This window comes from Carcharhinus amblyrhynchos, chromosome 10 (assembly GCF_965287045.1).
Source record: "Carcharhinus amblyrhynchos chromosome 10, sCarAmb.v2.hapA, whole genome shotgun sequence".
NCBI classification, from domain to species: domain Eukaryota; kingdom Metazoa; phylum Chordata; class Chondrichthyes; order Carcharhiniformes; family Carcharhinidae; genus Carcharhinus; species Carcharhinus amblyrhynchos.
In genome coordinates this window covers 27,438,837-27,930,668 of record NC_137333.1, presented here as the reverse complement: position 1 = coordinate 27,930,668, position 491,832 = coordinate 27,438,837, and the positions used below count along the sequence as shown (strand labels likewise).

Here is a 491,832-nt window from a genome sequence, read left to right as displayed (position 1 = left end):
CACCCAAAAGTCAGCCAGGCCTCTCCAGATCCGAGGATGCCTACCAAGGGCATCATTGGCCAGAAGGAGGCGTCACCAGCAATCCATCTACATTTCAGATATACAATCTGGGGACACATGTAGAAGGAGTGGGAGGGAATGCAAGAAGAGGAAGATAGAAGACAACCAAGTACGCATGGATGAAGCTTCACACTTGTAGTAAGGGGGAAAGGGAACACCACTTGTACACTGTCAGTAGTGAACACATGTAACCTCCATACCAAGTGACTTATGCATGGAACCAGGCCCTTCCACAGAACTCATCCATGCCGCCTTTTTTTTAACCACTCAGCTAGTCCTAATTGCCCGCATTTGGTCCATATCCCTCTATACCCATTTTACCCAATGTAAGTGTCTAAATGCTTTTTAAAAGACAAAATTGTACCTGTCTCGACTGCTACCTCTGGCAGCTTGTTCCAGACACTCACCATCCTCTGTGTGAAAAAAGTTACCCCTCTGGACCCTTTTGTATCTCTCTCTTCTCACTTTAAACGTATGCCCTCTAGTTTTAAACTCCCCTAACTTTGGGAAAAGATGTTAACTATCTAGCTGATCTATGCCCCTCATTATTTGATAGACCTCTGTAAGATCACCCCTAAGTCTCCTATCCTTCAAGGAAAAAAGTCCCAGTTTATCCAGCCTCCTTGTAACTCAAACCAGCAAGTCATGATAGCATCCTAGTAAATATTTTCTGCATCTTTTCTAGTTTAATAAAATCCTTTCTAAAATAGGATGACCAGAGCTGTACACAGTATTCCAGTTGTGGCCTTATCAATGTCTTGTACAATTTCGACAAGATGTCCCAACTCCTGTTTTCAATCTTCTGACCAATAAAACCAAGTATGCCGAATGCCTTCTTTGCCATTCTGTCCACCTATGACTGTACTTTCAAGGAGCGAGGAACCTGTACCCCTAGATCTCTTTGTTCTATAACTCTCCCCAATGCCTTACCATTAATTGGGTAGGTTATGTCCTGATTCGATCAACCAACATGCATTATCTCACATTTATCTAAATTAATCTGCATCTGCCATTTATTGGCCTACTGGCCCAACTGATCAAGATCCCATTGCAATCCTTCATTAATAGGAAGGGATACCATTCCATGAACATGTAGTTGGTGCGCAACTACCTCCTGAGCAATATACATGTCTATGCATGCTAACCTAAACAGCTTAGACCGCTAATCTTCCCAAAAGCCTCTGCACTCATTCCCAATTGGGGGGTCTTTGAGAGCAACAATGTTCAACATTGCCTTTGACAGCATCTCCAGTCCAAGACCCCACCCCCAAACGCTTACTGTTAGGTGGAATCAAGTTAACTCCTCACTCTAACAATGATGAGCCAGGAGGTGAATGGAGTCAAACTTCAGATTCTGAGGAGAACCAGAGTTTTCCTCACAGTGTGTCATCATCATCCTCCAACCTTGCAACGAGACCTGTTTGCACGGCCAACTCAGGCTTATCACTCTGGTGTTATCCCAGGCTGACCTTGGAGGAGAGGAGTGGGAGGAATGTTTAGGAGCGGGGGAGAGGGAGATGAAACACAAGGGGCTGTAAAAAATTGGGAGAGGATGAGTGGGAAGGAGACCAGTATCATGCAATTTGGGGAACAAGGGACCTTGTAAGGCAGGGTATGAGGATCGGGGAATGATGGGATTATTCTGCCAGATGTTGACAGTGGGGAATCAATGATGGTAACACCATTGAATGTCAAGGGGCACTGGTTAGAGCGTCTCCTTTTGGTGATAGTCATTGTCTGACATTTGTGTGGTGCCTAAACTTGTCAGCCCAAGCATGAATATTGTCCAGATCTTGTAGCATTTGAACATAGACTGCTTCAGTATCTGAGGGGTTGTGAATGGTGCTGAACATTGTGCTGTCATCAGTGAATATCCCCACTTCTAACCTTATGATGGAGAGAAGGTGATTAATGAAGAAGCTGAAGATAGTTGGGCCTAGGAATTACCCTGAAGGACTCCTGCAGAGATGTCCTGAAGCTGTGGATGACGTTAGCATAATCAGCAGATCTCTTCTTCCACCTCAGTGATATTTGCCACGGAGATTCTAAATTGTGACTTTAATCATTCTTCCATCAGAGACAGATTGAAGACAATGGCAGAAATGCAGCCCCATCTCCCTGACTGTATTGACCTGAAACATTAATCTGGTTTCTCTCTTCACAGATGCTGCCAGACCTGATTTTGTTTTTATTTCGGATTTCCAGAATCCTCAGTATTTAGCTGATATTTTTTCCTGACACTGACTGGGTACCTGACATCGCCCTGGAATCGGTCTCATTTTCTTGGTGAATACATACATTCAAAACCATCCTCAACTAATGTCTGTAGGCAGTCTACTTAGGCTAACTGGATAATGTCAGCATCACTGATGTGGCTGAGTTACCCTGATACATCCCCTAGCCAAATGGAAGATGATCCCTGAGTTCCAGCTTGTTCTTTTGGAGATGGTGTGATCACACTCTGGGCCAGGGTGATTATCAGCTGGCTTCCAGTTTGCTGTGGTCGATAGGGAGGCCTATCAGTTACAAGCAGAGTTATCAGCTGCTGAGAGGACTTGGAACAATCACTTCCTGAATTTTTGAAATTTTTCTTGTATATTGCCACAGTTTTGGAGCTATATGTGTAAGCGATGGTGTTTGCCTAAATAATTATAATCCAATTCAGCTGATCCATGGCAGCTGCACATTCACAGTTCACTTCCCCAACGGCAGTCTTCAGCAAATTTGATTCACTCCATATGCTATCAAGAAATGGCTGAAGGCACTGATATTGCAAAGGCAATGGGCCTTGACAATATTCCAGCAATAGTACTTAAGTTTTCCAGAACTTGCCACACCCCTAGCAAGCTCTTCCAGTACAGCTGAATATATCTGCATCCAAATGCCTGGAAAAAGTGTGGGCAGTACAGTGGCATAGTGGTTAGCACTGCTCCCTCAAAGCGCCAGGGACCCGGGTTCAGTTCCAGCCTTGGGTGACTATCTGTGTAAAGTTTGCATGTTCTCCCCGTGTCTGCGTGGGTTTCCTCCAAGAGCTCCGGTTTCCTCCCACAGTCCGAAGATGTGCAGAAAAGGTGGATTGGCTATGCTAAGTTCTCTCTTAGTGTCCGAGAATGTGTAGGTTAGGAGGATTAGCAGGGTAAATATTTGAGGTTACAGCAATGGAGCAGGGACGGGTCATTCTAAGACGCTCTGTCAGAAAGTTGGAGCATCCTTGATGTGCTGAATGGCCACTGTAGGGATTCTTTGATTCAATGAGATAGATACCATTTCTGGAGCTGACCCAGATTTGGCCAATTTGCAAAGAACAAAGAGTAAAATAAAGGAAAGAAAATATCAAATTCAAACAGACTTGGTGAGCAACATCAGGATACGGCTACATGTTCTTTCTATTCTTATCTGAATCAGGAAGCACAACAAATGATCATAATCTTTGCTTGCATTCATGTGGGTAAGTGTATGAAGTAAAAGTTCTCATGTAGTCATACTCTGTATTTAAAATGCTACCCTACACCGGAACTGAAGAATGTAGACTGGGGGCAGATGCTTCAGGGCAAATCCACATCTGTCATGTGGGAGGCTTTCAAGTGTAAGTTGATAGGGATTCAAGACTGACACATTCCTGCAAGAATAAAGGATAAGTATGGCAAGTTTTGGAAACCTTGGATAATGAGAGATATTGTGAGCCTAGTCAGAGAGAAAAAGGAAGCATTTGTCAAAGCTAGGAGGCTGAGAACACATGAAGTAAATATGGAATACAAGTAGAAAAAAACTTAAGCAAGGAGTAAGGAGAGCTAAAAGGGTTCATGAAAAGTCATTGGCCAGCAGGATTAAAAAAAATCTCAAGGCTTTTTATACATATATAAGGAGCAAGAGGATAGCCAGGGAGAGCGTTGGACCACTCAATGACAGTGGAGGGAATCTATGCGTGGAGCCAGAGGAAATGGGCGCGGTATTAGAACAAAGAACAAAACAAAAACAGCCCGGGAAACAGGCCCTTCGGCCCAACGAGCCCACGTCGCCATTTTAACATTACCAGTCCCCCTCCTCCACCCATGACCCTTATCTATTGTTTCATGGCAATCCACATTGAGGGAAACTAATTTAGGGACAATTTATTTCTTCCAATCAGCCTAATAGCACATCTTTGGGGTGTGGGAGGAAACCGGAGTACCCAGAGAAAACCCACGCAAGCACGGGGAGAATGCGCAAACTCCCACAGGCACTGGCAAACAGTGATAGTCACTGAGCTATCGTGTTGCCCAGCATCTGGTCCAGTTTAAGCACACACTAACGACATGAAGCACTAGGCCAATCTCGAACATTCAAGAGCAGCCCTAGTACGATCCATCGCGTGTATGCCCCTCGTTGGACAACAAGGCAGACCGACTTAAAACCTGGGAATTAAAAGATAAAAAACATTATTATCATACTATATCCATTTACATTATCAGGGACGTCCCAATGCTGATGAACCCTATTTAAATCAATCTCCTATATCCTCCCATCACCAACCCACTCATGTGGCTGTCTAAGTTACTCTTAAACAACTCTAGTGTGCCTGCCTCCACCACCTTACTTGGCAGAGCATTCCATACCCCCACTACCCTCTGTGTGAAAAACCTCCCCCTAATATCCATGTCATACCTCTCCCCCCTCACCTTAAGCCCATGGCTCCTCGTATTGTGTGTCTCTAACACAGGAAATAGCTTACCTCTGTTTACTCTATCTATACTCTTCATAATCTTATATATCTCTATTAGATCCCCCCTCAGTCAGCGTCTTTCAAGGGAAAAGAGCCGCAATTTGTTCCATCTTTCCTCATTGTGGTGCACAAAAAAAGTTGATTTGTTGGTTAGGAAGAAGAAGGAGGCTTATGTTTGGATGAGGCTTGAGGGCTCGGGTAGTGCAGTAGAAAGCTTTAGATTGGCTAGGAGGGAGTTGAAGAGGGAGTTAAGAAGGGCTAGAAGAGGGCATGAGATGACTTTGGCTGATAGGATTAAGGAGAATCCTAAGGCGTTCTATAGGTATGTCAAGAACAGAAGGTTGGTTAGGGCAAGATTAGGGCCAGTTACAGACAGTAGGGGGAAGTTGTGTGTGGAACCGGAAGAGATTGGAGAGGCATTGAACCATTATTTCTCTTCGGTGTTCACGCAGGACGATATGAATGTAGCTGAGGAGGTCACTGGGGTGAAGGGGTGTAAAATAGAAAGTATTGTAGTTGATACAGAGGATGTGTTGGATATTCTAGATGGGTTGAAAATAGATAAGTCCCCTGGTCCAGACGGGATTTACCCTAGGATTCTATGGGAGGCAAGAGAGGTGATTGCAGAGCCACTGGCTCTGATCTTCAGGTCGTCGTTGGTCTCTGGTATAGTACCGGAAGATTGGAGGACAGCGAATGTTGTCCCATTGTTTAAGAAGGGGAGCAGAGACTTCCCTGGGAATTATAGACCAGTGAGTCTTACTTCTGTAGTGGGCAAGGTTTTAGAAAGAATTATTAGGGATAGGATTTATAGTTATTTGGAGAGTAATGAATTGATTAGAGATAGTCAGCATGGTTTTGTAGCGGGAAGGTCGTGCCTTACTAACCTTATTGAGTTCTTTGAGAAGGTGACCAAAGAGGTGGATAGGGGTAAGGCAGTAGATGTGGTATATATGGATTTTAGTAAGGCGTTTGATAAGGTTCACCATGGTATGCTTCTGCAGAAAATGCAGATGTATGGGATTGGTGGTAATTTAGGTACTTGGATCAGGAATTGGTTAGCAGATAGGAGACAGAGGGTGGTGGTTGATGGTAATTATTCATCATGGAGTTCGGTTACGAGTGGTGTGCCTCAGGGATCTGTTTTGGGGCCACTGCTGTTTGTAATCTTTATTAATGATCTGGATGAGGGTATAGTTGGGTGGATTAGTAAGTTTGCTGATGACACCAAAGTCGGAGGTGTGGTAGATTGTGAGGAAGGGTGTCGAAGTTTGCAGGGTGACTTGGACAGGTTGCAGAGCTGGGCCGCGAGGTGGCGGATGGAGTTTAATGCGGAGAAGTGTGAGGTAATCCATTTCGGTAGGAATAACAGATGTGTTGAGTATAGGGCTAACGGGAGGACTTTGAATAGAGTGGAGGAGCAGAGGGATCTAGGTGTATGTGTACATAGATCCCTGAAAGTTGGGAATCAAGTAGATAAGGTTGTTAAGAAGGCGTACGGTGTCTTGGCGTTTATTGGTAGGGGGATTGAATTTAGGAGTCGCAGCGTCATGTTGCAACCGTACACAACTCTGGTGCGGCCGCACTTGGAGTACTGTGTGCAGTTCTGGTCCCCACATTACAGGAAGGATGTGGAGGCTTTGGAGAGGGTGCAGAGGAGGTTTACCAGGATGTTGCCTGGTATGCAGGGGAGGTCCTATGAGGAGAGACTGAGGGATTTGGGGTTGTTTTCACTGGAAAGAAGGCGGCTAAGAGGGGATCTTATAGAAACATATAAGATGATTAGAGGTTTAGACAGGGTGGATGGTGATAGCCTGTTTCCTCGGATGGAGAAATCTAGCACGAGGGGGCATGGCTTTAAATTAAGGGGGGGTAGTTATAGGACGGATGTCAGGGGCAGGTTCTTTACCCAGAGGGTGGTGAGGGACTGGAATGCCCTGCCTGCTGCAGTTGTAAATGCGCCTAGTTTGGGGGCGTTTAAGAGATTGGTGGATAGGTTTATGGACGATAAGGGATTGGTTTTAGATTAGTGGGTCAATGTTTTTTTTTAAAAATAAGACTGGTCGGCGCAACATTGTGGGCCGAAGGGCCTGTTCCGCGCTGTAATGTCCTATGTTCTATGTTCTATAACCCAGTCCTTCCATACCAGGCAACATCCTGGTAAACCTCCTCTGCACTCTCTCCAGAGTCTCCACGTCCTTCCGGTAGTGAGGCGACCAGAACTGGACGCAGTACTCTAAATGCGGCCTAACCAACGTTCTATACAACTGCAACATTAGACTCCAGCTCTTATATTCTATACCCCTTCCTATAAAGGCTAACATACCATAGGCTTTCTTCACAACCTTCTCCACTTGTACTGCCACCTTCAAAGATTTTTGGACTTGCACCCCCAGGTCTCGCTGTGTTTCTATACTCTTTATGGGCTTACGCTTTATCATATAACTCCCCCCTACATTATTCTGGCCAAAATGCATCACCTCACATTTATCCGGATTAAACTCCATTTGCCATATATCTGCCCAATATACCAGACTATCAATATCCTGTTGTATTGCCAGACACTGCTCCTCACTGCCTGCCAATCCAGCCATCTTGGTGTCATCAGCAAATTTGCTGATCACACCACTTACTCCCTCTTCCAAGTTATTTATATACACTACAAAGAGAAGAGGTCCCAGTACTGAGCCCTGCAGCACACCACTAGTGACAGACCTCCAGCTAGAAAAGGACCCCTCCACTACTACTCTCTGTCTCCTCTTAGCAAGCCAGTTCTCAACCCATCTAGATACCTGGCCACGTATCCCGTGAGCCTTAATCTTTTCTACCAACCTACCATGAGGGACTTTGTCAAACACCTTACTGAGTACTTTGTGCCAATATTTACCAAAGAAGGACGTGGTGGATGATGAATCTGAGAAAGGGTGTGTAGATAGTTTGAGTCATGTTGAGTTCAAAAAGGAGAAGGTATTGGGGTTCTTGAGAAACATTAGGGTAGACAAGTCCCCAGAGCCTGTGGGATATACCCCAGAATATTGAAAGAAGCAAGAGAGGAATTTGTTGGGGCCTTGAGAGAAATCTTTGTATCCTCACTGGCTACAGGGGAGGTCCAGAGGATTGGAGAATAGTCAATGTTGTCCCTTTGTTTAAGAAAGGTAGCAAGAAAAATCCAGGTAATTACAGGCCAGTGAGCCTGACATCGGTGGTGGGGCAATAATTGGAGAAGATTCTTCAAGGCAGGATTTACTCCCACTTGGAAATAAGTAGACGTATTAACGAGAGACAACATGGTTTTGTGAAGGGGAGGTCGTGCCTCACTAACTTGACCGAATTTTTTGAGGAAGTGACAAAGATGATTGATGAGGGTAGGGCAGCGGATGTTGTCTATATGGACTTCAATAAGGCCTTTGATAAGGTCCCTCATGGCAGACTGGTGCAGAAGATGAAGTCACTTGAGCTCAGAGGTGAACTGGCAAGGTGGATGCAGAACTGGCTTGGTCAAAGAAGACAGAGGGTAGCAGTGGAAGGGTGCCTTTCTGAATGGAGGGCTGTGACAAGCGGCGTTCCTCAGGGATCAGTGCTAGGACCTTTGCCATTATGTAATATATATAAATGATTTGGAGGAAAATGTAAGTGGTTTGATTAGTTGGTGGATTTGCAAACAGTGATGAGGACAATCAGAGGATACAGCAGGCCATAGATCAGTTGAAGACTTGGGTGGAGAGATGGCAGATGGAGTTTAATCCGGACAAATGTGAGGTAATGCATTTTAGAAGGTCTAATATAGATAGGAAATATACAGTAAATGGCAGAACCCTTAAGAGTATTGACAGGCAGAGGGATCGGGGTATGCAAGTACTCAGGTCACTGAAAGTGGTAATGCAGGTGGAGAAGGTAGTCAAGACGGCACCTGCTGCGGCGCTGAGTTTAAAAATTGGCAAGTCACGTTGCAGCTTTAAAGAGCCTTAGTTAGGCCGCACTTGGAATATAGGGTTCAATTCTGGTTGCCATACTACCAGAAGGATGTGGAGGCTTTGGAGATGGTACAGAAAAGATTTACCAGGAGGTTGCCTGGTATGGAGTGCATTAGTATGAGGAGAGGTTGGAGAAACATGGTTTGTCCTCACTGGAATGACGGTGATTAAGGTGATTGATAGAAGTCTACCATTATAAGGGCACAGACAGAGTGGATAGTCAGAAGCTTTTTCCCAGGAAGAGTCAATTACTAGGGGGCATAGGTTTAAGGTGCGAGGGCTAAGGCTTAAAAGGCAAATTTTTACACAGAGGGTGGTGGGCACCTGGAACTCGCTGCCAGGGGAGGTAGTGGAAGCAGATATGAGGGGCGTCTTGACAAATAATGAATAGGATGGGAATAGAGAGATACGGTCCTGTAAGGATTGGGAGTTTTAGTTCAGTCTGGCAGCATGATCGGTGTAGGTTTGGAGGCCTGTTCCTGTGCTGTAATTTTCTTTGTCCTTTGCTCTTGTACAGGTATTGGTTGTGTTACACTGTACTGTAGAGATATCAGCTCTGTGTATTGTGCTACACTGCACCCTATAGATATTGGCTCTGGGTGTTTTATCAGAAGTAAGTCTTCAAATGCAAAGAATAAAAATTGAACAAAACTTACTCCAACTTAGAAATCAAAGAAAGGGTTTAATAAAGAAACTCCATTACTCCAAACTTGGGGCCTTTCCCTGGCTAATCCAAGCTCCCCACAATTCCCAACAGGCTCTTATTTATAGTGAGTCAGCTGGTCAGCTGACCATCACATCATTTTGTAATTGGTTCCATGAATTACTGGGTTAGCTGACCCTTACATCCAATACAATTGTGTCACATTACATCCAATACAAAGCTGCCACCAATTACATTCTAAAAGATTGTCTTTATTTTCAATCTTTTTTCCAAAATAATTTAAGACAACCATTCTCCAGTATTCTTAATAACTTTCCAACACCTGCAACCCTTTCTGTAAAAGAGTCAGATACCTGTAGATTTGCGCCAACCAGTGAAATTTGAAAACGTCCTTGTTTTCCAGCATTTGTTTAATGCTGGCCAAATCAATCCTTCGTCGCTTTTCTGTTACACTTTTTGTTGAGTGAACATTGTCCACATAACACTCAATTGGTACTTTCTTATCTGATGTGCCCATAAAGAATAATTCTGTTAATGTGTCAGATCCAATGCTTCCATTAACGCAAGGGTTTCAGCTGTCAGTGTGCTTTTTATTTTCTTTGATTCCCAGGCCAAGAGGCAACACTTTTCTTCCTTCCCTACCAGGAATATTATGAATCTGGCACCGTTTGAATGGCCATCTGGTAGGTTGGCACATGAAGCATCACAAAACAAAACTAACTTTATATCTTCCGGTTCTCCTGGTGCTGGGAATTTAATTACACATTTCTCTAATTTTAGCTTTTTTAATGTTTTATTCACCTACAAGATCGCTTTGATTGTGGCGCGCCTCAACATATTACTGAACTCTAGAACATTATAGCCCCTATCTGGTCTTGTCTGTGTGCGTAGCCAATTTAGCTGTCCTATCATACTCCGCAACAAAGCTGATTCTTTTTCTTTGGCCCATTCCTTTTTTCCCATCGACCTTTCTCTGGAGATGGGAGTGGAATCAATACTGTTTAGATATTCCTGTTGATTCACGTTACAACAGATGTACTTTGTTGAATGTCAAGACCAAGATATCAAAAAGCACCCGCTGCTTGACTCCCTACTTTAAATTCTGTTTTCAGCTTCTCAATTATCCTTTTTCCAAATTCTTCTGTGCCACCCCACAGGAAATCATCCACATGCATCACAAAAATCCCAGCTAATTTTCCATTAGCCTTCCAGTAAAACATTGGTGGATCTGCTTTTAACTGGACACAGCCAGTCTTCAGCAATACAGATCATACAGAGAAATATCAAACCCATGATGCATCACTTAACCCATATACACATTGGTTCAATTTCCACAAATGTCCCTGTGTATTATCTGCTTTTTTGGGTGGCCACAAAAAATCATTTTTCTGAAATGTTTCATCCTGCAGAAATGCTGCTTTGATATCTATTGATTTGGGCCAATGGGCTGATGAATGGCAGATGGAGTTTAGACAAATGCGAGGTGATGCATTTTAGTAGATTGAACGAAGGCAGGACTTACTCTTGGTAGGGCACTGGGGAGAGTTACAGAATAAAGAGATCTAGGGGTACGTGTTCATAGCTCCTTGAAAGCGGAGTCACAGGTGGACAGAATGGGGAAGAAGGCATTCGGCATGCTTGCTTTCATCAGTCAGAACATCGAATACAGGAGTGGGGATGTCTTATTGAAGTTGTACAAGACATTGGTAAGGCCACACTTGGAGTACTGTGTACAGTTCTGGTCACCTCATTATAGAAAGGATATTATTCAACTAGAAAGAGTGCAGAAAAGATTTACTAGGATGCTACCGAGACTTGATGGATTGCGTTATAAGGAGAGACTGGATAGACTGGGACTTCTTTCTCTAGAGCGTAGGAGGCTGAGAGATCTTCTTGAGGTCTTTAAAATAATGAGGGGCATAGATCAGCTAGATAGTCAATGTCTTTTCCCAAAGGTTGGAGAGTCTAAAACTAGAGGGCATAGATTTAAAGTGAGAGAGGAGAGATACGAAAGTGTCCAGAGGGGCAATTTTTTCACAAAGAGGGTGGTGAGTGTCTGGAACAAGCTGCCAAAGGTAGTAATAGAGCCGGGTACAATTTTGTCATTTAAAAAGCATTTAGATAGCTACATGGGTACAATGGGTATAGAGGGATATGGGCTATATCTGGGCAATTGGGATTAACTTGAGTTTTAAAAATAAAAGTGCAGCACGGACAAGTTGGGCTGAAGGGTCTGTTTCTTTGCTGTAAACCTCTATGTCTCATTTATACATCTGTTCATAGAATCACAGAATCCCTGCAGTGCAGAAGGAGACCATTCAGCCTATCAAGCCTGTACTGACCACAATCCCACCCAGCCCCTAGCCCGGTAGCCCCACGTATTTATCTTGCTAGTCCCCTGACACTAAGTAGCAATTTAGCGTGGCCAATCAACCTGACTCACACAGCTTTGGATTGTCGGAGGGCTGTGGAGGATGTTTAAAGGACCTATACGAGGCAGATTTTTTACACAGAGAGTAGTGAGTGCCTGTAACTCGTTGCTGGGGTGGGTAGTGGAAGTGGATACAGTAGTGACTTTTAAGGGACATCTTGACAAGTACATGAATAGGATGGGAATAGAGGGATATGGTCCCTGAAAGGTAGGGGCTTTTAGTTAAGTTGGGCAGCATGGTTAGTGCAGTCTTGGAGGGCTGAAGGGCCTGTTCCTGTGCTGTAATTTTCTTTGTTCTTTGAAACCTGAATCCAGAGGAAACCCACGCAGACATGGTGAAAATGTACAAACAGACAGTGACAGTGATAGTGAATCTGGGTCCCTGATGTTGTGAGGCTGCAGTGTTAACCACTGTGCCACCATGCTGCCCACGGGTGTCTTTCTTAGATGCACCTTTCTTCTAAATTTCATCCACAACCAAAGGATCAGACCTCAATTCTGCCGTCCTTTTACATGCAGTTGTGAATAATGCTGACAATTGAACAACTCACTGGAGGAGGAGGCACCACAAATATCCCATCCTCAATGATGGAGGAGCCCATCTTCCATCATAAGGTCAGAAGTGGGGGTGTTTGCTGATGACTGCATAATAATCAGCATCATCCCAACCCTTCCGATACTGACACAGACAATGTCCAAATACAGAAACACCTGGACAGTTCCCAGGTTTGGGCTGACAAGTGGCAAGTAACATTTGCACCATGTAAGTGCCAGCAATGACCATCTCCAACAAAGAGAATCTAACTATCACTTCTTGACATTCAATGGTATCACCATCACTGAATCTCTCACTATCAAAATCCAGAGACTGAACTGGAATAATCACATAAATACTCTAGCTACAGAGCAGGTCAGAGACTAGGCATCCTGTGGGGAGTAACTCGCCATCTGACTTCCCAAAGCCTGTCCACAATCTAAAAGACAAAAATCAGAGGGACGACCTTACCAAAACAATTCTAAGTGATGAACTAGCATGAAAACAGGACAGAATCGCATCATTTTTTTGGACGAGTTACAAATTAAATCTTACCTCACATCCTTAAAAGTGGCAGTACAGGTAGAAAAGGCGGCAAAGAAAGCATTTGGCTTCATTGGCTGGAGCATTGAGTATAAAAGTTGGCAAATTATTTTGGTTAGGACACATTTGGAATACTGTGTTCAATTCTGGTTGCCACACTGCCAGAAGGACATGGAGACTTTGGAGGGAGTACAAAAAAGGCTTACCAGGTTGTTGCCTGGTATGGAGGGTATTAGCTATGAGGAGAGATTAAATAAACTAAGATTGTTCTTCCTGAAAAGATGGAGGCTGAGGGGTGCCCTGAGGCGCATAGATAAGGTGAACAGTTAGAAAATTTTTTCCAGGGCAGAAATGACAACTACAAGGGAGCACAAGTTCAAGGCAAGGGGGGAAAGATTCAGTAGAGATGTGCAGGGGAAGCTTTTTATAGAGGGTGGTGGTAGTGGCCTGGAATGCACTGCCAAATGATGTGGTTGAGGCAGACATGTTAGTGACATTTAAGACTTACCTGGATAGACACATGAGGAGGCAGGGAATAGAGAGTTACAGACGGTTGGTCTAGATAGGACAACATGATCGGCGCCAGCTTGGTAAGCTGAAGGATGTGTTCTTGTGCTGTACTATCATTTGTTCTTTGTTCTGAGGAAAAAATTAAGCAAGATATGTTTCCTGTCACCAGGGGCAGGGGGTCGGGACCTAAGCTTGCTGAAAGCCGGCAGGTGGCAGCACAGTCTGGCCCATAGTCCACCTTCCAAAGCCCCTCCCACCCCTGCATAGACCAGCCAATCACTGGTTGCAGAGTGTGCAGCATCTCCCTCCAACCACACCCCCCCCAACTCCCCTACCCCTACCCCTATCCCCCCCACCACAGTCCTAATTACAGAGTGTACAGTGTCCCACTGCCCACCTCTGCCTTAGCTCATCCCCTTCATGCCTACTCTCTCACAGTAGGCCCCACCTCTTTGGCACTGCCTGTGTGCACCCTACTGCTGCTGACCTCCTAGCGGTTGGGAGGGCTCAAGGGCCTCTGACTCTACTGGCAAGGCCATCATTACAGGTTCCCATTGATGAGGACTATACATGATCCTCACTGGTGAGAACATTCAAAGGTGAGGCAGCTAAAACAAGTAAGCCCAGACAATAGCATTCTATAATAGAATTTAAATATTACAATCGGCCTCAGACCCTCTTCAGTTGCAAGGCTGATCTTGCTAGATATCCTGTGCTGGTAAGTTCGCGAGAGGTGAGAAATTGGGCGTGAATCTGATTTTTTGGCTCTTTCGTGATCTTACCGGCTGGCCCCGCCCATTGGTGGATGGGTCAAAATCCTGGAACTCCCTCCCAAACTGCACTGTGGGTGTACTTACATCACATGATTACAGCAGTTCAAGAAGATAGATCACCATCTCAAGGGCAATTAGGGATGGGTTCAACGGTACCCACATCCCATGCATGAATTTTTAAAACTGGAAAATCCAAACTTCTTCAGTGTTAAATTGATAAAAATAGCCAGTCACAAGGCATTTTGCTTGTGATTTTACTTTACTGAGGTTTTTTTTCTTCAAAAAGGTCCTTAGTATGTGGTATTCCCTTCCCCAGAAAGCAGTGCCGGCTGAATTACTGAATTTATTCAAGGCAGAGTTAGACAGATTTTTGACAGACAAGGGAGTGAAAGATTATGGGGGGCAGATGGCAAAATGAATTGAGGCTGTATTCAATGGCAGAACAGATTCAAAGGATTGAGTGGCCTACTTCTGCTCCTAAGTGCCTCATTTGGTAAGGACAAAACATATGTCCGGACATCCACTTCACTTTTCCAACCGTCATACAGTTTGGATTCAGAGAACATCATTGGGTCATCATACCCTGATAATTTACACTTGCTTTCAACCATTCTTCACAAAGGGTGCTCCAATTGCAAAGTTAGTTTCCAATCTTCACCTTATAGGGATTTAAAAACAAGGATCAGAATCTTAAAATGGCAGCATTGCTTAATTGGGAATGGATGTTGCTGAGTGAGCACAAAGGTCATAGGAGAACATGACTTGGTGCAAGTATGGACATAAAGGACACTGCAGTGGATGTGTGGAATTGTTGCTTATTTAGCAGAATATATATTAACCCAGAATATATTAACATTGATGCATAAGCACTGTGTTAATTAATGTTTTAAAAATATGTAACTAATGGAAAGTTAATCTGTTTTCTAACAGCAAAAATGTCAATGTTCTCAGGGAAGGTCCATTGAGCAATTTCGATTCATGCAGTGCAATGTTAAGTAGGTTTGAAATGAAGTTAATAATTCACACTGGATGACTTTGCTAACAAAGTGAAAGAAGATGGCCCAAATTTTGCTTCACAAATAAGGGGAAAAGCAGCTCATCTTAGTTCAGTTTGTTTATAGAGTCATCCATATAAAAGTATGAACTTTTCAGCAAAACTAGGAAAAAATTAAGTTGAAGCCTTGAGCTACATTCTCTCCCAGACCTCAATTTATTTCTCTCAATAGAAAGGCAGCCAGCTGCCTCTTCCCCTTATGTAAATGCTAGTGGACCATATTTCAGTGGGGACGAGCCAAGTTTCCTCCTTATGTTCATTTTCTTCATTGTGTCCATTGTTGTGAGGGACCATTGGAAGAAATATGGCCATAAGGCCTGGGACAATAACAATTAATCAATCAATGGAGGGAGAGAATTGTAAAAATAAAGGTGGAGTTTTACCAAAAATTTCTGGGCGCAATCATTCCGGCCTGCTGCACCAGTCGATCAGCATAGTGAGCCAGAAAGATAGCATGCAAAGTTTTAGCATCAGGCATGAGTCAGCCTCACATCAAAAGCTATTCTCACGGCCCTGTTTTGCCAGCAAGATCAGCTTTATGCCCAAAAAGAGTATGAAGTCAATTTAAATATGTCAAGATTTGCTCGACATTAATACATCCAGGCATTTCCAGTCTCCCAGATGTTTCTTCCCTCATCGGTGAGAGGTCTCACCAATGAGAATCACTCATGGTCCCCACTAGATGTGATGGACACATTTGGTGGAGGCCATTGAAGCCCCTGGGTGGTCAGGAGCAGAGCTGGGCAGTGCCCATTATGCAGTGCCAACCTGGCACTGTCTACCAGGCACCTAGCACTGCCAACCGAGTAGCCTGGCACTGCCTACCAGACACCATAACAGTGCCGGGGCAGTGCCAAGCAAACGATGCCTGAGTGGGTTTGGAGCCTGAGTAGGGGAGGAGCTATGACAGAGGTAGCCGTGGGGTGAACTCTGCAGACTGGGGGCAATAGGGGAGGTACTGCAACGGAGGCAAGGGGAGAGCTCTGCAGGGGAGCTAGGGGGATAATCAGCAAAAGGAAGACTGCCGAGTGGGTCGTGACAGAATCTCACTGGAAAGGTCCCGATGGCCCAAAGCCGGTGATCTGTGTTGCGACAAGGGAGGGGTATGGGAGAGAAGGGGGGTTACAGTGCAGCCAATGATGGGGGTGGGGTGGATATATCTGTGGAGTGGAAATTGCATGAGATTTCTATCCCAGTCTATATTTAAGTAACTTAAGTCCTCTATTATAAGTACTCCACGTTTGTATCTCTTTGTGATTTCACAGCAGATTTGTTCCTCTACATCCTTCCCACTAGTTGATGGTTTATTGATGACACTGAGCCATGTGACTTCACTCTTTTTGTTCCTTAGCTCTAGTCAAATTGGTTCTGACCTTGAACCTCTGGGATATCTCTTTCCCCAGCACTGCAATGCTCTCCTTAATCAAGACCACCACCCCTTCTCCTTCGCTATCTTTTCTGAACACCTTGTATTCAAGCCTATTTAAAACCCAGTCCTGCTCTTCTTGGGCCAGGTCTGCATTATCACTATAAAATCATAATTTCACATGTTTGTTTGCTCCTATAATAGAGACTGGGGAAAGCCTATAAAAAAATGGTGATCACTTCCACATGCCTGACTGCTTCACCAGACACACCATTATTGGCATCTGGTACACTGGCCTGCGGATGAGAAATCCCACCCACAAAAAGCCCAAGAGAAGTCTACAAAGACTCAGACTTAGAAGTAGAGATGGATTCAGCAGAATTGCAGTCAGATCAGCAGTGAAGACAAGCCCCCTGCAGTGGCTCTTCAATCTTCCACAAAGAGACATTTTCCCACTCAACATACCATAAAACCATAAGCCATAGGAGCAGAATTAGCTCACTCAGCCCATCAAGTCTGCTCCACCATTCAATCATGGTTGATATTTTTCTCAACTCCCAAACCTACAAACCTCCTGCCCTCCCCCCACCCCCAAGACCGAACCATGCAAATGACAGAAAATGAGGTGGGGCCAACCAACAAAAATGGCCCCATCACCACAGAAGTGAGAGGGTACCCTCGGAATCAAGACTGAGGTGGTGGTATGATAACCCTCATCAGTTCCATGGGAAATCAGTAATTGATCTCCCTGTGGGCCTTGAATTCCCTTGGTAACAGCCTGGCCTGGCCAGGTGGAACAATGACACAATGGTTAGCATTGCTGCCTCACAGCACTGGGGACCCTGGTTCAATTCCAGCCATGGGAGACTGTCTGTCTGCATGGGTTTCCTCCGGGTGCTCCATTTCCTCCCATAGTCCAAAAGTGTGCTATTAGGAGGATTGGCCATGGTAAATTGCCCCATAGTATCCCAAAATGTGTCAGTTCGATAGATTAGCCGTGGTAAATGTTGGGGATTACAAAGATAGGACAGAGGAAAGAGCTTGGGTAAGATGCTCTGTCAGAGTCGGTGCAGATTCGATGGACCAAATAGCCTCCTTCTGCACAGAAGGTATTCTATAGAACTCATCACCTGAGCCCTTAAGGCTAACACTTGGAAGGGTCAGCAGAACTTCCTGGCTGAATGGCAGGTGGAGTTTAATTTAATCTAGGTGATGCATTTTGGTAGATCGAATTGGGCAGGACCTACTCAGTTAATGGTTGGGCATGGGGGAGAGTTATAGAACAAAGAGGTCTAGGAGTACAGATTTATAGCTCCTTGAAAGTGGAGTCACAGGTGGACAGGGTAGTGAAGGAGGCATTCGGCATGCTTGGTTTAATGGTCAGAGCATTGAATACAGGAGTTGGGACATCTTGTTGAAGTTGTACAAGACATTGGTAAGGCCACACTTGGAATACTGTGTACAGTTCTGGTCACCCTATATTAAAGGAATATTATTAAACTAAAAAGAATGCAGAAAAGATTTATTAGGGTACTACTGGGACTTGATGGTTTGAGTTAAAAGGAGAGGCTGGATAGACTGGGACTTTTTCCCCTGGAATGTAGGAGGCTAGGAATGATCTTATAGCGGTCTATAAAATAATGAACGGCATAGATAAGGTAGATAATCAACATCTTTCTCCAAAGGTGGGGGAGTCCAAAACTAGAGGGCATAGGTTTAAGGTGAGAGGAGAGAGATACAAAAGGGTCCAGAGGGGCAATTTTTTCACTCAGAGGTGGTGAGTATCCAGAATGAGCTACCAGAGGCAGTACTAGAGGCAGGTACAATTTTGTCTTTTAAAAAGCATTTAGACAGTTACTTAGGTGTGGAGAGATATGGGCCAAATGCAGGCAGCACCCCCCCCCCACCCCCCCATGATCAAATCCCCCTTGGGAAGCAGGCCCCCTCAGCAGAGCACATCCTCAACCTACCTCCAACGCTGCTCTCCCTCCACCATCCTTCTGACCTGGACAGCTTCCAGCACCTTCTGGCCTTCCACTGGCATCTGCCGGAGGAGGGGGGGCAGGCTCAGATGGATCTCTAGTTGTGGGGGGGTGGTGGAGGATGGGGGGTGGAGCATGGACTTGGGATAATCTTCACCACCACCCCCCCCCCCCAGCCAGATTTCCATCTGCACCTGCCCCCCTCATCCGGCAGATGCCAGTGGAAGGCCAGGAAGGTGCTGGAGGCTGTCCAACAACTGCAGGTCAGAAGGATGGTGGAGGGAGAGCAGCAATGGAGGTAGGTTGGGGGTGTGCTCTGCCGGGGGGGCCTGCATCCCAGGGGGGATTTGATCACGGGCGGGTGGTTGCCTCCCAGGGGGGTCTGATTGTTGGGGCGGGGGGGGGGGTGCTGCCTGCCTGGGGTGTCTGATCGCGGCTCATCCCCTCCCCCCACCACCGGCTCTCTCTGTTTTGTCTTTCGTGCCTGGGCGCGTTGTTTCAGATTTTTTCCAAACTGCGTATACGCAGTTCAGAGCTCCGATTGCTCCGGCAGCGCTAAGCCCTGCTCACAACACGGACCAGACCGGAGCAAGCAAAAAGCGTATGGGCGCGCTGGAACAAGGATTCCAGGCTCGGATCCATCTTACGTCCGGATCCGGCCTGTAGCCTCTGACTGGTAAAATCAGGTCCAATTTGGTGGCAGCAGGTGTCTGAGTAAAACCCATACACTAAAAACAAAATAATCGCTGAATTAGATTGAGAAAAATCAAGTGAAGTGAGAACCAGAGATACTCAGTGAATCAAGGAAAATGAGATGGTTATTGCCAGAACAATAAACACGTAATGGTAGAACAAGGAACAAAGAACAATACAGCAAAGGAACAGGCCCTTCGGCCCTTCAATCCTGCACTGATCATGTGGTCCTAACTAGACCATCTGTTTGTATCCCTCTATTCCCAGTCTGTTCATGTGGCTATCTAGATAATTTTTAAATGATCCTAGCATGTCTGCCTCAACCACCTTGCTTGGTACTGCATTCCAGGCCCCCACCACCCTCTATGTAATAAACATCCTCTGCATATCTGTATTGAGTCTTGCTCCTGCTTACCTTGAACTTGTGACCCCTTGTGTTTATCATTTCTGACCTGGACATAATGACCCATAACTTCCAATCTCCGGGATGTTGTACCTATGGTGGTGGTGCTGCTTCTGCTGTTGGTGGTGGTGAGGGTAGGGGAAATCAGGTTAACCCTGAAGATCTGCTCAGGCTCCCACCCACCACCAATCCCACCCCCCCCCCCCCCCCCCCCCCCCCCCCGCCACAGACCACAATCAGTAAGGATAGGCTGCAACATCTCCTCCATGATCATCCTCAACACTGGTGCCCCACAAGGCTGTGTTCTCAGTATTGCTTATACACTTATGACTGTGTGGCCAAATTCCCCTCCCATTCGATTTTCAATTCTGCTGATGACACCACTATAGTGGGTTGGATCTCAAACAATGATGAGACAGAGTATAGGAATGAGATAGAGAATCTGGTGAACTCATGTGATGACAATAATCTCTCCCTCAATGTCAACAAAACGACGGAGATGGTCATTGACTTCAGGAAGCATAATGGAGAATCTGCCCCTGTTGACATCAACGGGGACAAAGTAGAAATGGTTGAAACCTTCAAGTTTTATAAACTTGAAGGTTTCAACCATTGTCCAGATCACCAACAACCTGTCCTGGTTATCCCCATGTTGACACTATAGTTAAGAAAGTTCACCAATGTCTCAACTTTCTCAGAAGACTAAGGAAATTTGACATGTCAGCTACAACTCTCACCAACTTTTAAGATGCACCTCAGAAAGCATTCTTTCTGGTTTTATCACAGCTTGGTATGGCTCCTGCTCTGACCAAGACTGCAAGAAACTACAAAACATAGAACATAGAACACTACAGCGCAGTACAGGCCCTTCGGCCCTCGTGAATGTAGCCTAATCCATCACGCAAACCATCCTCCCATCCATTGACTGTGTCTACATTTCCCTGTGCCTCGCTAAAGCAGTCAGCATAATTAAGGACCCCACGCATCCCCAACATTCTCTCTTCCACCTTCTTCCGTCAGGAAAAAGATACAAAAGTCTGAGGTCATGTACCAACTGAATCAAGAACAGCTTCTTTCCTGCTGCCATCAGACTTTTGAATGGACTTACCTCGTATTAAGTTGATCTTTCTCTACAACCTAGCTATGACTGTAACTCTACACTCTGTACTCTCTCTTTTCCTTCTCTATGAACAGTATGCTGTGTCTGTATAGTGCACAAGAAACAACACACTGTGTACTAATACATGTGATAATAATAAATCAAATAAAATCAAATCAAAATCAAACCCCGGAAGTCCCTACACAAGGATTGCATGGTGGTAGTTGCCTCAGAAGTTCAAACTTCTGGTGATTATCTTGCATCTTCCTCCCACTGACCACGCAACACCTCCCAGCCTGTATACATTATCTAGAATTTTCTCTACTGCAGTGGTATGTGCTTAATTGGACCAGCTCAGAGAAGTTCCACCAGGTTGATTCTTGTGCAAAAAGATTGAGAAGGTTGGACCTGGACTTATTGGCATTTAGGAAAATGAGATGTGAACTTATTGAAACATGTAAGGTTCTGAGGGGGTTTCACAGATGTTGAGAGGATGTTCCCCTGGGGTGGGACTAGAACTAGAAGGCAGGTTCAAAATAAATAATTTCCCATTAAAAAAATGAGGAGGAATTTCTTATTCCAGAGGGTTGTTAAATGGTGGAGCTGGCTTGAGGGGTCAAATACTCCTATTGTTGTTTGTTGTTTATTGTTCTTGTGCACGTAGAAGTATGACATTTCATTTTGGCAGAAGGCAAAGGAAGAGGTATTATAGACTTAATGTTAGTTCTAAAGAGTGTGCAAAGCCTCCACATGAGTTTGTGTGCACAGATTTTTGAAGGAGGCAGGACATATTATGAGTATAATGGGATTTTGGGTTTGTTAAATTGAGTTACTGAAATTAAGATAGGTAGATTATACCAAAATGTTACAAAGTTCTGGCTAAACCACAACTAGAGTAATGCATCCAGTTCTGGTCACCACAATTTAGGGATGATGTGAGGGTCCTTTAGAGAGCGCAGAAGCGATTTACGAGAATAGTTCCAGGAATGAAGGATTTTAGCTTCAAAGTTAGTTTGGAGAAACTTTCTCCTTGGAGCAAAGGAGATTGCCTACTGGTTTTAGGTAAAGTAGCCAAGTGCTGTTCCCTTAGCTGATGGCACAAAGACCAGGGAAATGCAGATTACTGGTTTTGAACAAGAAGTGCAGAAGGGATATAAGGAAGATCATCTTTATGTAATGAGTAGCAACGACCTGCAGTTTGCAGCTTGAGAGGGTCATGGAAACAGAGCTTATCCATGATTTCAGAAGGAAATCGGGTGGGCTCAAGGGAATTAAACATGAAGTGCCCGGGGAATAGGACCATGGAGATTGTTTTAATGAGAACCAGGGTGGGCACAATGAGCCAAATAGCCTCCTTCTGTGCCATAATGATTCTATGACTTTTGGACGAATAGTAAGGTGATCTTCTTCACAAAGGAGTTATCTGCATTTGGAATGAGCTTCATGGCTGAGTGGGAGAGATGTAAACCCTGGAAGCATTTCAGAAATAACCAGATACAGCAATCCAGGAAGTACAAGGTCATTCTGGATAATGTCTTGTAATCTTGGACAATAACAGTTGCTATCAACCAAACGATAAGATTATGTAACTAACACACAAATGATTTTGAATTACTTTCAGTGTCAGTGCCAGACAATCTTGAAGCGTATCCTCATTATTGTTAGTTTGTTGTAACTAGTAAACTACTAATTGTTACTGTTGTATCTTATATAAAATAAACTATATACAGCAGACATTTTAAAACAAGTTGATAGCTATTCTGAGAGAAACCATTAATAAGCCTTCAACTTGTACTTAGTTCAATAAGCAACGGGAAGAATTCTTCTGATCAGTTTGAGGGTGATTTTATCTGTACCATCTCTGTGCAAACTGTCAATTAAAATTGACTTGGTCACACATGGATCCCACGATCTATAACTTTGATTGTTATTCTGAGCAGATGGCATGTGCCTGAAGCCAGCAGATCAAATCAGATATGAAGTCATTGAGGACCAACTACATATTTAATTGTGAGTTGACAATCCCCTTCACTATCTGCAACTCCACCAATTTTTGTGTCGTCTGCGAACTTACTCATTAAACCAGCTACATTTTCCTCCAAATCATTTATATATACTATGAACAACAAAGTTCCCTGAACTGATCCCTATGGAACACTGCTAGCCACAGCCTTCCATTCAGAAAAGCACCCCTCTACTGCTACCCTCTGTCTTCTATGGCCAAGGTGTAGAGATGCTGGCGTTGGACTGGGGTAAGCACAGTAAGAAGTCTCACAACACCAGGTTAGAGTCCAACCAGTTTATTTGATAGTAATCTCACAAGCTTTCGGAAACGGTATTCCTTCGTCAGGTGTGCAGAAGGTTCTTGGTGTGATTGCGATGTGGGACAGCAATTTTGTACACAATTTACTGGGAGATTGGGGCCCACATGCAATAGCACCCTCTGATAGCCAGTTTCCTGGAGTGAATAGACTCCATCCACTGCCCTGACTGGCCAGAGTCACACTTCATCTCATTTGTTTTTCTGAATCCATAAGATAGTGCCTGGATAGAGCCTGTCCAAAGAATGGATGCAAGTCTCTCTCATTTGCACGCTTGTTTGGCACTTAGAATTTTTTTCGGTAAGATCACCCCTCTGAGTATATGACTGCATCATGATTGGAATTTTTCTTCAATAAGATTGCCCCTCTGAGCCTATGAATGCATCATCAGTGCTGACAGACATGTTGAAAAGGATCAGCTCCAAGTTCTGCACAAAACATATGTCAAGTTGGTGCCGGATTCTCCCATGCTTCTTGACATTGAAACCAAACTTTATGATAAGCTTTCCAATGCACCAAGAATTCATCAATCTAGCTTCTTACTCTTCCTGCACTGCCTGGATAGGTTGCTGTTCTTGGGTAACTGAAAGGAAATAGAGCCAATGATGGTCAGGGGACAGCAGAAAATGAGCCGCACATGCTTACACCATCAGCAGCTTCTCACTCAGAAGAGATTGTGAACACTGGGAAGAGATAGCTGAGAAAAGAAGGATTAGGTATCCTCACCTTCAGACATTTGAGCCCCGCTACTGACTATGGCCTCCGCAATGGCCGTTCATGTAATAGTCAACACTATTTCCTCAATTGCAAGTCGCTCCCCCTCCAGTTAGTTCCTGCTGCATCTGGTTGTGTTTCTTAAGATGTAAGAGAGAGAGGTGTGTGGATGTGTTTGTGTTTATGTATATTTATGTGAGACTCTCACCTCACTCTCTCACACACTCTCACCTCACTCTCATATACTCACCTCATTCTCACCTCACTCTCTCATACACCCTCATTTTCACACGCTGTCATTTCGTTCTCATTCTTATCTTTCTCTTACACTCTTACCTTGCTGTCTCATATAAAATCATTAAACACTTTCCTTCACAAATAATGTTAGCAATGACCTTCATTGCCACTGCTTTCTAAATAAGAGCCCCTTTGAGGACATTACTTTGTACACATAACCATCAGAAATTGTTTCTTGTACTAGTGTTTGCCCTGATGTTAAACACGACTTTGATACAATATGCTTTGTATTCTAAAATATACTCTAACGTATAAAAGATTTTTCCAAAGTACTAGAGTTAACGAATCACACTAATTAGCACTCATGATAAATCAAATCATTTACCAGAACAGACTAATTAACTTAATTGTATAGTCATTTTTTCTATTCATTCCTTTATTGTAAATGCCCTATTCTCAAAGATAGTTCCTACAATTCCAATGTAGCTCAGGAAACAATGTTAAATCTGCAGATAAAAATGCTCTTTGAGACTTGTTTGTCACTGAAACTCCAAAGATTACTAAACATCACAATAGAAAACTAGGCTGGGTAAAAATTAATTTGGACACTTGCACTTTGATATCCAGTACTTACATTTCCTTTTTATTTTAACACCCCATTCTCTTTGCATCTACACATGAAATGTTTTGTTTTAATATTTTTTACAACATGCACTTTGCTGTTGAACTATTGTAAGCACTATTGAACCCAATTCATAAACCAAAGGACAAAAGCAAGGGTTCAATAATCTGTTACAGTGGTTTGACAGTTAATCTTTAACAATTATAATGTTGTTAGAAAGGGTTTCCCAAACTCTTTCAGCCATGGAAACCTTTTGAACTCCCAAGAGTACTGGCAGGACACCAAACAAACATTATGATTAAGTTGAAGAGGTAAACCACACAAAAAAAAATTGTTGTTGCGCAATTGGTAGAAACGTACAAATTTATAAAAGTTTGGTGGCATGGTGGCACAGTGGTTAGCACTGCTGCCTCAAAGCACCAGGGACTCGGATTCAATTCCTGCCTCGGGTCACTGACTGTGCGAAGTTTGCATATTCTCCCCATGTCTGCGTGGGTTTCCTCCAGATACTCTGGTTTCCTCCCATTGTCCAAATATGTATGAGTTAGGTTTGATTGGCCATGCTAAATTGACCCTAGTGTCAGGGGGACTAGGTAAATTTGTGGAGTTATGGGAATTGGGCCTGGGTGGGATTGTGGTTGATGCATTCTTGATTGGCCAAATGGCCTCCTTCTGCACTGTAGGGATTCTATGAATTCTAAAGTACTTTCTATTTTTTATGTTTAGATTTATTATAATTTAAAAGTGCTCTTCTTACCTTCTTTTTGTAATTTTAAATGGGAGGAGTGATGCTGCTCACAAATTTGTTTAATATTAGGGATGGTGCTTAAGAAATGGATTCTCATATCAGACATGCACACACAGACTAAAGAAGCACATGCATGCATTCTCTCACACAAAACATTTACACACACTGACACATCTCCCACATAAACCCACGTCTCTCTCATAGTCACCTCTCTCTCCCTCACACATATACACACACTTCTCTCTCATACGCACACACTCACTCTCCACACGCACATTCTCAGCTCTCAAACATACAGACCTCTCTCACACACACACACTTTGCTCTCTCTTGTACATACAGACCACACTCTCACATACACTTTGCTCTCTCCCATTCACACACACTCTCAGCTCCCTCTCGCAATACACATCTCTCATTCTCTCCTACACTCTCTTCTGGTCTGTCACACACACCCTTGTCTCTCTCACACACTCACCTTTCCCTCATATGCTCATCCCTCCCTCACACACATTCACTACACACCCACTCGCTCTTTCTCATACACAGTCATCTCTCACTGTTACACACTCACCACTCTCTCCCTCGTGCACTTTCTCTATCTCTCATGCACTCACGACCCTCTCTCTCTCCCTCATAAAGTCACCACTTTATCTCACACAGACTTACCACTCTCTCTCTTGCACACTCACCTCTCTCTCATGTATACATTCAATAGAACAATAGAAAAGTTACAGCACATAAAGGAAGCCATTTAGCCCACCTTGTCCACGTCAGCCCGAGGACACCAAATTACTCTTTCTAATCCCTCCTTCCTGCACTGGCCCATTGCCCTGTAGTTTACTTAGGTGCAGTATTTTTTAAAAGAGTTTAAGGTCTCTGCCTCCATCACCAACTCAGGCAGACACCCCACTACTCTTCGTGTAAAAAAGTAATTCCTCATGTCTACACCTTCTGCTACTTATCTTGGTTCTAGAATTCTCCACCAAATGAAACAATTTTATCCTGTCCACTCTATCTCTCCCCCTCTTAATTTTGAACACCTCAATCAAGTCACCCCCCAGCCTCCTCTGTTCCAAGGAAAATAATTCCAACCATCCAATCTATCTTTGTAGCTATATTTTTCTAGCCCTGGCAACATTTTTGTAAACTTCCTTAGCAATCTCTCCAGAGCAATTACGTCCTTCCTGTAATGTGGTGACCAGAACTTCACACAATATTCCAGCTGTGGCCTCACCACAGTTTTATACAATTCGAACATTATGGGCCTAATTTTAGCATCAAGTTGCGCCCGTTTTCGGGTGCAGAAACTTGGTTGCGTTGGGTGTGAGGCGAGTAGTGTTATCCGCGACTGCCTCTGCACCCGTTCCCCCTTTACCAAGCGCCTAAAATGGCCACGATCAAGACTGTGCCTGAAAAGGGCATTTGCATGCATTTAAATTAAATTAATTGGCTGGATGCCCAAAGTTACCAGCATTTCCCCCTTTATCACTGCATTCGCCCATCCAGATTCAACAAGAAACAGACATAGAACATAGAACATAGAACATTACAGCGCAGAACAGGCCCTTCGGCCCACGATGTTGCGCCGACCAGTTTTTTAAAAAAAACACTGACCCACTAATCTAAACCAATCCCTTTTCGTCCATAAACCTATCCACAGATCTCTTAAACGCCCCCAAACTAGGCGCATCTACAACTGCAGCAGGCAGGGCATTCCAATCCCTCACCACCCTCTGGGTAAAGAACTTACCCCTGACATCCGTCCTATAACTACCCCCCCTTAATTTAAAGCCATGCCCCCTCGTGCTAGCTTTCTCCATCCGAGGAAAAAGGCTATCACTATCCACCCTATCTAAACCTCTAATCATCTTATATGTTTCAATAAGATCCCCTCTTAGCCTCCTTCTTTCCAGCGAAAACAACTCCAAATCCCTCAGTCTCTCCTCATAGGACCTCCCCTCCATACCAGGCAACATCCTGGTAAACCTCCTCTGCACCCTCTCCAAAGCCTCCACGTCCTTCCTGTAATGTGGGGACCAGAACTGCACACAGTACTCCAAGTGCGGCCGCACCAGAGTTATGTACAGTTGCAACATGACGCTGCGACTCCTAAATTCAATCCCCCTACCAATAAACGCCAAGACACCGTATGCCTTCTTAACAACCTTATCTACTTGATTCCCAACTTTCAGGGATCTATGTACACATACACCTAGATCCCTCTGCTCCTCCACACTATTCAAAGTCCTCCCGTTAGCCCTATACTCAACACATCTGTTACTCCTACCGAAATGAATTACCTCACACTTCTCTGCATTAAACTCCATCTGCCACCTCGCGGCCCAGCTCTGCAACCTGTCTAAGTCACCCTGCAAACTATGACACCCTTCATCACAATCTACCACACCTCCGACTTTGGTGTCATCAGCAAACTTACTAATCCACCCAACTATACCCTCATCCAGATCATTAATAAAAATTACAAACAGCAGTGGCCCCAAAACAGATCCCTGAGGCACACCACTCGTAACTGAACTCCATGACGAATATTCACCATCAACCACCACCCTCTGTCTCCTATCTGCTAGCCAATTCCTGATCCAAGTACCTAGATTACCCCCAATCCCATACATCTGCATTTTCTGCAGAAGCCTACCATGGTGAACCTTATCAAACGCCTTACTAAAATCCATATATACCACGTCAACTGCCTTACCCCTATCCACCTCTTTGGTCACATTCTCAAAGAACTCAATAAGGTTAGTAAGGCACGACCTACCTGCTACAAAACCATGCTGACTGTCTCTAATCAATTCATTACTCTCCAAATAACTATAAATCCTATCCCTAATAATTCTTTCTAAAACCTTGCCCACAACAGAAGTAAGACTCACCGGTCTATAATTCCCAGGGAAGTCTCTGTTCCCCTTCTTAAACAATGGGACAACATTCGCTGTCCTCCAATCTTCCGGTACTATACCAGAGACCAACGATGACCTGAAGATCAGAGCCAGAGGCTCTGCAATCACCTCTCTAGCCTCCCAGAGAATCCTAGGGTAAATCCCGTCCGGACCAGGGGACTTATCTATTTTCAAGCCCTCTAGAATATCCAGCACATCCCCGGTATCAACTGCAATACTTTCTATTTTACACCCCTGCACCCCAGTGTCCTCCTCAGCTACATTCATGTCCCCCTTCGTGAACACCGAAGAGAAATATTGGTTCAATGCCTCTCCAATCTCTTCCGGTTCCACACACAACTTCCCTCTACTGTCTGTAACTGGCCCTAATCTTGCCCTAACCAACCTTCTGTTCTTGACATACCTATAGAACGCCTTAGGATTCTCCTTAATCCTATCAGCCAAAGTCATCTCATGTCCTCTTTTAGCCCTTCTTAACTCCCTCTTCAACTCCCTCCTAGCCAATCTAAAGCTTCCTAATGCACTACCTGAGCCCTCAAGCCTCAACCGAACATAAGCCTCCTTTTTCTTCCTAACCAACGAATCAACTTCTTTAGTACACCACGGTTCCCTAGCCCTACCAAATCCTCCTTGCCTGACAGGGACATACCCATCACAGACCCGCAGTAGCTGCTCCTTGAAAAAATTCCACATTTCGGACGTTCCCAGTCCCTGTAATCTCCTAGTCCAACCTATGCTTCCTAATTCTCTCCTAATAGCTTCATAATTACCCTTCCCCCAGCTAAAACTACTGACCCGAGGTTCATAGTCCACAAAAGTCCGATTTGGGCACTCCAGCTTCTGAGGAGGTAGGTTCAGAGCTTCCAGTGGCTCTCTGACTCAGATCAGTGGTGGTGCTGGTGGCCGTGGGGAGGAGTCTGATCATTCTCTGGTAGGGGGTGGAGGAAAGAGGCAGGTCAGATGGCTCTCTGGTTAGGGGATGAGAGAGACAGGTCAGATGGCTCTCTGATGGGGGGAGGGAGGATCCATGATCAGTGGAGGGGGGGGAAGGGGGCTGAGGGCTGTGATCAGCCAGGGTATCAGGAGGGTGGGGCGATAAGGGGGACAGTTATGTTGGGGGGGTGGGGCATTGTCTGTGGGGGCCAGGAGATGGCTTTATTGGGCCCAAAAGCGAAGTGGCAGGGGGGCATTCTTCTATTTTGTTTTACTGTGCATCCGCAGTTGAAGGCTCAAATCGGAGATGCAGTATTTTGGATAAATTAAGCCCCGCTCACAAGTTTCTGCAGCACAATTCAGAATCACTGCTTTTTTTTCAGGCAGAAAGCATGAGAACAAATCTAAAAGTCGGATCTGAAATACTCCCAGATTCAGCACTTAGAATCAAGATGGTAAAAGCGGGCCTTATGTCTTTACTTTTATATTCTACACCTCTGCTCATGAAGGAGAGCATTCCATATGCCTTTATTGCAATCTCATCTGCTTGAACTGCTGCCTTTAGGGATCTGTGTACTTGTGCGCCGAGATTTCTCATTTCATCTACTGCTCTTAGTAGATTCCCATTTATTGTGCACTCCCTACAAGTTTGGCTTCCCTACATGCATGACTTCACTGTTAAAATCCAGCTGTCACTGTACCACCCACTACAACAATCCATTTATATTGTTTTGGAGATTATAGCTCACCTCTACACTATCCACTCCCCAAGCAATCTTTGTGTTAGCTGCAAGGTTTCTAATCATGCCCCCCAACTTCACGTCCAAATGTCAATATATAACACAAACAACAAGGATCCCAACATCGAGCCATGGGGGACACAACATGAAAACATCTTTCCATTTGTAAGGGCATCCATCAACCATTACCCTTTGTTTCCTGTCACTATGTCAACTTTTTATCTAGTTTGCCATATCACCCTTTATCCTAAGGACTTTTACTTTTTGACCAATCTACCATGTGGGACCTTGTCAAACACCTTGCTAAGATCCATGTACACAACATCCATCGCACTACACTTATCAAGCTTTCTTGTCACTTCCTTAAAGGAGTCAATCAAATTTGTGAGGCAAGACCTTCCTTCAACAAATCCATGCTGACCAATCCTGACTAGTCCATGCCTTACTATGTGACAATGAACTCTATCTCTTGGGATTGATTATACTAATTTGCCCACCACTGATGTCAGACTAACTGGCCTATAATTGTTTGGCATTTCCTTCAACCCCTTTTTAAACAATAAAACTATGTTTGCATTTTCCCAGTCCCCTGCTACCTCCTCTGTATCTAAGGAGGATTGCAAAATTATCATCGTCAGAGCATTTGCTATCTCCTCCTTGATGTCCTTCAGCTGTCATATCACTCTCTCTCGTACACCACTCTCTCTCTCATGTACATTTGCCACTTTCTCTCTCATACACACTCGCCATTCTCTCTTTCTCTTAAACACTCACCACTCACTCTCTCTTTCTTAAGCACTCACTACTCACTCTCTTTCTCATACCCACTCAGCATTCTCTCTCATTTGTTATGGACCAGATCAGAAACTCCAAGGTATTGTATGAAGTTAGCCTGGACCATAACATTTACATTTGATTTTGGCATAAGGTGTTTCACACCAAGTGATCCACTCAGGTTCTGCCATTTACTGCATACTTCCTATTTAGATGCAGATGTGGTCAAATGACCAACAGCGATGGTAACCGTGACATTGAGAATGGTCAAGCTCTTTTTTTTAAGATCTACAGTAAGCCATGCTGACAGTTCTAGTCAAGTTGTATTAATGCAGATTACTGATGCAGGTCAGAGAAAGGCCGCCAGAAATCATGACCTGTTCTGGGAGATGTGACCTGACACTTCCTGTGTTGACCAAATAAGGATGGTTATTTGGACTGGTGCTACACATCTTGGAGCCATTGATTCCATATATGGTGAGGCTATGTAACTTAAATGCAACTTGGTATAAACATTTGGGAGTTGTTTACGAGTAAACAGACCACAGAGTAGAGACCATCCTGGGAATTATAGACCAGTGAGCGTTACTTCTGTTGTGGGCAAAGTTTTGGAAAGAATTATAAGGGATAGGATTTATAATCATCTAGAGAGAAATAAGTTGATTAGGGATAGTCAACACGGTTTTGTGAAGGGTAGGTCGTGTCTCACAAACCTTATCGAGTTTTTTGAAAAGGTGACCAAAGAGGTGGATAAGGGTAAGGCAGTTGACGTGGTGTATATGGATTTTAGCAAAGCATTTGATAAGGTTCCCCATGGTAGGCTATTGCAGAAACTGCAGGTGCTTGGGATTGAGGGCGATTTAGCAGTTTGGATCAGGAATTGGCTAGCTGATAGAAGACAGAGGGTAGTGGTTGATGGGAAATATTCAACCTGGAGTTCAGTTACAAGTGGTGTACCTCAAGGATCTGTTTTGGGGCCACTGCTGTTTGTCATTTTCATAAATGACCTAGATGAGGGTGTAGAAGGATGGATTAGTAAATTTGCTGATGACACCAAAGTTGGAAGAGTTGTAGACAGTGAGGGTGGATGTTACAGTTTGCAGAGGGACATAGATAAGCTGCAGAGTTGGGCCGAGAGGTGGCAGATGGAGTTTAATGTGAAAAAGTGTGAGGTGATTCACTAAGAGTAACAGGAGTACAGAATATAGGGCTAATGGAAGGACTCTTGGTAGTGTCGACGAGCAGAGAGATCTCAGGGTACATGTACATAGATCCCTGAAAGTTGGCACCCAGGTTGATAAGGTTGTTAAGAAGGCGTAAGGTGTGTTAGCTTTTATTGGTAGAGGGATTGAATTTCAGAGCCGTGAGATCATGTTGCAACTGTACAAAACTCTGGTGCGGCCGCACTTGGAGTATTGCATACAGTTCTGGTCGCCGCATTATAAGAAGGATGTGGAGGCATTGGAAAGGGTGCAGAGGAGGTTTACCAGGATGTTGCCTGGTATGGTGGGAAGGTCTTATGAGGAAAGACTGCGGGACTTGAGGTTGTTTTTGTTAGAAAGAAGAAGGTTGAGAGGTGACCTAATTGAGGCACACAAGATGATCAGAGAGTTAGATAGGGTGGATAGTGATAGCCTTTTTCATTGGATGGTGATGGCTAACACGAGGGGACATAGCTTTAAATTAAGGGGTGGTAATTATAGGACGGATGTCAGAGGTAGGTTCTTTACTCAGAGGGTAGTAAGGGCGTGGAATGCCCTGCCTGCAGCAGTTGTGGACTCGCCAACTTTAAGGGCGTTCAAATGGTCAGTGGATAGGCATATGGTTAACATTGGAATAGTTTAGGTTAGAGGGTCATTAGATTGGTTCCACTGGTCGGCGCAACATCGAGGGCCGAAGGGCCTGTACTGCGCTGTAATGTTCTATAAACATTGCAACTTTGTAGATTTATGCTGTGTATTGGTATCTGAAGTATTAAATAAAGAGAAAGGTTTTGTTTAAGTGAAATTTGAGTTGACTCTCTGTTCTTTTGTTGGTCACACAAGGGGAAAATATCTGGAGAAAAGGTTTAAGTATTCCGGTTGGATAACACAGATCCGGTACTTTTTAAATGAGTTGAGAGTTTCAGCCTCAACCATCGACTTAGGCACTGAATTCAAAATGCCCACAACCCTTTCGCTGAAAAGATTTTCTCTTATGTCTCTGCTAATCCTTCTAACAATCAATGCTCCTTGGAATTTGTTAAAAATTTGGTCTTAAGTCTCGCTTCGGAAAACCACACCTGTGCGGATTTATTCTGAGAAGGCATTGCTCCAGCTATGGGGAACACGTCTTTCTGCCTACCCTATCTAGCCCCCTTATAAGTTTGTACACCTCAATTAGATCGCTCCTTAGCCTATTCTATCCTAAGGACAATATCCCTATCCTATCCAATACCAACTTGATAGCACCAAACTTCTTTGTGGATTTGACTCCTCCTCATCATCATTTGGGATTTCTTGGTTGCTTTTGTTCCTTAGGATTCAGCGACAGATCCTTCTTCTCCCCACTTTCATCAAAGTTATCAAGAAGACCGCACTGCCTGTAGTCTGCATTCTCAACTCCTCCTCATTTCTGCGAAGATATAATTGATCAATCAGTGTTAGTTTCCTTTGATTTATCTTCCTCCATGTAGCTCTGCATTCTCTAGTTATTGAATTTCCCTTAGTTTGCACATTGCATACCAAGGCTACTCCTTTCAGGAAGATATCATCAAGGAGGGTGGCACATGGCTGAACTATCCCTTCTCAGGCATGAATATACATTCACAATAAGTGTGTTCATTAGGGGCAAAAGACCTAGTTCCCAGTTCATTATCTTCCATAAGAACATAAGAAATAGGAGCAGGAGTGGGCCATCTAGCCCTTCGAGCCTGCCCCGCCATTCAATAAGATCATGGCTGATCTGTCGTGGCTCAGTTCCACTTTCCCGCCCTCTCCCCATAACCCTTAATCCCCTCTCTTATCAAGAACCCATTAACCCGCTTCTTAAAAATATTTAGCGAGGCAGCCTCCACCACTTCAACGGGCAGAGAATTCCAGAGATTCACCACCCTTTGAGTGAAGAAGTTCCTCCTCAACTCCGTTCTAAACCGCCTCCCCCTTATCTTGAGGCTGTGCCCCCTAGTCCTACTGTCTTTTTTGAGCGGGAAGAGTCTCTCCACCTCTATCCTATCCATCCCATTCATCATCTTATACGTCTCAATGAGATCTCCCCTCATTCTTCTAAACTCTAACGAGTACAAGCCTAGTTTATTCAGCCTCTCCTCATAGCTCAATCCCCTCAACTCCGGTATCAGCCTAGTAAACCTCCTCTGCACTCCCTCCAGGGCCAAAATATCCTTGCGCAGGTGCGGCGCCCAAAACTGCACACAGTACTCCAGCTGCGGCCTCACCAATGCCCTATACAGCTGCAGCAAGACCTCCCTACTTTTATATTCAATCCCCCTCGCTATGAAGGCCAGCATCCCATTTGCCTTCCTGACCACCTGCTGCACCTGCAAGCTGGGTTTTTGCGACTCATGCACAAGGACCCCGAGGTCCCTCTGCACCATCGCCTGCTGCAGTTTTTCGCCACGTAAGTAATAGTCCTTCCTACCATTCTTCCTACCAAAGTGGACCACCTCACACTTGCCAACATTAAATTCCATTTGCCATTTCCTGGCCCATTCGCCCAGCCTATCTTGATCCTTCTGCAGACTCTCCACACCCTCCGCACAATTTGCCTTTCCCCCAATCTTGGTGTCATCAGCAAATTTCGACACCCTGCACTCGGTTCCCTCCTCCAGATCATCTATATAAATGGTAAATAGCTGAGGCCCCAGCACCGACCCCCAGTGGTCTTTACAACAACTATGGATGTCATTGAACTTTTGTCCTGACTGGGAACACCGTGACTTGAATGCCATGACCAAAGCATTGGGAACATGGAGGCTTATGTGACCTACATTGCCACTGCATCATAAATATGGCCATTGATTGTCAAGTGTGCAGCCATTCTGAAATGTCAATAAATAACTCATGCACCACAGCATCTGAACCTAATGGATTCTCACCTAAATGTGCACTTTTAGAAACTGAGCCAAAAGTTTACAGTTCATTCATTGTGGATTAGACATTCGAATCTAGCACTAAGCCAAGTTTTCCATAGTTTGAGAAAGACAGTTATAGGGTGCCCCTTCAATGAGACAATATTTGCACACTAAACTCCCCCCACACTGCAAGACTGCTCCCCCACGAACTTTTGCCTGCTTTCATTTTGAACAGCTTCATTGCAAGTTAAAGTTGAAAACGGTGCTGCAAACCTTTATGTGGGAGACCAGTTTCCAACATTCCCTTAACACCCAATAAGTCCCTCCCACCCATCTCCACGCTGCCACCTAATTCCCTTTCCTCCTATCACTATCCAGCATCTCTCATTGTCTTTGACCTCTGTCATTATCCATGTAGATATTCCTGTTTTCCCTCCAGAGCCCTTAAATGTTGATGTCCCCATGCGCTTTGTCAATATGATGTCTCTTCTTCTCAAGGCCACATGAACCACCACTTTCCCGGACACCTCCATCATCCACCCTGCCCCCTTAACCTGCCTTTCTGCCTTTCAGCTACTAAATTACAGAATGCAGATACATCACCTGACCCTGACTGTGCTATGTATCCTACAATAACATGCTTCAAATCCTTCGGACCAAATTCCTTAAATGACTCACCATGCCTTGCATGCCATGCTGTGTACGACTATCATTGCCCTGGGAGACCTTTCCCCTCCCAAGATTGGAACCAAGGCATGTGTGCCATGCATAGCCTTCTAATGTGGTTCACGCAGCCCCAGGATAGTCTCTTCAATTTGTCCCTGAGAACAAGGCTTCAGTTCCAGGTCAATTTTGCCCAACAGCGTGGTGTCAGCTCCAGGATAGATTAGTCAATACATGCCCGACAGCATGGTCTCAACCCCAGGATAGTTTCTTCAATGTGAGCCCGACAGTATGACTTTAGCCCCAGGACAGTCTCTTCAGTATAGAACATAGAACATTACAGCGCAGAACAGGCCCTTCGGCCCACGATGTTGTGCCGACCAGTTAAAAAACAATGACCCTCTAACCTAAACCAAACCCTTTTCATCCATAAACCTATCCACGGATCTCTTAAACGCCCCCAAACTAGGCGCATTTACAACTGCAGCAGGCAGGGCATTCCAATCCCTCACCACCCTCTGGGTAAAGAACCTACCCCTGACATCCGTCCTATAACTACCACCCCTTAATTTAAAGCTATGCCCCCTCGTGCTAGCTTTCTCCATCCGAGGAAAAAGGCTATCACTGTCCACCCTATCTAAACCTCTAATCATCTTATATGTTTCAATAAGGTCCCCTCGTAGCCGCCTTCTTTCTAACGAAAACAACCCCAAATCCCTCAGCCTCTCCTCATAGGACCTCCCCTCCACACCAGGCAACATCCTGGTAAACCTCCTCTGCGCCCTCTCCAAAGCCTCCACATCCTTCCTATAATGTGGGGACCAGAACTGCACACAATACTCCAAGTGCGGCCGCACCAGAGTTTTGTACAGTTGCAACATGACGCTGCGGCTCCTAAATTCAATCCCCCTACCAATAAACGCCAAGACACCGTATGCCTTCCTAACAACCCTATCTACTTGATTCCCAACTTTCAGGGATCTATGTACACATACACCTAGATCCCTCTGTTCATCCACACTATTCAGAGTCCTACCGTTAGCCCTATACTCTACACATCCGTTATTCCTGCCAAAGTGAATTACCTCACACTTTTCCGCATTAAACTCCATCCTCCACCTCTCGGCCCAGCTCTGCAACTTGACCAAGTCTCCCTGTAGACTAAGACACCCTTCCTCACTATCTACCACACTTCCGACTTTGGTGTCATCAGCAAATTTACTAATCCACCCAACTATACCCTCATCCAGATCATTAATAAAAATTACAAACAGCAGTGGCCCCAAAACAGATCCCTGAGGCACACCACTCGTAACTGAACTCCATGTATGATCCAACAGTGCTGCCTGAGCCTCAATACGTGCCCAATAGTGTGGCCTCAGCTCTGGAACAACCTAACTGATTCTTGGACAATTTTTAACTCTTAGCCGAGGGCAGTCTTTCAGTACTCCACTCTGTTCCTTAACCATCCATAGTCCTACTCCACAGTTCTGCCACTGTTTTCCCCTTTTTCCCCTATGCTCCACCATATATTTGGGAAGATGCGATAAACCAAGGAGTGTAGACAAGAGAGATAGGTACTTATATGGTAAATGATAAACAGACCATGGCTGGAAGGGATAGAAAGTACAAACTGAAGCGTAAACAAGCAAATAAAGCTGAATGTACAAAAGTATTAAAAGGCTACAGTTTAAGGCTCTGTATCTATATGCACATGGCATTCAAAACAAAACAGTTAAACTGATAACACAAATGGAAATGAATAAATACAATCTGATAGCCATTACAGAGACATGGCTACAGGATGTCATAGGTTGGAACCTGAATGTGTGACATTTAGGAAGGACAGGAAGTTGAAAATATGGATCATAGAACATTACAGCGCAGTACAGGCCCTTCAGCCCTCGATGTTGCGCCGACCTGTGAAACCAATCTAAAGCCCACCTAACCTACAGTATTCCAATATCATCCATATGCTCATCCAATGACCATTTAAATGCCCTTAATGTTGGCGAGTCCACTACTGTTGCAGGCAGGGCATTCCACGCCTTTACTACTCTCTGAGTAAAGAACCCATCTGTCTGATATCTATTACAAAAACAGGTGAAGGAGTGGCTCTGTAAATAAATGATGGCATTAGTACATTAGAATGAGATAGTCTAAGTTCAGGAAATCGATATGTTGAAGCAGTTGGGTTGAGTTAAGGAATGATGAAGGTAAAAAGTTATTTGTGGCAGTGGTGAACAGGCTCCCTCATTATAACTACATGGTAGGACAGAGTATAAAATAAGTGATAATGGGAACTTGTCAGAAAGATACTGCAATAATCATGGGGGATTTAAATCTTCATATAGATTAAAAAGACCAGATGGGCAAAAGTAATTCATTGAATGTTTCCACAATAGTTTCTTAAGACATTCTGGAACGAACCAGGGGACATGCTGGTATTGTGACTTGGTGTTGAGCAATGAGATAGGATTAATTGACAACCCCATTGTGAAGACATCCCGAGGTAGCAGCAATCATAAGATGATTGAATTTTCCATTTAGTTTGAGGGGGAGAAGAGTGTATTCAACATTAATATTTTAAGCTTAAACAAGGGCAACTATGAGGGCATGAAAGTGAAGTTAGCTAAAGTAAACTGCCAAATATGCTTAAGTGATAGACCAACAGATGTTCAATGGCAAACATTTCAAGGAATATTTCAGATTATACAGATTATTGGAATTGTCATTCCAATGAGAATTACCCATTCCAAGACGGCACGGCAGCACAGTGGTTAGCACTGCTGCCTCACAGCGCCAAGGACCCGGTTTCAATTCTGGCCTCTGTCAGTGTGGAATTTGTATGTTCTCCTCATGCTTGCGTGGGTTTCGTCTAGGCGCTCCAGTTTCCTCCCACAGTACAAAGATACCCAGTTAGGTGGATTGATTGGCTTTGCTAAATTGAGCCTTAGTGTCAGGGGATTAGCTAGGTAAATACGTGAGGTTACGGGAGTAGGGCCTGGGTGAGATAGTGGTCAGTGTCGACGCGATGGGCTGAATGGCCTCCTTCTGCACTGTAGGGATTCTATGATTCTAAGGGTAAGGCTCATCATCAGTAGTTAGCTAAAAAAACAAGCAAATGCAACTCCTTTGTTAAGAAGGGAGGGAGGCTGAAAACAGGAAACTACTACGTTCTTTTGAAGTGTCAGTGCAGACTCAATGGGCTGAATGATCTGATTTTGCATTGTCGGGATCCTATGATACAGGGCATTGGTGAGACCACATCTGGAGTACTGTGCATAATTTTGGTCTCCTTGGTTCCAGAATGACATACATGCATTAGAAGCAGTTCAGAGAAGCTAGCCTGATGCCAGGAAGGGACAATCTGTCTAATGAGGAAAGATTGGAGAGGTTAGGTTTGTATCCACTAAAGTTCAGAAGGGGTGACTTGATCGAAATCTTAAAGATCCTGAGGGGTATGGTAGGGTGAATATGGAAAGGATGTTTTCCCCCATTGGAGTATCTAGAACTAGGGAGGTCGCTGTTTAAAAATAAGAATTTCTCATTTAAGATGGAGATGAGGAGAATTTGTTTTCTCTGAAGTCTCTGAAACTCTTCCTGAGAAAGTGAAAGCAGAATCTTTGAATATTTTTAAGATCGAGCTAGACAGATTCTTGATTAACAAAGGGGTGAAAAGTTATCGGGGATAAGCAAGATTGCGGGGTTGAGGATCAGCCATGATCTTACTGAATGGCAGAGCAGACTTGAGGGGCCAAATGGCCTACTCCTCCTCCTAACTTATGTGTTCGTAAGTATGTATGTTCGTATGTAACTTCCATGCTCAGCCTTGGCACAACTTAGCACCCAAAATCACGCATCAATACTCTTAAAGGTAGGGCGGCACGGTAGCACAGTGGTTAGCACTGCTGCTTCACAGCCCCAGGGACCTGGGCTTGATCCTGGCTTGGGTCACTGTCTGTGTGGAGTTTGCATGTTCTCCCCGTGTCAGCATGGGCTTCCTCTGGGTTCGTCCCACACTTTAGAAGACGTGCTAATTAGGTGCTTTCACTCAAATAGGCACCAGACTGTGGCGAATAGGGGAAATTCACAGTAACTTCATTGCAGGCTTAATGTAAGCCTTATTTGTGACTAATAAATAAATAAACTTTAAACATTAAAAGCAGTATCTGTGTACCTCAAAAACCACTGATGAAGTGAAGCTTGTCAGGTGCACCCCATTCTTAAATAGTTGGGAGACAGACTTAAATTATCTTCTAGTTGGGCACTGTGTTTGGAGGGAGGGGACATAATTCCAGCGAGTTGGCTTTTTGATGAATATTGATGAAATGTAAATGAACACAAATTTGGTTCCCAACATAAATTAGTGGGAAACTCGACCCACTTTTAACTTTCCATCAATGCTGGGAGAAGAAAATTTCAAACTAATCTCATGCTGGTGAGAAACTAACTTTTTCCATCATGCAAAATTTATAACCCAGCCTGCCACTACCACTGCCAGTGGGGGGAGCAAGAAATTCCACAGTTTGTTTTGTTCTATCAGTAAAATATTTTTTTGCAAAAAAAAACTGCTAAACATTTGACAAAATTTATTCCATTTTTGTCATTACTTTTCTGGTCCATTAAATAATTAATTGTGCGCAGTTCTAAACAAAATGTAATTTAGACAAATATTTCGGCGAAGTGTAACATGAACATAACGTAAAGTCATTTCATATTGTTGAAACTCTTTCAGATTGATGCTTTAATAAGTTTCCTCATATAACTGACCATGACATGTTGCATGACTATCCAGACAAAAGAATTTCTGTGGAAAGATCACATGGACTGGAAATGTTGGGCCCCCTTTTACCATTTTCATTCTAAGTGCTGAATCTGGGCACAATTCAGACCTGACTTGGAAATCTGCTTTCAGGTGCCCCCATTTGCACTCAGCCTGAAAAAAATATCAAGGGTCTGAATTGCACTGTGGGCAGAACTTAGCATGGCTGAAACAACTGGAGTTCTGAACTGCGCATGCGCAGTTAAAAAAAAATTTGAAAAAAACGTGCCCGTGTCAGATCGCATCAGGCTGCAGAAAGTGGAGAAAGCGGCTCGGGAGCCAAAAAGGGGAGCAATGGCCCCCAGAGGCATCATTGTTCCCCTTTTCCACCCACCTCTCCCGCTACCCAGACTGATCATGACCCCCTGCCCCACACACCCCCCCCAACCAATCACCTGCAAAGTGGCAGCAGACCCCCCCGGCCCCTCCACCAGATATCCATCTGGCCTCCCCCGCCTCACCAGAGATCCATCTGCCCACCGCCCCCCCCCGCTCCCAGAGATCCATCTGACCTCCTTCTCCTCCCCCCCTCCACCATAGATATATCGTACCTGCCTCTTTCTTCCCCCTCCCCCCCAGCCAGAAAATAATCCAGTCTCCCTCCCCTCCCCCTCCACCAGAGGTACATTTGACCCGCCTCCTCCTCCCTCCCCACCCCTTTACCAGAGAAGGATCTGGCCCACTTCCCTCCCTGTCCCAACCAGACAATGATCTGACCTACCTCACTTCCCCACCCCCACCACCGATCTGAATCAGAGAGCCATTGGAAGGTCTGAACTTACGCCTTCAGCAGCTGGAGTGCCCGAAACAGACTTTTATTTAGCATGTCCATTTCGGTCTGATTCTGGATTGGCGAACGTGGTAGTAAAAGGGAAAATGCCACTAAAGTTGGGCGGGCAGTTCATTAATTCAATTTAAATGCATGTAAATGCATTCAAATTGCCATTGCGCCCATTTCGGGTGCGAGTCAGATCGCAGCCATTCTTGGGCCTCAGTAAAGTGGCCATCTGCGCGGACACGGGTGTGGATCGGGTTAATGGCTTCACCCCCGACTTTACCATGTTTCAGCACCTGAATACAGGCGGGATGCAATGGTAAAATCGGGCCAATTAACTCTGCTTCTCTTTCAACAGATGCTGACCTGCTGACTTTATCCAGCATTTTGTTTTCATTTCAAAAGGATTTCATGTTTGTCTTGAATCATACCTGATCAGCTGGGGTGGTGAGGGATGGGAATAGGAGAACATAACAACATAAGAAATAGGAGTAGGAGTAGGCCATCTAGCCCTTTGAGCCTGCCCCGCCATTCAATAAGATCATGGCTGATCTGTTGTGGCTCAGTTCCACATTCCCGCCCTCTCCCCATAACCCTTAATCCCCTCTCTTACCAAAAACCCATCAACCCGCGTCTTAAAAATATTTAGCGAGGTAGCCTCCACCACTTCAACGGGTAGAGAATTCCAGAGATTCACCACCCTTTGAGTGAAGAAGTTCCTCCTCAACTCCGTTCTAAACCGCCCCCCCTTTATCTTGAGGCTGTGCCCCCTTGTCCTACTATCCTTTCTGAGCGGGAAGAGTCTCTCCACCTCTATCCTATCCATCCCATTCATCATCTTATACATCTCAATGAGATCTTCCCTCATTCTTCTAAACTCTAATGAGTACAAGCCTAGTTTATTCAGCCTCTCCTCATAGCTCAACCCCCTCAACTCCGGTATCAGCCTAGTAAACCTCCTCTGCACTCCCTCCAAGGCCAAAATATCCTTGCGTAAGTACGGCGTCCAAAACTGCACACAGTACTCCATCTGCGGCCTCACCAATGCCCTATACAGCCGCAGCAAGACCTCCCTACTTTTATATTCAATCCCCCTCGCTATGAAGGCCAGCATCCCATTCGCCTTCCTGACCACCTGCTGCACCTGCAAGCTGGGTTTTTGCGACTCATGCACAAGGACCCCAAGGTCCCTCTGCACTGTCGCCTGCTGCAGTTTTTCGCCACGTAAGTAATAATCCTTCCTACCATTATTCCTACCAAAGTGGACCACCTCACACTTACCAACATTAAATTCCATTTGCCATTTCCTGGCCCATTCGCCCAGCCTATCTAGATCCTTCTGTAGACTCTCCACACCCCCCGCACAATTTGCCGTTCCACCAATCTTGGTGTCATCAGCAAATTTCGACACCCTACACTCGGTTCCCTCCTCCAGATCATCTATATAAATGGTAAATAGCTGAGGCCCCAGCACCGACCCCTGGGGCACTCCACTAGTCACCATCCGCCAATCCGAATAGCACCCATTGACCCCCACTCTCTGCCTCCTATTTGACAACCAATCCTCTATCCACGCTAACACCCTACCCCCAACTCCATGTCCCCTGACCTTCTGCAATAACCTCTTGTGAGGTACCTTGTCAAACGCCTTCTGAAAATCAAGAAAGACCACATCCACCGGCTCTCCTCTATCCACCTCCCTAGACACATCCTCACAGAACTCCAGTAAATTTGTCAGACACGACTTCCCTTTAAGGAAACCGTGCTGCGTCTGCTCTATCAAGCAATTCCTCTCAAGATGCCTCGCTATTTCCTCCTTGATGACGGATTCTAACATTTTACCTACAACAGGGGATCTTCTATTATCTTTCAACTAGACAAGATCACTGTTGCACTTCATACATGAAAAAAAGAATTATTAGGGTGATGTGCAGGCTAGCATTAATTGAAAGTTAACCAAGAGTAAAGTCAAGACTTCCAGGAGGAGGGGAGGGAAGGAAATTGTCCAGGAAGTATAAGCAGCAAGCAAAGAAGTGTAGGTACATACACCTTGGGCAAGTGTCAGCTTTAGAATTTACATTCACCAAGGGACAGAGTACAAATTAAAATAAACTGTGTTATTGATATAAAAGTAATTAATCAGAATTTGTATGCAGGAATGTGAAGCTCCAGTCCCCTAATCATAGGATGCATATTTCTGATTACTGTGAGTGGACTAAGCCTTTGGATTAGTAGTAATAATCCTACCTCTGAATCAGCAGTTTTATGATCTGAGATAATTAAATTTCATTGTTTCTTTCTACCTTCCTGCCTTTTTGCTCAATTTATTTTGTAATCTCATTTGTCAAGCTTTCTCCTGTTGCCCATGAACTTAGTGTACATTTCTTTTGTTATCTTCAATTTTTCCCTAGCAGAATGGGAAGATAAGTGGCAACTGAAATTAAACACTGAGAACAGTAAGGTGATGAATTTTGGCAGAAGGGGCAAGGAGAGGTAATGTATAATTGGTGGCAAATTTGAAAGAGTATGTGTGGCTGGGGAGGGACCTGGGGGTTGATATGCATAGGTCTTTGAAGGTACCAGGACATATGGAGAGTACTTAGCAAAGCATATGCAATGATAAACATGGTGGAAAACTCAGCATGTTTGGCAGCACCTGTTGAAAGAGAAACAGAGTTAATGTTTCGAGTCTAATTACTCTTTTTTGGAATTAGCTTTTTTTGTTAACAAGTCAGGGTTGGACCTAAGGAACGGAGTGCAGCAAGTTAAGAGCAAGGTCATAGAGGTTTATAGCGTTGAAACAGGCCCTTTGGCCCAGTTTGTCCATGCCACCCTTTTTTTAATGACTAAGCTAGTTCCAATTGCCCACGTTTGGCACATATCCCTCTTGGTCCTTATCTGATCTGGCTTTCATGTGACTTCAGAGCCACAACAATGTGGTTGACTCTCAACTGTCCTTGGGCAACTATGGTTGGGTAATAAATGCTGAACAGCAGGCAATGTCCATATCCCTTGAATGAATGAAAAAAAGTAAAATTCTAAATTGGGCCAAGGCCAATTTTGATGGTATTAGACAGGAACTTTCAAAAGGTAACTGGGGTATTCTGATGGTAGGCAAAGAGATGACTGGTAAGTAGGAGGCTTTCAAAAATGTGTTAACCAGTATTCAGGGGAAGCACTTTCCTTTCAGAGTGAAGGGCAAGGCTAGTAGAAGTGGGGAACCCTGGACGACTTTCAAAGCTTGTAGAGGGATTTGAACCAACTAGAAAAATGGGCTGAAACATGGCAAATGGAATTTAACGCCGACAAGTGTGACGCATTGCACTTTGGAAGGACAAACCAAAGTAGAATGTACAGGATAAATGGTAGGACTCTGAAGAGTGCAGTTGAACAGAGGGATCTGGGAATACAGGTACTGAATTCCGTAAAAGTGACGTCACAGCTGGATAGGGTTGTAAAGAGTGCTTTTGGTACATTGGCCTTTATAAATCGGAGTATTGAGTATAAAAGTTGGAGTGTTATGGTAAGGTTGTAGAAGGCATTGGTGAGGCCAACTTTAGAGTATTGTGTACAGTTTTGGTCATCTAGTTACAGGAAGGACGTAAATAAGGTTGAAAGAGCGCAGAGAAGGTTCACTAGGATGTTGCCGGGACTTGAGAAGCTGAGTTACAGAGGGAGATTGAATTTATTCCCTGGAGCGTAGAAGAATGAGGGGAGAATTGATAGAGGTGTAAAAGATTTTGATGGGTATAGATAGAGTGAATGCAAGCAGGCTTTTTCCACTGAGGCTAGGGGAGAAAAAAACCAGAGGGCATGAGTTAAGGGTGAAAGGAGAAACGTTTAAATATTGTGGGGGGCTTCTTCACACGGAGAGTGGTGGGAGTGTGTAATGAGCTGCTGGATAAAGTGGTAAATGCGGGGTCACTTTTAACATTTAAGAAAAACTTGGCCGGGTTCACGGATGAGAGGGGTGTGGAGGGATGTGGTCCAAGTGCAGGTTAATGGGGCTAAGCAAAAAACTTGGTTCACTAATGTCCTTCAGGGAAGGAAATCTGCTGTTCTGTTTGATGTTGTGGCCATTTCAGAGACATGGATAGAGCAGGGTCAGGTCGTCGTTGGTCTCAGGTATAGTGCCGGAAGATTGGAGGATAGCGAATGTTGTCCCATTGTTTAAGAAGGGGAACAGAGACTTCCCCGGGAATTATAGACCGGAGAGTCTTACTTCTGTTGTGGGCAAGGTTTCAGAAAAAATTATTAGGGATAGGATTTATAGTTATTTGGAGAGTAATGAATTGATTGGAGATAGTCAGCATGGTTTTGTAGCGGGTAGGTCATGCCTTACTAACCTTATTGAGTTTTTTGAGAAAGTGACCAAAGAGGTGGATGGGGGTAAGGCAGTTGACGTTGTATATATGGATTTTAGTAAGGCGTTTGATAAGGTTCACCATGGAAGGCTTCTGCAGAAAATGCAGATGTATGGGATTGGGGGTAATCTAGGTAATTGGATCAGGAATTGGCTAGCAGATAGGAGACAGAGGGTGGTGGTTGATGGTAAGTATTCGTCATGGAGTTCAGTTACAAGTGGTGTGCCTCAGGGATCTGTTTTGGGGCCACTGCTGTTTGTAATTTTTATTAATGATCTGGATGAGGGTATAGTTGGGTGGATTAGTAAATTTGCTGATGACACCAAAGTCGGAGGTGTGGTAGATAGTGAGGAAGGGTGTCATAGTTTGCAGGGAGACTTGGACAGGTTGCAGAGCTGGGCTGAGGGGTGGCGGATGGAGTTTAATGCGGAGAAGTGTGAGGTAATTCACTTTGGTAGGAATAACAGATGTGTCGAGTATAGGGCTAACGGGAGTACTCTGAATAGTGTGGATGAACAGAGGGATCTAGGTGTATGTGTACATAGATCCCTGAAAGTTGGGAATCAAGTAGATAAGGTTGTTAAGAAGGCATACGGTGTCTTGGCGTTTATTGGTAGGGGGATTGAATTTAGGAGTCGCAGCGTCATGTTGCAACTGTACATAACTCTGGTGTGGCCGCACTTGGAGTATTGTGTGCAGTTCTGGTCCCCACATTATAGGAAGGATGTGGAGGCTATGGAGAGGGTGCAGAGGAGGTTTACCAGGATGTTGCCTGGTATGGAGGGGAAGTCCTATGAGGAGAGACTGAGGGATTTGGGGTTGTTTTCGTTAGAAAGAAGGCGGCTAAGAGGGGATCTTATTGAAACATATAAGATGATGAGGTTTAGATAGGGTGGACAGTGATAGCCTTTTTCCTCGGATGGAGAAAGCTAGCACGAGGGGGCATGGCTTGAAATTAAGGGGGGGGTAGTTATAGGACGGATGTCAGGGGTAGGTTCTTTACCCAGAGGGTGGTGAGGGATTGGAATGCCCTGCCTGCTGCAGTTGTAAATGCGCCTAGTTTGGGGGCGTTTAAGAGATCCGTGGATAGGTTTATGGATGGAAAGGGAATGGTTTAGGTTAGAGGGTCATTGTTTTTTAACTGGTCGGCGCAACATCGTGGGCCGAAGGGCCTGTTCTGCACTGTTCTATGTTCTACGTTCTTACCTGGTCTGCCTGCATGTGACTTCAGAGCCACAGCAATGTGGTTAGCTCTCAAGTGCCCCCTGAAATGGCCTAGCAAGTCACTCAGTTCAAGGGAAACTAGGGATGGGCAAGAAATGCTGGCCAGCCAGCAACACCTACATCCCATGAATGAATAAAAAAAATCAAGTTGTACTGAATTAACATACATAGGGATCATAGAATCCCTACAGTGCAGAAGGAGGCCATTTGGCCCGTTGAGTCTGCACTGACCACAATCTCACACAGGCCTCGTCCTGTAAGCCCTCATATTTACCCTGCTAATCCCCATGACATTAGGGTTAATTTAGCATAACCAATCAACTTAACATATACATCTTTTGGCTGTAGGAGGGATGTGGGAGGGGGGAATCAGGGTGTGCAGGTCCACAGTTCCTTAAAAGTGGCATCACAGGCGGTCAAGGTGATTAAGAAGTCATATGACATGCTTGCATTGAGAACACACGTTGCAAATCATGTTGCAGCTAGATAAAGCGTTGGTTGGGCCGCATTTGGAGTATTGTGTGCAGTTCTGCTCACCACACTGCCAGAAGGACGTGGAAGCTTTAGAGAGAGCGCAAAAAAGGTTCACTAGGATGTTGCCTGGTCTCAAGGGCATTGATTACGTGGAGACGTTAAATAAATTAGGATTGTTTTCATTGGAAAGACAGCAGCTGAGGGGAGACCTGATACAGGTTTACAAAATTATGAGAGGCATAGACAGGATGGACAGTTAGAGGCTTTTTCCTAGGGTGGAAGTGTCAATTACATGACAGCACAGGTTCAAGATGAGATGGGATAAAGATTAAGGAAGATGTGCAGGAGAAGTTTTTCACACAGAGCAGTGAATGCCTGGAACATGCTGGAGATGGTCATGGAAGCAGGAACATTAGCAACATTTGAGAGACATCTTGATAGGTACATGTATTGGGAGGGAATAGAGGGAAACGGACCAAGTAAGGGCAGAAGGTTTTTATTTAGTTTAATTAGGGCATCATGATTGGCATGGTGCCCTAACAGGCCGAAGGGCCTGTTCCTCTGCTGTTCCTCCTTTGTTCATAAGGAGTTATAGAAATTGCTTAATCATTCATATATTAATAGAAGTCATCAACTTCAATGGTAAATAGAAAATAGATATTGATGCTTTTCTTACTGAAAGTGCAAAAGTAACATAATGAAGGAGAACCTTCCACATCCACTCGCGTTGTAACAGGACAGTCTCCTGTCAGAGTAATTTTATGAACTGCGCTTGCGTACGTAGGATTTGTGGAACATGCTGATTGAACGATGCGGATGCTTCGATTGGATGCAGAGGGAATGCATGGTTCACTTCACATGTTCTTGCTTTATGTGTTTATCAATTTAGTAATACTGGTTGGAAAAAAAATTACATGAAACAAAACCAGCAGATTCTGGCAACCTTACATGTGGGCAACGACCAACAAAATGTCTCACAGGAGGCACTCAAGCTTGACAGGGCACACGCAGCCTGTGGCTTGCAGGTTGCTCACCACTACTCGAGAACATGTTGCTCTAAGATACTGAAAAAAGAAGGAATTAGATATTGGGGTTAAAGAGATCAAGGAATATGTATTTAATTTGATGGTCAGGCATGATCATAATAAATTGTGGAGCCGGCTTTAAGGGCCAATGGCTTGCACCTGTTTCTATTTTTTATGTATGTCTCTAACTCATCATCAGGTTACCTTTGCCATTCTGATTCGTCCAATCTATATATGCAGGTAAAAATCACAAAGATTATCAATGTACCTTTCTCACAAGCCCCATTTCTTCCTTTATACTGTGTCCTCAACTGTTCGGGGGCCTCCTATCTACTCCTGCAAGTGACTTCTTACATCTATTGTTTCATATCTTTACGCAAACTGATGCTATGTCTTGATATTTAGAACTAAGGTCATCTTCCTCTAGTACAAATTGCTTTTATATTACAAAATTACAACATTTAGTTACAGATCCTTTTGGCAATTCTTGCGACCTTTAGCCTTATCAGCTGGCGTACTCTTATGGGTACACTTCGTCCCTTCCTGTCAGGCTTTGATGATCATTTTCATTATTGCTACCATGTTCTCTTGCCTTGTTCTCTCTCCTTAATTTACAACATCTTCCCTCACTTGATCTTTCATCCCTACTATTTAGTTCAAAGCCCCCTAGTTATTGACCTATCAGAACACTGGCCCCAGTGTAATTCAGGTGAAGACCATCCCAACACTACAGCTCCCACTTTCTACAGTACTGGTGCCAGTGTCCTTGAATCAAATTCCATTTCTGCCACACCAATCTTTGAGCAATGCATTTACTTTTCCAATCTGATTTATCCTATGCCAGTAGGGTACATAATCAGGTAATAATCCAGAGATTATTATCTTCCAGGTTCTGCTTTTAACTTAGCTCCTAGATGCCCATACTCTCTAAGCAGATCTCTTTTCTAGTCCTTTGTTGTTAGTACCTACGTGGACCAACTGGATCCTCCCCCTCCTACTGCAAGTTCATCTCCAGCCCCGAGCGAATATCCAGAATCCTGGCACCAAGCAGCAACACCACCTTCTGGACTCTTGCTTGTGGCTGCAGAGAACTTTGTTAATCCCCCCCCCCCCCCCCCCAATTACTATTACATTTCTATTAAATCGTCCCACTTGAATGGCCTTCTCCACCATTTTGCCTTGGTCAGTTCACTTATCCAATGTACTACTAAAGGGCATCACAGGATTAAAGGATTTGATTGGATGGGTGGAGAGAATTTATTTGCTCTAAGGGGACCCCCAGGACAGAGAGGCATAACTTTAAAATTAATTTGAGGAAGGCCATTCAGGGATAATGTCAGAGAGCATGTTTTAATACAAGAAGCTGTGAGTCACTTTGAAATGTCAAACCTGAGGTTAACAGACTTTTGTTAGTCAGATATTAATAGTTATGGAACCAAAGTGGGTAAATAAAGATCAAGTCATGATCCAGTTGAATCACAGAACAGGCTTGCAGGGCTGAATGGCTAACTCCTGCTCAAATGAGCTTTAAGTACTTATCCAATTACTTTGAGAAGTTATGATTCTGCTTCCACCATAAGGGGAAAAAAAGTAAATTGTTTTACCTTTTGCACTGTAGGTCAAAACAATTTGCCTTCTTCCCCCTTATGTTACTTCTCATCCATTCGGCGATCACCTTAAGTCTACACCATCTGGTTACCAATGCTTGCATCACTGGAAGCAGCTCTTAATTTACTCTACCAAAACTCTGAATGATTCTTAGCACCTCTGTCAAATCTTCACTAACTTTGTCTGCTCCACAGAGAATAACTGCAGTCTCCACATAACTGAATTCTTTCATCTCTGTTATCGTTCTAGTAATCTGCATTCTCTCCACAACATTGACATCCATTCTAAAGAGTGCTGTCCAAAATTAGAGACAATTAGCACTGATATTAGCTTAAAAGTGACAAAGACAGGAAAGGAGGGGTAGTTAGGGTCAGGGTGAGGTTGGAATTGTGTGGGTATATTCTGGAAGCCCACTCAAAGGATACAGAATCAGTGATAGCAACTCATTTGGAATGACTAATTGTGACTTCTAGGTTTTGTATGTCCAAGTCTCTATCATGCAATCTCAGCTCTAGTGAAAGGAACAATTGGAATTTGGAGATATTTATGATGGATGGTGCACTTTGAGCAAAGGCTATCCAGATTCAATGATGAATCACTGGAATTACTGCGAAGCATAGTCAGGAGTCAGCCTCTTCCCCAGTGATAGAAACTGGAGGTTCTCATGAAGGCACGAACGGGGTTGGCTGAGGACGCGAACAGCAGGAGCTTTATTCCCAGGAAGCAACTTAACGCCGGGGCAGATTTACAATGAAACATGCTATGTCCTGGCAGAGGACCTCCAAATGACAGGGGGCCCCAAAATTATGAATGAATTTCTCACAGCCAAACAGAGACAGAGCTACTCTGAATTCCCTTCCAGAATGTACATGTTAATCATAGAGGAAGGGGCAGCTCTTTCCTGATCACCAGTCAGATCCACGTTACCCACGTAGCTTGTGGCGCTGTACACAAAGAACAAAGAACAACCCAGCACGGGAAACAGGCCCTTCGGCTCAACGAGCCCGCGCCGCCGCATCTTCCTACACCTACCCTGCCCTGTGTGTATGTGAGTGGAACCCCTAATGTAGCCAGATTTAGGGGAGAATAGTGTCAATTTGGTACACCAATCAGCCTAAGAGCACATCTTTGGGGCACACCTATGCAGTGAGGAGCATCAGAATGAAATCAGCAGGGGACACCTGTAAATTGCAGCCCTGAGCAGCAGGAATTTGGATCACAGTCATTTAACTATCGTTACCCCATCCCCCTCATTCTCCCATCCTCCCTTTACCCCCCTCCATTCCCCTCTCCTTCAGCCATTCTCCCTTTGCCCTCCACTCCCCCCCTTCATCCCTGATTACCTCCCTCCTTCCCCTGTTCACATCCCCATATCCTCCCTATTTCACCCCCCCAACCCTCCCTCACTCACAATCCTCTGTCCTTCACCTCCATGCCCTCATCCCTCAATCCATGATCTTCCCCCCTTCATCTCCATACTCCACCCCTTTCAACAATCATCCACCGTCTTTCATCATCATCCCTCTCCTTCGCCCCCAATTTAACCACCTTCATCCCAATTGCCCTGTGCTTCACCCACCATCCCCCGCTTTACCCCAACCCCATCTTTAAGCCATTTACGCAGTTGGAAAATGTTGATTGCCATCTGTGTGTGTGGGAGACCTATTTGCATCCAAGAAATGGGCCCACTCCTTCACTCCTGATAATGGCCTTCTCCAAGGGCATTCTGATGCAGTTCCAGTTCACTACTGGAAGTGCTCAAAGGGAAAGGATATGGTGTACAGGAGTGTGCCAAAAGCTCACTGAGATAGAAAAGGAGAGAAGGGGGACTAGGCTTCCCAACCTAATAAATGTTTTAGAATGATCAAGACTTGGGTCATTCAAAAACAAATTCTTCAGGAATAGAAGTTTCTTTAGACTCCAGAAGATTCGTAAGTCATTTCATTTATCCTATTTGAAGCATGACCATAATACCACATGTTGTCTACATGGACTTTAGCAAGGCCTTTGACAAGGTACTGCATGGTAGGTTGTTGCATAAGGTTAAATCTCCGGGATCCAGGGTGAGGTATCTAAATGGATACAAAATTGGCTTCTGTGATAGTTGTAGAGAATGTTTTTCAAACTGGAGGCCTGTGACCAGCGGTGTGCCTCAGAGATTAGTGCAGGGTCCACTGTTATTTGTCATTTATGTTAATGATCTGGATGAGAATATAGGAGGCATGGTTAGTAAGTTTGCAGATGACAATAAGATTGGTGGCACAGTGGACAGTGAAGAAAGTTATCTCCAATTGCAATGGTAAGTTGATCAATCCGGCCAGTGGGCTGACGAATGGCAAATGGAGTTTAGACAAATGCGAGGTGATGCATTTTGGTAGACTGAACCAGGGCAGGACTTACCCAGTTAATGGTAGGGCGTTGGGGAGAGTTACAAAGAGATCTAGGGGTGCATGTTCATAGCTCCTTGAAAGTGGAGTCACAGGTGGACAGAGTGGTGAAGAAGGCACTTGGCATGTTTGGTTTCATTGGTCAGAACACTGACCAATGGAGTTGGAATGTCTTGTTGAAGTTGTACAAGACATTGGTAAGGCCACACTTGAAATACTGCATGCAATTTTGGTCACCCTATTATAGAAAGGATATTATTAAATGAGAAAGAGTGCAGAGAAGATTTACTAAGATGCTACTGGAACTTGATGGATTGAGCTATAAGGAGAGGCTGGATAAACTGGGACTTTTTTCTCTGGAGCATGGGAGGCTGAGGAGTGATCTTATAGAGGTCCATAAAATAATGAGGAGCGTAGATCAGCTAGGTAGTCAATATCTTTTCCCAAAGGTAGGGAAGTCTAAAACTAGAGGGTATAGGTTTAAGGTGAGAGGGGAGAGATAAATAAGTGACCAGAGGGGCAATGTTTTCATACAGAGGATGGTGAGTGTCTGGAACAAGATGCCAGAGGTAGAAGTAGAGGCAGATACAATTTTGTATCTTAAAAAGCATTTAGGTGAATATGATGGGTATACAGGGATATGGACCAAATATAGGCAATTAGGATTAGCTTAGGGGTTTAAAAAAATGGCGGCAGGGACAAGTTGGGCCGAAGGGCTTGTTTCTGTGCTGTATACCTCTATGACTCTATGACCTAAAATTATGAAACAATGATAATTGGTCAGAAGTTAGGGTGTGTTACCTTATTCAACAGATAATATGACAGGAAAAAGATCGTTGAGGGTGCAGGCACAAATTTCTTCCTCAACAGGCTGGTAGTGGAGTTAATCAGTAGCAGCATTCCTAAATTGATATCCGATTTCCACATGCGGACTGTAGAATTTCACTGCGCAGAAGGAAACTACTCAGAAAGAACTATCCAAGTTATCTTATTCCCCATACTTCTCTATTTTCTATTCTATCAACTGTTTCTCGTGGAACATTCCATGTCCTAATAATCGTTGAGGGGAAAGCACGGTGGCTAGCACTGCTGCTTCACAACGCCAGGGACCCGAATTCAGTTCTAATCTTGGTTGACTTGTTCTGTATGGGTTTCCTCTGGGTGCTCCGGTTGCCTCCCACAGTTGAGAGATGTGCAGGTTAGTTGGATTGGCTATGCTAAATTACCCTGTAGTTCCCAGATGTGTAGGCTAGGGGGAATTAGTGGTAAACACATGGTGTTACAGGGGTAGGACCTTGGTCAGATGCTCTATTGGAGAGTCTGTGCAGTTTCGATGGACCAAATGGCCTCCTTCTGCACTGTAGGAATTCTATGATTCATATCAATAGTCATTGTATCATCATATTTTATTTGGTTCAGTAAAGTACTGCTGCAGACAATTGGTTACCTGCTGTTAAGAATTGATTCTATTTTCAGGTATAAAGGTTTCAAAATGGAGACTGGGGCGTGTTGGCTGATGGAAATAAGTTATAAGGAACAATAAAGATAATTGCATATATAGCCCAACTGTAAATTCATTTCTGATGTAATTATCAAACCAAAATTGCTGAATGAAGCAAGATCGGCGGTAATAAAGAATGTAATGTTCCTCAAAAAACGGATTAAACTGCTGGAACCTCATGGAATAAAATAAGAATTTTAATACTACTGCCCAGGTTTGATTTTGGAGCCACGGTGGAAAGCAGAAGTAGGTTTTCGGTTTGATGTTAATTCCGGCTAATTTTTATTTGCTGATAAACGAACACAGCGGGAGGCAAGACGGCCGGTGTTTTTGAAATACCTGAAGAAAGATTGTGACGAAAAGCTGAAACGTTTAAGTTGCCACAAGAACACCGGAGCCCCAGCCGCCGAGTTTCTTCAACATCGTCCCCCGGGCGTTGGAGGAGAAGGAGGTGGGGGACAGGGGCTGGCTTTCTTTCGGAAGTGATTGGTTGACAAGAGTTAGCACTAAGCCTGTCGCTGCCGGCACAGAGAGAGAGAGAGAGAGCGCGGCGGCGGCGCGAGCTCCAGGGCCAGGATTCGGCGCTGGAACGTTGTGTGATCTCCGGGCTGGAGCCTCCCCCCGCCCGCGGGGCCGGGCTACACGCGCAGAGAACTCCCGCTGCCGGCTCACTCACTGCTGCTCCACACAAGGCGCTACACAAACTAACATGGAGCCTGTCCACAGGGAGGATAAACCAAACCCGCTAGCGACCGCTAATATCTTTTCCAGTGTGTTTTTCTGGTAAGTTCTGCCAATAGGATTGTTTTGTCCGCTGACCTCCTCCAAGTAATTCAAGATGAACCATTTATTTCAAACAAAACAGAAAATGCTACTATATCGCCCTGACAGCGTCTGAGGGGAGAGAAGAGAACCAACGTTTTGCCTCGAGGTGACCCCCCCCCGGCATCTCAGAATTTTCTCATTAACTGAGGATTGAACTTGAAAGTTGTCTCGAGGCTCGGTTGGCTGTAATATTGTGTGCAACCGTTCTCTGATCCCGATAACTCGTCTTGGTTTTTCAGTGACAGGCCCCAGATCGTTCCTGTTGTACACTGGCAAAGTGTTAACCAGTACCGGCTGCCCCAGCAGCTTTCTGTTAGGTGCTCTGTTGTGTACCTTCAACCTGTCAGTAAATGTCGCAGATAGTAAATGAATAATGTCTTTTCTAATGGTGAAGGAGGGTGGCTTTCTCAGGGCAACCTTCAGATGCTCCTACAACACGTGTCAGAAACGAACATTATCATATCTTTATATTCATTTTTTTCCTCGTCCATTGCGTTATAGCGATGAACAGGAACTGAATGAATAGATGTCGGTTTCTTTTTGTGACCGGGGGCGTAAAATGGGTGAACAAATTTTGAAATTCATAATTTTTCGCAGCAAGTTTTAAAAGGTCGGTGAAACATAAACTGCAAAGCAAGATGTTATTTCCAGGAGGACTGGCCAGACTGTCGTCCGTAGGGTAGGGGATTAACGGACAACTAACGCATTTCGAGGACTTTAATTGAGTGAATGAGTTTTTTTCAGTACCAAAAGTACCAGTATTGCAAAATAGATGTTACAGATTTAAAATAATTTGGCAAAAGAACCAGCAGGGAATTGAGCCTTTATCCCTAACATGACCTGGTATTGGCTAAAAAGACGTGGAAGCAGATTCTGCCATAACAATGGATACATACTTCAAGGAAAAGGTGTATAGGCCTGTGGGGAATCAGCCAGATACTGGGAAGAATTGGTTAGCTCTTTCAAAGAGCAGACCTGAGAGATTAAGTGTGCTGGCTGATTTTTTTTTTTATCCATTCAAGGGATGTGGGCTTTGCTGGCTAGGCCAACATTTATTGCCCATCCCAAATTCCCCTTGAGAAATTGGTGGTGAGCTGCCTTTTTGTGGTGGAGGCACGTTCAAGGGTAGAGAATGCTTCTATAATCCACTCTTCAAAATTGTGAATCAAATCCTTAGGAGAATAAACAAAAAAGACTAATTCTGTACATTTCTACACATTTAGCACATAAGTAGCACAGAGTCCACTTTTGTACTGTTTCTGCAGAGTGCTTAACTCAGGGAATTTGGCTATTGAGGGTTAGTTCCTTGTTAAAATTGTTATTTTTGCCTTTAGCATCTAGCTTAATTTTAATCTTAATTTAAGGTGTTTTTCAAGACACTAGTTAGGTCTAATTAGGAAATGACGAAATACTTAGTCATGGCAGCATCTGAGAGGAGAGAAAAACGGAGTTAATAGATGGGATTTTATGGCTTCGTGTAGGCTAGACCGGAAATTCCTGCTTGAAGTCAATGGAGATTTTGTTGTCAGATTCTCACCTGCAGCAATTCCTTGACAAGTGAGGAGGTAGAGTTCCAGCCAATGTTTTTGGTTCATGACCTTTCATTTCATTTAACTAATTCTTATACTTTTAACTCAATTTCTCTTTCTGCACATGTTGCTAGACTTGCTAAATATTTATCGATTGTTTCTATTTCTGATTTACAGCATCTGCTGATTCTTTTGTTAGTCAACCAACTGCTTGTTAGTGGCCGTTACAGAATTTGTTAAGACTATTTAATTATGATTTGATTTATTATTGTGACATGTATTGGGATAGAGTGAAAAATATTGTTTCTTGCGCGCTATACAGACAAAACATACTGTTCATTGAGTACATGGGGGAAAAGGCAAGGATAGGATGCGGAATATAGTGTTGTAGTTACAGATAGGATGAAGAGAAAAATCAGTTAAATGTATGATAGGTTTATTCAAAAGTCTGATGGCAGCAGGGAAGAAGCTGTTCTTGAGTCACTTCATATGTGTTCTCAGACTTTTGTATTCATTTTCCCAGTGGAAGATGGTGAAAAAGAGTATGTCTGGCGTGCATGGAGTCCTTGATTATGCCGGTTGCTTTTCTGAGGCAGCAGGAAGTGGAGCATTTCCTGCACATGTGCAGCTGTACACAAGCATTTTGGAAAGCAAATGAAGGATATTATATAACAGGAAGGGAAGCCTTGTTTCAATTATTATATTGGTGGATCTTGGTGAGACTGTGTCTAGAGCACCCTCTGTACAGTTCTGATCTTACCTATATGTATCGCTTCTTGGCTTTTTGGCTAAGATGCAAATGAGATCAAGCCTTGGAAGAAGAGCAATACCAACTCCAATCAGCTTGGATCATGTAGATTAAGCCCTGTCTTGTCAACTTGGATTGGGAATGTCTCAACTTGTTGAGACTGGAAAAAAAAGGATATATTTACCTTTTTAAAGGAAGTCCACAAAAAGGTTGACTAATGCGATAAGAGTACTGTGCTGTAAGGAGAGATTAAGTAGAATGAGCCAGTGTTCACTAAGAGCCTAGAAGAATAACAGGAGATTTCATTTAAAAATCTGAGGCTTGAGATGGTCAATGCTGAAAGGCTGCTTTCCTTGGTTGGAAACTCTTGAAATAGGGGACATAGTCACAGGATAAGTGCTTTGTTATTTTGGATTTGGTTGAGGAGAAATCACTGTGCAAAGAATTGTGGAGCTTCTGGAATTTTCAATTTTAGGTACATGTATAGTTTTTGTGGGACTGAAGGAACAAAGAATGTGCGAGTAGCATAAAAAAATGGTGTTGACATAGAAGGTCAGCCATGATATTGAATGGTGAACCAAGATCAAGAAACACTATGGACTGTCGCTGATATTTCTTATGTTTTGTTAAAATATTTGAAGGAAACCTGCTCTAGAATGCATCCTTTTCTTTTAGCCAGGAAGATCATTTGTGAATTCTTAGTAATGTGACTGTTATGGGAGACCAAACTATTTGTTTGTGAAGGTGTCTTGTATTGATACAGTACTTGTTGTAAACAATTACACACATCCATGAAAAGGTTGTGCTACCTGGGATTTTGCAGTTCTCTATTTTCCAGGAAAGTTCCTGGAGTTGAAAGTATGGTTTGAAAGCATCTTTCATTTTTGGTCTTGAGAAACATTTGTTGGGGCGGATAGCAAATGCCTCTAGCTGCCAAAAGAACATGATTCACCTTAAATGACTGAGTAGGAAGAGAAAAGTTTAAACAGGCAGTATTTAACTGGTAACAGGTCATAGATACTTTATCCATCTATGTGGCAAATTCACCAGGATCTTTAGAAATTTCATCTATAATTTAACTGTAGCATTTGCTTGAACAAGGATCTTCAAGTTTGCAGTTCTGATTTGTCCTGAAAGTGGGCGAATTGCTTGCGTTTAGCACAGAAGAGGCTGCCATGTTAATATAGAAAAACTACAGCACAATACAGGCCTTTCAGCCCACAAAGTTGTGCTGAAATTGTCCCTACCTTAGAGATTACTAGGCTTGCATATAACCCTCTATCTTACTAAGTTCCATGTACTTATCTCAAAGTCTCTTAAAAGACCCTATCGAATCCGCTTCCACCACCATTGACGGCAGCCCATTCCACGCACCCACCAGTCTGTGAAAAACTTACCCCTGACATCTCCTCTGTACCTGTTAAATCTGTGTCCTCTTGTGGCAACCATTTCAACCCTGGGAAAAAGCCCATGACTATCCACTTGGTCAATATCTCTCAACATCTTATACACCCCTATCAGGTCACCCCTCATCCTTCATCTCTCCAAGGAGAGCAGGCTAAGCTCCCTTAACCTATCCTCATAAGGCATGCTCCCCAATCCAGGCAACAGCCTTGTAAATTTCCTCTGAACCCTTTCTATGGCTTCCACATCCTTCCTGTAACGAGGCAACCAGAACTGAGCACAGTACTCCAAGTGGTGTCTGACCAGGGTCCTATATAGCTGCAACATTATCTCTCGACTCCTAAACTCAATTCCTTGATTGATGAAGGCCAGTACGCCATACGCCTTCTTAACCACAGCTTCAACCTGCGCAGCTGCTTTGAGCATCCGATGAACTTGGACCCCAAGAAACTTCTGATCTTCCACACTGCCAAGAGTCCTACCATTAATATTATATTCTGCCGTCCTATTTGACCTGCCAAAATGAACCACTTCACACTTATCTGGGTTGAACTCCATCTGCCACTTCTCCACCCAGTCTTGCATCCTATCAATGTCTCGCTGCAACTTCTGACATCCCTCCACACTATCCACAACACCTCCAACCTTTGTATCGTCAGCAAACTTACCAACCCATCCCTCCACTTTCTCATCCAGGTCATCTATAAAAATCACAGAGTAAGGGTCCCAGAACAGATCCCTGGGGCACTCTACTGGTGACTGATCTCCATGCAGAAGATGACCCATCTATGACCACTCTTTGCCTTCTGTGGGCAAGCCAGTTCTGGATCCACAAAGCAATGTCCCCTTGGATCCCATGCCCCCTCACTTACTCAATAAGCCTTGCATGGGGCACCTTATCAAATGCTGTGCTGAAGTCCATATATACCACATCTTCCTTCATCAATGTGTTTAGTCACATCTTCAAAAAATTCAATCAGGCTGGTAAGGCATGATCTGCCTTTGACAAAGCCATGCTGATTATTCTTAATCATGCTATACCTCTCCAAATGTTCGTAAATCCTGCCTCCCAGGATCTTCTCCATCAACTTACCAACCACTGAGGTTGGACCCACTGGTCTATAATTTCCAGGGCTATCTCTACTCCCTTTTTTGAATAAAGGAACAACATCCGCAATCCTTCGGAACTTCTCCCATCTCCATTGATGATGCAAAGATTATCGCCAGAGGCTCAGCAATCTCTTCCTTCACCACCTGCAGTAGCCTGGGGTAGATCCTATCCAACCCTGGCGACCTATCTAGCTTGATGTTTTTCAAAAGCTCCAACACATCCTCTTTCTTAATGTCTATGTATTCAAGCTTTTCAGTCCGCTGCAAGTCTACATTACAACCACCAAGATCCTCCTTCATAGTGAATACTGAAGTAAAATATTCATTAAGTACCTCTGCTGTTTCTTCTGGTTCCATACAAATGTTCCCACCGTCACACTTGATCAGTCCTATTCTTTCATGTCTTATCGTCTTGCTCTTCACATACTTGTAGAATGCCTTGGTGTTTTCCTTAATCCTGCCTGCCAAGGCCTTCTCATGACCCCTTCTGGCTCTCCTTATTTCCTTCTTAAGATCCTTCCTATTAACCGTATACTCTTCTAGATCTCTAACATTACCTAGCTCTCTGAACCTTTTGTAAGCTTTTCTTTTTACATGTGAAAAGACCAACAATTTTTTTATTCAGTTGTGGGACATGGACATCACTGGCTGGCCATCAGTTATTGTCTATCCTTAGTTGTCCTTGTAGGGCACTTGGGAGTCAACCACTTTGCTGTGGCTCTGGAGTCACATGTAGATCAGACCAGGTAAGGACGGCAGATTTCCTTCCCTAAAGGACTTTAGTGAACCAGATGGGTTTTTCCAACAATCGATAATTGTTACATGATCATCAGTAGATTCTTAATTCCAGATATTTTTTATTAAATTCAAATTCCACCACTTGCTTTGTGCTTTGTTCTTTGTTCTTGCTGGCAGGACTCAAACCTGAGTCACCAAAACATTAGCCGAGTTTCTGGATTAATAGTCTAGCGATAATACCATCGCCTCCCAATACAATTGATGAGTATATTATTATAACAAATGTAATAGATTGACATTAATTAGTATTTAGGATATCCCATTTTGTATTCAGAGTGGTTATAACATGGAAGAAGTTCATGTGATCCATTGTGGCTGTACTGGCTGTCTGAATGAGCCAGTTCCTACTTTGCATATTGCCATTCTCTTCAGAGCTCTGCACATTCTTCCCCTTTCAGTTAATGATTCAATTCCCTCTTGAATGCCTTGATTAAACCTACCACTCGATATGTGAAAAGATTTTTCTGATTTTGCCTTTGTGTCTTTTGCTATTTCCTTACACCAATGTTTCTTGGTTCTCAATCCTTCTACCAAATGGGAACAGTTTCTCCCTGTCTATTCTACCTCATGATTTTGAATTCCTCCATCAATTCTCCTCTCAACCTTCTCTTCAAAGGCAACAGTCTCAACTTTTCCAGTATATCTATGTAACTGAAGCTCTTCATCCCTTAGGACAATACTAGTAAATCTTTACTGCATTTTCTCATGCCTTCACATACTTGGCAAAATGTGATGGCACCCAGAACTAGATACAGTACTTCAGTTGAGACCAAACTCATGTTTTATACAACTTTCCTTAATGGGTAATGATATTGCTGCTGCTAATCTCAGTTCTAAGTAATTGATTCTGTATCATGAGGTAGTCTATCCCCCTCCCCATCCCAAAAAATGTACTACATTTTCTAAGCCAGAAGAAACAGTCATTCAGTGTCTGTTTTGTCAAGCTGCTGTGTTTAGGTGAGATAACCATTCCATTCTTAAACACCAGGAAATATAGACCCTGGCCAATTCACTTAGCTTCTCATCATATCACGATTCTCTCAACCCAGGAGCCAGTGTAGTGTACCTTTGCTGTACTGCTTCTAATGCAAGTTATTCTTTCTTGGCTATGGAGACCAAAACTGCACACCTTACTCCAACTGTGGGCTCACCAAAGCCCTGTACGATTTTGGCCTGACTTCTTTATTCTTGTACTCCAATGTCCTGGTAATAAAGGTCAAAAATGTCATTTGCTGAATTGTTTGTTGTTCCCGCATACTATCTTTGTGTTCCATATATCAGTAAACCTAAATGTCTGAATGTTTAGAACATTTAGAAATTTCTTGCTTAAAAAAATCATTCTGCTTTTCTATTCTTATCCTTACCCTTTCCCATGTTATAATTCACCTGTCACCTTGTTGCTCAGTTTTTTAATCTATCTATATCTTTTTACAAAATCTATGTGTTCTCCTCACAGCTTACATTCCCATCCAGCTTGTACTGTCAATAAATGTAGTTATGTTACTCTGTCACAACCTCCTCTCTTGAAAATACTGTTTATTCCAACTCTTTGCTTCATGTCCGTTGACCAGTCTTCATCTGTGTAATACCTCCAACATATTTTGTGTTCTAACTTTTCCACGGCACCTTGTCAAATGCCTTTGGAAATCCAAATAAAGTACATCCCCTTTATCAACCCTACTAGCTAGAACATAGAACATTACAGCGCAGAACAGGCCCTTCGGCCCTCAATGTTGCGCCGACCAGTGGAACCAATCTAATGACCCTCTAACCTAAACTATTCCAATGTTATCCATATGCCTATCCACTGACCATTTGAATGCCCTTAAAGTTGGCAAGTCCACAACTGCTGCAGGCAGGGCATTCCACTCCCTTACTACACTCTGAGTAAAGAAACTACCTCTGACATCCGTCCTATAACTACCACCCCTTAATTTAAAGCTATGTCTCCTAGTGTTAGCCATCACCATACGAGGAAAAAGGCTCTCACTGTCCACCCTATCCAACCCTCTGATCATCTTGTATGCCTCAATTAGGTCACCTCGTAACCTTCTCTCTAACAAAAATAACCTCAAGTCCCTCAGCCTTTCCTCATAAGACCACCATACCAGGCAACATCCTAGTAAACCTCCTCTGCACCCTTTCCAATGCCTCCACATCTTCCTTATAATGCGGCGACCAGAACTGTACGCAATACTCCAAGTGTGGCCGCACCAGAGTTTTGTACAGTTGCAACATGACCTCACGGCTCCGAAATTCAATCCCTCTACCAATAAAAGCTAACACACCGTATGCCTTAACAACCTTATCAACCTGGGTGCCAACTTTCAGGGAGCTATGCACGTGTACACTGAGATCTCTCTGTTCGTCAACACTACTAACAGTCCTTCCATTAGCCCTATATTCTGTACTCCTGTTACTCTTACCAAAGTGAATCACCCCACGCTTTTCCATATTGAACTCCATTTGCCACCTCTCGGCCCAGCTCTGCAGCTTATCTATGTTCTTCTGCAAACTGTAACATCCATCCCCACTGCAAACAACTCCTCCGACTTTGGTGTTGTCAGCAAATTTACCAACCCGTCCTTCTGCACCCTCATCTAGGTCATTTATAAAAATGACAAACAGCAATGGCCCCAAAACAGATCCTTGAGGTACACCACTTGTAACTGAACTCCAGGTTGAATATTTCCCATCGACCACCACTCTCTGTCTTCTATCAGCTAGCCAATTCCTGATCCAAACTGCTAAATCACCCTCAATCCCATGCATCTGCATTTTCTGCAGTAGCCTACCATGGAGAACCTTATCAAACGCTTTGCTAAAATCCATATACACCACGTCAACTGCCTTATCCACCTTATCCCTTATCCACCTCTTTGGTCACCTTTTCAAAAAAAACTCGATAAGGTTTGTTAAGCACGACCTACCCTTCACAAAACCATGTTGACTATCCCTAAATTTATTTCTCTCTAGCTGATTATAAATCCTATCCCTTATAATTCTTTCCAAAACTTTGCCCACAACAGAAGTAAGGCTCACTGTCTATAATTCCCAGGATGGTCTCTACTCCCCTTCTTGAACAAGGGGACAACATTTGCTATCCTCCAGTCTTCTGGCACTATATCTATAGCCAATGACGACATGAAGATCAAAGCTCTGCAATCGCCTCCCTAGCCTCCCAGGGAAACCTAGGGTAAATCCCATCCGGCTCAGGGGACTTATCTATTTTCATACTCATGAAAATACAGCTGCATCCTCAAAAAACTGTTCTAAATTTGACAAAATTTTTTCTTTTTTTGACTTTTATTTGATCAGACTGATTTTCTAAGTGCATTGCTGAGACTTTCTGAATAGTTCATACCGGCATATTTCTGCTAACTGATCTCAGACTATTGGCCTGCAGTTCCCTGTTTTCTCTTTCCACCCTGTTCTTGAATAGCAGATTTACATTTTTTAACTTCCAATCTTCTGGAACCATTCTTGAATCTAGGGAATTTAGGATACTATAACTTGTGCATTTATCAGTGCTTTTAGAACTTCAGGCTATCGGATTTGTCAGATTTTAGACCTTTAAGCTTCTCTAATACTTTCCTGTTTATATGAAATACTTTTTCATTCTTATTAACCTCTTATTTTCCCTCTATTTCTGGTATGTAAATTTTGTCTTGTATCTGAAATGTGTTTAATATCTCTGCCATTTCCTCATTCACTGTGATAATTTCTGCTATCACTTGCCTATGTTTACTGCAGCTATTTTTTAAAATATAATTGCAGAGATATATATTGTTTTTATTTTCCTGTCTCGTCTACTCATATTATTTTCCCTTTGCTGCTGTCAAAAACTCCTCAGCCTCAGTAGTACTATTCTTCTCAATATTACATGCCCCTTTTTTAACTTCCCTCCTAAGTCATCTTTCTTGCTGAGCTTTTTTTTTTGAATGTATTTTTGATGTCCATTTTGAATTATTTTCTTTAAATCTTTCCCAGTGCATTTACCGCCAAAGCTTTTAATCGGTTTACCCAATTGTTCTTGCCATCTTCCCTTCCCATACTTGTTTTTGTTTTAAAATTCTTGTTCTGGCTGGAGTATGCCACTTGCAAATTCTGTTGTATTATTATGATTACAGTTGTTTTACTGTAAGGCTGCTAATAGAGCCTGTCTCATTGCACAAAACAAGATCTAAAGTAACTTCACCTGTACTTGGTTCCAATGATGCTTGGTTCCAATTGTTCTGGAAACTTTCGTGAAAACATTCTGCAAATTTACCTTCTGCGTTTTTATTGTTAATTTAGTTGGTCCACATGGAGATTAAGGGCTCCACAACTAATTAATTGCCTTTATTAAGAGCTCTGTCTCTGTAATAGTGGATAGATCTATACTTTGCAAATGCTTCATGTATTCAGATAAACTGCCTTGATTTTTTTTTGCTACATTCTACTTCATGGACCTTATTTCACAATATGCCATTCATGCTAAACCTCTGATCCTTGTCTTGACCCAAACTGGGAGGAGTTGGTGTTGTGTTTTGTAGCTGGATTAGAGTCCAGAGCCCCAGGGCATGATTTGATCACCCAGGTTCAGATTTGAATTCAGTAAAAATATGGAATTAAAAGTCGAATGATGACTGACAATCCATTATTGATTGTTGGAAAAACCCATCTGGTGGTTAGCACTGCTACCTCACAGTGCCAGGGACCTGGATTTGATATCTGGCTTGGGTCAATGTCTGCGGAGTCTGCACATTCTCCCTGTGTCTGCGTGAGTTTCATCCAGGTACTCTGGTTTCCTCCCACAGTCCGAAAAACATGCTGGTAAGGTACATTGACTATGTTAAATCCTCCCTCAGTGTTCCTGTGTGGACAATGAGACTGGATCATTTTCCACCTGTCCAGTCCCAAAGAGATTGGCATTGTACAGGCAGCTTCACCTTTGGAATTTTCCATCATGGCCACAGAGACCATGCTGTCTGCTGTACCACATCCATTTTCACTCTGTCCACTTGAATGGCTTACTTCGTCATGGGTGCCATGACCTGTTTGGTCATCACCTTTATGGTCCTTGTTATCATCTCTACAGTAAGTGCCTTATATCTGTTCAAGGTCAAGGAATGAGACCTCCATCATTACATTGTGGATCCTCGTGCCTGTTTTACATGCAGTCCCAATCTCTTGTTTCTGATCACTGATCATCTGTATAAAATATTACTAAACCTAAGGAGTATGTCTGCCTTGTAGAAAAAGTGTATAGATAACTCTTGCCCTCCCTGATGCCCCATAACGTTTGCAGCTCTGCCTCCAGCACAACTTTGAACCAGATTTGCTCAAGCTACAAACACTTATTACAGCAATGGGGTTGCCTGGGATCACTGTGCCCTCCACAGGTTGAAGTTGCAGTACACCATCTGCCCTCCTATCTCTGTGTATACTTATTTATTCATTTAGTTAGTTAACCAGTTACCAATATATTGCAATCTCAAAGTCAAAAATGACTTTCCTCCCAGTCTGAACCAAATTGCTGTTTGCGTCAAGCTTCTAGCTTTAGAACTTGGTTCACACAACACTCTGTTTCCCTTATCATTCTGTATTCCATTAAAGTTGAAAGTCTTTGTTCAGGAATTTCTGACTAAACTATTTTTTGCATGTGCTAGCATGGATGGGTGTTTTATGAGTGTTTAATCTGTATAAAGCTTGTTATAAAGTCCAAAGATTCATAGGTTTATCACGTGGAAACAGGCCCTTTGGCCCAACTTGTCCATGCCGCCCCTTTTTTTTTTAAAAGTCGATAAGCTAGTCCCAATTGCCTGCATTTGGTCCACATCCCTCTATACCCTTCTTACCCCTGTAACTGTTTAAATGCCTTTTAAAAGACAAAGTTGTACCCGCCTCTATCAGTACCTCCTGGCAGCTTGTTCCAGACACTCACCACCCTCTGTGTGAAAAAATTGCCCCTCTGGACTCTTTTGTATCTCTCCCCTCTCATCTCAAACTTATGTTTTAGACTCTAGTTTTAGACTCCCCTACCTTTGGGAAAAGATATTGACTATCTAGCTGATCTATGCCCTTCATTATTTTATAGACCTCTATACAGTCAACCTTCAGCCTTCTACATTCCAGAGAAAAATGTCCCAGTCTATCCAACCTCTCCTTATAACTCAAACCATCAAGCCCTGGTAGCATCCTAGTAAATCCCTTCTGCACTCTTTCTAGTTTAATAATATCCTTTCTATAAAAGGCTGACCAGAACTGTACATAGTTTTCCAAGTGTGGCCTTACCAATGTCTTGTACAACTTCAACAAGATGTCCCAACTCCTGTATTCAGTGTTCTAACCAATGAAACCAAGCATGCTGAATGCCGCCTTCACCACTCTGTCCACCTGTGACTCCACTTTCAAGGAGCTATGAACCTGTATCTCTAGATCTCTTTATCCTGTAACTCTCCCCAACCCTCTTACCATTAACTGAATAAGTCCTGCCGTGGTTCAATGTACCAAAATGCATCACCTCGCATTTCTCTAATTTAAACTCCGTGATTATGTTACATTCAAATTGTTTAAAGCATTGGTAGGGAAAACAAATATTTTCCCACTTATGCATTTCACACGCCTTGGTTTTCAGCCTGTTTCCTAAGCTAGATGCATGTGGTGGAGGTAAGGTTTGTCAAAAAATGAGGTTTGAAATTGTTTTTGAGCCTGATGAGAAAAAAGAACAAAGGTGGGAATTTACGGCTTGCTTGGACGAGACTGGAAATTCCCGCCCAAGGTCAACAGAAATTTCTGTTGCTAGACCTTTGCCTGCTCCAATTCCATGGCGGGTAAGGTGCTAGAGTTCCGGTCCAAGTGTTTAAAGAAGTGATTCCTGGTGTGCGGTAAGTTAGTTGTTTGATCTGGCTGAATCACACTGTTGGGTTTTGCTCTTCCCTGTCAAAATTATTTGCATATTCTTGGATCACCTTGGAATGCAAAGATAATTGTATAGGTCTCTCTTCTCCAACATTGCCTTTAACCAAGTTTTTATTCTGCGTTTTAATATGTCCTTTGGTGCCTCAAGATCAAATTTTAATACAAAGTGTTTGATGACTCCCATGAAGCTCCTTAGGATGATGTATGTTGCTAAAGATGGTATATAAATGCAAATTATCTCTTAAACCCCTCAATCTGCCCCCTCAACTCTCACCTCCAACAACAAATACAAGGAGCTGCTGGACTTCTTGACCATTAAGATTTAGACCATCTGGTTGCAGTCAGAAAGTGCCAATGTAAATGATTTTAAAAAATATATTTTTGGATGCACGGAGCAGGAAGTGAAGATGGAAGGAGTTATTACTGAATCTTGTGGCAAAAAAGGAGACCAAGAAACTAGAAGCAAGAGTAGGCCATTCGGCCCTTCAAGTTGTTCTGTCATTCATTTTGATCATGGCTGATCACCAGATTCAATATCCTGATCCCTCTTCCTCCCATATTCCTTGATCCCTTTAGCCTCAAGAGCTGTATCTAATTTCTCCTTGAAACCAGACAATGTTTTGGTCTCAACTACTTTCTGTGTTAATGAATTCCACACATTCACCACCCTCTGGATGAAGAAATTCCTCCTCGTCTCAGTCCTAAAAGACTTACCCATTATCCGCAAGCTATTACCCCGAGTTCTGGACTTCCTCTCCATTGGGAGCATTCTTTCTGAGTCTACCTGTCTAACTTTGTTAGAATGTTATAAGTTTCTATGAGATCCCCTTTTACTCTTCTAGACTCCAGTGAATATAATTCTAACTGACTTGGTTTCTCCTTATATGACAGACCTGTCATCCCAGGAATCAGCTTGATAAACCTTCACAGTACTCCCTCTATGGCACGTTGTCACTGTGTTGTCTCTTTTGAAAGAGCTTTTCCAACTAATCGCACACCAGAATTTATGAAATTGTAGAATCATTTTGGGGATATAATGAAGGAAAAAAGAAAGTTTTCAGTGAAGGTGTGATCACTGATTCATGCAGTGGTAGTTGGGATGACATGGGAACCAAAATTAAGTAATAGTTTTTGTTACAAAGTAAAGTTTTTAAGAATCTGAATTGCGTATTCTAGTTCATTTGGGTAATTTGTGATGATGATTAATGTCTTGGAAGGAGCTTCCAGATGTTGGTGTTTCCATGTACCTGCTGCCCTTGTTCTTCTAGTGGTAGTGGTCATGGGTTTGGAAAATGTTGCCTAAAGAGCCTTGGTGAATTTTTGCAATGCATCTTGTAGATTGTACACACAGCTGCCATAGTGCATTGGTGATGGAGGGAATGAATGTTTGTGGATGGGATGTCAAGCAAGTTGGCTGTTTTGATCTGGATGATAGCAAGCTTCTTGTGCTGTTGGAGCTGCACTCATCTAGGTAAATGGAGAGTATCCTGTTATACTCCTGGCTTATGTGTCTGTAGATTGTGGACAGACTTTGGGAAATCAGGAGGTGAACTACAGAAATGGCAATTACAGTGGGTATATGCAGCATCTTTTTGCTCCATTTTGCGTTGTGAAGCAGTTTGCATTTGTCCACTGCCGTGACACTGAGAAGCTAGAACAACAAAGAAATATGCAGCAAAGGAACTGGCCCTTCAGCTCTTGAAGCCTGCGCTGATTATGATGCCCAAACTAAATTATAAAAAAACCTTCTGCCCTTGCTTGGTCGGTATCCTTCCATTCTCTCTCTCTCTCTCTCCCTCTCCCCCCCTCTCTCTACATAGAACATAGAACATTACAGCGCAGAACAGGCCCTTCGGCCCACGATGTTGCGCCGACCAGTTAAAAAGCAATGACCCACTAACCTAAACCAATCCCTTTTCGTCCATAAACCTATCCACGGATCTCTTTAACGCCCCCAAACTAGGTGCATTTACAACCTCAGCAGGCAGGGCATTCTCTCTCTCTCTCCCTCTCTCTCTCTCTCTCTCTTTCCCCCCCCCACCCACCGTTTTCATGCACCCATCCAGATATCTCTTAAATGTTGCTAATGTGCCCGTTTCCAGCACCACCTCTGACAGCATGTTCCAGGCACTTACCACTCTCTGCATGAAAAATTTTCCCCCCTTGTAATTGACACTTCCACTCTGGGAAGAAGTCTCTGACTATCCATCCCATCTAAGCCTCATAATTTTATAGACCTCTATCAGGTCTCCCCTCAACCTCTGTTTTACCAGTGAAAACAATTCCAGTTTTTTAAACTCTCTTCGTAGTTAGCACACTTGAGACCAGGCAACATCCTGGTGAACCTCCTTTGCACTCGCTCCAAAGCTTTAATGTTCCTCTGGTAGTGTGGTGACCAGAATTGCATGCAATACTCTAAATACGATGTAACTAAGGTTTTGTACAATTGTAACATGATTTCCTAACTCTTGTACTCAATGCCCCGGCTGATGAAGGCAAACATGCCATATGCCATTTTCTTGTAGAGTTACCGGCGTTGGACTGAGGTGGACACAGTAAGAAGTTTCACAATGCCAGGTTAAAGTCCAACAGGTTTATTTGGAATCACGAGCTTTCGGAGTGCTATTCCTCTATCACTCATCTGATGAAGGAGCAGCACTCCGAAAGCTCATGATTCCAAATAAACCTATTGGACTTTAACCTGGTATTGTGAGACTTCTAATATGCTTTCTTAATCACTTTGGTTGGCTGTGTTGCCACTTTTAGGGAACTGTGGACCTGCATGCCCAAGATCCTTCTATGTTAATGTTCCTAAGAGTTCTGCCATTTAGACTATAATTCGCACCTAAATTAGATCCCCCAAAATGCATCACCTCGTGTTTGTCCAGATTAAACTCCACCAGCCATTTCTGTGCCCAATCTACCTATATTCTGTTGTATCCTCTGACAATCCCCAACACTACTCGCAACTCCACCAATCTTCATATTATCTGCAAGCTTATTAATCAGATCAGCTACATTTTCCTCCAGATCATTTCTATATGCTACAAGCAACAGAGGTCCTAGAACTGATCCTGTGGAACACCACTAGCTACAGATCTTCATTCTGAGAAACACCTTTCCACCATTCTGCCTTCTATAACAAGCCAGTTCTGTATCCATATAGCCAGCCCACTCCAAATCCCATCTGATTTTAGTTTTTGTACCAGAATGTCATTGGGACCTTGTTAGATGCCTTACTGAAGCCCACATAAACTATATACACAGCCCTTCCCTCATTAATTACCTCTATCACCTCTTCAAAAAACTCAATCAAGTTGGTGAGACATGATCTTCCCCATACAAAATCATGCTGCTTGTCACTAACTAGTGCATTTTCTTCCAACTATGCATATATCCTGTCCCTCAGTATCTTCTCCAAAGAGCCTCCTCACCGTTGATGTCAAACTCACCTGTCTTTCTTAAATAAGGGGACAACATTGGCTCTTCTACAGTCCACTGGAACCTCGTATGTGGTCAAAGATGATGTGAAGATATCTATTAAGATTCCAGCTATTTCTTCCCTTGCCTCCTGCAGTAACCTGGGATAGATCCCATCCTGTACCGGGGACTGGTCTACCTTAATGCAATTTAGGATATTCAACACCCCCTTCTTCAATGTGTTTACATTCTCTAGAGCATTCATGAATCTATCCTTAACCTCAACATCCACCATGTCCTTCTGCTTGGTGAATACTGGTACAAAGTAATCATTAAGGATCTCACCCACTTTCTGGCTCGATGCATAACTTCCCCCTATTGTCCTTAAGTGGGCTTGCCTCTTTGCTCCTAATATCTGCATAAAAAACCCTCCTAATTCCATGTTTAAGTTTTTTTCCTATTTTCACTGTACTTCTCATGGGCTTCGTTGGTTTTGAGATGCCTAGACCTATTGTATGCTTCCTTTTTCCTTTTGACTAAGCTGACAATTTCCCTTGTTATCCATGGTTCTTGAATCCTGCCATTTCTATCCTTCGTTTTTGTGGGGACATGCCTGTCCTGCACTTCAATCAACTGTTTTTTAAAAGCCTCCTACATACCAGATGTGGATTTGCCCTCAAATAGCTACTCCCAATTCAATTTCCCAGTTTCTGTCCATTTGGATATAATTGGCCCTTGCCCAATTAAGCACCTTCACCCGTGACTACCTGAAATCATACAGAATTATGCTCACTAATCCCAAAATGTTCCCCTGCTGAAACATTGATCACCTGGCCAGGCACATTCCTCAGTACCAAGTCTAGTATGGCCCCCCCCTCCCTGTTTGAATTGCCAACACACTATCAAAAAGCCCATACTGTATCAAAAAAGCTAATGTCATCTTCAGTGACACAATGGGGTACCTACCAGAGGTTAAATATTTGCTACTGGAAGGAGTTAAACTTACGCTATTCACTGGCGTGGGAAAGATGATTCCTTTTTGGATTTTTTAGAGTTTCTTAGAGCTCTTATCTTCCTTGTTTAAAGTTGTTGGATCCACTTTAAGTGTCACATTGACCCAAACTGAACCATGGACATGTTGTTACATAGTCTGTGGATGAGCATTCAGGTGTTTATGACCTTGAAATGTCAGCTTTAACATTCCAGTAGATATGCCAAATGCCTGAACTTGTGATATTCAAACTCTGCTCTTGTGTTGAAATATATACCAACTCTTATTGCCCCATATCTCCTAACTGATGTTACTTGTGACAATATAGGATACATATATAATTGTTCTGGGATCAGTTTAGCTCAGTTGTGATGATAACTGGTTCATGATACAGAGTAAAGCCAAAAGCCTGGATTGAGTTCCTGTACCAGCTGAGGTTGTTGTTGAAGGCCTTTTTAACCTTTTCCATTGCTGAGGTGTGGTGATCCTCTGGTTAAGTGGCCACCAGTCAGCTCTCTCCTCTTTGAGCCTATGGTCATCTGAGACTATAGTGACTTTATCGTTTATACAACTTGTGTAACTTGTAAGGATAATTGTTCACAGTAGAAAATGGAATTTGTGATTTTTGAACAATTTTGAGAAAGCATCAGGATTTTTATATGGTAAAATTTCTGTTTTGGATTGACTGTTGTAATTTAACCTTTCTCTTGCTCTCATTTGTAAAATCCCTAAAGTGCAGAAAAGGCCATTCGGCCCATTGCATCTGTACCAACTCTGTGGTGGAGTATCCTACTCAGATCGTCTCCCTCGCCCTATCTCTATAACCCCACACAAATTAGCATAGCTAAGCCATCTAACGGACACATCTTGGAACACTAAAGGGAAATTTAGCATGGCCAATCCATCTAACTTTGCGTATCTTTAGACTGCAATGTAGGGGCATAATCAGTAAAGTGAGTTCAACGTGAGGCAAGGAGATGGACCCTGTCCACTATGCAATAGCTTTGTAACTTTAAGAATGGAATAAAAATTTTAAAAATTCTATTTTTTAATGATGTATTGAATGAGTCAGTTTGAAGTCGGTGTGAATTTTAAATACAGTAAAAGTGATTATGATGGCAGTAAAATGTGGGTTGAGGAGAAAGTGTTTGTATGTTGGATGTTTCTTCCTTGTACTTTGTTACTCTTTTACTCAGGAAGGTGGAAACCATAACTTCAGCTGTTTTTCCTTGCTCGGTAAACTATTGATACCCTAGGATGAAGTCTTTCATTCCGCAATTTGTAAACATAAAATGGGACTTCAAAGTTGTTGATTCAGTCAGAGTTTCCGGGTATTTTAAGTGCATTTCTACAATGTGGGAACAGATTATCATTGTATTTTTAGTTTGCAGATTGAAAGGAACTACCCAGGCTTTCTCATTGCTGTGAAGAATAGTGACAGCTTTGTGTAAACAGTAATTCATTGCTATATTTAAAGATTTTTAAACTTTTAAAGATAAACTTTCTACATTTCAAATGAAACAGAGTGATTAGCTCTCAAGCATTTGAGAGGCTCAATTTAACTTGTCAAGAGTTAAGTGAGATCTATGTATTATATATAGATGACTTGTCAATTAACTTTCCTTGTGCCATAGATGTTTACTATCCCCACAATGATGCTCAGAGTTAAAAGGAACCTTAAGGATGGTTCGCTCCTAGCTCTACCACCTGTGTACCTTGTAACTGTAACAAGTAGCAGTATCATAATGATTAGATATTAGAGTCAGCAGCAGTGATGTTGGAATGGCATCAAGGCTGTTAATGCAGTTACCTCCACTCCAACTGTACCTGTAGCTTGTCCTCATTCTTCCACTTGTAAAAGCCCCCCTGAATTAAATAAATTGGCCACATTCCTCAGCCCAAACTTAACTTTAAAAAAGTACATTCCCTTAACTGCAATCCTGGAAAATTTCCCTTGGGGATCTGATTACAAGGTGAGAAGAAGCAAGGGCAAATTTCTTACTTGCAATGCATAAAGTTGATAATTATTGGGATAAACATTCTTTTTGGAATGGGTGAACAAAAGTGAAATTTGAGAAAATAAAGCCCAAGCAAAGCTAATATTGGTAAACTGCCATGACTACTTTGTTCCGTCAGCAGCGTAGAATTAAGGCAGGATATTTGGTCAGATGCCATATGTTTTATGTTGTTTGCAGCTAATCTTGGGCAATAATTTGTATTCAAGGGAGTTCAAATCTAGCTTATTGGGCTATCATAATTTAGTACTTTTTAATGCTGGTACCATTATGATGGATCATCTTGCATTACATGATCTCCATGGTTTTCAAAATCCTTCCTGAGATGTGTTGCCCAGAAGCAAGCATAGTACTACAGAAAAGGCCTAATGGAGCTTTTTAGAACTGTAGCCTTTTCATCGCTTTGTATTTCAATCTCTTTAAGATAAAGCGGAATATTCCACTTGCTTTTTAAATCATATTTTGCTCTTGTCCACTATTTTTAGTGATTATTGTACATGTGCTGACATTTCTTTGCAGTTTCTAGCTTCTCAATGTTTTGAAAACCCTCTGATCTATCTTTCTTGGGTCCAAAGTCTGAACTTCACTTTCCCACATTGGACTGATCCCTGCATTGGTTCAATGTGTGGAACCTCGGTGTTCCATGAGAGGTGCTGAGCAGCCCACAGAAGTTCTGATAACCATGTGTCAAAAAGGCAGTTTTAAAAGAAAACTGAAAAAAAAGTGCGGGAACTAAAATATATGCGCAAGTCAGCTGACGAAAGACATGTAAGAGAGAGCAATTGCCACAATTCAAGCTGACCAATCTGAGCCTGCCCTCTGAACAATTGCGACTGATGGCCAATATTCTAAGAGCTAGGGCTGTAATTGGTTCATTTGATTTCTTGTATTTTTGTTGCTGGGCAGAAAATCTGTTGAACCAGTGGAGCAGTGGTCAATATGGTGAAGGAGTGGCTGCTGTTGTGGAGTAAAGTACTCTCTCTCAGGAATAGCGATTGTACCTTAATAGAACATTTCAGCACAGTGCAGGCCCTTCGGCCCTCAATGTTGTGCCGAGCTATGTCCAATCCCAAGATCAAGCTATCCCACTCCCTGTCATTCTGGTGTGCTCCATGTGCCTATCCAATAACTGCTTGAAAGTTCCTGAAGTGTCTGACTCCACTATCACAGCAGGCAGTCTATTCCACATCCCAACCACTCTGAGTGAAGAATCTGCCTTGGGCATCCCTCCTATATCTCCCACCATGAACCTTATAGTTATGCCCCCTAGTAACAGCTACATCCACCCGAGGAAATAGTCTCTGCACGTCCACTCTATCAATCCCTCTCAACATCTTATAAACCTCTATTAAGTCCCCTCTCATCCTCCTCCACTCTAAAGGAAAAGCCCCAGCTCCCTCAACCTTTCCGCAAAGACCTACCCTCCAAACCAGGCAGCATCCTGGTAAATGTCCTCTGCACTCTCTCCAATGCTTCCACATCCTTCTTATAGTGAAGTGCCCAGAACTGAACACAATATTCCAAATGTGGTGTCACCAACGTCCGGTATAGTTGCAGCATAACCCCACGGCTCTTAAACTCAAACCCCCTGTTAATAAACGCTAACACACTATAAACCTTCTTCACGGCTCTATCCGTTTGAGTGGCAACCTTCAGAGATCTGTGGATATGAACCCCAAGATCTCTCTGTTCCTCCACATTCCTTAGAACCCTGCTGTTGACGCTGTAATCTGCATTCAAGTTTGTCCTACCAGAATGAATCACCTCATACTTACCAGGGTTAAACTCCATCTGCCACTTTTCGTCCCAGCTCTGCATCCTTTCAATGTCTCTTTGCAGCCTGCAAGAGCCCTCCACCTCATCCATTACTCCACCAATCTTGGTGTCATCAGCAAATTTACTAACTCACCCTTCAGCCCCCCCCACTTCCACATCATTGATAAAAATCACAAATAGCAGAGGACCCAGCACTGACCCTTGTGGTACACCACTGGTAACTGGCCCCCATTCTGAAAATTTTCCTTCCACCACCACCACCCTCTGTCTTCTATGATGCAGCCAGTTACTTATCCAATCGGCCAAATTTCCTTCTATCCCACATATCCTTATCTCCTTCATGAGCCTACCAATGGGGAACCTTATCAAACGCCTTACTAACTGCTATATCAACTGCTCTACCTTTGTCCACACACTTAGTTACCTCCTCAAAGAATTCAGTCAAATTTGTGAAGCAGGACTTACCCCTCATGAAACCATGCTGACTATCCCGGATTAAACTGAATCTTTCCAAATGGTCATAAACCCTATCTCTCAGGACCCTTTCCATTAACTTACCGACCACCGAAGTAAGACTAACTGGCCTATAATTACCAGGTTCATTCCTATTTCCTTTCTTGAAAAGAGGAACAACAATTGCCACTCTCCAGTCCTCTGGCACTATCCCCGTGATGTAGAGATGCTGCCGTTGGACTGGGGTAAACACAGTGAGAAGTCTCACAACACCAGGTTTAAGTGGTGGGATAAGGAACCTTGGTTCTCAAGGGAGATTGTAACACTGATTAAGAGGAAGAGAGAGTTGTATGAAATGTACAGGCAGCAAGGAACAGATCAGATGCTCGAGGAGTATAAAAAATGCAAGAAGCTACTTAAGAGAGAAATCAGGAGGGCTAAAAGAAAGCATGAGGTTGCTTTGGCAGACAGAGTGAAGGAAAATCCAAAGAGCTTCTTTAGGTATGTTAGGAGCAAAAGGATAGTGAAGGATAAAATTGGTCCTCTTGAAGACCAGAGTGGTAGACTGTGTATGGAACCAAAAGAGATGGGGGGAACTAAATGGTTTTTTTTTGCATCCATATTTACTGAGGAAATAGGCATGGAGTCTACAGAAATTGGGCAAACAGTTAGGGAGGTCTTGGAACCTTTACAGATTAAAGAGGTGGAGGTGCTGGCTGTCTTGAGGCAAATCAGAGTGGATAAATCCCCAGGTCCGGACAGGGTATTCCCACGGACCTTGAGGGAGGCTAGTAGTGAACTTGCAGGGGCTCTGGCAGACATATTTAAAATGCCAGTATGCACATGGAGGTGTCAGAGGATGGGAGGATGGCTCGTGGTGTTCCGTTGTTTAAAAAAGGTTCCAAAAGAAATCTGGGAAATTACAGGCCAGTAAGTTTGACGTCGGTGGTTGGCAAGTTATTGGAAGGTGTGATAAGGGATAGGATCTACAACTATTTGGATAGACAGGGACTTATTAGGGAGAGTCAACATGGCTTTGAGTGTGGTAGGTCGTGTTTGACCAATCTATTAGAGTTTTTTGAGGAGGTCACCAGGAAAGTGGATGAAGGGAAGGCGGTGGATGTTGTCTACCTGGATTTCAGCAAGGCTTTTGACAAGGTCCCTCATAAGAGGTTAGTTTGGAAGGTTCAGTTGCTAGGTATAGATGGGGAGGTTGTAAATTGGATTAGACACTGGCTCAATGGAGGAAGCCAGAGAGTGGTTGTGGAGGATTGCTTCTCTGAGCGGAGGCCTGTGACTAGTGGAGTGCTGATGATGTGGATGTGCCGGCGTTGGACTGGGGTAAACACAGTAAAAAGTCTGACAACACCAGGTTTAAGTCCAACTGATTTATTTGATAGTACACTCACTAGCTTTCGGGTTAGTCCATTCCTCAGGTGAATGGAGAGTTCTGGCCTCAGACAGTAATCTGTAAACTGTCTGTGCTTTATATGCTCTGTCTGAGACCAGAACTCTGCATTCACCTGACGAAGGGACTAACCCGAAAGCTAGTGAGTGTACTATCAAATAAATCGGTTGGACTTAAATCTGGTGTTGTCAGACTTTACTAGTGGAGTGCCGCAGGGATCGGTGTTGGGTCCATTGTTGTTTGTCATCTATATCAATGATCTGGATGATAATGTGGTAAATTGGATCAGCAAATTTGCTGATGATACAAAGATTGGAGGTGTAGAGGATAGTGAGGAAGGTTTTCAAAGCTTGCAGAGGGACTTGGACCAACTAGAAAAATGGGCTAAAAAATGGCAAATGGAATTTAACGCAGACAAGTGTGAGGTATTGCACTTTGGAAGGACAAACCAAAGTAGAACATACAAGCTAAATGGTAGGAATCTGAAGAGTGCAGTTGAACAGAGGGATCTGGGAATACAGGTACAGAATTCCCTAAAAGTGACGTCACAGCTGGATAGGGTTGTAAAGAGTGATTTTGGTACATTGGCCTTTATAAATCGGAGTATCGAGTATAAAAGTTGAAGTGTTATGGTAAGGTTATATAATAAAAAGTCTGACAACACCAGGTTTTAGTCCAACCTATTTATTTGATAATAGACTCACAAGCTTTCGGGGTTAGCCCCTTCGTCAGGTGAATGGAGAAATCAAGGTTATATAAGGCATTGGTGAGGCCGAATTTGGAGTATTGTGTACAGTTTTGGTCACCTAGTTACAGGAAGGATGTAAATAAGGTTGAAAGAGTGCAGAGAAGGTTCACAAGGATGTTGGGACTTGAGAAGCTGAGTTACAGAGGGAGATTGAATAGGTTAGGACTTTATTCCCTGGAGTGTAGAAGAATGAGTGGAAATTTGATAGAGGTGTATGAGATTTTGATGGATATAGATAGAGTGAATGCAAGCAGGCTTTTTCCACTGAGGCTAGGGGAGAAAAAAAAACCAGAGGGCATGGGTTAAGGGTGAAAGGAGAAAAGTTTAAAGGGAGTATTGGGGGGACTTCTTCACGCAGAGAGTGGTGGGAGTGTGTAATGAGCTGCCGGATAAAGTGGTAAATGCGGGGTCACTTTTAACATTTAAGAAAAACTTGGCTGGGTTCACGGATGAGAGGGGTGTGGAGGGATATGGTCCAAGTGCAGGTCAATGGGGCTCAGCAAAAAATGGTTCGGCAGACAAGAAGGGCCAAAAGGCCTGTTTCTCAGCTGTAATTTTCTTTGGTTTCTATGACTCTAAGTCCAACTAGTTTATTTGATAGTAATCCCACAAGCTTTTGGAAACAGTGTTTCTTTGTCAGGTGTGTGGAAGGTTCTGGTCAGAGAAAGGCATATAAAGACACACACAGCTTACAGAATACTGATTAGAATGCAAGTCTTTGCAGCTAACCTGCTGTTCAAGTCTTAAAGACACAGACAGTGTGAGTGGAGATAGTATTAGCATATGTTAAGGAGACGTGTATTGTCTCCAGAAAGGACAGTAAGTGAGATTTTACAAGCCCAAGCAAGTCATGGGAGTTACTTGTCTGTAACTTCTCATGTCCTCTCCTAGCTCTCCTAAGCCCTTTCTTTAACTCATTCCTAGCTACCTTGTAACACTTAAGCAACCCAAATGAACCTGTTTTTTTCGTCCTTACATATGCTTCCTTTTTCCTCTTGACAAGACATTGAACCACCTTTGTGAACCATGGTTCCCTCACTTGGCCATTTCCTCCCTGCCTGCCAGGGACACACCTATCAAGGACTCGCAGTATTTGTGCCTTGAAAAAGCTCCACTTTTTGTTTGTGCCCAAACCTGACAGTTTCTGCTCCCATCTTAAGTGTACCTTGGCAGTGTCAATCACATTGTGAGAATATGCTTTAAAGTAATGTAAATCCTGGCAAATAGTATCAGTGTTATGATTTATGGAGGTAGCTTCAGCGGGGGATTCTTTTGATTGGGCTAAAATGTGTCATTGATGTGAAAACATTTGGGGTTCCCCAATTCTCCTGCGAGATCACAAGGGGTTCCATGGTTGGAGAAGTTTGGGAAACCTTGTATTGTCTTTTGTAACTTTTTGTAGCCACCGCTACTACTTATTATAATGCCTAACTTAATGTAATTTGAAAATTGGATTTGGCTCTGGGCTTCTTCAGTTAAGTCATTGTTAAATGTAGTGAAAATCTAACAGATCATTGAGGGACACCATTACATAAACCTAACTTTATCTCTAATCTGTCTCCCACACAAATCCCTACTCAACAAATCTAATTCTGTGTTTTAACTTCCCTTATTGCTTCTTATATTTAAGAAAGGTCATGAGCTACACCAACCAACTACAGACTATGTCAGTGCTAGGGAAACTATTAGAGAAAATTCTGAAGGAGGGCATTTATCTCCACTTGGAGCGAAGCAAGGTTTGATCAGGGATCGTCAGCATAGCTTTGTCAGAGGGAGGCCATGCCTAACAATTTTGATTGAATTTTTTGAGGAGATGACCAGGTGTGCAGATGAGGGTGATTCCAGTGGGTTGGTCAGATGGGCAGAGCAATGGCAAATGGTATTTAACCTTGAGGAAGTGTAAGGTGATGCACTTTGGAAGAAGTAACAGGACAAGCAAATATTTAACGAATAGCAGGACACTAGGAAGCTCAGGAGAACAGATGGATCTTAGGGCACTTATTCACAGGTCCCAGAAGGTGGCAGAGCAGGTGAATAGGATAGTTAAGAAGGCATTTGAGACGCTTGCTTTTATCAGTCATGGCATAGAGTTTACATTTTATTATATAACGATCAAGGAGAAAATGTTGAAGCTGTACAGAATGTTGGTTAGGCCACAACTAGAGCACTGTGAGCAGTATAGGAAGGAAGTGATAGCACTGGAGGGGATAGAGGGACGATTCTCTGGGCTGGAGCATTTGAGACTGAATAGGCATGGATTGTTTTTTCTAGAGTTGCGAAAGCTAAGGGGGACATGATTGAGGTGTATAAGATTGAATGGCATGGACAGGGTGAACAGGAAGCAGTTGTTACCCTTGTTGAGGGAGTCAATCATGAGGGGGCATAGTTTCAGAGTAAGGGGCAGGAGATTTAGAGGGATTTGCAAAGAAACATTTTCACTCAAGGGTCATGGGAATCTGGAATGCACTGCCTAGGAAAATAGTAGAGGCTGCAAATCTTACAATCTTAAAGTATTTGGATGAGCACTTGAAGCATCATAACGTTCAAGGATATGGGGCAAATGTTGGAAAATAGTTATTGTCGGTGCAGACTCAATGGGATGAAGGGCTTTTTCTGTGCTGTGCGACTCGTGACTCCATGACTTTGACATGGGTGACCTCTTATAAAGAAGGGAAATGCACATGGGCTACAGGGTTATTACAAGGTGGATTCAAAATTGGCTCAGTTATAGGTATCAGGGTGGGATGACAGAAGACTGCTTTAGTGACTGGAAGCAGGTGTCCAGTGGCGCATAAAGAATAAAAAAAATTACAACATGGGAGCAGGTCGTTTGGCTGTCTAAGACTGTAATGATCATGCTTCCCAACTGAATTGAAACTCCATACTCTTGAGGGACCATATCCCTCTTCTCCTCCTATTCATGTAGTTGTCAAGATGCCCCTTAGAAGTCACTATTGTATCTGCCCCCACTACCTCCTCCGGCAGCAAGTTTCCTATCCCCTGTGTTTAAAATAAACTTGCCTCATACATCTCCTTTAAACCTTGCTCCTCCAACCTTAAACCTATGCCCTCTAGTAATTGACTCTTCCACCTCAGAAAAAGCTTCTGACTATCCACTCTGTCCATGCCCCTTAACACCTATCAGGTCACCCTTCAACGTCCGTCATTCCAGTGAGAACAAACTAAATTTCTCCAACCTCTCCTCATAGCTAATACCCTCCATACCAGGCAGCATCCTGGTACGTCTTTTCTGTAGCCTCTCCAAAGCCTCCACATCCTTCTGGTAGTGTGGCGACCAGGATTGAACATTATATTCCAAGTGCGGCCTAGCTGTAACATTACTTGCCAGTTTTTAAATTCAGTGCCTTGGTGATGAAAGCAAGCATGCCATACGCCTTCTTGACTACCTTCTCTACTTGCATTACCACTTTCAGTGACCTGTGTTCCTGTACACCCAGATCCCTCTGTCTTTCAATACTCTGAAGGGTTCTGCCATTTACTATATTTTTCCCATATGTATTAGACCTTCCAAAATGCATTACCTCACGTTTGTTTGGATTAAACTGCATCTGCCATCTCTTTGCCCAAGTCTGCAACTGATCTATATCCTGCTGAATGCTCTGATGGTCTCATCACTATCCGCAATTCCACCAATCTTTGTGTCGTCCGCAAACCTACTAATCAAACCAGTTACGTTTTCCTCCCCATCATTTGTATATATTACAAACAGGAAAGGTTCCAGTACTGATCCCTGAGGACTGCCACTTGATGTGAAGATGCCGGTGTGGGACCGGGGTAAACACAGGAAGAAGTCTCACAACACCAGGTTAAAGTCCAATAGGTTTATTTGGCAGCAAATGCCACTAGCTTTTGGAGCACTGCTCCTTCATCAGGTGGGTGGGAGTTCTGTTCACAAACAGGGCATGTAAAGACACAAACTCAATTTACAAAATAATGATTGGAATGCAAGTCTTTATAGCTAATCAAGTCTTAAAGGTACAGACAATGTGAGTGCATTTGTTGCAGCCCTCCATTCAGCAATGCATCCTTCTACTGATACCTTCTGTCTTCTGTGACCGAGCCAGTTCTGTATCCACTGTGCCAGCTCACCTCTGATCCCGTGTGACTTCACCTTCTGTACCAGCCTGCCATGCGGGACCTTGTAGACAACATCCACAGCCTTACCGTCATCAATCATCTTTGTCGCTTCCTTGAAAAATTTAGTCAAGTTAATGAGATATGACTTCCCCCTTCACAAGGTCATGTACACGTGGATCTGTGGTGGGTCCTATAATATTCGTCATTTCTACAGATAACATAGATGACTGTGGGGGGTTAGGATTAATAAGTTTGAGGATGACACCAGGATTGACCAGATGGTTAATAGTAATGCTAAGTGTCTTGGGCTACAAGAAGATGTAGACAAGTTGGTCAAATGGGCAGTTAAGTGGCAGATGGAATGTAACCTTGAAAAGTGAGGTTATACACTTTGAATACTTTCTTGTCAAATTAATTCAATGAATGGCATAGGCAGTCCTGAGGAATAAAGGGACGATGGCATATTTATCCTTAGATAAACCATTCATAGAAGGCAGAAGGACATGTTAGTGGGGTGCAGAGAAAAGCATGTGAGGTACTTGTGGCACTGCGATTAGCACTCCCTTAGGTGACTGTTGGTGTTGAGTTTGCATGCTCTCCCCTTGCCTGTGTGGGTTTCCTCCGGGTGCTCTGGTTTTACAAAGAACAGCACAGCACGGGAAACAGGCCCTTCGGCCCAACGAGCCCGCGCTGCCATTTTAACATTGAGTCCCCTCTCCACCCATGCCCTTATCTATGCTTATGGCATTCCACATTGAGGGAAGACTAATTTAGGGACAATTTGTTACACCAGTCAGCCTAAGAGCACACCTTTGGAGTGTGGGAGGAAACTGGAGCACCTGGAGAAAACCCACACAAGCATGGGAGAATGCGCAAACTCCCGTAGACACTGGCCCAAATCCATGTACCTGCACAGCAAACAGTGATAGTCACTGAGCTGTCGTGTTGCCCAGCATCTGGTCCAGTTTAAGTGTACACTAACAAGGTGAAGCACTAGGCTACTCTCGAAACATCCAAGAGCAGCTCTCGTAGGACCCATCACGTGTATGCCTCTTGTTGGACATCAAGGCGGACCGAAGCACCTGTGGATTAAGAGAAAAACATCAATACCATGCGCATCCTTATACAAACATTCAAGGGAATCCCCAGAAGCTCAAAAGTAAAACAAGTGAGCCAGAAAATATGTTGGAAGGTCCACAGGAATCAGTTGATTCCCAGAGATGTCCCAAGGCTCCTGAACCTTATTTAAAACAGTCTCCTACATTCCTCCATCTCCATCCTGCTCATGTGCCTATCTAAGTAACTCTTAAACAACTCCAACGTGCCTGCCTCCACCACCTTGCTTGGCAGAGCATTCCGTACCCCCACTGCCGTCTGTGTGAAAAATCTCCCTCTAACATCCGAATTATACCTCACCCCCTCACCCTAAGCCTGTGGCCCCTCGTAATGTGCGTTTCCAATCTAGGAAAAAGCTTACCAGTGATTACTCTATCTATACCCTTCATAATCTTATATACCTCTATTAGATCTCCCCTCAGTCTCTGTCTTTCTAGGGAAAAGAGCCCCAATTTGCCCAACCTTTCCTCATAACCCAGTGCTTCTGTACGAGGCAGCATCCTGGTAAACCTCCTCTGCACTCTCTCCAGGGTCTCCACGTCTTTCTGGTAGTAAGCCGACCAGAACTGGATGCAGTACTCCAAACCAATGTTCTATACAACTGCAACATTAGACTCCAGCTCTTGTACTCTATACCCCTTCCTTAAATGATAACATACCATAAGCTTTCTTCACAACCTTCTCCACCTGTACTGCCACCTTCAAAGACTTGTGCACTTGCACCCCCAGGTCCCTCTGCGTTTCTATACTCTTTATAGGTCTACCCTTTATCATATAACTCCCCCCTACATTATTTCTCCCAAAATGCATCACCTCACATTTATCAGGATTAAATTCCATCTGCCATTTATCTGCCCAATATACCACCTATCTATATCCTGTTGTATTGCCTGACACTGCTGCTCAGTGTCTGCCAGTCCAGCCATCTTAGTGTCATCTGCAAACTTGCTGATCACGCCACATACTCCCTGTTGTATATTACAAAAAAAAGAGGTCCCAGTACTGAGCCCTGAGACACACCACTAGTGACAGACCTCCAGCTAGAAAAAGACCCTTCCACTACTACTCTCTGTCTCCTATTACCGTTCTCAATCCATCTAGATACCTGTCCTTGCATTCCATGAGCCTTAACCTTTTCAACCAACCTACCATGAGGGACTTTGTCAAACGCCTTACTGAAATCCATATAGACGACATCAACGGCTCATTCATCAACTGTTTTTGTCACCTCCTGAAAAAATTCTACCAGATTCGTAAGGCAAGACTTCCCCTTAACAAAGCCATGCTGCGTATCCCTAATCAGATTGCAATGCTCTAAATGCGCATACATCCTATCCCTAAGAATCTTCTGCAACAACTTCCGTACCACTGACGTCAAATTCACCGGCCCATAATTGCCAGGGCTATCCCTACTACCCTTTTTAAACAACGGTACCATGTTCGCTATCCTCCAGTCCTCTGGGAGCTCACCTGTGTCCAAAGAAGAGACAAAGATTTGCGTCAGAGGCCCAGCAATTTCATCTGTCGCCTCCCTAAGCAGCCTCGGATAAATGCCATCAGGCCCTGGAGATATATCAGTTTTAATGCTACCTAAAAGCCCTAACACTTCTGCCCTCGTAATGGATAGTTCCTCCAACTGGTCTACAGCTCCCTCCAAGACAGTACCGGACATCAAGACCCTCTCCTTCGTGAATACCGACACACAGTATTCATTCAGGATCTCCCCCATTCCCTCGGACTCTAAGCACAGTTCCCCTCTGTCCCTAAGAGGACTGATTTTTTTTTTCCTCGAACCACCCTTTTAGAACATAGAACACTACAGCACAAACAGGCCCTTCGGCCCATGAGTTGCGCCGATCACATCAACACCTATCTATAACCCCCAATCCCATAAAACCCCATATACTCATCCAGAAGCCTTTTAAAAGACCCCAGCGAGTTCGCCTCCACCACCACTGACGGCAGCCGATTCCACTCACTCACCACCCTCTGAGTGAAAAACTTACCCCTAACATCACTTATGTACTTTCCTCCCCGCACCTTAAATCTGTGTCCTCTCGTAGAGACCATTTCAACCCGGGGAAATAGCCTCTGAGAATCCACCCTATCCATTCCTCTCAACATTTTATAAACTTCTATCAGGTCGCCTCTCAACCTTCGTCTCTCCAGGGAAAAGAGACCCAGCTCCCTCAACCTAACTTCATAAGGCATGCCTCCCAGTCCAGGCAACATCCTTGTAAATCTCCTCTGTACCCTTTCAATAGCTTCTACGTCTTTCCTATAGTGAGGCGACCAGAACTGCGCACAGTACTCCAAATGAGGCCTGACAAGGGTCTTATAAAGTTGCAGCATTACCTCCCGACTCCTAAACTCAATCCCTCGATTAATGAAGGCCAGTACACCATACGCCTTCTTGACCACATCTTCCACCTGTGAGGCCGATTTAAGAGTCCTGTGGACCCGGACCCCAAGATCCTTCTGCTCTTCAACACTACTAAGACCCCTGCCCTTGATAGTGTACTCGTTTATCCCGTTGGTTCTGCCAAAATGGACGACTACGCATTTATCCGCGTTGAAGTCCATCTGCCACTTCTCCGCCCAGTCCTGCATCCTATTTATGTCCTGCTGCAACTTTTGACATCCTTCCAGACCATCCACAACACCACCGACCTTTGTGTCATCAGCGAACTTACTTACCCATCCCTCCACTTCCTCATCCAGGTCATTTATGAAAATGACAAACAGCAAGGGTCCTAGAACAGATCCCTGGGGCACTCCACTGGTGACTGACCTCCATTCAGAAAAAGACCCATCCACAACCACTCTCTGCCTTCTGCAGGCAAGCCAGTTCTGGATCCACAAGGCCAAAGGCCCTTGGATCCCATGCCCTCTCACCTTCTCAAGAAGTCTTGCATGGGGGACCTTATCAAACGCCTTGCTGAAGTCCATGTACACCACGTCCACGGCACTTCCTTCGTCAATGTGTTCAGTCACATTATCGAAGAACTCAACTAGGCTCGTAAGGCACGACCTGCCCTTGACAAATCCATGCTGACTATTCCTGATCATGTCAAACCTCTCCTGACATAAGAGTAAAATGCCTTTGTATTTACCTTAATCCTGTCTGCCAAAGCCATTTCATGCCTCCTTTTTGCCCTTCTAACTCCCTGTTTGAGCTCCCTCCTACTCTCTCTGTATTCTTCCAATACTCTCTCTGTTCCCAGTTGCTTAGACCTAACGTACGCCTCTTGTTTCTACCTGACCAAGTCCTCAATATCCCTAGTAATCTCCCATAGTTCAAAAACGTGCGGGTTGGGTGGATTGGCCATTGCAAAATTACCCGTTATCGTCCCAAAATTTGCGGGAGGAGTGGCGTTTGTAGGGTTACGATAAAAGGGATGCTCTGTTGGTGAGTCAGTGCAAGCTTGAATGGCCTCCTGCAATGTGTTGTTTCTATGATTCTTCTCTGATCCATCAAGGCATAGATCACAAAAGTAATGAGGCCATGTTGGACTTGTTGTGGCTACTTTGTGAGGCCATAGTTAGAGTACTGTATGCCATTTGTGTCATCAGATTATAAGAAGATGTGATTGCACTGGAGAGGAGATTCACTGGGGCTGCTACCTGGGATGAACATTTTGAGTTGTGAAGAGAGGTTGGATAGGCTTGTTGTTTTTTGTTGGAGAAAGAAGACTGAGGGCTGACCTGATCAAGATGTACAAAATTATGAGGGGCATGGACAGAGTGTATAAGGAGCAGCTGTTCCCCTTGCAGTCAAAGAACTCATTTTTTCTGAAGGCCTTCATAATCTGGAATCATATATCATTGCTAACCTATTCTTCCTTGTGAAATAAAATTGCAAAAGTTGCAGATCAGAAACTTCACGGTATTTTATGGTGTTAGCTGAGACCTGAACTGTTTTTGATTTTTGGCATTATTGCGAGAATAAGATATGATTCTATTGACCCACTTGGAAGCTTATATTAAAATAATGGATTTAATTTAACGATACAGTTTAATTGTATCAAAAAAGAATTAATGTAACTTTTACCTGTTGAAATACTTAAACATGCTAAGATACAGTTCCTGACTGCTAGACTATGTCTATTAGTTCCAATCTAAGCAATATTTCTCACATGTAAACTCCTCTTCAAAATCAGTTATAAAAACACACAGGTTTACATGGGTTGAGGGTGGCACAGTAACACAGTGGTTAGCGCTGCTGCTTTACCGTGTCAGGGTCCTGGGTTCGATCCCCAACTTGGGCCACTGTGTGGAGTTTGCATGTTCTCCCGTGCCTGCGTGGGTTTCTTCCACGTGATCCGGTTTCCTCCCCCATTCTGAAAGATGTGCTGGTTAGGTGCATTGACCTGAACAGATGCCGGACTGTGGCAACTAGAGGAATTTCACAGTAACTTTATTGCAGTGTTAATGTAAGCCTTATTTGTGAATAATAAATAAACTTCAAAAAAAATATATTTTTATGGACAACATGGTGGCACAGTGGTCAGCAGTTTTGCCTCAGCGCTAGGGTCCCAGGTTCAATTCCGGCCTGTCTGTGTGGAGTTTGCACGTTCTCCCCGTCCCTGTGGGTTTCCTCCAGGTTCTCCAGTTTCCTCCCACAGTCCAAAGATGTGCAGGTTAGGTGGATTGGCCATGCAAAATTGACCCTAATTTCAGGGGGATTAGCAGGGTAAATGTGTGGGGTTATGGGAAAAGGGCCTCGATGGAATTGTGGTCGATATGGATTCAAAGGGCTGAATGGCCTCTTACTGCAGGGATTCTATGGGTGCCAGTCCCCGAGCTTTTTAACACCTCTAGAGAGAAAGAGAGACACCTATTTTCTAGCAGGTCTCAGACTTCAGTGAGTAGCACGGTCGGATAATTTTTGGATTACAGTTGTCCCACGCTCAGTCGCTTTTTAGGGTCAGTGGTGAGATGGTATTGCTTCTGCTGGGTGGGGGACGTACAAAGTGATCGGCCACTGTTTTGGAAGAAAACCATGATGTCTGTGCACCAGGAGACCACCACAACCAACCCCACCCCAGTGGACATTGGGACACCCCCTTCCCGACATGGATTGCTTGTATTGGGGCCCTCCGTCTCAATGGATCCCCTTTCATGCCACTTAATGTCCCACTCCTTCACAGCCTCCCTGCATAGCACTGCCCCACATCATAGCCCATTTGGGGCACTGGATGGTTCGGTACAGGATTGGGCAGTGCTATTCTGCAACTGACAGCCTGGCATTGACAGTTTCTGCCTGTCTCTCTGCCACTACCCACCAGGCACTGGACAGTGCCAAGGGATGGGGCCTAAGGGGTGGGCCCATGATGGGGGCGGGACCATGACAGGGAGGTGGAGGTGTCCTCTGCAATGGCAGTTAGCTGGAGGAATGGGAATTGACAGTTCTCCCAGTGCATTGGGAGATTAGGATGTATGTGCAATAGCACCCTTACAGCTCAGCCACTGACTTCCCAGTGTGAATAGGCTCTGCTCACTCCCCCTACTGGTGAGAATCAGATTTTGCCTCTCTTTTTTCCCCTCAGTGCCATAAGATAACATCTGAGAGCTTGCCCAAAAAAATGGATGTGATTCTCTCCATTTTTCACATTTGTCCGACGCTAAGAATTTTAAGTTTGAATTTTGGTAAGATCAGCCCCGCAATCCTTCATCCAGACACTGCCTGAAAATCTCCTGAATTGCTGCCCCAGGAATCGTAGCAGACGCAGCCAAAAAATTCAGCGGACTGTTTAAGCTCCGTTGAGTTTGGGCATATATCCCACCCACCATCTCCTTACTCTTCAGGCTGCAAGTTAGCTCTTGTTTCAAAGGTTGACCGTAAAGACATTCCTCAACTCACCTCCAACACATTCACTGAAAGAAACGAGTTTGTTTTTGTTAATGCTTCAGCCAGTTCGCATAAGGATATTTCTGAGAGAAAACAGCAGCTTTTTAAGAGATATTGCTTTCTTTATCCTGATCCCCTTGGCCTGCATGCTTTTAACTGAGTGTTGTGATATTATGTGAATTGAGGTTACCTTGTATTTATGGCCTGAGTGAGCTCAGCTTACTGAAGGGAATGACAAATGGTATCTGAGCAGTAACAATTCCCACCATATTGAATCATGTAATCGACCAACTGCACTTTTCTTTATTTAAAAAACCTAAGGTGCAACTTCACCCCCAAAACTCGAGAAACTTATAATTCCAAGAAAACTGGAGCAGCCTGTGCCAGTCATCAGGCATGCTCCCCACCACACTCAGTCTCGTTTTGAGAGAGTGGTGCATTGCATGTTGATACTGCCCGGCAAGGGTGGGTACAAGAATGGAGAGGGGTCTAACACACACCAGTGAGCCTGGCTGCAGAGTGCTTGGGCACCGTTTTGCGACAGTGCCCTGATCTCCGTGAGACAATTTTATCCCCACCCCCTCCCTCCCCTACTCCTCCCTGACGTGGGTTTCTGTCATTGGGGCATTCCTGATGGAACTCCCTGCCTGACCCCCAATATGCCATCCCCAACATGCCCCCCTCATCCTGCATAGCCCCCCCTGCCCTGTATAGCTCCACCCCCTTGACACTGCACCTGGCACACTTGCTTTGCCCATCTGTTGCTGTCAGGTGGGCAGTGGTGGGTGCCTGGGCACAGCCAGGGCATCTGAGCACCCAGTGGGTGCTGCCCAAAGGGCACAGTCTGGCCAGGCCCCTGACAGTCTGGGAGTTTCAATGGTCTCTGAGCCCCCTGTGGCGTGGCCATCATGCCTGGTCTCTGCCCGTGAAGACTAGTAGCGATTCTCACCTTTCCCACATTGTACCCAAAGACAGAAGATCCAGGAGATGGGAGAATCCAGTGTTAAATAGGCTATGCATATTTTAATGCTGTTTTAAAGAGGCTAATTGCTTTGCATTCTTTCTGGGTGCGATCTGGTCAGTTCCATTTGAAAGGGACTGGAATGATTGCAAACTGTTTGGTTCCAGGCGTGAAACCAAATTTTAGGCCTGCACGTTATTATCCTGGATCAGCGTGGTGAGGTTGGAACCTCGTCCCCTTAATTTTTAATGGGTTAACTTTAATTTAAGCTTGATACTTTATGTATGGTTATATTTGCAGAAAAGCATTGATTTTTAAAATAATTCTGTTTATAGATCAGATTTCTAAGTTCTTCGTACTAGTGCTTTAGAAGCTTATGGCCTGGTTGCCTGCCTATCATTGTTTAATTAATGTGTCTTTTTATAAGATTTCAAAGTTCCAGCCGAAGAACCTTTGTGTTGGTAATGTCAATTTTGTGCGTTGGGAAAAGAACGTTAAATCCATGCTTTTAAAAAGATCCTTTATAAAGGGGAATTGTTTGAGCTCAGAATCTAATCCAAATGACTGAGTTAGTTCACAGTTTCTGACTCTATTAATAAGTGCTGCCTAGCAGCAGTTACAAAACAAACATCCCTCAGCAGGTAAAGATGTTATTGAGAACATGGTGTAAATCAAATCCTCTTTTTCTCCCTACTGTGCCCAAGCAGCTGGCAACTGGTCCAAGCCTAGTTTTTCTACTCTAAAACCCAGTTACTAAGAATTGAGAAGATATGTCTCCACTCCAGTTATTAATAATTGACCTCAATATTTGCTGCAGCACCTTGCTTACAGTACTACCTCATTTGCCTTCATCGTTGCCAAATGCAGTTGCTTCCCCAGCTCCTACAGATCGTGCCTCATTGAATTTTTTTTCACTTTGTTATCACCACTTTCTCTGCCTTCCTCTGGTGCCTGACATTGTGGGATGCCTGGGACTAAATCTTGTAATTTTTTTGAGCATTGAGTATTTGTCAAGTAATCGTTATCCTCACAGAATAACGGCAGTATAGAAGCCGATCAAAATTAGCTCGGGATTGCAATCAGTGTGAGAAAGCTCCAAGTTGCCCTTCGTATGCAGTGATACTAGTAACAGTAAATACTCAAGCAGTTCTTTATAAGTTTTTGCAGCAAGTCTATCCTCACAAATGCGTCTAGATTATACAGTGAGGTGGACCCCCCACACTCCAATGTAAAAATCAGGAGCAAATCCACCTTCAGCTTGCCTAGCTTTAATTTTCCAGTTGAGGGCCTTTCATTCTTATAAGCGAGGCTTCCAATGCACTTCCAGAGGAAGTCACACCTCATAGAGCTGCTGATCACTCTGAGGCTGACAGCTTTACAGTACGAGCAGAAATGTATCATGACTTACCGGCAAGCCCAGGATCTCTTTGGGACAGGTCTTGACAAGGGGGTGTGATGGAGTATGTTGTGCAGGAGAACCAGGAGAGAGAGAGGAAAGCAGGGGAAGGATGGGGGGGACTGGCTGACGATTGGCATTGAGGAGCAGAAAGGAGACACTCCCCCTTTCACTGGCTAGCAGTTTGCTGGGTCAAACCTGTCGGGCTGCACGTTGATGTACTGACCTGCCCTGCAGCATGTGATGTCTGAGCAACACTGGGATGAGGCGATTGTCCACTTTAAGTCCAAAGATGTGCAGGTTAAGTGGAATGGCCACGCTAAATTGCCCCTTCGTGCCACAAAGATGAGTAGATTAGGTGGATTAGCCATAGCTAATTCGTAGGGCTTCAAGGATGATGTAGGGGGCCTGGGTAAGATGCTCTTTTGGAGAGGTGGTGCGGACTCGAGGGACCTGATGGCCTCTTTCTGCTCTGTAGGGATTCAGTCATTGTAAGGTCCTCAAATAGGCCATGGGCAGACGGCCAACCCAATGCCTTTTCCATTGCTTTTAAAATTGTGGCAAGGACCGGTGGTCTAGTGGCAGACAGGCCAGTAGTGAGCATGCCACTGGCACAATGCTTTATCTACTTTAGGAGTCCACATGCATACTTCCCCGCCTGTGGGTGGGCAGAATATCCAGCCCATGAACCAATTGCACTTCTTCGGTATTGGCAATCCTTAGTGTACAGAAGAATCTTCTAAAATCTATTCTGTACTTGCTTGCCTTAAATGCATAGCCCCTTAACTGATTTAATATAAATCCTGGTAGCCAAAATGAAGTGGATGCTAGACATATGAAAAGCATAAAATGTTGAAACACTAAGACAGCCTTTTAAACATTCAGTGAAAAACAGAGTAATGCAAATGCTGGAAATCTGAAATAAAAACAGAAAATGCTGGGGAAAACATTCATCGAGTTAGGCCAGCACAGAGTGTTAAACGTTTCAGGTTTGTGACCTTCCATCAGAACATTTCTATTTTTCTTCTCTCTGATGTTACCTGACTAGTGTTTCGAACATGTTCTACTTTTTACTACAGATGGTGCCCACACCAACGTAGTGTCAGCCCTTAATTTAAATACTTAAAATGATTAAAGTCTCCCTGAAACGTATGTCTGTGTAAAAAGACTCAGTTCTCAGCTATAATGATAACCAAGGACTTTTAAACTAGTTCATTTGACTGAATCTTTTCCAGAGCTTATAGTTACTAAGCATGTGAACCAAAACTGGAATGTATTCTAAGTAAGGCCTAACCAGGATTTTATACAAATACACTGGCATTCTGTTTGCTTTATATTGGATATGTCTCAGCTGACTGACTGGTGTCTCTCTTATCACACATTCAGAAGTTCAAGCTTCGGCCCAAATTAGAAGGTTGACACTCACATTCAATACTGATTTATGACCTGCCTTGTCACAAGTGTTGCGATTTCAAACCATCTGCCTGTTCAGCTGAACATGAACAATTCATGGCATATTTCAAAGGAATTATGGGGAAATATCCTAGTGTTCTAGTCACTATTTATTCCTCAGCCGCAGTCAACTAAAGAGATTCATTGTTAACTTGTAATTTATGGGAATCATGTTGTGCAAAGTTTCCTCTCAAAGTCTGCCTATATACCTGCAATTATTACACCTCAAAGTAATTCATGGCTGATGGATGTTGTGAGAACATGATGGAATGCTAAACAAGTATAGTTATGTTCGTTGAATTGTTTACTTACATAGATTAACTCAGTGTGAAAAGAGCACATGCATGATTAAGACAGACACAATTCAATTGTGATCATTGTAAATGGAATCATCTTTTTATTTTTCACTTTGCAGTTGGCTAAATCCACTGTTTCGAATTGGAAACAAAAGGAAACTAGAGGAAAATGATTTGTACAAAGTTCTTCCAGAAGATGGATCAGAGAGGTTAGGAGAAGAACTCCAGAGGTATTCCTATTTTGTGCTCTACTGTTGAATTGCTGACGTGTATCCAACATGTGGATATGTCCAACATACTACTTAAACTAGGGATGCATGTGTCACACAACAACCAATGAAGTTAGTGTGTATTTGTAAGCTTGGATAATAAAATATGTACACTCTGGTCAAACTCATTGGGCCATAATTTACCAAGCTCCAGAGCAGTGTAACTGAGGGACAGACAAAGATGCATTGAGGCACCCCTCATTTTCCACCCCCCCAACTCCATTCTATCCCACCCCACCCTTGGAGGTTCCAGGTAAGGCTTGCACAGCCTGGGAACTTCTGGGCAATTACCCTGCACAGAGCCATCTGAAAATACAATTTTAAATCACAATCTGATACATCAATCAATACCCAGAAAATGTTAGAAGAATTAAAGCCACATCTAACTTCTAGGTAACGATTTCACAGACTTCAACTGACCCCCAGGGAACTCCCCAAAACTCCCAACCCCACACCTCCAAAATTCTACTCATTTAGCGACAAGGTGGCACAGTGGTACTGTGTACTGGGAATCGAACCTGAGTTCCTGGCACTGCAGCTTCTCAGCGCCAAGGACCCGGGTTCAATTTTGGCCTCAGGTCACTGTGGAATTTGCACAGTCTCCAGTATCTGCATGGGTGTCCTCCCACAGTCCAAAGAACATAGAACATTACAGCGCAGAACAGGCCCTTCAGCCCACGATGTTGCGCCGACCAGTTAAAAAACAATGACCCTCTAACCTAAACCAATCCCTTTCCATCCATAAACCTATCCACGGATCTCTTAAACGCCCCCAAACTAGGCGCATTTACAACTGCAGCAGGCAGGGCATTCCAATCCCTCACCACCCTCTGGGTAAAGAACCTACCCCTGACATCCGTCCTATAACTACCCCCCCTTAATTTAAAGCCATGCCCCCTCGTGCTAGCTTTCTCCATCCGAGGAAAAAGGCTATCACTGTCCACCCTATCTAAACCTCTAATCATCTTATCTGTTTCAATAAGATCCCCTCTTAGCCGCCTTCTTTCTAACGAAAACAACCCCAAATCCCTCAGTCTCTCCTCCATAGGACCTCCCCTCCATATCAGGCAACACCCTGGTAAACCTCCTCTGCACCCTCTCCAAAGCCTCCACATCCTTCCTATAATGTGGGGACCAGAACTGCGGCCGCACCAGAGTTATGTACAGTTGCAACGTGACGCTGCGACTCCCAAATTCAATCCACCTACCAATAAACGCCAAGACACCATATGCCTTCTTACCAACCTTATCTACTTGATTCCCAACTTTCAGGGATCTATGTACACATACATCTAGATCCCTCTGTTCATCCACACTATTCAGAGTCCTCCCGTTAGCCCTATACTCGACACATCTGTTATTCCTGCCAAAGTGAATTACCTCACACTTCTCCGCATTAAACTCCATCCGCCACCTCTCGGCCCAGCTCTGCAACCTGTCCAAGTCTCCCTGCAAACTATGACACCCTTCCTCACTATCTACCACACCTCCGACTTTGTGATGTGCGGGTTAGGTGGATTGACCATGCTAAATTGACCCTAGTATTAGGAGGATTAGCAGGGTAAATCTGTGGGGTGACAGAAACAGGGCCTGGATGGGATTGTGGTTGGTGCTGACACGTTGGGCTGAATGGCCTCCTTCTGCACAGTAGGGATTCAATGATACATGGTTCTTGGCTGTCAAAGATCGTTAAACCTGACTGGATGCTTAATTTACCTGGTTTACAGCAGCTAATGCCATAAAAATGGGGCATAGCCTTGTTGAATCCAACTAGGTGCCCTTGACATTAGACCCCGGAGAAACGCTATACTGCCTGAATCTTGCCTGGTTAAAATCAAAGGTGGGACAAGATAGGATTGAAATAATTTTCAGGCATGCCAGTAGGAATGGAGTGGGAATCTGACCCTCTGCCATTTTGCAGAATTCCAGCCCATAGTAATATTGGTCATGTCCTGACACTGGTTTGGCATTGAGCTGAATGTAGTACTGAGTCTCAGCGCTGTCAGACACTGTTAGTGAAGTGTTTGGTTCAACTGTGTTATGAACTTGGATCAGGAGTTGACTCTGAAATTTAAAAAAAAAACTATTTATTAGTCACAAGTAAGGCTTACATTAACACTGCAATGAAGTTACTGTGAAATTCCCCTAGTTGCTACAGTCCGTCGCCTGTTTGGGTCAATGCACTTAACCAGCACGTCTTTCAAAACGTGGGAGGAAACCCATGCAGACATGGGGAGAATGTGCAAACTCCACATAGACAGTGACCCAAGGCAGGAATTGAACCCAAGTCCCTGGCGCTGTGAAGCAGCAATGCTAACCAGTGTGCTACCATGCTGCCCAGATTTCCCACAACACATTCTTTTAACTTGTGTTTGAAATTCTGGGCATGTTGCCGTCAAATTTCCATGTGCTGGAGATGTTGTATGGTGATTAGTCACTTAGTTTGACAAGATTTACAAAAATAGTAGAAACACCGCAGATTGCATGACATTTCCTGCACTTCAGTCATTAACTTAAAATTATTAGTGTAAATAACATAAATAACACCTTTTTAGCCATTCTGACTGCATATGGGCCATGTTCATAGTGATGCATGTTTTACGCTGACCTTGACTAAGTTGTTATTGTTACAGAAGTGACAGACTGATTTTATTATAGTATTTTCCATTTGCATTGGCAAGGCCTCTAGCTGTGGCACATTGCCATTAGAAGTGGTCAGTGCCAGATCCATTTGTCTGCTGAACAGAACATTAACAAGTTAACCCCCTGAACTGAGATCAACTGTCCAACGCAGAGCAGAAATACTAAGAGGAGAATCTCAGCAGGTCTGGCAACATCTGTAAGAAGGGAAAAGAGCTGACGTTTTGACTCCAGAAGTCCCTATGTCTAAGCTAAAATGCATTGAAAGTGGGAGATATAATGAAAGGTGAATCACAGCCATGAAAACAAAGGGAAGCGCTAACAGATGCTAATGGCAGTCAGTAGAGAGAATAGAAGGTGTGAATGGCCAAACAGCAGAGAAGCTGAAATCAGAATAAACTGTGACAGATGAAGATATGGAGAGATGGGTGGGAGAGAGGTAAAAGGGAAGCAAAGCGGGGGATAAAATAGGGGGAAAGAAAAATAAAGAAGGACAATGTTCTCCACGCAACTTGGAGGAACAGCATCTCATCTGGCTTGGCAAGTTACAGCCTTCTGGTCTCAATATGGAATTCAACAACTTCGAGTGATTAGCTCCACCATACCTCGACCCCTTTATTTAATTTTTAACTGCTCTCTACCTTTCCTTTATTGTCCCTCTTTATTTTTCTTCTCTCCCCCTCCCCACTCTTTTCTCCACAGACAAAACATACTGTTTGTAGAGTATAAAGAACAGTACAGTACAGGAGCAAGCCCTCAGCCCACCAAGTCTGTGCCCTATCTAGACCAACTCCCTCTTTTCCCAGCCTGTTCATGTGCCTATCCAGATAAGTCTTAAATGTCGCTAACGTGTCTACCTCAACCATTTCACTTGGTAGTGCATTCCAGGCCCCCAGCATCCTCTGTAAAAATTAAACCCCACAATTCTACTGAACTTTTCCCTTCTTACCTTGAACTTAGCCCCCTTATGACTGTCATTTCGCCTGGGAAAAAGCTTCCAATTGTTCATTGTTTTTTAACTGGTCGGCGCAACATCGTGGGCCGAAGGGCCTGTTCTGCGCTGTAATGTTCTATGTTCTATGTTCTATATGCACCTCCATAATTTTATAAACTTCCATCAAGTCACCCGTCAGCCTCTGTTTTTCCAGGGAGAACAATCCTGTTTATTCAATTGCTCCTCGTAGCTAACAGCCTCCTTACCAGGCAACATCCTAGTAAAGCTTTCCTGTACTCCCTCCAAAGTCTTCTGATAGTGCGGTGACCAGAACTGGACACAGTATTCCAAATATGGCCTAACCAACGTTTTATATAACTATAACATAATTTGCCAAGTTTTATACTTGATGCCCTGGCTGATGAAGGCAAGCATGCCGTATGTTTTCTTCACCTTTTCCACCTATGCTGCCACTTTTAAGGGCCTGTGAACCTGTACTCCCAGATCTCTATGCTGCTGATGGTTCTGCCATTTATTGTACATAGGGGAGAAGGAAAGGAGAGGGTACAGAATATGGTGTTGCAGGTAGAGATAGTGAAGAGAAATATCAACTTAATAGATGATAGGTCTATTCAAAAGTCTGATGGCAGCAGGGAAGAAGCTGTTCTTGAGTCAGTTACATGTTCTCAGATTTTTATATCTTTTTTCCAATGGAAAAAGGTGGAAGAGAGCATGCTTGTGGGATCCTTGATTATGCTGGCTGCTTTTCCAAGGCAGTGGGAAGTGTAGACAGAGTCAATGGATGGGAGATTGGTTTGCATGATGGACTTTGCCCCCATGTTCATCTTCACTAGGCGCTCACTGACTACATAAATCCAACCAATTTTCTTGTTTTGCATTCTCTGATTTCATTTTTCCCTTTCAAGATTGACTACAATTGGCTTTCCCTTTTAATGCGTAGTAATGCGCCTTGTGCGTGGTAGGTCGTGTTTTACCAATTTATTAGAGTTTTTCGAGGAGGTTACCAGGAAAGTGGATGAAGGGAAGGCAGTGGATGTTGTCTACGTGGACTTCAGTAAAGCCTTTGACAAGGTCCCGCACGGGAGGTTAATTAGGAAGGTTCAGTCACTAGGTATACATGGAGAGGTAGTAAATTGGATTAGACATTGGCTCAATGGAAGAAGACAGTGAGTAGTGGAGGATTGCTTCTTTGAGTGGAGGCCTGTGACTAGTGGTGTGTCACGGGGATCAGTGCTGGGTCCATTGTTGTTTGTCATCTATATCAATGATCTGGATGTGGTAAATTGGATCAGCAAATTTGTCGATGATACAAAGATTGGAGGTGTGGTGGACAGTGAGGAAGGTTTTCCAAGCTTGCAGTAGGATTTGGACCAGCTAGAAAAATGGGCTGAAAAATGGCAGATGGGGGTTAATGCAGACAAGTGTGAGGTATCGCACTTTGGAAGGACAAACCAAGGTAGAACATACGCGGTAACTGGTAGGACACTGAAAGGTGTAGTAGAACAGAGGTGATCTGGGAATACAGACACATAATTCTCTAAAAGTAGGGTCAGGTAGATAGGGTCATAAAGAGTGCTTTTGGAACATTGGCCTTCATGAATCAAAATATTGAGTATAAGAGTTGGAATGTTATGGTGAGGTTCTATGGGATATTGGTGAGGCCAAATTTAGAGTATTGTGTACAGTTTTAGTCACCTAATTACAGGAAGGATATTAATAAGGTTGAAAGAGTGCAAAGAAGGTTTTCAAGGGTGTTGCTGGGACTTGAGAAACTGAGTTACGGAGAAAGGTTGAATAGGTTAGGACTTTATTCCCTGGAGCGTAGAAAGAATGAGGGGAGATTTGATAGAGGTGTATAAAATTATGATGGGTATAGATTAGAGTGAATGCAAGTAGGCTTTTTCCACTGAGACTAGGGGAGAAGAAAACTAGAGGACATGGGTTATGGGTGAAGGGGGAAAAGTTTAAAGGGAATATTAGCAGGGGGTGCTTCACACAGAGTGATGGGAGTGTGAAATGAGCTGCCAGATGAAGTGGTAAATGCAGGCTCATTTTTAACATGTAAGAAAAATTTGGACAGGTACATGGATGAGAGGGGTATGGAGGGATATGGTCCAGGTACAGGTCAGTGGGATAGGCAGAAAAATGGTTCGGCATGGCTAAGAAGGGCCAAAAGGTCTGTTTCTGTGCTGTGGTTTTCTATGGTTCTGGTAATCAGCATTCTGATTTAATGTGGCCCAGTTTATTGTAACAGTAACATCTAACCCTCGTCTTTCGGAAGAAGTGAAACTCTTTCACACTGTCTTTTCTCTGTGATGGCGAACGCTGAGTTTCAGCCACTCCCTCTTTCCATTTTCTATCATTATTGGATTTAAAATAATTACAGTGAATAGATGTGGTTCTATAGGCCAGTTCATAATCATGATGTGGAGATGCCGGCGTTGGACTGGGGTAAACACAGTACGAAGTCTGACAACACCAGGTTTAATTCCAACAGGTTTATTTGATAGTAAACTCACAAGCTTTCGAGGTTAAATTCTTCGTCAGGTGAATGGAGAGTTCTGTCCTTAGACAGTTCATAAGGCGTTTGACAAGGTACCTCACAAGAGGTTATTGCAAAAGGTCAGGGGACATGGAGTTGGGGGTAGGGTGTTAGCGTGGATAGAGGATTGGTTGTCAAATAGGAGGCAGAGAGTGGGGGTCAATGGGTGCTATTCGGATTGGCGGATGGTGACTAGTGGGGTGCCCCAGGGGTCGGTGCTGGGGCCTCAGCTATTTACCATTTATATAGATGATCTGGAGGAGGGAACCGAGTGCAGGGTGTCGAAATTTGCTGATGACACCAAGATTGGGGGAACGGCAAATTGTGCGGAGGGTGTGGAGAGTCTGCAGAAGGATCTAGATAGGCTGGGCGAATGGGCCAGGAAATGGCAAATGGAATTTAATGTTGGCAAGTGTGAGGTGGTCCACTTTGGTAGGAAGAATGGTAGGAAGGACTATTACTTACGTGGCGAAAAACTGCAGCAGGCGACGGTGCAGAGGGACCTCGGGGTCCTTGTGCATGAGTCGCAAAAACCCAGCTTGCAGGTGCAGCAGGTGGTCAGGAAGGCGAATGGGATGCTGGCCTTCATAGCGAGGGGGATTGAATATAAAAGTAGGGAGGTCTTGCTGCAGCTGTATAGGGCATTGGTGAGGCCGCAGCTGGAGTACTGTGTGCAGTTTTGGGCGCCGCACCTGCGCAAGGATATTTTGGCCCTGGAGGGAGTGCAGAGGAGGTTTACTAGGCTGATACCGGAGTTGAGGGGATTGAGCTATGAGGAGAGGCTGAATAAACTAGGCTTGTACTCGTTAGAGTTTAGAAGAATGAGGGGAGATCTCATTGAGACGTATAAGATGATGAATGGGATGGATAGGATAGAGGTGGAGAGACTCTTCCCGCTCAAAAAAGACAGTAGGACTAGGGGGCACAGCCTCAAGATAAAGGGGAGGCGGTTTAGAACGGAGTTGAGGAGGAACTTCTTCACTCAAAGGGTGGTGAATCTCTGGAATTCTCTGCCCGTTGAAGTGGTGGAGGCTGCCTCGCTAAATATTTTTAAGAAGCGGGTTGATGGGTTTTTGATAAGAGAAGGGATTAAGGGTTATGGGGAGAGGGCGGGAAAGTGGAACTGAGCCACGACAGATCAGCCATGGTCTTATTGAATGGCGGGGCAGGCTCGAAGGGCTAGATGGCCTGCTCCTGCTCCTATTTCTTATGTTCTTATGTTCTTATAATCATCAGCTCTCTGCTACTATCCAGTAGTCTTAACTGTTTGCTCCTCCACTTGTTTCCTAATAATTAAGAATATTGAATTTTTAAATTCTTTTAAAACCATCATCTCTCTGAGGGCTTCAAATATTTTTGAGACCTTTATAGCCCGTATCTAAAGATCAAAATAGCTTTCCTTTAGTCTTTCTAATTCTAATGAGTTTGCCCAAGACGTTTACTAGCGCTTTGAAACTTTAGCCTGTATGTCTCTGGAATTAACTCAGTATATGCTAGCTCTTTTGGCTTTCTCATAATCCTTTGACCTCTCCTCACCCAAAAATATGTATATTTCAGTAGCCTTACCCACAAATTTACGTAACAAATTGTCCAATTCTCTTCTGGCCATTTTAGTTGTTTAGCTGCTTCACAACGCCAAGGACCTGGATTTGACTCATGTCTTGGGGACTATCTTTTGTGGACTTTGTACGTTCTCCCTGTGTCTGCATGGGTTTCCTCCCACAGTTCCAAGGATGCGCGGGTTAGGTTAATTAGCCATATTAAATTGACCCAAGTGTCAGGGGAATTAACAGGATTAGTGTGTGGGGTTATGGGAATAGGGCCTGGGTGGGATTGCGGCCAGTACAGACTCACTGGGCCAAATGGTCATCGTCTTTACTGTAGGGATTCTATGATTCTTTTCAAAAAATATAAAGAATGTTTCTACTCCATCTCCTCAAATTTTGGAAGCGAATTTAAACATCTTTCTATTAGGTTCATGTCTCGGGTCGCTTTTTCACTCTCTCTGCTCTAGTGTCTCTAATTTGCTGCATTCTAAGTTTAAAATAACTCTATCCTTTTTTCTTTCTGCCGTTGCTAAGTTCAACGTTTAGAATTCCATTTCAAAATCTGTCTTCTCTTCCTAGTTCCAATTCTCATTTCTAATTTTGCTGTTTCCCTTTCTCTTTCAGCTTAAATGCATACTAATTTCAATGTCTCACTTTTAAGAGAAATGAGTTTGTCCGACATTCCTGGCAAGTGTAAGTGCTCTGCTAGTGTTGTGACAATCTGGGGTTTCTTTAACACTGCAATTGAATATAGCGCCCATTTATCTGCCAATTCCATCAGCTTAGCCTTGGGCACAATTTTCAATTTTGCCACGGTTATGTTATCCACTTCCAAATATGTTTGCACAAAGAACAAAGAAAATTAAAGCACAGGAACAGGCCCTTCGGCTCTCCAAGCTTGTACTGACCATGCTGCCCAACTTAACTAAAACCCCTATCCTTCCGGGGACCATATCCCCCATTCCAATCCTATTCATATATTTGTCAAGAATGTCCCTTAACAATAACTACCGTATCCACTTCCACTACCTCCCCCAGCAATGAGTTCCCACCACCACCTTGTAAAAAAATCTGCCTCATACATCTCCTTTAAACATTGCCGCTTGCACCCTAAACCTGTGCCCCTCGTAATTGTCTCTTCCACCCTAGGAAAACGCATCTGACTATTCACTCTGTCCATGCCTCTCAAAATCTTATAAAATTCCATTGAGTCACCCCTCAACTTCCGTCATTCCAGTGAGAACAAACAAGTTTCTCCAACCTCTCCTCGTAGCTAATGCCCTCCGTACCAGGCAACATCCTGGTAAATCTTTTCTGTAGCCTCTGCAAAGCCTCCACATCCTTCTGGTAGTGTGGCGATCAGAATTGAATGCTGTATTCCAAGTGCAGCCGAACTAACATTCTATAAAGTTGCAACATGACTTGCCAGTTTTAAACTCAGTGCTCTGGTCAATGATGGCAAGCATGCCTTATGCCTTCTCCTCCTGCGTTGCCACTATCAGTGACCTGTGTACCTGTACACCCAGATCTCTTCGCCTACCAATACTCCTAAGGGTTCTGCCTCACTGGAACGACAGCCATTTCTTCTGCAGTCTTTTACTTTGAATAACAAGTTCTTACTCTCCCCATTTCTCGCAGTAGTTGCTTTTTAAAAAGTCAAACTCTCTATATACTAAAATAGTTATGCTTTTTTGAAAATCTTGATCCAAGAGTCCCCAGTTAAGGATAGGTAGCGACACCTCCACAATTATCCTCAACACTGGTGCCCTGCAAAGCTGCAAATTCAGCCCCTTACTTTGCTGCTTATACACATATGATTATGTGGCCAAATTCCACTCCAGCTCTATTTTCAAATGTGCCGATGACACCACTGTAGTGGGTTGGATCTCGAACAACCATGAGAGAGAATACAGGAAAGAGAGAGAAAATTTGGTGAAATGGTGTGATGACAAAAATCTCTCCCGCAACATCAGTAAAACGAAGGAGATAGTCATCGACTTCAGGAAGCGTAATGGAGGACATGTCTCTGTTTACATCAACAGGGATGAAGTGGAAATGGTTAAGAGCTCCAAGTTTCTAGATGTCCAGATCACCACAAACCTGTTCTAGTTCCTCCATGCCGATGCTATAGTTAAGGCCCCTCAACACCTCTGTTTTCTCAGGAGGCTAAGGAAATTTGGTATGTCTGCTGCAACACTCACCAATTTTTACCGACGCACCATAGAAAGCATCCTTTCTGGATCCTTTTTACAGCTTGGTATGGCTCCTGCTCCAATCAAGACCACAAGAAGCTGCAAAGAATTGTGAATGTAGCCTAGTCTATCATGCAAACCAGCCTCCCATCCGTTGACTCTGTCTACACTTCCTGCTGCCTCGGAAAACTAACCAGCATAATCGAAGACCCTATGCATCCTGGGCATTATTTTTCCCAATGGAAGAAAGTGGAATAGAGTTACAAAAGTCTGAGATCACATACCAACTGACTCGAGGACAGCTTCTCCCCTGCTGCCATCAGACTTAATAAGGCCCAACCTTATTAAGTTGATCTTTTGCAACACTCTAGCTATGTCTTTAACACTGCATTCCACACACTCTCCTTTCCTTCCCGCCCCCCCATGTACTCTATGAATGGTATGTTTTGTCTGTGCAGCCTGCAAGAAACAATACTTTTTACTGGATCCCAATACATGTGACGATAAATCAAATCAACTTTATATGTTACGAAACCCTGCTGATGTTCTGTGTGTGATCCAAACTGAAATACTGGTTCCCCGTAGTGCATTTTTTATGGATTTTTATGAAAATCTTTTGCGAAAAGTTAAAACCCAGATCTCTCTTTCATTAAACAACAAAATAAGAGTATTTTTTAAAGTAGAAGAAAATAATAGAACACTACAAAGACCAATCTTACACTTTAGCAAATTAACAGTAAGCACTTAGTCCCTCAAAGACTAAAAACCCAAAAGTATCTGTTGCCCTCATAATCCTAAACTCTGCTGAGACCCTCACTTCCCAAACAAGAGCAATAAACCTATTGGTCAAATCCAGCCAGTGATTGTGAGAAACGCAGCTCACAGTCAAACAATTTAGTCGAGTCAAGTTCCGAAGGAGCAAGATATTTTATTTAACATTCTTGCAAGACCGGGTGTCCAAAAAAATAGGCACACCTTACATCGAGTTTAAGCAGGGGTTTTATACTATTTTTACAAGCATATTGATCAATTACACAATACGTCGTTCTCCCCTAATTGGTGGTCCCTATCCCATTTATGTGTTGTCATTCCCCTCTTGGCTCAAGGTGCCCCTAGCCACAGGCTGTGCTGTATGTTGGCTCATGTCCCAAGCCCCTCTACTCCCCTCGAACCATATTTTCCTGTTATTGCAAGAGTGCATATTGTAGGGTTGATTCAATATCCTTACTTGATTAGTTCTCATGGGAACTCATCCGTCTTATCAAGAACTGTTAACAAGTCCAGTTCAGACCAGCTGTATTCAGTCTTCTGCTAACTTAATCACTGATGTTCTGACTATCTTAGTGGCCTTCATCCTCCTGTAGTTAGAAAATATGTTCAGCTGCAGGAACCACACATCTTGCTTACCAGTCCAGGCCCCCATACATTCCTACAGGAGGTGGTGTACATGCCTTCCTGCCCACCGCACATCTAGTGTTGTCCCTACACAATAGGCAGTTTCTTCACTGTCCTTGACTGTAGTTCTGTCTAGCCTCAGCAACTTTCATACCCTGTATTAGTGATTAAAACCACAGTTGTTCCCATAATGTGGGTTGGCAATATGCCAAATCGTAGGTTTTTGTCCTGCTTAGTTTGTTTTCATGAGATAACATTCATTCCCCCTCATCCTTGTCCCATCCTGCGTTGTTTAAACTACGTCTGTTTGCTGTTGTATAGTTACAAGATCCTAGTTCTATTTCCTCAGTCATAATTTTATGTTTACCACATTTTATATTCATCTCTGACAGTGATTACCGCATTGTACATCTTAAGCAGTCAGGACTATTGAACCTCACTATCCCTATAGTGCTGGAAGAGGCCATCTGGCCCACTAAGTTTGTACTGATGCTGTGAATGAACATCCCACCCAGATCCTCCTCTCCACTGTATCCCAGTAACGCTATACATTTACCAAGGGTAATCCACCTAACCATCTTTAGACTTGGGAATGGTCTTTGGTCCAACAAAGAAAATGATCTTTTGCACAAAACTGGCTTTTGTCTTCAGCACTTCGTCTCTAGCTGAGCTATTTCCTGAGGATGGTTGCCCCTCTCATCTGCGTTCAGCCCCTAATCTCAGGCTGAATTGGTTCCGGGAGATGGCTGTCCCTCTCTCTTTGCTTCTGCATCACCTCATCCATGTTTTAACTGCTTCCTGGTTCACAGCACTCTGATTACTTATTGTGTCAATTGCGAAGAGCACCCTGTTCCCTATTCATGCCATTTTCTTTCGTGTTGTGAGTAAAATTTGGAAGGGTATAGTCAGGGCTACCAGAAAGTTGGACTTCTGGAGAGAAAACACATTTTTTTTTACAAAATATGTTGCAGTTTGATTTTATTTGTTTAAAAAAAACATTAATTTTAATAGTATCCTACCATTTCATGACATTTCTTCTATAGCAAGTATATCCTTAGGTGAGCAGACCAAACGGTGCACACTACCCCAAGACATCCTTGCTCCTGTACTCAAATTGCTTTGCAATAAAGGGCAGTATACTATTTGCCTTCCTAACTGTTTGCTGTACCTGCATGCTTATTTTCAATGACTGGTGAACAGGGCATCCAGGTCTCTTTGCAAGTCAACATTTCCCAATCTATCACTATCTAAATAATACTCTGCAATTCTGTTTTTCCTACCAAAGTGGATAATTTCACTCTTACCCAGTTGAGATTTAATCATAGAATGCCCCAGTACAGAAAGAAGTCATCCACCCCACCTAAGCTTCCCCCCCTCTACATGCCACCCCCACAACCCTGCACACCCACCAGGGCCAATCCACCCAATCTGCATATCCTCAGACACCAGCACAGCCACTCTACCCACCTGCACACATCCAGACCATTGCAGGAAACCAGAGCACCCAGGGTAAAACAGATGGGGGAGAACATGCAAATCCCACACAGCCAGCCACCCAAGGCTGGAACTGAATCCAGACCCTGCAACCACCATGCCACCACACTGCCCTAGTGTTCCACACAAGTTTACAAAATTTCCTTACTTTTGGCCTCTATGACAATGGGGGAGATTTTGCACCCATGTTTGTCACGAGTGCAAATGGTAAAATCCCATGACAGTTGGGATGCGTGATTCTCACCAACACAATCTCTATTCCAATTTTCTGCAACCTCGCTGGTGGCATAATGAGATTCGTGTCCAGTAAGTGTGGGAACCTCATTTCAAGAAATTTTAATACATTATTAACATATTATTAAAAGGCTTTGCTTCTTGTCACATTGTCAAAGTTGACAAATATAAGAAATAAGACTATATAAGAATAGGAATCAGTCAAGGAGAGCCTGCTGGGGGAGGAAAATAAGGATTGCTCCAGGGGGGAGAGGGCAGTGGCACTGACTCTGGATCAGGCCTTCTGGGGAGCCCCAATGAGTGGGGTGGTTCTTAAGTTGGGGCGGGGGGGGTAGAGGATGCCGTGAGAGCAGGGGAGGGGCAATAGCTGAAACAGGGGAAGTGTGTTAACGTTACTGTTGTGGTAGTGGTGGAGAGAAGGGGGAAAGTCTTTCCAATACTTGTGGTGGTAGTGGTGTGGGGAGAGTGCCTCTGATATATATAGAGGGAGGGGTCACCCTGATTTTTGTGGTGGGGCATTCTCTGTCATTGAGAGGATTGTGGGAAGTACATTTTAAATGGGGATCGGGGTCTTAAAGATGGCCCCCTGATATCTGTGCAGCTGACAGCAGACTTCGTCTGGTGATGGTGCAAACCAGAGTCAGAAAATCAGGTCTGAAAACTCAGCTGTGTCTTTGGAGAGATACATGCTGATTTTCAGTTAGAACTTGACACTGACAAAGTTTGTGAAAATTCCACCCATCTGTCATGTGCAATGAGGATTATTAAGCATTAGTTTCATTGGCTGATGTAATGTCTTGGATTGTTTTCAAAAAGGAAAAGAAACAGCTTGAACTGCAAAGACAATGGGGTGATTTATTTTGGCCCTGTTCCCTCGGGTGCAAATCCTGTTATGGCTAGACCCTGTTGAGGAGCCATAACATGATTTGTACCAGTGAGTACTCATTTTGAGATTCTCCCCACCCCTGGCTAGCAAACATTTAAATATGCAGAACCTGTTTAAGCCGGATTCACCTTGTTCCTTAAATTCACCTACCCGCAGGTGCAACACGAAGCTGGCAGGAATCACTACTGGTCTTACCATGAATGAAGACCAGAGCTGATGACCATGCTGGGGAGGGGGCTAAGAGACCACTGGAGCTCGTAGGGGGGAGCACCCTAGCACTGCCAGAATGCCAGGGGCACTGCCAAGGGGCTCGGCTTAAAGGGGGCCTAAAAGAGGGCAAGGCATGAAGGGATCTTTGGTGACCTCATAGCAGAATTTTGCTCATTTGGGAGCTTTGAGAAGATGGTCTTATGTCTTTAAGTCTTGCACATCTCTTTCATGGCACAAAACACCCCAACCTGCAGAAAATTCCCTTTAGTGTCAGTTGATTGCGATTGGAATCGCCCCGATCCGGCAGGTTGGTGCACCACATTTCCTGCCGGAGACCACACTTTGGGCCATTTTGTTTGAAAATGGCTGGAAAAAAATCACCTGACCTACCAATTGACCAAGTTCTCACAGCCTCTGAAAGCAGATTACCAGGGGATATGGCTAGACAGTTCCCCGATGGTCTTCACACCTGCCATTGTTTGAACTTTCTGCAAAACCAGGTGTGAAGACCATCGGGGAACTGTCTAGCCATATTCCCCATACAGGCCCCCTCAACATTTCTCCTGGCACAGCTCGGCGTTTATTCATTCACCTAGGTAGCAAAAGTTATGGGATTATGAATCGTGATTATGAATAGCGGGGAGGTTAGCTGGGGTGTTTAGGAATGGTTTAAACTAATAAGGAGGGGGGGTGGGGATGTGGCTGGGAGAGAGTCGGGTGAAAGGAAAATTATCAGGGAGAAGGAGGTTCCGAGGGACACTCGTGGGTTGAACTGTGTCTGTTTCAATGCTAGGAGTGTGACAGGGAAAACGGATGAGCTTAGGGCCTTGATGTTTGTGAGGAAGTTAGGTGTGGTGGCTGTAACGGAGACGTGGTTACGGGAAGGGCAGGACTGGCAGCTGAATGTTCCTGGGTACAAGTGTTTTAGGTGTGACAGAGGAGGGTTGAAGAGAGGTGGAGGGGTGGCACTGTTAGTAAAGGAAAACATCACAGTAGTGCAGAGGGAGGACATTATGGAAGAGACAGGGATTGAGTCACTGTGGGTGGAGTTGAGGAATAAAAAGGGAGAGATTACGTTGCTAGGGGTGTACTATAGGCCACCCAACAGCCCGAGGTCAGTGGAGGAAGGCATTTGCAGGGGCATTTTGGACAGGTGCAGGAAGAATAGAGTGGTTGTAGTGGGTGACTTTAATCTTCCTGGAGTGAATTGGAGGGGGCCTAGAGCTGGGGGTACGGAGGGTGAGGAGTTTGTGAAATGTGTTTTGGAAGGGTCTCTAGAGCAGTATGTAACTAGCCCGACTAGGGGAGGGGCTATACTGGATTTAGTGTTGGGTAATGATCCAGGGCAGGTGGGAGAGGTAGAGGTAGGCGAACATGTGGCTAACAGTGACCACAAGTCCGTCTACTTTAGAATAAAAATGGAAAGGGACGAGTGCCGGCCGAACGGGAGTGTGCTGAACTGGGGAAAGGCGAGCTATAGCAGGATTAGGAGGGAGCTGCAGGACACTGATTGGGAGGGACTGTTAGCTGGCAAGTCCACGGTTGGCAAGTGGGAGGCTTTTAAGGGCAAAATGAAATGGTTGCAGGGGAGGTATGTTCCGGTTAAGCGGAAGGATGGGAAAGGTAGGATTAGAGAGCCGTGGATTACAGGGGGTATTGAAGACTTGGTCAGGAAGAAGAGGGAGGCGTATGTTAGGTCGAAACGACTGGGTACGGAGAGTGTGCTGGAGGAATATAGAGAGTAGGAGGGAGCTAAAAAGGGGAATTAGAAGGGCGAAGAGAGGGCATGAAATGGCTTTGGCTGGTAGGATTAAGGAAAATCCAAAGGCATTTTATTCCTATATTAGGAGCAAGAGAGTAGTTAGAGGGAAAATTGGTCCTCTTAGGGACAAAAGTGGGGAGTTATGTATTGAGTCGGAGGGAATGGGGGAGATCCTGAATGAATACTTTGCGTCGGTATTCACGAAGGAGAGGGGTTCGGAATCGTGCGGTCTCTTGGAGGGAGCTGAGGATCAGTTGCAGGAAATATCTATTACGAGGGAGGAAGTGCTAGGGCTTTTAGGTAGCGTAAGGACGGATAAAGCTCCGGGGCCTGATGGTATTTATCCCAGGCTGCTTAGGGAGGTGAAAGATGAAATTGCTGGGCCTCTGGCGCAAATCTTTGTCTCTTCTTTGAACATAGGTGAGGTCCCAGAAGACTGGAGGGTAGCAAATGTGGTACCGCTGTTCAAAAAAGGTAGTAGGGATAACCCTGGAAATTATAGACCGGTGAGTTTGACATCGGTGGTAGGGAAATTAATGGAAAAAATACTTAGGGGTAGGATGTATGAGCATTTGGAGCATTGCGATCTGATTAGGGATACGCAACATGGCTTTGTTAGAGGGAGGTCTTGCCTTACGAATCTTGTGGAATTCTTTGAGGAGGTGACAAAAACGGTTGACGATGGGAGAGCCGTTGATGTCATCTATATGGATTTCAGTAAGGCGTTTGACAAAGTCCGTCATGGTAGGCTGGTAGAAAAGGTAAAGGCGCATGGGATACGAGGTCAGGTAGCTAGGTGGATTGAGAACTGGCTGGATAATAGGAGACAGAGGGTAGTTGTGGAGGGGACCTTTTCGGGCTGGAGGCCAGCGACCAATGGTGTGCCGCAGGGCTCAGTACTGGGACCTCTCCTCTTTGTAGTATACATAAACGACTTGGAAGAGAGCGTAGGTGGTGTGATCAGCAAGTTTGCAGATGACACCAAGATGGCAGGGTTGGCGGGTACTGAAGTGGAATGTCAGGTGATACAACAGGATATAGATAGGTTGGTGCATTGGGCAGATAGGTGGCAGATGGAATTTAATCCTGACAAATGCGAGGTGATGCATTTTGGAAGGAATAATGCAGAGAGGAGCTATGTGATGAAAGGTAGACAGATTAGGAGTATAGAAATACAGAGGGACCTGGGAGTGCAGGTTCACAAATCCATGAAGGTTGTGACACAAGTGGAGAAGGTTGTTAGGAAGGCTTATGGAATGCTAGCCTTTATAGGAAGGGGTATAGAGTATAAAAGCTGCCGTCTAATGCTTCAGTTGTATAGAACGTTGGTTGGACCGCATTTGGAGTACTGCGTCCAGTTCTGGTCACCTTACTACCGGAAGGACGTGGAGTCTCTGGAAAGGGTGCAGAGGAGGTTTACCAGGATGTTGCCTGGCATGGAGGGGCTGGGTTACGAGGAAAGGTTGGAGAAACTGGGACTATTCTCCTTGGAAAGACGGAGATTGAGGGGAGACATGATAGAGGTATATAAGATACTGAAGGGAATAGATAGAGTCAATAGTGAGAGACTGCTCCCTAGACTGGGTACAAATACGAGAGGTCATGATTTAAGGGTGAGGGGGGAGAGGTATAATTTGGATGTGAGAGGAAGGTTCTTTACTCAGAGAGTTGTGGTTGTATGGAACGCGCTACCGAGTAGGGTGGTGGAGGCAGGAACGTTGGACTTGTTTAAGGTTCAGTTAGATAGATACATGAGTGAAACGAGGATGGAGGGTTATGGTAGGGGCTATTAAATAAGGTCAGAACCTCGGGAGACACCGGAAATGCAGACTTGTAAGTTAACGTTTTTGTCTTTTTATTCCGCAGGTGGAGGTCCACCTCGTTGTCAAACGAGGGACATGCACACGGTGGGTCGTGCGTGGGCTGCTCTTGGAGGTTCCGGGAGTGGCCTAGTACTTCGTGTCGATGTGTGTGCTTGATCCTGGACCAGTGGACGGGTGCCGCAACAGCTCGGTGACTAGCACTGCTGGCTGTGCAGATACATGGATTTGGGCCTGTGTCTGTGGGAGTTTGTGCATTCTCCCTGTGGTTGCGAGGGTTTCCTCCGGGCGCTCTGGTTTCCTCCCACACCCCAAAGATGTGCTCTTAGGCTGATTGGTTTTACCAAATTGACACTATTCTCCCCTGAATCTGGCTAAGTTAGGGGTTCCATTTGTAGACACGCAGGGTAGAATAGGTGTAGGGTGATGCGGCGGCGCGGGCTTGTTGGGCCGAAGGGCCTGTTTCCCGTGCTGGGTTGTTCTTTGTTCTTTGTTGTTCTTTGTAATACTTTCCCTCCCTCAGAGGATAATGAATCAAATGGGCTTTTACAACTCTTGATTTTATTGAACTTAAATTCCATCAACTGCAGTGGTAGGATTGGGAGACGTGCCCAAACCATGAACCGGCATCTCTGTTTACTAAGTCCAGTGGCATTACCATTACACCACCGTCTCCCCTATCTTGCAAAGATAATGGATTTGAATCAAATGCAGCATGAGTGCTTTGGCATCCGCTTTGGAAAAAGATGGATTACAGATTAAAAGAGATTTTTTTTCTGGAGACAATCAGCTTATATTGGCTGAGTCTGTGTGAATGTGTGTGTCTATACTTTTACTTGAGTTAGTTCAAGAGATCTTATGGTTTCATATAATTTTACGTACAGTTAAAAACATTCACTATTGAAAAATACCAAATTTTCAAAACTCAAACTCTATTATAACCAACGTCAAGAGTGAGTAAGAGAAGGATTTATTCACCCTTCCAGACTTGTGTTACAGCCGCTATTAAGCAAGCTCAGGAATGCTGTATGCTTAATTAACCATTCTCCCAACCTGTCCTACCATCTTCAATAATTTATGCAGATATATACTGGAGTCCCTCCACACCTGCCCCCCCTTTTAAAATTTTATTTTGTCTTTACGTTCTTCCTACCAGAATGAATCCCTACCCATTTGTCTACATTAAATTACATTTGCCTCTTGTTTGCCCATTCCTCCAACATGCCATTTTGAAGTTAAGCTATCCTCTCCACGATTCATAATCCCATAACTTTTACTACCTAGGTGAATGAATAAACGCCGAGCTGTGCCAGGAGAAATGTTGAGGGGGCCTGTATGGGGAAGATGTCAGGGATTCTGAGGTGTGGGGGTGCAGGGGGATGGTCTGTGGGGTTGTCCTTATAATTTTTTAAAATTAGGACACCCTTTGTTGTTGGCAGGGTGAGCTCATTGAAAGCCTGATTCACCAGTGTGACATTGTAGGACGTGCCCTTCACTTTTTTCCCCCACAAAATATCAGTGCAGTACTGCGTGCAACTTTTCTCGTCAGAACTGGCACTTCAGGAAAAAAACTGGAAACTTCTGTCCATTTCCATATGTTTTCAAAGCTCTTCTTTTCCTAAACAGTACTTGTACGTACGTATTGTTTTACAAGTGCTTTGAAATTTGTCCTCCCACTGTCTGCACAAATTACCTAAATGCTTAGTGCATAAAAATATTTAGTGAATGAACATAGTAAGTCTTGCATCGGGACCTGTGCTCCGAGTTACACCCATATACAATTACAGTGATTTTTCAGTGGAATTGGCTACTGGAGAAAGCCGCACAGTCCAAAGTAGTATGTTACAGTTATGTAATAATTCCATCAAGGCCACTCTTTCATCACCAAAAACCCTTTATTGACAACCAAAGAAAGAGCTGCACTTGTGACTTGCAGCACGTCACTTACAGTAACATTACCTGTGGACCTACAGAATACTGGTCCGGTTTGAAGCAATGGGTTTTAAACCCCGTTGTTCACTTCTCATTGGGTGCTCACTTCCCATTGGGTGATCCTTTGCTTGCTTAATAGGGAGTTTGTACACCATGAAACCCACGGGAAGATCTGTTGACAATCCCTGTGCATTTCGTGGCCATCATAATGAGAATAAGGGAAAAACCACTGTTTGAGTTTCAGTAGCCAAGTTAAACCCATAGGAAAGCTGGATAAATTGCCAACGTAACTCATCAACTGGCCACACCTCCTACAGGACAGATGGTGGCATAGTGGTAACATCACTGGACCCGTAATCCAGAGGCCCAGACCAATGCTGTGAGAACAATAGTTCAGATCCCATCACAAGAACTGGTGGAATTTGAATTCAATTAATCGCAGAATATTCACAGTGCAGAAGGTGGCCATTCAGCCCATCATGTCTGCTGCTGAAAGACCATACTATCTAGTCCCACTCCTCTGCCTTATTCCATAAACTTGCACATTGTTCCTTTCCAGATAGCAGTCCAATCCAGTTCCTTTTTTAATACCTTGATCAAATCTGCCTCTACCAACCTCTTGGGAACTTTGTTCCAGCCTCTAATCAGTCTCTGGGTGAAATGTTTTCCTTGCACAATTTTTACTACTTTTGTCAATTATTTTGAATCTGTGCCCTCTAGTTCTTGATGCTCTCTCAAGTGGGAACAGTTTCTCACCATTTGTTCACATCCCTCAGGATCCTGAATACGTATATCAGGTCTCCTCTCAGCTGCTCTTCTCAGAGGAAAACGGTTCCCAACATCTCTAATCTATCCTCGTAGCAACAGTTCTTCATTGCTGGAATTATTCTTGTGAATCCCTTATGCAGTCAGAGCTTCAGAAACTCTAATGTAGCAATATCCAGATCAATCTGTGTGTCATGGGTCAATAAGTATACCAGTGGTAGAATAAGTCGTGGCTCAAGAAATGGTAGAGAAGGGAGGATGTCAGTTTCCTGGATTAGAGAACTGTTCAAAGTGGATGGGTTGCACCTCTTCAGTGCTTAGTCTAATGCCCTCATGGGGCAATTACTAGTGTTGTGGGGGAGGGTGAAAAATAACTTGGCTTATGGACAACATCAGGATGAATCATTGAAGGGAAAGAGGTTGCACAGAGGACTGGGAGAAAAAGAACGCAAGTAAAGAATAATTCAAATATAAATGATCAGATGGGGAAGATGCAAGGTCCTCCAAGGTAGAATAAAAGCAGAGAATGCTAAAATACCTCAGACCTGGAGAGAAACACACAAACGTTGAGTCTATATGACTCCTCTTCAGAGCTGAAGAGAGGGAGAAATGTTATAGATTCTATACTGTTAAGAGGGGTGGAGCAACTGGAGCAAAATGGAAGGTCAGGGATAGGTGGGAGCTCATGAAAGATTTGACAAATATGCCATGGGCACAAGACAAAGGGGCATTAATGGTGGTGTTAAAGACTAAAGAAGGTGTTGATAGTGACAAAGATAGCGGAATGTATTAATAGCAGATGAAAGTAAAACTTAAGGACTAGTAACAGATGCCCCTTTTTCTGATGTTTTTGTGTCACAAGTAGGCTTGCATTAATACTGCAATTAAGTTACTGTGAAAATCCAAGAGTTGCCATGATCTAGAGCCTGTTCAGGTGCAATGAGGGACAATTTAGCATAGCTGTTGCACTTGTCCAGCATGTCTTTGGGATATGTGGAAGGAAACCAGAGTACCCAGAGGAAACCCATAGAGACCGGGTTTCTACAGATTTTACACAATGATCCAAGCTGGGAATTGAACCCAGGTCCCTGGGGCTGTGAGGCAGCAATGCTAACCACTGTACCATCTGTGGTTGGGATCATGCTTGCTGACTGAGCGAAGGTGTTCAGCAAAGTGGTCACCTAGTCTGAGATTAGTCTTTCTACTGTAGAAAAGACAGCGTTGGGAGCAACTAATATCGTAGAGCAAATTGAAGGAGGTGCATGTGAAATGCTGCTTCACCTGAAAGGAGTGTTTGAGGCTTTGATGGTGATCAAGAGGGAGGAGGTAAAGGGGCAAGTGTTGCACCTTCTGCAATTGCATGGGAAAGTGCTGTGGAAAGGGGATGAGGAATTGGGTTGAAGGAGGAGTGGACGAGGGTGACTTGGAGGGAACGGACACATTTTCACATCTTCTGATTCCTATGGAGTCAGTTGTTATCAGGGACCTTCAGCAAATTGTGACAGCAGCTTATACGTCGTTTTATTTTTGTGCCATAAAATTAAATTTTATATAAAATACCTGAATGATTTGAGAATTAAAGAATTATTGTTTTTTTTTGTCCAGGCACTGGGATAAAGAAGTCCAGAAAGCGAAAAACCAAGCTCGAGTCCCCCATCTTACAAAAGCCATTTTAAGATGTTTCTGGAAATCATATATTCTTTTAGGTGCATTCACATTTTTAGAGGTAATTATAATTTTTTTTGTTGAATAGCGTAGTGTAGTTATTTGTTCAGAAGTTGCACAGATGTTCTTTTGGCCTGGTTGGAAAACTAGATGTCCTGATATAAGTTCAACAACTTAAAAATTGTGAATGCCCCAAAGCAGACATGCTGATTTCCTCGTCTGATTCTGAGAGTTTTGATATTGTGGAGCGTTTATCCATACTACTTCGGTTGCTCTTCCTGTGTTAAAATGGACCAAGTTTTAATAAAGAACAAAGATCAACACAGCACGGGAAACAGGCCCAACGAGCCCGCGCTGCCATTTCAACGTTGAGTCCCCCCTCCACCCACGACCATTGCCTATGCTAATGGCATTACACATTGGAAGCCAGATTGAGGGGAGACTAATTTAGGGACAATTTGTAACACCAATCAGCCTAAGAGCACATCTTTGGGGTGTGGGAGGAAACCAGAGCACCCGGAGAAAACCCACGCAAGCATGGGGAGAATGCGCAAACTCCCGCAGACACTGGCCCAAATCCATGTATCTGCGCAGCAAACAGTGATAGTCACTGAGCTGTCATATTGCCCAGCATCCGGTCCAGTTTAAGCGTACACTAACAACGTGAAGTACTAGGCTACTCTCGAAACATCCAAGAGCAGCCCTCGTACAACCCATCGCGTGTATGCCTCTTGTTGGACGACAAGGCGGACTGAAGCGCCTGTGGATTGGAAGAGAAAAACATCAATAACATGCACATCCTTATGCAAACATTCAAGGGAATCCCCAGAAGCTCAAAAGTAAAACAAGTGAGCCAGAAAATATGTTGGAAGGTCCATAGAAATCAATTGATTCCCAGAGACGTCCCAAGGCTCCTGAACCTCATTTAAAACAGTCCCTCCATCTCCATCCTGCTCATGTGCCTATCTAAGTATCTCTTAAACAACTCCAGCGTGCCTGCCTCCACCACCTTGCTTGGCAGAGCATTCCATACCCCCACAACCCTCTGTGTGAAAAACCTCCCTCTAACATCCGAATTATACCTCACCCCCTCACCCTAAGCCCGTGGCCCCTCGTAATGTGCATTTCCAATCCAGGAAAAAGCTTACCACTGTTTACTCTATCTATACCCTTCATAATCTTATATACCTCTATTAGATCTCCCCTCAGTCTCTGTCTTTCTAGGGAAAAGAACCCCAGTTTGCCCAATCTTTCCTCATAACCCAGTCCTTCCGTACGAGGCAGCATCCTGGTAAACCTCCTCTGCACTCTCTCCAGGGTCTCTATCTCTTTTCTGGTAGTAAGGCAACCAGAACTGGACGCAGTACTCCAAATGCGGCCTAACCAATGTTCTATACAACTGCAACATTAGACTCCAGCTCTTGTACTGTATACCCCTTCCTATAAAGGCTAACATACCATAAGCTTTCTTCACAACCTTCTCCACCTGTACTGCTACCTTCAAAGACTTGTGCACTTGCACCCCCCAGTCCCTCTGCGTTTCTATACTCTTAATGGAACATAGAACATTACACCGCAGTACAGGCCCTTCGGCCCTTGATGTTGCGCCGACCAGTGGAACCAATCTAATGACCCTCTAACCTAAACTATTCCAATGTTATCCATATGCCTATCCACTGATCATTTGAATGCCCTTAAAGTTGGCGAGTCCACAACTGCAAGCAGGGCATTCCTCGCCCTTACTACCCTCTGAGTAAAGAACCTACCTCTGACATCCGTCCTATAACTACCACCCCTTAATTTAGAGCTATGTCCCCTCATGTTAGCCATCACCATCCGAGGAAAAAGGCTCTCACTGTTCACCCTATCTAACGCTCTGACCATCTTGTATGCCTCAATTATGTCTCGTAACCTTCTCCTCTCTAACGAAAATAACCTCAAGTCCCTCAGTCTTTCCTCATAAGACCTTCCCACCATACCAGGCAACATCCTGATAAACCTCCTCTGCACCCTTTCCAATGCCTCCACGTCTTTCTTATAATGCGGCGACCAGAACTGTACGCAATACTCCAAGTGTGGCCGCACCAGAGTTTTGTACAGTTGCAACATGACCTCACAGTTCCAAAATTCAATCCCTCTACCAATAAAAGCTAACACACCATACGCCTTCTTAACAACCTTATCAACCTGGGTGCCAACTTTCATGGAGCTATGCACCTGTACACCGAGATCTCTCTGCTCGTCAACACTACTAAGAGGCCTTCCATTAGCCCTATGTTCTGTATCCCTGTTACTCTTACCAAAGCATTCACCTCACACTTTCCTATATTAAACTGCATTTGCCACCTCTCGGCCCAGCTCTGCAGCTTATCTATGTCCCTCTGCAAACTGTAACATCCATCCTCACTGTCTACAACTCCTCTGACTTTGGTGTCGTCAGCAAATTTACCAGCCCATCCTTCTACACCCTCATCTAGGTAATTTATAAAAATGACAAACAGCAGTGGCCCCAAAACAGATCCTTGAGGTACACCACTTGTAACTGAACTCCAGGTTGAATATTTCCCATCAACCACCACCCTCTGTCTTCTATCAGCTAGCCGATTCCTGATCCAAACTGCTAAATCACCCTCAATCCCATGCATCTGCATTTTCTGTAGTAGCCTACCATGGGGAACCTTATCAAATGCTTTGCTAAAATCCATATACACCATGTCAACTGCCTTACGCTTATCCACCTCTTTGGTCACCTTTTCAAAAAACTCGATAAGGTTTGTTAGGCACGACTTACCCTTCACAAAACCGTGTTGATTATTCCTAATCAATTTATTTCCCCCTAGATGATTATAAATCCTATCCCTTATAATTCTTTCCAAAACTTTGTCCACAACAGAAGTAAGGCTCACTGGTCTATAATTCCCAGGATGGTCTCTACTCCCCTTCTTGAACAAGGGGACAACATTTGCTATCCTCCAGTCTTCCGGCGCGATACCTGTAGCCAATGGCAACATGAAGATCAAAGCCAAGGGCTCTGCAATCTCCTCCCTAGCCTCCCAGAGTATCCTAGGGTAAATCCCATCTGGCCCAGGGGACTTATCTATTTTCATACTCTCAAGAATTACTAACATCTCCTCCTTATGTATCTCAATCCTGTCTAGTCTACAACCTGGTATCGCAGTATTCTCCTCAACTACACTGACTTTTTCCTGCGTGAATAATGACGAAAAATACACATTCAGTGCCTCTCCGATCTCTTCAGGCTCCAAGCAGAACTTCCCACTGCTGCCTCTGACTGGCCCTAATCTTGCCCTAACCAATCTTTTATTCTTGACATACCTATAGAAAGCTTTAGTGTTCTTCTTGATCCTATCCGCCAAAGTCTTCTCATGTCCTCTTCTCGCTCTTCTTAACTCTCTCTTTAGCTCCTTCCTGGCTAATTTATAACTCTCCAGTGCTCTAACCGAGCCTTCAGTAGCCTCGGATAAATGCCATCAGGCCCCATAGCAGCATTTGGTGAAGAAGCAAGCTGATAATTTCAAATCTAAGTCACTTCCAGTTTTCCTTTCTTGCTTGTTTCAATTCCCCTGAAACATTACTCAACATTTTTCTATGCTGTACATTCTATTTGGCAGTACAGCATTACGCTGGTGCTATGCTCCACACAAGCATAATTATTTAAATCCTCATGTCCAATTTAGCTATTATTTTGTTTCACTTTATTTAATTTATACCCATTTTTGACTTTTAGTAACAATGAGAACGGACACAGGGCAGACACGAAGTTGACCAGAATAACAGAGACGATGGGTGAATTAGGAAGTAGTTAGCAGATACTTAGAAGGTGCTAAGAGAATTGAAAACTGAGGCAGTTGAGGAGATCCACAGCCTTGAGATTACGAGAAAGAATTTCTTAAAGTGGACCTTCATGTGCTTTGGCCAGTCCTACTTTCTACATATTGAAAAGGGGGAAGCCATCATCTTTAGTGTATCCTTTACAATGAGCAGCTAAGTAGGGTTCAGAGCCGAGATCCCTGCCTCTCCAGTTCTTCCCCCTCCAGTTTTCTTCTCCAGGTGTATAAGCGAAGCATTGGAGGAGCTTTCCTTAATATGGCAGTCGTATTGATGACTTTAGTGGACTTAAGTTTTGCAAGCTTGTTGCAGGGAAAAGTAGTGTTTAGTACTAGTGATTAAGGAACTGAACGTTTTTGGGATCATCTTTAACATTGAAGAAGGTGAGGCAGTTGTGATTAAAGGAAAAAGGTGAGGAATGGTAATTAATGGGAAAATGATGCTTGGTGAAGATATCATTCACACAGAGACTATGGGCATGATTCTGGCACCCACTTGCCCCCTGTGGTCAGAAATCTGTCTGCATGTCACTGTTGGGGCAATCTGACATGTTCATTGTCCTGTTGTGAGCAGTTGCGTTCTCATTGCTGGCTCAAAAAAAATTGAAGACTCTTGAAGAAAGAGTCCATGCTGTGAGAGTCCAGTTGATCCTCTTGACAAAATTTAGACCCTTCCCTTGTGCATTCTATTAAAATAGAATTGTTTTAGGAAATGTTTCATTTATTCATTTTTAGGTGCAAGGGAAGAGGATGCTAATGAAGGAAAGTTTATTCCATAGAAAAATGAATCTCTGTAGTTCTAAAATGTTTTCTTCCAGGTACAAGCACCGATGGGGATTGAGGAAGTGCAAGAAAAAGGTTTTGAAATATGTTGTCTGAAATTTACCACTAGTGGATTCAACATGACAAATAATGTTCATTGTCAAACAAAACAGATCAATGATGCTGACAGTACTTATCTGAATCAGAAGTAATTCTATATTGTTTTGTCTTCAGATTTAAACAGTAACTGTTGAATTTTTCTCAACTGTAATAACAGCCCTTTGATTTTAATCCCAAAATTTGAGTTTATCACATTACTGTTAATTTGATCTTTTTCCTTTTAGGAAATCATAAGAATCGCTCAACCTATTATGTTGGGAAAAATTATTAATTATTTTGAAAACTACAATCCTGAAGATACAGAGGCTTACAAAGTTGCCTTTGGCTATGCTGCTGGTATATCACTTTGTACACTATTTCTGGCAATCCTACATCATCTATATTTCTTTCACGTGCAAAGGAGTGGAATGAAACTAAGAGTAGCAATGTGTCATATGATTTACAGAAAGGTAAGAATTTCATTGCTTTTAATAATTGGCAATGTTTTTGGAGGTGTAACGCTTAGAAGTGTTGAATGTTTGATCTATTTATATAATAGGGATGGAAGTATACTGTTTTGCGAACCACATTAATGTAATTATGTGGTTATGGAGGGGTGCTGCCTCTTTTTCCCTCCCTGGCTCAGATACCTTTAAGAAATCTCACAACATCAGGTTAAAGTTCAACAGGTTTATTGGGCAGCACTGGCTTTTGGAGCCTCAAGCTCCTTCATCAGGTGAGTGAGGACTTATGTTCACAAACAGGACATATAAAGGCAAACTCAATTTACAAGATAATGGTTGGAATGCGAATCAAGTCTTAAAGTTACAGACAGCGTGAGTGGAGAGAGGGCCAAGCACAGATTAAAGAGGTGCCACAGCGAAAAACCGCACTGACCTCCTCAGAAGACAAACATGGGATGCAGCAGACAGAGTACTCTTCATCATCCAGTATTTCCTTGGAGCAGAGAAGCTACGACATCTTAAACATGTCATTGATGAAGACGAACATCTCACCATGGCCATCCCCACCCCCCCCACTTCTTGCCTTCAAACAACTGCATAACCTCAAACAGACTATTGTCCGCAGCAAACTACCCAGCCTTTAGGAGAACAGGGACCATGACACCACACCAACCTTACCACAGCAACCTCTGCAAGACGTGCCGGATCATCGACATTGCTGCCATCGTCTCACGTGAGAACATCATCCACCAGGTACACAGTACCTACTCTTGCAACTCAGCCAATATTGTCTACTTCGTACGCTGCAGGAAAGGATGTTCCAAGGCCTGGTACATTGGGGAGCCTATGCATATGCTTGGACAACGAATGAATGAACACCGCTCGACAATCACCAGGCAGGAGTGTTACCTTCCAGTCAGGAAACACTTCAGCAGTTATGGGCATTCAACCTCTGATCTTCGGGTAAGCATTCTCCAAGGCAGCCTTCACGACACACGACAATGCAGAGTCACTGGGCAGAAACTGATAGCCAAGTTCTGCACACATGAGGACAGCCTCAACCAGGATCTTCGGTTCATGTTACACTATCTGTAACCCCCACAACTTGCAAAATCTCACTAACTGTCCTGGCTGGAGACAATACACACCTCTTTAACCTGTGCTTGGCCTATCTCCACTCACACTGTCTGTACCTTTTTAAGACTTGGTTACCTGTAAAGACTCACATTTCAACCATTATCTTGTAAATTGATTTTGTGTCATTATATGCCCTGTTCGTGAACACAACTCCTCACTTATCTGATGAAGAAGCTTGAGAATCTGAAAGCTAGTGCTGCCAAATAAACTTGTTGGACTTTAACTTAGTGTTGTGAGACTTCTTGTTGTGCTTACCCCAGTCCAATGCTGGCATTTCCACATTATCATAAACTTTTGGCAGATGCTCAAAGTATGGCAGAGGCACCTACCATTTGCAAGCAAATAAGGGAGTCTTGCTCGAACCACTAAAAGTTTCCCAATAGCTGTGGTGGAGGTTCCCAAGGTGTATAGTCCTAGAATAAGTGATAGTATTGCTAACCTGTGTCTGTTGTTTTAAAGGAGTTTTCTTGTGTTGGTTAATCCGTGGAAATGTTTTTGTTGTTCCTGGATTTTCACAAAAAGCATGATGGTAGTATTACAATTTTTTTATTTTATCCAGCTCCTCACAGACCGTGTGGTTCGGTTGGAGCAGCAGCTGGACACACTGCAGAGCATAAAGGGGGCAGAGTGTGATAGACACTAGCTTCAGGGAGGTGGTCACACTACAGGTCCAGACAGGTAGATGGATGATGGATGAACCAGGTGAAGCAGGCAGGTAAGGCAGGGGTCTCCTGTGGCTATTCCCCCCTCAAACAGGTACACCATTTTGTTTACTGTTGGAGGAATAGCCTCTCGGGAAATACCAGCAGCAGCCAGATGTGTGGCACCACAACTGGTTCTGCTATAGGCAGGGCCAGGCTAAGTCCAAGTGAGTGATAGTAGTAGGAGACTGTATAGTCAGGGGCAGAGACAGGCATTTCTGTGGCCACGAATGAGACTCTAGGATGGTGTGTTGCCTCCCTGGTGCCAGGGTCCTGGATGTCTGAGTGGGTACAGGGCAGAAGGATAACCAGACAGATGTCTTTGTTCACATTGGCACTAATGACACAGGCAGGAAGAGGCCCTGTGAAGACAATTCAGGGAGCTAAGTAGAGAGTTAAAAAGCAGGACCTCTAGGTAGTAATCTCAGGATTATGCCCTGGGCCACCTGCTAGTGAAGATTGGAACAGGGAGATAGTACAGCTGAACATGTGGCTAAAGAGCTGGTGTAGGAGGGAGGGCATTTGATACATGATCAGATATCTTTTGGGGAAGGTGTGACCTGTACAAGGAGGACGGGTTGCACTTGAACTGAAGGGGCACCAATATCCTGGGCAGGAGGTTTGGTAGTGCTGTCCGGGAGGGCTTAAACTAGTATGGCACTGGGGTGGGAACCAGAACAGCAGGCCAGTAATTGTAGGGACTGGAGAAAAAAATGAGACTGAAATAAACATAGGGCAGAATAAGAGCAGGCAGAGGGAAGCTGTGGGGCTCAGAGAGACTGGAGGTTTGGAGTGAGTTTGCTTCAATGCAAGAAGTATAATAGGTAAAATGGATGAACTGAGAGCCTGGATTACTGCATGAGATTATGATATTGCAATTACAGAGGCATGGTTAAAGGAGGGACAGGACTGGCAGCTTAACATTCAGGGCTATTGTTTTAAATGATACAGAAGGGGAAACAAAGGGGTGGGAGGGTTGCATTGCTGATTAGGAAGCACGCCACAGCTGTGTTGCAGGAGGACTCATTGGAGAAAACTTTTAGTGAGACATTATGGTGGAGCTCAGGAATAGATATCACAATGTTGGGAGTGTATCATAGACCACCCAGCAGCATGTAGGGGACAGAGGTGCAGTTGCATAGTCAGATGCTGAAAAGGTGTGGAAAAAGCAAGATAGTTATGTGGGTGACTTGAACTTTTCCCATATTGACTCGGACTTCCCCCATATTGACTCGGACTTCCTTACGGTCAGGGGCTTCGATGGAGAGCAATTTGTTAGGTGTGTCCAGGAGGGCTGTTTAATACAGTATGTTGATGACCAGCCGGGGAGGGGGCCATACGAGACTTGGTACTGGGGAATGAGCCAGGCCGGGTGACTCATGTTTCAAATGGGGGAGTATTTTGGGCTTAGCGACCATAATTCTGCAAGACTTTGGGCAGTCATGGATAAGGGCAAGACTAGTTCTTGGATGAGGGAGTTTAATTGGGTGAAGGCCAAGTTAAGCAGGAACTGGGGAATGTGGATTGGGAGTGGCTATTTGAGGGCAAATCCACGTCTGGCATGTAAAGGGCTTTTTAAGGCAGGACAGGCATTTCCCTGCAAAAATGAAGGATAGAAGTGGCAGGATGATGGATCCACGGGAACCATGGATGATAAGGGAAATTGTAAGCGTAGCCAAAAGGAAAAAGGAAGCATTTGTTAGAACTAGGCATCTAAAAACTGACAAAGCCCTTGAGGAGAATAGTGAAAGTAGGAAGGAACTTAAAACCTGGAATTAGGGGGGCTAAAAAGGGGCCATGAAATGTTTTTAGCATACAAGGTCAAGGAGAATCCCAAGGCATTTTTGCATAGATTAAGAGCAAAAAGGTGGTAAAAGAAAGTCAGCCCACTCAGAGACAATAAAGGGAAGTTGTGCATGGAGTCACAGTGGGTGAGATCCTTAATGAGTGTTTTGTATTGGTATTCACCAAGGCGAAGGACATGATGGATGTCGAAGTCAGGGATAAGTATGTGAATGCTCTAGAGAATGTTAATATCGAAGAAGGAAGTGTTGAGTATCCTAAATTGCATTAAGGTAGACAAGTCCCTGGGGCCAGATGGTATGTATCCCAGGTTACTGCAGGAGGCAAGGGAAGAAATAGCTGGGGCCTTAACAGTTATCTTCATATCCTCTTTGACCACAGGCAAAGTTCCAGAGGGCTGGAGAATAGCCAATGTTGTTCCCTTGTTTAAGAAAAGCAGGGATAATCTGGCAAATTATAGGCTGTTGAGCCTGACAGTGTTGGGGAAGCTTTTGGAAAAGATACAGAGGGACAGGGTATATGCACATTTGGAACAAAATTGACTAGTTAGTAAGAGGCAGCATGGTTTTGTACAGGGAAGGTTTTTTGAAGAGGTGATAGAGATTATTGAGGTAACGGCTATGGATGTAGTTTTATGGTCCTTAAGGCATTTGACAAGGTCCCACATGGCAGACTGGTACAAAAACTAAAATCACATGGGATTCAGGATGGGATGACTAAATGGATACAGAACCAGCTTGGTTATGGGAAATAGTGAGTAGTGGTGGAGGGATGTTTTTCAGAATGGAGATCTGTGGCGAGTGATGATCTGCAGGGATCAGTGCTGGGACCCCTGTTGTTTGTAGATTATATAAATGATCTGGAGGAAAATATGGAGGGGCCTGATTAGTAAGTGTGTGGTATGGAGTTGCTAATAGTGCCAGGGATTGTCAGAGGAAACAACAGAATATAGATAGATCAGAGATTTGGGCACAGAAATGGCAGATGGCGTTTAATCCAGACAAATGCGAGGTAATCATTTTTGAGGATCAAATTTAGTTGTGAATTATAGTCTAAATGGCAGAACCCTTAGGAACATTAACATAGCGAGATCTGGGAATGCAGATCCACAATTCCCTAAAAGTGGCAACACGGGTGGCTAAGGTGATTAAGAAAGCATATGGCATGCTTGCCTTTGTCAGCAAGGGCATTGAGTTCAAGAGTTGGGAAATCATGTTATGCTGTATAAAATCTCGGTTAGGCTGCATTTGGAGTATTGCGTGCAGTTCTGATTACCACACTACCAGACGGATGTTGAAGCTTTGGAGAGAGTGCAAAGATTCACCAGGGTGTTGTCTGGTCTCAAGGGTGTTGGTTATGAGGAGCGATTGGATAAAGTAGGATTATTTTCACTGTAAAGACAGAACCTGAGAGAAGTCTGCAAAATTGAGAGGCATAGATAGGGTGGATAGTCAGAGGCTTTTTCCAAGGGTGTAAGTGTCAATTACAAGGGGGCACAGGTTCAAGGTGAAAGGGGGAAAGCTCAAGGGAGATGTGCGGGGGAAGTTTTTTCCACAGAATGGGTGGGTGCAGTACCAGAGGTGGTGGTGGAAACAGGTACATTAGCAACATTTAAGAGGCATCTGGATGGGTATATGACTGAGGAGGAAGGAGAGGTTTACAGACTGAGTCAGGGCAAAAAGTTTTTCTTTAGTTTAGTCAGGGCATCATGATCAGCACGGTATTGGAGGACCTGTTCTTGTGTTGTACTTCTCCTTGTTTTTTGTATCCCTCTGATAACCTGCGCATACAATAGGAACATCTGGAAGAATCTACGTGAGGATAGGAAGCTAGAAACCTCATGTGCAAAATTTATGTTTGAAGTTACATTTTTCAAAATTTTAATTAACAAGTTCATAGTTTCTAATACTTATGAGTTCAATTCTTGAGGTGATTGTGGAGCCCTGTCTGGTTAAAAAGTTACTATATATTACAGGTAGAAAAATGTTTAAATCTCTCTTCTGTGCAGTCATGTAAATCATAATTTTTTTATCTGATGGCTTTCAATTACACTGCATGGGAGTAGATCTTACAAATAACAATGGAAACCAAAATAAGTACAGTACATCCGGCTGGAAATGTAAGTTGTGAATGCAATTAAGTAACAAAACAACGTTTGATATTTACGAATGTCCTGTTGACATTAATTTAGAATAATATCATTGTGTATTTCAGGCACTTCGTCTCAGCAATGTTGCACTGGCAAAAACAACGACTGGTCAGATAGTAAATCTGTTATCCAATGATGTAAACAAGTTTGATCAGGTAATTAGTACTGTATGTAATTATTGGGAGGGGGCTGTGAGAGATGAAGAACGTCATAATTCATCACCATTTTCTCCCTGTAAAATAAGACAAACTAAATTGGTGACTCATGCAACATGTTCCTCAACAGTAATTTGTAAAATAAAGACCTGAATCTTATATGCTGAGCACATTACTACCATTACTACTGAAGAGATAGGAGAGGCACTAAATGAATATTTTTCGTCAGTATTCATGCAGGAGAAAGTCAATGTAGTCAAGGAGAATACTGAGATACAGGCTTTTAGACTAGATGGGATTGAGGTACATAAGGAGGAGGTGTTAGCAATTCTTGAGAGTATGAAAATAGATAAGTTCCCTGGGCCGGATGGGATTTACCCTAGGATACTCTGGGAGGCTAAGGAGGAGATTGCAGAGCCATTGACTTTGATCTTCATGTTGCCATTGGCTACAGGTATCGCGCCGGAAGACTGGAGGATAGCAAATGTTGTCCCCTTGTTCAAGAAGGGGAGTAGAGACCATCCTGGGAATTATAGACCAGTGAGCCTTACTTCTGTTGTGGACAAAGTTTTGGAAAGAATTATAAAGGATAGGATTTATAATCATCTAGGGGGAAATAAATTGATTAGGGATTGTTAACACAGTTTTGTGAAGGGTAGGTTGTGTCTCACAAACCTTATCGAGTTTTTTGAAAAGGTGACCAAAGAGGTGGATAAGCGTAAGGCAGTTGACGTGGTGTATATGGATTTTAGCAAAGCATTTGATAAGGTTCCCCATGGTAGGTTACTGCAGAAAATGCAGATGCATGGGAATGAGGGTGATTTAGCAGTTTGGATCAGGAATCGGCTAGCTGATAGAAGACAGAGGGTGGTGGTTGATGGGAAATATTCAACCTGGAGTTCAGTTACAAGTGGTGTACCTCAAGCATCTGTTTTGGGGCCACTGCTGTTTGTCATTTTTATAAATGACCTAGATGAGGGTGTAGAAGGACGGGTTAGTAAATTTGCTGACGACGCCAAATTCGGAGGAGTTGTAGACAGTGAGGATGGATGTTACGGTTTGCAGAGGGACATAGATAAGCTGCAGAGCTGGGCCGAGAGGTGGCAAATGGAGTTTAATGCAGAAAAGTGTGAGGTGATTCACTTTGGTAAGAGTAACAGGAGTACAGAATATAGGGCTAATGGAAGGACTCTTAGTAGTGTTGACGAGCAGAGAGATCTTGGTGTACATGTGCATAGCTCCCTGAAAGTTGGCACCCAGGCTGATAAGGTTGTTAAGAAGGTGTACGGTGTGTTAGCTTTTATTGGTAGAGGGATTGAATTTTGGAGCCGTGAGGTCATGTTGCAGTTGTACAAAACTCTGGTGCGGCCGAGTATTACGTACAGTTCTGGTCACCGCATTATAAGAAAGATGTGGAGGCATTGGAAAGGGTGCAGAGGAGGTTTACCAGGATGTTGCCTGGTATGGTGGGAAGGTCTTATGAGGAAAGACTGAGGGACTTGAGGTTATTTTCGTTAGAGAGAAGAAGGTTACGAGGTGACCTAATTGAGGCATACAAGATGATCAGAGGGTTAGATAGGGTGGACAGTGAGAGCCTTTTTCCTTGGATGGTGATGGCTAACATGAGGGGACATAGCTCTAAATTAAGGGGTGGTAGTTATAAGACGGATGTCAGAGGTAGGTTCTTTACTCAGAGGGTAGTAAGGGCGTGGAATGCCCTGCCTGCAGCAGTTGTGGACTCGCCAACTTTAAGGGCGTTCAAATGGTCAGTGGATAGGCATATGGATAACATTGAAATAGTTTAGGTTAGAAGGTCATTAGATTGGTTCCGCTGGTCTGCACAACGTTGAGGGCCTGTACTGCGCTGTAATGTTCTATGTTGTATTCTCTTGACCTGATGCTACTGCACATTTCTACTTGGAGCTTCTAATCCCACCGGTCAAAGAAATGCAAAGTGCAGTGTTCCTTGGGCACTGTGCTGGAGTGGAGTAGAGTTGGGGGAAGTTATAGCATCAGCTACCATATTCTGGTAGGTATTTCATGAATATTAGTGAATAGATGAGGTGTGAAGGTAGGCGATTAGTCAGTTGAGTGGCCCAGTGTTTAGTCGGGTCTGATTGGGGAGGGGTGGTTGTTAGATCTAATCATGGGAAAGTGGAATGGTCAGGTCTGTAGTTGGTGAGAGTCATAGAACATAGAACATTACAGCGCGGAACAGGCCCTTCGGCCCACAATGTTGCGCCGACCAGTCTTATTTTTAAAAAAAAAATTGACCCACTAATCTAAACCAATCCCTTTTCGTCCATAAACCTATCCACCAATCTCTTAAACGCCCCCAAACTAGGCGCATTTACAACTGCAGCAGGCAGGGCATTCCAGTCCCTCACCACCCTCTGGGTAAAGAACCTGCCCCTGACATCCGTCCTATAACTACCCCCCCTTAATTTAAAGCCATGCCCCCTCGTGCTAGATTTCTCCATCCGAGGAAACAGGCTATCACCATCCACCCTATCTAAACCTCTAATCATCTTATATGTTTCTATAAGATCCCCTCTTAGCCGCCTTCTTTCCAGTGAAAACAACCCCAAATCCCTCAGTCTCTCCTCATAGGACCTCCCCTGCATACCAGGCAACATCCTGGTAAACCTCCTCTGCACCCTCTCCAAAGCCTCCACATCCTTCCTGTAATGTGGGGACCAGAACTGCACAAGGGGGGTAAAAGGCAGAAGTTGGTGGTGGTCGGGTTGGAGGAGATATTTTTGCATCAGTGGGGAGAGGAGTCCAGTTTGGGGTGTGATCAGGTCTGGTTAGGAGTTAGTTAGGTGGTGCTGTCGGTTGTGGAGTTATCCTGGAGTCTTAGATCAGGTTTTAACTTGTTTGACATTTCCTGCTACACAAGATAAAGGTGCACAGTGTTCCGGGTAATATATTAGCATGGATAGAGAATTGGTTAACTAACAGTGGGCGGTACAGTAGCACAGTGGTTAGCACTGCTGCTTCACAGCTCCAGGGACCTGTGTTCAATTCCTGGCTTGGGTCCATGTCTGTGTGGAGTTTGCACATTCTCTTTGTGTCTGCGTGGGTTTCCTCCAGGTGCTCCGGTTTCCTCCCACAATCCAAAGATGTGCGGGTTAGATTAATTGGCCATGCTAAAATTGCCTCTTAGTGTCCTGAGATGTGTAGGTTAGAGGATTAGCAGGTAAATAGATAGGGATATGGCAGTAGGGTCTGGGTGGGATTGTGATTGGTGCAGACACAATGGGCCAGATGGCCTCTTTCTGCACTGGCTTGGTCATAGAAAGAAGTCTCACAACACCAGGTTAAAGTCCAAAAGGATTATTTGGTAGCAAACTCCATTAGTTTTCGGAGCGCTGCTCCTTCGCCAAGTGAGTGGGAGTTCCCACTCAATTGACGAACTCTCGCTCATCTGACAAAGGACCAGCGCTCCGAAAGCTAGTGGTGTTTGCTACCAAATAAATCTGTTGGACTTTAACCTGGTGTTGTGAGACTTTTTACTGTGTTTACCCCAGTCCAACGTCGGCATCTCCACATCTCTGTCATAGAAGACAGAGGGTAACAGTAGAAGGGTGCGTTTCTGAATAGAGGGCTGTGACAAATGGTGTTTCTCAGGGTTCAGTGCTGGGATCTTTGCTGCTTGTAATATATATAAATAATTTGGAGGAAAATATAAGTGGTTTGATTAGCAAGTTTGCAGACAATACAGGTTGGTGGAATTGCAGAAAGTGATGAGGACCGTCAGAGGATATAGCAGGATATTGATTGGTTGGAGACTTGGGCAGAGAGATGGCAGATGGAGTTTAATCCAGACAAATGTGAGGTAATGTCTTTTTAAATGGCAGAACCTTAAGAGTATTGATAGGCAGAGAGATCTGGGTGTACAGGTATACAGGCCACTGAAAATGGCAATGCAAGTGGAGAAGGTAGTCAAAGGCATATGGCATGCTTGCCTTCCTCAGCCAGGGCGCTGAGTTTAAAAATTGGCAGCGTTAAGGAACCTTCGTGCGGCTGCACTTGGAATTCAGTTCTGGTCTCCATACTATCAGAAGGATGTAGATAGAGGCTTTGGCAAGGGTACAGAAAAGACTTATCAATATGTTGCCTGGTATGGAGGGCATTAGCTATGTGGAGAGGTTGGAGAAAAGGTTTATTCTCACTGGAACGACAGTTGTTGAGGGGGCGACCTGAGAAGTGTACAAGATTGAGGGGTATGGATAGAGTGGAGAATGAGAAGCTTTTTCCCAGGATGGAAGATTCAGTTACTCGGGGGCATGAGTTTAGGGTGTGTGGGGCAAGGTTTAAAGATTTTTTTTTACATGGGCTGGGCGGGGTGGGGTGTCTGGAACTCACAGCCAGGGGAAGTAGTGGAAACAGATACAATTGTGACTTTTAAGGGGCATCTTGACAAATTCACGAGTAGGATGTGAACAGAGGGATATGGTTCCCCGAAGGGTAAGGGCTCTAGTTCAGTCAGGCAGCGAGGCTGGTGCAGACTTGGAGGGGCGAAAGACCTGTTCCCATGCTGTAATTTTTTTTTGTTCTTTGATGCTTGCTCTTATTAAAGCTAAAGTCCAATTCAGAGTCCATAGGATCCAAGGCAAAGTGGCAAATTGAATCCAAAATTGGCTCAGAGGCAAGAGCTAATGGTCAGTGGGTGTTTGGAACTGGATGACTGTTGCTATTAGTGTTTCACAGGTTCCATGATTGTGGTAAATATCAGTGATTTGGACCAGTACATATGTTGTACATGTGGTTAATAATAAAGAATTAAGTTGTAGACAGCTTGAAAATATCAATGGACTAGTCAGGTGGGTGGGACAGTGGCAAATGGGATTCAGTAAGAAGTCTCACAACACCAGGTTAGAGTCCAACCAGTTTACTTGATAGTAATCCCACAAGCTTTCGGAATCAGTGTTCTTTCGTCAGGTATGTGGAAGGTTCTGATCCGAGAAGGGCATATAAAGTCACACACAGCTTACAGAATGGGATTCAAATGGGATTCAATCCAGAGAAGTATGAAGTATTGCATTTGAGGAAAGCTAGAAAGGCAAACAATGTGTAATAACTGGTAGGAAATTGAGAAGTGAGGAGGAAAACATCCTGGACTGCTTGTCCATATATCCCTGAAGGTGTCTGGACAGGTAGACAGGTAAATAGGTAATCAGTACTTGCCAATATTGACTGAGGCATAGAATATGAAAGTTGGGACATTGTTGAAACTGTACAAAATGCTTTTTAGACGACAGCTGAGTATTGCATGAATTTCTGGTCACTGTACTATAGGAAAATGTGCATATAGTAGAGAGGAAATTTGAGGACATTGCCTGGATTGAAATACTTTCATTTGAAGGAAAGATTGGATAGGCTAGTGTTGTTTTCTTTAAAGGCTGACAGAGACCTAATTGAAGTATATAAAATGAGAGTGTGGATAGGAAGGTTCTGACCAGCTCAGTTAGGATCTCCATGTGTCTATAACTACAGCACAGATGTAGGCAAAGAGGGAAGAGGTTTAAAGGAGATTCATGAAAAATGAACAATGGTAGAGACAGCAACAATCATTACATTTAAAACGTATTTGCATTAGCACTTGAAATGCCATAACCTACATTGGTACTGTAGTCAGCAGTGCTGTCTCACAGCACCAGGGACCCGAGTTTGACTCCAGCCTTGGATGACTGTGTGGAATTTGCACTGTACGCATTCATTGGTTTATCTGGTTTTCTGTTGTTATGGACCAAGAATTGGAATGTAGGCTACTTGTTGGCCAGCACAAACGTGTTGGGCTGAATTATCTCCTTCCATGCTGTAAATATCTTTGATTCAGTGATCTGTGTTTACTAAATACTTGTCATCATTTCCTTCAACTCCAGATCTATGCAGAGAGGAGTCAAAGCTGCTTTACTCTAGACAGTACTACTTGACGAAAAAGTTATCCATGGTGCTGGTGTTTTTTAAACATAGGTTATATTGAGCGATTCTTAATATAATACGTTGAACCTATGACCTGAAATAAGTGATACAAGCATGGAGACTTAAATGTTTATTTAAAATTATTTTTAGCGTGTTAAGTAACGGTGTGCTATAATACCGCTGTGCAATTTTAATGCCTATGTTGCATGTCTTTATAGAACATAGAACATAGAACATTACAGCGCAGAACAGGCCCTTCGGCCCACGATGTTGCGCCGACCAGTTACAAAAACAATGACCCACTAGCCTATACCAATCCCTTTTCGTCCATAAACCTATCCAGAGATCTCTTAAACGCCCCCAAACTAGACGCATTTACAACTGCAGCAGGCAGGGCATTCCAATCCCTCACCACCTGCTGGGTAAAGAACCTACCCCTGACATCCGTCCTGTAGCTACCCCCCCTTAATTTAAAGCCATGCCCCCTCGTGCTAGCTTTCTCCATCCGAGGAAAAAGGCTATCACTATCCACCCTATCTAAACCTCTAATCATCTTATATGTTTCAATAAGATCCCCTCTTAGCCGCCTTCTTTCCAACGAAAACAACCCTAGATCCCTCAGTCTCTCCTCATAGGACCTCCCCACCATACCAGGCAACATCCTAGTAAACCTCCTCTGCACCCTCTCCAACGCCTCCACATCCTTCTTGTAATGCGGGGACCAGAACTGCACACAGTACTCCAAGTGCGGCCGCACTAGAGTAGTGTACAGTTGCAACATTACACTGCGACTCCTAAATTCAATCCCCCTACCAATAAACGCCAAGACACCGTACGCCTTCTTGACAACCTTATCTACTTGATTCCCAACTTTCAGGGATCTATGTACACACACACCTAGATCCCTCTGTTCATCCACACTATTCAAAGTCCTCCCGTTAGCCCTATACTCGACACATCTGTTGCTCCTACCAAAGTGAATTACCTCACACTTCTCCGCATTAAATTCCATCCGCCACCTCTCGGCCCAGCTCTGCAACCTATCTAAGTCTCCCTGCAGACTATGACACCCTTCCTCACAATCTACCACACCTCCAACTTTGGTGTCATCAGCAAATTTACTAATCCACCCAACTATACCCTCATCCAGATCATTAATAAAAATTACAAACAACAGTGGCCCCAAAACAGATCCCTGAGGCACACCACTCGTAACTGCACTCCATGATGAATATTTACCATCCACCACCACCCTCTGTCTCCTATCTGATAGCCAATTCCTGATCCAACTTCCTAGATTACCCACAATCCCATACATCTGCATTTTCTGCAGAAGCCTACCATGGTGAACCTTATCGAACGCCTTACTAAAATCCATGTATACCACGTCAACTGCCTTACCCCCATCCACCTCTTTGGTCACCTTCTCAAAAAACTCAATAAGGTTAGTAAGGCACGACCTACCTGCTACAAAACCATGCTGACTATTTCTAATCAATTCATTACACTCCAAATAACTATAAATCCTATCCCTAATAATTATGTTATGATATTGAGTAATTTTCCTTCTAAATTATAGAATTTTCCAAAATCTACTTAATTTTTAATTCCGCTTATGTTTCATCTTGACTATTAAAGGTAACAATTTTCCTGCATTTTCTATGGGTTGGACCATTGCAGGCAATTGCAGTGATAGCACTACTCTGGCAAGAAATAGGACCATCTTGCATGGCTGGAATGGCTGTACTACTTATCCTGATGCCCACACAAACCATTTTTGGAAAGTGGTTTTCAGTACTGAGGTATGATCATTTTACAAAAAAGCCTTCTTTCAAAATTGTGGGATTTGTAGGGGATTACTGATTGTATTTTTCTAAATAGATTGGCGCCTGATTGTTTCTAGATAATTTTCACATTTGAGAAAACTTTTTTGCTGGTTCTATTTGAATTGAAAATTTTGGCACAGACAAGAAGGGCAACTTACGCCTCATATCCTCATAGATTCCTTCATTAAGATTCACCATTCTAGTCTCCAAACCAACTACTTCACTCTCCATCTTGATTAAAAGTTCTTTCATGTTATGGTTGCTCATCCCCAAGGGGTCGCATGCAGCTACGTTGGCTGTCATCTTCCAGGATTCAATCGACTCTGGAACAGTCCCTGCAGATTGGAGAGTAGCTAATGAACAAAGGAAATTACAGAATAGGAACAGGCCCTTTGGCCTGCATCGACCTTGCTGCCCGACTTAACTAAAACCCCCTACCCTTCTAGGGACCATATTCCTCTATTCCCATCCTATTCATGTATTTGTCAAGGCACCCCTTAAAGTTACTGTCGTATCGGCTTCCACTACCTTCCCCGGCAACAACTTGCAGGCATCCGCTACTCTTTTTTAAAAAAAATCTGCTTTATATATCTCCTTTAAACCTTGCCCCTCACATCCCAAACCTGTGCCCCTTAGTAATTGACTCTTCCACTCTGGGAAAAAGGCTTCTGACTATCCACTGTCCATGCCTCAATTTTGTAGACTTCTATCAGGTCTCACCTCAGCCTTTGTTGCGCCAGTGAGAACAAACCAAGTTTCTCCAATCTCCTCTCATAGCTAATGCCCTCCATGCCAAGGATCATCCTGGTAAATCTTTTCTGTACCCTCTCCAAAGCCTCCACATCCTTCCAGTGTAGCCTAACTAAGGTTCTATAAAGCTGCAATGTGACTTGCCAATTTTTAAACTCAATGCCAATGAAGGCAAGCATGCCATATGTCTTCTTGACTACCTTCTCCACCTGCATTGCCACTTTGTGACCTGTGTACCTATACACCCTGATCCCTTTGCCTATCAGTACTCCTAAGGGTTCTGCCATTTCCTATCTGTATTAGACCTTCCAAAATGCATTTCCTCGTATTTGTCCGGATTAAATACCATCTGCCATCTCTCCGCCCAAGTCTCCAACTGATCTATATCCTGCTATATCCTCTGATGGTTCTCACTGCTATCCGCAAATCCATCAACCTTTGTGTGTTGTCCGCAAACTTAATCAATCCAGCTACATTTCCTCAAATCATTTATATAAATTACAAACTGCAAAAGGTCCCAGCACTGATCCCTGAGGAACACCACGTGCCACAGCCCTCCATTCAGAAACACACCCTTCCATAGCTACCCTCTGTCTTCTTTGACAGAGCCAGTTTTCTATCCACTTTGCCAGTTCACCTTTGAACAAACGCGACTTCACTTTCTGCACCAGTCTGCCTTGAGAGACCTTGTCAAAGGCCTTACTGAAGTCCATGTAGACAACATCCACTGCCCTACCCTCAATCATCTCTGTCACTTCTTCGAAAAACTTAATCAAGTTCGTGAGACGTGACCTCTCCTTCACAAAACCATGTTGCCTCTCACTAATACATCCACTTATTTCCAGGAAGAATCTTCTCCAATAACTTCCCTACCACTGATGTAAGGCTCACTGGAGTTCAGACAGATGAGGGGGGAACCTCAGACATAAAATTGTAACAGGACTAGACAGGGTAGATGTTCGTGATGGCGGGAATGTGCAGAACTAGAAGTCATAGTCTGAGGATTCAAGGTAGACCATTTAAGACGGAGGTGCAAAGCCATTTCTTCACACAGTGGTGATTCTGTGGAATTCATTACCACAGGAAATACTTGATGCCAAAACATTGAGTATATTTAAGAGGAAGCTCGTTGTAGCACTTGGGGAGAATGGGATCAAAGGTTAAGGGGAAAAAGCAGCTATTGAGATGGGCGATCAGCCATGATCGTAATGAATGGCGGAGGAGGCTCGAAGGACCGTGTAGACTCTTCCTACTCTTATCTTCTACGTTTCTACGTAATTACCCTCTGTCTTCTATGATTGAGCCAGTTCTGCATCCATCATGCCATCTCATCTCTGATCCCATGTGACTTCACCTTCTGAACCAATCTGCCATGAGACCTTGAGTTCAAAGGCCTCACTGAAGTCCATGTAGACAACATCTGCTGCCCTACTAATCATCTTTGTCGCTTCCTCAATATGCCCACTTATTTCCAAATGGGAGTAAATCCTGTGTTAAAGAATCCTCTCCAATAATTTTCCTACCACTGAAGTAAGACTCCCTGGCTTGCAATTATCGAGATTATCCTTTCTACCCTTCTTAAACAATGGAACAATATTGGCTATTCTCCAATCCTCAGATGTCCCCTGTAGCCAGTGAAGATACAAAGATTTCTTTTAAGACCTCAGCAATTTCCTCCCTTGCCTGTCAGTATTCTGGGGTATATCCCATCAGGCCCTGTCTATTATACTGTTTTTCAAGACCTTCAATACCTCCCCCTATCTGATCTCAACATGACCCAGCTATCTACACACTGTTCCCCAGACTCATCCATTAAGTCCTTCTCTTTGATGAATACTGAATATTATGCGTCATTTAATACCTCATCCATTTCCTTTGGCTGTATGTATAAATTCCCTTCCCTGCCCTTGAGTGGCCCAACTCTCTCCCTGGCGACTAGAACTGCACAACATTCGAAATGCGGCTCTCTAAAGTTTTATATGGCTGTAACATAACTGCCAACTTCTATACTCAATGTCCTGGTTTGATGAAGGCAAGCATGCTGTATGCCTCCTTGACATCTTATCCATGTTAGTTGCCACTTTCGGGACTGTACACCCAAATCCCTTCGCATATATGTCTAGCTAGTTATGGCTACACTGTTCTTTATATTTCTGGCTGTTTTTAATATTTCCTTGTTTTTTTTAGCCACATTTTGCTGGTTTTTAAAATCCTCCCACTCTATTGTCAAAATTGTGACTTCCATGGGGTACCTCAGCACATCATTTGGGATACAATCCTTTGAACATCCATGTCTACTTTTCTTTGATCTGACATAAATAGCCAATCACTGCTACTTGCTGCCTTCTATCTTTGTAGTTGTTGTATCCACGTTCACACTATATACACAGCTATCAATTTTTCATTCAATGATTGAGGAAAGTACTCAATCGTTTCATTGTCCTAAAGATGTGGGACTGGTGTCAGAGGATTGGTGAATTGCAAATGTTGCATACATCTCTTCAAAAGAGGGTGCAAAGATAAACTTAGCAACCACAGAGTAATCAGTTTAATTTAAATGGTGGGGAAACTTTTAGGAATGATTTTTACGTTTAGAGTCACAAGTAGGCTTATTTTAACACTGCAATGAAGTTACTTTGAAAATCCTCTAGTCACCATACTTGTTCATATACACTGAGGGAGAATTTAGAATGGCCAATGTGCCTCACTAGCACATGCTGAATTTAACAGTCACCTAGCAAATGTTAATTAACGAAAGTCAGCATGCATTTGTTAAAGGAAAATAATGTTTAACTAATTTGATGAGTATTTTTGAGGAAATAGATGGTTGATAAAGATTAATGCAGTTCATGTATATGGACTCCAAATGGCATTTGATCAAGTGCTGCCTAAAAAACAGACTAGAATAGTTAAAGCCCATGGGTGGCCTTGCAAATATAGAAAGGTTGCCCTGTTGAAGAATTAGAGAAGTATTTCCCTCTGCAGGGTATCTGTGCAATTACATTGCATGGAAAGGGAGAAGCCAGGATAGTTCTTCTTAGAAAGAGAAGGTTGAGAAGAGATTTGATAAAAGTGCAGGGTCATTGGTCTAGGGGTATCATTCATGCCTGAAGGTCTCGACCCCACATTATCTTTATGACTGTCCCAGTGTTGTGTCCCTTGCAGGCCCTGTGCTCTCTGTTGCACAAAGCTCAAGGGCTCATCCAGGATTTGAACCCCGGAACTCCCACATGCCTGTTAGGGTACTTCAGCCGATAAGTCATGCAGGAGTTCCAGGGTTCAAATCCAGGACAAGCCTCAACCTTTGTGCAGCAGAGTGTATCGGACCTGCAAGAGACATGCTTCACTGGAACAGGATACAAGATTGTGGGGTTCAGGCCTTGAGTCACCCTCAGGCAGTGGACCTACTTCACTAGGACAGGATAAAAGATTGTGTAGGGTTGAGGCCTTCGCTCACCTTTGGGCAGTGGAGAGCTTGGACTTGCGAGGGACATGCCACTGTTAAGATAGCATGTTGAGTTTGGAAAATAATCCAAGAGTGACGTCACAGAGAAGTGGTCAAGTTGATTGGTCAGTGAGTGCCTGATATCAGTTAGTGTTTAAGTAGCTGAATCGGAAAAAAACATTTGTTGTCCGTATCTAGATTCGTTCTAGTCTAAGAATTAAATATTTACATTTAAAATATGTCAGGTGAGGACAACCAAATGTGTGGCTTGTCACGTGGGATTTCCTGGATGACGACATGTACAGGAATTGCTGCCAGTTGCAGAAACTGGAGCCCCAGGTTTCAGAGCTTGAACAGCAGCTGGAGACACTGGCATGTCAGTGAGGCTAAAATTTACATGTTTGGATAGCATGCTTAGAGAGATGGTTATACCACAGCTCAAGGGACTAGAGGAAAGAATGGAATGGATGACCAGTAGGCAGTCCAGAACAATCAGGCAGGTGGTGCAGGAGTCCCCTAGGATCCTGCTCACTAATCGGTGTTCCATTTTGAAAGCTGATGTGGGTGATGGTACTTCAGAAGAGTGCAGTCAGAACCAAGTTTTTGTCACCATAAACACTTGACTATACAGAGAGAAAGAAATGAGCAATAGTGATAAGGGCATTCATTAGTGGGGAGCAGACTGGTGTTTCTGCAGCTGAAGACATGAGTCCAACACGGTGTATTGCCTCCCTGGTGCCAGGATCAGGGATGTCACTGAAGGTATGCATGGCATCTTGAAAGGGGAGGGTAATGGGTTAGAAGTCAATGTACATGTTGGTACCAACGATATAGGTAAAATGAAGAATAAGGTCTTGCATCAAGAAATCAGGGAGCTAGGCATTAGATTAAAAAGCAGGATCTCTTAAGGTTGTAATCTCTGGATTTCTCCCTGGTACCACGTGCTAGCGAGTATGGAAATAGGCAAATAGGACAGGTGAATGTGTGGCTCCAGAGTTTGTGCAGGAAGAGGGGATTTAGATGCCTCAATCATTGGGACTGTTTCTGGGGAGGGTGAAACATATGCAAGTGCAACAGTCTGCACCTGAACCACACTGGGGCCAACATCCTTGCTGGTAGTTTTGCTCTGGCTGATAGGAGGAGTTTGTACTAGTCTGGCAAGGAGAGGGGATACAATTAGTAAAATCGGGATGCATCTATAGTAAAGCGAGCAAGTCAAAGTGAGTTCAACTATGTTGAGTGTAAGGCAAGGCTTGGATGGTCTTTATTTAATGCTAGAAGTTTAATAGGCAAGACTGATGATTTAAGGGTGTGAATTGACGCATGGAAGTGTCATTTTGTGGCCATCGCAGACATGTTTGGGGAAAGGGCAGGACTGGCAAGTCAACATTCCAGGGTATAGGATCTTGAGTTATAGAACTATACAGCACAGACAAGGCCCTTCGGCCCATTGAGTCTACACTGACAATAACCACCACTAAGGGCGTGGTCATCTTTGTCCCGTATCCTTGAAAGTTGTGATTTTTTTCAATGTTTCCAGCCTCCACTACCTTTCCAGGTATTGCATTCCAGTTTCCCACCACCCTCAAGTTTTTTTCCCCTCAGATCCCTGATGTATTTCCTGTCCTTTACCCTAAAATTATGCTGTCTTGTGATTAACCCTTCAAGCAAGGGGAACAGCTGTTCCCTACTCTGTCTATAGCCCTCAATTTTATACACCTCAATTGTCCCCCCTCAGCCTTCTCTGCTCTTAAGACAACAATCCAAGACTATCTAGTCCCTCCTTATAGCTCAAATGCTCTATCCCAGGCAAATTCCTGGTGAACCTCCCCATACGAACTCTAGTGCTATCACATCCTTCACATAGTGAGGCAACCAGAATGGCACACTACTACAGCTGTGGTCTAACCAATGCTCTGTACAACTCCAAAACATCCTTGCTGTTATACCCTGTGCCATGACTGATAAAAGTTAGTGTCCCATATGCCTTCTATCCTATTCATGTGCTCTGCTAACTTCAGGGATCTGTGAATGATTACCCCAAGATCCACTAGCTTCCTAGTGTCCTGCCATTCATTAAATACTCCCTTGTCTTTTCTTCTTCCAGAGGTCATCACCTCACATTTCTTGTAACCTACAACCATCTTTTCACTATTAACTACCTTATCAATCTTGCTGTCACCTACAAACATTCCCCCCACATTTTAAGCAAGACCTTGGAGGGTGTAAAAAGGGAGATGGTGTTAACTAAGGAGTCAGTTACTGCAAGGAGGAGAGTTGATGTATTGGAAAGGTCTTCAAACTCACTTTTTTGGGGGTAGAACTTAATATAAAAAGGGGACAGCCACATTACTGGGAGCTTATCATAGGCACCCAAAGAATCATCATGAAAGAGGAGCAGACATACATTCAGATGTGTGATATTAATAATCGGGTAATTATAGTGGAAGATTTCAATGTCCCCAATATAAATTGGGCTGGTCATAACATGAAGATTTTAGAGGAGGCAGACATTTTGAAATATATTCAGGGACGTTTTTGTATCAATATGTAGAAGGCCCTCAAGGGATGGAGGAATGCTGGACCTGGTTCTGAGGAATGAAGTAAGAAGTCTCTCAACACCAGGTTATAGTCCAGCCAGTTTATTTGATAGTAATCATTTTAAGCATTTATCCAGCCTCTCCTTATAGCTCAAACAATCAAGTCCCAGAAGCATCCTAGAAAATCTTTTCTGCACTCTTTCTAGTTCAATAATATCCTTTCTATAACAGGGTGACCAGAACTGTACACAGTATTCCAAATGTGGCCTTAGTAATACCTTATATAACTTCAACAAGACATCCCAACTCCTGTATTCAATATTCTGACCAATGAAACCAAACACGCCAAATGCCGTCATCACCACTCTCCACCTGTGATCCACTTTCAAGAGCTATGAACCTGTACCCCTAAATCTCTTTGTTCTATAACTCTCCCCAAAGCCCTGCCATTAACTGAGAAAATCCTGCCCTGGTTCAATCTACCAAAATGCATCACCTTGCATTTATCTAAATTAAACTCCATCAGCCATTCATCAGTCCACTGGCCCAATTGATCCAGATCCCTTTTGCAATCCTAGATAACCTTCACTGTCCATTATGCCACCAACTCCCTCAGTGTAACCGTTTCTGGTCAATGTAACCCAAGGATGTTGACAGTGGGGGATTCATTGATGGTAGTGTCATTGAATGTCAAGGGGCGGTGGTTAGAGTGTCTTATTGGTGATAATTGTTATATACATAACTGGCAGATGATAATGGTATGGGAAACGATAAGCAAGTTTGCGGATCACACCAAGATTGGTAAGTTTAAGTTTAAAGTTTATTTGTTAGTGTCACAAGTAGGCTTCCATTAATACTGCAATGAAGTACACTCCGGCTGGTGCCTGTTCAGTTACACTAAGGGAGAATTTAGCATAGCCAGTGCACCTAACCTGCATGTATTTTGGACTGTGGGTGGAAACCAGAGCATTCGGAGGAAACCTACGCACTCAGAGGGGAGAATGTGTAGAATTTGTACAGTGACCCAAGCTGGGAATTGAACTTGGGCCCCTGGCACTGTGAGGCAGCATGCTAACTACTGTGCCATGGCAGGTGCATAATAATGAAGGTGGTCCTAAGTTACTGGAAGATATAGATGGATTGGTCAGATATGCAGAGCAGTGGTAGATGGCATTTCATAGAATCATAGAACCCTACAGTGCAGAAAGAGGCCCTTTGGCCCACTGAGTGTGCGCCTAACACAATCCCACCCAGGCCCTACTCCCATATCCCTACGTATGATACCCACTAATCCCTTTAACCTACGCATCCCTGGACACTAAGGGGCAATTTCTTAGCATGGCCAATCAACCTAACCCCCACATCTTTGGACTGTGGGAGGAAACCAGAGTACCTGGAGGAAACCCACGCAGACACGAGGAGAATATGCAAACTCCACACAGACGGTGACCTGAGCTGGGAATTGAACCCAGGACCCTGGAGCTGTGCTTCTGCGCCGCCTGTATTTAACCCTGATAACTGAGAGATGATGCACTTTGGAAGAAGTAGAAAGACAAGGGAGTACTAAGTGAAAAGCAGGCACTAGAAAACTGAGGAGAACAGATGGTTCTTGGGGTCCTTATTCACAGATCCCTGAAGTCAGCACAGCACGTGAATAGGATAGTTAAGACAGCATATGGGACACTTGTTTTTAAATCAGTAGTAGCAATACAAGAGCAAGAGTGGTATGTTGCAGTTGTACAGAATGTTGATAAGACCAAAGCAGGAGTACTTCATGCAGCTCTGGTCACCTCATTATAGGAAGGATATGATTGCACTAGAGCAGGTACAGAGGAAATTCAGCAGCATGTTGCTTGGATGGAACATTTGAGCTGCAAGGAGAGATGACATAGGCTTGGATTGTTCTCTTCAGAGCAGTGAGGGTTGAGTGGGGACATGATTGAGATATAAAAGACTGAGGGGAATGGACAGGGTGATTAAGAATCAGCTGCTCCTCTTGGTAGAGAGATCAGTCATGAGGGAGCATTGTTTTAGGGTGAGGGACAAGATATTCAGAGGGAGTTTGAAAAAAATGTCCTCAGAGCATGAGGAGTGTCTGGAATGCACTGCCTGGGAAGGTTGTGGAGTCTAGAAACCTTACAACCTTTACAAAAGGTATTTGAATGAGCACTTGAATCATAACATTCAAGGATATGAGGCAGGTGCTGGAAAATGGGATAATCACATCTTCAGTAGTAATTATTGTCTGCAGGCTCAATGGACTGAAGGGCCTGTTCTGCATTGTATGACTACTGGGGGGATTTTATGACCTCGCTTGTCCTGAAACCATAAAATCCCTCCCCAGGTCCCCATGGTTTGCCCCTTGCCTGATCTGATTCCCGTAGTGGGCAGGCTGACAAAATTCCAATTGATTTCTTTAAATTTGTGAATTTATCTACAGAGTAGATGGAGAGAAACTGCTCTCATCGGCTCAAGTGTCAAGAGCCAGAGGACGTGATTTAAGATGGAAAGGTGAAATAAAGAAAAAAACCATGCAGTGGGTGGTAAGAATCTGGGATGTACTACCTGAGATGGGTGGAGGCTGCCACAATTGTACCTTTCAAATAGAAATTGAATTACCATGTGAAAATAACATGTTGCCTGGTATGGAGGGAAGGTCCTATGAGGAGAGACTGAGGGATTTGGGGTTGTTTTCGTTGGAAAGAAGGCAGCTAAGAGGAGACCTTTTTGAAACATACAAGATGATTAGAGGTTTAGATAGGGTGGACAGTGATAGCCTTTTTCCTCGGATGGAGAAAGCTAGCACGAGGGGACATGGCTTTAAATTAAGGGGTGGTAGTTATAGGACGGATGTCAGAGGTAGGTTCTTTACCCAGAGGGTGGTGGGGGAATGGAATGCTCTGCCTGCTGCAGTTGTAGATGCGCCTAGTTTGGGGGCGTTTAAGAGGTCCGTGGATAGGTTTATGGATGGAAAGGGATTGGTTTAGGTTAGAGGGTCATTGTTTTTCTCTTAATTGGTCGGCGCAACATCGTGGGCCGAAGGGCCTGTTCTGCGCTGTAATGTTCTATGTTCTATATTGCCGGGTTATGCAGAATGGGGATTGTTGGAGTGGAGGAGGGAATAGTAGGGGAGAAGGAGAAGGGGCTGTAGGACTAGCTGAATTACTTTTGCAGAGAATTGGTGGAGGGGGTGATAGAATGATTTAGAAATTTGCATCTGCTGCTTATAACTACTGCCAAGATATCTTCTGCCGTGACATGCCACTCTAAGCTGCCTTGAAGCAGCTTCACACTTGCAGTTGCTTGTCAGTGAATGCTCTGATATCCATCATTCAACTACGTCTTACCTGTCTTTCTGCTGCCTTCCACTTTGCCGTCAAGAGAAGATCTCTGTACCCTTTCAGCTCTGATCAAATGGTTGAAACACTATATCATTTTCTTTACTGGTTGCACTTTTTAGATTTTTTTTAGAAACTAGAAGCAGGAGCAGGCCATTTGAGCCTGCTCTGCCATTAATTTTGGTCATGGCTGATCATTGAATTCAATATCCTGATCTCTCTCTACCCCCGCCATATCCCTACAGCCCCAAGAGCTATATCTAATTTCTTCTTGAAATCACAATGCTTTGGCCGCAACTGCATGCTGTGGTAGTGAATTCCACACATTCACCCCCATCTGGGTGAAGAAATTTCTGCTCACCTCAATTCTAAACGTTTTACCCCAAATTCTCAAACTGTGATCCCTAGTGCTGGGCTCCCCTTCTTTCTGAATCTACCCTGACTAACCCTGTTAAAATTTTATACGTTCACTCTCTCTTCTAAACTCCAATGAATATAATCTAAACTGACTTAGCTTCTCATATGACAGACCTGCCATCCCAGAAATCAGCAAGGTAAACCTTCACTAATCCCTGTAATAACAGGGACATCCTTCCGCAGAAAAGGACACCAAATTGCACACTACTCCAGGTGTGACCTCACCAATGCCCTATGCATTTGCAGCAAAACATCCCTATCCCTATACCATTGTTTCCTGAAAACAATGTGCACTAATGCTGATTTCCTTCAGTTCTTCACTAAAACTTGTTTCTCTCAAACTTTGTGCTAGCTATTTCAACTATATCTTCATTTGAATCATAGAATCCTATAATGCCTCCAGTACAGAAGGCGGCCATTTGGCCCATCGAGTCTGCACTGACAACAATCTCATCCAGGCCCTACTCCTGCAGCCCCACAGATTTACCGTGCTGATCCCCTCAAACTAGAGTCAATTTAGCATGGCCAATCAACCTAACCTGCATATCTTTGGACTGTGAAAGGAAACCCATGCAGACATGGGGAGAATGAGCAAGCTCCAGAGACAGTGACCCAAGGCTGGAAGTGAGGTCAGGTCCCTGGCCCTGAGAGGCAACAGTGCTAACAATTGTGCCACCATGCCACCCTGTTTTCTGGTCTGTACATGGAATTTTTGGCAAAAGAACTTCACTCATGTTTCAAAGGCCTCTATTTTCTCCCACACCTCTCTATTGTCTAGGTATCTGAGGCAAACAGGAAAATAGTTAGAATGTTGCATTCTATGAGATTTTTGTTCTTGTTACTCCGAGCTTTTTTGAACTGCATCATTCATCATCATGAAATTACTTCTGGCTATCTGTATGCTCCTAACTTTGGCATAGCACTTGCCATTTAGTAGTAATTTGTCTTAAATAGTCAAACTTATATACTTGTTCCAGTGTAACACCATCCACTTCAATCTTCACTCTGGTTTGTTATAAAGTATTTATTTTATCATTGTTTTCGTCCTGTGTGTTCATACTCAATACATATTGTAAACTTCTAGATTTATATTAAGAAAGCATATAGGATATTTCACTTTCTGAATAAAGCAGAGCACAAACGCAAGGCAGTGATTCTAAATATAAAACACTATGAAAGTGTGTTCTATTATGATTTATGACAAGTTAGATATGTTGCTGAAATGTGACATTGCCAGTAAAGATGTGAGATTTATCCAAAGTCTTTAACTTGAGCTATAATATTTTGTAGTTCCCTTCCTGATTCTACAAATACTGCTAGAACTGTAACTTTGTTCTTGCTTTCAATTTTTACCAGTGGAAGTACAATAATTCTAAACATTACTGAGTAGGCAAGCAATAGCCTAAACTACATAAACAATCATCTTATTAATATCTTAATGCAACCAACAGCATTTTTTGCTGTATAACATGCTTTCCACACAAATAAAAGGCTGGGATTTTCTAGCTCTGTCCACTGGCAAGATCTCTGGTCATACCAAAGTCAATGAGCATGTACTGGCATAAAATCCCAGGCACAATCTTTATAGAAAACAATCCACAATCACTCAGCTTCCAATGTGTTCACATATCCCTGTTTCCTTGAATTGTCAAGTTGAATTATCAACAAAAGGCATTTCCCTTAGTTCCTGAAGAATTCCTGAACTAGCTTCAAGCAGTAAGGATCACTTGCAATTTCCCCTCCCAGCCTTACCAGGGCAATTTTTTCAATCTTTAGAGTATCATAGCGTGATTCTCTTTGATCGGATACTATCTTTGCTCCTACTTTCTGCCTTCTCTGCTGATCACTTGAACTGCAACTTTGTCTCTGAAGTTTCTCTCTCTCTGTCCAAAAACTGATATAGAAAGCTTGTTCACAGTTCTGCTGCCTCTCCTGTTTTTGGGTATGAACAATTTGCACATTGTGCTGGGGCCTCAACTTATTACAATTTAGCGAACGACTTGGATGAAAGGAGCGAAGGTGTGTTTGCTAAATTTGCTGATGACACAAAGGTAGGGAGAAATGTAAAGAAATGTGAAGAATACATAAGGAGACTGTGAAGTAATATAGGTTAAGCGAGCGGTCAAAGATTAGACAAATGGAATATAGCGTGGGAAAATGTGAAACTATCCATTTTCGCAGGAAAGAATAAAAATGAAGCATATTATCTAAATGATGTGAGATTGCAGAGCTCTAAAATGCAGAGGGGACTGGTTGGCCTAGTGCATGCATTGCAAAAGGTTAGTGTGCAGATACATCAAGTAATAATGAAAGCTGATTGAATAAAAAAAATTTAATGGGACATGAGTGTTGCTGTCTGGACAGCATTTATTGCCCATCCCTAGGTGTCCAAGGGCAGTTAAGAGTCATTCACATTGTTGTGTGTCTGGAGTCAAATGTAGGCCTGATCAGGTGAGGATGGCAGATTTCCTTCACTAAAGGACATTAATGAACCAGATGGGTTTTTCTGACAATCAACAATGGTTTCAGTGGTCATCAGTGATGAATCTGGGAAAGGGTTATAGATTGAGTCATGTTGAGATCAAAAAGGTGGTGGTATTGAGGTTCTTGAGAAACATTAAGGTAGACAAGTCACCAGGGCCTGATGGGATAGACCCCAGAACACTCAGACAAGAGAGGAAATTGCTGGGGCCGAGAAAAATCTTTGTATCCTCACTGGCTATGGGGGAGGACCCAGAGGATTGGAGAATAGCACATGTTGTTCCTTTAAGGATAGCAAGAATAATCCAGGTAATTATAGGCCAGTGAGTCTAACGTCAGTGGTAGGGAAATTATTGGAGAGGATTCACTCTCACTTGGAAATAAGTGAACGTATTAGCAAGAAGCAACATTATTTTGTGAAGGTGAGATCATGCCTCTCTAACATGATCAAGTTTTTTGAGGAAGTGACAATGATGATTGATAAAGTTGGGCAGTGGATGTTGTCTGTGTGGACTTCAGTAAGGCCTTTGAGAAGATCCCTCATGGCAGACTAGTGCAGAAGGTGAAGTTGCTTGGGATCAGAGGTGAGCTAGCAAGGTGGATACAGAATTGGCTCGATCATAGAAGATGGGTAGCAGCGGAAGAGTGCATTTTGGTGGATTTGCGAATAGGCGGCACAGTAGCACAGTGGTTAGCACTGCTGCTTCACAGCTCCAGGGTCCTGGGTTTGACTCCCGGCTTGGGTCACTGTTTGTGTGGAGTTTGCACATTCTCCTCATGTCTGCGTGGGTTTCCTCCCACAGTTCAAAGATGTGCGGGTTAGGTTGATTGATTGGCCATGCTAAGAAATTGCCCCTTGGTGTCCAGGGATGCATAGATTAGAGAGATTAGTGGGTATAATACAGAGGGATATGGGGATAGGGCCTGGGTGGGATTGTGTTCAGTGCAGACTCGATGGGCTGAAGGGCCTCTTTCTGCTCTGTAGGATTCTATGATAATGAGGACCATCAGAAGATATAGAGGACATAGATCGGTTGGAGTCTTGGATGGATAGATGGCAATCTGGACAAATGAGTGTAATGCAGTTTGGAAGGTCTAATACAGATAGGAAATGTACAGTAAATGGCAGAACCCTTAAGAGTATTGATCGGCGAAGCGTTCTGGGTGTACTGGTATGGAGAAGGTAGTCAAGGCGGCATACAGCATACTCGCCTTCATCAGCCGGGGCATTGAGTTTAGAAATTGTCAAGTCATGTTGCAGATTTATATAGAACCTTAGTTTGGACACGCTTGGAATATAGTGTTCAATTCCGGACATCACACTACCAGAGGATGTGGAGGCTTTGGAGAGGGTACAGAAAAGTTTTACCAGGATGTTGCCTGGCATAGAGGGCTTTGGCTGTGAGGAGAGGTTGGAGAAACTTGGTTTGTTCTCACTGGAACAGCAGAGGTTGAGGGCGGGTGACCTGATAGAAGTCTACAAGATTATGAAGGACATGGACAGAGTGGATAGTCAGAAGCTTTTTCCCAGGGTGCCAGAGTCAGTACTGGGAGCACAGGTTTAAGGTGGAAGGGACAAGGTTTAAAAGGAGATGTACGAGGCAAGTTTTTTTTATTAACATGGAGGGCAGTGGGTGCCTGGAACTCGTTGCCAGAGGTGGTAGCGGAAGTAGATGCGATAGTGACGTTTGAGGGCATCTTGACAAATACATGAATAGGATGGGAATAGAGGGATATGGTCCCAGGAAGGATAGGGGGTTTTAGTTAAGTCAGGCAGCACGGTCTGTGCAGGCTTGGAGGGCCGAAGGGCTTGTTCCACTGCTGTAATTTCCTTTGTTCTTTATAGATTCTTAATTCCAGATATTTTTTGTTCATTTCAGTTCCACCATCTGCCATGGCAGGATTTGAACCTGGATCCACAATGTTATTTGTGAGGGGAATTGAATACCCAAGTAGGAATATTATACTTCAGTTGTGAAAGAAATTGGTGAGACCGCATCTGGAGCACCGAGTACCATATCTGTCGTCTTGTGCAAGGAAAGGTGCAAGTGGAAGCAGTTCAGGGAAAGTTTAGTAGACTAATAAATGGAATGGATGGATTGCCTTGAGGAAAGGTTGAACAGGCCAGGTTTGTAAGGTTAAGAGGTGACTTGATTGAAACATACAAGATTCTGAGGGGTCTTGACAGGATGGAGTGGATGTTTTTACTTGTGGAAGAATCTAGAACTTGGAGTCACTTTCAAAATAAGAGGTCACTGATTTAAGACAGAAATGAGAATTTTCTTTCTCTGAGGGTCATGAGTTTTAGAAACTCTTTTTCCAAATGTGAATGTAGTGTCTTTGAATATTTTTAAGATAGAAGTGGCTTCTTGATGAGCAAGGGGTTATAGGATATTGGGTTAGGCAAGAATGTGGAGTTGAGGTTAGTCAGGTCAGCCATGATCTTATTCAATGACAGAGCACACTTGAGGGGCTAAATGGCTTACTCCTAGTTTGTATGTTTGTATCTCAATGTTGAATGTAGAAGAGCACTTTATCCTCAAGACTTCTTTTACAACGCAGGTCAATTTACTGGTCACTTGGTTTTAAGAACAAAGCCCTCCCATCAGTCACTGCATAAAAACATGTTTAAATTATTAGGAAGCAATAACTTATAACTTCATTAAAGGGCAGCACAGTGGTTAGCACTGCTGCCTCACAGCTTCAGGGACCTGGCTTTAATTCCTGGCTTCGGTCACTGTCTGTGTGGAGTTTGCATGTTCTCCTGACGTCTGCATGAATTTCCTCTGGGTGCTCTGGTTTTCTCCCACGGTCCAAAGATGTGCAGGTTAAGTGGATTGGACATGCTAAATTGCTCCTTAGTGTTCCTGGATGTTTATGTTACAGGGATTAGTAGGGTAAATGTGGGGCTTCAGGGACAGGGTCGGGTTGGGATTTTGTTGGTGCAGACTCGATGGGCTGAATGTCCTCCTCCTTCACTGTGGGGTTTCTGTGATTCTATCTGAAGTTGGCAACAACTTATGAACTTAGTTATCAGAAGGTTCCTGATTCATGAACTGTCCAACCTGATATGATTCACACCCGCTTCAGAAACTCACTTAACTGAACTCTGTGAACTTACAGAATTGAGGTAGGCATCAACATGGGAGATTCAGACTTAAGGAGCACAAGTAGAGCATTCGTCTCTTCAAGCCTGCTCTGCTTTTCACAGTCTGTTTTCACAGGTGGTCTAAATGACATCCAGCTGAAATTACACTTTCAGCTCATCCCCGACTGTTTCCCTTCGACCCAATGTGGTTTGGCCCAATGTTTGATGGACTAAATCTAACCTTAAGGGAGGAGCTATTTCTACCGGTTGAAAAATTTGCAACCCGATTGTATAGATTTGAGGATATTGGTAAAACAACCAGAAGTGGCATAGGGAAAAGAAAATCGCAAAGTGAGTTGTTATCAATGGAATGCACGCATGAAAGGATGGTGGCAGCAAATTCATTGGCAACTTTCAGAAGGGAATTGGATAAATACTTGAAGAAATATATTTTCAGGACTTTGGGGAAAGGTAGGGTATTAGGATTAATTCAGTAAGGCACAGGCATGATGAATCAAATAATTTCGTCCTCTGCTGCTTTCTATGATTCAATCGCCTATGATTCTGGTCGTCTCACTATAGGAAAGACGTAGAAGCTATTGAAAGGGTACAGAGGAGATTTACAAGGATGTTGCCTGGACTGAGAGGCATGCCTTATGAAGTTAGGTTGAGGGAGCTGGGTCTCTTTTCCCTGGAGAGACGAAGGTTGAGAGGCGACCTGATAGAGGTTTATAAAATGTTGAGAGGATTGGATAGGGTGGATTCTCAGAGGCTATTTCCCCGGGTTGAAATGGTCGCTACGAGAGGACACAGATTTAAGGTGCGGGGAGGAAAGTACAGAAGTGATGTTAGGGGTAAGTTTTTCACTCAGAGGGTGGTGAGTGAGTGGAATCGGCTGCCGTCAGTGGTGGTGGAGGCGAACTCACTGGGGTCTTTTAAAAGACTTCTGGATGAGTATATGGGGTTTTGTGGGATTGGGGGTTATAGATAGGTGTTGATGTGATCGGCGCAACTCGTGGGCCGAAGGGCCTGTTTGTGCTGTAGTGTTCTATGTTCTGTGTTCTAATGATAAGATATTTGTATATATGTATTAGAACTGTTTCAAGATTTGTGTATTCTTTGTATCATTCATGAAGATTAACAATCTAATAATTTTGAAAATAAACTTGATTTAGTTAAATGTTGCTACTTAAATATGTATTTTCTTTCCCTGAACTCTTCGTAGAGGCAAAACTGCAGCACTGACAGATAATAGAATTCGTACCATGAATGAAGTTATATCAGGAATGCGAATCATCAAGATGTATGCATGGGAAAAGCCATTTTCAAATTTGATTGCTCAAATTAGAAAGTAAGTTCTCATTTAAAAACAATATATACTTTAATCTCTTCAATCCAGAATACTTGGGATCAAGTCATTTCTGGATTTCAGAATTTTTTGGGTTATAGAATCAAGTAAAACGCTAATGATAAAAATATTTATCTGAGAGATAAATCATTTTAACAGTAATAAAAGTTGTTTCACTTATCCAAATACTGCATCTTCTATGTTTCTGCTCCCAAAGTACTGTACTAAAATGATTCCGTGAGTTGCTTGTATCTGCACAAGAGAATTCCTGATAACTGGTATTTCCGACAAAACATTACTGGATTAGAGAATGTAAATTTTGATAATAGTATAAATTTTTGGGGTGTGTTGTTGGACTGTGACATAAATGGATTATTTAACCATGTTTTAAACTAAATGGTCAGGTTGAATTTCTGTTTGAAAGACGATAGTCAGCCAAGGCAGTTGGGATTCTTTACAGAAAGGCTGTTTGTGAGAAATTGCACTTAATGGTTTTATGACTTTAAATTAATTAAGAGTACTTTTGTTCAACTTTAAAGAAATGATTAAAAATTTGATTGAACTTTGATTACAACCTTTGCATTGATTCAATTGATTAACTATATTTGTAGGGTAGGACATCAGTATGAGAGAGAAACTGTTCTTTCAGTTTTGACATTTGTTAATAGTTTAAGTCTTTGTAGGAATAGGTATGTTCATTGAACATTTATGATGGTGGATTATTGACTTACACTTCATTTACATACAGAAGTCAATCATTTTTTCATAATAGAATATAAACTCGGAGTCCCTGGAACAAGAAATGGACATTTGTCTTTAGTCTTTGTGACTCTAATTACAGGGGTGACATGAGATGACTCTTAGCCTAAGCCAATGGAAGAGTTGAATTTGGACAATTTCCAAATAAGGGATTCCAGAATAATGAGAAGTTGGGATACAAGTTAGAAATTGGCATCTTTGTTGGCACAGTATTACTGTAGCATCTACGGTATGCATTTTTTTAGACACATTTCAGCATCACTGAAAAGAGAACAGAAATGCATCATCTATGCTAACAATGCTCAAGCAGTTTGAGGGATAATAGACTTCCATGCTGTCTTCACTTTTTTAAGTATATAAAAAATTTAACTTCTACTTGATTCATAAACAATAATTATTCAATCCTTAATAGGTCAGGCATAATTGACAACCTGAATTCAGAACTTAGAAATTTTAATTAGAAGGGATTTATACCTCAAAACCCTAAAATATTACAAAAGGTTACAGTGTATTACCATTTACTCATTCATGAAATATTAGCTGATAATCCAGGTGATTTTATATGAACAATTATATGAATGTTGCAGCTTTATGGAACCATAGATGTTGGTTGGTCCAGGATGTTGCCTGGTATGGAGGGTCTTAGCTATGAGGAGAGATTGGGTAAACTGGGGTTCTTCTCCCTGGAAAGACAGAGAATGAGACCTTCTGGAGGTGTATAAAATTGTGAAGGGTATAGATAGGGTGAACAGTGGGAAGCTTTTTCCCAGTCAGAGGTGATGATCATGGGTCACAGGTTCAGGTGAGAGGGCAAGGTTTAACTCAGATATCAGAGGGATGTTTTTTACACAGTATGGTGGGGGCCTGGAATGCACTGGTGGAGGTGGACACACTAGGATCGTTTAAGACTTATCTGGGTAGTCACATGAGCAGACTGGGAATGGAGGGATACAAACGAATGGTCTAGTTGGACCATTGAGTGGCACAGGCTTGGAGGGCAGAAGGGCCTGTTTCCTGTGCTGTACTGTTCTTTGTTCATAAGTAGGCCGCACTTGGAATATAATGTTCAATTCTGGATGCCACACCACCAGAAGGATGTGGATGCTTTGGATAAGGTACAAAAGATTTACCAGGATGTTGCCTGGTATGGAGGGCATTAGCTATGTGAAGAGGTTGGTGTGTTCTCACTGGAATGACAGAGGTTGCGGGGTGACTTGATAGAAGTCTATAAGATTGAGGGGCATGGACAGAGTGAATAGTCAGAAACTTTTTCCCAGGGTGGAAGAGTCAATTATTAAGGGACATAGGTTTAAGGTGCAAGGGGTAAGATTTAAAGGAGATGTACGAGGCAAGTTTTTGTTTACGTAGAGGGTGGTGGATACCTGGAACATGCTGCTGGGGGAGGTAGTGGCAGCAGATACGACAGTGATTTTTAAGGGGTGTTTGGATAAATACATGAATAGAATGAGAATAGATGGATGTTTTAGTTCAGTCAGGCAGCATGGTAGGTGCAGGTTTGAAGGGCCTGTTCTTCTGCTGTAATTTTATTTAAAATAAATAGTTTGAGAAATCAAATGTGCTCCTGAATTTTACACAAGACAAATGTTACATTGTTTATTATATTTCTATATGAAACATCTGTTCAAATAACTTGATTTTGTAATTAAAGGCTGTGCTGCAATAGCAGTGTAAGAGAACAGATGAGAAACTCGAGGCATATTATTTAGTTAGCCTATACCTCAACTTTTGCATTTGATTTTGGCATTAGGATGAGCATAATGTATCTCATTCCAGGTATGACTCATAGAAACATAGAAAAACTACAGCACAAAGAGGCTCTATGGACCACAAGTTGCGCTGAATGTGTCCCTACCTACTAGATTTACCTATAACCTGTATCTCACTAAGTTCCATGTACTTATCCAAAAGTCTCTTAAAAGACCCTATCAAATCCACCTCCACCACCACTACTGGCAGCCAATTCCAAACATCCACCACCCTCTGAGTGAAAAACTTACCCCCGACATCTCCTCTGTACCTACTCCCCAGCACCCTAAACCTGTGTCCTCTTGTGGCAACCATTTCAGTCCTGGGGAAAAGCCTGAGAATCTACTCGATTAATACCTCTCAACATCTTATACACCTTTATCAGATCACCCCACATCCTTTGTCGCTCCAAGGAGAAAAGGCCAAGCTCCCTCAACATATCCTCATAAGGCATGTCACCCAATCCAGGCAACATCCTTGTAAATCTCCTCTGCATCCTTTCTGTGGCTTCCACACCCTTTCTGTAATGAGGCAACCAGAACTGAGCACAGTACTCCAAGAGGGGTCTGACCAGGCTCTTATACAGCTGCAACATTATCTCCCGACTCCTAAACTCAGTTCCTGGATTGATGAAGGCCACTACACCAGACACCTTCTTAACCACAGCCTCTACCTGCAAAGCTGCTTTGAACATCCTATGGACCCAGACCCCAAGATCCTTCTGATCTGCCACACTGCCAAGCGTCTTACCCTTAATATTATATTCTGTCATCCTATTTGACCTGCCAAAATGAATCACCACACACTTATCTGGGTTGAAGTCCATCTGCCACTTCTCCGCCCAGTCTTGCATCTTATCAATGTCTCATTGCAACTTCTGACATCCCTCCATACTATCCACAACAACTCCAACCTTTGTGTCATCAGCAAACTTGCCAACACATCTCTCCACTTCCTCATCCAGGTCATTTATAAAAATCACAAACAGCAATGGCCCCAGAACAGATCACTGGGGCACTCCATTGCTGACCAACCTCCATGCAGAATATGACCCTTCTACAACCACTCTGCCTTCTGTGGGCAAACCAGTTCTGAATCCACAAAGCAATGTCCCCTTGGATTCCACGCCCCCTCACTTTCTCAATGAGCCTTCTATGGGGGACCTTATCAAACGCCTTGCTGAAGTCCATATAAACTACATCTACTGCTCTTCCTTCATCATTGTGTTTAGACACATTCTCAAAAATTTCAGTCAGGCTCGTAAGGCATGATCTGCCCTTGACAAAGCCGTGCTGACTATTCTTGATCATACTATACCTCTCCAAATGTTCATAAATCCTGTCTCTCAGGATCTTCTCCATCAACTTACCAACTACTGAGGTTAGACTCACTGTCTATAATTTCCTGGGCTATCCCTTCTCCCTTTCTTGAATAAAGGAACCACATCCACAATCCTCTGGAACCTCTCCCATCTCCATTGATGATGCAAACCTCATTGCCAGATGTTCAGCAATCTCCTCCCTCACCTCCCACAGTAACCTGGGGTACATCCCGTCTGGTCCCGGCGACTTACCTAACTTGATGCTTTTCAAAAGCTTGAACACATCCTCTTTCTTAATGTCTACATGCTTAAGCTTTCAGTCCGCTGCAAGCCTGCACTGCAATCAAGATGCTTCTCCAATGTGAATACTGAAGTGAAGTATTCATTGAGTACCTCTGCTATTTCTGCCGGTTCTATAGAAACTTTCTCACCATCACACCTGATGGGTCCTAATCCTTCACGTCTTATCCTCTTGCTCTTCACAAACTTGTAGAATGCCTTGGGGTTTTCCTTAATCCTGCCTACCAAGGCCTTCTCATGACCCCTTCTGGTTCTCCTAATTTCCTTCTTAAGGTCCTTCCTACTAGCTGTATAATTTTCTAGATCTCTAACATTACCTAGCTCCCTGAACCTTTTGTAAGCTTTTCTTCTTGATTAAATTCATTACAGCTTTCGTGCACCATGGTTCCTGTAACCTACCATAACTTCCCTGTCTCATTGGAACGTTGCTGTGCAGAACTCCAGCCAAAATATTCCTTGAAAATTTGCCACATTTCTTATTTACATTTCCCTGAGAAAACCCCTTTCCAATTTATGCCTTTAATTCCTGCCTGATAGCCTCATAATTCTCCTTACTCCAAATAAAGACTTTCCTAGCTTGTCTGATCCCCTCTCTCTCCAATGCTAATGTAAAGGAGATAAAGTTATGATCACTATCCCCAAAATGCTCTCCCACTGAGAGATCCAACACCTGTCCAGGTTCATTTCCCAATACCAGATCAAGTGCAGCCGCCTCTTGTAGGCTTATCCACATACTGTGTCAGGAAACCCTCCTGAACACACCTAACAAACTCCTCCCGATCTACACCCCTTGCCCTAGGGAGATTCCAATGAAACACAACATAAGAAATAGGAGCAGGAGTAAGCCATCTAGCCCTTCGAGCCTGCCCTGCCATTCAATAAGATCATGGCTGATCTGAGGTGGATCAGTTCCACTTTCCCGCCTTCTCCCCATAACCCTTAATTCCCTTGTCTATCAGAAATCTATCCACCCGTGACTTAAATATATTCAATGAGGTAGCCTCCACCACCTCAATGGGCAGAGAATTCCAGAGATTCACCACCCTTTGAGTGAAGAAGTTTCTCCTCAACTCCGTTCTAAACTGCACCCCCCCCCCCCCCCACCTTTGAGGCTGTGCCCTCTAGTTTTGGTTTACTTTCTAAGTGGAAAGAATCTCTCTACCTCTACCCTATCTAGCCCCTTCATTATCTTCTAAGTCTCTATAAATCCCCCCTCAGCCTTGTAAACTCCAATGAGTACAGGCCCAGTCTATTTAATCTCTCTTCATAAGTTAACCCCCTCATCTCCAGTATCAGCCTGGTGAACCTTCTCTGTACTCCCTCCAAGGCCAATATATCCTTTCGCAAATAAGGGGACCAAAAGTGCACATGGTACTCCAGTTGCTGCCTCACCAGTGCCTTGTACAGTTGCAGCAAGACCTCCCTGCTTTTATATTCTATCCCCCTCGCTATAAAGGCCAACATTCCATTTGCCTTCATGATCACCTGCAGACTGAGTTTTTGTGATTCGTGCATAAGGACCCCCAGGTCCCTCTGCACAGTAACATGCTGCAGCTTTTCACCCTTTAAATAATATTCCTTCCTACTATTATTTCTACCAAAGTGGATAATCTCTCATTTGCTAACGTTATATTCCATCTGCCAGGTCCTCGCCCGCTCGCTCAGCCTATCCAGATCTCTGTACACTTTCCGCGTCCGCCACATAATTTGCTTTTCCACTCATCTTCATGTCATCAGAAAATTTTGTTACCGTATACTCAGCCCCCTCCTCGAGATCATCTATGTATATGGTAAGCAGTTGATGCCCCAGCACCAATCCCTGCAGCACTCCACTAGTCACCAACTGCGAACCAGAAAAGCACCCATTGATTCCAACTCTGCTTCCTGTTAGCTAACCAATCCTCAATCAATGCTAACACTTTACCCCCAACTCCATTTACCCTAACCTTCTGCAGCAAAATTTTGTGAGGCACCTTATCAAACGCTTTCTGGAAATCTAAAAACACCACATCCACCGGTTCCCCTCTGTCTACCACACTAGTCATATCTTCATAAAAATCCAGTAAATTTGTTAAACACGACTTCCTCTTCACGAATCTGTGCTGCGTCTGTTTGATCAAATTGTTCTTTTCTAGGTGTCCTGCTATTTCTTATTTGGTGATGGATTCTAGCATTTTTCCAACTACGGACGTTAAGCTAACTGGCCTGTAGTTTTTTGCCTTTTGTCTGCTACCTTTTCTAAACAGCAGCGTAACAGTAGCTGGTTTCCAATCTGCCGGCACTTCCCCGAGTCCAGTGAATTTTGATAAATAATTACTAAGGCATCTGCTATTACTTTGCCATTTCTTTCAGAACCCTGGGATGCATTCCATCCAGTCCCAGGGACTTGTCCACCTTCAGTCCAGTTAGTCTACCGAGCACTACCTCTCTAGTAACAGTAATTGTATTAAGGACCTCATCTCCTACCAACCCTCTATCTTTAATATTCGGTAATCTATTTGTGTCCTCCTCCGTGAAGACCGACACAAAAAACTTCAAGTCTCAGCCATTTCCTCATTACCCACCATTAAATCCCCCATCTGCCACTTCTCCACCCAGTCTTGCATCCTATCTATGTCTCGTTGCAACTTCTGCCATCCCTCTAGACTATCCACAACACCACCAACCTTCGTGTTGTCGGCAAACTTGCTAACCCATCCCTGCACTTCCTCATCCAGGTCATTTATGAAAATGACAAACAGCATGGGGTCCTAGAACAAATCCCTGGGGCACTCCACTGGTGACCGACCTCCATGCAGACAAAGACCCATGCACAACTACTCTCTGCCTTCTGCAGGCAAGCCAGTTCTGGATCCACAAGGCAACAGCCCCTTGGATCCCATGCCCTCTCACCTTTTCAACAAGTCTTGCATGGGGGACCTTATCAAACGCCTTGCTGAAGTCCACGTAAACCACATCCACCGCTCTTCCTTCAATGTGTTCAGTCATGTTTTCAAAGAAGAAAATTTATATTTGATAACACAGTTTGATAATAGCCAGACGATATTTGGGAAATTAAAATCTCCCATCATGACAACTCTGTTATTACTACATCTTTTCAGAATCTGTTTCCCTATCTGCTCCTCAACATCCCTGTTACTATTGGGCGGCCTGTAGAAAACACCCAGTAAAGTTAATGACCCCTTCCTGTTCTGGACTTCCACCCACACAGACTCTGAGACAATCCCTCCATGGTGTCCATCTTTTCTGCAGCCGTGACACTCTGATCAACAGTGCCACTCCCCCACCTCTTTTGCCTCGCTCCCTATCCCTTCTGAAACATCTGAAACCCGGCACTTGAAGTATCCAGTCATGTCCTTGAGTCATCCAAGTCTCTGTAATGGCCACCACATCACATTTCCAAGTAGTGATCCACGCTCTAAGATCATCCGCTTTGTTCACAACACTCCTTGCATTAAAATAGACATGTCTCAAACCTTCGGTCTGAATGCTCCCCTTTTCCATCACCTGCCTATCCTCCCTCTCACACTGTCAACAAGCTTTCTCTATTTATGAGCTAACCTCCTCTCTCCCAGCCACTTCAAGTTGATTCCCACCCCTCAACCATTCTAATTTAAACTCTCCCCAGTAGCCTTAGCAAACCTCCCAGCCAGGATATTGAGGGTGGAAAAGAGAGGCACTGCTCTCTCTCAACCCAAAGCAACATCTAAACAGCAACTAAGCTTGAATTTATGTGAGCCTAGCTCCACCAAGACAGATCTTACCTGTCGATCAACCTAATCAAGTCCTACTCTGTAAAACTCCAGGGCAATACTAAGAACAACAGAACAGCATTAGTCCAGACTAAAACAAACATTCTGGCAATTAGGAACAATTATGTTGCTGCAGTAACAATAGAGGATGCTGGTTATAGTATCAATAATACAAAAAAAAGTCTAAAACAGATCCTGCACAGAATTGCGACTAAAATACATAATGGTACGGTATTATCATAGCAGCTATTAGTGCATTTTTATGCTTGTTCCTTTAGTTCCTAAAATGATGAGTGCTGAGAATATTGAATTTGAGGTCCAATAGTCCTCTAACTTTGGACCTGAACTGTTTTAAATTAGATTGAACTTTATAACCAATGCTTACTGCTCTTCTGGAAGCTTTTACAATGTATTTCAAATTCTCATACTCTCATCTTGCTGAAAATAGTATTTTATTTACAAAGGTCTCCTTCCTCTCCCCCCACACCTCTTCCTCCTCCAGAGTTCAATGAACTTCTATTTTCACTGAAAGCCTTAGACACTTAAGGTTACCTTTGCAAGGAAAAATAAATTTCCATTATATATTAATACAAAGAAAGGGAGATTCTGTTTTCCAGTATTTATTTTTTCTAGAACACTATTCATACTTTGCATTTTCAATGGAGACTGAATTCAGTGTTTGAGAGAAAAAAGAACCAAGTTATTAACGAGTATTAGCATCTTTCAAATTAAAAACAAAACAGATCCTTATCAACATAACCACAAAGACAAAAGCAAAATATTTCTGATGCTGGAAATCTGAAATGAAACAGATCATACTGGAAATGGTAAGTCTGGAAGCATTTGTAAAGTGGTAAAGTGTATTAATGTTGCAGTTTAACAGCCTTCCATCAGAACTGGCAGTAGTTGGAAGTATAACAGGTGTCACGGAAAGAGATAATGGAGAGCTGGGCCGAAAAGTGGCAGATGGGGTTTAACCCTGATAAGTGCGAGGTGATTCATTTTGGTAAGACAAACTTGAATGCGGATTACAGGGACAATGGCAGGGTTCTGAGAATGAGGAGGAACAGAGAGATCCTGGGGTTCGTATCCTCAAATTTCTATCCACTCAAGTGGATAGAGCCGTGAAGAAGGCCTGTAGTGTGTTAGCGTTTATTAATAGGGGATTTGAGCTTAAGAGTCATGGGGTTGTGCTAGAACTATACAGGACCTTGGTGAGACCACATTTGGAATATTGTGTGCAGTTCTGGTCACCTCACTATAAGGAGGATGTAGTGCAGAGATGATTTACAAAGATGCTGCCTAGTTTGGAGGGTAGGTCTTATGAGGAAAGGTTGAGGGAGCTGGGGCTTTTCTCTTTAGAGTGGAGGAGGATGAGAGGCGACTTAGAGGTTTATAAGATAATGAGGGGGATAGATAGAGTGGATGTGCAGAGACTATTTCCTCAGGTGGATGTAGCTGTTACTAGGGGGCATAACTATAAGGTTCATGGTGGGAGATATAGGAGGGATACCCAAGGTAGACTCTTTACTCAGAGTGGTTCGGGTGTGGAATGCACTGCCTGCTGTGATAATGGAGTTGGACAATTTGGATAGGCGCAGGGAACACACACAAGAATGATAGGGAGTGGGATAGCTTGATCTTGGGTTCGGACATAGCTCAGCACAGCATCGAGGGCCGAAGTCCTGTGTCTCTATGTGAGCAAGGGAGGAAAGAATAAAAAAGATCTGTGCTCTGATGGAAGGCGGAAGTTGAAGAACTAGTTGTTATGGTTTCTATAGAGATTGCTAGTTTGAAGAGAAATTTCAACAGCCAGTTATTTACTGAAATAATTAACCCATATGATTCCATTGTGTAAAGCAAAGACTGAATAAGCATTCTTAGGTAATTACTTAAATTTTGCATCCAAAGGCACAATAATCCTAGATACTTTAGACTAAAACCCTCAACTGAATCTTCGCTTTTAGACAAAGTCTCCCCAGTCTACAAAATCTTTTGAAAGTTATCCTGTTTCTTTAGACCATTTCTGAACTATTCCACAATTGAGTTATAAAGTCTGGGATTCAGCCAAAGCCTGAACCTCACTTGCAATTCCTGCGCAGTGACTGAAACAAAAAAATAAAAACAGCTATGGTTTCTATTAGCTTTATTCTGCTGGCCGCAATTATTTAGCCGCTCCAAGCAGACTTGCTCTGTGTTAGTTCCAAGGTGAATTGTTTGTTTCCACTATAAGGCTCATTGTAGATTTCTATGCTGAATAAAATTAACTTTTTTTTCTTTGCTTGAGTTTAGGCCAGGCTAACATTGCTCTTGCTCCCTCAACTCAGTGAATTGCAAACGACACAAGACCAAAGCTGCAAACACCTCTATCTGCTCCCAAGCTGAACTGCTTGTTTCTATGCGCAGACAGACAGACAAACAAATTAAAACAAAAGAACCTCCCTCACATCACAGCCCATCTCTGTAGCAATGTGACATACCTGAGTGTTCCAAATATAAACTAATAATCTTTCAACTTGTAAACCTCCTTTGATCCCGAGACCCACTTGACTAACAGCTTTATGGAGCTAACAGTCTTCTCTCCGGCTGCCCTGGTTCTAGCAAGGAACACTTGTTCCCAAAATTCCTTTACCTTCTTCAATCTATGTATCACATCAATACAAATCCCTTGATGAAATAACTGTTCAAATCCTGTTTTTACGATGGCTCATTGATTATTTATATTTTCTTCCTCCTAAGGGTGGAATACTCCATTTTTTTTGAGACTAAATGCAGTGGCTGATAGGACGGGTAGGGCCTTTCCTGCTAGCCAGAATGGTAGACTTTGTTGCACTCCACTCAAAGTCTGTTGCAAACATGGATTTTTATGAAGACGTAACGAGTGCGGTTGACACAGGGGAACCAGTGGATGTGGTGTTTATAGATTTCCAGAAGGCATTCAATAAGGTGCCTCGCAAAAGGTTGCTGCAAAATATTAAGGTACAAGGAGTTGGGGGTAAAGTGTTAGCGTGGATTGAGGATTGGCTATCTAACAGGAAGCAGAGAGTTGGAATAAATGGGTGCTTTTCTGGTTGGCAGTTGGTGACTAGTGGTGTGCCACAGGGATCAGTGCTGGGGCCTCAACTGTTTACCATATACATAGACGAGCTAGAGGAGGGGACCGAGTGTAGGGTGACAAAGTTTGCTGATGACACAAAGATGAGTGGGAAAGCGAATTGCGTGGAGGATGCGGAAAGTCTGCAGAGAGATTTGGATAGGCTGAGTGAGTGGGCAAGGATCTGACAGATGGAGTATAACGTTGGCAAGTGTGAGGTTATCCACTTTGGAAGGAATAATAGTAAAATGGACTATTATTTAAATGGTGAAAAATTACAACATGCTACTGTGCAGAGGGACCTGGAGGTCCTTGTGCATGAATCGCAAAAACTCAGTTTGCAGGTGCAGCAGGTGATCAAGAAGGCAAATGGAATGTTGGCCTTTATTGTGAGGGGGATGGAGTATAAAAGCAGGGAGGTTGTCCTGCAATTGTACAAGGTACTAGTGAGGCCACAACTAGAATACTGTGTGCAATTTTGGTCCCCTTATTTGCAAAAGGATATATTGGCCTTGGAGGGAAAGGTTTAGAGGGGCAGATTTTTTGTTTTTACACAGGATGCTGAATGTTTGGAACATGCTGCCTGGGGAGATGGTGAGAACAGGTACGATAGCTGCATTTAAGGGCATCTGGACAATACATGAATAGGATGGGAATGGAAGAATATGGACTCTAAAAGCATACGTTTTAGTTTAGGCAGGCATCATAATTAGCACAGGCTTAGAGGGCCGAAGGGCCTGTCCCTGTGCTGTACTGTTCTTTGAATCAGGACGCAAGTTACTCGCCTCAATTTCCAGCCTCTGACCTGCCCCTATAGCCACAGTATTTATATGGCTAATCCTGTTCAGTTTCTGGTCAATGATAACCCTGAGGTTGTTTATAGGAGATTTAATGATGATTATGTCATTGAATGTCAAGGGTTGATTGGAGATGGTCTTTGCCTGGCGTTTGTGTGGCACAAATTTTACTTGTGATGATTCATCTCAAATCCAAATATGGCCCAGTTCTTACTGTACATGGACTGGGACTGCTTCAGTATCTGAGAAGGTACAAATGGCAATGACCATTGTGTGGTTATCCATGAACAGCTCCACTTGAAAATAGAGTGCAAGAGTAAGCTTGTGGGGAACATAAAAACTGACTGTAAAAGTTTTTATAGATATGTAGAGACAAAGATCGGTGAAGACAAATGTAGGTCAATGGGAAATGGGAACTTGTATTTGGGAAACAAAGAAATGGCCAACTAAATACATATTTTGGTTCTGTCTTCAAAAGAGGACACAAATGTTGGTGAACACTGGATATTATTAAACTAGAGAGAGTGCAGAAAAGACTTACTAGGATGCTACTGGGACTTGGTTTGAGTTGTAAAGAGGCTGGATAGACTGGGACTTTTTTCCCTGAAGCGTAGGAGACTTTTGAGGGTGATCTTAGAGGTCTATAAAATAACGAGGGGCATAAATCAGCTCAATAATCAACATCTTTTCCCAAAGGTAAGGGAGTCTAAAACTAGAAGGTATACTTAAGGTGAGAGGGGAGAGATGCAAAAGGGTCCAAAGGAGCAATGTTTTTGGCTGGAATAAGTTGCAAGAGGTAGGCGGGTACAATTGTCTTTTAAAAAGCATTTAGACAGTTACATGGGTAAGATGGGTACAGTGGGATACGGGCAATTGGGACTAGCTTAATGGTAAAAACTGGGCAGCATAGACACAGGGCCTGTTTCCATGCTGTAAACCTCTGACTGAGTTTAATGAGAGGGAGGAACTAAAGGAAATCATACCAGCAGAGAAATGGTGTTGGGGAAATTGATTGTTGTCTTCCAACATTCTCGACTGTGGAACAGGTCCTATAGAGTGGAGGGTAGCTAATGTAACTCCACTATTTAAAAGTGAGGGTAGAGAGAAAACAGGGAATTATAGACCAATCAGCCTGATATTTGTAGTGGAGAAAATTCTAGAGTCATTATCAAAAGTCTTATACAGAGCACTTAATAAATGGGTGGAAACAGACAGAGTTAGCATGGATTTATGAAAGGGAAACCATGCTTTACAAGTCTATTGTAATTCTTTGAGGATGTAACTAGTAGACTTGATGAGGGGGGAGCCAGTGGATGTTATTTACTTGGATTTTCAGAAGGCTTACAGGAAACAGTAGGAATAAACTGGTAATTTTCCAAATGGCAGGCCATGACCAATGGGGTATTTCAGAGACCCCAGCTATTTATTATACATTTTAATGATTTAGATGAGGGAACTAAATTAATATCTTCAAATTTGCAGATGACAGAGCTGTGAGATGGCTGCAGAGATGCTTCAGTGTGATTTGGACAAGCTGAGTGAGAGGGCAAATGAATGGCAGATGTAGTATAATGTACATAAATGTGAGGTTATCTACTTTGGTAGCAAGAACAGGAAGACAGGTTATTATCTGAATGACTATAAATTGAGAGGAATGTGCAAGGAGACCTGGGTGTCCTCGTACACCAGTCACTGAAGGTAAGCATGCAGATGCAGCAGATGGGATTAAAGATAAATGGTATGGTGACCTTCGTAGCAAGAGGATTTGAATGCAAGAGCAGGGGTGCCTTGCTGAAATTATACAGGGCCTTGGTGAGGCCAGACCTTGATATTGTGTACAGCTTTGCTCTCCTTTTCCAAGGAAGGATGTTCTTGCTTTAAAGGGAGTTCAGCAAAGGCTTAGAAGAGACTGGTCCCTAGAATGGGGGATTGATGTAGGAGAGATTGAGTCGGTTAGAATTGTATTTGCTGGGGGTTCAGAAGAATTGCGGGGGGTGCCTCATAGAAACCTATAAAATTCTAATAGGACTAGACAGAGTAGCTACAGGGATGTTCCTGATGGTGGGGGTGTCCAGAAACAGGGCTCGTAGTTTAAGGTTTTGGGTTAAACCTTTAGGACTGAACTGAGGGGTGGCATGGTGGCAGTGGTCAGCACTGCTGCCTCAGTACCAGGAACGCAGGTTCAACTCCAATCTTGGGGAAATGTGTGTGGAGTCTGCATGTTCTCCCCATGTCTGCGTGGGTTTCCTCCCACAGTCCAAAGATGTGTGGCTTAGGTGAATTGGCAGTGTAAATTGACTGAGTTTTGGGGGAATTAGCAGGGTAGCTATATGGGGTTTCAGGGATAGAGTTGGATTGTTATTGGTGCAGCCTTGATGGGCCGATGGGCCGATTGGCCTCTTTCTGTACTTGTAGGGATTCTATGATTTTATGAAATTTCTTCACCCAGAGAGTAGTCAACCTATAGTATTTGCTACCTCAGACAGCAGTTGAGGCCATAACATTGTATGTTTTCACAGAGGAGTTAAATATAGCTCTTGGGGCAAAGAGTATCAAAGGATATGGGGGAAGGCAGGACCAAGCTGTTGAGTTGGATGATCAGCCAGGATCATAATAAATGGCAGAGAAGGTTCAAAGGACTGAATAGTCCACTCTGTCTCCTATTTTCTATGTTTCTGATTTATGATGAAAGGAAAATTTATGAAGCAGCTGAAGATAATTGGGTCTAGGAATCCCTGCAAAGATTGATCTCCAACAACTACAATCTTTGTGCCAAATATAACTCCAGTGGAAAGTTTTCCACTAATTTCCAGTGGCTTGTTTTACTAGGGCTCCTTGATGTCAGACTTGGTCAAATATGGCCTTGATGTAAAGTGCTGTCAGTCATTTTAGTTCACTCTTGTCCATATTTGAACCAATAAGGTCAGGAGCTGAGTGGCCCTGGTGGAAAGGAATTGAGCTGTGAGCAGGGTATTGTTGATGATTACATGTACAGTGATTTGTTTTGCTTTTGTGAACAGAACATACTTGGGCAAATTTCCATTTTGCCAGGTAAATGCCAATGTTTCAGCTGTATCAGAACGGCTTGGTTAGGGGTATGACTAGTTCTGAAGCACAAGTCTTCACAATATTGCTGGAATGTTACTGGACTCTCAGCCTTTGCCTGCCTTTAGCCATTTCTCAATATCATGTGGAGCGAATCAAATCAGCTGAACATCTGATGCTGGGAGACCTCAGAAGGAAGCTGAGATGGATCATCCACTCAGCATTTCTGGCTGAAAACAGTTGCAAATGCTTCTGCTTTGTCTTTTGTAATGATGTGCTAGATTCCCCCTTTATGATGTTTATTAATGAATTAAACTTGGTTCCTTTGCATGTATTTTAAAGTTTACAAATCATACAAAACTTGGAAATCTGGTAAATAGGAGAATGGTCACAGATGTCAAGAGGATATACATAGTGTGATGAATTGGGCAGATGTGGTAGATGGTGTCCAATGCAGGATAACATGACGTGATGGGTTTTGGAAAAAAATTAGAGGATATATAAAATTAGATTTAAAGGGAGCATGGGAACAGTTCACGTGCAAATATTTAACAATGGCAGGTTGTTTCAAACAAATTGCAGGATTTTTGGCTTAATAAAGAGACATGGGGCTGGTATTTAGTGCCATTTGCAGGCTGGAAAGCCTGTAAAATAAAATGGGCATTGTGCCTGCCATTGCTGCCCCCATGCAATTTTACCAGCAATGGTGGGGGAGGGAAGTCCGGTGCCTACCCAACTGTACGTCACTCAATGTCCCGTGTAATCAACGGCAATCTGTTGCTTTATGCTGAAATCAACATAGTATCAAAAAAGCTATGGCTGTTATGTCCAAACTGAACAAGACTGTGAACAAGAGAGACGTGACCAAGAACACCAGAGTCTACCACGCCTATACTCTTAGCGCACTGAGACCGAGACAGCATATGCTAAGCAAGAGTTTCCACATTCGCTGTCTCAGACTTGAGCTCTGCATTCTTGGCAAAACATGGATACCGACTTAACAAGGTTACCACCTGAGGTCCTGGAGCATGCTAATTCCATCAGCGGACATGTATTGATATCTGTGCTGGCTCAATCACGTTCATTGGATGGATGACGTAAACCAAACACCTATCAGTGAACGGCCACTGTATCATGACCTCCTAGCCATCCATACTTCTCCCACAAGGGCACCAGAAATGAGATGTGAAGATTGACACTGATAACTGGAGAGTGCCATCATCTCTGGAGGCAGATCTTTGCTGAAAGAGCAGGGGAAGAGATTAACTTTGTGGCTCTTAGTCAGCTCGTAAAGGCACAATGTGCTGAGTGGCCTCTTTGTGTTTGATTCTGAATTTAAGTCGGTTTGGAACACCATAAAATGTTTCTGGTTCAAAACCTGGGAGGAGACAGGAGTTGGGGTTAATGAGCTTGTTCAGAGTGGTAGCCAAAATGCACATTCAGAATGGATTCTGGGGGAATTCAGATCTCTCAGGATTGTTGAAGAATTATTGATGTAGGTTGTAATAGGAGTTTTCTTCCCTTAGTCCACGTGCCTTGTAACAGATGAAAAAATCCACTTAATACTTTAATATGCAAGAGCCAACTGCGAGCTCAGTGGTGCAAAGCTTCACTGAATCAACAACATCAAAAAGCACTTGGTTATTCCTCAGAGAGGTTCACACATTTAACAAAGATATACTCCTTCTATAAAGTGCGTCTTCTCTGGGTTTGGTGCCTGAATAAATCAATCCCTGGTCGGTGCTGATTTCCTGATGTTTTCCAGGACAAAGATGCCCATCCCACTTAGAGCATGCTTAGTGCTGCACAACATGGAGTAATTTGATGTCCAGAAAAACAAAAGCAAGGAGACAATTAGTTTAGGTCACAGTTGAAGTATTGTTTTAGGCACTTACATAGGAATCAGTGTAAATTCAGTACAACTGGAGTTTAGGATTTGCACTTCTTGTTTTAGCGTACAGTCAAATATTTGTCACTTGATTATAAGACATCCAATTAGCTTTAGCTTTATTATTGAGATTATTAACCTCCTTTCAGTTGTTGTAGCGATTGCACTCACTGCTTCAGGAAATTCCCTCCATATTACCTGCTCCAAGACCTTACAAGCCTTCCTAATACCCATTCTAACAGTCTTCCCCTCTAATCCTTAATTGAGCCAGTAAGACAATTGTGGGTGCATCTGGGAGACCTTCTGCTGCTGTCTCAAACGGTTGCTGCTTTGTCATTGTAGCCTGGTCTCCAAAAACAGAAGCACCTGCTTGAGCTGCTGTATTTTGTATCCACTGTAGCATCTCATGCATTCGTTGGTGCTAGCACTGAAGAAACATTGTTACTCCTAATTCCCTTTCTATTCATTATCAAGGTCTTCGAGGCTAGTGACAGTAACATGGATAGACGTGTGGGTTAGACTGATTACCTACGCTAAATTGACGCTAATGTTAGGGGGATTACCAGGGTAAATGTGTGGGGTTACAAGAATAAGGCCCCTGTGGGATTATGGTCAGTACAGACTCAATGGGCTGAATGGCCCCCTTCTGTACTGTAGGAATTTTATGGGTAAATCCCACCCCACAATTAACCAATCAACTGGACTAAAATTCAGGTACCAAGGCCACCACCAGAGGTCCATCAGCATATGTATTGATAGGAATTGGAAGATTCTCCTTTTCATCAGTTAAATAGAAATAACAATTCAATAAAGACAGAGTGGAAATATCTATTATGATTCCACTTTGATCATTATTCCATGATCCCTGCTGCTGAAAATGTATGGATTTGATGGATAAGGACAGAATTAGGCTTAACTTTAATTTCCTATCCATTTTGCAGAGATGCACTAGTATTTTAAGGATGGCAGAAGGATGAGGAATTATTTATGCAAGATAGCTGGAGGACCCCAGTACAAGTCACTTTTAAGATCAGTGTTAAGGAAAGAAGTTGGAGAAAAGGAGAACAGTTGTTTGTAATTTGAGCATTGCAGTATTACATAGAACATTACAGCGCAGAACAGGCCCTTCGGCCCACTATGTTGTGCCGACCAGTTAAAAAACAATGACCCTCTAACCTAAACCAATCCCTTTTCATCCATAAACCTATCCACGGATCTCTTAAACGCCCCCAAACTAGGCGCATTTACAACTGCAGCAGGCAGGGCATTCCAATCCCTCACCACCCTCTGGGTAAAGAACCTACCCCTGACATCCGTCTTATAACTACCTCCCCTTAATTTAAAGCCATGCCCCCTCGTGCTAGCTTTCTCCATCCGAGGAAAAAGGCTATCACTATCCACCCTATCTAAACCTCTAATCATCTTCTATGTTTCAATAAGATCCCCTCTTAGCCGCCTTCTTTCTAGCGAAAACAACCCCAAATCCCTCAGTCTCTCCTCATAGGACCTCCCCTCCATACCAGGTATTCAAAATTGTATTTATTCTTGCAGTTTGCAGTATATCATGCAAGTTAATCATTTGCATTTTACTTTGTATTGTGGCTAGGAAGTGATGTTTTCATTAAAAGTGTGAAATACTTGCAATTTCATTTATCTAAATGGGCATATAAATTAGATATGTTAATCCATTGAAACAAAGCTCAGGTTGTTTATAGTAGAGGACATCTAGATGAATGTTTAGTTTAAAACAAAACCTTTCATGTGAACTAGCATATAAATTGTGAAGAAAACAAATGGTGGTTGTATTCTGCATTTCAGGAAGGAGATTACGAAAGTTCTGCAAAGTTCTCATCTACGTGCCTTGAACATGGCCTCATTCTTTATTGCTAGCAAGATGATATTGTTTTTTACGTTCCTGGTGTACGTGCTACTTGGCCACACTATCACAGCAAGTCGTGTGTTTGTCACAGTTTCGTTGTACAATGCTGTGAGACTCACAGTCACACTGTTCTTCCCAGCAGCTATTCAGACAGCTTCTGAGGGATTAATCAGCATAAGGAGGATAAAGGTATGTACAAGTATTGAAAAATGATTTTAATGCCAGCTTTATTTTTCATGACAAGGAAGTTACATTACTTTGGTGAATTTTCAAGTTTCAGAATATTAATGAAAGAAAATAGAATGCTTTGTCAGTTAAGACATTCAGTCCCAACATTACATGGTATAGATATTGGGCTGTAACTTCTGGGTTCCCCAGTTTTGGATTTGGGGGTTATCCTAAACGTGTGCTGGGGTATCCCTCATTAGTTCCCAGGTAAGCACTGTCACAGCAACTGTCCAGAAGTGCTAACTTCTCCAGGACCATCATGCTGAACGTTGAACCATCTGACAGATATAAATAGCTAACTTTGGAAGCCACCAGAGGTATGCAGAATAAGTTAGTAGAAATAGAACCATTTCTAACTTTTGCAAAACTATTTTAAACCACCAGACCAATCCCAGATCCCCATACAGAATTGCTCCCAGACTCCCCCCAGATCCTGCCTGGATCTTACCTAGCTAGAACCGGGAAGGAAGCTCAGGAGAGACAAAGTAATTTAATGCAACTGTGTGGGTACAGTGGCAATTCAACATTGGAGAACTTAAGGAATTTGTCAAACAGTATGGGTTCAACATAGTCACTTCATTACCACGTCACTCAAGAAATGAGGGTTTACAGAAAGGCTCATCCAAACAGGTAAATGAACCCTCAAAATTCTGGGAAACAAAGGAAGACCCAAATCTTGCTTCATTGTCACTCCAATCTACACCCCTCAAGGTTGATGCATTATCACCTGCAGAGCTGTTTAATGGAAGAAAGTAAAAATAATTTGGTAAAGCAAGATAATTCCTCCATGTGACCAGGTGTAAGAAACACAACAACTCACTACTGTGCAGTTAGAAGGAAGTCAACACTTCAATGTAGAACATAGAACACTACAGCACAAACAGGCCCTTTGGCCCACAAGTTGTGCCGATCATATCCATATCTACCAGGCCTATCTATAACTCTCAATCCCATGTACTCATCCAGAAGTCTCTTAAAAGACCCCAGCGAGTTTGCCTCTACCACCATCGACAGCAGCCGATTCCACTCATCCACCACCCTCTGAGTGAAAAACTTTCCCCTGACATCTCCTCTGTACCTGCTCCCCAGCACCTTAAACCTGTGTCCTCTCGTAGCGATCATTTCAGCCCTGGGAAATAGCCTCCAAGAATCCACCCTATCTATACCTCCCAACATCTTATAAACCTCTATCAGGTCGCCTCTCAGTCTTCGTCTCTCCAGGGAGAAGAGACCTAGCTCCCTCAACCTATCCTCATAAGGCATGCTTCCCAATCCAGGCAACGTCCTTGTAAATCTCCTCCTCACCCTCTCAATAGCTTCCACATCTTTCTTGTAGTGAGGCGACCAGAACTGTGCACAGTACTCCAAGTGGGGTCTGACAAGGGTTTTATAAAGTTGCAGCATTACCTCCTGACTCCTAAACTCAATCCCTCGATTAAAGAAGGCTAGCACACCATACGCCTTCTTGACTACATCCTCCACTTGCGAGGCCGATTTAAGAGTTCCACGGACTCAGACCCCGAGGTCCTTCTGCTCTTCAACACCGCTAAGACTCCTACCCTTGATATTGTACTCCTTCATCCCATTGGACCTGCCAAAATGGACCACTACACATTTATCTGCGTTGACGTCCATTTGCCACTTCTCCACCCAGTCTTGCATCCTATCTGTCTCACTGCAACTTCTGACATCCCTCTAGACCATCCACAACACCAACCTTCGTGTCGTTGGCAAACTTACTAACCCATCCCTCTACTTCCTCATCCAGGTCATTTATGAAAATGACAAACAGCAAGGGTCCTAGAACAGATCCCTGGGGCATTCCACTGGTGACTGACCTCCGTGCAGAAAAAGACCCATCCACAACCAGTCTCTGCCTTCTGCAGGCAGGCCAGTTCTGGATCCATGTGGCAACAGCCCATTGGATCCCATGCCCTCTCATCTTTTCAAGAAGTCTTGCATGGGTGACCTTAAGAGGCTGGCTAGGGTGAACGTTGGTCCCTTAAAGGATGAGAAGGGGGACTTAGTGGTAGGGGATGGGGATATGGCGGAGGTCTTGAATAACTTTTTTGTTTCGGTCTTCACGGAGGAGGACGTGAATAATTTGCCGGATGTTAGAGATGGAAAGGTGGTAGGACTGGAGGGTCTCGATGACATTACTGTTACTAGAGAGGTGGTGCTCGACAGACTGGAGGGGCTGATTGTGGACAAGTCCCCAGGTCCGGATGGAATGCATCCGAGGGTCCTGAAAGAAATGGCGGAGGTGATAGTGGATGCCTTGGTGGTTATTTTCCAGACGTCGCTGGATTCTGGGAAAGTGCCGGAAGATTGGAAAACGGCTAATGTTACGCCGCTGTTTAAAAAAGGTGCCAGGCAAAAGGCGGGGAATTATAGGCCTGTTAGTTTAACGTCTGTTGTAGGTAAAATGTTAGAATCCGTCATCAAGGAGGAAATAGCGAGGCATCTTGAGGGGAACTGCTTGATAGAGCAGACGCAGCACGGTTTCGTTAAAGGGAAGTCGTGTCTGACAAATTTACTGGAGTTCTATGAGGATGTGTCTAGGGCGGTGGATAGAGGAGAGCCGGTGGATGTGGTCTTTCTGGATTTTCAGAAGGCGTTTGACAAGGTACCTCACAAGAGGTTATTACAGAAGGTCAGGGGGCATGGAGTTGGGGGTAGGGTGTTAGCGTGGATAGAGGACTGGTTGTCAAATAGGAGGCAGAGAGTGGGGGTCAATGGGTGCTATTCGGATTGGCGGATGGTGACTAGTGGAGTGCCCCAGGGGTCGGTGCTGGGGCCTCAGCTATTTACCATTTATATAGATGATCTGGAGGAGGGAACCGAGTGTAGGGTGTCGAAATTTGCTGATGACACCAAAATTGGTGGAAAGGCAAATTGTGCGGAGGGTGTGGAGAGTCTACAGAAGGATCTAGATAGGCTGGGCGAATGGGCCAGGAAATGGCAAATGGAATTTAATGTTGGTAAGTGCGAGGTGGTCCACTTTGGTAGGAATAATGGTAGGAAGGATTATTACTTACGTGGAGAAAAACTGCAGCAGGCAACGGTGCAGAGGGACCTCGGGGTCCTTGTGCATGAGTCGCAAAAACCCAGCTTGCAGGTGCAGCAGGTGGTCAGGAAGGCGAATGGGATGCTGGCCTTCATCGCGAGGGGGATTGAGTATAAAAGTAGGGAGGTCTTGCTGCGGCTGTATAGGGCATTGGTGAGGCCGCAGCTGGAGTACTGTGTGCAGTTTTGGGCGCCGTACTTACGCAAGGATATTTTAGCCTTGGAGAGAGTGCAGAGGAGGTTTACTAGGCTGATGCCGGAGTTGAGGGGGTTGAGCTATGAGGAGAGGCTGAATAGATTAGGCTTGTACTCATTAGAGTTTAGAAGAATGAGGGGAGATCTCATTGAGACGTATAAGATGATGAATGGGATGGATAGGATAGAGGTGGAGAGACTCTTCCCGCTCAGAAAGGACAGTAGGACTAGGGGGCATAGCCTCAAGATAAAGGGGGGGCGGTTTAGAACAGAGTTGAGGAGGAACTTCTTCACTCAAAGGGTGGTGAATCTCTGGAATTCTCTGCCCGTTGAAGTGGTGGAGGCTGCCTCGCTAAATATTTTTAAGACGCGGGTTGATGGGTTTTTGATGAGAGAGGGGATTAAGGGTTATGGGGAGAGGGCGGGAATGTGGAACTGAGCCACGACAGATCAGCCATGATCTTATTGAATGGCGGGGCAGGCTCGAAGGGCTAGTTGGCCTACTCCTACTCCTATTTCTTATGTTCTTATGTTCGAAGTCAATGTAAACCTCATCCACTACTCTTCCTTCGTCAATGTGTTCAGTCACAATTTCAAAGAACTCAACTAGGCTTGAAAGGCGTGGCGTGACCTGCCCTTGACAAAGCCGTGCTGACTATTTCTGATCATACTAACTGTGTATGCTAAATTCTTGCCTGAATTGTTGGAAGAACTGATTGTATATGTACAAGAAAGATAAGGTAAGTCTCAGCCTGACTTGTGTCATTGCATGTGTCAGGGCTGCTGCACAATAAATTTTTTCCAATTGTGTCTCCTACTGTGTGGAGGATGCAGGGAATTAGATAGTTATCGGAAAAGGAAAAATGTGGAGAAAGCAGAGAAATAGATGGAAGTGAATTGCTCATTTTGAGAGCTGGTACAGAATGTAACAATTTTGTGATTGATGAAAATCTGGAACCCAGCAAAAGTTGTTAGTGAAGTTGAGACACCAAAGTCATTGAGACTGAAACCAGTATGTATATGTGAAGGAGCAGAGTCCATGTTCGACCTACACCTGAGATGAAAAAATGAGAAAGATCAATGCCAGAAACATCACTAACCAGCGAGACAACATTGCAAACGTCACCAACAAGCGGTGCAACATCAGCAGTGTCACCAGCAAGTGACAACATTAGCAACATCAAGCACAACAGCAGGAGCAAAACACCCCATTGCCTGCGCAGCATACCAGGGTGATATCAACCCTACCACCTGTACAACGTGAATAATATTTATCAAAAATTGAAAGTTAATTGGAAATGATATTGAGGCAGAGGCACCATTGAAAAAAGAATGTTGTTTTATTCATCAAGAGCCAGGAATTAATTGTTATGAATATAAAACAATTAAGGTGCCATATTTATTGCTGCACAATATTGTATCAATCCTCCAGCCACATGGAGAGCTGAAAGAAACAATGAAGCTCAAGCATTTTGAGTCAAGTGATTATTTTTAACTTATGGGAACAAAAATATGCATCAAAATGCTTGGAATATGCACCACACCTCCTGCAGGCATGATCAGTATGTATCCACACATTTGATGCCTAAAGAGCTTGACCCAGATGATCTTGTCTCCAGTTTGTTGGAGACGATTTCTACAAGCTAAGGTGAGCATTGGGAAATAGCCCAGACAATTTGAACTTTCAGTGAACAATTTCCCTGTTCCCCAGAACACTGAGAAAGTTTCTGACTCCAAATTAGAGTCATATTTCGGATAGTTAAGATTTACCTACTTGGATATTTGCCCAGGAAATTTTCGACAGTAAAATCCTAGCCTAATATCTAGGTAATTATACAACTGACCCCCAGTCACACACAGGCCACCTTCCCTAACCCTACTTGCCAGGCCTCCATCAGCTGACTCCCCTTGAACCGACCTTACTTGACCCTGTCATCTGAATGCACCCTTGACTCGATCTGACTATCCCCTCCCATCCAAACCACCCCTGACTCGCCTGCCACTCTACCGTCTCACCCACCCATTCTACCATTAATCATTCACCAACATGAGTCTGGTCACTCATTCGCTAATATTCATACTGAACATTTAAACTTACCTTATGGAAGCTGGTGCTGTAAGAAGATGGTGTATAGGGGAGGTGATGGCCTAGTGCTATTATTACTAGACTATTAATCCAGAAACTAAGCTAATGTTCCAGAGACCCAAGTTTAAATACCATTGTGGAATTTGAATTCATTAAAAAGTATCTGGAATTAAGAATCTACTAACAACCATGAAATCATTGTTGGAAAAAACCCATCTGGTTCACTGATGTCCTTATCTGGTCTGGTCTACGTGACTCCAGAGCCACACCAATGTGGTTGACTAAACTGCCTTCTGAAATGGCCTAGCAAGCCACTCAAGGTAAACTAGTGGTGGGCAATAAATGCTGGCCAGCCATCAATACCTATGTCCCACGAATGAATATTTTAAAAAAGTGCTCTGCACTGATCTGTTTTGCTATTCTCTTCGTGGATTCTTAAGCTGAGGGAGTTTTTCAAATCATGTATCAGAATTCTGGCCTTTTTCAACCTATCCAGGTAAATGGGTTGTTTTCAGTCTGATCAGCTTTGGGCTGAGTCATCCTGACAAAGCAGAAGATTTGGGCCAATAGTGTAAAATCATTTTCACTGCTGCACAAAAAAGATTGCAGTATCCTGGGAGAAAACTACCTAGAAATTGTGTGAACTTTAATATCCACAGGTTCTTCCTCTGTTGGTTCTCTAAAGATGCCCCATTGCAGACAGCAATACTGCTGGACCATAATCTTTTATACTTTAGCTGAACTGTAATACAGGAAGACTCTAGACTCATCCAAGTATCTAAATGGCTGTTGCAACATGTCAGAAACCCTCCTCCGAAAGGGAAGCAAAAGCAAACAAATATATATTTAAAGAGACACAAGACAGAGGGCATGTTTAGAACATAGAAAAACTACAGCATAAACAGGCCCTCCGGCCCACAAGTTGCACTGATCATATCCCTGCCTACTAGGCCTACCTATAACCCTCAATCCTATTAAATCCCATGTACTCAAAAGACTTAAAAGACCCTAATGAATTCGTCTCCACCACCACCGACGGCAGCCGATTCCACTCCCCCACCACCCTCTGGGTGAAAAACTTAATGTGGGTATGCCGGCGTTGGACTGGCGTAAACACAGTAAAAAGTCTGACAACACCAGGTTTTAGTCCAACCTATTTATTTGATAATATACTCGCAAGCTTTCGGGTTAGCCAGGATTCACCTGACGAAGGGGCTAACCCGAAAGCTTGCGAGTATATTATCAAATAAATAGGTTGGACTAAAACCTGGTGTTGTCAGACTTTTTACTGTGAAAAACTTAACCCCTGACATCTCCTCTGTACCTATTCCCCAGCACCTTAAACCTGCGTCCTCTCGTAGCAACCATTTCAGCCCTGGGAAATAGCCTGAGAATCCACCCGATCTATACGTCTCAACATCTTATAAACCTCTATCAGGTCACCTCTCATCCTTCGTCTCTCCAGGGAGAAAAGACCAAGTTCCCTCAACCTATCCTGTTAAGGCATGCCACCCAATCCAGGCAACATCCTTTTAAATCTCCTCTGCACCCTTTCAATATCTTCCACATCTCTCTTGTAATGAGGCGACCAGGACTGCGCAGAGTACTCCAAGTGGGGTCTGACTAGGGTCTTATAAAGATTAAAAGTCTTTGAAGTGAAAGAAAAATGTGGTCCACACTTGCTCTAGTGGATGTCTAAGACCTCATTGTACCAGCTTTCAACTGATATCATTAGATCTAGGGAGATGTATTAGAAATGGCTGCAAACCTTGATCAGCGGGAAACCATTTAACACTTACATTATAGGTGATTTCTTCATGGTACAATGAACTACTTAAGTTGGAATTCTGATCATGGGAAATACTGGTCTCTATAATCTGATGTTGTTTGTTGCAATGTAGCAGACATTCAGAATTTCATCCCATCCACAGTGTGTTGGTAATAGCATTATACATGGTCATACAGCTATTCTCTAATTCCTCAGAATTTCAGAAATTTCACGTTAGACTGCACTTTAGTTTGTCAGTTTTCCCCGGGAAGGTTTTGCATGCTGAAACTTGAGGTGCCACACACAGGCTTTCTGTATCTGTGGATTGCTAATTATCATTGATACTGTTGTATCTGCAGCAGAATTTGGAGAAAGTTACTTTGGAGCATATAGAACATAGAACATAGAACATTACAGCGCAGAACAGGCCCTTCGGCCCACGATGTTGCGCCGACCAGTTACAAAAACAATGACCCACTAGCCTATACCAATCCCTTTTCGTCCATAAACCTATCCAGAGATCTCTTAAACGCCCCCAAACTAGACGCATTTACAACTGCAGCAGGCAGGGCATTCCAATCCCTCACCACCCGCTGGGTAAAGAACCTACCCCTGACATCCGTCCTGTAGCTACCCCCCCTTAATTTAAAGCCATGCCCCCTCGTGCTAGCTTTCTCCATCCGAGGAAAAAGGCTATCACTATCCACCCTATCTAAACCTCTAATCATCTTATATGTTTCAATAAGATCCCCTCTTAGCCGCCTTCTTTCCAACGAAAACAACCCTAGATCCCTCAGTCTCTCCTCATAGGACCTCCCCACCATACCAGGCAACATCCTAGTAAACCTCCTCTGCACCCTCTCCAACGCCTCCACATCCTTCTTGTAATGCGGGGACCAGAACTGCACACAGTACTCCAAGTGCGGCCGCACTAGAGTAAAATATAGCACAATATACCACAATCTGTTTCCATTCTAGTATCTAGAACATAGAACATAACAGCGCAGAACAGGCCCTTCGGCCCACGATGTTGCGCCGACCAATTAAAAAAGCAATGACCGTCTAACCTAAACCAATCCCTTTCCATCCATAAACCTATCCACGAATCTCTTAAACGCCCCCAAACTAGGCGCATCTACAACTGCAGCAGACAGGGCATTCCAATCCCTCACCACCCTCTGGGTAAAGAACCTACCTCTGACATCCGTCCTATAACTACCACCCCTTAATTTAAAGCTATGCCCCCTCGTGCTAGCTTTCTCCATCCGAGGCAAAAGGCTATCGCTGTCCACCCTATCTAAACCTCTAATCATCTTGTATGTTCCAATAAGGTCCCCTCTTAGTTGCCTTCTTTCTAACGAAAACAACCCCAAATCCCTCAGTCTCTCCTCATAGGACCTTCCCTCCATACCAGGCAACATCCTGGTAAACCTCCTCTGCACCCTCTCCAATGCCTCCACATACTTCCTATAATGTGGGGACCAGAACTGCACACAATACTCCAAGTGCGGACACACCAGAGTTTTGTACAATTGCAATATGACGTTGCGGCTCCTAAATTCAATCCCCCTACCAATAAACGCCAAGACACCGTATGCCTTCCTAACTACCTTATCTACTTGATTCCCAACTTTCAGGGATCTATGTACACATACACCTAGATCCCTCTGCTCATCAACACCATTCAGAGTCCTCCCGTTAGCCCTATACTCGACACATCTGTTATTCCTGCCAAAGTGAATTACCTCACACTTTTCCGCATTAAAGTCCATCTGCCACCTCTCGGCCCAGCTCTGCAACTTGTCCAAGACTCTCTGTAAACTATGACACCCCTCTTCACTATCTACCACTCCTCCAACCTTGGTGTCATCAGCAAATTTACTGATCCACCCAACTATACCCTCATCCAGATCATTTATAAAAATTACAAACAGCAGTGGCCCCAAAACAGATCCCTGAGGCACACCACTTGTAACCGAACTCCATGACGAATACTTTCCATCAACCACCACCCTCTGTCTCCTATCTGCTAGCCAATTCCTGATCCAATTAACTAAATCACCCCCAAACCCATACATCTGCATTTTCTGCAGAAGCCTTCCACGGTGAACCTTATCAAACGCCTTACTAAAGTCCACATATACCACGTCAACTGCCTTATCCCCATCCACCTCTTTGGTCACTTTCTCAAAAAACTCAATAAGGTTAGTAAGGCACGACCTACCCTTCACAAAACCGTGCTGACTATCTCCAATCAACACATTACTCTCTAAATAACTATAAATCCTATCCCTAATAATTTTTTCTAAAACTTTGCCCACAACAGAAGTAAGACTCACCGGTCTATAATTCCCGGGGAAGTCTCTGTTCCCCTTCTTAAACAATGGGACAACATTCGCTATCCTCCAATCCTCTGGCGCTATACCTGTGACCAACGACGACCTGAAGATCAGAGCCAGAGGCTCTGCAATCGCCTCTCTTGCCTCCCAGAGAATCCTAGGGTAAATCCCGTCCAGCCCAGGGGACTTATCTATTTTCAAACCCTCAAGAATATCTAGCACATCCTCCTTATCAACTGCAATACTATCCAGTTTACAACCCTGTAACCCAGTGTTCTCCACAGCTACATTTATGTCTCCCTGCGTGAATACCGAAGAGAAATATTGGTTCAATGCCTCTCCAATCTCTTGCGGTTCCACACATAACTTCCCACTGCTGTCTCTAACTGGCCCTAATCTTGCCCTAACCAACCTTCTGTTCTTAACGTATCTATAGAACGCCTTAGAATTCTCCTTAATCCTATCAGCCAAAGTCTTCTCGTGTCCTCTTTTAGCTCTTCTTAACTCACTCTTTAACTCCCTCCTAGCCAATCTAAAGCTTTCCAGTGCAGTAGCTGAGCCCTCAAGTCTCATCCTGACATAAGCCTCCTTTTTCCTTTTAACCAGCGAAACAACTTTTTTAGTGCACCACGGTTCCCTTGCTCGACCATTACCTCCTTGCCTGACAGGGACATGCATATCAAGGACTCACAGTAGCTGCTCCTTGAAAAAACTCCACATTTCGGACGTTCCCAGCCCCTGTAGTCTCCTAGTCCAACCTATGTTTCCTAATTCTCTCCTAATAGCCTCCCCCAGCTAAAACTACTGTCCCGAGGTTCCAGTCTATCCCTTTCCATCAATAAGGCGAACGTAACCGAATTGTGGTCACTATCACCAAAATGCACACCAACTTCCAAGTCTAACACCTGGTCTGGCTCATTTCCCAGCACCAAAGCTTCACCTCTAGTTGGTCTATCTACATACTGAGTCAAAAAACCTTCCTGTACGCTTTGTGCAAAAACTGACTCCTCTAATGAGCTAGAGCTATAGCTATTCCAATCAATATTAGTAAAGTTAAAGTCCCCCATAACAATTACCCTATTACTTATCTGTAGATACCACTTCCCTGACAAATGCATGCACCTGTTCCAGTACTAGGTAATCATAGAAAAGAAAACTACAGAAAGAGGCAATTCATCTCCTCGTGTCTGAAAAGAGAAACTAGCTGCTTGTTTTAATCCCACTTTCCAGCACCTGGTCCATAGCCTTGCAAGTTACAGCACTTCAGGTGCAGATCCAGATAAATTTTAAATGAGTTAAGCATTTCCACCTCAACCATCAACACGAGCAGTAAATTCCAGATGCCCACCACTCTGGATGAAAAAGTTTTTTCGTGACTTCTCTAATCCTTCTACCAACTGACCCCCCTCACTTTCCTGTGCACCCTATGGCCTCAAGATTTTGTACACAACTAAAAATCACGCCTCAGCTTCCTCTTTTAAGGAAAACAACCCTAGTGTATCTGATCTCTCCTCATAATTGCAATGTTCAAGTCCTGACAACATTCTTGTTAATTTCCTGTCTTTCTAAAGCAATCATGCCATCCGTATGATGTGATCGGTACTGTGCACAATTCCAGCTGTGGCCTAATTAATTTTTTATACAGTTCCATCAGTACAGCCCTGCTTTTGTATTCGATACCTTTCCAATAAAAGGAAAATATTCCACATGCCTCCCTTATCACCTTATCCACTTTTCCTGTCACTTTCAGAGATTTGTGGATATGCGCACCAAGGTCTATTGCTTACTGTACCCCTCTCAATATCCCCTCCACCCCCAATTAACTGTGCATTCCCTTGCTTTATTGCCCTTCCCAAATGTATTATTGTATGATCCTCTGGATTGAATTCCATTTGCCACTTTTCCTGCTCACTCAACTAAGCCCCGATATAATTCTGGAGACAGTTACCCTATACACTGACATTTTGGGAGTCATCTGCAGATTTCCACATATAAGTCCAAACTATTAATATGTACAACAAAGAGCAAGGACTTCAATACTGGCCAATGGAATGCCAGAGGAAACCGCTTTCCATTTACTAAAATATTGATCGATCATTACCTTTTGTAGACTAGAGTCTCTACAGTATAGAAAGGCAATTCGACCCATTGAATCTGCACCAACTCTAACATCATGAGGCACTAGGGGTCAATTTAGCACAGTCAATTCACCTAATCTGCACATCAGACTATGGAGGAAACAAGAACACCTAGAGGAAACCAGTGCAGACACGGAGAACGGGCAAACTCTACATAGACGGTCACCCAAGGCTGGAATTGAACCAGGCAGCAGTGCTAATGACTATGTCACTGTTGCTGATCCAATTTTGAATCTAACCTGCCACTTACCCTGTATCCCAGAAAATTTCACTTTTCTGCCCAATCTGCCATGTGGGACCTTGTCAAAAGCCTTACCACAATCAACACAGGCACCATCCACAGCACTATTATCATACCTTTCTATCACTTCCTCGAAAAATGTAATTGTTAGTAAGACATGATCTACCACGAGCAAACCCGCGTTGACTATTTCTGATCAATCCATGTTTTAGTGACAGTTTATCCTGTCTCAGAAGTAATTGCAATAATTTGCCCACCATTGAAGTCAGACTGACCAGCCTGTAGTTTTCTAGCTTGTCGCTTGTCCCTTTTTAAATAATGGTGCAATGTTCACAGTACTGCAATCCTCTGGTACCTTGCCTGTATCTAGTGCGGGTTGAAAAATGATCCTCAGAGCTTCTTTAACAACCTGGGATACAATCCATCCGGCCATTGTGATATATCTGTCTTCAAGAATGTCAATCCCTCCAGTGCTTCCTCTCAATTTATTTAGTTCATCATTGAATTACAGCTGTAATTCATTCTTTAACCAATAATGCTAGACCCCATACACTATATACTTTTTAACCTGGGCTCTGTCTTTCAATTTCAGAGTCACTCACTAGTTTTGTGTCTCCAAATCTGAATTTGCCCTTCCCTGATTAATCCCTCCACCCAAGCCGTAGCATATCTACCTGCCAGGATTGTCATTCCAGTCCTATTCAAGTGTAGACTGTCCTGTTCATACAGCTCCTACTTTCCCCAGAGCTAGTCCCAATGCCTCAGAAATACCCTCTTTCCTACACCACCTTTCCAACCATATGTTCAATCACTCACTTCTCCTAAATTTGTGCTCACTACCATATGGGACCGAGAATAATCCTGAGATTACTACTTAAGGGTCTTTCTTTTCAATCTCTTTCTAGCTTCCAATCACCATCCGAGGAATGTCCTGCAGCTGCACAGTGACATCCTTGACTCTTGCACCAGGAGGAAACATACCACCCTGGAGTCATATTCGTGGCCACAGAAATGCCTTTGTTCCTCAAGCTAACAAATCCCCTATCACTACTGCTCTTCCCCTCTCGTTTTCTTCCTGTGCAATTGAGCCACCCTTGCTGCCATGAACCTGTTTGGAACCAATGCCCACACTAGTATCCAAAACAGAAATCTGATTATTGAGGAGAATCTCGGGGGCTCCATGCACTACATGCCTGATCTTCCTGAACTGTTTGGCCAATGCCCATTACATTCCTGCCCCTCTGTTCCTAGTCTGCAGTGCCACCACCCCTGAATGTGCAGTCCATGTAGCTCTTATCCTCACTGATGCACCACAGTGACTCCAACTACAGCTTGAGCTCCAAATCCTGGAGCTCATATTTCTGCAGCTGGTGACACTTCCTGCACACATGGTTGTCTAAAATATCAGTAGCATCCATGACTTCCTGCATACTAAAAGGGCATGCAATCCACATGACCAAACTGCCCTGTCATATCTTAAATTCACTTACATGGAGAGGTGTAAATTAGACTCAGCAGCAGTAACCACCATCTAGACGAGTGGGTGAATCCAATTCAGTCAACTGTGTGGTTCCGGAGCAGAACAGCCACGTTCAACTTATCTGGAAGTCAGAGAGGCAGCGCACCTTTTAGTGACTCTGAATCTGCTGAGGCTGAGTTTAAAAGGAGTGTGAAAAAACAGTGACATGACAAAAACCATTAGTTCATTGGTTGGTAAGAAATTTGTTAAAGACCATCTTTAAATTAGATAAGCGTATTATTTTTAAAAGAAAAGAAAAAGGTCGGTCTTTTCTCCCTGGAGAGATGAAGGATGAGAGGTGACCTGATGGAGGTTTATAAGATGTTGAGAGATATAGATAGCCTCTGAGAATCCACCCTGTTTCCCAGGGCTGAAATGGTCGTTACGAGAGGACGCAGGTTTATGGTGCTGGGGAGTAGGTATAGAGGAGATGTCGGGCTAAGTTTTTCACTGAGGGTGGTGAGTGACTGAGTGGAATCGGCTGGTGGTGGTGGTGGAGGTGAACTTGCTGGGGTCTTTTAAGAGACTTCTGGATGAGTATATGGGATTTAATGGGATTGAGGGTTATAGACAGGCCTGGCAGGTAAGGATATGATCGGCACAACTTGTGGGCCGAAGGGCCTGTTTGTGCTGTCGTGTTCTATGTTCTAAATATCTATACTTGGAATTTCAGTGTGAAATACCAGGAATAAGGGAGTCAGGGACAGTATACTAAAGTGAAGTAAAATAAACTTAAAGTTAGGATAAGCATTTGATAACATGGAATGCATGCCCTGTAATACGTGGAGGTCATGGATGCTACCAATGTCCTAGACAATATTGTGTATGATGTGCTTCCAGGTGCAGAAACTCGAGCTCTGGGTTTCAGAGCTCCATTGGTGGTTGGAGTCACAGATACATCAGAGGGACTGAAGCCTGTGTGGATAGCACATTCAGAGTGTAACTGATACTGCAGTTTAGGAGCCTGTAGATGGAGGGGGAGTGGGTGACCATCAGGCAGTCTGAAAATCAGGCAGGTAGTACAGGAGTCCCATGGTGTCCCACTCTAATTCGCTTTCAATTTTCTGAGAAGAATACAGTAAGAGCACGGTTTGTGGCACCAGCTGTAGAAGAGGGGAGCAGTAGTGATAGGGGTCTTGTCATTTGAGAAAGTGATAGATGTTCCTGAGACAGTAGCAATGGGTGAAGGATGGTATGTTGCCTCCTTAGCATCAGGGCAAATTCATTGAACAGTTGCAAAAATCCTCCAAAATAGCCAGAGGTTATTGTTCACTTTTGGTATTAATGATTTACGCATGAAGGGAGATGTGATCCTGTAATCAGAATCTGGGCAAATAGGTAGAAAATTAGCTAGCAGGACCTCAGATGTAATCTCTAAATTACTCCCAGTGCTGCATGCAATGATTACAAAAAATAGGAGGATAAGGCAGATGAATACATGGCCAGAAAGATAATGCAGGATGGAAGGCTTTAAATTCCTTGGACATCGGGACTGGCTTTAAGGAAGATGACATCTGTACAAACCAGGCAGGTTGCATCTGAATAGAGCTGGGATTGAGTTCCATGTGGGCATTTTGCTAGTGCTGTTGGGAAGGCTTTAAAAAGATAAATCATCTGGCAGGGATGTGGGAACCAGAGAGAATAGCGGAGGGAAATACCAGGGTGCTCAAAATACTTGAGATAGATAGCACATAGCTAAAGCATGCAGTCAGAGTAAGGGAGAAATTAAGTTTAAATTAGTATTACTGTGTGTGTGAATTCATGGAATATAATGAATAAGATTGGAGTGTTACACGTCTAAATTACATGTGGAAGTATGGTGTTGTAGTGATAACAAATCTGGCTCAAGGAACAGCAAGACTGGGTGTTAAACATTTCTGGATGCAAGATGTTTAGAAAAGATAGGAAAGAAAGAAAAAGAGGTGGTGTGATGCTTTTGGCTAGGAGGAGCTGGATAAAGGGCATTTCCTAGAGGGTTCAAGGACAGAATCAATTTGGCTGGAGCTAAGGAATAAAGAGGATGCAATTTTATTGCTCAATGTAGTCCAACTAGTGGGAAAAATGTGGAGGAACAAATCTTCAGGAAAATTACAGATGCAATATAGTTATAAAGGGGGATTTTAATTGCCCGAATGTAGATTGGGACAGTGGTAATGCAAAGGATGGATTGTGATCAGGAGAATTTTTACAGTGGTATGTCTTGTCTAACAAGAAAGGATGTAGTGTTGGATCTGCTGCTTGGAAATGAGGTGGGCCAAGAAGATCAAGTGTCAGTGGGGAAACATTAAGGATAAGTGATGTTCGTATCAATTTACGATGGCAGAAAAGCACAATGGACAATCCAGAGTACAAATAATTAACTGGGGGAGAACTGAATAGAACTGGGCCGGATAGACTGGCACCAAAGGTTGGTGGGAAAACAGTAACTCGATCAAAAAATTAATGCTTGGGCACAGTCAAGGTATTTGCCCTAAAGGCGAAGGTAGGGCAAGCAAATCCAGAACTCCTGGATGAAAAACGAGATAGAAATTAAGATAAGGAATAAAAAATGCACCTATGACAGACAGAAAATATAATTGAGAGCCCAGACAGTGGTTCAGAGGGGAGGTGAAGAAGCATATTAGGGAAGTGAAGTGTGATGGTAAAATGAGGAATAGCACCAATTAGGAATCTAAAAGAGAACTTATACGTGGAGGCAGGAAGCATGGCTGAGATGTCAAATGGATGTTTTGCATCCCTCTTTTCCAAGGAGGTAGATGCTATCTGGGCCATAGTAAGAGGTGGAAAATCGTTAGAAAGGTTCAACATTGATAAGGAGAAAGTGATGGATAGACTGTCAGCATTTCAAGTTGACAAGGCACCAATACCAAATGAGATGCTTCAAAGAATATTGAAGGAAGTGGGAGTGGAAATTGCAGGGCACCTGGACATAATCTTTCAGCCTTCCTTAGATTCAGGAAAGGTGTCAGAAGACAAGAGAATTGCAGATATTGTACCCTTGTTCAAAACAGATAAACCCAGCAATAAGTGTGGTGGGTAGCTTCTCTCAACAATTATTTGGGATAGAATTAAGTCTCATGGAAAAATGCAAATTGATCACTTAGAGCCAGCATTGATTTCTAAAGGGAAAATAGTGTTCAACTAACTTGGAGTTTTTTGACAAGGGAACAGGGTTGATGAAGGTAATGCTGTTGAAGTCGTACACAATGATTTTCAAAAGGCATTTGATACAGTGCCACAGACTTGAGAAAAATTACAGCTGATGGAATAAAAGGGACAGTAGCAATATGGATACAAAATTGGCTGGAAGAAGATTTGTAGCCGTGTTCCCCAAAGGTTGGTAATGGAGCCCTTGCATTCACTGATATACGAATGATCTAGATCTTGTGTTCAGGGGACAATTTCAAAGCTTGTGGATGACAAAATTTGGAAACATTGTAAACTGTGAGGACAGTGTAAAGCTTTTAAAGGACATAGACAAGTTGGCCAGATGAAGTTCAATGCATAGAAGTGTGAGGTGATGCATTTTGGTAGGAGGCACATGGAGACAGTGTAAAATAATACACTAAAATAGGAAATAAAATAAAAATATACAGTATCCTGGGCTTTATTAATAACAGCACAGTACTAGAAAGAGCTCATGATGAACTTACATAGGCACTTTTTAAACCTCTATTGTAATTGTGGGCACTATTGTATAGGAAGAATGTGAGCACATTATAGGAACAAGAAGTGACAAGAAACATTACTTATGACAGTTGATTGGAAAGGTTAAAACTTCTTGAAGATAAGGTGGCTAAGAGATTTGATAGAGATTAACAAAATCATGAGCAGCCGGGCAGAGTAGATAGCTGTTCCGCTCAAAGAGGTCAAGAACAAGATGGCAAAAGTAACTGGCAAAAGAAGCAAATGTGATGTGACAAGAAACCTCTTCATACAGTGAGTGGTTTTGTCTGGAATGCACTGCCTGGATGTCTAACAGAACAGGTTCAATTGAGGCATTCAGTAATTTGAATAGAAACAATGTACAAGGGTAATGGGAAAAGGCAGGAGAATGGCATTTAGTCATAGAAACATAGAAGAACTATAGCACAATATAGGCCCTTCAGCCCACAAAGTTGTGCCAAATATGTTCTTACCTTAGATTACTAGGCTTACCTGTAACCCTCTATCTTACTAAGTTCCATGTACTTATCTTGTTGTAGGTAAAATACCACCTCAGACTTAGTGAGTCAAAATACAGTGGGTTTTATTTCAAAGCTCTGGTGTTCATTCAAGATCTTTGGGAGAAGCAGGTTCCTCACAACGGATTACTAAACTTCTCATAGAACACAAACACAAGTGGGCATTTATACATCATGAATCTTAGTTGTCAATCACAACACAAGTTTCCCATTCCAGCCAGAACTCCGGGTCTTCCTTCCTTGGTCGTGATGCAGCCCCAGATTTAATCACAATTTACAGTCCAGCTGGCAGCTGCAGTCATGACACAAGCTTAATCCAGTCACAATTCAAAACTCTTCTGCAGCAATACCGGCATCCCTGTCTTTGAAGTTATTTGTGCGATCGTGGCTGTCCCAGCAGGACTCTTCCTGTTCAAAGCCGGTATCGCGATCTGCCATCAGCAGTTGTTAAAAGCTGGTTTCGTAAACTGCCATCTGTGTAACAATGTCCAACTAATACAAAATAGGTAAGATTTGCGAAGTCTACAAAACAACAGTCACATTTAACTATCTGCTGTTATAAAAATGAGTTAAAGCATGTAATACATGAACAAATAACTTATATTAATGCCAAGAGCAGTATAAGCTAAAGGAGATCAGTCATGAAAGGGTTAAGTTTGTTATATACTCTAGATACAAAACGCATTCACCTTTTCTCTACTTCAATCTATAAGTTTCTTAAAAGAACTTATCGAATCTGCTTCTACCACCATTGCTAGCAGCCGATTCCATGCACCCACCGAGTGAAAAACTTACCCCTGACATCACCTCTGTACCTACTCCCCAGCACCTTAAACCTGTGTCCTCTTGTGGCAACCATTTCAGCCCTGGGAAAAAGCCTCTGCCTATCCACTCGATCAATATTTCTCAACATTTATACACCTCTATCAGGTCACCCTTTATCCTCCGTCTTTAAGGAAGAAAGGCTGAGCTCCCTCAACTTATCCTCGTGAGGCATGCTTCCTAATCTAGGCCACATCCTTGCTAATCTCCTGTGCACCCTTTCTATGGCTTCCACATCCTTCCTGTAATGAGACGATCAGGACCGAGCACAGAACTCCAAGTAGGGTCTGACTGGGGTCCTACATAGCTGCAACATCGAGGAATTGAGTTTAGGAGTCGAGAGATAAAGGCCAGTACACCAAACGCCTTCTTAACCACACCTTTAACCTGCACAGCTGCTTTGAGCGTCCTATGAATTCAGACCCCAAGATCCTTCTGATCTTCCACACTGCCAAGAGTCCTACCATTATTATATTCTGCCATCCTATTTGACCTGCCAAAATGAACCACTTCACACTTACCTGGGATGAACTCCATCTGCCACTTCTCCACCCACTCTTGCACCCTATCAATGTCTCACTGCAACTTCTGACATCCCTCCACACTATCCACAACACCTCCAACCTTTGTGTCATCAGCAAACTTACCAACCCATCCCTCCACTTCCTCATCCAGGTCATTTATAAAAATCACAAAGAATAAAGGTTCCAGAACACATCCCTGGGGCACTCCACTGGTGACTGACCTCCATGCAGAATATGACCCATCTATAACCACTCTTTGCCTTCTGTGGGCAAGCCAGTTCTGGATCCACAAAGCAATGTCCCCCTGGATCCCATGCCCCCTCATTTTCTCAATAAGCCTTGCATAGGGCACTTTGCTGAATATGGACTTATATATGGATGTCATATATATGGACTTCACCTTGCTGAAGTCCATATATATGACATCTACTGCTTTTCCTTCAATGTGTTTAGTCGCATCTTCAAAAAATTCAATCGGGCTGGTAAGGCATGATCTGCCTTTGACAAAGCTATGCTTACTATTCTGAATCATATTATACCTCTCCAAATGTTCATAAATCCTGCCTCTCAGGATCTTCTCCCTCAACTTACCAACCACCGAGGTTGGACTCACTGGTCTATAATTTCCAGGGCTATCTAGAACATAGAACATAGAACATAGAACATAGAACATAGAACATTACAGCGCAGAACAGGCCCTTCGGCCCACGATGTTGCGCCGACCAGTTACAAAAACAATGACCCACTAGCCTATACCAATCCCTTTTCGTCCATAAACCTATCCAGAGATCTCTTAAACGCCCCCAAACTAGACGCATTTACAACTGCAGCAGGCAGGGCATTCCAATCCCTCACCACCCGCTGGGTAAAGAACCTACCCCTGACATCCGTCCTGTAGCTACCCCCCCTTAATTTAAAGCCATGCCCCCTCGTGCTAGCTTTCTCCATCCGAGGAAAAAGGCTATCACTATCCACCCTATCTAAACCTCTAATCATCTTATATGTTTCAATAAGATCCCCTCTTAGCCGCCTTCTTTCCAACGAAAACAACCCTAAATCCCTCAGTCTCTCCTCATAGGACCTCCCCACCATACCAGGCAACATCCTAGTAAACCTCCTCTGCACCCTCTCCAACGCCTCCACATCCTTCTTGTAATGCGGGGACCAGAACTGCACACAGTACTCCAAGTGCGGCCGCACTAGAGTAGTGTACAGTTGCAACATTACACTGCGACTCCTAAATTCAATCCCCCTACCAATAAACGCCAAGACACCGTACGCCTTCTTAACAACCTTATCTACTTGATTCCCAGCTTTCAGGGATCTATGTACACACACACCTAGATCCCTCTGTTCATCCACACTATTCAAAGTCCTCCCGTTAGCCCTATACTCGACACATCTGTTGCTCCTACCAAAGTGAATTACCTCACACTTCTCCGCATTAAATTCCATCCGCCACCTCTCGGCCCAGCTCTGCAACCTATCTAAGTCTCCCTGCAGACTATGACACCCTTCCTCACAATCTACCACACCTCCAATTTTGGTGTCATCAGCAAATTTACTAATCCACCCAACTATACCCTCATCCAGATCATTAATAAAAATTACAAACAACAGTGGCCCCAAAACAGATCCCTGAGGCACACCACTCGTAACTGTACTCCATGATGAATATTTACCATCCACCACCACCCTCTGTCTCCTATCTGATAGCCAATTCCTGATCCAACTTCCTAGATTACCCACAATCCCATACATCTGCATTTTCTGCAGAAGCCTACCATGGTGAACCTTATCGAACGCCTTACTAAAATCCATGTATACCACGTCTCTCCTCCCTTTCTTGAATAAAGGAACAACATCCATAATCCAATCCTCCAGAACTTCTGCCATCTCCATTGATGATGCAAAGATCATCACCAGAGGCTCAGCAATCTCCTCCCTCAGCTCCCATAGTAGTCTGGGGTACATCCCATCCGGTCCCAGTGACTTATCTAAGTTGATGCTTTTCAAAAGCTCCAACACATCCTCTGTACCATAACAATTGTGAACAATATTTTGTTATGGTTTACTTATATTAAAATACCCTCACCCTCACCCTCACCCTCACCCTCACCCTCACCCTCACCCTCACCCTCACCCTCACCCTCACCCTCACCCTCACCCTCACCCTCACCCTCACCCTCACCCTCACCCTCACCCTCACCCTGTGCCTTCCTACCACATGATGTGAAAAGCCTGCCTTTTATATAGACTCTCCAGTGAGTCATGATCAAGTTTTGCTTTCTACTCCAGTAATCAACACCAATTGAACTAACTACTTTCAGCTGATTGACATAACTGCAGGCAGTTTCCTGTTTATCAAAGTAGTCTAATTTACTTAAAGACTGTTGGAGATTGATTCTTAGCTATATAAAAACTGAAAAAGGTTGACCAGAACTTACATTGTGAACTTATTTCACCCTTCGAGCATAGTCTTTTGTCTCCTCTTACTACAGCATGTGTGAACTAGTTGGCAGGTGGTGGCTGTATCAGTGTGGTGTCAGTACTGGTCTCTCTATTCCCTTTTAAATAAACAGAATAGTGGCTATCATTGGGAAATCAATTGTGCTACTACTGATGATACCATTATGGTGTGGTCACACCTACCAGTATTTTTAAGGACTGAGAACTCCGATTGTTGAGGATAAAGTTTTTTCCCCTTTTGCTGGTTCTCTCACCATCTGTCACAGGCTCAGTTAGGCAGATATGTCCTTCAGGACTCATCAAGCATGGTTGGTAGTGTTGATACCAATTCATTCTTGGTAATAGGCATTGATGTCGAGAGTGAATTCTGTGCCCTTGCTACCCTCAGTGCTTCTGCTAAGAAGTCTTCAACATGACAAAATGCTAACTGGTGAGAGAGGTCAATAGGTGACGAACAGCAGCAGATTTCTTTGCCGTGAGACCTCATGGAGTCAGGAGTCAATGTTGAGGACTCCTGGGTCAACTCCGTCCTGGCTGAATACCACTGCTGCTACTTATGGTGGGTCTGTCCTGCCAGTGTGACAGAACACATAGTGATGAAGGTGATTCAAACACTGGTTGAAAGATATGATTCTGTGAGTGTGACTGGCTGTTGGACAGTTCTTCAAATTTACCCTCATAATGTTTGGGAGGAGGAGCTTACAGGGCTGCCTGGGCAGTGTTTTTTACATGCCTAGGCTGATGCCACATGATCCTGTTTTATTTTTTGACTTCTCTGTAGTGGTTTGATGCAATCAAGCAGCTTGCCAAACTATATTAGTGTTAAAAATCACCCCACATTGATGTGCGTCTGGAGTCCACATTTGGCGAAATTAGGTAAGATGATTCCTGAAGGACAATAGTGAACCAGATAGATGTTTACTGTAACCATAGAATCATAGAAACCTACAGTACAGAAAGAGGCCATTTGGCCCATTGAGTCTGCACCGACCACAATCCCACCCAGGCCCTACCCCCATATCCCTACATATCTTACCTATTAATCTCTCCAACCTACACATCTCAGGACACTAAGGACAATTTTAGCATGGCCAATCAACCTAATCCGCACATTTTTGGACTGTGGGAGGAAACTGGAGCACCCGGAGGAAACCCACATAGACACGAGAAGAATGTGCAAACTCTACACGGACAGTGTATCTCAAAATTTCAAAATGTTCCTCACTGAATGATCCTAGGTATTGGCCTCCCCCTTGAATGGACATAGAATCATATAATCCCTACAGTGCAGAAGGAGGCCATTCAGCCCATCAAGTCTGCATCGACCACAATCCCACCCAGGCCCTATCCCTGGTTAGTTACTCTGCTAATCCCTCTAACCTATCACATCCCAGGACACTTAGGGTTAATTTAACATGTCCAATCAACCTAACCCACACATCTTTGGACAGTGGAGGAAACCAGAGCACCTGGAGGTAACCCACGCAAACACGGGTAGAACGTGCAAATTCCACACAGACAGTGACCCAAGCCGGAATCGAACCCAGGTCCCTGGAGCTGTGAGACAGCAGTGCTAACCACTGTGCCACCATGCCACCCCTAAAACCGAGATGAACCTCTTTGTGGGATTCATGCCTGCCATTGTTTATAGTTTATTCCAAACTCAAAATCTTACAGGTTACATCTCTCCAAGTTTGAAATTTAACAAAAGGAGACCTACAGAAAATGAGTTAACCACAAGTAGGTATGAATTGCCGTCATCTATCTCCATTATGTAGCAATGACTCTTAGCATTAAACCACTCTAGACAGACAATAGTAGTTGAATCTATGACTGAATCTTTTGTTAGTCTAAGAACCAGAGCAAAACAGTCAGTCTGCAAAGAATACCATTGCAAAATATCACCTGTCAACCAAGTCAGCATCAGCAAAGTTTTTAAACTTGGAGGTCGTTGTATCTTTAAAAGTCTCCCAACCCTATTTCTAATCCAAATCTAAGAACATCTACAATTGACAAACCTTGTGAACTACTGAACATCCATCTCTTCAAGGGAGTCCTGGAATAATCCTGATGTACAAGTCCAGATTTTGAAATGGCTTAAACTACTCTTTTGGAGTGAAACATCTCTTTACAGTGCCCACAATGATTGTTTTCCTGTGCTAATCCAAGCACATGAATCTGAACTATTTTGTTTGCACTTGTAAAAGTGCATATTCTCTTTAACCGTATCTTTCTCAAGAGGGTGTGAATGATGAGTGACTTAGCACTGGGTCAATGCATGGAATAAACCTCTATTTAAACCCACAAAAACTTGCTGCTGTTATTAAACTGTCTGTACACTTGGGGTAAAAAAACACATATACATCTTCCTTTTTCTAAACATACACTGATTACAGGCTGTACAAGGTACAGGATTTTTTTACAGTTCCCTAAAGTTAATTACCCCTTTAAGATTCCCCCCTGGTTTCTTACACCTGGTGCAATCAACCCTCTCACCGAGACTTCTAATCCCAGACTTACATGGGCTCCTCGACATGGTGGCACTGTTTGTAGTCCCAACAGGGGCTACTGCTCCAAGCTGGCACTGCTGAGTCTATAGAGTTGTCAGCCACTCAATGGTCGGCAGCTCTTTAAAACAGGACAGCTTCCTGAGAAAGGGAAGCTTTATCTTGGAGCAATTAACACAGTTTCCAGCATTAGCTTACTGCAGAGTAGCCATCAGGATCATGGTCAGGGTCTCTTCCAATATTTTAGCCGGCTGGGAATGGGGGACATGGCAACCCACAAAACCCAACCCAGTAAAGTAACAAAACATTGCTGTAAAATATGTAGCCACCTAATATATTTTTCAAGCTGGTACATAAAGATTATTTTTACTGAGGTTCTTTTTAATGAATATAAAGGAGAGAAAAGTTCCTTCACCCTGTCTTGATGGTGACACAAGATGAAGAGAGTGGAAATGTGCGTTTGTCAGCACTATGTCCCTCATTTTATTAAGCACTACAAGTGAGCATAATGCGAAATGTAAGCTGGTTTAGGTACACTAAATCCCACATTGTGTATTGTAGCAAAACCTAATTCAGAACAAGGCCATTTTCCCAGACACATTTGTGCTTAGGTTTGGAATTGAGTAGATTAGTGAAAAAAGTGATAAATTGGCTTAAGAAGAATTAATGGATTTGTTAACTGAAAATAAGGGCATGAATTTCCAAAGCTCAGTGACCTATATGGTCAGGAGAGCTGAGTATTTGGGTTGGGACTTGGAATTTCAAGCATTTGAGAAAAAATAAAAATCTGTTTCAGCTGTATCTTGATGCTGTTGTATGTGAAACATTATTTATAGGCTGAAGAAATTACTTTAGTAAGGTTCTATATTTGAAAGTAAAAATATTAACATGAAACTAACAAGTTATTGAAAGCATCTTTGCATTTACTTTGTTTAAGAGTGTCAGATAATTCATCCAGTGAATAATAATGCATGACTTGTGTCAATTTTTCCACTTTCCAATTTCATTTATGAAATGGTTTTGTTATGGTGTTTGATCAATTTTGATTTTATTTCACTAACAGGGATTCTTAATTCTTGAAGAAATTAAAAAACCCAATGAGGGTGTAAGTAGCTGTGAAAATGATTATTCAGTCCACATAGAGGATCTCGTGTGCTTTTGGGACAAGGTAAAATGATTATATAATGTGCAAGTAGTTTTTGCCTAAAATTTTCTTTATACCTTAAAACATTTAATATTGACAATTTTCTTTCCTCAAGTGAGGCACGTTTTGATTGCATACGAATGAACAAATTTTGCTGCTAGAAAATTATTAAATGATTGAATTTATAGTAAATAAAGTACACCATTATTTCCCTCTCAGTAAATTTTCTTAGCATATAGCTAGGAAATTAGAGAGCAGGAGGGCCAGATATAGAGCTAGTGCAAAATACTTTTCTGATAATTGGAGATGCTGTGTCCTACCTTCATTTACATAGAAACATGGGAGCAGGAATGAAGACTTTAAGCCTGTTCCACCATTCAGTCTGGTCAAGGCTGATCGGTTGTGGTCTTAATTCCACTTCCCTCTCTGTCCAACCCCCACCATATTGCTTGACCCTGTTGCCGAACAAAAATTGGTCTGACTCAGCCTTGAATAAATTCAAAGATACAGCCTCCATCGTATCGTCTGGATATCCACTCTGTCAAATCACCTCAGGATATTATGTTTAAATAAGATTGTTCTCATTCTTCTAAACTCTAATGGGTGTGTGCTGAATCTTTACATCCTTTCTTCATAAGACAACCTCTTCATCCCAGGAATGGGTCCTTTCATGTGCCAGAACACCAAGATTTCTCTGTACCACCAAATTCTGCAATCTTTCTGCATTTAAGTAGTTCATCGCCTTTCTATTCTTCCTACCAGAATGGACAAGTTCACATTTATTCACATTATATTCCATCTGCCATTTTATGCCCACGCACTTAAGCTATTTATATCTCTTTGTAGATTCCCTCCCTTGTCACAGAATCGTTGGGGAATTTCATAGTAACTTCATTGCAGTGTTAATGCAAGTGCAGAAAGAAGCCATTTGGCTCATTGAGTCTGCACTGGCAATCATAGAATCCTACAGTGCAGAAAGAGAGCATTGGCCCATCGAGTCTGCACCAACCACAATCCCACCCAGGCCCTACCCTCATATCCTTACACATTTACCTGCTAATCCCTCTAATCTACGCATCACAGGACACTAAGGGGCAATTTTAGCATGGCCAATCAACCTAACCAGCACATCGTTGGACTGAGAGGAAACGGGAGCACCTGGAGGAAACACACGCAGACATGGGGAGATTGTGCAAACTCCACACAGACAGTGACCCAAACTAGGAATCAAATTCAGGTCCCTGGAGTGGTGAAGCAGCAGTGCTAACCACTGTGCTACCGTGCTGCCCAATGGCAATGATCTCATCCAGGCCCTATCCCTGTAACCCCACGCATTTATCCAGCCAATCCCCCTGACACCAACAGACAATTCAGTATGGCCAATAAGCCTAATCAGTACATTTTTGGAGTGTGGGAGGAAACTGGAGGCAACCCATGCAGACACAGGGAGAACATGAAAACTCTATACCCTGAACTTAATTTCCTACTTGTTTTGGCATTATCAACAAATTTAGCTGCCATACATTTTCTCCCTTCATCCAAGCTATTGAAAGCTTGTAAATTTGAGGATCAGCACTAATTCCTGTGACACCACACTAATTAAAGCTTGCCAATCTGAAGCAGGCCATTTATCCGTACTGTCTGCGAACCAATCCTTTATCCATGCTACATATGTTTGCTCCCCCCCCCCCCCCCCCCCCCCCCCCCACACCATGTGATCTTGTGTAATAATTTTAAGGCATACCTCATCAAATGACTTTGGGAAATCCAAGTACAGCATATCTACTGGTTCCCCTTGTATGTTGTTTCAATGAAAACTCTTACAGTTAAACATGATTTCCCTTTCACAGAGTCATGTTAGCTATGCCTGATCAAATTATAATTATCTAAGTATCTTGCTATAATTTCCTTAATAATGAATTTGCAGATGTTAGCTAACCAATCAATGGTTTCCTACTTTCTGCCTCCCTGCTTTCTTCAATTGTTCCATCAGTTATTTTCCAATTTGCTGGAACCTTTCCAGAATCTTAGGAATTTTGGAAGATTATAACTAATGCATCTGCTATCTGTGCTGCCACTTCTTTTAAGACCCGAGGATGCAGACATCCAGTCCTGGTAACTTGTCAACCTTTACCTCTAACAACTTTTCTAGCATCCTTTCCCTAATGGTGATGGTTGTATTAAGTTTATCCCTCCCTTTCATCTATTGATTTATCAGAATTTTTGGGAAGTTTTCCAAGTCCTCTATGTGAAGACAGACAAAAATATGTGTTGAGCGGCATGATAGCTCAGTGGTTAGCACTGCTGTTTCATAGCACCAGGGACCCTGGTTCGATTCCAAGCTTGGGTTACTATCTGTGTGGAGTTTGCATGTTCTCCTTGTATCTGCGTGGGTTTACTCTGGGTGCTCTGGTTTCCTCCCATGTTCTGAAAGATGTGCTGGATTGTGGTGACTAGGGGAATTTCATAGTAACTTCATTGCAGTGTTAATGTAAGCTTTACTTGTGTCTAATAAATAAACAAACTTTGATAAACCTTGAACACCTCTGTCATTTCCTTGTTTTCCACTGCCAATTCTCCAGACTCTATCTAGAGGACCAGCTTTAGTTAGTTTTTCTATTCAAGTACTTGTAGAAACTTTTACTGTCTACTTACATTACTAGCTAGCTTTCTGCTTCTTATTATCATTTTAGTCATTCTTTGATGTGTTTCTTTCTGTATCTACTTACCCTTTTCTCCTGAAAAGACTTGACTTTTGCTGGATGTGGTTCTTTGGGTATTGAGAGCTCTCACATACTTCATTAATTTGCATGCTTTATCCTAAAGTCTGCATGCTGGATAGACCACTTTTGGTCACATACGGCAGAAACTTAAACAAATAAACCTCCCATCTAGTGATTCAGAAGTCATTTACGCAGTCGGTACAAAACTTTAGGGGCTTGTAACCAGTCAGAGACTCTGACCGATTTGAACAGAAGTATATAGAATAATCTGTATTCAGTTGCTGCTCTTAGTCCATGGTAATATAGTGACATGACTATATAAAATGTTTGGATGCTGTAAATAGATTTGACGATCTTCAGGATTTTTAATACCTTGCATAATAATTACAAACAGTTAGCAGATTAAAATGTATAAAGGGAAAATACTGTGGATGCTCGAAATGTGAAATCAAAACAGAAAATGCTGTAAATATTCAGCACGTGAGTATCAGTATGAATATCAGTGCAATGTCTGTGGAAAGAGAGTAAAAAGTCTGACAACACCAGGTTTTAGTCCAACCTATTTATTTGATAATATACTCGCAAGCTTTCGGGTTAGCCCCTTCGTCAGGTGAATGGAGAGTTCTGGCCTTAGACAGAGCATATAAAGCACAGACAGTTTAGAGATTACTGATTAGAATGCGAATCCTTACACCTAACCTGCTGTTCAAGACCTGAAGTGGCTGATAATGTGAGTGGAAGGAGCACTGATCACAGTTTAAAGAGATGTGTATTGTCTCCAGACAGTACAGTAAGTGAGGTTTTGCAAACCCAGGCAAGTCACGGGGGTTACAGATAGTGCGACATGAACCCAAGATCCCTGTTGAGACCGTCCTCATGTGTGCGGAACTTGGCTATCAGTCTCTGTTCCAAGTTCTCTGATAGCCAAGTTCCGCACACATGAGGACGGTCCAACCAGTCCAACCAGTCCAACGCCGGCATACCCACATCATGTGGAAAGAGAACCAGGGTTAACATTTCAGGTTGATGACCTTTGGTCAAAACTGATGAAAAAGAAAGTTGCCTCCTCAAATAATTGCAAGTCTTGGCATAAATAATTTGAATAATATATGAATGCATATAAATGTCTGTGTAGGAAAAGAGGGGAAAAGCTGGCAGACCACCTGACACCAAGATGTTACGTATTTTAAGCTAGAGTGAATACCCTAGAGAGGACATTTTAATTCCTATCATTAGAAAAATGCATTTTTTATTGGCCAGTTCCTCTTTTTCCATCGACCTCTCTCTGGTGATGGGAATGGGATCAGTGCTATTTAGACGTCCCTGTTGACTCATCGTTATCCCAAATTTACTTTGTTGGATATCAAGGGCCCTATTTTATCATTTTGATTCTAAGTGCTGGGTGGAGTTGAAACTGGGGGTGTTTCAGATTTGTCTTTTAGACCTGATCTCAGGCGCCACCATATGCACTATACCTGGAAAAAATATCAGCGATTCCAAATCGTGCTGCACAAACCTGTGGGTGGGGCTTAAGACATTTGAAACCCTGCAGCTCCAATCGCCACCTCCAGCTGCACACACGTAGAAAAAAAAGATAGAATGTCGCTCCCCTGCCACATCCCTCCCTAGTAAAAAGTCTGACAACACCAGGTTTTAGTCCAACCTATTTATTTGATAATATTCTCACAAGCTTTCGAGGGGTTACCCTCTTCGTCAGGTGAATGGAGAGTTCTGGCCTCAGACAGAGCATATAAAGCACAGACAGTTTAGAGATTACTGATTAAAATGCGAATCCTTACACCTAACCTGTTGTTCAAGACCTGAAGTGGCTGACAATGTGAGTGGTAGGAGCACTGATCACAGTTTAAAGAGATGTGTATTGTCTCCAGACAGTACAGTAAGTGAGGTTTTGCAAACCCAGGCAAGTCACGGGGGTTACAGATAGTGCGACATGAACCCAAGATCCCTGTTGAGACCGTCCTCATGTGTGCGGAACTTGGCTATCAGTCTCTGCTCAGCGACTCTGCGCTGTCGTGTGTTGTGAAGGCCGCCTTGGAGAATGCTTACCCGAAGGTCAGAGGCTGAATGCCCGTGACCACTGAAGTGTTCGCCAACAGGAAGGGAACAGTCTTGCCTGGTGACTGTCGAGCGATGTTCATTTTGTCCAAGCCAAGTTCCGCACACATGAGGACGGTCTCAACAGGGATCTTGGGTTCATGTCGCACTATCTGTAACCCCCATGACTTGCCTGGGTTTGCAAAACCTCACTTACTGTACTGTCTGGAGACAATACACATCTCTTTAAACTGTGATCAGTGCTCCTACCACTCACATTGTCAGCCACTTCAGGTCTTGAACAACAGGTTAGGTGTAAGGATTCGCATTTTAATCAGTAATCTCTAAACTGTCTGTGCTTTATATGCTCTGTCTGAGGCCAGAACTCTCCATTCACCTGACGAAGAGGGTAACCCCTCGAAAGCTTGTGAGAATATTATCAAATAAATAGGTTGGACTAAAACCTGGTGTTGTCAGACTTTTTACTGTGTTTACGCCAGTCCAACGCCGGCATACCCACATCATGACATCCCTCCCTAGCCATCCATCCCCCAACATTACTGATCCGCTTATCCCCCTACACCACACCCCCCACCCCCCACCTAGAATGATCGTGGCGCGCGCGCACACACACACACCCCCACACCACCACCACCACCACTATTTCTGGCAGGGTGGCAGTGGATCCCCCTTCCTCCCATTGATCTCAGGTGGAATGGCAGCAGACCCCTCTTCCCCCCCACTGATCACCGGCAGAGTGGCAACGGAACCCCTTCCCACCCTGCCCTCCCCTCCCCCACTGATCACCGGCAGAGTGGCAGCAGACACCCCCATTCCCCACCCCCACTGATCTCCGGCAGAGTAGCAGCGGACCCTACTCTCCCCCACTGATCTCAGGCAGAGTGGCAGTGAACCCCCAGTCCCCCCAACTGATCTCAGGCAGAGTGACTTCTCCTCACCCCCATCCGTCACCGGCAGAGTGGCAGCAGACCCCTCTCCCCCCCCAATTAATCTCAGGCAGAGTGACAGTGGACACGCGTCTCCTCCAGACTCCAGTGGCTGTATGACACTTCCTTCTGTCTCCCCCAATCATTGAGGCATTGATCCACCCCCCTCCTTCCCGCCAGCACACCTGCAAGTGCCTTCCCCTCAGTGCTAATAAACAAACTGTATGTAACTTGTCAGAGTGCTCTGCCAATCTGCCTGCAGCTGATCTGCCTTAATGAGGGGCAGCTCCATAAAAAGCTCGTAGATATACAGGCAGGCAGGCATTCCTGGACAAAATGAGCGCACGACCAGCCCCTCAATTTTCTGCAGGCAACCTGGGGAGGCTACTGGATGCAACAGAGATGAGGCGGGATACCCTCTTCCCCCAGGAAGACATAGACCCGGGGGGCTGTTGGCAATGCGGCCTGAGAGGCAGTCGTTGCCTCAGTCAGTGTCAGGGCACTGGCCCCCTGAACTAGGAAGCAGTGCTGCAGAAAGGTCAATAACTTCATCCAGGCAACAAAGGTGAGTGCTTAATCCCATTAGCATCTTCCCCCAAATCTCCCCCAGATCCTCCCATCCCCAGCACCTGCATGTTTCCAACCCCTGACCCCAAGCAGCTCCTTCCTATCACCCCCAAGAGCCCCACTGCACTTGCCCTCTAAGGGGTAAGCTGATACTCTGCATATTCCTTTCATAGCTCCTTCTGTCTCCACAGGAGAAGATTGACCATAACACAGAGAGAGGGTGAAGACAGGGGGTGGTGAGCCAGACTTCCGGGTCCTGATCCCCTTTGAGGAGCAGGCACTGGAGCTGGCAAGAAAAGGAGAAATGCGGGCTGTCAGCGACACCATGGTTGGGCTGCCATCAAGAAGTGAGCACCTGTCAATCCTCCACTCACTTTGAGGCAACTTCTTGGAGGCATGAGTTTTGGGTGCAAGGGGCAAGATTTAAAGGAGTTATACAAAGCATGTTTATTTATTTATCGGGTAGAGGGGGTGCCTTTGACTTGCTGCCGGGGGATGGTGGGGGAGGGGAGGGGGGGTGGTCGTGGAGGCAGATATGATAGTGACCTTTAAGGGGCATCCTTACAGCTAGAACAAAGAACAGAGAACAACCCAGCACGGGAAACAGGCCCTTCGGCCCAACGAGCCCGCGCCGCCGCATCACCCTACACCTATTTGAATGGGATGGGAATAGAGGCATGTGGTCCCTGGAAGGTAGGGGGTTACAGATCAGGTGGACAGCCTGATCGCTATAAGCTTGGATGGCCAGAGGACCTGTTCCTGTGATGTAATTTTCTTTATGCTTTATTCCATGTTCAGTGGAGAATTGTGAATCACGTGTTTTGCATCTGCAATTCCTCTCCCTCCCTTGCACTTAACCTTGAATCCACTGTTACGGGGACAGAACTGACACACCGGGATCATATGGACTCTAGGCCTCAACTGCAGCTCCCACCAATCCTGGTCAGGACAGCTGAGCTGAGTCCTTGAAGATATGGCTGAAGGTTCTGCAAGGGTGGCACTGTTTTGGCAACAGCTTCCACCTCACAACTCACCATCCCAGATACTGACACACTGGTGGTCCAGTGAGCAGTGGGGCTTCTGGGTCACTCTGGTGAGCATGACACATCTGCTGATGTACATTGGGTGGAGGAGAGAACATCCAATGCCTTTGGCACATGGGAGCTTGCTGGAGTGAGGACTTAGTTGGCCCCAGGCTAAATGCTGGGCCTCTGAGATTACTTCTCCTTCAGCTGCTGGAGATGCAGCAACAGAGCCAGGAAATGCCAGGGGGGGCTGATGGCCACACTGCATCAACTGCGAGGCAGTTGGGAGGAGTCCCAAACCTTTCAGGTGGACCAGCTATTGCCTGTCTAGAATGCTTCCCAGGCCAACACTGCAAAGGTGGCGTTTGCAGTGGAAAGCCTGGGACAGGGAATCCTCACCATGAGTGGCAGGCTCCAGGCGATGGCCAAGTCACAGCAGGTCACATCAGAGTCCCAGAGGACCACAGCTTAGTCATAGCAGATCACAGCTGAGGGACTGAACAGCCTTCTTGAGTTTCTGCAGCCCATGGCTGAGAGGCTTGAGAGCTTGCAGGAGACCCAGCGGGGCAGCGCTGAGACACAGGGGCCGACAGCAGCAGCCCTTGAGAATGTGGCCCAGTTGCAGAGAGTCATGGTTGAAGGGCTGCAGAGCATGGCCCAGTCTCAGAGGCACTCGCTGCAGCCATTGACGGGTGATCCCGGATGCAGGTGGCCATCGCAGAGGGCTCAACCACCAAGGGTGGGACACAGGTGGTCCTTAAGGCCTGGCAGGGCCAAGTGACATCGGAGCTTCTGGAGCTCACTGCAGAAGCACTGCCTTCCCATGGAGTGATCCAGTAGTCCACAGGAACCCCAAGGGAGGAGGAAGGGCTCAAGCCCATGCCAGAGCATTCCACCCAGGAGACTGTGGCTGTGGCTACACCTGCTGACACCCCCTTCCTGATACTGGGGCATCTCAGGGGCAGCAGGAAGAAGAGGGTGTCATAAAAACATCCCAGATACTTGGAAGCTGGCCAGGGCCCTAATAGTCCAGGTCTCCAGAGGACGCCTGCCACGCGCATCACAGGCAATGGGGCGAGATAGGCAGCCGGCACCCTCCACCTCCAGTGTACATTCTGGGGAGTCACTGAGACATAGTGGTGGTTCAGTTGGTAAGGATAATGGCTTGCATGGGAGCAGATAGAGAATCAGGACAAATTTTTTGTGGGCAGCCAAATTTGAGGAGAATGTTCCACAGTTCTCCTTGGTTGACAGAATTGAAGGCCTTTGTGACATCGAAGAAGGCCATGTACAGAGGTTGATGCTGCTCTCTGCACTTTTCCTGAATTTGTTGCATGCTGAAGATTGTGTCCATTGTGCCTTTTGATGGCCAGAAACCATACTGACACTCAACGAGGAGCCACTGGGAGGAGGCAGTTGTGGAGGATTGTCGCGTTGACCTTTCCTGTGGCAGAGAGTAGGAAAATCCCTCTAATTTCCACAGTCAGACCTGTCTCCTTTCTTGAAGATGGTCACAATTAAGGCAATTTTGAGAACCCCTGGCATGCTGTCCTCCTTCCAGACAAGGTGATGAGGTTGTGGATTTCTTGTCAAGAGTGCCTCTCTGTTGCATTTTAGTACTTCAGCGAGGATTCTCTCTGTGTCAGAGGCCTTGTTGTTTTTCAGCTTTTGGATGGCTTTTTCGACCTCATGGCAAGCTGGGGTTGCGCTGTGTTGTAGCATGTTGCTGGATGGTGTCGAGGGCACTTGCATCAAAGGCTGCATCTTGGTTGAGGAAGTCCTTTAAGCACCCTCTCCAGTGGATAATCTAGAAATAAAAGTTTAATGATGACCATGAAACCGTTATTGATTGTAGCTTCAAAAAAAATCTGGTTCACTGATGTATGTTTTTTGGCTCTTAGTGGAGTGGGTCCCTGGGTACTTAGACCATAGATTGTTTTAATTGGGCTGAAGTAGCTGTACACATCGGCTACTGAGTCTTCTGCGCTCTTTCCACCCACCTTTAGGTCTTTAGGTTCTTTAGGCCTTGAGTTCTTTGTTGCACCTCAGCCTTCAGTTGTCAGTTGAGTTGTTTCTTCTTACTCAAGTTTTGGTGGAACTGGCAGTTTAGGAATGCGTTGCGTTTTTAGTCAAGAAATTCCTGGACTTCCTGATCATACTCATCCATAACAGTCTTAGTGTTTCTCGGCCGAGAGCTTGAGAGTCTCCTCATAGGAACTAGCTTTTAAGCTGGACCATGCGCCATAGACATCCTGTGGTTGTGGCTCATTGGTTGTTGCCAGGTTAGCTGTGAGGCACCAACTCAGTAGCTGTTTCTTCTAAGGGTCTTTGAATCCAGCGACATTGAATCTCCTGTGGTTGAGTTTTTCTCGCTCTGTCAGTTTGGGGTTCAGGTGATGGAGATCATTGAGTGGGTTAATTGGTTGTCAGTCCAGCAGTTATCCGCTCCGATTGTGGCACAGGTGATGCAGACGTATTTGTGATCCCTTGTTAGAGTACTAATATTGAGTTGAATTGATTTTATTATTGTCATGTATTGGGATATAGTGGAAAATATTGTTTTTTGTGAGCTGTTTCCCTCATAAGGAATTTTTGCAGAAAATTTAAAGTCACTGATTTCCCTTTGGTGGCAGCTCCAGTTAAGCCTTGGGGCCCTCCTATTTCTTCTGCTTGTAATGAGTTGTTAGAAAATAGGACTCTAGCTTTTACTATCCCATTGTCTGCTTGATATGCAGTTTGGTCAGGTTGCACCCCAGTGTTCGGGACTCCTCCTTAATTGGCTTCTAGCTGTGGCTAAAGATCTCCTCCCAGAGTTGCAATGCAGAGACTGTCCACTAGGAGCACAATGGACATGATTTTCACTGCACGACAGCTACAAGAGAAATGCCTGGAACAGCACTAAACATTGTACAAAGCCTTCTTTAACCTCATGAATGTCTTCAACACTGTCAACTGCAAGGGAATATGGATCGTCTTTCTCCGTTTTGGCTGCTTCCAAATAAGAACATAAGAACTAGGAGCACGAGTAGGCCATCTGGTCCCTTGAGCCTGCTCCACCATTCAATAAGATTATGGCTGATCTTTTCGTGGACTTAGCTCCACTTACCCACCCGCTCACCATAATCCTAAATTCCTTTACTGTTCAAAAATGTATCTATCCTTGTCTTAAAACATTTAATGTGATAGCCTCAACAGCTTCACTGGCAGGGAATTCCACAGATTCACAATCCTTTGTGTGAGGAAATTCCTCCTCAATTCAGTTCTAAATCTGCTTCCCCTTATTTTGAGGCTATGTCCCCGAGTTCTAGTTTCACCCGCCAGTGGAAACAACTTCCCTGCTTCTATCTTATCTATTCCCTTCATAATCTTATATGTTTTTATAAGCTTTCCCATCATTCTTCTGAATTCCAATGAGTATAGCCTGAGTCTACTCAGTCTATTCTCATAAGCCAACCCTCTCAACTCCAGAATCAACCTAGTGAATCTCCTCGGCACCCCCTCCAGTGCCAATATATCCTTTCTCAAGGAAGGAGACCAAATCTGTACACAGTACAGCTGTTTGTCAGTTTCTTCTCCTTGCTGCATGATAACATACAAGCCATGATCCTGACGAACAAATACACCACAGACCCAATTCACATTCAGACTGGGGTCATGCAAGCAGTGTCTTCGCACTAGCACTCTTCTTGGTCTTTCTTGCTGCAATGTTCCATTTTATCTACACCAAGCTCCCTGGTGGAGTGGAGCTGAACTACAGAGTGAACCAAAATTTGTTCAGCTCCACCACCGACAGGCCAGATCCAAGGTCGCCCCATTTCTCTGTCACTGACGATGTGTGGAGGCGATGCTTGCATCTGTGCACGTACGGAGGCCAAGTGCCGAGCTCCAATCCATTCATCAGCATCTCCACTAAGGCATACAAGAGCATTAGCCTGCGTGTAAACATCCCAAAGACAAAGTTCCTTTGTCAACCTGTCCCCACCACACAGCCCTGCTCCTGGTCATCAGTATCCATGACGAGGCCTTGGACAATGTGGACTGCTTTCTGTACTGTGGGAGCTTACTGTCAGCTAGGATAGATGTGGACAAAGAAGTTCAACCCCATCTTCAGTGTGCCAATGCAGCCTTTGGTTGCCTGACGAAGACTGTGTTTGAAGACCAAGACCTCGGGCCTGCCCACTACCAAGATAATGCTCTGCAGAGCAATAGTGATACTCGCCCTCCCGTTTGGCATGTATTATACGAAGCAGGGACCCCGGGGAAATACCAGCACTAGCTCCACACAATCTTGCAAATCCATTGGTAGGATTGGGACACAAATGTCAAGTGCTCTTGCTCATGTCAACATCCCTATTGACTACCCCACATCAACTTTGCTGGATGGGCTACACTATCTGCATGCCTGACACAAGACTCTGGAAACGAACTTTCTACTTGGAGCTTTGACATGACAGGCAAGTCCCAAGAGGGCAGAGGAAACACTTCAAGGACACCCTTAAAGGCTCCTTGAAAAAGTGCAACATTCCCACTGACAGTCGAGAGTCCCTGACTCAATACCCCAAAGTGGAGAAAAAGCATCTGGAAAGAAAGCTGAGCACCTCAGGCAGGATTTTCCAGCTGCCCTTGCCCCAAAACCTTGGAAAATCTTGCTTGAGTTCATTGGACTTCTGCATGGTTCTTCTCTCCGCACCCCCCCAACACACACACACACATCTGTGACAGAGACCAAGTTGTGCTTTGGATTCCTCATTCACCTGAGAACCTATTTTTAGTGTGAAAGCAAGTCATCTTCAAATTTGAGAGTCTGCCTCAGAAGAAGAAACTTCATCTTCTATCCAGAGACATGATTCCAACTCCTTATCTGTGTTGATGTTCCCCACGGAACATTTTTTGTGCCTCAGCTACCTGGCTGCAGTGAACCAGTAGCTGTTCTTCACTGGTGTACTCTTGTGTCCCAGCTCCCCAGCTGCACTGCTGTCAACGACTGCTGCTGACTTCCTCTGCTCAGATTAATCTCACATAGACATGTTCTTGTGCTGCACACCAAACAAATGCCATTCCGTGTCCCATTCGAAACGACAATATACAGGTACAGCATGTAATCAAGAAACCTAATGGAATACTATCCTTTATTATGCCACCCTTTATTATGGGTAGCATGGTAGCACAGTGGTTAGCACTGCTGCTTTACAGCTCCAGGGACCTGGGTTTGATTTCCGGCTTGGGTCACTATCTGTGTGGAGTTTGCACATTCGCCTTGTGTCTGCGTGAGTTTCCTCCAGGTGCTCCAATTTCCTCCCACAGTCCAAAGATGTGCGGGTTAGGTTGATTGGCCATACTAGAATTGCCCCTTAGTGTACTAGGATGCTTAGGTTAGAGTGAGTAGCGGGTAAAATACGTGGGGATATGGGGGTAGGGCCTGCTGGGATTGTGTTCGGTGCAGACTTGATGGGCCGAAGGGCCTCTTTCTGCACTGTAGGGTTCTATGATTCTATGAGAGGAATTAAACATAAAAGTAAGAATGTTATGTTTCAGTTATACACTCAGTGGTGAGACCACATCTTGAATAGTGTGTGTAGATTTGGTCTCCTTATTTAAAAGAGGGTGCAAATGTGTTGAAGGCGATTCAGAGGACATTTACTAAATTGAGGTCTGGAAAGTACCAGTTGCCTTATGAAGAAAGATTGGACAGACTGAACTGATTTTCATTGGAACTTAGAGTGAGGAGTGACTCGATTGAAGTGTATAAGATCCTAAATGTTATTGACAAGGTGAACATAGTAAGGATATTTCCTCATGTAGTTAAGTCCAGAACCATGGGGAACTATTTTAAAATTAGGGGTCACCTTTATAGGGAAGAGAAATATAGGTTCAGGAGAAATATAGATTCCCTCACAACTGGGAGATAATTATTGTGGGTTATAAGATCTTTAAGGAAGGACAGGCACATTGGAAAACAAATAAGATTATAAGTATTGATAAAGGATGATATTCTAGCATTATAAAGGGCATGCCAGAAAGGATGGCTAGGCAATCGAAACTCTGGGTGGAATTGAGAAGTTGAAACAATCATGTCTGAATCTCCTGATAGCAGTGATAAAGCAGAATTAACACAGATCTGAGAAACTTATTGCAAAAGAAGAATTGTTACAATGGGAACTTTTAATTTCCTCATAAACTGGAAGTTGCAGAATTGGTAGCACATTTCTTGTGTTTTCTGGAGCAGTATGTTCTTGCATCAATAGATTTAGTGATAAGTAATGGACCTGAATTTGTTAATCATATCAATTGTTGACTGACCTTAAAAAGATTGAAGTCAATGCCAAGTTTGTGAGGGAAGGGTAGTGGTGAGTCATGGCTCAGGGTTTTATGTTATGGTTTTCTGTTGACTAAAATTGGTCATAGTAGAATGGTGAAACAATTAGCTGATAAGATGGCTGATAAAACTGCATATAAATTTTGAGATGCATTCAAATAAATATTTGATGCAATACAAGAGCTGTGCATGCTTGTAATGGGCAAGAACTCCAGCTTGATCAACAAAAGAACCAAGCGATAGCATGAATCTAAAAAGAAAGGGCTTGTACAAATACAAATAGTGGTTCCTTAAACTAGGTGAGATAACGCAGACCAACAAAAAAAAAGTGATGGCTTCTGAAAGGGAATAAAGAAAAAGCTTTTATGGGATATCATGAACATCATCAACAGTTTTTGCAAGTCTATTAAAAAAAGAGTGGCTAAGGTCCTTTAAAGACAAAGGTAGCTGATATTTAAAAATAAGAAACTGGTGTAATTTCTAAAAATTTTTTGTCAGTCTTCACATTCGAGGAAGAAGAGAAAATACTAGAGATATGAAGAAAAATGAATACATTGGCGGAACTTGCTACTTAATATGAATTTTAGAATGTACAATTGGATAAAATATTGGACAGAATTTTCAGATTTGGTCTCAACTGCTTGAAGTCAGAAGTGAAGTGAAGGCCAGCAGCTGCATACCGCTTGTGTCTAAATGTGTTTCAGACTGGTCAAGTTTCCCACTGACATGTCACAAGACTGGGATGGCTGCTTGACTCTGGCAAGAAGCGTTTTTAATGAGCGTTCATGACATGGTGATGCATTCAAGTTGGGCTGTGCCATGAATCAGCAGGAAACCCAACTTGCCATCCGCCGGCCATGTAAGTGGTGAGGGCAAAACGACAAATTGTTTTCCCCAGCAGGTTTCCGATTTATGGCACCTCTGCAGTTTTTCTGACCTGCCCACCATGAAACCTGCCACAGGCTGGATGGGAAAGTATTACCTATTGAGGCTGAAGAAAATCAAATCTCTACTACAATTTATTTCCACTCTAGGATATTAAATGAAGTAGGTATAGATGCTTTGGTCATGATCTTCAAAAGTTGTCTTGATTTACAATTGGAAAACTGGATTGAGAAACTACCAATCTCATTCCATTAATAGAGTAATGAAGATAAAGCAGAAAATTATAGATGTATTAGCTGAATGTCTGTTGTTGAGAAATTGTTAGTATCTGTTATCAGAGGCAGTCACTGAGCATTTGAATAAAAATAATCAGAGAGAACTAATACTGACTAGTCAGATGTGACTCAGTTGATAACATATTCACCTCTGAATCAAAAGGCTCCAAGTTCATGTTGCACTCAAGTGCTTGAGCATAAAAATCAAGGCTGTGCTCCAGTGCAGTATAGAAGAGGCACTGCATTGTTGGAAGTATCATCTTTTGGTTGAGGTGTTAAAATGCGGCCCCATCAGGTGGATATAAAAGATCGCATGGCACTATTTTGGAGAATATCAGGGGAGATTCCCTGGTGTCCTGGCCAATTATTATCTCTCAATCAACATCATAAAAATCAGATTGTTTAGGTGATTATCAAAGTTGTTTATGGAAGTTTGTTGAGAGCAAATTGACTACTGCATTTCCTACAGCAGTGACAGCACTTCAAAAAAGTATTTTGAAATTCAGCAGGGGGCACGGAGAGGGAGTCAGGGAGTGTGAGAAGTGCTATATCAATTATTTAACTGCTAATGTCTAATCAGTCTGCATATTTTTGAGGGGGTCACTATTGTGATTGATAGTGCAGAGAATCAGTATTCAAATAGGCTTCAATAAGGTTCCATCCATAGAAGCTTTGGAAAAATGGAAGAGCATGGATTTGAAGACATTTTGATAAGATTAGGAAATTAGTTAGGTGGGAAATAAAGTAGGAATATTGGCTAAGCACCATAGTTGACAGAAAGTGGCTCGTGATATCTCCCAAGGGCCTAGAAATTGGGCTTCTTGTGATGATGCAAAGGTTGATCCCCTTTTGAAAAGCCACACAGAATCCCCCGAAGAGGAATACCTTGCTTCATAATCTGTTAAAAATGTATGGGAAAGTGTGAACAGTTCTTTAATCATGTTTAGAGGTTAATTAACAGAAATACCTGACACACACTCCAAGGAAACAACTAGCAATTTAACTAACAGGGAATTTTAACTAAACAAGTGCAGCTGTATAGGGCATTGGTGAGGCCGCAGCTGGAGTACTGTGTGCAGTTTTGGGCGCCGCACCTGCGCAAGGATATTTTGGCCCTGGAGGGAGTGCAGAGGAGGTTTACTAGGCTGATACCGGAGTTGAGGGGATTGAGCTATGAGGAGAGGCTGAATAAACTAGGCTTGTACTCGTTAGAGTTTAGAAGAATGAGGGGAGATCTCATTGAGACGTATAAGATGATGAATGGGATGGATAGGATAGAGGTGGAGAGACTCTTCCCGCTCAAAAAAGACAGTAGGACTAGGGGGCACAGCCTCAAGATAAAGGGGAGGCGGTTTAGAACGGAGTTGAGGAGGAACTTCTTCACTCAAAGGGTGGTGAATCTCTGGAATTCTCTGCCCGTTGAAGTGGTGGAGGCTGCCTCGCTAAATATTTTTAAGAAGCAGGTTGATGGGTTCTTGATAAGAGAGGGGATTAAGGGTTATGGGGAGAGGGCGGGAAAGTGGAACTGAGCCACGACAGATCAGCCATGATCTTATTGAATGGCGGGGCAGGCTCGAAGGGCTAGATGGCCTACTCCTGCTCCTATTTCTTATGTTCTTATGTTCTTATATACCGACAAAAATAAAATTCCATTGGAATACTGTTCAGATAAGTACAAGTTCCATTCATTAACAAAAACAACAGAATTTAGTCACTCTCAAAAATATACAGCCAATTTTTGGGAACCTTCTGGATTTCTTCTGTTGATTCAGAGGCCTGAAAGCTTTTTCTGATTTGGTACCCTTTGTTAGGTAGGTGGTGAGTTCCCTTAAGAGATATTTGAAGCTGACAGCTGCTGTTTCCCTCTTAAGCTTTGAGAGGTGGTAGCCCATCAGTTGAACTGCAGGCAGCTAGTTGACCTCCTGTTTTTAACTGTGATGACTTATCAATTTTCTTATAACAGGATTGGTCTGATGTTGTCAACAACAAATTCAAATTCAGGTGCTTGTTAGCTGAGTGTCGTCTTTAAACTCAAAATTCTGAAAAGGCTGAATTCAAAATTCAAAACCCTGCAAAGTCTGTTATCAAGGCATCCCTGATACTTGGTCTTTGCTACAAATGTTGCCATCTGTGTGACCTCTATGCACCTGTATTATAAACCTCCAAGAACTGACACAAAACCAGTTCTTAAAGGAACCACACTTCACAAACTCAACTTTGCAATACTCCACTTTTCATAATATTTATAAATGACTTGGTGAAGGACTGGAGAGCGATATGCTCGTGTTTGCTGATGACACTATATTAGGTGATACAATAAGTTGTGTAAGTGAATGCAAGATTTTGCAAAAAAAAATGGATAGGTTAATTTAGCAAAGCTGTGGCATACAGAGTTCAATCCATTTTGGATCTAAGACAGAATTTTCTAAATGTTAAAAAACTGCTAAAAGTGGAGGAACATAGATTTAGAAATCCATTTCCAAAAATTATTTTAAAAAAAGTTACTTTGAATTTAAAGCACAGCAACAAACCATGTGAACAAACTGGTCCACAGCAATAGTTCTGCTTCAAACGAGCCTTTCCCACCTCTCGTTCTAACCCTATCAATCTAACAAAAACAACTTCCACTTGTAAAACACTTTTGAAAGAGTAAAGAGGTCAAATAGCACTTCATGGGGAGCATTGTTAATCTTTAAAAAATTAATTCATGAGATTTGGGTGTCTCTGACTAGACAAACAATTTAATGCCCATCCATAATTGCCCTTGAGAATGTGGTGGTGAACTGCCTTCTTGAATTGCTGCAGTCCGTGTGATGTTAGTAGAGGGAGGGAGAGAGGTCTGGGTTTATGACCGAGCCATGATGTGGAAACGCCGGCGTTGGACTGGGGTAAGCACAGTAAAGCTTGTGGCTTGTGCTACCAAATAAACCTGTTGGACTTTAACCTGATGTTGTGAGACTTCTTACTGTTATGACCCAGCAACAGTAAAGGCAGGGCAATATTTCCCTGATGTGAAGCTGCCACCATTGGGCTGGGGTGGGCACAGTAAGAAGTCTCAGGTTAAAGCCCAACAGGTTTATTTGGAATCACGAGCTATCGGAGTACTGCTCCTTCATAGGTGTTTCTCACCTGATGGCACGGTAGCACATTGGTTAGCACTGCTGCTTCACAGCTCCAGGGACCTGGGTTTGATTCCCAGTTCGGGTCACTGTCTGTGTGGAGTTTGCACATTCTCCTAGTGTCTGCGTGGGTTTCCTCCGGGTGCTCCGGTTTCCTCCCACAGTCCAAAGATGTGTGGGTTAGGTTGATTGACCATGCTAATTTCCCCTTAGTGTCCTAAGATGCTTAGGTCAGAGGGATTAGTGGGTAAAATATGTAAGGATATGGGGTTAGGGCCTGGCAAGATTGTGGTCGGTGCAGACTTGATGGGCTGAAGGGCCTCTTCCTGCACTTCAGGGTTCTATGATGCTATGATCTGTGATCTTATAGATGGTACACATTGCTGCTACTGTGCACTGGTGGTGAATGTGGTTGGGTGTTAGTCAGGCAAGTTGGTGTGAAGTCCTGGATGGTGTGAAGCTTTTTTAGTGTTGTTCGAGCTGCCCTCATCTGGCAAGTGGAGAGTATTCCATCATACTCCTGACTTTTGCCTTTTAGATTGTGGACAGGCTTTAGAGACTCTTTAACACAAGATTCCTAGCCTCTGACTTGTTCTTATTGCTACAGTATATATATGGCTAGTCCAGTTATGTTTCTGGTCTTTGTTGATAATGGGGGAATTCAGGGATGGTAATGCCATTGAATATCAAGGGGTGATTGTTAGATTCTCTCTTGTTGGAGATGGTCGTTGCCTCACCATTGTGTGGTCCAAATGTTACTTGCCACTTGTCAGCCCAATCCTGGAAATTGTCCAGATCTTGCTGCATTTTGACATGGGTTGTTTCAGTATCTGAGGAGTCATGAATGGTGCTGAACATTGTGCAGTCATCAGTGAACATCCCCACCTTGCCTTTTGAACCTGGAAGGCTGTTGGTGAAGCAGCTGAAGATGGTTGGTCTTAGGACATCATCCTGAGGAACTCCTGCAGTGATATCCAGGAAATAAGATGATTGACCTCAAGCAACCATAACTATCTTCCTTTGTGTTAGGTATGACTTCAACCAGCACAGTTTTGTCCCTGACTCTGATTGATTCCAGTTTTCCTAGGGCTCCTTGACACCATACTCAGTAAAATGTTGCCTTCATGTCAAAAGTAGTTTGTCTCACCTCACCTCCAGAGTTCAGCTTTTCCGTCCATGTTGAACTAAGGCTGTAATGAAGTCAGGAGTTGTTTGATCCTGGTGGAACCCAAATTGAGCATCTGTGAGCACTTGATAGCATTATTGATGACTCCTTCATCACTTTACTGATGATCGAGAACAAACTAATAGAGTGGTAATTGGCCTGGTTAAGTTTGTTGTGCTTCTTATGGACACACCTAGGCAATTTTCCACTTCGCTGGGTAGGTGTCAGTGTTTTAGCTGTACTGCAACAGTTTGCTGGCTAGGAGCACAGCAAGTTTTGAAGCACAATCTTAAATACAGTTGTTGGGATATTTTCAGGGCCCACAACCTTTGCCATATCCATCTTGCCTCAATGGCCTTCTCCCATTTCTTGATGATGTGTGGAGTGAATCATGAAAAGATTCACGATCGTGATCTTATTGAATGGTGGAGCAGGCTCGAGGGATCAGGTGGCTTATTCCTGTTTCTAGTTCTTATGTTCTTATATCTGGAGTCACATGTAGGCCAGACCAGATGAGGGTTGCAAATTTCCTTACCTGAAGGACATCAGTGAACTGAGTGGGCTTTTATGACCATTGACAATAGCTTTGTGGCTACAGATTTAATCATCAGTTAATTACTGATTTTTTTCTGATTGATACAAATTCCACATTCTGCTGTGGTAGGATGTAAGCTCAGTCTCTGGATTCTGAATCTGGAGACAATATTAGTATGCTGTCACTGTTTCATACTATCCTTCTTCCATCTCTCATGTTTAACTGGCTTCATCTTAAAGGCAATTATGCATTTGCCTTAACTACTTCCCTTGATTGTTAATTCTACATTCATATGCTCTTGGGTATTTGCCTGAATTATCTGTTAAATTTATATGTTTATGATCCCTAGTTTTGATCCACCCACAAATGGAAACATTTTCTCTATCTCTACCCTATCAAACTCTTACACAATATTAAAGACCTGTATGAGATCATCGTTCAGCTTTTTTTTTCCTGAAAAATAATGCCCTAACACCTCTAACCTTTCCTGATGGGTATAACCTCTGAGTTCCACTATTTTCCTTGTAAATTATATTTACACTTTGCTATGGCCTTTGTTTACTTTGTTTATAATGAGACCAATAAAACTTCTATATACATTTAACATAACTTCCCCTTTTCTGTTTGTTTGGAACTGAACCCCAATACTTGGTTTTCAAATTTTATGGCCTTATTAACCTACTTTATGGCTTTTGGTGATTTGTTTATTGAGAGGTGGTTAAAAAAGTGGGTTACACATGTCACAAAATGGTAGGATGCTATTAAAATGATTTTTTTTCATAAGTAAAATCAAATTGCCACACATTTTATAAACCATGTTTGGGCAGCACCTAAGAGAAAGGAAAACCTGGGGAATAGGCTGTTCTTTGCAATTGAATTAGTAGTCAGAGTGCTGTGAGCCAGGAAGCAGTTTAAATACAGGTAAGAGTATAAATTTTCTCTCCCAAAATTGGTACTCAATTTTTCCAGATACTTGTGATAAGTAATTCTTAATTTTAACAAAATAACATTTATTTCTTCTACATTTAGAAACTTAACATAGGTACAGTAGTGGTCCATTCACCCCTTCCAGTTCTTTTGTTTAGTTAAATTATGATGTGGGTATGCCGGCGTTGGACTGGCGTAAACACAGTAAAAAGTCTGACAACACCAGGTTTTAGTCCAACCTATTTATTTGATAATATACTCACTAGCTTTTGGGGTTACCCCCTTCGTCAGGTGAATGGAGAGTTCTGGCCTCAGACAGAGCATATAAAGCACAGACAGTTTAGAGATTACTGATTAAAATGCGAATCCTTACACCTAACCTGCTGTTCAAGACCTGAAGTGGCTGATAATGTGAGTGGAAGGAGCACTGATCACAGTTTAAAGAGATGTGTATTGTCTCCAGACAGTACAGTAAGTGAGGTTTTGCAAACCCAGGCAAGTCATGGGGGTTACAGATAGTGCGACATGAACCCAAGATCCCTGTTGAGACCGTCCTCATGTGTGCGGAACTTGGCTATCAGTCTCTGCTCAGCGACTCTGCGCTGTCGTGTGTCGTGAAGGCCGCCTTGGAGAATGCTTACCCGAAGGTTAGAGGCTGAATGCCCGTGACCACTGAAGTGTTCGCCAACAGGAAGGGAACAGTCTTGCCTGGTGACTGTCGAGCGATGTTCATTCATCCGTTGTCGTAGCGTCTGCATGGTCTCCCCAATGTACCATGCTTCGGGACATCCTTTCTTGCAACGTATCAGGTAGACAATGTTGGCCGAGTTGCAAGAGTATTTACCATGTACCTGGTGGATGGTATTCTCACGTGTGATGATGGTATCCATGTCGATGATCCGGCATGTCTTGCAGAGGTTGCTGTGACAGGGTTGTGTGGTATTGTGGTCACTGTTCTCCTGAAGGCTGGGTAGTTTGCTGCGAACAATGGTCTGTTTGAGGTTGTGTGGTTGTCTGAAAGCAAGAAGTGGGGGTGTGGGGATAGCCCTGGTTAAATTATGACAGTTCTATATCTTAATTTTGTCAGTCACCTCTCAGGAAGGATTTAGAATCATAGAATCCTTATAGTGCAGAAAATGGTCATTTGACCCATTGAGCCTGCACCGACAACAATCTCACCCAGGCCTCATCCCTGTAAGCCTATGTATTTACCCTGCCAATCCCCCTGACACGAAGGGGCACTTAAGCATGGCCAATCTACCTAACTTGCTCACTTTTGGAGTGTGCGAGGAAACTGGAGCACCCAGAGGGAGAATAAGCAAACTCCATACAGTCACCCGAGGCTGGAATTGAACCCAGGTCCCTGGTGCCATGTGGCAGCAGTGCTAACCACCGTGTCACCATCATTTATTCATTTGTTGGCATTGTGCACGTTCACCAGATTGATACGAGCTAAATGTTTAAATTATGACGACAGGCTATGTAGACTAGCTTGTATTGTCTTAGTGATCACAAATAATTAAACTAAGAAGGTCAACATTGTTAAAGTATTTGCTGGGCCACATAGAGCTCATTTCCTGAGGTATGAGAATCCAAACAAAGGACCATTATCTTAAAATCCAGAAGAATGTCAAGAAGCACTTCTTCACACGAAAAGTAACGGTTTCAATCACAGAATCTTTAGAGTAGAGCAGGAGGTCAGTCGACCTGTCAAGCCTGCACTGGCTCTCTGAAGGAGCATTCTTCTCTGCCCTATCCCCTTAACTGTGCACATTCTTCCTTTTCAGTCAGTGATCCAATTCCCTTTTGAATACATCAATTGAATCTGCCTCCACCACCTTCTCAGGAAATTTATTCCATACCCTAACCACTGTCAAAAACTCTTTTCCTTCGACCCGTTTTGCCCATTTGTTTGAATCTGTGCACTTCAGTTTTTGATACCCTCTTGGAAAATCATAGAGGTTTACAGCATGGAAGGCCCTTCAGCCAAACTTGTCCATGTCGCCCTGTTTTTACCATTGAGCTAGCCCCAATTGCCCCCATTTGGCCCATATCCCTCTATATTAATCTTATCCATGTACCTGTTTAAATGCTTCTTAAAAGGCAAATTTGTGTCTAATACTGCCTCTGGCAGCACATTCCAGGCACACACCATCCTTTGAAAAGATTGCCCCTCTGGACCCTTTTGTATTTCTCCCCTCTCACCTTAAACCTATGCCTTCTGTGCCTCTACCTTTGGGAAAAGGTGTTGATTACCTACCTCATCTATGCCCCTCATTATTTTATAGATCTCTATAAGATCAACCATAATCCTCCTATGCTACAGGAAAAAAAGTCCCAGCCTATCCAGCCTCTCCTTATAATGCAAACTATCAAATCCCGGGAGCATTCTAGTAAATCTTTTCTACACTCTTTCTAGTTTAATAATAACCTTTCTGTAATAGGGTGACCAGAACTGTACACAGTATTCCAAATGTAGCCTTACTAATGTTTTGTACAACTTCAACAAGACGTCCCAACTCCTGTATTCAAAGTTCTAACCGATAAAACCAAGCATGCTGAAAGCTTTCTTCACCACCTTGTCCACCTGTGACTCCATTTTCAAGGAGCTGTGAACCTGTACTCCTAGATCTCTTTGTTTTCTAACTCTCCCCAATGCCCTACCATTAACAAAGTAGGTCCTACCCTTATTCGATCTGCCAAAATGCATCATCTCACATTTATCTGAATTAAACTCCGAGAAGGAATGGAAATATGGAATTCTCTTGTTCTTCGAGCAGTGCATTGGCACACAGGCTAACTCTGCTGCCTCGCAGTGCCAGGGAGCCAGGTTCGATTCTGGCCTTGGGTGACTGTCTGTGTGGAGTTTGCATATTCTCCCCATGTCTGTGTGGGTTTACTCTGGATGCTTTTGTTACTTCCCACAGTCCAAAGATGCATATGTTAGATGGATTGGGCATGCTGAATTGCCCCTTGCAATCCGAAGATTTGTATGTTAGGTGGAATAGCCAAGGTAAACGTGCAGGGCTATGGGGATTGGGATGGGATAAGATGCCTTTTTGGAGAGTTGATACAGATTTGATGGACCAAGTGATGTCCTTTTGCCTATCAGATGGGCTGATTTCAAATAACGTGGTAGAACTCACAAAAATCCCAATCACGAGGGACGGAGTATTAGAGAAACATGAGGGCAAAAGGCAGACAAGGCATCAGGACCCAATGAAGTGCATTCTATAATTTTAGTGGAAGTGGCTTTAGAAATAGTGGACTTGTTGGTTGAAACTTTTCCTAACTTGCTAAATTCTGGGAGGGTACAAAAAGATTGGAAAACAGCCAATGTGTTTTTTGTTCAAAAAGGGAGAAAGGCAGAAGGCAGGGAGCTATCAGCCTGTTAGCTTAGCATTTATTATTGACAAGATGATGTAGTCAATAATTACACAGGAAATTACAGATCAGTTAGGAAAGCTGAACCTCAGCCGAGTCAACATGGTTTTATGAAAGGTAAATCATATTTGACAAATTTGCTCAAATTCTTTGAGGATGTAACAAGGAGAGTAGATAGAGGGGAACTGTAGTGGTAGTGGAGGTGGATAAATATTTGATAGATTGAGGAATAGAGGGCTGTGGAGAAATGGCACAGAACAGGAATTAAGGTGGCATAGATCAGCCGTGATTGTATTGAATGATGGAGCAGGTTTCAGAGGTCTGATGGCCCTGTACTCGTTAGAGTTTAGAAGGCTGAGGAGGGATCTTATAGAGACTTACAAGATAATGAAGCGGCTAGATAGGGTAGAGGTAGAGAGATTCTTTCCACTTAGAAAGGAAACCAGAACTAGAGGGCACAGCCTCAAAATAAGAGGGGGGCAGTTTAGAACAGAGTTGAGGAGGAACTTCTTCTCTCAGACGGTGGTGAACCTCTGGAATTCTCTGCCCATTAAAATGGTGGAGGCTACTTCGTTGAATATGTCTAAGTCACGGGTAGATAGATTTCTGATAGATAAGGGAATTAAGGGTTATTGTTAGCAGGCGGGAAAGTGGAACTGATCCACTTCAGATCAGCCATGATCTTATTGAATGGCGGGGCAGGCTCGAAGGGCTAGATGGCCTACTCCTGCTCCTATTTCTTAAGTTCTTTTGTTCTTACGGCCCACTCCTGCTTCTATTTCTTGTGTTCTTGTGCAATTAGGTATTCTATGTTTCTAAAAAATGCACTGAGGCTAATTCTCTCCCAAAAATATGCCAAGGCTGCCTATTTTAATAACCTACGTGTATTTTCTGTCATTCTCACTCAGAGGGAACTTATTTCCACGATCCTGCTCAAAATTAGGAACAATTACAGCAAATAATGTCCGAGGAATTGAGGTAGTCAGTGACTATCAACACCTCATCATTCTTCTAACTGGAATTTTTCTGGTTTAGAACAGATTTTCTTTTTTATAACCAAGTTATTTTTGACACTGAGGGTCAACAAGTTGAAATATGGCTGTGTGAGTATTGGGAGATGGCAGTAAAAGCCAAGAGTTCCTCAAAGGGAGAGAGAGGATTCTTAGAGCTATTTCTTCTCCCTCCAGTTGGCCCAGAGATTTACTTTTTAAAAACCTTAATTTTCGCCAAGGCCTTCAGTGCAAGATTCCATTTCAATCTTGTTATACATCTCTCCCTTTTTAAGGTCTCTTGCCATTTTATCTCTGTTGCTACACTGATGTTTGCACTGTAGCACTGCTAGGGTTTTCTTGCTCACTCAGATGGGCTGTCTCTTGAAGGTGGTAATTTCAGCAGAAATCCATCATTCATAGGAAAATGGTTTGACCTTGGGTAAATACAAAGAGAGGAGTTGAAGTACTATCCTGTACAAACTTCTTACAGAGAGGATAATCTTCTTCAAGCTATTCTTAACCAGTGTATCCTTTATGGCTTATTGGGACCTTAGTAAGAAGTCCCACAACACCAGATTAAAGTCCAACAGGTTTATTTGGTAGCACAAGCCACAACTTTCAGTTGTAAATGCGCCTAGTTTGGGGGCGTTTAAGAGATCCGTGGATAGGTTTATGGATGAAAAGGGATTGGTTTAGGTTAGAGGGTCATTGTTTTTTAACTGGTCGGCGCAACATCGTGGGCCGAAGAGCCTGTTCTGCGCTGTAATGTTCTATGTTCTATACAAAGTTCGTATCTATATATGCCCTCTTTGCAAACAGAGCCCCCACTCACCTGTTGAAGAGGCAAGTGCTCCGAAAGCTTGTGGCTTGTGCTACCAAATAAATCTATTGGATTTTAACCTGGTGTTGTGAGACTTCTTACTGCGCTTACCCCAGTCCAACGCCGGCATCTCCACATTATTGGAACCTGCCATCAACATTCAAATGAACGTTGAATGGTATAATAACTTCCTTTCTTCTGATATTTTCATTACACTCACTAGACAACCAAGAATCTACTCACTGTTTCGTAGCATCAAAGGGATGTGCATGCAGAAAAACTTATAGTTTTTTTGTATCTAATAATGTAAAGTTTACTTACCAGCTTCCATAGGCTTTTGCTGATCCTACAGTTCCTTGTGTTCTGCCATAAATTGTTAATACTTAATATTCTTGTATCATGAGATCAAAATGAAAAAAAATGTGTAATACCTTTTTCTAATTATTTAAGTTGTTATGTTGTTCAGTCTTTGGCAACCTCCCCATGTTTATTGAAGTAAACTTGTCTTTTGAGACGCTTCAATGGGTTACAGTTAGGAAGAGCGAAAAGAAAAGGAGTCATGGCACTAGGACCGCCCCGGAGGAATTACCCCGGAATATCAAGGGTGGGGTGACAGCTGGGGTAGAGAAGGCAAGGGAGGGAGATCAGAATACCTCGGAGGAAGGGAAGAGTGCAGGGTGTGAGATAGTGGTGGGGGATGGGAGAGTTAAAGGGATTGACAGGCGGTTCTGTGGGCAAAAGCGGGACTCCAGGATGGTAGTCTGCCTCCCTGGAGCAGGGGTACAGGATGTTTCAGAAAGGGTAGAGGGAATTTTGAAGGGTGGAGGGACTGAGTCTGATGTGATAGTGCACGTAGGAGAGAAGGATGTAGGAACAAAGTGCAGGGGGGACATACGTAGGCAGTTCAGGGAGTTGGGGGCTAGGCTGAAATGTAGGGCCTCCAGGGTGGCGTTCTCTGGGCTGCTGCCGGTGCCTGGGGCTAGCAGGGCTAGAAATAATGAGATACTCCAACTAAATGCGTGGTTGAAGGATTGGTGTAGGGCAGAGGGTTTTAGATTCGTAGACCACTGGGAAGTCTTTATGAAAGAGGGGCAAATATACAAGAGGGATGGGGTACAGTTAACTGGGAAGGGCGTGCATATCTTAGCTGGAAGGTTAGCTGGAGTGTTTCGGCAGGGTTTAAACTAATATGGAGGGGGGGTGGGGAGGTGGACGGAACTGGGATTGGGGATAGGGTAAGCCCAGAGGGTAGGAAGAAGGATCGGATTGTTTCTGAGGGTCTTCGGTGCATGTGTTTCAATGCTAGGACTGTGACTGGCAAAACAGATGAACTGAAGGCAATAATGTTCGAAAGGAAGTTGGAAGTGGTGGCGGTGACAGAGACTTGGTTAAAGGAAGGGCAGGACTGGCAGTTGAATGTTCCTGGGTATAAGTGCTTCAGGCGTGATAGGGGTGGGTCGCTGAGAGGTGGGGGAGTGGCGTTGTTAGTTAAGGATTGCATCATAGCAGTGCAGAGGGAGGGAGGTATAGAGGATATAGGAATCGAGTCGCTTTGGGTGGAGTTGAGGAATAGGAAGGGAGATGTTACTATGTTGGGTGTGTACTACAGACCGCCCAACAGCCCGAGGGCTGTGGAAGAAGGGATAAGCAGGGACATTCTAGATAAGTGCAGGAAGAATAGGGTGGTGGTAGTGGGAGATTTTAATCTCCCCGGGGTAGATTGGAAGGTGCCGAGATCAGAGGGTGCTGACGGGGAGGAATTTGTACAGTGTGTAATGGAAGGATCCCTGGAGCAGTATGTGGATAGCCCGACCAGAGAGGGGGCTATACTGGACTTGGTTCTGGGGAATGAGCCTGGGCAGGTGGTTGATGTTGAAGTAGGAGAGCATGTGGCTAACAGTGACCACAACTCTGTCTGGTTTAAGATATTAATGGATAAAGATGAAGCCTGTCCTAAGGGGAGGGTGTTAAACTGGGGGAGGGCTAGATACAACCGGATTAGGCAGGATCTTTAAAGATACGGACTGGGGTAAGCTGTTTGATGGCAGGTCGACGCTGGGTATGTGGGAGTCTCTCAAGGGAAAACTAAAATCTTTGCAGGAAAGACATGTGCCGGTCAAGAGGAAGGATGGGAAGGGTAGGATTAGAGAGCCGTGGGTAACTAGGGATATTGAGGACCTGGTCAGGAGGAAGAGGGAGGCGTACATTAGATCTAGGCATTTGAGGACAGAGATAGCGTTAGAAGAATACAGAGAATGTAGGAGAGAACTTAAAAGGGGCATCAGAAAGGCAAAAAGGGGCCACGAAATGGCTTTGGCGGGTAGGATTAAAGAAAATCCTAAGGCATTTTACTCCTATGTTAGAAACAAAAGGATGGTTAGAGGGAAGATTGGTCCTCTCAGGGACAGAGGAGGGGAACTGTGCTTGGAGCCTGGGGGAATGGGGGAGATCCTGAATGAATACTTTGCGTCGGTATTCACGCAGGAGAGGGGCTTGATGTCTGGTGCTGTGCTTGAGGAGTTTGAGGATCCGTTGAGGGAAATAGTCATCACGAGGGAAGAGGTGTTGGGACTTTTAGACAGGATAAAGACGGATAAATCTCCGGGGCCTGATGGCATCTATCCCAGGCTGCTAAGGGAGGTGAGGGATGAAATTGCTGGGCCTCTGACGCAAATCTTTGTCTCTTCTTTGGACACAGGTGAGGTCCCAGAGGATTGGCGGATTGCAAATGTAGTACCGTTGTTTAAAAAGGGTCAGAGGGATAACCCAGGGAATTATAGGCCGGTGAGCTTGACTTCAGTTATAGGCAAGCTAATGGAGAGGATCCTCAAGGATAGGATGTATGAACATCTAGAGCGCTGCAATCTGATCAGGGATACGCAGCATGGCTTCGTTACAGGGAGGTCGTGCCTTACCAATCTAGTGGAATTTTTTGAAGAGGTGACAAAAACGGTTGACGAAGGACAAGCCGTTGATGTCGCCTATATGGATTTCAGTAAGGCGTTTGACAAGGTCCCTCATGGTAGGCTGATAGAAAAGGTGAAGGCTCATGGGATACAAGGCCAGGTATGTAGATGGGTGGAGAACTGGCTTGGGAGGAGGAGACAGCGGGTAGTAGTGGAAGGCTCCTTTTCCAATTGGAGGTCTGTCACCAGTGGTATGCCGCAGGGCTCGGTACTAGGACCTCTTCTGTTTGTAGTATATATTAATGACTTGGAAGAGGGGGTAGGTGATGTGATCAGCAAATTTGCTGATGACACTAAGATGGTTGGATTGGCGGGTACTGAGGAGCAGTGCCTGGCAATGCAACAGGACATAGACAGGCTGGTAGATTGGGCAGATAGATGGCAAATGGAATTTAATCCGGAGAAATGCGAGGTGATGCACTTTGGCCGGAATAATGTGGAGGGGAGTTATACGATAAAAGGTAGAACTATCCGGAGTATAGATACGCAGAGAGACCTGGGGGTGCAAGTGCACAAGTCCCTGAAGGTGTCGGTGCAGGTGCAGAATGTGATGAGGAAAGCGTATGGTATGTTAGCCTTCATAGGAAGAGGTATAGAATATAAGAGTAGGAGTCTGATGTTGCAGTTGTATAGAACGTTGGTTAGGCCTCACTTGGAGTACTGCGTCCAGTTCTGGTCGCCGTACTACCGGAAGGATGTAGAGATCCTGGAGAGAGTGCAGAGGAGATTTACCAGGATGCTGCCTGGTATGGAAGGGCTGTCTTACGAGGAAAGATTGAACGAACTTGGGCTGTTTTCCCTTGAGAGACGTCGGCTGAGGGGGGATCTAATAGAGGTTTATAAGATTATGAAGGGGATAGATAGAGTAAATGGTGGTAAGCTTTTTCCGCTATTAGAAATGGATAGAACGAGGGGTCACGGGCTTAGGGTGAGGGGGGCTAGGTATAAGACAAATATTAGAGGGCAGTTTTTCACGCAAAGGGTAGTGGGGGTGTGGAATGCACTGCCGAGTAAGGTGGTGGAAGCAGGCACGCTAGGGTTGTTTAAGAGTCACTTAGACAGCCACATGAGCGGGCTACATACAGGGGGATATAGCAGGCCTTACTAAACATTGTAGGCTTGGGATTACGTTTTTGCCTCAGGGATGTTACAGTCTTTGCCTGTTTAATAATGAATTTTTTTGTCTCCACAGGCATTTAAGTCCAGCAGGGGGCATGCATGCGGCAGGTTGTAGTGGGCTGCTCTTGGACGTTGCTTCGGGAGTTGCCTATTGCTTCATGTCGTTAGTGTGCTTAAACTGGACCATCTCGAGGGCAACATGACAGCTCAGAGACTATCTCTGTTGCTGTGCGGACACATGGATTTGGGCCTGTGTCTGTGGGAGTTTGCACGTTCTCCCCGTGGTTGCGTGGGTTTCCTCCGGGTGCTCCGGTTTCCTCCCACATCCCAAAGATGTGCTTTTAGGCTGATTGATTGGGTACTAAATTGTCCCTATATTGGACCTCCCTGATCCTCGCACATTAGGCGTAGACTAAAATCATGAATAGGTCACTGAGACAGTGGGACGGCGGCGCGGGCTCATTGGGCCGAAGGGCCTGTTTCCCGTGCTGTGTTGTTCTTTGTTCTTTGTTCAAATAGCCAGAGAGGCAGTTAAGCCAATTCTTCATTTTTTTGCAGTTGTTAGTCTGCCTCGATAAAAAGGCTAAGTTTGTCTGCTTTGTGCACTTGTATTGTAATCTTCCACTGGATCAGCATCCATACAATGGTGAACAAGGGATGATGCTTCTAATCTGATATTGAAAAGATTACATGAAATGGTATGACTCAGATGTGATTGAATTTTTGTGATTATCCATGAGATGAAGCATTCCCATAAAATTGGTGTATTATGATCATTCCTAGCTAAGGTTTATATGTAACGAAGATGAATTAAATATATCTAGGCTGAGTGTAAAAAGGTTGAATTATGTTTGCATTTATGCCTGATCTGCAGCTGAATAAAATCATCTTGTTATTGTTTGGAGATACTAAGTACAGATCTTTCTTTTTCATTGCAAACAGAATCTTTCAAATTTGAACTTAACAGTACATATTGATGTTTGTGAAGCAAATATTTACCCAAATATTTATCAAATGCAGAAAATGAAACTTGTGCAGCTTTCAGGTCAAGAAATATAATCATAGGTTTTAAATTGAAGTAAATAGTGGCAGTGAAACAAGTTGGAAGTTCTCTTCATCTTTCCCCATTCTGGTAAACCAATGCTTTTGCTTGCATTTTTCTAATATGTCGTTTCTTGGATCTCTGTCAAAAAGTTAATATGTATGTAAAAATAAGAAAGCTGCATAGCTTTTATATTTGATTTAAAACTTTTCTACTGAGTGTGATGGCTGCAGGAAAGCAACACCTAAAACTTGCATTGTTCTTTTATGTCAGGCATTAATTTTGTTACAACTTGTGAAAAGTTGATTGACAAATTTCATTGGGACATGACACACTGGAAATAACAAATATTTCTGTTTTTGCAGTTCTGCAATAGTGGATTATGGTACAAGTAGGTATGGCCTTGTTTCAATGCTTTAATCACTTTTGCACAACAAAAATTCCACCAAGAAGTGACAGGTGCATTGTGGGTTAAGAATATGATTCTTTATAACTGTTAAGAAGAATGGTGACTCTTTGGATAACAGTTTGACTTTCCAATAGATGGCAGACTTTCATTCTGACAATATGAAGATGTTAAACTGTATTAGCAGTTACTTGAGCTAAAGTTCCTATATAGACAAAATTGAGGAACTGTTTTTATATTTTTTGTGAACAGCAGTGGATTATTTTGCTCTTAGAAGCTTAACAGGATTATGGCTGATTAATTTACTTTGTGTGTGTCTGTCTGTTTCATTGAGCGTTTCTTAACCGGTTTAGTAAGAGACAAAATCATATTGGGTGTTGAGTGGTGGAGTTAAACGTTATTGGTTATTACTTCTGAGCTCCCCAGCTTGGAAGGGAATCTCATTTGGAACTTTACAGCAAGGGTTTGCACAGCTATTGCTCATTAACGCTAACTTCTTCTGGGCAATTGTGCTGTGAACCATCCAAAAATGTGATTTAAACTGCTAACTTTGGATGGCTATGCGACGTTTAAATAACCCTCCCACAACCCAACTCCTTAGATGAGCCCCTCACCACCACCATGCTTTTCCCCACCTTCCAGACCCTCCCGAATGATTCCACCTCTGGTGGACTCAATGCAACTGCAAGGAGCCTTTTGATGCAAGCCCCCTGTAGCTCCATCAGTTGAGTTTCAGTGTAGTTTTTCCAATCAGGTAAGTGCACATTTAAGTCTTCTAATTCACCTCTGGGCAATGGAGACCACCTGATCGCCTGCAAGTGATAGCCGCTGTTCAGACAGCATGCTGAATTTGAAAATAATCCAAGAGTGACGTCATAGCAAACCAGTTGTGAAAAACTGATATTAGAACTGTGTCTAAGTAGCTTGTGTTTTATTGATTCAAGTTTCAAGTCCTTTCATATCTTCTCATTCGGAAAGTTATGCACATTTCCAAGATTCACTGTTGGATCTTGAGGAGCACTTGCACCAGATAATATCAGTTTTCCTCAAGTGGATAGAGCCGTGAAGAAGGCTCATAGTTAGTGTTTACTAACAGGCGGTTTGAGTTTAAGAGCTGTGGGGTTATGCTGCAACTATACTGGACATTGTTGAGATCAAATTTGGAATATTGTGTTCAGTTCTGGTCACCTCACTATAAGAAGGTTGTGGAAGCATTGGAGAGAGTGCAGAGGAGATTTACCAGGATGCTGCATGGTTTGGAGGGTAGGTCTTATGAGGAAAGGTTAAGGGAGCTGGGGCTTTTCTCTTTAGAGCGGAGGAGGATGAGAGGCGACTTAATAGAGGTTTATAAGATGATAATGGGGTTAGATAGAGTGGACCTGCAGAGACTGTTTCCTCAGGTGGATGTAGCTGTTATTAGGGGCACAACTATAAGGTTCATGGTGGGAGATATAGGAAGGATGTCCAAGATAGGTTCTTCATTCAGAGGGTGGTTGGGGTATGGAATACACTGCTTGCTGTGATAGTGGAGTCAGACACTTTAAGAACTTTCAAGCGGTTATTAGATAGACACATGGAGCACACCAGAATGATCGGGAGTGGGATAGTTTGATCTTGGGTTTAGACATAGCTCGGCACAACATTGAGGGCTGAAGCGCCTGTACTGTGCTGTACTGTTCTATAAGTATTCATTTCACTGAAACCATCCCAATCCTGTCACCAAACAGTAGGCAATATTTGCACAAGGGGATGGACCTCCAAATCCATCCACCTCTGAAGCTAAAAGAAACATTACTTACTCGGAGAAGTGTTATTTATTAACACTGTTTAGATTTGTTCTAGTCTAAGGGCATAAATTTTACATTTAAGACATGTTAGGTGAGGACAGCCCAATGTGTGGCTTGTCACATGAGGGGAGTTTTAGATGTTACCAGTGGCATGTGCAGGAAAAGCAACTTGAGCTCCAGGTTTCAGAGTTTGAACAACGGCTGGTGACACTGTGGCACATCTACAAGAGAGTTATATGGACGGCACATTTATAGAGGTGGTCACACCACAGCTCAAGAGGGAAGAGGGGAATGGGTGACACTAAGCAATGCAGAAAGAAGAGGCTGGTAGTGCAGAAGTCCCTTGGACTCTTGTCCTCAAATCAGTATTCCATATTGGAAGCTGCTGAGGATGCTGGTACCTCAGAGGAGTGCAGTCAGGGCCAAGCTTCTGGCACAAAAAGCAACTTGACTGTGGGGGATGCGGGAAAGAGGAAGAGGGGGAGGAAAAAGAAAGAAAGAGTAATAGTCATAGGGGATTCATTAGTCAGGGAGCAGCCAGGTGTTTCTGCAGCTGAAAACATGAGTCTGGGCTGTTTTGATTTGATTTAATTTTATTATTGTCACATATATTAGCATATAGTGGAAAGTATTGTTTCTTGTGCACTTTACGGACAGAGCATACTGTTCATAGAAAAGGAAACAAACAGTATGCTCTGTCCGTATAGCGCACAAGTAAAAATACTTCTCACTGTTGTGTTACTTTCCTGGTGCCAGGAACAGGGATGTCAGTATATGGCTGCAGGGCATCCTGAAAGGGAAGAATTTTAAGTTAGAGGCCATGGTACATGTTGGTACCAACGATATAGGTAAATTGAAGAGTGAAGTCTTCCATCAAGAATTCAGGGAGCTAACCAGTAGATTAAAAAGCAGGAGCTCTTAAGATTGTAATATCTGGATTACTCCCAGCGCCCTGCACTACTGAGTGTAGAAATAGGAAAAAGGGCAGAAGAATGCTAAATTCAACAGTTTGTGCAGGAGAAAAATTTTTAGATTCCTGGATCACTGGGACTGTTCCTGGGGAGGGTGAGACATGCGACAGTCTGCACCTGAACCACATTGGGGCTAATATCCTTGCGGGTAGATTAGCTAGTGCTGTTGGAGGAGTTTAAGCTAGTCTGCAAGGAGAGGCTAAAGAACATTAGTAAAATAGAGACACATTATGCAAGGAAGCAAGTCAGAGTGAGTTTAGTAATGTTGAGTGTCAAGCGAGTAAAGAAGGCTGGATAGTCTTTAATGCTAGGAATGTCATACGTTAGGAGTGTAAGACTGATGAGTTAAATAGCTAGATTGAAACATGGAAATGTGATATTGTTGCTATCATAGAGACATGGTTGAGGGAAAGGCAGAACTGGCAACTCAACATTCCAGGGTATAGGATATTAAGGCGAAACAGAGGAGGGTATAAGAAGGGAAGTGGTTTTGCACTATTAATTGAGGAGTCAATTATTGCAAGAAGGAGAGATGATACCTTGGAAGGGTTTTCAAATGAGGCTTTGTGGGTAGAACTTAGGAATATAAAGGGGGTACCCACATTATTGTAAGTATGTTGTAGGAGTCAATGGAAAATAGAGGAGCAGATATGTAGACAATCCACTGAGGTATGTAAGAATAATAATCAGATAATTATTCTAGGGGGCTTCAACTTCCCTAACATATTTGGCACAATCATAGTGTAAAGGGTTTAGACGAGGCAAATTTCTTGAAATTATTCAAGGGAGTTTTTAGTATGAATCTATAGAAGGCCCAACAAGGGATGAACTCGTGCTGGATCTAGTTCTGGGGAACGAAGCCAGACAAGTGTTCAGTGTGGCGGTGGGGGAGCATTTTATTGATAGTGATTAATTGATTGATAGGGATAGCCATAGTATTAGAAGGCTGCAGGGAGAGAAATTTGTTGAGTGTATTCAAGAGGAATTTCTCATTCAGTATGTGGATGGCCCAAATAGAGAGGGGGCAAAACTTGACCTCCTCTTGGGAAATAAGGAAGGGCAGGGGTCAGAAGTGTTAGTGAGGGATCACTTTGGGACCAGTGACCATAATTCTATTAGTTTTGAGATAGTTTTGGAGAACAATAGATCTGGCCCAAAAGTTAAAATCCTAAATTGGGGCACGGCCAGTTTTGATGGTATCAGGCAGGAACTTTCAACAGTTAATTGAGAGAGTTTGTGGGAAGTTAAAGGGATATTTGGTAAGTGGCAGGCTTTCAAAAGTGTGTTAGTCACGATTCAGGGTAAGCACATTCCTCTTAGAATGAAGGGCAAGGCTGGTTGAAGTAGGGACCCGAACGACTCATGATATTGAGGCCCCAGTCAAGAAGAAAGAGGCACATGACACACATAGGTGGCTGGGATCAAGTGACTCTCTTGAAGAGTATAGAAGGTATAGAAGTAGAGTTAAGAGAGAAATCAGAAGGACAAAAAGGGAACTTGAGATTGTTTTGGCAGATAAGGCAAAGGAGAATCCAAGGAGCTTCTACAAATACATAAAGGCCAAAGAGTAACTAGGAAGAGAGTAGGGCCTCTTAAGGATCAACAAGCTCATCTATGTGCGGATCCGTAAGAGATGGGTGAGATCCTAAATGAATATTTCTCATTAGTATTTACTGTTGAGAAAAGCATGGATGTTAAGATACCTGGGGAAATAAATAGTGATGTCTTGAGGAGTGTACATATAACAGAGAAGAAGGTTCTGGGAGTCTTAAAGCGCATCAAGGTAGATAAATCCCCGGGATCTGATGAAGTGTGCCCCGTGACCTTTTGGGAGGCTAGGGAGGAAATTGCGGATCTCCGAGTAGAGATATTTGGATCATCAGTAGTCACAGGTGAGGTGCCTGAGGGATAGCAAATGTTGTGCCTTTGTTTAAAAAGGGCTGCAGAGAGAAGCCTGGGAACTATAGGCCAGTGAGCCTCATATATGTGGTGGGTAAGTTGTTGGAAGGTATTTTGAGAGACAGGATGTACAGGCATTTAGAGACGCGAGGACTGATTAGGGACAGTCAGCATGGCTTTGTGAGTAAAAAATCATGTCTCACAAATTTGATTGAGTTTATTGAAGGGATAATCAAGAAGGTAGATGAGGGCAATGCATTTGATGTTGTCTGCATGGACTTTAGCAAGGCCTTTGACAAGGTACCACATGGTAGGTTGTTGCATAAGGTTAAATCTCATGGGATTCAGAGTGAGGTAGCTAAATGGGTACAAAATTGACTTGATGACAGAAGTCAGAGGGTGGTTTTAAAGAATTGTTTTTCAAACTGGAGGCCTGTGACCAGCGGTGTGCCTCAGGGATCAGTGCTGGGTTCACTGTTATTTGTCATTTATATTAATGATTTGGTTGAGAATATAGGAGGCATGGATAGTAAGTTTGCATATGACTCCAAGATTGGTGGCATAGAGGACAGTGAAGAAGGTTATCTCCGATTGCAACGGGACCTTGATCAATTGGGCCACTGGGCTGACGAATGGTAGATGGAGTTTTATGAGGTGATGCATTTTGGTAATTGAACCAGGGCAGGACTTAGTCTGTTAATGGTAGGGCGTTTGGGAGAGTTACAGAACAAAGAGATCTCGGAATACAGGTTCTTAGCTCCTTGAAAGTGGAGTCACAAGTGGACAGAATGATGAAGAAGGCATTCAGCATACTTGGTTTCATTGGTCAAAACATTGAATGCAGGGGTTGGGATGTCTTGTTGAAGTTGTACAAGACATTGGTAAGGTCACACTTGGAATATTGTGTACAGCTCTGGTCACTATTATAGAAAGGATATTATTAAACGAGAAAGAGTGCAGAAAAAATTTACTAGATACTACCTGCACTTGATAGTTTGAGTTATAAGGAGAGACTGGATAGACTGGAACTTTTTTCTCTGGAGTGTAGAAGGCTGAGGGGTCTGTAAAATAGTGAGGGGCATAGATAGCCAAAACCCTTTCCCAAAGGTAGGGGAGTCTAAAACTAGAGGGCATGGGTTTAAGGTGAGGGGAGAGATACAAAAGGGTCCAGAGGAGCAGTTTTTTCACAGAGGGTGATGAGTGTCTGGAACAAACTGCCAGAGGTAGAGGTGGATATAATTTTGTCTTTTAAGAAGCGTTTAGACAGTTACATGGGTAAGATGGGTATAGAGGGATATGGGCCAAATGCAGGCAATTGGGACTAATTTGGGGATTTTTTTTTAAAAGGGCAACATGGACAAGTTGGGCCAAAGGGCCTGTTTCCACACTATAAACCTCTATGACTCTACGACAACACATTATTGTTCAACTTTGTTGTGAACAAGGAAAAAGATGGCCTGCAGAAGACGGTTTTGGTTTGGAAGAAGGCAGAATTTATTAAAATAAGGCAGGATCCGGCGAAAATTGATTGCTTCTTATGGGAAACAGCTTCTTATGGGAAAATCTACAGCAAAGCAGTGGGGGGATTCAAAAAAGAAATGGGGGAGAGTACACTTCCAATATTTTCCCTATAGGGGAAAATGTAGGAATGATAAGTTCAGGTCATAGAGTCATAGAGGTTTAAAGCATGAAAACAGGCTCTTCGGCCCAACTTGTCCATGCCGCCCTTTTTTTTAAACTCCTAAGCTAATCCCAATTGCCCACATTTGACCTATATCCCTCTGTACCCATTGTAACCCGAAAGAGCCCCCCCCCATACCCATTGTACTTATGCAAATATCTAAATGCTTTTTAAAAGATAAAATTGTACCTGCCTCTACTACTACCTCTGGCAGCTTGTTCCAGACACTCACCAACCTCTGTGTGAAAAAAAATGCCCCTCTGGACACTTTTGTATCTCCCCTCTCACCTTAAATCTATGTCCTCTAGTTTTAAACTCCCCTACCTTTGGGAAAAGACATTGACTATCTACCTTGTCTATGCCCCTCATTATTTTAAAGATCTCTATAAGGTCACCTTCAGCTGGCTACGCTCCACAGAAAGATGTCCCAGTCTATTCAGCCTCTCTTTATAACTCAATCCATCAAGTCCTGGTAGCATCCTAGTAAATCTTTCCTGCACTCTTTCTAGTCTAATAATATCCTTTCTATAATAGGATGACCAGAATTGCACACAGTATTCCAAGTGCGGCCTTACCAATGTCTTGTACAACTTCAACAAGACATCCCAACTCAATGTTCTGACCAATAAAACCAAGCATGCCAAATGCCTCCTTCACCACTCTGTCCACCTGTGTCTCTACTTTCAAGGAGCTATGAACATGCACCACTGGATCTTTTTGTTCTGTAACTCTCCCCAATGCCCTACCATTAACTGAGTAAGTCCTGTCCTGGTTCAATCTACCAAAATACTTTACCTCGCATTTGTCTAAATTAAACTCCATCTGTCATTCGTCAGCCAGGTGAACCCTGGATGTTCAGGACAATTCAGGACTGGATAAGGATCAAGAGAAAGGCTTTTAGTGAGTCCAAAGGAGCAATGGAGGAATATGGGAGAAGGAAGACATAAGTACAGAACTCAAGAAGGTGACTGTGAGCACCTTGAGTAATTTGAGATAGGAGGATAGGAGGTAATGAAGGCATTGACAGGCTTAAAAATTGACAAATTCCTTGGCGCAGATGAATTGCGTCCCAAGCTGTTGTGGGAGGCAAGGCAGGAAATTGCAGGGCACTGGCACAAATTTTTTATTCCTCTCTGGCCATGGGGGAAGTCATGATGTAATGTCTGTGTCAATGTGCGCAACCTTCTTGGAGATCCTCTCCAGCTGGAGCTGGCAGTTGCAGTGTCAATGGTAGTCATGGGGAAAGTGCCAGAGGCCTGGAGGATGGCTAATGTGGTTCCACTTTTCAAGAGTTACACACCAGAGAGCCTCACGTCAGTAGTACAGCAACTATTGGAGATAATTCTGAAGGAGAGAATTAGTCCCCACTTGGAAAGCCTTGGGTTAATTAGATATCGTCAACATGGTTTTGTCAGAGGGAGGTCATGCCTAACAAATTTGATGGAATTTTTCGATCTGGTGTGTGGATGAGGGACACATTCACATACCAGTTGATGTAATTTAAATGGATTTTAGACAAGTTCCCACATGGGAGACTAATTGGGAAGTTTGAAGCACATGACATTCAGAGAAACTTGGTGGAGTGAATCTGAAACTGGCTTAATAATAGGACACAAAGTGTAATGGTAGAAGGCTATTTGAGTGACCGGAGCCAGTGACCATTGGCATAGCACAAGGACCTGTGCTAGGTCCTTTATTGTTTGTTACATACATCAGTGATATAGATGAGAATGTGAAGGGAATGATAAGTAAGTTTGCAGGTGACACCAAGATTGGTAGAGTGGTTAACAGCGAAGAATAAGGTCATAGGTTACAGGAAGATATTGATGAGCTGGTCAGATGGGTAGAGCAGTGGCAGATGGACTTAACCCTAATAAACATGAGGTAATGCGCTTTGGAAGATGTAACAAGACAAGGGAGTACTTGATGAATGGCAGGCCACCAGGAAGAGGAACCAATGGACCTTAGTCACAGATTCCTGAATCCATAGAAACCCTACAGTGCAGAAGGAGGTCATTCGGCCCAGTGAGTCTACACTGACCACAGTCCCACCCAGGCCCTACCTCCATATCCCTACATATTTACCCACTAATTCCTCTAACCTACATCTTTCAGGACACTAAGGAGCAATTTAGCATGACCAGTCAACCTAACCCGCACATCTTTGGACTGTGGGAGGAAACCGGAGCACCCGGAGGAAACACACGCAGGCACGAGGGGAATGTGCAAACTCCACACAGACAGTGACCCCAGCCAGGAATCAAACCCAGGTCCCTGGAGCTGTGAAGCAGCAGTGCTAACCACTGTGCTACCGTGCTGAAAACAGCAGATCAGGTGAATAGAGTAGTTAAGAAGGTATATGGGACACTTGCCTTTATCAGTTGTGGTATAGAGTATATGATCAGAGAGATTATGTTGAAGCCGTACAGAACATTGGTTGGGCTACAGCTGAAGTAGTGTGCGCAGTTCTGGTCACCTCACTATAGGAAGGATATGATTGGACTAGAGGAGCTAAGGAGGTGCTCCAGTAGAGGTTCTCCAGTTTCCTCCCGCTGTCCAAAGATGTGTGGGTTAGGTTGATTGGCCATGTGGTCCATCTGGACATTGCCTCGGATGCAGCATCTGAATTGTAAGGAGAAACTGGATAGGCTTGGATTGTTTTCTTTAGTGTAGAGAAGGCTGAGTGGGGAGGACATGATTGAGGTATATAACATTATGTGCGGTTTGGACAGAGTGAATAGGAAGCAGCTGTGCCTCTTGGTTGAGGGTCAATCACAAGAGGGCTTGGTTTTAGGTTGAGGGGCAGGAGATCGTTTGAGAAAAAAAAAATTCACCCAGAGGATGATGGGAATCTGGAATGCTCTGCCTGGGAAGGCGATGGCAGCTGGAAACCTTTCAACCTTGGAAGGCCATTTGAAAAAACATAACATTCAAAGATTTGGCCAAGTTCTGGAAAATGGGACTTTAGTGGTGTTTTTGTTGGTGCTGATTTGATGGGCCGCAGGATCTTTTCTGCTCTGTGCAATTCTATCGCCAGAATTCTACTGCACCGACCACCACAGAGTTGGAGTGGGCGGGGTGGATAATGGAAAGGTCTGTTGACCTCGGGCGTGGATTTCTTGCTCTGGTGAGGCTGTAAAATCTCACCCCATGTCTCCTAATTCCTGTGGGGCATCACTTCTCCATGTTATGGAAATTATGACCCTATGTAGTTACACTTGTCAAACTGGAGATCAGATATTGTCCAAACTTGGGAACATCCTGGCTGTCTCTTTATTGAGAGGCAATGGTTGTTCGATTATAGTTTACTAATTTGAATGGTTGGCATCTTTGTGTGTTTGCATTGAGCATCTACTAATAGAACTTGAAATGCAAAGAAATGCATAGAATCATAGAATGTTTACAGCACAGAGGGAGCTATTCAGCCCTTCAAACTCATGCCAATGCTCTGAAAGGGCAATTTATCTAATCCCACTCATCTGCCATTTTCCTGTAGCCTTGCAAATGTTTCCCTTTTGAAAGCCATAATTGAATCTGCTTGCACCACTCTTTCAGTTGGTGTATTCCAGATCATAACCACTTGCAGGACAAAGAAAAGCTTTTCCTTAGGTTGCTTTTGGCTCTTTTAGCAGTTACCTTAAATTTGTCCTCTGGTTCCTGACTCTTCCGTTGGTGAAAACAGCTTCTCCCTATCTACTGTTTCCACACCATTCGTGATTTTGAACACCTCTATTAAATCCCTTCTCAATCTTCCCTTTAAGGTGAACAACTTTATTTATTAGTGTCGTAAGTAGGTTTACATTAATTGCAATGAAGTTACTGTGAAAATCCCCTAGTCATCACACTCCAGCGCTGGCTCGGGTACACTGAGGTAAAGTCTTAGCATGGCCAGTGCACCTAACCAGCACATCTTTTGGACTGAAAGAGGAAACCGGCGCACCCAGTAGAAACCCATGCTGACATGCTGTTGATTTCAAGAACAAGCTAGATATAGCTTTTGGGGCTCAAGGAATCAAAGGATATTCGGGGAAGAGGGTGGGGGTGGTCAGGATATTGAATTTGATGATCAGCCATGAACAAAATGAATGGCAGAGCAGGCTTGAAGGGCCGAATGGCCTACACCTGCTTCTAGTTTGTATGTGTCTACGAAACCAGGAGAACATGCAGACTCTGCGCAGTGACCCAAGTCAGGAATCAAACCCGGGTCGCTGGTGCTGTGAGGCAGCAGTGCTAGCCACTTGTGCTGCCCAATGCCAGCTACTTCAATCTGTCCCCATAATTGAAGTTCCTCATTCCTGGAATCATTCTTGTAAATCTTTCCTGCACTCTTGCTGAAGCCTTCACATTTTTCCTAACTTGGGGTACCCAAAATATGGCAAACTCCACTTGAGTCCCAGCCAGTGTGTTTATAAAGGTTTAGTAAAGTTTCCTTTCTTATGCCTCTGTTAATAAAACCCAGAATCATGTATATCTTTTTAGCTGTTTTCTCAATTGCTCTCCAACCTTCAGTAACTTGTGCACATGTACCCTAGTTGTTTGTTCCTGCTCCCCCTTTAGAATTGTACTCTTTAGTTTATGTTGTCTGTTATCATTCTATCAAAATGTATCATTTGATACTTCTCTGTGTTACACTTCTCCAGTCATGTGTCTGTCCATTCCACCAAGCTATCTGTCTACCTCACAATCCAAATTTTGGAAATTTTCGTTTGGACATTTAGGTCATTTTTATTAGGAAGAGCATTGTTCCTAATATGTACCCTTTTCTCATGGAGAAACACCACTGAATTGTCTTCCTGTCTGAAAAAACAGCAGTTCTCTAATGCTCATTGTTTTCTGTCACTTAGCCAATTTCATACTGCCTCTGTCTCTTCTATTCCATGAACTTTACTGGCAAGACTCTTGAATAAATGCCTTTTGGAAGTCCATGTACTGCAAATCAACCAAATTACCTGTTTCATATCTCTCTGTTGCCTGAAGTTGGTTAAAGCTGATTTGCTCCACCAAATCAGTGTTGGCTTTTCTTAATTAATCCAGATGTCCGAGTGATTGTTCATTTTGCCTTGGACAAAATATAAAGCTTCTGCTAAATCAGTTAGTCTTACCTTATGCATTATCTATCATATTCTGGAAAACCTAAAACAATGGTTCACTAAATCATACAAACTCTTTACTGATTATTTGACAGGTCTCTCCAGTTGGCGTTTGCCTTTTTCCTGCTGCCAAATAAATGTTTCCGTTTGAGAATTTATCCATTTTCCTTTGGAAAGGTATTGATTCTCCTTTCCCTTATCAGGTAAACCATTCCAGATCTTCTTCATCGTGCATTAAAAAAGTCCCTTCATCTGTCCTCTAGTTCTTCATGCCATTATCTTAAATCTGTGCCCTCTGGTTACTGACACAAAATTGTTTCTCCTTATTTACCTTATCATGACTGAGAACATCCACTAAATCTTTCTTCAACCTTCTGTGTGCTAAGGAAAACAGCCCCAGCCCCTCATACAATCAAAGTCCCACATCCCTTGTACTGTTCTGGTAAATCTTTTCTGATCCTTGAAGTCATGCAGAGAAAAAAGAGCCTCTAGTCTCCAGTAGGCCCTCAACAGATTTATGCAGAAAGTTGGCCATCACGCTTTTCAGTGTGGTGAAATGAGCAGCCTGCCTCCACAGGTTACAAAGGGAGAGCTACATAGGAGTGTTTGCCACATAGAGTGCCATGGCTATTCAATCACTGATGGGCTCACTGTAATGATATTTGATATCGCTATGTTAGGAGTTGGATTCAATACACATACTGTCTTCAATGAATTTGTTGTCTCTCACTGTATTAGTAGCTTCAGTTGCTGATGACACCAAAGTCGGAGGAGTGGTAGATAGTGAAGAGGAGTATCATAGTTTACGGAGAGACTTGGACAAGTTGCAGAGCTGGGCCGAGAGGTGGCAGATGGAGTTTAATGCGGAAAAGTGTGAGGTAATTCACTTTGGCAGGAATAACAGATGTGTAGAGTATAGGGCTAATGGTAGGACTCTGAATAGTGTTGACGAACAGAGGGATCTAGGTGTATATGTGCAAAGATCCCTGAAAGTTGGAAATCAAGTCGATAAGGTTGTTAGGAAGGCATACGGTGTCTTGGCGTTTATTGGTAGGGGGATTGAATTTAGGAGCCGCAACGTCATGTTGCAACTGTACAAAACTCTGGTGCGGCCACACTTGGAGTATTGTGTACAGTTCTGGTCCCCACATTATAGGAAGGATGTGGAGGCATTGGAGAGGGTGCAGAGGAGGTTTACCAGGATGTTTCCTGGTATGGAGGGAAGGTCCTATGAGGAGAGACTGAGGGATTTGAGGTTGTTTTCGTTAGAAAGAAGGCGGCTAAGAGGAGACCTTATTGAAACATACAAGATGATTAGAGGTTTAGATAGGGTGGACAGTGATAGCCTTTTTCCTCGGATGGAGAAAGCTAGCACGAGGGGACATAGCTTTAAATTAAGGGGTGGTAGATATAGGACGGATGTCAGAGGTAGGTTCTTTACCCAGAGGGTGGTGGGGGAATGGAATGCCCTGCCTGCTGCAATTGTAGATGCGCCTAGTTTGGGGGCGTTTAAGAGGTCCGTGGATAGGTTTATGGATGGAAAGGGATTGGTTTAGGTTAGAGGGTCATTGCTTTTTTTCTTAATTGGTCGGTGCAACATCGTGGGCCAAAGGGCCTGTTCTGTGCTGTTATGTTCTATGTTACCAAGATAACAGGAAACAGCAGGTTCTTACAAGGTTCTGCAACCAGACATTCATCTCTCAATGGTTGTATGAGTGTCAAGGGCGTGCCCATGCATATCTGATAATGGAAGGCTGATTCATTATCCAGACATTCAGAGAAGATTCTATTCTACCAAGAGCATGGATGCCATGGGTCATTCTAGGATTTGTTGAGGGAGGAGAGGTGATCTACCTTACTGATAAGCTGCAGCTCATTTGATGTAGTTCAACCCTGAGTGCTGTGCAGAAGGCAATCAGATATGTGAGTGATGGAACTGTGACAGCTCCATGTGTCAGAATGCCATGTGTCTTTGCGGGAAATTGGCTTCTTTGGCAGCTCCCATGCAGTTGAAGTCTTTGTTATTCTTTTTGGTAGAAGACAAAGGTCAACAAGGAGCCTTAGTGAGTTGCAGGACCACATGTTGCAGATGTAACCTACTGATGTCACTGTTTGATGGATGGGTGGATAATTTGGAAAGTAGTTGAATGCGTGGAGGTGATTCTCCCAAGAAAGTTCTAAGTGCTGAAATTGTAGGAAAACTAGCGTAAATCGTGATTGTTTTTTCAGTGGGAGTTTAGACTCGAATCTCCCACACTCTGTGCAATGTAGAGGTCACAATCGCAAATAAAATTAAAAGCTCAGATAGTGAGTCCTTTTCACGCTAGAGTCTGACAGTTCCAGGCCTCTGTGCATGCACATTGGCCCTGATCTGTCAGCCTGCAGTTTGGTGGCCAGCTTGATTACTGGCCAGCCCGGGACCCCTGAGGTGTTGACCCCCCCCACCTCAAAGAACAAAGAACAACAAACAACCCAGCACAGGAAACAGGCCCTTCAGCCCAACGAGCCTGTGCCGCCACTTTAAAGCATTTTCCTACACCTACCTTGCCCCGTGTGCATGCAAATGGTACCCCTATTGTAGCCAGATTCAGGGGAGAATAGTGTAGGGTCAATTTGGTACACCAGTCAGCCTAAGAGCACATCTTTGGGGTGTGGGAGGAAACCGGAGCGCCCGGAGGAAACCCACACAACCACAGGGAGAATGCGCAAACTCCCACAGACACTGGCCCAAATCCATGTATCTGCACAGCTAGCAGTGATAGTCACTGAGCTGTTGTGGTGCCCATCTGCTGGTCCAGGTTTAAGCACACACATCGACACGAAGTACTAGGCTACTCTCGAAACATCCAAGAGCAGCCCACGCACGACCCACCGTGTGCATGCCCCCCGTTTGACAACATGGTGGACCGACACCTGTGGATTAAAAGAGACAAAACATTAACATGTACTATTACATTTCCAGTATCGACCCGAGGCTCTGACCCTTTTTAAAACTGTCTTATATAACCCTCCATCCCTGTTTCACTCATGTGCCTATCTAAGTAAACCTTAAACAAGTCCAGCGTGCCTGCCTCCACCACCTTACTTGGTATTCCATACCCCCACGACCCTCTGTGTGAAAAACCTTCCTCTAGTATCCAAATTATACTTCTCCCCCCTCACCCTTAGATCGTGACCTCTCGTAATAGTTGTCCCCAATCTAGGGAAAAGCCTGCCACTGTTGACTCTACCTATACCCTTCATTATTTTATACACCTCGATCAGATCCCCCCTTAATCTCCGTCTTTCTAAGGAGAAGAGCCCCAGTTTTCCTAATCTTTCCTCATAACCCAGTCCTTCCATACCAGGCAGCATCCTGGTAAACCTCCTCTGCACTCTCTCCAGGGTCTCCACGTCCTTCCGGTAGTAAGGTGACCAGAACTGGATGCAGTACTCCAAATGCATCTAACCAACGTACTGTACAACTGAAGCATTAGATGACAGCTCTTATACTCTATACCCCTTCCTATAACAGCTAGCATTCCATAAGCTTCCTTTGCAACCTTCTCCACCTGTGTTGACACCTGCAGAGACTTGTGCACTTGCACTCCCAGGTCCCTCTGCATTTCTGTACTCTTAATTGATCTACCTTTTATTATGTAACTCCTCCCTGCATTATTCCTTCCAAAATGCATCACCTCGCATTTGTCAGGATTAAATTCCATCTGCCATCTATCTGGCCAGTATACCAACCTATCTATATCCTGCTGTATCACCTGACAATCTTCCTCAGTATCCGCCAATCTTACCATCTTGGTGTCATCCGCAAACTTGCTGATCACACCACGTACGCCCTCTTCCAAGTCGTTTATATATATTACAAAAAGAAGAGGACCCAGTACTGAGCCCTGTGGCACACCACTGGTGACAGACCTCCAGCCAGAAAAGGACCCTTCCGCTACTACTCTCTGTCTCCTATTGCCTAGCCAGTTTTCAATCCATCTAGCTACCTGTCCTTGTATCCCATGTCCCTTAACTTTTTCTACCAGCCTACCGTGAGGGACTTTGTCAAACGCCTTACTGAAATCCATATAGACAACATCAATGGCTTGCCCATCGTCAACCGTTTTTGTCACCTCCTCAAAAAATTCTACCAGATTCATAAGGCAAGACCTCCCCTGAACAAAGCCATGTTGCGTATCCCTAATCAGATTGCAACGCTCCAAATGCTTATACATCCTATCCCTAAGAATTTTTTCCAACAATTTTCCTACCACCGATGTCAAACTCACTGATCTGTAATTACCAGGGTTATCCCTACTGCCCTTTTTAAACAGCGGTACCACATTAGCTACCCTCCAGTCCTCTGGGACCTCACCTGTGTCCAAGGAAGAGACAAAGATTTGCGTCAGAGGCCCAGCAATTTCATCTTTCACCTCCCTAAGCAGCTTGGGATAAATACCATCAGGCCCCGGAACTTTATCTGTTTTTATGATACCTAAAAACCCTAACACTTCCTCCCTCATAATAGATATTTCCTTCAAATGATCTACAGCTCCCTCCAAGACATTACAAGACACCAAACCCTTCTCCTTTGTGAATACCGACGCAAAGTCTCCACCACGGCCCAATCACAGCTCCCCCGTCCGTTCCCAGGCCAGCCCCGTTCCGCCACCACTTCCCCCGCCCCCCCAGCAGTGATGATTCCCTCCCCTAACCAGCAGACTCCCCTCCCCCCAGCCTGCCCTGATTGCTGGCCTCCCTGCAGCCCCGACCACTCTTGTTGGGTATGGGAACTTCTTGAAGATTGTGACTCCAGTATAAAAGAACTGTTTTGTACTAAAGCAGATATCATGGTTTAAGTTGTAGCTCCAAATGAAAGACAGATTTGTAGCACTTTATCCACTTTAGATGAAGATTCATTTGAGTGGGTGTTTCCCATTTTTTCAGAGAAGGTCTGAAAAGCACCTGGACGGTTTGATCTGTTGGCAATCTACCCTGTTATATTTTTGTAGTGTAGTATAATTTGGTGCTACTGTGAAAGGGCTTGTAGGCATACATAAGAACATAAGAAATAGGAGCAGGAGTAGGCCATCTAGCCCTTCGAGCCCGCCCCGCCATTCAATAAGATCATGGCTGATCTGTCGCTGCTCAGTTCCACTTTCCCGCCCTCTCCCCATAACCCTTAATCCCCTTTCTTATCAAAAACCCATCAACCCGCGTCTTAAAAATATTTAGCGAGGCAGCCTCCACCACTTCAACGGGCAGAGAATTCCAGAGATTCACTACCCTTTGAGTGAAGAAGTTCCTCCTCAACTCCGTTCTAAACCGCCCCCCTTTTATCTTGAGGCTGTGCCCCCTAGTCCTACTGTCTTTTTTGAGCGGGAAGAGTCTCTCCACCTCTATCCTATCCATCCCATTCATCATCTTATGCGTCTCAATGAGATCTCCCCTCATTCTTCTAAACTCTAACGAGTACACGCCCAGTTTATTCAGCCTCTCCTCATAGCTCAACCCCCTCAACTCCGGTATCAGCCTAGTAAACCTCCTCTACACTCCCTCCAGAGCCAAAATATCCTTGTGTAAGTACGGCGACCAAAACTGCACACAGTACTCCAGCTGCGGCCTCACCAATGCCCTATACAGCTGCAGCAAGACCTCCCTACTTTTATATTCAATCCCCCTCGCTATGAAGGCCAGCATCCCATTCGCCTTCCTGACCACCTGCTGCACCTGCAAGCTGGGTTTTTGCGACTCATGCACAAGGACCCCGAGGTCCCTCTGCACCGTCGCCTGCTGCAGTTTTTCGCCCCGTAAGTAATAGTCCTTCCTACCATTCTTCCTACCAAAGTGGACCACCTCACACTTGCCAACATTAAATTCCATTTGCCATTTCCTGGCCCATTCGCCCAGCCTATCTAGATCCTTCTGCAGACTCTCCACACCCTCCGCACAATTTGCCGTTCCCCCAATCTTGGTGTCATCAGCAAATTTCGACATCCTACACTCGGTTCCCTCCTCCAGATCATCTATATAAATGGTAAAAAGCTGAGGCCCCAGCACCGACCCCTGGGGCACTCCACTAGTCACCATCCGCGAATCCGAATAGCACCCGTTGACCCCTACTCTCTGCCTCCTATTTGACAACCAATCCTCTATCCACGCTAACACCCTACCCCCAACTCCATGTCCCTCGACCTTCTGCGATAACCTCTTGTGAGGTACTTTGTCAAACACCTTCTGAAAATCTAGAAAGACCACGTCCACCGGCTCTCCTCTATCCACCGCCCTAGACACATCCTCATAGAACTCCAGTAAATTTGTCAGACACGACTTCCCTTTAATGAAACCGTGCTGCGTCTGCTCTATCAAGCAATTCCCTTCAAGATGCCTCGCAATTTCCTCCTTAATGACAGATTCTAACATTTTACCTACCACAGATGTTAAACTAACCGGCCTATAATTCCCCGCCTTTTGCCTGGCACCCTTCTTAAACAACGGCGTAACATTAGCCGTTTTCCAATCATCCGGCACTTCCCCGGAATCCAGCGACGTCTGGAAAATAACCACCAAGGCATCCACTATCACCTCCGCCATTTCTTTCAGAACCCTCGGATGCATTCCATCCGGTCCTGGGGACTTGTCCACAATCAGCCCCTCCAGTCTGTCGAGCACCGCCTCTCTAGTAACAGTAATGTCATTAAGACCCTCCAGTCCTACCACCTTTCCATCGCTAACACCCGGCAAATTATTCACGTCCTCCTCCGTGAAGACAGAAACAAAAAAGTTATTCAATACCTTAGCCATATCCCCATCCCCTACCACTAGGTGTCCTTTCTCATCCTCTAAAGGACCAACATTCACCCTAGCCAGCCTCTTCCTTTTTATATATTTATAAAAACTCTTGCTATCCTTTTTTATATTAAGCGCTAGCCCAGCTTCATAGTTTCTCCTACCCTTCTTTATCAACTTCCTTGTCAATCTTTGTTGACATTTAAACCTCTCCCAATCCTCTTCTTGCCCACTACTCTTAGCTACTCTAAATTCCTCCGCTTTTAATTTAACACTTTCCTTCACCTCCTTCGTTATCCACGGCTTATTACCTCTCCTCCTACTATCCTTTTTGACCATCGGAATAAATTTCTGCTGAGCACCAAGAAAGATCTCCTTAAAGATCCTCCACTGCTCCTCAACAGACCCTCCCTCCAACGCGCTCCCCCAGTCCACATTCACCAATTCTTCTCTCATCCTACCGTACTCCCCTCTATTCAAACAAAGGACGCGTGTCCGGGAACCCACTTTCTCCTCCTCCATCTGCAACAGAAACTCCACCATACAATGATCACTCTCCCCGAGAGGATCCTTCACGACAAGGTCCCTAATTCTACCCGCCTCATTACATAGCACCAGATCCAAGATAGCTTGCACAGCATGCACGAGATTGTAATAAAGGTTTGTTGAACAGCAGAATATGTTTGAAAGTCACTCCAAAGCATTTTACAAATGTATAAGGAAAATAAATGCTGAGCCAAAGATGAAAATGCATTTATTAGTCACAAATAAGGCTTACATTAACACTGCAAATGAAGTTACTGTGAAATTCCCCTAGTCGCCACATTCCGGCGCCTGTTTGGGTCAGTGCTCCTAACCAGCACTTCATTAAGACTGTGGGAGGAAACCAGAGCACCTGGAGGAAACCCATGCAGAGAACGTGCAAACTCCACACAGACAGTGACCCAATCCGCGAACTGAACCTGGGTCCCTGGCACTTTGAGGCAGCAGTGCTAACCATTGTGCCACCATGCTGCTAATTAGGAGAAGCAACCAAGAATGCGGTTAGTATCATGTTTTAAGGAAGGCCTTAAATGAGGAGAGGGATTGAGCATCTACAGAGGGAGTCCCAGAGAGTACAGCCTAGACAATTGAAGGAGGACCAATGAGTATGGTCACTGTCAGAAGATGCAAAGAGGAGTGTTAGGTGAAGGGCATGTTACTGACAGGAAGGAAATTAATTTAACAGCCCTGATCGCTCTACTTGCTACCAGTTCTTAGACAAAGTGTGTTTGATTATTGATTTCCCCCTTTGTAAGTGGTGTCTTCAATCCTTAAATTTGGAGTATTCCAATCCTCTGAGTAACTAGCACAAAAAGTTGAGGTAAGATAAAAACTAAAATGGTTGATTGGTTTCACACACAAACAACATATGGAAAAGGATTTTGTAACGTCTGTCCCTTTTGTATTGATATGATAAAAGAGGGATAAGAGATAAGGGCCAGATTATTAGAGACTAAAATCAAGTCTAATGGAAGGTTTCTTCTGAGAAGAGGTCAGTTGACTGGTGCAGGGTGCCCATCTGCTGGTGGAGCAGGTGATCAGGAAGGCAAATGGGATGCTGGCCTTTACAGTGAGGGGGATAGAATATAAAAACAGGGAGGTCTTGCTGCAACTGTACAGGACACTGGTGAGGCCGCAGCTGGAGTACTGTGTGTAGTTTTGGTCGCCGCACTTGCGCAAGGATATTTTGGCCTTGGAGGGAGTGCAGAGGAGGTTCACTAGGCTGATACCGGAGACGAGGGTGTTGGACTCTGAAGAGAGACTAAATAGACTGGGTCTGTACTCGTTGGAGTTTAGACGGATGAAGGGGAATCTTATAGGGACACATAAGATAATGAAAGGGATGGATTGGGTAGAGGTAGAGAGATTCTTCCCGCTTAGAAAGGTTAGCAGGACTAGAGGACACAGCCTCAAGATAAGGGTGGGGCAGTTTAGATCGGAGTTGAGGAGGAACTTCTTCACTCAAAGGGTGGTGAATCTCTGGAATTCTCTGCCCGTTGAAGTGGTGGAGGCTACCTCGCTAAATATATTTAAGTCACGGGTAGATAGGTTTTTGACAGACAGAATTAAGGGTTATGGGGAGAGGGCGGGAAAGTGGAACTGATCCACTTCAGATCAGCCATGATCTTATTGAGTGGCGGGGCAGGCTCGAGGGGCTAGATGGCCTACTCCTGCTCCTGTTTCTTATGTTCTTATGTTCATCCTTCCAGATTTCCACAAGGGGAGAAAGTACATAGACTTGAATTAGGCTGGAGGGCACCCATTCCAATTTTCTTGCATTTGCAATGGTGAATGAGGGCCAGGCAGTTGCAGCTGGACCGAGCTCTTAGCTGCTTGATGGTAAGATGACAGCACAGGGTGCTGTTTACAATTGCTGTTCCCTTCAGAGGTCAAACAGCAACTGAAGGTAAAATCCAATAATGGAATCAGACAGTTTAGTTTTGGCCATGTGACAGCACGGCTTGGTTGAAACCCATTGTGTTTGAGGGCAGGTAACATTGGGCTATTAACACTACCTTGGTGGTGCTGCCTTTGTCCATTGCTCGCTGTGACAGAGCGGGAGCTCTGCCTTAGAAATGGGAAATGGAATTCCATTGCTGGCAGTCACAGAGGCATTAACATCTCTATTAAAAAATAATGAACTTCCGGCTCATTTTTTGAGGGTTAGAAATCCCTCTAGTAGGAATCATGGCTATTCATTGAAATCATTGTCCGCTTTAAGAAAAAATGCAAAATGATGATTTTGACGGAGTAGTCAGTGTGACTACTCTGCATGCATGCGTTTAAATTGACTTAATGGGCTGCATGCCCAACTTTACCACTATGTTCGCCCATCCAGTATCAATGCAAAACAGGCATGCTCCGTAGAAGTCCGATTCGGGCGCTTCAGCTAGTGAGGAGGTTGGTGCCCAGTGTCCGACAGCTCTTTGCTTGAAGATTGGTTGGGGGGTGAGGGGTGAGAGGGTGAGGTGGGTCCGCTGCCACTCTTCTTGAGATCGGTGGGGGAGGAGCTGCCACTTTGCCTGAGATCAGTGGAGGGAGGAGGAATGGAGGTCTGCTGCAGTCTGCCTGAGATCAGTGGAGGGAAAGGGGGATCCGCTGCCACTTTACCTGAGATCAGTGGGGGGGGAGGGGGCAGGGGCCCATGATCAGTCTGGGTGGTGGGAGGGATAAGGGAGTCATTAATGTTGTGGGTGTGGGGTGATGTCTATGGGGGGCTTGGGGGAGGCATCATCTGGCCCAGGAGGGATGTGGCAAGGGAGCAGCATTCTATCATTTGTTTACTAGGCATGCGCGGTTGTAGGCTCCGATCGGAGCTGCAGAGTTTTGGGCCTCCCATAGGTTTCTGCAGCATGATTTGGACTTGCTGATATTTTTGCAGGCAGAGTGTGTATGAAGGCGGTTCAGAACAGGTCTAAAAGTCTGATCTGAAACACTCCGAGTTTCAAGTCCGCCCAGCACTTTGAATAAAAATAGTAAAATGGGACCCTATTTCTCAGTCAGGGCAGATAGTAGGAGGTTGTGGAGGTTAGATAGAATGAGGTTTTGTTTGGAGACTAGAAGAATGAAAATCTAAGAAAATGGTGTAGGTATTTTTTATTCCTACATGGGGTTTTGCTGGCTGCAATTATTTCCTACCACACTTGCCCTTGAATTGAGTGGCTTGCCAGATTATTTCAGAGGGCATACGAGAGTCAAGTCTGGAGTCGCATATAGGCCAGACCAGGTAAGGATGGCAGATTTCCTTCCCTAAAGAACATTAGTGAACTAGATGGGTTTTTCCAACAATTGACAATGGTTTTATGGTCATCGTTAGACTTTCAATCCCAATTTTTTTTTATTGAATTAAAATTTTGTCAACTGCTACGGTGGGATTCAAACCTGTTCCTCGAGCTGGATTTTTGGATTACTAGTCCAGTGACAATAACACTGCTCGACCACCTCTCCACAGTCAGGTCAGTGAGGATGGAGTACTTGGTTTGCTTTTGATACAAATATCATAGTTTGTAGTTAATGGAATGTCAGCCAGGAGAATAGAGAGACAGGGTGTGCAGCTCCAAACGCATGCACCATGTCTTCAATAATGTATCTGTTGAGAAAGAGATGGACGCTGGTGATGCATCAGAACTTGGAAGTAGATAGATTTTTGGATAGAAAATTTGAGGTCAGAAGCTCAGTTTGGGATTGAATAAGACACTGATTATGGCCTCAATTTTCCCAATAGTTAGGCTGTATCATCTAGGTTTGGATGTTTGATGAGTAGTCTTAACAACACAGAATCAGTGGAGCAATAGAGGAAAGTGACTGGCATAGTACTATATGTCATCATGTCATACCTAGAATGAGACTTCATCTGTTGATGGTATCACCAAGGAGCCCAATATGGATGAAGCAAAAGACCTTATGAGGTGACTGCTTGTCAGAGAAACAATTGGCTCTACCTTGATGACAAAGAGGTGGGTCAGGATTGGGCCAGGAATGGCTTTTTCAGACAATATTTAGTAATGACAAAGGAAGCTGTGGGTTAATTTTGTCTGCCAATGTGACCATTGATCAGTGGGCATATTGTGGACAAAAACATGATTATATATAGCAACCCTAAGGTAGCAAAATGTCCCAATGTGCCACACAGGTGCTTTATCAGACAAAATTAGACAGCAAGTCATATGGACATAATAGGACTAGTTGACTAAAAGCTTGATTGAAGTACTAATTATTAAGGAGCAACCTAAAGGAGGAAAGAGAAGCATGGTTGCCAGTAGCGATGGGAGCACAAGAGGCCAGAATTTGAGAAAATCTGAGATCCTGAAAGGAGGGTACAGAGGTATTAAGAGGCAAACTCATGGTGGAGCAAGAATAAGAATTTTAATTTCAGGGAGGCCTGTTAAATTTGATGAATGGATAAATTAAGTATTAATTATTATAGTAACCAGGAAAGTAGCTGCTGTCTGTTCTCTTAACTGAAAACCAACCATTAAAGTAAGAGGCCAGAAATTGCTGTAATGCCTGAATTTGTGGCAAATGTGAAATGAACTTTGGCTTACTGCTAATATTCCATTGTATTTATACCACAAATATTTGGAAGGTTGTCACACATTGAATCTCCTATCCAATGGCTTATCTCCTTCACTAATGTGAAAAAGGGATCAAGAAAGAAAGAATGAACAGTAGAGAAGGGAATTGGATGAATTATGATGAAAATGGATTAATTTCTATTGCAACAAAAAGATATATAGAGCGAAAGAAGTGAATTAGCAGTGAGAAAAGACAAAATGTAAAAAAACTGAAATAAGCAGAAGAGAACTTGGCCACCCAGTGGTATTTGGTATTATTGTATTGATTGTTGAGAAGTTAGGAGTGAATGACAGGGTAAGTATATGAAACATTTTTCATTTACAAAGTAAAGAACCATAATTTACGCATTCTGATCAGGAATAGTGCGTGGTGGCACAGTGGTTAGCATTGCTGCTTCACAGCACCATCGACACTGCTTCAATTTCAGCCTTGGTGATGGTCTGTGGGGATTTTGCACGTTCTCCCCGTGTCTGCGTGGGTTTCTTCCGGATACTCCGATTTCCTCCCACAATAAAAGATGTACAGGATAGGTGAATTGTCCACTTATTGGCCTTCACCTGCATATAATTAAAAACAACTGGTATTCAATTAACAGGCCAAAATGTTCATTTCAAAAGAAAACGTAGTGATTTTGCATTGAATGACTGACCCTCTTCTGAGTGTCAAAACAATTTTGCATACTGGAAACTATTGCCATCTTTCATTAACAGGGATGACAAGACTGGCACAATAATGCTATCAAGACAGATTAAAAATATAATTTGATTTGATTTATTATTGTCAGATGTATTGGTATACAGTGAAAATGATTGTTTCTTGCACATTATTTAGACAAAGCATACCATTCATAGAGAAGGACAGGAGGGAGTGCAGAATAGTGTTAAATCATAACTAGGGGTAGAGAAGGATCAACTTAATGTGAGGTAAGTCCATTCAAAAGTCTGATAGCAGCAGGAAAGAAGCTGTTCTTAAGTTGTTTGGTTTGTGACCTGACTTTTGTATCTTTTTCCTGATGGAAGAAGATGAAAGAGAGTATGTCCATGGTACGTGGGGTCCTTGATTATGCTGGCTGCTTTTTCAAGGCAGCAGGAATCTTAGACATGTCAATGGATGGGAGGCTAGCTTTACTGATGGATTGGGCTTCATTCACAACCCTTGTAGTTTCTTGTGGTCTAAGACAGAGCAAGACCCATACTAAGCTGTGATACAACCAGAAAGAATGCTTTCCAAGGGTCATCTGTAAAAGTTGGTGAGAGTTGTAGTGGACATGCCAAATTTTCTTAGTCTCCTGAGAAAGTAATGGCATTGATGGGCTTTCTTAAAACACATTAGAAACATTTTGCTACCTGCTAGGGTGAAATTCTGCAGTTTTATTATTCCCTTTTCTTGGCTACCCAAGTTTAAATGTCATAAGTCACATAAATTAGTGGTCCAATCAGAAAATGTCTGGAACCACTTATAATGTTATAAATTTAGTGATTGCCATTAAGTTCAATGGGAATCTCACAGTGCAAAGGGACTTTTTTATTGAATATGGCATTGCTAATGGCATAATGGTGCTAATTTACAGCAAAATGCTGCTTATAATTTATTTTTTATACTGTGAATTGCTGAATTTTTGTATTAAAGGCGAACACTATTAACCATTATAATCCCAACAATTTCTGGCACGTAATACAATTTGTCATTTGTAAATTAAATGAATACTTTGTAATGGGCAAAATTTCCTTTATTGTTTCAATCAGCTAAGATGTAGCATTGTAAAACTGAGATAGATTAAATGTTAGAATGAATATCAATATGGAAGCATGTTAAGGTAAGCATCCTGCTCATTTATTATCTCTTGTTTTTTGACAGACAATAGAAACACCATCGCTGAAAAATATTACATTCTCTGTAAAACCAGGACAACTTGTGGCTGTGATTGGACCTGTGGGTTCTGGCAAAGTGAGTTCTAGTTTTTCACTCAGTTATTTACATTATGAATGTATTGTCCATGGAATTCGGATATTGTAGCATTCACCTAAAAGGTAACTTGATATTAAATAGATCCTTTTTTTTTCAGTAATTTCATTCTGTTGTTACTTCAGTTTGCCATTTTTACATTTAAATTATTGTATGCTTTCTCAGACTCCCTTAAATGTTATGTTCAAGAGGGTTTTTTCCTATTTAGGAAAACTGATTACTTGAAAGAAAATTGAGCAGTGATTAAAATTTATTTTTCAGGCGCCATGGAAAAGCAATGTTTTGATTGTTATTTCACATTGAGTTACTGGTCACCTATTGAATCTTGAATAGTTTATTAAATAGAGCAGCAATTATTTAATACTTACGTTATCAAATTCTTATTTCCAGTCCTCTATTCTTGCTGCAATACTCGGAGAACTTTCAAAAGAAAACGGTATCCTGGACGTAAAAGGAAAAATAGCTTATTGTGCTCAACAGCCATGGGTATTTCCTGGTACAGTCCGGAGCAACATCCTATTTGGCAAAGAGTACCACAGAGCAAAATATGAAAGGATCCTCACTGCTTGTGCTCTGAAGAAAGTGAGTACTGAAAGCTTAACTTGCACTGATTCTGATGCTCACATATTGTTTTATTTGTATATTAGTTAAATAGTTTGAAGAAGAATTGGCATCATAACTGCAGTGCAGTGTATCGGGTGTATCTCCTGCAGTGTATTGGGGGTGACCACAGAGGGCAAGCGCTGTGTTACTCTTGTGAGATAGAGGAAGGAGGCGCTTGGGGGTCAGGTACTGGAAGCATGCAGGGTGCTGGGATTGGGGAAACTGGAGGTGGTTTGGGAGAAGATGCTAGATGGATTAAACACCTACCCTTGCTGCCCGGATGACGTCATTGACCTTTTTTTGGCACTGCTTCCCTGTTCTGAAGGCCAATGCATAGCATAACAGCCGGCAACTGCCTCCCAGCCACATTGCCATCACTTTTCCTTAGACGGCACCCTACTGGGGGGAGATGGTGTGCAGCCGTGCCTCCACAGCATCCAGCAATCTGCACAGGTCTGCTTCTCCAAATCTGGGCACTGCCTTCTTAGATATGTTGCCGTGCAGTATCTGACTGTTTGTCCATCCTTGGAGCTTTTATGGAGATGCCCCTTGTTAGGGCAGATCTGCTGCAGGAAGTTTGGGAGAACATCCCAGCAAGTTAAATGCAGTTTGCTTGTTACCATTGAAGAGAAGGCAAGTGAGCAGTTGCAGGTATGCTGATGGGAATTTGGGGGATCTGTGCCTCTATGGAGAAAGGGAGGTGTTAGACAGCCATTGGCCTTTTTTAAGGTGACAGATGTTGGCCTCTTTTAAGGTTAGACAACCATTGGAGCCAGATGGAGATTGGGGCCATGTACAGGTGGGTGGAGGGTGGGGGGAACGACACCACTGCTACTCTGCCTCCGATTGGCAGGGGAGGGGGGGAGCCACATTGCCTACAATTGGCGGGAGCGGGTGGTTGTGGGGGGGGTTGCTGTCACTCTGGCTATGATCGGTGGGGATGGGAGGAGGCCACTGCCACTCTGCCTGCAATTGGCAGGGAATGGGGAAGTGCTGCCACTGTGCCTGCGATCGACCGGAGGGCGGGGGGGGGGAGGGCTCCGTTCTGCCTGCAATTGACGGGAGGGGGCTGTGATCGGTCTGGGTGGCAGGGGCTGGGGGGGACGGAGATAAAGGGGTCAGTAATGTTGGGGGGTGGAATCCAAAGTCTGTGGGGGCCAAGGGGAGGCATTCCCTGGCCCAATAGGGATCTGGCAGGGGAGCTGCTTTTTTTTTTTGCTGCGCATGTGCAGCTGGAGGCTCCAGCTTTTGGGGCACATTAAGTCCTGCCCACAGGCTTCTGCAGTGAGAAATTGACTCGCTCAGTTTTGCAGCCAGTGTGCATATGGAGTGGTCTAAAAATGCACCCAAAAAATCGGCTCTGAAACTCTCCCAATTACAAAACCGCCTGGCACTGAGACAAAAAATGGTAAAATACCGCCCATTGTCTTCCCAGTCAACCCTGCAAAGCCCTCCCTACTTACATCTGAGGGCATATGTCAAAACTGGAAGATAGCTGTTTCAATATATTTTGCTAGGTTTCTTGATCCAGTAGTGCATAACTAACACTATGTCACAATAAGTTGCCACTGCAAATGTAAAATACACTTTTGATTTGACCTTTACCATGTTTTTGGCAAATGTAAAATACAATTTTGATGGGAATGTAAAAACTGTGGAGATTATGTACCAAAATATGCAAACCAACCCCTAGCTACTACTGTCTGTATTTGATGTTTCATATTATTTATGATCCTGGCACTCTTTATCAAGCTTAAACTTTCACAATAGTTTGTTTTTTCTTTCGACTTTGACTCATGGGTTCCTCTCTTCAAAGTACTCAGAACAATGATTTTTAAAAGGATTTTTCTCTCTGCCAAAATTCCGTTCTTCCTCTTGAATGACATTTTGTCAAATCTGTTTCTGCTGTCACAATATTTGTTTGTACCACCACCTCTAAAAATGCATCTATCCTTTATTGCATAAAAAAGTACAAGAGCTGATCAAATGCCAATATATGGAAAGCCTCTTGCTTAAAATGAAATCCGCTTACATTCTTTCCACAAAGGGAACTTTCAAGATGGTAGCTACTGGGGGCAACTGACATGCAGCTCTCAAAAAGCTAAGGAATAATAATCTTCATTAGATTAAACATTTGATTTATTTTTAAAGCTGCTTTGTAACTTTTTTTGAATAAATGTTATTTGCTCAGTCTATATTGCCAATATAAAGTTATAGATAAATTTGTAATCTCATTGAATACATGAACAATTTATCCTATGCACACAAGATAACAACCTGACTGGAACTAACTTTCCTTTTTAAAATCGAAAAACTCTGCACTGGCACAGTGAAGCAAGGAGTGCCAGCTGTAACCAACCCCTATTTCATAACTGCTGCAAAACTTTCAGTGGTATCAGTCACACAAATAAAACATTCCAATGTACACAACTAACACAACTGAGTTTGCTCACTGTGGCTGTCAGTGATTATTCTACCTGTCAGCATAGAACTACCTCATAACACCTCCCCAATTGAAATTCTACATCTAAAGGTTTTTTTTAAAGCAAGCAGCATAAATTCCACAAAAAGAATTTTGCATAATGAATTGTTACATTTGTTAAATTGTAAAGCATAATATATCATATTATTTATGATCTTGCCACTTGATTGACTCTTGAACAATTTAATTCATTGATAGAATAAGCACATTCATTATTTTCTATTGGGGGTGGTTTGTCTCAGTTGGTAGCACTCTCTCCCTTAGCCAGAAGATTATGGGTTTAAGCCTCTCTACGGATGTAACATAGACTGACACATCATTGTAGTCCTGAGGGGTGCTTCTTTTTAATGGGAAATTAAATCAGGTCTCCGTTTGTATGCACAGATAAATGTAAAAGATCCCACTGCACTATTAATAGAAGAGTAGGTTTCCCTTATATCTTAACAACATTTCTCCCCGAAGCATTTTCTTGGTGTTAATGGGACCTTCCTATGTACAAATTTGACACTATATAACAGTAGCTGTTCTACAAAATAAATGATTCCTACATATGTAATCACTTGCTATATAACTTGTTATTTTTCATATCCAATCATATCCTTTTTAGCTTTTAATCTTTCTTAGTGTGGACAGAAACACTTTCCAATTATGAACAATTCAACAGCCTTAAAAGAACAGAAATAGAAACGTGCATAAATAAGGTGTCTTTCATTTGAAACCTTTTCATCCAATAAATTTGAGTTATTAATAGGAAAATATGGTAGCCAAGCATTCAACGATCTTCCCATAAAATATGTGTAGTTAATTTGATTTGGTGACCAAGACATTGCAAAGTTTCTGCTATTCTCAAAAGGGTGCTATAAAATATTTTATATCCACTGGTGCAGGAGCCTTGGTTTTATTTTTCATTCAAGAGAAAGCATATATGACAATCTAGCATTCGCTCGTAACTGCATCGAAATGCCATTCTAGGTTATTTGCTCAAGTTCTGGAGTGGGTTCTGGTATAATGAAGATTTGTTTGGAAACAGATGCAGTATCTGTGCAGACTCTTTGATCAACTGGTATCTCTGCTCCCTCACTCTGTCTCTGATTAGATTCCGGTAACTGGCCCTCAGCTTATGTTAAACTGTTTGTAGTTACTTGGTGTCTTTGTCCCTGTGTCCTTTCTAAATTTTCACTAGTGTAATTTGTCAAATCCAGTATACATAACAAACTGGTGTAAGACTTCTTTTTGGGATTCAACATCTATCCTCGTCTTTTGTATAGCTGTCTGTGAATTCACAGTACAAACTTATTTTGAAGTTTTTGCTCGGCTCCACAACAAAATGTTGAAAACTCAAGGGACGTAATTTCCCTGTAATTTGTTGAAAGGCAAATGGCATAAGGGTTTGTGGTTTGTTTCTTTATCTACTGGTAGAAGGCAGAATAACATCCTGTGATTTACCAATTATCTAGGATAACACATTTAGTAACATTACCTTCTGTGATTTGTTCAGTATCCAAGATAACATCTCCCATTATGGATCAAAAATGGATACATCTTTGAATGTTAGAAAGCTGAGGCTGTTAAATCTTTCTGTTGTTGTGTTTTTTTGAACAGGGGATTTCTCACAAATTGCCTTTTCCACTGTACATTGTCAGTTTAGAAAAGGTTGAGAATGCTCAAAGATTCAGTGTTGCATGCTAGGATTTAAATTGTTTTTAATAATGCAGGTTGTGTGGTCAATCTCTGTTCTTGATCTTAATTAATTCTTAGGGGAGATGGTGGTATTGTTGTAATATTTCTGGATTAGCAATTCAGCCTAATTCTTTGGGGACACGGGTCCAAATCACACCATTGCAGCTCATGGAATTTAAATTCAATTACTAAATCTGGAATTAAAAGCTAGTCTAATGGTGCCACAAAATCACCGTTGATTGTTGTAAAAACCCATCTGTTCACTAATTTCCTTTTATGGAAGGAAATCTGCTGCCCTTACCCGGTCTGACATGTATGCAATTCCTACAATTTTTATTTTGACTGTTAAATACCCTCTGAAAACAACAATGGCACAATGAGCTTTGTGAACCATGCAAAGTACTCCTTAGTAACATGTGGGAGCTTTGTCAAAATTGGGAGAGCTGTCCCACAAAATAGCCAAGCAACGGCTTGACAAAGGCAAAGCTAGGGCTGCTTGGTGATACAGTGGTTAGGCTGCTGTCTTACAATGCCAGCAACCCAGGTTCAATTCCCAGCTTGGGTCACTATCTGTGTGGAATTTGCACCTTCTCCCCACGTCTGCCTGGGTTTCCTCCAGGTGTTCCATTTCCTCCTCCCACTGTCCAAAGATGTGCAGGTTAGGTGGGTTGACCATGGTAAATCGCTCCTTAGTGTGAGGAGAACTAGCTAGGATAAATGTATGGAATTATGGGGATAGGGCCTGGATGCAGATTCGATGGACAAATTGCCTCCTGTTGCACTGTAGGATTCTACTCACGGAATCATGGCTTACCAACATTTCCCTCATTCCACCATCATCATCCCTGCGTATGACCTGTGCCACGGGCAGGGCAGACTCATCAGAGGTGGCAGAAATCAGGATGAAGTTGCCTTGGATGTCCTCAACATTGACTTCAGCCTTCATGAACTCTCATGGAATACCACTAAAAATGGGCAAGAAACCTCCTGCTAATTACTACTACTGTAGTTGTTGGAGGTCAATCATCTGAGACCCAGGATGTTGTTACAGGAGTTCCTTGGAGGAGTGTCCGAGGGCCAACTATCTTCAGCTGTTTCATCAATGGACTTCCCTCCATCATAAAGTCTTGAGTGGGATTATTCACTGATGATTATGCAATTTTCAGCACCATTCGTGACTCCTCTTGATATCCATATCCATATCCACATGCAGCAAGACTTGGACAACATTGCAGCTTGCTCTGATGAGTGGCAAGTAATGTCACAAGTTTCAGACAATGAGCGTCTCTAGCAAGAGAATCTGACTATCTCCCAATGACTTTCAATTATTGAAACCCCCACTCTGAGCATTCTGTGGGTTACCGTTGACCAGAAACTGAATTGTGGCTACAAGAGCAAATCATTTGCTGGGAACTCTGCAGCAAGTAACTCATGCTCCAAAGTCTGGCCATCATCTACAAGACTCAAGTCAAGAGTGAGATTGAATACTCCCCATTTGCCTGAATCAGTGCAACACCAGCAACACTCAAGAGATTCAACACGAACCAAGACTGTTTGACTGGCACCACCTGCAAGTTCCACTCCAAGCTACTCGCCATCCTGACATGGAAATATATCGCCATTCCTTTGCTGTTGCTGGGTCAAAATCCTGGAATTCCCTCTCTAATGACATTACGGGTCAACTCACAGTACATGGACTGCAGCATTTCACGAAGGCAGTTCACCACCACCTTCTGAAGGGCAACTAGGGAAGGTCAATAATGAATGAATTAAAAAAAACACATCCACCACCTTAAAAATTCACTTCCTCCTGCACTAAAGCACAGTGGCAACAATGTGTATCATCCATGAGGTGCACTGCAGCAACTCACTAAAACTCAGGTGGCATAGTGGTTAGCACTGCTGCCTCTCAGTGCCAGGGACCCCAGTTCGATTCCAGCCTTGAGTGACTGTTTGTGTGGATTTGTGTGATCTCTCTGTGTCTGTGTGGTTTTCTCCTGGTGCTCTGGTTTCCACCCACAGTCCAAACATGTGCGGGTTAGGTGGGTTGGCCATGCCAAATTGTTCCTTATTGCCCCAAGGCATGTAAATTAGGGCGATAATGTATGGGGTTAAGGGCATGGGGTGGGCCTCGGTAAATTGCTCTGTCAGAGAGTCAGTGCAGACTCAGTGGGCTGAATTGCTTCCTTCTGCACTGTAGGAAATCAGTGAATCCATCTCACCTTTGACAGCTTCTTCCAAATTCTCAACCTCTACCATTTTGAAGGACAAGGGCATCAGGTGCTTGGGATCACCACTCTGAGTTGGATTTATATTGCTGTTCCTCCCCTGTTGCTGGGTCATTGAGCCCATACCCATGGAACCATATAATCAAACAAAAACTAAATAAAAATATTGTTGGGGAGATATACATCCTGCAAGAAACAAAGACTAAAAGCCACTGGCCACTTTTGACTTTTAACATAAGTACACTAGGGCAGAAAACAAAAAGGAGCTTAGCCAAAATAACTTAGAACTGCAATGTTCACCGTTTAACATGTACTTTGCCAAAGCCAGGGATTTATTTACCTTGTCAAATTACTTGTTTTCATCAAGACAGATCATAAAAGTGCCTTACTGTGAAGATAAATATGAATCAAGTGGTTTTTAGGACACTCACCAATAGGTTTGATGTTACATTTGTGTAGCCTTCAGACTGGCAGCTGTTGGAACGGTTATGCAGCCCACCTGCAAGTTCCTGCCAGAAGTAACTTGAGCCATTTTGAGAGTCAGGCTTCTTACACAGTAATTGCAAGCTATATTCCAGGGTTCATATTTATCAGCTGTGGGTGAACCAAATTCCAGCAGTTCCACCTTCGAGTTGAGCTGGACAAGCTGGTTTGTATCTGGGAGCAGACACGAGCCGGTTGAGTTTTGCATTCATTCCCTTCCTGGCCACACAAATATGTAATGAAGTTTTAAAAAGAAACACCTTTCTCAGAATGACTTTTGTGAACCAAAAATCTCTGTTCTTTCATTGACTCAGATAGATATTTGATTTAATAACAGTGTTGGTGCATCAAATGATGAGGGTCTTGCATGTGTGGCCTACTCTCTCAAATATTTCATTGCTAGCTCTTCTAATCGGCAAGTACTGAATGTAGGATTATTTATTTTCTTGGAGTTATTCAGTAGAATACACACCTTGATCAATATGTGAGTCAATGTTTTGATTTGTAACTTTAATTTGCAATTGTTAGAAGCTGCCCATTTTATTTCAAATACATCAGGACTTTGCCATAAAAGTTGCCCAAGTGAGGAATTTTTGTTTCAATGTACTTGTCCTGTTGCATTTGAGGAATGATGAAGTATCTACATTGTGCTACAGAGGAAAGCACAAGAATTTTAAAGTGGGGGTCATATGGTTCAAATATGTTCATTGTATGATCAATTAGCCCAAGCAACCTTTGTAACGGAAACAGTATATGATATAAAAAAGACTAATAATCTCTAATTAGTGAATTTAGTTAAACTGATTTGGGACTCTTAACTATCAAGGTATTTGGATTACTATGGGCCCTATCGGAAAATTTTGACATAATTTTTGATTTTAGTGTAGTTGGTATTCTCAATTACAATTTGACATCAAGAGTTCTTATTTAGAATGAATTTTATGTCAAATTTAAAGCTATCCCGGCACTTTAAAGTCAGAGTCTATAATTTCCACCCATCCATTTCTCAAGTGTCCTACCATCCTTCGACATTTCTTCTAGCCTTCACGCTCTCCCAAACACTTCCTTCAGTCTCCGCTCTTTCCCTATTCACTTCCTCAAGCCTCCACACACTCCCTCTCGCTTCCTCCAGCCTCCACACTCTTACCCCTTCCTCTCTTCCTTCAGACTTTCCACCTCCTCCCTTCAGTCCATGACACCTTACTGACCTTGCCTCTCACTCTTGGCTGGGATTTTGGCCTGGTCTCAGCCTGACCCCAGCATGGCCTCACCCCCCTCCCACTTCACCCTGGCCTGGTGCCCAACCTGGCCCAGCTTCATTCTCAACAGGTCTGACCTCGCCTCACTGTCAACTCTGGCCCCGCCTCCCTCCCATCCCCATAGTCCACGTTGCTCCCAAGCCCATTTCAAATCCTTACAGTACCAGCCCAAACATGTCACTTCACATTTTCAGCCGGCCTTTACAACAGTATAACCAAAGATCATCAATTAATGGGGGAGGAGGCAGAGAAGGGGGGGAGCAAGAGGAGGAAAGGAAGGGGGTAGTAAAAGGGGACGGAGGAAAGAAGGTATTCGCGAATAAAGGAAGGGGAAAGGGGTGGGGAAGGACAGGGGGAATGAAGCAGGGGAAGAAGGGGAGGGAAATAAGAATCAGGGGAAAAAGGAGAGACAAATAAAGTGTTTGGGGAGAGATGTAAGAGGGGTTTGAGGATGGAAATATAGTCTGTGGTGGGAGGGATGTGAGTGAGAGGTTGAATGGATGTTTGGGGGATGGACAAGTTTGACCCAGCACATTGCCAATATAATCAGCTAGGACTTGGAAACAATTTGGCTTTATATCTTGTCAAACATTGTGATCATTGACAGACAACAACTATCATTTGACATTTAACAGAAATCCTTGTTTCTTTGTTGGCCACTGGAGAGGTACCAGAGGGTTGGAGGATAGCCAGTGTTGTCCCATTATTTAAGAAGTGTAGCAAGGATAACCTAGCTAATTATAGGCTTGACGTCAGTGATAGTGAAATTGTCGGCGAAGCTTCTTAGAAATGGGATCTATAAACATTTGGAACTGAATGGTCTTGTTAATGACAGAAAGCATGGTTTTGTACGCGAGAGGTCATGTCTCACTAATTTGATTGAGTTTTTTGAGGCGGTGACAAAAATGATTGATGAGGGAAGGGCTGTGAATATTGTCTACATGGACTTTAGCAAGGCATTCGACAAGGTCCCTCATGGCAGGCTGGTGGAAAAGATTAAATCTTGTGGGATCAGGGGTGAACTAGCTAGATGGATTCAGAACTGGTTTAGCCATAGAAAACAGAGGGTAGTGGTGGAACAGTGTTTTCTGAATGGAGGTCTGTAACTAGTGGTGTTCTGCAGTGAACAGTGCTGGAACCTCTGCTGCTCATAACATAGAATCTTGACAATTCAGAAGGAGGTCATTTGGCCCATCAAGTCTGCACCGACCACAATCCTACCCAGGCTCTATTCCATAACCCCACATACTTACCCCACTAATCCCCGGACACTCAGGTCAATTTAGCATGTCCAGTCAACTTCGCCCGCGCATCTTTGGAGCGTGGGAGGAAACCAGAGCACCCAGAGAAAACCCACACAGACATAGGGAGAATGTGCAAACTCCACACAGACAGTGACCTGGGGCCAGAATTGAACCTGGGTCCCTGGCGCTGTAAGGCAGCTGTGCTAACCACTGTGCCAATGACTTGGAAGAAAAATTAGCTGGTCTGATTAGCAAATTTGTGGATGATACTAAGACTGACGGAGTTGCAGATATTGATGAAGATTGTCAAGAGAATACAGCAGGCTATAGATAGGCTGGAAAATTGGGTGGAGAAATGGCAAATAGAACTTAATCCAGATAAACGTGAAGTGATGCATTTTGTTAGATCTAATGCAGGGAGGAGTTATACAATAAATGGCAAAACAATCAGGAGCATAGACACATAGAAAGATCTGAAAATACAGGTCCACAGATGCTTAAAAGTGGCAGCACAGATGGAAAAGGTGTTGAAGAAAGCATATGACGTACTTGCCTTCATCAGGTGGGGCAATGAGTATAAAAGTTGGCAAATTATGTTACAGTTGTATAAAATGTTGGTTAGGCCACATGTGGAATACTGTGTCCAATTCTGGTCACCACACTACCAGAAAGACATGGAGGCTTTGGAGAGAGTGCAGAAAACATTTATCAGGATGTTGCCTGGTACGGAGGATATTAGCTATGAGGAAAGATTGACTAAACTGGGATTGTTCTCCCTGAAAAGATAGAAGCTGAGGGGCGACCTGATAGAAGTTTATAAAATTACGAGAGGTATAGATAGGGTGAACAGTTGGAAGCTTTTTCCCAGGGCAGAAGTGACAATCATAAGGGGACACAAGTTGAAGATAAAGGGGAGAAAGGTTCAACAGAGATGTGCGGGGAAAGTTTTTTACACAGGTTATTGGGCCTGGAATGCACTGCCAAGTGAGGTGGTTGAGGCAGTTACGTTAGCCACATTTAAGACTTGACTTGATAGGGGCATGTGACCAAATGGAGAATAGAGGGGATATAAGCAGTTAGTTTGGAAAGTAAACATGATTAGCGCAGGTTTGGAGGGCTGAAGGGCCTGTCCCTGTGCTGTACTGTTCTTTGTTCTTTGTAAGTATGGTATAAGAATGGTCTAAATAGTCAGTTCTGAGAGAAAATTAAATAGAATCATAACTAGATGATTGCTTGTGAATACAAGTGATATTAAATAATGAGAAAATAACAGCATTTGAGAACAATTAATGTGCAACGATGCAATAAAGAGCAGTTGATACCAGATGAAAGCTGCTAAAACAAATGATGTCAAATGATATGAAAGATTTTGGGTTGGGAATGGCGGTGTTTCCATACCTCTGCTGCCTTGTCCTTCTGGATGGTAGAAGTGGTAGTGGATTTGGAAGGTGCTGTCTAAGCAACCTTGGTGAGCTGATGCAATGCGCCTTATAGATGGTACGCGCTGTTACTGCAATGCATCGGGACAGAGGAAGTGAATATTTGTGAATGAATGCCAGTCAAGCAGACTGCTTTCTCCTGGATGATGTTGTGCTTCTTGAGTTTTGTTGGAGTTGCATTCATCCAGGCAAGTGGAGATTATTCTATCACACTACTGACTTGTGGCTTGTAGATGGTGGACATCATTTGAGAATGATGTTGAACATTGTAGAATCACTTCAAATATCCCTACTTCTGACTTAAAATGGAGGGAAGACAGTTGATGAAGCACCTGAAGATGATTGGCTGAGAACACTACCTTGAAGAACTCCTGCATCGCTATCCTGAGACTGAGATTTTATACTCATCATTTAAGAGCTTTCTCCAATTCCTATTGACACACTTTTCCATAAAATTTCCATAGAAACGCTACAGTGCAGAAAGAGGCCATTCGACCCATTGAGTCTGCACCGCCAACGCAGGGAGAAAGTCTGCATGCAGACACAGGGAGAAAGTGCAAACTCCGCACAGACAGTAACCCAAGCTGGGAATTGAACCCAAGTCCCTGGAGCTGTGAAGCAACAGTGCTAACCACTATGCTACCGTGCTGCCCAAAGATTTCCTAGGGCTCTTTAATGCCATTCTCACATGCTATCTTGATGTCAAGGGTTATCACTTTCACCTTTGGGTGACACAGTGGTTAGCACTGCTGCCTCACAGTGCCAGGGACCCAGGTTTAATTCCTGGCTTGGGTCACTGTCTGAGTGGAGTTTGCACATTCTCCCTGTGTCTACGTGGGTTTCCCCCGAGACCTCTAGTTTCCTCCCACAGTCTGAAAGATGTGCTTGGTTAGATGCATTGACCCGAACAGGCGCCTGAGTGTGGTGATTAGAGGAATTTCACAGTAACTTCATTTGCAGTGTTAATGTAAGCCTTGTGACTAATAAATAATTACTTTTTTTTAACCTCACCTCTTGTTCTTGTTAGGCAAAGGAATCAATCTTTATCGGTGGTAGATCAGCAAGCAGATCAACCATGATCTTACTCAATAATGGAGCAGGCTAGAGTGGCTGAATGGCCTACATCTGCTGCTATTTCATATTTTCGTATATCTATGATTCCACTAAGACACTTGTTATAGTGGATGATAAGTGCTGAGCTGCTCAAAACATAAAAGGAAACTTGAAACAGCTGCTAGAATGGTTTTGTAATTTGTGTATTAGAAGAGGTTTTCCAAAATCAGAAAATAACTTCTCAAATCAATTGTAATGGTTTTTTTTAAAGGGAAACATTAATTAAAATAAAAAGATTTACACTTAAGCACAAGAACACTTTGACAGTTAGTAGTAATTTTTAAATCTTTCCAAATAGATTATGGCTTAAATAACTCAGACCTAAACTTCTCTTTAAGTGGCAATAGCTCCTATAGATTTTCCAAGCTATAAAATTCCAGTAACAGAGACTATTTCCTCGGGTGGATGTAGCTGTTACTAGGGGGCATAACTATAAGGTTCATGGTGGGAGATCTAGGAGGGATGTCCTAGGTAGATTCTTCACTCAGAGAATGGTTGCGGTGTGGAACAGACTGCCTGCTGTGATAGTGGAATCGGACACATTAGGAACTTTCAAGCGGTTATTGGATAGGCACATGGAGCACTCTAGAATTATAGGGAGGGGATAGCTTGATCTTGGGATTGGGCATAGCTCGGCACAACATTGAGGGCTGAAGGACCTGTACTGTGCTGTAATGTTCTTTGTTCTAACACATTGCTCTACAGCTCTTAGGATGTTCTGTGAGGTTGACAACAATCTTGCTCTCCAGCCCTGGCTTGTCCACACTCTGTCCTCTTTAAGATATTACCAGCCATACACACAGACTTAATTTTTTAAAAATCTGTTTTACTACTTTAATCTTACCCTCTGTTATCTCAGAGAATCCTTTAGTGGTTTAATTTCCAAGAATTAATTTTTTATTCAATGGGTACTATATTTTGAAAGTAAACTTACCCTTTCTTTCCTCATCTATTTATATATTCCCTTTTGAAATACAACAGCCACTCCACTCTTTGCCTTATGTAAATTCTCCTGGCACTCTGACTTCATCAGCATATCAAACTGCTCGTCTTCACACCTTTCTTATTGATGCTTGTCCTTTAATCCAATTAAACTAGCCGGACCCCCATATGGTTATTTTTCAGTATTTACAGTATGACAGTGACATTCCAAAAACAGGAAACTTAAACCTCCCTTTTCCTGACATGAATGAGGCCAGGGGGTGAGTGGTCCTGGTGAAACCCAAACTGTGCATCAGTGAGCAGATAATTGCTAAGTAAGTGTTGATAGCAATGTCAAAGAACCCTCCCATCAATTTACTAGTACTTGGCCAGGTCAGGTTGGATTTGCCCTATTTTTTTAGAAAGGGCATACCTAGGCAATTTTCCACATTGTTGGGTAAGTGTCGGTACCTGTATTGCAACAACTTGGCTAGAAGTGCAACTAATTCTGGAGCACAAGTCTTCAGTACTATTGCTGGAATGTTATCAGAACCCATAGTTTTTCAGTATCCATTGCCTTCAGATCTGTGGAATGTGAGCATATGCTGAAACAATTAGAAAACCTGCACATGAGGTTTCGGGCATAAAAAGCTATATTGTTACTGGGCCAGATCTGTAAACCACAGTCCTGCCCAATGAGATACCACGCTGGGCCTCTCAAAATTACCTGTATTGTGTTTTCAATCCCTGAATGGTTTCAATGTATAAAGTAATTTTTTGGTCAAATCAGCCCTTGTTGATAGACCAATTTAAATTGATAATTTAGAACTTGCTGAAAAAAATTGTTGAAAACCTCTTTTATTTCTTATGTGACTTTGATAGGATTTGGAACTACTTCAGGATGGTGACCTGACCCAGATTGGAGACCGTGGAGTCACACTCAGTGGAGGACAAAAAGCTCGAGTGAATTTGGCTAGGTAAATGAGGTTCCTACGATACTAGACTTTGGCTGATGTCTGTAACTCTGTACTTATTTTAGAAAATGCCTTTGAAGAAAATTATGATAATTGTTTTTTATTTTGCCAAGTGCAGTTAAACATTTTTTCAGCATTGTAGTTATTTCAAGAACTACTTTGATTTTTGATGAAAAATCTATCAATGGCCAATTGGCTGAGACCCACATAAATAAGTCTCATATGGAGTCACCTCTTACGTAACAGAACTAGATATTCATAAAATCAGAGAAACTTCACATTGCAGAAGCATGCCGTTCAGCCCATCGAGTCTGCACTGACAAAAATACCACCCAGACCCCCATCCCTGAAACCCTGTTACATACACATCCCAGGACACATAAGGGACAATTTAGCATGGCCAGTCAACCTGACTTGCATATCTTTGGACTGTGGGAGGATTCCCAAGCTGGGAATCGAAATTCAGATCCCTGGAGTTGTGAGGAGGCAGTGCTCACCATAGTGTCGCCCATAATACTATTCAGGATATTTCATCATTCTGTTGATCATCTGTCCTGATCATCTCCCTGGATGGATAGTTAATTGGGTAAGTATGGACATTTTTCCCTGTCACAATTGAGCGGCAGCATATTTAGGTAGCGCATTAAAATACAGTATCCACCCAACATCCACAACACACACCAATGACCTCTGCTTACCTATATTTGCAACCGCAGAGGGGCATGATAGGGTTGCCTTATATCTCCCTTTCTTTTTGCCTTGACAATAGAACCTTTGCTCATGTAAGTCAAATGAATATCATCATTCATAAATACAGACAGAGATGACATACTAAGACAAGTAACCAACCAATCTATCTTGCGCCAACATTTTTCAAAGTATTAGGACGCTCTCCATTTATAAATGCAATTACTCTGAAACGGAGACTTGCATTCAGAATATTCTAACACAAATATGCAAGCTGTAACCCTTTAGATGGCTAGTCTGGTTATAGATATCTTGCTATGCGTGTTACCCTGAAATTTGCAGCCCAATACATGGAAACCCTTCCATCACCTCATTCTCTCCAACATAAATGCCAACCTAACCTTGGAGTAAAGTGCACCAGAATTCTACCTCCCCACTTGCCTTGGAATCGGAGCGGGCAAGAGACATACAACAGAAATGGTCTTTGACCTTGGGTGGGAGTTTGCAGTCTTCCTCGAATAAGGCTGTAAAATTCTGCCCGTGCTACCTGCTAATATCACCTTGGATAAAATGGACCAAAATAAAGATGGATATTCTCCTTGCGTTCCTATTTTAGATGCTGACAACTAAGCTCACAATCCAACAATTCTGCGATCTAGACAGTCACCTCTTCGCAAATTTCTGGGCAAACAAAAGCCACAAATATATCCTAAATACCTTCAGCTCCTAAAGCAAAATGAACATAGAACATTACAGCGCAGAACAGGCCCTTCGGCCCACGATGTTGCGCCGACCAGCTTTTTAAAACAAAACAACACTAACCCACTAATCTAAACTAAGGATTACTGTTGAGAAGTCCAGATTGAAAGGACTGTTCTTTAACGGGAACAAAGGAACTGGAGTAGGTTATTCAACCCTTGGAACCTGCTTTGTTACTCAACTAGATCATGGGAGATCTTCTACCTCAACCCCATCTTCCTGCACTATACCTATATCCATTAATTTCATTGGTATCTGGAAATTAATCACTGATTTAAAACACAGTCAATGATTGAGCCTTCACAACTCCCAGGGTAAAAAGTTTCAAAGATTCGCCACCTTGATTGAATTAATTCCTTTGTTAGTACAGAATTTGAGTATTGCTTAGCAGAGAGACATGGCAAAGCTTTTCGTTTTGCGCCAGTAGGACATTTCACAAGAACGTCAGTATAAAGGGAAGACAATAATTTCTATTGGCCTGTAACTTTCGCAGAGTGGCAATCTGTCAAGATTGACAGACTTGACAGATGTACCCAAGCTATAATTGCACAGCTCCTATCTCGCCCTACCTTCCGCACTCAGGCCTGGTGAGACAGGAGAAGTGCAGCGCATCCCCGACAGCATCAGTGAAGAGTAACTGGGGCACAGAGAGATAAGAGATAGATCACTCCCCTTTTTTGTGGTAGTAGCTGACATAAAGTGGATGTTTAAAGAGTTAAGTAAGCAGGTAAGTTTCAATGGTGAGTGTTTCTAGGAAGGTGTCCTGGAAGTTAGTGGGCGGGGTGGGGAGGTGTTGAAGCCTGCTGGGGACATCCCAGATCAGAGAGGAGGGGAGGGGACTTGTGTCTTGGACCAGAAAGGTAGGATGGGGGTGGCGGGAGGGGTGTCGACAAGAGGAGGGAAGGGAGGGAACAATGTGACACTGGCAAACCTGGAAGTTATGGCTCATTGTATTAGAACAGACAGCTAATTGGTTGGCAAGTGCACATTAATGCACCAGCTCATGGTCCTGACTTACAACTGCCGAAATTTGTTTGAAATTTTAAGCCAGGCAATTATAGAGTCATAGAAGTTTACAGCATGGAAACAGGCCCTACGGCCTACCTTGCCTATGCCGTCCTTTTCTTTAAACCTCGAAGCTAGTCCCAATTGCCCGCATTTGGCCCATATCCCTCAATTCCCACCTTATCCATGTATCTGTCTAAATACTTTTTAAAATACAAAATTGTACCCGCCTCTACTACTGCATCTGGCAACTTAAAGTAAAAACTGGAGTAGATCCCGCTGGTTTTTTCAGCAGGAGTTTCAAAATGAATCTCCCACAATCTGTGCACTGCAGAATGCCTCAGTGTGAATCACACGAAAAACTAGGGAGGGGAACCTGCTGGAGTGTCCGGTAGCATTGCGCTGAGTGGGTCACTGCACATGCGCCAATCTGCCAGCACTGACATCAGTGTATGTGCAGTTGCTCCGCACTGCCGGCCTTTCAATCACCGGCCAGCTCGATCGCTGTCCAGTGTTGCGACCCCTGCATTGCTAGCCCTCTTACTCTTCCATGGCCCGAACCATGGAACCAGAGGTATCATTAAAAAAGTTCTGATGATCTGGAATAAACTACCTAAAAAGTCAGTGAAAGAAGATTCAATAATAAATTTCAAGAGGGAATTGGAAGGGAAGGAAAAATTGCAGGCACTGAAAGGCTTGAAAGGAACACTGCATCAATATTAAAGCTTGACAGACAGTGAAATATTTTTGAAGTTCAGTTATGATGCAAGAAAAGTGACAGTTAATTTGTACAAAGCAAGCTCCCATAAACAAAATTATTAGAATGATCAGGAGGGCGATTGTCGCAGCCCGCTGCACTACAAAAGACTTGAGGGAAGGCCATTTCTTGACTTTCCGCTGGGCTCTATGACCTTCACAGGTCTCCTGCATCTGCATTTTTGGCGCCGATTTCACTTCAGTGGGGTTTTCTGTAGCTCTCCACATGTGTGGATCTGGTGGCCTGACCCCACTGGAGTGAAGGATGGCCATCAAGACCCCCCAGAGAGTTGGGTATCAGGTGTGTCAGCCCTGCCGAAAATGTGCAGCCAGCTTCAAACTCGCTGCCTCCTGGTCCAGCTCGATCTCCCGCCAACCTGCCCATCCCTGCAGTTGAGCACCAACCACTTCCCACCCACCCACCCTCCTCCTCCCCCCCGTGCCCCACCTCAATGGCCAGCCCTGATCACTGGCCTCACTCCCTCTGTCAGTCAGCCCAACTGCAGAGTGGTAGCAGGGCCCCACCCACTCTGATCTCCCCAATCTGGCCCCACCCCCATTAAGACCTGCCGCCGCCTTGGCACTACCTGATGCCTGGTGGGCATTGGCACTTTGTCCCATGGGTACTGCCAGAGGGCCCAGGCTAGCTCTACCAAGGTGGCAATGCCCAGGCCCTACCCCCCCCCCCCCCCCCCCCCACCCCCAACACCCAACCCTCTGGAGGCCTTGATGGCCATCCTTCACTCCAGTGGGGTCAGGCCGCCAGATCCACGCACACGGGGAGCTAAAGAAAATCCTGCTGGAGTGAAATCGGTGCCGGAAATCCGGCTGCAGGAGACCTATGAAGGCCATGGCACCCAGCGTGAAGCCATGAAATGGCCTCCCCTCGAGTCATTTGTAGTGCAGTGGGCTGCGACAATCGCCCTCCTGGTCATTCTAACAATTTTGTTTGTGGGAGCTTGGTTTGTACAAATTAACTGTCACTTTTCTTGCAACATGGGCGGCACAGTAGCACAGTGGTTAGCACTGCTGCTTCATAGCTCCAGGGACCTGGGTTCAATTCCCGGCTCAGGTCACTGTCTGTGTGGAGTTTGCACATTCTCCTCGTGTCTGCGTGGGTTTCCTCCAGGTGCTCCGGTTTCCTCCCACAGTCCAAAGATGTGCAGGTTAGGTTGATTGACCTTGCTAAAATTGCCCCTTAGTGTCCTGGGATGTATAAATTAGAGGGATTAGCAGGTAAATGTGTAGGGATATGGGGATAGGGCCTGGGTGGGATTGTGGTCAGTGCAGACTCGATGGGCCGAAGGGCCTGTTTCTGCACTGTAGTGTTCTATGTTCTATAACTGGACTTCAAAAATATTTCACTGCCTGTCAAGCTTTAATATTAATGCAGTGTCCCTTTCAAACCTTACATAGCCTGCAATCATTCCTTCCCTTCCAATTCTCTCTTGAAATTTATTATTGAATCTTCTTCCATCGACTTTTTAGGTAGCTTATTCCAGCTCATCACAACTTTTTTAATGACACCTTTGGTTCTTTTGCCATGGTAGAAATTGTAACTGTTAATTCTAGGAAGGTTGTATTATAACCGTGTTTTAAGGATTTTGAAAAAGAGTTGCTTACTCAATTGATCTCGAGATTGATGTGAAGAGTTTGCATCTATTATGTTTGTATATGTGCTGAAAAAGAAAACGATGATTTTTCTAACAGTATTTTTAACTTTACAAATCTTGCTTTTTCTAAAGGTCTGTGTATCAGGATGCTGATATCTACTTGCTTGATGACCCTCTCAGTGCTGTTGATGCTGAAGTTGGGAGACACCTGTTTGAACAGTGAGTGGTTTTGGAAAACTAATTGCCTTGCAGAACAAGCAATTTAACTTGTCTGATAAATTTCTGGTGTTTTTTTTAATTAAAAGTACTTTTTCTGAGCATATTCAGCTTGACTAACCTTGTGAAAAAACTGGCCTTAGTTTGAGAAAGAATACCTAAACTTTGACATTTTGATTACACACAATTGTGATCCATGCCATTTCTCTTCAGGGCATTGCTCTGTTTGGTTTCAGAATATTTAAATGAGCCTTTCCTGGAATTTTCCACTGGAACATAAAGGATCCATAATCCTGCTACATGAAACGGCTTTGGGGAACTTCTGGCCCAGACCTTACAGACCTTGCACCTCCATCATGTATTAGAATTTGTGCCAATTAAGAAGCTCCTCAACATAAATTTTATTTATTGGTTTGATATGATTTTAAAACACTGCCAGTTGTGTAAGCTACTTTGCACTTCTTTTGAAACACACATGTGAACACCTAAAGCATATTTTGAGGCTAAATTAAACTATGTAGGGCCAGAAATTGTTGGAAACTTGCAAGATTATAATCATGCACTGAACTCAAATGTGATCATAAAGTCGCTGAACTTAGAAAATCACTACAAATTATTCCAGCCACAGCCATATTGGAACAGGAGTAGGCCATTTAATGACTTAAGCCTTTTTCATCATTCAGGGAGCATTCAGCCCATTGAACCTTCTGTTATTCAGTTTAAATCCTGACTGATCTGATTGTGGTCTTAACTCCACTTTCTTGCCTACTCCCGTAATCTTGGCTCCTGTGGATCAAAATCTATCTAACTAAGCCTTGAATATATTCAATAATCCAGCCACCAATGCTATTTGTAGAAGAGGATTCCAATGACACTAAGAGAAGAAATTTTTCCTCCCCTTCATCTTAAATAGGAGACCCTGCATCTTTAAATCTTGCCCCCAAGTCCTAGATTCTCCCATGAGAGGAAATATGCTCTAAGCATCTACCCCCTGCCAAGCCTCCTCAGAACCTTAAATACTTCAATAAGATCAGTTCTCATTCTTCTGAATGCCAACGAATATGCACCAAACCTGTTCAATTTTTCCTCATAAGACAACCCATTGATCCCAAGAATCAGCTGAGTGAACCTTTTCTGAACTGCTAACAATGCAAGTATATTCATCCTTAGGTAAGGAGACTAAAACTGTACACAATACTCCAGGTATGGTCTCACCAATGCCTAGTACATTTATAGCAATGCTTCCCTATTTTTGTATACCAGCCCCCTTGCAATAAAAGTCGTCATTCCTTTTGCCTTCCTAATTACTTGCTATACCTGCATGCAAACTTTATTATGATTTATGTGCAAAGTTAACCACATCCTCCTTCACCTCAGCATTTTGTAATTCCACCCCCCCCCCCATTTAAATAATATTCTGCTTTTCTATTCTTTTCAAAGTGGACAACCTCACCTTTCCCACATTATATACCATCTGCTAAGCCTTTGCCCTCTCATTTGATTTGTCTGTATTCTTTTGTAAACTGTATCCTCACAATTTGCTTTCCTGCCTATCTTTGTATTATCTGCAAATTTGAATACTGTAGTCGGTCATTTCATCCAAGTCACTAATATAGGTCGCAAATAAGTGAGGCCCCAGCACTGATCCCTGTGAGACTCCATTCATATCAGTTTGTCAACCTGAAAGTTATTAATTTATCTTGACTCTCTGTTTCCTGTTAGTTAGCCAATCCTCTATCCCTCTTACTTTGTACAGTAAAGTTTTAAGTACAAAGTTACCTACAAAACTGCCAACAAGGGTGGCCTGGTTAGCACTGCTGCCTCACAGTGCCAGGGAACCAGGTGCAATTCCAGTCTTGGGTGACTGTGTGCACGTTCTCCCCATGTATGTATGGGTTTCCTCCGGATGCTCTAGTTTCCTTCCACAGTCCAGAGATGTTCAGGTTAGGTAGATTGGTCATGCTAAATTGCCCCTTAGTTTCCAAAGATGTGTGGGTTAAATACACGAGGTTACAGGGATATGGAAAAGGTAGGCCTGGTTAAAATGCTGTTTCGGAGCGTTGGTACAAACTCGATGGGGCCAAATGATCTCCTTCAGCACTGTCAGCATTTTATGTCTTACCTTGGCACATCAAATGCTTTTTGGAAATCCATATGCTCATTATTTACTGCTTATTCTTCACCTATCCTACATGTTACTTCCGGGAAAAACACCAATAAATTAATCAAACATGATTTTTCTTTCACAAAACCATGGTGACTGTGCCTGATTGTACTATAATTGTCTAGAAGTCTTATAATTGCCTCCTTCATGGATTCTAATTTCCTGCTTTCTGCCTTTCTTGTATAGAGTTGTGGCATTTACAGCTTTCCAATTTGCTGGGACCTTTCCAGAAGCTTGAGAAATTTAAAAAGTTTACAACCGACGCATCCAATTTCTCTACCACCATTTCTTTTAGAACCCTAGGATGCAGGCCATCACATCCAGGCAACTTGTCAGCCCTTAGCCCCAATAGTTCAAAGTACTTTTTGTCTTGGATTGTGATTATTTCATTTTCCCTCCAACTCTCTCTGCCTCTTGATTTTTTTTTAACTAATCTTTGGATGCTTCTAGTATCTTCTACTGTGAGGATAGATACGAAAGACTTGTTCAAAGTTTATGTCATTTCCTTGTTTCTTAATAGTAATCACCCAGTTTCTCCCTCTCAGGGACCAATGCTGACTTTACCTACTTTTTACCTCTTTATATACCAACAGACTCTCTTAATGTCTGTCTTTATTGGTAGTTTTCGTTCGCAGTCTGATTTCACTTTAATTATTGCTTTCGTCATCCTTTGCGGGTTTCTAAAATTTTCCCAATCCTCTGGCCTACCACTAATCTTTGCACCATTATTTGTCTTTTATTTTAATTTGATACTATTCTTGACTTCCATAGCTACAGATGATGCATCCTTCTCATCGTCTCTTTCTCAATGGAATATATCTTTGTTGATAGTGTTAGAGACCAGATCAAAAACTCCCGAGTATATTATGAAGTTAGCCTAGACCCTAGCTTTATTTGATTTTGACATTAGTGTAATTTAGTAGAATCACACTTGGAGTGTTAATTGATTCTATTAGCTTTTATTGAAACAACTTTTATTTATAGTTTTTACCAATTGAAATAATTAAATATAACAAGGTAGAATTCTTAACAGTTATCTCTATAGTTCCCAGTTAAGCAATATCCCCACAGACATCGATCCCTCTTCAGAATTAATAAGCATCAAAAACATAGATCACGTGGACGCTAGGTTTACAGCCCTTTAACACCTCTGAACAGAGTTCCAGAAAGACACCTGTCTTCTGACTCTCATACAACAGCCTTTGGAGAAAGAGCTAACTTCAAACAGCATTACTTTAGAGAAGGAGATCTATTTTCTGACAGATCCCAATCTCTATTCTCCAGGGAGAGAAAGAGCTACTTCTCTTTAAAGATTCCTAGCAGCAGTTGAACTTGTTTTCTCTCCAGTCACATAACTTTTCTTATCAGTCAACCTAATGAAGCCCCATTCTGAAAAACACCAATGGAAAACCCTAAAATAACAGATCTGCATTAGCTTGGATTAAAACAAACATTCCAACAATTAGGGCCAGTTATGCCTCTGCAGCATCAACATGTAGACTGCTGGTTGTAGACAAAGCAGCACCTGTTTCTGATATATCGGTGCAGACTCGATGGCGCCGAAGGGCCTCTTCTGCGCCATATGATTCAATGATTCTATTAAAGGAATGGCTATTGCCTCCAGTTTACCATTGTTTGGATGGGGATGGGTGTGCAGCTCTTCAACAGTATGGCTTGCACAACTCGGCTGGCAGGGATGGTTCCCTGGAGTGTTGGCTCAAATCCCCACATCTTCTCACCTGATGTCTGTCTCCAGGAGACCACATCTAAGTAGTTAAACTGGTTTTCATTGCATCCTAGGATCTGGAATCTGACTGGATAATCAAGGCAGCCTCCTTTAATGGGCTTTAATAGGCCATTAATAACTGGTTTAGCTAGCCACTGCGTGTCGGCAGATATCCCAAACCCACCTCCATGAAAATGGCCTAGGGACAGGAGACAGCCAGAGAACAGGCATGGGAACTGGCTGCACTTTTTTCCACTCGCCTCCAATCCTGGCCTCATTGGGGCCTAAAAGTGAAACCCATTCTGTGAAGAGTGGAGCATGCTTAACAGGAGAAAATGCCTTTAACCCTCGGTTTCACAACAATTATGCTCTAGCGATTTCTTTGAGTCTGGTTCTGTTATAGACTAATTGATAGAGGTTGATTTTGATTTAATAAACAATTCCATTATTCTCAATTTATATGACTCTCAGGATGGTAAAATGCAAATTAGATGAACCATGATTATTTTTTGTTGTAGCAATTTCTGTCAAAATCATTTCCATTGTTCTTGATCTTGGGTCAAAAATCAACACAAAAGGCAACCATTTGAACAATCAGTCCTAAGCTAGCTTTTACAATAGCTACGCAGTTAGTTCTACTTCTCTATTCTTTACCTGAAGCCCTACCAATTTTTCCTGCTCTCACCTATGGCTGTTTAGCCGATTACTATAAATTTGTGCATGTTTGAACACCTCAATATTGAACTCCTCTTAAATCTCCTTTTAACCTTCTCTGCTTTAAAAACAGCTTTTCCAGTCTGTCCATATATGGTAACCCTTGGCCCACAAGCTGCTGTGTAAAATTTACTGCATGATGCTAAAGCAGACAATCCCATATGATTTTTAACATCCACATCAACTTATCCTGCTGCCATTAGACAATAGTATAAATAAGTCTTAAGATCTCTCCTCTTGCAGCTCTGTTAAAATTGTACCATTTTGTACTCACTCCTCCTTCCAAAATTCATTACTGTCACTTCACTATATTAAATTTCAGCTGCCTTGTGTTCACCCATTTCATCAGTCTGTCTGTATCCTGCTTGTTGTTTCATAGAATAGAATCCCTATAGTGTAGAAGGCAGCCATTCGGCCCTCGCTGACTCTCCAACAGAGCATCTTACCCAGGCCCAACACTAGCACCTTCCACCCGTGTACGTACCCCCCCCCCCGCCCCCCCCAGCCTGTAATCCCCATGTCACACGTTTACCCTGCTAATCCCCCTAACCTACACATCTTGGGACACGGAGGGGCAATTTAGCATGGCCAATCTACCAAACCTATACATCTTTGGACTATGGGAGGAAACCAGAGCACCAGGAGGAAACCCATGCAGACATGGGGAGAACGTGCAAACTCCACACAGACTGGAATCATATCCGGGTCCCTGAAGCAGTGAGGCAACAGTGCTAACCACTGTGCCACAGTGTTGCCCCATTTACCAGTTTCAAACACTTTCGGTTGCTGTCATTTCGTCCTGTCTCCTCGCCCTCTGTTATACATTCTTTTTCCACCTCTTTCTATCTCTATTTCACTTTTTGTCATTAAGCATAGTTTGTGTCCAATGTAGCTTATTTCCTTCTCCATCTTTTACATTTTATTCACTGACCTTTTCTCTTATTGGTTAAGAAAATAAGCCATTGGATATTACATTCACAAGGTCCTATTGTCTTGACTTTCCAGCAATTTGTGGGGCAAATATAATGAGATATTAAAACGAGTTCCCTGATTGGTAAAACAAAGGCCTATTCTAAACTAACATTTTAACAAACATATACTCATGGTGAGCTCAGACTTTGAGTCTTGTCAAATCTGTCTAGATATCTCGTTCACGGGTAGCAATGTAGCACATGGGCAGCTGTGCAGGCAGTAACCTGGAAGAAATAGTGAGGCAGAGGGCAAACTTCCTCCATAATGTAGAAGGCCAGCTTCCTCCACATAAATATTTTTACTGTTCCATTCATTTGGAACCTCACCTCTTCTTCAGGTAAATTGATTGCTACTCCCTTTTTCCAGTTTCATTTTACAACATCATTTCATTTTGTGGTGTCAACGTTTGTAATCTTGGATTTCCTCTGGACATAGAGGTCCTCCAGCAGATCTAGAGCAAGATTAGCATCCCAAAAGCTACCCTGAGATGAATTTATATGGTCCAAAGACGCACAGGACAATAAGTTGAGCAACTGAGAAATTGATCATTTTTATTTCCTGCTTTAGGTGTATAACTGGGGTTTTGAAAAATAAACCTCGTATTCTGGTGACACATCAACTTCAATATCTAAGTACAGCTGACCAGATTCTGATATTAAAAGAGGTAGGTTTTGTTTTAGGGAAAAAAAATCCTTTAAAAGTGCACAGAAAATGGGAATCATGTGCTTATGCTGTTCTATATCTGCTTTTCATGTTGAATGGTCTATTACTTACACGATGGCTTCTATTTCTTTGATATAATTTTGTAAGTTAGAAATGTTGAATAGTTACAGTATAGAAAAAACTACTTTGCCCATCCTGTACTTGCTGAGTCTGCAAGAACGACTCACCAAGTTCCACTCTCTCACTTTGCCCTTTAAATCTTTTCATCTCAGATAAAAGTTCAGTTCTCTTTTGATGGCCTCAGTTGAATCTACTTCCACCCTACTCTCAGGCAGCACATTATAGCTTGAAACATTCAGATTATAAAAATGTTTTTCCTTGTGAGAACATTGCTTCTTTGCCAATCTCCTTGTATCTTATTTCGATTCTTCTGTCAATAGAACAGTGACCAACCCTCATGATTTTAACACTTCTATCAAATATCCTCTTGCTCAAATCTCCTCCAAGACGAACAGCTCTTCTCTCCAATCTATTCACGTAGCCTTAGTTTCTTATCCTTGGAACCATTCTGATCAATCCAATATCTTCACATCACGTATTTACTCTGCTCATCCTCCAACACGAAGGATTTGATTTGATTTGATTTATTGTTCCATGTATTAGCATACAGTGAGAAGTATTGTTTCTTACACACTATACAAACAAAGCATACTGTTCATAAGGAAGGAAACGAGAGAGTGCAAAATGTGGTGTTACATTTGTAGTTAGGGTGTAGAGAAAGATCAACTTAATGTCAAGTAATTCCATTCAAAAGTCTGATGGCAACTAGGAAAAAGCTGTTCTTGTGTTTGTTGGTATGTGATCTCAGATTTTCATATCTTTTTCCCGACAGAAGAAGGTAGAAGAAAGAATGTCCTGGGTGTGTAGGGTCTTTTTATGCTGGCTGCTTTGGCGAGGCAGCAGGCAATTTAGCATGTCCAATTAACTTAACCTGTCCTCTTTGGACTGTGGAAGGAACCGGAGCACCCGCAGGAAACCCGCACAGACGTGGGGAGAACAGGGGCAACACTCTTTCTTGTGTGCAGATAAACACGTGGCTGCAGGGATGGTGTAGGAGGGAGGGTTTCAGTTACATGGATAATTGGAGCACATTCTGGGGGAAGTGGGATCTGTACAAACAGGACGGTTTGCACCTGAACCAGAGGGCCACTAATATTCTGGGAGGGAAATTTGCTATGGCTCTTCGGGGTTGGGGTGGGGCTGCTTTAAACTAATTTGTCAGAGGGATGGGAAAATGAGCTCTAGTCCAGAAGCCAGTGTTGAGTGTAGTGAGGTACTGAGGAGGGTATCAAGGTCGCAGGAATGTACCGGCAGACAGGAAGGTGGGTTGAAGTGTGTCTACTTCAATGCAAGGAGCACCCGGAATAAGGTAAGTGAACTTGGAGCGTGGATTGGTACTTGGGACTATGATGTTGTGGCCATTACAGAGACATGGTTAGAAAAGGGACAGGAAAGGTTGTTGGAAGTTCCGGGAAATAGATGTTTCAGTAAGAATAGGGAAGGTAGTAAAAGAGGCGGAGGAGTAGCATTGTTAATCAAAGATCGTTTAACGGCTGCTGAAAGGCATTTCGAGGGGGATCTGCCTACTGGGGTAATATGTGCTGAAGTTAGAAATAGGGAAGGAGCGGTCACGTTGTTAGGAATTTTCTATAGGCTTCCAAATCGTTATAGAGATTTGGAGGAGGAAATTGCAAAGCAGATTATGGATAGGTGTGGAGATCACAGGGTAGTAATCATGGATGACTTTACCTTTTCAAATATTGATTGGAACTTTTATAGGTCGAATAGTTCAGGTGGGACAGTTTTTGTACAGTTTATGCAGGAGGGTTTCCTGACACAATATGTGGATAGGACGACAAGAGTTGGGGCCACATTGGACTTGGTACTGGGTAATGAACCGGGCCAAGCGTTAGATCTGTTTGTGGGAGAGCATTTTGGAGATAGTGACCACAGTTCGGTGTCTTTCATTACTGCAATGGAGATGGATAGGGCCATACGGCAGGGCAAGGTTTATACTTGGGGGAGGGGTAATTATGATACAGTTAGGCAAGAATTAGGGAGCATAAGATGGGAACAGAAACTGTCAGGGAAAGGCACAACTAAAAAGTAGAGCTTATTCAAGGAACAAATACTGGTATGTCCCTGTCAGGCAGGGAGGAAATGGCCGAGTGAGGGAACCATGGCTCACAAAAGAGGTTGAATGTCTTGTCAAGAGGGAAAAGGAAGCATATGGAAGGATGAGAAAACAAGGTTCAGTTGGGTCGCTTGAAGGTTACAAGGTAGCAAGGAGTGAGCTTAAAAAATGGCTTAGGAGAGCCAGGAGGGGGCATGAAAAGTGCTTGGCGAGTCGGAATAAGGAAAACCCCAAGGCTTTTTACTCTTGTGAGAAGTAAAAGAATGATGAGGGTGAGGTTAGGGCCGGTCAAGGATAGTAGTGAGAACATGTGCATGGAGTCAGAAGAGATAGGAGTGGCGATGAATGAATACTTTTCTTCAGTGTTTACCAAGGAGAGGGGCTATGTTTTTGAGGATGAGAGTGTGATACAGGCTGACAGGTTGGAGAAGGTAAATGTTCTGAGAGAAGATGTATTAGCAATTTTGAAAAACCTGAGGGTCGATAAGTTCTCTGGGCCAGATTGGATATATCCTAGGACTCTTTAGGAGGCAAGAGATGAGATTGCAGAGCCTTTGGCTTTGATCTTTGGGTCCTCACTGTCCACAGAGATAGTGCCAGAGGACTGGAGAGTGGCGTATGTTGTTCCTCTGTTCAAGAAAGGAAATAGGAATGACTCTGATAATTATAGGCCGGTTAGTCTTACTTCAGTGGTCAGTAAGTTAATGGAAAAGGTCCTGAGGGACAGGATTTATGACCATTTGGAAAGATGCAACTTAATCAGCACGGATTCGTGAAGGGTAAGTCTTGCCTTACAAATTTGATTGAATTCTTTGAGGAGGCAACTAAGTGTGTAGATGAAGGTAGAGCAGTTGATGTCGTATACATGGATTTTAGTAAGGCATTTGATAAGGTTCCTCATGGTAAGCTCATGAAGAAAAGTAAGGAGGTGCGGGATAGATGGAAACTTGGCTGATTGGATAAGTAACTGGCTATCTCATAGAACACAGTAAGCAGTCTTACAACACCAGGTTAAAGTCCAACAAGTTTATTTGATAGTAAAGCCACAAGCTGTCGGAACGCTGTTTCTTTGTCAGGTGAGTGGAAAGTTCTGAGTGTCCCTTTAGAGCAGAGGAGGATGAGAGGCGACTTAATAGACGTTTACAAGATGATGAGGGCGATAAATAGAGCGGACGAGCAGAGACTGTTTCCTTGGGTGGATGTAGCCATTACTAGGGAGCATAACTATAAGATTCATGGTTGGAGATATAGGTGGGATGTCTGAGGTAGGTTCTTTACTCAGAGAGTGGTTGGGATGTGGAATGGACTACTTGCTGTGATAGTGGAGTTGGAGACTTTAGGGACTTTCAGAGGTTATTGGATAGGCACATGGAGCACACCAGAATGATAGGAAGTGGGATAGCTAGATCTTGAAGCTCGGCACAACATCGAGGGCCGAAGGGCCTGTACTGTGCTGAACTGTTCTATGTTCTATGTACTCTTTATTCGACTATAATGTAGGGAAATGTATGATTTTTCACTTTGTCATAAAAATAAAAAAGATATATTTTTAAAAGATGTTAAACTTGTAAATCTTGGTGTTCAAAAGTACTTGGGTGCACTGTGCAGCCAAACCTGTATACATCAAAACCTGTATTTTGTTCTTTGCCTCCTACTTACTGCCAGGACTTAAAGTAAAAGGGCTTGAGTTTTTATAGATGTACGAAGTGGCAGGGAAGCAGAGAGCCAGTTGTGTTTAACCCTTTATACTGCGCGTCTGTTTCTGTCAGTCTTGTACTTTAATCCTGATGTCCTGGTGTCATCCCTGAACAAAATGCTTCCAGCTAATCTAATGCACCAAACTAGCCCACCAATTTACATTCTTGCAAGGGGAATATGCTATGAGATTTGGGTTTTGCATTTTTAATTTTATATATTTGATATTTAAACATGTTTAAGAAACTATAAATTCTAACATGTAGATGGCATTTGTCTGCTATGTTTGATATCTTCACTGGACTTTGGTATCACGGTTAACTGTTGAGTGAAGGAAACAGAGCCCCTCTCATCACTCAGGAATATGTTGGTTGGGTTCATATTCTGATGAGGGAACTGAAAAGTAACTTGCTGGCCAAATGAAATGATTGTTAGATTTAGTTCCAAAAATGAGCCCAACAGTATTAATCTCATGGTATTTTAATAATTTGTGGTTAGTTTTGTGATGTTCAAAGGTTTGTTGGTCCAAAGTTACCAGTTTACAGTAGTTAATAGATGAAGAAAACCACTAATTAATCAGCAGCTATAGTAGTCATTATACCTTTGTTGCTAGTATTTAAAGCAGTTCACCCAATTACTCCTGTGTAGAAAATGGTCAGATATATTTCCCATGATTTTACTGACTTCTCCTATGATCTGAAGTTGCTTGTCAATGCTTTGTTGTCCTGAGTAACTATAAATTGAGAAAGCATTTTGAGTGATTCACTGGAAATTGTCTTTAAACACTAGTAACAGATGGATGAAAATGTGCTCTTAAAATAAAAATATCCTTACTAACAATGCAGACACCATGTACCCTCAAATGATTTGATGGAAGTTGTGTTTTTTCCTTTTGTCACTTCAGTGATTCATGTGCAGGCCAATATTTACAATGTACGATTTATACATTGTCAAGATTAGAATTGCTGGCCCAGGCTTCAATGTAAACCATTATCTTGCCTTCCTAATATCCCTTAAGGATGTGATGACTGCTTGTTTACCCTGCCAGTAGAAACTGAGCTTGATGAAGTAGCCTAGGTGTATCTGCATTTCACTACAGATAACTTTCCATAAATTCTTTTCATGGGATATGGGCATCACTGGCTAGGCCAGTGTTTATTGGCCATCCCTAAATGCTCTTGAGTAGGTGCACTTCTTTTCAGAAAGGGAAACAGATAGAGAGGAGGAAACTACAGACCAGATGGCTTAACATCTGTCATAGGGCAAATATTGGAAGCCGTTATTATAAATTTTATATCAACGTACGCTGAAAATTCAAGGCAATCAGGCAGAATCAACATGGTTTTGTGAAAGGGGCATAATGTTTGACCAATTTAAAGGAGTCAAATGTGCTGTGGGTAATGGGGATCTGGGGATGTACTGTATTTAGCTTTCCAGAAGTCATTTAATAAAATATGCTACAAACCCAATCTTTGAGGGTGTCTCAGTTTGAAATTCAGATTTGTGTGGTGCATTGTTTTGTTTTTGAGATGGTGTAAGGGATCATATGACGCCCCCAACGAGAATAGCCAGGCCAATTGTTGTGTAACAATCACCAAAGACTATTCATTAAATGAAAGAGGAGACAAAGACACATGAATAGGACTATAATACTCCAAGACAATTCAATATATGAATTACTAAACATACACACAGTTTATATAGAAGTTAACCCTTGTCCCAAAACAAAAATCTGCAATCCTTCAATACCTTAAAACATTCCTGATTCCAAACAATATCCAAGTTAAATAAACCTATAAGTCAAATCCAATTTATAGATACCATACAATACAAAACAGATGATCAAGCCTAGGAAAGTCTTTTCCTGGTCCAGCAAAGATATTTAAACTGCCTTTATAAGGGTTTCTGCACTATCTTGTCTCTAAGATGTCTTAGATGTTGAAATAACCTCTCGGCTGTGAGATGTTTAAACAGCCTCTCGGCTCTTAGATGTTACAGTGGATTTTTGGCTGCTAGATGGCCTGCCTGCTTCTGCAGGTGTTGGCAAATATACTCTGGCTCCTCTTTGATTCTCCCCTCTGAATGTGGCTGTCTGAATCATTCACATCCTGTGACCATCGGAATAGGGACCTGTACACCTGCCGTGGGCCTTAGCAAATTTGCTTTTTGCTAAATTTATCATGAGATTTGGCTTCTTTTAAGAGGTCAAACAGTCTTTTTGGTGGTGCAGATGCTCTTCCCAACTCTGGCTGAACACCACTAAGTTATCAGTGTATGTGGCGCAGTGAGTCAATCTTCCAATCACTGTTCGTGACCCTCTGAAAAGTTGCGGGGGTGTTCTTCATCCTTATGTTTATATATTTCTTGTATCTGGGACACATAGTGGGACATGGCACCGAGAGATGCAAACATACTAGCCATCTACAAGTATATTAAGAACAAAAGGATAGTAAGGGATAAAATTGGTCCTCTTGAAGATTAGAGTGGTCAGCTATATATGGAACCAAAAGAAATGGGGGAGATATTAAATGGGCTTTTTGCGTCTGTATTTACTAAGGAAACTGGCATGGAGTTTGTGTAAATAAGGCAAACAAGTAGGGAGGTCATGGAACCTATACAGATTAAAGGGGAGGAAGTGCTTGCTGTTTTGAGGCAAATCAGAATAGATAAATCCCCAGGATCGGACACGTTATTCCCTTGGACCTTGAAGGAGGCTAGTGTTGAAATTGCAGGGGCCCTGGCAGATATATTTAAAATGTTGGTATCCACAGATGAGGTGCTGGATGATTGGAGGATTGCTCATGTTGTTCTGTTGTTTAAAAAAGGCTCAAAAAGTAGTCCGGGAAATTATAGGCTGGTAAGTTTGACATTAGTAGTAGGTAAATTATTGGAAGGAGTACTAAGAGATAGGATCTACAAATATTTGGCTAGACAGGGACTTCTTAGGGAGAGCCAATATGGCTTTGTGCATGGTAGGTCATGTTTAACCAATCTATTAGAGCTTTTAGAACATAGAAAAACGACAGCACAAACAGGCCGATCATATCCCTCCCTACTAGGCCTACCTATAACTCTCAATCCTATTAAGCCCCATGTACTCATCCAGAAGTCTCTCAAAATACCCTATCGAATTTGCCTCCACCACCGACGGCAGCCAATTCCACTCACCCACCACCCTCTGAATGAAAAATTTATCCCTGACATCTTCTCTGTACCTACTCCCCAGCACCTTAAAGCTGTGTCCTCTCGTAGTGACCATGTCAGCCCTGGGAAATAGCCTCTGAGAATCCACTGGATCTATACCTCTCAGCATCTTATAAACCTCTATCAGGTCACCTCTCATCCTTTGTCTCTCCAGGGAGAAAAGACCGAGGTCCCTCAACCTGTCCTCATAAGGCATGCCACCCAATCCAGGCAACGTCCTTGTAAATCTCCTCTGCACCCTTTCAATAGCTTCCACATCCCTCCTGTAATGAGGCGACCAGAACTGAGCAGAGTACTCCAAGTGGGGTTTGACAAGGGTCTTATAAAGCTGCAGTATTATCTCCCGACTCCTAAACTCAGTCCCTTGATTGATGAAGGCCAGTACACCATACACCTCCTTGACCACATCCTGTACCTGTGAGGCCAATTTAAGAGTCCTATGGACCCGGACCCCAAGGTCCTTCTGATCCTCTACACTGCTAAGAGTCTTACCTTTGATATTATACTCGTTCGTCCCATTTGACCTGCTAAAACGGACCACTACACATTTATCCTTGTTGAAATCTATCTGCCACTTCTCCGCCTAGTCTTGCATCCTATCTATGTCACGCTGCAACTTCTGACATCCCTCCAAACTATCCACAACACCTCTGACCTACGTGTCAATGGCAGACTTACCAACCCATCCCTCCACTTCCTCATCCAGCTCATTTATAAAAATTACAAACAGCAAGGGTCCCAGAACAGATCCCTGGGACACTCCACTGGTGACTGGCCTCCATGCAGAAAAAGACCCATCCGTAACCATTCTCTGCCTTCTGCTGGCAAGCCAGTTCTGGATCCACAAGGCAACAGCCCCTTGGATCCCATGCTCTCTCACTTTCTCAAGAAGTCTTGCACTGGGGGCCTTTTCAAACGCCTTGCTGAAGTCCATATAAACCACGTCTACTGCTCTTCCTTCGTCAATGTGTTTAGTGACATTTTCAAAGAACTAACCAGGCTTGTAAGGCACGACCTGCCTTTGACAAAGCTGTGCTGACTAGCTTTGAGCATACTAAACTTCTCTAAATGTTCATAATTCCTGTCCCTCAGGATCTTCTCCATCAACTTACCAACCACTGAGGTTAGACTCACCGGTCGATAATTTCCTGGGCTATCCCTATTCCCCTTCTTGAATATAGGAACCACATCCGCAATCCTCCAATCCTCCGGAACCTCTCCCGCCTCCATCAACGATGCAAAGATCATCGCCAGAGGCTCTGCAATCTCTTCCCTCACTTCCCACAGTGACCTGGGGTACATCCCATCCGGTCCCGGCGACTTATCTATCTTGATGCTATTCAAAATTTCCAACACATCCTCTTTCTTAATGTCCACATACTCAATCTTTTCAGTCTGCTGCAAGCATGCAGTACAACCACCCAGATCTTTTTCCACCGTGAATTCCGAGGTAAAGTATTCATTAAGCACCTCTGCTATTTTCAAGGAGGTTACCAGGAAAGTGGATGAAGGGAAGGCAGTGGATGTTGTCTGCATGGACTTCAGTAAGGTCTTTGACGAGGTCCCGCGTGGGAGGTTAGTTAGGAAGGTTCAGTCGTTGGGTGTACATAGAGAGGTAGTAAATTGGATTAGACATTGGCTCAATGGAAAAAGCTAGAGTGTGGTAGCGAAGGATTGCTTCTCTGAGTGGAGGCCTGTGACTAGTGGTGTACCACAGGGATCAGTGCTGGGTCCATTGTTGTTTATCAACTATATCAATGATCTGGATGATAATGTCGCAAATTAGATCGGCAAATTTGCTGATGATACAAAGATTGGAGGTGTAGTGGACAGTGAAGAACATTTTCAAAGCTTGTAGAGGGATTTGGACCAGCTAGAAAAATGGGCTGAAAAATGGCCGATGGAGTTTAATGCAGACAAGTGTGAGGTATTGCACTTTGGAAGGACAAACCAACATAGAACGTACAAGGTAAATGGTAGGACACTGAAGAGTGCAGTAAAACAGAGGGATCTGGGAATACAGATACATAGTTCCCCAAAAGTGGCGTCACAGGTAGATGGGGTCGTAAAGAGTGCTTTTGGTACGTTGGCCTTTATAAATCAAAATATTGAGTATAAGAGTTGGAATGTTATGATGAGGTTGTATAAGACATTGGTGAGGCCAAATTTAGAGTATTGTGTGCAGTTTTGGTCACCTAATTACAGGAAGGATATTAATAAGGCAGAAAGAGTGCAGAGAACGTTTACAAGGATGTTGCCAGGACGTGAGAAACTGAGTTACGGAGAAAGATTGTACAGGTTAGGACTTTATTCCCTGGAGCATAGAAGAATGAGGGGAGAGTTGGTAGAGGTGTATAAAATTATGATTGGTGCAGGTAGAGTGAATGCAAGCAGGCTTTTTCCACTGAGACTAGGGGAGAAGAAAACTAGAGGACATGGGTTAAGGGTGAAGGGGCAAAAGTTTAAAGGGAATATTAGGGGGGGCTTCTTCACACAGAGTGATGGGAGTGTGGAATGAGCTGCCAGATGAAGTGGTAAATGCGAGCTCACTTTTAACGTTTAAGAAAAACTTGGACAGGTACATGGATGAGAGGGGTGTGGAGGGATATGGTCCAGGTGCTGGTCAGTGGGAGTGGGCAGAAAAATGATTCAACACAGCCAAGAAGGGCCAAAAGGCCTGTTTCTGTGCTGTAATGTTCTATGGTTATATTTGGGACTTCTTGGAACCCACTACCAGAAAAGACATGATTTTGAATGGATAAAGTCCTTGAAGTGTCACAAAAGTGGAAATATATTTTTCTCCTTCAATTAAAGGTATTTGTCAATAGCCCTTGAACGAGTCTGTTTTGGTGATGAATTTTGATCATCTGATCAAATACATTCAAGCACAATCTCTGGGCTCCATCCAGTTTGGAAACCATGACAGTAGAAGAGCTTCAATCACCAGAACTCAATTCAAAACTGTTGTTCTGGAACTCAATTTCCTTCTGTACTGCGATAATTTAGCTGGGTTTAACTGATATGGTAGTTGTTTGATGAGAATGGTGTTCCCAATATCTATATTGTGTTGCTAACTGCATTCTACCTAGTTTATTCCTGCAAATGCATTTATAGGACTGCAGTAACTATGTCAGTTCACTCCGGCTCATACCTGGGAGATAGCTTAACCATAGGTTTAAATTCTCTAGTGCTCCCTCGTTTCTGGAATGAATTCTAGGGAATTCACTGAGATAATTTGACCCTTTGTCTTCCCCCTGCTTTGTAACTAACAAAATCTCTTGCTTGTTCTCATTGCTTCGAACCCAGCATTTTTTTCACATGTTTATGTGATGGACCCTATGAGGTTTGCATCTGTCAGGTGTGCCTACCAGATAGCCTACCTCACTTAATTTCCTTTCTGTGTGATATGGCCCACTGAATCTAGCATTCAGGGGTTTGCCTGTCTCAGGTAATAATAACATGATCACTTTCTCTTGGTGCAAAACGTTGAGTCTGGGCCTTTCTATCAGTCCTGCTTTCATTTCCCATGAAGCTGTCTTTAAATATTTTCTCGCCACCTCAGGCCGCATTCAGTCATTCCCTGAAATTTCAGACTTACTCTAAAAGGACTTTGTGCTAAGCAACTTTTCGCAAGTTAATTTCAATGGTCCTGTGATCTAATGCCCATAGACTAATTCAAAAGGACTAAATTTGGTAGACTCATTTGGTGCATTCCTAATTGCAAATAATAAGAATGTTCCAATAATGAGGGTAGTCTTGGCTATAAGCTCACATCGTAGTTTTCAAAGTCTGATGCTGCCTGACTAGTTAGTGCTCTTGGGGATTCTGGATTATAGGCTGATGATTTGTATTGTTTGATTTCCAGGCTATTCATGACTTCTTTGAATAGTGCTGACATAAAATTTGACCTTTGGTCTGACTGTATCTCCTTTGGTAAGGCATATCTAGGAAAAAATTTAGTTACCTGCCCTATTTCAGATGGGCACAGTGCCAGGGACCTAAGTTTGATTCCTGGTTTGGGCCACTGTGTGGAGTTTGCACATTCTCCACATATCTGAGTGGGTTTCCTTCAGGTGCTCTGGTTTCCTCCCACTGTCCAAAGATGTGCAGATTAAGTGGATTGGCCATGCTAAATTGCTCGTTAGTGTCAGGGGGTTTAGCTAGAGTAAATGCATGGGGTTATGGGGATAGGGCCTGGGTGGGATTGTGGTCAGTGCAGACTCAATGGACCTAATGTCCCCCTTCCGCACTGTATATTCTATAATTCTATACTACTCCTGTAGTGGTAATGGTTCTTAAGTGTATGATTTCAGTGAATTGGATGGATATGTCCATGGTAATAAGCAAATATTGGTTCCCACTTTATGTTCACGGGAAAGGTCCTCCTCAGTTGATTTGGATCCTTGCTGAGATTAGGAGGAAAGGCTTGATTACCCCATGCAGTTTCTCTATTACCTGACAGAGGTGATAGCTTTGACAAAAGGTGACTCCATCCATGTATAGAGCGGGCCAATAAAACTGGCTTTGGATTTTGCTTGGGTTTTCTATGTTCTGAGGTTTCCCCCTGATGGAATCCCATGAGCTATCCTAAAAGTCCCTGTCCTACACTTGGAACATAATACAATTTGATCTACTTCTGTCCATTTTCCTCTGCACTAACATATGGTGGTCACCATTTTATCATTAATACGTACTCCTGTACACTTAGGAATGCACTGAGCTTCCTACGCTAAATAGGCTGACTGATAGTTGTTTTAACTTTGAGTCACTTTGTTGCAGTTCAGTCAACCTGTTTGAATTGAATGTACTTGTCTCATTCTCTGCAGCTATCTCAGTCTCATTTAGCTTGCTAAAATTGATATCAGATAACCTGATCACACTGGCCTCATCCGGGGCTCACAACTCCTCCATCTTTTGTCTTTGCTTTATGAGTTTAGGATCACATCACTACATAATCTCTTAAAGTTAACACCTGTATATCTCCATTGATCTCGCAATCATTTAAGTAAATTGTTTCCTGGTGACAGAGCTATTTACGACCAATTCTGACTGGATGCCTGCTAATCACGTTATTGGGAAAGACCACGCCTCATTATCCCATTTGAATGGCTACTGCTGTTGCTAGGCAGGTTTTTAACCTGTTGCTGACAGATAAATTTTTGTTCCTGCTGTTCCTAAGCAGATCCATGACTGATGTCATGTCAAAAGTTGGTGTGGAAAGTAAAAGCTCATGTTGTAGGGGGTAACGTATTGGCGTGGACTGAAGATTAGCTAACTAACAGGATGTGGAGATGTCGGCGTTGGACTGGGGTAAGCACAGTAAGCAGTCTCACAACACCAAGTTAAAGTCTAATAGGTTTACTTAGTAGCAAAAGCCACTAGCTTTCGGAGCGCTGCTCCTTCGTCAGGTAAGTGGAAGTTCTGTTCACAAACAGGGCATATAAAGACACAAACTCAATTTACAAAATTGTGTTAATCCATTATTTTGTAAATTGAGTTTGTGTCTTTATATGCCCTGTTTCTGAACAGAACTCCCACTTACCTGACGAAGGGGCAGCCAGCGCTCCGAAAGCTAATGGCTTTTGCTACCAAGTAAACCTGTTGGACTTTAACCTGGTATTGTGAGATTTCTTACTGTAACTTACAGGAAAAGGGAGCTTACGTAAACCTTTTTCAGATTGGCAGTATTTGACAAGTATTGTGCCACAGGGATCAGTGCTAAGACCTCAACTTTTTCCAATTTCTATAAATGACTGGATGAAGAGTCTGAATTTGTTGATGGCATAAAGGTAGGCATGAAAGTAAATTGTGAAGAGCATTAAGGAAGCTGCAAAGAGACACAGATGAACTAAGTGAATGGACAAAACTCAGTCAATTGTAATATAATGAGGGCAAATATTAAAATGTCCATTTTAGCAAGGAGAATAAAAAGATAAGCTTATTATCTAAATGGTGAGAGATTACAGAGTTTTGAAATGCAGAGGGATCATAGAATCATAGAACCCTGCAGTGCAGAAAGAGGCCCTTTGGCCCATGGAGTCTGCACTGAACAATTCCCACCCAGTCCCTACCCCCATATCCCTACATATGGGCAGCACAGTGGTTAGCACTGCTGCTTCACAGCTCCAGCGTCCTGGGTTTGATTCCTGGCTTGGGTCACTGTCTGTGTGGAGTTTGCACGTTCTCTTCATGTTTACATGGGTTTCCTCCCACAGTCCAAAGATGTGCAGGTTAGGTTGATTGGCCATGCTAAGAAATTGCCCCTTAGTGTCCAGGGATGCGTAGGTTAGAGGGGTCAGTGGGTATTATATGGGGGTAGGGCTGGGTGGGATTGTGTTCAGTGCAGACTCGATGGGCCAAAGGGCCTCTTTCTGCAATGTAGGATTCTATAATTCTATATTATACCCACTAATCCCTCTAACATACGCATCCCTGGACACTAAGGGCCAATTTCTTAGTATGGTCAATCACACCTAACCTGCACATCTTTGGACTATGGGAGGAAACCCACGCAGACACAAGAAGAATGTGCAAACTCCACACAGACAGTGACCCGAGCCAGGAATCAAACCCAGGACCCTGGAGCTGTGAAGCAGCAGTGCTAACCACTGTGCTACTGTGGCGTTCAGGATCTGGGTGTCCTAGTGCATGAATCACAAAAGGCTAGGATACAGGCACAGCAAGTAATTAGGAAAACTAATAGAATGTTCGTGTTTAGTTTGGGGGAATTGATTAGAAAAGTAGAGATGTTTTACTTCAGTTTTCTGGATATTAGTGTTTCCTCTTGTCAGAGAATCTTGAACTGACAAAAAATGAGGGATCACTCATTTAAGACTGAGATTAGATGTTTTTTTCTCTGGGTTTTGAATCTTTGGAATTCTCTTCCACAAAAGACAGTGCAAACAGAATCATAGAATCTACAGTACAGAAAGAGGCCATTTGGCCTATTGAGTCTTCACTGACCACAATCCCATCCAGGCCCTATTCCCACAACTGCACACATTTACCCTGCCAATCTTCTGACACTAGGATCAATTTAGCGTGGCCAACCAACCTAACCCACACATCTTTGGAGTGTGGGAGGGAACCAGAGCACTCGGAGGAAATCCACGCAAACATGAGGAGAAAGTGCAAACTCCACACAGAGACCTGAGGCCGGAATTGAACCTGGGCCCCTGGCGCTGTGAGGCAGTTGTGCTAACCACTGTGCTGCCCATCTTTGAATCTCCAAATATTTTAACGCAGAGCTAGATACATTCTTGATTAACAAGGATGAAAGGTTATTAGGCTTAGGCAGAGATGTAGCATGATCTTATTGAATGGTGGAGCAGGCTTAAGGAACCAAATAGCTCCTAATTTGTATGTTCATACCTATTGTGCTTTTAAAAGAAAATTGCAAGATTTTGACAATGACAATTAAAAATTGGCAATATAATTCAAAGTTAGACTTTGCAGGTGATGGTCTGCTGCCCTTGCTTCTAGTGGTAGATGTTGGGGTAGAGGTCAGTCTTGTTTCGGTGCTGTCCATCTCTTCCAATTCCCTGAGTACCTTGGTTTTCTCTCTAATATTACCTCTGGTTCCCACATCTCTGTTGTTTCATTTTAACACTTTTTTTAAGGCCTTTTTTTCTATTTGCATCTCACATCCTACTGTATTGCACTTTGGGCCAGCAGCCACCATGTTTTGATGCCAGAACTGCTGCTCAGTTTCAGGCAATGGGGAGAGAGCGAGGCCTGACCAGGAGCATTGGGCAGGGCTGGGAAGCTGCTGTCCACTGATCAGGTGGTGAAGTGTGCAAAACCTGAGGCAGGTGGACGTGTGGGGCGGAGTGCCTCCAGCTCCTTTCACAGCTCCATCCATAGCACTTCCCCAGCACAGACCGCACCCCTACCTTCAATCACAGTGTTCCACCCCCTATATTTCTATCTGGAAGCCCCCCCACCCCACCCCGCATGAAGATTGACCTGAGGCCTCCTTAGTGAGGTGGAAGCTCATAAGAGGATTTCTTTTTAGCTTTATAGTTGGGGACTATCAACCAGGCAGGGAAAAGACTCAAGAATGAGCTGCAAAATTTTTTCTTACTTTCAAACTGTACTTACTATAGAGGCACCACGGTGGCACAGTAGTTAGCGACTGCTACCTCACAGTGCCAGGGACCCAGGTTCAATTCCCGTCTTGGGTCAGTGTCTGTGTGTAGTTTGCACATTCTCCCTGTGTCTGCATGGGTTTTCCCTGCGTAAACCAGTTTCCTCCCATACTGCAAAAGATGTGCAGGTTAGGTGAAGTGGCCATGCTAAATTCTCCCTTTGTGTAGAAAAGAAAAGCTTACAAAAGAGAGCTAAGTAATGTTAGAGATCTAGAAGAGTATATGGCTATTAGGAAGGATCTTAAGAAGGAAATTAGAAGAGCCAGAAGGGGTCATGAGAAGGCCTTGGCAGGCAGGATGAAGGAAAACCCCAAAGCATTCTACAATTATGTGAAGAACAAGAGGATAAGATGTGAAAGAATAGGACCTATCAAGTGTGACGGTGGGAAAGTTTGCATGGAACCAGAAGAAATAGCAGAGATACTTAATGAATACTTTACTTCAGTATTCACTATGGAAAAGGATCTTGGTGGTTGTAGTGCAGACTTGCAGCGGACAGAAAAGCTTCAGCATGTAGATATTAAGAAAGAGGATGCGTTGGAACTTTTGAAAAGCATCAAGTTAGATAAGTCGCCGGGACAGGATGGGATGTACCCCAGGCTACTGCGGGAGGAGATTGCTGAGCCTTTGGTATGATCTTTGCATCTTCAGTGGAGATGGGAGAGGTTCTGGGGGATTGCAGATATTGTTCCTTTTTCAAGAAAGGGAGGAGAGATAGCCCTGGAAATTATAGACCAGTGAGTCTAACGTCAGTGGTTGGTAAGTTGATGGAGAAGATCCTGAGAGGCAAGATTTATGAACATTTGGAGAGGTATAGTATGATGAAAAATAGTCAGCATTGCTTTGTCAAAGGCAGATTGTGCCTCACGAGCCTGATTGAATTTTTTCAAGATGTGTCTAAACACATTGATGAAGGAAGAGCAGTAGATGTAGTATATATGGACCTCAGAAGGCATTTGATAAGGTGCCCCATGCAAGGCTTATTGAGGAAGTGAGGGGGCATGGGATCCAAGAGGACATTGCTTTGTGGATCCAGAACTGGCTTGCCCACAGAATGTGGGTATGCTGGCGTTGGACTGGCGTAAACACAGTAAAAATTCTGACGACACCAGTTTTAGTCCAACTAAAACCTGGTGTTGCCCACAGAAGGCAGAGAGTGGTTATAGATGTTTCATATTCTGCATGGAGGTCCCAGGGATGTGTTCTGGGACCCTTACTCTTCGTGATTTTTATAAATGACCCGGATGAGGAAGTGGAGGGATGGGTTGGTAAGCTTGCTGATGACACAAAGGTTGGAGGTGTTGTGGATAAAGTGGAGGGATGTCAGAAGTTGCAGCAAGACATTGATAGGATGCAAGACTGGACAGAGAAGTGGCAGATTGAGTTCAACCCAGATATGTGTGAAGTGGTTCATTTTGGCAGGTTAAATAGGATGGCAGAATATAATATTAATGGTAGGACTCTTGGCAGTGTGGAAAATCAAAAGGATCTTGGGGTCCGAGTTCATAGGACGCTCAAAGCAGCTGCGCAGGTTGAAGCTACGGTTAAGAAGGTGTATGGTGTACTGGCCTTCATCAATCGAGGAATTGAGTTTAGGAGTCGAAAGATACTGTTGCAGCTATATAGGACCCTGATCAGACCCCACTTGGAGTACTGTGCTCAGTTCTGGTTGCCTCATTACAGGAAGGATGTGGAAGCCATAGAAAGGGTGCAGAGGAGATTTACAAGGATGTGCCTGGATTGGGGAGCGTGCCTTATGAGGATAGGTTGAGGGAGTTTGGCCTTTTCTCCTTGGAGAGACGAAGGATGAGGGGTGACCTGATAGAGGTGTATAAGATGTTGAGAGGTATTGATCGGCTTTTTCCCAGGGCTGAAGTGGTTGTCACAAGAGGACACAGGTTTAAGGTGCTGGGGAGTAGGTACAGAGGAGATGTCAGTGTTAAGTTTTTCACTCAGAGATTGGTGGGTGTGTGGAATGGGCTGCCAGCAATGGTGGTGGAGGCAGATTCAATAGGGTCTTTTAAAAGACTTTTAAATAAGTACATGGAACTTAGTAAGATAGAGGGTTATAGGTAAGCCTAGTAATCGCTGAGGTAAGGACATGTTCGGTATAACTTTGTGGGCCAAAGGGCCTGTATTATGCTGTAGTTTTTCTATGTTTCTATGTTTTTATGTATCCAAACAAGTGCTAGAATGTGACAACTAAGGGATTTTCACAATAACTTCATTGCAGTGTGACTGTAAGCCTATTTGTGATGCTAATAAATAATTAATAAGTAGAAGAAGATTCCCAAATTCATTACTTGAAAAACATTTAGTGCAGTTGAAAAATTCCTTCATATTTACTGTACTGGAGTAATTTCAGTAAATCAGCAAGTGCCAACCACCAGAGATGTTTATCTAGATTTGAGATATGCGTTTCTATAAATTCCCATGCATTGAAATTAATGGCTGAATAATTGTGGAGGCCGTGTTCAAATTCCCAACCAATACTCTTATTGGGCATGGTTTTGTGCTAAGGAGCAAGTATTTCTAAAGGTATTTTAATGTATAGTCTCAATGGGAAATCACTCCTTAAATTTCAAAGTATTTTTAAAAGCATTCCACACCATTAATGAATGATGGGAAATAACATTGTAATCTATGAATGTAGTGTAATTTATTCAATAACTGGCTATTGTGTGATTATTTATTGGAAACTATTTGCAGGGCCAGGTGGTTGAAAAGGGAAACTTCAAACAACTGTTAAATTCTGGAGTTGATTTTTCTTCGTTGCTGAAGCAAGATGAGGAAGATGAACAGACAGATTCTTATTCTACCACAAAAGTAACTAAGGGACGCACACTTTCTCAGACTTCAGTTTTGTCCTTGAGTTCTTCAACACAATCACATAAAGAAGGTTCATTTGAACCACCGGTAAGTAAAACTTAGATGAAATATCAGACAAATGTGAATAAGAGTAGACTCAGTGTTTAAAATAGAAAGGTTTTTTCTTGGACCTAAACTGTGTTCAGCATCGAATGGGTCTCATCAAATGCAGAAATATACAGATTCATTGATAGTAGAATCTGTATATAGATGAAAGATTAGTCTTAAAACATAGGTGACTGCTTTACACAGAATCCCAAGTTAAAGCCTCAACTTGTTCTACAGTATCTGGTGCTCAGGAAAAACCAAGATTATACTCTGGGCCAAACAGTCAGCAGAAAATTGAGGAGCAAATATGTAAATAGACTACAGATAGTTTGAAGAAAAATAGGGTGGTAATAGTAGGGGATTTAACTTTCCCAACATTGACTGGGACAGCCATAGTATCAGAGGGTTGGATGGAGAGAAATTTGTTGAGTGTATTCAGGAGGAATTTCTCATTCAGTATGTGGATGGCCTGACTAGACAGGGAGCAAAACTTGACATCCTCTTGGGAAATAAGGAAGGGCAGGTGACAGAAGTGTTAGTGAGGGATCACTTTGGGACCAGTGACCATTATTATTATTTTTAAGATAACTATGGAGAATGATACATCTGGTCCAAAAGTTAAAATTCTAAACAGGGGCAAGGCCAATTTTGATGATATTCAGACAGAAACTTTCGACAGTTAATTGTGGGAAGGCATAGGGATGTCTGGTAAGTGGGAGGCTTTCACAAGTATATTAACCAAGATTCAGGGTAAGTATATTTCTCTTAGAGTGAAAGCCAAGGCTGGTAGAAGCAGGGAATCATGGATGACTTGGGACATTGATGCCTGGTCAAGGAGAAGAAAGCACATGACATACACAGGCAGCTGGGATCAAGTAAATCCCTTGAAGAGTATGGGGTTTGTAGGAGTAGAGTTAAGAGAGAAATCAGGAGGGCAAAAAGGGGACATGAGATTGTTTAGGCAGGTAAGGCAAAGGAAAATCTAAAGAGCTTCTGCAAATATATAAAAGGCAAAAGAGTAACCTGAGAGAGAGTAGGGCCTCTTAACGATCAACAAGGTCACCTATGTGCGGATCCACAAGAGATGGGTGAGATCCTAAATGAATATTTCTCATCAGTATTTACTGTTGAGAAAAGCATGGATGTTAGGGAAATTGGGGAAACAAATAGTCGTGTCTTGAGGAGTGTACATATTACGGAGAAGGAGTTGCTGTAAGTTTTAAAGCGCATCAAAGTAGATAAATCCCGGGACCTGATGAAGTGTATCCTAGGACATTGTGGGATCCTAGGAGGAAATTATGGGTTTCCGAGCAGAGATATTTATATCATTGATAGTCACAGGTGAGGTGCCTGAATATTGGAGGGTGGCAAATGTTGTGCCTTTGTTTAAAAAAGGGCTGCAGGGAAAAGCCTCGGAATTACAGGCCAGTGAATCTCACATCTGTGGTGGGTAAGTTGTTGGAAGGTATTTTGAGAGACAGGGTTAACAGGCATTTAGAGACACAAGGACTGATTAGGGACAGTCAGTGTGGCTTTATGAATGGAAAATCATGTCTCACAAATTTGATTGAGTTTTCTGAAGGGGTAACCAAGAGATGAGAGCAGTGCAGTTGATGTTGTCTATATGAACTTTAGCAAGGCCTTTGACAAGGTTGTTGCATAAGGTTAAATCGCACAGGATCCAGGTCAGGTAGCCAAATGGACACAAAGTTGGCTTGATGACAGAATAAAAAGTCTGACAACACCAGGTTTTAGTCCAACCTATTTATTTGATAATATATTAGTATATTATCAAATAATATATATATATTATCAAATAGTATCAATATTATCAAATAGTATCAATAAATAATATCAAATAGTATATTATCAAATAAATAGGTTGGACTAAAACGTGGTGTTGTCAGACTTTTTACTGTGTTTACGCCAGTCCAACGCCGGCATACCCACATCTTGATGACAGAAGACAGAGAGTGTTTGTAGAGGGTTATTTTTCAAACAGGAAGTCTGCAACCAGCGGTGTGCCTCAGGGATTGGTGCTGGGTCCATTGTTATTTGTCATTTATATTAATGATTTGGATGGGAATATAGGAGGCATGGTTAGTAAGTTTGCAGTTGACACCAAGAAGGTTATCTCGGATTGCAACGGGATCTTGATCAATTGGGCCAGTGGGCTGATGAATGGCAGATGGAGTTTAATTTAGATAAATGCATGGTAGATTGAATGAGGGCAGGACTTTCTCGGTTAATATTAGGGTGTTAGGGAGAGTTACAGAACAAAGAGGTCTAGGGATAGAGGTTCATAACTCCTTGAAAGTGGAGTTACAGATGGACAGAGTAGTGAAGACATTCAGCATGCTTGGTTTTATTGATCAGAACATTGAATGCAGGAGTTGGGACATCTTGTTTTACAAGACATTAGTAAGGACACATTTGGAATACTGGGTACATTCTAGTCACTATTATAGAAAGGATATTATTAAACTAGAAAGAGTGCAGAAAAGACTTATTAGGATGCTACCGGGACTTAATGGTTTGAGTTATAAGGAGAGGCTGGATAGACAGAGACTTCTTTCTCTGCAGTGTCGGAGGCTGCAGGGTGATCTTATCGAGGCCTGTAAAATAATGAGGAGAGATGCTCAATGAATACTTTACTTCAGTATTCACTGTGGAAAAAAATCTTGGTGGTTGTAGTGCAGGCTTCTGGAGGACTGAAAAGCTTGAGTATGTGGACATTAAAAAAAAGAGGATGTGTTGGAGCTATTGAATAGCATCAAGATTAATAAGTCGCCAGGACCGGATGGGATGTACCCCAGGTCACTGTGGGAGGCAAGGGAAGAGATTGCAGTGCCTCTGGCGCTGAACTTTGCGTCATCGATGGAGATAGGAGAGGTTCCGGACGATTGGAGGATTACGGATGTGGTTCCTATATTCAAGAAAGGGAATAGAGGTAGCCCAGGAACTTATTGACGGGTTAGTCTAACCTCAGTGGTTGGTAAGTTGATGGAAAAGATCCTAAGAGACAGGATTTATGAACATTTAAAGAAGTATTGTATGATCAAAAGTAGTCAGCCTTTGTTAAAGGCAGATCGTGCCTTACGAGCCTGATTGAGTTTTTTGAAAATGACGAAGAGCGGTAAATGTGGTTTATTTGGACTTCAGCAAGGCGTTCGATAAGGTCCCCCATGCAAGGCTTATTGACAAAGAGAGGGGACATTGCTTTGTGGATCCATAACTGGCTTGACCACAGAAGGCAGAGAGTGGTTGTAGATGGGTCTTTTTCTGCATGGAGGCCGGTCACCAGTGGATTGCCCCAGGGATCTGTTCTGGGACCCTTGCTGTTTGTGATTTTTATAAATGACCTAGATAAGGAAGTGGAGGGGTGGGTTGGTAAGTTTGCCGATGACACGAAGGTCAGAGGTGTTGTGGATAGTTTGGAGGGATGTCAGAAGTTGCAACGTGACATAGATAGGATGCAAGACTGGGCGGAGAAGTGGCAGATGGACTTCAACCCGGATAAATGTGTAGTGGTACATTTTGGCAGGTCCAATGGGATGAAGGAATATAACAGTAAGGGTAAGACTCTTAGCAGTGTGGAAGATCAAAAGGACCTTGGGGTCCGGGTTCATAGGACTCTTAAATCGGCTTCGTAGGTAACAGATGTGGTTAAGAAGGTGTATGGTGTACTGGCCTTCATCAATCGAGGAATTGAGTTTAGGAGTCAGGAGATAATGCTGCAGCTGTATGAGACCCTGGTCAGATCCCACTTGGAGTACTGTGCTCAGTTCTGGTCGCCTCATTACAGGAAGGATGTGGAAGCCATTGAAAGTGTGCAGAGGAGATTTACAAAGATGTTGCTTGGATTGGGTGGCATGCCTTATGAGGATAGGTTGAGAGAGCTTGGTCTTTTCTCCTTGGAGAGACGAAAGATGAGAGGGGAACTGATAGAGGTGTATAAGATGAAGAGAGGTATAGATCGGGTGGATTCTCAGAGGCTTTTTCCCAGGGCTGAAATGGTTGCCACAAGAGGACACAGCTTTAAGGTGCTGGGGAGTCGGTACAGAGATGTCAGGAGTAGGTTTTTCACTCACAGGGTGGTGGTTGAGTGGAATCAGCTACAGTCGGTGGTGGTGGAGGCAAATTCGATAGGGTCTTTTAAGAGACTTCTGGATGAGTACATGGGACTTAATAGGATTGAGGGTTAAAGGTAACCCTAGTAGGTAGAGATGTGATCAGCACAACTTGTGGGCCAAAGGGCCTCTTTGTGCTGTCATTTTTCTACGATTCTATGATAAAATAATAAGGGGCATAGGTCAGCTAGATAGTCAATATCTTTTCCCAAAGCGAGGGTAGTCTAAAACTAGAGGGCGTAGTTTTAAGGTGAGAGGGTCCAGAGGGGCAATTTTTTTACAGAGAGGGTGGAGTGTCTGGAACAAGCTGCCAGTGGTGGTAGTAGAGGCAGGTACAATTTTGTCTTTTGAGAAGCATTTAGACAGCTACATGGTAAGATTGGTATCGAGAAATATGGGCGAAATGTGGGCAATTGAGATTAGCTTTGGGGTTTAAAAAAAAGGGCAGCATGGACAAGTTAGGCCAAAGGGTCTGTTTCCATGCTGTAAATCTCTGTGACTCTATCTCAGAAGGTTTACTAGGGCAATGCATGGCATTAGATTAATTGAGCATGTTCCACTGAATGAATGGCTTTCATTCACGTGGGAAATTTAAATTTGCTCACACTCAGATGAGGAATTTAAATATGCTCACTCAATTTGACATGTTACACTAACTTATGTGATTCTGTAGAACTAGTGAAGCTTTCTGAGTCCCCTTACATTTGATTTAATCCCCCAACTGATATTCTGCACCTTGGTTATTCTCTGCCACCCTTTTCTGAACGATATGAATAGCTTTAGATGAAAGCAAGGATGTGACATATACCTGACAGGTGATAGCTCACAGGGAAGCTTTAACCAGAGGCCCCTCATAATCTTGTATATCTCTATCAGGTCCCTTTCAATCTTTGCTGCTCCAAAGTAAACAGCCCCAACCTACCCAATTTTGCCACATAGTTCAGACCCTGCAGCTCAGTTAGCATCCTAGTAAATCTCCTCTGCACCCTCTCCATGCAGTCACATCCTTCGGAAAATGTGGGAACCAGAACTGCATACAGTTATGGCCTAACTATCCTCTCTCTCCAGCACTGTAATGTTATCCTTAATCTATACTGCCACATCTCTTTATTTCTTTCCTTCCCCATCCTTCCCAAGCAACTTTATTTAGGGATACAACCCAATTGTATCCTTTTATGAGCCAGGACCGGAATTTTACTGTCCTACCCACCCCAGGAATCATAACGGGTGGATCATGCAAAGGCCCGGGGATGACATTGGATGGGGTTTTCTGGCTTTGGAGCGAGCGCAGCTATGTAGCTACCTGCCTATAACTCAAAACATCATTTACCACAATCATTGTATTCATAGTAAGACGTACTTGTCTGAGGAATTCATTTTCAGCTGACCATATGTGACATAGAGTCAGACGAGACCTTGAGATATCACAAGAGAACAGAGAAGCCTTTTTATGAACACAAAGAGAGCAGGAAAGAAATGCCATGAAATGTCCTTGACAGGCAGGGTTAAGGAGAATCCCCAGGCTTTTTATGCATATACAAGGAGGAAGAGAGTAGCGAAAAAAAGGTAGGTCCACTCAAGGACAGTGGAGGGAATTTGTGTGTGGAGCCAGATGAGTTGGTTGACGTCCTTCACAAGTGCATTGCATCAGTATTCACAAAGAAGGAGGATATAGTGGATGGGGAGTGTAGAAAGGAAGATATTGACATTCTTGGACATGTTGAGATAAAAAGCGAGGAGGTGTTGGAGGTTTTGAAAAACATTAAGGTGGACAAGTCCCCAGGGCCAGGTAGTGTCTATCCCAGACTACTGAGAGAGGCGAGGGAAGAAATTGCTGAGGCCTTGGCCAAAAACTTTGTATCCTCTTTAGCCATGTGATATACCAGAGGATTAGAGAGTAACTAACAATGTTCCTCTATTTAAAAAAGTCGGAAGAGACAAATTACAGGCCTGTGCACCTTACATCAGTGGTGGGGAAATTATTGGAGAAGATTCTTGGGGACAGGATGTACTCGCATCTGAAAGAGAATAGGCTTATTAGCGATAGGCAACATCATTTTGTGAAGGCGAGGTTGTGTCTCACAAAGATTGAGTTCTTTGAGGAAGTGACAAGAAAAATTGACCATGGCAGGGCAGTGCATGTTTTATATATGGACTTCAGTAAAACCTTTGGAAAGTTTCCTCATGACAGGCTGATAGAGAAGGTGAAATCTTATGGGATCCAAGGTGAGCTGGTAAGATGGATACAGAACTGGCTTGGGCATAGAAAGGAGAGAGTGCAGTGGAAGGATACTTTTCTAACTGGAGGTCTGTGACAAGCGATGTTCCTCGAGGATCAGTGCTGGGACCTCTGTCATTTGTAATATATATGAATGATTTGGAGGAAAATTTGCTGATTAGCAAATTTTCAGACAATACAAAAATTGGGGAAGTAGCGGAAAGTGAGGAAGATTGTCAGAGGATACAGCGGGATATAAATCGGCTGGAGACTTGCCCTCAAAAAATAGCAGATGGAATTTAACCCAGACAAATATGAGGTGATGCGATTAGGAAGGTCAACTACAGAAGGAAAGTATCCAGTAAATGGTCGAGCCCTTAAAAATATTAGCGTACAGAGGGATCTAGGCAGATCCACAGTCCCCTAAAGGTGGCAACTCAGGTGGACAACGTGGTCAGGAAGGCGTACGGCATTCTGGCCTTCATCAGTTGGCGCATTGAGTGTAAGAATTTGGAGATCATGTTGCAGCTGTATAAGACTTTGGAAAATTGCGGAATAACTTGACCCCATGGTCAGCACTGCAATTCCGTGGCTGGCAGAACTCCATACTCCTGGCTCATAAACAGCTTTGTGAATTTGAAAAAAACTGTTTTCATCTTTCTGACTGTTCAAAAGTGATGGTCACTAATCTGCAGATTATTTTTCACAGTTTTAAGTTATTTTAATGACATTGTGATATGGTTTGCAGACATGAAGATCTAAGAGTTGTAATCTGTGGTTTCTAATGTTTTATGACTTGCTTGTGTGACAGGGAGAGTCTGTACTCTCAGCAGTGCCAGAGGAAAGTCGTTCAGAGGGATCAATTGGTTTTAAAGTTTATAAGAAGTATTTTCGAGCAGGAGCCAATGTCTTTATGGTGTTGGTTGTCGTCATTGTCAATTTGTTGGCACAAGTAAGTGATCATTATACAAATGCAAATTGTTGTAAAGTATCACTAATGAAACTTTAAAAGTAGTGATGTGTCTTCTGAATTGTATGTATACATATATATATGTTCCTTGTATTTTGTGCAGTTAGTTCTTTTGAAAAAATGTGTTTCTACAGTAATAGAGCTTTTCTTCCCACGTCTGTTCATGCATCTGGAGTCCCTCAAATATCTACCCATGACTCCTCATCAACATGCTGTTCTCGATGACAGAGACGTGGGTCAGTTTCCATTTGTTTGTTGGCAACACACGTCTTTACTGCCTCTCTGACTTTAAATTGCATACGAAGGAACATTTCCTCATTGGACATTGGAAAAAGGGTCAGGGAGGAAACTCCAGTAGCTGGAGTCATATCTTGCACAATAGAAGATTATCCTTGTAATTGCTAGAAGTTATTTATCTCAGTCCCAGGACACCACCTACAGGGCAGTTTCTTCAGATGCTTCATCAGTAGCCACACCTCCAAAATAAGGTCAAAAAGTGTAATTCTATATCAAAGGTTGCACAATGTTCCAATCCATTCATAATTCCTCTGTTAATGAAGCATTCCATTCCTGTGTGCAATAAAATCTGGACAATACACCAGGAAATTACCATTTTCAACAAGACCTAACTCACTCCCTGTGTTATTCAATGGTATTGCCATTATCGAGTCTTCTGCCAGCAACATCCTGGTATCATCATTGACTGGAAACTCAACAGGACCAGCCACACAAATGCAAGAGCAGAACAGAGGCTGGATAGTGCTTGTTGTTGTGCGCTTATTGGCACTCCAAAATCTTTCCACTAACTGAAAAGCACAGTTAAAAAGAGTGGTGGACACTCCACTTGCCTGGATGAGTGCAACTGCAACACCATTCTACAAATTTGACATGTCTACGTATAAAACCATCCACTTGATTAGCACCCCATGTACTGCCACCTTAAACATTCAATCCTTCCACCTGTGGTACGTTGTTGCAATAGCTACAGATGTGCTGCAAGAATTTACCAAAGCAACTTTGTCAGCCCTTTTCCAGATCTATGACCTCCACCAAATAGCAGGTGAATGCTAATATCAGCGTTTCTAAGTTACACATTTTGTTTACACATTTGTTTTGACTTATGTCATAGAGCCATGGAGGTTTTATAGCATGGAAACAAGCCCTTTGGCCCAACTTGTCAACACCGCCCTTATTCTTTCTTTAAAACCCCTAAACTAATCCCAATTTGGCCCATATCCCTCTATACCCATTGTACCCATGTACTTATCTAAATGCTTTTTAAAAGATAAAATTGTACCCGCCTCTACTACTACCTCTGGCAGCTTGTTCCAGACACTCACCACCTGCTGTATGAAAAAATTGCCCCTTTGGACACTTTTGTGTATCTCCCCTCTCATATTAAACCTATGCCGTCTAGTTTTAGACTCCCCTACCTTTGGGAAAAGATATTGACTATCTACCTTGTCTATGCCCCTCATTGTTTTATAGACTTCTATAAGATGACCCCTCAGCCTCCTACACTCCAGAGGAAAAAGTCCAAGTCTATTCAGCCTCTCCTTATAACTCAATCCATCAAGTCCTAGTAGCATCCTAGAATGCATCTTTTCTGCATTCTTTCTAGTTTAATAATATCCTTTCTATAATAGGGTGACAAGAGTTGCACACAATTTTCCAAGTGTGGCCTTTCCAGTGTCTTGTACAACTTTAAGAAGACGTCCCAACTCCCGTATTTAATGTTCTGACCGACGAAACCAAGCATGCCGAATGCCTTCTTCACCACTCTGTCCACCCGTGACTCCATTTTCAAGAAGCTATGAACATGTACCTCTAGATCTCTTAGTTCTGTAATTCTCCCCAGTGCCCTACCATTAACTGAGTAAGTCCTGCCCTGGTTTAGTCTACCAAAATGCATTACTTCGCATTTGTCTAAATTAAACTCCATCTGCCATTTGTCAGCCCACTGGCCCAATTGATCAAGATCCTGCTGCAATTGGCGATAACCTTCCTCACTGTCCACAATGCCACCCATCTTGGTGTCATCTGCAAACTTACTAACCATACCCCCTATATTCTCATCCAGATTGTTGATATAAATGACAAATAACAGTGGACCCAGCACTGATCCCTGAGGCACACCGTTTGTCACAGGCCTCCAATTTTGAAAAACTACTCTCTACAGCTGCCCTCGGGCTTCTGTCAAGAAGCAAATTTTGTATCCATTTAGATACCTCACCCTGGATCCCGTGAGATTTAACTTTATGCCACAACCTACCATGCGGTACCTTGTCAAAGGCCTTGCTAAAGTCCATGCAGACAACAACAACTGCACTGCCCTCATCTACCTTCTTAGTTACCCCTTCAAAAAACTCAGTTAAATTTGTGAGACATGATTTCCCAGTCACAAAGCCATGCTGACTGTCCCTAATCAGTCCTGTACATCCTGTCTCTCAAAATACCTTCCAACAATTTACCCACCACAGATGTGAGGTTAACTGGCCTGCAGTTCTTAGGCTTTTCCCTGCAGCCCTTTTTAAACAAAGGCACAACATTTGCCATTCTCCAATCTTCAGCACCTCACGTGTGATTATCAGTGATTCAAATATCTTGGCTAGGGGACCCACAATTTCCTCCCTAGCCTCCCACAACTTCTTGGGATATCCCTCATCAGGTCCCGCAGATTTATCTACCTTGATGCTCTTTAAGACTTCCAGCACCTCCTTCTCTGTGATATGTATACTCCTCAACACATCAATATTTAATTCCCCAATTTCCCTAACATCCATGCTTTTCTCAACAGTAAATACTGATGAGAAATATTCAATTAGGATCTCACCCATCTCTTGTGGATCTGCACATAGATGACCTTGTTGATCCTTAAGAGGCCCTACTCTCTCCCTTGTTACTTTTTTGCCCTTTATGTCTTTATAGAAGCTGTTGGATTCTTCTTTGCCTTATCTGCCAAGACAATTTAGTGTCCCTTTTTTGCCTCCCTGATTTCTCTCTTAAATCTGCTCTTACTCGTCAAGACATTCCACCAGCTGCCTATGCATGTCCTGTGCCTACTTTCTTCTTCTTGACCAGGGCCTCAATATCCCGAGTCACCCAGGGTTCCTGACTTCTGCCAGCCTTGTTCTTCATTCAAAGAGGTGTGTGTTTACCCTGAATTCTGGAAAGCATGTCACTATATTATATAGTACTTCTGTATAATATGAGCAGCATGGTCGCACAGTGATCAGCATGTCACTATATTATATAGTACTTCTGTATAATATGAGCAGCATGGTCGCACAGTGATCAGCATTGCTGCCTCACAGCACCAGGGACACAGATTCAATTCTGGCCTTGGGTCACTGTCTGTGTGGAGTTTGCACATTCTCTCTATATCTGTGTGGGTTTCCTCCAGGTGCTCCGGTTTCCTTCCATACTCCAAAGATGTGCGGGTTAGGTTGATTGACCATTTTAAATTGACCCTCGTACCAGGGGATTAGCAGGGTAAATACACGGGATTACAGGGATAGGGCTGGTGGGATTGTTGTTGGTGCAGACACGATAGGCCGAATAGCCTCCTTCAGCACTGGAGGGATTCTATAAATATTACTGCCATTCCACCATTTTTACTGGATCAAAATTCTGGTACTCCCTACCTGTAAAATCACTTTAGTCAGAAGCACTGATTTTGATTTGGTTTATTATTGTCACATGTATTCATGTACAGTGAAAAGTATCGTTTCTTGTGCACTACACAGACAAAGCATCCTGTACATAGAGTGCAGAATGTAGTGTTACGTCCTGCATTTGCAGGAAATGGTGCTGTGCAAAGAGGACAGGCTGTTGGTGCTGATTGGATGACCATGGAAGGAACAGGAAGGCAGGGGAAGGTGTGATTGATAGTGTCATCACACTAGAAGTGACAGAAATGATGGAAAATGATCAGTTGAATACATAGACTGGTGGGTTGGAAATGAGGACAAGGAGAAACCCTATTGCCCTGGGGAGAAAGGGAAGGGGTGAGAGTCTGTGTGGAGTTTGCACATTCTCCCCATGTCTGCATGGGTTTCCTCTAGGTGCTCCGATTTACTCCCACAGTCCAAAGATGTGTGGGTTAGATTGATTTGTCGTGCTAAATTGGCACTAGTGTCAGGGGATTAGCGAAGTAAATATGTGGGGCTGTGGGGATTAGGTGGGATTATGGTCAGTGCAGACTCGATGGGCTGAATGACCTCCTTCTGCACTGTACTGCCACGTGTCCCACGCTCCCCCCCCCCCCCCCCCCCCGCCCCCCCAAAAACACCAGAAGTGGTTCCCTCCAGCGGTGTTTACTCCTGCCCCCACTAATGGGGAACAGGCACCCTGACCCCGCTGGAGGAAAGAAAAGCCATTGAGGCCCTCCCCGTGCCCTGGGAGGTCGAGGTAAGGGGAATGGCAATTGGCAATCAAATTGGCAGTACCCCAAGGGCACCTTGGCACTGCCCATCAGGCCAGATGGGGGTGGAGCCTAATGGAGAGCAGGGCCTATTGGGGGCCAGTCGATGGTGGGGGGGACCCGCTGCCACATTGCAATTGGGATTGGTGGGGGAGGGAGGGAAGAGAGTTACCAGGGCTGGCCATTGAGGTGGTGGGGGCTGGTTAAGGGGCTGTCGGTCAAGGAAATCAGGGCTGGGGGTATATCAAGGCTGGTCATCGGGATTGGAGGTGAGATTGGGACCATCCAGGGGGCATTCTGGGAGAGATCGGGACTGGTCGAGGGCGGGGACAGAGAGGCTGGTCTGGAGAAGTCCACCGTCCGGGTGGCCAGCGATTGGGGTTGGGGTGGGGTTGGAAGGCTAGCGATGGGGGGGTTGTGGGGCTGGCCAGCGATTTGGAGGCCTCTCTGCACCAATCTCTGCACTGACATATCGGCACATGGGCAGTGGCCTGCTTAGCGCTATGCTGCCGGCTTCTCAGGTGGGAATAGGCCCTGACCACAAATTTCCAGAGTGAAAGAGTGTCGGAGATTCATTCTGGAAATCATGCCCAAAAAAAGCCGGGATTCAGTCCTATTTTCCGCACATTGGGAACTTAGAATTCCTTTGGGAGAATTCTGGACACAATGTTTTGGCCTCAACTGCTTCCTGTGGTAACAAATTCCTAGGCTGACCACTCCCTGGATGAAGAAATTTCTCACCTCTGTCTTAAATCGCTGTATTCTCAGACTGTGACCCCTCATTCTAGACACCTCCACAATCCATTTTGCATCTACCCTGTCTAATCCTGTTAGAATTTATAGGTTTCTATGAGATCCCACACCCCTGCCCTCCATATTCTTATGAACTCCAGCAAATACAATCCTAACCGATGCAATTTCCCCTCATTTGTCAATCCTGCCATCCCAGGAATCAGTCCGGTAGACCTTCTCTGCACTCCCTCTAGAGTAGAACTTACTTCCTCAGATAAGACCAAAACTGCATACAATATTCCAGGTGTGTCCTCAAGGTCCTGTATAGTTGCATCAAGGCATCCCTGGCTCTGTCCCCAAATCCTGTTGCCCAGGTCTCGTTGACATTCTCCCTCCTAATTTATGGCCATTTAGATAGTTATCTGCCTTCCCATTTTTTCTACCAAAAGAGGATTACTTCATGTTTATCAAACTTGTACTGCATCTGCCATTCATTTGCCCACTCACTCAACTTGTTCAAATCACAGTGACGGATGTCTGCATCCTCCTTACACCTCACCCTCCCACCAAGCTTTGTGCCATCTGTAAATTTGAAGATGTTACAGTTAGTTACTCCATCTAAATCATTAATATATATAGTGAATAGCTGTGGTGCCAGCACAGATCTCTGCGGTACCGCACTAGTCGCTGCTTGCCATTTGGAAAAAGACCCGTTTATTCCTACCCTTTGTTCCCTGTCTGCCAACACTACCGCCAATTCCATGTGCTTTAATCTTACATGCTAATCTCTTACGTGGAGCTTTGTCAAAATACTTCTCAAAGTCCAAGCAAACCACATCCACTGGCTCCCCCTCTTCAACTATACTAGTTACATCTTCAAAGTATTCCAGTAGATTTGTCAAGCATGATTTTCCTTTCATAATTCCATGCTGATTCTGTCCAATACTGCACTGTTTCCCAAGTGTTTTGCTATAATATCTTTGACAATGGATTCTAGAATTGGAATAAAGCAGGGGAATGGGACTGATTGGATTGCTCTGAGGAAGTCAGCATGGACTTGATGGGTCAAACAGCTCTTGTTTGTTGCTTTGACTCTGTCTTTAGTTACAGTTCTGTAATGTCAGCCGCATAGCCTATAATGTGTTGCTGTAATGTTATAAGGTATTAACAACTTCACTTTTGGTTATCTTGTGCCTTTCTAACTCTGTTCAATTCGTCTTAATACACACATCTGTAGCTGTCATGTTTTCAAATGGATAATCAGATAATGTGATAAAATGCAAGATGATGTCCCTTGTAAAATTGCATAGTTAATATGATTGTGCAAACTTTGGGTTAGTGCAGAGATCTCATTTGTATTGTGTAAGATTGTTATCCTTTGCATTCATTGTTGGAAATCAAATTTAAGCAGATGAGCTATTAAATCTGATAATTGACCTATTTAATCCTGATACCTAGATTTCCTTTATCTTTGCTGCAGGTATCTTATATACTTCAGGACTGGTGGCTGTCTTACTGGTAAGAATGGTTCTTTTGAGATTTTATAGTCTGTTTTGAATTGTAATTGAATTGATTAGGAAGCTTATTTACAACTTTGTATCGACTCTAAGTACCTTTTCAAAGTTTATGAAACCAAAAAATAAGTCAAGTGAAAGATTTAAAGGTTCTATGTTCTGTCTTTTCCACAGTTTATACACCCCCTTTTGTGTACTTTATCCTGACTTGATCAATATATTTTAGCACAAAATGTAGATCATGTTATCCATCCTCAAATTATAAAGTTCTTTCAATATTAGTATGCATCTATTCTCCCGAATTGTACCTTCTCTAAAGACAGTCATTGCCCATTTATGGCAGTATTTATTAATTTGGTTTATATTAAAGGTGTTGATCGGACCAGTACAGACCCACAAAATGTACCTGTATTACTTCATTCTGTTCCTCCCACCTTGTGGGTGGTCAATCATTGATGCACAAATGATGCGGGGCATATTACAGCAACAGGGAACACATAACAGTGGTATCAGAAGTTAGACTTATGATGTACTTACTTTATTTAGAGATCCTATTCCTTCTGCAAAGGGGTCCATTTAGACTAGCCTTGTCTAACTCAATGCATTACTGGTGAGTAAGTGAGCATCCTGAGACTAGGGATGAAATTCTTATATTGGGACTAAGGTCCATGGTGGGGACAAGAAGTGCTGTGTTCAGAAGGCCAGGAAATTACATCTTTCACAGTGAACAGCCAGAGTCACCTCAAAGGAGCCAGAAGGTTTGTGGCACTTGCAGGCTTCCCAAGGGTCCAGGGGGCCATTGTCATTAAAGCTCCAGCTGGCCAGCCCTGCACCTTTTTTAACAGGAAGGGATTCCACTCTTTAAATGTCCAGTTGATCTGTGACCATTGTCAATGAATAATGCAATGACCTGGGTAGCAGCCACAGTTTGTTCATGCTGCATTACTCACATTTGGCAGACCTATTCAGTGACCATCATGCTCTGGATAGATGGCTTCTGGGTGATGAGTTACCCATGGAAGAGTTGACTCATGACTCCAGTGAGAGCATTCAGAGAGAAGCCACAATGACAACAATGGAAGCACCAGGCCCATTGTTGAGCAGATAATTGGGCTATTGTAAATGAGTTCAGGTGCCTTGACAGATCATGTATGTCCTTCGTGGTCATAGTGTGCTGTGCCCTTCATCATCTTGCTATTCAGAGATGGGATGCCAGACAGGAGCTGTTCATCTGGGGATGAAAATGTGAGGGTATAAGGCCCTGTACATGATTACACAGATGACCATGACACAAGGGATTGTTTGATAAGGCAGAGGTTCCAATCGATTACGAAGTCCCAGCCTCAGAGATGCATGCACGGCATGTGTCCCAGCATCATCCCATGTGGAATGTGATAATCATGTCAACACCCTTACCGTGCTCAGTTATTGACATTTGATGCATCTTTCCCTGGCTCAAAGTATTAAGGTTAATGCTTATCTCCAAAAAGAAGTTCAACAGTCATAACAAATTAAGATAATGTCTACATGAGGTATGGTGAGGTCAGGATTTATTGACATAATCATGATGAGACATTAACAAATAGAATAAACGCAACCATTTGATCCGATGGTGAGTTATCTTAAATTGTTTCTTTTTGCTGTGGCACAATGCTCCATCCTTACTTGCTGCTGGACCCAAGAGTATTATGCTTCAGGTCTGATATTGACGAGTAATAAAGGCCATGAGATCAGTGATAGTAAACTAACGGAGCAGTTCTTCATACATCTATTTCCTAGCACAGCCAGCACTGGACTGCCAAGCTAAGCTTGACCCAAGATGGGGCTTCAGGCCCAAGCCACCTGACCTATTTTCTTAAAGGGACATAGGAACATAAGAGCTACAAGCAGGAGTAGGCCATCTGGCCCCTCGAGCCTGCTCCACCATTCAATAAGATAGTGGATGATCTTTTCGTGGACTCAGCTCCATTTACCCGCCCACTCACCATAACTCTTAATTCCTTTACTGTTCAAAAATGTATCTATCCTTGCATTAAAACATTCAATGAGGTAGCCTCAACTGCTTCACTGGGCAGGAAATTCCACAGATGCACAACCCTTTGGGTGAAGAAGCTCCTCCTCAACTCTGTTCTGAATCTGCTTCTCCTTATTTTGAGGCCATGTCCGCTAGTCCTAGTTCCACCTGCCGCTGGAAACAACCTCCCCGCTTCTATCCTATCTATTGCTTTCATAATGTTATATGTTTCTATAAGATCTCACCTCATTCTTCTGATTTCCAATGAGTGTAGTCCCAGTCTACTCAATCTGTCTTCATAAGCCAGCCCTCTCAACTCTGGAATCAACCTACAGAATCTCCTCTGCATCTCGTCCAGAGCCAGTATATTCTTTCTCGAATAAGGAGACAAAAACTCTACACAGTACTCCAATACATGCCCCAACATACGTAACATTCCTGCTTACTTCAAGCCCCCCCCATAAAACACGTATACATTTTTAACACACTTACCTAAATGCACAATTCAATTACATGCAAAACATGAACATCAATTGTGAAAGGTAGTATCAATGTCCATTTCAAGTTCTACGAAAAGGACAGTTTGGGCATCCTTCCCACATTTCCAAAAGCTCTCGATCTTTCTCTCTAACCTAGTTACTGTCATCAGTTGCTTCTGCCGATGTTTCCTCTCTGGTCAGAATTCCTTCAATTTCAGAAATACTGGACTCAGTTTGTTCCTCAGGCTCCTCTTCCAACAATACTGTGTCAGGGAAGACTTCCCTGCTTTGATATGGAACAGCCAACAGCTGATCCATGTGTCTTTTCCAGACCCGTTCATCCTGGGTCTTAACATTGGTCCCATCTGGGCTACCACTGTTGCAGGAGCCCATTTTTCCTTGCCAAGTAGTTCCTAGCCAACACAGTTTCTCCCTTCCTGCATTTCCTTGTCTTTCCCTCTCATTGGCTACCTGGCATTCTTGGTTTCTTGAAACCACTTCTTGCATCTCCTGTGGCCACATCAGGCCAAACGTGGTCCTCAATCTACGGCCAAACCTTAATGACGCCGGGGAAACCTGGGTTGTTGCTTGGGGTGTTTTGTGATTTGTGCTTAAGAATCGATTCACTTGCCTTCCAAGGCCTTGTGAAACTTTCAGGGTCTGTTTCAGTCTGGATAAACCTTTCGACTTGGCCATTTGTTACAGGTGGTACAGGCCTGACTTCATCTGCTGAATTCCTTGGGGGACGAGATAGTCCACAAATTCCTTTAGCATGAATTGTGTCACTTTGTCACTCACTATTTGGTCAGGCCTTCCAAAACAAACAAAAAACTCTTCAAGCCGTCCTAAAGTTGCCACTGCGGATGTCAACTTCACAATTGCTTCTTCCAGCCATTTTGAGTGGGCGTCAACCATCACCAATAGCATTTTCTCTTCCACTGGACCTGCAAAGTCTATGTGGATCCTTTGCCAAGAAGTTCCAGGTCATTCCTGTGCGTGAAGGGGCAACAACGGCAATGCTTTCCACTACTACACAGGATTCACAGCACCTGCCTTCCCCTCGATCTGGGAGTCAATACCTGGCCAACACAAATAGATCCTGGCAATCTCTTTCACTCGCACCACACCGGAGTGCCCTTAGTGCACTCGATCTAGCACCTTTCTACGTAACGTGGGAAAATTTACTACTGTCGTAGTAAAAGGCATCCCATCTGTTACAGACAACCCTCATCTCCCTGATAGGTAGGGACTCGAATCTGGCTGGTGCTTATGAATAGTCTTGTAAGACTAAATCCATTACTTAAAACTGGGTCATTTCTTGTGGCATTTCAAACCTAGGCCGCTAATACAGGTACTCTTTTATCTAAGTGAAAAACATAATTTTCAAATGCCAATCAAAAACACCTGTTACTCCGGAGAGAGGCAGCTTCAAAGGTGCATCAGTGTTACCATGCTGTTCACATTGTTTATATGGTATGTCATAGGAGAATGCTACTAAGAGTGACCATGCTACTGTCATTCCTGTGTGAGGCCCAAAGATGATGGTCAGGGGCCTGTGATCGGTTAGCAGCACAAAATGCTGGCCATATAGAAAATGGAAGAATTTCTTCACCCCAGATACGATACTTAAGCCTCATTCTGAACCTGGGCATATCTTCCCTCTCTTTTTCTAAAGGATCTTGATGCAAAGCCGATGGGCCTTTTTTTTCCATTGGACAATATGTGTAACAATGTCACAAGGCATCACAGGTCAACTGTGATGGCAACTTTGCATCAAAATATACCAACACCTCCAACCTACGTAAGGCATGTTTTACCTCCGGGAAGCCTCACACCCCTGGGTCCATCTACATGGTCAGCCTTTACCCAGCTGATGGTGTAAGGGTAGGGTGGCCAAATCTGGCACAACCTTGCTGTAATAATTTATCAATCCCGGGACTGATCATAACTGTAGTACATTCTCCGGTCTGGGAGCTTTCATGATGGCTTCCATTTTCTTGGGTGCATTGTGAAGTCCCTCATTATCAGTGATATGGCCCAGGTATTCAATCGAATCTTGAAAGAATTTGCATTTCTCTTTCTTTACTTGCAGGCCATGTTCCTGCAACCTCGTGATGGTCACTTCAGAGTTCTTCGAATGCTCCTTGTCAGTAAAGCCCATGACCAAAATGTCATCCAGATAACACTGGATCCTAGGTAACCCACTTAAAATTTGGTCCATTGCCATTTGGAAAAAGGCTGGTGCCAACATAATACCGAAAGGAAGAAGCTTATAACTGAAAATCCCCCTTTGAGTTATGATTGTCAGAGCTAGTTGGGATTCTTCTGCAGCTCTTATTTGGGGTTCTATGATTTCTATAAGTCCATCCTCAAAAATTTCTTACCTCCTGCCAATCTACTAAGTAAGTCCTTGATCAGAGGAAGTGGGTACTAATCGGCACACAGCACTGAGTTTACAAATTCCCACTGTGTCATCAAGTCTTCAAAACTGGCACAATAGGGGTGATCCATTCGCTAGTCAACATTGCTTCCTGTGCTCCTATGCTCAACAGGCATTCTAATTCAGCTTCTACCTTCAGCTTAATCACATATGGCACTGGATGTGCCTTCAGACTCCTTGGATGAACCCCTGACTTAAGTTGAATCTTTATTTTAACCCCTTTCATCTCACCCAGCATCCCTTTGAACGCTCCTGATATCTGTCTAGGACATCCTGTAGCCTTGTCTTCAAACCCGCCAGCCTGTTTACCATGCTCCAGTTTAATTTTAATTTCTGCAGCCAGAAACAACCAGACAAGGCAGGGTAATCACCCTTGACCACATACAACAATAACTCTGCACACTGGTCCCTCAGTTGTACCTTTACCAGCACATATCCTCTCAGTGGCATCACTTGCTCCATTTAAGTACATTAGGTGATTTTTGTAAGCTCAAGTGGCCTCCAGACTCCAACTATAGGACAAGTCCCCTCGTGACCACTGCTTTTAGCCTTCTCCAACATACTTTCTGCCATCTGCATGTGCAAATATGAAATGCCCGCTCCAGATTTTGACTGCCCTTGTCCCAACATGCTATTCCCGCTGAGGTGCCAGTATCTGTGCTGATGCTTGTGGATGTGGTAGCGCATCCTCTTACGGTTCTTCCTCATCCCTGGAGGAGAATAATGGTCTGACATCGATATTCTAGTCATAAAAACATAAGAAATAGGAGCAGGAGTAGGCCATCTAGCCCCTCGAGCCTACCTGCCATTCAATAACATCATGGCTGATCTGATAGTGGTTCAGTTCCATTTAGCCGCCTACTCCCCATAACCCTTAATTCTCTTATTGGTCAAAAATCTATCTATCTGTGACTTAAACACATTTAATGAGGTAGCCTCCACTGCTTCAGTGAGCAGAGAATTCCAAAGATCCACTACCTCAACTCTGTTCTAAATTGACTCTCCTGTATTTTGAGGCTGTGCCCTCTACTTCTTGTTTCCACTGTAAGTGGAAATAATCTCACTCCTTCTTCCCTGTCTAGCCCCTTCATTATCTTATGTGTCTCTATAAGACCTCCCCTCAGCCTTCTAAACTCCAATGAGTATAGGCCCTGTCTACTCAATGTCTCCTTATAAGCTAACCCCCTCATCCCCAGAATCAACCTGGTGAACCTTCTCTGCACTCCCTCCAAAACGAATATATCCTTTCTTAAATGAGGGTACCAAAATTGTACACAGTACTTGAGGTGCGGCCTCACCAGTACCTTGTACAATTGCAGTAAGACCTCCCTGCTTTTATACTCCCTCTCATGATAAAGGCCAACATTCCATTTGCCGCCTTGATCAGCTGCTGCACCTGCAAACTGAGTTTTTGTGATTCATGCATAAGGACCCCCGGGTCCTTGCACAGTAGCATGTTATAATTTTTCACCATTTAAATAATAGTCCATTTTGCTATTATTCCTTCCAAAGTGGATAACCTCACATTTGGCAACGTTATACCCCATCTGCCAGATCCTTGCCCACTCACTTAACCTATCCAAATCTCTCTGCAGACTTCCTGTGTCCTCCATGCAATTTGCTTTCCCACTCATCCTTGTGTCTTCTGCAAACTTTGTTACCCTACACTCGGTCCCCTCCTCCGGATCGTCTATATACATGATAAACAATTGAGGCCCCAGCACTGATCCCTGCGGCATGCCACTAGTCAACAACTGCCAACAGAAAAGCACCCATTTATTCCGACTCTCTGCTTCCTGTTAGATAGCCAATCCTCAATCCACGCTAACACTTTACCACCAACTCCGTGTACCTTTATCTTATGCAGCAACCTTTTGAGAGGCACCTTATCAAATGCCTTCTGGAAATCTAAATACACCACATCCACCAGTTTACCTCTGTCAACCGCAATCATTATATTTTCATAAGAATCCAGTAAATTTGTCAAACATGACTTTCCCTTCATGAATCCATGCTGCATCTGCCTGACTGAACCATTCTTTTCCATGTGTCCTGCTATTTCTTCCTTAATGATAGATTCCAGCATGTTCCCAACTACGGATGTTAAGTTAACCGGCCTGTAGTTACCCGCCTTTTGTCTACCTCGTTTTTTAAACAGTGGCATCACATTAGCTGTTTTCCACTCAGCTGGCACCTCACCAGAGTCCAGGAAATTTTGATAAATTACAACTAATGCATCTGCTATTACTTCTGCTGTTTCGTTTAGTACCCTGGGATGTATTCCATCTGGACCCGGGGACTTGTCTACCTTTAGTCCCATTAGCCTACCCAGCACTACCTCTTTACTAATAGTGATCATTTTAAGTCCTCACCCCCTACAATCCCATGACTGTCAATTATTGGTATGCTATTTGTGCCCTCCACTGTGAAGACCGACACAAAAAAACTTGCTTAAGGCCTCAGCCATTTCATCGTTTCCCATTATTAAATCCCCCTTCTCATCTTCTAAGGGTCCAACATTTACTTTAGCCACGCTCTTCCATTTTATATATTTGTAAAAACTTTTACTATCAGTTTTTATATTTTGTGCTAGGTTACTTTCATAATCTATCTTTCCTTTCTTTATTGCTTTCTTAGTAGTTGTTTGTTTTTTAAAGCTTTCCCAATCTTCCAGTTCCTCACTAATTTTGGCACTCTGTACGCATTGGTTTTTAATTTGATATTCTCCTTTATTTCCTTAGTTATCCGTGGCTGGTTATCGCTTTTCTTACATTCCTCCTTTTTCACTGGAATATATTTTAGCTGAGTATTGAGGAAAATCTCCTTAAAAATCCTCCAGTGTTCCTCAACTGTCCCACCAACTAGTCTGTGTTCCCAGTCTACATTAGCCAACTCCACCCTCATCCTATCGTACTGCCCTTTGTTCAAACAGAGGAGGCTGATTTGGGACCCTACTTTCTCACCCTCCATCTGTATTAGAAATTCAACCATATTGTGATCACTCATTCCAAGAGGATCCCTTACAAGGAGATCATTCATTTTACCTGTCTCATTACACAGGACCAGATCCAAGATAGCTCGCTCCCTTGTAGGTCCTGTAACATACTGTTCAAGGAAACTATCCCGACAGCATTCTAAGAACTCTTCCTCAAGTCCACCATGTCCAACTTGAGTTGACCAATCAATATGGAGGTTAAAATCCCCCATGATTATTGCTATTCCGTTTTTACATACCACTGTTATTTGTTTGTTTATAGCCCACCCCACCTCGAAGTTATTATTTGGGTGCCTATAGACCACGCCCACCAGTGACATTTTCCCCTTGCTATTCCTTATCTCCACCACACTGATTCCATATTTTGCTCCTTAGAGCCTATATCGTCTCTCACTACCACCTTGATGTTATCCTTAATTAATAGAGCTACCCCCATCTCCTTTTCCTTCCTGTCTGTCCTTCCGAAATGTCTGATACCTCTGGATATTCAGTTCCCAGTCCCAGTCACCCTGCAACTACGTTTCTGTAATAGCCACTAGATCATACCCATTTGTACTGATTTGCGCTGTCAACTCATTCACTTTGTTTTGAATGCTACGTGCATTCAGGTAAAGTGTCTTTATATTAGTCTTTCTTACCTGGACCCGATTTGTTAGTGCATTCCTTTGTTTGCAAGCTCTGTCCCTTCCTGTCACAGACTGGTTACTCTTCCCCAGACCATCTCCCTGCACTGCGTTGATCACCTCACTTTGCATGCTTGTAACCCTTTTTACTCTGCCTGAGGTTAGATTCCTGCCACCTTCTATACTCTCTGTCCTGCTACGTAGTCCACAGAAGACACTTGTGCAAGAAGAAAGAGTCACAATGCTCAACAACATCACAGACAAGTGCAACTTTTGGTATGACACCATTCAAACACTTGTAACGACATCAAAAGTTTTCGACCAGAAAATTCCCTGGCTTTTAGCACCAGGCTGAGCTTTTTAACATTCATTGAATCTTGTCAAGCAACAATCACCCTCCCACTCTCTCTCAGCTTTCACCATTTGCTATCTCACCAGACCTGTAGCTTTCTCCAGTCTCTCCTCCAACAATTGACCTAGAGGCATTGTCTGAGGAGAACCTCTTCATATGCCAGGATATCACAAGCTCAGGGAGACCAGAGTTCTGCCTCTCTCTGGTGAATTGTGGGCGTGCTGCTCCTGAAAATAAGTATAATGTTGCAATGACTAATTAACTGTTGGGTTAATTGATGTTATCCCACCTAACATGGTCAATATAATGCTTGACAGTTGAGACGATGTTCACTTTCATCAATTGTACAGGCTCCAAAACCTCTAACACCTTTGCTGCATCATTCTGCCTTGGACCACCGAACAATCTCACAAGGCTTCAGCATTTATGATGCTAACCTCTAGCTTCCAGGCAGAAGAATACAGATACTGAAGAGTTACCCTGACCAAGCTCAATAGGTGAATGAGCCTTTTCTGACATTGCATCCCAAGAGTGATGCACTAGTCCTACACCACTGACCTCCACTACACACAGGCTGCACGTCTGACTGACGGAGTTCTCTTCTTCCTGTCAGCTCCCTTCTGGTGGATACAGCCCAAAGGAGGGCACACATCAATTCATCATCAAATCACTGGGCTACAAATCACAGCCCTTCTCCTTTGCCTCTCCCCTCACTTGCATCTGCCATCTTTGAGGGAAACATTATATAACTAAGCAGTACTGTATTTATTATCTGGAAAATGTATTCGTGTTCAAATTGAATTTCACCTGTGATCAGTGGCAAAAAAAATTATACTTACGGACATTTGAGAAAGATTATACAGATTTACAATTATCTAAAAAGGCTGCAGATACTTCTAGTTGAAAATTGTTGAATTGCTGGATTACCTAACGCTGTCCTATGCTGAATGGCCATTTAAATGACTGACCATGACCTGCTTCCAGGTCGTGGCCAATGACCTCAGATGCCCTCTATCACTGAATGGGACATAGGGCTGGATTTTGCCCCAAAGCTCTGTAGAATTGCATCATGAAATTGGGTCAGCAACCCAAACTCATGATACCTTTCTGCAATTATACAGAAGTTGAGGGGGGCCCAGAGAAGCCCATTTACCTTCCAAAAATTTGCAATTTTTTAAGCCAAATAATAGGCAATTGACTAGAATGTTCCATGGCCCATGCAATTTCATGAGTTATGCACAGGTCAAACAGCCAGAGTGGGGGAGCGTACCTAGCAGATAAGCATAGGTGGCATATGAGACGAGAAAAGGAATGGAGAGAGACCCATTCCTAGAAGGTGGAGACTTCATACTTGTGCCATAAGGTAAATATTTTTAAAAGAAAAAGACTTATTGTAGAGTGTACTGGCAGTAAGAAATTCTATAAGTACCTATAAGTATACTCTGACTAAAACAGAACAAGAGAACTCAGCATGTTAGAACTTCAAATTGAAGTGTGAACATTGCAATTGACATATCTACATAAATGTAGACATGTTGACATGTTGCATTTTATGTTTTGCAGGGCAACAAGTCAAGAGAGTTTGAATACAACTCAAATAAATGGTTCAAACAACACAAAGCAACAACTGGATCTTAATTTTTATTTAGGGGTATATGCAGGTATTGAGAAGTTGGTATTTGTTTTGTTTACATCAATAATTCAGTAGTATTCCTTCACCAAGTTAGTAAGATTATGGCCTGTCAATGCCTCTCTGAAGGGACATAACAAATGCAGGTTTACTTGCTCAGCTGCTTGATCAATTGGGCCAGACGAATGGCGATGGAGTTTAATTTAGATAAAAACAAAGTGATGCATTTTGGTAGAGTGAACCAGGGCAAGACTTACTCAGTTAATAGGTCACTGGGGAGAGCTACAGAACAAAGAGATCTAGAAGTACGTGTTCATAGCCCCTTGAAAGTGGAGTCACAGCTGCACGGAGTGGTGGTGAAGGCATTCAACATGCTTGGTTTCATTGGTCACATCATTGAATACAGGAGTTATAATATTCTGTTGAAGTTGTACAAGCCATTGGTAAGACCACACTTGGAATATTGGGTACAGTTCTGGTCACCCTATTATAGAAAGGATGTTATTAAACTAGAAAAAGTGCAGAAAAGATTTATTAGGATGTTACCAGGACTTGATGGTTTGAGTTATAAGAGGCTGGATAGATTGGGACTTTACCCTGGAGCGTAGAAGGCTGAGGGGTGATATTATAGAGGTCTACAAAATAATGAGGAGCACAGAACAGCTAGATAGTCAATATATTTTCCCAAAGGTAGGGGAGTCTAAAACTAGAGGGCATAGGATTAAGATGAGAGGGGAGAGATACAAAAGTGACCAGAGGGACAATTTTGTCACAGAGGGTGGTGAGTGTCTGGAACAAGTGCCAGAGATAGTAGTAGAGGCGAGTACAATTTTGTCTTTTAAAAAGCATTCAGACAGTTACATAGGTAAGATGGGTGTAGAGGGGTATGGGCCAAATGTAGACCTTTGGGACTAGCTTCGGGGGTTTAAAAAAAAGGGGAGGCATGGATAAGTTGGGCCAAAGGGCTTGTCTCCATACTGTATACCTCTATGACTATAACCGAGTTTCAACTTTAAAGAATGTGAATTTCAAAGAATTTAAATGTTACACTTCTGTTTCTTATTTGGTGTATTCAGGTGAAATTGCTGTAATCTGTCATAGTAAATAAATTATTAATTTTAGAATCAGTTGACAAACTGACCAAGTTTTATTTCTCCTCCAGGTTTAACAATAACTGTGATTATTTTTGGAATTACCAGAAGTTTGATCATTTTCAACGTATTGGTTAAAGCATCACAAGAATTGCATAATAGAATGTTTACATCTATTATAAGAGCTCCTGTTTTATTCTTTGATAGAAATCCTATTGGTAAGTGCGAAATTCTATATATTTTAAGTTGAATAGTAAATGGCTAGCATTCGAGTTCAGCTATTGTCACACAGCAAAGATTCAGAATTAAAGAGTTATGGCTGTAATTATGCACAGCTGCCACTTGGGGGCAGTGTTCTATAACTGGCTGTTGAGAATCATTAGTATCTTACAGTCCAAATCATTGAAGACAGTGCATAAGATCCAAGATGTGCATCAGGACCCCATGGACATTCTGATGCGCTGAACTTCAAGGGGTTTAAACTTCAGATGGCCAATTCCCCTGTTCCTGGAGCGCTCTGCAGTGGAGACTTTGGATAGTTCTGACTTACCTGCCTGGATATTCAGGAAGTGTTAGACAGAAAATCTCTAGTCTAACACTTGTGTAAACTACAGAACTGATTTCCCCGCCGATGACTCACAATGACACCCGCCAATACCCCCAACTCACTTGAACGGGGAAACAAAGCTCAAATGGTTACTTTCCTGACCACTGAGTTAGTGATCTTTGAAGCGTTCATCTGTGTTTTGATACATAGCTATCTTCTGTCAGTATATCCAAAAACTGAACTGTGCTGTATCTTCTGTGCTGGGCCTGGCCTATAAAACATGTGGAGTGTAATTTAGTCATTTTGGATTTCAAGATGTAATCCTCGTTGAAATAGATCAAAGAAGTAATTCAGAAACCAAAGTAAGCACAGCTCTACCTTTTTTTTAAATGAGTCTAACTCATTTATTTTGAACATAGTGATCTCAGTCCTAGCATTTCCCTAATATTAATTATTCTGGCTGTAATATTTGATTTATTCTAATCCAGATAACATACAGAAATGGTTCTAAAGGAAACTTAAAGCAAGTGTGGCGACGAGGGGATTTTCACAGTAACTTCATTGCAGTGTTAATGTAAACTGACTTGTGACACTAATAAATAAAAAAACTAGAATAAGGCAATATACAAACGATAAACAGTATCCAATGTCATCGCCTGTAGGGAACAAGAAAGAATAAAATGGCAGAAAAACAAATTGTAGAGAGAATGGGGAAGTGAAGAGTTGAAAATAATAGTTATTCTCAATAATAGTTCAACTAATAGTTATTAGTTAGAATAATAGTCACGATTTTAAAGCATTTGCATATTTAGGGAGGAGGCAGAGTGTAAATGATATATGGTAGAAGCGTTGAGATGAAAACAGAAATTAAAATTCTTGGAGTCTGTTTAAAGCAGCAGTGATGTGGAAATTCTGCTCAAGTTGGTGAGAATATTAAGCACGCTGATTTGAATGAAGGACTAACTACAGCGTACATTACAACAGTGGCTACACTCCAAAAGTGTTCAGATGGAAAGTGCTATAGGCGATCCAGTGGTCAGAAAGATGTTATATAAATGCTGGGCTTCACTTTCACGGTGAAGCCATCAATAGTTAGAAGAGTTGATTAGATGTGAGAAACATAAAAGGAGTAGTTAGAATAGTGAGTGGAGTCAAGCTGAGCTTGAAAGGTTTAATGTTCCCATTCTTCCTGTCGCACCAGGAGTTCTGACAAATTTTTAAAATAAAATTTACCTTGTCTCCTTGTTGTCTGGTTGCCCCCCCGCCATTCTTATTTTGCTGCAGGACTTCAGGTAATGCTGGATATTATCAGCCTCCTGCAAGAGTCCTGGTCATCTTAAAAATCAGCAAAGATGTAAGGATGTGAGTTGAAATCTAAAATGCTAACCCCTACTACCACTGAGCAAAGCTTGAGGCTGAAGTTTTTGGAAGAAACAAGATACACGTTAGCGTTTTGGAAACTCATGGAGGAGATGAAGCCATTGTGAGCTGGATATTCCCTGGCAGTCCCATCTGTAATTGAGTGGATAGTGGTGAAATCTCTAAAACCTACTTTATTATTCCTGCCCTGAAGTCACTTTCACTCACCAGCCAACACTTTTCTTGCCCATTATGTGCAACTGCTTGAAGGGTGAGGAGGACCTTGCTTGCGAGTTGCTTCTGCACTCTCAGCTGTTCTCTGGGATTGGCTGGAGAAGGGAGATGATAGGCCAAGATAGAAATAGCAAGGCTTCAGAATCTTTTAAATGGAGGGGAAGAGCGCAGTTGAAACTTTTTGTCCTTCCATTTTACCTCAGTACTATATCTTTATAGCCCTTTGTTGAGCCCTTCACATTTAAAACCGTTTTTGTAATCATTAATTATTCTGTTGCCTTTAAATGATCAGCTGACAATGGTCTAACTGCAGTACTGATAGGGTTATGTATGTTGGCAGCAGCATCTTATCTTTTTGGCTGAGATCCTGCTGGGAGTCTGTGCTGCATAAAAAGATTTGACTTAGAAAAATAGGGTCAGGCTAATGGACAGACTGACCAATGATGATAGCACCTAAAAGACAAGAATTTAGGCCGAGTCATTCAGCCATTGCACTGCTATGCACATTGAGAATGCGGTTTGAAGAGAGTTAATAATTGTGCCATGAGATTATCAGAAAAGTTGATATGCTTCGATGATGGTCCAAAGAGGTAACAGTGAGGAAGGAATCTGGGGGATGCCTGAGGTGAAGAACTTTGAACGGGATTTTCCGATCTTGCTTGCCCCAAAACTGGAAAATCCCGCCCGAGGTCAACGGATCTTTTCCTGGTCCACCCCTTGCCTGCTCCAATTCCCATGGTGGACGGGATGATAAAATTCCAGCCAATGACTTCTAGAATGCACCATCAATCAAAGTGCAATTTGAGCAATCCAAAAAAGATTAGTCAGTGACAAATTCGACTTCTTGACCCTCATTTAAACTGAACATGCTAAATGTTTATTCAATACCTGTTTGAACACTACATTGGTAGGTGTTGCTACGTGCAGTGTAAGAAACAAACAAGCTTTAATCAAATCTTGGTTATTCTTTGAACCATAGGAAGTAAGAACCTATAAGCTCGTTCAAATTCATAGTTTGTGCAGAGAAAAATCAATAAGGAAGTCACTCTGTTCATAAATTGAAAGCAAGTATATTTGAGAAGCGCTTATTAAGCTACCTTCCTTTATTCCCCATCCCTCAGAAATTGATTGGAAAATAGTCGCTGAAATTTGGACCGCCCCAGGTTTCTCATCAACTTATCTTTTTATTTTATAGCAAATGACAAATGCTCTGGAGTGTTTACAAGTCTATAAAACACATAACAAGTTTAGATGACTAAATAAAGGGAGAGAGTGAGTGATTTATGCAGTGCAGTCAATTGACTGGAAGAGGTGAATTAGTGAAGTATGATCAGTGATGCCAAAGTTAGCTTTTATCATGAAAATACTGAAGTATTTCTTTTATTATAAAGTTATTTAAATTCCTGCTGGATCCTACCAGCGTCCAAGCACTTCCTCCTTGGGTATACCACTTAGCTCTTGTTCTAATATTACCACCTCCCACCCCCCTGGAACTAATCTTTTATCTTCTAAACCAGTACCATGTGCATTCTTAGGTCTGCATTTTACACGGAGGGAGGGCTCCTCCCATCCCTGTGTATATTTTGGATGAACCAGCCTCCACTTAGCTGGCATACCTCACTTTACTTTTTGGATTTGATTTAATTTGATTTATTATTGTCATATGTGTTGGTGTACAGTGAAAAGTATTGTTTCTTGTGCACTGTACAGACAAAACATACCGTTCATAGATAAGGAAAGGAGAGAGTGCAGAATGTAGTATTACAGTCATAGCTAAGGTGTAGAGAAAGATCAACTTAATGCAAGGTGGGACCATTCAGAAGTCTGACAGCAGAAGAGAAGAAGCTGTTCTTGAGTCAGTTGGCTCGTGACCTCAGACTTTTGTGTCTTTTTCCTGACGGAAGAAGGTGGAAGACAGAATATCCGGTGTGCGTGGGGTCCTTAATTATGCTGGCTGCTTTGCTGAGGCAGCGGGAAGTGAAGACAGAGTCAATGGGTGGGAGGCTGGTTTGAGTGATGAACTGGGCTTCGTTCATGACTTTTGTAGTTTTTTGCGGTCTTGGATAGAGCAGGAGCCATATCAAGCTGTGATACAACCAGAAAGAATGTTTTCTATGGTACATCTGTAAATATTGGTAAGATTCATAATGGACAACCAAATTTCCCTCGTCTTCTGAGAAAGTAGAGGCATTGGTGGGCTTTCTTAACCATAGTGTTGGCATGGAGGGACCAGGACCAGTTTGTTGGTGATCTGGACACTTAAAAACATAAAACTGTTGACCATTTCTACTTCATCCCCACTGATGTAGACAGACATGCCCTCCACTATACTTCCTGAAGTTGATGGCTGTCTCCTTCCTTTTGTTGATGTTGAGGGGGAGATTATTGTCCTTGCCCCAGTTCACCAGATTCTCAATCTCTTTCCTGTACTTAGTCTCATCATTGTTTGAGATCCGGTCCACTACGGTGGTGTCATCAGCAAACTTGAAAATAGAGTCGGAGGGGATTTTGGTCATACAGACGTAGGGGTGTATAAGGAATATGATAAAGGGCTGATGACACAGCCTTGTGGGGCACCGGTAATGAGGAGGTGTTGTTGCCTATACTTACTGATTGTGGCCTGTGAGTTAGAAAGTTCAAGATCCAGTCACAAATGGAGAAGCCGAACCCCAGGCCACAGAGTTTGGAGATGAGTTTTGTAGGAATAATGGTGTTGAAAGCTGAGTTGTAGTCGATAAATAGAAGTCTGACACAGGCACCTTTTGTTATCTAAATGTTCCAGGCTTGAGTGCAGGGCCAGAGAGATGGCATCTGCTGTAGTCTAAATTTACTGGTCTCCACGTTGGATGCAGACTTCCCCCACCACCTATTATGTCAGCATGCTGATGGGATAAGGCTCATAACTGGGCATTAATTGCCTCAGTTGGGCCATACCACCTGTAAATTCAGGGTGGGGGCGATTGAATCAGTGGTAGGTAAGTCATTGACAGCATGACACCCCAAGTTATGGTTCCGTCCGTCTGTTTTTTCACCCATGGATAGCCCTTAGTTTCATATTAAAAGCTTCTTTTAAACTTTGTCAATAGTTTTATATAAATAATTGGGCAGAACGGTAACACAGTGGTTAGCACTGCTGCTTCACAGCTCCAGGGATCTGGGTTCGATTCCCGGCTTAGGTCACTCTCCATGTGGAGTTTGCACATTATCCTCATGTCTGTTTTCTCCAGGTGCTCTGGTTTCCTCCCACAGTCCAAAGATGTGTGGGTTAGGTTGATTGGCCATGCTAAAATTGCCCCTTAGTGTCCTGAGATGTGTAGGTTAGAGGGATTAGTGGGGAAAATGTGTGGGGATGTGGGGGTTGGGAGTGGGTGGGATTGTGGTCGGTGCAGACTCAATGGGCCGAATGGTATCTTTCTGCGCTGTGGGGGTTCTATGATTTCTATGAATATCCATAAATATTTTGAATATAACCTGCTTAAACGTTTAGGAGATTTCCCAAAAAGCACTTTAATTTCAGGTTGGCCTTTTATTGTGCAGGTTCTCCTTCCAGCCTGTCCGTGTTTTCATTAGTTTACCTGTTACTGATGTGTACATTAATCACCCTGTAGTGTGGGCCAGTTGCTGAGTTGTAGGAAGGACATCTGCGCAAATCTTGTCCTGCACAGATTTAATTTCATCTGAAGAATCAAAAGTTAAAAAGGGAAATTGTTATCATGAAACATTAGCGAACTATTAAATGGACAAAACTCTGTGTTCTGTTATTTTACCTCTTCTGTGAAAGCAACATGATTTTTTAATTTGAATCTGGAGATGTTTTACATCTTAGATGTTTAGTTGAGAGACACAAATATTTTGCTAACCTAGTACTCATGATTTTTTTCCATTGGTGATTTGGTAAGAATTAGTGGCAATGTATATGCACATTGTTGCTGATAGTTGTGGTGGCCTGGTCAGTGGAGTTGAAGAAGGAGAGGAAAGGGAGAAGGAGGAAGTAATACCTATCAGAATAAGGACCAGTGCCATTATTCAGTTTGAACCTTTTCTTTGCATTAATTTATTAATTTTACATCCTCCGAACTACAATTCATAGCTGAAAATCATGTGGATCTGCCCACAGCCTCCTAAGTAATCAGTTTACCTGAGATAAATTATTTCTTAAGTTACAATAATATTGTAAACTCTTACTCATTTTTCATTGTTTGAAGAGTTACTTATTGGATACTTTGCATTGTTTTAATGTTTATTCATCAATGTGACTCACCCAGTTATGTAATTTTACCCATAAAAGCAGGGTGTTCGAGTACAATAACGATTTAGTGCCTAGAATAGGTGTGGTTGGTCTTGTTTGGACTTTTAAAACATCATATCGTTTTTACAATTGTAGGTAGGCTTTATCTGTTATCAGGGTGTGATGCTTTAGAATAGCTTTAAGGGAGGTGTACTTGAACTGCAAATAATGTCATAGACTTCATGTATTATAATAATGCAGTTACACTTATTGTTATCTGGTTGCTGTTGTGGTGCTATCAGTAACTGCGATAAAACAAACTGCTGTTAGGGAATACATTTCAATATTTATGCTGATGACTACTGAATACCACTTTGACATTTCACTTATCAATGCAGATAAGACCATAAGAAATAGAAGGAGGCCATTCGGCTCCATGAGCCTGTTCCACCATTCAATAGGATCACGGCTGATCCAATATTTCACTTTCCTGTCCTTTCCCCGTAACCCTTGATTCCCTTACTCACCAAGAATCTATCTCAATTTTAAATATACACAATGATGCTGCCCTTACAATGCTCTGTGGCAAGGAGCTCCAAAGACTCTCAATCCTCTGAGAGAAAAAAATCCCCCTTACCTCGGTCTTAAATTGGCATCCCTTTATTCTGAGACTATGCTGACTGGTCCTCGACTCTTGCATGAATCGTAGAATCCCTACAATGCAAAAGGAGGCCATTTGGCCCATTGAGCCTGCACCAACAACAACAATTGCATCCAGGCCCTATCCTAGTAACCCCATGTATTTAGCTTGCTAACCCCCCTGACACTAAGGGACAGTTTAACATGGCCAGTCAGCACATCTTTGAGAGGAACCATCCTCTCAGCATTTACCCTGTCAAGCTCTTTAAGAATGCTATGGGCAGTAATTTTCTTCCTCTCCATGGCGTGTTTGGCAGTGGTGGGGGATGGCATGCCGCTCACTGGTGGCTGGATCTTATGGTCCCACTGTTGTCAATGGGGTTTCCCGCATCACCGGGAAGCTTGACTGTATGATCCGGCTGGTGTGAACGGCAGCAAGATTTCACACATACATTTCAATGCAATCACCTCTCATTATCCTGAATTCCAATGAGTAGAGTCACAACCTGATTAATCTCCATAAAACAATCCCTCCATAGCAGAGGTCATCCTAGTGAACTTTTCCTGAACTGCCTCAAATGAAATAATGGGTGGAGTTTTACCATCTTGCTGTGACTAGTGCGAATGGCGGCAAACTGGGAAAATAGCATGCAAGGCTAAAAATCGATTCATACTTAGCTCAAACGGTTTGCAATCTTCCTGGCCCCTTTTGAGTGGCACGAACCACTTCGCACTCAGAAAAGAATTAATTGGATTCCAACATCATTAGTGAGGGAATGCAATCATTCTGCCTCCCATAGGTTTCCAACCTCTCTGGTGCCAATTAATACAGGTCTTTAACAGTGTGCAACACTACCAAAGGAGAGCTAGGAGGTGAATACTGCTGGGCACCAACCTCTGGGGCGCAGGGGAGTCAGCTGTTGCCATAATGAAGGGTGGATGGGGGGCTTGCATGGTTGTGGAAGATCATGGGGGCTCAGGAGTGTCTGGGATCCACAGGTCAGGCTTGGGGCTTGCATTGTGTGCATTCCTGCTGGCAGCTGAATGACTCCCAAGGGGTTGCATATGAGGTCGACTCCCAAGCCCACTAGTGACACACTGGTTACCCTGCCATCTGCTCTGTGGTTTATCAAAGACATCCCAACCCAGACCCCACTAACAGTAACAAACACCCGATCTAGCAGCTGTCACCCCAATCAGGGGAGTTTGGCAGGTGTTATCATGTTTCCTCACACTGCATGAACTCTTGAAGATGCAGTTCCCTTATCTGGACCACTCTGGTGGGGCCTCCAGTACAGCCCTCAAAGGGTCTCCCACATCGTAATGGTCTGCTGTGCACTCAGCAACCTGGTGTAGCAGCGGGGAGACATCCTGGAGGAGGAGCAGAATATTACACCAAGTTTAAGGTGCGAGGGGCAAGGTTTAAAGGAGATGTACGAGGCAGGCTTTTTTACACAGAGAGTTGTGGATGCCTGGTACTTGTTGCCATAGGAGGTAGTGGAAGTGGATATGGTAGTGCCTCTTAAAGGGCATCTTGACAAATACATGAATAGGATGGGAATAGAGGGGTATGGTCCCTGGAAGGGTAGAGGGTTTCAGTTAGGCCGGACAGCATGGTCGGTGCTGGCTTGGAGGGCCGAAGGGCCTGTTCCTGTGCTGTAATTTTCTTTGTTCTTTGTTCTTTGATGGGCCTAGGTTGGTCGTGTTACTGAGTTCCCTCTCCAGGCAGGAGACTGATGATAACTTGCTATGCAGCGCACTGTGATGCTGCCCTGGTGCAACGCAAATCTGACTCTGACTACCTGTTCTTTGATGCACACTGGCACCTGGGCCCATGTCTGAGTGAAACTTGGGGCACCACCATGCTGCCCAATGCCCCAGGGGTGGTGGATGGCCGAGCCTAGGGTCTGGTGGATGATGAGGATGCCATGCCAGCCTGTCTGTCACTGTGAGCCTACATGATCTAAATTGTTGGAACTGCTCAGGGGGCTGGTGGGGACTGGAGTAGAGGAGCTCAGGCTGTCTAATCCCATGCCAGTGGTGGGGGACAGTGACCTCGCAATCCTAATAGCATTTTCGGATGAGCACTTGGAGTACCATGGCAATCAGGGATCTGGCAAAGGTGCTGGGAACTGGCAATCGCAGATTCGATGGGCCAAAGAGCACCTGTCACGCAGAACAATGCTCTGAGCCTGTATGGGTATAGTCAGGGTTCAAAACTCCTTGTGGGAGGCAGTTCACAGGTGGATGAGTCACAGCTATGGGGTGCAATAACATTTAATAGTGATTATCTACAGAGCCAATTAATCTCGCACTAACTATGGTGTCTACCTTCACCCATGCCCACTTAGTAACACTACAATTTTTTGGGGGAAAATTCACTTAATATATTTTCTTAAATAAGGAGACCCAAACTGCTCACAATATCCCTGTGCTCTCGCAGTTGCGGCTAGACATTCCTACTCTTGTACTCTAACCCCCTTGAAATAAGGGCCAACATTCCATTAACCTTCCTTATTACCTGCCTCACCTGTGTGCTAGCTGACTGTACCCCAAGTCCCTTAGTGTTGCAGCTTTCTGCAGTTTTTCTCCATTTAAGTAATACTTTGGTTCTCACTTCCAAAATGAACGACTTCACATTTTCCCACATTATATTCTGTTTGCCAACTTTTTGCCCACTATCAATATCTACGTGTAAACTATTTGTATCCCCCTCACAACTTGCCTTTTCACCTATTTTTGTGTCGTCTGAAAATTTGGCTATAATACATTTGGCTATAATACACTTCCTCTGAGTCATTAGTATATACAGTTGTGGTCCCAGCACCAATCCCTGTGGATATCACTGGTTACAGGTATACACAACCTGAAAAAGTACACAAACTGATATAAGTACACCCACAGAACTGTTGGGATGGAGTTCCAGGATTTTGACCCCATGAGTATGAAGGATATTGTTCCAAGTCATTGTTGTATGGTTTAGAAGGGAGCTTGCAGGTGATGCCGTTCCTGTGCCTCTGCCACCTTTGTCCATTCAGGTGGTGAAGTCATGGATTTGGAAGGTACTGTCAAAGGGAACCTGGTGGCGGGTTTCTGTGGTGCCTCTCATACACATTGCTATCACCATGAGTTGATGATGGAGACTGAATGTTTATGGTTGAAGTGCCAATCAAGTGAGCTACGTTTTCCAGGATGGTGTTGTACTGCTTGAGTGTTGTTACACTCATTCAGGCAAGTGGAGACTATTCCATCACATAAAGCTGGAAAACCTCAGCAGGTCTGCGGAGAGAGAACAGAGCTAATGCCAAGGCTCAACCGGACTGTTTTTAATCTCAATGCCCTATTTGATCTTAAGATGAACTTTCAACTCTCTAACCTTTCCCTTCATCAAAATTGTCCACTTTTAACGTGGTGGTATCGTCTGTATCTGCTCCACCGAAACGTAACTGCTGGCAAAGCCCTAATCCATGCCTTTATTTGTTCTAGATTTTGTTCTATGTTCTCTTGACTAGTCCATAAACTTCAACTTGGCCAGAATTTCCATTCCTATTCATTCTCACATTGAGTCCTGTTCATTCATCAGACATGGGCTTGCTGACCCAAGTTGGCTTTTGGTCAGCAATACTTCATATTTAAAATTCTTATCCTTGTGTTCAAATCTCTCCATAGTCTTGCTGCTCCCAACCTTGGTAACTATCTCCAACTTTACAATCCTCTGAGAACTGTGCAATTCTACAATTCCTGTATAATGCCTTTTGCACATCTCTGATTTCCTTGGCTGACCCTCTGGAATTTCTTCCCTAAACCACTTCACTTCTCTATTCTCTTCTAAGCTGCTCCTTAAAATCTACTTCTAACCAACCTTTAGGTCACCTGCTGTCCTACCACTTAATGACTCGCATTAAACTTTGTCTGATAACACTCCTGTGAAGTACCTTTGGGTCTTTTATTATGTTAAAGATGCTATTTAAATGCAAGTTGTTGCTGGAGGCTGAAATTCAAAAGTGAGAAATTGGTACTTCAGTTGTACGGTGTTTTGATCAGAATCCCTCTGGAGTACTGAGCTCAGTTTTGGACACCAAGCCTCAGGAAAGATATCTTGACCTTTAAGGAGATGCAGATTCACTGGAATGGTGTCAGGGCTAAAAAGGTTAACCGATGAAAGTTGCTACATAAACTTGACTTATATTCCCTTAGGTTTAGAAAGTTGTGGGATCTAACTGAGATATTTAAAACCATATGGGATTTAGTAGGGTCAATAGAACAAACTACTTCCTTTGCTTGGCGAATCTGGAACTAGAGTGCATTCATTCTCTCCCTCAGCAGTGCATAGTGGCATCAGTGTGTAACATCTACCTACTAGAAATATGGCAGCAACTCACTCAACTCCTTCACTAAAGAATTCCAAACACACAACTTCCAGCACCTAAAAGAGCAAAGAGATGAGGCACCTTCCAAGCCACGTACTCACAATTATATCACAGTTCCTTCGGTCACTGGATCGAAATCCTGGAAACCTTTCCTCACAGAATTGTGGCAATACTTGCATCACATGGACTGCAGCAGTTCGAGAAGGTGGCACAGCACCACCTTGGGCACAATTGAGAATGGACAATAAAGCTGGCCTTGCATGTGAAGTTCCTGCTTCAGCAACACCTCAGATTAAAATGATTATCCTTATATTCAAATCCCTCTGGATCCTTGACCTTCCCAATATTGGTAACTAGCTCCAACCTTGTAATCTTCCAAGAACTCTGCATTTCTGCACCTCTGAATGAAAACTTATACAATAGGAGCAGGAATGGGCCATTTGACCCTTTAAGCTACTCCATCATTCAAGAATATCGTGGCTTTCTGATTGTGTTCTCAACTACCCCTATGCACTTTGATTCCCTTGTTAGTCAAAAACTCTACGGTAAAAACATTCAGTGACCTTGCCTCCACTATCCTCTGGAGAAGAGAGTTCATAGGCTCGCAACCCTCTGAGAGAAAACAATTATTTTCATGTTAAATGAAAGGTCCCTTATTTTCAAACTACCCTCTAATTGTAGTCTCTCCCCAAGGGGAGACATCCTTTTAGAACCTATCCTGTTAAGTGCCCTCAGAATTTTATATGCACCCCACCACATATTTTGCCACCAGCAGTGGCAGCCCATCATTGACTAATGGTGGGATCTTCTGGTGCTGCTGTTATCAGTGGGGTTTCCCATTGAATGTACGCCCAGGAAACCCGCAGCAGGGTGCAATTCGGCAGGACCAGAAGATCCCACCAGCATGTGAGGCCAGAAAATTCAAGTCTATATGTTTCAATATGATCAACTGTCTTAAACTCCAGTGGATGCAGACACATCTCAGGAATCAGTCGAGTGACTTCTCTCTGAACTGTTTCTAGTGAAATGATATCCTTCCTTGAGTAAGGAGACCTACATTAAACACAACACTCTGGATGTGGTCTCACAATGCCATGCAAAACCTCCCTACATTTAGATTCCATTTCCCTTGCAGTAAACGCCAAACTTCCATTTGCCTTCTCAATCACTTGCTGTATTTGCACATGCCACAGGAATTGTAGTTGGGGGGGGGGTGGGGACCATGCAAAGATCCATTGACCTCAGGCAGGATTTTCTGGTTTTGAGGCGAGCGTGGCCAGAAAATCCCACCCAGAGAGCCCAGTAAAATGGAGCAATGACAATAATCTTTCCTTCAATGTCAGTAAAGCAAAGGAAATAGTCATAGACTTCAGAAAACAAAGTGGAGAACATGCTGTTGTTTACACTGCTATGGCAAAGCAACCAATGTAAGCAAGAACCCCACGGACCCTGGAGATTATCTCTTCTTTCTTCTTCGTCGGAAAAAAGATACAAAAATCTGAGATTATGTACCAACCAACTCAAGAACAGCTTCTGCTCTGTTGCCATCAGACTTCTGAACGGACCTACCAGATATTGAGTTAATCTTTCTCTCCACCTTGGTTGTGACAATGTTCTGCACTCTCTCCTTACCTTCTCCCCTGTGTAGTCTATGAATGGTATGCTTTGTCTGTATAGCGCACAAGAAACAATACTTTTCACTGTATCCCAATACATGTGATGATAAATCAAATGTTTGTCACCGCATCTCTACTGACCTGTTCCTTAACCTAATTTTGCCAGTTCACTTTAGCCAGCTTCATGCCTTGTTAATTGCTTTTTTTTAAGTTCAAAAGACTAGTTTTAGATCTATTTTTCTCTTCCACAAGCTGTACATGAAATTCAGTCATGTTTATGATCACTGCAATCTAGGAGTGCCTTTACCAGGGGATCATCAATTAATGCTGTCTCATTGTGCATTACCAGATCTAGAATAGCCTGTTATTTGTTTGGTACAACTTACTGCTCTAAGAAACTGCCCCAAAAATACTCATCTTCCAGGCCTTTTGTCAATCTTATTCGTTCACTCTACATGTAGATTCAAATCACCAATGATTATCACTGTACCTTTCTCTCAAACCCCCATTATTTTTTCGTGCACACTTCACCCTGTGTTGTAGTTACTGTTTGAGGCCTATAAATTATTCACACAAGTGACTCCTTGCCTTTCTATTTCTCATCTCTATCCAAGCTGATTCCATATCTTGAACTTTAGAACTAAAGTCATGTTGAATTTTCAGAGCTTCCCCTTCACCTTTTTCCAATTTTTTCCTGTCCTTCATAAGTGTCTCATATCCTTGAATATTCAGGTCCTGGCCTTCGCTATCTTGCAGCAATGTCTCTGTAATGGCTATCACATCATTCATATTTATTTCTATTTGAGCTGACAATTCATTTACTTTGTTACAAATGTTTGTTGCATGCAGATACAGAGCCTTTAATTCTGTCTCACAATTTTTGCGAACAGTAGCCTTATCTGCTGGGTGTACGCTTGGCTCCTTCCAGCCACGCTCTGATTGTTATTTCTCTAGTTGTTGTCTTGTCCGCTCTCTTTAACTTACCTTCCTAACTAATTATATCTTTCTCACTTGATTCCTTGCCACCGTTATTTAGTTTGAAGGCCTCTCCACTGCCCCACAACTCGCCAGAACATCAGTTCCAGCATGGTTCAGGTGAAGAATGTTCCAACGATACAGATCCCTCTTTCCCCATTACTGGTGCTGCTGCCCCATGAATTGAAACCCATTTCTCCTGCACCAATCCTTGAACCACACATTCATATTTACCCTACTTCAAGGCTCAGGTAATAATCCAGAAATTTCCTTTGAGGTTCTTGTTTTAATTTAGCTCCTAGCCATTCATACTTCTTAAGTAGAACCTCTTTCACAGTCCGCTTATGTTGTTGCCGCTTATGTTGTTGGTGCCCATGAGGACTACAGCAACTGTATCCACATAGGTAGGAAGTTCTGACTTCTAACACACTCCTGATATCCTTGGCTGTTCAGCTAACTAGACCTGAAGCTTTGGAATTTCCTTCCTAAGCCATTCTGCTTCTCTACCTCGCCTCTTTTAAGACATTGAATACAGTTTAAAAAATTGAACTATGAAAATGAAATCAGGAAGCACTACTCACTTAATAGTTTGGAAGTACAGAATTTGGGTATTTCTTTAAAAAAGAGACATGCTGCCAAAGCTTTTTATCTTGCATTAATTAGGATAGCCACACTAATTAGGGTAGCCACACTAGAAGAACCAACAGTTAAGGAAACAACAATTTGAACTGCCTGAGAAGAGAGTGCTGATTGTTTGACAAGTAGATTCTGAGTGGTAGAGGCATTGCCATGGAGAATGCAGCAGAGAACAATTAACTGCTAAATTTTTGTTTCAAATTCAAGCCAGGCAGTTTGATTCTAATTGGCCAAGGCATTGCTTTGAGGAATGCATTAGGAAATGGCGGTTCCCCAAGCTTTTGTTTAGTTATTAAAGGAATAATGTGTGGACGTGCTCATTCTGTCCACAAAGGACAGGGTCCTGTATGTCACTATATATATAGTGCCATGATCAATCAGAGTCAACTTGTCTGGTTTGGATTTGAAACATAAGCTTGGCATTTAATGTTCTCTGCTACATTCACCATGACAATACCTGTACCAATCAGAGTTTGCTTGCCAACCTGCCAACTCTCTTCTCATGGAGTATAAACTGTTGTTTCATTTATTGTTGGTTTATTGAATATAGCTGTCCTGATGAGTGCAAGGTGAAAACATTTGGTAGCACATCTCTTTTATGAATGAATGTGAAGCAAAGCGGAGCATTTGCAATGAAGTGGATAAATTCATTGCGCAAATAGATAGAACCATAGAATTATAGAAAATTACAGCTCAGAAACAGGCCTTTTGGCCCTTCTTGTCTGTGCCGAATCATTTTCTTGCTTAGTCCCACTGACCTGCACTTGGACCATATCCCTCCACACCCCTCTCATCCATGAACCCGTCCAAGTTTCTCTTAAATGCTAAAAGTGACCCAGCGTTTACCACTTTATCTGGCAGCTCATTCCACACTCCCATCACTCTCTGCGTGAAGAATCCTCCCCTAATATTCCCTTTAAACTTTTCTCCTTTCATCCTTAACCCATGCCTCTGGTTTTTTCTCCTCTAGCCTCAGTGGAAAAAGCCTGCTTGCATTCACTCTATCTATACCCTTCAGAATCTTATACAGGATCTTATATATAGTCAGGATTACGGAGACATGACTGCAGGGTGACCTGGGATGGGAACTGAACCTCCAGGGATATTCAGTATTTAGCAAGTACTGACAAAAAGGTAAAGGCAATTAAGCTGCATTCCTGGTTAAAGAGGAGACTAACACCATACTGCGAAAGGATATTAGCTCTGACAATATGGAATCGATGTGGATAGAGCTAAGGAACACCAAAGGACAAAAAACATCAGTAAGGGTTGTTTATAGACAGCCAAACTATAGTGGTGATGTTAGGAATGACATTGAATAGGAAATTAGGGATGCATGCAATAAAGGAAAGTCTGTAATTATTGCTAATTTTAATCTGCGTATAGATTGGGCAAATCAAATTAGTCACAATGCCATAGAGAGGGAATTCCTGAAATGCGTACAGGATGGTTTTCTGGACCAATACATTGAGAAACCAACTAGAGAACTGGCTATTCCAGAGTGGGTACAATGAAAATTGAATAATTGGCAATCAAGTTGTGCGAGACCCCTTGGGGAGAGCAACCATCACAAGAAATAATTTTTCATCAAGGTAGAGATTGACATAGTTGATTCTAAGACTAGGATCCTGAATCTTAATAAAGGAAACTACAATGGTATGAGGTGTGAGTTGGCTATGATAGATTGGGAAATATTACCAAAAGGGATGATGGCAGATAGGCAATAGTAAACATTCAAGGAGCGCATGGGTGAACTGCAACATTATTTATTTCTATCTGGCACAAAAGTAAAATTGGATAGTTAGCCAAAACATGGCTTGCAAGAGAAATTATCGATCATATCAAATCCAAGGGCAAGGCGTATAAATTGGCCGAGCGAAACAACAGACCTAGGATTGGGAGCAGTTTAGAATTCAGCAAAGGAGGACTATGGGACTGCTTAAGAAGAAGAAAATAGAATATGAGAGCAAGCTTGCAGGAACATAAAAACAAATTCCAGAAATACTGGGGAACACAGTGTTTAGTGAGAGGGAGGAACTGAAAGCATGGGGAAATGGTATTTGGGAAACTGAGGGGATTTGAACGTGAATAAATCCCCAAGGCCTGATGATTTACACCCCAGAGTACTTAGGAAGTGGCCCAAGAAACAGTGGATATATTGGTGGTTATCTTCCAAGATTCTATAGACTCTGGAACAGTTCCGACAGATTGCTGGGTAGCTAATGTATCCCCACTATTTAAAAAAGGAGGTAGAGAGAAAATGGTATTATAGACCAGTAAGCCTGACATCGGTAATGGGGAAAATTCTAGAATTCATTGTCAAAGATTTTATAGCAAAACACTTGGGAAACAGTGGCAGTATTAGACAGAGTCAGCGTGAAAGAGAAATCATGCTTGACAAATCCACTGGAATTCTTCGAGGCTGTAACTAAGAGAGTTGATGAAGGAAAGCTAGTGGATGTGCTTTATTTGGAACTTCAGAAGGTTTTCGACAAAGTCCCATGTTTTGAGACGGATAGAAAACTGGGCACACAGTGGTTAGCACTGCTTTCTCACAGCACCAGGGACCCGGGTTCAATTCTTGGCTTGGTCACTGTGTGAATTTTGCAAATTTCCCCCGTGTCTGCGTGGGTTTCCTCCGTGTGCTCTTCTTTCCCCCACAGTCCAAAGATGTGTAGGTTACATGGGTTGGCCATGTTAAATTGCCTCCTAGTTTCAGGGGGACTAGGTAGCATAAGTGCATGGAGTTATGGGGTAATGCGGATAGGGCCTCGGTGGTATTGTGGTTGGTGCACTCGATGGGCAAATGGCCTCCTTCTGCACTGAAGGATTCTATGATTCTATGGTTGGCAGACAGGAAACAAAGAGTAGAATTAAGCGGATCTTTTTCCAAATGTCAGGCAGTGACTAGCGGGATAGTACAGGGATAGTGCTGGGACCCCAGCTTTTCACTATATACATATTAATGATTTAGATGAGGGAACTAATTGTAATTTCATATTTGCAGATGACACAAAGCTGGGTGGGAGGGTGAGCTATGAGGAGGAAGCAGAGATCCTTTAGTGTGATTTGGACAAGTTGAGTGTGTGGGCAAATGAATGGCAAATGCAGTATAATTTGGATAAATGTGATTTTATCCACTTTGGTAACAAAATTGGAAAAGCAGATTACAATGTGAATGGCCATAAATTCAGAGATGGGAATGTGCGATGTGGCCTGATGTCCTTGTTTACCAGTCACCGAAGGTAAGCACGCAGGTGTAGCAGACAACAAAAAAGACGAATGGTATGTTGGCCTTCATAATGAGAGCATTCAAGTAGAGGAGCAGGGATATCTTGCTGCAATTATACAAGTCCTTGGTGAGGTCCCACCTGGAGTATTGTGTGCAGTTTTGGTCTCCTTATCTGAGGGAGGATGTTTTTGCTTTTTGTTTTTCGGAGGGAGTGCAAAGAAATTTTACCACACTAATTTCTGGGATGGTAGGATTGACAAATGAGGAAAGATTGAGTCGGTTAGGATTGTGTTGACTGGAGTTCAGAATCATATCATAGAACCCTACAGTGCAGAAAGAGGCCTTTCGGCCCATCGAGTCTGCACCGAACACAATCCCACCCAGGCCCTAACCCCATATCCCTACATATTATACCCACTAATCCCTCTAAACTACACATCCCTGGACACTAAGGGGCAATTTCTTAGCATGGCCAATCAACCTAACCTGCACGTCTTTGGACTGTGGGAGGAAACCTGAGTACCCGGAGGAAGCCCATGCAGACATGAGGAGAATGTGCAAGCTCCACACAGACAGTGACCCGAGCCTGGAATTGAACCCAGGACCTTGTGCTATCGTGCCGCCCCTGAAGAATGAGGGGAGGATGTCCTATAAAACTTTAATAGGACTAGATAAGACAGACGCAAGAAGGATGTTCCCAATGGTGGGGATGTCCTGAACCAGTGGTCACAGTCTGAGGATACAGAGTAGACCATTTAGGACAGAGGTGAGGAGAAATTTCTTCACACAGAAAGGGGTCAGCCTGTGAAAGTTGCTACCGCAGAAAGTAGTTGAGACCAAAATACTGTGGGGCGAATTTTCCCGTTCCACCTACCACAGGAATCATAGCAGGTGAGATGTGGACCATGGAAAGGTCCATTGATCTTGGGCAGGATTTTCTGGTTTTGGGGCCAGTGCAACCCCAGAAAATCCCACCCTGTGTGTTTTCAAGAAGCAGTTAGATTTCACACCTGGGGTGAAGGGAATCAAAAGATAAGGAAGGCAGAATCAGGCTAACGAGTTGGATAATCAGCTGTGATCGTAATGAATGGAGGAGCAGGCTTGAAGGGCCAATTTGACTCCTCCTGCTCCTGTTTTCTATGTTTCTATATAATGGCAAATTGAGATGCTGATCAATCATGATCTGATTGAAAAAGATAAATTACCTCCTAATGTTCCTATATTTCTTGTGACTTGCCATAACTGGTTTATTGATAGATTTATTTACTGACACAATAAAATTGTGCCATAATTTAAGTCTACAGAAATATGTGTTGTGCCTTTATGCCTTAATAATCTAATTAATGCAGAATAATGGATGTCACTGAAATACTTTCCTTAGGGCAGTAACTGTTATTTTGATCAAAGTGAACAATAATTTAATTCAAAGAGCCCCCGAAGGCAGCCACCAAATTATCATTTACATCATCCTGCTTATCTTGGTATACTGTAACAGAAGTGAAAATATAACACAGTGCAAAGGACGTAACTGGGATAATTTCCCAATTAAGTAAAGAATAATCAGATTTAAACAGGTGTGGTAAAGTTATTGTGTACATGATTTTTAGCCGACAGGGAACAAAGTACAGGTGAACACCTGTAAGCCAAGTATCAGTGCCAAAACTTTAATGTTTTCTTTTACACATTTAATCTAATTGTGACCAATTCCCAGGAAACAGTTATTAATTGTTGTCGACTACAGATGTTTTCATTGCACAATAAAAGCACATATATACATTCACTGTACTTAGGAACTGATTGTAGAATAAAGGCAAAGTAATGAATCATTATTTAAATTAGATAAAGCAAAGTGTTTATCCACCTAATAGTGTCAATTGTCTACAGGGCACTTCAATTTGCAGCTTTTATGAGACGATGAGTAATTGCTTTTAAATTGATGTATGATTATGTTTAATAGAATTTGATGAATACATGCTCTGATTAGCTGGTATTAGTGTACAAAACCTTTCCAGCATCTGATACTGAGCAAATACAACTCCTCAAAGTTCTTATTATTTTGACTATTGTGTGCATTAACTGCAGGATTACTGGGGTAAATAGAAAGGTATTGATTGTAAAGATTGGGGAAGAGTACGGCAGCTTCTTTAAATAAGGGTTAGCAATGTTCTGAAGTAGTTTCCAAGAGCGCATTTAACAAAGGATGCAGATAATTGTTGTGCACCACTTTCATTAAAGACCTCACTGGCAGTAGAATGACTATGGGCCTCCATTTTCTTCTCTCCTAATTCATAAATCTGGAGTTTTCTAGCATGGAAATGTTGGTTTCCCAACCTGCATCATTTTTTTCCTTTCCCATACTTAACATTTATTTATTTTGTTGGTCCTTGTACTGCCATCATAGGCTTCTTCTTTCTCTTCAGTCTCTTATTTACTTTGCTCCATTCCCAGTAATCCAGCTGTAATTCTGCCATGTTTTTGAAGGCTGTCTGCCTTTTTCAGTACTCTGTGAATGTATATTTTCCTGGATCACAATGAGTTCCCTGTTCCTTGGAGGTTGGTTTGGTCCTCAGTGACATTGCTTCCACTGAATCGCTGTAAGGCGCAAGTGATGAAACGACAGTCCAAAGAGAGAAAGAACATAAAGGCAAAGGATCAAAACAATTGATAGCTATCAGAAAGCTGAAATAGGAACATAGTGAAACATTTAAAAAGATATTTAGGGGAAGAAAATCGAACAAAGAAGTGCAGAGAATTGGGAAATACAATGACTAAGAGACAAACATCAGGAAATAGGAAACAAAATGTCCAGGGGAACAAAAGTAGTAAGTAGTAAATGGAGAAAATAAATAGAAGTTTGATATGTTGACACTTTCATATTGATGCAAGTTATTGTTATGTGTTCACTGACATGAAAACACAACTCTGAAGTAAGATCTCATTCTGATTCTTCCACTCCACATTCCTGTTTCCCAAAAGTTGGCAGTGGTTTGACGCAGGCTTGGTTTGATCAGAATCTGTGCATTAGAAATATTTCTTTCCAAATAGTGATCAGTAGTTTAGCTAAGTATCTAATTTTGACCGTGTTAGCCAGATCCTAGCTTTAGATTGCTTGGTGTGCTGAATTCAACCTGAGTGAAGGGTGAAGAACCCTTTGTGTTTTGCCAATCTTTAGACTGAAAACTTGAGTCAGTAAAAAATATATGAATTGATATTCAGTTATCATGTATGCCAAGAAGTATATATGACTCCAGCTGAATAACATTTGTGTCATTGTTGGAAAGAGTTCTAATAATGGGCAGAAGTACAAAAACGTGACTGAAATTGGGGCCTATGTAATGATGGTCCAGATAAAAGAATATATCAATAGGGAATTCCCACCTCCAGCACCCCACACACCTCCTCCCAGTGGTTCTGCTGCAATCATCCTCTATACCTAGCACTCATTCTCTCAACATAACAGGAGCAGTGATTAAGATCCAACATTGTTAAGCCTAGTGTTAAGGCCTGAAGTGCTGTAAAAATTGGCATAAGGTAAAGTGCTGCTCTGAGTTAGAAATCAACAGAAGTATTGCAAAAACTGGAATTATGTAAAATGTCTGTCAACATTGGAACTAGATTCACATTTAGGTTCACATTTCGGTGTGATCCTTCATTAGAATTGACATACAGTTATGTTTCTTCATTCCTTTTGATGAGTCCCCTGAAATGAAATGGGATATTTCAGCAATAGTGCAGCAAGTTTAATCTGTGTGTAGCTGAGGTCTAAGAACCAGGGAGGCTCCAGCTTGTACTTGTAGAATCATAGTGTTTTACAGCACAAAAAGAGATTCTACAACCTGTGCTGTTCATCAAGTACCTATCTATTCTAATCCCATTTTCTAGCACTTAGTCCGTAGCCTTATATGCGATGGCATTTCAAGTGCCCATCTAAATGTTTCTTAAGTGTTAACTGTTCCTGTATCATACTTTTAGGCAATGAGTTCCAGATTTCCCCAACCTCTGGGTTAAGAAGTTTTTCCTCAAATTCCCCCTCAATCTCCTGCCCCTTATCTTAAATCTACAGCCCCTGGTTATTGATTGTTCAAAAATCAATAAAATTCAAAAATCAAAAAAACTTTCCTATCTATCATATCTATATTACAGCGCAGTACAGGCTGTACGTCCCTCATAATTTTGTAAACCCCCATCAGGTAGCCTCTCAGCCTTCACTTCTCCAAGCAAAACAACCCAGCCTGACCAGCCTCTCTTCATAACTGAAATGTGCCAGCCAGGCAACATCCTGGAGAATCTCCTCTGCACCCTCTCTAGTGCAATCACATCTTTCCTATAGTGTGGTGACCAGAACTGTATACAGTACTCTAGTTGTGGACTAATGAGCATTTATACAGTTCTATCATAACCTCCTTGTGATATGCCTCAGTTCATAAAGGCAAGTATCCCATATGCCTTCCTGACCACCTTATCTACCTGTCCTGCTGCCTTCAGGGATCAATAAACGTGCAACACAATGTCCCTCTGCTCCTCTGACTTCTGATGTGGAGGTGCCGGTGTTGGACTGGGGTAAACACAGTAAGAAGTCTCACAACACCAGGTTAAAGTCCAATAGGTTTATTTGAAAACAAAAGCCACTAGCTTTCGGAGCACTGCTCCTTCATCAGGTAAATGGGGGTTCTGTTCACAGACAGGGCATATAAAGACACAAACTCAATTTACAAAATAATGGTTGGAATCTGAGTCTTTACAGGTAATAAAGTCTTAAAGGTACAGACAATGAGAGGGGAGAAAGGGTTAAGCACAGGTTAAAGAGATGTGAATTATCTCCAGCCAGGACAGTTAGTGAGATTTTGCAAGCCCAGGCAAATCGTGGGGGTTACAGATAGTGTGACATGAACCCAAGATCCCGGTTGAGACAGGCCTCATGTGCGGAACTTGGCTATCAGTCTCTGCTCAGCGACTCTGCAGTGTCATGTGTCGTGAAGGCCGCCTTGGGGAACGTTTACCCAAAGATCAGAGGCCGATTGCCCATGACCGCTGAAGTGTTCCCAACAGGAAGTGAACACTTCTGCCTGGTGATTGTCGAACGATGTTCATTCATCCATTGTCACAGCATCTGCATGGTCTCCCCAATGTACCATGCCTCGGGACATCCTTTCCCTGCAGTGTATCAGGTAGACAATGTTAGAACATAGAACATAGAACATTACAGCGCAGAACAGGCCCTTCGGCCCACGATGTTGCGCCGACCAGTTAAAAAAAAAACAACAACAATGACCCACTAACCTAAACCAATCCCTTTTCGTCCATAAACCTGTCCACAGACCTCTTAAACGCCCCCAAACTAGGCGCATTTACAACTGCAGCAGGCAGGGCATTCCAATCCCTCACCACCCTCTGGGTAAAGAACCTACCCCTGACATCTGTCCTATAACTACCCCCCCTTAGTTTAAAGCCATGCCCCCTCGTGCTAGATTTTTCCATCAGAGGAAAAAGGCTATCACTATCCACCCTATCTAAACCTCTAATCATCTTATATGTTTCAATAAGATCCCCTCTTAGCCGCCTTCTTTCCAGCGAAAACAACCCCAAATCCCTCAGCCTCTCCTCATAGGATCTCCCCTCCATACCAGGCAACATCCTGGTAAACCTCCTCTGCACCCTCTCCAAAGCCTCCACATCCTTCCTGTAATGTGGGGACCAGAACTGCACACAATACTCCAAGTGCGGCCGCACCAGAGTTGTGTTGGCCGAGTTGCAAGAGTATGTACGGTGTACCTGGTAGATGGTACTCACACGTGAGATGATGGCATCCGTATCAATGATCCGGCACTTCTTGCAGAGGTTGCAGTGGCAGGTTGTGTGGTGTCGTGGTCACTGTTCTCCTGAAGACTGGGTAGTTTGATGTGGACGATGGTCTGTTTGAGGTTGGACTTTTACCCAGTCAAAAATTAGATGTAATGGAATAAACTCTAAAGAAGAGTCGCATGGACTCAAAAATCTATGCCTGTTTCTCTCTCCAGAGGTGATGTCAGAGTTTTTCCAGCATTTTCTGTTAAGATTAAATGTGGCCTTCGGCAGTGGAACAGAAGATGTTGGTCCATGCCCTGGACTTGACAGTGAGATGAATGACTTGTACTGTCATGTCAATTGGCCTTTAGTGTAGTGACTGCAAAAACAGCTATCTTTTGCTAAAGTTTTTATTGGGAGGGCAGGCAGATGAATAGCTGGAATACTGGAAGAAAAATCAACAAAACATGCATGTATAACAGTGGTGGATATTAAAACTGGAATCCCATTGAACAGCTTTTTCATTCAACTAGCTGGTTAAAGCAATATCTTTTCCTAATACTGCTCAAAGTTTTCAAAAATTATACTTTAGTGTGATTCCTTTATAGAGATGCTTCATTGTTGAGCTGTCTTTAAACTTGTTTCACATTATCCCAAAATTCATTTTAAATTATGAATTCAGTCAGTATTTTAAAATGCTATTAAGTTTTCAAAGGCTGACTGTTAACCTCCATTGCAAGGAATTCTTTCTAACAGACACCAAATGTAACCAGGTTTAAGCCAGATTCCATCTTCAGCAGCTACTGAAAATTCTCAGCTGTGCATGCCCCTAAATTGTTCTGTTTGTTTCTGGTTAAGTCTCTTGCCAAGAAGTTTTTTTTCAATTTGGAGAATGAGTTTCTATTGGACTATATGTAAATCGTTAAAAAAAGTCATATAGTAAAGACTATTGTAACTGTTAAATTATTCTGAGTTTTTATCATTTTTTTATTTCTTTTAAGGTCGGATCTTGAACCGCTTTTCAAAAGACATTGGTCACCTGGATGACTTGTTGCCCTATACTTTCATGGACTTTTTACAGGTAATTCAGTCTTCAGAGCTCATGAATTGCACATTGTGTGATCATTTTATGGGTCACCGAGTACTCTTTGCTGCTGAAATACTGTGATCACCAAACACGTTATTTTCCAAGCAATAACTCTTCTAACAAAGTTAAACGCTGGTTTAATAAAAGTGTCTGGCCATCAGAGGAGGGTGTGGTTGTAATTTTATGATCCACCAAAGCAACAATGAACATCTAATGCCAGGAATAATTGCTGTATCAAAGTGGCCCCGTCCTCTTGCTATCATGTCATGTTCACAGTATCAGCATACTTTGTAGCTTATTGTTCTTTTGCCTCCAGTAATTTGGAGCACATCCAGTTAGTGTTATGAAATGTGGACACAGTAGCACAACAATCAGCTGTCACGCAGGACTGTGAAGACAAGCCAAATCATGAGTGTTATGACCACAAAAGAGCAAAGGTTTACTGATTGTAAGGAGTGTGCTATGATAGCTTTAAAAGGGAGGAAGGATGGGGTTTGGTAAGTAAATTAGTACAACTAAATTAGGATAGCACAGTGGTTAGCACTGCTGTTTCACAGCTTCAGGGACCTCGGTTCAATTCCAGCCAGTCCAAAGATGTGCAAGTTAGGTGGATTGGCAGTGATTAATTGCCCATTAGTGTCTTGAGATGTATAGGTTAGAAGGATTAGCCATGGTAAATGTGTGGTGTTACAGTGATGGGTGAGGGGCAAAGTGCCTGGATAAGATGCTTTGTCAGAGAATCAGTGCAGACTCATTGGGCTGAATGGCCTCTACTGCACTGTAGGGATTCTATGAATGTTACTATAAGAATAAATTTTTTTTGAAAACAAGCCAAACCTAACTTTCTGAATACTTGTTAATGCAGTAATTTTTTTATCCAGGGTTATAATATTATGGCAGGCTATAATTTCAATAGTTTTTGTCAAGCAATTAACCAAGTAATTAACCAACGTACAATAATGCTGAGGACATCATTTCCGAACCTCCAGTTATGCTGGATGTAATTTCCCAATGTAACCTCTAGTTATGACATTAGGCAGCCAACTTGTTAAATACTACAGATGTTAAAATTGTAAAATGTAAGAGCAGATAGGCAATTTATTGCTATTATGTTTGTTAAGTGCAGTCAGCTCCTGGGAACCATAACTCATGGTGAACTGAACTGGCTGACTTTCTCAGGAGGATTTCACCCATCTGGACACAGCCAGAATAGGAACACGAGAATACAATAGGTGGTTTGCTAGTATTATAATCGTGGTAATGTGGCTGTCAGTAGGAATGAAACAAGTTGATGCACTAAGTAGATAACAGAAAGTAATCACTGCTCCAATAGATGAACTAAAATTGAAAGCCAAATCTTTGGGTCTTCTCTTCAGGAATATACAGATCTCATCAAATTATTGTTTATATTATAGCTCGTAGTACATAATGAATGTGGTAAAGTATTTTCTTTTCAGTTAAATACCCTCACCGTGAAAGATGCTTTACCTTATAATGGTCTAGAATTCTCAAATCACTAGCCTGAATTGTAAGGAGACCTTTAATTATCAAGTCAGATTTCCTAGGTAAATTTTTTGTAAATTAAACTTTTGGAAAGCATTTCATTTAGCCAGGTTCCTCCAGTGTTCCCATTTTTTCCCCAAAGGCAATGATTCCTAATGGAGTACAACATGATGGGCATCCATCATCCTTCCAGTACCTTGTCTCTGTCATCATTAGCAGTCTGCTGAATTCTGACTTTTAAGAAAGCTAACTTCAGAGGAATGAGTGAAGGAATAAAATAAGTGAGCTGGGGGTGTATTTCTGAATAATATCTCAATTGAAGACAAGGCATGGAATAATCATAAATGAGAATAAACTAAACAGGGAATCCACAAAATGATGTACTATGTTTCATGGGTTTGCACTGCATGTGTTCACCTGACAATTTAAGGGTATGCAGGCAAATGCTTCAAGAACTGGTGAGAATGATAGTTCCTCTGGGTGTATAACCAAGTTCAAGGCTGTTTTTTTCTTTATAGTTGCATCGGATGTGGATAACATGTGGGTGTGGGAGAAAGATTGGGAGAGCAATAGTATTGGAGATTCTGTAGTCGGGGAACAGACAGGCATTTCTGTGCCCCCAGGATACTTTGTTTCTTCCCTGACGCCAGAGTCGAGGATGTCACTGAGGAAGAGAGGAGAATTAGCATACAGTGGCTGTGGCCCATATCAATACCAATGACATAGGTAGCAATACTGTTGAGATCCTGTAGGCAGATTTTAGGGAGTTGGAAAGGAGATTTGCAAATAGGCTAACAAAAGTAGTAATTTTCAGATTGTTCACAGTGTCACATATTAATGAGTATAGAAATAGAAGGATAAAGCAGATGAATGCTTGGCTGGAGCAATGAAGTAAGAAGGAGGCTTTTGGATCTTTGGTACATTGGGACCACTTCTGGGAGAGCTGGGTGGGTTGCACTGAACAGAGGTAGAACAATGTCGAATTAATTGCTAATGGGGTGGGTTTAAATGAATTTGATAAGGGGATGAGATCTAGACAATAATATTAGAGAGAAGAACCAATGAGCACAGAGAACTGGGAGAGACAGATAGCACCAGAATAATAAATAAGAAGCTATTATCTGGGATCAGGGAAAGAGGTAAAAGCAAAATACTACGGATGCTGGAATCTGAAACAAAAACAGAAAATGCTGGAAAATCTTTGACCAAGGATGTGGAGGCTTTGGAGAGGGTACAGAAGAGATTTACCAGGTTGTTGCCTGGTATGGGGAACATTAGCTGTGAGCAGAGGTTGGAGAAATTTGGTTTGTTCTCACTGGAGCGACGGAGGTTGAGGGGAGACCTAATAGAAGTCTCCAAGATTATGAGAGGTATGGACAAAATGGATAGTCAGAAGCTTTTTCCCAGGGTGGAAGAGTCAATTACTAGGAGGCATAGGTTTAAGGTGTGAGGGACAAGTTTTAAAAGAGATGTACGAGACAGATTTTTTACAGAGAGTGGTGGGTGCCTGGAACCCGTTGCTGGGGAGGGATGGTGGAAGCGGATAGGGTAGTGACTTTCAAGGGGCGTCTTGACAAGTACATGAATGAGATGGAAATAGACGGATATGGTCCCTGGAAGCGTAGGGGGTTTTAGTTAAGTCAGGCAGCATGGTCGATGCAGGCTTGGAGGGCCGAAGGGCCTGTCCCTGTGCTGTAATTTTCTTTGTTCTTTGTTCAAAAGTCAAATAGTAAAGAAAAGTACAGCTTAGGAACAGGCCCTTTGGCCGTCCAAGACTGCCAATCATGATGCTCTAATTAAACTTAAAAAATCCTTCTGCCCTTACTCGGTCCCTATCCCTCTATTCCCTCCCTGTTCATGTACCTATTCAGATGTGTCTTAAATGTTCCTAACCCAGGCTCGAAATGTTGGCTCTATTCTCTCAGTTTGTGAGAATCCAAAAAGATAACTTCTAGCTTTGATGAGAGAGAAGAATCTCCATTGAAACCCAGTTTGGTTATTCAAAATTATCTGACTGGAAAAGTAAGCAGGCCAACAGGAGCTGAAAGTAGCTTTGTACTGGTTCCTGAAGAGTGGTAAAGTTTAAGGTTTATTTATTCGTGTCACAAGCAGGTTTACAATAACACTACAATGAAGTTACTGTGAAAATCCCTTAGTTGCCACACTCTGGCACCTGTTTGGGTACACTGAGGGAGAATTTAGCTTGGCCAATGCACCTAACTAGCACGTCTTTCGGACTGTGGGAGGAAATCAGAGCACCTGGAGAAAACCCATGCAGACACAGAGAGAACGTACAGTCCCTGCACAGTGACCCAGGCTGGGAACCGAACCTTGGTCCCTGGTGCTGAGAGGCAGGAGCACTAATCACTGTGCTACCATGCTGCCCTATATCCACATAAGGGACAGAATAAAATGGAATCATAGAGGGATTTTCAGTCAACTTAGAAGTTAAAATGGGGACCTTTTCTACAGTTTAAAGCATAAATTTCTATCAAAATAGTGGTAGTCAATGTTGGTTTTACTTTGTTTGTTACAGTAAAAGACTTAGAACTTCAACTCTTGATGTGCGACCTTTTCAATGATCATTGGAATTCAAATGTATTTTTCAAAGTTAGCAGTCTCAAGGAGATTGTAACATTATCTCCATCAAAAAATGCAAACTCGCAAATCCAGGTGCAACCAATAACATGTCCATTGTATTGATTCTTTGGCCCATACCACTAACACAAGCTGTCATCCAATAAATCACAAAAGTGCAATTATCCTACACTCACAGCCCTTCCTATGGGATTCTCCCACTGTAGCTAGGAATGAGGTGGAGGAATCTGCTCATTTGTTTCTGCATACAACTGAGTTAATAATGATAGTCATCCTCATGTGGAGGTGCCACTGGGGACACCTTCACAGGCTACTGTACCAGAGTTAATGCAAGGTCTCCAGCATCAGCCTTTGTTACAGAGCTTTGCATAATTGGCTCCTAATTCAGAGAGGGCAAGGAAGTGGCTGATGGTGATAACACCTCAAGAGCGGTGCCTCCCTCATCATCTGGGACTTCCTCAGCCCTTTTATGACATGCATGATTGTTGGAGGGGACCACCAGCTGGAGTGTTGCTGATATTCTCTCTTTGTGTCTTTGTGCCATTGGAGCCATTGACCAGTCACATGTCATATATTCCAGGCATATCAGTGTGCTATTCTTGTATCTACTCCGAGTGATGCTGCACATGGCTGTTCAATAGGTCAGCCATACTTTCTGTGGGGAAACGCCTAGGCTTAGTAGCAACATCATTCATGTGGAAGCAAACCCTATGCCTATGGCTAATATCATGTTTAGATGAGAAACTATACTGCAGAGATTCATGTGGAGTGACAGGAGAAGCAAGCACCATTCCTTGTGTACTGTAACCTTTTCTTCTCATGTCTCTTTTATACAGTTCAATTTGCTGGTATATCACGTATTCACATTATTATTTTTGTAATGTTAACTTGTTTTGTTTGAAGGGAATTTAGATGAGGGAACTAAATGTATTATCTCCAGACTTGCAGATGATACAATGTTGGGTGGGAGGGTGAGCTGTGAGGAGGATGCAGAGATGCTTCAGCATGATGTGGACAGACTGAGTGATAGGGCATCTAAATGGCCGATGCAGTATAATGTGGATAAATGTGAGGTTATCCACTTCAATAGCAAAAATAAGAAGGCAGATTATTATTTGAGTGGGTGTAAATTGAGAGAAGTGAATACTAAGCAAGGCCTTAGTGTCCTTACGATCAGTCGCTGAAAGTAAGCATGCAGGTACAGCTGTCAGTAAAGAAGGCAAATGGTATGTTGGCCTTAGTAGCAAAAGGATTTGAATATAGGAAGGGATGTTTTACTGCCATTGTATAGGGCAACGGTTAGGCTACGCGTGGGTTATTGTGTGCAGCTTTTGTGTCCTTACCTGAGGAAGGATGTTCTTGCTATAGAGAGAATGTAGCAAAGATTTATGAGTCTGATTCCTGGGGTGGCAGCACTGCCATATAAGGAGAAAATGAGTCGGTTAGGATTATATTCATTGTAGTTTAGAAGAGTGAAAGGGATCTCATAGAAACTTACAAAATTCTAAAAGGATTAGACAGGATAGATTTAGAAAGAAAGTTCCTAATAGTGTGGGAGTCCCAAACTAGGGGTCATAGTTTGAGGATAAGGGATAAACCTTTTAGCACTGAAGTGAGGAGCCAGAGAGTGGTGAATCTGCAGAATTTACTGCCACAGAAAATAGTTGATGCCAAAACATTGTGTGATTTCAAGAAGGAATTAGATATAGCCCTGGGGCTAAAGGGATTAAGGGATATGGGGGGAAGGCAGGATCAGGATGTTGAATTTTTTTGATCAACTGTGATCATAATAAATGCCAGAGTAGGCTCGAAGGGATGAATGGCCTACTCCTGCTTCTATTTTCTACGTATGTTTCTAACTTTGATACCTGGTCAGGAGAGCATACAGCTGAATTGATATGAGAAGTTTTCAGCCAATATCTGGGAACCTAGTGGCTGCAGTGCTGTCATGTTAGAATTGGCTGGGAGTCTCAGCAATGTTGCTTGAGACAGGGGGAGAAAAAGTTATGTCAGGTCACATTTTCTCTACTGGTTGCATAACATGAGACATTGTCAAAGCAATGTTATTAGACTATGTTTGTTTCACACATTACGATTTTTGTTTGAGAGTAAAAAGGGATTGAGAGAGGAATTCATTCAGTAAACTTATTGTAACCTGGAAACAAAGCAAAAATAATTGACAACTTCATCATAATTTGTACCTCACCTAAATCTTTCCCTTAAATTTCAGTGAAAAAAATCACTGCTGTACAAAATGGATTCATTTTACATGCTGTAAAATCAATGTTTTGATCAATTGACATTAACCCATATCAAAACATTTCCTAAATCAGTAGTTTCTCCAACTAATCAAATTTACATAATTCATCATATTCTGTTTTAGCCAGGATTTTAGAAGACTTTATTACTCAAGCACAAATTCTATTATTTATAAAATCTAGCTTATCTCCAGAAATGTTATCAAAATGGCCACTACAATAAATGTAGAGGTAGCCAAAGCCTCAGTGTCCATCTTATAAATAGTCTCTTGTGTGTGGGTGAGGAAATGGGTGGAGTGGAGGACAGGGATAAATAGAACAGGGAGCAACAACAAAGCATGAAAAACAAATGGAATAACTATGTTTCTGTACTATAGGGAGAACCTCATGTTTTTTATTTATACTATTTAGAAATTTTATGATAAGTTTAAAGATAAACTGACTTACTCATTTATTCCCAATTGTTATTCAAAGTACATTATTTGTATGGACCCAAGATTGTTATCGACTGTGAAGTATCACAGGTCTAAAATATATTCTAGTTGTTCAAGTATAAACACTACATGAATGGTGTTGCAGCTGTGCCATGGAGAGGGCTGTGATTTATAGAGGAAAAAGTGAATTGCAGAACCATTCTATTTAGAAATCAGCAGCTTGACTGAGTTCAAATAGCTGACTTTTAATATCTTTTCATGCAACACAAAAGCTTAATCCTGCAACTACTTGAACCACCAGTGTAGGTAGACTCTGAGACCACCACTGAATGTGTCATTCCCTTCTCACCACACACAAAACACATTGACTGCAGCTTTATGAAGTAAAAATGATGAAGAAAGGGGAAAAGTGATGGAGGCGTCCACAGTCAGTTGTCTGAATGAATAGCAGCTGCATCTGGATGCAATATACAAAAGATTCTAAGTCAGGGATAATAGTATGGGTCAGTCACTTTCATTAGTGCAAAGGAGTGGAACTGCCTTTCCTTGTTTCAGTATTACTGACCCTTGCAGTTTATTGTTTGGTGGTGTCAGCAAAGTGTGTGGAAGGAATTTTGCTATGTGGTATTTAAAAACTGAGTCATGGAAATGTGAATTTAGAAACTAATTCCCCAAATACTGGTCACAATTAAAATTTGAAACCAGAATCAAAACAAACTATTTTTTGTCTTGTGCCTTTTATTCCCTGTCAGTACAAACAGCGTTCCATTATGATTTTATTGTTTGTACAGTTAATTGTCAAAAGTATGTTTATGTTGCTTTAGAAGTGACTTTTCACATCCACTTATAACAAAAACATTGTAATTTACTCCAATTTTCTAATTTTGTTCAGACATCAAAGAAAAGATGGTATCACTAAAAAAAAGGCTAAAAGATTTAAATCTTGACATTATAAGGAAACAGGAATGTGCTATTAGTTTGGTTGTTCACATAATTGCAAGTTTGTAGTTGGATTTTTACTAAAGCTGGAAAACAATTAACATTAATGTTTTATTTAGAATGTTTGCGAATAAAGGCTTTATTTTTCATGTTGGATGATCAGTGGAGAAATTCATGGGGCTGACATAATTTTCCCCCCTCCCTCAAGCAACTTTTAAGTGCACTAGACTTTAGGTTTGTTTCTGCTTGTTTACTGTAATCAATATTGTCTGTTATGAGCTAAGGGAGGGATCAGACATTCTGTGATCTTGACATGATAGCTTGAGCAACAAGCAAACTGATCACATCAAACAGCAGCATGGCGACATTTCATCACTAGGGATTTGGATGTTTGTATTAATTTATTTGCAACCAGGGAAAAATAGTTTGTCACAAAGTCAAGCTCTTAGTTTACTAGTATGTACCTTTAACAAAATAATATCCTTGTGATATTGACGTGAGGTAGCAGTGTAGATAGGATTTCAATTAAATTGAACCAATAGCAAATTAATTTTAATGTAGATATGTGTGAGAAGGTGCATTTTGGTAGGAGGTCACAGATCTTTTGGGAAATAAGAATCTAAATTGGATAGAGGACCAATAGTGCCCAGCAGTACACATTCACAAATCATTAAAGGTAGCAATGTAACTACATATAATGCAAAGCACTGGGATTAATTTCTAAAAAAATAAGATTGAGGTCCATGAAACAAAATAGTGCCCACACTATGAAATTAGTTGAGTGATAGGAAACAGAGAGTACCATTAAATGTGAACAATGAGGAGGATAATGATAGACTTCAAGAGAACGTAGGATGATAGAATGGGTAGACATATGACATAAATTTAATACAGGTAAGTGTGAAATGATACGTTTTGTAATAAAACATGAGGAAAGGCAAGATTAATTAAACAGTACAATTCTAGAGAGGGTGCAGGAACAGAGTTGCCTTGGGTTTTATGCATGCAAGCTATTGATGGTGGCAGTGTAGGTGGCAAAGAAGTTAAATTGGATCCTAGAACTTAGAGGGCATGGCCTCAAAATAAGGAGAAGCAGATCTAGGACTGAGTTGAGGAGGAACTTCTTCACCCAAAGGGTTGTGAGTCTGGAATTCCCTACCCAGTGAAGCAGTTGAGGCTACCTCATTGAATGTTTTTAAGGCAAGGATAGATAAAGTTTTGAACGGTAAAGGAATTGAGGGTTATGGTGACGGGCGGGTAAGTGGAGCTGAGTCCACGAAAAGATCAGCCATGATCTTATTGAAGGGTGGAGTAGGCTCGAGAGGTCAGATGGCTTACCCTTGTTCTTAGTTCTTATGTTCTTATTCTGGGCTTCATAAATAAAATGACCAAAGCAAAGAACTTAATATAAACTTTTACCAAACTCTGGTGTAACCTTAACTAATTCTGGGCACCACCCTTTAGAAAGATCATGAAGGCTTTAGAGAGAGTGCATTAAAGATTTGTAAGAATGGTTCCAGGGATGAGAGGCTTCAAGTAGGTGAAAAGGTTAGAGAAACTAGTGCTGCTCTCTTGAGAGAGTGTTGAGTTGCCATTTCATAGAGGTGTTCAAAATCATGAGAGAACTAAAAGAGCAGAAAAAGAGAAACTTCCCTTTGATGGAAGAACCAAAAGGGGCACAATTAGGGCTTTTAAAAGGGAGTTGAATAAGCATTTGAAGAGAAATGATTTGTAGGACCACAGGGAAAAGGTGGCATAGTGTGAAGAGCCGTCAAGTCTCAAGAGAACTGTGGCTCGCCAGGTTCACAATGCTTATGTAGCATTGTGAAAGACTTCAGTGTGACTGCATGCCAACATGACTTATTGATTCAGCATGGGGAGAGCATTCTGGTAAGTACCTCTTTTAATAAATATGCATGATATTTAAATTTATGCTAAAGATGTTCCCAACGATGCAAGGTAGGAAATGGTGACTTGACAGCACTATCACAAACTGGGTTTTACAGTGGCATATAATTGATTTTCAACTTCTCACAATATTTTCCTCTCCTGCCCACTATAACACATGCTGAAGAGAAGTGCAAAAATTTTCACTATTTAGATTTTTGTGTTAATATTATTACAACGAGTATGCACCTTTAAGAACTGCAATCAGTGTTTTAACAAAATAGTAAAGCGCTTGAGATTTGTAAAGCTTTGGCACAATGATAGGGAATCATGAAGAAATAATTTATATTTATATCCCCTTTATTATGTCCATAAGACATCTCAAAGCATATTTCAACTAATGCATGATTTGATTTTTGAAGCACAGTAACTTATATATTAGAAAATGCAAAATGCATGCCCCTCCCACCCCCATACAACACAACATTTGATGAAATAATTTGATTGCTACAGGAGGAATGTTGGGAATTTGGAATAAATGCCTGGTGTAAAATGTCTGGTGTCCTTTGAAGAGGACACAAGGGCTACGAAATTGGTCTTTCACCACACACCAGTGCAAATTGGACAGTGCTTTCTGAACATGATCAAGACTTGCTTGAAATTAGGCCTCATCCACATAATAGCAGTGAATTGCACATACTAATCAGGCATTCCTATGCAGATCCTTGGTTGTGATCTTTGCAGAGTTAGGTGACCTGGGGTGCCGCCATAGCCAATATCTAAATCCTGTAAGGGAGACATCTATAAGACAAGCAAACAATGATCCAGTGAAAATGATCACTTCTGGGTCTCCTTTATTACGTTTAAGCACTACTACTTAATCTATGATACACCTGAAAAAACTGATCAAAGCATTTGCAGTCCATACTTTACCTTTTTTCAACTGTATTTGGCACTGTAGTCTGAAAACATATGTTGTGCCCTAGTACGCCCTGATCCTGCAGTGAACGTAGACAATATATATAATACAGGGAATGCTCAGAAATGTTCCCACAGTCCAAAGATGTGTGGATTAGGTTGATTGGCCATGTTAAATTGACCCTAGCATCAGGGAGATTGGCAGCATAAAATGTGTGGTGTTACGGGAATGGGGTCTGGGTGGGATCGTGGTTGGTGCAAACATGAAGGGCCGAATGGCTTCCTTCTACACTGTAGGGATTCTATGAATTTAGAAATAATTTTTATCATATTGTTCGTTAAAGTATTTAAACACTTTATGAAGGCAATCCTTATCCAAATATGATGCATGTTTATTTTGAATGTATACGTGAGACACCAGCTATTAAAAAACAATGACCATAACTTCATCTTAGAACTTTGTCCAGGAACTCCATGCTGAATTGGAAAGCATTGACAGCAGCTAGATGATTGTGTCTCATTTTGACTACATTAGGCTCCAATTAGGTCTGAATAATTAAAGACATGTAAAGAAAAACACACAAAGTACTGAAAAGGTGGGATGAGATCAAGAATTCTGGAAATTCAATGGGTTAGCCTGCATTTGAAAAAAGAAAGAACAAGCTAATGTTTTAGGTACAATTCTTGACATGTTTAACCTGAGTTAACCTGTCTTTAGAATTGCACCAGAAATGTTGACTTGTTTCTTGAGTTATACTGGATGTTAAGCTGCTTTTGGAGTTTTACCCAAACATTAATCTTTCCTCTTTACACTTGTTGAACTATTGAACAAGTATCGCCCTTTTTAGGAATTTCCTTACTGCAGTTTTCAAGTTAATATAATCACAGTACTTCCCATTTTCCAGCCCAACTTCCTTCAGTTAATTTTGGAACAATGATGTCTAAATCTGAGAAGCTATTCAGATTAATTCCTCTTGAGTTAAATGCCTAATATTACAGAATTTCACAAATTCTCAACTTGTTGGCTGAAAAACTGAGTTGTCCAGATAATTTTGGCTAAGTTACCTGCAATGTTCTGACAGAAGCTTACCGTGGAAACAAAGAAGAAAATTGTATGGGATTGGGGGTAATCTAGGTAATTGGATCAGGAATTGGCTAGCAGGTAGGAGACAGAGGGTGGTGGTTGATGGTAAGTATTCGTCATGGAGTTCAGTTACAAGTGGTGTGCCTCAGGGATCTGTTTTGGGGCCACTGCTGTTTGTAATTTTTATAAATGATCTGGATGAGGGTATAGTTGGGTGGATTAGTAAATTTGCTGATGACACCAAAGTCGGAGGTGTGGTAGATAGTGAGGAAGGGTGTCATAGTTTGCAGGGAGACTTGGACAGGTTGCAGAGCTGGGCCGAGAGGTGGCGGATGGAGTTTAATGCAGAGAAGTGTGAGGTAATTCACTTTGGCAGGAATAACAGATGTGTCGAGTATAGGGCTAACGGGAGGACTCTGAATAGTGTTGATGAACAGAGGGATCTAGGTGTATGTGTACATAGATCCCTGAAAGTTGGGAATCAAGTAGATAAGGTTGTTAAGAAGGCATACGGTGTCTTGGCGTTTATTGGTAGGGGGATTGAATTTAGGAGTCGCAGCGTTATGTTGCAACTGTACACAACTCTGGTGCGTCCGCACTTGGAGTATTGTGTGCAGTTCTGGTCCCCACATTATAAGAAGGATGTGGAGGCTTTGGAGAGGGTGCAGAGGAGGTTTACCAGGATGTTGCCTGGTATGGAGGGGAGGTCCTATGAGGAGAGACTGAGGGATTTGGGGTTGTTTTCGTTAGAAAGAACGCGGCTAAGAGGGGATCTTATTGAAACATACAAGATGATTAGAGGTTTAGATAGGGTGGACAGTGATAGCCTTTTTCCTCGGATGGAGAAAGCTAGCACAAGGGGGCATGGCTTTAAATTAAGGGGGGGTAGTTATAGGACGGATGTCAGGGGTAGGTTCTTTACCCAGAGGGTGGTGAGGGTTTGGAATGCCCTGCCTGCTGCAGTTGTAAATGCGCCTAGTTTGGGGGCGTTTAAGAGATCCGTGGATAGGTTTATGGATGGAAAGGGATTGGTTTAGGTTAGAGGGTCATTGTTTTTTAACTAGTCGGCGCAACATCGTGGGCCGAAGGGCCTGTTCTGCGCTGTAATGTTCTATGTTCTATGTATTCATGTCACTCTGTAGTCTTTAATATATCAGTATGAAACAATGTGGTCCCAGGGGCCCCCTTCCCAGCTTACTTCTTGCAAACGTCCAGTCTCTGGAAAACAAACGAGATGAACTTAGAGCCAGACTCACTTTCCAAAGAGAACTTAGGGACTGCTGTGTATTCTATTTCATGGAGACTTGGCTCACTCTTGCTTCTCCGGACAGTGCCCTACAACCTGAGGGCTTCTCAATCCATTGAATGGACTATACAGTGGCCTTAGGCAAGGCTAGGGGAGGTGGGATCTGCTTCCTAATCAACACTTCATGGTGCCTAGATGTAACAACACTGGCAACTTTCTGCTCCCCAGATCTAGAATACCTGACGCTAAAATGCCACCCCTACTGCGGGAGTTTACCTTTATTATCCTGATGGCTGTTTACATCCCACCCCATAGGGATGTGAAGATTGCGCTGGATGAAGTATACACCACTACTAATAACCTTGTATCTGTGGGAGTTTGCGCATTCTCCCCGTGCTTGCATGGGTTTTCTCCGGGTGCTCCGGTTTCCTCCCACACCCCAAAGATGTGCTCTTAGGCTGGTTGGTGTAACAAATTGTCCCTAAATTAGTCTCCCCTCAATCTGGTTTCCAATGTGGAGTGCCATAAGCGTAGGCAAAGGTCATGGGTAGAAGAGGGAACTCACAATGTTAAAATGGCGGCGCTTGCTCATTGGGCTGAAGGGCCTGTTTCCTATGCTGTGTTGTTCTTTGTTCTTTGTTCATCCCGAGGCCTTGTTCATCGTGACCACCAATACATCTCCTGCTCCACCAGAGGCCCAAACATCCTAGACAACTGCTACACAAATATCAAACATGCCTACCGCTCTATCGCCCACCCACACTTTGGCAAATCAGACCACAAGGCTGTGCTCCTGTTCCCAGCTTTCAAGCACTAACAGAAGCGGGACAATCCATCAGAGAGAGTCATGCAATGTTGGTCTGAGGAATCAGATGATCTCCTACGGGCTGCTTGGATTCAATGGACTGGTCAGTATTTAAAAACTCTGTGACCAGCCTGAACGAATATACCACTACAGTAACTGACTTCATTAGTAAGTATACAGAAGACTGTATGCCAAAGAAGCAAATCCGAGCATTCCCCAACCGGAAACCATGGATGAACAGGGATATCCGCTGCTTGCTGAAGTCCAAGTCTGAGGCATTCAAGTAAGGTAACACTGACCTATACAATAAAGCCAGATACAATCTAAGGTGATCGATCAAAGATGCCAAAAAACAATACGGGACCAATCTAGAGCTCCAGGCTAGCCACATCGACACCCGTTGACTGTGGCAAGGTCTGCAAGATGAAGGCATGGTAAAATCGTCAGCTTCAACTCACCCTTCCCTGATGAGCTCAATGCATTCTATGACCGTTTTGAGCAAGAGGTCAGAGAGAGCATGCCCTCCATCCTGGAATCCCTGGATGAACCTGCATCTGGGGGTCACCATTGCAGAGCAGCTTTCTTGAAAGTCAACCCACGGAAGCAACTGGCCCAGATCGTGAACCTGGATGTGCGCTCAGATCTTGCGCGGATCAGCTGGCAGGGGTATTTGCCGATATCTTCAACCTCTCTTTACAACAATCTGAGGTCCCTATCTGCTTCAAGAAGACAACCGTCATCCTGGTACCTAAGAAGAACCAAGCAGCGTGCCTTAATGACTATTGACAGGTAGCACTGACGTCCATCATTATGAAATGCTTTGAAAGGTTAGTCATGGTAGGAATCAATTCCTGCCTCCTGGACTACCTGGATCCACTACAGTTTGCCTACCGCCGCAACAGGTCCACCGCAGATGCCATTTCTCTGGTCCTGCACTCAGCCCTGGAACATCTAGATAACAAGATGTTATGAACAAAGTGTCAGACTCCTATTTATTGACTACAGCTCAGCCTTCAACACTATTATTCCCGTGAAACTCATCTCCCAACTCTGTGGCCTGGGACTTGGCACCTCCCTCTGCGACTGGATCCTGAACTTCCTAACTCACAGACCACACTCAATAAGGATAGACAACAACTCCTCCTCCACGATCATCCTCAACACCAGTGCCCCACAAGGCTGTGTTCTCAGCCCCCTACTGTACTCCTTATACACCTATGACAGTTCAATTCCCCTCCAGTTCAATTTTCAAGTTTGCTGATAACACCACCGGAGTGGGTCAGATCTCAAACAATGACAAGACAGAGTACAGGAATGAGATAGAGAATCTGGTAAACTGGTGCGGCAACAATAATCTCTCCCTCAGTGTCAAAAAAACGAAGGAGATTGTCATCGACTCCAGGAAGCATAAAGGAGAACATGCCCCTGTCTACATCAATGGGGACAAAGTTGAAAGGGTCAAGAGCGTCAAGTTCTTAGGGGCCCAGATTGCTAACAACCTGTCCTAGTGCCCCCCTGCTGACACTATAGTTAAGAAAACCCACCAACACCTCTACGTTCTCAGAAGACTAAGGGAATTTGGCATGTCAGCTACAACTCTCACCAAACGTTTACAGATGCACCATAGAAAGCATTCTTTCTGGTTGTATCACAGCTTGGTATGGCTTCTGCTCTACCCAAGACTGCAAGGAACTACAAAAGGTCGTGAATGTAGCCCAATCCATCACACAAACCAGCCTCCCAACCACTGACTTTGTCTACACTTCCTGCTGCCTCAGCAAAGCAGCCAGCATAATTAAGGACCCCACGCACCCCGGATGTTCTCTCTTCCACCTTCTTCCTTGGGGAACAAGATACAAAAGTCTGAGGTCACCTACCAGTTGACTCAAGAACAACTTCTTCCCTGTTGCTGTCAGACTTTTGAATGGACTTACCTTGCATTAAGTTGATCTTTTTCTACGCCCTTGTTATGACTGTAACACTGCATTCTGCACGCTCTCATTTTCTTCTCTATGAACAGTATGTTTTGTCTGTATAGCACTTAAGAAATAATACTTTTCACTGTATGTTAATACATGTGACAATAATAAATCAAATCAAAAACACCAGAATGTACAGCGCTGTGTCGATAACTGACCGATCAGAATTCAATATGGTGCAAACAGGCTCAGCGCATTATTGTGACCTTTTGGAAACTGGGTTTCTTCTGATCCTTTTATACTAGCACTTGTTGAGTTTGAATTCCACAAAAATTCTTTCAAATGCCAGTTTCCTGTATTTACATTAGATGCGTGATTCCACCATTTAATCTTACAGGGAGTAATTTATAAATTCCAGGAATCTGAACTAAATGAGTGACTTTTGAATTGGGGTCTTAAATATTAAGTTATCAACTGAACCGTCCACAGGACCGAGGATTTTTTAAGGATTTGCTTTCAAAGTTACTAAATAAATGTCGCTCCTGTATTGTTTTTATTTATTCTCTGGAGAAGGCAAAGTCACTGCAGTGACTTTCTAGGTGCGGGATGCATTGCTCATGCAAAATACCTTCCAATGTTGCACAAAATGTATAAATGAGTGATTTATAGCATGACATTCTGTGACAATCACAGAATCAATCATCAAAGATTGCAGAAAAATGCAAAACTTGGGTGTGGCAGAAATGGATACAGTTGTCAAACCAGAAACTTGAAGCAAGAGGATTTTGCCATTGGTATTGGTGTAACAAGCAGATGTTTTTTAAGTGTTTAATACATGCATAAACCTTGAACTGTCATAATGCATCGTCATGACTTCTAGACAGTAAATTAAGCAGTCAGCACATGATGGCTCCAAGTAGCTAAAGCAGACTGATAATGCCCTGAGGATAGTTGAAATGAGAGTGCAGGATTAGATTTTGCCTCCTTTGGAAATGCCAATCTCTGACAGTCTCTGAAGACTTTTTAGAACCTTCAGCTAAGGCTTACAATAACAGTGGACTCATTGAAAAAATAGCTGCTTGAAATTAATGATCGATCTGCACTTTTTGTCCATTGATTTAATTTGAAGTTCCTTAAACTTTGAAGAGAGTTAGTGCATTAAGTTGTAATTCAACTTAAAACAGAAAAAAAATTATTCAGTCTATTCAAGACAAAAGTCATTTTGTGAGAATGTAAGGATACAACATTGTCTTTTTACTACCTGAGGACAGGAAACTAGAAAATGACGAAGCTTAATTGTCTTGTTTTCTGCCAGGGGCAAATCTACAGAACTAGCAGATGTTAGAAAGTTTATAGGAATGATTTAGTCTAACAATAGGAAATGTGCCTGGTAATCAAATCTGGCAACTTGAGGTTTTATGAATGAACAATAATAGGACCTGTCACTAAAGTTCATTTTTTTCTTCCCTCCTTGACATTTGAAACTTAGTTTCAGGATCACACCCTTATAGTTTTCATCACTAACATGAGCTACACTTTGCAGCTCAGTGTTATCATTGATTATCTCTGTTCCATTATCTGCATTCTTGCTCACCTATAACAATTTTCATGGGAGTTAATTGAGAAGCATAACACATTGTAGGGAACATAGGATGCATTGATTACTAGGAGCAAATAACTTTTCACTAACATTGTCTGCAGATTGTTATTGCTGCAGGCAAAAGAATACTTTCGCTTTCAAGATCTAGATAAATGTCTACCACTGAGCGGCAATGTTTTTTTTAGCTGAGCCTGCACTTGCAGAGCTGCAATTCCAGATGATATCATCGATGAGGTGAATGGCACAGCAGGGTGGCAATGCATAAGGAAAGATGCTTTCCAATAGGCAGAAGATGCAGGGTGGAATATATAGCTTTAGTAAATTTTCTGATGTTGAGACCAAAAGTGGATCCCAACCTCACTGCTGATGCTTGGCTGATAGCATGCATGATCCTCTGGGAGCACTATCCAATTAGAACAGTGGGTGAAATAAGAACCCAGCTGGCCCAATGCATGGGCCTGCAGCAATGTCTATCTGACATTGCCACCAGGAAAAGTATACTCAAACAATGCATGCTCGTGTTAAAGGCAAGGTACTGGCATGGATAGAAGATTAGCTGACAGACAGAAGGCGGAGAGTGGGATAAGGGGGTCTTTTTCAGGATGGCAACCAGTGACTAGTGGTATTCTACAGGAGTCAGTGTTGGGATCACAACTTATCACGATATACATTGATGATCTGGAAGATGGAACTAAGGGCATGGTTGCTAAATTTGCGGATGATACAAAGATATGTAGAAGGACGGTAGTGATGAGGAAGTGGGAAGGCTGCAGACTGACTTGAACAGGTTAGAAGAATGGGCGAAGCAGATGGAATACAACATGAGAAATTGCGAAGTTATGCACTTTGGTAGGAAGAATAGAGGTGTGACTATTTTCTAAATGAGGAAAAGCATCGGAAATCTGAAGCACAAAGGGACTTATGAGTCCTGGTTCAGAACTCTCTTAAGATTAACAGGTAAGTTTAGTTGGCAGTTCAGATGGCAAATTCAAGTTAGCATTCTAAGGGGCAAGAATACAAGAGCAGCAATGAACTTCTGAGGCTATGTAATGTCCTAGTCAGACCCCATGTGGAATATTGTGGGCAGTTTTGGGCCCCATACCTAAGGAAGGATGTGCTGGCCTTGGAGAGGTCCAGAGGAGGTTCATAAGAATAATCCCAGAAATAAGGTGTTTGCGATATGAGGAGCGGTTGAGCAATCTGGGTCTATACTCCTTGGATTTAAAAGGATGAGGGGGGATTTAATTGAAACTTACAGAATATTGAGAAGCCTTGATAGATTGGACGTGGAGAGGATGTTTCCACGAGTGGAGAGACTAGATCTTGAGGGCATAACCCCCAGAGTGAACAGACATTCCATTAAAACTGAGATGAGGGGGAATTTCTTCAGGCAGAGGGTGGTGAATCTGTGGAACTCATTGCCACAAAGGGCTGTGGAGGTCATTGAGTGTCTTTAAGACAGAGATTCTTGATCAGTGAATGGATCAAGGGTTACGGGGCAAAGGCAGGAGAATGGGATGAGAATCATACCAGCCATGATTAAATAATAAATCAATAATCAGGTCACTCCTCAACCTCTGTTATTTCAGTGAGAACAAACCAAGTTTCCCCAACCTCTCCTCATAGCTGATGCCCTCCATACCAGGCAACATCCTGGCAAATCTTTTCTGTACCCTCTCCAAAGCCTCCACATCCTTCTGGTAATGTGGGGACCAGAATTGAACACTGTATTCCAAGTGTGGCCTAACTAAGGTTTTATGAAGTTGCAACGTGACTTGCCAATTTTTAAACTCAGTGCCCCGCCCGATGAAGGCAAGCATGCCATATGCCTTCTTGACTATCTTCTCCACCTGCATTGCCACTTTCAGTGACCTGTGTACCTATACACCTGGGTCCCTTTGCCTATCAATACTCTTAAGGGCTCTGCCATTTACTGTATACTTCCTATTTGGATTAGACCTTCCAAAATGCATTACCTCACGTTTGTCCGGATTAAACTGTATCTGCCACTTCTCTGCCCAAGTCTCCAACTGATCTATGTATCCTCTGATGGTCCTCATTGCTATCCGCAAATCCATCAATCTTTGTGGCAACGGTGGTGGAAGCGGATTTGATAGGATCTTTTAAGAGACTTTTAGATAAGTACATGAAACTTAGTAAGATAGAGGGTTATAGGTAAGCCTAGTAATCTCTAAAGTAGAGACATGTTCAGCACAACTTTGTGGGCCGAAGGGCCTGTATTGTGCTGTAGTTTTTCTATGTTTCTATGTTTTCTATGTTTCTATGTTTTTGTGTCATCCGCAAACTTACTAATCAATCCAGTTACATTTTTCTCCAAATCATTTATATATATTACAAACAACAAAATTCCCAGCTCTGATCCCTAAGGGACGCCACTTGACATAGTCCGCCCTTAAATAGGGATTTAATTCCCAGTCTTTGCAATGGGTGATAATGACTCAACACCCTTGTTTTGTATCAATCCCTGCATTTAGTTTTTTACATTTATTGAGGCTCAAGAGTATCAAGTGTCAAGCACATCAACACAGCATGCCATCATAATTGCGTCTACTTTAAGAGGGCATAATGAAAATTTAAGCTACTATTTATATAATGGTTTAAATTCAAAAGAGATTTTTGAGAAGTGTACGCAGTATTTGACCATAAAAGTGTCCCAATATGCTCAACCCCATCTCATCACCACCCCTCCCCAAACGCCTCCAATCGCCCCCACAACTTCCCTCCAATCTCCCCCCATCCGTACCATCCAGTCTCCCATCCATTGACTGTGTCTACACTTTTGTTGCCTTGGAAAAAGTAACCAACATAATTAAGGACCCTACGTACCCTGGACACGCTCTCTTCCACCTTTTTCTGTCAGCAAAAAGATACATAAGTCTGAGGTCACGTACCAACTGACTCGAGAACAGCTTCTTCCCTGCTGCCATCAGACTTTTGAATGGACTTACCTCGCACTAAATTGATCTTTCCATGCACCTTAACTGTGATTGTAACACTACATTCTGCACTCTCCTTTCCTTCTCTATGAAAGGTATGAAAGGTCCTCCTGTACTGTAGGGATTCTATGATCCTATGAAAAGTTTCTACAAATATGTAAAAAGAAAAAGAGCACATAAGGTAAACATTGGCCCTTTAGAGGATAAGAAGGGGAATTTAATAACAGCAAATGAGAAAATGGCTGAAGAGTTGAACAGGTATTTTGTGCCACTCTTCATAATGTTATTTGACAAATAACATGTCAAAAACTGATGACAAGAAGGCTATGGCAGGTGAGGACCTGGAAATGATCATTATCATTAAAGAAGCAGTGTTTGGTGAGCAATTGGAGCTAAAGGTAGACAAGTCATCTGGCCCTGATGGAATGCATCCCAGGATATTAAAAGAGATGGCAGGGGAAATAGCAAATGCACTCATGATAATTTTTCAAAATTCGTTGGACTCTGGGGCAGTTCTGGCAGATTGGGAAACAGCAAATGTGACACCATTGTTTCAAAGAGGAGATAGACAAAAGGCAGGCAAATATAGGCCGGTTAGCTTAACATGTATAATGGGGAAAATGCTTGAATCTGTCATCAAGGAAGAAATAACTAGATGTCTAGATAGATATTGTCCCATTGGAAAGACACAGCATGGGTTCATGAAAGGCAAGTCATGTTAACTAATTTAGTGGAATTCTTTGAGGATACTGTGAGCACGGTGGACAACGGAGAACCAGTGGATGTGGTTTTATTTGGATTTCCAGAAGGCATCTGATAAAGCACTGCGCAAAAGGTTGCTGCATAAAGGTGCACGGCATTACAGGTAACGTATAAGCATGGATAGAGGATTGGTTAATTAACAGAAAGCAAAGACTGGAAATATATGGACGTTTTTCTGGGTGGTGATCTGTTCCCTTCATATTTTTATATGCTTCTATAAGATCTCTCCTCATTCTTCTGAATTCCAGTCAGCGTAGTCCTAGTCTACTCAGTCCCTTCTCATAAGCCAAACTTCTCAACTCCGGAATTAACATAATGAATCTCCTCTGCACCCATTCCAGTGCCAGCACATCCTTTCTCAAATAAAGAGACCAAATCTGTGCGCAATACTCCAGTTGTGGCCTCACCATCACCTTATACAGCTGTAACAGAACCTTTCTGTTTTAAACTCCACCCCTCTAGCAATGAAGGACAAAATTCCATTTACCCACTTAATTACTTGCTGACCTGCAAACCATCCTTTTGTGATTCATGCACAAGGACACCCAGGTCCCTCTGCACAGCACCATGCTGCAATTTTTTTACTATTTAAATAATAGTCCATTTTGCTGATATTCCTGCCAAAATCTATGACTACACATTTAACAACATTGTACTCCATCTGCCCACTCAAACTATCTATATCCCTTTGCAAACGTTTGGTGTCCTCTGCACACTTTGCTGTACTCCTCATTTTAGTGTCATCTGTGAACTTTGACACTCTACACTTGGTTCCCAATTCCAAAGCATCTATGTAAATTGTTAACAATTGCAGTCACAACACTGATCCCTGAGGCACACATCTTTGAATCTCATAATGTTCTGCCCAGAATGTTTAAAGATATGTGCTTTGTACCCAATGAGATTAAATAATTTGTACTTACACCTAAAAATCATCTATCTCAGGTTCTAATGTGGAGTTGTGATTAGAGGGGAGAATTGACAGTTTGGAAAGTAGCATATGTAATATCTACTATAAATATTTATAACCTACATTTGTATAGTGCCTCTCAAAAGCTAAATGACTGAAATCACTTTACTGGAGTTAATATGACATTGAGTCCTGTGGAGTCAGATTAATGGAGGTGATTGAAGTTGCAATTGAAAGCTGGTTTTCAAGGAGGCTTTTGATGTTGGCAGGTTACATGGTACGGTTAGCTCAGGAAGATAGTTCCAGGATAGTGAAATGGTGGGTTGGTGGGAATGTCGGGCAGTGGGGAAGGTGGAGGTGAAAAGAGTAAAAACACAGGACAGTTCTAAATCTTATTGGATTTTATTACAGCCTTTTTGCTGCCTTTCCCTTGCATATGTTTTTCTGTCATTGGCTATCCCAGTTATCATATTTCTAACCTCACTGATCAGGTCATTTATAAAGACAGTGAACAGTCACTGATCCACACTTGTTCCCTGGGAAGCAACACTAATAACATTTCTTCAAGCTGGAACACATTGTATTTTTGATTGAGATTGGAGCCAATTCCAAATCCAAGTTTTCAGATTTCTACCAATGCAGCCAGGTTCCATCTTGTGACATAACCTTGTATGATGTGTTTATCAGAGACTTTCTGAATGTCCAGGTGTAGAATTGTCTACAGGATTTCCCTCATCCATTATCCTCATGAGTTCTTGAAAAAAGTTATCAGATTTGTACAAGACAACCTTATTTTTGGAATCCATGTGGTAAATTTGTAATGGTCTCTTCTATTTCTCAATAATTATAGTAGGACATGTCTTATGAACCTTTTTACATGTTGTCAAATATGGATGACAAACTGATAGAACTGTAGCTCCCTGACTCCGAGTTTTTATACACTGGGACAATATAAGTTAGCTTGCAGTCTAAAGAAATGATCTCAGACTCACTAAACTACAAGAGGATCATTGTGCTATTTCTGTGCATCATTGTAGAAATACTACAGAGGCTCATACAAAACCTGTCCTATTTCTGTATATTATTATATAAATATCATCCTTCCTCAACATGCTTGGGGAGCATTCAGGATTGTAGTCATATGGAAATATGAAGGAAGTCGATTCCATGTACATTTGCATTGCTGCAGCAACTGGGTTTTTCTTTTACACACCAGAGCCAGTATAAGTGATACCAAACATGAAAAGGTGAGTGGGAGGGTTATCCTAAAAACATTGTACCTAGCAATTTTAGAAAAGTAACTTCCACTTCTGAGCCATCTAGAATCGATCTTTTAATTTTTTAAAATATCTTTTCACCTACAATTGTGTTAATATGGATGCATAGTTATTATTAATATGGATGAAATTATTGTCCCACATGAGACTTGAGACTCAACAACATAATGGTGCAATCTGGGGCACTTCAGAATTTCAGTAGGAGCGGCATAGTGGGCTCCAGGGGCCTGGGTTCAATTTTCAGTTTGGGTGGCTTGTCGATGTGGAGTCTTCTTGGGTTTCCTCCGGCTGCTCTGGTTTCCTCCCACAGTCCAAAGATGTGCACGTTAGGTTGATTGGCCATGCTAATTGCCCCTTAGTGCCAGGGGGTTAGTGGTGTGGATGTGTGGGGTTGTGGGGATTGGGCCTGGGTGGGATTGTGATCAATGCAGACTCATTGGGCCAAATGGCCTCTTTCTGCACTGTAGGGATTCTATGAATCAATTAGTTTGAGACAAAATAGATAATTACTGTATTATAATTTAACTTCAAATGAACAGAATAGATATTATTTAAAAACTGGAACACTGCAAATTTAAATTGATGAATAATTAATAAAAATTAAAAGATCAGAATTACATATGTATAAATACCTATGCTCCTGTTAAGAGCTAATCGGTTTGGCTTTATTCTGGTAGATTCCTGACTATTTGCAGTGGGACCCCTTCCAGACAGAGTTCCACTATATCTTGTAATTGAACTGGTTGTTCACGAGATAGTAACAGTAAATGCTTTTTGTCTTAAAGACTTTTCTGCAGATCTTGGGTGTGATAGCTGTGGCAGTAGCTGTTATTCCTTGGATACTTATTCCAATCACTCCACTTGTCATTGTGTTCTTTTTACTCCGGCGCTATTTCTTGGAAACATCACGTGACATTAAACGCATGGAATCAACCAGTAAGTAGGACACTGAAAATTAAATTACAGGCTTTTTAAAATTTCATTCAAGATAGCTTTCTGAAGTTAACACAGGAGTGAAGAGGACAAGGGAGGGAGGGCAAGTAGGGGCGGTGGGACGGTGTAAAGAGGAAAAGAGATTACATTGTCAAGACTTTTTTTTAAACATCTTCCAATGTTGATCACTGCAAAGAGGAATATTTATGCAAGCTGCACTGCTTCCTTTCTTCTTGGTGATTACATGATTAATTATATGATTTGTTCCCATGTACTGTTTTGCTGGTGACATTGAATTTATTTTGGTATTGCATGTTCTGTCAGTGATAGTTCAACTTTGATCACCAATTTTGGCCAGTAAGGGATAATTTTCAGCTCAATCTGATGAACCTTGCTATTGTCTGTTTTTTCACATTAACGATGTTACATAGAATTGATTTAATTTTGTTCTATGGTTGGCTTAATTGTAGCTACTGTAGGAGACCCCTTCACATAATGTTAATAGTGTAATACTTTTGGAATGCTGTGACGATACCACTTTTAAAATACAATAGATATGAAGTACTTCTGCCAATTTTCAATTTTGAGGTGCTGTAGTGGCATCTGTGCTGCAGCTTCTGAGCTGGTATGAGAGGACTGCCTCTTGATGACAGTATAACTGTTGAGAGTCAGCTCTCCACCTCTAAATCTCAATCTAGAAAATGATTTGGGTCTGTGATGAACAAGAGTAAGTGGGTGTTGGAGCTCCGCCCCTGTCAAATTGACCACCTCCGTCAAACCTCTACCTTGCCCCCAAAGCAAAAATAAAAATGTATGTGAAATTATACTGTGCCAAGAATAATGTAAAATTTCAACACAAAAATGTGATCTAACAGGAAGCACACATGCAATGATTTTAAAATATATACAAAAGATATGTTATTAATCATGAAAGGAAATAACATTTAAAATTACACCAAAGGTTATTGAAACATTTTATTGATTTTCTAATTCAGCTCGAAGCCCAGTTTTCTCCCATCTGTCTTCATCCCTTCAAGGAATTTGGACAATTCGTGCCACAAAAACAGAGAAACAGTTTCAAGCAAAATTTGACGAACATCAAGATCTTCATTCAGGTGAAATGCTCCACATGATTTTAATCATTTTCATAACTCCTTAATCATTTGCATGCTACCATTAAAATTCTTTAAAAAAAAAGAAAAAGTTATCAGCTATTTCTATGGAAATAGTTCAGTGTACAAATTGAAAATAAATTTTGCTCAGTGGATGATTATAAGAATGGAATCTCTCAGCTCAATTTTTGTTCCGTCCCCAGTGAACTGTTGCAAATACTAGTATTGGGATTGAAGGGTTGGACAAATCAGCCAGCTTGATTGGCATCTGTCCAGCACATTCAACATTAACTTTCCCTACCGCTGATGCACAATAGCAGCAGTGCGTATTATCAAAAAATGCACTGGAGCAACTCATCTAGGCTCCTTCAATAGCACCTTCCAAACCTGCAGCCCACATCACCTAGAAAAACATGGAAGGCTTGGGAACACCACCACCAGCGAGTTCCCCTCATAAGAACATAAGAACATAAGAACATAAGAAATAGGAGCAGAAGTAGGCCATCTGGCCCTTCGAGCCTGCCCCGCCATTCAATAAGATCATGGCTGATCTGTCGTGGCTCAGTTCCACTTTCCCGCCCTCTCCCCATAACCCTTAATCCCTTCTCTTATCAAAAACCCATCAACCCGCTTCTTAAAAATATTTAGCGAGGCAGCCTCCACCACTTCAACGGGCAGAGAATTCCAGAGATTCACCACCCTTTGAGTGAAGAAGTTCCTCCTCAACTCCGTTCTGAGGCTGTGCCCCCTAGTCCTACTGTCTTTTTTGAGCGGGAAGAGTCTTTCCACCTCTATCCTATCCATCCCATTCATCAAGTCAGACTCTATCCCTGACTTGGAACTACTTCACCAGTCCTTCACTTCTCCAAGTAAAAATCCTGGAACTCCCTTCCCTACAGTACTGTGGGTACACCTAGCCTGCAGCGGTTTAAGAAAGCAGCTCACCACCTCCTTATCATGGTCAATTAGGGTTGGGCATTGCAAACAGAAAATGCTGGAAAACTCAGCAAGTCTAGCAAAATCTGTGGAGAGGGTAATAGAGATAACATATTAAGTCCATATTACTGTTCTTCAGATCCACAGTATAGGTGAAACCTACTTAACCTTAACTTATAAGTGAGCTCTTCCATCCCAGCGATGGGCCTAGTGAACCTTCTCTCAACAGCTTCCAATTCAAGTCCATCTTTCATTAAGTAACAAAACCTAAATTGCACACTGCAGTCTCAGCATCTCTATAGAGTTATAACAAGGCTTCCCTGTTTCAACTCTGTCCCTTTTGCAAAACAAGGCCAACATTCCATTTGCCTTGCAAATTACTTACCACATCTGCATGCTGACTTTTTATAACTCATACACAAGATCACCCAGATCCCTCTGTATTGCAGCATTCTACAATCCCTCATAATTTAAATTATAATCTGCTTTTCTACTCCACTCACCAAAGTGGATAACCTCTCAATATCTGCCATATATTTGCCCACTTGCATGAACTACCTTTGTAGACTCTTTGGCCGAAATCTTACCACCATTCACGCTGGTGGGAATTTCCTATCCCACCGCAATTAACAGAGGTTTGGTTGACCACCAAATTCACTGCAGTGGGAGTGTGCTGTGGCAGGCAGGTAAAATCACACCCTTTGCCTCCTTAACCTGCTTTCCTGCCTGTATTTATATCAGCAAATTTGGTTACACTACACTGAGTTGCTTCATGCAAGCCATTCAAATGGTTAGGACTTCAGCACTGAGCTATGTAAATTCCACAATTTACAGTTTGTCAGTCTGAAAGTGGATTTACAGGAATGGGCTGAAGCAGTCCTGAGGCAAGCAGATGCTGAAGCAGACAGGTTACTGCTCCATTCACTGAATCTGAAATCATCAGCAGTGGAGCCATCAGCGTCAGGATTATTGCAATTCAGGCTTGTTCCTACACCCTTATTCTGCACCCTTAAAAGTAACACAAGCAGAATGGGACGGACAGGATCATGTCCTGTCCTGTCCTCCCACTCCCAGCTGATTCAGTTATGCCCTGCACAAGGACAGCAATGTCTGGTCCACTATCTCTGGAGCAACTTCTTTTACGACTCTAGGATGCAAGCGATCAGATCCAGTGGACTTGTCAGCATTTAGTCCTGTTTGTTCGCCTCATACATTTTCTCTTGTGATCGTTTATACATATGTAAACAGCAAGAGAGTAGCCAGGGAGAGGGTTGGCCCACTCAAGGCCAGGAGAGGAAATGTATACATGGAGCCAGTGGAAATGGGTGAGGTATTAAATGAATGTTTTGCGTCAGCATTCACCAAAGAGAAGGACTTGGTGGCTGATGAATGGTGTGTTGGTAGTTTGGATCATGTTGTGATTAAAAAGGAGGTGGTATTGTGCGTCTTGGAAAGCATTAAAGTAAACAAGTCCCCAGGCCTGAAGGGATATACCTCAGAATACTGAGAGGGGCAAGGGAGGAAATTGCTAGAGCCTCGAGAAAAATCTTTTTATCTTCACTGGCTACAGAGGTGGCCCCAGAGGATCGGCAAATTCCCAGTATTGTTCCTTTGTTTAAGAAGGGTAGCAAAGATAATTACAGACTGGTGAGCCTTATGTCAGTGGTGGGGAAACTATTGGAGCGAATTCTTCAAGTAGGATTTACTCCCACTTGGAAGTAAGTAGACGTATCAGCAAGAGGCAACGTGCTTTTGTGAAGGAGAGGTCGTGTCTCACTAACTTGATTGAGTTTTTTGAGGAAGTGACAAAGGTGATTGATGAGGGTAGGGCTCATGTTGGATGGATGTTGTCAACATGGACTTCATAAGGCCTTTGACAAGGTCCCTCATGGCAGACTGGTACAGAAGGTGAAGTCACACGGGATCAGAAGTGAGCTGGCAAGATGGATACAAAATTGGCTTGGTCATAATACAGAGGACAGCAGTGAAAGGGTATGTTTCTGAATTGGGGGGCTGTGATTAGTGGCATTCCTGAAGGATCAGTGTTGGGACCTTTGCTGTTGTAGTATATATAAATGATTTGGAAGAAAATGTAACTGGTTTGATTAGTAAGTTTGCAGACAACACAAAGGTTGGTGAAATTGTGGATAGCGATGAGGACCATCAGAGGATACAGCTAGAGAGATGGCAGATGGAGTTTAATCCGGACACATGTGAAGTAATGCATTTTGGAAGGTCTAATACAGATGGGAAATATACAGTAAGTGGCAGAGTATTGATAGGCTGATGGATCTGAGTGTACAGGTACTTAGATCACTGAAGTGGTAACGCAGATGGAGAAGGCAGTCAAGAAGGCATACGGCATGCTTGCCTTCATCGGCCAGGGCATTGAGTTTAAAAATTGGCAATTCATGTTGCATCTTTATAGAACCTTAGTTAGGCCGCATTTGGAATATAGTATTCAATTTTGGTCTACCAGAAGAATGTTGAGGCTTTGGAGAAAAAAACCAAGAAATTGCCTGGTATGGAAGGCATTAGTTATGAGAAGAGATTGGAGAAACTTGGTTAGTTCTCACTGGAACGCTGGAAGTTGGAGGATGACCTGATAGCAATGAAGGGCATGGACAAAGTGGATAGTCAGAAGTTTTGTTGCAGGGTGGAAGAGTTAATTACGAGGGAGCATAGGTTTAAGGTGCAAGGGACAAAGTTTAAAGGAGAATTACGAGGCAAGTTTTTTTACACAAAGGGTGGTGGGTGCCTGGAACTTGCTGTGGGGAAGGTAATAGAAGCAGATACAATAGTGACTTTTAAGGGGCGTCTTAACAAATACATGAATAGGATGGGAATAGAGGGATATGGTCCCCAGAAAGGTAGGGGTTTTTAGTTCACATAGGCAGCATGGTCAGTGCAGGCTTGGAGGGCTGAAAGGCTGTAATTTTCTTTGTTCTTTGTTTAAGGTTTGTTCTTCCTTTTGCCTCTTGACATTTCACTATTGGGATGTTTCTTGTGTTTTCTATCATGAAGATAGATACATTATACTTGTTCAAATTCTCGCACATTTGATTATTAGTTACCAGTTTCATCTTCCAAAAGATCAATGCTTGCTTGAGCTACTCTTCTTTTTCTATACAAATAGAAGATTTAGTGTCCCTTTTCATATTTCTTTCTAATTACTCTCATATTCTAATTCCTGTCTAAGTTTCTAGAATCTTGCCAATGTTCTGGCCTACTGCTAATTTTCACAGCATTATAAGCCCTTTCTTTTAATTGGATACCATTCTTTATAACCTTAGTTATCCATAGCTGGTGCGTCCTTCTGCTGGAATCCTCCTTCATCACAGTGGGCAGCATGGTGGCACAGTGATGAGCACTGCTGTGTCACGGTGCCAGAGACCCCTTTTCAACTCCAGTGTTGGGTCTGTGCAGAGTCTGCACATTCTCCTTGTGTCTGCATGGGTTTCCTCCGAGTGCTATGGTTTCCACCCACAGCCCAAAGATGTGCGGGTTAGATTGATTGGCCATGCTAAATTGACCCTAGTGTCAGAAGCATTAGCAGGGTAAATACGGGGGGTTACGGGAATAGGGCCTGGGTCGGATTGTGATCGGTGGGCTCTGTCCGTGTCCCGATGGGCCGAATGGTCTTCTTTACTATAGGGATTCTGTGTTTCTATGAACAGAATGAGAACTCCTTAAATGTCTACTACTGTTTCTCTACTTGTCCTATCTGTCCTCATAACCTTGTAAGTGCCTTTATTTATTTAATCTTCTAGTTTCAGACCCAAATTTCTGACCTTCAGTCTGAATGTGAATTTCATCATGTTATGACCACCCTTGGCTAGAGAACAATTATTACAAAATCATCGATTAATCCTGTATTATTATACATTGTGTGGAGATGCTAGCGTTGGACTGGGGTAAACACAGTAAGAAGTCTCACAACACCAGGTTAAAGTCCAACAGGTTTATTTAGTAGCAAAAGCCATTAGCTTTTGGAGCGCTGCTCCTTTATCAGGTAAGTGGGATTTCTGTTCACAAACAGGGTATATAAAAACACAAACTCAGTTTACAAAATAATGGTTGGAATGTGAGTCTTTACAGGTAATCAAGTCTTAAAGATACAGACAATGTGAGTGGAAAGAGGGTCAAGCAGAGGTTAAAGGGGTGTGTATTGTCTCCAGCCAGGACAGTTAGTGAGATTTTGCGAACCCAGGCAAGTCGTGGGAGTTACAGATAGTGTGACGTGAGCCCAAGATCCAGCTTGAGGCCATCCTCAAGTGTGCGGAACTTGGCTATCAGTCTCTGCTCAGTGACTCTGTGCTGTTGTGTATTGTGAAGGCCGCCTTGGAGAACGCTTACCCAAAGGTCAGAGGCCTAATGCCCATGAACGCTGAAGTATTCCCCAATAGGAAAAGAACATTTTTGCCTGGTGATTGTTCATCCATCCGTTGTCGTAGCATCTGCATGGTCTCCGCAATATACCATGCCTCAGGACATCCTTTCATGCAGCGTATCAGGTAGACAACGTTGGCTGAGTTGCAAGAGTATGTACCATGTACCTGATGGATGGTGTTCTCATGTGAGATGATGGCATCCGTGTTGATGATCCGGCACATCTTGCAGAGGTTGCTGTGGCAGGATTGTGTGATGTCGTGGTCATTCTTCTTCTGAAGGCTGGGTAGTTTGCTGCGGACAATGATCTATGTGAGGTTGTGTGGTTGTTTGAAAGCAAGAAGTCAAGGTGTGGGGATGGCCTTGGTGAGATGTTTGTCTTCGTTCGGAGATGTTCGAAGAAGCTGTGACATCTTCTCCAGAGCCTTCAACATGTCATTGGTGAAGGCGATCATCTCGCCAAGGCCATCACCATATCCCCACTTCTTGCCTTCAAACAACCGCACAACCTCAAACAGACCGTTGTTCGCAACAAACTACCTAGCTTTCAGGAAAACAATGATCACGACGCAGCAAACTCAGTAAGAAGTCTGACAACACCAGGTTTAAGTCCAACCAATTTATTTGATAGTAAACTCACAAGCTTTCGGGGTTTGCCCGTCATCAGGTGAAAGGAGAGTTCTGGCCTCAGACAGAGCATATAACAGCACAGACAGTTTACAGATTACTGATTAAGAACATAAGAAATAGGCGCGGGAGTAGGCCATCCAGCCCTTCGAGCCTTCCCCGCCATTCAATAAGATCATGGCTGATCTGAAGTGGACCAGTTCCACTTTCCCGCTTTCTCCCCATAACCCTTAATTCCCCTGTTTATCAGAAACCTATCTACCCGTGACTTAAATATATTTAGCGAGGTAACCTCCACCACTTCAACGGGCAGAAAATTCCAGAGATTCACCACTCTTTGAGTGAAGAAGTTCCTCCTCAACTTTGATCTAAACTGCCCCCACCTTATTTTGAGGCTGTGTCCTCTAGTCCTGCTATCCTTTCTAAGCGGGAAGAATCTCTCTACCTCTACCCTATCCATCCCCTTCATTATCTTATACGTCTCTATAAGATCCCCCCTCATCCTTCTAAACTCCAACGAGTACAGACACAGTCTATTTAGTCTCTCTCCATAGGCCAACCCCCTCATCTCCAGTATCAGCCTGGTGAACCTTCTCTGCACTCCCTCCAAGGCCAATATATCCTTCCGCAAGTGCGGCGACCAAAACTGCACACAGTAGTCCAGCTGCGGCCTCACCAGTACCCTGTACAGTTGCAGCAAAACCTTTTATATTCTATCCCCCTCACTATAAAGGCCAACATTCCATTCACCTTCCTGATCACCTGCTGCACCTGCAGACTGGGTTTTTGCGGCTCGTGCACAAGGACCCCCAGGTCCCTCTGCACCATAGCATGCTGCAGCTTTTCACCTTTTAAATAATATTCCATCCTGCTATTATTTCTGCCAAAGTGGATAACCTCACCCTCGCTAACATTATACTCCATCTGCCTGGGTCTCGCCCACTCGCTCAGCCTATCCAGATCTCTCTGCAGACTTTCCACACCCTCCACGCAATTTGCTTTTCAATCATCTTCATGTCATCAGCAAATTTCGTCACCCTACTCTCAGCCCCCTCCTCCAGATCATCTATATAAGTGGTAAACAGTTGAGGCCCCAGCACCGATCCCTGCGGCACTCCACTAGTCACCGACCGCCAACCAGAATAGCACCATTGATACCAACTCTTTGCTTCCAATCCTCTATTCCTCCAATTTCCTCTAGAGATTCCTCCAATCCTCCTCTAGAGGACAGCCAATCCTCTATCCACGCTAATACCTTACCCCCAACTCCGTGCACCCTAACCTGCAGCAACCTTTTGTGAGGCACCTTATCAAATGCCTTTTGGAAACCTAAAAGCACCACATCCACTGGTTCCCCTCTGTCTACCGCACTAGTCACATCCTCATAGAAATCCAATAAATTCGTCAAACACGACTTCTCCTTAACAAATCGGTGCTGCGATTCTTACATCCGAATGCTGCTACATGAACCTGTATCTGAGGTCACCATTGCAGATGTCAGAGTGGCTTTCTTGACAGTCAACCCACGGAAAGCAATTGGCCCGGATGAGGTACCCGAATGAGCACTCAAATCCTGCGCAAATCAGCTGGAGTGGTATTTGCAGATGTCTTTAATCTCTCTCTACAACAATCTGAGGTCCCTATCTGCTTCAAGAAGACGACCATCGTCCAAGTACCAAAGTAAAGCCAAGCACCGCGCCTTAATGACTATCGTCCGGTGGCTCTGACATCCATCATTATGAAGTGCTTCAAAAGGTTAGCCATGGCATGAATCAATTCCAGCCTCCCGGATTGCCTGGATTCGCCGCAATTCGCCTATCACTGCAACAGGAGATGCCATCTCCCTGGCCCTGCATCAACCCTGGAACACCTAGATAACAAAGACACCTATGTCAGACTCCTATTTATCGACAACAGCTCAGCCTTCAACACCATTATTCCTACGAAACTTACCTTCAAACTCCATGGCCTGGGCCTTGGCTCCTCCCTCTGCAACTGGATCCTGAACTTGCTAACCCACAGACCACAATCAGTAAAGATAGGCAACAACACTTCCTCCACCACCATCATCCTCAACACCATGCCTCACAAGGCTGTGTTCTCAGCCCCCTTACCAAACTCCTTATGCACCTATGATTGTGTGGCCAAATTCCCCTCCAACTCAATTTTCAAGTTTGCTGGCAACACCATCATAATGGGTTGGATCTCAAACAATGACAAAACAGAGTACAGGAATAAGATGGACAATCTGGTGAACTGGTGCAGCGACAATAATCTCTCCCTCAATGTTAACAAAACAAAGTAGATTGTCATTGACTTCAGGAATCGTGGATCACTGGGAAGTCTTCAAGAGAGGATGGCACCTGTTCAAGAAGGACGGGATACACCTTAACTGGAAGGGCATAATTATACTGGCTGGGAGTTTTGCTAGTGTGGTTTGGGTGCGTTTAAACTAATGTGATGGGGCGGGGGGGTATCAGAACAGTAGGCCAATAAGCATAGAGGCTGGGGACGAGCTTGGGGCCAGGACAAGGCTATCTAAGAGGAAGAGCATTCTGATGACCTCAGTGGGCCTGGAGGTCTGGAGTGCTTCAATACAAGGAGCATAACGGGCAAGACAGACAAACTTTGGGCCTTAATGCTTGTGCGGAACATGGATGTGGTTGCAGTGACAGAGACTTGGTTAAAAGGACAGGACTGGCAGCTGAATATTTCGGGGTATAAGTGTTTTAGGCACGATAGAGAGGGGCTAGAAGAGGTGGGGGAGCAGCAATACTGGTTAGGGAGCATATTACAGTGGTGCAGAGGATGGACAATTTAGAAGGGCCGTGTAACAAGTCACTGTGGGTGAAACTCAGAAACAGGAAGGGCGCAGTCACTATGCTGGGGGTATACTACAGGCCTCCCAACAGCCCATGGGAAGTTGAGGAACGGATATGTAAGGAGATTCTGGATGGGTGCAAAAAAAAATAGGGTAGTTGTAGTGGGAGACTTTAATTTCCCTTGTATAGACTGGAAATCGCTTAGAGCTGGGGGACTGGACGGGGAGGAATTTATAAAATGCGTACAGGAAGGTTCTTTGGAACAATATGTGGATAGTCCAACTAGAGAGGGGGCTATACTGGACCTAGAACTGGGGAATGAGCCCAGTCAAGTTTCAGTAGGGGAACATGTGGCAAATAGTGATCACAATTCTGTAAACTTTAGGATAGTAATGGAAAAAGATGAGTGTTGTCCTATAGGTAAGGTGCTGAACTGGGGGAAGGCTAACTACAGCTGGATTAGGCAGGATTTGGTGGCTGTTGATTGGGAGAGGCTGTTCGAGGGTACATCCACATCTGGCATGTGGGAGTCTTTTAAGAAGCAGTTGATCAGGCTGCAGGACTGGCATGTACCTATAAAAAGGAAGGATAGGAAAGGTAAGATTCGAGAGCCATGGATAACCAAGGAAATTGTGGGTCTAATCAAAAAGAAAAAAGAGGCATACATAAGGTCCAGGCAGCTAAAACAGATGGAGCACTGGAGGAGTACAGGGAAAGCAGAAAAGAGCTCAAACGGGGAATTAGAAGGGCAAAAAGGGATCACAAAATGTCCTTGGCAGACAGGATCAACTCATAGAACCCTACAGTGCAGAAAGAGGCCCTTCAGCCCATCGAGTCTGCACCAAACACAATCCCACCCAGGCCCTGCCCCCATATCCCTGCATATTATACCCACTAACCCCTCCTAAGGCATTTTTTACATATGTTAGGAACAAGAGGGTTGTCAGGAAAAGGAACAGACCTCTCAGGGACAAAGGAGGGGAATTATGCTTAGAACCCAAAGAAGTAGATGAGATCCTAAATGAATACTTTGCATCAGTATTCACAAAGGAAAGGGACATATTGACAGGTAGTGTCTCGGAGAGATGTGTTGACCCATTAGAAAAAAATCTCAATTACAAGGGAGGAAGTGTTCGGTTTTTTAGCAAATATTAAGACAGACGAATCCCCAGGGCTTGATGGCATCTACCCTAGACTGTTCAGGGAGACAAGGGATGAAATTGCTGGGCCTCTAACAGAAATCTTTGTCTCTTCATTGGACACAGGTGAGGTCCCAGAGGATTGGAGGATAACAAATGTGGTCCTGTTATTTAAGAAGGGTAGCAAAGATAACCCAGGTAATTATAGGCCAGTGAGCTTGACGTCCGTAGTAGGGAAATTATTGGAGAAGATTCTTAGAGATAGGATATTTGCGCATTTAGAACGGAATAATCTAATTAGCGATAGACAGCATGGCTTTGTACAAGGGAGGTCATGCCTCACAAACTTGGTTGAGTTTTTTGAGGAGGTGACAAAAACGATTGACGAGGGAAGGGCCGTGGATGTCGTCCATATGGATTTTAGTAAAGCATTTGACAAGGTCCCTCATGGCAGGCTGGTGCAAAAGGTTAAATCTCACAGGATAAAAGATGAGCTAGCCAAATGGGTGGAGAACTGGCTTGGCCATAGAAGACAGAGGGTAGCAGTGGAGTGGTCTTTTTCCGTTTGGAGGTCTGTGACTAGTGGTGTTCCGCAAGGCTCTAAACTGGGACCTCTGCTGTTTGTGATATATATAAATGATTTGGAAGAAGATGTAGCTGGTGTGATCAGTAAGTTTGCAGGCAACACAAAGACTGCTGGACTTGCAGATAGTGATGAACATTGTCAGAGAATACAGCAGGATATAGATAGGCTGGAAAATTGGGCGGAGAAATGGCAGGTGGAATTTAATCCAGATAAATGCAAAATGATGCATTTTGGTAGATCTAATGCAGGGGGGAGCTATACAATAAATGGCAGAACCATCAGGAGTATAGACACACAGGGACCTAGATGTGCAAGTTCACAGATCTCTAAAGGCGTCAGCACAGGTGGAGAGGGTGGTGAAGAAGGCATATGGCATGCTTGCCTTTATCGGATGGGACATAGTGCATAAAAGTTGGCATATGATATTGCAGCTATATAGAACGTTGGTTAGGCCACATTTGGAATACTGCATCCAGTTCTGGTTGCCACACTACCAGAAGGATGTGGAGGCTTTGGAGAGAGTACAGAAAAGGTTTACCAGGATGTTGCCTGGTATGGAGGGTCTTAGCTATGAGGAGAGATTGGACAAACTGGGGTTGTTCTCCCTGGAAAGACGGAGGATGAGGAGTGACCTAATCGAGGTGTATAAAATTGCATAGGGCATAGATAGGACGAACAGTGGGAAGCTTTTTCCAAGGTCGGAGGTGACGAACACAAGGGGTCACAAGTTCAAGGTGAAGGGGGCTAAGTTCAACACAGATGTCAGGGGGATGTATTCTACACAGAGGGTGGTGGGGGCCTGGAATGTGCTGGCAAGCAAGGTGGCTGAGGCAGACACGCTGGGATCGTTTAAGACTGATCTAGATAGCCACATGAACAGACTGGGAATAGAGGAATACAAACAAATGGTCTAGTTGGGCTCATGAGCGGCACAGGCTTGGAGGGCCGAAGGGCCTGTTCCTGTGCTGTACTGCTCCTTGTCCTTTGGAAGCATAATAGAGAATATGCCCCTGTCTTCATCAACGGGGACAAAGTAGAAATGGTCAAGGGCTTTATGTTTTTAGGTGTCCAGATCACCAACAACTTGTCCTGGTCCCCTCATGCCGACAGTATAGTTAAGAACGCCCACTAGCACCTTTTCTTTCTCAGGAGACTAAGGAAATTTGGCATGTCAACTATAATTCTCACTAACTTTTACAGATGCACCATAGAAAGCATTCTTTCAGGTTGTATCACAGCTTGGTATGGCTCCTGCTCCCATCCCCACAACAAAACTGACCCCCCTTATCCCCCCTGCACCCAGACCAATCACAGTCCCTCCCCCTTTCTCCACCCAACTTCCACCCCCCCCCCGCCGGATCGCACATAGAGTGGCAACAGTTTCCGCCCCCCCGCCGCCCTCCAGACAACTATCTGATCTGCCTCTCTCCCCCCACCAAAGAACCATCTAACCCACCTCCCTCCCTCCACCAGAGAACCATCTAACACATTTAAATCATTTAAATTGATGTCACACCCATTTCGGGCATGGTCCAGACGGCGGCCATTTTCAGTCATTGGTAAAGGGGAGGCAGTCGCAGATGGCGGTACTTGCTTCACACCTGACTTTACCAAGTTTTCGCACCCAAAAATGGGTGCAGCTTGATGGTAAATCAGGCCCAAAGTCTTGAGCTATGCTCAGCTGTCACGTATTTACACTCCTGCGGTACATGTCATTTGAGGATACATATGCTATATCTATTTCTATTAGACAACATATATGGTGCTGACAAGTTTCGAAGTCTAAAGTTGACTGTGTGGGCTACTCCTAAGCAGGTAACTGATAATATCAAGCAGAAAGGCGGCAAAAGCATTGGATTAATCTTACAGAGTCAAAACATTTTAATAACATTGAAAATGTTTACAACTTCAATTTCAATTATCTTAAATAAACCCCAGGACAAATTTATTTTTTTAATGTAAAGTTATGTTCTGAATTGTTTTGACAAAATAACAAAGTGTGTTTCAGTGTGATTTACTTAGCTTTATTTTCTCTCTTTTCTGTAGAGACATGGTTTCTTTTTCTATCCACTTCACGGTGGCTTGCTGTTCGTTTAGATGCGCTTTGTGCAATTTTTGTTACTGCTCTTGCTTTTGGATCTATTTTAATTGCAAACCGTAAGTATGAATTTCAACTCTTACTTTACAATGTATTGTAATTTATGGATATAATTACAAGTGCACAGTTTTGCTACTTAGTTGAAATTTTTCAAAAGGAAAACTGACTATTAAATTAGCTTTACATTGTTAAAATTTTTTCTTTTTTTATCCTCCATTTGTTTTGCATTACTTAAGGAAGGCTAGCAGGTAAGTTTACATTCAACATAGAAATACGTGGAGTGCTCAGATATTCTTCTGGTTGTTATGAACACTAACTGGAAACTTCCGTGCCATTAACCCACAAGCTTTGAACAAGATGTTGATTTCATGCTGTGGTACTGACAGATAGGACCAGGCATTATGTTGTGTTAATTTACATAGAGCAATTTTGTTCTAAAAACAAAGGAAAGGGGCAGAACGCAAAGGCTGAAAAGGATAAAGAAAAGATAATTCTATATGTAATAGACTGGTGACGCCAAATTACTGTGCAATTTTCACTTAGTACTTTAAAAATGTTAAGTTTTGTTCAGGGTGCATAGCAAGATATCCGTGCATCCTTCCTTGCACAAACAAAAATTAATACAAGTTATGATGGGAGGAGAAGGACGGAAGGATAGAAGTGGATTTTATTTTGACTTACTACTCACTCGGTACTAAAACTTTATTGAAATTAGACTCGATAATCACATCCAATTGGGCAAATTGCTGGAACTCTCTTCAGACTATACTCAGTTCAATAGTGCGTTTTGATTTAATGTAGTTTTGCCTGTTAGTGTTGCGTGCATACAAAGCAAGCATGTGCCCAAATAAGCAGACTTCTTAAAAAAAAATTCCAAGGAAATGGAAATGTGAGTAAGAAAAGTGAGGGTGGGGAATATGGTAGTGAAGGAGTATTCAGAGCTTGTACAGGTGGATGGGATTCAAACATGGCACTGCACTTGGTGAGCCTTCATTCGGTGGCTTGCATCTTGAATAGACCAAACTAACAAAGCAGGGCTTTCTACCTTCACAATTGAGAATTAACTAGACTCAGAGTGTTTCTACGATAGAAGCTTGTAGCATGAAAGATGTGATTTTTAGTGCAATGACCATGACTGCAACCCATTCATTTGTGACATTCTAACTAACTGAAAATCATGCGTTCCTCATAGTTTATTATCAAGTGCTCAGTTTATTTAAGAGTTTCTAATGGGAAATTAAATAGAACATGCAAAGGATATTAAAATTTTTGAATTACGTTTGGAAAGCCATCATGTTCATTTAGGTCAATATCTGCCTTGGATTTGAATCTTATGACAATGGAAGCTTATGACAGCTTTTGAACCAAATTCCTGGAGTGGGATTTAAACCAATAACTTTCTGACTCAAGTGAGGATATTGTAACCAGGTCCAGCTAACACCAGTTCAGGACAAAAGGGTTTACAAGAACTCAAGAATTAGAAGTAGGTCACGATCCCTCAAACCTGCTCTTCCTTTCCACACGGTGATGACTGATCTGATTGTGGCCTTTACTCCACTTTCCTGCCAGCCTCCTGTAAATCTTGATTCCCATATCAATTAAAAATGTCTAACATTGCCTTGAATAAATTCAATTACCCAGCCTTCTCTGGGGAAGAAAATTCCACAAACCAGATCCTCTTAAAAGAAAAAAAAACCTCATCTCAATGGGAGAACCCTAACTGTGTCCCTTGATTCTAGATTACCCCACAAGTATCTGCCATATCAAGTCCTCTCAGGATCTTAATAAAAGCAAAATATGAGAGATGCTGGATCTGAAACAAAAACAGAGAAGGGGGGAAAAACTCAGCAGGTCTGGCAACATCTATAGGGAGAGATAACAAAGTTAATATTTCAAGCCTGTACAACTCTTCTTCAGAACTGAAGTGAGGGAGATATATTTGATGATCTATATAAAAAGTGGGTGGACCAGCTGTAGCTGAGCAGAAGGTCAGTGATTAGTGGAAGGTAGAATCGATTGCAACAAAGGTAGAGCAAAACCTGGTGGGGAGGGAAGGTTTTTGCATAAGACAATAAGTGTTTGGGATGTGAAAAAAGGTTTAGGTGGAGGAGAAAGATCACATTTTAAGGTTGTTGAGCTCAACGTTGAGCCCTAAGGACCCTAATGTTCCTAATTGGAAGTTCACTGTATACAGAGACTAAACACAGATTGGGTGACAGCAAAGTCACAGACTCTCCCAGTTCCTCCTCACAGACATTCAAGAGTGAACTGATTTATATTCTTACAATGATTTCCTGACCTTTCCCCAAATGCGGACAAATGCATTTCATTACCAATTTAAAGCATGCATTTCGTTGCAACACAACATTAACAGATTAATTCCTCCCTTTTTCTTTAAGCAAAAAGTTTCAGGAAAATAAAAACTGAAAATACAAAAATATATCACTCAATTTCAAAAATAAAGTCAGATCCTGTGCTGTCCTTTTTCTAATATCCCCAACAATTTTTCACTATATGCGTTCCGTTCGGTGCAAGTCTGGTAATTGATGACTTGTCACAACCCACTGAAGATGAGAGATTTCCTTTCTCTTCACTGTTTGTTTCAGACTTGCAATTCCATTCCTTCTTTCTGAAGTGTGTGTTCTCCCAAACGGATCAATTGTCAATGTAACATTCTTCTGTGACATTTCCTTCATCATTTCTCCCATTTAGTATTCTCATAACATTTTAGATTTAAAAACTAAAAATGTCAACTGCCTCTACTAATGTGAGAGTCCCTGCAGCCAGGGTGCTTTTTCTAACTCACCCTGTTTTCTTGGCTTCCCAAACCAAAGGACAAGGTACATTACGAAACCCACTGCAACTAAAAACCCATCAACAAGATATACATGAAGACATCAATGAATATAAACAATTTTATATTCTTAGGATCAGTTTTTTTTAACACCTGATGTACAAATTTTCTGTTGCAAATTGCAGTTTGCATAAGGTGACGGCCTAATGGTATTATCATTAGATTATTAATCCAGAAATTTGGCTAATATTTTGGGGACCTGGGTTCAAATCTGGCCACAGGAGGGCGTGGACCTTGAATTCAATAAAAAAAACCTGGAATTCGGAATCTACTGATGACCATGAAACCAATGTTGATTGTTGGAAAAACCCATCTGGTTAATCAACGTCCTTTAGGGAAGAAAATCTGCCATCCTGATCTGGCCAACATGTGACTTCAGAGCCGCAGCAATGTGGTTGACTCTCAGCTGTCCTCGGGTAACTAAGGATGGGCAATAAATGCTGTCCAACCTCTGATGCCCATGTCCTACGAATGAAAAAAATTACCATTTTATCCACCAAACTTTTATCCTTAGATACTGAACTCTTTGAAGATAAATATCCAGGGACTCCCTTAATGGCAAACAGTAATGACCAAGTAAGATCCACAGTCTTCCCGAAGACAATCACTTTGTCATTCTCCGTGTCTAGCTTCATCTGTGCTTTATTCATCGAAGATCTGCTCAACAATAGAGGTATCTAGTATTTTTTTTCTGGCTCACTGTGCTGCTCAAGTAGCGCAGTGGGCTGGGAAATGTCAATGGGAGACTGTTGTGGGATTCGCAACTGGCATCCAGCCACTCATGACTTTCTCAGGCCGTTTTTTGTGGCGTAATCAGTCTCGCACTGGAAAACAGCACGAGGCTGATGACAACATGGAAGTTGACATTTCCGTGTCATTAGCGAGCCCAGGAAGATATCATCAGGGCTCGCTAATGTTTCCCACCCCATCAGGAGAGATTCTCACCAGCGGGAATCAAAGCTGCTCCCCATCAGTGGGGTCCAGGCATGATAGCCTCGCTGGTGAGGGCAGACGCCATTGAGGCCCCCCAGGAGGTTTGGGGCAGGAGGTGCCCCTTGGGCAGCGCCAGCTTGACACTGGCACCCTAGCACTTCCCACTTGGCAGTGTCGGGGGTGGGGCATTCTGAGGGTCGGGGCCAGACTGATCGGGGGGGGGGGGGGGTGGTGGTTTCTGTGCTTTCTTGTTTCATAATAAATGGAGACTTAACTGCATTGGGCGAGTTTCATGAATGGGAGTTTTCTTTCAATATCAAAATCAAGCATGTATCAGCAAGAGTTGTATTTAGATTGTTAGTTTATTTTTCCACGCGTGGGGGGTGAGTGGAGAGTTGAAAAGAGCTGAGGGCCAGTTGGCCAAACAGCTTCTAAGAAAGCTGGGACAAAGAGCTAGAGAATGAATTAGACTTCTAACTTGAGCCATTTGCTTTGGTAGTGAAAAGCCAGCCTTTAATTTTCTATTAAATAATTAATAGAAATAATTGGAAGGTTCTGCACCCTGCTGTCTCACACAGTGGATATGATTTTAAATCTGTGCAAGTGAATGGGCTTTCATTGAGTTAAATTCTCACTCACAGTCTGTCAATACACTAAGCTCTGTATTACATGTGTATTTCCTTCTCATTGCGAACTGACACTTTAACGTATGACAAGCAAGCATTCATGGGTTTACAATCTCCATCTATACTTTTGAAAATATACACTCACATGTACGTTTATGATCACTCATTTGTAGTCATCGTCATCTATGAATTTGTAACGAACTGCCAACAAGTTATAGGAAATTTAGAATTAGTCAAAATCCTGCAAAAATTCCTGAGAACAGGTATACGTTATTATTGTTCATTTTCTCTATTTTCAGGTTATTTTCATGGTATTTTGTTAACACTTGCTTACATCACTTCTTAACCACCCTTACAGAGCTAGATGCAGGACAAGTTGGATTGGCCCTTTCATATGCTATCACACTGATGGGCATGTTCCAGTGGGGAGTACGACAAAGTGCTGAAGTGGAAAATTTGGTAAGAGTGTTTATAAAATGTTTCATTTAGTAAGCCACTATAAACTTAATGCGTTGTGTGTGGCAATAGAGTTTCTGTTCTGGGTGCAATCAGCAGTCTGAGAGAAAATTGTACCCAACTTCAGAAAAAAAGGGCAGCATGGACGAGTTGGGCTGAAGGGCCAGCATAATCAAGGACTCCATGTGCCCCAGACATACTGGTCGGAATTCTCCCAAAAAAATTCTAAGTGTCGAATTCATGTGAAAACTGGAGTAATTCATGCTGGTTTTTTTCAGTGGGTGCTCAGAGGTCACCAGTGTGAATATCATTAAATTTCAGGGGGCAGGGCTCAAATCAGCACAGAAAGCAGGCCACTGCACATGCGCCAATCTGTCAGTGCTGAGCTTGGTGCTTGCTGTTGGCACTGCTGGCCTCCTGATTGCTGGCCAGCCCCCCAAAGCCTGTTCCCATCAGCACTGCCCAGATGCCAATGTCCAGGGGACACAACCCTCCCACTACCCAAATTCCTAGGGGCCCCCAATTGCCCCCATCCTTCACTCCAGCGGGGTTGGGCCGCTAATTCCATGAAAGTGGGGAGCTATTCTAAACTCTGCTCGAGTGAAACACTCCTGGCGGGGAGGGGGTAGATGCTAGTGGGCACGTAGACTTCAGTCCCGGGCATGTAGACTTCAGTCCCTGGCCCGCTAATAGCACTTAAATTATTTAAAATGATGATTTAAATATTCACCCTGCTGATTATTGGCAGGGAGCAGATGCTGCCGGAAATCCGGTGTTGGGACACACTATCGCATTAAACTGATCTTGATACCCCAGCTATGACTGTAACACTACATTTTGCACCTAGCACCCTTCCTTCTCTATGAATGATACGCTTTGTTTGTATAGCATGCAGGAAACACTACTTTTCACTGTATATGAATACACATGACAATAATAAATCAACTCAAATCAAAAATTTAGAATGCTAATATGGTTTGATTATTACAGGTGAAAGTGGGTTTATCATAAAAAAAGTTTTTTTTTCCAAAACCTACAAACATTTGTTACTTACATTGGATTATAATAGTTAGTTTCTTACAAAATTGCACTCAAATACTTTTAAAACATGCCTGTTAGCTAATCAGTTTAATTTTTAGAGCCACGTTAAAACCTGCAAACGAGTGCAATAAGTAGAAATTTCCAATGGTGATTCATTCAAACAAAATTAGTGCTGGTTTTGTGGGTGGAGCTTTAGGAGTACTTTAAAAAGACAGATTTTCAAACCTGCATATTGTATGTTGATCTGTATTATGCAAATTGTAATAGTAGCATTCCGAAGATTCCTAAATTGATTTATTACTGTTTTCTTTTTGCTGAAGTCTTGGGTCATAGAATCCCTACTGTGCAGAAAGAGGTGATCTGGCCCTTCGAATCTGCACATACTCTCCGAAAGAGAATCCCACCCAGGCCTTCCCCTCTATCCTAACCCTGTAGGCCGCTAAGGAACAATCTTTGGCCGCTAAGGAACAATTTACAATGGCTAATCCACCTAACCTACGCATCTTTAGTCATTTAATTTTCAAGCATTATTGTTTCCTATGTGTTTGCTTATTGGATGTGAGCATCATTGCTGCCAAGGTAAGTCTTTGTTGCCCATCCTCAATTGTCCTTGAGAAGATAGTGGTGAGTAAAATTGGATCACATTGGAAAATAGCTTATGAAGTAGTGCCATGATCAATTGCTTTGCCTCTTCATGTACGTAATCCAGCGAGGTAATGTTCTCTTGATAATATAGACTTCATCTTGTATAACATGCACTAACAGAAAGCTGAGGTCACTTTGGTGATTTGTGACAAGTGCATTAGTCCACAGTCTTAACAATAATAGAAGGTAAATAAAGCAAAAATTACCTTCATACCTAAAGTCTATTTGTTTCATCCATTTGAAGTAGCCTAGAAAAATTTACATTTCACTGCAAATCACAAGAAGTGTTATAATTACATAATTTCTTGTCATGAGAAATTTTCAGACCTTTTTGTCTCCTGCCACTTAAGTCCGTGCCATGGATGTATTGAATTATGAGTATTTTTATTTCTTTCCCAAAGAAATGGTCCAACACATTTTATCCCTCAGATTCCTCATCACACTTCTAAATTTTGTCTTATTCTTGTAGATGACTTCAGTGGAAAGAGTACTGGACTACACTGAACTTGAAAGTGAAGCACCGTGGGAATCACACAAGCGCCCACCCAATGGCTGGCCAGACCATGGAGTTATCATATTTGAAAATGTCAACTTTGGCTACAGTCCTGATTATGAGTTTGTTCTAAAGGACTTGAATCTAACAATTGGATCAAAAGAAAAAGTAAGCAAAACTAGCTACTGTTATCAATTAATCACTTTGACTTCTATTATAAATCTGATTTTAGCCAGTCGAGCCAATTACATAAGAACATAAGAAATAGGAGCAGGAGTAGGCCATCTAGCCCTTCGAGCCTGCCCCGCCATTCAATAAGATCATGGCTGATCTGTCGTGGCTCAGTTCCACATTCCCGCCCTCTCCCCATAACCCTTAATCCCCTCGCTTATCAAAAACCCATCAACCCGCTTCTTAAAAATATTTAGCAAGGCAGCCTCCACCACTTCAACGGGCAGAGAATTCCAGAGATTCACCACCCTTTGAGTGAAGAAGTTCCTCCTCAACTCTGTTCTAAACCCCCCCCCTCTTTATCTTGAGGCTGTGCCCCCTAGTCCTACTGCCCTTTCTGAGCGGGAAGAGTCTCTCCACCTCTATCCTATCCATCCCATTCATCATCTTATACGTCTCAATGAGATCTCCCCTCATTCTTCTAAACTCTGACGAGTACAAGCCTAGTTTATTCAGCCTCTCCTCATAGCTCAACCCCCTCAACTCCGGTATCAGCCTAGTAAACCTCCTCTGCACTCCTTCCAAGGCCAAAATATCCTTGCGTAAGTGCGGCGACCAAAACTGCACACAGTACTCCAGCTGCGGCCTCACCAATGCCCTATACAGCTGCAGCAAGACCTCCCTACTTTTATATTCAATCCCCCTCACTATGAAGGCCAGCATCCCATTAGCCTTCCTGACCACCTGCAGGCTGGGTTTTTGCGACTCATGCACAAGGACCCTGAGGTCCCTCTGCACTGTCGCCTGCTGCAGTTTTTCACCACGTAAGCAATAGTCCTTCCTACCATTATTCCTACAAAGTGGACCACCTCGCACTTGCCAACATTAAATTCCATTTGCCAGTTCCTGGCCCATTCGCCCAGCCTATCTAGATCCTTCTGCAGACTCTCCACACCTTCCGCACAATTTGCCGTTCCACCAATCTTGGTGTCATCAGCAAATTTCGACACCATACACTCGGTTCCCTCCTCCAGATCATCTACATAAATGGTAAATAGCTGAGGCCCCAGCACCGACCCCTGGGGCACTCCACTAGTCACCAACCGCCAATCCGAATAGCACCCATTAACCCCCACTCTCTGCCTCCTATTTGACAGCCAATCCTCTATCCACGCAAACACCCTACCCCCAACCCCATGCCCCCTTACCTTCTGCAATAACCTCTTGTGAGGTACCTTGTCAAACGCCTTCTGAAAATCAAGAAAGACCACATCCACCGGCTCTCCTCTATCCACCGCCCTAGACACATCCTTATGATATCCTCATAGTTAATGTTATTCCTGCAATACAATTCTGAAAATAAATATTTGAACAAAGTAAGAATAATTAAAGAAACAGACCACTGTACGTTTTCCAAACATTTTCCATGGCTGGATTTGCACTCCCTACTGCCAGTTGTGTTTTCGATGGAAGGAATAAGTAAAATATGTTGAGTGATAAGCCCACCACCACCTTTCCCACCCATGAAATACAGAGATGGGTAAGGTGCTCAATGGCCTGTCTTTCTTTAGGACTATCAAGGATCTTAAGCAGTCAATTATTGCCCATAATCTATCTTCATTACATTAGTACACTGGGCAATGGCAGGCTGGTGAGAGTGTGAGTGCTTTCGTTTAAAGAATTTTGGTGAAAAGGTGGGAAGGACGTTGCCCTATGCACATTAGGGACACCTCTTCCTAGATGTGATCTCTTCCTCCCCCTTATGCCTCCCTGCTTGGCCTCCAAATCTTGCTCCCTATACACTACTTAACTCCCCTCCCTGGGGTGCCCGAGCCCTTCATTCCCTAAAAGTCCAAGACTTCCCTGGGTCTGATGCCTATCTTCAATCTATGTGGAACTGCTTGCAATCCAGCTCTCAAGGGTGGAACTTCCTCTGCAGGGCAGAAGTCCAACCCACATCTTGGAACATGTTAAAGTTGGTTAGTTTGGAACAAATTTTTCTTCCAGGCAGTACCCCATTGTACAATCCAACTCTAAAAAAATTGTTGTGATCATTTCCTGACTTATTGGTGACAAGTTAATAGCTGCAAAATTTTCATTCCAGCTTGTAACTTGCAAAGAAATCACGTGAGAAAAATCTTCATTTAACATTTCAGTGCTTATGTGGGTGATGTATTTGTGCAGTGAACATCTTAAAATTAAATTAGTTAAATTTTCCTTGAAGCAAAATAGAAACTCGGAGGGTCTATCAATATCAGGAGATTTGTGCAGAAGGTAATAATGACTAGTCAGCTGTACAAATCTGAATAGCAAAACGCTAAAACAATACTTCATCACATCCAAGGAACTGCAAAATATGTACCTAGATAAACAGAACCATAGAACCACTGAAAAGAAAGAAGCCATTCAGCCCACTGTTGGCTCTTTGCTAAAACAATACAAAACAAATTTTCTTGCCACGCTTTTTTCCATAATCATGTATATTTTGCTACTTCAAGTCGTCATCAACTTTTCAAAAGATACATAGAACACTACAGCACAAACAGGCCCTTCGGCCCACAAGTTGCGCCGATCACATCTATACCAACCAAGCCATAGAACTATCTGTAACTCCCAATCCCATTAGATCCCATGTACTCATCCAGAAGTCTTCTAAAAGGCCCCAGCGAGTTCGCCTCTACCACCACCGACAGCAGCCAATTCCACTCACTCACCACCCTCTGAGTGAAAAACTCACCCCGAACATCTCCTCTGTTCTTGCTTCCCAGCACCTTAAACCTGTGTCCTCTCATAGCGACCATTTCAGCCCTGGGTAATAGCCTCCGAGAATCCACCCTATCTATTCCTCTCAACATTTTATAAACCTCTATCAGTTGTTTATGTCTCAGTGACTCCTTTGTGGCAAAGCAATCCAAAAATGCTGAATAAAGTTTTCCTAAGTTATGCAACTCTTAACACGATGTACAGTTCTCTCGCTTATATCTTGTATGCCCTGTGTATGAAATCCAAAATATATGAACAATAAATTAATTTAGGTGCGTACTTTTCCAGGTTGGACTTGTTGGAAGGACAGGTGCTGGAAAGAGTACTCTAATCTCAGCTTTGTTTCGTCTTGCTGAACCAGAAGGGAAAGTCATGATTGATGGCATTGTGACCTCAGAACTAGGTTTACATGACTTGCGCAATTGCATGTCTATCATTCCTCAGGTACAGTATGGACTGATTCAGAACAAATTTGTTCAGTATCATTGGGCCGAAGGGCCTGTTTCCCGGGCTGTTTTGTTCTTTATTATCATTAGTCTTATGGTGAGCTGGTTTAATAAGTATCCCTAAGTCTTGATTGTGATATCCCAATTATTTTATAACTAATGTTAAACTTTTTGTGCAGAATAGAGTTACAACTGCTTTTTTGGTTTCTTCTGTTTTAAATAGCTTATGTATGGCTACCATGTTTATGCTAATTGTGAACTTGCCTCCAGTTGATTGACAAATGACCTAAACAAATTTCTTTCACATCAAAACATCTCAATTTTGTTGCCTAATTTTTTTATCAGTGCAATGGCAATTATAGAAGTAAAATTCTTAATAATTTTGTAAAACATAGAGAGGACATTAGGAGAAAATGTTTTTACACAAAGAGTGGTTGGAATTGGTAACATAATGCCTGATAGGATGGCGGATTCAAACTTCAAAAGGAAATTGGATAAATACTTGAAGGGATTGGTCACAGGAATATAGGAAAGGAGTATGAAACTAAGGCTAACTAGACTGCTCTTCAAAAACAGCCAAATGGGCTGAATGGCCTCCTATGCTGCTGCTCCTATGTATGTCCGTGTGTGCTCGTTCTAAGGCACAAGTTTAACAGCACATAATTTCAGGTTTTAGAAGATATCAAAGTTGATTAACTGTGAAATGTATTTTCATTAGCACAGTGCAAAAATCATTTACATTTCATTTTTAAAACAAAGTACATCATAACTCTGTCATTCAGTTGTGTTGGAGTTTAATGTTTATTGGTATTTGGTACCTCAATTAGCTGATTCCAATTATGTTATTTATAAATGAGTATGATCATATTATCTAATCTAGGGCAACACAGAGCACAGTGAAACAGTGGTTAGCACTGCTGCCTCACAGCGCCAGGGACCCGGGTTTGATTCCCAGCTTGGGTCACTGTGTGAAATCTGCACGTTTTCCCCTGGGTGCTCTGGTTTCCTCCCACAGTCCAAAACGAGTGCTGGGTAGGTACACTGGCCATGCTAAATTCTCCCTCAGTGTACCCGAACAGGCGCTGGAATATGACGATTTGGGGATTTTCACAATAACTTCATTGTAGTGTTAACGTAAGCCTATTTGTGACATTAATAAATAAACTTAGCTTAAAAACACATTTCTGAAATTAAATTGATTTTTTAAAATTAGGATGAAGAAACAAACCTTTGTCAATAGAGTCATAAAGGTTTTCAGGATGGAAACAGGCCCTTTGGTCCAAACTGTCCATGTCGCCCTTTTTTTAAACCCCTAAGCTAGTCCCAATTGCCTGCATTTGGCCCATATCCCTCTTTACCCATCTTACCCATGTAACTGTCTAAATGCTTTTTAAAAGACAAAATTGTACCCGCTTCTACTACTACCTCTGACAGCTTGTTCCAGACACTCACCACCCTCTATGTGAAAAAATCACCCCTCTGGACACTTTTGTACTTCTCCCCTCTCTCCTTAAATCTATGCTGTCTAGTTTTAGACTCCCCTATCTTTGGGAAAAGATATTGACTATCTAGTTGATCTATGCCCGTCATTATTTTATAGACCTCTATAAGGTCACCTCTCAGCCTTCTAAGCTCCAGAGAAAAAAGTCCCAGTCTGTCCAGCCTCTCCTTATATCTCAAACCATCAAGTCCCTGTAGCATCCTAGTAAATCTTTTCTGCACCTTTTTCTATAATAGGGTGACCAGAATTGTACACAGTATTCCAAGTGTGGCCTTACCAATGTCTTGTACAACTTCAACAAGATGTCCCAACTCCTGTATTCAGTGTTCTGACCAGTGAAACCAAGCATGCTGAATGCCTTTTTCATCACTCTGTTCACTTGTGACTCCACTTTCAAGGACCTATGAACCTGTACCCCTGCTCTCTTTGTTCTTAACTCTCCCCAGTGCCCTACCATTAACTGAGTAAATCCTGCCTTAGTTCAATCTACCAAAATTCATCACCTTGCATTTATCTAAATTAAACTCCATCTGCCATTCGTCAGCCCACTGGCCCAATTGATCAAGATTCCATTGCAATTGGGGATAACTTTCTTCACTGTCCACTATGCCAGCAATCTTGGTGTCATCTGCAAACTTACTAACCATGCCCCCTATATTCTCATCCAAATGCGTAAAATAAATGACAAATAACAGTGGACCCAGTACTGATCCCTGAGGCACACCGCTGGTCACAGGCCACCAGTTTGAAAAAGAACATTCTACAACCACTCTCTGGCTTCTGTCATCAAGCCAATTTTGTATCCATTTAGCTACCTCACCCTAAATCCCGTAAGATTTAACTTATATAATAACCGACTATGCGGTATCTTCTCAAAGGCCTTGCTAAAGTTCATGTAGACAATATCAACTGCACTGCCCTCATTAGTTACTCCTTCAAAAATTTTACATTAAAGAAGTCACACCTCTGACTGTTTTTTAATGTTAGAGAAAATTCGTCCTTGCTCATTAAAAAAACGTTTGTCTGGAATCAGTTTATTTGTTTTTATGGGCTTAGCAAAGAAGCGAAAGATAGGAACGAAAAATACGTCAACTATGCTTTCAATATAAAATTCTTCTTTTAAGCTAGGAAAAATGCCTTTCAGATATATAGAATTATGTTATGATATAGGGCAAGATTTTTGGTTCTACATGGCGATGAGCACAGATCCAGACAGATGCGAAAATCTGCACCACCAGCCAATTTGCTGGCACTATCCTTCCCTAAGGCAGAGTTAAAGGCCTGTTGTCAGAGACTGGAACTTTCCTCTCAGCAAGCAAGCCATCGCAAGAAGTTGGGACTGAATAAGCTGCCTGCGTGTGGCCTCCCAGCAGAAAAGTGGAGAACCGGTGCTCTAGGCAGACTTGGAGGCCCCTCCCACCTGCCTGATCATGGCCAAAGGGGTTCCCTATTCAAAATGGTGATTCAGCTGCTGATTCCATTTTAAATTTAAAAGTTAAAAGTTAATTTATTAGTCACAAGTAAGGTTTACATTGACACTGCAATGAAGTTACTGTGAAATTCCCTTAGTCGCCACACTCCGGCACCTGTTCGGGTCAATGGACCTAACCAACACATCTTTCAGACTGTGGGAGGAAACCAGAGGAAACTCACACAAACACAGGGAGAACATGCAAATTCCACACAGACAGTGACCTGAGCCAGGAATCAAACCCAGGCCCCTGGCACTGTGAGGCAGCAGTATTTACCACTGAACCATTGTGTCAACTTAAAAATTTAAGATGTTGGAGAGAGAGACAGTAGAAATTTCCCTTCCAGAGACTAAGGACCATATTTTACCATTTTGATTCTAAGTGCTGGGCGGACTTGAAGTTCAGAGTATTTCAGATCCAACTTTTAGACCCATTCTCAGGTGCCCCTGTACACACTCTGCTTGCAAAAATGTCAGCGATTCTTGGGCAGGGCTTAATGCGCCCAAAATCTTGCAGCTTCGATCGTTGCCTCCAACTGTGTATGCGCAGAAAAATAAATAGAATACTGTTCCCTTGCCACATCCCTCCCAGGTCGGATAATGCCTTCCCCTGAAATTGCCCCATCCCCCCAACATTACTGATCCCCTTATCCCCACACCCCCTCCCCCCTTAACACCCCCTCCCTCACTGATCTCAGGCAGAGCGGACCTCCTTTCATCCCCACTGATCACAGGCAGAGTGGCAGCAGACCCCCTTCCTCTCCACTCATCTCAGACAGACTGATGTGGAGGTGCCGGCGTTGGACTGGGGTAAACACAGTAAAGAGTCTGACAACACCAGGTTTAAGTCCAGCCGATTATTTGATAGTAGAAGCTATCAAATAGGAGCTTGTGAGTTTACTATCAAATAAATCGGTTGGATTTAAACCTGGTGTTGTCAGACTTTTTACTCATTCAGACTGGCAGCAGACAAACCCCTTCTGCCTCCCCACTGATCCCAGGCAGAGTGGCAACGAGCTGCCATTCACCCCCACTGTTCACAGGCAGGTTGGCAGCAGGTCGCTCCCCCCACTCCCCCACGATCTCAGGCAGAATGGTGGACCCCCCTTACCCCTACTGATCACGGGCAGAGTGGCAGCAGACCCCCTTTCACCTCCACTGATCACAGGCAGAGTGCAGCAAACCCTCCTCCCTCCCCCCTCCCCACCGATCTCAAGCAGAGTGGCTGCAGACCCCCGTTATCCTCTGCTGATCTCAGGCGATGTGGCAGCAGAACTCCCTTTAGGCAGAGACCCTTTCACCTCCACTGTTCACAGGCAGGTTGGCAGCAGACCCTCCCACCGATGCCAAGCAGAGTGGCTGCGGACCCCCCTTATCCTCCACTAATCTTAGGCAATGTAGCAGCAGACTCCCCCCCCCACCCCGCCCCTCAGGCAGAGAACTGTCAGATGCTCAGCACTTACCTCTTCACTAATTGGAGTGCAAGAATCGGACTTGTATGGAGCTTGTCTGTTTCACACCAATTCTGGATGGGTGAACGTTGTGGTGAAGGAAGGATTGCTAGTAAAGTTGGGCATGTGGCCCATTAAGTTAATTTAAATGCATGCAAATGCATGATGAAGGAGGAATTGGCGCGGAGATAGGTGCGGATTGTGCTGCTCACCTCACAGCTGACTTTACCAAGTTTCCGCACCCAAAAACAGGTGCAACGCGATGGTAAAATAGGGCCCTAAGTATGGTGGCAGGCAGGATTAATGGCAAGTTTCCTGCTCATTGGCTGATTCTCAGGCCTGATCTCCTGCTTGAAGCCTCATTAATTATGCATAGATGAGCTGCTCGCTGAATCACATGATATGACCGGCATAGTTCATCCGCCCACCATTACCTCATAGAGTTGAAAATTCCGGCGCCGTCTTTAAATGCCACCCAAACACACATGCGACATTCTATATCCAGCCGTGTAGTTGAACGTTCCACAGATGAACCCAAGAAATGAAAAGTTTTAGTGCAGACCCCTGGAGGCTATAGTTCAGTATGTATGGGTAATACAGTTGGTGACTCCTTTGATTTGATTTGATTTATTATTGTCACATGTATTAACATAACACTGAAAAGTATTGTTTCTTGCGCTCTATACAGACAAAACATACTGTTTATAGAGAAGGAAATGAGAGAGTGCAGAATGTAGTGTTACAGTCATAGCTAGGGTGTGGAGAAAAATCAACTTAATGCAAGGCAAGTCCATTCAAAAGTCTGACAGCAGCAGGGAAGAAGCTGTTCTTGAGTCGTTTGGTACGTGACATCAGACTTTATCTTTTTCCCCAGGGAAGAAGGTGGAAGAGAGAATGTCTGGGGTGCATGAGGTCCTTAATTATACTGCGGGAAGTGTAGACAGAGTCAGTGGATGAGAGGCTGGTTTGCGTAATGGATTGGGTACATTCACAACCTTTTGTAGTTCCTTGCGGTCTTGGGCAGAGCAGGAGCCATACCAAGGTGTGATGCAACCAGAAAGAATGCTTTCTATGGTGTATCTGTAAACGTTGGTGAGAGTAGCTGACATGCCAAATTTCCTTAGTCTTCTGAGAAAGTAAAGGTGTTCGTGGACTTTCTCAACTATAGTGTCGGCACAGGGACACCAGGACAAGTTGTTGGCGATCTGGACATCGAAAAACTTGAAGCTGTTGATCCCTTCTATTTCATCCCCATTGATGTCGACAGAGGCATGTTCTCCACTATGCTTCCTGAAGTCAATGACAATCTACTTCATTTTGTTAACATTGAGGGAGAGATATTTGTTGCCGCACCAGTTCACCAGATTCTCTGTCTCATTCCTGTACTCTGTCTCGTCATTGTTTGAGATCTGACCCACCATGTTGGTGTCGTCAGCAACGTTGAAAATCTAATTGGAGGGGAATTTGGCCGCACAGTCATAGGTGGAAAAAGAGTATAGTAGGGGGCTGAGAACACAGCCTTGTGGGGCACCGGTGTTGCGAGCCAGAGAAATGGCATCTGCTGTAGTGGATCTAGGTAGTCCGAGAGACTGGAATTGATTCATGCTACGACTAACCTTTCGAAGCACTTCATAATGATGGATACCAGAGCCACTGGCCTAATGGTCGTCTTTTTATAACAGATAGGGACCTCACATTGTTGTAAAGAGAGGTTGAAGATGCCTGTGATTACCCTACCAGCTGATCCACACAGGATCTGAGTGCACGTCTGAATACTCCATCCGGGCCAGTCGCATTCCGTGGGTTGACCTTCAAGAAAGCTGCTCTGACATTTGCAGTGGTGACCCCAGATGCAGGTTCTTCCTGGGTGGAGGGCACGCTCTCGTTGACCTCTTGCTCAAAACAGGTGTAGAATGCATTGAGCTCATCAAGGACAGGTTCATTGGAGCTGGCAATTTTACATGCCATCATCTTGTAGCCTGTTATATCTTGCAGACGTTGCCATTGAAGCCCATGTTTCATTTCCAATTCATTGAGCTGAGAACAGTGAATAGAGGGTTTCCTTACTCTGACAACAAGGAGGAGGTCATTCATTCTTTTCCCCCATTGCAGTGAGTTGAATTGGCGCTAGCCATCTTCAGAACCTCCTCCCATGTAGATCTGGTGAGACAAGTGGGCCTCTCCTCCCATCCTGCCTCCCTCTTGTCCTCCAATGCTTAGCGATGTGTCCAGCGAGTATCGTCCAACCTTGGGCCTAGCGCTTATTGATTCCTGCCTGCCATGCCCAGCTTCAAATTCTAACACACAGTGAATGAATAGTTGTCCAGGCGCATTTTAAATCTGGTACCCAGATATGGTGATGGGGCTTGCAATTCTCTGGGAAACCCCAGCTGCATCATTAATCAAGCCAGCATTACCCAACTCTGTGGGTTTTCTCAAAAGTACTGCAGCAGGAGCCCCTCCGACTTCCCACCCACCACAGAAATTAGGCTCGGAGTAAATCTTGGCCGGTGTTTTATTAACTCTCGCAGCATGGTGGCACAGTGGTTAGCACTGCTGCTTCACAGCGCCAGGGACCCGGGTTCGATTCCCGGCTTGGGTCACTGTCTGTGGAGTTTGTACATTCTCTCTGTGTCTGCGTGTGTTTCCTCTGGTTTCCTCCCACAGACTGAAAGATGTGCTGGTTAGGTGCATTGACCCGAACCGGTGCTGGAATGTGGCGACTGGGGGAATTTCACAGTAACTTGATTGCAGTGTTCACGTAAGCCTTACTTGTGACTAATAAATAAGCTTTAACTGGAGCACGCAAGCCTGGTTTCTTCCACGCTGAAAGAGCAGGGATTTTAAAAACCTTCAGATCATGACTCTTAAACTGATCTCACCTGTCCTCCAAGAGTGTTCATGTCCACTCCATAAATTTGTCACTTCCACATTGCGAGTAAAGTACTTGGACCAGCTTAAAAGGTCTGTTTGAACTCAATATGAGTTGAAATGACCTATTGAATTCAAGTTTCCTCCTATGAGAATCACATCCCACCTCCTTCCCTCTGCCGGAAAAAAAATGGATCTGTCAGAAATGGGGTCAGGATCTTTGCATCGACCATTTCTAAATGTTGTGGAATAAATCAGACCCTTAGTCTAAGCTGGTAATTAACACATTAGTAATTAAACCATTTCAAGCAAATTATAATGATTATGTTGGCAAGTTTTGAATGTTGTTTATGCTAAGATTTTTGTTCCATTTAACTTTTTTAGCCCGTTTGCAAGTTGCATAATATTAGCTTGGAACCGTCCTGTAACGTTCCAAAAATTGTACAATATGTCCACCTACTACCTAAAGTATACCTGTTTTCAACAACAGTAATTAGATAGGAGGAATAATCAATGTACCCTGAAGTGTTTTGTTTTGATCTCATTGGATACAGTTTGCGATTTCACCCAGTTCATGGATATAGGTCCAATGCGCGGTATCTGAACTGTTGGAATTCGGATCTAAGACCCAAGATGCACACCAGAATTCTGCGACATTCCCACCATACTGATCTCTGTGGGAATTGCTCAAGAAGTTTAAACTTCCGACAGGCAATTACCTTGCTCTGTAGGACCCACGGCAAACGTCTCTAACTCTTGAGTTAGAGCCGGAAATTTCCAAAGCTTCAGATGTAGTTACTAAGTAGTGATATAGGAAATCTTAGACAGAAAAATCCTACCTTAACTCCAGGGTAAATGCAGAACTGACCCCCTAATCATTCACGCTGACCTCCCGTCTAGCCCCAACCACCCGATTATCTCCCTGATCTGACCTAACTAGCTCTTGACGTGACAACCCCTCCTAACCCAACCTGACTACCTCCTTGCCCACTAACCACCCCAACCCACTTGCCACCCTTGCCTCCTGCCACCATACCCTAGGTGAGAATCTCACCTGCCTGCCCACCATACGCAATCACTCATTCGTCCATTCACCCATTCATTCAGTTACACAGGATATTGAAACTTACCTGACAGTATTTTTGTACCATAAAAAGGGAGTGTGTGCAGCCTTTCTCGCCCCAACCTCCCCAACACTGCAGTGCTCCAACAGAGCAATTGGATAGAAGTTGCACTGCGTATTTCTTTAGAAGCTGAGCTCAGAAGATCCAGCCAGAGACGTGGAGCAGCATTGGGTGGGCAACAAAAGGTAGTCCAAACATGATTGTTGTCCTTTAGAAGATCCATGCCATAGTCTTCTGATCTAGTACTTTTTTAAAAATTTGCATGCTTCTCTTCAAATTTCATTTTTAACATCCTCTTAGTCTGTTTTCTGTCAACATGCATCCATACAACAATTGACATTTTCCATCTTATCAATTGCTGTATTGCTATGACTTTTTAATCAAGTTGTTTTCACTCTCAGAGCTGACTCATATAATCATCCCCTGCGCCAGTCCCCAACCCCCCAGATCAAGACCAGCTATCCTGCAATAATATGCTAGAGATGGGATTTCCACCCTCCTGGATCAGAAGGTCCCACCTCAGAGAGCTACTTACCAATTGGAGGCAGGCAGTGCTTTGGGGCAGAGGTGTGCGGTGTTGGATCAGGGTTCAGATAAGTGGGAGTCTCGACACATGCCCAGATTGGCTTGGGTAAAGGGTTGGGGAGAAGGGGAACTCAGGTTTGAGAGGCTATGGGGGGAGAGGGCAACCTGGAAAGAAGGTAAATTCTTAGTGAGGGCAAGAGTGGCTCAGATGGAGCCGGGGAGCCTATTGAAAAGGGACATATCTAGCCCACCCCACCAGCATTGGAAGGGGACTACCAGGCTGGCCAGTTGGCATATGCCTCTCCTACTGCCATAAGTCCTGGCAGCAATGGGAAGAGTCCTTAAGTGGATCTCAGTTGGCCCACTGACAGGGACCTGCTTAACATCACACCACCATTGGTATAATTGCGGTGGGAGCAGGGGTGTTAGTGGTGGGCAAGTCACCCTTTTGCTTTAATGAGTCCCACCACCTTTAAACCCATCGGTAGGAAGCATAAAATCCAGCCTATGGATCAATGGAAAGATCCATCTGGAAGCATGGAACAAGGTATTATCATATTAAAATATTCTGAGTTAACAAAGCCATATGAAAGTGTAACTGAGCCTGATAAATCTGTTATAATATTTTTGCAGTTATAACTAAAAGATAAGGGAGGACTAGGTTTTGTAAAAACATTTGATAAAATGCCACAAAAGCGGATAGTCCATATAATTAGGACTCATAGGAGGTGGGATGTATATTAGCATAGATTAAAGATTGGTTAACAGTCAAAGAGAGTAGGGATAAATGGGTAATTTAAAAAGCTGTAACTTGTGAGGTGCTCTATTTTCCAAAATTCCTTGTATTCTGATCCCATTGGATTGGAAGTTACAAAATGTAACAGTTTTCAGGAAAGGAGGAAAAGAGATATCAGGAAACTACAGATCTATTAGCTTTAAATCAGTCATGGGTAAAATGGTAGAACAGAATTTTATGGGCAGGCAGGGGGACCCCATAAAAATCCTAGATTACTGTCCCATTTTCCATCTACTGTCCCCAACTGAAATTGTTTTTGGAGGGGTGGGGGGTTGTTGTGGTGGAATGTGGACATAGCCTTGAGCTGACCTTCACCCAGATTGACACCCTTCAGGGCTGCTTTCCACCTGATTCAATTTTGAAGACAGTAAGAGAAATTCAGGGATGAGCTGGAATCCCAGCAAATCCCTTGCTTAGGCTTCAGGCTAGAGAGGTGGGGGTTGTCTTTATCATGTTTGGCTGCCTAGGTCTGCCCACTTCTGCACACCCTCTCCACCTGGGCTCCCCTACCACGAACCCCAAACCTACCTGGGCCTGTTGGTTTTGGGTATTCAGGCTGGTGGGACTGCTTGTAGGCCTACCAGTGACCTCTGTTCCTTATGATGCTGCTGGAACCAGAACTGCCGGCCATCAGATTGACCATCACTGTTTAAGGAAGGATATACTTGTATTGGAAGCAGCATTGCAATGGTTCATATACTGAGTTCCAAGAATGGGAGGATTGTCCCATAATGAGAGAGTTATATTCTCTGAAATTTAAGCCTCATTGAAGCATACAAGATTCTGCAGGGACTTGACAGGATGGACACTGAGAGATAGTCTTCTCTGGCTGGGGAATTTAGAAGACAGTCTCAAGATAAGGGGCTAATCATTTAAGACTGTGATGAGGAGAGAAAAGTATTAATTTAAGGGTGAATCTTTGCAAATTTTTTAACCCAGAGAAATGCTCATTTGGTGAATATGTTTAAGGCTGTGATAAACAGATGTTTGGTCTCCCAGGAAATCTAGCAATATAGGAAACAGGTGGGAAAGTGAAGTTGAACTATGATCATATTCGACTACGGAGCAGGCTGGAGGGACTGTATGGTCCACTACTGTACATATTTCTTATGTTCTTGCGTAAAGATCAGTGCTTGGCCCTTGTTTCCAATAATTAAAGAATTATAGAAATGTACTGTAGAGAAAGAGCCAAGTTGGCGCATCATGCCTCTGCTGAACAGTCATCCTCAGTTTTACATACCAGCTTTTTGCCTGTAATGCTGGAAATTGCTCGTTCTCAAGTACCCATCCAAATCCCTTTTAAATTATGCATGGAATCTTTGTCCACCATCTGTTCAGGTAGAGTGTTCTAGATCTTGATAACAGTTAGAAAACTGTTGAGGGCCAATTGGAATACAGAAGTTGAGAGGGGAGCTGAAAAATACATTAGAGAAGTGAAGAGGGTTCATGAGAGAAGACAGGCAGCCAACATAAAGGGGAATCCCAAAGTCTTCCATAGGCATATAAATAGTGAAAGGGTGGTAAAAGAAGAACTAAGGTTGATTAGGGACCAAAAAGGGAATTTACCCATGGAGTCTGATGCATGGCTGAGATATTAAAAAAATACCTTGCATCCGTCTTTCCTAAGGAGGTGGATGCTAACCAGGCCTTGGGGACAGATTAGGAACCTCTGTCCCTAGAAGGGTTCAAAATTGGTGAAAAGGAAGCATTGAATTGACTGTTGGTACTTAAGGTAAATAGGCACCAGGACTAAATATGATGCATCGAAAAATTTGAAGGAAGTTCAAATGGAAATTTCAGGGTTGCTGCCCATAATCTTCCAGTCTTCTCCATGCTCATAGGAAGCGCTAGAGGACTGGAGAATTGCACAAGCTACTGACTTATTCAAGAAGTTTGAAAAGATTGCCCCAGCAATAATAGACCACAATTTAACATTAGTGGTGTGCATTTAGGAAAGCGAATGATTTGTATTCCTTTCTTACAAAGGATTTGATTAGGAGAGTAAAGAAACCTCGATTGTGATTCTCCCATCGTGACCCGTAACCTTTCTGGCAGATCGGGTTGGGAGATGCACATATCGGCCACTTCACAGGTTCCCCGCCAGCTTTAGTGACCCACATGCATCCCCCAGCTGGAGAAGAATAGCGCTGTCAGGAACCTGCAGAAAACTGGTGGGCCACTGATTAGCATGAGTTTATGTATCTTTACATGCCATTATCAGGATCCACACAGCAATCTCTGCCTATGTCTGCATCTCCCACCTCTTTGTCATGATGTAACTTTGTGCGAATCAAAGTAGGTATTTAAACATCTCAACCTGGCGCGGCAGCCTTGAACTGGTGTGAGGAAGTAAGTGCAGCTGGCGGAGCACAGGATATGTTGCAGCAATCAGGGGGTTTCTATTTCCTCACAGCGCTCTGGGTGAGGTTCCGTCAAGGAGTCCTGCTCACCCTCTCCCTTGACCTGCATAATCTGTTCCAGCATTTGTCATGATGGGAATCTCACACAACTCTAAACGGGCCATGCATGGCACCATGGATTGTGTGGTGTTGCCAACTCCCACAAGTGGGGGTTTTGGCCCAAGTGAGGGATTGAGGTAGTGCTGAGTCTATGCAACCAATGAGAATAATCCATCATTCCAAGCTCTTTCCAAACCCCACTGTACAGGTGGAACTCGGGTTTGTTCGATTTGGAGCTGACCACGTTGGTGGTAGCAGGGGCGGAGGAGGACGAAGAGGTGGCGGCTCTGGGAGATGGCGGATGTGGAGAGTCCACTGCAGGAGCGGCCACCACCAGACTCAAGAAGGGAGGCAGGGGGCTGCCGCTGAGGGCCAGGAGATGGGTGGGCAAGAAGGTGCACAGAAGGCAGAGGGTGCTGAGAGCAAGGAGGTACAGGCCCCACAATTCCTGCGGGACGCGGCGCGGGCTCGTTGGGCCGAAGGGCCTGTTTCCCGTGGTGGGTTGTTCTTTGTTCTTTGTTCTTCTTTGTTCTTTGGGACCCTCTCGGAGGAGATGTGCCGTCGCCTGTCCAAGACAACAGTGTGACACATTTGTGAAGTGCTCTCATACCTGGCACCTGAGGGGAGGGGCGGCCACCCGCTCCCTATGGACATGAAGGTGACGGCTGCCCTCAAGTTTGATGCCTCCGGATCATTCCAGGTACCCAGTGGAGACCTAGCTGGGATCTCCCAGGCATCCATGCACAGATGTGTGCAGCAGGTCACAGATGCCTTGTATGCCCATGCAGGGCTGTTCATTAATTTCGATGTGGGCTGTGCAAAGCAGGAGGCCCAACCTCTCAGCTTTGCATCCGTTGCTGGGATCCCAAACATGCAGAGTGCAATGGAAGGGACACACATGCAAGGCTGCAACAATTTTTCAACAGGAAGGGGTTCCACTCCCTGAGCGTCCAAATTGTCTGTGACCAGGGAGCATCCATGACAGCTTTGTGATCCAGCAGTCGGACATCCCTGGGCTATTTGAAGAGCAACCCAGGCTCCCGGGATGGCTACTGGGTGACAACAGTTACCCGCTAAGGTCACGGCTGATGATGCCTGTACGGAGGCCCAAGACTGAGGTGGAGACCCGTTACAACAAGGCCCATGCAGCCACCTGGTACATCATTGAGCGGTGCATTGGTCTGCTGAAGATGTGGTTCCGCTTCTTGGATCGCTGTGGGGGGGCCCTCCAGTATAACCCTGTGCGTGCTTCATGCATTGTTATTGTTTGCTGCACAACATCACCTAGCAGCGGAAGACCAGCTGGAGCAGGAACGGCGAGGAGGTGAGGTGGACATTCTGCCATATGAAGAGCAGGAAGAAAGAGGGCAGGCAGGGAAGGGCAGCAGGAGACGCCTTGATTGCAGCCTGCTTCACCTAGCTGGTGCTGTGCAGTGACGGGGGTGCAACCAACACACATCCACCGCACTCCAGGAGCAGGTGCGGCCACTATTGCCCCTCCAAAATGACCTGGGCCCTCAAACCACCACATCACCCTGTCATCCCACCACCATATTCCCCAGAAACATCCGGCCCTATTAATGTGCCTGGGCTGGCAATGGTTGTGAGTCTTGGTTGAAGGCTGGAGGTTAATGACAACTTGCTGTTGTGCACACTGAGATCCCACCCCTGGTGCAACTCAAGTCTGACTTCTACCTGTACTCTGAATGCACACTGCCACCCTGGCCCACGTAGCTGTAAGGGTTGGGGACACATCTTTTTTGGCCAAGGAGGGGGGTGGTTGGGGGAGGGTGGGGTGCAAGATTGCAGAATTAGAAAAAGTTGCATCCCAGGAGACTCCTGTATTTGAGCTCTGCACATTGCTGAGACTGAGCACTATTTTGTCTTCATATTCTTTTTCTACTGGTAATTTGTACTGTAAAAATTCAGCCAACATTCTACTCTCTGATAGCTATCCTGTGTATCCAGCTGGGAGATATGACTGTGGGATGTCCAGGAGGTAAAGTGTTGTACAGATATTATAAAAATGTATGTTCAATTTGTTTTGATGAGAGGGGACCAAGTGTTCACTGCACTATGGTGGTAGACAGGTATTTTTTAAAGTTTTGCTAAAAACCATAAATTGAGACATGAGAGAAACTAACGTTTTCCACGTGTTATGATTTAGGATGTATTTCTAATGTTGAAAGAAATTTGTGAGATGAAACATTTTATATTCAATATTTTTAGACTCGAGTAATAGTAAATTTTTCCACTCCCTTACGATGCAGGAATGTTACTGCACACACCAGTATTTAAACCTAATGCTGTGTTCCTTTTGTTTCTGCATTTTCTCTGTGCTTCAGTTGTGTACAATGGTGCTACTCACTGGAGTCCATGACCTTTTGGATTTAAAGAGGATTTTACATAGACTTAAGTTCTTTCTATTGTCCGTGTACAATGTCTTCCTCTCCCAACAGCTGCTGGTGAACAGTTGATTTAAGGATTTTGGTCTTAGAAACCAATTTGAAGTGATTTCCGCATTTTGCAAATCTGATCCCGTTTTTTTTTTAAATGCTGCTTTTAGGGATTAGTGCAGGAAACTCCACTGGATGAACTAAGACACCATACCTTTCTATAATCACTACTTAGACAGGAATCATTTTTTGTACTAGATATAGTTGCATTGTCTAACCCATGTCTGAATGCTCTTTTATCTAAAGTTACTTTTAATTTCAATGTTATGAGGATTATGAACAAGTTCATTTTGGCTGTTCAGGTTTCCTTGTGTCAGGGGTTGACAGGTAAGGTTTCCCTGCTTATAAAAGAAGACTTATGTTCAGTAAATGCTCCAGATAAGTTTAGTTTCACTTTTCCTCTTTGTACCTTTGCCTCCCTGGAATTTGTTAACTGACATTTAATAGATCTCTTGTGCGTGTCTTCTCAAAAAATTGAGTTGTTACCTAGAAATTGCTATTAATAAAATTTAATTTTAAGATAATGTAGGCACTGACGTAAAGATTCATCACATTTAATTGGAAAGAAGCACACATCACTATTATATGATTCACTCGAGATTGGCAAGGACTTGCTTATGACCATACACAAATCTTGGATATACAGATCGTTTCTGTGCTAATAGAGGGCAAGTACAGTCTTATCAGTGGCATGCTGTAAAAGCAACTATTGTATTAGCTGACCTCCCTTTAGTTAATCATTAATTATTTAAAGGTTTGATTGGTTGATCTTTGCTTAACCAAATACTTTGTGGGTAAACAAGCACAGAATGAGATGGGTGTGCCAGTTTGGCTCAGATTGTAGTTTGATTGCTGTTCCAAGAAGCTTGAGAATTGATTCAGTTCTATTCAATTATCAAACCTCAAAGCTGTTGAGTTTGATAATTCAATAAGCCTGTGATAATGTGTTGTAAAGCATAGAAAATATTTTGTCAAAAGTTTAAAGTGAGTTTTTCTGTTATGTCAGGTGAAAAAGTACCTTCACTAATGTCTGAATTTTTTAAAATTGTGTGACGTTTTGTGCTGGGAAGTATCTTATCAGATGGCAGGATATCTGAAGTGATTATTTGTTGACCCATATGAAAAAAATCATTTGGTGGTTTGTTAAGTAGCTATATTCTGTGGCCGATGGCTACTTTTTTTAGCTGATACCCATTTGCACTAAACATGCTTGTACTTAAATGGCTAAGAGCATATACATTTTAGATACTGGTCGATAGATAAAAGCCCATCTGCATCCTCTGGAGGTGATTTTCCCATAAAAAAGCTAAATGCCCAATAAGTGGGCACACTTAGTTGAATGAATTTGCAGCATGCTGTGCTCCACAGAGTATGCCCCCCCTGCCTCCCATGGCCAACCCCAACATTCCCCCGTCCCCAAGGTGAACCCTGATTGTTCTTGCCCACGAACCCTAATGCAAAGTGTGCAGTGGTTCCCCACATCATCAATGATCGGTCCCACTCCTCAGGCCTTGGCCTTGGCACTGCCCATGCCAGGGTGCCCAGTGGGCAATGTCAGTGTGCCAGGCTGGCACTACCCACGACCTCTGGGAGGAACCTCAGTGTTGTCTGTTCCCACCAGTGAGGCCATTACACATGGTCCTTGTTAATAGGGACCAGCTTTAATCCCCACTGTTGAGAACTTTGACAGAGGTTGAGGGGCAACATGATAGAAGTCTACAAGGTTGTGAGAGGCATGGACAGAGTGGATAGTAAGAAGCCTTTTCCCAGAGTGGAAGAGTCAATTACTCGAAAGCATAGGTTTAAGGTGCAAGGGGCCAAGTTCAAAGGAGATGTACGAGGTAGATTTTTTACTCAAAGTGGTGGGTGCCTGGAACTCATTGCTGGGGGAGGTAGCGGAAGCAGATACAGTAGTGACTTTTAAGGTTGCCTTGATAAATCCATGAATAGAATGGGAATAGAGTGATATGGTCCCCAGAAGGGTAAGGAGTTTTAGTTCAGTTGGACAGCATCGTCGATGCAGGCTTGGAGGGCCAAAGAGCCTGTTCCGATGCTGTAATTTTCTTTGTCCTTTGTTCTTTGAGCACAGATGATACCATCCTGGGATAGCTAATGACATTGAAATTCAGATTTAAATACGGTAGTCAGCTTTGCACTGATTTCCGGCGCAAGGCTGATTACGTTTTAGAAAATGTCCTGTGAAAGTCATGATCAGGTGGGTGCTGGTTGCAAATTCCACTACAGTGGTCCCCCCACCACCCCCCCCCCCCCACCCCCCACCCTACTCAAGCATTGCAGTGGGCCTGAAAAATTGCACCCCCTATTTGTAATGTTTGTTAATCTTTCGTCTGTCCACTATTTTACCACGGGAAAATGTTTAGGCTTTGTTAATTTGTCAAAATTATTCATGAATTTGAACATCTATTGGTATTCTCTGCTCTAAGGAGAACAACTCTTTACATAACTAAGGTCCCTCCTTCTTTATGCTATTCTAGTAAATCTCCTGTACATCCTCAGTTAATGCATCCTTCCTAAAATGTGATGCCCAAGAATTGTGTACAGTGCTTCCAGTGATTTCTAAATATTTAACATAAATAATAATTTGGTAGTACACAACTTATATATTGCTGAAAAAATGAGGCATTTTGAAGCTTTTTGTCTTGCAGTCACTTGCAAGACACTTGCAAGAGAGCTGATATTGGAAAAACAATAATTATACGGTATGAGAAGAAAGAGTGCTGATTAGTTGGCAGGTAGACTCTGATTGGTAAAGGGGTTGCCATGGAGAATGCACCAGGTGACTGAAGCTGCCAAGTATTGTATAAAATTGGACAGAAGAGAAAAGACAGTGACAGGACTTGTGGGAGGTGGTCAATGAACTGGGTAAGGTAGTGAAAGACTCTGAAAATCAGGATCAAGCGAGCTTTTGCCGTTCTGCTCCATGGGAGGTTTCTGTCCTCCCTGAGCTCGGCTTAGGACACCTGTGTTACGGTGTGACAGTTGTACCGACCCAGTCAAACTCCCCACCTGCCACTGTCCACAGAGTAGGTCGCGCCCGGGCGCTTCCGACCAGAAGCGAGAGCCCCTCATGGTGGCCCAACGAAATGGTCACAGGATTAGTAATCCACGGACCCAGGTTCAAATCCCACCATGGTCTATGAAGCAATGAGGGGCACAGATCAGCTAAATAGTTAACATCTTTTGGGGCGGCACAGTAGCTCAGTGGTTAGCACTGCTGCTTCACAGCTCCAACGATCTGGGTTCGATTCCTGGCTTGGGTCATTGTCTGTGTGGAGTTTACACATTCTCCTCGTGTCTGCATGGTACCTGCGTGGGCTTCCTCCATGTGCTCCGGTCTCCTCCCACAGTTCAAAGATGTGCGGGTTAGGTTGATTGGCTATGTTAAAAAATTGCCCTTAGTGTCCTCAGAGGCAGAGGTTAGTGCGTAAATATGTAGAGATATGGGGTAAGGCCTGGGTGGGATTGTGGCTGGTGCAGACCCGATGGGCCAAATGGCTCTTTCTGTACTGTAGGGTTCCTATGATTACTATCCTGGAGCAAGAGTTTTAAGACTGTCCAAGGGTGACACTGTAGCACAGTGGTTAGCACTGCTGCTTCACAGCTCCATGGACCTGAGTTCGATTCCCCACTTGGGTCACTGTCTGTGTGGAGTTTGTACATTTTCCTCGTGTCTGCGTGGGTTTCCTCCGGATGCTCAAGTTTCCTCCCACAGTCCAAAGATGTGTGGGTTAGGTTGATTGGCCATGCTAAAATTGCCCGTTAAGTGTCCTGAGATGCATAGGTTAGAGGGATTAGTGGGTAAAATATGTAGGGATATGGGGGTAGGGCTGGGTGGGATTGTGGTCGCTGCAGACTCGATGGGCCGAATGGTGTCTTTCTGTACTGTAGGGTTTCCACGATTCTATGAAATTTCACCCATAAAGTGTGACCCTGATTGCTCAAGCCATTGCTCTGAGGAGGAAGGGGAAGATGGAGGCAGAAAGGGAGTGGCAGCGTTGGAACTCAGGAGGGCAGGGGGAAGATGGAGGCAAGACTGGGAGGGTGGTATGGAACACTGGACAGAAAGGAAAAGATGGTGACAGGACTTGTGGAAGGTGGTCAAGGAACTGGGTAAGGTAGTGAAAGACTATCCTGGAGCAAGAGTTTTAAGACTGTCCAAGGAGGTTAAAGAGGTTGAACTGAGACTGAGGACATGCTGCCAGGGTCATATTGAACTGGGGCTGTGCATGACATGTTAGAGGACTCAACATGGCACACAAGTCTTGGTCTTGGGCAGAGAAAAGCCTCTCTGGGCAATGATGGCCATTCACAGTATTTTGTGCAAGGTGTCATCTGTCACCTAAGGAATTTGGTCCTGGGGGTTAGAAGCGTGGAACTGTGAATTAAATGACAATCTCATACAGGGCAGGCATCTGCATCTTATAAGCCGGGAGTTGAAAAGTCATAAGAGTTATTAGGTCTTATGGTGAGTAGGCTTCCAGAAAGTTAGGCTGCATGTGACCTCAAGAAATCAAGGATCAGGATAACAAAGTAGTAGGGGACATCAATATTAAAGAGTTCATGTGGGGTGGAGGACATGACAGGAATATCTGTATGCCTGATTATGGATTCAAGGCCAACGGGAGGCTGGAGGAAGGAATATTAGGAGGCGTTGATGATGGAGGAGGATGGAAGGGCTGCTTTTGGAAGCTAGTCACCTACGTGAAGGTTAGCAGCACCATTTTTGACTTCAGTTTCCAATGACACAGTTTGAAAATCAAGCTAGAAGCAAATCAGTTGGGTGGGGTCTCAGGGCATGTGGGAGGAGTTCAGCACAACAAATCCTGGCCGATTGAAGGGGAGCCCTATAACTGTCCTGCACAAACCATGGAGAGAATGGAACAATGAGCACTGAAGTCAAAGGTCTCTTCTTAATTGACACCTGATACTTACAGAGGCATGTCAGAATGAATGTAGGCTTCAAGAATCAATGCCCCATTTGCTGCACAGAAGCTGCATGGGCCCTACAAGCCTCCAACTTAATGCATGAGTTATGGCATTCAAGACACCATGCTTGCAGTCAGAACAGAAGTGCGAAGACTGGGTATCCATGGTTGTTGTAAAAGCCTCTGGTGGATAACCAATACAAGGATGACTGGCTCCAAGGACTTGGGACTTTTAACCCTAATGAACACCCTCATTGTGAATGCATATTCATATCTGAGGAAACAGATCAGCCACAAGCCGTCCTCCTGGGTTATATCATCCTGAAATGGGTGATCTTGATATGCGATGTGCAGACTGAGGGAAATTCACCACCTGTTTATTTTGCTTAACTGTTTAATTCTAGTTTCAGTTGCGAGTTTTTTCGGCGGTTTTTTTTAAATTAGTTAGAAACCGGAAGTCGTCACTAGGGCGTCGACCGGTAGTTGTAGTTTTTTCGGGTTTAAAAGCACTCACCACTGCGAATCGGCCTCATTGTTCCGTTGGAGCAGAGTCGAGAGGCAGCGATTTTAGCGAGTAAGGAGGCAGTAAAAAGGTGCGTTTTTTTTTCTGTTTATTTTGCTTAACTGTTTAATTCTAGTTTCAGTTGCAAGTTTTTTCGGCGGTTTTTTTTAAATTAGTTAGAAACCGGAAGTCGTCACTAGGGCGTCGACCGGTAGTTGTAGTTTTTTCGGGTTTAAAAGCACTCACCACTGCGAATCGGCCTCATTGTTCCGTTGGAGCAGAGTCGAGAGGCAGCGATTTTAGCGAGTAAGGAGGCAGTAAAAAGGTGCGTTTTTTTTTCTGTTTATTTTGCTTAACTGTTTAATTCTAGTTTCAGTTGCGAGTTTTTTCGGCGGTTTTTTTTAAATTAGTTAGAAACCGGAAGTCGTCACTAGGGCGTCGACCGGTAGTTGTAGTTTTTTTTTCAAGCCCCTAACCCTATAAATTAGTCCAGAGAGGATACCCGATTCTCTACACTAGTAGAGAATCCCACCCTCCCACCTCCTCTAACCTAATTATAAGTGTGGGGAAGTTTTTTGTTATATTTTTTACTTTTTTTTGCTGTTACCTGTTTCAGGGATGGCAGTTCGAGCAGTGTGCTGCATCTCCTGTGGGATGTATGTGGTGAGGGAATCCAGTAGTGTTTCAGGGGATTTTACTTGTAGGAAGTGTCTTAGATTGAAGCTTCTGGAGGAGCGTGTTAAGGAGCTGGAGGTGGTATTAGATGAGCTCCGCGTAATTCGTGAGGCTGAGAGAGACATTGATAGGAGTTTTAAGGAAATAGTCACTCCTAGTAATCAGTCTTGGGTCAATGTCAAGAGGAGGGGAAAGAAGCATGTGGGAGGAGAATCCCCTGGGGCTGTTCCCCTCCAAAATAGGTTTTCGGTCCTGGAGGCTACAGTTGAGGAAGCATCAACTGGGGATAGCCAGAGGGAGCAGGACTCTGGGGGTGAGCCTATTGTAAAAGCTCAGGTGTCTAGGGGATGCAAGAGATTGGGCCTCGTGATTGGGGACTCTACAGTTAAAGGGACGGATAGGAGAGTTGGTAGTAAGGGTAGGGATTCAGGGCTGGTGTGTTGCCTACCAGGGGCTGGGGTCCGGGATGTGTCAGAGAGGATATTCAAGACTCTTAGGGGAGAGGGTGATCAACCCCAAGTTATAATTCATGTGGGGACACATGACATAGGGAGGCTAAGGGAACGGGATATTAAGCAGAGTTTCATGGAGTTGGGATGGAAACTAAAGGCCAAGTCAAACAGAGTGGTTATCTCTGGTCTCTTGCCTGTGCCACGGGATAGTTTAGAGAGGAATAGGGAGAGGGAAAGTTTGAACTTGTGGCTGAGGGGATGGTGCAGGAGGGAGGGGTTTAATTACTTGAGCAATTGGGGCTCATTCTGGGGAAGATGGGATCTCTATAAGAGTGATGGTATACATCTGAACCAGAGGGGAACAAATATCCTGGGGGGTAAATTTGTGAAGGCTATGCGGAGTGGTTTAAACTGATTCAGAGGGGGGGTGGGATCCTGGGTAGAGGGGGTGAAAGTGAGGGGGGCATAGAAGAGGATGGCATTGCACGGCATTGTGAGGGTGGGGCGGAGCGAGGTTTGAAATGTATATACTTTAACGCGAGGAGTATTCGCAATAAGGTGGATGAACTTGCAGCGTGGACCAGTACCTGGGACTTTGATGTTGTGGCCATTTCAGAGACGTGGATAGAGCAGGGTCAGGAATGGATGTTGCAGGTGCCAGGGTACAAGTGCTTTAGTCGGAGTAGAGAAGGAGGTAGAAGGGGGGGTGGAGTAGCATTATTGGTCAAGGACTATATCACAGTGTCAGAGAGGAAGTTTAATGAGGATTTGTCTGTTGAGGTAGTATGGGCAGAAATTAGAAATAGGAGAGGAGAGGTCACCCTGTTGGGAGTCTTTTATAGACCTCCAAAAAGTTCTAGAGAGGTTGAGGAAAGGATTGCAGAGACGATCCTGGTTAGGAGTGAAAGTAATAGGGTAATTGTTATGGGGGATTTTAACTTTACTAACATTGATTGGAATAGCTATAGCTCTAGCTCGTTAGAGGGGTCAGTTTTTGTTCAAAGTGTGCAGGAAGGTTTTTTAACTCAATATGTAGATAGGCCAACTAGAGGTGAGGCTATATTGGACTTGGTGCTGGGAAATGAGCCAGACCAGGTGCTAGACTTGGAAGTTGGTGTGCTTTTTGGTGATAGTGACCACAATTCGGTTACGTTCACCTTAGTGATGGAAAGGGATAGGCATGAACCTCGGGTCAGTAGTTTTAGCTGGGGGAAGGGTAACTATGAGGCCATTAGGAGAGAATTAGGAAGCATTGGTTGGACTAGGAGATTACAGGGACTAGGAACGTCTGAAATGTGGAGTTTGTTCAAGGAGCAGCTACTGTGGGTCTGTGATAGGTATGTCCCTGTCAGGCAAGGAGGAATTGGTAGGGCTAGGGAACCGTGGTGCACGAAAAAAGTTGATTTGTTGGTTAGGAAGAAGAAGGAGGCTTATGTTCGGATGAGGCTTGAGGGCTCGGGTAGTGCAGTAGAAAGCTTTAGATTGGCTAGGAGGGAGTTGAAGAGGGAGTTAAGAAGGGCTAGAAGAGGGCATGAGATGACTTTGGCTGATAGGATTAAGGAGAATCCTAAGGCGTTCTATAGGTATGTCAAGAATAGAAGGTTGGTCAGGGCAAGATTAGGGCCAGTTACAGACAGTAGGGGGAAGTTGTGTGTGGAACCGGAAGAGATTGGAGAGGCATTGAACCATTATTTCTCTTCGGTGTTCACACAGGACGATATGAATGTAGCTGAGGAGGTCACTGGGGTGAAGGGGTGTAAAATAGAAAGTATTGTAGTTGATACAGAGGATGTGTTGGATATTCTAGAAGGGTTGAAAATAGATAAGTCCCCTGGTCCTGACGGGATTTACCCTAGGATTCTATGGGAGGCAAGAGAGGTGATTGCAGAGCCACTGGCTCTGATCTTCAGGTCGTCGTTGGTCTCTGGTATAGTACCGGATGATTGGAGGACAGCGAATGTTGTCCCATTGTTTAAGAAGGGGAGCAGAGACTTCCCTGGGAATTATAGACCAGTGAGTCTTACTTCTGTAGTGGGCAAGGTTTTAGAAAGAATTATTAGGGATAGGATTTATAGTTATTTGGAGAGTAATGAATTGATTAGAGATAGTCAGCATGGTTTTGTAGCGGGAAGGTCGTGCCTTACTAACCTTATTGAGTTCTTTGAGAAGGTGACCAAAGAGGTGGATAGGGGTAAGGCAGTAGATGTGGTATATATGGATTTTAGTAAGGCGTTTGATAAGGTTCACCATGGTATGCTTCTGCAGAAAATGCAGATGTATGGGATTGGTGGTAATTTAGGTACTTGGATCAGGAATTGGTTAGCAGATAGGAGACAGAGGGTGGTGGTTGATGGTAATTATTCATCATGGAGTTCGGTTACGAGTGGTGTGCCTCAGGGATCTGTTTTGGGGCCACTGCTGTTCGTAATCTTTATTAATGATCTGGATGAGGGTATAGTTGGGTGGATTAGTAAGTTTGCTGATGACACCAAAGTCGGAGGTGTGGTAGATTGTGAGGAAGGGTGTCGAAGTTTGCAGGGTGACTTGGACAGGTTGCAGAGCTGGGCCGCGAGGTGGCGGATGGAGTTTAATGCGGAGAAGTGTGAGGTAATCCATTTCGGTAGGAATAACAGATGTGTTGAGTATAGGGCTAACGGGAGGACTTTGAATAGAGTGGAGGAGCAGAGGGATCTAGGTGTATGTGTACATAGATCCCTGAAAGTTGGGAATCAAGTAGATAAGGTAGTTAAGAAGGCATACGGTGTCTTGGCGTTTATTGGTAGGGGGATTGAATTTAGGAGTCGCAGCGTCATGTTGCAACTGTACACAACTCTGGTGCGGCCGCACTTGGAGTACTGTGTGCAGTTCTGGTCCCCACATTACAGGAAGGATGTGGAGGCTTTGGAGAGGGTGCAGAGGAGGTTTACCAGGATGTTGCCTGGTATGCAGGGGAGGTCCTATGAGGAGAGACTGAGGGATTTGGGGTTGTTTTCACTGGAAAGAAGGCGGCTAAGAGGGGATCTTATAGAAACATATAAGATGATTAGAGGTTTAGATAGGGTGGATGGTGATAGCCTGTTTCCTCGGATGGAGAAATCTAGCACGAGGGGGCATGGCTTTAAATTAAGGGGGGGTAGTTATAGGACGGATGTCAGGGGCAGGTTCTTTACCCAGAGGGTGGTGAGGGACTGGAATGCCCTGCCTGCTGCAGTTGTAAATGCGCCTAGTTTGGGGGCGTTTAAGAGATTGGTGGATAGGTTTATGGACGAAAAAGGAGTGGTTTAGATTAGTGGGTCAATGTTTTTTTTTAAAAATAAGACTGGTCGGCGCAACATTGTGGGCCGAAGGGCCTGTTCCGCGCTGTAATGTTCTATGTTCTATGTTCTATGTAGAATGCATAGCTGTCTTGTATTTGGAGGAAGATGAATCAATGGGAACTATCTTTAACTGCTCAATTATATCTGCTCATAGAAATGAGGAGTATAGACTGTAGATTGCAGACAGTGCAACCTTTTTGATAGCTTTGATACGACTGCGGAGCAGAAAGGCCTGTTGTCAATTGGCACAGTTCTGGGAAGACCATCACCCTGAGGATCAAGAACCAGTGGGACCCAAGGAAGACCCAGATGCTGACAAGGAAGCAGCAGATCCACAAAGATGTTTGGTGCATTCAAGGGTCTATAGGAGACGCAGCTCATACATAGAGATGAGCCAAAGTGAGTGCCAAAGACACTTTCACATGTCTAAGGATGTGTTAACTCATATTTGCCATGTTCTGCATGAAGATCTCGCATCACATGGACAGGACGGCATCCGATGCTGGTTGCTCTCAAGGTTACTGGCACAGTCAACTTTTTGCCAACAAATCCATGCACGGCTCTGTTGGGGACTTCTGCAGAATGTCACAAATGGTGACACACATATATAAGGGGAGCTGATCAACACCTTTTTCAATGAAGCTTATCATTATGTGTCATTCCATAAAGATGAAGCAAGCCAAGCTAACTGCTATGTGAGATTTGCTGCAATCTCAGGCTTTCTGCAAATGAAGAATGCTATCGACTGCACACATGTCACCTGGAGAGCTCTGTGGCAGAAGCCTGAGAGATTCATTAAGAGGAAAGGGTTTCACATCCTGAATGTTTAGCTAATTTGTGATCACAGAAAGCAGATCCAGCATGTTTGTGTGAGGTACCCAGGGAGCTTACATGACTCTTGCATCTTGAGTCATTTGCAGGTGCCACACATCCTTAAGGATGGCATGGTTAGCACTGCTGCTTCACAATGCCAGGGACCTGGGTTCAATTCCAGCTTCGGGTCACTGTCTGTGTGGAGTTTGCACATTCTCCCTATGTCTGCGTGGGCTTCCTCCAAGTGCTCTGGTTTCCTCCCATAGTCCAAAGATGTGCAAGTTAGGTTGATTGGCCATGCTAAATAGACCCTAGTGACAGGGGGATTAAAAGAATAAATATGTGGGATTACAAGAGTAGGGCCTGGGTGGGATTGTGGTCGGTGCAGACTTGATGGGCCAAATGACCTCCTGCACTGTAGGAATCCTATGATCTCTCACCCTTGGCACTCAGAGGGCTGGCTCCTCGATGAATACCACGTAAAGACATGGCTAATGATGCCTGTTCGTCGTCCACAGAGAGCATCTAAAGAGAGATACAGTGCTGCACATTCAGCCACAAAGGTCCTTGATATAGCAGATGATTATATTTTGGAGGTTGGGATTGATCATGTGGGGTTCTCCAATACTGATCACAGAGGGTACTCTGCATTTATCATTGTCTGCTGCATCCTGCGCATCCTAGCACAGCCTAGTAAAGAGGGGATGCTTTTTCACAGGGAGACATAGAGGAGCTACACATTTCAATGAGGAGAACATTGAAGGGGATGAGAGGGCAAGGAGTCATACAAGCCACATGAACATGCCCATGGCATGGGCACGACATGGAAGATATGTTCATGACAATCTCATACTTACGCGATTCCAGGAGGAATAAGGTGAAGACAAGTTGTAATGAGTGCAGGTCTCTTCATGCATCGAGAGGTCATCAGCATCGAATAATAATGAAGAAAGTTTATGTCACCTTCAACCCTAACAATGGGATCATCTTTGGTAGGTGCAGTAGCCTAAGGAGCATGTGGCTGCTGTACAATTCAATAGCACATCCTTCAGCAGTTACACATGGTACATTCATTTCAAACATGGTGCACTTCATTGGCAACCTTCAAGGTGCAGAAACACTATTAATGCACTCATACTAGTATGAAGTCTGACAACACCAGGTGTGTTTACCCCAGTCCAACGCCGGCATCTCCACATCACTCATACTAGTATGACAGCAGCTTAGCAAAATAATTATAAAAGACTTTGGCATTCTCTTTTATGTTAATGGCTGACCTATTTTCCTATTCACATTCTGTCTCTCATTGCTTTTTATTTCTTAGGTTGACCCTAATCCAGCTTGATTGTCTACTGCATTTGAATCTTCTATTTGTCATAATCCTTCTTTTGCTGTTTCATTTTGATCTCTAAGATACAATTTGGGTACCAGTTGGCAACCTGGGCATGAATTGCATTCAAAATTTTGCTAGATTTCTCAAAGTGAAGTTACGGACAAGATTTTACAGACCAACTCGAGGTTGTTAAGGCAAGTGAGCCTGGACATTTGCATTCGGGACTCACTAATTAGATTACAATTAGATCATAAATGTTTAAGTCAGCCTTGCGCCCTTTCCAGGAGCAAGGCTGATTATCCTCACAGAATGGGTCCATTATCACCATGAGATGTGAGAAACTGAGCGCGAATCCATTGCCTTGCTGATCGACCGGCGGGACGAGCTGGTAAGATCACCCCCTGTATGTATGGTTGAAGCCTGAATCACAGTAATCGTTTTGTGAGCCCATCATTAAGGATCGACACATCTCTGTTAACTGAAATTACTGTAACAGTATAAAATCTAAAGTTTATATTCTATAATTAACTGTAATTTTGCTGTGATTGTGCAGAATGTGCTAAGATAATTTGGATTTAAACTGCTTTATTAACTGAGTCTTTTGTCATAAAGCAACAGCAGAGAGCAAGTGAAATCTGCTAATCACCTTTCAGTGAGAGAAAGAGTGATTTGATTCAAGAGTAGATGAACAGTGAACAAAACTTTTAACTTGGTAATAAAGCTCTGATTCTACCTGACTGTGTCCAGTTCTGGGCACTACACTTCAGGAAGCACATCCTTGAAGGATGTACAGTGCAGATTCACCACAAAGATGCCTGAACTAAAAAGGTTAAAATGATGAGGACAAGTTGCATTGACTTGGCTTGTATTGCTGAACGTGGAAGATTAAGGGATGATTCAGTTGAGGTGTTTAGGATGATTAAAGGAATTGATAGGATAGAGAAAAGTCATTTTTTTCTGGTGAGGGAGCCCAGCTCAGATCTTAAAATTAGAGCTAAGCCTTTTAATTTCAATTCCGCCACTTACCGTGATAGGATTTAAACCAATGTTTTTTAACTGGTCGGCGCAACATCGTGGGCCGAAGGGCCTGTTCTGCGCTGTAGTGTTCTATGTTCTAATGTCTGGGTAACTAGTCCAGTGACATTACCAATCCGCCACTATGTTCCCACATTTGGGAGTGATACCTTTGCACAAGGGAATCAAAATCTTGAACTCTCCCCCGAAAAGCTGTTGGAGCTAAATCAATTGAAGGTTTCACAATTTAGATTGACAGATTTTTTGAGGAAAGCATTAGAACCCAGGTAGATGGGAGTTAAGATATGATCTATTTGAATGGTGGAACAGATTTGAGGACATGAATGGCCTGCTCCTTTTGCTATTGAAACTTTATGCAACTTTAATGCCAGTCTTTTAATGCCAAGATAGTGTCACCCTGTGCATTGACCTAAAACAGCCAAATGTGCACAAATCCTCCAGTAAACTACTGGAAGCACAAAAGCCTACCATTAAAAGGAAATTTGAAACAGCCCTGCCTATGTGGATGGTAATGAGCCACACAAAATCCAAAGAGGGAGGGAAAAAGGAGCTTTGGCAATCTGGCTGACATTTGTACAAAATGACATTTTGTTTCAGTATTTTGAGTTATTATTGAACGTACCAGCCTGAACTGAGTTTAATTTTGTAAACGTCTTGGCCAAGCGAGTAGGAAGTATAATTTTAAATTATGCAATTCCTATTTAAGCTATGAAAGTAAAAACTACACTCTAGTGTCTGGGTAATTCAAAAAGCTGTTAGAAACATTTGCTAAATTATCAAAGTCCAAATGAAACTTAAAATAAAACAAATAATAATAAAATCAAAAGCATTAAGTACGTATACATTCTAGATCTGTTATCTTGCAAACATTCTTGAAAAATAGCAAACCATTTTCTGAACTAGCAGTTTTTGCCCTTCAATGAGACCAACTGGTCTGTCATTTGTTAACCTACAATGTGCACACCTATAGTTCTCTTGCTTCTGATGTTAGCAAAGTATGGTGATTATTATTAAAAAGTTCTATGTGCACTGCGATGCGATCATAGAATCATAGAAACCCTACAGTGCAGAAAGAGGCCATTTGGCCCATCGAGTCTGCACCAACCCCAATCTCACTCAGGCTCTACCCCCATTTCCCTACACATTTACCTGCTAATCCCTCTAACCTACGCATCTCAGGACACTAAGGAGTAATTTTAGCATGGCCAATCAACCTAACTCGCACTCTTTGGACTGTGGGAGGAAACCAGAGCACCCGGAGGAAACCCACACAGACACGAGGAGAATGTGCAAACTCCACATAGACACGAGCCGGGAATCGAACCCAGGTCCCTAGAGCTGTGAAGCAGCAGTGCTGACTACCATGCTACCGTGCCACCCAACCATTGTGCGACCGTGCCACGATATTGGAGAACTGTGTTAAAAGCAACACTGCAGCAATATTTCTGTAAAAATTTAAATTGATGAATTTTAGATTAGTGAAATAACCCAAAATAATCAATCAGTGGGAGGAAAGTGAAGGACTGGATGATTGCAGTAGGCCTACTTTTCACCTCTTGAGACCCAGATTCAGCTTTCTTGTCTTTGTAACTAAAGTGATGAAATAAGTCTTCTCACTATCTGATAGCAGTAAAGGTCATATGTAAAATGGATTTAGGCACTCTCTATCCAGCTCTAGAGAGCCAAAGACAGACTAATGAAACGGGCAGATACATGATTGATGGAAATCAACACATCAAAGTATGAAGTGATAGATTTGAAAAGGAAAGATTTTGATAAACTAATTGGTGCAATTATAAACGAAATGAGAAATGTGGAGGAATAGAGAGATTTAGGGGTTTGTATCGACAGATCTCTAAAGGTTGCTACTCAAGTAGATAGAGCCATGAAGAAGGCTTATAGTGTGTTAGCGTTTATTAACAGGGGGTTTGAGTTTAAGAGGCATGGAGTTATGCTGCAACTATACTGGACCTTGGTGTTACCACATTTGGAATATTGTGTGCAGTTCTGGTCACCTCACTATAAGAAGGATGTGGAAGCATTGGAGAGAGTGCAGAGGAGATTTACCAGGATGCTGCCTGGTTCGGAGGGTAGGTTTTATGAGGAAAGGTTGAGGGAGCTGGGTCTTTCTCCTTTAGAGCGGAGGAGGATGAGGCGACTTAATAGAGGTTTATAAGATGATGAGGGGGATAGATAGAGTGGACGTGCAGAGACTATTTCCTTGGGTGGATGTAGCTGTTACTAGGGGGGATAACTAAGGTTCATGGTAGGAGATATAGAAGGGATGTTTGAGATAGATTCTTTACTCAGAGAGTGGTTGGGGTATGGGATGCATTGCCTGCTGTGATAGTGGAATCGGACACTTAAGGAACTTTCAAGCGGTATTGGATAGGCACATGGAGCACGCCAGAATGATAGGGAGTGGGATAGCTTGATCTTGGTTTCAGGCATAGCTCGGCACAACATCAAGGGCCAAAGGGCCTGTACTGTGCTGTACTGTTCTAAGATTGCACTCCATATTCGGTAATGATGGAAAATATAGTTTGCCCTTTAACTCTAATGACTTTACTAGTGTTTTAGGTGTAATCAATCATTACATTCCTGAGAACATAATTGTTCTCTGTAATAAATTAAGGGTGACTCAATAAAGCTAAAGAACAAGAGGCTTTATTGCCAACAAACAATAAATTAAATTTACAACAGGGTCCGACAGAATAACTCAACAACTGTATACTTATGCTCCCTGACTCTTACTGCAGATCCTCCCCTGGCCCAGGATACGCACCCTCACGCTCAATTGGCTCAGCTTCCCACCTCAGCACTCCATAGGGTTGAGCCCAAACACTGGACCCTTAGAGAAAACCACCTTAAAGGGGCCACACTACTGCCTTGTCTATACGTTACTGCTTTATCATAGAATTGTGGAATCTCCACAGTGCAGAAGAAAGCCATTTGGCCCATCAAACCTGCACCAACAACAATTTGACACAGGCCTTATCCCTATAACCCTAATGCTAACACCCTGTCATTAAGGGGCAATTTTGGCATCGCCAATCAACCTAACCTGCACATCTTTGGCTTTGAAGTGTGGGAGGAAACAGGAGCAACCAGAAGAAACCCATATAAACACAGGAGAAGTGTTAACCACACACAGTCACCCAAAGCCAGAATTAAACCCGGGTCCCTGGCGCTGTGAAGCAGCAGCGCTAATCACTGTGCCACCATGCCGTACCCACATTTTAAACTAAAAATCAATGTTTGTTAAATAGAAATTTCTTCATTTACCTGCTGAGGTAATCAGGGATACAACATATGTGGAAATCTGTTAATGCTGAATATCTGTGTGCTTCTGACTCCAGTCAATGGCACAGATATAAATACATGGGTAACATTAAATGTGAGAATAACTAATTATATAATCATTGCCTTAGCAATGCTGGGAACTACTTATGCCAATGTTCTAGAGGTGTCTAGCATACTGAAATATGTACTAATGATCATAGGACCACAAGAATATGGCGCGTGTCATGCTTTAGTTTCAACAGTGGATTAGCAGTTTAAAATCAGAATTTTCCAATTCATTGAAGTCTGAAAATTTTATAATTAATATGAAGCTGTCTGGTCATTGATACGGGTGGCAGCAGCAGCCCCCTGCTCAATGATGAGCTCTCAAGTGAGAGTCCCACTGGACCCCATCCTGTTACCCCATCTACCTCAATGTTTATCGAAGGCTGAGCCTGAAAATATTGCCAGCATTAATGATGGCTCAGTGGTCAGGCATACAAATCTCACTCATATGTGCAACACAAATCAGATCAGGAAAGAAACTCTCTGCTGCACGGATCATGCAGGAGCAATATTTTCCTTTGTTTACTAATTTAAAGGAAATAAATCATAGAAATCTACAGTGCAGAAAGAGGCCGTTTGAGTCTGCGCCGAACACAATTCCACCAAGGCCCTACCCCTATATTCCTACATGTAATACCCACTAATCCCTCTAACTTACACATCCCTAGACACTATGGGACAATTTCTTAGCATGGCCAATCAACCTAACCCACACATCTTTGGACTGTGGGAGGAAACCAGAGTACCTGGAGGAAACCCACACAGACACAAGGAGAATGTGCAAACTCCACACAGACAGTGACCCAAGCTAGGAATCGAACCTGGGACCCTAGAGCTGTGAAGCAGCAGTGCTAACTACTGTGCCACCCATGTATAACAAGGAGCACTAACTTACAACTTTTGCTCTAGAGTTAATTAACAAATTAACTTATGCACCTCAAACCCTCTGCACAATTGACATCAAAATTTTGAATTACTTGAATTGGCATAGATAGTAACAGTAATTTGGGTTAAATATCAAGTTTTATTGGATTAATAATGCAAAAATTGTCAACAGATTTCTTGTAATTATTTTAGTTGCCCAAAATCAATGTGTGCCTTAGAGACTAAATGTATTTCATATTTTAACTACCCTTTACCCTTATCCAATCGAAATTGTATATTTATCTGGTATCGCAAGACTATAAAACATGCAGTGCACAATGTTAGTGCCATGTACAGTGAAACAGCTCTTGATAAGATGATTAAAGTTTTTTTTATTGTATTAGAATGTAACACAAGGTAATTACATTAAACTAATAAATTGCACAACAGAAAAGAGTATTCATGCTTATGACTTGTTTTGTTTATTGCATGAATATTAGTTTACTTTTCTTTGGTACACAAGGGTTATATATATTTTCCCCAAATTCACAATCCATATAGATATCAGTTTTTTTATCAATCACGCACATTGTTCATAAAGTAGGTTAATTTTTTTGTGTGTTCTGTTATGTAATGGTCATTCTATTCTCTACTCATTTAAAATTTTTTTTTATTTTTATTCAAATTGAATCTGTGTTGATTTAGATATTTAACATATTGTTGAAGAAAATTAGAATTTTCTCAAAGAATCCTTTCCAATTTACACATTGATTAGACTACATAGAAACAAAACTTTTGACATTCATCCGAAGTTGGTGAGTCATGGCTAAGGATAAATTTTCTTTTGTGCTGGTGTAATCAGTGCAGTGCAGAAAGAGGCCATTTGGCCCATTGAGTCTGCACCGACTCTTTGACAGAGTATCTTACCCAGGCCCTATCCCTGGAACCCCACATATTTACCCCACTAATCCCCTTAACCTACACATCTTGGGATAGTAAGGGGGCAATTTACATGGCCAATCCACCTAATCTGCACATCTTTGGACTGTGGGAGGAAACCAGAGCACTCGGACAAAACTCACACAGACGCAGGGAGAATGTTCAAACTCCACACAGTCTCCCAAAGCTGGAATTGAACCTGGTCCCTGGCACCATGAGGCAGCAGTACTAACCACTATGCCACCGTGCTGCCCTAATGATATGCTTTAATTTTCAAAAAGCACCGACTATTATATTCAAAGTAGAAACTGTTGGGAATGCTCAACAGTTTAGGCAGCATCTGCAGAGAGAGAAAGTTAAAGGTTCAGGTTGATAACACCATTCATTCTTGTAATCTTTCGTTTAGACTGAGCAGAGTCCTCAGGCCACAATAAATAGGAATATGAGTAGCCATTTGGCCCATTGAGTCTGCTTTGCAATTCAATAGGTTCATGGTTGATCCAATATTCCTCATGTCCACTATCCTGCCCTTCCCCTCATATCCCTTACTGATCAAAAATCTGCCTATCTCAGCCTTAAATATACACAGTAACTCTGCCCCCAAAGCTCTGTATGGCAAGGAGTTCCAAAGACTCTCAACCCTCTGATAAAAAAATTCCCCCTGATTTCAGTCTTAAATTGATTGGTGCCTTTATTCTAAGACTATTCTCCCTGGTCCTCGACCCTCCCATGAGGGGAAGTATCCTCTGAGCATCTCTCATTCTTCTGAATTCCAATGAGTCAAGCCCAACCTATTTAACCATCCCTCATATGACAGTCCCATCATAGCAGGAATCATTCTAGTGAACCTTCTTTGAACCGTCTGCAATGAAATATCTTTCCTTACTCACAGTACTCCAGATTTGATCTCACCAGTACCTTGTACCATCTCTCTACTTCTTAAACTTAAGTCTTTCCTACTCATACTCCAATCCCACTTGAAATAAGGGCCAACATTCCAATAGCCTTCTTGATTACCTGCTGTACCAGTGTGCTAAATTTCTGTGCAGGAGCTGAAAAGTTGAGATTCGAATTAATTTTACTGGAGAGCTTTATAGAAACCAGAGAAAATACCTTTTGATTCCATGAGTAGAAAGTACAAAAATCTAAACAATTTTTCTTTGCAATCAGGACCCTGTTTTATTTACTGGTACCATGAGGAAGAACCTGGATCCATTTGATGAACACACTGATGAAGCGCTTTGGAATGCATTGGAAGAGGTAGGAGCAGAACTGGAAAACCATAATATAGTTTACAGACAGCAGATTTTATAAATATTTATAAGTTGTTTTAAAATGGACTTGACTCTTACATGTTTGCAGTATGCAAGTTATTAAATGTGCTACCAATCTGTTCTGTAGAGAAATCTGGAAGATTGTCTATGTTTTGGGTGCAAAACGGTCTCAACCCTCAAAATGCTGTCAAGAAGCACACATTCATTTTGATCCAGAGTAATGCACCGACCCCATTCATGAAAACCAGGACAACAAGTGGCTCTTAAAGGAGCTTCTGCAGGATGTTACTGCAATATTTTTTAAAAACACATTCATCAATGTGGAGCCAGGAAGTGGAGTGTTGCTCATTCTTACGCTATCACTAGCCCACCTCTTCCTTGTGCCCCTTCCACCCCATTACCACATTCATTTCTAGCTCCCTCTTATCTGTTCATGGCTGTTGTGGTGGAGTTTGTCCTGCAATGAGACAGGTGGGGAGATAGTAGTTGGGATTCCTGCCAGTCTAGATGGTGATGTGTTGTGGCATATGTGGGACTTGAGAAGGAGCTGGAGTGTGAGGAACACAGCAGCTAATGGCGAGGAACATGGAGATTGGGAGGCAAGAGGATCTTGTGATAAGTGTTGGCAACCCGCAAGGTGTTTAGGTGAGAGATCAACTTGGAGGTGTGACGGATGTATGAGGAGGTCCAGTGGGAGACCAGTGGATGCGCACTTACTCTGGCCACACGAAGAAGTCATGATGTTAAGATGACGGCGTTGGACTGGGGATCATTCATCTTGTGGCATTGCTGCCCTGTCTTCTTCTGTACTGAGCTGGCACTCACTAAGACTGCCACAGCCTCCCAGGTGGATGTGGTCACCTTGCTGGAAGGATGTCTGCGTGACCATGGATGGAGGACATTCACCTCTGCTGCACAGCATCCAAGAGTTTGGTCTAGGTTCCCTCCAAGAAGTATGGTGCTGGCTCCCTGGCAGCCATTTCGCCTAATGGATCTGGAACAAGTGTTGGGGAGGCATTTGCAAAGATTGAGTTGACCCAGGAAAAGCGATTCAGAGGGAGGCCGCCACGGGCGCAGCGTGAATCTCTTTGTGGGGGAAAAGAAATTTGTAAATGAGGTTCAGAATTCCGGAAGAAATCCCGCCGGTGGGATTTTCTCACTGGAATTGACACTTTGTCAAATCCTGGTAAGATTCCCCTCGAGATATTACTAAATTGATCTCCCTGTTCGTAGCACACTTCATAATTCGAAAATCCTTTCAGTTCTTAAGTTGTGAATATTACATGGGAGGTGATCCTCATAGCATCCTTATAAAACAGAAGACTTGACTCAAAGCATGACTGGGTTTTAAAAATATATTTTAAAGAAACTATCTTTTAGAACATAGAACAGTACAGCATAGTACAGGCCCTTTGGCCTTCGATGTTGTGCCAAGCTATGTCCGAACCCAAGATCAAGCTATCCCACTCCCTATCGTTCTGGTGTGTTCCGTGTGCCTATCCAATAACCGCTTGAAAGTTCCTAAAGTGTCCAACTCCACTATCACAGCAGGCAGTGCATTCCGCACTCCAACCACTCTCTGAGTAAAGAACCTACCTTAGACATCCCTCCTATATATCCCACCATGAATCTTACGGTTATGTCCCCTAGTAACAGCTACATCCACCCGAGGAAATAGTCTCTGCAAGTCCACTCTATCTATCCCTTTCATCATGTTATAAACCTCTATTAAGTTGCCTCTCATCCTCCTCTGCTCTAAAGAGAAAAACCCTAGCTCCCTCAACCTTTCCTCATAATACCTATCCTCCAAACCAGGCAACATTCTGGTAAATCTCCTCTGCACTCTCTCCAATGCTTCCACATCCTTCTTATAGTGAGGTGACAGAACTGCACACAATATTCCAAATGGGGTCTCACCAAGGTCCTGTATAGTTGCAGCATAACCCCACAGCTCTTAAACTCAAAACCCCTGTTAATAAACGCGAATACATTATAAGCCTTCTTCATGGCTCTATCCACTTGAGTGGCAACCTTCAGAGATCAGTGGATATGAGCCCCAACATCTCTCCTTTCCTCCACATTCCTTAGAACCCTGCTGTTAACCCTTTAATCCGCATTCAAGTTTGCCCTATCAAAATGAATCACCTCACACTTATCAGGGTTAAACTCCATCTGCCACTTTTCGGCCCAGCTCTGCATGCTATCAATATCTCTTTGCAGCCTACAAGAGCCCCCCACCTCATCCACTACTCCACCAATCTTGGTGTCATCAGAAAATTTACCAACCCACCTTTCAGCCCCTCTTCCAAGTCATTGATAAGAATCACAAATAGCAGAGGACCCAGCATTGCTCTCTGTGGTACATCGCTGGTAACTAGCCTCCAGTCTGAAAGTTTTCCCTCCACCGCCACCCTCTGTCTTCCATGAGACAGTCAGTTATGTAATGAATTAGCCAAATTTCCTTCTATCCCACACCCCCTTACTTTCTTCATGAGCCTACCATGGGGAACCTTATCAAACGCCTTACTAAAATCCATGTATACGACGTCAATTGCTCTACCTTCGTCTACACACTTAGTTATCTCCTCAAAGAATTCAATCAAATTTGTGAGGCAGAACTTACCCCTCATGAAACCGTGCTGAGTATCCCAAATTAAACTGCATCTTTCCAAATGGTCATAAATCCTCTCTGCCCTTTCCATTAACTTATCAACCACCGAAGTAAGACTAACTGGCCTATAATTATCAGGTTCATTCCAATTTCCTTTCTTGAAAAGAGAAACAACATTCGTCACTCTCCAGTCATCTGGCACAATCCCTGTGGACAGTGAGGACCCAAAGATCAAAGCTAAAGGCTCCACAATCTCATCCCTTGCCTCCCAAAGTATCGTAGGATGTATCCCATCTGGCCCAGGGGACTTATCATCCATCAGGTTTTTCAAAATTGCTAATGCATCTTCCCTCAGAATATCTACCTCCTCCATCCTATCAGCCTGTATCATACTCTCATCCTCAAAAACATGGCCCCTCTCCTTAGTGAACACTGGAGAAAAGTATTCATTCACTGCCTCCTATCTCTTTTGACTCCATGCACAAGTTCCCACTACTATCCTTGACTGGCCCTAACCTCACCCTGATCATTCTTTTATTTCTCACATAAGAGTAAAAAGCCTTGGGGTTTTTCCTTTATCCGACCCACAAGGACTTCTCATGATCCTTCCTAGCTCTCCTAAGTCCTTTTTTTAACTCATTCCTAGCTACCTTGTAACCCTCAAGCGACCCAACTGAACCTTGTTTTCTCATCCTTTTTCCTCTTGACAAGACATTCAACCTCCTTTGTGAACCCTGGTTCCCTCACTTGGCCATTTCCCCCCGCCTGATAGGAACATACCTATCAAGGACACATAGTATTTGTTCCTTTAACAAGCTCCACTTTTCATTTGTGCCCATACCTGACAGTTTCTGTTCCCATTTTATGCTCCCTAATTCTCACCTAATTGCATCATAATTACTCCTGCCCCAATTGTAAACCTTGCCTTGCCACGTGACCCTGTCCCTCTCCATTACAATAATGAAGGACACCAACTTATGGTCACTATCTCCAAAGTGCTCTCCCACAAACAAATATAACACTTGGCCTGGTTCGTTATCCAGTACCAAGTCCCATGTGGTCCCACCGCTTGTCGGCTTATTCACGTATTGTGTCAGGAAACCATCCTGCACACACTTTACAAAAAGTATCCCATCCGAACTACTGTACCTATTAAAGTTCCAATCAATATTTGGAAAGTTAAAGTCACCCATGATAACTACCCTGTGACCTCCACACCTATCCATAATCTGCTTTGCCATTTCCTCCTCCACATCTCTATTACTATTTGGGGGCTTATAGAAAACTCCTAACAACGTGACCGATCCTTTCCTATTTCTAACTTCAGCCCATATTACCTCAGTAGGCAGATCCCCCTCGAAATGCCTTTCAGCAGCAGTTAAACTATCCTTGATTAACAATGCTACTCCTCCACCTCTTTTACCGCCTTCCCTACTCTTACTGAAACATCAATATCCCGGAACTGCTAACAACCATTCCTGTCCCTTTAGGATAAACTTGATGATGATCACATCAGAATAAATGATCCTGAATCCTCAACAACACCCCCCCCACCCTAAACCCACACATGACTTTGAACTGACATTCTAAGTAACTATCCCATCAATTGAAGAAACAATGCAAGTAGCAACTCCATGTATAACAAAATGAGTTATTTGAAAGTGAGTCAGACAAATAATTTACCACGCAACAACAGAAGAAAGGAATTTCTTGGGGGTGGGTGGGGTGGAAACAGTTCATTTTCTTCTTAATTTGTTTTTAGCCTGATTATCTAAAATCTTATCAAATATGGACAGAATGCTCAGTTTCTGTAAGAGGCACCACCCAACATTGTATAAAGTACATCTAATCATGTTGGCACTCACTATTTTAAAAAATTGTATCCACGATAAATGTCAGAAATAATGTAAATGATCCTAATTTTGTTATGTTTTGTAATACATCAAAACATGGTACTGCTGTTGATGCTGTAAATATCCATGCTTGACTGCAGTCGTAACAGAATTATTTTCAGGGTTTTGCTCACTGGAGCATAAAATATAGCTTTTATTGATGCAGGCAAAGATAATGATGATATAAAAATCATGGTCTTGTGAGTTTTAATATATATATCAGGAGGAAACAAAACATTTATGCAGTTCTTGGGCTCAATTTAAAGAGAAGAAGAGATTTCAAAAATAATGATTGCCTTGTGAATGAATAGCAATCAACAGTTGCTCAACAGCATTTTCAGTTTTTTGGTGATAATTGAAGAATGTCATGACAGCATTGCACATCTTCCAATGTGATTTTTAAAGACACAGATTAAAATTTGAATTTTAGCATGCAGTTTCTCCCAGACAGAAAGTCAGTTTGGTAGTGCAACATGGTAGAATTTTGCTCTTTCACCTTTTTAGTACCCGTTTATGCGAATAAAATAAATGGATTTTAACAGCTGTTGACCCTCCCAAGAAAAGCAAATCTTCATTCTCTACCTATTTTGCTCTGAAATGATCTCAATATTCAGACTTGACAATATAGATACCACAATTAGTCTTGAATTGACCTTCCCTACATGTAGGTTTTCACATTTGAAGTATGAAGAGTGATTGAATGCTTCTAGCAAAGAAAAACTGAATAAGAGCACAGATTTGGGAATTGGAGCAAAAGTGTTGTAGCCCCAGTTCATACAGTGCTTGCATTGAACCTGTTTTCTGCTGGAAATGCAGAATCCTGTTTCGATTTTTCAGTCCAACTCCTCCGCAATGTGTATGGTAAGGCTGAAAGGAGTGAAGATCCTAAAAATCAGATCCCACCTCCTAACCATGCATTTCTGGCTTCCATAATGTTGACAGCGATAATTGAAATGGTGGAGTAGTGGTTAGCACTGCTGCCTCACAGCGCCAGGGACCTGGACTCGATTCCCACCTTGGATCACTAGTGAAGTTTGCACATTCTCCCTGTGTCTGCATAAGTTTCCTCCGGGTGCTCCAGTTTTCTCCCACAGTCCAAAGATGTGCAGGTTAAATTGATTAGCCATGTTAAGTTGACCCTCGTGTCAGGGGGACTAGTTAGGGTAAGTGCATGGGATTATGGGGACAGGGCTTGGGTGGGATTGTGGTCGGTGCAGACTCAATGGGCCAAATGGCCTTCTTCTGCACTGAAGGATTCTATGAAACATATTTAAGTTATGAAAGCCAGATTATTCACTGGCACAGAAATATGAGCTGTGTGTGGAGTGAGAATGCTCCCTCCCAGCCCACAAGGAGTCCTGTGGATCGTCCCCTATCCTACTCTGTTGATCTTTGAGGTATTCCCAGCACCAACATCCCAACAATCTTTCAGAGATTCACCATCAACATCCTGTTCTGATTGCTGCATTAAAAACATATTCCTATCCCCTCACAATAATGTGATTCGATGGAATCCTCTCTAGTCACTGATTGTTGGGGACTTTCCTACAGGAAATCAACAGGTGTCAAATTTCCGCTCCCACTCTGAATGGGTGTCAATCTGGACCTTGTTCTGACTTATTTAAATAAGACTCTACCAATATGATCACTAAGGCGTCTACATCCATAACTTGCTTGCTTCATTAGCAGTGCCAGGGAAGTGATCAGGTGAAAGGAAGACTCTAAGAAATATTATCCTTCCATCTGCAACCATTCCCATCATTGGCCTAGATCTACTGGCATGGTTTATCTGAGGGTGACAGGAAGCAGTAGGAGCAGGGACAGATGTGAGGAAAATGAGCTTAGAATCCACCCCTTCACCCTTCCAGCATCTGCCTGGAATGGACAGCATTGGAGCAGCTCACAGCAGGAGAAGACAATTGAAGTTAGCACAGTGAAGCAGTAGTAGGTCGCAGACCCTGCAACCCCCACCTCCACACCCTCATTTTGCCACATTTTCTCTTTTATCTACTTTAATTTTCATATTATTGCCTAACTTATCTAGGAAACTCTCACAGTCCAAGGTAGCCATAGGAATAGCCTCCAGGTGACAAATTGAGGAATGGGATCCTCTACAGAGCTTTATTTATCTGATACCACATTGTGGTTTGTCCGATGTTGGATATTGTTCTGTCACTGACAACAGAGATTGCTGATCATTGTGGCAACTAAAGTTCAGAAAAGAAACAGTAAAGCCCTTTGATTTTATGAACATTGGACATGTGTTTAATCCAATTCAATGAACGATACAGGGCAAAAGCTGCTCCTATTTTTAGTTTGTTTTTTATTGAGATAAAAGTCTATCGTGATTTTTGTTTTTGTTAAAACAAGAGATTATTTATGAAGTAGCAGATCTTCATGGTCCCAACAACTATTATTTAATGTGATCAAAATGAAAAATAAATCCCATTACCCCAGTATTGACCTGAAGTGAGCAGGTGTAAACAATATTGGATTACTTTTCAAATTCAGAGAGTTGTGAAAGGTTAAATATAAACTGTATTGCAAATATTCTTTGACCTTTAAATTGATGTAAGATATTAATATTATGATATTACATTGTATGATTCACTTCATAGGTGCAGCTAAAGGAGGTTGTTGAAGAGCTGCCAAATAAGTTGATGACAGAACTAGCTGAAGCTGGTTCCAATTTCAGTGTTGGACAAAGACAACTAGTGTGCCTCGCCAGAGCAATTCTCAGAAAAAGTAAAATACTCATCATCGATGAAGCAACGGCAAATGTGGATCCTCGGTAATGACCTGCTCTTCAAGTGCAATGATCTCAAATAAGTGATCATACACTGGTATTATAGCAACACTGTAAATGCTGCTTAGAGAGTGTATTGGTAGGAATATCATCAAAGCAGGTTTTTTTGATAATCAGCAACAAAGAAGTTAAAGGCACAGAGTTAAAGTTGCAATGCTGTAATTTGTGATGGATTACTGTAATTGATAGTTGATTTTAGCATTCGTGAAATGCTACATACTAGACAGAAAAGCAGCCACATCTTTGTATTTCTACTATTACTTAAACTTACCTAGAAGGACAGTGTATTTTAACTTATCTAAGAGTGGATTAGCAGCCTTTTTTTAAAGAAGTAGATGCTGGAATAAATCCTATAAGACTCCACTAGTGCCATTCAGCACCACACTGGAAATTTATAGTCAGTAACTGTCCATCAGGATTTCACAGAGCATTTGCTTGAATTCTTGTAACCTTTTAGCTTCGTGAACAATACTCAAATTTAATTGACAATGAACAGTAAAGTGATAAGATGATTAATTGTAATTTATTTACATTATAAAGTCATCAGAATTTGAAGTAGGGGATTGGAAAATTCCACTTGGCCCATGAAATTTATTTTATCTTGATTTTTAATTCATTTAGTATTACAAAGGTTCTTTCTTTAGTCAACTTAGGATTTGCATAGATGCTATGCCAACTTGTTCCTCAGTATAGCAAGTTGCACAATGCTTTTTAATGAAAGTGCTTTGTAAAGATCCTTTAAAATGCTTAATAGAACTTCCAAAAGGATCGTTATAGATAAGGTGTAATCTGTTTATTTATGCTCAACATTTTCCTGATCACCTCTTGAAGACATTGATTCTTAGCTGAGGTTTGGTCCCCAGGTTCTCCACACCAAGCGACACTATTCATGTTGTGCCAGAACCAGGACCATTATCATCAGGCCTGACTGCCTCTCGGTCCAGTAAGCACACAAACATTGCCAATGCATGACAGCCAAAGTAAGGCACTTTTTTGCCTTCCCTAGCCCACGGCTGCTGCGTTCTGCATTCATATCCTAATCCTTATCCTGGTTGAGGTCAGCACACACGATGCAGGCCAGACATCAAACCGAGGAAAACAGATTCTTTATGGTTCTGTAAAATATGATGTGAAGATGCCAGCGTTGGACCGGGGTAAACACAGTAAGAAGCTATACTGAGGAACAGTAAGAAGTCTCACAAAACCAGATTAAAATCCAACAGGTTTATTTGGCAGCACAAGCCACTAGCTTTCGGAGCACTGCCCCTTCATCAGGTGAGTGGTATTCTGTTCACAAACAGGGCATAAAAAGACACAAACTCAATTTACAAAATAATGGTTGGAATGCAAGTCTTTACAGCAATCAAGCCTTAAAGATACAGACAATGTGACTGGAGAGAGGGTTAAGCACAAGTTAAAGGGATGTGTATTGTTTCCAGCCAGGACAGTTAGTGAGATTTTGCAAGCCCAGGCAAGTCATGGGGGTTACAGATAGTGTGACATGAACCTAAGATCCCTGTTGAGGCCTTCATTATGTGTCTGCTCAGCGACTCTGCGTTGTCGTGTGTCGTGAAGGCCGCCTTGGAGAACGCTTACCCAAAGATCAGAGGCCAAATGCCCATGACTACTGAAGTATTCCCCAACAGGAAGAGAACGCTCTTGCCTGGTGATTGTCGAGCAGTGTTCATTCATCCATTGTCGTAGCGTCTGCATGGTCTCCCCCAATGTACAGTGCCTTGGGACATCCTTTCCTGCAGCTATCAAGTAGACAACATTGACCAAGTTGCAAGTGTATGTACTGTGTACCTGGTGGATGGTGTTCTCACATGAGATGACGGCATCCGTGTTGATGATCCAGCACATCTTGCAGACATTGTTGTGGCAAGGTTGTGTGATGTCGTGCTCACCGTTCTCTTGAAGGCTGGGTAGTTTGCTGCGGACAGTGGTCTGTTTGGGGTTGTGCAGTCGTTTGAAGGCAAGATGTGGGGATGGCCTTGGCGAGATGTTCGTCTTCATCAATGACATGTTGAAGGCTCTGGAGAAGATGTGGTAGTTTCTCCACTCTGGGGAAGTACTGGGCGACGAAGGGTACTCTGTCCACCATGTCCTGTGTTTGTCTTCTGAGGAGGTCAGTGCCATTTTTTGCTGTGGCGTGACGGAATTGTCGACCAATAAGTCGAGCGCCATATTCTGTTCTTATGAGGGCACCTTTCAGCGTCTGGAGGTATCTGTTGCAATCCTCCTCATCTGAGCAGATCGTGTGTATACGGAGGTCCTTTCCGTAGGGGATGTCTTCTTTAACGTGCTTAGGGTAGAAGCTGGAGAAGCGGAGGTTATCCGTGAGCTTACGGTACAGTGAAGTGCTGAGGTGACTGTCCTTGATAGAAATGCGTGTGTGCAAAAATGCAACTGATTCCAGAAAGTAGTACCATGGTCCATGTTACCTTCCCCTGTGGCCAGAGAGGAATTGAAAATTTGGGCCAGAACCCCTGCTATCTCCGCTCTTGCCTCCCACAGGAGCCTCGGGCATAATGTATCTGGACCTGGAGGTTTATCCATTTTTAAGACTACCAAAACCTCCAATACCTTGTCCTTCGCTATGTCAATTTGCTCAAGAACCTCACAGTCTCTCCTTGACTTCCATACCGTTGTCCTCATTCTCTTGGGTGAAGACGAATGTGAAGTATTCATTCAACACTCTACCAATATCCTGTGGCTCCACCCACAGATTGTCTCCTTGATCCTGAATGGTCCCCTCTTCCTCTTGGTTATCCTCTTCCCATTGATATACTTATAGAATATCTTGGGATTTTCCCTACTTTTTCCTAGGGTATTTTTCAACTATGTAACTTTGTCTATGGATGAATTGGTACTGTTCCACTTCTATTATGAGACCAGCTTCCATCACTCCCAACGCCCACCGGCTCCCCAACTCTCGTTACTGTCTAAATCCCTCCTATCGTGCTGGAAGAGCACCACATGCAAGTTTTCCTCCTTCCAATTGCTTAGACATTTCCCAGTTCTACCTCACCTCACTGAAACGTGTGAGAGAATGACCACACCCTACATACCATGCTGTGCACGACTGACACGTAAGAAAGAAGAAAGCTATAAACTGCAAGAAGATACTAATGGATTGGCCAGATGGGCCAGTGGCAAATGGCAGTCAATAGATGAAGTGTGAGGTAATGTGTTTGCAGAAGCCTAACAAAGGAATACTTAATAAGTAATAGGACACTAAGAAGTGTCGAGAATCAGAAGCACCTTGGAGTAGATGTCTATACATCCCTGAAGATGGCTGAACAGATAAAGTGGGCATGAAGGCAGATGGCATACTTGCCTTAATTAGCTGCGGCAAAGAATACAATAGCTGATAAATTGTTATTGTATAAAACTCTAATTACGGTGCAGTTGTAGTACAGCATACAGTCCTCATCCCTGCATTTTAGTAAAGATCTGGTTACATTAGACAGTATGCATAAGAGATTTGTGAGTATGTTGCCTGGACGACGAAATTTGATTGCAAAGAAATATTTTAAAGGCTAGGAAACATTTGGTAAAGAGAAAGCTGTTTTATATGAAGCCAAGATACAATAGAGAAGAAGGCCATAATTCCCTCTTCAATTGAGGGGGATCCGTAAGAGAAGGAAGGTTAAGAAGGGATTTGAAAGGAAATGTTTTCACCCAGAAACTGTGGAGCCCTGCTTGAAAAGGTGTCACAAAAACCCTCATAATATTTAATAAGTACTTGGATACCCAGATGAAGTGTTTTAACCTTTAGGGCTACAGATCAACAGCTGGAAAATGGAGTTCAGCTGAGTGACTAGCTCAGTTGGCCGGACAGCTGGTTTATGATGCAGAGAAATGCCAACTCTACAGGTTCAATTTCAGTATTGGTTGAGGTTATACATAAAGGCTCATCTTCTCAGCCTTGCCCCTTGCCTGAGATGTGGTGATCTTCAGATTAAAATCACCACCAGTCAGCTCTCCCCCTTAAAGGGGAGAGTAATCTATGATCATCTGGGACTATGGCAATTTTACCTTTAATTTGTTAGCTATTGCAAACAAGATGGACTATGTAGTCTCCTACCATGTTGTAAATTTTTAAACTTCTAAGGCTGGTGAAATTCTATAACATCACTTCAAATCCATTAGAGAATGAATATAGCAGATATTGCAGTAAATATTGCAGATGCTGGAAATGTGAAATAAAGACAGAAAATGCTGCAAGAAGTCACCAGGTCTGGCAACGACTATGGAGAGAGAAGAGTCAACAGGTGCAGTCTTACAAAAGAAATTCAAAGTGTCAAACAAGCGAGAAAACAGGAGTGTTTCAGGCCTGTTTTTGGGCGGGTTTGAAAATGTAATCTTATGATACCCTTGTCCCTTTTTTGAACAGAAGTGCAATTCTGACCAGATTGGGGGAGGAGGAGCCTAAGCTTGCTGGTGAAGCTGGCTGCAGATTGCTAGGGCACCATTGTGCAGGAACTGGGAGACCTGCCCCCCATTATCGGCAGCAGTGTAACCCCCCTCCATGGCAACACAGGTCATCAGGATTGGGGCCCTCCTGATGACTTCACCACCCCTTCCATGGCCCACCCTGTGTGCCTCCTGCTGTGCTTGTCTCCCCCACCTCCCCCACTGATCACTTCCTGCGTGGTCGCTCCTACCAATATTGCCATGGTGAAGGTGAGGTAAAGTAGAATTTTCTCTCTTGTTACTCTCTTACAATCTGCTGCCACCCCAGTCTGGAAGATGGTTGCTCCAGGACTCAGACAGATTGATCAATAGTGATGTTGCTAAGCTACTCTTGGTCATGGGCAAATCCAACTCATTTTGTTCCCATTTTGCTGCCCTCAGTGCTCCTTCAAAAAGGTGTTTAACATGAATGTCTATTGATTCATCAGCTAACGGTGGTAATCAGCAGGAGGTTTCCTTACCCATGTTTGACCCAATGCCATGAAACTTCATGGTGTTCAGAGGCAATTTTGTGGACTTCCAGATCCACTCCCCCCTGATTGTATACCACTGTGGCACCACCTGTACTTCATCTGTCCTATTAGTGAGAAAGAACATACCCAGGGATGGTAATGGAAGACTGTGAAATTGCCTGTGGAATATAATTTGGTGAGTGTGATTGTAGCAGACTAAGATCATCGATCTGTCCCACAATCTTATCCCTCCATAAGTGCTGCCAGATTCGAGACCTTTCCTCTGAGGCCTCCCCTCTGTAGAGTCCATGTAGTCTTCAACACACTCTTGAATAGTGTCAACTCTCTGCACTATCAGACTGTTCCAAATCTTGATCTATGAACTCTGCCTGATAAGGATTTGATCTGACTATCCTGAGCTGCTGGTTTGTTCAATTGATCACTCACCCTCCTGTATCCCCACCCCAAAGCAGCATCATCTGCAGGGAATGTAATCGAATAGTATAATGAGATGCCCTACAGAGTTACAAGAGGGAAATGCTGCAGGGAAAAAGCAGTGGACACATACAGCAATCCCATTTCAACAATAGTGGCCTGGCTAAGATCCAGTTGCTGTGGACTAGTTAATTGTTTTAAGCATCTACTTGTCAGTTAGAGAGCACTCTTCCTCGGCAGATTGGAAAACTCCCCCCGGATCAGAAGGAACAGCAGGAATTGGATAGCTTTCTCTCATATCGAAGATTTGTATTCAACTACTGCAAATTGGAAAGTGTTGCAGACCAGCTGTAGTTGAGCAGAGAGAAAGACCCCATTCTGTGGGGTTGCAAAGTTCCCCAGAATGTTGAGTTCCATTGGCGGCACTCATATCACTTTGAAGATGACATAGAGTGACCACTCAGCTATGTAAACAGAAAATATTTCATCCTATGTTTTGCCCAGCTCCTCTTCCTTTTCTTCCTTGTTTTCCTGTGTTCACTGATGCCATGATGGATCTGCAGACAAGGTTGGTAGAAGAGAAAAATATGTAGGTATTATCCCTTTGAGATGAAGAAAATGGAGAAGGGAGATGAAAGTTTGTGGCTTTGTAATCTAACCCAGGGTGACAGTGTAGGTGCTGACTTACGAATTTGGCAAGGTGCTGTCAACCTTGACATTCTAATCAGTAATCTCTAAACTGTCTGTGCTTTATATGCTCTGTCTGAGGCCAGAACTCTCCATTCACCTGACGAAGGGGCTAACCCCGAAAGCTTGTGAGTATACTATCAAATAAATAGATTGGACTAAAACCTGGTGTTGTCAGACTTTTTACTGTGTTTACGCCAGTCCAACGCCGGCATACCCACATCATAACCTTGACATTGCACAGTAATAGCCAAACAAGTGCCAACGTGCTGCATTGGTTGACTTCAAAGGATGAGCAGTTTAAAAGTAACCATATGCTTCTGTTGGTGTTTCATTTGTAGATGTTACGCATCCATTTCTCCTGCAAAAATGAAGTTAAAATAAGGATAAAATCTAAAATAAAACTGGACATGCTGGACAAACTCAGCAGCATCTGTGAAGAGAGAAACAGACGTTAATGTTTTGATTCCATATGACTCTTCTTTCAAACTCCACTGCAGACTCTTATGAGACATATTGGACTTGAAACATTAACTTGGAAAGCCCTGAAATGGGGGATTTTAACTGATGGTTGCACAATTTTCAGTACCATCCTCAGTCCCTCAGATACAGAAGCAGTCTGTGCCCAAATGCAGCAAAAGTTAGACAACATTTAGGCTTGGGTTGATAATAAATAACATTCATGCCATACAAGTGCTAGGGCAATGACCATCTTGAATAAGACAGAACCAACAGTCTTTGTTCAATTGCATTACCAGTGCAAAATTCCTCACTGGCAGTAATATCTCGGGCTGACCAGATGAATGAATGAGTTCCTGTGTTGTGTGCTTGTCTCTTGAGTCTGGAAAGTTCTTTTAAAAAGGTTGCACAGATGCTTGCACCCTTTTTAAACTGGTTTTACTCCAATAGATGTGCAATGAGCATGCTCAGGAAAATTGCATGCAGCTTACTCTGCAGGTCAGAACAGGTTCTGCTTTTTTTTAATCAAAGCAATTGCGGTGCATTCATATCAAGAAAATTCTAGACTTCACTCACTATTCGGTTTCCCTTTGAATGACTCAATGAAAAGGAAGCAGAGAGTGGCCAGAAATAGGACATTTTCAAGTTGGCACCTTGTCATCAGTGGAGTGTTGCAGCACACAGTGTTGGGGCCTGAGCTATTTAGAATCAATAGTAATGATTTGATAAAGAGACAAAGAGTAATGTTTCTAAGTTTGCTGATGATACAAAGCTAGGTAGAAAGGTAAGCTGTGGGGAGAGCACAGAGAAGCTGCAAAGCATAACAGGCAGATATGAAGAGAGTGGGCAACAAAATGACCAATGGAGTATAATGTGCAAAAGTGTGAAGTTATTCATGTAGACTGGGTAGTCACATGTACATTGGAATGACAAGGAGTTCTCATCCAGCATGGACAGACACATAGCATGTAAGAGCTGCAAAGATTGTTGAATAAACCCTTCTGCATGTTAGTCCCTTGTTCTCAGTCTGTACAACCCATCAACATTTACAATTCACTTTGGTCGTAAGAATAGAAACACAGAATATTTTTGAAAAGATATGAAACTTGCAAATCTTGAAGTTCAATGAGATTTGGTACAATCATTTAAGGGATGCAAAAATTAGTGTGCAAGAACAACAACCAATTCAATTGACAAATGGCATGTTGACCTTTATTGAAAGGGGATTGGAGTGCAGGAGCAAAAATAACTTTCTACAGTTCTACAGGGCTTTGGTGAGACTAGATCTGGAACATTGTGTGCAGTTTTGCTCTCCATATTTAAGGAAGGATATAAATAATTGAAGGTGATACAGCAAAACTTCACTAAGTTGATCCCTGGGATGAGGGAGTTGTCTTATGATGAAAGATATTTGGAGTTATATTTTGTCCCTTGAGAGACGTCGGCTGAGGGGGGATCTAATAGAGGTTTATAAGATTATGAAGGGGATAGATAGAGTAAATGGTGGTAAGCTTTTTCCGCTATTAGAAATGGATAGAACAAGGGGTCACGGGCTTAGGGTGAGGGGGGCTAGGTATAAGACAAATATTAGAGGGCAGTTTTTCACGCAAAGGGTAGTGGGGGTGTGGAATGCACTGCCGAGTAAGGTGGTGGAAGCAGGCACGCTAGGGTTGTTTAAGAGTCACTTAGACAGCCACATGAGCGGGCTACATATAGGGGGATATAGTAGGCCTTACTAAACATTGTAGGCTTGGGAATACGTTTTGCACAGTAAAAAGTCTGACAACACCAGGTTTTAGTCCAACCTATTTATTTGATAATATTCTCACAAGCTTTCGAGGGGTTACCCTCTTCGTCAGGTGAATGTCACCTGACGAAGAGGGTAACCCCTCGAAAGCTTGTGAGAATATTATCAAATAAATAGGTTGGACTAAAACCTGGTGTTGTCAGACTTTTTACTGTGTTTACGCCAGTCCAACGCCGGCATACCCACATCATGAATACGTTTTGCCTCAGGGATGTTACAGTCTTTGCCTGTTTAATAATGAATTTTTTTGTCTCCACAGGTATTTAAGTCCAGCAAGGGGCATGCATGCGGCAGGTTGTAGTGGGCTGCTCTTGGACGTTGATTCAGGAGTTGCCTATTGCTTCATGTCGTTAGTGTGCTTAAACTGGACCATCTCGAGGGCAACATGACAGCTCAGAGACTATCTCTGTTGCTGTGCGGACACATGGATTTGGGCCTGTGTCTGTGGGAGTTTGCACGTTCTCCCCGTGGTTGCGTGGGTTTCCTCCGGGTGCTCCGGTTTCCTCCCACATCCCCAAAGATGTGCTTTTAGGCTGATTGATTGGGTACTAAATTGTCCCTAAATTGGACCTCCCTGATCCTCGCACATTAGGCGTAGACTAAAATCATGAATAGGACACTGACATTGGGACGGCGGCGCGGGCTCGTTGGGCCGAAGGGCCTGTTTCCTGTGCTGTGTTGTTCTTTGTTCTTTGTTCTAGATTTTAGAAGAATGAGAGCCTGTCTTACTGAATCCTACAAAATTCTGAAGCGGCTTCATAGGGTGGACACTGAGAGATTGTCTCCATCAGTGAGAGAATATAAAACATGGGGGCTCAGTCTTAGGATAAGGTGTCGATTATTGAGGACCGAAATGAGGTGAAATTACTTCACTCAAATCTTTGGAATTCTCAACTCCAGAAGATTGTGCTTGCTCATTTTTTGGTTACATAGAAGGCTGGCATTGATAGGTTTTTGATCAAGGGAATCAAAGGATATGAGGAGTGGGCAGGAAAATGGATTGAAGCTCAAGATCAGCCTTGTTTGTATTGAATAGCTGAGCAAGCTAGATGGGCAATATGATAGATGCCTGTTCTTATTTTTCATAATCTTCTATCTTACAGAGCCACTCCACATCATTTTATGCAGGGCTTTTAATTTCAGTGCATTCAGTGAAATGATAGCAAACCTGGTTCGCATAAGGAGCTAACTTTTTGAGAATAATACAGATCATAATTAATCACAATTTCTAATTAATATTGTTGATTTGCTAGCTATCACTCCCAATGACTTGCATGCAGTGACTCTCCAATAAACAGTTTAATCAGTCCAATTGTTGGAATGAACTATTTTGTCTTTCTGTGTTATATGTATCCTGAAGTCTAAAGTAAATTCGAAGTTGTTAGGAATCTTATGAGAGGTTATTTCATTATGTGATTTACTGTTATCAATGTTCATAGTTATTACAGTGCAAGATGCCATTTGAAGTTTCCATTGGCATGATTTGAAGTAATGTACAAAGTAGGATTTTGTTGTGCTGTTTTGATCTATAAACTTTAAAAGCTACAAAACTTCAGATTTCCATTGTTTCACTTATAATTTCCTATTTTTTTAAGAACGGATAAATTAATTCAGCAGACAATTCGAGAGAAGTTTGAACAATGTACAGTGCTGACAATTGCACATCGGCTTAATACTATCATTGACAGTGATAGAATTCTGGTAAGAAATTACAATAGCACAAACTTCCTTATAGCTTCTGTTATAAGCCTATACCTTCATTGAATTTGTCATTGTCATGCATTTGGGTATGGATAGAATCTTCCTGTCGGATGCACTTGGGGCTTTCATTCAATCTGTGGAATTGTGACATTTTGGTCAGTGTATGTAAAATTATAATGGCATTGAGATGCTCCCAATGTCCAATGAATCTGCCAGGCCAGTATTTTAACTGCCCACAGGAATATCTGTCCTCTTCACTTTTAGACTTTAAAACAAAATTCAGCAGATTAATCTTAATAGTGTTTGCCACCCAAAACTTGCATTGGAGGTGGAGATTGAACAGCAATGTAAAAGCAGCTTTAGTTATCTCATCCTGAAAGTATAATTGCCCCTGTAGATTAAGGTACCATAGAGTCCCGACTATACAGAAGGAGGCCATTTGACCCCTTGAGTCTGCACCGACTCTCCAAAAGAACATTTACTGAGAAGATTCTGGAAGAAATGTGCAGCAGTGTCACACTGGGAAAATCTTTGCACACAGCAGCAGTACATACAGCATTGCAGCTGATCAGAAAATTCAGGCCAATGTAATTAATAGAAGCTACACCTTGAAAGCAAATTATAATATAACTTATGGCCAACCTGTAATGTATCAAGTTAGTTTGGGGTTTGTGCCATAGAGATCTCTTAATGCATAAATGCAGAGAAAGCACCCTATCTCTGGGATCGAATGCTTGCAAGATTCTATACTGAAAAAACAGCAATTTTTCTGCAGCAATAGATACTAGGTTAAAAACAAATCCCAAAAACCTGGAACTGTAGACGGTACAATGGCACAGTGGTTAGCACTGCTGCCTCACAGCACCAGGGACCTGGGTTCAATTCTGGACTCAGGTCGCTGTCTGTGTGGAGTTTGCATGTTCTCCCCGTATCTGCATGGGTTTCCTCCGACTGCTCCAGTTTCTTCCCACAGTCCAAAGATATGCGGGTTAGGTTGAATGATTAGACATGATAAATTGCCCCTTAGTGTATGTCAGGGGATTAGCAGGGTAAATATGTGTGGTTATGGGAATTGTGGATGGGATTGTGATCAGTGCAGACTTAATGGGCCACATGGCCTCCTTCTGCACTGTAGAGATTCTATGAATGTACGATTCTAACTGCATCATAAAGCATTGTATTTCATTCCCTGTCTCCTGAAACGTTCTTATCCGGAGCACTGCCCCCGGCGAAAGTGATTGAACTACACATAGTATTATATCCGCAGGAAACTACTTGGCGGTGGTGGTCGGAGGGGAGGGTGAGAGGGGCGGGGTGGTGTGAAGATGCAGCTAGGAAGACACGGATATCCCTTCTTTGAATGGAATATGACTCTAGTAATGAACTGGGAAGCGGAATGATCAGAAATTAAAATCAATCATTTTGGTAGGCCTCCAGAAGTGGGTACAAACTCAGTGAGAATGAAAAAAAAGGAATCCTGCAAGAAGTATCCTTGAGATATTTGGCTTATTGGTTCACTGTATGTACAACGACTATTTTGAAAATAAAGATGCATCCATGTAAAGGGCACCAGTAGTTGAAAATGCCTTGGTACTCCTAATTTAGAGTTTTCACAGTATTAGTAATGCCACTGCATCCTTGATTCCGTCAGCGACTTATTACCCCTGCTTTCTCCTTCACTACCTCTCCAAAAGTATCGCAAGTATCACCACCTGGACAAAAAATCCTGTGTTTTTTTTTGTTTACCAGTATTCCTTCACCCTCCCACTCTCACCTCATATGCTTAAAGACCTGTGTCGACAAGCAGAGATGTCAGACACACCACAACCAATCATATGGTATATTCACTTTCTTAAAATAAGACACTCGTCTGACTCCCTGAGGATAAGATTAACTAATAATTTGTAACAAGGTATGCCCTTGACGAGCTAAACCAAATTCAAGATTTTTATTTTGCAATGGGTTTAACTCAGATAAATCAACTAGAAGACGCAACGTTTGAATTCACATCAGATCTGAAGTCTGGCTTCCCAATACAAATTACATGGTATTCAAAAAACTATTACCAAAAAGACTCCACTTTTGAGTCTTTCTGCCAATCTAGGAAGGATTTGAAGGTGAGGGGCACTAAAGGTCCAATAGGTGGTCTTCTCACCACCTACCCACCTGCGTCCGACTTATCTGAAATTTTACAGGGGCAGGGAAATTGTTACCTGCCATTGGGCTTATTAAGGCTCCCCAATAAGGACCTCATCCTGCCATGTTTTACCTGGGGAATTGATTTGACTTGATTTATTATCATCATATGCATTATTATACAGTGAAAAGTATTGTTTCTTGTGCTATACAAACAAAGCATACCGTTCATAGAGAAGGAAACGAGAGAGTGCAGAATGTAGTGTTACAGTTATAGCTAGGATGCAGAGAAAGATCAACTTTATGTGAAATAGGTCCATTCAAAGGTGTGAGAGCAAGCTATTCTTGAGTCGGTTGGTACGTGAGCTCAGACTTTCACGTACCAACCGACTCAAGAACAGATTCTTCCCTGCTGCTCTCACACCTTTGAATGGACCTAATTCACATTAAGTTGATCTTTCTCTGCACCCTAGCTATAACTGTAACACTACATTCTGCACTCTCTTGTTTCCTTCTCTATGAACGGTATGCTTTGTTTGTATAGCACAAGAAACAATACTTTTATTTTGCTGGCTGCTTTGCTGAGGCAGCGGAAAGTGTAGACTGTGTCAATGGATGGGAGGCTGGTTTGCATGATGAATTGGGCTACATTCACAATCTTTTGTAGTTTATTGCAGTCTTGGAGCCATACCAAGCTTTGATACAACCAGAGGGAATGCTTTTCATGATGCATCTGTAAAAGTTAGTGGGAGTTGTAGCTGGAATGCGCTTTCCTTTTTTGGGGAAAGGCCTGTGTTATTCGAGGAGCCTTGCAGCTTTAGCAATTTAGGTTGGTGTTGGGCAAGAGAGGGAATCTCCTTTGAGGGGCCCTGGACCCATTAGAGGCACTCCTCCACCCTCGCAAGTTATCTCTCATTAACTACTGAATCCAGCTTCTCACACCACTCACCCTGCCCCTAAATGAGACCCCTGACCTCAGACATATCTGGGGTTCTTGGTATGGTAGGACTGTCTGTAGTTCCAGCGGTGACCACTGTACCCATCTGGCAGTGCTGGGATGACAGAACCTCCAGACATCCAATTGACCAGCAGCTCTCCAAGGCAGAACTTCCTTCTAAGCTAAGATTCGAAGTCTTGCCTTAAAGCAATTAATGCTGCTACCAGCACCTCAGCATTTTAGCCAAGGCGGGCAGGGATTCAGCCATGTGCCTCTTCCCCTGTCATTCTGAGAGACTTCCTCTCACAAAACCAAAAGCACAGCTTGCAAATTGAGATTTTTTTTGATGAACAATGCAAGTTGAGCAATTTGTTTGTTTGAAATGTTAACTATAGGTGCTGGATGCAGGAAGAATTGCAGAGTATGCAGAACCCTACGTCCTTCTTGAGAACAAAGATGGTTTATTCTACAAGATGGTGCAACACTTGGGCAAAGCTGAAACAGTTGCTCTGACCAAGATAGCCAAAGAGGTAAGGTTGCACATTAAAAATCAGCAAAAACTTGCACTTCCTTCACAAACTTAAGTTAGATAAGAAGATTTAACTGTACTTACTTTCAAATTAATTAAATAAGGTTGTTTTATATTTGACTTCAAAGCATCCTCAAGTTCACCAGTTTTTTGTCTTTGCTAAACAGTTTTTTTTGCTGATTGCTTTGTTGGTCTAGCTGTCAAAGGGCAGAGTGATGCTTTGGTACTAGTATTAGTAAAAAAGATAATAAAAAAATTAATAAAAAGGATATTTTTAAAGAAATACAGCCACTCAGGATAACACTGGAGAAGTCTTAGTAGGTAGTAAATGCACTCAAATCAGGACATCAAGGCCAGTCCTAATACCTGTACGGCTGAATTTAAAACTTTTTCTTACATCTCGAGGGTATCATTTGGGGTAGCATACAGATATAATCTGGTGATGTGCACAATTGTTTAAATGTCACCAAAATATCAGCTGGAATGCATGTGCTCTATTTTTCTAACAGTGTTCATGTAATTGAGTTTCTATCTGCAAAATGTTGAACGTTAATGGCCTAAGTCTGCCACATTTGATCCTGTCTTTTTTTTTGAGCAAGTGGATGTTTAGTGCTGCGGGCACAATTATGGAAGCGGTTTGCATCATTCATGCTGATCATCTGGGACTGGACTGCAGTGTTCTTTTAAAGTTTTTCCAGCCATTCATGCCCTGTTGCCACTGTGAGCAAGGACAGAGAATTTGGTACTCAGTCAAATCTCCGTTCACTGCAGCAGGACGAGAAAATCCCACCGGCATGAAATTCCAATCGTGAACTCTAATATCTTTACTGTATCACAATTTATTTCCAAATATTGAAAAGAGATGACAAGGTTTTTTACAATCATCACAAACCTTTAGCAGCAAGTTAACCTTCCGATCAGTCCTCTGTACATTATTTTAAATATGCATGCACAGCAATCTTCTTGCTTATCAATGTAAATCGAGTGGGCAGTACAAAATGGCTTCAGCTCTTCTCCAGGGATGCCTGTTTCAACAACGCAATTTTTTATTTTATTTCTTCATGGGATGTGTGTGCCACTGGAAAGATCAGCATTTATTGCCCATCTCCGGTTGTCCTTGAGAAGGTCGGCAAGAGCATGCCCTCCACCCTGGAAGCCCTGAATGAACCTATATTTGGGGTCACCATTGCAGATGTCAGAGCAGCTTTCTTGAAGATCAACCCACGGAAAGCGACTGGCCCGGATGGGGTATCCAGACATACACTCACATCTGCGTGGATCAGTTGGCAGAAGTATTTACAGGCATCTTTAACCTCTCTTTACAACAATCTGTGGTCCATATCTGCTTCAAGAAGATGATCATCATCCTGATATGTAAGAAAAACCAAGCAGTGTGCCTTAATAACTATCGGCCAGCGGCTCTGACATGCATCATTATGAAGTGCTTCAAGAGGTTAGTCATGTCATGAATCAGTTCCAGTCTCCTGGATTATCTGGATCCACTACAGTTTGCCTGCCGCCACAACAGGTCCACAGCAGATGCCATTTTACTGGCCCTGCGCTCAACCCTGGAACACCTAGATAACAAGGACACCTATGTCAGTCTCCTGCTTATTGACTACAGCTCAGCCTTCAACACTTTTATTCCCACGAAACTCATTTCCAAACTCCGTGGCTAGGGCCTTGGCACCTCCCTCTGGATCCTAAACTTCCTAACTCACAGACCACAATCAGTAAGGATAGGCAACAACACCTCCTCCATGATAATCCTCAACACCAGTGCCCCACAAGGCTGTGTCCTCAGCCCCCCTATGCATCTATGACTGTGCAGATAAAATCCCCTCCCATTCAATTTTCAAGTTTGCTGACAACACCACCATAGTGGGCCGGATCTCAAACAATGACAAGACAGAGTACAGGAATGAGATAGAGAATCTGGTGAACTGGTGCGGCAACAATAATCTCTCCCTCAATGTCAACAAAACGAAAGAGATTGTCATCGATTTTAGAAAACGTGAGGAGAACGTGCCCCTATCTACATTAACGGGGACGAATTAGAAAGGGTTGAGAGCTTCAGTTTTTAGATGTCCAGATCACAACAACCTTTTCTGGTTCCCCCCATAGCGAAACTATAGTTAAGAAAGTCCACCAATGCCTTTATTTTCTCAGAAGACTAAGGAAGTTTGGGACATCAACTACGACTCTCACTAACTTTTACAGATGCACCATAGAAAGCATTCTTTCTGGTTGTATCACAGCTTGGTGTGGCTCCTGCTCTGCCCAAGACTGCAAAGAACTACAAAAGATTGTGAATGTAGGCCAGTCCATCACGCAAACCAGCCTCCCATCCATTGACTCTGTCTACACTTCCCAATGCCTTGGCAAAGCAGCATCATGATTAAGGACCCCAAGCACCCCGGACAGTCTCTCTTCCACCTTCCACCTTCTTCCTTCGGGAAAAAGATACAAAAGTCTGAGGTCATATATCAACTGACTCAAGAAGACCTTCTTCTTGCTGCTGTCATACTTTTGAATGGACTTACCTTGCATTAAATTGATCTTTCTCTACACCCTAGCTATGACTGTAACACTACATTTTGCACTCTCTCATTTCTTTCTCTATGAACGGTATGTTTTGTCTGTATAGCGTGCAGGAAACAATACTTATTACTGTATGTTAATACATGTGACAATAATAAATCAAATCAAAAGGCAGTGGTGAACTTTTTTTCTTGAGCCACTGTAGTCCATGTGGTGTAGATACACTCACAGTGTTGTCAGAATGGAAGTTCCAGCACTTTGACCCAGCAACATTGAAGGAATGTCAATTAAGATTTCAATTCAGTCACATTGCTATCTTATTCTGATTATTAGTCATACGAACAGCAGATTTGTCATAATTGGCAGCACAAAGTATAATGGAATCTCCTATTAATCCTTTGGAAGCCACTCAAAAAAGATATTATGAGTGTATAAAAGGATCAAAGTTTCTGTGTGACAATCAGGGCATCAACATCTGATGATGGTGTACAAGATTATGATAGGTTTAAATAAAGTAGAGAAGAAAAACTGTCCCCATCAACAGATGGTACAAGGACTAGGGGACACAGAATGTAGATCTTGGGCAAGCAATATGGGGGGGTAAAAAAAACAGTTTTACACAATGCGTGGCAATGACCTAGAACCTACTGCCTACAAAGGTGGTGGAAGTGGAGACGATCAGTGATTTCCAGAGAAAATTGGATATTTGAGGGAAATAAACTTTAAAGATTGTGGTGATAATTAGACTGACTGCATTGCTCTACAGAGAATCAGTAAGGATCTGATGGGCTAAATGGTTTCCATCAGTGTTGTAATTAATCTGAGTCTCTGCATTATGATGTGGAGGTGCCGGCATTTGACTGGAGTGGGCACAGTAAGAAGTTTCACAGCACCAGGTTAAAATCCAATAGGTTTGCGAATCTTTACAGGTAATCAAGTTTTTACAGGTACAGACATTGTGAGTGGAGAGAGGGATAATCACAGGTTAAAGAGGCATGAAGGACAGGACAGTTAATAGGATTTTGCAAGCCCAGCCCAAATGGTCGGTGTTACATGTAGTGTGATATGAACCCAAGATCCAGGTAGAGGCCATTCTCATGCGTGCGGAGCTTGGCTATCAGTTTCTTCTTGGCGATTCTGCTCTATCGTGTCTCTTGAAGGCCGTCTTTGAGAATGCACACCCGAAGGTTGGAGGCTGTAGTGTTTCTCGACTAGAAGAGAACTCTCCTGCCTGGCAATTGCCATGCAGAGTCCATTCATCTGTTGTTGTAGCTCTGCATGGTCTCGCTGATATATCACGCCTCGGTAAAGACTCGCATTCCAACCATCCTCACATTGCAATCTGGAATAATCTTGCAATTGTGTCTTTGCCTATATAAGCTGTGTTTGTGAACCTACCTCTCCACTCACCTGACGAAGGAACAGTGCTCTGAAAGCTCATGATTCCAACTTTAACCTGGTGTTGTGAGACTTCTTACTCTACATTATGAAGCAGACTGTGGCGTTTTAGTGAACATTCCATTGAGGGAGCACCAAATCACCATCTCATGAGAATAACAAATGATACCATCTATGATGTATATTTCCAAAGAGCACTGCAATTTGTAGAACAGTTGAAAAGCAACCCACTTACTTTTTGGTGGTGCTTCATAAAGCAGAAATGGCTCAAAACACTTCACATATAGTGGGTGGGGTTTTCCATTCTATGTACCCCGTACTGCTGGGAAATCTGCAGCTGGGATTTGTCATCAGTGGAACCGGAAGGTCCCGCCTGCAAGGACATTTGGAAAGTTCTGGTCAATCAGTTTTCTTGAAATGGTGACTATTGTTATTTCGGTAAAAATGGTAAAACATAAAATCGTAGAAAACTTCCAACACAGAAGGAGTATTTGACCAATCACATCCCTGCCTGTCGACAAAGTGTTACCCAACCTTATCCCAAGTTCCTTTACTAAGTCCATAGCCCAGCAGATCATGGCTCTTTTGGGCGGCACGGCAGCACAGTGGTTAGCACTGCTGCTTCACAGTTCCAGGGACAGGTTCGATTCCCAGCTCAGGTCACCGTCTGTGTGGAGTTTGCACGTGCTCCTCGTGTCTGCATGGGTTTCCTCCAGGTGCTCCGGTTTCCTCCCATAGTCCAAAGATGTGCAGGTTAGGTTGATTGGCCATGCTAAAATTGCCCCTTAGTGTCCTGGTATGTGTAGGTTAGAGGGATTAGTGGGTAAATGTGTAGGGATATGGGGATAGGGCCTGGGTGGGACTGTGGTCGGTGCAGACTCGATGGGCCGAGGGGCCTGTTTCTGCACTGTAGGGTTCGATGTTCTTCAAGTAGGCAAGAATAATTTGAAATCAAATAAATGTCCATGAGATGTCTGAAGGATGTTTTTTAAGCTGATGTGATCTCAGTAATGCAACCAATGCAACTGACAGCCTGATATCTCATTCTTTTTAACAAGTGGCAAAGAAGATGTAGATCGCTGTGTTGACTAAAATGATGCTTTCTCCTTTGGCCTCCCTGTCTTAAGGGACAGTGGGTGTGCCCCAATGTGCCACAAAGAACAAAGAAAAGTACAGCACAGGAGCAGCCCTTCGGCCCTCCAAGCCTGTGTCACTGAAGTGACCTCTCCATGGCATGTGCCTGGGCAGGATATAAATATATATATAGGGGTTCTGGATTGCCCAAGCATCAGAATGTCCTTCACAACCTTGCTGGTAGAACCCACAGAAGTGCAAAGCCAGGCATCTGGCACCAGTTTAGTTGCAGGAGCCACTGAAACATGCTCCATCACAATACACATACACACAAACAAACAAACTGAGGGGCAATTTTACTGCAGCCAATCCACCTAACCTGCACATTTTTGGACTGTGAGAGGAAATCAGCACACTCAGAGGAAACCACGCAAACACAGGGAGAAAGTATACATACCCCATACATACAGACACATGAATCAAACCCAGGTCCTTAGAACCGTGAGGCAGCAGCGCTAACCACTGTGCCGCCTATAAGATAATGCTTATTACTTCACTTTGACTGTAATGGTCTAAATGTGACATTCCCAAATGTGATTTTGGGGGGAAAAAGTCAGTAGAAATATTAACCAAAAGAGAAACCAAGATGAGTGGTAAAAAGAGAAAAATGAAATAATTATTTAAATTAGTTTATAATATTTTGAGATATGAATCATTTAAAGATGTTTGATGAAAGAATCTACTGTAGCAGTTCATAATGAGAAATTTCTCTTGATAGTAAAATTTGTGCTAACTTGAGGATGCAGACCTTCGCTACATTTTTCATAATTCATTTAATACTGGAACTAAAAGCTGCTTGCCTAAATTTACCTCATTCACATCTTCTCAAAAAGACAATATTTTAATAATGTGCCTAAATTAAATTATATTTATTTGTTTTACTTGGACATAAATGTATTTCTTATAGACCAGTAGTATTACTTTGCTCCTAAGTCTCCTCAAGCTTTTGTTAGGTATGACTGATAAGTAATCACCCTAGTGGAATTTAGGCAAGCATTGTGAAAATGCATCTGCTGCAGTAAAACTACAATAATTGTAATGAAATCTTTAAAATGTCCTTAGGTACTCAACCACACTCTGGAGAATATCATTATTTTTTTTAAATCCCATTAATATAACATTTAATGATACCTGCAAACAGAAAATGCTGGCAACACTGAACAGCATCTGTGAAGAGAGAAGTAGTTAACATTTCAGATCAATGTCCTTTAACACATCCCTTTGAGGATCTCTTAAGTTTGAAAGTTATCCTTTGTCTCAAAACCTTTCATTTCAGAGCCATATCCAAAAGTGACCTGTGCAGACAAAGATTAGATTAATTCTAGACTCGATCATCATTTTTTTATCAGACCAGCTTGTCCCTAAACCTCAAAAAAATTTCAGTTTTGTTTGTGTAAATACATCTTTTATTAATGTATTCTTGCTCTTGAATACATTTCAGATAAAGCTGAAGTAACCTTGACATCAGTTCATTTTTGCTATGTTTACTTGTCAAAGAACAGAGATACTAAGGAAGTGTGAAAAATGGCCAGAATGTGGTCGTTATAGGACAGTAAAAACTGATAGCATTCCATTTCCTTTTATTCAGTTCTTAACGTTTATCGGAAGACTTGCATCTGTCTCGGCACAAGTAGAATTTGATAGACTATAATAATTCAAGGGTTCAGAATATGACTACCTTATTACTTCAGTATCACTTTTTTACATTTTCAAGATGTTGCTTGGTTCAGTCATTGTCAGGCTGCTTTTTTTTCATTGTAGTGGTTCTCTCCATAGTTCTGATTTACCAACTCAAATAATTGCTTTACGCAACAAATTCAATGTGGAGATTTAATACAAATAATAGTGAAGTATCTGCGCTTGTCAGTCATGCTTCTGACAATGTTATGGTTCTAATCTGATATTACTGTCCAAACCTATTTTGTTCATTTCATGTTAGAAAATGAGAAATCCTTGTGCAGGAACTAGATTTACTTACCTTTTGTTACCTAGTTTTTTCATTTATCTTTCAATTTCAACTGCATGAAATGATTTTGCTTATCATAGCAATACTTTTTTGTCCCATTTGATACTGATAAAGCATTAAAATGTATCAGCATGTACAATCAATAATTATTACAATTACAGTGTCACAAAAAATGTTAAGATGTATGCTTTAAATTCTCCTGTGCATTACTTTTCTATTCTAAATAGTTTGGTAAACAATTGGAGCCTTGCGTCTTAGAGTTATGTTCAAAATCTGATGAAAAATACAACTGTACCATGTTAGTGCATATGTGTCTAAGGAGGAAATCATTCAAACACTTATCCTACCTTATCTGATGTGTGAGTGTCACATTTTGGGATGTTTCAACCATTTTTCCACTGAAAAATTTGGGGAAACATGTCACTTTAAATGTTCTGTTTTATGCCTTACGTAGTCATTCAAGCTAAAAAAGAGCTAGCCTTAATAATATTCCTTCATAAACTGTAAATAATAAGAAACATATTAGCTTGTTTCAGTAATCAACATTTCACATGTAATTGTGCAGGAGAGTAGCTGGTCCTAAGTCCTGAGCGTGAGGACTGGTAGACTTTTCTCTTCTGGATGTAAATAGTGAGATATTAAGATATACTGATGCAGGCATTTAGAGTTTTTGTTTAAACAGAATAGTGAGAGGAAACCGGAACTTAAATGCTACAAGAAGGTATTGATGAGAATGATCCAAAAGCATTTATTTTGTCACTGGTAGCATGAAGAGGCCTGTTCCTTATTTTAACTTATTACCTGAATATTAGTTTTGATGTTTAAATTTAGTACAGTAGTAACTGCAAATCTATATATTTATCATACTGTAAAATAAGGTAACTTGTTAGATCTTGATCCACCTTCAGTGAGATTGAAGAAATATTTGTGTAACACTCAGGAATGTCTGTTTCAGGTCACAAGAGGGTACTATTGTTGCATCCTTGGGTTATGCTAGCATGCATGTGCATAAATAGAGCTGCACTAGTCAATTCCCATAAAAGTAAAATGCTCATACCACTCAGAGGAGCAACCGACTAACACCATTAGATACAAGAAGGTACATACAGCTGGTCCAAATCTGTAACAGACTTGTCATTATCTTTGATATGAATTCAACAAATCTTTAACTTCCTTAGCCAAATTTTTTGTATGTTAAAATAAGCCTTTTTCAGTTGTTATGATCCAATTTCTATTACATAGACAGGTTGATAGTTGTACATTGGATGGATACTGAAAAGATTTATGTTATGCTTCATAGATACCATTTCTATTTGTCTCTTTCACTGTCAAAATTATGAATTAGGTCCTTTACATTGGTTTTGTATTTTGAATTTGTTCCAATTAATCTATTAAAAAATATTGCTGTTTTTTCCTTGCTCTTGTTTGATTAAAGTGTATTATATTTATGATGGTAAATTTACTTGACCAATGTTATCAATGGTGACACATATCTGAAGGAAATGCAGGTCCCAGAGAATCACTACTACATTGTTCAAGTCCTATCTTCAATGCAGCCTCCATTAAAGTACAGTTATCCACTGGAAGTGCAGAATTGACCCTTTGGTGCTGGTTAGTTTTAATATCGATTTGTGTGATAATGCTTCCAGTGCAGAATGGTGAATTGGGTGCACTGAACTTTGTGCTCAATTATCTGCTCCTTACTTGATAAAAGAGAATTTTCATGTTGGTAACCTCGCCTTATAATATGTAGCCTGCTACACTGTACTAATTGTGATAGGTTTGTGATTGTGAAATCCATCCTAAATCCATGGATTTGACTACTTAATTGTTGGATAGTCCACAATGTGAAGCTGATTTTAAACCTTCTGAGCATTGCATAAGCATTTTTTTGACAAAAATGAAAGTGATATAATGGCAGACAAATAAATGTTAACATCAAGCAAGCAACCTGGCTGAAAAGCTTACCCGATCAAGAAGTCCAACATAAAATGCAGATTTAGGTCAGAGTAAATTGAATATCATTGCGGCTGAAATTGTACCCATTAACATTTCATTCAATTACAACAAGAAAATGTTTCCACATATCAGCGTTTCTACAGAGGTGTATACTTTCTACAAATATGTGCTTTCATGGAAGTAGAATGCTACAATGACAGCATATGCACAATAAATAGTTGGTATGTTGTGTTGCATACAAACATAAGAATTAGGAACAACAGTAGGCCATTTGCCCTCAAGCTTGTTTTGTCATTTGATATGATCATGGCTGTTCTGATTGTAGCCTCAACTCTACTTTTCTGTCTACCTCCTATAAATCTTTGACTCCCTTGTCAATCAAGAATCTATCTAACTGTGTCTTAAAAATATTCAGTGACCCTGCCTCCATTGTTCTCTGGAGAAGAAAATTCCACAGACCCACTGAAAGAAAAAATCCTCCACATCTCCAAATTAAATGGGAGACCCCTTAATTTTAAACTGTGCCCCTTCATTCTAGCCTGTCATACAAAGAGAGGCATCCTTTCAACATTCACTCTGTCAAGTCCCCTCAGGATCTTATATGTTTCAATAAGATCATCTCTCAATCTTCTAAATTTCGAAGGATGCAGTCATAGCCTGTCCAACCTTTCCTCATATAAGAGAACCCCTTTATGTCAGGAATCAGTTGAGTGAAGCTTATCTACTTTGCTTCAAATGCAATTATATACTTAAAAAGAGACCAAAATTGCACACGACTCCAGATGTGGTCTCACCAATGCTGTAAAGTTTAGCAAAACTTCCTTACTTTAACATTGTGCTTCTCTTCCAATGAATGACGATGTTCCATTAACAACTTCAGATGATTAGCTCTACCCCACCTCAACCCCTTTGTTTTCATTTCACTTAAACGTTTAACTGTTCTCTACCTTTTATTTCTTTAATGTCTTTCTTTGTTTTTCTTCTCCCTCCCACTCTTCCTCCCCATTTTATCCCTCCTTTCCATATCTTTTCTCCCCCTTTGCTTCCTCTTTCCCAGCCCTTGCCCCCTTTTTCTCAATTCTATCTCTTCCCCCCCCTCCCCCTACATCATCATCTGTCACTGCTTTTCTGGCCATTCACACCTTTTATTCTCTCTACGACTGCCATTAGCAGCCTTTCCTCTTGCTTTTGTGGCTATGACTCATCTTTTATTCCCATACCCTGCAGTATAAATATTTGTCACCTTCTATGCCTTAAGCTTTGACAAAGGTCATCTGGACTCGAGATGTCAGCTCTTCTCCTTACAGATTCTGCCAGACCTGCTGACATTTTCTCTTTTGGCTTCAGATTCCAGTATCTGCAGTAATTTGCTTTTATTTTAACATTCCATTTGCCTTCCTAGTCACCTGTATCTGCATGCTAAATTTTTGCAATTCATGTACCAGGACAGCCAGGTCCTTCTATATCTCATATTCTATAATCTCTCTTTAAATAATATGCAGCTTTTCTATTCTTCCTGCCAAAGTTGACAAGTTCACTTTTTCCTACATTATACTCCAACAACCAAACATTTGCCCACTCAATAAGCTATGTATATTCCTTGACAGACTCCTTATTTCCTCCACAATTTACTGTCCTACTTATCTTCATGTCGTACCAAATTTAGCAACTATACACTTGTTTATTTCATCCACATCATTGATATAGATAATAAATAGTTGAGCACTGATCCCTGTAACATTCCACTAGTTACATCTTGTCAGTCTGAAAGTAACTCATTCACCCTTGCTCTCTGTCTCCTGCTATTATCTTGTTCTGTACACCATCAGCTCTGATTTTGTACAGTAACCTTTGATACAGCACTTGTTAAGTGCCTGGGAAATCCAAATACATCACATCTACAATTCTCCCTTTAATTACGTTGTTTGTTACTTCTTCAAAGAATGCTAATAAGTTAACCAGACATGATTTTTCTTTGTTCTTTGATTTCTCTTTCCGAAAACCTTTTAAGACTCTACAATGAATTCTATCAGGATATGGGGACTTGTCCACCTTTTAATTCTAATAATATTTCAGTATTTTTTTCCTGGCGATAGTTTTAAATTCCCCAGTCCCTTCCACCTCATGATTTACAATTAAATCAGATGTTATTTGTATTGTATACAGTACAGAGAGATACAAAATATCTGTTCAACGCATCCATCATTTCCTTATTTCACATTATTAATGTTTGCTCTCTAGTTACATTTCCTTTAGTTACTCATTTGTTAAATGCCTCTAGAAACTCTTACAATTTTTTTTGTATTTCTAGCTAGCTTTTACTTATACCTCAATTTTGCCCTCATTATTTCTATTATCATTGTTTGTTGGTTTTTGTATTCTGTGCAATCTTCTGATCTGCCACTAATCTTCACGAAAGCGTGCACTTTTTCTTTCAATTTTATGCTAACTTTCTTAGTTAGCCATAATAAGCAGTCTCACAACAGCAGGTTAAAAACAAAAGGTTTATTTGGTAGCACGAACTTTCAGAATGCTGCTCTTTCATCAGGTGAGTGATGAAGGAGCAGTGCTCCGCAAGCTCATGCTACCAAATAAACCTGTTGGACTTTAACCTGGTTTGTGAGACTACTTACTGTGCCTGCTCCCATCCAAACCCAGCAACCCCTCATCTTAGTTAGCCATGAATGATGCACACTTTTCATAGAGTCTTTCTTTTTCATTGGAATGTATCTTTGGTGAATGTCATGAAATAGATCCTTAAATGTCTACCACTACATCTCCACTGACTTACCCTTAATTTCCAAAACAGAAATGGCAAATGTTGGAAAATTTCAGCAGGTATGACAGCATCTGTGGAGAGAGAACAGAGCTAACATTTCGAATGACTTTTCATCACTTTTTCCGAGCTTCCTGTTCTTCCGGAGAGTCAAGTACCCTTGAATGTTCATGTCCCGGTCTTGGTCACCTTGCAGATAGATCTTTGTAATGGCTATCAGATCATACGGGGGCAATTTTACCAAAAAAATTCTGAATGTCGAATTCACATGAAAGTAAATCTCGCTAGTATTTTTCAGTGCACTGCTGAGTGCACTGGCGTAAATCCTGTTAAAAACCAGGGGGCAGGCCTATCCCTGCTGAAGAGGCCGGCTGCATAACACTGAGTGGGCCACTGTGCATGCACTGATTCCCCCCCCACCCCCAGAGACCCTGCCTCCTTTAGGCCCCATCCCCTTGGCACTGCCTCATGCCCGATTGGTACCAAGATGCCCTTGGACATTGGCTCTCTACCCTTTGGGTAGAGAGCTTGCACTGCCAATGCCCAGGGAGCAGTCCCTCTCCCCACTGCCACCCAACCCTTTGGGGAATCCTGTTTGACCTCGTCAGTCCAGCGGGGTCAGGTCACCAGCTCCCTGCAAGTGGAGAGTTATAGTAATCTCCACGAGAGTGAACAACTTCTGGCAGGTGTGGCATGGTTAGCGAGCCTGGAGACTTCAGTACCGGGCGTGTTAATGATATGTAAAATTAGAAGCCGCATGCGTTAGGCAGCTCCGCGCCTATTTCTGGCGCTGAGCTGACAGCGCCGGAAATCTGGTGCCAGGAAACATGCTCAGGGCCGGCACCCAGCACAAATTGCATTAATCCTGTGCCACTGAAATCTCCTAGCCCGCTACACTAAAAATCAACACAGAATCACCCCCTACATATTTATTTCTACTTGAGCTGACAACTCATCTGTCTTGTTATGAATGTTACACACAATCCAATTCAGAGCTTTTAGTTCTATCTCTATCATCTTCTGGTCTTAACTGCTGGTGCACTCTTAAGTTTGAACATTCTATCTTTTCCTGCCACCCTTATCATTATCATTACCCCTATTGCTACTTAATTTTCTTGCTTTGCTCTCTATCACCCTAGTTATACAAGTCACCAGAACACAGATCCTAGCGTGGTTCAGGTGAAGACCGTTCCAACGGTATGGCTCCTACTTTCCCCAGGACAGGTGTCAGTATCCCTTACATCAAAACAAATTTCTCTCACACAATCTTTGAGGTTGGTATTCCACTCTCTAATCTTAGTTACTCTACGCCAGTTTGCTCATGACTGGGATAATCCAGAGACCATTACCTTTGTCGTTCTGCTACATAATTCTTCATAATTTAGCTACTAACTGTTCATATTCTTTAAACTGCAAATTCCTCGCAAGCCCAGAGCACACCCTAAACCCTGGCACTGGGCCGGAAACATAGCTTTCTGGGTTCTCACCCTTGGTTACAAAGAACCATGTCTATGCCCCAATTATACCATCCCTTGTGACTGCCATATTCCCATTTACTCCGACTGCTCGAATGCCTTCCTGTGCCACGATGCCATGATCAGTTTGCTCATCTGCTTTGCAACCTCCTGCTTTCATCTATAAAAGCCACAAGAACCTCAAATGTGGTGGACAATTGCAAGGGCTAAGGCTCCTGCATGTCTACCTTCTTGATCCCCATACTTGCCTCACATGCAGTCACATCCCTGTTTCCTTGACTATGGACCAAATCAGACAACTCTAGTGTAACAAAGTATCCAGCTAACTTCCTTCCACCCTAATGCATCACAGTATCTGCAGCTCAGCATCCAGCTCAGTAACTCTGAACCAAACTTCCTCAAGCTGATCAAAGTTCCTCGAGCTAACAAGTGACTCCTATCTATTCAGTCCTCAAGCTAGAATCAACTTCGGCCCAATGGGTCAAAATCAGTCAATGCCCCCTCCCCCAGAAGTGCCCAGATTTTATTATAAATTTGTCATTTAAGCAGAGGAGCCAGAAGGCTAGTTGTTTTAGGAAATCGAATTGTCACTATTTCGATTGGATTAAGGCATGTTGATGAGGATCTGTGAATGTGCTTTAACCTGCAGGAGACCTGAGAAATATTTGTTGAAGCATCAGCCAAATATCCCATTTTGTTCTATACACAATGAGCCAAGAAAATGCGTTCCAATTAGAGGGTTTTATGTATCTGTTCTATATATTAAGAGCTGAGCTTAATATTTGAAATATTTTTAAAGCATACTGGAAATAACATGATTATGAGAAGCTGCTTGAAATATGTTGAGAAACCCATTTTAGGATTCTGTTTCTTCCTTTTCACAGGTATACCTGAAAAAGAAATCTACAGAAGAAACACAGAATGACCAAATACTAGCCAATGGTTCAGCAATTGTATCACCTAACAATATTGTCTTTGAGACATCATTATGAACCCAAGAAACAGTTATGGAACATCTGTACCAGCAGTAACAAAAAAACATACAACATAATATTTCAAAGGAAGCATTGTTTGACCTAAAGAAACACAATTTGTTGTATGGATAAAGATTTGCACCAAAAAATTCCATCTTTCTATTATTGAACCTGATTTTATTGCAGTTTATAGATTTTGGCAATATAAAATATGAATTTAAATTTGAAATCAAACAAAGATGTACTTATTCTGTTGCCTAAAATGGACTCTTGTCTCCAAAAAGATATTATCAGATACACCAGATGTGCTTTTAAACCGGTGAACTGTGAAAATTTAGAGAGAAATTTCCCTTTAATAATTGAAATGCATTAACTCAATGATTATTTCTTATCCTGGTGGACCAGGTGATCCAAGTCAAATTTGTGTTGAATTTTCAGGGGATTACTATTGCTGTAGTTTAAACCTAGCCCCTGCACTTCCACCCCCAACCAAAGCTGCCTATATAAATTGTCATCAATATTGATACTGAGGCCAAACAGTGAACTCATGCCCAATTTATTCCGCATATTTGGTCTATTAATTCAGTTCAAGCTGACCATGGTTATTGTACAAGTACTTCACTTGTTACTTTTAACATATTGGCTGCTTCAGTTCAGCAATTCATTCCTGAAAATTAAAGATCTCAGATTGTGTAAAGTTTATATTCTGTTCTTTATTGATGGTTTTTCTTATACTTAATCGTCGGAAGCAATAAACTACTTTTGTTTAATTGGCAAGTTGATTGTGTCACAGGTCTATGTGTTTCAGATTTCATTTCAGATTACGATTCGCTGGACATTAATAGAGAAAATTCTTCTTATTTTTAGAAATATGTCATGACTTGGCTACAAGTGAAATTAATTGAATGCAAAAAGAGAGTTTTTTGGGAGGTTGCTCACAATGAAGATCTTCTAGATGATGAAGCAAATGGGGCAACCTTTTCCAAAATGATACTGGAGTTGAACATTTGAGCTTTTTTTTGATTGAGTTATATAATTGCTCTTGCCTGCCAGCTATTTCTTGAAAATTTCAACTTGAATTTAGTGTCAATGTTTTTGATTATTACTATTTTATAATATAAGAGAAACACTAGTTAGGTTGGTTTGCTTGATCTTCAACTGGTAGAACCTTATATGTTTTGAAGCCTCTGGTGCCTTATTAGCAAAAATAAAAGTTATCAAAGTTATTCAATTAGAAGGGCTACATTACTTTGTTTTACTGTTCTTTAGTACAAAGGAGCTTATTAGTTTTCATAAGGAAAGGGATGAGATAAGGAAACTTGCTATAATAATTTCCTATGAATAGTTTGTTTATACTATTCCTTTAAATAACATCTCATTTATTTCCCAAAATGCACTTTTGTGATTTGTGTTGTTGAGGAGAGCAAGGTTAATAAATAAACTGCATTTATTTTCAATGAAGTTATAAAAAATTTGTTAAATAACAAACTGTGTTTCAACAGTTTCCCCAATGCCTTCAAATTACACAATTCTTCTATTTAGATATTGAAGAGTAATAAATGCATTTAAACATTTCAAAGAAGATGTTATTATGTTAATAAGATGTGCAATAGGAAGCCAATTTGTGTGAATGTTTGTTTTCATTGCTCAGGGTTACTATGAGTCCAAAGATTATATTGGTTAAGATTTTAAGGCATTGTTTAGTACAGTAACTTTGTGTAGGTTGACACTTGATGGTGTTTAGGTCCAGCCTGAAAATGAATTAGGAGTATGTATATGTATTAATGTGAACAGCATTGAGTAAAACATTGAAAAAACTCATCATCAAAGGAGTCTGTAACAAAAATTATTATTCTATATGTAAAACTTAATTTTTGTAAAATTATTCAGGTAGTTAAACTCAAGTCAAAATTAGTCAAACCAACTTGCCCACTCCTACATGTATTCAGAGATCAAACGGTTGATTCAGCTCAGGAAAAGTGATGTATATGCCTAAATTAAAGTTCACCCAAGATCATTCACAGTGCATTTTAAACTGGATACACTGAAACTCCATTTCTATGGTTGCTGTTTTTATATTTTCCACTTTATTCATAAAGAAATGTAAATTGCAAATTATTACTGTTTTAAAATTGAGGAGGGAATTAAACGCAGTTGTGAATTTTGCCTTACTTAATCAAACTGAATTCCACAGATTTCTAGAATGAATAGTAAGTTTTGTGTTTGAATCGTAACATCGGTGTGTATATTGATTTTACTATTTTTTTTGTATAAAAAGTTTTATACCTTCGTAACCTGAACAAATACTTCAGTACAAATCCTGTCGATGCTACAATCAATTTGCTAACATTTATTAATATTCTGTTTCCACATAGTAGATTCATGCTTTGTCAATAACATCATCATTTAATAGGGGTATGATATGAAAATGAATGTATCTTCTTTATCTTGTACAGAAGACTTAACGTTCTGTCATAACCATTAAACGTCTATGTGCTTTTACAGCATAAACATTTTCTCAATTATGACAATGTTAATGTAGAGCACTCATAACTGATATTTTTCAGAATTATTCTTATATGCAACAAATCTTTCACCAGCTCAATTTTGAATACTTGTTGAACTTAGCTCCAGTTTGAATGTTTCTTGGTTTCAGCTAATTATTTCAGGCAAACGTAAAACAAAATGTTTTCTTCCCAATAACCTAGTCTGTAAAAGCGTGTATACAAGGGGGAAGGTTAAAATGTTTAAACTCTTGTCAGTTCCTCCAGATAAAGAGCGTAATGAAGCAGGAGTGGGGGAGCATTATCTGAGAGAAAGCTTTTCTACAATCTAATCAGTAAATGTCACTACTAAATCATCACATCATAGTCCAGATTTTGAGGTGCTAATGTTGACAAAGCTGTTGGCTTTTACAGTCATTACTCCGCTGAAGCTGACAGTAACTTCTGGAGTTCACAGATGTCCAGAATAATGTGGAAAGATGTTGCTGTCAAAGATTCTGCATTCCCCAGAAAGAGCACTGTTGAAGTCTCCCAAACTGCAACAATCATTCATCAAAATACTATAACCAGTTCCTTATCAGCACAGAGATGTTCTACCCACTATATCATTCAGGGTTCTTTCATGGTTACGTGGAAGCTGAAATATAGGGCCTGGATAGGTTCTAACTGAACAAAGTGGACAGGCGAAATTTTCCCAAAGAAATTCAAAGTGTCATAACAGCAGGAGATCTGCGTAACGGTCTTTTATGTGGGCCCGGCACTGAAATGTTCTGTCAATTCTTTTGACAGCTGGGAGCTTTGCGCAGGTGAGGATTGTAGCCTATGTACACCAGTGAGACCAGCTTCAGGGCATTCAGTTACCTTTGCACGAGGCATCCCAATGTACAAATGCACCAATGCTCAGCACAAATCAGAATTTTGACCTTGCACGGTATCTTCCCAGCTTGCCGCGTCAGTGAGATCGCTTCCATCATCATACAGCGAGGCAGCATGGGTCGAGCTCAGGAATAGGAAAGTGCAGTCACAATGTTGGCGGTTTACTATAGGCCACCCAACTGCCAGCGGGAGACTGAGAAACAAATATGTAGACAGATTTTGGTAAACTGTAAAAGTAACAGGGTTGTTGTGGGAGATTTTAATTTCCCCTATATTGACTGGGGCTCACTTAGTGCTAGGGCATAAATGAGGTGGAATTTGTAAGGAACATCCAGGGGGGCTTCCTGAAACTGTGTAGACATTCCAACTAGGGAAGGGGCCATACTGGACCTGGTATCAGGGAATAAGCACAGCCAGGTGGTTGATGTTTCAGTAGGGGAGCAGTTCAGAAACAGTGACCACAATTCAGTAAGCTTTAAGGTACTGATGGATAAAGATAAGTGTAGTCCTCAAGTTAAGGTACTAAACTGGGGGAAGGCTAACTACAACAATATTAAGCAGGAACTGAAGAATAGATTGGGGGCAGATGTTTGAGGGCAAATCAACATCTGGAATGTGGGAGGCTTTCAAGTGTAAGTTGATAGGAATTCAGGACTAGCACATTGCGATAATGATGAAGGATAAGTATGGCAAGTTTTGGGAACCTTGGATAACAAGAGAAAATGTGAGTCTAGTCAAAGAGAAAAAAGAAGCATTTGTCAAAGCTAGGAGGCTGGGAACACATGAAGCAAGTCTGGAATACAAGGAAAGTAGAAAGAAACTTAAGCAAGGTGTAAGAAGGACTAAAAGGGGTCATGAAAAAGCATTGGCCAGCAGGATTAAGGAAAGTCTGAAGGCTTTTTATACACATATAAAGAGCAAGAGGGTAGCCTGTGAGAGAGTTGGCCCATTCAAGGATAAAGGAGGGAATCAATGCGTGGAACCAGAGGAAACGGGCGAGGTATTAATTGAATACTTGGCGTCAGTATTCACCAAAGAGAAGAATTTGGTGGATGATGAGTCTGGGAAAGGATGTGTAGATAGTTAGAACAAAGAGCAAAATCAGCCCGGGAAACAGGCCCTTCGGCCCAACGAGCCTGCGCCGCCATCTCAACACCACCAGTCCACCTCTCTACCCACAACCCCTGTCTAATGTTTTATGGCCATCCAGATTGAGGGATGTTGAGATCAAAAAGGAGTATTGGGGTTCTTAAGAAACATTAAGTACACAAGTCCCCAGGGCCTGATGGGATATGCACCAGAATACTGAGAGAGAAAAGGGAGGAAATAAACTAGGCTTGTACTCGTTGGAGTTTAGAAGAATGAGGGGAGATCTCATTGAGACGTATAAGATGATGAATGGGATGGATAGGATAGAGGTGGAGAGACTCTTCCCGCTCAAAAAAGACAGTAGGACTAGGGGGCACAGCCTCAAGATAAAGGGGAGGCGGTTTAGAACGGAGTTGAGGAGGAACTTCTTCACTCAAAGGGTGGTGAATCTCTGGAATTCTCTGCCCGTTGAAGTGGTGGAGGCTGCCTCGCTAAATATTTTTAAGAAGCGGGTTGATGGGTTTTTGATAAGAGAGGGGATTAAGGGTTATGGGGAGAGGGCGGGAAAGTGGAACTGAGCCACAACAGATCAGCCATGATCTTACTGAATGGCGGGGCAGGCTCGAAGGGCTAGATGGCCTACTCCTGCTCCTATTTCTTATGTTCTTATGAAATTGCTGGGGCCTGGAGAGAATCTTTGTATTTTCACTGGCTATGGGGAGGTCCCAGAGGATTGGAGAATAGCCAATGTTCTGCCAACGAATAGTGCATACCCTTTGTTTAAGAAGGGTAGCAAGAATAATCCAGGTAATTGCAAGCTGGTGAGCTTTACATCAATGGTAGGGAAATTATTGGACAGGATTCTTTGAAACAGGATTTATTCTCACTTGGAAATAATTGGATGTAATAGTGTGAGAGACAACATGGTTTTGTGAAGGGGAGGTTGTGTCTCACGAATTTGATCATGTTTTTCGAAGAAGTGATGAAGATGACTGATAAGGGTAAGGTAGTGGATGTTGTCTACATGGACTTCAGTAAGGCCTTTGACAAGGTCCCTCATGGCAGACTGGTGCAGAAGGTGAAATTGCATGGGATCAGAGGTCAGCTGGCAAGGTGGATTCAAAACTGGCTCGGTCAAAGCAGACAGAGGATTGCTGTGGAAGGGTGCATTTCTGAATGGAGGGCTGTTACAAGTGATGTTCCTCAAGGATCAGTGCTGGGACCTTTGCTGTTTGTAATATATATAAATTATTTCGAGGAAAATGTAATTGGATTGATTACTAAGCTTGCGGACGACACAAATATTGGTGGATTTGCAGATAGCGATGAGGACCATCATAGGATACAGCAGGATATAGGTCAGCTGGAGACTTGGGCAGATGGAGTTTAATCCGGACAAATGTGAGTTAATGCATTTTGGAAGGCCTAATACAGAGAGGAAATATACAGTAAATGGCAGAACCCTTAAAAGTATTGATAGGCAAAGGGATCTGGGTATACAGGAATACAGGTCACTGAAAGTGGCAATGCAGGTGGAGAAGGTAGTCAAGAAGCATGCAACGTGCTTGCCTTCATCGGCCGGGGTATTGAGTTTAAAAATTGGCAAGTCATGTTGCAGCTTTATAGAACTTTAGTTAGGCCACATTTGGAATATAGTGTTCAATTCTGGTCACCACACTACCAGAAGGATGTGGAGGTTTTGGACAGGGTACAGAAAAGATTTACCAGGATGTTGCCTGGTATGGAGGGCATTAGCAATGAGGAGAGGTTGGAGAAACTTTGTTTGTTCTCACTGGAGCAACAGAGGTTGAAGGGAGACATGATAGAAATCTACAAGATTATGAGAGGCGTGGACAGATTGGATAGTCAGGAGCTTTTTCCCAGGGTGGAAGAGTCAATTACTAGGGGGCATAGGTTTAAGGTGCGAGGGGCAAGGTTTAAAGGAGATGTACAAAGCAGATTTATTACACAGTACTGGGTGCCTAGAACTTGTTGCCAGGGAGGTAGTGGAAGCAAATGCAGTAGTGACTTTTAAGGGGCGTCTTGACATGTACATGAATAGATTGGGAATATAGGGATATGGTGCCCGGAAGGGTAGGGGGTTTTAGTTAAGTTGGGCAGCATGGTCAATGCAAGCTTGGAAGGCCGAAGGGCCTGTTCCTGTGCTGTAATTTTCTTTGCTCTTTGTAATCAATGAATTTCAATGCAAACTTCCAAGTTAATGCTGTTAATCTCATTCTCAGACGGCACTGTGGTTAGCACTACTGGTTAGGTGCATTAATCATGCTACATTCTCCCTCAGCGAACAGGCTCCAGAGTGTGGTGAGTGGAGAATTTTCATTGCAGTGTTAATGTAAGCTTACTTGTGACACTAATAAATAAACTTCATTTTAAAATTTATTAAAACTCCTGGGTTTTCAACATCAGTTTATAATTACTGCTAAACAGCCTCAGTAGCCCTAAAAAAATGATAATATGTCAAATGTCGACATTGTAATAAAGATTCCATGTTTTAAATTTTTGTTTGCTTTGTGTTTTAGTTTTATACAAACATTCACACTTATTTAGTTATCTGAAAGCTTAAGTGATTTTAACTTCTTGGTTTGCTGCCTGCGCAAATACTTCAATGCAATTGTCTTTCTAACACTATTGCTGCAGGACTCCTAAAGAGTCCATTGACTTGGCACCACACTTAAAATGTCATCAAGAGAGAAATTCATGCCATAGAGATTGCTTGATCCTTGTGGGCAGTTTTCTTTGAAGTCAAATCACAAGGTCCATCCCGATATTTCAGTTTCCTGATAACAGATCACCATGAAAGAAACCTGAATGATCTAGTAATTGGAAAATGTCTGCTTTGGTGACAAGGAATTAGTTGTAATGTTTTGAAAGAACAATAAGTAGTGTTCTGTATTAAGTAAAAATAGAACATATGTGAAAATCTCAGCAGATCCATCAGCACTTAAAGGGAGAAAACATAAGTTAATAAATTTGGTTGTAAACCCTTTTTGTCAATTGGAAATTTTGGGTGTTTTTAAATATATATAGTATTAATCATTAGACAAATTTACTTGGAAAATTCACCTTGTAAATTTGAGTCCTTTTAATGACTCTCTGGTTCTGAATCAAAATGTAAACTTTTTTGATCCAGGTTTTAAGGCTGTTGAAAATCTATTAATATATTTTACAAATACAAGCATTGTTTGCAGCCAAATACTCTACTGAAAGAAACCTGTGGCTAGATGCTTTTGAATCTTGCAAGTTTACTGAATGTATGAGATTTGCATATTGGTAATTGGTGTATGAAACACCCAATTAAGATCAACCTGTAAACAGCCTAGCTTTCATGCTGTTAGTCATATTTATCTACACAGGATTCCTAGCTGCAGACTTTTATCTTCCCATCAATATCTGAGCAAAACAGAGCATCCATAGACAATGTATAATGTGTGCATTTATCCAGCATCAACTCATCTGAGATTGCTTCAGATGTTGTAACTGCTGTGGAAACACACATGGCAGCTATTTCGTGTGAGAAATTTTCCCAAACAATTATCTAAATTATTTTTTTAAATTGTGGTTAATGTTTGAAAGACACTGAGGCCAAGAACTCTGCCCTAATCCTTTTCAACCAAAACAAGGATCTGTAACTCCATCTAAACAGACAGGATGCAAACTTAACATTTCATCCAAAGGAAATATATCCAACAATATAGTATGCCCTTAATGGTGCAGCAGATTACAGGTTCAAGTCCTGTATTATAACGTGGAGGTGATTTTTTTTCCCTCTGCACGATTTTGGAACCACCCAGAGAGATACCTCGCCTCGTAATCTTGCACGAATATGCATAAGGTATAGGACGCTATTGGTTTTGGTAAATTAAAGCAAGATCTGACACTCTTTATCATGAACAGTTAACAGTATTTTTGAACTGGCGATAACTTATTAAAACAACAAACTGAATAAACTTCCCAATAGAATGCTGTACGAATATTACAATCAAATTCAGGAGTAATGAAATAAATCCTTATAGATCATGGTCACTGTCAAATAATATAATACCAGGTGTCTGTTAGAATTATGAACTTTCTTCTGATCCTTCCATCTGAAACGCTTTCTTAGGTAGTATCTCTTTTTCTTTCGTTGGTGATTTTCTGAAGATGTATATATATGTATAATATATATATTAAACTGTAGGATTCTATTCGAGAGCCTCACCTCTCTCCCTTTTAACTAAAGAGATGACAAGCTTATTCTAACAGTTATTCCCCCTTCTCCAGGTTTATAAACCTGGAATTACCTCACAGTATTCCTGCAATCTGATTGGCTTGAGGCTGTCTCATTGGTTCAATTCAAAAGCCTGTTTTGCTATGTTGGAACTCTGACTGCTGCTTTGAATACAAATGTTGCAAACCTGCTGCTGCAGTTTAAAAATCCACAGAAAGACACATGCCTTTTAAGGAGACAATGATTTCTTCCCTTGGTTTCAGCATTTTCAATATTTACACTTTCAAACCCCACTGTTTTAACCTTACATATGCAACTTCATAACATTTGAAATGGGGATTCAAACCATGACCTGGCCCACAAGTATCAATGTCATTAATAAAGCAGAGATGACAGCCTTTAGTCATGTACTTGATAAACAACTCATCCATATGCTGTCACTAATATGAACAATCAATACTTGTACAAAACAATTAAAATTGCTCGATAAAAAATTACAATTGAATATTCAAAAAAACGTGAATATGATTAAGATTGGTCATGGATCAATCAACTTTCCTGAATACATAAACATAACTATACATACTCGATTGTTAATTTTGTTTCAGGAGGAGAGAAATTATTGGAAATACTGAATAGGTCTGGTAGCATCTGTAAGTTGATATTTCATCGGAACCGGAAAAGGTTAGTATTCAGAGGCAGACAAGAACTGAGTGACGGGGAAAGACCAAAAGTAAAGAACTGTGGTAGGATGGGAGACACAGAAAGGGTTAAATGTCACTATCAGTTGTACCTATCAATCAGTTTGAGGATGGTGTTTACTCAGGGTCATGCGCTGAGATACATGGGTCTTCATGTTACTGTACAGGCCAATTCTCGACCGACAGATCTTTGGGCACATTGGGCAGGGTGTTTAGAACATCATAGAATCGAATCACAGAACCCCTACAGTGTGGAAAGACATCATTAGGCCCATCAAAACTGCACTGACAACAATCCCATCCAGGCCCGATCCCTGTAACCCCACATATTCACCCTATCCCATGACACTGAGGGACAATTAAGCATGGCCAATCAACCTAACCCACACATCTTTGTCAGATCATGTGATCTGGATTTGTTCATTTTTCTTTCCATCTCTGCTACTTCTGTGCCTCATCATTAAGAATTTGAGTCATGAAACATGATTCAGTTTGATGGACAGGTTAACGTTATTTTGAACAATTGATGGCAAGTTCCTCCCACTTATTAAGGTCAATAATGCACTGCAGGATAGAGAGCTTCTGAGTGTTTTTAAAGCATTTTCTTTATCCTCCCCTGAAACATTGGCCTTTTAATAGTTGATAAAACAATCTACTGGGGGGAGACAATGGCCATCTATCTAAGTTGATATTGCAGATGCTTTGCCTGAATGCTCGTTACTCTAGCTTCAAAAAGAACATTAGCATTTATTTAGTGTTCCACTGAACCCAGATGATGTGGTGGAGACACTACTGATGGAATTTCTCTAGTCCTCTTTTGTGTTGCTGATATACAGTACAGAGCTCATTACAGTTCAGGAGCATGGTGATGACAACTCCTATGACTTTTGTTGACTTATGGAAGGCTTCATCGTAAGAAACTTCATAATTCTGGAAATGCTTCATAATGAAATGATTGTAACTGTCATGAGTGAGAGACCTGAAACAGGCACCTTCAAAATCCAGACTTGGGTCAAGTAAAATTTTGTGATAGCCATGCTATTCACAAACTGTCTGAAGATGACTATTCATCTCAAATATCAACTTCTGCCTAATGTCAGTATTAAATGTTATCTATTTAGACCCCAGTGGGGAGATGATGGCCTAATGGTGTATTCACTAGATTATTAATGCAGGAACTCAGCTAATGTTCTGGGGACCCAGGTACAAATTCCACCAAAGCAGATGGTGGAGTTTGAATTCAATTAAAATATCTGGAATTAAGAATCTACTGATGACTATGAAACAATTGTCAATTGTCAGAAAAACCTGTCTGGTTCACTAGTGTCCTTTAGGGAAGGAAATCTGCTATCCTTACCTGGTCTGGCCTACATGTGACTCCAGAGCCACAGCTAAGTGGTTGACTTTCAACTGCTCTCCAAAGGCAATAAATGCTGGCCAGCCAGTGATGTAATGTTCCAGGAATGAATAAGAAAAGTTACCTCAATGCCGAAACTAAAGTGAACACCATAGATATAAATGATCTCTAGCTAATGGGTAATGCAGCATTGTTGCCTATTCTGCAACCAATTTGCAATCCACTCTCAATCTCTTCAATTCTGCATACAAGAAATTCCTTGAATGTTGCCAAAACAAAACATGTAAATCAACCCATGCCTGGTCAGTAAAAAAACCACACATGTTGAGTACCTTCCATACCTTGAAGCCGCTTCTGATCAATGGTATCTTTTAGAGAGAAGGTCAGCTGTGTCACCTTAACATTCTACAAACTACAGCAAGTGTTTGACAGCAAGATCTCCATAAGGGGTGAAATCACGACAGGGTTGATAATGAAAGGCAAAAGGAGATGGTATTGGGAGAAGTATAGAAGACTGTAGGAGGTGTAAATGGGATGACCAGAATCATCAAGAATTGCCTTCCAAAAAAGAGATTCACAAGAACAGTAAAAGAGGCCACTGTTAGGTGGTTTTGGGACAGGAAATTGAAATGATTGGGAGCTTGAGGATTTGAGTAGATATGTTCTGCAAAGCAGTCATCAAATCTGTAATGGCATCCCCAGTGTAGAGAGGACCATATTGTGAGCAGTGAACGCAATCTTCGAAGTTGAAGGAAGTACAAGCAAATCATTGTATTAACTGGATTAGGTTGATCTTTTTCTACACCCAAGCTACGATTGTAATACTATGTTCTGCACTCCCTCCTTTCCTTCTCTATGAACAATATGCTTTATATAGTGCGCAAGAAACAATACTTTTCACTGTATACTAATACATGTGACAATGATAAATCAAATCAAAAGATAGTTTCATGACCTTTACCATCAGAGAAGGTGGAAGGACAATGTAATAATCCCCATGAAACCTATTGGGAATCAATAATTGGTCTCCCTGTGGGACTCATTGAGTATAAGTTCCCCAGGTAACAGGGAATATTCAATAAAAAGTAGTTTCCTCTAATTTGGGGAGACCCAACATATACTTGACAATTGCCTCATGGAAAACCCTCCATTCATCCTGAAGTATGTCTTCAACCAGCTTCCAGCCACTTGGCATTTAAATTTTTCACCCAACTCAAATTCTAGCCTTCTGTTCCCAGCCTCCTTCAATGTTTCAGTGAAGTTCAAGGTAACATCAAAGAGCAGCAGCCCATCTTTTAATTGGGCATTTTATAGCCTTCAGGACTCAACACTTCGTTTAACAATTTCAGATAATAATCTCTGCCCCACACAGCAGTCCACTCACCGGATAAAGGAGCAGCGAGCCGAAAGCTCATGATTCCAAATAAACCTGTTGGACTTTAACTTGGTGTTGTGAGACTTCTTACTGCTCCTTAATGCAACAGTGGACGGCAAATTGTTCCAGACTGGAAGGATCCCAACGTGAAGAAATTCATGGCTGCAATCATCTGCACAACCATTTGCAACACCTTGCACTGCTGTGAGGCTGCTCGCTGCTCGAAAGAAGTAGCATTTTTCCACAAGTACCATTTTCAAAACCTGAAGATAATATACATATTGGGCCCAATTCTCCTATCACAACATGCTAATTTTTTTGACGCGTCAGGTTGGAAGGTGCACGTTAGCCATTTCATGGGATTCGTGCAAGCGCATCTCCCACTGCTGGACAGCAGGTGCAGTTGTGACTATGCTGGAAACCGGCGGGAAGACCAGGTAAGTGATTTTAATCTATTTGTAATGTAATTTAAATGTGATTATCGGGCCTGGGACTGAATTCTCTGGGCCCGAAAGCATCTCCCACCCTGCCAGGAGTATTTCACTCTGGCAGGGTTTAGAATAGCTCCCCACATTCAGGGAACTAGCGGGACACCCCACAGGAGTGAAGTGGATGGGTGCCTCTGTGTATGGTAATGCTGGCAGTGCGAGACTGTACCCCTGGCACTGCCCAAGGCGCAAAGTGTCCATGCTGAGGAGACACCTTGGCACTGCCCACCAACATCAGGCAGTGCCAAGGGGGCCTATCATGGATTGGGAACTATAGGGGCGAATGGTGAGGTTCAGAGGTCCCACTGCCACTCTGCGTGGGGATCGTTTGGGGCTGGAGGGAGGCCAGCGATCGGAGCGGGTTGGGGGAGTGGTCTGTCGGGGGTATTTGCCTCCCGGGGGGGAGGGAGGTCTGCCAAGGTGGGGGGGAATTGAAGATTGTGGTGTTTCAGGACTATGGGTGTGGGGGGGTTGGGGCTGGCCCGGGAATGCTTTTAGGGGCTGTGATCGGACTGTGGAAGAGGGGTGGAAGGGCAGCACTGCGGAGTCCCGGGCTGGCCTGCGATCAAGCTAGCCAGCAAACGGGAGGCTAACAGATTGAGGCCACTGCGCATGTTCAGAGATCTGGAACTATCAGGAGTGAATAGGCTCCACCACCCAAAGCTTTTAATGAGATTCATGATTGTGACCTGTGCAGTGCATAGTGTATGGGAGATTCAAGTCTGAACTCCCACTGATAAAACAACTGTGAATTAAACCATCTTTCCCGCCAATTCAGCACTTAAATTTTTTTTGTGAGAATTGCCTCCATTGGCCTATAAGGCCTCCATTATTCCTGGCTTAGGTTGAAGTAAGAGAAATGCTCTTGGAAAACCCTGGGTGGATATGTTCTCTTGTTGAGAGCCCTTCACATCCTCTGACCTCTGCAAGCAAGCTTGTCCTCTCTGTGCTGCCTCTGTTCAAATCTCTCTGTCATTCCACAGGTTGTTGGGAATGGTAACTACAGCAACCATTACTGGGATAATTGGTCTGACCTGAACCACTGAACCAAGGATTTCTGTCACATATAGGACCACCCTTGTCAACTTCACTAATTTTAAACAACTCTGCAAACCACCAATTACTTCAACAAACTGAGACAGAACCAATAGAAATTCATCAGCAACTAACTTCAGTGGTTGATGATCCTTTTCAATAGGGCTGCTGAGGTTTGGGATCCATCCTGCTGTTCTTCCTGTTATTGTGTTTGGCTGTGCATGTTTAAGAAAAGGTGTTAACTTAGTTCTTTCATGCCACAACATTATTGTCCAGAGGTGCATTTTGGATGCTATTTTGGAAACAAAATATCACCCATAGACCTGAAAAGTGCAGATGCTACAAAGCTAAGTTTTGTGACCCTGATTATGTCCTCACACAACATTGGCTTGTGAATGCTGCAGCAGAGATCACTGAAGAGCAATGAAAAGACAGGAATCCTGTCTATTGAACCCCTCTTCCTTTGGCCAGAGATGTTGAAACCAGTTGTACTGCCCCATTTGAGATGAAATTATTAGAGCAAATACTGGATATAAAAAGTTAGTTTTAATTTCAAGAACTAGAAGTAACTTTGTACAGACTGGATTTCTGGATTTTTGAACAACCTCTTTGGAAATGAATATGTTGGAAGTAATATCACAGCAAAGTCAGATATAATTTAAAATGAATGTGCATCTCTGTTGTATTTTATTTTCCCTCTAGGTGTAGTTGCAACTCAGTATCTGCTTGCAGTCAGTAAAATACATTTGTAATTTAGCAATGGTTCAAACTGTGCAAACACCTTTTTTAAAACTATGTAAAATTGTTATTCAACAGAAGTACAAGATGGACTTAATTTTGTTAAATAAAGATGCCTAGAAAATGAAGATATCTCATATATATATATTATATAGAGTTTATATTTTGCCATTTTACTTATTGAAATATCCATGGAGCTTTACAGGATAAATTGTACAAGATTATGAGGAACAGGACAGAACGGGCGAGGAGCAGCTGTTCCCCTTAACAACAAAGAACAAAGAACAACACAGCACGGGAAACAGGCCCTTTGGCCCAACGAGCCTGCGCCGCCATCTTAACAATGTGTTTTTCCTCCTCCACCCTCGACCCATGTTGAAGTTAGTTGAAGAGTCAGTCATGGACATAGGTTTATGGCAAGGGGGAGGAGGTTTAGGGGGATATGAGGAAAAACTTTTGTACCCAGAAGGTGGTGACGGTCTGGAATGCGCTGCCTGGTACAGTGGTAGAGGCGGGTCGCCTCACATCCTTTAAGAAGTATCTGAATGAGCACTTGGCACATCAAAACATTCAGGGCTATAGGCCAAGTGCTGGCAGATGGGATTAGGTGGGAGTTCAGGTGTTTCTAATATGTTGGTGCAGATTCAATGGGCCAAAGAGCCTCTTCTGCATTATATGATTCTAAGATTGTATGATTCTATGACTGCAAGATGCCGCAGATGTCTCTGCTGGAGGCCTGGAAGAACATGATGGAATAGAGGTTGAAGGCCACTGTGATCTTCATTGCCACTGGAAGCAGGTGTCCTCCTGCCCCACGTGAACCTGGCACAAGTTCCGCACTGTCTCCTTACTAGATGTGGCTGCAGCGATATATAGCATCTGGCAGCTCATCGAAGGAGAGGCAGGATCTCCATCTTCGACATCCTCTGGCTCTTCCCTCAGGCCGATGGGTGGCCACGTCCTGGGCCCAACTGGCAGCCTTTTATCCTGCTGCGGCCTCTAGCCTGGGTGGGTCCTTACCATGAGCAGGTGTCTCTCTCCTCCAACACAGCACCCAACTGCACTGGCTCTAAAGCAAAATCCATTATTCCTTTGGAGTGGGTGGGATAGATAAGGCAGGGGGCCGGGGGGTGGGGTGGGAGAGAAAGAGAAAGAGAGAGGTACTCTGACATCAGTTGTATTAGTAATCATAACGTAGGTGGTATTTAAGTGCTGGCAAACAATCTTACATATAAACCAAGGAAAAATGTAACATTGTCCCTGTAACAAAAAGAAAGCAAAATGTAATTCTGTAGTAAAGACCTGGAATGTAACAATTTAGCTGAAAACTAATCTGTAATTTTTAATTTCTTGGTACTATTTGCATTTACAAATGTTTGCTTGCATGATTGATGTCCAATCAGCTCTTAACTTTTTCATTGCAATTTTGCAATCAACAATTAACTATCCATATTCTACTGGATAATAATAACTGAGGTACTGTTGAAATTTTGAGTAACTATTCTTTCCTTAACACAGCCCTAAAGACCCTAGATTTGATTTTATACCTGTGTAAATGAATTGAATGAGTTAAAATCGCTCCTCAAGTTTATGTCATTAGCTAATCTCAGTCAGCTACGAGAAGTTACAGAAACCTAGATTCGGGATGCAGCAATTTAACAGTATTCTGTTCCTATAGCTGCACAGGAACATCTACTAGAAGTGAAGACTGGAATCTGGAATCTGGGTGAAGGCAGGATGAGAAATGCGCGTGACACCCTCCACAGTTGGATAAGTCTCAAGTATTCACAATCAAATCTCAGGCAAGACATTGGATGATGGCTGGAGTCTATGGAACTATACTCTAGGCACTGACATCTTGAAGTGGTGATGAGGAGAGGGGGATGATTGGGAAAAGGCATTGAGGCTAATATTTTTATAACAAGCTTAGCAAATATTTCAGTAAAAACCTCTGAGTACTTATATAAGAATTTTCATAATTACCAGACGTGCTGCTCCAGAGATCCCCAGTATCACGATTGCCAATCTTTAGCCAACTCCATGTGATATCAAGAAATGGCTAATGGCACTGGATACTGCAAAGGCTATAGGCTCCGCCAACATTCCGGCAATGGCTCTGAAGACTTGCGCCTTTTATTCACAGCCATTTAACTTCTTCTTCTTTGGACAATTATCCAGTCTGTAATGACAGTTAAGATTGAATCTATCTCCACCACACTTTCAAGCAGCACATTCCACACCCTAACCTATGTTGTGCAAAAGTTATTTTCATCATGTGCCTTTGATTCTTGTGTCAATCATTTTAAATCAGTGTCCTATGGAGCAATTTCTTTTTTAATCACCACACATCCATAATTTTGAACATTTCTTCTCACTCCTCTTCTTCTCAATCTCTTAATCCTTCTCAATCCTCCACACCCAGATTGCCTAGCCTAATCATGTAAGTGGAAATCTCTCATCCCTGAACCATTATCCTCAATGTTTCCTTCACTCTAACTTATGCCTTCACATTGTGGCTGAAGTGTGGTGCCCAAAACTGGACTCAATATTCCAGGCTGAACATGTGTTCTATAAATTAAGGTTCCCCATAACTTCCTTGCGTTTGTACTCAATGTCCCTACATGAACAGTCCAATGATGGAGGAGTCCAGAACTAGGGATCATAGCTTGAGGATAAGGGGTAAACATTTTAGAGTTAAGGTGAGGAGATATTTCTTCACCCAGAGGCTGGTGAATGTGTGGAATTCACTATCGAGAATGCAATTTCCACCCTTACTTCCTTCAGTATTTTTGGATGCACTTGATGGGATCTTGGTGATTTATCACTACACCAACCTATCTAACACATAAAGTCATAAGGTTTACAGCATGGAAACAGGCACTTTGGCCCAACTGTCCATACCGCCCATTTTTTAAACCCCTAAATTAATCCCAATTGCTCGCATTTGGCCAATATATACCCATCATACCCATGTAACTAAATGCTTTTTAAAAGACAAAATTGCAGCTTGTCCCATACACCTACCATCCTGTGTGTGAAAAAATTGCCCCTCTGAACACTTTTGTATCTCTCCCCTCTCACCTTAAAACTATGCCGTCTAGTTTTAGACTCCCCTACTTTTGGGAAAATATACTGACTATCTAGTTGATCTGTGCCCCTCATTATTTGATAGACATCTTTATCATTTTTACAAATCTAGTGTCTGAACCACCTGGTCTTTCATAATGACTTTGGCAACATCTTTTTCCTTGGCATTGCAAAGTATTCATCTAAGACCTCGGTCATACCCTCTGCCTCCATATGTAAATCCCCATTCTGGTTCCTGATCGGCCCCACTCCTCTTACTGTCCAATTATTAGATGATCCATTTTATTTTAAATTATACATATTATTTTAGATTATACATATTATTTTAAGTTATACATATTATCTTATGCCTCCAGAAGGCTTTTGAATTCAGCTTTGTTAGGTAACAATTTATTCTCTTACTCTATTTCCTTCTCTTTTTCTCCTTTCACTTCCCTTCTGAACTTTCTACTTACATTATTAATCTGACATTTATCATATGCTTATGCTGTATGATCTGATGAATATTCATATTCAACAATATTTCTTTCCTTACAGATGCTACCCGACCTCCTGAGTATTTCCAGCACTTTCTGTTTTTGTTTCAGGTTCCCAGCACCCAGCATTTAAGGTGCCATAGTATTAATATCACTGGATTTGCAATCCAGACACCAAATCTAATACACTGGGACATGGATCCAAAGTCCACAGTGGAAGCTGGTGGAATTGAAATTAAATTAATTAATCTGAAATGTATTAGTGTCAACAATAGGGACTGTGAAACTTTCAGAAATTGTTATAAACATCCAACTGGTTCACTAATATTCATTAGGAAAGGAAATCTGCCATCTTTACCTAGTCTGGCCCACATGTGACTCCAAATCCACAGCAATGTGGTTGACTGTTAACTAACTCTGAAAAGGCCTAGCAAGCCTCTCAGTTCAAGGGCTTTTTTAAAAAAATCTGCAAGATTTTACTTTTTGTCATATGCACCATTTTTACTTCAACTTACTCTCACTTTTATCAGCTAGGAAGCCTTGGCTTTGTTTGTCTTACTTTTCTGGGCTGGACATGAAGGTGTTTTTCTCTTTAAAAACAGCCCCTCATTCTGTTGTACTTTGCCTACCAATCTTTGATCCCAATTTACCTCTTCTCACCTTATTGCGGTTGAATAATTTTAACCTGTATTCAAAATAGATCTCTTATTTCTCTTTAGTGTCATAAAAAGTGATGTATAAGAGACATAGTAGCCAATGGCATGGCTGATTTAATTGATAGCAATTCACATAACTAATTATAGCAGAATAACCCAACCTGGTGTATTATAGAACATTCAAGATACAAATTAAATTGTGCTTTCATTTCTAATACTATACTGAGAGAGGACATTGTCACAGGTGCTGTCCTTCCAGATCCTGGTTCTTCACTCTGTTAGAAGCTAGAGATGGTGACAGGAAATCAAATACTTCTCTGACGTGCTGCTCCACACTACACACACCCTCCCTCAATAATTATCAGAAATGGGTTAACAAAACCTTTGTCTAATTGGGGGCCTTGCTCTGCATAATGGCTGTCCACTTGTCAATCCAGTAAGAAGTCTCACAACACCAGGTCAAAGTCCAACAGGTTTATTTGATGCAAAAGCCACTATCTTTAGGAGCACTGCACCTTCATCAAGTGAGTGTGATTTCAGTTCACAAACAGGGCATATAAAGACACAAACTCAATTTACATAATAATGTTTGGAATGCGAGTCTTTGCAGGTAGTCAAGTCTTAAAGGTACAGACAATGTGAGTACCTGCCTGTACTGAGAGGGTTAAGCACAGGTTAAAGAGATGTGTATTGTCTTCAGCCAGGACAGTTAGTGAGATTTTGCAAACCCAAGCAAGTCCAGGCGGTTACAGATAGTGTGACATGAACCCAAGATCCCCGTTGAGGTCCTCATGTGTGCAGAACTTGGCTGTCAGTCTCTGCTCAGCGACTCTGCGTTGTCAACGCAATTAAACCTGTTGGGCATTAACCTGGTGTTGTGAGACTTCTTATTGTGTTTACCCCAGTCCAACGCCGGCATCTCCACATCATTTGTCTACCAACAGGCACTGCAGTTCAAATTAATTCATTGCCTGAGAGGAGCTTTGAAAGTTTCTGAGGGAGATGATAAAGTGCTTAGTCAATGCGAGTCTTTCTTTAGCAGGCGGGAGTTACAAACTGCAGTTCAATCTCCAATAGTTAGCGCTATTTCCAAATTGCACAGACGTTATCTCAACTTTGATTCTCAGACGCCCCCCCCCCAGGTCTCCCACCCCCCGCTCCCCACCTCATCCCAGCACCACCAACATTAAATTGCAGTCTTATCATGCACAACCAGGATATCTTTGCTGTATCTGTTACATAACAAATTAAACCGATATGAAAAGTGGGGAAAACACTGCTTCTGCAATGTTAAAGTCAAGGGCCACACTGTGCCACTTCCCAACCTACTTAGTTTGTGTCCATGTTCGGGATATGGTAGTTTGGTTGAAAGACAGAAATAACCGTGACTTTGACTGGGGAAGGCGAGTCTCCTGATTCTCTTTTGCTTCCTTCTGCTGTACAGAATTTTCAGTTTAGGGGGACAGGCGGAAGTTGGTCCCTTCATGAAACTCCTCTCTGCGTTAGCTTTCATTTAAATTCATTTGTCTGGATCAAGAAAGCAACGCAAAGAACGGAGGAAAAACGGATGCATAATGTGTGCCTGAAGCACCGATAGTAAACTGCTGTGGGTCGCAGGTAAGAGTATGTGTGTGTTTGTTTGTGTGTTCACACAATCTCAAATGATCCATTGTATCACTTGTTTCAAATTCATTGTGGAGAAAACTGCAGCAGGTAAGATAACACAAAGAAACATCACTGGGTTATTCAGAAACCATTTGAAAATGTCTCCAATAATTGGAGATATCGAAATTCTTGCGGAAAAGTGCATGCTCAGATATTTAAAATTGCGGCATAACATGCGACATTGAAAGGCAGACAAAACATCTCCCCGAATGGGTCGGAATAATTATAAGATGGATAAAAGTGATGAATGGTTGGGGGGAGGGGAAAGTGTACAAAACAAACATTATTTGACACTGCCGAAGTTGTGCGTCAGGTAGGTGTCTGTTTTATTTAATTACAGGAGCAAAAGTGTGTTTTAAAAGTTCATAATGATAGTGTTTAGCTACCCACTCCAGTCATCTGTCTGATAGAAATAGCTTAAGGGTTTTCGACTAGCAAAAAACACCAACTATTCCCCGCAACCAGCAAGTTCCGGAGAATCTCAGGCAGCAGGTCAAACGTTGACGTTGCAATATTTAAAAATACCTGAAAAAGAATCGAAGCAATTTGAATGCCGTGTTTATTAGATCTCTAATTAGAGAGATGCGTTGTAGATTACGGAAGACTAATTAATGCATTATATAAAGAATTCCATTTACAACAGAGACCAATATTGCACTGCTCCAGTATTTCTTGAAACTTGAAGCTATACAACAAGCCGACCTTTCATTCATGAACAGCAGCGTCCTGATGCACACGAGGGCAAAGAACCGGATACATAGAGCGTCACAAAGTGCTCAATCCGGATCAAAAGCAATGAAAGTTATTTCTCAATTGCAGCTTATTATCGGATATTTCCAAACGCACCCTCGAAATGCTGGCTTCCAGCTGCAGTTTGCCCTATGTTTCACCAGATTTTCGGAGAATAATGGATGCTCTTTTTATGCTTTTACAGATCAAAGTAGCCAACGAGAAGAGACATCTTGCTAATTTGACGGGAAGTTGGCAATGTGGTCGATGTATTAGTGAATACTGCTTCTCAAAAACTATCTTTAAAATATGTTTGAATATTTCAAATTTTGAACAGCTAACCCTCCCACCGCTTTTACTGATTCTGCATTAAAAGTACACACAGCAATATTCATTGTTTTAAAATTAAAGATAATAAATCACATCTAACAGTTTTCATTTTTCCCTTTAGAAACGTTGGCGATCATTGCGATTTATTGAAAAGGTGACAAGATGACCCAGGACTACTTGGAACGTTCAATGTCTGAGTACAGAGAAGGCGGGAAATGAGAGAATGAACCTCACACAGTAACAATCAAACTAGATTGTTCTGAAAACAAAACGCACTCCAAAGTGTGACCAGTCCTGTCTCTATCTCAGTCCAAGCCGTCGGGTTCATGTAACTGCTCTTTTGAAACCTTTTCCATTTGAAAACGAACCTTAGTCTATTATTTTTGTCACTATGGAATTTTAGACATCGCTTCTATATGAGAAAGACAAATCCAACATCATGATGGTCATTTTAAAATTATTCCTCACGCCACCTGACCTCGTGTTCACTGGAGCCCTGCCCCTAATTGCGGCCAGACTGGGAGTTTATTGTGGTATTCCCACACTCACCATTCATTCACATAGCGGCAAGAGAATACAACTCTGTCATCTGTACAGAATGCATGTGATGAGTGGGAGACGTATACACAACTGGGATTGCCGTTTACAAAGTCCTGTCATAAATGTTCCGTATTTGATACAGAAAGGGGTTTGTGTAGTACACAGACAATTGCCCCCGTGCTATATTTTACAAGATGGAAAATGAGATGCCATCTTCTGTGCATGACTGCAGTACATATTTATCACACAAATAGGCGCGACATTACTATTTGGAATATATAGAAATACACTGCAGAGAACATATTAACACGGTTGAAGTTAAACATATTCTGTAATCCTGGAATACGTTAAAATCTATGACAGCATGTACAATGTAGAACGCTTGTTATAAAACACTTGCATGAGCAAGCGTTAAATTGTGACATAAATAACATATCAAATTATGCGCAATAGAGGAACTGCAATTTGTTTGTATCATGTGATATATGTTTCTACATAACTCTATGGAATGTATTGATGTGTAATATAGGCATTCTCGGTGCGGAATGCATAGACAGCTTCCAGGCACTCGAACTCTACAATTAGTTTATAGGATAACTATTCGGATTAGTTCCGCGTGTCATAACACAAGGAGAAACGACAAAGACTCCAAATATTAATGGTTAAGACCCTTGCCAAGAATCGCGCGTACTTAAGCACTTAAAAAAACTATATTGAATCAGTTTGTAAGTAACGAAATGATCAGTCTGTGTGCATATGCGAAAATGTATAGATTTGTGTATTCCTTAGTAACTTAATGTAATTCAAACTATCTGTGAATAATGGGGTGCGCAGACTTTTTAAATGAGTAATTCTGAAATTATATCAGAAATTCCGCAAAATAAATGTAAATCCCAGCCTGTTAATTTTTGGCTCACATTTGTACAGAAACGTTTTCCCTTGCTATTGCTTATAAAAATGCGATTACAGTTTATTACTCAATATGCAGATGGATTTCTTTTAAGTGCATATTATGAAATAAAACCAAAGTTAGCAAGATTCATTTTAGTTCGTGTTAACATTGATTTGTATTTATTTGCCTTCAATGTAATCAGGTTTAACTTTGTATCCCGCTCATCCTTTTCCCTGGAAATAATTAAAGCTATGAGACAGCAGATTAATTTCACATAAAGAGACTCCTTAAAAATGAAAATGTCAGCTCTCAACGATTTCTTTTAAATCATAACTCGTGTGTAAATTTCTGAAATTAACCATGTAATTACGATGTCTATCAACTTTACCCTGTGAGGTTGCTGGAGCTTTGAGTCTCTGTTCAATCTTCCATTCTTTTCATGAATAGGCATTTTGAAATTAAAAACTGCTCCTCATTACACACGACCTGCTATAATAGAGTTTTTATCATATTTGCTCTATTAAAACTTTGTACTTTGTAATTATCCATAAGCAAAGCTGCATCAGGCAAGCGTTTGCCAAAAATATGAAATTGAAGTCATAGGTGCGTTAGAGCTGGATGATTTATGCAATTTATTTAGGGCGCTGCTTTGCCAGTTACCATCAGATTAAATGGTTACTTACTTGCAAATAGCCCACAGGGAGTTGAATTGCTGGGAAGAAAACAGATTAAAGTTTGCATTCAAACAGAAATTGAATTCAAAGGTAATCAATAGCATAATGGGGCAGTAAATGCAGCCTGCTGCCTGAAATGAAATTACCATATTTTTAATCTTAATTTTCCACTCTGTTTATCTGACACTGTCGATGCGAAATACAAACAGATAATGACATAGCATGTTATTGACACTGCTGTCGTCTCTGGAGTGAGGGTTTCAATGATTAAATTGCCGGGATCTTTGATTACTTTGTGCTGGGGGCTGACGGTGGGTTGAGAGTGGGAGGGACACCCAGCCCGTCAACTGATCAACAGGGCATCCGCATGGTCCTACCGAACACTGACTGGAGCGAATCATTCAGTTTTACCACAATTACACAATGACTGTTTTTTGTGTTAAGGAGCAACATTATGTAATTTGAATCCTGCTTAATGTTTTTGATGTAGCTTCACTTCGTACATCAGGAGCGGATAAATTGTTCAATAGCTACAATTTACCGGCATTACTATAAGTCTACCTTGTCCTGAGTTTTATGCTTTACATTTCATGTTCTGACCTACTTTTATACTTTGCATGATTTTAAAGGGAGACATTGGGAACGCAGGAAAGTGTCAAATTGCTTTCCTTTCAAGATGCCAACTCGCTGCATTTATCCTTTTCATCTTTTAGTCTTGTTTTGAAAAATAATTCTTGTGCAGTTTAAAAACAGATGTAGATTTTTAAAAAATGCTTTGCAAATTTGAAACTTTCCCAGGTAAGGCGAGATCGCTGGGGCGTGGTAGAGTAAGTAATATTTGGGAATCGGAGTTAAGAGGACAGTAGGACCCAGCAGAAACCTCTGCCTCCTGTCTCTGAACCAAGAGTATGTTAGTGCCTTGCTCCTGTTAAATCCCAGTAATGCTTCATCAGCTCCCAGTCATTTAGGAAGAAGTGGAATCTTAAGACTAAAGAAAACACAAGATAAGTCGCTTTATGGGTTCCGTCTTTTTTTTCAGACTAATTGGACACTGAAACTTGCTATGGACTCTTTCTGTTCCGCAGTTAACACATTAAACTAGGTCGGGAAGCGACTTTAATAAAATGTAAAAGAGCTAAAACGATCAGAGCAAATTCCTGCCAGACTCGTTTTTGCACTCTGCCATCAGGCTACAGTCTGAGACTAGGGAAGTGGAACCATCTCCCCAGCCACTTTCCTAACCTATTGCCTACAACAGATTCCTCTGCACTTTCTTTTCTGTTTTCTCTTTCTCTAATCCTAAAACTCACAGGATAGATGGCAATGCTACAATACAGTTTCTGGATGGTTACTGTCAGCCTGTTGAAATGATGCTTCCTGTTCATTAAGCCTCCTTTCATCTCTCAACAATGCCTTTGCTTTGCTGCAATACTGAGTCGACGCCCATCTCTTCAATCGCATATGAATAACATTAAATAGTGTTTATGCTAGCCATTGTAGTCTTTTGTATTCTTCGTCTAGTGCCCAGAGAAAGGGCTGCTTTTGTAGTCTGGGATTTAGGCTACCTTCCCATACAGCATAGATGCGGACATATAGAATGTCAGAAATGAAAACAAGTGAGAAAACACTGAGCTACTGCTGCACTCAGAGGTCTAGACAGCTATAGGTAATAATATCAAGAGTTTAGAGTGGGGTTAATTACCCCTCCTGAATTTTCTCCATATTGCCATAAAAAGAGCAATAAACCAAAGAAAAACCAAAGTTGTTGTAGGTCTTAAAGTAGACAGTACTGCATACATTAAGCAACAGGTAAGTGCATGTGTCATTCCCCTGATAACACATTACTGCCAGCAAAGAAACAGAAGTCACAAAAGCAAAATTCTCAAATCTGCTCTGGAACTGAACAAATGAGGTTTGTTTCTTTGTGTAGGTGTGAGGGAGTGAAAGGCCTCATGTTCCCTGGCAGCCATTTTAAACAAGAGCACAATGTCTGGGACAGTTTTGACTTTTCACTAGAATGGTGATGCAGGTACTGCTGAATGGTGTAACTCTAGACAGACTGTCAGGAATCATTACATATAAAACATATCTTATTGTTGACAGGAAAATCAATAGAGCAATTCTAGGTTAACGGAAGTGTTACTGTACTAGTAATCCAGAGGCCAAACTAATGGTCTAGAGACATGAATTTAAATCCTTCACTCTTTTAGTTAAATTTAAATTCAATTATTTAATAAGCCTTGAATAAAATGCTAGCCTCATGATAATACCCACTTGATTCACTAATGTCCAACATGGGAGGAAATCCACTGTCCTCCCCCTATTTATGACTCCAAACCAAGTCACTTAGTTGTCTCAAACTGTAGCAGAAGATCTGGTACCTAAAGAGTTAACATGGGACTGAGTACAGTACTGCCCACACGGTAATGTAAGAAGGCACATGATCCACAGCTAAGGGCAGTATACAGATAAGTAGCAACATGTAAGGACCCAATGTAGGTTAATAATATCAAAAAAACTGTTTCATGGTGTCCAAGCAGTGTACATTACAGATAGAGACACAGAACAGATCACAAACCATTACACTACACTAAGTGACAAAGGCCCAGCTGACCCTGAAAAGTCCTCCTAATTAGCATCTGGGGACTGGTGTCAAAATTGTAAGAGCTGCCCATAGACCATTCAAGGAACAGCCCAACAGAATTAACAAATCAATAACTCTGCCTTGAGAAATTGGCAGTGTCCCCAATCAACCATCTTCAACTGTGTCATCAATGAACTTCCTTCCAACACAAGGTCAGAAGTGGATGGTCACTGATGATTGAAAAGGGCCATAACTTCACTTGGAATGCCGATGGAGTCATATTGTTACTCCTCTCAAAATAACTTAGCTGGAAATCCAGGCTATCCTATTGCATCTGACCTTCTGACTCAGGCTGGGTGAGAGCTGTGTCCTGCATTATGCTGTGGACTCTCCACTCACCTGACAAAGGAACAGTGTTCCGAAAGCTAGTGGCATTTACTACCAAATAAACCTGTTGGACTTTAACCTGGTGTTGTGAGACTTCCTCCTGCATTATGCTCCCAGGGTGTACAGTTGAAGGCCAGGCCAAGCGGGTAAGTAAGGCACATCACCTTTTCATAGTACAAAGTACTTAAATCAGGTAAGTTTAAATGTCCAAACAAGTTTAAAGATCCCTAACAAGCCAGGAAGAAGCGAAGTATCAAAGGTAAGTGGATAGGATTGGGGGTGTCGAAAGTCAGGAATGCAGCCTGGGAGTCAGGTCAGTGGTGTTTGGGGTGAGGTGGGGGGCAGTCAGAAATCAGGCTGAGGGGAAATCAAAGTCAGACCCAATAGGGGAAGGTTGAGTTGGACCTGGATGGTGGGAGTCAAGATTTGTACGTGGAGGTGGAGGAGAGGGAGAATAATTTGGACATTAACTCGCTCTTTTAAGACTCTAGAATGGAATCCATCAGGGCTTGTTGGTCTGTAGCTCCATCAGTTTACTCAGTATCACTTCCTTAGTGATTGCATCATAGAATCATACAGTGCAGAAAGAGGCCCTTCGAGTCTGCACCGAACACGTTCCCCCCAGGCCCTACCCCCATAGCCCTACATATTATACCCACTAATCCCTCTAACCTACGCATCCCTGGACACTAAGGGGCAATTTCTTAGCATGGCCAATCAAACTAACCCGCACATCTTTGGACTGTGGGAGGAAACCGGAGTACCTGGAGGAAACCCACACAGACATGAGGAGAATGTGCAAACTCCACACAGACAGTGACCCGAGCTGGGAATCAAACCCAGAACTCTAGAGCTGTGAAGCAGCAGTGCTAACCACTGTGCTACCATAAATTCCTCCCTCCCTTTTATCTCCTGATTTACTGCTATCATTGGAACGTTTATCTTCAGTAGTGAACACAAAAGCAAACTGTTGTTCATTTCATGTATTATTTTGTTCTAATCTGTTATTAACTGCCTATTGTCACTCTCTGGAAGACTAATATCCATTTAACTTGCTATTTTCCTTTTTAAATATCTGTGGAAACTCTTGCTATCTGTTTTTACATTTCTAGCCAGCTTCCTGTCATAATCTAATTTCTTTTTCCTGATTAACCTTTTAGTCTGCCATTCTTTAAATGCCGACCAATCATCTGTCCTGCCAGTTGTCTTTGCACAGTTGTATGTTTTCTCCTTATGTTTGATGCTTTCCTTTAGTCAATCATGGATGGTGACCTCACACTTTGAACTTTTCTTTATGGTAGGAGTATACTGAATATTCTGAAATATCCTCTAAAATGTCTACCAATTCTCCATAGATTTATCCTCTGGACTAGTTTCTCAGTTACTATAGATAGCCATGTACATATGGTTTCCCTTATTTAAGTTTGAAATATTAGTCTGAGACTCACTCTTCTCCATTTCAATCTGATATAAAATTCAAAGATATTGTGATCGCTTCTACGTAGAGGTGCCTTTCCTTTTGAGGTCATTAATTAATCCTGCCACATTACAAAGTACCAAATCTAATATATAACCTGCTCTCGGGTTGACTCCAGAATGTGCTGGTCTAAGAAATTATCTTGAAAAATGAACTTCCTGAGGCAATTATTAAAGCTCTTTTTGTACTGAACCAAGACAATTTCACAGACTTCAGGTTTGTTTTGACAGCAAAATGTCTCCCTTTTTTCCTAATTCATTAATTATACAAGTCCATGTGCACTGCAGAAATCTTACCCAGTGATGATTATTC

At 42.8% G+C, this 491,832-nt stretch overlaps 1 protein-coding gene across 1 annotated transcript; it reads left to right on the top strand.

Annotated features, from left to right (window-relative positions):
- Positions 1-54,008: 54,008 nt before the first annotated feature.
- abcc4 (ATP binding cassette subfamily C member 4 (PEL blood group)) lies at positions 54,009-465,797 on the top strand. The gene is made up of 31 exons (XM_080198151.1): positions 54,009-54,500; positions 93,135-93,245; positions 115,264-115,384; positions 120,278-120,502; positions 126,352-126,441; positions 134,008-134,171; positions 151,480-151,605; positions 170,144-170,393; positions 195,354-195,458; positions 251,877-251,966; positions 252,375-252,566; positions 266,319-266,413; positions 271,363-271,449; positions 277,590-277,686; positions 295,635-295,841; positions 303,001-303,141; positions 309,795-309,832; positions 320,295-320,392; positions 321,524-321,670; positions 346,074-346,153; positions 370,042-370,192; positions 371,185-371,304; positions 383,847-383,957; positions 388,670-388,770; positions 390,923-391,114; positions 394,169-394,324; positions 428,375-428,464; positions 435,600-435,772; positions 445,702-445,807; positions 449,276-449,410; positions 463,543-465,797. Exons 1-31 carry the CDS (start codon positions 54,427-54,429, stop codon positions 463,648-463,650), a joined length of 3,981 nt encoding a protein of 1,326 aa, XP_080054277.1. The 5' UTR covers positions 54,009-54,426; the 3' UTR covers positions 463,651-465,797.
- The last annotated feature ends 26,035 nt before the right edge of the window (positions 465,798-491,832 follow it).

Bases quoted from the DNA above. Each gene is read 5' to 3' on its own strand.
- abcc4 (XM_080198151.1), top strand. From the start codon at position 54,427: ATGGAGCCTGTCCACAGGGAGGATAAACCAAACCCGCTAGCGACCGCT. The intron at 54,501-93,134 runs GTAAGTTCTGCC...TTCACTTTGCAG, and splicing joins TTTTCCAGTGTGTTTTTCTG to TTGGCTAAATCCACTGTTTC. The intron at 449,411-463,542 runs GTAAGGTTGCAC...TCCTTTTCACAG, and splicing joins TGACCAAGATAGCCAAAGAG to GTATACCTGAAAAAGAAATC.